General features: G+C 38.7%; 13 protein-coding genes, 5 long non-coding RNA genes and 1 pseudogene across 36 annotated transcripts; 11 read left to right on the plus strand and 8 right to left on the minus strand.

The window, feature by feature from the left end:
- The first annotated feature begins 19,105 nt into the window (after window positions 1-19,105).
- On the plus strand, window positions 19,106-167,483 carry LOC309492503 (uncharacterized protein). Of its 3 annotated transcripts, none has more exons than XM_082161521.1 (3): window positions 19,106-19,323; window positions 145,694-146,849; window positions 147,494-147,840. In XM_082161521.1, exons 2-3 carry the CDS (start codon window positions 146,128-146,130, stop codon window positions 147,693-147,695), a joined length of 924 nt encoding a protein of 307 aa, XP_082017647.1. In that variant the 5' UTR covers window positions 19,106-19,323; window positions 145,694-146,127; the 3' UTR covers window positions 147,696-147,840. The 3 variants fall into 3 exon arrangements, with proteins under 3 accessions (XP_082017647.1, XP_082017648.1, XP_082017649.1); XM_082161522.1 differs by lacking the exon at window positions 19,106-19,323 and adding an exon at window positions 166,786-167,483 and having other exon boundaries at window positions 146,023-146,849; window positions 147,494-147,593; XM_082161523.1 differs by lacking the exons at window positions 19,106-19,323; window positions 147,494-147,840 and adding an exon at window positions 166,786-167,483 and having other exon boundaries at window positions 146,023-146,849.
- LOC309510022 (uncharacterized protein) lies at window positions 31,955-36,284 on the minus strand. Of its 2 annotated transcripts, XM_082185017.1 has the most exons (4): window positions 35,439-36,284; window positions 35,025-35,183; window positions 34,613-34,708; window positions 31,955-33,607 (listed from the first exon to the last, which is right to left on the minus strand). In XM_082185017.1, exons 2-4 carry the CDS (start codon window positions 35,055-35,057, stop codon window positions 33,290-33,292), a joined length of 447 nt encoding a protein of 148 aa, XP_082041143.1. In that variant the 5' UTR covers window positions 35,058-35,183; window positions 35,439-36,284; the 3' UTR covers window positions 31,955-33,289. The 2 variants fall into 2 exon arrangements, with proteins under 2 accessions (XP_082041143.1, XP_082041142.1); XM_082185016.1 differs by lacking the exon at window positions 35,439-36,284 and having other exon boundaries at window positions 35,025-35,219.
- On the minus strand, window positions 52,537-57,463 carry LOC309492390 (uncharacterized protein). The gene is made up of 3 exons (XM_082161343.1): window positions 57,215-57,463; window positions 55,115-56,126; window positions 52,537-52,789 (listed from the first exon to the last, which is right to left on the minus strand). Exons 1-3 carry the CDS (start codon window positions 57,270-57,272, stop codon window positions 52,759-52,761), a joined length of 1,101 nt encoding a protein of 366 aa, XP_082017469.1. The 5' UTR covers window positions 57,273-57,463; the 3' UTR covers window positions 52,537-52,758.
- Window positions 62,963-145,767, plus strand: LOC309478867 (uncharacterized protein; the record flags this gene model as incomplete). The annotated part of the gene is made up of 4 exons (XM_082142650.1): window positions 62,963-63,012; window positions 74,796-75,414; window positions 78,308-79,160; window positions 145,657-145,767. 4 exons carry the CDS (start codon window positions 62,963-62,965, stop codon window positions 145,659-145,661), a joined length of 1,527 nt encoding a protein of 508 aa, XP_081998776.1. The 3' UTR covers window positions 145,662-145,767.
- LOC309492236 (uncharacterized protein) lies at window positions 97,428-260,209 on the plus strand. Of its 3 annotated transcripts, none has more exons than XM_082161112.1 (3): window positions 97,428-97,605; window positions 252,048-252,364; window positions 256,595-260,209. In XM_082161112.1, exons 2-3 carry the CDS (start codon window positions 252,307-252,309, stop codon window positions 257,884-257,886), a joined length of 1,350 nt encoding a protein of 449 aa, XP_082017238.1. In that variant the 5' UTR covers window positions 97,428-97,605; window positions 252,048-252,306; the 3' UTR covers window positions 257,887-260,209. The 3 variants fall into 3 exon arrangements, with proteins under 3 accessions (XP_082017238.1, XP_082017236.1, XP_082017237.1); XM_082161110.1 differs by lacking the exon at window positions 97,428-97,605 and adding an exon at window positions 250,204-250,723; XM_082161111.1 differs by lacking the exon at window positions 97,428-97,605 and adding an exon at window positions 250,677-250,742.
- LOC309508278 (uncharacterized protein) lies at window positions 108,289-114,944 on the plus strand (the record flags this gene model as incomplete). Its single annotated transcript, XM_082182811.1, has 3 exons — window positions 108,289-109,346; window positions 113,259-113,429; window positions 114,525-114,944. 2 exons carry the CDS (start codon window positions 108,289-108,291, stop codon window positions 113,344-113,346), a joined length of 1,146 nt encoding a protein of 381 aa, XP_082038937.1. The 3' UTR covers window positions 113,347-113,429; window positions 114,525-114,944.
- LOC309479617 (sterile alpha motif domain-containing protein 3-like) lies at window positions 175,869-189,019 on the plus strand (the record flags this gene model as incomplete). Its single annotated transcript, XM_082143782.1, has 5 exons — window positions 175,869-179,459; window positions 180,153-181,185; window positions 181,326-181,484; window positions 188,014-188,103; window positions 188,720-189,019. Exons 2-5 carry the CDS (start codon window positions 180,181-180,183, stop codon window positions 189,017-189,019), a joined length of 1,554 nt encoding a protein of 517 aa, XP_081999908.1. The 5' UTR covers window positions 175,869-179,459; window positions 180,153-180,180.
- LOC309492160 (uncharacterized protein) lies at window positions 199,901-329,713 on the plus strand. 2 transcript variants are annotated; one of them, XM_082161034.1, is made up of 4 exons: window positions 199,901-200,192; window positions 207,739-207,929; window positions 321,522-321,675; window positions 328,260-329,713. In XM_082161034.1, exons 1-4 carry the CDS (start codon window positions 200,135-200,137, stop codon window positions 328,841-328,843), a joined length of 987 nt encoding a protein of 328 aa, XP_082017160.1. In that variant the 5' UTR covers window positions 199,901-200,134; the 3' UTR covers window positions 328,844-329,713. The 2 variants fall into 2 exon arrangements, with proteins under 2 accessions (XP_082017160.1, XP_082017159.1); XM_082161033.1 differs by lacking the exons at window positions 321,522-321,675; window positions 328,260-329,713 and adding an exon at window positions 209,593-210,361 and having other exon boundaries at window positions 207,739-208,948.
- On the plus strand, window positions 233,249-235,785 carry LOC309505706. The gene is made up of 3 exons (XR_014208559.1): window positions 233,249-233,414; window positions 234,142-234,176; window positions 234,480-235,785. It is a non-coding gene; the product is annotated as an uncharacterized lncRNA (long non-coding RNA).
- LOC309476761 (putative nuclease HARBI1) lies at window positions 265,247-266,911 on the plus strand (annotated as a pseudogene). The gene is made up of 4 exons: window positions 265,247-265,937; window positions 266,032-266,154; window positions 266,268-266,376; window positions 266,464-266,911. The product of its transcript is annotated as a putative nuclease HARBI1 (transcript).
- Window positions 270,810-276,355, minus strand: LOC309491035 (uncharacterized protein). 3 transcript variants are annotated; one of them, XM_082160440.1, is made up of 5 exons: window positions 276,300-276,338; window positions 274,406-274,437; window positions 273,791-274,264; window positions 272,403-272,593; window positions 270,810-272,243 (listed from the first exon to the last, which is right to left on the minus strand). In XM_082160440.1, exons 3-5 carry the CDS (start codon window positions 273,846-273,848, stop codon window positions 270,927-270,929), a joined length of 1,566 nt encoding a protein of 521 aa, XP_082016566.1. In that variant the 5' UTR covers window positions 273,849-274,264; window positions 274,406-274,437; window positions 276,300-276,338; the 3' UTR covers window positions 270,810-270,926. The 3 variants fall into 3 exon arrangements, with proteins under 3 accessions (XP_082016566.1, XP_082016568.1, XP_082016567.1); XM_082160442.1 differs by lacking the exons at window positions 272,403-272,593; window positions 274,406-274,437 and having other exon boundaries at window positions 270,810-272,173; window positions 276,300-276,355; XM_082160441.1 differs by lacking the exons at window positions 272,403-272,593; window positions 274,406-274,437 and having other exon boundaries at window positions 270,810-272,263; window positions 276,300-276,355.
- LOC309492744 lies at window positions 280,232-283,629 on the plus strand. The gene is made up of 3 exons (XR_014203684.1): window positions 280,232-280,504; window positions 280,907-281,017; window positions 282,681-283,629. It is a non-coding gene; the product is annotated as an uncharacterized lncRNA (long non-coding RNA).
- Window positions 329,714-332,937: 3,224 nt separating the features above from the next.
- On the minus strand, window positions 332,938-398,031 carry LOC309491300 (uncharacterized protein). Of its 5 annotated transcripts, XM_082160802.1 has the most exons (5): window positions 397,991-398,031; window positions 396,351-396,366; window positions 385,968-386,204; window positions 340,704-342,159; window positions 332,938-335,543 (listed from the first exon to the last, which is right to left on the minus strand). In XM_082160802.1, exons 3-5 carry the CDS (start codon window positions 386,023-386,025, stop codon window positions 335,519-335,521), a joined length of 1,539 nt encoding a protein of 512 aa, XP_082016928.1. In that variant the 5' UTR covers window positions 386,026-386,204; window positions 396,351-396,366; window positions 397,991-398,031; the 3' UTR covers window positions 332,938-335,518. The 5 variants fall into 5 exon arrangements, with proteins under 5 accessions (XP_082016928.1, XP_082016929.1, XP_082016932.1 ...); XM_082160803.1 differs by lacking the exon at window positions 397,991-398,031 and having other exon boundaries at window positions 396,320-396,366; XM_082160806.1 differs by lacking the exons at window positions 385,968-386,204; window positions 396,351-396,366 and having other exon boundaries at window positions 397,991-398,011.
- Window positions 352,898-353,573, minus strand: LOC309480774. Its single transcript, XR_014199780.1, has 2 exons — window positions 353,468-353,573; window positions 352,898-353,432 (listed from the first exon to the last, which is right to left on the minus strand). It is a non-coding gene; the product is annotated as an uncharacterized lncRNA (long non-coding RNA).
- Window positions 393,295-396,276, minus strand: LOC309508289 (uncharacterized protein; the record flags this gene model as incomplete). The annotated part of the gene is made up of 3 exons (XM_082182820.1): window positions 396,146-396,276; window positions 394,875-395,429; window positions 393,295-393,353 (listed from the first exon to the last, which is right to left on the minus strand). Exons 1-3 carry the CDS (start codon window positions 396,201-396,203, stop codon window positions 393,295-393,297), a joined length of 672 nt encoding a protein of 223 aa, XP_082038946.1. The 5' UTR covers window positions 396,204-396,276.
- A 19,651-nt stretch (window positions 398,032-417,682) lies between the features above and the next one.
- Window positions 417,683-425,091, plus strand: LOC309487750 (uncharacterized protein). Of its 4 annotated transcripts, XM_082155554.1 has the most exons (3): window positions 417,683-422,598; window positions 422,772-422,892; window positions 423,467-425,091. In XM_082155554.1, exon 1 carries the CDS (start codon window positions 418,177-418,179, stop codon window positions 421,282-421,284), a length of 3,108 nt encoding a protein of 1,035 aa, XP_082011680.1. In that variant the 5' UTR covers window positions 417,683-418,176; the 3' UTR covers window positions 421,285-422,598; window positions 422,772-422,892; window positions 423,467-425,091. The 4 variants fall into 4 exon arrangements, with proteins under 4 accessions (XP_082011680.1, XP_082011678.1, XP_082011677.1 ...); XM_082155552.1 differs by having other exon boundaries at window positions 417,683-423,537; window positions 423,640-425,090; XM_082155551.1 differs by having other exon boundaries at window positions 417,683-422,892; window positions 423,467-425,090.
- An 8,215-nt stretch (window positions 425,092-433,306) lies between these two features.
- Window positions 433,307-443,067, plus strand: LOC309490244 (GTPase IMAP family member 8-like). 3 transcript variants are annotated; one of them, XM_082159307.1, is made up of 4 exons: window positions 433,393-433,717; window positions 434,587-434,619; window positions 440,011-440,901; window positions 441,363-443,067. In XM_082159307.1, exons 1-4 carry the CDS (start codon window positions 433,615-433,617, stop codon window positions 442,145-442,147), a joined length of 1,812 nt encoding a protein of 603 aa, XP_082015433.1. In that variant the 5' UTR covers window positions 433,393-433,614; the 3' UTR covers window positions 442,148-443,067. The 3 variants fall into 3 exon arrangements, with proteins under 3 accessions (XP_082015435.1, XP_082015433.1, XP_082015434.1); XM_082159309.1 differs by lacking the exons at window positions 433,393-433,717; window positions 434,587-434,619 and adding an exon at window positions 433,307-433,386; XM_082159308.1 differs by lacking the exon at window positions 434,587-434,619.
- On the minus strand, window positions 438,195-439,246 carry LOC309492804. Its single transcript, XR_014203713.1, has 2 exons — window positions 439,201-439,246; window positions 438,195-439,146 (listed from the first exon to the last, which is right to left on the minus strand). It is a non-coding gene; the product is annotated as an uncharacterized lncRNA (long non-coding RNA).
- An 84,690-nt stretch (window positions 443,068-527,757) lies between the features above and the next one.
- On the minus strand, window positions 527,758-532,923 carry LOC309492800. Its single transcript, XR_014203711.1, has 2 exons — window positions 532,640-532,923; window positions 527,758-527,823 (listed from the first exon to the last, which is right to left on the minus strand). It is a non-coding gene; the product is annotated as an uncharacterized lncRNA (long non-coding RNA).
- Between the last annotated feature and the right edge of the window lie 43,793 nt (window positions 532,924-576,716).

The following is a 576,716-nucleotide window of genomic DNA, read 5'->3' on the forward strand; positions in this document are numbered from 1 at the left end:
TTTATAAATATTTTCTATCAATGAAAAGTTGGTTTCAACTTGTGATGTGAGGACTATGTCACTCACTGGGTAAGGGAAAAAGAGAGAGAGAGGTTAAAAACAATTTCAATAAAACAAGAAAGAAAATTCTTAAGTAGGAGAAATATTATTTTTCTCGTAAATGCTTCCTATCGGTGAGAATCTGTTTCCAGCAAGGTACACAATATTATTGTTTATGTTTACAAGGTAAAATAATACAATAATAATGCTGATACCTCTTTTCTGAGTTTGACAGAATTGACAACACACGCCGTCAGTTGGACTGCTTACAGCTGGGATGCTTTGAAGGCGACGGTTGCTCAACGCTTGTCTCTGTTAATAGATCTCGGATAAGATGTCAAATTGTAAATTGCGTTTACAGATGCAGGGAGAGTATGGAGAACAGAGAGGGTTTGATCAAAAATCAAATACCTAATGATTGTTTTCTTTGGAAAGATTATCTTTTTCTTTCTTTAGACTCGATTGAGGGTTCTTCCAGGTTTGTTCCCTACAAATGTGAAGAATGAGATGGGATAAAGCAGGACAGCACAGGAAAATTGTAAGAAGGAAAGGAGGGAAGGAGATTGGATCCACAAATGGCTCTGGAGCCTTTGTCGAACTACGAGTATAGAATGGTTAAGTTTATAACCGTAACAAAAAGAAAGGAGAAACGGAGGATACAACGCAATAACAATAAATGAGCAAGTATGAGTCTAACAATAGTTGTAATAGGGAAATGTTGGTTAAATAAGTTTACTTAACTTTCAAAGTTTAAGACTTATTCACCTGAAGTGATTAAATCTAAAAGAGAAATTTTGAAATTATGAAAATTATGAAATTATATTTATTAAAAAGAAATCTAGAAATCATTAGAAATTACCTGTTTAGGATAATAAAACTTCAATCTTAATTTAGTATTTCCTTTTTTTACATCAAATTAGAATTTGACAATTAATAATCATAAACCAGTATTTTCTTTTCCCAAGTAAAATGCAGGTAAATGAAATTAATAATTGTGAACCAAAATTTCCTTTTCACAGAAAAATATGGGTAAAGTATAATATGAGACAGGAAAAATAGGAAAGAAGAAAAGACCAACAGGTGTAACAGTCAAGGTGTTTAAATGGTTAAATCACTTTAACGTTGTTCAAACAGACACTGTATTTAACCACTGATGTTAATGACAATGATAATCGTAAATAATGCTTAAGGCTTTGGCATATAAGTTAGGCCTCAATGTAAACAACTACCTAGCTTAGCTTTAGCTTAGCTTAGCCACAAGGGTTTGTTTCAGTTTGTTTACACTGTTCATGGGAGGGGCAAAGCCCTTCTCTGCGAGGGGTCAGAGTTCCCCCGGAAGCGTTGGTTAAGACTTCCGTGTCACGATTGTAACTATGGCGACAAAACAAACGCTAGTGGGCGAACTTGTGAATTGCAGTTGGTAAACAAAAGAATATGCACGTACAGTCGATCATATTACATGAAATGTCGGCGCATTTCAAAAATACAAATAAAGGACAGACACCACTCGTAGCTGTTTTTACGACGTGGGGCTTAACTCGGTTGTTTAAGAGTGATTAACTTTAAAGGACAGCTTTGCGCTGTAATAGATGGAACAATAGCGATCTCGGCGGATCGTCTCTGTGCAATGTTATCTGAGCACACTAAAACAACAGGGTTTCTAACCGTTGTTTAAGTTTCAATGTCTTAAATAAATCCTATTCAATTACACTCGGACGCACGCAGTGTTTACACGAGAATTCATTTTACAGACACAAACAGATAAGCTTAACAGTTATAGTTTTCACGGGGATTGTAGTGGGACGCGCACTGACAACCTGAGAAATAAAACTAACTGAAGGGAATATTTGTCTTAGCAGTGGAACTTGCACTGCCAGTAAGACAAGTATATATAAGGCTTCTATGTTTATCACTGATCGCCGTGGAACACGCACTGTGAATCAGATATATAACGTTAGAAACACGCTCATCGCTCTGTGAGGAGAATATTCGTTCTTATATGGTTATTTTAATTACTGCAGTATAATTTCATTAAGCACTCTGGCTGATACACACACATATAGCTTTGAAAGACGCTGGAACACGCAGACGTCAGTAGGCTATAATCGAAGTATTTCAGAAATTGAGGGACACGCTCAATTCTTACCTTATCGTAGTGTGAGATTTTATATCTTGGGTTATTTTACTGCAGTTAAATTAAAATAACATGGGAAGGGAGGCAGACTAGATTAGAGTAGACAGCTCGAGCAGCATTCATTCAAACAGGGCGCTCGCGGCGCTCTCCATACGTCACACACAGACTCTCAGAGGTTCGGATCCCTCATCCGCATAATATGAACAGATAAATTACTTGGTAATATGCTTACAATTTTAGGTTAAACTGCCCGCATTCTCCACCAAACATGCAGCGTTTATACGCCCACGTATAAATCTAATTAATTATTATTCATAACGAATTATGATCAATAATTAATAATTCAATTATTTTTAATTATCTTCAGAATATCCTATGTAAAAGAACATTTATTTAAATAAATTTTGGCATTTATTTATGTTTTTGAAATAAGTCTCATGCGCTCCCCCAGCCTGCATTTATTTGATTAAAATATAGTAGCCTAGGCTATAAACTACAGTATTGTGATCTATTATTTTTATATTTTATAATATATTATAATTGTAACGATCTCATAGCTTTATTTATGCAATTGTAAATACAGTGAAAATATATGAATGCCAGATCTGATGCCGCTTTCTGTGTATGCACTGGAAAGATGGATTTTCCTTTAATGATTTAATTTGACTGGTGTTGCGTCCCAGGGCGTATGCATTTGTGTTTTATAATGTGTAAGTGTCACTCGTTGATTTATTGAGTGTGTGTGCTGCCAATGGACCCAACGGCCTGCTGGGAGTTGTAGTTTTGTTGTATGTTTTGTCCAATTTCCTGTGCTCCTCCCTGTCCTCATCTAGGTGATGGGACCTACCAGCTGTTCCTCATCAATGGCAAGAGGATCAAGTATTCAAGCAGAGCCGGAAGAGAGAGAGACTGGGAGAGAGTTCTTCTCCCAAGAGCCTGAGACTGGGAGAGAGTTCTTCTCCCAAGAGCCTGAGACTGTTGTGTTACCAGACTTGGAGTGTTGCTCTTGTTGGTGTATGTGAAGCTTAAATGTGTTGTTACGGCTGTAGTGGCAGCTTTGATGTGTTAAGCTTAAACCGAGGTCAACTTAAATGTCTTGTGGCTGTAGTGTACAGCTTTGAATTGTTTGCCCATTGTTGAGTGTTGGAGCAGTAGGGAGTGGGTGCCATTTTTCTTTTCTCCTGTTTTTTTTTTTTGTTTGTTTGTTTTTTTTTTTTTGTTAGTTAGGAAGTAAGGTAAGAGTTGTGTTGTTTATTGTTGTAGGTTAATTTAGGTTGTCCATCTACCGGCTAGTGATCTTTTGTTTGTTTTGGCTTTACCTGCTCCTGAAGAACACGCTTCATTTCTTTTTCTTTTGGAGCTGTTTGTTTAGGATTCTTTTTGCACTGTATTTATCACTTATTGTAAATAAATGTATTGGAAATCTTACTTTGTGTATTGTGTGCTGGGACTCAGTATAGGTTCACTTTTCTTTGTCGCTGTTCATTTTTTGCTTTAAAGTGACTTTCCCTTTTGCCCCTAGAACATGAATTGGGAACATAACACTGGTAACAGTGGGTATTGTGTAATTATTCTTATAGAATGTAGTCTTTTCTCTCTCTCTGTTTTGCATGCGTGGTCATAATCATTATTGTTGTTGTTGTTATTATTATTCTATATATTTTTTTTTGCCTCTGTCACAGTGTATTCAGTGTAGGCAACACCAATAGGTGTCATGTCACACAAAATAAACATATGACCACTGTTGTAGAGTATCCATTACTTGGACTATTTAAATGTAGTATTAAAAAAAAGGCAAAATGATCGTCACGCTGCGATGGGAGTATGCCCAGCCAGATCAGCCGATCCGTCTAGCGATCAATGGGTGAGTTCCTGCCTGTCCGCATTCAACGACAATAGTAAAGGGCGCTCGGCAGTTATTTATACGACAGACTGGACCTGTCTTTCACTTCGACGGTAACTAAAAAAAAATTCAAGCTGCGATTTTTTACGATGGAGATCCTCGCGCGATCGAGTGTAGATTGTGTTGAACACGATAAGAACAAAAAATTCTGCGTTTATTCCTTAAAACAGTCGGCATTTCCCACATTGCTTCTGCTTTGCAGCTGCTATTGGCGTACGTCACTGTTATTAAGCGCCTCCTATTGGCGTAGGTAATGTTTACCTCACGATGATCAAGTATGTAAGGCGAACGGAACGAAAGAGTCAAATTAACAATAAATTAACATGGTGAGTAACATTTTATAACCAATATTGTCAATATTGTTTGTTTTCCCTCTATTTTGCTGACTAGAATTTCAAAATAAAGCCCTACCAGAGTCTCAATGCAACAACAGAAAGCGATTGAACCCTGAATTTTGTGAACAGTTACATAATCCTATATAATTATAAATTCAATTGTTATAAGACTTTACAATATTACTGTTTGTTGTTGTATTTTTTTCAAAACTTGAAACTTGTGTGTGTGTGTGTGTGTGTGTGTGTGTCAGTTGGATTTTTTTTATGTTTTTGAAATAAGTCTCATGCGCTCCCCCAGCCGGCATTTATTTGATTAAAATATAGTAGCCTAGGCTATAAACTACAGTATTGTGATCTATTATTTTTATATTTTATAATATATTATAATTGTAACGATCTCATAGCTTTATTTATGCATTTGTAAATACAGTGAAAATATATGAATGCCAGATCTGATGCCGCTTTCTGTGTATGCACTGGAAAGATGGATTTTCCTTTAATGATTTAATTTGACTGGTGTTGCGTCCCAGGGCGTATGCATTTGTGTTTTATAATGTGTAAGTGTCACTCATTGATTTATTGAGTGTGTGTGCTGCCAATGGACCCAACGGCCTGCTGGGAGTTGTAGTTTTGTTGTATGTTTTGTCCAATTTGAATTCATTTATTGGAATTAATAGTTATTATAAAGTCAGAACTAAATTTAGATTAACATATTATGGTTATTTGCCTGTAAAGGTTCGTAAAGATAGGTTATTTATTTTGTTATTATTGATGATTTATCCATGTTATATTGTGAAAAAGCATGTTATAAGCTTTCAATATAGTTGTTTTACAGGCTTTTATCATGTATCCTGACTCAAATAATGTGTTTCTAACAGCAAACACTCAGAATAAAGTGAGATGATCTGCTGATGATCCTGAATGGCTTGTTGAATGAGTGTTAATAGTCTGAGGCTCATCAATATTAACAGATCTGCTGAAAACACTCTTTATTTCATGACAATAGTTCCTGTTTTCACCTAATTTATTATGCTGATGTCTTCAGATCTCCTGTAAATTGACACTTAAAGCTCATTTCATTGGTGTCAACAGACTGAGAGTAATTGTTGGCTACTATACTGTACCTTTATTTCTATTATTAGGGGCCAAGCACAGAATGTGCGTAGGCACCTATTGTATCTGTTGGCGTACCTTTTTCTTCGCTCTGGGAGTCTATGGCAGCCCATAGAACCGCTTGTGGGAAAGTTGTGCAATTTGGCACACTGATAGAGGACGGACTGAACAGTCACCATAGCAAATTTGGAGTCTCCAACTCATTCCCTCTAGCGCTCATGTTTATGCAAATAACTTTTGAACCACAAGGGCTAGAAACAAAATTCATTTTTCCTCTGATTCCCTAGCTCAAGATAATTCGATTGCACCCTATGACGTCATTTTCCGTCATGGAAAGTTTTCCGCCATTTAGAATTTTCCGAAAAACCTACTTTTTCGAACTCCTCCTAGGCCGTTGCTCCGATTTTCACGAAAATTGAACCAGATCATCTACAGACCATGCTGACATTATGGAATTCAAGTTGATTCGCTTAGCAATTTTCGAAAAAACCCACCAACAAATTTCACGTAGCGCTTGCGAAAACAGACGTAAGGCTGTATCTCCGCAACGCTTTATTGGATTCAGACCAAACTTGGTACATGTCATCCCAACCATGACCTGAGGCTACATGCTGTGTTTCGGCGCAGCGCCACCTGCTGGTCCGGAGATATGAAAAATGGCTATTTTTGCTTATAACTTCTGAATAGTTTGCCCAAAAATCATAAAATTGGTCTCGTTAGATTCAGGCCAACATGCTGAGTCGACTGATATCCAATTTTACCATATCGGCCATTTTGGCTGTCGACCATTTTGAATTTTGTGCTAAAATGCTGTATTTTAAGAACGCATGAATGGATTGTTACGGAACATGGTATGGGTCATCAGCACGATGCCCAGAAGGAGCGTGAGAAGTTTCGAAACAGCGCCACCTTGTGGTCAAAAGTTATAACAACATTTCCAAAAAGGCTAATAACCTTTGAATAAATCTGCCTATTGAAATGCCACTGGCCTTAATAGATTCCCTGGGTCACGCTGAGAACATAGATACCAAGTTTGCCATATTTGGCCAAACTTCCTGTCCGCCATCTTGATTTTCAGTCAAAACCTACTTTTTCGAACTCCTCCTAGACCGTTTGTCCGATTTTCACCAAAATCGAATCGTATCATCTCCACACTGTACCGACAAAAAGTTATGGAATTCGTGTTGATTCGTCAAACCGTTCTCGAATACCGCGCAAACAAATTTTACGTTGTGCTACAGCTACAGATTTAGTGCAAAAGTACTAGGACCGTTTGTCCTAGACTCAAGTGTCTTACACCACTGTGATCCCTGGCTCAAGGCGGACAAAATGGCTATCTCCAGTTTCGATTTAGGCCAGAATTTCTTTTTGCTATGTCGAATTTTGTCCGAAACCTACTTTTGCGAACTAGTCCTAGGTTTTTCGCCAGATCGGAACCAAACCAGTCTAGGACATTTCTCTGGACTCTCTAGATCAATAATTATCGAAAAAAAGTTGAACTTTTGCATTTGGGTGGCTGTAACAGGGTCATTTAGAAAAGGGGCGTGGCAAAATACACAAAAAATCCTATAAATCCCAAATGAAAACTCAAAACTTCACCAAAATTGATGAGCATATGTGTCAGAACATGGTGAGGAAGCATGCAGAGTTTCATGCGGAGATCGGACCATAGGTGGCGCTATAACTGGCAAAAAGCCTTCATTCTTATTAGGGGTTCAAGCATGAAATGCTGAAACCCTATTGTAATTGTAAGGATTCGTAAAACGCATCGTGCAGGACAAACCATAAGGCCTAGAGACGTGAAACCTGGCCAGATGGTAGGCCTCAATTTGGGGACAACCTATCAGAGTATGACCCCGAATGGCCCATAGGTGGCGCTACAGCGACCAAAAGTACAAAATCGCCCACAACTCTTAGACCGTTTGTCCCAGGATCAAGTGTCTTATATCGTTGGAATCCTTGGCTCAAGGCGGACAAAATGGCTATCTCCGATTTGCTCGCCCTTCGACACCAATTTCAAGTAAATTGCATTTTTTTGAAAAAACGATTTTTGCGAACTTCTCCTTGGTTTTTCGCCCAATTGGAACCAAACCACTGCAAGAATATTCTCTGGAGTCTGCCAATCAATAATCATCCAAAAAATTCAAAATTTCAATTAACGGTCGATAAGGGAACCAAAATCTTTGATGGCACCAGGGCCACTTTTACTAAAACGGTTATAAATTGTGAACGGAAAGAGATTTTTTTTGCTAAACTTGGGACACATCTTCCTGAGCTCAATCTGAGATCACTTGAAAAAAATCGCAACAATTGGCCAGTAGGTGGCACTATAAAACGGTTATAACTTGTGAACGGAAAGAGATATTTTCGCAAAACTTGGGACACATGTTCATGAGCTCATTCTGAGGTCATGTGAAAAAAAATCATGAGAATTGGCCACTTGGTGGCGCTATAAAATGGTTATAACTTGTGAACGGAATGAGATATTTTCACTAAACTTGGGACACATGTTCATAAGCTCAATCTGAGTTGACATGAAAAAAATCGTGACAATTGGCCACTTGGTGGCGCTATAACAGTGAAAAAAATCATGAAAATAGCTATAAGCGCACCCAATCGTTAGTCTACTGAAAATTGGCACGCAGTGTCTTTGTCCAGGGTGCCATGATAGTCTATGAGAACATTGGTGTATCTCAAAAAACTCAGTATACGTCATTGGCACAAAGACTTGAAGGAGCCTTAAAAGTTTCAAGGAAGCCCGTGTTTTTTTCACAGGAGTGACCTCCTAAGAATCCTTGCCGAGTCCAACAATACCAAACATGCCAGGTTTCGCCTTATGGTTTTTGTAAGTGTCATTTAGAGCTTTAAAAAATTGTGGTTATCTTCAAAGCCGTTAGTCTGATCTAGACAACAAAAAAAAAACAAAGGAAATTTGAAAACATAGGTAAATAGCTAAACAATAACGCCAAAATGTTAAAATTATGATAGGAACTGACAAAAAAATAAATTAAATCCAATCAATTTCACCCATGGATCATTTTGATGCTCTCACATGTTTGAAACGAACAATGATGGATTGTGATGAAATTTGTTTTGAATTGGGACTGGCGAATGCCCGTCCATACTGTCAATGACCGGTCGCAAAGACCCGCCCACTTTAGTTACTGTTGCTATGTCTGACAAGCGACGCCACTCTCACACCACACCAAGTTCTCACGCAGTGAAAAATACATTGCGAATCAGAAAAAAGACTGCGCGGTGACCGACAAGTACTTTTGATATGAAACAAAGTCTCATCTTTCAAATGTAGTCATTTTTTAGAGACATTTAAACAATAAATACCGTTTTGTGACTCTTTAATGTGTCTGACAGATCGCTGTAGACTCGAGGCTCAGTTAAAGCTGCTTGTGAACCGATCATCTCTTCCTTCTAGTTAATTTAAAGCATTAAAATAAACTTGAATGAACATAAAAGGAATGTTGTTTTAAAGTGCTAAGACGTCAGTACACTTTGTTTTTCAAATTTAAATCCTCCAATGTTAATCTACTAACTCTCCTTACTGCTTTGTTGGACAAAATGGCGGATTATGATTAGTCAGATCGCCTGTCAATCAAACTCTCTGCGAAGGGTCAATTGAGAATGCCTGTGTGCACAATCCTGATCTAATCGACAACTTTGCAGTTGCACATAGGAAAGCCCGGAAAATCCCGCTATGATGTAAGAGAACATCTTTTTCATGTATTTGGACTAAGGCCTAACAATGTTTTATAGTGCGCTGTCCCCATTGTTTTTTTTGTTGTTTTTTGTTTTGTTTTTGGTGAGTGTAGGCTACTCCTGATTTTGTTAGTCATCTCATCTCTTATATGCTGTGTATGATCATATCCTGCCGTATTCATGGTAGCCTACTCGCGGACATTGCGTCATCAATGTCATCAATTGCGTCATCAAGGGGCCCGCCTTGATAATCCTACTTAAGGACCCGGTGGTGGCTCGTTACGCCACTGAATATAATTGTCTAAACTCCTTATCAAAATTAAATATTTACAACAAATCTGACACATATATATGGGCACACTTTGAGTACTACTAATAAAAGTGGTGGAGATCAGGCAAGACTATAAGAAGACTAGGCAAAAGGTGCTATAACTGTAAAAACGCTTTAAAACCATATATTTCATATGGTAAACTGCCTGTATTGGCTGTAAATTGACTTTTTCATCTATGATGGCAGTTGTTAAATGCTTGCTAAATAAAACTTAATGTCTTTTGATGCTTGTGTGCTTAAAGGCCTTAAAGGCCTTAACTGCTTGAACCCCGATAAATGCTGCTTGCAGCTTTAATTAGGGGCCAAGCACCGAAGGTGCGTAGGCACCTATTGTATCTGTTCCCGTTCTTATTATTAGGGGCCAAGCACCGAAGGTGCAGAGGCACCTATTGTATCTGTTCCCGTTCTTATTATTAGGGGCCAAGCACCGAAGGTGCAGAGGCACCTATTGTATCTGTTCCCGTTCTTATAATTAGGGGCCAAGCACCGAAGGTGCGTAGGCACCTATTGTATCTGTTCCCGTTCCTATTATTATTATTATTCTTCCGTTTCTTCCGACTTGGAGTCTGTGGCAGCCCATAGAACCGCTTGCGGGAAAGTTTTGAAATTTGGGACACTGATAGAGGACAGTCTGAACTGTCACCATAGCAAATTTGGTGTCTTAAAACCAATCCCTCTAGCGCCACCAACTGTCCAAAGTTGCACTCATGTGTATGCTAATAACTTTTGAACCAAAAGGGCTAGAAACAAAATTCTGTTTTCCTCTGATTCCTGAGCTCATGACGATTCGATTGCACCATTTTCCGTCATAATAATTTTTCCGCCATTTAGAATTTTCCGAAAAACCTACTTTTTCGAACTCCTCCTAGGCCGTTGCTCCAATTTCCACGGAAATTGAATCCGATCATCTTCATACCATGGCGACAAAAAATTATGGAATTCGTGTTGATTTGTCAAACCGTTCTCGAATACAGCGCAAACAAATTTTACGTAGCGCTTGCGAAAACAGACACAAACCTGTATCTCCGCAACGCTTTATCGTATTCAGACCAAACTTGGTATATGTCCTCACAAGCAAGCTACATGCTGCGTTTTGGCGCAGCGCCACCTACTGGTCCGGAGATATGAAAAATGGCTGTTTTTGCTTATAACTTCTGAATGGTTTGTCCAAAAAGCATAAAAGTGGTCTCGTTAGATTCAGGGCATCATGCTGAGTCGACTGATATCCAATCTTCCCAGATCAGTCATTTTGGCTGTCGGCCATTTTTAATTATGTGCTAAAATGCTGTATTTTATGAACGCATGAACGGATTGTTACGAAACTCAGTATGGGTTATCAGCACGATGTCTTGAAGGAAGCTGAGAAGATTCGAAGCAGCGCCACCTAGTGGTGAATTTTTGTTTCCCCAAATGCTTATAACTTTGGGTGTGGTCGACTTATTTTCACAAGAGTCATCTCTTTAGACTCCTGAATCGTGGCCGAGTCCAACGATACCAAACATGCTAGGTTTCGCCTTACGGTTTGTGTAGCGTTGTGATTTAGCGCTTAAAAAACATTTGGCTATATCTTCGAAACCGCTAGTCCGATCGAGACGAAACCACCGTCAGAAGTTTGGAAACATAGGTCGATAGTTAAAAGGTAATACCCAAATGCGAAAATATTGATAGTAAGGGGTAGTAAAATCCAATCAAAGTCATGTGTCAGTCATTTTTTACGTGTTTTTTCATATAAATGTCTATAACTCCGAAGCAAATTGAGATATTTTCACCAAAATTGACACTATGTATGGGCTCACTCTAAAAAAAGGACACATAAAAAAAATGGTGGGACTGAGCCTCTTGGTGGCGCTATAATAGAACAAAACATGAAATTCCCATTGACTTCAATACAGTTTTTTAAAATAAAATGCTTTACTAAACAAATGCATTGGTGTAATATTACAAAACTCAGAATGTGCCATCAACACCATCCCCTGAAGGTACCCAAAATATTTCGAGACAGCGCCACCTAGTGGTCAAAAGTTATAAAAACATTTCCAAAAAGGATAATAACTTTTGATTAAATCTGGCTATTGAAATGCCACTGGTCTTAATAGATTTCTTGGGTCAAGCCGAGAACATAGATACCAAGTTTTTCTTATTTGGCCGAACTTCCTGTCCGCCATCTTGATTTTCATTCAAAACCTACTTTTTCTAACTCCTCCTAGGCCGTTGCTCCAATCTTCACCAAAATCGAATCATATCATCTCCAGACTGTGCTGACTAAAAGAAATGGATTTCGTGTCGATAGACGAAACCGTTTTCGTATAGCGCAGCAGCAAAGTTGAGGCATGATGGTAAAAGCACTATTCAGGCTTTATCTCTGCAATGCCTTATTGAGACCAAACTTTGTATGTGTCATTGTCACTTCACTCTGACCTCATCACATCAGTTTTGTAACTGCTCCACCTATTAGTCGAAAGTGATAATCCATTAAATCATATTCTGAATGACTTTTTTTATGATTTTTCAGCCATTTCGCCTAAAATCCTCTTTAAATGTCTTTAATTGCTCATTGTTACAGTTGGTCTGACACCTTCAGCCATGTTGGCATATCCTGTCATCTGCTTGCGCTTGGCCCCGATAATTGCTGCTTGCAGCTATATTTATTATTATTTCTTTATTTCTGTTAAACAGATGTTGGTTACTATAAGTAGCCTATGTTTATTTCTGTTTATGCTTTCAACTGTTTTTCTTATCATTATTTATATTTGGAAGAATTTACATTATTTTATTCTGTTGTCCATGAGCATAAAAACAAACTCAGTAAAGATATATTTTTGATTTTGGCAGATCAACTCCTCACCATACAATTCATCATCAGTGAAGCTCCTCCCACAGCAGTCACATCATCAGTGAAGCTCCTCCCACTGTAATTCATCATCAGTGAAGCTCCTCCCACAGCAGTCACATCATCAGTGAAGCCCCTCCCACTGTAATTAATCATCAGTGAAGCTCCTCCCACAGCAGTCACATCATCAGTGAAGCCCCTCCCACTGTAATTAATCATCAGTGAAGCTCCTCCCACTGTTATTTTCCAATAAATGCTGGAATATTCAGATACAAGTGCAGAGCATCAGGAAGAGCTGAAATCTGTAAAGATCTGAAACACACTGAAGATCCTGAAGAACAAAGAGGTTGGTGTTTATTCTTCATTCATTCATGATGCTGAAGAACATAATAACTGGAGGATCATTCATGAAAAGTGTTAGGGATGTTTAATTAATTTATAAAAAGACAAATTATTGTAATATTTCATTGCAGTTGTCTGTTACATCTGGGATATTTTTTTATCTCCATTCACCTATTTCCCTCTTTGAATTATTTTATTTAGAAAATTTGAAAAATGAGTCTTTCTTTCATGTCAGACCTGATGGAAGTGAAGGAGGAGAGAGCAGAACTGAGTGAAGTGAAGGAGGAACATCATGTCAAACCTGAAAAAAACCCTTCGAGTTGCTCAAAGACTAAAAATACATTTTTAAATAAAAGAAAAGACAATACATCTTTCATCTGCACTCAGTGTGGAAAGAGTTTCACAGCCAAACAAAGTCTTGAGATTCACATGAGAGTTCACAGCGGAGAGAAGCCACATGTATGCAGTCTTTGTGGGAAAAGTTTCAGTCGATCATCACACCTCGATGTTCACATGAGGATCCACACTGGAGAGAAGCCGTTCACATGTGATCAATGTGGGAATAGTTTCAGTCAATTATCAGCCCTTAATCGTCACATGAAGATTCACACCGGAGAGAAGCCGTTCATGTGTGAACAGTGTGAAAAGAGATTCACAGACAAAAAATCTCTTAATGTTCACATGAGGATCCACACCGGAGAGAAGCCGTTCACATGTGATCAATGTGGGAATAGTTTCAGTCAATCATCAAACCTTAATCGTCACATGAAGATTCACACCGGAGAGAAGCCGTTCATGTGTGAACAGTGTGAAAAGAGATTCACAGACAAAGAATCTCTTAATGTTCACATGAGGATCCACACCGGAGAGAAGCCGTTCACATGTGATCAATGTGGGAATAGTTTCAGTCAATTAGCACACCTTAATGCTCACATGAGGATCCACACCGAAGAGAAGCCGTTCACATGTTATCAATGTGGGAATAGTTTCAGTCAATTAGCACACCTTAATCGTCACATGATGATCCACACTGGAGTGAAGCCGTTCTCATGTGATCAGTGCAGCAAAACATTTCTTAGTGCATCAGAGCTGAAGAGACACCTGACAGTTCATACAAAGGAGAAGCCGCACTCATGTTCTGAATGTGGAAAGAGTTTTTCACTGCTGTATAGTTTACAAGTGCATCAAAGAATTCATGCTGGTGTGAGAGAGTACATGTGCTTTGAGTGTGAGAAGACTTTTACTACATCAAAAAATTTAAAACGACACGAGAGAATTCACACTGGAGAAAAACCTTACAAGTGTTCACACTGTGACGAGAGATTCAGTCAGTCAGCAAATCTGAAAAGACATGAGAGGATCCACACTGGAGAGAAGCTGCACATGTGTGATCAGTGTGGAAAGAGTTTCTCTATTATAAGTCACCTGAAGCTACACATGAAGATCCATGCAGTGGAGAAACCACATCACCGCAGTCTGAGATCACGGTAAGTAGTTCATCTGAGAAGCAAAAGCTGCTTTCCACATTCGGAAAAGGTTCCAGTTGTGTTTCCACAAAATTACAAACCATTCTGGGCCCTGAATTCTCAGCACACTTGGCTAACCGTGCCGAACAAAATATCTAATATTTTGCTGATACAAAATATGTAAACAAACCTGTATTTTACAGAACACATGTTTGAAACATGTTTGATAGACGCTCTGAACCACTGATTTGAAACAAAATATTCATAAAGGTTTCTGAGCTTTGTGAAGAAGTGTTTCGAAATCGCCCATCACTACTTTAACCTTTATTTCTACCAGAAAGACTCGGGAGAATTGATTTTGTAACAATAAACATTTATTTAGGAGCTCAGCAAGCAAACAGGTTCTTTGGCGTAGGCCCCGTTCGTAATTCACATTCAGAGGGTACGGAATCTGCGTGTCCCGCCTTAAGACAGAGGCAGGGGCGCAGCCCACCCCCCACGAAGTAAGGAAAGGGGCCATCTGGTGGTGGTGGGGTGGATGGAGGAAAAGAACATTCTGAAGTCCTCAGATGGAGGAGATAGCCTGTCTGGTGGTGTTGGGGATGATGGAGGGAGGACCCGACTTGGTGGAGTAGGGGGTTTGGAGGAAAGGTCCCGTCTTAGTGGAGGCGGGGAGGATGGTGGTAACTGGAGCGACAGCATCTGCGAACTCAGACATGTGTGAGTACTACCCTTTTATGCTACAGTAAATGATATGATTGGATAGATGAGAAGGTAATTAGTGACGTGAACGATTGAGTCTTCCTGGCAGAACTTGCGCTAGCTTCATTTCTTTATCGGCATTTGTCTTTGGCAGATTACATTTACTTATTAAAATTGATGTAGACACTTTATATTGCCCCTGTATGAGTAATGAACGTGGTAAATATCAAATCTATACATGCATGGGAATATAGATAAATATTAAGTTTGACACAGGAAACGTCACATTTTCTTTATTTTTAAGAGTTTTATGATCATTGTCAGTTTCTGTACAATTATGTAACATGTTAATGATGGAATTACTTTATTGCAATTAATAGTTACTATAAAGTCAAACTATATTTAGATTCACATATTATAGTGTTGTAGTTATTTGCCTGAAGAGGTTCATAAAGAGAGGTTATTGAATTATTTTGTTGTATTATTGATGATTTATGTTATATTGTGAGATATCTTTCAATATAGCAGTTTTACAGGCTTTTATCATGTATCCTGACTCAAATAATGTGTTTCTAACAGCAAACACTCAGAATAAAGTGAGATGATCTGCTGATGATCCTGAATGGCTTGTTGAATGAGTGTTGATAGTCTGAGGCTCATCAATATTAACAGATCTGCTGAAAACACTCTTTATTTCATGACAATAGTTCCTGTTTTCACCTCATTTATTATGCTGATGTCTTCAGATCTCCTGTAAATTGACACTTAAAGCTCATTTCATTGGTGTCAACTAGGGGTTGAACGACTTCAAATTATTTAAAGTCGACTGTTATGACATCAAAGTCGAGTCGACGTCGACTAGTCGTTGATGTCATTCATACAAAAAACAAGAGATGGGACTGCTTTGCAACATGCCACAATTTATTAGCAGAACATTAGATGCTGATTATACAGCTTATGTTGCAACTTAAATAAAAACTAAATTATGCAGCTCACTATGTTGCAACTTAACATTAACAATGCAACAATAACTCCCGTTTTAATGTTATTTTTTTATCGATGCATGTCGGCATAACAATGCTAAAATTATACAGCTCATATGTTAATCCCGTTTTGGTTACATTTTTTTTATCGATGCATGTCGGCATAACAAAGCTAAAATTATACAGCTCATATGTTAATGAAACAATAACTCCCGTTTTGGTTACATTTTTTTATCGATGCATGTCGGCATAACAATGCTAAAATTATACAGCTCATATGTTGCAACTTAACGGTTAAAATGAAACAATAACTCCCGTTTTAATCGATGCATCATTTCGGCATAACAATGCTATTTACTCAAGATAACACTTTACTACTACAATAGCACTACTCACTGTCACAGTCCTGCTCATTCACAGCTTTTAATTTTCGATCATGGTTTGCATGCAAGAACACGAGGGCATCAACGTGAGCTGGATGGAGGCTTGCCCGCAGTCGGCTGATGGTATTCCCAGCGAGTGAAAAAATTCTCTCGCTTGGGGTGCTGGTAGCTGGAACAGCCAGGTATCGTTTGCAAAGCTTGGCCAAACGGGGAAAATTGTCGTGGTTGCGGGCCCACCACTGCAAGGGGTTCTCCATCGTGGGAATATGTGGTGCTAAAAAATACGCACTTATTTCTTCGGCTGCTGTGGATTGTCCCGTTTTCCTCCCACTATGATAGTGTGGCCCAAAGAGCTGCTCAAAATCTTGTTCAAGTCGGGCCCTTTTTCCAGTTACTGGCTCACCCTCAACTGTGTCCTCGCTGTTTACATCATCAGCTATGATGAAAAGAAGAAAAAAGAAAAGCTATAAATTCACATCTGCACGTTTACGTTTGTGATGCGCAGATCCAAGTAGCCTAATACAAAATTATATTCCAATTATTTGCGGGTGAAATGTGAATTAGAGATAAATTATTAATATGTTTAAATAAATATGTTTTAAAGATTTTAATAAAGAGATCTCATTTCCCGGTAAAACGCAAAGAGCGCATTGCCTAATAACTTAACAGAAAACAGAAATTATTCTAGCAGTTTCATTCAGCGGACCCACCTTTTGCTGCAAGCGGCTCATCCTGGACCAGTCTGTTCAGGTGGCTGTGAGCGGCCTCTCTTTTATCCTCTGGGATGAAATGAAGATGTTTAAACCGAGGATCGAGCATACAGGCCACAGTGGGGATGGATTCTGTCAGATCGTCGGACTCCAGTTTAAACCGTGTTTCCAACTGCCGCCGAACAGTGTTCTTAAAGGCACGTACAGCTGTCATGTCAGATGCTTCGACGCGCAGAGTGGTGCTGATCATGTTGAAAATGACTGGAAAGATGAAAGACAGGCCCACATGCAACTCCGCACACATTATTTCGGTGGCCTTGGCCAAAGGTTGCAGCACTGGAATCAGCTGTTCCAGCATCTCCCAATGTGATGCTCTCAGGGCGAGTGACTTTTGGATGGCTGGTTTGGTGACGGTTTCATCTGCGAGCACAGATTGCACTGCGATTCTTTGCTCGAACAGCCGCTGGATCATTATATATGTGGAATTCCATCGGACCGCACAATCAGTCTGGAGTTTGTTGGGTCTTATGCCAAGTTGTTCCTGTCGTTTCCTTAGGGCACAAGTGGCTACCGCTGAGTGGCGAAAGTGACTGACAACTCTCCTTGCTGCATCAATAGCCTTAGAAACGTCAGGTAAGACTAAGCCAGCTTTTATGGCTAGCTGTAGGGTGTGTCCCGTGCACCCCAGATCTTTAGGAAACATTTCACATAGCTCCATGGCTAAATTCATGTTACTGGCATTATCGTGGACTGTGCAAAACACCTGTATGCCCCATTCCTTAATTATTTCAGAAAGACGGTCAGCAATGTTGGCTGCAGTATGTCTCTCTGGCATCATTGATGTACACAGCACTCGGGCCGTCAGCTTCCATGTGTCGGTGATATAGTGAGCCGTTACTGTGATGTACGGCTCCATAGTGGAGGATGTCCACAAATCAGTTGTTAGCGACACAGTCTGGTCTCTCATCTCCTCCACAATTTTTTCACGCATGCTGTCGTACTGGTGTTTGATTGTGTTCCACAATGTCTTGTACGACGGAATATCGTAGCCAGGTTCAAAAAAGTGCAGTATTTCTCTAAAACCTTCTCCGTGCACTGCAGCTAAAGGTCGAATGTCTTTGATGATAAAATTCACCAGTAAATTGGTAATTTGCTGTCGTTTTTTCTCAGTCACAGCAGGTTGTTTAGTGAAGTTTCTAATTGACTGTTGTTGAGATGGTTTGCATTCGTCACTTAACGTACTTAGCGGATGCCTTTTCAGATGCGTGTGCATTGCACTTGTACTTTTGTTGTACTTCAGGACAGACTTACATATTTTGCAGGTGACATTTTTGCAAGCTTCATCTTTTGTGAAATATTTCCACACACTTGATGTAACGTTAGACCTACTACCGCTGCTTTCGTGCTGCAATGACCCTCTGGGCTCCTCATTTGTTGTCGACTGCAACGCGGCCATGTTGATAGTATCAAAATTAGCGCAATCATAGTGTCACATGATCAACGCGACTAGTCGACGTCAAGCTTAAAGCGTCACGACATTGCATTAAGGTCGACTAGTCGACTAGTCGACTAGTCGGTTCAACCCCTAGTGTCAACAGACTGAGGGGATTTGTTGCCTACTATATGTAGCTTTATGAAATTCTAGTATGGTAGTCTCAGCAAAAGTGAATAACGGAGGGATTTCTTTGTTCTGTAAGAAGGTACTTTCTCCTATTCTCTCTATTATGAACACAGTATAAGGGTCCTCCAGGCTACTAAAGTACATGTGGTAGGATAGCCAGAAACTGACCATATATGACCTTGTTATTCAATGTGTCATATTCATATGTAAAGTATACACTATCTTATTGGTTAACTCGCTGTAACTCCTCTCATATTCTTGCTATATCTTCTGAGACAAAGATGCTAATAAACTTGAGAGATACATTTTCTCCCTCAGCGCTGGGTTTGGCATTGTTCATTCAATCTAACAGTAGCCTATGTTTATTTCTGTTTATGCTTTCAACTGTTTTTCTTACCATTATTTATATTTGGAAGAATTTAACTAAACCAACTCAGTAACTTATATATGTTTGATTTTGGCAGATCAACTCCTCCCACTGTAATTCATCATCAGTGAAGCTCCTCCCACAGTAACTCATCATCAGTGAAGCTCCTCCCACTGTAATTCCCCTATAAATGCTGTAAATTCCCATCAGCTACAAGTGAAGACGAGCATCAGAGCATCAGGAAGAGCTGAAATCTGCAAAGGCTGAATTTATTAAAGAGGACAGTGAGAACATGAGTGATCCAGAACCCTGCAGAATGAAACACACTGAAGATCCTGAAGAACAAAGAGGTTGGTGTTTATTCTTCATTCATTCATGATGCTGAAGAACATTCATGAAACATTCAAGCACTTCATTACATTTAGATAAAGTTAAAACTATGACATGGCTGCAAAAGTTTATTTTTTAACAAATGGTCAGTAAAAGGGAGGTTTCATATTGTCAACATCAGGTCAAACTAAATTTAAATATTTTAACTGTTCTATTTTACAACATATGGTTTACAATTTGTAACAATGTTACCAGAATTTGTGCGTATTTTTACGAACATGTATAACAAATAATAATCATTCAAAATGTACATTTTACAATCTACTCTGCTTTACTGCAAACATTTGTGTTCTTTCTCGCAGTGAAATTCCCTTGATCTTGTGTTCCTTGTGTCCCACTTTCACATGTGTGTAAAGTCAATGGAAGGAGAAGTTTAGTGTGAATGGCCCTTAACACTATATATTTTTACATTAAGCACTAACAGTTCAAAAGAAGTATATTTAAAACTAGATTTCTTAGTGGTTTTAAAAATATTACTATAAATTACAGCAACACCTCCCCCTTTGCCTTTCAGACAAGGTTCGTGTTTATTACTGTAATCTTGCGGGGTGGACTCATTTAAAGTAATGTAATCGTTTGGTTTTAGCCAGGTTTCTGTAAAACACAGCACATCTATCAGGGATGCAAACGGCGCCTCCAGCTTTTTTGTTTCGGCGCCTCCAGCTTTTTTCACGTCACTTTGGGTGACTTGGGTCTGAGAGGGTCTGCTTATAATTTCAAAAGTCACCTGAAGCCATTCCATAGCTTAATGTGAGGGACAGAAGTCTATTTACATCATTAAATTAAAGTTTACGGAAACTCGTTTTCCCTCCTCTGCGGCTGTCAATCATTCTCCATTCAGTATTCAAACAGCGCGGGCGCCTCGTCCGGTTGGATGCACGGTAAAACTCTCTCCAATATGATATATTCACATTATAATGCTTGATCTGTAGATAAAAGGCTGTGGATTTGCATAAAATAACTTTATTTTGTGTATTTGTATTGTATGTTTGCTGCTGTTTTTAAACGACTTGCTACCGTGTGCCTGTTCACAAGGACTATGAATCGGCATCAAACGCACAATAACTGGAATTTAAAACTGTGAAGAAACAAATGATCAATAAACACTAGGATTATATCCTAGTTATACACTAGGATTTGTGCGCTCGACATTTCTTCGCTTTGTGCCGTGAACTTTGAGCACATCATTCTGCACCCGCGATGCGCATACGCGCTTTGTGCGCTCTGTTTTGAAGTGTTTCATATTACCGATATCATGGTTTTGCGCACTGAAAGATAATTAAAAGCCTATATTTTTTATACCTAACCTTCACAATACATTTAAAAAAAGCATAATTTAATTGTAGATTATTTCTGTGTAGTGTAGGCTATATAAATATATACACTTCTGAATTCTTGACATTCATAAATATAAAATTGTGAAATGTATGATTGCCTGATTGAATTTTATAAGAGTACTAATAGTAATTTGTTTTTATTAACATGTTTAGATTTTATAAAATTACTGTGCAGATTTTTTCAAGAATTACTTTTTGCTGCTGATTTATACACTCACTAAGTTTAATAAAAATACACAATACATTTATGTAATATTTAAAGGTGTTAACTGTAATCTTACACTGCAAAATAACTTACAAAGGATTAAATTCATCACAATTATGTAAGTATCTGGATATTTGCCGCGGGGCGAGGGCTTCGATAACCTCTCTCTTTTTTGACCATACATGTGTTTGCATCCCTGATTATTATCTGAAATCATAACGAGTGATTTTGGAGTAAGGGATCGAATATTCAGCAACCCAAGCTTTAGCATTTGCTCATCTGTATTATACCTGTTTTTTATTGGTTGAACATCAATAAAATTTTTAACCTTTGGTGGGTTTGGACATTTTTTGGATTTCCAAATTCAGGGAACAGACACAGTCTCTATATGAAGATATCTAGGTGCAAGAGGCTCTATGTGATGGGATTTATCTGACCTTGGGGACGCGAGGCCGCTTTGTCATTTTTTATCTCTAAGACTATGTATATTACTAGAGAGAAGAGCAGCACCATCCCAGGACAGATGTATACCATCTCTTTTCAACAGGTCAGGTCTGCCCCAAAAACTTTTCCAATTGTCTGTGAATTCTATATTATTAAGCGGACACAACTTCGACAGCCAATCTCATGACTCATGACAATCTCATGACTCCGGTGAACAGGAAGGGGGCCAGAGCAAATTACAGTGCCTGACATCATACTTGCGAATTCACACACCTCTTTAATATATATTTTGGTGATCTCCGACTGGCGGAGTCGAACATCATTAGTGCCGACGTGAATAATGATCTTAGAGAATTTACGATTAGCATTAGCCAGCACTTTTAAATTTGCTTTGATGTCAGGCGCTCTGGCTCCCGGCAAACATGTGACTATGGTGGCTGGTGTCTCTATTTTCACGTTCCGTCTGATCGAATCACCAATTATTAGGCCACAATCAACAGAATTCACAGTGGGTGTTTCACTGAGCGGGGAGAATCTGTTTTTTAATAACAGGACAAGACATTACTCACCGTGTTTGTTTACTGATTCTTACTCACCTGGGGCCTCATTTATAAAACTTTGCGTAGGATTTGCGTCAGAAGTGGCGTACGGATGAAACATAGGATGTGCGTACGCACAGAAATATTTGGATTTATAAAACCGTGCGCACGCACATCCTACGCAGGTTTCCCTTAGTAAATCACAATCAATTCTAAATGTAGCGCAGCTTTTGCGGCTTCATGTCACGCCCATAGTTGCCCATAAATGGTCCGTGAAACGCCCACAAGTTAATATTCATCGATTGCGAAATCATGGCAAACACAGAGAGGAAAACCAAGAGCGTAAGATCAGCCATTGTGCGTCATTAGGCATTGTGATGGCATCATGGCATTTTATTACCATCCATTTGACTGCATCTGACAAGCTACAGATGTGTTATGAGGATGAATTGAACTTTTTATGAACTCAAAGGCGTGGGCGCGCGCAAGAGAAAATAACAATAAATAACTAAGCGCATGGGTGGCGCGTTAACAGGCTAGCAAATAACAAGTGTGCTGTGCTAATAATAACGGAAGCTAGCGATGTCAGGTTAATCTGAGATATGTTAGGTAAGCTGTATTTAGTAGTATAAATAACTAGAAATGATAGTAAATTATGGTTCAAAACAGAGAGAATTACGAGGCTATACAGAGCTTATAGCACTGAAGCAAACAAACTCACAGCAGGCAGCGAGGCAGACAGGAGCAATCCTTTCAAGTGTATTTTACAATAAGAGTTTTACTGTCGTTTCAGACCTGATGGAAGAGAGCGAGGAGAGTGAAGAACTGAGTGAAGTGGAGGAGGAACATCATCTCCAACCTGGAGGAAAACCTTTGAGTCGCTTAAAAACTAAACAGACATTTTTAAAGAAAAGAAGAGCCAAGAAATCTTTTACCTGCACTCAGTGTGGAAAGGGTCTCACAACCAAACATAATCTTGAATGTCACATGAGGATCCACACCGGAGAGAAGCCGTTCACCTGCACTCAGTGTGGAAAGAGTCTCACAAACAAACGAGGTCTTGAATGTCACATGAGGATCCACACCGGAGAGAAGCCGTTCACCTGCACTCAGTGTGGAAAGAGTCTCACAAACAAACGACGTCTTGAGATTCACATGAGGATCCACACGGGAGAGAAGCCGTTCTCATGTGATCAGTGTGAAAAGAGATTCTCAGACAAACAAGATCTTAAGATTCACATGAGAGTTCATACAGGAGAGAAGCCACATGAATGCAATCAATGTGGGAATAGTTTCACTCAATCATCATCCCTTAAGAAACACATGAGGATCCATACCGGAGTGAAGCCGTTCACATGCCATCAATGTGGGAATAGTTTCAGTCAATCTTCACACCTTAATGTTCATATGATGATCCACACCGGAGTGAAGCCGTTCACATGTGATCAGTGTGGAAAAACATTTCTTAGTGCATCACACCTGAAGAGACACCTGACAGTTCATATGAAGGAGAAGCCGCATTCATGTTCTGTGTGTGGAAAGAGTTTTTCACTGCTGTCTAATTTACATAAACATGAGAAAACTCACACTGGTGTAAGAGAGTACATGTGCTTTGAGTGTGAGAAGACTTTTGCTACAAGGATACATTTAAAACAGCACGACAGAATTCACACTGGAGAAAAACCTTACAAGTGTTCACACTGTGACAAGAGATTCAGTATGTCATCACATCTGAAAAGACATGAGATGATCCACACTGGAGAGAAACCTTACAAGTGTTCACACTGTGACAAGAGATTCAGTCTGTCAGCAAATCAGAAAAGACATGAGAGGATCCACACTGGAGAAAAACCTTACAAGTGTTCACACTGTGACAAGAGTTTCAAAGACTTAACAGGTCTGAGATCACATGAGAGGATCCACAGCAGAGAGAAGCCGCACACGTGTGATCAGTGTGGAAACAGTTTCTCTTTTAAAAGTCACCTGAAGCTACACATGAAGATCCATGCAGTGGAGAAACCACATCAACACAGTCTGAGATCACGGTAAGTAGTTCATCTTTATGTGCTGAGAAACAAAAGCTGCTTTTCCACCTTCAGAAAAGGTTCCAGTTGTGTTTCCACTTGAGTCTGGTACGGCACGGCACAATTACAAACCGTTCTCGGCCCTGAACTCTCAGCACACTTGGCTAACCGTGCCTAACCGTGATGGTTGAATGTGTTTACTAGTGGTGGAAATTTGGATTCTTTCCAGAGATTCGTTCATTTTCAATTCGTTCACCAAAATGATTTGTACATTGATTTGTTCAGTGACAATTTCTTCATATTACATAAAGACGCCAGCAGGGGGCGAAAAAGAGTCTCTTATGTGTTGTCTTAAGTCCACGATAGTATTTACTTGTAAAAAATAAATAAAAATATTTGGCTTTATTAAAAAATGAGTGATTATAATCAAGGTACTGAAATGCTATTGGCCGACACTACACAAATGAGACCTAACCAATACTGGCCTTTTTTTTTTTTTTTTTTTTTTTTTTACAGTGAAGGGGGTGGATTGAAATCCACTGCTGCTTCAATGTATATGTAATGAGTGATTATAATCAAGGTATTAATCAATGTTTTTCCTTCTAAATATCACATGGGTTGAATTACTTCTCTGGAGATTTTACTTTGTTATGGAAGTTACCAGTGTGATTACTGAAATGTTTCATGTATTTTTTAATGTATGTATTTGATATCTGAATGCAGTAACAGTGCTTGCCTATTTATCCCGGCTTCCAAAAATGATATAGGGACTGGTTTTATGTTTGAGAAAGGTCTTCAACGTGTTAAAACATTTCTCAGTTAAAGCCTTATTTTACATTTAGACTAAAGTGTCCAATATCCTTGAGAAAAAGAACTTGTTATCTTGATGTTTTGAGACGAGACTCCTGTTTATAGTTCGAGCCTGGCCAGATCCAACCTTGGAAAAGATGTGTGTCGGTGTGTGTGTTAGTCTTGGTTACAGGTTAAGGAACCTCTGGCATTGGAGATTGACTGAGTTGTTGTTCGGGACATGCTGGCACCCAGCAACCCAAATCCGAGTGTCAAATGCATAATCTATGGAAATATGCTTCAGTTTATCTGTATATGTGTGGATAATGACTATGTTTATCTATTTCTTTGCCAATCAGAATCATTCAACCTGTACGCAATGACATAGCTTAGACCTTGGAAATGGTATAACTGCTGTGATCTTTGTAACTGTAAGCGGGGCGGCCTACAAACTCCTGTGTGAGTCTTGAAGTTGAACTTCTGCTGATGAAACTGCAAACTATCTTCAGTAAAACTTTTCTTAAATTTTTTATAATTCTGACTCCGGGTCTTCTTTCAAACATCTGGTCCTTGGGTCCTAAACTGTTAACCCCTAACAACGTGAAGGACTATAATGCATTAAGATCTCGTTCAAGTACTGCTTAGGAGCTAAACCATTTAGTGCTTTGTAAGTAATCAGCAATATTTAAAAATGTATATGATGTTTAATAGGGAGCCAGTGCAGTTTTGACAGAACTGGGCTAATATGGTCATACTTCCTGGTTCTAGTAAGAACTCGAGCTGCTGCGTTTTGGACCAGCTGTAGTTTGTCTATTAAGCGTGCAGGGCAACCACCCAGTAGAGCATTACAATAATCTAGCCTTGAGGTCATGAACGCATGAACTAATTGTTCCGCATTTGTCATTGAGAGCATATGACGTAATTTAGATATATTTTTAAGATGGAAAAATGCGGTTTTACAAATACTAGACACGCGACTTTCAAATGAAAGATTGGTATCAAAGAGCACACCCAGGTTCCTAACCGACGACGAAGACTTAACAGAGCAGCCATCAAGTGTTAGACAGTATTCTAGATTATTACGTGAGGAAGTTTTTTGTCCAATAATTAGAATCTCTGTTTTTTCAGAATTTAGAAGCAGGAAATTACTAGTCATCCAATTTTTTATATCATCTATGCATTCCGTTCATTTTGTGAATTGGAAAGTTTTGTTAGGTTTTGAAGAAATATACAGCTGAGTATCATCAGCATAACAGTGAAAGCTAATTCCATGTTTCCTAATGATATCTCCTAATGGTAGCATGTACAGAGTGAACAGCAACGGTCCTAGTACTGAGCCTTGTGGTACGCCATACTGAACTTGTGATCGATGAGACATCTCTTCATTTACTGCTACAAACTGAAGTATGATTTAAACCATGCTAATGCAATTCTACTAATGCCAACATCATTTTCGAGTCTATTTAAAGGGCACCTATTATGCAAAATTCACTTTTACATGGTGTTTGAACATAAATGTGTGTTGGCAGTGTGTGAGCAAAACTAACCTAGAATGATAAAAATCCACCCAGTTTTTTTTACAGTCTCAATAAATCATAAGCACTGTCTCAGAATGAGCTGTTCTCAGATTCTATGCAGTGTGACGTAGAATTGCACAGGCCCCTCCCACGACTGTTGATTGACACTGCAGTTTGAGCATAGACCCGCCCTGAGTGAGTTGGACACAGTGTCCTCCATTGTTTTCGACGCTTCGACGCATTGCCGCTGTAGACAAGAATGTCTCCTAAGCGATTGAGGTATTTTGTTGGATGTAAGAATGAACATAGCAGTCTTCATTTACTCTCGTTGTTACTCGAGGATGGATCTGTACTGTTCGTGATCCAGCTTACGGTCTCTGGAGGAGCGACAGGACTAACATCACTGCCAAAATATGTGATCACCATGCATGTATATTTTTGAATTTTTAAGAGAATAATGTTTATGCATGGTTATTGAAAATAATAAACTATTAAAAATGTATTCATGTTTAGACTTTATGTTCTCTTAGCCAATCAGAAGTCAACGATGATGTATGTCCTTGGAAAAGGTATAATTGGTGTGAGATTTTGTGTAAGGTAGAGTTAGCTTGCGACCTCCTCGTGAGACTTTGACGCTGGCTCTACCAATTTAACTGCAAATTATTCTTCAGTAAATTTTTACTTATTTGATTGAACTTCACGACTCCTGGCGCCTCATTTATAAACGTTGCATACGCACAAAAGAAGGCATACGCCGCTCTCTACGCAATAATTGGTATTTATAAAAAGCAAACTTGATGGGAAAATGTGCGGTCCTTCACGCAAGGTCTGACCCAGGCGTACGCATAAAAACAGGTGAAATGAGAAATGGCGACACCGTCGGCAGAGGGAAGAAACACGTGAAAGTGTGTGAAACTGTAGACCGTTGTGTAAAAGAAATGGCAATACTGCCTCTCACAAATAACATGAAGATTTCACAAAGCAAGTCTTACAATTAACAGCCGACACGAACACCTGTTTGATCGATCTGCAGTGTAAAACAAACAAAAGCAAACGAAGATTACAACAGAAATGCAAATTAACACATATTTGCAAAAAGAAAAGTGAAATATGTTCTACAATAATATTGGCATGTTATGCAATTCATCCTCATAACACATCTGTAGCTTGTCAAATGGATGGTAATAAAATGCCATGATGCCGTCACAATGCGTAATGACGTGAGTGAAGTTACGTTTCTTGGTTTTCCTCTGTGTGTTTGCCATGACTATTTATGGGCAACTATGGGCGTGACATGAATCCGCAAAAGCTGCGCTACATTTAGAATTGATTGTGATTTATTAAGGGAAAACTGCGTAGGATGTGCGTGCGCACGGTTTTATAAATCCGAATATTTCTGTGCATACGCACGTCCTATGTTTCATCTGTACGCCACTTTTGACGCAAATCCTACGCAAAGTTTTATAAATGAGGCCCCTGGTCTTCTTTCATCATATCTGGTCCTGGGTCTGATAACTGTACCCCCTTACACTAGAGACAAAGATGAATTAATGATATTAAGAAGAGGTTCTAAGACCTCTGGAAGCATCTCTTTCAGTAGCTTAGTCGGAATAGGGTCTAACATACATGTTGTCGATTTAGATGAATTAACGAGTTTGCAAAATTCTTCCTCTCCTATAGCAACGAATGAATCAAATTTTTCCTCAGGGAGACTAAAATGCACTGCCTGATGCGATACTGTAGTAGACGGTTGCATGGTTATAATTTTGTCCCTGATATTATCAATCTTACAAGTGAAGAAGTTCATAAAGTCATTACTGCTGTGTTGCTTGGAAACTTCTGGGTTTGAAGCTTTCTTTTTCGTTAGTTTAGCCACTGTTTCAAATAAATACCTGGAATTATGTTTATTTTCTTCTAATAGGTTAGAAAGACTCAACCCAGGGTTTGGGTAGAAAAAATAACACAAGATGGGAAAAACCAAGTTTTTATTATTCACTGATTTGAAACATTGAAAAAACGCCACACGCTGGTCAGAATAGTGTAAATGCAACAAAAACTCAGGCCAAACATGCATAAAAAGCAGTGAATTTTCTTTTCCCTGGACATGTCTGGCCAGCTTTGCAGGTCATGCATTCAGCTTCAAACGGATCCTGATTGATTAAACTCTTTACTCATTTTATCAACATCTCATTGTTATTGTCCATTTTCTTATTTTCTTCTGATTCTGCTTGAATTAGTTATAATTTTAGTTCTGAAAGTCATGAAGTATCCTGATATGATTGCTTTTTGAGCTTTCCGTGTTTTAACTGACTTAATAGAGCTTTTAAATGCATAATAAATGATATTTCACAGCACACATGACTGACATTGAATGAGATTGCTCTGTCTACATTATTAACAGTTTCATATTCAGTATCATATATACATTTCAAAGAGTTTGTTCTAGTCAGTTTGAAGTTCATTCACACCATGAGGCTTCATGAAGTCACAACAATCACTATGAACTTTAAACAACACCAGCCCCGGCTCCAGCTTTGAGATGTAGGGTGGGCCAAGTGAAACTCCTAGTTTTAACATTATAGTTTTTTTTCCCCGTAACCAAATTTTTATTTTATAAAAAAAGAGGAAGGTCTAGATATTTGCAGGGCTCAACTCAAATGAGCTTTTCTACAGGTTTGTTCTGGTTCAGATTTTTACTTGCCCTGCAATAATCTTCACTGGACCCACCACAAAAAAAATATTATAAGTATTTTAATAAATATAAAGACAAGTAAACAGTGCAAGTAAAAAGACCAAAGATCAGGTCTGGGGCCCCTGGGCTTGAGGTTATGTTCGGGCCCTACATATGCTGTGAATGACCTTAACTAGAACATCATTATAGAGTAGCACAACATACACAACAATTAAAATATAGCCTATCTGAGGTTCCTAGAACAATTAATATGCAACATGCCAAGCCTAGTCAAAGTTTAGAGGTAATATTAAATAGTCATTAAAGTCACAATATGTAATATTTTTGCATTAAAATATCCCAAAATCTCAAGGCCAGTGTTATATATTTTGTTAAGTTGATTACTTACAATATCCCAAATGTTTCTGGACAAATGCGCAAGTTATAGTTGTAGCGTCTATAAAGCAACAAACGTTAGCTTGTTTCCTGCAGTCGTTATGCAACACAATTATTCTTTACCGATTGCAGCTGGTTCTGTCGACAAAACATGCTTAATTTGATATTTTCCAAATGTAGCATTCGGTAATAGTTATGTTTATGTAAGGAAAGTATTATTGCTTTAGGTTTGTGTTTAATTATTGAAATTGTTTATCACGTCTGGTGTTTATGGCCATGTAACTAAATATAGCATGTGTTATACATAAAGATTAATCAGTATTTTGGCAAATGATGTGGGTATGTTCGAATGTACTTTTACAACAATTGTTTAGAACACGTAAAACTGCGGCGCGTTATCACAACAATGAATTCGACAAATACAGCAACATCTATGATAACCAATTTAGTATTAAACCTTACTTTTCTTGCGGTTAATTCATTTTAATTAAAATAAAAGTGTGATGAGGTTCAAGAGTCAGGAAGAAAGAAGACAGGGGTCGGCGCGCACAACACGCATTCACCGTGGCTAACATTACAGCGACGGCACAAAACAGTTCAAAAATGAGAGCTCGGATCCACCGGTTTTCTTTCTCTGCGTCCAATTTTCTCTCCATACGAGTCCTCGTATTGTCCTCGTTACAAAATTTGTAAGACGTGTTGATGAACCACTGAAATGATTTTGGAAACATTATTTTAAGGTAAAAAATCTTCCTTAGTGTTACTTTAATGGTGAAGCTGCTGCAGGAAAAGCACACAAACCAAACTAACTTCAAGATTCCAGGTTTTGTTGCTCAGCACATAAAGATAAACTACTCACCGTGATCTCACACTGTGTTGATGTGGTTTCTCCACTGCATGGATCTTCATGTGTCGCTTCAGGTCGTGACTTTTAATAGAGAAACTCTTTCCGCACTGATCACACGTGTGCGACTTCTCTCTGCTGTGGATCCTCTCATGTGATCTCAGATGTGCTGACCGACTGAATCTCTTGTCACAGTGTGAACACTTGTAAGGTTTTTCTCCAGTGTGGATCCTCTCATGTGTTTTCAGAGATGATGATCGATTGAATCTCTTCCCACATTGATCACATGAGAACGGCTTCTCTCCAGTGTGAATTCTCATGTGACGCTCAAGACTATGTTTGCATGTGAAACTCTTTCAGCACTGAGTGCAGGTGAAAGATTTCTTGGCTCTTTTTTTCTTTAAAAATGTCTTTTTAGTCTTTGAGCGACTCAAAGGTTTTTCTCCAGGTTGGACATGATGTTCCTCCTTCACTTCACTCAGTTCTTCACTCTCCTCTTTCACTTCACTCGGTTCTTCACTCTCCTCCTTCACTTCACTCGGTTCTTCACTCTCCTCCTCCACTTCACTCGGTTCTTCACTCTCCTCCTTCACTTCTCTCGGTTCTTCACTCTCCTCCTCCACTTCACTCGGTTCTTCACTCTCCTCCTCCACTTCTCTCGGTTCTTCACTCTCCTCCTCCACTTCTCTCGGTTCTTCACTCTCCTCCTCCACTTCTCTCGGTTCTTCACTCTCCTCCTCCACTTCACTCGGTTCTTCACTCTCCTCCTCCACTTCACTCGGTTCTTCACTCTCCTCCTTCAATTCACTCAGTTCTTCACTCTCCTCCTTCACTTCACTCGGTTCTTCACTCTCCTCCTCCACTTCACTCAGTTCTTCACTCTCCTCCTTCACTTCACTTGGTTCTTCACTCTCCTCCTCCACTTCACTCAGTTCTTCACTCTCCTCGCTCTCTTCCATCGGGTCTGACATGAAAGAAAAACTCATTGTACAATTTTCTAAATAATCATAATAGTTCAAAGAGAGAAATATGGAGTGAATGAAGATTCAAATTATCCCAGATGTAACAGACAACTGCAATAAAATAATACAATAATTTATGTCTTTTATTTTTGTCTATTAACGTTTTAATTAAGGGTCGTTCACACTAAACTTCTCCTTCCGTTGACTTCACATGCAAGTGAAAGTGGGACACAAGAAACACAAAATCAAGTGAATTTCACTGCGAGAAAGAACACAAATGTTTGCAGTAAAGCAGAGTAGATTGTAAATTTGTATATTTTGGAATGATTATTTGTTATACATGTTCGTAAAAATAGGCACAAAAAACCCTTCCTTTACTGACCATTTGTTAAAAAATAAACTTTTAAAAACAGTTAAAACAATATTTAGCTTGATCTGATGTTGACAATCAATATAAAAATGTCTCCAACCTCCCTTTACTGACCATTTGTTGAAGAAAAACCCAGAACATTCTGTACCGTTTCATTGTTTAACTGTTTATCTAAATGTGATGAAGTGCTTGAATGTTTCTAACATGAATGTTCTTCAGCATCATGAATGAATGAAGAATAAACACCAACCTATTTGTTCTTCAGGATCTTCAGTGTGTTTCATTCTGCAGGGTTCTGGATCACTCATGTTCTCTCTGTCCTCTTTAACCCCCTGAGGTCGGCGGTATCGCCGGCGATACCAGCTTGCTTTTTTTTTATCAGTGTAAAAGAAACTCATAATTACTCTGTTGACTTTGATTTTCCATAGGAGTTTCATACATCAATCGATTCTGTTAAATGTGTATTATTTTTGTGTATACACTGTAAAAAAAAAAAAAGTTGACTTAACTTAAAATTTCGAGGCAACTTGCTGCATGGCTTTTTTGAGTTTACTCAACTTTTAAATCAAGTAGTTCACTTAACTCAATTCACCAAGTAAAGTCACATTTCTCCCAACTTAAGATCTTTTGTGCAGCTGATTGAGTTTTTGTAGTTAAAAAAACTTTAAAAATTCAAAAATTTCAACTTTTAATGTTATGTTAACTTAACTTAATAAAGTATGTTAAGTGGACTAAAAATGTGTTTTTAAACATTACAGGTTTAAAAAAATAAAACTACTACATTCTTGAAATTTTGTTGGAAGTTTTATTTCATAACAGCAAAAAACAATGTTCAACAGCTATACTTATTCTTAAAGTAATAAAACAAAATGCAGAAAAAACACTTTTTCTTTATCATTCAAAGTGTTATCACATTGACACGTTCTATGCGTAACATTTAAAATTGTTAATATGAAACACAAATGAGCAATGTAAGTGCAAGTTAAAGCAGCACGCTGACTTTTTGGGACTTTAGCTTATTTACTGTTTCCCCAGAGTTAGATAAGTCCATACACACCCTTTTCATCTCTGTGCATGCCGTAACTCTGTCTGACACACCCACCACTAGCCTAGCTTAGCACACAGACTGGAGGTAAATGATTCAAACTAGCATACCAATCCCAAATAAGTGACAAAATAACACCAACATTTTCCTATTTACATGTTAAGATTTGTATAGTTACAGCTAGTATAAATAACAAGGTCTTTTTTTTTTTGTCACATATTGGGAGCAGTATGCTAGCTGGAGCCATTTGCCTCCAGTCTTTGTGCTAAGCTAGGCTGGCAGTGGGATCGTCAGACAGAGTTACAGCACACACAGAGATGAGAAGGGTATGTATGGACTTATTTAACTCTGGGGTATACTGTGAATAAGCTAATGGCCTAAAAAGTTGGCGTGTTCCTTCAACGTTTGGGCTTAAATTGCTGAAACAGTGGCACAATGTTTTTCACAACCTCAAGTTTACAGTTTAAAAACAAGTCACAGTAAAATCTTAGTTTTGAGGTACTAGCAGAACAATGAGAGCTCATCTCCATGAACACCTTCAATAACCTCAAAAGAGTATTTCAGTTTCTCTGGGTACTCAAAATCAACGGCAAACAGAAAGCCGAAAAAGTATATGCAAGTGCAGGTTAACGTTTGGCCTTAAAGTGCTGAAAGAGTGGCACAATGTTTATCACAATCAAGTTTACAGTAAAAAACAAAACAAAAACAAAATGCAAGCACATTTCAAAAAATACAAAAAAAAACTATGTACTTGCATCTTAAATGCTTAAGATAAATGCAACATCACAGTAATAGCTTATTTTTTAGGGACATTACCCTAGGAGAACAATGAGTGCTGCCCATCTCCATGAACACCTTCTCAATAACCTCGAAAGTGTATTTTAGTTGCTTCGGGTACTCAAAATCCAAGGCAAACAGAAGGCCGAAGAGGTAAGCAAGTGCAGACTGCAAATCTGCAGCATCTTTCAGTACAATTACCTCCTCCAACACAACAGAAAATTTGATGACACTGGGCAGTGTGCTGGGGCAGGCATCATCTTCAATTACAATAAGGATTCCCACCTTCATCCCTCTGGTCTGTCTGTCCTCTGGAGTCTTGTCCTGGTGATAATAATAATAATAAAAAAAGAATAAATCAGTATCACTTGACACCAACAACAACAACAACAAAAAAAAAGGAACTATTAAGTAATTGATGTGCTCTAAATTTTGCAATCCCACCTGCAGAATCTGCAAGATGTTAATAATTTTATAAAGTACATAAATACACAAAATACAATTGGCTATTTTTCAATTTAGTACTGCCCTGAATAAGCTACATCACAAAAAAGCAATTATAATAACCAAGATGGTATATTTTCAGTTTCATTAAAATTCAAAATATTAGAGATTAACAAATTGCATACAAAATCAATGACTGAATCATGGTGTATTTGCAAAAATATACTTTAAATCAATAACTAATGAATAATCAAAACAATCTGTTTGTTGTTAAAGGAGAACTTCAGTCAATTTTAACATTGAGATAATTTTACAGTACATAGAACAGTGTACACTGTTGGGTACTGTCGAACAGTCGACCGAAAACAGGATGTAAACACGATGTGTGCTGGCTGAATTAACATCACTTTTATTCATATCTTTTACATCTAATGCAGTCAGTCATATTCACCGTACTCCCTCTTGAAGGAATCACTCATAATGGCTGGGCACTTGAAATGTCATATCAAGGATGTTAAGAGGCTAAAAGCAGGTTTAAAACTAGTCCCATTTAAGTCAACAGGGTGCAAATTTTAAAAAGAGGATAACACGTGTAGGCAACACTGATTTTTGACGTTGTATACTCCAAATTGACAAAAAAAAAAAAAAAAAAAATCTCCATGTTAAATTTAATTGGAGTTCTGCTTTAAAGAGGTTGTTCAGAGTAATTTCAACCTAGAGTCCTTTGCACTATGACCATGAGTCAAACACCCACCTGGGGGCGGGTTTGGCTCAAGGTCATGGTGCAAAGGACCCTAAGGTTGAAATTACTCAGAACCATCCCTTTAACACAAAAATTCCCATTACCATGGCAAGATGATGTATAAGTAATGAAACATGACTCACCTGGCATGTTCTAAAAAGTGCTGAAGAGTCTTCTCTGAGAAACACTGGGAGACCTTCCAGGACGGTTTGCCTTCTATGAGACACAATATTTGTGGTCTAAAAAAAAAAAAGGGTACAAAACAACAACAAAAATATTGTAATGCACTGTTATTAATTTAATTTTGTTATGAGTTTGCATGTATTTTTTAAGTCACAGAGCCTCTGCTAATGAGCCCATGAATCAAAATAGATGGCTTTAATAGGAAATCAGTATTGTATGCAGTAAGTTCAGAACCAAAATCTAATCAGCTAGTGAACACTTGACATACATTGTCATAATTCTTCAAAAATATCTTCTGAAAATAAAATATCAAATGGCTCTTATAAATCGTTTTTTAAAAACATCTATCTATTGGTAAATTTAACAAGTTACCTGCTGATCAAGCTTGTTGAGAAGATCTTCCATTTCGTTTCCAAATGCCCCCTTTCTTGCTCTGTACAACTTGAGGAGTTGTGGAGTGTGCTGGTGTATTGCTGATCTGAAAGTATCGAGGAGGTCCACACTGGTAATGCGTTTGAATTCATTACATAACTGTTGATAGAAATAAAACAGGTCTTGGTTGTAACATTGACTAACTGGCTTCAAATGGCTTACAACAGACATTTACAAGCAACAGAACAATAAAATGCATTAAAGATCATCTACACCCAAATAATTTCACTTCAACCATCTTCATTTTACCTCATTTGGAAGAAACAGGGCAGGCCATCGTTCCAGCACTTCAGATTTTATGTGCATATATCTGTTAATATCAAATCAAAATCAACTCCATAAAATGATACTTACTTTAAATGAGCCGTTAACTTAGCAGTCTTGTCGATTCCGATGAGTAGAAACACGTGAGAATGCCTAGCCAGGCAAAGGGCACAAGGACAAAATGTGCAGATTTTCACTGACTTTGAGTTGTCTGAAATGGGAAATTTATATTAGCCCACGGCAACGCGTGTGTGAATAACATTAGCCTATAAATTCAAGATAAAGAGTCGACTTTAAAATATTTCTTTGGTGTCACGTTATTGCAAAAAATCCCAAAATAAATAAAGTTAGTTTAAAATAAGTGGCGATTTCGAACTTCTTAACTCAAAACGATTACCTCAGATTCTATTATAAACATTTTACATGCTGAATGCTGAAGTTAGGAGACTTGTTTAACAGTTAAGTTAATCTTGCTCGTAGAAAAAAAAAAATCATACCATGCATACGTTAACAGGGCTTTGCGATCAATAATACATACTAATTTTACAAACAACTTCAAAATAATGCATATATTCTACTTATTACTTACATAAAACGATGACTTTGAGAAGAAACACGTTGGATGCAAGTAAATCCGTAGGTCTCGCACGCTGATGGTCAAAATGGCTCCTTCGTCTTTCCACTGTTCGATGTTCGCGCGCTTCACTGCACATGCGCCAACTTCGTGGTCGTTACAGTGCGCATGCTCCAACTTCCAACCCAACTTGTATGCTTGTTAACTCGCATTTACAAATCGAATTTACAACTAATACTATGTTGGTTCAACAATTGTTGAACCAACGACTTTTCACTAGTTAAGCCAACATTTTTGCATTTAATTGTCCAGTTAACTTAAATATAATAATTAGTCTAACTTTTTGTGAGTTGGATTTTTTACAGTGTACTCACAATAAAAACAAAGTGTTGTGCTTTTTGCCAAATAAAGAAAAATAAACACGAAGCGAGTTCTGCCTTCTCTCTGTCAGTTAAGTCCATTCTGAAACGCGTCCGAAAATGAACAATAACTCAGCGAATACTCAGTCAAACAGGCATACAGACACACAGGCATGAAGCTTGAATTATCTTCTTTTAAATGAAATAATTTATATAAAAAACAAATATTCTCATCTTGTGAAATCTGTATTAAAAAAGAGAGATTCCAGTCGAGCTCATTACAGCTCATTCAAAAATAATGTGACTCCGCCCACGGAGAGCGCGCGCTATTCAAACGCAAATGAATGAGGCAATCCACGCAAACCTGTGAACGCCCCCATTTCAGCTCGAGAAAACACAAGTTTATTCCGATCATTACTTGTTTACACCGTCTCGCAGCGCTGTGAGGAATAATAATAATGCAAAATGTCCCTCAGAAGTGTGGGTATATTGAGGAGCCGACTGAGCTGAGGAAAACTGTAGTAAGTTTTTTTCCTTCTCACGTGAATCGCGTTTCTGTTTTGTGAATGAATGAACGGCAGAGATGCGCGCTGTTTACCACAGTTTAAATTTAAATCGCGTGTGTGAATGAATGATGATGTTTTAGCAAACTGTATTGCTATACTGAGATGAGTAAAAATCGACTGAAATATGTTGAAATAAAATGTAGGCTACTTGTATAAGCAACGTATTAAACTGCAAATTAACATTTATATGCCCTAATATTTCATAAAAACAACGTTACAGTCAGGCGAAATATGAAAGACAACATTTTGTTGACTAGATTTGGGTACAGTTTTTACTGTAGAATATACTGCCACATCAAATAAGCTTTTGTTTAGCAATTTCTATATATATAAAATACTATTTTTGTCAAAAATAAAGTCATCAACTAAGATGTTAGCTGTTCCAATGTTGACTATATTAAAACTAATGAATACATAGATAAAATGTAGGCCTATAATCATTTTTTTTACAAAGAAAGAGTACACTTGAAATATTGTTGAAATTGTAATTATTGTTGTAATTGTAACCTTTTTAATAAAATAGCAAAACATATTTACAAGATAGATGTAAGCAAAATCTTAAATGGTCAATATAAGTCTTCTTCTAAATATATCTTTTGTCCTTGCATTGTGGCTCAGTCAGTGTCACACCTGAGTGAATGGCTCATCATTATGCAGAGTGGGTGGGACATTGTATTCTAAGGTGTAAACCACTCCTCGTTCACGCCCCCCTCGCATATTGGCTTTCCAAGCAAAACCTGTTTTACATCAATTTAAATCAATGTATAGTTTTATGTGAACGATAAAGCAAGACTATTTTCACATAAGTTTGAAGCCAGAACTTGAAGGAACAACATCCATTAGTCAAAAGTCTTATTGACACATATTTATTATGAGTTTTGTGGTCATATTTCAGCAACTTTCATTTTTATTTTTTTCAGTATCCACGCATAAACATTATTCTCTTAAAAATAAAAAAATATACATGCATGGTGATCACATATTTTGGTAGCCCTGTTTGTGCTATATAGAGTGAATTTACACCTTTGCCATTAACATGTTTATAAATAACTGAAAAAAGCACTAATGTCAGAGCATGTCAGAACACCTCCAGGGCCCAGAAAACCGCTCAGACTCCAGAGGGTTAAGAGGGACTCCTAGCCTGGGAAAACCCAGACTACTTCCGGCGAATTTTAATTCTCTCTCCAGGATAGTCTGGAGAAGAGCCCATTCAAACTCATTTCTGTGCCGCCGAAATCGCGGCACCAATCAGAAACGTTTGGGGTGGGATTTACATGATGACGACAGCGCAGCGACGCTGAAGGAGATTTCATTACAAAGATGGATGCCGCCGTGGAACATCACTCGTTCGAATCATAGACAGTATATAAACGAATCAGTTATCGCGTCTGTTTTGAGCGATTTAAACTTACCGTTTTCGTTAAAACCAGAGCAAAGAACAACACTCGAAGCATACGTCATCTCCTTCATCGATCTGATTGGTTCTATGACTATCCAGAGGAATTTGAGCTACGTCGGTTGGTGACGCCCCTTTGGAAATGATTTGTCTACATAGCTTCCCCAGACCCTATACTCAGTTTCAACTGAGAAGGGTCTGGTTTTAACCAGGCTAAGGGACTCCAGCATACTGGGAGAAATCTCTCCAGGATTTTTTTTTGCTATGCTGAGACAGCTGGGCACTCCTACATTTTTCTGTATGTTTAGTGCTGCTGAGATGAGATTGCCTGATGTGATTACTGTTTTTAAAGCACAACAAGGTGAAACCGTGAACTCAGCCATGAGGATGTTTGAAAAACGAGTTGAAGCCTTGATGAGAGATTTGACCATTTCCCCTGCTCGACCTATCGGTGAGGTAATTTACTTTTTTTATAGAGTGGAATTCCAACTACGTGGCTCTCCACACATTCATTGCTTATTTTGGGTTAAAGATGCTCCAGAGTTTGAAAAAGATCAAGATCAGGATGTGTGTGATTTCATTGATAAATATATCTCGTGCAAATTACCAAACCCCAAAAAACCCCCAAAACGACATAAAATTGTAAGTGAAGTGCAGATGCACAGTCGTAACCACTCAAAATCCTGTAGAAAGAACAAGAAGCACTGCCGGTTTGGATTTGCACTGCCGATGATGGCGGCGCGTGCAGATGCAGCGGCCCCTCGCTGTCCCCGTGCGGTGTTTTGTTTTGATAATTGTTTGAGTTGTTCGTGTTCGTCTCATCTGTCTACATCGGTACTTAAGTACAATCGTCAAGTTTTGTTAGATATTGGCAGGATTAAGGAAAACAATACTTTGGATATCGAACAAGCAGAGATAATCAAGAACCTAGGATTACACCGCTGGCCTGAGATTACACCGGACTCGACTGTTACTTCTATCCGGGAAAGGAGGCGCCGCAAGCGGTGCAAAAGGAAGCAGAAGAGGGGTAAGCGCGGAGGCATCCAAGCTAGGCTAAAGGCTAATCCAACTCGCCCAGCCTTACCATCTATTCTTATGGCTAACGTGCAATCCCTGGATAATAAAATGGATCACATTCGACTGATGAGAGCGGCGCAGCGAGATGTGAGGAACTGCTGTGTGCTTCTTTTTACCGAAACGTGGCTAAATGATAACATCCCCGATTCCGCTGTGCAACTGGAGCAGCTAACATGCTATCGAGCGGACAGAGCCCTCGAAAATGGAGAAAAGACTCGTGGTGGAGGGGTCTGTGTTTACATCCGTGATGCCTGGTGTCGGGACGCTGTGGTGGTATGTACACACTGTTCACTATTGGCGGAATTTATGATCATAAAGTGTCGTCCTTTCTATCTGCCTAGGGAATTTACAGCGATTTTGTTAGTTGCTGTTTACATCCCCCCCACCCCTAACAACAGCGACAGAAAAATGGCACTTGGTGAACTGTATCAGGCAATCTGTGAACAACAGACAGCCCATCCTGATGGATTTACCATTCTCGCAGGAGATTTTAATCACGCTGATCTTAAGACTGTTTTTCCCAAACTGTACCAGCATGTTGACTTTCCAACAAGGGGGGATAATATCCTGGACCTGGTCTATACAACTCATAAAGGAGCATATAAGGCCTCCCCACTCCCCCATATTGGTCACTCAGATCACATCACTGTTTTGCTTATGCCAGCATACAGACCAAGAGTGAAAGTCACCAAACCAGTTCTGAAGCAGGTACAGGTATGGCCGGAGGGGGCTTCCTTTGCACTTCAACACTGCTTTGACACAACAGACTGGGAAATGTTTAAGCAGGCAGCTACATATAATGATCACACAGACATTGAGGAGTATACAGATACGGTCACTTCTTACATCAGTAAGTGCATTGATGATGTGACATACACAAAAACCATCATCACTCGGTCTAATAAGAAGCCGTGGTTGACAGGGGATATCCATCGACTGTTGGGGGCTAGAAACAAAGCTTTCAGGGCTGGAGATAAAACTGGCCTGAGAACAGCGAGAGCTGAACTGTCCCGTGGCAAAACAGAAATATACAAACAAGATAACTCATCATTTCAAAGATAGCAGAGATACACGGAGCCTGTGGCGGGGCATTCAGACCATTACAGACTACAAACCCGCTCCACAGACCTGCGATAATAACATCTCTCTGCTAAATAACCTTAACAGGTTCTTTGCAAGGTTTGAAGCACAAAACAACACACGGCCACAGAAGATCCCACCTTCTCCTGACGACCAGGTTCTATGTCTGTCTGCCACCAGCGTGAAGAGAACACTCTCCACTATTAACATTCGCAAGGCAGCAGGTCCAGATAACATCCCGGGTCGTGTGCTGAAGGATTGTGCAGAGGAATTGAAGGATGTCTTTAGGGATATCTTTAACACTTCTCTGAGACAGGCTGTTATTCCATCATGCTTCAAGACCACCACCATCATACCTGTACCAAAGAAACCTCTTCCTTCTTGCTTTAATGACTATCGCCCTGTGGCACTGACTTCAATCATTATGAAGTGTTTTGAACGGTTAGTCATGTCACACATAAAATCCATCCTCCCACCTACCCTGGACCCTTTCCAGTTTGCATATAGAGCTAAACGCTCCACAGAGGATGCAATTTGCTCCGCTCTCCACCCAGCCCTCACTCACCTGGACTCAAAAGATTCATATGTGAGAATGCTGTTCTTAGATTTTAGTTCAGCGTTTAATACCATAATTCCACAACAACTCATTCATAAATTAGACCAGTTGGGGCTCAACAACTCGCTATGTAACTGGCTGTTGGACTTCCTTAGTGAGAGGCCACAAGTAGTACGAGTTGGCAACAACACCTCGAGCAAAATCATACTGAGCACAGGTGCCCCTCAAGGCTGTGTACTCAGTCCCCTGCTCTTTACCTTGCTGACTCATGACTGCACACCAACCTACAGCACAAATCACATGGTAAAGTTTGCGGATGACACAACACTGGTGGGACTCATCACCAAGGATGATGAGACCCACTACAGGAAGGAGGTTAGTATTTTGACCACGTGGTGCAGAGACAACAACCTGCTGCTGAATGTCAGCAAGACCAAGGAAGTTGTGGTCGATTTCCGGAGAGGCCACACTCAGCACCTACCACTGACCATCAACGGGGCTGCTGTAGAGAGAGTGAGTAGCACAAAATTCTTAGGGGTGTACATCAGTGAAGACCTCTCTTGGAATACTAACACTGTATCACTGGTGAAGAAGTCCCAGCAGCGCCTCTACTTTCTCCGCAAGCTTAAACGAGCGAGAGCCCCCTCGCCCATCATGTGCACATTCTACCGAGGTACCATTGAGAGTATCATAACCAGTTGTATTGCTGTGTGGGGCGGAAGCTGCACCAACTACAACAGGAATTCACTGCAGCGCATAATAAACACAGCTGAAAGGATCATTGGTGCCTCCCTTCCCTCCCTGCAGGACATGTACAATCTCCGCCTTACCCGCAAAGCAAGCATGATTGTGGGCGATATCAGCCATCCAGGGCACAGGTTTTTCAGCCTCCTGCCGTCTGGGAAAAGATATCGGAGCCTCCGTGCTCGTTCCACCAGACTCATGAACAGTTTTATTCACCAGGCTGTTAGGCGGCTGAACTCTCTCCCCTCTCTTCCACCCCCGCCCCGGCTGAACTCTCTCTCCTCTCTTTTACACCCGCCCTCATAATCTCTATTTATCTATGCTCTTTATTATATTATAGGTCATTCTACATATTGCATCTCATATATAATTTTAAAACCTGGGTTGTTGATAAATTCTTGTATATAGAAATATTTTATTATCTTTCTAGAATACAGTAAGTCTTTCTCTCTGCTGTATTGGTTTTAAGTATGTTGTTTTTCTTAAAAATAGTGTGTATTGCATTTTATTTATTTTATTTATTTCTATTTCTATTTCTATTTTTTTTACCGTGGGTTGAATAGTGAGAAACGCAATTTCGATTTCTTTGTATGTCTGGTATATGTGAAGAAATTGACAATAAAGTTGACCTTGACCTTGACCTTGACCTTGATTTCCTAAACCACCTATTAACAGAAGCATGATATCCTCCTGCAGATCAGTCTGATGAAGGGAATGAATCAGAGGAAATAAATGATGCCAGTTTCGCAAAAGAACAGCTACAGAATGTGTGGGATCTACTGAATGACTCAACTCAGAGTTTTGATACAATTACATAGCTGACTTACATGACTTGTGAAGAGTACGAGAAACATATTGTTACTATTTCTACATCAAGTTCAATATTTATGGAGAGACGGCCACAGGACTGCTGGGTGAACGGCTATAATCCACTGTTATTAAGAGCTTGGGATGCAAACATGGACATACAGTTCATTCTAAACCCCTGCAACTGTATCATGTATATTGTCTCGTGCATTTCAAAAGCTGAACATGAGATGAGTGATTACCTTAAAAAAGTGATAAAAGACTCAAGCCATGATAACCTGTCTGAACATGAGTGCATGAAGCAGGTCATGAATGCCTATTCAAAGAACAGAGAAGTGCGTGCTCAGGAGGCAGTCGCTCGCACATGCAGTCTGAAATTAAAATCATCATCACGTGCTGTCATATTCATACCTACTGATGACAACACTGTTAAAAATTACCAATGAGGTGCTTGCAGATCATGGATGATGACATCGAAAATGTGTGGATGACAGGATTGCCAGACAAGTACAAGGCCAGACCAAACAGACTTGAATTTGAGAACATGTGCATGGCTGAATACAGCATTGTTTATGCAGAGGGTTGTTCCATAAAAGACGCTTAGAAAAGCGGGGATTAAACTCTAAAACCGGACTTGAATGAGCCTAACAAATAAGTTGGGGCTAAAGTGGTTCCATAAAAGGTAATTGAAGTTCACGCAATCTCACTAATTTGATCCAGGTTTATCAAGTCTAGATAATTGCGTCTGCACGCGTTTTTGAAGCAGCCCTAGAGGTCGATCGTTGATCAAATCGATCCACCATCAAACATCGTATATTTTGTGCTGTTTTATGCGTTTGTGACATGTTTTTTCCCCCTCAGTGCAAAACTTACATTTTACAGTTATATTCTCCATCTGTAAATGTTAGAAAGTCATGCAAATGTATCCATTTTGCTGCTAATCTTCATATTGAACGAGCGCTGCTGCGCGCATGCGCGGCAAATAGGAGCGCAATAATTCTGACTAAAATATACATTTTGCTTGGAAAATTAATACGCGATATTTTATAACACTAGAAATATCTTATAATTATAATAATTTATCTTTAGGATGTTGGATAAGTTGCAGTGAACTTCTAGTGAACAGAAGTACTTCAGTGAAGTAGCCTATAATTCAGGGAAGTTTATTTTAAGAAACTAAATATATAAAAATACAAAATATAGTTTTGGGTATAAGACCTATGCTACTAATAAAGATGATGTATACTTATTTAGAATGCTGAGAATTACAGCTTTTAATGCAATACTTTTTTGGAGAAAGCAAGAATCCCCAGTTTTAAATGAGTAGATTTAGTTTCTAAAGTACATTATGGAGAGGATAACATGAAATTAAGAGCAAATGTATACATTTTGAAAAGATATGGGCAACTCTAAAATCAAAGAATATTCCATAAAATAAAGGAATATATATTAGCCTAACTACATTTTTATATAACCCTCCCTCCCTTTTATTTCTAGTTATTTGTAATTTTATTTATTGACTTATTTAATATTGAATATTTGATATTCAAATAATATAACTTGAATAACTATTAGGAATTATGTGTCATTATAAGAGTTTGATATAAATATGTGAATGTTAAATTTGTATTAATATTTATTTATTGTTTTTTGTCTTTCCCCCCTTAAATCATATCTAAAAGTGTCTACTTTTTGGTTATTGTTCTAATCATGTGTTTTTTAGGCTATTTGTTGGTGGGTATTATCACAAAAGAAAAAAAAAAGTAGAAGGAAAAATAAATAATAAATGAATATTTATTGGGGGAAATATGATGTCTTTAAAGGAACTGTCCATTTGTATAATTGTGTTAAATGTGTTTGAATTGAAAGCCACAATAAAGTACATAATAAATCAAATGTAGGCTAATATACTGTCAATTACTAAGCTCAGATTCATCTTACCAGTTAAAATTTATACTGTGATTTTGTAATTATTTATTTTTAAATTTGTGATTTTAACTTCTTTTTTTTTTTAGATTGTGTTCTAATGTTCTTCTAATAATCATAAACATGTACTACAGCTGCCAAACAAAACCAGAGAGAAATGTATTCATAAATCTTTATAACAATCTAATTAAATCTTGGGCACAAAACATTCAACCAGTAAAAAAAGAAAACCTGTAGTATATCTATCTATCTATCTATCTATCTATCTATCTATCTATCTATCTATCTATCTATCTATCTATCTATATTTATTTATTTTCTGTACTGTGTATTTATTTTTGGACTAATAGTGGTTAATAAAGTCCAATAATGGTATGAGAGCGTGTCAGTGGTAATATCATTGTGTTCTTGTCGGTCAGTGTTAGAGGATCTGTGTAACAGCTGAGGCTTAGCCTGACAGTTAGCCTGCCCTGGACCAGGCTAGTTTCCCAGCATAAGTTGCCAGGGTAACTGAGTTTGAACTATTTTAAGTTTGCTTTATGAAACAGAATCCACCGACAATAAGTCTGACTAACCAATATAAGCCTGGCTTGTATTCTAATCTTGTTTTATGGAACAACCCTCAGGACAGAAAAAAGGTAAACATGTTTTGCCACTTCAAAAAAAACTTGGGACACATACATATCTGTGACCCATTGATCCTAATGATGTGAACGAGCAGGAGGATATTCCTGAATACACAGCATCTACCTCTGTCAGTAACACAGCTATGCCACTTGTGGAAGCTACCCAACAAAATCATGCACAGATTCGCAAAATGTACCAGAGCTTGAATCAAACACAAGCTTCCATATTTTATGCAGTCCGAGACTGGTGCAAAAGATGTGTTTCTGGTGAAAACCCACAACAATTTCTGTATTTCTTGAATGGAGGAGGAGAGTTGGTAAATCACACGTTATCAAATCTATTTATGCAGAAGCAACTAAGATTCTGCGCAGGCTTCCATGCATACGAGAGCATACTGACATTTCCAAGCCAACCGTTCTTTTAACAGCATTTACAGGAACTGCAGCCTTTAACATCTCAGGTAAAACACTGCACTGTCTTCTGAAACTCCCAAGAAGCTTGAAGCCTCCATACCAAGGCCTGGGAAACAGCTTGGATGAAATCAGGGCAGACCTTTCTAATGCACACATTTTAATTAACAACGAAATATCAGTGGTGTCATAACAGTTGTTTGCCTATGTGAACTGGAGACTGCAACAGATTAAAGGAAACCAGAAACCTTTTGGTGGTTTATCTGTATTAGCTGTAGGAGATTATGATCAATTACCACCTGTGGGAAGAGCAAAACCACTCTGTGTGTATGAAGACCATGTCCTGGACTTCTGGACAGATCATTTTCAAATGATAACTATGACACAGATCATGAGACAGAGAGATGATCTTGCATATGCTGAGCTGCTCAACAGACTAGAGGTTGAACCGACTAGTCGATTAGTCGACTAGTCGACCTTAATGCAATGCGTGACGCTTTAAGCTTGACGTCGACTAGTCGCGTTGATCATGTGACACTATGATTGTCACCATCAAGTGTGTGGAAATACTTCACTAAAGATGAAGCTTGTAAAAATGTGACTTGGAAAGTAAGTCTGTCCTGAAGTACAACAAAAGTACAAGTGCAATGCACACTCATCTGAAAAGGCATCCGCTAATGTTAAGTGAGGAATGCAAATCATTCTCGAGTCTCGACAGCAGTAAATTTACCCTTCGCAGGGAGTTTGATTGACAGGCGATCTGACCAATCATAATCCGCCGAATCCGCCATTTCTGTCCGACAAAGCAGTCAGGAGAGTTAATAGATTAACGTTGGAGGATTTGAACTTGAATAACGGTGTGTACTGACGTCTTTCTGCAGTTAAAACAACATTCCTTCTTATGTATATTCATGTTTATTTGATGCTATAAATTAACTAGAAGGAAGAGAAGATCGGTTCACGAGCAGCTTTAAGAGGCTCTACAGCGATCTGTCACGACACATTAAAGAGCCACAAAACGGTATTTATTGTTTCAATTTCTTTATAAAATGACCAAATATGAAAGATGAGACTTTGTTTACATATTAAAAGTAACCTGCTCTGTCCTGTCTGTCAGCACGTTGTCAGTGTCCTCTCTGCTCCGCGATGTATATTTCACTGTGTCGGACATAGCAACAGTAACTAAAGGGGGAGGGTCTTTGCGAACGGTCAATTAGAAACTTCACTAAACATGCAAACCATGATCGAAAAGTAAAAACTGTGAATGAGCAGGACTGTGACAGTGAGTAGGCTTACAGCCCATCTTGCATAAATGCATTGTTATGCCAACATAATGCATCACTAAAAAATGTTGCACTAAAACGGGAGTTATTGTTGCATTGTTACCGTTAAGTTGCAACATATTATGAACTGTCTGTCAGCATCTGTATCATTTTCTGCTAATAAATTGCAAATTGGGGCATGTTGCAAAGCAGTCCCATCTCTTGTGTTTTTATGAATGACGTGAGTGACTAGTCAACGTCGACTCGACTTTGATGTCATAACAGTCGACTTCAAAAAATCTGAAGTCGTCCAACCCCTACAACAGACTGAGAGTAAAAAAGAAGCACGAGAAGCTGACAGATGCAGACAGGTGCATGTTAGAAACTGTCATAAGATCCTCCCCTGAAGAGTGTCCCACTAATGCATTACACATCTATGCAACCAATAAAGAGGTAGACAATCACAACAGTGAAGCCATATTGGCATGTTGCATATTAATTGTTCTAGGAACCTCAGATAGGCTATATTTTAATTGTTGTGTATTTTGTGCTACTCTTCGATTGCTCCTGTCTGCCCTGCTGATACTGCTGAGTTGCCGAGCTGCTAAGTTGGTTTGCGTCTGTATTGTAAGCCTTGTATATCTTTCTGTTTTGTATCTGTTTACTATTATTCGCCGTTGTTTAAACTGCTAAATATAACTTACTCAACATCACATATTAACCTGTGATCACTAGCTTCAATCTAATCCATTGCTAGCACAAAATGCTAGTATTTCGCTAGCATGTTAACGTGCACTCTTTATTTGTTTAATTTGCTCAACAAACATGGTAAGTCATGTCTAATCTCTCTTAATAAATAAATTAATAAATCTCTCTCGAATAAAAAAGGATCCCACCCACCTCCTTAACCAATCCTTTCAGTTATTGCCATCAGGTCGACGCTACAGAGTTCCAACTTGCAAGGAAAAACATATACAAAAAATATTTTATTCCCACGGCCATTACTACACTGAACAATAGAATACATCACATTTTTTGCATTTTGCACATGTCTGTACAGCTAATGTGGCTAAATTGTTTTGAGTGTATTCAGGTTTTCTTTTTGTATGTATTTTTATGTTTTCTGAGCCTGCCTTGTCAAAGACACATTTCTGTAACTTGTGACAGACAATAAAGTTTATCTTTAAAAGATAAAGTAAAGTGTTTTTAAAATAAAAGGTCAACGATTGGACAGATATTGATATGAAACTAGTTAAAAATATAATCCATTTAATATTAGAACCTCTGACTTATATCTTCAATTTGTCCTTTAAATCTGGGGTGTTTCCAGATCAGATGAAAATTGTAAATTGCAATAAGAGTGGTGACAGTCCTTTATACTCAAATTATAGACCAACTTCATTATTATCCCAATTTTCAAATATACTGGAAAAACTTTTTCTGAAGAGGCTTGATAGTTTCATAGAAAAATGCATGATATTAGTGACGATCAATATGGATTCAGGAGCGGTCGATCGACTTCAATGGCAGGTATTAAATTAGTTGATTATATAGCATCTGCATTAGACAAAAAATATTTTACTTTGGGTGTTTTTGTCGACCTCAAAAAAGCCTTCAATACCATAGATCATAAATTGTCAATGAATAAACTAGAGCAGTATGCTTACTCATGGTTAGAAAGCTATCTTGACAATAGATACATTTTAATGATCATCAATCAGAAATGCGTAAAGTAACTTGTGGGGTGCCCCAGGGTTCTTTGATTGGTCCTAAGTTGTTTATTTTATATATTAATGACATCTGTAAGGTATCCAATTTGTTAAAATGTGTTTTATTTGCAGATGACACAACACTGTATGTATCTGGGGATAATCTTCACCAACTAATTACTGATGTGACTAGAGAACTATCCAGAATCAAGCAATGGTTTGACCGAAATAAACTATCTTTTAATCTAAGTAAAACCAAATATATTATATTCAGTAAATGACAAACTAAAACCAGCATGAGCTTAAAGATTGATGATGTGGTACTAGAAAGGGTGAATGAAAACAAATTTCTTGAAATAATATTAGACCATAAATTATCCTGGAAACTACACATCGCTCATGTTCAATCAAAACTGTCCAAAATAATAGCTATACTACACAAAACCAAGTATTTTCTAAATACGCCTTCTTTGTATATTCTGTATTTTTCTCTATTTGTTCCATACATTTCTTACTGTGTTGAAATATGGGGGCATGCCTACACCACTCATTCACCGTATAATGAACCGACAAACGCAATATTCTGCAAACTTAAAGCAATACAATTTTTCGATCTAGTCAATCTGAATACCGCTGTCTTTATGTTCAAAGTCAATAGGAAAATATTGCCTGAAAATATACTGTGTTTGTTTGAAAACAGGGAACAGAAATATAACCTAAGAGGAGAGAACATGTTTAAAAAACAAATGGTCAGAACAAACTTTAAAATGAACAGCATTTCGGTAAAAGGGGTCGACTTGTGGAATGGTCTCACCGATCATCTTAAGAGGAGCAATTCCATTCATTATTTTAAAAAACAGTTTAAAATCTTAATTTTTGACAAATATATGGATGCTTAAGAAAAATTGTCTAAGATAAGTTTATGTATAATTGTTGTGCATAAAATGAAACAACACAAGCAACAAATAAACATTTGTAATTACTTAAAAGAAAGAAAAAAAGGGAAAAAAAGTGTATATGTGTATATATAATTCCAATTCACGTGGCTACGCAGACGCAACAAAAAATTCTGAATTATAAATTAAGGCCTAACAAGTAGTTTGTTGAGGGTTGATTTGTGAAGGACTACACACCTGCGTACATATATGCGTGATGTGCATGTGCGCACCGTCTGCGTTTTCGCTGGTTTGTGTTTTTGAGGTTTGCGCAGAGAAAACGGATAATCGTTTGCACCTTCAAACTTATTTCAGGGAGTGCGTTCTCGAGACACTAGGCACTTTTTGTGCGGATAGGCGGCTGGAGTGTGTTAAGGGTTTTCTGCCCCCTAAGTTAATGACTAATGATCTTTGCAACTTCACTGTTAGGATAATTTATATTATCACTATAAAGCTGCTTTGAAACAATCCTATATAAAGCGCTATATAAATGAAGGTGACTTGACTTGACTTTATAATGATGTTCTAGTTAAGGTCATTTGCTGCATATGTAGGGCCCAAACATAAACTCAAGCCCAGGGGCCCCAGACCTGATCTTTGTTCTTTTTACTTGCACTGTTTACTTGTCTTTATATCTATTAAAAAAAAAATGTAAAAAAATTATATATAAGTTTTTTTTTTATGATGGTCCAGTAAAAATTATTGCAGTGCAAGTAAAAATCTGAACCAGAATGAACCTGTAGAAAATCTCATTTTGAGCCCTGCAAATATCAAGACCTGCCTTTTTTGTTATAAAATAAAGTTTTGTTACGGCTAAAAAAATAATATAAAAGTTAAAACTAGGAATTTCACTTGGCCCACCATACATCTCAAAGCTGGAGCTGGGTCTGGTGTTGTTAAAAGTTCATAGTGATTGTTCGGTTCTTTCAGAATCTCCCCACCGAACGGGGCGTCAGGAAAGGACACGTTGTTATGACTCCTTGTGGTTTTTATTTACTCTGATTAATTTTCCACATACAGTTGATTAATCCACAAATAGCAGGTTATAAACCTGTAAAATAGAAAGACTATGGTGTAAACAACAATATTGATAGCCACATACATAATATACCATAAAATCTAAATAATATACAAAAATAAACAAATTATAAATTCCAATATAGTCAGTATTTAGTATTATAAATATTATAATATACTTAGTGTTTAAACTGAATGACTAAACAAAGCACATGCATCTAAACACAGAAATGCAACAATTTCACACACACCAAATGTACATCAATGTCAATGTTACACATTAAACCAATAGCCCAGAACCACAAAAGTGTTCTCAGTATGTTGGCCTAAAGTGAAAGACAGTGAGTGTAGTTTTAATTTGCAACGCTGAGCATAGCAAACTATTACCAATGTAAAGCGATTAACTACATTACCCATCCAGCACCGCAAACAGGAAGTAACTCGTGTGACAGTGAAACGCTCCAATTTCAAACATTTGCTGGAATATAGCCACGGATACTATCGAGCCGACAACGTTAAGCATCAGACCGCAAACAAGGTTTTATCAGCGTGACCAAAGTAACAGTTATCAAGCATACAAACCGCGCACATACACGGCAGCACAGCGGAAGCGCAAACAGACAAACAAACTTAAACCGCAGCTCAATGGATAGAAACAGCAGCTACCGGTGGCGCATCTCTCCTTACGAGACAACATGCCAAAACTAGTACTCGCTCCCGCTTATAGCCCGTGCTCATTCATTACTGGATTCTAACACACCGTTTTGGGATTTTACTGGTCCACGTTTCAACTCTTGACTGGCCTGTGCTTCAATCAGGTAAGTGAACCTCCCACTTATTAACCTGCGTTACAATAGGCTTGTTTGAGATGCGCCTTGCCTCGCCTGAAATGTATGTGAGAGTAGGCGGCTGCAGTGAGGAGAGGAGGAGTGAGGCAAGCCGGACAGTTCTCTCTTCTCGCAGTGGATCTTACACCTGTGAGATCACAGATGGATATCGCGGGATTCACGCTCGTGCACAGTGTTGCTAATAAACTGGATGGAATTTAAGTTCTGTTGCTTTTATATGAAAATAAATATAATGAACAAGACACCCAAAGTAGCCTACTTATTTAATTCCATTCCAAATACATGTTTATCAATCTTTTTTTTCTTTAATACAGACATAGGTGTGTTTTTATTATTATTATGTTTTATAAAAATTACATTGCATAACCCTATAGAGATCGCACTGTCAGATAGTTTGGGAATATTCACACATAACGTATACACATAAAACATGATATCAGAGTTTTAAAATCAAACAAGAGAACAATACATCACGGTTGTTTAAACCAATGAGCATTAAGCTGTGTCGTCAGCAAGTCGTTTCCCATCATGCTTTTGATCATGCCTGCGCTCGAATGCAGAATCCGACATGTGCGCCTTAAGGTCGCGAGAGATTTTTGACATACGTCAGCATGACATCAGAGCAAGGCGGACCGCACTCGGACACATTTCTAACCGGCTTGCATCTCGCGCTGATCACCGGTGATCGGTTCTGCGCAGATTTTGCTCATCTCAAACAAGCCTATTTCTGTTGAACACCGTGACGTAGTGAACGCGACAGTGATTGTTCTGACTTCATGAAGCCTCATGGTGTGAATGACCTTCAAACTGACTAGAACAAACTCTTTGAAATGTATATATGATATTGGATATGTTAATAATGTAGACAGACAACAATCTCAATCAATGTCAGTCATGTGTGCAGTGAAATATCATTTATTAGGCATTTAAAAGCTCTATTGAGAAAACAAAAACATGGAAAGCTCAAAAAGCAATCATATCAGGATACTTCATGACTTTAAGAACTAGAATTATTCATAATTAAAGCAGAATCAGCAGAAAATAAGAAAATGGACAATAACAATGTGATGTTGATAAACTGAGTAAAGAGTTTAATCAATAATTACATGAAGTAATCCGCACCAAACAGTGCCTGAGGATCGAGAACGCAAACCCTGAAATAGGATCAAGCTGCAAGCCCTGAAAAATGCTGAAAAAAAGTTATCTCTGCGCAAACTTCAAAAACGCAAACCCGCGAAAACGCAGACGGCGTGCACATACACATCACATCTTTAATAAACTTTACTATTTCAGCTACAATCTCCACTTTACTGAGTTCATTATCATAAAGTTGCAGGTGTGTCGAGAGACGAGCTTTTCTCTCATCATCATCTCCAGATTCAGATATGGATCCAGTAGATCTGGAGAATCCACTTCAGCTTCTTGTTTCTTCTTAACTTTAAGCCTCTTTTCTCCCAGTATAGTGTTTCCTGATGAGCTTTTCCCAGAGCCGGTTCTGCCCATCAGAAGAACCCGGATCATCTGGACTGGAGCCGGTCACAGACATCTCTGAAAGAGACAGAAAATATGGAGTATGAATATATAAATAAGGCAGACTCAACTGTATTGTATTCTCCGGGATATAATTCGTGAATATCATCAGTACATTATATATTCATCAGCTCAGCAGGGGCGGCTGGCCAATAGAGGGCGCTAGAGCGTTATTTATTTATTTAGCATTATTTATTTTATAAAGGTATTTGTAAAGGTAAAAAATGCACTGGAACTATATCGATTTAAGGGGGCAAATATTATCCCTTACTGAAAAAGGAGTGACTGCAGAAAGTAATACAGAGGTCAACGTTAGGTTAAAGATACAAACAAAGAGGGATTCAAACAAACAGCATATAATAAGGTAAAATTCTTTTTTCCTCTGATTCCAGAGCTCATTCCGATTCGACTGCACCATATGTCGTCATTTTCCGTCATAAAACATGGCCGCCATTTTGAATTTTCCAAAAAAGCTACTTTTTCAAACTCGTCCTAGACGGTTTGTCCGATTTGCACGAAAATTGAACCAGATCATCTACAGGCAGTGGTGACAAAAACTTATTAAATTCAAGTTGATTCGTCAAACCGTTTTTGATAAACGCTCGAACAAATTTTGCGTAGCGCTTGCGAAAACAGTCGTAAGGCTGTATCTCCGCAACGCTTTATCGTATTCAGACCAAACTTGGTACATGTCATCACAAGCATGACCTGAGGCAACATGCTGCGTTTCGGCGCAGCGCCATCTACTGGTCCGGATATATGAAAAATGGCTATTTTTTGCTTATAACTTCTGAACAGTTTGTCCAAAAATCATAACATTGGTCTTGTTAGATTCAAGGCAACATACCGAGTCGACTGATATCCAATTTTACCATATCGGCCATTTTGACTGTCGGCCATTTTTAATTTTGTGCTAAAATGCTGTATTTTAAGAATGCATGAACGGATTGTTACGAAACTTGGTATGGGTCATTACCACGATGTCCTGAAGGAGCGTGAGAAGTTTCGAAACAGCGCCACCTAGTGGTTTTTTCTCCAAATGCTTATAACTTTGGGTGTGGTCGACTTATTTTCACTTATCTAATTAGACTCCTGAATCCTTGCCGAGTCCTACGATACCAAACATTCTAGGTTTCGCCTTACGGTTTGTGTAGCGTTGTGATTTAGCGCTTAAACATTTGGCTATATCTTCGAAACCGCTAGTCCAATCGAGACGAAACCACCGTCAGAAGTTTGGAAACATAGGTCGATAGCTAAACACCAATGCCCAAATGCAAAAATATTGATAGTAAGGGGTAGTAACATCCAATCAAAGTCATGTGTCAGTCATTTTTTACGTGTTTTTTCATATAAATGTCTATAACTCCGAAGCAAATTGAGATATTTTCACCAAAATTGACACACCTATGTATGGGCTCACTCTGAGGACGCATAAAAAAATGGTGGGACTGAGCCTCTTGGTGGCGCTATAATAGAACAAAACATGAAATTCCCATTGACTTCAATACAGTTTTGTGAAATAAAATGCTATACTAAACAAATGCATTGGTGTAATTTAATGAAACTCAGAAAGTGCCTTCAGCACCATCCCCTGAAAGTACCCAACAAATTTCGAGACAGCGCCACCTTGGTCAAAAGTTATAACAAAATTTCTAAAAAGGCTAATAACTTTTGAATATATCTGCCGATTGAAATGCCACTGGTATTAATGCCCCTAGTTGAAGTCAGTATTGTAGCAATATCCTCCCAGATTTTTTGTTTTTGTTTATTTGTATGACTGCCGGTTCGACTTTATGACGACTGGTTCAGCCATTTTGTTGTAGGTTTGTGCTTTTATAGATTATTGGCCTCGTAGAAAATGCACATCAGATGAAAACAATTAGGCTAAACATTTCATAATACAAGCATGTGCTACAATTACCAGCCATTCTACAAGGTGACATTTCCGCACTTGACAAACAGACAGCGACTCTTAAAGGGTTACTCTCGCCAAAATCAAACCTAGGCTCTTTTTGTTAATCTACCCGAGTCAAACATTCGTGCAAAAGCATAATTAGAATGGAAACTCTACTTTTAAGTTTGACCGTATTTTCGTTTTCGGTCAAAATGCCTTTTGAATGGGAGTGAATGGGGCACAACAACGAGAGCATCAAAATCGCTATTTTTAAAACACTAAAGAGACTCGAAACAACATGAAACTGTGCTTGAAGTATCACCAGGGGCTCTACACATGAACTAGAGCATTGACAACATTGTGTGCACAAAGTTTGCTAAAAAGAAAGGTTTTGGATGACTTACACAGAAAATAATTTGTTGCTCAGCACATGAAAATAAACTACTTACCGTGATCTCAGACTGTGCTTAAGTGGTTTCTCCACTGCATGGATCTTCATGTGTAGCTTCAGGTGAGTTTTAAAGGAGAAACTCTTCCCGCACTGATCACACGTGTGCGACTTCTCTCTGCTGTGGATCCTCTCATGTGATCTCAGATTTGTTGACACACTGAATCTCTTGTCACAGTGTGAACATTTGTAAGGTTTTTCTCCAGTGTGGATCCTCTCATGTGATCTCAGATGTGCTGACTGACTGTATATCATGTCACAGTGTGAACACTTGTAAGGTTTTTCTCCAGTGTGGATCCTCTCATGTGTTTTCAGAGATGATGACTGACTGAATCTCTTGTCACAGTGTGAACACTTGTAAGGTTTTTCTCCAGTGTGAATTCTCTGGTGCAGTTTTAAACAGTTAGCTGTAATGAAAGTCTTCTCACACTCAAAGCACATGTACTCTCTCACACCAGTGTGAATTTTCTGATGTCTATGTAAAGTTAGCAGCTTTGAAAAACTCTTTCCACACACAGAACATGAATGTGGCTTCTCCTTCAAATGAACTCTCAGGTGTGTCTTCAGCTCTGATGACCTAAGAAATGTTTTGCCACATTGATCACATGTGAACGGCTTTTCTCCGGTGTGGATCCTCATGTGAACATCAAGACGTTGTTTGGTTGTGAGACTCTTTCCACACTGAGTGCAGGTGAAAGATTTCTTGGCTCTTCTTTTCTTTAAAAATTTATTTTTAGTCTTTGAATGACTCAGAGGGTTTTCTCCAGGTTGGACATGATGTTCCTCCTTCACTTCACTCAGTTCTTCACTCTCCTCCTTCACTTCACTCAGTTCTTCACTCTCCTCCTTCACTTCACTCAGTTCTTCACTCTCCTCCTTCACTTCACTCAGTTCTTCACTCTCCTCCTTCACTTCACTGGGTTCTTCACTCTCCTCCTTCACTTCACTCAGTTCTTCACTCTCCTCCTTCACTTCACTCAGTTCTTCACTCTCCTCCTTCACTTCCATCAGGTCTGACATGAAAGAAACAAATATTACATTTAATTTTCAGTACATCAAAATAATTCAAAGAGAGAAATATAAAGTGAAAGGACATGAAAGTGAGCCCTGATGTAATAGTAGAAAGTAGACAACTGTTATAAAATAATGTGAAAAAATGATGCCTTTTTATAAATTGATTATATGTCCTTAAAACTTTCCATGAATGAGGAAAATGTATCTTCCAATTATTATCTTTACAATATTATAGGCACAAATCCCATGTTTCTTTAGCAAGAACTATTAAATATATTTGATCAATGACAACTATCTAACATGATATTAACATTAAAATATACAACACTGCCATATTTTGACACCAACTTTGAGATTGATATTTATTTTACTAAAACCGTTTTAATTATTAATGGCCGTTCACACTAGACTTTTCCTTGCACTGACTTCCATTCAGGCGCATGTGAAAGTGGGACACCAGAAACACAAGCTCAAGTGAATTACCCTGTGAGAAATAACACAAGTGTTTGGCATTCAAGTGGAGTGGATTGTTTATTTTTTACATTTTTAATTATTATTATTTGTTATATGTTACATTTATTTCCGTCATTTCACGGCATGATGGGAAGACAAGAAAATAATCTCAATCCATTGTCTCAGTTTTTACACAAACTGTAGCATTGACAGTGTTCATCAACCCTGTTACCAAAGTTACTGTAATAATCTCTATAACTATGAATAACTTGTATGATATTCGACAAATACAACTTTATCAGTAACTTGGTGTTTACTGACTATTCCTAAAAATATATATTTTGTAAACTATGTTGAAAATAACAAAAATTCTGGTAATGTTGTTGCAAATTGGGAACCAGATATAAAATAAATGTAAAATAAAACAGTTAAAACAGTATTTAGCTTGATCTGATGTTGACAATCAATATAAAAATGTCTCAAACCTCCCTTTACTGACCATTTGTTGAAGAAAACCCAGAACATTCTGTACCGTTTCATAGTTTAACTGTTTATCTAAATGTGATGAAGTGCTTGAATGTTTCTAACATGAATGTTCTTCAGCATCATGAATGAATGAAGAATAAACACCAACCTCTTTGTTCTTCAGGATCTTCAGTGTGTTTCATTCTGCAGGGTTCTGGATCACTCATGTTCTCTCTGTCCTCTTTAATAAACTCAGTCTTTGCAGATTTCAGCTCTTCCTGATGCTCTGATGCTCGTCTTCACTTGTAGCTGATGGGAATTTACAGCATTTATAGGAGAATTAATGTGGGCGGAGCTTCACTGATGATGAATTACAGTGGGAGGATCTTCACTGATGATGAGTTACAGTGGGAGGAGCTGATCTGCCAAAATCAAAAATATAAATCACTGAGTTTGTTTTTATAATAAATGACACTTCTAAGCATTTATGTCTGTCTATCTATTATTCGTACAGTAACTGATGCCAATTCATTAATTATTTTTATTGCTAATCCTAAGGGTGCTTTCACACCTGCTTCATTTAGTTCGGTTGAATCGCACTAGAGTTCGTTTTCCCCATGTGTGCGGTTCGTTTGGGCAGGTGTGAATGCGGCAATTGCACTCGGGTGCGCACCAAAAGCGGACCAAACAAGCGGACCGAGACCTGCTCGAAGAGGTGGTCTCGGTATGCTTTGAAACGAACTCTGGAGCAGGTTCGTTTGTGGTGAGAATGTGATCCGACCTCGAACACAACCAACTGCCAAAGAAATGCGTATTTTTGGACTAAACCAGTTGCCGTAGTCAGCTGCGCTGTGATTATGGGATGAGGAGAAATGTTTGTTGACAGTTTGCACTCACGGACAAACTTGGAGTTGTGAGGAGGTGCGGAGCCTGATAGAAATGATTAACAGCCGCATCCTCGCTTCATTCTCAAATATTATTGTTTGTCTAAAGTGGTGTAGACAAACTATATAATAAAATATGACCAAGGATACAATCAGCCCACGCAGTCGTCTCTCCATAGTAAACAGCGGCGTGTTATCTGCCGGATTTTCCCGCACGTTAATTCTGACCAAACGAAGTGCAGTTATGCTACTTAACTGATCTGGAACAGAGTGATAAGTGTGGTGTGAAAAGAAACCAAAACACCTGAAAAATGCTACAAAGTATAATTTTTCTCCCTTGGTCCGGACCAAATGAACCAAACAACAGATGTGAAAGCACCCTAACATTACTCCGCTTCTTCATTACAATACAGGTATCTAGAAATATAGAAAACAATATAAATAATTTTAATTCTTCCAAATATAAATAATGGTAAGAAAAACAGAACAAAATCATAAAAACAGAAATAAAAGGTACATATAGTAGCCAACAAATCCCCTCAGTCTGCTGACACCAATGAAATGAGCTTTAAGTGTCAATTTACAGGAGATCTGAAGACATCAGCATAATAAATGAGGTGAAAACAGGAACTATTGTCATGAAATAAAGAGTGTTTTCAGCAGATGTGTTAATATTGATGAGCCTCAGACTATCAACACTCATTCAACAAGCCATTCAGGATCATCAGCAGATCATCTCACTTTATTCTGAGTGTTTGCTGTTAGAAACACATTATTTGAGTCAGGATAGATGATAAAAGCCTGTAAAACTGCTATATTGCAATATATCTCACAATATAACATAAATCATCAATAATAAAACAAAATAATTAAATAACCTCTCTTTATGAACCTCTTCAGGCAAATAACTACAACACATAATATTTGAATCTAAGTATAGTTCGACTTTATTATAACTATTAATTGCAATAAAGTAATTCCATCATTAACATGTTACATATTCATATGTTCAGAAACTGACAATGATCATAAAACTAAAAATTCAAGAAAATGTAACGTTTCCTGTGTCACTCCTGTTTCCACCCAAGGACGACTTCCTGGAAAACAGCCAGGGAAGCCAGGACAGCATATCACAGCCTCCTATAACACCAGAGCAACAGCCCCTTTCACCAGACACTTTTTCCCTCTCGCCAGCAACTCCACTTCTGTGCTTCTCACAGAAAATGGAAGAACTGGTGCATGCTGGAACCAGACTATCACACTCTTTTGCTGCAAGCCCCCAGATATCAACCAAAAAACGTCGGGCACCGCTACCACCAAAGCCTGCAGGCCCAGCTCGCCCGCCCCCTCCTCCTGTGAGAGCTCTTCGGCCTCTGCCACAACGCCAGGGCCCACACCCTCCTCCATCTGCTCGAGGTGAACCAAAAACAACTGATACCAGCTCTCAGTGATGTGTGTCGGGTCCCCACTTTGATAACAGTAACTTTCTCAAATGTTTACAGAACAAGCGGGAACCCAGTGTGCCTGTATCTTTCTCTATTGCTGTTCTATTACAAGATAGAAAGTCTAAGGCCTTCAATAGCCGTACAGCAAACTCAACTAATCTGGTGCCTATTGCATGTCTAACTAAGATTGGTGTAGGGAAAAAAAGTAAGACTGTTAAGTTAGCAATTTTAAACATCCGCTCACTTAAAAATAAATCACTTCTAGTCAACGACTTAATAACCACAAACAACCTGGACGTTATGTTTCTAAATGAAACCTGGCTAGAAGACAGCTGCAGTGCAACAATCCTCAATGAAACAGCCCCTCCTAACTTTACTTTTATGAGTGTCTGCAGAGCTGTTAAGAGAGGTGGGGGTCTAGCTGCTCTTTTTAAAGATATCTATCAATGTAAGCAAATATCATTTGGGAACTACACGTCTTTCGAATATCTGGGTATTGTATTAAAAGGTGCTCCACGCATTTTACTCATCATTATTTACAGGCCTCCAAAATACTCTCCAGCCTTTGCTGAGGAATTTACAGAACTGTTATCAACAATTACCTCAGAGTTTGACTGTTTTGCCATTGCTGGAGATTTTAACATTCACATAGATAATGCAGAAAACAATATGGCAAAAGAAATCAAAACTGTTTTAAAAACTTTTGATCTGACTCAGCATGTACATGGACCCACACACAATCATGGACACACTCTAGATTTACTTATCAGTAAGGGTCTAAACATTTCATCGATTGTTATTAAGGATGTAGCACTGTCTGATCATTTCTGTATTTTCTTTGATATATTGATCTCTCCTGCCACTGAAGCTAGATCTGAGTCTGTCAAGAAGAGATGCTTAAATGAGAACACTAGTGTACTATTTATGAAGGCTATATCCTTAACACCAAGCATATCTGCTGACTCTGTTGATTTTCTCCTTGATTCTATTAACTCAAAAGTTAAAAGTGCAATTGATGATATTGCTCCTGTGAAAGTCAGGAAGAAGAGTGGCAGACAAAAAGCACCTTGGAGAAACTCAACAGCAGTGCAAAATATGAAAAGACAATGCAGAAAAGCAGAGCGCATGTGGCGGAAGACAAAACTTGTAGTCCATTATAACATCTACAAAGACAGCCTGCATGCTTTCAATATGGAACTAGGCAAAGCTAGACAGACTTTCTTCTCAAATATTATAAACTGCAATTTAAACAACACACGCACTCTTTTTGCTACTGTAGAGAGACTGACAAACCCCCCAAGCCAGATTCCCAGTGAAATGCTCTCAAACAGCAAGTGCAGTGAGTTTGCTTCTTTCTTCTCTGACAAAATCAATAATATCAGACAGGTGATCAGCACATCATTGAGTTGCGCTGGGGTCAGACAGATCAGACCACCTGAAAAAGTAGTAACTTTGTCTGATTTCAATAAAATTGATGGCAAAATTTTGGTAGAAACCGTACAGCACCTTAAAACATCAACATGCGCTCTTGACACACTTCCCACATCTTTTTTCAAAAGTGTGTTAAACAGTTTAGAAGCAGATCTTCTAGAAGTGGTAAATGCCTCACTTCTCTCTGGGAGTTTTCCAAACTCCCTGAAAACTGCAGTTGTCAAGCCCCTCCTGAAAAAGAACAATCTGGATAAGACCATATTAAGCAACTATAGACCGATCTCAAATCTTCCTTTCATAGGCAAGATCATAGAAAAAGTTATCTTCAATCAGCTGAACAAATTCTTAAGCTCGAATGGATACTTTGACAATTTTCAATCTGGTTTCCGACCGCATCACAGCACAGAGACAGCGCTCATAAAGATAATAAACGATATTCGCTTAAATACTGATTCAGGAAAATTATCAGTGCTGGTACTACTCGACCTCAGTGCTGCATTTGACACTGTCGATCATAACATACTTCTTGACAGGCTGGAAAACTGGGTGGGGCTTTCTGGGATAGTCCTAAAATGGTTCAGGTCATACTTAGATGGGAGAGGTTATTATGTTAGTATAGGAGACCATAAGTCTGTGTGGACATCCATGACATGCGGAGTCCCTCAAGGCTCAATTCTTGCGCCACTCCTGTTCAACCTGTATATGCTCCCAATGAGCCAAATAATGAGAAATAACCAAATTGCTTACCACAGCTATGCAGACGACACACAGCTGTACTTAGCCCTATCGCCTAACGATTATAGCCCCATTGACTCCCTGTGCCAATGCATTGATGAAGTCAACAGTTGGATGTGCCAAAACTTTCTTCAGTTAAACAAAGACAAAACTGAAGTCATTGCGTTTGGAAACAAAGATGAAGTTCTCAAGGTGAACGCATACCTTCACTCCAGGGGTCAAACAACTAAAAATCAAGTCAGGAATCTTGGTGTGACACTAGAGTCAGACCTTAGTTTCAGTAGTCATGTCAAAGCAATAACTAAATCAGCATACTATCATCTAAAAAATATTGCAAGAATTAGATGCTTTGTTTCCAGACAAGACTTAGAGAAACTTGTGCATGCTTTCATCACCAGCAGGGTGGATTATTGTAATGGACTCCTCACTGGCCTTCCCAAAAAGACCATAAGACAGTTGCAGCTCATACAGAACGCTGCCGCCAGGATTCTGAGCAGAACCAGAAAATATGAACATATCACACCAGTCCTCAGGTCTTTACACTGGCTCCCAGTTAGATTTAGGATTGATTTTAAAGTATTATTACTGGTATATAAATCATTCAATGGCCTAGGACCTCAATACATTGCAGATATGCTCACTGAATATAAACCCAACAGATCACTCAGATCATTAGGATCATATCAGCTAGAAATACCAAGGGTTCACTCTAAGCATGGTGAGTCTGCTTTTGCTCCTACAGTGGTCACATTCAAATCCAGACTCAAAACACTTTTGTTTAGCTATGCATTTACTGAATGAGCACTGTGCCACTGTTCGTCCGACTGTACTGTACTGTACTGTATTTCATTTTATTTTTCTAAACTGTTTTAATTATTCTTATTTCTTTTTATTATTTTAAATTCTTCTATGTAAAGCACTTTGAATTACCATTGTGTATGAAATGTGCTATATAAATAAACTTGCCTTGCCTTGCCTTGCCTTGCTCAGGGACACATTGGTGTCTCACAGTGGATTCGAACCCGGGTCTCTCACACCAAAGGCATGTGTCTTATCCATTGCGCCACCACCCCTATATATAGATCCCTATGTATAGATTTGATATTTCCCACATTCATTACTCATACAGGGGCAATATAAAGTGTCTACATCAATTTTAATAAGTAAATGTAATCTGCCAAAGATAAATGTCGACAAAATAAATAAAGGTAAACATGAAAATGGCAACAGCAACACTTGGGATCGATTCCCCTCACAGATCTCAAACTTTAACTTGACATTCAGTAACAGTTCTCACTCCAAACATCGAGACAATCACACAAACGAACACAACATCGCTCAGGTCTGAATGAACTCAACATATTCTCCTCATGCTCGCTGCTGCTGCACTAAATGTTTATTAAAACTCACCTGAAGCGACACATGAAGATCCATGCAGTGGAGAAACTACATCAACACAGTCTGAGATCACGGTAAGTAGTTTATTTTCATGTGTTGAGCAACAAAGTCTCTTCTGTGTAAGTTAGACACACATCACCCTGTCATGTATTAGAATGATGGTCTGTATCTTTAAGATGTGAGTGTACTAGTATGTATGAGGGGACTGGATGTAGAAGGAAGTTCAGCTTAAGAATAAGAAAAGTAAAGACGCCCATTCGTAAAGTTATCAAGCGTGTGACTGATTTAATTCAGCAGAGTGTATGAGAGATATCTGATTACACAAGAAAGCTGATATATAATACACCCTATAGCCAAATCTCTCCTCTCCACCTATAACCGGTGTGTGGTGAGCACAGGACACTTTGTTGATTGATTGATATCTATTAACTCGTGTTGAACCAACAGGAATGCCTAATTTGTCAGTTCAGATCAATGCAAAAAAACACATATTCACTCTCTGACAGTAGGTGGCGCTCATGTAAAGCAGAAATACAGCACTATACAGGGCTCTAGACTGAGACTAAATGGTCACATTTTGCAACCTTTTTTAAGAGAGAGCTGCCATTTCTGCTGCATACGAGAAACATCACACAGCAAACGAAAGCAGAATGAAACCACACTACTCGTCTGAGCTGCGCAGCGCAAACAGTTTATCAGCTCAGAGCAATACTAGACAGCGGTTTACTCTTGAGCTGAACTCGATCACGCAACAACATTACTACACAGAGCTGGGAGATCCATTGAGAAAGCATTTTAAAGGGATAGTTCACCCAAAAAGGAAAATTAGCCCATGATTTACTCACCCTCAACTCATTCCTAGGTGTGTATGACATTCTTCTTTCAGACAAATACAATCAGAGTTATGATAAAAAAAAAGTCATATTATTAAGCAATTGAGCAATTATGGGAATGTCCTTCAGCCCACACGACTGCAATCCTTCTCTAATGCCAGAAACAATCACTGCAGCCTCGCGAAAACTGGAACAGTCAACAAAGCAAATCAATCGCTCCTTGATCTGAAGTCCCTCTGTGTATCTAATGCAAACAGAAAGTTGCTCAGTCTTTGAGGACTTTGCTTCCTCAGCAACAACAGCAAGAAAACCCATCTCGTGTTCTTTCTTGGAAATGTCTTCACGAATGAGCTCTGCAATTATTTCATTCTGAAAGTCTCGGCTTGTGCAGTTAAAATATTTGAAATCAGGGTCGTATTTTGAAAACAAATGACATGTACTTAAATAATTCCCCCTCATTTCTGCATCAGTTTCTTTACGGATACCTAATACCAAAAGGGAGGCCTAATTTAGCTCGCAATGTTTTTATATTAAGGGATTTGTACAGGTACTGTCTGTTTTTTCCTACTGTGCTTTGATGGCTGTGTCACCGCTGTGGTGACCCCAAAGCCTGTTTGTAGCTCTCCCACATCTTCATGCTATTTTAATGTACCTGTGACAAAGCGTGTTTTCTCAGCTTCTCCGACAGTTTTTGTCAGTTCCGAGCTCCCACTTTTGTAAATAGTTTGTCTAGCTTCGTCTGATCTTGCGATAATTGAAGAAAAGTGGCGACAGCAACAACAAAAAAACACAATCCAGTGAAACTGAGTACTCCATCCATGGGAACTTGTGATAGTAAAATGCAGCGAATGCACGATTGACATTTACAATTAGGTGAAAGAAGAAAGTATGGCGCCGTCTCCTTCGCATGTAAAGTAGGGTGATGACAATCTTCGTTAGATAGTCCATGATGATAATTGACGAACATTGCTGGATGCCATTTTATAACCCAGCATTACCTAATTCAAGAATAAAAGCATATTTTACAGGTCGATGATTTGTCAGTTGTGCTATAATTTTTTATTTATTTGATGTTATCAAATTATATTGCATGCAATCATTTGTTCAGATTGTAGTTTAGCTCTGGGCTGCGTTTCCAGATAACGATGGATCTTAGCACTTACGAGCATTTTCTACGAGCGACTTTACGAACGCTCGTGTTCATTTCACGTGCGTTTCACAAAAACGATCGCAAGCAGCTGTGCTTTAAGTGCTACTTAAAGGGTAACTCTTGCCAAAATTGAACCTAGGCTCTTTTTGTTTATCTAGCCAAGTCAAACAGTCGTGCAAAAGTATAATTAGAATGGAAACTCCACTTTTAAGTTTGACCGTATTATCGTTTTCGGTCAAAATGCCTTTTGAATGGGAGTGAATGGGGCACAACAACGAGAGCATCAAAATTGCTATTTTTAAGACATTAAGGAGGCTCGAAACAACATGAAACTGTGCTTGAAGTATCACCAGGGGCTCTACATATGAACTAGAGCATTGACAACATTGAGTTTACTAAAAATAAAGATTTTCAAAACCTTCCTTTTTAGCAAACTTTGTGTTGTCAATGCTTGAGAAAGTCAACTTACTGAAATCCTATTTGACCCAAATTTACAACTCTATCTCCTCCTAGAGCTTTAACTCTACATACTCCAAACTCGGCTCAGACCTTCAGACTATTCTGACTCGACATGCTATATCTTTTCTAACTGATCAGACTTACGGTTTTCCTAAAAATTACGATTAAAACTCGGAAAAATCCCTTTGACTTTCATTGCAGACTGTTCAAATTCAGCCATTCATTCTTTCTTTCTTACTAATCTGTGTTTTTAACTAATCTATTTATCGTTTTAACATATCTATCTATCTCTTTCTAACTAATATATTTCTTTCTTTCTCTTTCTAACTAATCTATCTTTCTTTCTTTCTAACTAATCTATCTTTCTTTTCTTTCTTTCAAACTAATGTCTTTCTTTCTAACTAATATATTTTTCTTTCTAACTAATCTTTCTTTCTAACTAATCTTTCTTTCTAATCAATCTTTCTTTCTTTCTTTCCAACTAATCTTTATTTCTAACTAATCTATCTTTCTTTCTTTCTAACTAATCTAGCTTTCTTTCTTTCTCTTTCTAACTCATCTATTTTTCTTTCTTTCTTTCTAACTAATTATCTTTCTTTCTTTCTCTTTCTAACTCATCTATTTTTCTTTCTTTCTAACTAATATATCTTTCTTTCTAACTAATCTTTCTTTCTCTTTCTAACTCATCTATCTTTCTTTCTTTATTTCTAACTGATCTATCTTTCTTTATAACTAATCTTTCTTTATTTCTAACTCAACTATCTTTCTTTCTCTTTGTAACTCATCTATCTTTCTAACTAATATCTTTGTTTCTTTCTAACTAATCTATATTTCTTTCTAACTAATCTTTCTTTCTAACTAATCTTTGTTTTAACTAATCTATTTATCTTTTTAACATATCTCTTTCTAACTAATCTATCTTTCTTTCTAACTAATCTTTCTTTCTTTCTAACTAATCTTTCTTTCTTTCTAACTAATCTTTCTTTCTTTCTAACTAATCTATCTTTCTTTCTTTCAAACTACATTTCTTTCTAACTAATCTTTCTTTCTTTCTTTCAAACTGTATTTCTTTCTAACTAATCTTTCTTTCTTTCTAACTATTCTTCCTTTCAAACGAATTTTTCTTTCTTTCTGACTAATATTTTTTTCTTTCTAATTAATATTTCTAACTAATCTTTCTTTATAATAATTATTTCTAATCTATCATTCTAACTCATCTATCTTTTTCTTTCTAACTAATCTTTTTCTTTCTAACTATTCTATCAAACTTTAAACTACATTAAATTTCAAACTATTTTAACTTCAAGCTACTTTAAACTTATTCAAACTCTCTGGTCCAGCTTTCTCAAGCCAACTTTAAGTTGGTCTCAACAAACTTTTTTTTTAGTTGTTTTCATCTGATGCGCATTTTCTACGAGGCTAATAATCTATAAAAACGCAAACCTACAGCAAAATGGCTAACCAAAAAAAAAAAAAAAAGAAACTCAATTTTTCAGAAAGAGGAGATTAATGTCATTTTAGAGGAGGTGGAGCTATACAAACATACTTTTTCAGCAGGTTTAAGGGCAGTCATACAAATAAACAAAAACAACAAATCTGGGAGGATATTGCTACAAAACTGACTTCAACTAGGGGCATTAAGATCAGGGAAGGAGGTCAGGAAGAAGTGGCAGGACTTGCTAAAAGGAAAAGGGCACTGCAGAGGACAACATTTAATAAAACAGGTACTGGGCCCAATGAGTCCCCCCTTCTCACAGCAGAGGAAGAATAGGCAAGTACTTGGCACAAGTGCTTCAGATGGCATTTGTGGTGGTATATGCATCCATGGAGGAGTAGGGGTAACTCAACCTGAGCCTGAGTCAGGTCCTTCATACTCAGAGGAACTATCAGATCTACGATGATTTTCAAGTGCTACTTAAGTCACGATGCTTTTGGTAAACAGACCGTGATATTAAGATCAGTCGTACGATCGCTTTTAAAGGCACACTATGCAAAAAATGTGTTTTTGTCAAACAGCGACCCCTAGAGTCACTGTGGAATACTTGCACTGTCGTAAATTCAGTCACAACACAGCAATCAGAGGAGGACGCGCTGAAAACTGTAATGCTGTTCTCTTCCTTCATAACTCGTACTGAGAAAGTTTGAGTTGCAGAGGAATTTGTGACTGTTTCACCTGTTCAACCACATCAAAGTTTCGTAATTAGTAAGTCCGTGCTTTTTTTCTTATGTGCTGAAGGGCCGCTGTGCCTTGGTGAAACGGTGTTTGTATGTGAAGAGCTCTTTTCCAAAACGCAATAAACATAAAAAGCTGCCTCAAAGAACCAGCAAAAGTAATAATTATGAATATGTGAAATATTGCAATAAGACATTTTAGTTGTTTATTCATTTCTGTGTCGGCTGCAAAGATGAAGTTGACGATAGGCTATAGACTCGCGATCTTCGCAGTAGGCTAGTGAACGCACCGAGAAATGCACATTTATTAGGCTACATAGTTTTATTTTGTTTCGGATAGTTTTGTTTAGAACCAGCTTTCTGTAAATATATTTCACATTTTTTAGGCCTGTGAGGCGAGTAGGCTACGGTTCGGTTCATGATGATATCTCCAGTTCAAGCACCTTATGTTGTGATTGCTAGCCTATATTTACTTTTTATGTATTAAATTCAGGAAATGGTTAATGAAAAATTTATTAAAATTAAGATACAATTAATACAAAACGAAATTTGTTTTAAAGAAAGGCTTTGTGCTTTCTGTTTTGAGGTCTCTGTGAAAGTTTGAAAGTCTTTTAGTGCGCTTTCAGAGCGCTCGCGTCCATAATGGAGAATTGTCACGTAATATTGTTTTTTCCTCATAAGTGCTCACGGAAGAGATGGGTTTTCAGCTGGGGGTAGAGAGTTGTAGACTGAAAGAAAATAGAAAATGAAAAATAAGCATAAAAAGAACACTGAATAACAGCAGAACTGGTGTATTTAGAAAAACCACTTGCGCGCTCTCGCCGCGTCCACTAACTGACCGCTTGTCCTGGTTATGATCTGAATCTCCTCGGTATTTATATCTTTCTACAGTTGCTGTCTCGGCGAGCAATTAAGCAAATACAGCGAAAATGGCCCAAATCGAAACTAGCTGCTAGCAGGCAATATTTCAGTGCAATTAAACTGCAATAATAATTTTCACTCGCGGCTGTTATTTAAGTTATAACGCGTCTAGATAAAATACAGATTTGTGAGAAGGTAAAAATTAAAAATAAGCAGAGAATCGAAGATAGGCTTACCTTGAGTCAAATACAACACTGAATAACAGCAGAACTGGTGTATTTAGAAAAAACACTTGCACGCTCTCGCCGCGTCCACTGACCGCTTGTCCTGTATGTAATAGTTTGTAAATTGTGCTCGTTTACACTATTTAAAACCTCTAGGCTTATTTATGTCCTGATAATTGTGTGAGATATTGACAACTGTTCTCATGATAATCGCAGGAATCAACGTCAACAGCGTCGTTTACAAAAAAGAGATTTACTTACTAGTCCATCAACAAGATCGCCAGGTCAGCATCGCTGTTGAATCCAGTGCTGCTTTTTAGCTCGCGCCAACGAGTGAAAGCCTGACCGATTGGGACTATGGGACTCTTGTCCGGTTCCTCACACGGTCAGATTCTCTTTTCCTACACTCTTCGACTGCGCTTTCTTTGTTTTTTTTCCATCGTCGAGTCTTCCAAGAATCACGTCTGAAATGCGCGCAAGTGTCTTCGTGCTTCATGTTGTTGTTGATGTGTGTGCAGTGTTTCCCCTATAAATTTTTCCAGCAGCGGTGCTGTTACGTGCCGGAGGTTGTTACCAAGCCACTCGCGGGGGTCTGGGGGCATGCACCCCCGGAAGATTTTTTTTTTTTTAATAACCCCTTAAACCATGACTTCTGGCAAGTTTTGTGGATAGAAATGGACATTTTGAGACATACAAATTTATATATTACGGCTGGGAATCGATTAAAAAAAAAATTATAATTAAAAACGCACAATTTGCTGTGATTAATCACAATTAATCGCATTTCCCCAAAACTTGTAATCATCAATATTTAAATGTAGAATCACTAATTAAATTAAATAACACACAAAAAAGGGGAAAAAAAGAAAAATGTCCACACAAATTGGACATAAAATAGCCCTATATTAAAATATAAAACATCAATATATTATTCTTCATTCAGTTCTATGCAACATACTCGGATTTAACAGATTTATTTTTTGACTAATTATCAAAATAAAGTAACGTTACCAGTCATAGAAAGCTATTATTACCAGAGCATGTGATCAGAGCAGGTCATTTTACCATTGTTGCCCAGCATGGCTATTCCAGCTCAGCAAACAGAAGTCTACTACTGAGAAATTTCACGTTATTTGAGCGGACTTTGCTTTTCCAGTGCGTGATCGGTACATGATTGGAGCGTTTAGGCCGTGAACCACAGAGCAGAACCCGCAGCAAAAACAAGGAGCGGAACATTGAGCAGAGAGCGCAGTGCGCCGACACACACACACACACACACACGGAACGGAGAGCGCGGCGCAAACACGGAGCAGAAAAGACCCACACGTAAAGTTACTAAACAAGCTGCGCGAGAATGAAACCTGATCGCCGAACACGGAGGGGCGGGACGGCATATTTTCCATAGACAGTAAAAAAATTTACATTTACATTTACATTTATGCATTTGGCATACGCTTTTATCCAAAGCGACTTACATTGCGTTATCCTATACATTTATACATAGGTATGTGCAATCCCCTGGGATCGAACCCACAACCTTGCGTTGTTAACGCAATGCTCTTACCACTGAGCTACAGGAAAGCGACGGTGGTAAGAAAAATGGACACAGCGACCCCATAGACTTCAACGTAGAAAAGTTCGTACCGCTTTCTCCTTTCCACAGGCTTGCTCGCTCTCCCGTGGCGTCTGTCATTGCTATGCAACCATGAACAGAGGTCGCTTCTATTATGAGCGCGCTTGCCGTTTCTTGTCAACAAGTGGATTCAGAGCCATCGCATTAGCAGTGCCGCCGGTCGCCATGTTTCAGTGTTTTTAAGTGAATGTCGTGATATTACTGATCATGTGAAGATTTTTGCAGCGGCGCTGAAAATCCAGCGGCGGCGCTGCGCCGCTGCTTAATACATTGTAGGGGAAACACTGGTGTGACATCGTTGCCGTAAAGCAAGTCGTGTTCTCGCGAGATTTGTCGGGGGCGCCTCTCTCAAACTTGCATTGCTGGTTTTTCCAGCGGCGTCCCCCCCAAGCTTTACTACCAGGATTATTCGCCCTACTATGAGTTTGTTTACCACCGAAATGACTTTGAAGCTGTTATATTAAGGTACAATTCTTGCATAGTGTGCCTTTAAGAAACTTACGAATCGGTGAGTGGCGGCTGGTGAAAACTATCTTAAGTGGGGCTGTGCCATATTCAGTCAGTTTCAATAGTCTGGTAACCATAGGAGCCATCAGGTCTTTTAGCGTTGTGGCTCTTCCTCAAGACATCCGTCAAGCATCCACCCTTCTCTCATTCAAAAACCCCTTCAAAAACACATTTTCTTCTCTGAATATTACTCTTCAGCTCACAGTCTGTAAATTCTACCTTATTATATGTTGTTTGTTTGAATCCCTCTTTGTTTGTATCTTTAACCTAACGTTGACCTCTGTATTACTTTCTGCAGTCACTCCTTTTTCAGTAAGGGGCAATATTTGCCCCCTTAAATCGATATAGTTCCAGTGCATTTTTTACCTTTACAAATACCTTTATAAAATAAATAATGCTAAATAAATAAATAACGCTCTAGCGCCCTCTATTGGCCAGCCGCCCCTGCTGAGCTGATGAATATATATAATGTACTGATGATAGTCACAAATGATATCCCGAAGAATACAATACAGTCGAGTCTGCCTTATTTGTATATTCATACTCCATATTTTCTGTCTCTTTCAGAGATGTCTGTGACCGGCTCCAGTCCAGATGATCCGGGTTCTTCTGATGGGCAGAACCGGCTCTGGGAAAAGCTCATCAGGAAATACTATACTGGGAGAAAAGAGGCTTAAAGTTAAGAAGAAACAAGAAGCTTAAGTGGATTCTCCAGATCTACTGGATCCATATCTGAATCTGGAGATGATGATGAGAGAACGTCTCTCGACACACCTGCACTTTATGATAATGAACTCAGTAAAGTGGAGATTGTAGCTGAAATAGTAAAGTTTATTTTATTAAATTCCTTTGGGGTCAAGCAAAACGTCACCGGACCAACTCATCGTCTTATTCATACACTCGATTTAATTATATCATATGGAACCGATCCAACCGATATAGATATCATTCCACAAAGTGATGATGTCACTGACCATTACTTGGTAACTTGCATATTACGTACTGCTTTAATATGTCATGCTGTGCCGCATTATCGACCAGGCAGATCAATCCTTCCATCCACCATAGATAATTTCTCAAATTTCTTATCTAATCTGTCTCAGCTGTTGCCTGAACCCAAACAAACAGATGAACTAGAAGAACTAACTAGCACTATGAGCACCATTCTCTCTAGAACATTGGATGTTGTTGCACCCATTAAATTAAAAAAGGTCAGAGAGAAAATTAAAGCACCATGGTACAACAATACTACGCATGTTCTAAAGAGAGAAACCCGTAATTTAGTGCGTAAATGGAAACAAACTAATTTAGAGGTCTTTAGAATCACGTGGAAAGACAGTGTAACGGTCACCAGCTGGAGTGCCCTTGAGAGCCACCAGAGGGCACTCCACATAAGACTATTATCACTCACAAACTACATTTCCCATAACTCACTGCTCGGACTCATCATCACTTATCACTGATCACATTCACCTGTACCTCATTCACTGATTGCATTCACCTGTGTCACATCATCCTGTTAGTCTCAGTCTATTTATACCATGTTTATTCAATCACTCACCGCGAAGTCTTGTTAAGTGTTACACTGCATTTCTGAGCGTTTCCCTGGTTTTCTTGTTTCTTGGTTTTTGATATCTTGCCCTGTTCCCTGGATTACTCTCTTGCCTCTGGTCCCTGCCTGTTTGTTTGTTTGTTTTGTTTCTTTCTTTGTTTTGACTGCCTGCCTGTGTATGACCCTAGCCTGTACATTGGATTACGCCTCTGGATTTCCCCAGCCAATAAAGCTGCATTTGGATCTAACCTTCGTGTCTTGGAGCAGTTCGTGACAGACAGTATGTCACGTTATAAAAAGGCCCTAAAAGCGGCCAGGGCTGAGCACCTCCGCAAACTAATAGAAAATAACCAAAACAATCCAAGGTTTTTATTTAACACCGTGGCTAGACTAACAAATAAACAGACGTCACCCGAACAAAATATCCCGTTACAGTTTAGTAGAAATGATTTCATGAACTTCTTCACTGAGAAAATAGAAAACATCAGAACCACAATTGTAAACGTTCAATCCTCAATCGCGCCTTATAATTCAGCCTCAATTATCCCCCCGCAAGAACAATTACAGTGCTTTACAACTATAGAACAAAAAGAGTTAAATAAACTTATCACTTCATCTAAAACAACAACATGTTTATTAGATCCTATACCAACTAAACTACTGAAAGAAGTGTTACCTGTAGTGGAAGAGCCTCTCCTCAATATTATTAACTCATCTTTATCTTTAGGTCATGTTCCAAGAACATTTAAACAGGCAGTTATAAAACCTCTCATTAAGAAACCACAATTAGATCATAGTAATCTAGCAAATTATAGACCCATTTCAAATCTTCCATTTATGTCTAAAATATTTGAAAAAGTTGTGTCCGCTCAACTGGGCTCTTTCTTGCAACAAAATGATATCTATGAAAAGTTTCAGTCAGGATTCCAGCCGCACCATAGCACTGAAACTGCGCTTGTTAAAATCACAAATTATTTACTTTTAGCTTCTGACCAAGGCTGTATCTCAATACTAGTTTTACTTGATAGTTTTACCTGCGTTCGATACTATAGATCACACAATACTCTTAGATCGACTACAAAATTATACTGGTGTTCAAGGACAAGCATTAAGCTGGTTTAGATCATACTTATCTGACCGCTACCATTTTGTCTATTTGAATGGAGAAAAATCGATCATAACTTCAGTAAACTGGAGTGCCGCAGGGATCTGTGTTGGGCCCTCTATTATTCTCAATATATATGATGCCTCTTGGAAATATTACAAGGAAACATGGAATTAGTTTCCATTATTATGCTGATGACACTCAAATATATATTTCATCACGGCCGGATGAAAACGCAAAATTATCCAAATTGACAGAGTGTGTAAAAGATATAAAAGATTGGATGACGCGTAATTTTCTTTTATTAAATCCAGACAAGACAGAGGTAATACTTATCGGTTCAAAAAACCGCCCACAAAACCTTTCACAATACAACTTTAACATCGTAGGATGTCCTGTTACTTTATCCTCTACAGTAAAAGACCTGGGTGTTATACTCGATTGCAACCTGTCTTTTGAAAATCATATTTCATATGTTACAAAAACAGCCTTTTTCCACCTTAGAAACATTGCTAAGCTACATAATATGCTATCAGTTTCTGATGCAGAAAAGTTAGTTCATGCATTCATGACCTCGAGACTAGATTACTGTAATGCTTTATTAGCTGGTTGTCCTGCATCCTCAATAAACAAGCTACAGTTAGTCCAAAATGCAGCCGCTGGAGTTCTTAATAGATCAAGAAAATATGATCATATAACACCGATTTTATCATCACTGCATTGGTTACCTATAAAGTTCCGTATTATTTACAAGGTATTGCTACTGACTTATAAAGCCCTAAACGGCTTAGCTCCAGTCTATTTAACGGATCTTCTATCGCCCTATAATCCATCGCGCTCTTTAAGATCACTAAATTCGAGGCTTTTGGTCATACCTAGGATATCCAGATCAACCAAAGGAGGGAGAGCATTTTCACATTTGGCTCCGAAACTCTGGAATAGCCTTTCTGATACTGTTCGTTGTTCGGACTTGCTCTCCCAGTTTAAAACTAGATTAAAGACGCATCTTTTCGGCCAGGCATTCATATATTTTTAATCTTCCTGTTCAAACTACAATCCGGCCTCTAGTTCATAAATGCCAGAGGAGAACTGGCCCCCGACTGAGCCTGGGTTCTCCCAAGGTTTTTTTTTTTCTCCATTAGGTCACTTGATGGAGTTTTTTCGGTTCCTTGCCACTGTTGCCTTTGGCTTGCTCAGTTGGGGATATTTAATTTTATTTTATCAATCAATAAATTCCACTAGAAACAAACCTTGTTGTATTATTTTATTTTTATTTAATACTGTGAAGCTGCTTTGATACAATCTGTATTGTGAAAAGCGCTATACAAATATACTTGACTTGACCTGACCTTCCTCCACAGCGGGTTCAGGGACCGCTTCCTCCACAGCGGGTTCAGGGACAGCTTCCTCCACAGCGGGTTCAGGGACAGCTTCCTCCGCAGCGGTTTCAGGGACAGCTTCCTCCGCAGCGGGTTCAGGGACAGCTTCCTCCGCAGCGGGTTCAGGGACAGCTTCCTCCGCAGCGGGTTCAGGGACAGCTTCCTCCGCAGCGGGTTCAGGGACAGCTTCCTTCGCAGCGGGTTCAGGGACAGCTTCCTCCGCAGCGGGTTCAGGGACAGCTTCCTCCGCAGCGGGTTCAGGGACAGCTTCCTCCGCAGCAGGTTCAGGGACAGCTTCCTCCGCAGCAGGTTTAGGGACCGCTTCCTCCGCAGCGGGTTCACGGACCGCTTCCTCCGCAGCGGGTTCAGGGACAGCTTCCTCCGCAGCGGGTTCAGGGACAGCTTCCTTCGCAGCGGGTTCAGGGACAGCTTCCTCCGCAGCAGGTTCAGGGACAGCTTCCTCCGCAGCAGGTTTAGGGACCGCTTCCTCCGCAGCGGGTTCACGGACCGCTTCCTCCGCAGCAGGTTCAGGGACAGCTTCCTCCGCAGCGGGTTCAGGGACAGCTTCCTCCGCAGCAGTTTCAGGGACAGCTTGGGAATAGTGTGAGCTTGTGGGGTTCCTCACTTGCAAAGCCCACCGTAAATTGCGAACCACTCAATAATAGGGCGAACCCAATATATTGTGCCAGAGCGTAATGTGGGGTATCGTGAGGCATGAGGAAATACAGAAACGTATTAAGTCCCCGGCCAAACATGTCCTTTAAGTCTGTTTCCTTAAAGTTCACCCCATGGCAAAACTAAAAAAAATCAAAAAAAATATCACTCACCCTATAAAACATATTATGTGTTGTAGTTATTTCCCTGAAGAGGTTCATAAAGAGAGGTTGTTTAATTATTTTGTTTTATTATTGATGATGTTATATTGTGAGATATCTTTCAATGGAGCAGTTTTACAGGCTTTAGTCATTTATCCCGACTCAAATAATGTGTTTCTAACAGCAAACACTCAGAATAAATGGGGTTTCTAAATGGAGCAGTTTTACAGGCTTTAGTCATTTATCCCGACTCAAATAATGTGTTTCTAACAGCAAACACTCAGAATAAATGGGGTTTCTAAATGGAAATTCTAAAAAAATCCTCTCACAAGGGACTCTTGTTGCTGACGTGCAAATATATATTTTTAGCTAGGACATACAAATGAGGAAAGATTACTGCTCTCTCTTTCCAGTAAGTTAGTGGATCATGAGTTCTAGGCAAATACGCATATTTCAAATTCTCCTCAAATGGCGCATCATGGATGATGCATTTGGGGTTTCTAAATGGAAATGCTCCCACATCACAGATGTACAGCATATCTTCTGGGGAGCCTCCATTTTATCTATCTATCCAAATCTATCTATCTATGTATCTATCTATATTAATCTATCTATGTATCTAGATATGTATCTATAATCTATCTATGTCTCTAAATATGTATCTAGATATGTACCTAGATATGTATCTAGATATAATATATGTATCTGTATCTATCTATAATCTATTTATATATATAATCTATCTATATGTATCTATCTATTAATCTAGCTGTCTATATATATTTATATCTATGTATCTATTAATTTGTCACTATATGTATACTCTGTCTGTCTCTAGCCTATCAGTCAACGTGTTGTGTAAATTTAAATGTAAGCCTAAATAGCCTATAACTAATCAAATCGCACTATGTCACTATATCACCAAAAGTCCGCTATCTCAAAATCAAACTCCTCTCACAAAAACCCACGAGGTCAATATGCGTTGATTTCACTTTTATACAGATGTGCGATTGTGTGGTCTGTTCCCGACCGTGTCAATCAAACGCTGATTCGGCGGACCACACCTGATGAAACACTTAGTGAAACACTTCGAGGCTTCGTTTGGCCATAGTCACGTGACATGGGTGTTTTGAATCACGCTTCGGATCAGTGTTTCGAAACCTCTGCGCTTCGGGATCTCGCAAAGCTTCGGAACGACTGTTTCGCGTCAGCCATCCCTAGAAATCTGCAAAGACTGAGTTTATTAAAGAGGACATGTAGAACATGAGTGATCCAGAACTCTGCAGAATGAAACACACTGAAGATCCTGAAAAACAAAGAGGTTGGTGTTTATTCTTCATTCATTCATGATGCTGAAGAACATTCATGTTAGAAACATTCAAGCACTTCATCACATTTAGATAAACAGTTCAACTATGACATGGCTGCAAAAGTTTATTTTTTAACAAATGGTCAGTAAAGGAAGGTTTTTTTGTGCATATTTTTACGAACATGTATAACAAATAATCATTCCAAAATATACAAATTTACAATCTACTCTATTTTACTGCAAACATTTGTGTTCTTTCTCGCAGTGAAATTCACTTGATCTTGTGTTTCTTGTGTCCCACTTTCACATGCATGTGAAGTCTATGGAAGAAGAAGTTTAGTGTGAACAGCCCTTAATTAAAACGCTTTAGTAGTTTTTAACATACTTAAATATCAATCTAAAAGTTGGTGTTAAAATATGACAGTATTGTGTACTTTAATGTTCATATAATGTTAGATAAGTGTGTCATTGATCAAACATATTTAATAGTTCTTACTACAGAAAAATGGGATTTGTGCCTATAATGTTTTAAAGATAAAACATAACTGAGTGAAGTGGAGGAGGAGACTAAAGAACTGAGAGAAGTGAAGGAGGAGAGTGAAGGACTGAGTGAAGTGAAGGAGGAATCTGAAGAACTGAGTGAAGTGAAGGAGGAGACTGAAGAACTGAGTGAAGAGAGCAAGGAGAATGAAGAACTGAGTGAAGTGAAGGAAGAGAGTGAAGAACTGAGTGAAGTGAAGGAGGAGACTGAAGAACTAAGTGAAGTGAAGGAGGAGAGTGAAGGACTGAGTGAAGTGAAGGAGGAATCTGAAGAACTGAGTGAAGTGAAGGAGGAGAATGAAGAACTGAGTGAAGTGGATGAGGAGACCAAAGAACTGAGTGAAGTGAAGGAGGAGACTAAAGAACTGAGTGAAGTGAAGGAGGAGAGTGAAGGACTGAGTGAAGTGGAGGAGGAGACTAAAGAACTGAATGAAGTGGAGGATGAGAGTGAAGGACTGAGTGAAGTGAAGGAGGAATCTGAAGAACTGAGTGAAGTGGAGGAGGAGAGTGAAGAACTGAGTGAAGTGAAGGAGGAGAGTGAAGAACTGAGTGAAGTGAAGGAGGAGACTGAAGAACTGAGGGAAGTGAAGGAGGAGAGTGAAGAACTGAGTGAAGTGAAGGAGGAGAGTGAAGAACTGAGTGAAGTGGAGGAGGAGAGTGAAGAACTGAGTGAAGTGGAGGAGGAGAGTGAATAACTGAGTGAAGTGGAGGAGGAGAGTGAAGAACTGAGTGAAGTGAAGGAGGAGAGTGAAGAACTGAGTGAAGTGAAGGAGGAGAGTGAAGAACTGAGGGAAGTGAAGGAGGAGAGTGAATAACTGAGTGAAGTGAAGGAGGAGAGTGAAGAACTGAGTGAAGTGAAGGAGGAATCTGAAGAACTGAGTGAAGTGGAGGAGGAGAGTGAAGAACTGAGTGAAGTGAAGGAGGAGACTGAAGAACTGAGGGAAGTGAAGGAGGAGAGTGAAGAACTGAGTGAAGTGGAGGAGGAGAGTGAAGAACTGAGTGAAGTGAAGGAGGAGAGTGAAGAACTGAGTGAAGTGAAGGAGGAGAGTGAAGAACTGAGTGAAGTGGAGGAGGAGAGTGAAGAACTGAGTGAAGTGAAGGAGGAGAGTGAAGAACTGAGGGAAGTGAAGGAGGAGAGTGAAGAACTGAGTGAAGTGAAGGAGGAGAGTGAAGAACTGAGTGAAGTGAAGGAGGAGAGTGAAGAACTGAGTGAAGTGAAGGAGGAATCTGAAGAACTGAGTGAAGAACTGAGTGAAGTGAAGGAGGAATCTGAAGAACTGAGTGAAGTGGAGGAGGAGAGTGAAGAACTGAGTGAAGTGAAGGAGGAGAGTGAAGAACTGAGTGAAGTGAAGGAGGAGACTGAAGAACTGAGGGAAGTGAAGGAGGAGAGTGAAGAACTGAGTGAAGAACTGAGTGAAGTGAAGGAGGAATCTGAAGAACTGAGTGAAGTGGAGGAGGAGAGTGAAGAACTGAGTGAAGTGAAGGAGGAGAGTGAAGAACTGAGTGAAGTGAAGGAGGAGACTGAAGAACTGAGGGAAGTGAAGGAGGAGAGTGAAGAACTGAGTGAAGTGAAGGAGGAGAGTGAAGAACTGAGTGAAGTGAAGGAGGAGAGTGAAGAACTGAGTGAAGTGGAGGAGGAGAGTGAAGAACCGAGTGAAGTGGAGGAGGAGAGTGAAGGACTGAGTGAAGTGAAGGAGGAATCTGAAGAACTGAGTGAAGTGAAGGAGGAGACTGAAGAACTGAGGGAAGTGAAGGAGGAGAGTGAAGAACTGAGTGAAGTGGGGGAGGAGAGTGAAGAACTGAGTGAAGTGAAGGAGGAGAGTGAAGAACTGAGTGAAGTGAAGGAGGAGACTGAAGAACTGAGGGAAGTGAAGGAGGAGAGTGAAGAACTGAGTGAAGTGAAGGAGGAGAGTGAAGAACTGAGTGAAGTGAAGGAGGAGAGTGAAGAACTGAGTGAAGTGAAGGAGGAGAGTGAAGAACTGAGTGAAGTGAAGGAGGAGAGTGAAGAACTGAGTGAAGTGAAGGAGGAATCTGAAGAACTGAGTGAAGAACTGAGTGAAGTGAAGGAGGAATCTGAAGAACTGAGTGAAGTGGAGGAGGAGAGTGAAGAACTGAGTGAAGTAAAGGAGGAGAGTGAAGAACTGAGTGAAGTTGAGGAGGAACATCATGTCCAACCTGGAGAAAAACCTTTGAGTAGTTCAAAAACTAAACAGACATTTTTAAAGAAAAGAAGAGCCAAGAAATCTTTCACCTGCACTCAGTGTGGAAAGAGTTTCACATGCAAACATAATCTTGAGCGTCACATGAGAATTCACACTGGAGAGAAGCCGTTCTCATGTGATCAATGTGGCAAAACATTTCTTAGTGCATCAAACCTGAAGACACACCTGACAGTTCATACGAAGGAGAAGCCGCATTCATGTTCTGTGTGTGGAAAGAGTTTTTCACTGCTGCAAAATGTACATATACATGAGAAAACTCACACTGGTGTGAGAGAGTACATGTGCTTTGAGTGTGAGAAGACTTTCACTACAGCGGACAATTTAAAACTGCATCAGAGAATTCACACTGGAGAAAAACCTTACAAGTGTTCACACTGTGACAAGAGATTCAGTCGGTCAGCACATCTGAGATCACATGAGAGGAACTACACTGGAGAAAAACCTTACAAGTGCTCACACTGTGATAAGAGATTTAGTGTGTCATCATCTCTGAAAATACATGAGATGATCCACACTGGAGAGAAGCCTTACAAGTGTTCACACTGTGACAAGAGATTCAGTCGGTCAGCACATCTGAGATCACATGAGAGGATCCACAGCAGAGAGAAGTCGCACACGTGTGATCAGTGCAGAAAGAGTTTCTCTATTAAAAGTCACCTGAAGCGACACATGAAGATCCATGCAGTGGAGAAACCACATCAACACAGTGTGTGATCACGGTGAGTAGTTTATCTTTATGTGCTGAGAAACAAAACCTGGAATCTTGAAGTTAGTTTGGCTTGTGTGCTTTTCCTGCAGCAGCTTCACCATTAAAGCAACACTAAGGAATATTTTTTACCTCAAAATAATGTTTCCAAAATCATTTCAGTGGTTCATCAAGTCGTAACAGGGTGAAAGGCACTTATGCCTCTGCTTTGTGGTCCTTTATCTGCTATAATCACGCTATGTAAGATTGCCAGATCGGGTCGTGTTTCTGTAGTTCTAATGAGACAATACCGCTTCCAACCTGTAGGGCGACCGCAGGGCAAAAGTTCCATAGTGTTACTTTAAGGGTTAGACTTTATTTTTCATGTGCATTTAGTCCATAGAAATTGTATTTACTGCTATAAATTGACACGTTTGGTAGATGTTTTCACACAGTGACCCTCATTTACAAAACAAGCGTACTACAGAAAATTGGGCGCACTGTTTCCATGCAAAAATTGGCATTTATTTATCAGTATGGACGTGAGCAGTGGCTATGTTTAAATCTCACATCAGGTCTGAGATTGTGTTATCGTTATGAGAACACCAGGCATGAGATTTACACTGAACAAAATTATAAACGCAACACTTTTGTTTTTGCCCCCATTTTTCATGAGCTGAAAGATCTATCAAAAAAGATCCAAGACTTACATTTTAAAAGGCCACTCTAAAATGTGCAGTTTTACTGTTCCGGGGGGTCCGAAAACCAGTCAGTATCTGTAAGCACCATTTTCCTCACGAAGTGCAACACATCTCTTTCGCATAGAGTTGATCAGATTGTTGATTGTGGCCTGTGGAATGTTGGTCCGCTCCTCTTCAGTGGCTGTGCTAAGTTGCTGGATATTGTCAGGACCTGGAAACACATTGTTGTATTCGCAGATCCAGAGCATCCCAAACATGCTGGCCATGCAAGAACTGGGATGTTTTCTGCTTCCAGGAATTGTGTGCAGATCCTTGCAACATGGGGCCGTGCATTATCATGCTGCAACACAGTATCTCTGTGCATCAATAAAATGCACCTGTGTTCGTTGTCCATAACCTGCCCATACCATAACCCCACCGCCACCATGGGCCACTCGAGCCACAACGTTGACATCAGCAAACTGGTCACCCACACGACGCCATACACGCTGTCTGCCATCTGCCCTGTACAGTGAAAACAATGTTACACATGGTCTGCGGTTGTGAGGCCGGTTGGATGTAGTGCCAAATTCTCTGAAACACCTTTGGAGACGGCTTACGGTAGAGAAATGAACATTCAATTCACGGGCAACAGCTCTGGTGGACATTCCTGCAGTCAGCATGCCAATTGCACGCTCCCTCAAAATTTGCGACATCTGTGGCATTGTGCTGTGTGATAAAACTGCTCATTTTAGAGTGGCCTTGTATTGTGGCCAGCCTAAGGCACACCTGTGCCGTAATCATGCCGTCTAATCAGCATTTTGATATGCCACACCTGTGAGGTGGATGGATTATCTCGGCAAAGGAGAAATGCTCACTAACACTGATTTAGACAGATTTGTGAGCAATATTTGAGAGAAATAGACCTTTTGTGTACATAGAAAAAGTCTTAGATCTTGGAGTTCAGCTCATGAAAAATGGGGGCAAAAAAAAACGTGTTGCGTTTATAATTTTGTTCAGTGTAAATGAAGATTGCCACATTTATCAATGTAAGATCAGTTGTACGATGTACGTACAATTAGTTGTTTCAGCCCTGGTTAGTTTGTTTGTTTTGATCATTAATTTTTTTAATTTTTATTTTTTTTTAAAGAAACATCATTATACTGAAGAACAAAAAGTTTGGCGTTTAGGTTGGAGAATATTTCAACTAGTTTCTTTGCCCTTCAAAGAAATGTGCTGACCAGTATCTTACTGGTATAAACTTTGTCAGATGCCCAGAGCTGCTGCAGATACACATTTGAGAGCATTTGGTGGCACTAGTGAAACCAGCATTAAAGATTGGAATTACTTTAAATAAAACATTAGCATTTCATGAACACTTTGAATGACTTAAGTCATGATTAGCAAGATAATTGTGTAAAAGAGTCCATTGAAAGTAACTTTTGCCATGTGAGACATTTACATTTATGCCCCTGGCAGACGTTTTTACGCTCTCTATTGTACAGGCGTGAATTTGCTTTTCCTTCAGTCCAACACTATGCAAAAATATGAGAATAGTTGACAGACGGCCCTTTCACAACAAACGTCAAACAAATAAGCTTAGAGGCCAATCAGCTTGTGTCGTGTGGGAAACTATGTGATTTCTCACAGATCATATGTCAAGCCTGCGTCATCTAGAGTTTCATGACCAAACTAGTGATTTATAACACAAATCATCTTCATGACATTATAATAGATCATAATCGTGCTCAGCAGTTGATGACCAGATTTGATGGGATTAAAATGACTATTATACTCAGTGATCTTGACTTTGAGCTTCACTTTTCATTTCACGTTTGTCTCTCATTTGAATTCTCACATGATTTAATGTTTCTTTTAGACGTGATGGACGTGAACAAGAAAGGAAAAACAGAAGCCAATAAATCTGTCTCCTGCCCTCAGTGTAAAAAACGCTTCACATGTAAATCAAGTCTGAAGATTCACATGAGAGTTCACACTGGGAAGAACAGCTCAGGCTTTCTCTCTGAAATCACATCTTCTCATTCTGAAGAAAGACCATTTAACTTTGATCAGTGCGGTAAACTGTTTCATTGGGCTTCAGTCCTGAAGAAACACCTGAAGATTCACACAAAGGAGAAGATTCATTAGTAATATTACAGCAGAAAAGACACAGCGGTGTGTGTTTCATTGCTGGAAGTCTGTTACTACAGATGATGAACTGAAAGAGCACCAGAAAATTAACACTGGAAAACACCTTTGAAGTTCAGGAGCTGAAGGAGAGGCCATACAACTTTTGAGAGAGAAATTAATCTGATATTAATTTTAAATTTTTCATCAGGACTTCTAGTTTATCTTCCACTTCTACTTTTCCATGCAAATACAACATAACATTGTAGGTAGCTCTGAAACTGGACACTTCTTCTCTTGAGATGATTTGGCTCTTATAAGTCAGTAAAGAGAGAGATCTGTCTCATTCGCTTTCACTTTTACTTAATTTTTGCATTTGCTTCAAGTAATGATCGATTAAACTCATTACTCATTTTATCAACCGTTTTTATTTTATGCTCATTCTGCTTGAATTAGGATAAATTTTAGTTCTGAAAGCCATGAAATATTGTTTGATTTTTGAAATATTGTTTGCTTTCCATGTTTTAATTTTGTCAATAGAGCTTTTAAATGCCTAATGTAGTGAACAGCAGACATGATGGCACCAGAGGTCCATACTTTACAACAGGAGTCTCTTTGTCTTACTGTGATTAAGAAGACAGAAGGATGTGATAGGACTCTCAAAGACAACTAAAGGACTATGGTAATCAGGACTGACGTTGATCACTAATCTAATCACCGGTTGCCCATTGTTCATGGGTTTTCACCTCAACTCCATTCCTGAGACCAAGGTGTGAATGACCATGGACTGCCCAGGGCCCCCAAACTGGCTAGAACACGGTAGGAACAAAGAAACAATTGGAAAAGTTTTTGGGGCAAACCTGACCTGTTGAAAAGAGATGGTATTCATCCCTCCTGGGATGGTGCTGCTCTTCTCTCTAGTAATATGCCACATAGTCTTAGAGCTCAAACATGACAATCTGGGGCTCAGGTCAGGAAGCAGACAGACTGGCTTAACCGACCGTCTGCTAGCGGCCTCGCGTCACCAAGGTCAGATAAATCCCATCACATAGAGCCTCCTTCACCTAGATATCATCATATAGACTGTGTCTGTTCCCCGAACTTGAAAATCCAAAAAACGATTAAACCCATCTAAGGTTAAAAATTTAATTGATGTTCAACAAATGAAAAACAGCTATAATACAGATGAGCAAATGCTAAAGCTTGGGTTGCTGAATATTCGATCACTTACTTCAAAAGCACTCGTTGTTAATGATATGATTTCAGAAAATAACCTAGATGTGCTGTGTTTGACAGAAACCTGGCTAAAACCAAACGATAACATTACTTTAAATGAGTCCACCCCGCAAGATTACTGTTATAAACATGAGCCTCGTCTGAAACGCAAAGGGGGTGGTGTTGCTGTAATTTATAGTAATAGTTTCAAAACCACTAAGAAATCAAGTTTTAAATATAATTATTTTGAAGCATTGGTGCTTAATGTAAAAATATATAGTGTAAACGATAAATCACGTTTGAGATTTGTGCTGGCTACTGTATACAGGCCACCAGGGCACCATACAGACTTTATCAAAGAATTTGCGGACTTTCTATCAGAATTAATATTGACAAATGCGTAACAATTAGTTCATGCGTTCATGACCTCAAGGCTAGATTATTGTAATGCTCTACTGGGTGGTTTCCCTGCACGCTTAATAAACCAACTACAGCTGGTCCAAAACGCAGCAGCTCGAGTTCTTACCAGAACCAGGAAGTGTGACCATATTAGCCCAGTTCTGTCAAAACTGCATTGGCTCCCTATTAAACATCGCATACATTTTAAAATATTGCTGATTACTTACAAAGCACTAAATGGTTTAGCTCCGCAGTACTTGAGCGAGCTCTTAACGCATTATAGTCCTTCACGTCTATTGCGATCTCAAAATTCCGGCCAGTTAATAATACCTAGAATATCAAAATCGACTGCTGGCGGTAGATCCTTCTCCTATTTAGCACCAAAACTCTGGAACAGTCTTCCTACCATTGTCCGGGAAGCAGACACACTCTGTCAGTTCAAAGCAAGATTAAAGACACATCTCTTTGACCTAGCATTCACATAATACATTATAGACTTCTATAATTTAATGTAGGGCTGCATAGATTAGGTCAGCGGGAACCGGGAACACTTCCCATAAATCCTGATGTACTCGTTACATCATGAGAAGAATGGCATCTACGCTAATTTTAGTGTCTGTTTTTATCCCGAGGTTTTCCTGCAGCCTGCCATATCCGGGCCGTATCCAGATCTGACGAAGGACCTTCGCCTGGACCCGATGACAACGCAGTGCTGAAGTGCCAACTAGTCTCTCCCTATGGAGGATCCCTCTACCACTATACAGATAAGGCGTTGTCGGGAAAATTCGTTTCGCGTTCCTACCCCAAAGCAACAAAATAAAATTAAATTCTTTATCAAAATTTATAAGGAAAGACAAGTACTTTGTTTAGGCTTGGCTTGTAGGGAATTCCAAACCTGCATATATTCAAACGCACATAACTATAGAACCCATTCTAAATGTGCATGTGAACGCCATCAGCGTTTCTCACAGGTTCATTCCTTACCTAACACACACACACCCACACACACACGCACGCACGCACGCACACACACACACAGTCTATAACTAACACACACACACACACACACACACACACAGAGTCTATAACTAACACACACACACAGAGTCTATAACTAACACGTACACACACATGCACACAATAAGTAAACAGTGTATTAATATACATTGTATTTATTTGCATTATTATTATGTTTCTAAAATCATGATGCTATCTTAAAGGAGTGTTAAATGTGTGATGCAGATTTTGATATATTTAGTGTATCTATTCTAAAACACAATTCACAGGATCATGATAGCTGTTATATGTCAAGTCAAGTCAAGTCATCTTCATTTATATAGCGCTTTTAACAATGTAGATTGTTTCAAAGCAGCTTTACAGAGATAAGCGTATAATTTAAGGTAACAGAGATTGTTTTGGCTTTATAGCAGAGTTAAGTTATTTTCCATCTAAAGTTAGTTTTGATTGATTTGCTTCCGTCGCAACGATCATTTGTTATTAAATTAGGGGCCGCTAAGACGACACCATTCTCTCTACACAGACTTTAATGTCCTTTCCAAGGATCGCCACCTTGACGTGGTGGAAAGGCTTGTGTGTTCCAGTGATCCCAAGAGTGAGTTTTTTACTCCAGTTTGACTTGCTTAAGTGTGAGGTTCCAGACTAAGTGTTTCAAATGGGCATTAGCTGAATAAAATTATATTTTGAACATATTTGATATTTGAACTTGATTTTGTCTTTCTTGATCCTTTTATAGCGATAAAATATTGATTGGCCATTACATGCAAAATGATCAATTATACAAAAAATTTATATAAAAATATATTCTATCATTGTCTAATAAATTGGCAAATTACTTACCATGGTAATGAAATATGAATTACAATCACATTGCTCAAAAATACTATTATGTAGAGTTAAAGCTCTAGGAGGAGATAGAGTTCTAAATTTAGGGTCAAAATATAAAGTATTACTTTTCGAGAAAGAATGAAAGATAGATAGATTAGTTAGAAAGAAATATAGATTAGTTAGAAAGATAGATAGATTAGTTAGAAATAAAGAAATATTGATAGATGAATTAGTTTGAAAGAAAGATAGATTAGTTAGAAAGAAAATATTAAAAAGAAAGATATAAATAGTTCAAAGATAGATAGAGTTTGAAGATAGATAGAGTTTGAAGATAGATAGATAGATAGATAGATAGATAGATAGATAGATAGATAGAGTTTGAAGATAGATAGATAGATAGATAGATAGATAGATAGATAGATAGATAGATAGATAGATAGATAGATAGATAGATAGATAAAGTTTGAAGATGGATGGATATGTGCACTTTTTTATTAGTTAGATTAGTTAGAAAGAATGAAAGAAAGATTAGTTAGAACGAAATATATTATTTAGAAAGAAAGATAGATTAGTTCTAAACAAAGATAGATAAGATATAAAGAAAGATGGATTAGTTAGAAAGATAGAAATATAGATTAGTTAGAAAGAAACAGATTAGAAAGAAAGAGATTAGTTAGAACAAAATATATATTAGTTAAAGAAAGAAAGATAGATTAGTTAGAAAGAAAGATGGATTAGTTAGAAAGAAAGAAAGATAGATTAGAAAGAAAGAAAGAAAGAAAGAAAGAATAAAGATTAGTTAGAAAGAAAGAAAAAAAGATTAGTAAGAAAAAGAAAAAGAAAGAAAAGAAAGATTAGTAAGAAAGAAAGAAAGAAAGAAAAAGATTAGTAAGAAAGAAAGAAAAAGATTAGTTAGAAAGATAGATTAGTTAGAAAGAAAATATTAAAAAGAAAGATATAAATAGTTCAAAGATAGATAGAGTTTGAAGATAGAGTTTGAAGATAGATAGATAGATAGATAGATAGATAGATAGATAGATAGATAGATAGATAGATAGATAAAGTTTGAAGATGGATGGATATGTGCACTTTTTTATTAGAAAAAAAGATTAGTAAGAAAGAAAGAAAGAAAGAAAAAGATTAGTAAGAAAGAAAGAAAAAGATTAGTTAGAAAGAAAGATTAGTTAGAAAGAAAATAAAGAAAAAAGATTAGAAAGAAACACTGTAAAAAGTGCATATGGCTTGTCATTAATTTAAAGAACTTTTTATACTTGATCTGACTCAATAAATTCACTTTTCTGCCTTGTCGTTGGTCTAATGTAATTGAGTTTAGTTGTCTTGAAGTAAAACAATTGTTTTGGGTGTAATTTAAACTAATTGCTTTAAATCAAATTACAATTTTTACGTCCACGTCCAAACCACGTGACTACTGACGTCATCAAGCTTGGGTGAGAATTTTCTGTTCGGCCGCCATCTTGTTTTGCTGTATGAAGACCGTTGCGGATCCACAGTATTGGTGAGTAATCATAAAAATAAGTTTTCATTAAGTTTTATCGCCGTTGATATACATTTGTATAATATTAAAGTACAATTCAATGCATTCATGCATGTGTTTGGTTGAATATCTTTTATTTTGGTCAGAGTCATCTGATATTTCAAGTGTACAGTTAATATTAGCTATAACTGTTAGGCCTAGTAACGATGGATAGCCATTAATAGATACTTAAGTAGTAACGTTAGATAATTTGTGGACTTTTAATTACATTATTTATTTGGGTTTTTCCTGCATCGAGAATTACAAGGCGACCGCCTCCGTCAAATGACGTGCCCTATCCGGCTGTCCTCAAAACTCAGACAGGCTTAGATAAGGCCTGTTGCGATAAATAATCAGAAATATTGTTACTCAATCATTCACAAATTCTAATATAATGATTTAAGTGGTGTAAAGCCATTTCATATCTTGTTGTGAGGGACAGGGACTTGTTGTGCATTCTGTTTAAGCCACGTGACCACGGACACAATTCTTATCGACCATCATCTTCTTTTGCTGCAGGATAACCTCATGGTGGACACAAAATTACATATGGTGAGTAATCTTACAAATTATGTTAAATTTGTTTCTACCGTACATTTATAATCACATAAGGATCAGTTAACGGATTAATGCAAGTGTTTTATCAAATAATTCAAAGTTTGTATTCAAAGTGGACATCAGAGAATTTACACTTTATCAATATATTGCACAGCACTGAATTGAGTTCTTTTTAGTGTCATATGGCGTTTGAATGGTCATAGATATTTTATTTTAATTGAAAATGTGTACCTTGCCAAGTATTCACTTTAACACATTTGGTTGTGTCTTAAACATTTGCCAAAAAATCGAGTTTGTCTTTGTTGGTATGTGTGTTAATTCTTAAAGTGACAGTAGCCTCATATATACATACTACTGTATGACCTTAAAATAATAAATATATGGTAAATACTTGATTGATCAATTACATTGTTGACGTTTTAACACACTGCAGTAGGTTCTGATTACGTCATAAAAGTTTAAACATGCATACACGCACGCAATGACCTATTGCATAATACGTTACACAAAATACATTATTTTATGAAATCTGTATGACATGACATCTTTGCAACTTTGAAAATAATTATTGATAAACATTCAAATTACACCAATTTATTTAATTAATGTATTTTTTATAAATATCTAAACTTGCAAAATTTTGGCTCTTGCAAAAATTGTGCAAAAATGGTGCAAAAGCAAATCCATGCATTTTAATTTTCTTTATGAAAGTTGGTGATTGCTGTGTTTGTCTTTTTTTTTAAGATACAGATGTTGAAAGACAACAGTTTGGAGTCATTGTAGTCCAGTCAGAAGATAACGGTAAGTAATTGGTCTCTTTTTGGTAAGAGCAGTTGAATTTATGAATTAGCTCTCTGAGTAAGAATTGTTTCTTTTTTTTTTTTTTTTTTGCTTGTGTGTTGCTTTGTTGTGTGATTTTGTGCTCTGTGAAAGTGATGGTCTAAGCACTCCCCTGGACATTGATGGTACTGAGGTTTTACATGAGTTGTCCTCAGTTGCATCTGCTTGTGCCATGATGTTTGGAATCACGTACTGAGAACTTGAGGTATCCTGAAGTACTTAAATATACCTTTGAGGCCTTTCAAAAAAATTGTCATGGATATAGCGAAGATGCGAATGGATTTTAAAGAGTTAATTCGTCCAAAAATGAAAATTCTGTCAGTATTTACTCACCCTCATGTTGTTCCAACCCCGTAAGACTTTCGTTCATCTTCTAGACGTGTTCACGAGAGCAACACAACGCATGCGCAAGAACTGAGAAGATGCCGCAGATGGGTCTCGATGTAGTGTTTAAAATGGTTCTAAAGTGTGCATTTACTGGATGTCCGAATCGCGAAAAACCAACGAGAAAACGTATAAGTGCCTTGCCAATGCGGCTAAATGAATGGCTTACCTTTCAGCCTTTCCCATCAAATGATCGTGAGCGTCATCTTCTCAGTTCTCGCACGTGTCGTGCCGCTCTCGTGAACTCACTCAGACCCAAACTCAAGAAAATTAATAGTTTAATAAAGTCGTTTTTTTTTTTTTTTTTTTTTTTTTGTGCACAAAAAGTATTCTCGTCGCTTGTTAAACTTAAGGTTGAGCCACTGTAGTCACTTGGACTATTTTAACAATGTCTTTATTAACTTGTCTTGGTCGGCAGAATGAAATTACATAGCAACCTATGAAGGAGTGAGACAGCTCTCAGATTTCATCAAAACTATTTTAATTTGGTGAACTAACCCTTTAAATGTTCCTGCATGTCATGTATTTTAGGGAGCTTTCAATGTTGATTTGTTTCAATGTTTTTTTTCAATGAATTGAAGTTACACTGGATGATTTATCAATGCCATATTAAGGGCTTTTCAATGTTTTTTGTTACATTCCTAAATTTAATGCAAGATAATCTGAAATGTCGAGTGACAATTTTACTGTAGCAAATGGAATTGATGTATACATTTAGTGATGGATGTTTTTTGTTTTTTTTGTACAAAATGACATTGTTGACGGTTTTATTATTAAATGTATTTTTTTGTTTTTTTAAGTCATGCACTAATACGGTTTCAGTATTGACTTTTGTAAATCAAATGAATTCTTCATCAAATGTTTTTAGAACAAGTGGAAATTCTGGTTTCTGTGAGTTTGTTTGAAGATTGCACTAAATAACCAGTTAAATGTTTGATTCCAGAGTGTAAAAGGCTTATTTTTTCAGACAAAAAATTCAGTGATATTTCATGTTTGTAATTTTGTTTTGTATTTATTTTGATATTTAATATATAAAAGTTTTAAAAATTAAGTTAATCCAAATAATAATTTATAATTTAATGCTAATTAAACAAATCTCTTTGGTTGAAAGAGTATTTTTACTTTCAGTTGATTATGGAAATGTGATTTGAGTAAATGAATTTTTTTAAGTTGAGATAAAGTAAACCGAAATTTTTTTTTTACTTTGATCCAACGACTCATTTTTTTCAGTGAAGAAAGAAAGAAAGAAAAAGAAAGATTAGTAAGAAAGACAGAAAAAAGAAAGATTAGTAAGAAGAAAGAAAGAAAAAGATTAGTAAGAAAGAAATAAAGAAAAAAGAATGATTAGTTAGAAAGAAAGAAAGAAAGAAAAAAGAAAGATTAGTAAGAAAGAAAGAAAAAAGAAAGATTAATTGTAAGAAAGATAAGAAAGAAAGAAAAAAGAAAGAAAGAAAAAGGAAAGATTACTTAGAAATAAATAAAAAAGAAAGATTAGTAAGAAAGAAAAAAGAAAGAAAGAAAAGATTAGTTAGAAAGAAAGATTAGTTAGAAAGAAAAGAAAGAAAAAAGAAAGAAAGAAAAGATTAGTTAGAAAGAAAGATTAGTTAGAAAGAAAAGAAAGAAAAAAGATTAGAAAGAAAGAAAGATTAGTTGTAAGAAAGAAAAAAATATAAGAAATAAAGAAAGAATAAAGATTAGTTAGAAAGAAAGAAAGAAAGAAAGAAAGAAAGAAAGAAAGAAAGAAAGAAAGAAAAAGATTAGTTAGAAAGAAATATTAGTTAGAAAGAAAATAAAGAAAAAGATTAGAAAGAAAGAAAGAAAGAAAGAAAAAAGAAAGATTAGTAAGAAAGAAAGAAAAAAGAAAGATTAGTTAGAAAGAAATAAAAAAGAAAGATTAGTAAGAAAGAAAGAAAAAAGAAAGATTAATTGTAAGAAAGATAAGAAAGAAAGAAAAAAGAAAGAAAGAAAGAAATAAAAAGGAAAGATTAGTTAGAAATAAATAAAAAAGAAAGATTAGTAAGAAAGAAAGAAAGAAAAAAGAAAGAAAAGATTAGTTAGAAAGAAAGATTAGTTAGAAAGAAAAGAAAGAAAAAAGATAGAAAGAAAGAGAAAGATTTGTTGTAAGAAAGAAAAAAATATAAGAAAGAAAGAAAGATTAGTTATAAAGAAAGAAAAAAGAAAGATTAATAAGAAAGAAGAATGAAAGAAAGAAAGAAAGAAAGAAAGAAAGAAAGAAAGAAGATTAGTTAGAAAGAAAGATTAGTTTGAAAGAAAAGAAAGAAAAAAGATTACAAAGTAAAAGAAAGATGAGTTCTAAGAAAGAAAAAAGATAAGAAAGAAAGAAAGAAAGAAAGAAAAGATTAGTTAGAAAGAAAAGAAAGAAAAAAAATAAGAAAGAAAGATTAAAAAGAAAGAAAGATTAGTTAGAAAGAAAGAAAGAAAGAAAGAAAGAAAGAAGAAAGGAAAGAAAGAAAGAAAAAGGAAAGATTAGTTAGAAATAAAGAAAGAAAGAAAAAGTAAGATATGAAAATGAAATAAAGGAAAATAAATAAAGAAAAGTTAGAAAGAAACAAAGAAAGAAGGAAATATTAGTTAGAAAGAAAGAAAAAGAAGAAAGGAAAGAAAGAAAGAAAAAGGAAAGATTAGTTAGAAATAAATAAAGAAAAAGTAAGATATGAAAATGAAATAAAGGAAAATAAATAAAGAAAAGTTAGAAAGAAACAAAGAAAGAAGGAAAGAAAGAAAGAAAGAAAGATAGAAAGAAAGAAAGATTAGAAAGAAAAAGAAAGATTAATTAGAAAAAAGATTAGTTAGAAAGAAAAAAGAAAGATTAGTTAGAAAGAAAGAAAGAAAGAAAGAAAGAAAGAAAGAAAATTTAAAATAAATTAGTTAGAAAGAAAGAAAGATAAGTTAGAAAGAAAACGAAAGAAAGAAAAAATATTAGTTAGAAAGAAAGATTAGTTAGGAAGCAAGAAAGAAAAAAGAAATATTAGTTAGAAAGAAAGAAAGAAAGAAAGAAAGAAAGAAAGAAAGAAAGAAAGAAAGAAAAGAAATATTAGTTAGAAAGAAAGAAAGAAAGAAAGAAAGAAAGATTAGTTAGAAAGAAAGAAAAAGAAAAATAGGAAAGAAAGAAAAAAGTGAATGAAAGAAAGAAAAGTTAGAAAGAAAGAAAGAAAGAAAGAAAGAAAGAAAGAAAGAAAAAAGAAAGAAATATGGTTAGTTAGAAAGAAAGAAATATAGATTAGTTAGAAATAAAGATAGATTAGTTAGAAAGAAAGATGGATTAGTTAGAAAGAAAGAAATATGGATTAGTTAGAAAGAAAGAAAGAAAGAAAGAAAGATGGATTAGTTAGAAAGAAAGAAAGAAAGAAAGAAAGAAGAAAGGAAGGAAAGAAAGAAAAAGTAAGATAAGAAGAAAGAAAAAATATGAAATAAAGAAAAAGAAATAAAGAAAGATTAGAAAGAAAAAGAAAGAAAGATTAGTTAGAAAAAAAGATTAGTTAGAAAGAAAAAAGAAAGATTAGTTAGAAAGAAAGAAAGAAAGAAAGAAAGAAAGAAAGAAAGAAAGAAAGAAAATTTAAAATAAATTAGTTAGAAAGAAAGATTAGTTAGGAAGCAAGAAAGAAAAAAAGAAATATTAGTTAGAAAGAAAGAAAGAAAGGAAGAAAGGAAAAAAGAAAAGAAATATTAGTTAGAAAGAAAGAAAAAGAAAAATAGGAAAGAAAGAAAAAAGTGAATGAAAGAAAGAAAAAAGTGAATGAAAGAAAGAAAAGTTAGAAAGAAAGAAAGAAAGAAAGAAAAAAGAAAGATTAGAAAGAAAGAAAGAAAGAAAGAAAGAAAGAAAGAAAAGAAAGATTAGTTGGAAAGAAGGAAAGAAAGATTAGATAGAAAGAAAGAAAGAAAAATGAAAGAAAGAAAAAAGAAACTTGAAAGAAAGATGGTTAGTTAGAAAGAAAGAAATATAGATTAGTTAGAAAGAAAGAAAAAGAAAAATAGGAAAGAAAGAAAAAAGTGAATGAAAGAAAGAAAAGTTAGAAAGAAAGAAAGAAAGAAAGAAAGAAAGAAAGAAAAAAGAAAGAAATATGGTTAGTTAGAAAGAAAGAAATATAGATTAGTTAGAAATAAAGATAGATTAGTTAGAAAGAAAGATGGATTAGTTAGAAAGGAAGAAAGATGAATTAGTTAGAAAGAAAGAAAGAAAGATGGATTAGTTAGAAAGAAAGAAAGATGGATTAGAAAGAAAGAAAGAAAGAAAGAAAGAAAGAAAGAAGAAAGGAAGGAAAGAAAGAAAAGGGAAAGATTAGTTAGAAATAAAAAAAGAAAAAGTAAGATAAGAAGAAAGAAAAAATATGAAATAAAGAAAAAGAAATAAAGAAAGATTAGAAAGAAAAAGAAAGAAAGATTAGTTAGAAAAAAAGATTAGTTAGAAAGAAAAAAGAAAGATTAGTTAGAAAGAAAGAAAGAAAGAAAGAAAGAAAGAAAGAAAATTAAAAATAAATTAGTTAGAAAGAAAGAAAGATAAGTTAGAAAGAAAAAGAAAGAAAGAAAAAATATTAGTTAGAAAGAAAGATTAGTTAGGAAGCAAGAAAGAAAAAAAGAAATATTAGTTAGAAAGAAAGAAAGAAAGAAAGAAAGAAAGAAAGAAAGAAAGAAAGAAAAAAGAAAAGAAACATTAGTTAGAAAGAAAGAAAGAAAGATTAGTTAGAAAGAAAGAAAAAGAAAAATAGGAAAGAAAGAAAAAAAAAATGAAAGAAAGAAAAGTTAGAAAGAAAGAAAGAAAGAAAGAAAGAAAGAAAAAAGAAAGAAAGATTAGAAAGAAAGAAAGAAAGAAAGAAAGGAAAGAAAGATTAGTTAGAAAGAAGGAAAGAAAGATTAGATAGAAAGAAAGAAAGAAAAATGAAAGAAAGAAAAAAGAAACTTGAAAGAAAGATGGTTAGTTAGAAAGAAAGAAATATAGATTAGTTAGAAATAAAGATAGATTAGTTAGAAAGAAAGATGGATTAGTTAGAAAGAAAGAAAGAAAGAAAGATGGATTAGTTAGAAAGAAAGAAAGATGGATTAGTTAGAAAGAAAGAAAGATTAGTTAGAAAGAAAGATAGATTAGTTAGAAAAAAGAAAGAAAGAAAGAAAGAAAAAAGAAAGATTAGAAAGAAAAAGAAGAAAGATTAGTTAGAAAGAAAGAAAGAGTTTTTGTTAACCTTTTTCAACCATTTAGCATTAAACGTTATATCAACATTGTTTCAACGTTGAAACAACAACTGACATTATTTCAACCATATTTCAACATTGAAGGTTGGTCATGTGCCGGCTGGGAACCCAAAAGATTTACCCAAAAGGCTCAACCAAGGGTTTGGGTAGAAAAAATAACCCAAGATTTGAATGTTGTGATGGGAAAAACCAAGCTTTTAAAAGGTTTGACTTTGAATTAGTTGAACCAATTGCTTCGTAAAAAAATATTCACTGTTTTGAAACGTTTAAAACGCCACACGCTGGTCAGAATAGTGTAAATGCAACAAAAACTCAGGCCAAACATGCATAAAAACACCTTTTACAAATCATTGCATTCGATTAAATGATTAAATGCAATCAACAAATCATTTAATGTCATAAATATTAAGGATCTGTATGACATGTGGGTTTTTAATTCTCAGCTAAACAGGCCAATAAGAGACTATTAACTACTATTATTCCTTTTAATTATGCAAATGTCTCATTAAAACATCTGCAAATGTTTAAAACTGATCAGAGATCAGGCAAAACCAATAGACACTTGTGCAATGGTTCGCCGCATGATGGGAAAAACAGAAGGCAATAAATCTGTCTCCTGCCCTCAGTGTAAAAAACACTTCACATGTAAATCAAGTCTGAAGATTCACTTGAGAGTTCACACTGGGAAGAAGCGGCTCAGGCTTTCTCTCTGAAATCACATCTTCTCATTCTGAAGAAAGACCATTTAACTGTGATCAGTGCGGTAAACTGTTTCATTGGGCTTCAGTCCTGAAGAAACACCTGAAGATTCACACAAAGGAGAAGATTCATCCTTAATATTACAGCAGAAAAGACACAGCGGTGTGTGTTTCAGTGCATGAAGGCCTTTACTACAGAAGATGAACTGAAAGAGCACCAGAAAATTCACACTGGAGAAGAAGGCCATAACACTTTTAAGAGAGATGTGAATCTGATATTAATTTTTAACTTGTTCTTCATTGTTTTTCATCAGAACATCTAGTTTCTCTTACACTTCTACTCTTCCATATAAACGCAAGATATACTTCATGTATCTTTGAAACTGGACACTTTTCTTCTCTTCTTCTCTTGAGATGCTTTGGCTCTTGTAAGTCAGTAAAGAGAGAGATCTGTCTCATTCACTTTTACTTAATGTTTGTATTTGCTATGTAATGATTGATTAAACTCTTTACTCATTTTATCAGCATCTCATTGTTATTGTCCATTTTCTTATTTTCTGCTGATTCTGCTTGAATTAGTTATTTTAGTGCTTAAAGTCATGAAGTATCCTGATATGATTGCTTTTTGAGCTTTCCATGTATTCATTTTCTCAATAGAGTTTTGAAATGCCTAATAAATGATATTTCACATGACTGACATTGATTGAGATTGCTGTCTGTCTACAATACATTATTAACAGTTTCATATCCAGTATCATATATACATTTCATAGAGTTTGTTCTAGTCAGTTTGAAGTTCATTCACACCATGAGGCTTCATGAAGTCAGAACAATCACTATGAACTTTAAACAACACCAGCCCCGGCTCCAGCTTTGAGATGTAGGGTGGGCCAAGTGAAACTCCTATTTTTAACATTATAGTATTTTTACCCGTAACAATACTTTATTTTATAACAAAAGAGGAGGGTCTTGATATTTGCAGGGCTCAACACAAATGAGCTTTTCTACAGGTTCATTCTGGTTCTGATTTTTACTTGCCCTGCAATAATCTTCACTGGCCCATCACAAAAAAAACTAATATTATAAGTAGTTTAATAAATATAAAGACAAGTAAACAGTGCAAGTAAAAAGAACAAAGATCAGGTCTGGGGCCCCTGGGCTTGAGTTTATGTTCGGGCCCTACATATGCTGTGAATGACCTTAATTAGAACATCATTATAGAGTAGCACAACATACACAACAATTAAAATATAACCTATCTGAGGTTCCTAGAACAATTAATATGCAACATGCCAAGCCAAGTCAAAGTTTAGAGGTCATATTAAATAGTAATTAAAATATATAGTAAGGTAATCTTATTACACTGTTGAAGATGTAATTAGTAGCTTTTCGTAGAATAAAGTAAAAGTTGCGTGAATACAGTCTTCTCTAGAAGAATTTTTATTTCAGTGTTTTTTCTTTAGTAAGGAAATTATTCTGACTATTTTGGGCTTCACTTGAAAAAGTTCCTTTCACCTTTAGTAACTGGAGTCACTTCAGTTCTAAAATAATAATAATAATGGAAGGCTACTAGTAAAGCTGAATCTGCGTGGCCCTGGTTGGCTGCGGGGGTGTCCCGTACGCGCGTGGCCGCGTGCTTTGGAGGCCGATGACGTCACCGCTCGCTCGCGCCGTCTCTTCCCTCATTGAGAGTTTCAGTGTCGAGTCTTCTGAGGAGAGGAGAGCAGTTCACGGTATTTCTCATATTTACACAACCATCACACACACTTTATTCAGTTTGATTAAGCGACAGGCTCATTTCTGTGTTGTTTTCATCGATCACAGCGATACTTGTGCGTCTTTTCTGGCGTCTTCCTTCTGAAATAAACATTTAGTGCAGCAGCAGCGAGCATGAGGAGAATATGTGTTGAGTTCATTCAGACCTGAGCGATTTTGTGTTCGTTTGTGTGATTGTCTCGATGTTTGGAGTGAGAACTGTTACTGAATGTCAAGTTAAAGTTTGAGATCTGTGAGGGGAATCGATCTCAAGTGTTTCTGTTGCCGTTTTCATGTTTACCTTTATTTATTATTGTCGACATTTATCTTTGGCAGATTACATTTACTTATTAAAAATGATGTAGACCCTTTATATTGCCCCTGTATGAGTAATGAACGTGGGAACTATCAAATCTATACATGCATGGGAATATGAATATTAATTAAATTTGACACAGGAAACATTACATTTTCTTTATTTTTTAGAGTTTTATGACTATTGTCAGTTTCTGTAGGGTAAGTGTACCCTTTAAGCCCACTTTCAACTCTGAAGTCAAATAAAAAAAAGAGAAAATAATGTTTTATGCTGCTTATTATTTTAATCAATCCAGTGATTTGCTACTTCCCTGACATTTTTTATTGCATACCAATCACATTTGGCAATGTTGAGTTAGCCCCACCCATGTGCATGCTGTCTCACGGGACCTCACTCAAAGTCACCCCAAAACTTTGGTGTTTCGGGACCCTTCAGAAATCAACACATTTCTGCAATTTTCAGCCATTTACATTGATATTATGTCAAATAAGAGATAAATGTTTTGTTTTTTGCGTATGAACAAATAGTATTTGATCATTTTATATCATTTTCCTTTAAATGGAAAGATGAGTTTTATTAGCTTGTGTTCAAAGCTCATCTCTAGGTCAAACCATTAGCCTTACAGGAAGATAGACTGCCAAAGAATTAAAGGAGAACTCCGGTCAATTTTAACATTGAGCTCATTTTTTTGTACATTTGGAGTGCTGTCAATACAGAGAACAACGACAAAAATCGGTGTTGCCTACACTTGTTATCCTCTTTTTAAAATTTGCACCCTGTTGACTTCAATGGGGCACGTTTTAAACCTGCTTTTAGCCTCTTAACATCCTTGATGTGTCATTACAAGTGCACAGCCAATGTGAGTGATTCCTTCAGAGTGAACACGGGTCAATCTGACTGCAGTAGATGTGAAAGATATGAATAAAAATTGTGTTTATTCAGCCAGCGCTCATACCTGTATTTACATCCTGTTTTCAATCGAAGTCCAAAGTAATCGATTGTCGAGTTCACGCGCGTGATCATAGGTACTAAACCTATGCGTGTGAACTCGACAATCGATTACTATGGACTTCGACCGAAAACAGGATGTAAATACAGGTATGAGCGCTGGCTGAATCATTATCATTTTTATTCATATCTTTTTATTCATATCTAACACACAAATGAGATAGAGCCCGTTTTGTCCTAAAGTCCTTTATGTATAACCAGACCAGAGTTTCCGCTAGAAAAAAATGGTGCTGGTCAAAGTGACCGGCAGAGGTTTTGTTTTCCGGACATTTTGAAGATATGCCGGTCAAATATCGCCTCTTAATTAGTCAAGTTGAGGAAAACTGGAGGAAGGCTATGTAACTTAAAAAATGACATAATCAGGCCGAACGCAACATGTTTATTAGCCTAACTTTCAAATAAAAAAACGGAAAAAAAACATGAACGTCCGATTGGCGTCAATCAACGCCAATTGTTTTTTATGGTTTCACATTCATAGTTTAACAAACCAATCCCCCTTCCCCACATAACATTTCTGAAGCCTATTGTTTTTACTCAAGCGAACTTCCCAGTGTCTCTCCACAACTTGCAATGCGCATAAGCCGCGTAACCTTATTCTCCGCAAGGCTGCTTCGCCTTGATCCGATTCTGCAGCGAGAACCCCCTCTCTGCAGGAACACTCGAGACCCATTTTCTACTATGGTTTTGTACGTTTCTTCATTTGGATCTATTTGCGATCCATTCCATTCTAAACAAACAACGCAGTTTATATGCTTCGTCCTTGTTTCATTATTCATTAAGATAATAATTAATAAATGCGCGCATAGTTATCAGTGAACTTGATAAATGTTGCAGATATGTTTTGCTATGCATGCGCAAACAAATGCCTTTCAACTTATGTGTGCAAAATTCCGAATAAAATGAATGTGCAGCAATTTGTACAAATAGAGAGTCTACGTATGTCTACTATACGTGTTGTAGCCATTAAATAAGCTAATTTAGTTTAATATTTGTTAAAATATTATAATGTTATTTTTTTTATTTATGTTGATTATGAAAAGTGAACCGCACGAGTAATATAGGATGCGCAATATCGAGAGACATGGAGCGGGTCAGACATGATTTTGACCACTTAATTAAGTTTGGTTTTGTAGAATGACTTTTTTGAAGTGAATTTCATTTTGTATAAATTGTATCTTAATTTTAATAATTTTTTTATCAACCAATTGCCTGTATTTAATAAATAAGCAGCAAAATATAGCAGACGATAGGCCTAATCATGCAGGCGCCCGCGCGGTCACTTGCATTGCTCGTGAACGGGAGCGCATCTCATCCTAATTTAACGAAACTCAGCGTAGGCCTCACAGACATGAAATATATCTTAAGAAAGCTTTAAATGTCTTTTTAACAATTTAAAACGAAAAGAAATAGGCTACTCTCTGATTATGTAATCCATGATGTGCATTTCTCTCTAGGCGCGTTCACTAAGGAGATGGCGATCATCAACTTCATCTTTACAGCTGTTGTTGCTGTTAAAAAACAAAAAATAATAGGCCTATAATTTTATTAAACAATAAATTAAATTAAATTGTAATTGTATTAAAAAAGCAACAAAAAAAAATCCTGTTTAAGTTTTTTTTTTTTTTTATCTAGCCTACGCATTAAATTCAGGTAGGCTACTGATTTGCTGCCCTCAGTGCCCAGAAAAGTGCTGAAACGGAGATGAAGGGGAACCCGTTTTTATTTATTTATTTATTTTTTGGCTTATTTTAACTGGCCCATCCAGTTTTCTGGAGGCTAGGGTTGGGCGATGTCCCCTAAATTGGCAGTTGACGATGTTTACAGTAAAACATCGCGATGGACGATGAGGGGGGCGGGCGTGGCATCACGATGGTGGCTCTCCATCGTGATGTCGGTCAGCCATCACGATGGACGATGATATCGTCCATCGGCACAACCCTACTGGAGGCCCACCTACAATCAAAATCCTGGCGCCGCTAGTGCTTCGCAGCGGTCTGATATCAAGAAATAACAGACCGCATTCCACATTGGAATTCAACCAAGCCATGTAATAATGTTTAATAACTTTCAAACGGTAGAGCCTGTTCCTTTATAACATAGCCAAAGGTCGGTGTATTTTTGCTTTATACATTTTAGGCTTATTCTCAAATTCAGATTGTGTTAGGGGGGCGGGATTATTAGCCAATTTTAATCTGACAATTTGACCGGAGAGATTTAATTTTGTCGGACATTTCATTTTTTTTTCGGCCAATGTCCGGCAATTACCGGACAACGGAAACCCTGAACCAGACATAATTCAGGAGTCAAGCTGAGTTAAGGCTTGAGATTCTGTGCATGGAGAGGGACCATACATTCTGCACAGTCCTGAGCCCCTGGGACTGTCCGGCTCCGAGATACCGCCACTTCCTATCCAACTTTGTCCAGGCAAAACTGGGGTCCCGAGTTGGGGCTCTGGACTCTGGGCATGGAGGGGTCACCCAGTGGGCCCCCTATGCTGAGTTATTGAGCCCTAACTCGGCTTTCTTCCCAAGATATGGTCACTTCCTGTGGAACTTTGATAGGGCATAACTCCAGAGTCAAGCCAACCTAAGGCTGCATATACCCGGTGTGGGGGGCCCACTAGGAGACCCCCCGAAACCCTGGCCACAACTCGGCTTCCTTCCCGAGATACACCCGGTTAAACTTCCACATTTGACCAGGCATAACTCGGGAGCCAAGCCGGCTTAAGGCTCAAGACTCCCTGTGTGGGGGGCCCGCTTTGGAGATCCCCCTAAGCCCAGAGCCCCAACTCGGCTTGGCTCCCAAGATACACCCGGTCTAACTTCCAGCTTGACTCCAGCTACAACTTCAGTCAAGCCGACTTAAGGCTCCAGACCACCGGCCACTAACACCAACCCATCCCACCCTGGGCTGTAATCAAACATTAGCAAAAAATTGTTTTTTTATTACTTCCCTGTCACTAAATAAATATATTGATGTTTTACTTATTTAAAATCAATATTTTTTTTATATTTTGTGAATCAAAGATGATGTGGGCTTAATTGGAACACATGCAGGCTTAAATGGTGCCAAAGTACCAATTGAGCCCATCCCAGACTTCTGACTTTATTCCTAAATTATCTTAATTTTTTATTCTAAAATGTACATCAACTAATTAATATAATTTCAAATGAGAGATTAATCTTGCATTTTAACAAATAATTTTTCTTATAAACGATGTCAATATCTATGAAAAAAACCTAGACTTAGATTTTGGTGGGCTTAATGGGTACACTTACCCTACATATGAATATGTAACATGTTAATGATGGAATTACTTTATTGCAATTAATAGTTATTATAAAGTCAAACTATATTTAGATTCACATATTATGTGTTGTTGTTTGCCTGAAGAGGTTCATAAAGAGAGGTTATTTAATTATTTTGTTTTATTATTGATGATCTATGTTATATTGTGAGATATCTTTCAATGGAGCAGTTTTACAGGCTTTTATCATGTATCCTGACTCAAATAATGTGTTTCTAACAGAAAACACTCAGAATAAAGTGAGATAATCTGCTGATGATCCTGAATGGCCTTTTGAATGATTCCTGTTTTCACCTCATTTATTATGCTGATGTCTTCAGATCTCCCTTAAATTGTCACTTAAAGATCATTTCATTGGTGTCAGCAGACTGAGGGGATTTGTTGGCTACTATATGTAGCTTTAAGAAATTCTAGTATGGTCTCCGCATATAAGAGGGATTTCTTTGTTCTGTAAGAAGGAACTAGCAACATCTGTTCTTCATTATGTGGACCTCTATGTTCGGATGGGGGAATGGTCTCCTGTTCTCTCTATTATGAATAGTGGTCGACCGATATTGGTTTTTTGATTGCCGATGCCGATATCTTGGAGAGCAGGGTGGCCGATGGCTAGGGTTGGGTATTGGTTGGGTTTTATCCGATACCAGTACCTACTCTGTATTTTTCAAACGGTTCCGGTGCTTAAACGGTTCTTAAACCGGTACTTAAGAAAACGAAACTGCACACACTTTATCAAAAAAATTATATCTGTGTGTGTTTTCTGAAAAAGATTTTCTGATTAAATTAAAAATTGTGCTGATGTAGCCGAAAACACTTAAGTTAAGATAAAAATGTTGTCTTCTAATATTATTTATATATATTATATATATATATATATATTATATATCAATTATATTACATATTATATATTATAGACTTTTACAAAACAGAGAAATATCTGACACTGAGCAGAAATATTTAACACAAAGTATAGGCCTAGCCTCATATAAATATACTTGATATACTTCATACTTGATATGCAAGATTTGCAGTTGGCATTAAAATACTAGACTTACCCGAAGAGGAACACTGCAGCTGAACTTGAACTTTAGTCAAGAGTGTCAGAGGTTTTGGGTTCTAATCCGCATGCATAGTTTTTTTAAACCGATAATGCTCATCAGTGGTTGTATATCAAGCAGGGACACTTTGTGTGCATTATATGTTGTGATTTCACCAGAACTAATAGATATGAGGCGCCGTCTAGGGCTTAAATCGAACTTCATTCACGCACACATAAAACGCTTGCATACACATATACTAAGTAGTCACACATACATGTATACTGCTGAATGCTCCAACTATATGAAATGCACAACGTCACATCTAAAGTCGCTCACGCACACACACACACACAAACCGCGCACATACTCATCTGAGACGCGAGCACACACACACACAAACTCGCGCACATGCTCATCTGAGACGCGAGCACACACACACACACACACAAACTCGCGCACATACTCATCTGAGACGCGAGCACGCACACACAAACTCTCCAAGCACATACTCTTATATAGACGGCGCCTCATAAATAGATCGATCTCTGCAACGTATTGAAGCGCGCGTCCGAGTGCGGTGTGCGCGAGCCACAAGAGAAAAGAATTTTCAGCGCTAGATCGTCTCTTATTTAACAAACGAACGAAATGAATGCTCTGCTGGTTAACTGGAGATGTTTTGTTATTGGATCATTCGAGCCGCGAGATGTTTTATAGGGGGCGGTGAAAAAAGTCAGGCACCGAAATCAGGCACCGAAAGTTTCGTTCTTATTCGGTCTGCTTACTACCGTTTACGTTGGAACCGGTTCCTTATTGGAACCGGGTTTCGGTACCCAACCCTACCGATGGCCGATATAAAGCCGATATTTTATATATATATATATATATATATATATATATATATATATATATATATATTTTTTTTTTTTTTATCAATATTTAATATTTAAATTATAAAACACATTTTTTAAATAAACATGCTTTTATACTTTAGATGGCAATTTCTTAAATTTGCAATCCTATTACAGTATTTTTCACAAAGTAATTGTTTAGAAATATATGAATATGTGAATAAAAATAAAGTAAACACTGTAACAGGGCACTCAGTAATCTGGTAATTTCGTGCTGGTAATCATATTTTTTTCAAATAAAGACAAGGTAACGCTAATTTTACACACAGCACAGTGAAAACGATATGAATATGACACAGTTGGCAACTGGTTATATATCAGCATATTTTAAAATGAAGGATTTAAAGTTTTTCGATCGCGTCTCCTGAAGCTGATCTTCTGTTCGCATTCATTCACTTCGCTGGGACCGACCGTCACTCGCAGACAGTAATGCACACTTCACAAGATATCACAGTCGGATTCAATTAAATCTGCAAGGTTTGTGAAATTAAATGTTTATTAGATATTCAGAGATTTGTTGAAATGACGTAGATGGACATTTGCTGAATGTTGACGGCAAATGAGAAAGTATTTTAGCCTGATTGTTTGCCTTTTCTGTTACAAATAATATAAAAGCAAATGCTTTACTTTACTTACTTCACATACCATTTACTTTCTTTGTTTACCAGTTCTGTCTAACAAAGTATTAGATATGACTGACAGAGATCGTAAATTAATGAAGACGGAGAATGTGAGTGAGCGCTGTTTGATCTGACATCATCTGAGGAGCTGCCGTTGCCGGCCGTTCTCTTCTGGCGCTGGTGTTCTCGCCCGTCAAAATAAAAGTCCCGCTTCCAACACATCGGCCCATCAGAAAAACTTATCGGCCAATGCCGATATTTAAAAATGCCAAATCAGGGCTCTAGAGTGCGACCAATTTGGTCGCACATGCGACCAAATTTTGTAAGGGTGCGACTAAAATTTTTCCTAGGTCACACCGGTGCACCTAACGTCCTCGCATCCGCTGCCTCTCCACGAACTAAGTGTTTGTTCTCCTTTGACGGAACTCACACACTCATGGGAACTCACACTCTTCTCTCACGCTTAATGAGTGATGACGGAGGACAGAATTAAACATTCAAACGTAGCCTGGTTACACTTAAGGTCTGTGATATTAGTCTGATTTTATTTTAGATTTCGGCTTCCAAAGATTATAAAAAATTATATATTGAGGTAAAACCATTAAAAACTATAGCCGCATTCTATCTAGTGCAACTTCTTCCCTTCGCAGCATTACACTGTAATTTCTCCCTAAAACTCAAACCTAACGACAGAATCAGCACGATCGGTGATTGTTGTAAAATGCAGTCTAGCTACTGTTGCTAACTTGCGAGACGCGTTAAATAATTAAAAGAGCTATTAAAAGCACAAAATCTGCGCAAGAGATGTTGTTCGCAAGGCGGCACGCGCTCCGAAACCGAAACCGAGACAAGCAAATTATAGCCTACTTTGGGTTTAATGTGCGTGTCTAAACGATCAAATGTACACAAACGTATGTCAAAATGACCGGCTTGGAGATTCACTAAAAACAGTTTATGTCTTAAATGGACGTAGTTATCGAAATAGTTGGGAGAATATGATGCATCAGACGTAGCAGATCTGCACTCGGTCTTAAAGGGGCCGCAGTCTAGTAAACATGCGGACGATTGCGCCATTACTGCGAATCAAACAACAAGAGAAAAATCACTACAAAGCTCTTGAAAGAATAACTTCAGCTTTATTAAGCATTAATCTATTTATGAAAAATTATGCAGTGTTATTTTACATTTGATTACTATATATATATAAAAACAAAAAGAACCGATAAGAATACAGTTAAAGTACCGGATCGATAAGCAGTATCGGTAAGAGTAGGAATACCGTTAAAACCCTACTCCCCGGTCAATGCTCCGACAACAGCCCAGACATGGAGCTACTTCAGCCACCATTCTCCCCAGTCCCTGGTAAGATGCCAAGCCCTGGTCTTTCGTCGGAGATGGCATCCGACTCAGAGACCTAGGTAGAGCCTATACCGCGCCTGAGCTAGAGACTCAAAATAGTTAGTTTGGCAGCTCAGTGAAGCACTTTACATTTTTTTATTTTATTTTTATTTTTTTTATTTACCTACACCTTATTCTTGTTTAAAATCATTGACATAATATGAATGTATATAGAGCGTGATAAAAAGGTGACCTTGAAATTGTGGCGTTAAAGGTGACGCGAGCCGAGAAAAATTTTCGGTGCACCCAAATTTTGTGCTGGTGCACCTAAATAAAAAAGTTAGGCGCACCAGTGCAACCAAGGCAAAAAGTTAGTCTGGAGCCCTGCAAATATCGGCCGATATATCGGCCTTGGCGATATATCGGTCGACCACTAATTATGAACACAGTATAAGGGTCCTCCAGGCTACAAATGTACATGTGGTAGGATAGCTAGAAACTGACCATATATATGGCCTTGTTATTCGATGTTTCTTATTCATGTATGATGTAAGGTATACACTATCTTATTGGTTAACTCGCTGTAACTCCCCTCATATTCTTGCTATATCTTCTGAGACAAAGATGCTAATTAACTTGAGAGATACCTTTTCTCCCTCAGCACTGAGTTTGGCATTGTTCATTCAATCTAACAGTAGCCTATGTTTATTTCTGTTTATGCTTTCAACTGTTGTTCTTACCATTATTTATATCTGGAAGAATATACATTATTATATCCTGATGTCCATGAGCATAAAAACAAACTCAGTAACTTATATATTTTTGATTTTGTCAGAGCAACTCACACAACAATCATATCATCAGTGAAGCTCCTCCCACTGGAATCACATCTTCAGTGAAGCTCCTCCCACTGTAATTCATCATCAGTGAAGCTCCTCCCATGACAATCACATCATCAATGAAGCTCCTCCCACTACAATCACATCATCAGTGAAGCTCCTCCCACTAAAAAATGCATCATCAGTGAAGCTCCTCCTACTGCAATTCTCCAATAAATGCTGTAAATTCCCATCAGCTACAAGTGAAGACGAGCATCAGAAATCTACAAAGACTGAGTTTAGTGAGAACATGAGTGATCCAGAACCCTGCAGAATGAAACACACTGAAGATCCTGAAGAACAAAGAGGTTGGTGTTTATTCTTCATTCATTCATGATGCTGAAGAACATTCATGTTAGAAACATTCAAGCACTTCATCACATTTAGATAAACAGTTCAACTATGACATGGCTGCAAAAGTTTATTTTTTAACAGATGGTCATTAAAGGAAGTTTTTTTTTGTGCGTATTTTACAAACATGTATAACAAATAATCATTCCAAAATATACACATTTACAATCTACTCTATTTTACTGCTAACATTTGTGTTCTTTCTCGCAGTGAAATTCACTTGATCTTGTGTTTCTTGTGTCCCACTTTCACTTGCATGTGAAGTCAACGGAAGGAGACGTTTAGTGTGAACGGCCCTTAATTAAAACGTTAATAGACAAAAATAAAATACATAAATTATTGTATTATTTTATTGCAGTTGACTGTTACATCTGGGATAATTTTAATCTTCATTCACATATTTCTCTCTTTGAACTATTTTGATTGTTTAGAAAATTGTACAATGAGTTTTTCTTTCATGTCAGACCCGATGGAAGAGAGCGAGGAGAGTGAAGAACTGAGTGAAGTGGAAGAGGAGAGTGAAGAACCAAGTGAAGTGAAGGAGGAGAGTGAAGAACTGAGTGAAGTGAAGGAGGAGAGTGAAGAACTGAGTGAAGTGAAGGAGGAGAGTGAAGAACTGAGTAAAGTGAAGGAGGAGAGAGAAGAACTGATAGAAGTGAAGGAGGAGAGTGAAGAACTGAGTGAAGTGAAGGAGGAGAGTGAAGAACTGAGTGAAGTGAAGGAGGAGACTGAAGAACTGAGTGAAGTGGATGAGGAACATCATGTCCAGCCTGGAGAAAAATCTTCGAGTCGCTCAAAGACTAAAAAGACATTTTTAAAGAAAAGAAGAGCCAATAAATCTTTCACCTGCACTCAGTGCGGAAAGAGTTTCACAACCAAACATAATCTTGAGCGTCACATGAAAATTCACACCGGAGTGAAGCCGTTCTCATGTGATCAGTGCCCCAAGAGTTTCAGTCGGTCATCTTCCCCTAATGCTCACTTGAGGATCCACACTGGAGAGAAGCCGTTCTCGTGTGATCAATGTGGCAAAACATTTTTTAGTCCATCAAACCTGAAGACACACCTGACAGTTCATAATAAGGAGAAGCTGCATTCATGTTCTGTGTGTGGAAAGAGTTTTTCACTGCTGCAAAATTTACATATACATGAGAAAACTCACACTGGTGTGAGAGAGTACATGTGCTTTGAGTGTGAGAAGACTTTCACTACAGCGGCCAATTTAAAACTGCATCAGAGAATTCACACTGGAGAAAAACCTTACAAGTGTTCACACTGTGACAAGAGATTCAATCGATCATCATCTCTGAAAACACATGAGAGGATCCACACTGGAGAAAAACCTTACAAGTGTTCACACTGTGACAAGAGATTCAGTGAGTCATCATCTCTGAAAACACATGAGAGGATCCACACTGGAGAAAAACCTTACAAGTGTTCACACTGTGACAAGAGATTCAGTCTGTCAGCACATCTGAGATCACATGAGAGGATCCACACTGGAGAAAAACCTTACAAGTGCTCACACTGTGGTAAGAGATTTAGTGTGTCATCATCTCTGAAGACACATGAGAGGATCCACACTGGAGAAAAACCTTACAAGTGTTCACACTGTGACAAGAGATTCAGTCAGTCATCATCTCTGAAAACACATGAGATGATTCACACTGGAGAAAAACCTTACAAGTGTTCACACTGTGACAAGAGATTCAGTCGGTCATCACATCTGAAATCACATGAGAGGATCCACACTGGAAAAAAACCTTACAAGTGTTCACACTGTGAAAAGAGATTCAGTGACTCATCAAATCTGAGATCACATGAGAGGATCCACACTGGAGAGAAGTCGCACTCGTGTGATCAGTGCGGAAAGAGTTTCTCTATTAAAACTCACCTGAAGCGACACATGAAGATCCATGCAGTGGAGAAACCACATCAACACAGTGTGAGATCACGGTGAGTAGTTTATCTTTATGTGCTGAGCAACAAAATCTGGAATCTTGAAGTTAGTTTGGTTTGTGTGCTTTTCCTGCAGCAGCTTCACCATTAAAGCAACACTAAGGAAGATTTTTTACCTTAAAATAATGTTTCCAAAATCATTTCAGTGGTTCATCAAGTCGTAACAGGGTGAAAGGCACTTATGCCTCTGCTTTGTGGTCCTTTATCTGCTATAACCACACATGTAAGATTGCCAGATCGGGTCGTGTTTCTGTAGTCCTAATGAGACAATTCTGCTTCCAACCTGTAGGGCGACCGCAGGGGAAAAGTTCCATAGTGTTACTTTAAGGGTTAGACTTTATTTTTCATGTGCATTTAGTCCATAGAAATTGTATTTACTGTTATAAATTGACACGTTTGGTAGATGTTTTCACACAGTGACCCTCATTTACAAAACAAGCGTACTACAGAAAATTGGGCGCACGGTTTCCATGCAAAAATTGGCATTTATTTATCAATATGGACGTGAGCAGTGGCTATGTTTAAATCTCACATCAGGTCTGAGATTGTGTTATCGTTATGAGAACACCAGGCATGAGATTTACACTGAACAAAATTATAAACGCAACACTTTTGTTTTTGCCCCCATTTTTCATGAGCTGAAAGATCTATCAAAAACGATCCAAGACTTGCATTTTAAAAGGCCACTCTAAAATGTGCAGTTTTACTGGTCCGGGGGGTCCGAAAACCAGTCAGTATCTGTAAGCACCATTTTCCTCACGAAGTGCAACACAGCTCTTTCGCATAGAGTTGATCAGGTTGTTGATTGTGGCCTGTGGAATGTTGGTCCGGTCAATGGTCAATGGGTGACGTGACCGGTGAGTATGCTGGCCATGCAAGAACTGGGATGCTTTCATCTTCCAGGAATTTTGTGCAGATCCTTGCAACATGGGGCTGTGCATTATCATGCTGCGACACAGTATCTCTGTGCATCAATAAAATGCACCTGTGTTCGTTGTCCATAACATACCCCTGCCCATACCATAACCCCACCGTCACCATGGGCCACTCGATCCACAATGTTGACATCAGCAAACTGCTCACCCACACGACTCCATACACGCTGTCTGCCATCTGCCCTGTACAGTGAAAACAATGACTACGTTTACATGCAGCCAATATCCGGGTTATGGTCGGGTTAGGGTCACTATTTGGGTTTCTGAAACATTCGGAATAACCCGTTTACATGCGTGAGCAGAGAGAGTTACTCCTGTATACATGGAATTTGCAATATCCCGATGTAAATGGCGATGCACGGTTAGCGTCTGGACGTACGGACTTCTTTAAGACACAATATGCGTCATTTCCGATTCTTTTTCCTGTATCCAAAGACAACAACAGCAGCAGCAGTACGCGGATAATGAATAGTTCGGGGCAGATAGCGATCGCCTTTGTTTGCGCTTTCCTCCTCGCTCCAAAAGTGTGGTGCTGTGCTGCGTCTCGCCATGTTTACCTCTACTTCTTGTTTACTTCCGGTATACTGCACGCGGGTTTCTGTATGCGCCGTCCCTACTCAAAAGACCAAGATTCCTTGCGAATAGAACATAAGCAGAACACAAATCACTGTTCCTTTTGATGGGGATATGCCGATACGCGTTTACATGACCAAATATTCGGGTTAGAAAAGGGGTACCCCAGGGGTCATATCCGGGTTTTTAAAAACCGGGATATGAGCATATCCGGGTTTTTGCCGGTGTTTACATGGCCGTGCGCGACTGGGTTATTGCTAATATCCCGGTTTTGAACGGGTTATTGGCTGCATGTAAACGTAGTCAGTGACTACTGTAAACGCGTATCGGCATATCCCCATCAAAAGGGACATTGATTTGTGTTCTGCGCATGTTCTATTCGCAAGGAATCTTGGTCTTTTGAGTAGGGACGGCGCATACAAAAACCCGCGTGCAGTATACCGGAAGTAAACAAGAAGTAGAGGTAAACATGGCGAGACGCAGCACAGCACCACACTTTTGGAGCGAGGAGGAAAGCGCAAACAAAGGCGATCGCTATCTGCCCCGAACTATTCATTATCCGCGTGCTGCTGCTGTTGTTGTTGTCTTTGGATACAGGAAAAATAATCGGAAATGACGCATATTGCGTCTTAAGGAAGTCCGTACGTCCAGACGCTAACCGCGCGTCGCCGTTTACATCGGGATATTGTAAATTCCATGTATACAGGAGTAACTCTCTCTGCTCACGCATGTAAACGCGTTATTCCGAATGTTTCAGAAACCCAAATAGTGACCCTAACCCGACCATAACCCGGATATTGGCTGCATGTAAACGTAGTTATTGTTACACATGGTCTGCGGTTGTGAGGCCGGTTGGATGTACTGCCAATTTCTCTGAAACGCCTTTGGAGACGGCTTACGGTAGAGAAATGAACATTCAATTCACTGGCAACAGCTCTGGTGGACATTCCTGCAGTCAGCATGCCAATTGCACGCTCCCTCAAAACTTGCGACATCTGTGGCATTGTGCTGTGTGATAAAACCGCACATTTTAGAGTGGCCTTGTATTGTGGCCAGCCCTAAGGCACACCTGTGCAATAATCATGCCGTCTAATCAGCATCTTGATATGCCACACCTGTGAGGTGAATGGATTATCTCGGCAAAGGAGAAATGCTCACTAACACGGATTTAGACAGATTTGTGAACAATATTTGAGAGAAATAGGCCTTTTGTGTACATCTTAGATCTTTGAGTTCAGCTCATGAAAAATCGGGGCAAACACAAACGTGTTGCGTTTATAATTTTGTTCAGTGTAAATGAAGATTGCCACATTTATCAATGTACGATCAGTTGTACAATGTATGTACAATTAGTTGTTTCAGCCCTGGTTAGTTTGTTTGTTTTGATCATTAAATACTATTTAAAAAAAAAAAAAAACATCATTATACCAAAGAACAAAAAGTTTGGTGTTTAGGTTGGAGAATATTTCAACTAGTTTATTTGCCCTTCAAATAAATGTGCTGACCAGTAAGATATAAACTTTGTCAGATGCCCAGGGCTGCTGCAGATACACATTTGAGAGCATTTGGTGGCACTAGTGAAACCAGCATTAAAGATTGGAATTACTTTTAATGAAACATTAGCATTTCATGAACACTTTGAATTACTTAAGTCATGATTAGCAAGATAATTGTGTAAAAGAGTCCATTGAAAGTAACTTTTGCCATGTGAGACATTTACATTTATGCCCCTGGCAGATGCTTTTACGCGCTCTATTGTACAGGCGTGAATTTGCCTTACTTTTAGTCCAACACTATGCAAAAATATGAGAATTTGTTGACAGGTGGCCCTTTTACAACAAACGTCAAACAAATAAGCTTAGAGGCCTGTCACGGAGTGACGGAAAGGCAGGGCGGAACCTTTTTTTTAGGGTGGGACACCGGGCCGGTTCTGGTTTTACATGCCATGGCCGATCGCGGGGTAATGAAGGAAGAAACGAGTGTCAGCTGCGAAAGATGAGGGAGGCGATCAGCGATTGAGACACGTGTCTTAATAATGGATATAAAAATGCATTTTGCCGTGAGGAAAAGGGGGCAGGAGGAGGAAGGACACGTGAGGCACGCAGCAGGTGAGAGAGAGAGAGGCTGAGGCCGAGGCGGAAGCCGCGGAGGGAGGCCGCGGGAGAGAGAGAGAGAGAGAGAGAGAGAGAGAGAGAGAGAGAGAGAGAGAGAGAGAGAGAGAGAGAGAGAGAGAGAGAGAGAGAGAGAGAGAAGACTTCGGCTGGATTGCGGGTGTAAGCCTTGGTTGCACCGGGAGTCTGTTGAATTGCAGTTTTATTGTGGAAATGAGCACGAGTGAAACCTTATTGTGTGTTGGTGAATATACGAGTGTGGGAATTGTGTTTCTGCTGTTCACTCGCAGTCACAGCTGTTCATTCCTCTCCCCGCCTGAGTCCAGTGAAGAACCTGCTAAAGCTGTGAGTTATACGTACCCTCCATTCTCTGTCTGAGTCTAGTGAAGAGCCTGCTAAAGCTGTGAGTTATACGTATTCTCCACTCTCTGTTGAAGTCCAGTGAAGAGCCTGCTAAAGCTGTGAGTTATACATACCCTCCACTAGGGCTGCACGATTAATCGGAAAAAAAAAATCACAATCTCGATTCAAACATAAATGCGATCTCATTTCTTAATGATGGCGATTCACTTCCGTGTATTTCCCTGCATTCAGATCATGCTGTATTCACGCGTTATTGATCACACTCACACAATAACAAAATAGGGTGTATGATAATAATAATATTCAAGCTGTACCGGCAAAACTGCGTGTTCAGTGTTCACGCTTGTCACGAGTCACCACAGCAATCCACTAACCACTTATGTTTCTGTGGTGAATTGTAACCTACAGCTCCTGCACTGGGATTCAAGCAGCTGCAGCTTGTTTAAGGTAATGGCGAAAACCATATTAGAACAGCAGCGGAAATGTAAAAGTAGGCTATATAAACTTGAATATATCCTGTTATTGAAACGGGTGCTTTGCTGTCCTTTTACTTACACTAATTTTATGTCCTATAATATAAATGTCGTATTTTTGACGATCCGCGCATATTTCAGTTGACGATTGTTTAACAAACATGAATGAATGAGAAAGAAAAGAGCAGGATGTGCTTTATATTGAAAATAAATATTAAAAGCTCGATAAGTCGCGAAAGAGAACTGAATTATACTGACAGGATGCTGTGCGAGCACTACGAGCGCAACGCGGACAAGCAGTCTTTGTCTCCGGTTGCGCGCCTTAACGGTCGGCCAAATAAACAGAGAAATATTTCGAAATTCCAAGTCGAGTATTCCCGTAAACACAGCAGATGTAAGTACTATGTACATTCTGTGCCAAATAGAGCAAAAAGCACAGGTTCTATTTAGTTATTTTTATTTAGTAGGCCTACATAAAGCTTTAAAATCATTCACTTAAGGGGTCTAAAATAAAGAAAGGAAACCATTTTTGTTACTCTTGCACTTTATTATACTGAATTTTTTTATTTTATTTTATTTTACTTGAGTGCAATAAATTTTGGTTGAAAAAATGAGAATCGTGTAAGAGAATCGTGATCTCAATTCCCATGGAGAAAAATCGTGATTCACATTTTAGCAAGAATCGTGCAGCCCTACCCTCCACTCTCTGTCTGAGTTCAGTGAAGAACCTGCTAAAGCTGTGAGTTATACGTATCCTCCACTCTCTGTCTGAGTGCAGTGAAGAGCCTGCTAAAGCTGTGAGTTATACGTACACTCCATTATCTGTCTGAGTCCAGTGAAGAGCCTGCTAAAGCTGTGAGTTATATGTACCCTCCACTCTCTGTCTGAGTCCAGTGAAGAACCTGCTAAAGCTGTGAGCTATACATACCCTCCATTATCTGTCTGAGTCCAGTGAAGAGCCTGCTAAAGCTGTGAGTTACACCTACCCTCCATTCTCTGTCCAGTGAAGAACCTGCTCCCCGAAAAAGAGAATGCTGAAGAGACTTTAGACTGTTTTTATTATTTAATAAAGAACATTTATTTTTAATTCTGTGTCTGCCTCCTTCGTGTCCTCGGTCAGCTCCTCAGGGGCGGTACGCAAGCGAGGGGTGGGCAGCCCGCTGGCGCTCGCCCCAGCCTGTGACAGGCCAATCAGCTTGTGTCGTGTAGGAAACTATGTGATTTCTTACAGATCATATATCAAGCCTGCGTCATCTAGAGTTTCATGACTAAACTAGTGATGTATAACACAAATCATCTTCATGACATTAAAATAGATCATAATCGTGCTCAGCAGTTGTTGACCAGATATGATGGGATTAAAATGACTATTATACTCAGTGATCTTGACTTTGAGCTTCACTTTTCATTTCACGTTTGTCTCTCATTTTAATTCTCACGATTTAATGTTTCTTTTAGACGGGATGGACGTGAACAAGAAAGGAAAAACAGAAGCCAATAAATCTGTCTCTTGCCCTCAGTGTAAAAAACACTTCACATGTAAATCAAGTCTGAAGATTCACATGAGAGTTTACACTGGGAAGAAGCGGCTCAGGCAATCACATCTTCTCATTCTGAAGAAAGACCATTTAACTGTGATCAGTGCGGTAAACGGTTTCATTGGGCTTCAGTCCTGAAAAAATACCAACATGACGATTCACACAAAGAAGAAGATTAATTCGTAATATTACAGCAGAAAAGACACAGCGGTGTGTGTTTCAGTGCTGGAAGTCTGTTACTACAGATGATGAACTGAAAGAGCACCAGAAAATTAACACTGGAAAACACTTCAGTTTTCAGTTCAAAATTTTAGTTCTGAAAGCCATGAAATATTGTTTGCTTTTTGAAATATTGTTTGCTTTTTGAGCTTTCCATGTTTTAATTTTGTCAATAGAGCTTTTAAATGCCTAATGTAGTGAACAGCAGACATGGTGGCACCAGAGGTCCATACTTCACAACAGGAGTCTCTTTGTCTTACTGTGATTAAGAAGACAGAAGGATGTGATAGGACCCTCAAAGACAACTAAAGGACTATGGTAATCAGGACTGACGTTGATCGCTATTCTAATCACCGGTTGCCCATTGTTCATGGGTTTTCACCTCAACTCCATTCCTGAGACCAAGGTGTGAACGACCATGGACTGCCCAGGGCCCCCAAACTGGCTAGAACACGGTAGGAACAAAGAACCCTGAGAAAAAGACTAAAAGACTTTTTGTTTAGAACCACAAAAAGGGACAGGAAACTGTAAGGAACATGTCCTACATATCTCCTTATTCTTTCAGAGAACTGTGCACTCACAGTGGAAACTGCACCTGGAATAACAGCCAATGTAATCTCACCCACAGTAATGGACATCTGGGTGATACCTCAACCAATTTACATCAAGTTTGGACTCTACAAGTTCAGAACGCTGCCGCAATGACTTTGACAAAGGTTTGGTAAGGAAATAAAGCATTTCCAAGGTTCTAACGACACTGTTTCATTTAACTGTGTATTTTGGGACAAATCCACAAGCTCCACAGGGTGGAAAGGTGGGACGTGATGGGTGGACACTTGCAATGCAATGACCCAATCACACCACTATAGTAGTAGAGTTTCTGACCTAAAGAGGGAAGGAACAACAACACAACCAAGGTTATACTCTTGCAAGTAAACCTTCACCGGCATGGACCTTCAAGCAGCTCAACCTCTTCTGTTGAGGACTTCAGCATTCAACACCTGAGCTTCATGACTCTTGCCTTTGTAACCTCTAGCCTGCAAAGGATCCTGCGGATCGACCACCTCCTGACCTACAGTTCTCCGGATTACACAAGGACCAGCACCGAACCTCCAGCACTCAGTGCGGCTCTGCAACTGGTGGAAAGGGATCCAGTTTACCCCCACTGCGAATGGAAAGACACCAGTGGAAGACTTAGCCCATTGCTGGACTAATCACCCGACCACGTGGAAAATAAATATAAGCTAACCAAACCTCTTCCCAAAGGCCTGGGCATTAGGTTGTTGCTATATTTACATTTACGCATTTGGCAGACGCTTTTTTCCATACATTGGATTTACATTTACATGGGAAATCAAACCCATGACCTTGGCATTGCAAGCGCCAACACTCTACTGTTTGAGCTACAGGATAGCTTGTTGCTATATTAGAATTTTTTTTTGTAGAGACTGTATCTAGAAAGACTTCAATTTCTTCATCCAATCCATTGCTTAACCTTCATTGTGAACATCCATTTGTATAGTTTGTAGTTTTTTGTTTGATTGATAAAATTTTCTTAGTAGTATTTAGTAAGTGTGATATTTTACTCTTGTATATCTCTGTGCTAATAAATTCATCTTTATTGCAAATTGTGTCATTCTTGTGTTGATAATCAGAGGCTCTACAAGCTCGCCAGAATCTCACTAGATCCTTCAGATTGATCAGATGATGAACTTCCTATAATTTATATAATTCTAATAATAATCAAAAAAATATATATATAATTCTTTCAACAATCTTCCATGATTGTTCTTTATTGTCAAGGTGAAATTCCTTGGCTGGTGCCCCGTAATATAGGAAGGATGTGACCAAAAACTCAATATTAATATTTAAGACAATAAATCACTACACTAATAAATTATATTTCACTGCACACATGACTGACATTGAATGAGATTGCTGTCTGTCTACATTATTAACAGTTTCACCCTTGATATCCAGTATCATATACATTTCAAAGAGTTTGTTCTAGTCAGTTTGATGTTTCATTCACACCATGAGGCTTCATGAAGTCAGAACAACTACTATGAACTTTAAACAACACACAGTTGTAACGAATGTGCAAGAATCATGATTCTGTTTTCCCTGCACAACAAAACTCCAGCAGCCTTGTCATTATAAATTTTGGGAAAACTTTTAACGTTTAACCTGTAAATGTAACTCATAGCCCTGGAGCCGCTAGGTCTGCGCTTGTGGCAACTTTTACGGCTCCCCCGAGACTTAATAGCACCCTAGACACACTGCAGAACAACGTTCTGCATTCCAAACCCCCTTTTCTCTCTGCACCAAAGAGATAACGAAACCTTCTAGACATTCCTCACACACATACATATACAAAGAGACCAACCTTAGTGTGTATCTTAGGATAAGAAATATCCTTTTAAATATATGTACAATTCCATTATGCATGTGTGGTTAGTTTGCTTTATAATAGAGGTGTGGTTTGCTAGAGTATAGTTTTGAATTCTAAATGTTCACTGAAAGAAGATTCCTCAATAGTGTCTTTTAACCCGACCTCGACATGGTCATAAACTTTTCGGACTCTTCCTACGTTCAGTGAAGCGAACGTAGCAGGCAACTTCAACTAAAAGAAGAAAGAGACTCTTTTGAAACTCCCGCGATCGCACTCAGGTCTCTCTTCCTCTCCGGGCAAACTTCGGGAAACACCAGCTTCGGCCACCGTCTCCGGGCGCGCACCTCCGCGTCACTCCCGACTTTCTTTTTCTTTTCTTTACTAAGTTTTATTTTCATATTCGCCTTTTCCTACGCGAGGGAGATGAACTCTGAATCATTTCGTTGGTAACTTCACTTCGGTTTTTAAATCTACAGCTCCAGATTGCCATGGTTGAGCTCTAAGACTATGTGCCATATTACTAGAGAGAAGAGCAGCACCATCTCTTTTCAACAGGTCAGGTCTGCCCCAAAAACTTTTCCAATTATTATTGGAATATATTATTTGGGTAGATTACACAAAAACTATCCAAACTCTGGGTTGTTACGTCTGACCCAGGAGCTGAGTAACACAAAACCTTCCCAAACACTGAAAAATAACCCAAAAGATTTACCCAAAAGGCTCAACCAAGGGTTTGGGTAGAAAAAATAACCCAAGATTTGAATGTAGTGATGGGGAAAAAAACAAGCTTTTCAAAGGTTTGACTTTGAATTAGTTGAACCAATTGCTTCGTAAAAAAATATTCACTGTTTTGAAACGTTTAAAATGTGTAAAAACTCAGGCCAAACATGCATAAAAACACATTTTACAAACTATTGCATTCGATTAAATGCAATCAACAAATCATTTAATATCATAAATATTAAGGATCTGTATAACATGTTTTTAATACTCAGCTAAACAGGCCAATAAGGGACTATTACGCATGATGGGAAAACCAGAAGGCAATAAATCTGTCTCCTGCCTTCAGTGTAAAAATGCTTCACATGTAAATCAAGGCTGAAGATTCACATGAGAGTTCACACTGGGAAGAAGCGGCTCAGGATTTCTCTCTGAAATCACATCTCATTCTGAAGAAAGACCATTTAACTGTGATCAGTGCGGTAAACTGTTTCATTGGGCTTCAGTCCTGAAGAAACACCTGAAGATTCACACAAAGGAGAAGATTCATCCTTAATATTACAGCAGAAAAGACACGGCGGTGTGTGTTTCAGTGCATGAAGGCCTTTACTACAGAAGATGAACTGAAAGACCACCAGAAAATTCACACTGGAGAAGAAGGCCATAACACTTTTAAGAGAGATGTGAATCTGATATTAATTTTTAACTTGTTCATTGTTTTTCATCAGAACATCTAGTTTCTCTTCCACTTCTACTCTTCCATGCAAATGCAAGATATACTTTCATGCTCAGCTCAGCTACCGTTCGGACGCTCTTGCTTACTGCTCCGCGCTTTGCTCTATCGCTTTTATATTTTATCTTCTATATTTTTATATTTTAGCTCCTTTTATCACCTAATTTTAACTTCAGCAAATCAGCACAGTGCTCAAACGACAAAGTTTGGATTACCACAAAAACGCAGAATTCTTCTACCCGACCAGCTTACATTCCAGGGAAAGGAAAACACAACTGCCTACAAGGATAAGAGAGAAAATGCCGCTTCTGGAATCTACTTGCTGCACTAACTGCCACAGACTTTTACAAAGGATTGCAGTTCTTGAAACAAAGTTATTTACGGGACCACCAAACCAGACGGAACACACAACAGAGCTTCGTCATGGACACCCTCAGCATATAGCCGGTGAGTCCCATGAAACTAGTGCTCCTCGACAGGTAGAGAAACAAGCCGATCGACTTACAAATCGATGGCACAAACAGGGAGCGAGACCCAAAGGCACTTGAGACATCAGATTGTCACGAGCCTCACATATTACCGCAGTAGCATCCTCTACCCCAGATACAGCTCTGACAAGGATTGCAAACACTGGTCTCCTACCAACACCTATACATCTTGAGAACAGATTTGAAGTACTAATGAATGTAAATGAGGAATCCCCAAACGTGATGAATATGATCGAACACAGACTGTATCAGCCAGTAGCTAACACTGATGCTAACTGGCGCTCAAGGTCGAGCAGACAGCGGCACTCAGCTCAGAGCACAGCCGAGCCCAGGACTCTGATAGTGGGGGACTCCATAATCAGAAACATTAGCAGCAGGGATACAACTACATGCTGCCTTCCACAAGCAACAACTTCTGATATAAACAGGGAACTTCAAAACATTCTGATGAAACATAAGACTGCAAATCGACTCATAATTCATGTGGGGAAGAATGATATTCATAAAGAGCAGTCAGAACTCCTTAAGAAGGATTTCAATGAACTTTTTGAAACACTTAAAAGACTGAAAGTTCAAACATTCATCAGTGGACCACTCCCAGCAAGAGGAACAAACAGGTTTTCACGGCTGCTTGGGATTAATACATGGCTGCAAAAAACCTGCAATATAAAAGGAGTAAACTTCATTGACAACTTCAATCTTTTCTGGAGTCAGAGACAACTATTTAATCGGGATGGCCATCACCCAAACAAACTTGGTTCAAGAGTGTTAAAGGACAATATCGACTTCTCCCTCAATCATCCTTCTGCAGTGTGTGTCAATCTGAACGACACACACACACCTGGAAACAGTATGAATGAACACGGGACTTCACTTCAGCAGCAAAATGGACATGCGGTTGACATATCACACAAGGACAATGATAACACCACTGAGCCACAACAACCTCTGCTCACGGACACAATCTCAGCTGAGCCCTGCCCACAGAGCTCACCACAGACAGACATATTAGAACTGCTCCAAGATTCAGCACCCAAGGACGACTTCCTGGAAAACAGCCAGGGAAGCCAGGACAGCATATCCCAGCCTCCGATAACACCTGAGCAACAGCCCCTTTCACCAGATACTTTCTCCCTCTCGCCAGCAACTCCACTCCTGTGCTTCTCACAGAAAATGGAAGAACTGGTGCATGCTGGAACCAGACTATCCCACTCTTTTGCTGCAAGCCCCCAGATACCAACCAAAAAACGTCAGGCACCTCAAACACCGAAGCCTGCGCGCCGAGCTCGCCCGCCCCCTCCTCCTGTGAGAGCTCTTCGGCCTCTTCGGCCAAAACGCCAGGGCCCACACCCTCCTCCATCTGCTCGAGGTGAACCAAAAACAACTGATACCAGCTCTCAGTGATGTGTTTTGGGTTCCTGCGATGATAACAGTAACTTTCTCAAATGTTTACAGAACAAGCGGGAACCCAGTGTGCCTGAATCTTTCTCTATTGCTGTTCTATCACAAGATAGAAAGTCTAAGGCCTTCAATAGCCGTAAAGCAAACCCAACTAATCTGGTGCCTATTACATGTCAAACTAAGATTGCTGTGGGGACAAAAAGTAAGACTGTTAAGTTAGCACTTTTAAACATTCGCTCACTTAAAAATAAATCACTTCTAGTCAACGACTTAATAACCACAAACAACCTGGATTTTATGATGAAACCTTCTAACCTTCTAAATGAAACCTGGCTAGAAGACAGCTGCAGTGCAACAATCCTCAATGAAACAGCCCCTCCTAACTTTACTTTTATGAGTGTCTGCAGAGCTGTTAAGAGAGGTGGGGGTCTAGCTGCTCTTTTTAAAGATATCTATCAATGTAAGCAAATATCATTTGGGAATTACCCGTCTTTCGAATATCTGGGTACTGTGTTAAAAGGTGCTCCTCGCATTTTACTTATCATTATTTACAGGCCTCCAAAATATTCTCCAGCCTTTGCTGAGGACTTTACAGAACTGTTATCAACAATTACCTCAGAGTTTGACTGTTTTGCCATTGCTGGAGATTTTAACATTCACATAGATAATGCAGAAAACAATATGGCAAAAGAAATCAAAACTGTTTTAAAAACTTTTGATCTGACTCAGCATGTACATGGACCCACACACAATCATGGACACACTCTAGATTTACTTATCAAAAAGGGTCTAAACATTTCATCGATTGTTATTAAGGATGTAGCACTGTCTGATCATTTCTGTATTTTCTTTGATATATTGATCTCTCCTGCCATTGAAGCTGGATCTGTGTCTGTCAAGAAGAGATGCTTAAATGAGAACACCAGTGTACTATTTATGAAGGCTATATCCTTAACACCAAGCATATCTGCTGACTCTGTTGATTTTCTCCTTGATTCTTTTAACTCAAAAGTTAAAAATATAATTGATGATATTGCTCCTGTTAAAGTCAGGAAGAAGAGTGGCAGACAAAAAGCACCTTGGAGAAACTCAACAGCAGTGCAACATATGAAAAGACAATGCAGAAAAGCAGAGCGCATGTGGCGGAAGACAAAACTTGTAGTCCATTATAACATCTACAAAGACAGCCTTCATGCTTTCAATATGGAACTAGGCAAAGCTAGACAGACTTTCTTCTCAAATATTATAAACAGCAATTTAAACAACACACGCACTCTTTTTGCTACTGTAGAGAGACTGACAAACCCCCCAAGCCAGATTCCTAGTGAAATGCTCTCAAACAGCAAGTGCAGTGAGTTTGCTTCTTTCTTCTCTGAGAAAATCAATAATATCAGAAAGGTGATCAGCACATCCTTGAGTTGCACTAAGGTCAGACAGATCAGACCACCTGAGAAAGTAGTTACTATGTCTGACTTCAAAGAAATTGATGGCAAAATTTTGGAAGAAACCGTACAACACCTTAAAAAATCAACATGCGCTCTTGACACACTTCCCACATCTTTTTTCAAAAGTGTGCTAAACAGTTTAGAAGCAGATCTTCTAGAAGTGGTAAATGCCTCACTTCTCTCTGGGAGTTTTCCAAACTCCCTGAAAACTGCAGTTGTCAAGCCCCTCCTGAAAAAGAGCAATCTGGATAAGACCATATTAAGCAACTATAGACCGATCTCAAATCTTCCTTTCATAGGCAAGCTCATTGAAAAAGTTGTCTTCAATCAGCTGAACAAATTCTTAAGCTCGAATGGATACTTTGACAATTTTCAATCTGGTTTCCGACCGCACCACAGCACAGAGACAGCGCTCATAAAGATAATAAACGATATTCGCTTAAATACTGATTCAGGAAAATTATCAGTGCTGGTACTACTCGACCTCAGTGCATTTGACACTGTCGATCATAACATACTTCTTGACAGGCTGGAAAACTGGGTGGGGCTTTCTGGGATAGTCCTAAAATGGTTCAGGTCATACTTAGATGGGAGAGGTTATTATGTTAGTATAGGAGACCATAAGTCTGAGTGGACATCCATGACATGCGGAGTCCCTCAAGGCTCAATTCTTGCGCCACTCCTGTTCAACCTGTATATGCTCCCAATGAGCCAAATAATGAGAAATAACCAAATTGCTTACCACAGCTATGCAGACGACACACAGCTGTACTTAGCCCTATCGCCTAATGATTACAGCCCCATTGACTCCTTGTGCCGATGCATTGACGAAGTCAACAGTTGGATGTGTCAAAACTTTCTTCAATTAAACAAAGACAAAACTGAAGTTATTGCGTTTGGAAACAAAGATGAAGTTCTCAAAGTGAACGCATACCTTCACTCTAGGGGTCAAACAACTAAACATCAAGTCAGGAATCTTGGTGTGACACTAGAGTCAGACCTTAGTTTCAGTAGTCATGTCAAAGCAATAACTAAATCAGCATACTATCATCTGAAAAATATTGCAAGAATTAGATGCTTTGTTTCCAGACAAGACTTAGAGAAACTTGTGCATGCTTTCATCACCAGCAGGGTGGATTATTGTAATGGACTCCTCACTGGCCTTCCCAAAAAGACCATAAGACAGTTGCAGCTCATACAGAACGCTGCCGCCAGGATTCTGAGCAGAACCAGAAAACATGAACATATCACACCAGTCCTCAGGTCTTTACACTGGCTCCCAGTTAGATTTAGGATTGATTTCAAAGTATTATTACTGGTATATAAATCACTAAATGTCCTAGGACCTCAATACATTGCAGATATGCTCACTGAATATAAACCCAACAGATCACTCAGATCATTAGGATCATATCAGCTAGAAATACCAAGGGTTCACTCTAAACATGGTGAGTCTGCTTTTAGCTATTATGCCAGCCGCAGCTGGAACCAGCTTCCAGAAGAGATCAGATGTGCTCCTACAGTGGTCACATTCAAATCCAGACTCAAAACACTTCTGTTTAGCTGTGCATTTACTGAATGAGCACTGTGCCGCTGTTCGTCCGACTGTTTGTACTGTATTGTATTTTATTTTATTTTTCTAAACTGTTTTAATTATTCTTATTTCTTTTAATTATTTTAAATTCTCCTATGTCAGCAGGGCATTTAGCCCGTAACTGTAAATGCCCACTCAGAAGGTGATAATGTGAAAGTGACGTGTATTAATGTGGGTTTGAAAGTAGAACAGTATTTAAATGACGATATTAAAGTTTTCGTCTGAGAAAGAATGTGAACGCAGTGCTAAAGAAAGTGAAAAGAACGTGTGAGTAAATGAGGGAGAAAAGAAAGTTAAAGGAAAGTTGATAGATGGAAGTCGTAAGAAGATTGAAGGTTAAAAGAAGGTTGAAAGATTTAAGTCTTAAGGGAATCCTTTGAAGGAAAGATCTATAATAATATTCTTTATTTTTTATTTTTTAAAAGTACTGTATTTTATTTTATTTTTCTAAACTGTTTTAATTATTCTTATTTCTTTTCATTATTTTAATTTCTTCTATGTAAAGCACTTTGAATTGCCATTGTGTATGAAATGTGCTATATAAATAAACTTGCCTTGCCTTGCCTTTCATGTATCTTTGAAACTGGACACTTTTCTTCTCTTCTTCTCTTGAGATGCTTTGGCTCTTATAAGTCAGTAAAGAGAGAGAGAGAGATCTGTCTCATTCACTTTTACTTAATGTTTGTATTTGCTATGTAATGATTGATTAAACTCTTTACTCATTTTATCAACATCTCATTGTTATTGTCCATTTTCTTATTTTCTGCTGATTCTGCTTTAATTAGGAATAATTGTAGTTCTTAAAGTCATGAAGTATCCTGATATGATTGCTTTTTGAGTTTTCCATGTTTTCATTTTCTCAATAGAGCTTATAAATGCCTAATAAATGATATTTCACTGCACACATGACTGACATTGAATGAGATTGCTGTCTGTCTACATTATTAACAGTTTCATATCCAGTATCATATATACATTTCAAAGAGTTTGTTCTAGTCAGTTTGAAGTTCATTCACACCATGAGGCTTCATGAAGTCAGAACATGAACTTTAAACAACACCAGCCCCGGCTCCAGCTTTGAGATGTAGGGTGGGCCAAGTGAAACTCCTAGTTTTAACATTATAGTATTTTTTTAATCAATGAGCAAATAGACCAAAGATCAGGTCTGGGGCCCCTGGGCTTGAGGTTATGTTTGGGCCCTACATATGCTGTGAATGACCTTAACTAAAACATCATTATAGAGTAGCACAACATACACAACAATTAAAATATAGCCTGTCTGAGGTTCCTAGAACAATTAATATGCAACATGCCAAGCCAAGTCAAAGTTTAGAGGTAATATTAAATAGAGAGAGAGATTTATTTATCCTTTCGGAAATTTGTTCTACACCATACAGTACGTCTGATACATTTATGCATAAGATAACAAGACAGTTGACAAGACAGAATTCCAATCAAAATATACAACAAAATGTCCCTCTCCCCAAACACCCCCACCCTACCACACCCCCACCCATACACAACATCAGGACAGAAGACTCAAACCCCACTACACATAACTAGAAGAATAAAGTGCAGTTGTGCATACTGTAACAGTCAAGCTGGAAAGAAAGTGCATGATGCTATTTAAAGTGCTGTCCTGCAGGTAAGTTCTTATTCATAAATGTAATGCTAGGTGGAATGAATGACTTACTGGCTCGATTAGTTTTGAAAGAGGGTAACCTAATCCTCCTCCCTGATGGCAACACCTCATATGCCTGGTGTAGGGGGTGTGACATATCTCTATTAATTGCTTGACCTTTCTTCAACACCCTCACTGTTAATGATTTCTGTTATTTTCACAGCATTATACTGTTTTTCTCAACAGTTTCTTGCTGTATAACCTATGTACAGTATGTTACTGTAGATTGTGTTGCTTTCACAGTATTATTTTGTATTTTCAACAGTTATGTACTGTGCACACAGTTGACAGTATGTTACTGTAGATTTTCAATGCATTCTGGGAAATTATTAGTTTCTGTAAATCTAAATACAGCAGTGCAAATTGACCGGGAAAAACACCACACACAATTCCACAAGTAAAATTGCTAGCCTACTAACGTTATCCTTACATAAAACATTTTCAGGAATGGGTGACCATTAACAGTCTTAATTTCTGTCAGTGGGGGGTGCATGAGAGCGCATTTGAATGAGTTTTTCTGTTGTGTCAGTGCATCGTGTAGACCTGTCGTTTCTGCCGACCTGGAACTTCGTCATATGGTAAGTCATAAATCTTAATATTTGTATGCATGGATTCTAGCTAATAACTTTACAATTATTTAGAGAGTAGCTGACCAGGATTTAGATATTTAATTTAATTTATTCTCAACATTTTACTATAAGCTGTGTACAATATGATAGGCTACTTTAGGTTTCAATGTAGTTTGGGACATTGGGACATGTTGATGTAAATTTAAATACAGTAATACGAAATGACCGCGAAAAATAACCACAAGCTGCCGTTTTATGAATAGCTCTTCAGTTCCCTGAGTAACGTTGAGAGCGCAGGCCTTTGCATCGCGCCGCTGTGTCTGTCGGCGAAGTTTTCGCCATAAATATCTGGTTAGTGATGAATCTTTATATATTTTTTTTTTATGCAAACTAAATAGTAGCAGGTTTATGTTAGTTTAGAAGAACTGCCCGCGGCTTATGTTCTATAACGCCCAACGCGGATTTCCTTCATGTTGATAGCTAGCCTACTTGATTAATAAATGTAATTTTATAAACATAGATTGCATTTGTAGCCTCTTATACGGTCAGAATGATCTAATAATTGTGTTATTTACCATTTTAAGTCGGTGGAAGCGCCTGCGCGTTCATTATTTTATATATCATACGGTTGGGAATTGAAAATCGATCAATGTATCCTGAAATTGGAGACCCAAGGTTAGGATTCGGATTCTTGTTCTAAAATTAAATGTTCGATTCCTCTTATTGTTTTATTCGCGATTATTTTTGTCTAAATCAGAATTTTCTTTTACACGTCTGTGAGGACCTGACCTGGCGATCTGCCAGGACCTTGTGCAGTTGCCTCAGTCTATGTTCATTCATACACTTTTGTTACAAATAGATTTCTATTAGTAACACCAATGGCTTTTTATTTTGCACAAGTGATGGTTTAGAGCTTATCCCCTATTGTGATGTGACTTATTACAGATGATGCTACATATTGTGATCACTCTTGATTCAGTTGGAAAATATATATATATTTTTTTGTGTTTACAGGTTTCTTGTCAGGATAAATCCTGAAAATTCTAAATGAACATCACAGTTCCAGGTGAGCAGAAAGAGTTGTTCGGAGGAAGACCATGGCCTTGAATCCACACGTTGCATCTTACATCAGGGACTTAGCAGAATATGATTGGCAAAATCATTAAGGTAAGAGTAATATTAGGGATGTGCAGCGGAGCCCATATCTGTAGAAATGATTTGTGTCTGAATCTGTATTTAGAAAAATCCAAAAAGGGTGGAAATGACTTAAACCATACATTTTTCAAATTGATAGTCTGTTTTAAAATGTAATTATGTTCCCTTCACAGTTTCCATTTAACAAATATGCCTTGTATAAGTCAAATAATTTGTATTTTTATATTATAATTGTAACATCTCTTTAAATAAGTTTTAATTAAAACATGAAATGGTAAAAATAGGGTTGAGTGATATGGTCAAAAATCATCTTGATAAAATGTTTCATATCAGTCAGTGTTGATAATTATCACAATCAATGTCAAATATTTATTTATTTTAAGTTTTAAATGTTCTCAAACATACATTAAATAATGAAGACAACAGGTAAAGTTAAAATATAATGAAATGTAATAGGGGTGGGAATCTTTTGATTCAACTATTCGATTCAAATCGATTCTTTGGGTCACGATTTGATTCAAAAGAGGCGGTACTTTTGAAATTGGGAATTCTCTTTTGAATCAAATTTCAATTTGATATATGCATAGAATAGATTTAAAATCTATGATCAAATCTAAAATCAAATCTATGCATATATCTAAATGAAATTTGATTCAAAATCGAGAATCGAACAGAAGAGAAATGATCAGCAGCAACTGTTAGCCACAATCAAGCGGGAGTTATTTAGTTTAAATTATACGCACCTCATATCTGCGTTAATTTAATCTAACCCGCTGCCGCTCAGCGTTCACATTCACCTCTCACGGCGTGAGCTCACGCACGTCTTTTTCATCATTAAAATTAGTAAGCATAAAGTCGACAGCCATATCTATGAAAGGAACTGACTATCGTAAGCATTGTAAGCCTAAATTGATCGTAGAGACCATTGGTGGTAATTGCTCTATAATCAATTTAAGGTTACAATGCTTTGGGGAAACGCAGCCCTGATCAGTGGCCGATTGTTTGGAGTCAGAGATATAGAATACGAGCCATTGCCTTCTCGATATTTATTACTTTAGCTTCTGATACAGGACATGTTCATTCTCTTTTATAGAGTATTTGTTCGTTACCACAGAAAACCGCTTGCGTGTCCATGTTGAACGCGTTTCTTATATGTAAAAACTAAAGTAGCCTACAGTACCTAAGCTATTTTCTGTGAATGTGCGAGACTTCCGGTTCATTACCCGCTATATGGAAATAACGAGATGAATAACAAAGTGCTGTAAATAATAAAAATATTTGTGCTACAAACTAGTGTTTACAATTATGACAAATTCAATACATCAAAATATCAAGAAGCATAGCAAGCTTTTTTGTACAGCTAGAAATAACTATAAGCGGATGACACCGGAAGCCAGACACATTTCATTTATAAATGGCCGTGCCACTCTTCCGTGAAAAATAAGGTGGATACCATAGGCAAAAAAAATTCTCCTAAAAAGGTGTTGATAATGTGAGTTAGGTTTTTTTGATTATTAGTTGTTTTTTTTGATTATTAGTTGTTTTTTTTTGCCTCTGATTGATTTGTGCTTATCATTCCTTGCAGGATTATCAGAAATGCTGTCGCTCTTCTACCACTTGACACCATCACTACCCTCCTCACCTGGCCTTCATCCTTACCTGGCCTTCATCCTCACCTGTCTTGCTTTCTTTCTAAGTTTCTTTTTTTACCTGTTCAGGATAATTTTTGCATGAATTGAAATACATGAATTGTTCACTGATCTTAATTATTAAATATATATTGTTCATTAGTCTTCTTTTAAAACAGATTTTTATTGTTGTATTATATTACATTATTATTACTAATGTATTGTTTAAAAATACACAATAAACCTTGTTGTGCAGTTAAAGCTTCAATTGTTCTTTTTTCTATTTCCCATTAACTGTTAAAATAATATTCCTACAGATTTTCTACATATTCTACAGGTAACACAGTAGCACTATAAAAGTAATAAAATAACATTTCATAACTGTATAATACTATACAGTATTATAAAAAATCAACGGTGTAATACTGTGTTTTAACGTGGTAAAAAATTACAGTAAAATAATGTATTTAATTGTACAGTATGCTTAACACTACTGTATTTAGTGTTACAGTAATTTTACTGTTGAATGAAAATACAGCAACTACTGGATAATTGTTGCCAGTAAGTTACTGTTAATTTGACAATAAATGTTTTACAGTGCTTCTTTCACAGGTAATAGCCATACTGTCTAGTTTTTTCCCCGCAACCTTGCTAGCCAAGTTAACTATCTTGCTCAGTCTGTTTTTATTGGTCACTGACAAAGAGAAATACCAGGCAACACAACAAAAAAGTAGAATGCTCTCCACAAATGAGTGATAAAAAAGTAACATCATATCACTATCCACTCTAAATTGTCTTAGTCTCCGCATAAAATGCAGCCCCTTTTTATAGACGTATTACTGTTCCATTGCAACTTATTATCTATTATTGTCCCTAAGTACTTGTACTCGGCTACAATCGCAACATCCTCTTCATTTATAACCAAACACTGATGGGGCTGGCTCCCAATTCTGTAATCTATTATTATTTCCTTTGTTTTCTTTATATTTAGATGAAGATAGCTGGACCTACACCAATCTGCAAATTGATCCACCCAGGCCCTGTAGTTGGTCTCATCACTATTCTGTATTAACCCCACTATTGCTGTATCATCTGCAAATTTTATTGTAAGATGCTCAGGTGTATTACTTCTACACTCATTAGTGTAAAGAGTGAACAATACTGGTGAGATGACACTGCCCTGTGGGGATCCTGTATTGGTCATAATCGGAGAGGACACAGCCTCATTTACCCTAACACACTGTGTTCTCTCCGTCAGAAAGGACTCAACCCACCTTATAATGTTAGGATTTACCCCTAACTGCCCCAGCCTCTCCATCATAATGTGGGGCCTGATGGCGTTGAAGGCGGAGGAAAAATCTAACAATTAAAATATAGCCTATCTGAGGTTCCTAGAACAATTAATATGCAACATGCCAAGCCTAGTCAAAGTTTAGAGGTAATATTAAATAGTCATTAAAATACATTACAGGATGTGCTCTATCAGCATAATTGCGTACTAACTAATTAATTAATTGCTGTAATTTAATTACTTTTTATTCTAAAAGTAAAATAAGGAATTACGCTTTAAAAATAGTACAGCAATCTTATTACACTGTTGAAGATGTAATTAGTAGCTTTTAGTAGAATAAAGTAAAAGTTATGAGAATACAGTCTTCTGTAGAAGTGTTTTTATTTCAGTGTTTTTTCTTTAGTAAGGAAATGCGCTAGTCGAACTGCCTCATGGATCTAAACATAATAGTAGTTTAGTACTTTACTTTCAACCTAAGCTGGTTGGCTGGTTTTAGCTGGTTTAAGCTGGAAGTATAGCTGGTTTTAGCTGGTCTCCCAGCCTGGCCTAGCTGGTCAAGCTGGTCTCCCAGCCTGGACAATTTGGTGGTCAGCTGGTTTTAGCTGGTCTCCCAGCCTAGCCAAGCTGATGAACATCTCACCTTATTATTATATATATATAATTATGTATAATAATAATAATAATTCACACACACACACACACACACACACACACACACACACACACACACACACACACACACACACAATAAGTTAATATAGATGAAGTTGATTATAATATACACTAGTTAATTATTGGAACCGACTGGAACCCAAATTTATTTTATTTTTTTTGTATTTTTTTTTTGCTTGCCATTTAGTAATATAACGCAATTATTAGTATTGTAACGCAATTTATTATATAAATGTAAATAGAATTTTTTACTCGCGTGCCATAAACCTGGCATATTGCACATGAATGGGTCATAGAACTACACAATGAGTTTAAAATTCATGATTTAATATTAATGATTTTTTAAATTGTTATGTTTTAATTCTAGATGTTTATTTAAATGCTGCGTGACTTTGAAGTGTTTTAATGCGCGTGCGCGTGAACATTTGAACATTCGCATTCAAACACTGGAGCGAGCGCGTCGCGCGAGAGCAGATGGAAACGGGGAAACGTCATCAACTGACACACAGCAAAACTCTTGTCTCTCGCTGTTGTTTTCACTGCTTACAGGTGAGTTTAGTCAACAAATTCACTCAAATAATACATACAAACGTCCCTGACACCTTTATTACGTGTAATTGACACGCTTCTATTGAATATTTACTTTATAGAAATGGTTTTGTGTCTTCGAAAAAGTCCGTTAGCATCTCAACCATTTTCAGAAGAGGTAACGTTAAGTTAGGCCTACGTTAAATAATTATATTAATATATTATCTTAAGAAATATATATATATATATATATATATTTTTTTTTTCTTTCTCTTTTCTGCAGTTCACCTCTGCTCTAGTTTGGTTTCTTGTAATAAACCCTATTGTAAATCCTATGTAATATTGTTGGCTCTGTGAAATAGCATGTTATGTTCCTACTGTAGATCATCATGCTGAAGGCCTGCTGCACCCCCTGTCCAAGAAAATCTCCACGGCTATGAACCATATGACTATAAGCAAAACCACCTCAAACATACAGTGCACTACTGTTCAAAGGTTTGGGGTCTGTAAGATTTATGCTTTTGAAAGAAGTCTCACATTTTAAAATCATTAACCCCAGGGTTTTTCAGTGTGATTGTCCTTGAGAAGCCTGTAGGCTAAACAATAGGCGACAAATATAATGGTATAATGGTCGTAGTAATAATAATTCATTTAACTATTATGATAACAGGATATCATGGTCATTGGTATATTTTATTTTATTTCTCTAGGTCTGTTTTGAGTTATGTTGGCCAATGAGACAGACACCATACTGTCCAACTCAGGGGTATTTATTTATTTGTATGTATTTTTTACTGATAAATACTGAAATTCTTTTTACTTTTAAATGCTAAATGTGGTTCAGGCACACAAGTTATTTTTCACAGATATCTGGCCAGCTTACTCATGGCTCATACTCTTAGCCTTTAAAATGTTTGAATTGATATCCCCAATGCAATATCAGGGGGTAAAGATATCATTAGAGTTCTTAAACTTATGGCTGTGCTCTTGTTATCAGATGAGACATAATCCCTAGCGTTTGGCCCTGTGATTCTTCAGGACAAGACCTTGATGCCATCCAGGGACGGACTGGGGCTAAAAAACAGCCCTGGACTTTCTCCCAAATAGGCCCATCATCCCATTCGCCTAGCCGTGTGCAACAGACACTAGCCAGGATGTTCTGATACTATCAGACAAGCTATTCACAGCAAGTAACATCTCAAAACTAATGATGATCATTGGGGTTGTGTTTATTAAGGAAGCCTCAGCCTTCAAATAAAAGCAAAAAATGTACAATGCCATAAAATACAAATTATGAAATGTCACTGGCTACAGAAACCCCAAATTACACAAACTTGTAATTATAAAACATAGTTACTATACCAGGGGTCTCCAACCTTTTTGTGTGCGAGGGCTACCTCAAGGGATAAAATAATCTAGAAGGAATTTTTATTTGTTATACTCCAATATTTATTATAGGCCTACATAACATGGTGACGCTTTTTTACTTTTCACCATCATATGGGAAATAATAAAATATTTTGATATTCTGGTTCAGACTTACAAGCGTTTAAAAAAAAAAACTATTCCTGAAAAATTATGAAAATATTTATTGATTTTTTTGTTGATTTTCTGTAAACCTGTTGTATGTGTTATCAAAAACAGTAGCCCAAACATTTAGTATAAATATAAATGAAAAATAAAATAAAAATAAACTGCCATAACTTCTAAACAAAACATTACTGCATTAGGCATTAATTCATAAGTTTTGGTGTGAAATGTCTTCTAGCTGGTTTGTTCTCGGAACAATGTTTCGCCTGTTTTTTTTGTTTTGTTTTTGCGTCAATATGTTGAGAATATCAGCGCTGTTTCATCTGGCTTTTTACAAGCTTAAATCACATAGTCATTTGTGGGTTTATAATAGAGAGAATTCTGCGCTGAATTGAAATGCTTCTCAGTGGATCGCACAGCTCTGTGTAATAGCCCCAATGTTCGCGTGATCGAGATCAGCCCGCACAGCTGCTTTGTCCACGATCGCTGTTTTTTGGGCCGAGCTGATAATGGTCAGCGCTGCTCAGGTCAAAGTTTTGTTCCGCTTTTTGAGCGTTTGCCATTTGATGTTTCTCATACGCAACGTAAATGACAGTGTATAATCAAAGAGAGTTGGGTCATTTTGTAGAGGCAAAAGTTCAAATTGAAACGTTTAGTTGAAAAGGTCGCAAAATTATACCATTTATTCGAAGTCTGGAACCCCGACGGCAAGTTGGGGCTATTTATAGAATGTGTTTAGCGGGCAACTCATAGGCACCACGCTGGAGACCACTGCTATTCAAATATAATGTAAGCAAATTTAAAAGTGCAGCCTTATAAAACTAACTTTCTGTCAGTGGCTATAGGCCGACTCTTCTTCCTCAGTTGTTGTTTTTTACACATAGCATATAAGTGATCATATTAGTGCCCCTGCTGTTGGCTGTATTGCTTTATTAGATTTTTTAATATATTTTTTTATTTTTTTTGTGCCGACGGCCCTCGGTTGGACGGCCGTTCTGGACTTTTCCAGAACGCACAGATTGTCAGTCCGTCCCTGATGCCATCCACACTCAGTAGATGAAGAAGGTGAGTTTCACAATAGCTGCCACTATCACAAATCAAGAGACCGAACACAACAGGCTTTCATCCATATGAACACACCCATATGTAGCCATGGGTACTGAAACCCAGAATTAAATGGGTCCTGGGGCCAAATTATGGAAGACCGCAGTATTGATAAGCTTGGACGTTATCGGTTCTGCTGACGGTACTGAAGAAATTACACGCATTATTTATTAAATACATTGTCTTGCAAGTTGTATCTCACCAGCTGTTTCTATATGCGATAGGGGTGATTGCATTGGAGTTTTTCCCTCTTTTGCACCTCGCTTTAAATCACTAATAGGGGTGTAAGAAAAAATCAATACACTTGAGTATCGCAATATTTTATTTTGCAATACTGTATCGATTTTCAATATCGAATTCTTTTTTTCTTTTTTTAGTTTTTTAGTTTACGTGCAAAAATATTCATGGTAAGACATTGGTTCACATTTATGTTGTGTTTAAATCCCTACCACTAGATGGCTATGCTGAGACGCACCACTAGTGTCCTCGCCTAACAGTGTCTAACTTTTTGCTAGAAGCTAACAACGTAGCTATGGCTGAACCCCGTGTAAGACCGGCTCCCGCTGCATGAAGTGTGGAATCATTTTGGTTTCCAGAGTAAAGAGGGCACTACCAATATCGACAGGAACCATGCAGTTTGTAAACTGTGTCTGGGAAAAATCAAGTACTCTGGTAATGCCACGAATTTGAGGAAACATTTTGCAGGACACCATTCAGACACTCAGTTAAGCGAACAGCAAGCTAAACGAGTCGACCCCTCACAACTCACCCTTGCTCAAGTTCAAACGCACAAATTACCAACGACTTCAACTCGTGCAAACAAAATAACCCAGTCAGTAGTTTATTTCATTTGTAAAGACATGCGTCCGCTCAGTGTGGTTGAAAACGAAGGTTTTCGTTATATGGTGCAAACAATGGAGCCTCATTACACTATACAGTCATGGTATGTGTTGTGAATAAATGTTAAAATGTAATACAACAAGTGTATTTGATGTCACATGACATGACTGACTGTAGCAATTTACCTTGTATATCAACATGTCACCACTAAAGCCTTGTCTTGCATGTGTACTATATCTTCAGATTATGACTTGTAATGCAAGTAATATCACAGGTTTGTCATGGACAAACAACTTTTCTAGCAGGAATATTATAGAATGTTGGTGTTTCAGCCAGTCCTGCAGGGGGCGCAATGCAGCAGAGCCAGCAGAAGGACTGTCGATGTCGAGGCCATGAGGCCTAGCATCTTTTGAAGGTTCTGAGAGGGCAACGGGCCCCTACTCTGAACAAAGTCAAAAGCCGTTGAATGGTCTGAGCGCGCACGGGTGTCAGCCAAACCTTCATTCGGCTGAGTCTATTACTGCACCCAGGAAGAGATTCCGTCCCGGCAACACACGGAGGTGCCAGAACTGCAACTGATAGAATGCACTGTAACACGATACTACGATATTTCTTCAAAAGCAGATCGTGGAGACATTTTAATCGTCCACGATCAAAACATTTTATATCCCACACCCCTACGCGCAGCACAAAACTTCTCACACAGCGTGTGTGAGTTCACTAATAATGCAGGACTGGTCCAATCGGGACAGTGGCAGTTCATTTAACTGTCCGAAACGTCTTTCAAGCTGAAAGGCGCACCTGCATCTGCCATGTTCAGCACTGAATGAATGACAGGATCTCGCTTGTAACAACGCGCCAGGTAAACAAGAGGATGACATCTAGTGAAGAAGACTATAGTGAAGAAGACTAGTAATAAGATTAACGATATCGAATCAACCACATTTTAAAAAACAATTAATCGAAAAAAAAAATTTTGCCCATCCCTACTTCGTGTGTGTGGCTAAACAATCAGATACACAAAAATATTAGTTATAATGACCAGCTTGGAGAGTATTCACTTAAACACAGTTTATGTCTTAAGTTTAAGCTTGTTGAATAATATGTCAAATGAAATGCAATGGTCAGGATTATTGAGGGTCTTTTTCTATGACAGCAGACACATGAGATAATGGCTGAAGTGAGTCAGTGAAGGAGAAGATCAAGATCTGGAGGAGGACATACAGTTTACACTTCAGGAGAAAGACAAAGATGAGCTCCAGGGCAGATTCAGCAATCATTATAAAGGTGAGTTCAGTGTGTCCATGCTTAAGTGATACTGTTTAATAAAGCAGGTACATTATGTGTTATTTACAGTGATGATTTTACTTGTTTTATTATTAAAAGGTAATATTAAAGGTTAAAAATGACCCACGGTAATAGACCTGCCCGATATAGCAAAAAACTGATATTGCAATATTAAATTTTTTCTGCAATATATAATGTAATATGAAAAACTATTTCACCAAATGACTTGAATAGCTCTATTTGGAAGTAATTAATAATTCTAGAATTATTAGTGTGATTTTGTAGGGGTTTGCATCTGCATAGAAAATAATAAATTGCAAGCATAGGTAAAAATGTTTTAACAAAGATGTGAAATAAACATTTCCTCATATATTCCAGGTAAGTCTTATTTAGGTACAGAAATTGAGTAATCAACTGTAAATTAACATGGCATAGTCTTTACATAGCCTGGCTTCACAGAGGCCTATACTGCAATGTCACTGCCCTAGATAGGTATGAATGATAAAACAATATGTTCATGGCTTTAATGCATCACATAACATGCGCGTTCATTACAGTGTGTCAGGTTGTGTGTAGCTTTACACCTGTTTTATGAGGACATCATAAGAACATGTTCCTGATGTTTAACTTGACTGGAGAATCTCAGTGTGTTGTGTAAGTTTGACAGAATCCTGGTCTATGGCTAATACCAGTATTGAAAACTATTTGTGCTTGTTAGATTAAATGTAATCATTGAAGAAGTTGGTAAAAAAAATTGAAATTGGCAAGTAATACACTGAAAAAAGGTTTTCAAGCAGTACCTCATTCAATTAATAATTTTTCTTTCCATTCAGTTTACTATTTTTTGTTTTATTTTTCAGGTTATATTTTTTCCGTTCGAAACATTGTTAAATATAAATATTTTTCATTAAGATCTTAAATAAGAAAAATTAGTTTCGACGAATGTACAATTTCAAGGTTACACACAGGCCAGCGCATGGGCATTAAACACAAATCTCGACCAGTGACGCAATGACCAGAACGCTCTCGCTCCGTGATCAGATCACTTTACTTTCCTGCACCAGACCAGAGAGAATCAAGAAACATCGGAGAAAAACTCTGGTAAGTGAAACAAACAACCATTTAAATGTGCTGCTGTATTTAGTAGCCTGTTAATTTTATTCCAGACATGGCGCTCTACTGACTTTCTCTGGTAACGTAAACGTTAGATAAGTACGTTAGTTTGAAAATGTTAACTTGGTGTTAGCTAACGTTAACTTTTAGCTAAGTTTACACTATGTCGACGTTAATCAATTCCTGGCCGATTTCAAAAGGGAACATACGTTTAAAGAAAACCCGTGGCTTATTTTGATTTTACAATGGTAACGTTAATTAACGTGAACGTTTAAGCATTGAACGGAAAGTTATCTCGAGTCAGCCATAAGAATAATGTTAAAACCGTTAACTTGATCAACTAACTTATGTGAATAAGCTACATGTTAAGGGACTGGCTTAATGGTTAGCTAACGCAGTTATGACTGGCGAAATACACAATTTATTTATGTCTAATATTGCTCCATTGAGAAGAAACATTTTTTTTGCTGCATTCGCGCCAATCGGGCGATGTCGGTTGGTTTTTGAATAAAAAAATAGTACTACTAGCCAGAGGACACAGGGGGCAGTAAAGCCACGTTGAATCCAACCTTGACACAGGATGCTGTAAGAGCTAAGTTAAGTTTGTTTTTTCACTCTGTCGAACGAGCGACGCAACAGTCATTCATTAATACGTTTTTCAAGGTTAGTAAAATACTTCAGAATTCAGTTGATAATGAATATAAATGCTTAATGTTTTAACTTTGTCTGTTGACAACTTACGTGTCAAAAAACTACGTTAGGCTGAGATAATGGCGCTTGGAGACACGTCTAATGGCGAACAATTTACCCATAGTTTAGAATAAGTTTTGCTTCCGTTCCTTACTCCACTCCAAGTGAAACACAGTAATAGTTTCTTTAATATCCACTGCATTCTTTCATTACAGTGTTATAATAAATCTTAGCTGTTATAATTTACAGTTCAATCCTTAAGGTTCAACCATTAGATTATAGATTGATGCCTAATGTTCTTTATACTCATGTAAATAAAAGCAGGTTTCCTGTGGATCCTTAAAATGTCTGAGTTTTTGTCTTATATGATGTGTAGTTTTATTACATGGCTTGGTTGAATTCTAATGCAGAATGCGGTCTGTTATCTCTTGAGAACACACATGGACACGCAGGATTCTAACAGAGACGGAATGGACTATTTTCTTTAGCTGAAGCAATACAATCGTTTTTAAATCAATAAACTCCTTTTTAAATCAATATTTTGTGTCGAATCATTGATTTATTTGGTAGGTAGCCATGTAATAACTAAGCGGGAAAATGTAGAGCGAGGCGGTTGTTATAGCGAACACAACCCCTTCAGGCTGATGCAAGACCCCTCCGCAGCCTGTGTTGTATTCGCTATAACAACCGCCTCGCTCTACATTTTCCCTTACATAGCCTATTACGATATCACACGAGCAAGAGTGCCTTCTCCCAAAAAACCAGCATGATTGCAAACATATTTATTTTATAAAACAGTTAAATAACTTAAAATTGTAAGTTCCAATTTAGACACAGTATATTTTTTCCCCCCATTTATTCTGGAATTTTCATTCCGAAAATTTCTAAATGAAACCACAGCAGATTCGTGTCTCCAAGCAAGCAACACAAAGCGGTGGAGGGAATTTCTGGCTAAACTGATGTGATAGGTCCGCTTTGATCTGAACATCTTAAAATGATAATAATGATGCACACAGCTCTTTTTATAATGTAATTTCAATGTTGTGATGCTTTAAAAAACAGTTAATGAATTAATGTGTGACGATTCAAATCTGTTGAGATGATAAATTAATTTATAGCACTTTCTACTTTTGACTACATTTACATTTACATTTATGCATTTGGCAGACGCTTTTATCCAAAGCAACTTACATTGCATTATCCTATACATTTATACATAGGTATGTGCAATCCCCTGGGATCGAACCCACAACCTTGCGTTGTTAACACAATGCTCTTACCACTGAGCTACAGGAAAACTATTGCCAAGACGTTCTGTCTGGGCCTCTCTCTCATTCCCTTCTCTCTCTTATGCAGGATATTGGAGTTCTCAGGTGGAAACATCTCAACCTTCTCATAGCTGCTGTTGTGCTGGGAGAAACCCTCTAGAAGTGCAGGTATTTTTGCAGAGTCCAAATTTTATTTTTGTTTATTTGGTGGGGGATGAGGGTTTTTGGTTAACAGATGGATGTGGAGATGCAAGCATTGCATCTATTCATGTACCAGAAGATCTGAACTGCTAAAACATAATAGACTCAATCATCAACAATATGGAAGGCACCACTCTCATCTCTGCCTGTATGAAAACTGCCCATTTTCGTGCAAAACCTGGAATGCTCTTCTGAAGCATCTATGTACACACCACCCTTCTCCGTATTCATCTATAGAAGACATCTCACATTTTAAGTGCCATGTTTGTGACTGCAACCAACTTGCTACTGAAACTGACTTTTTTCACCACATTGGCCAACATTTGAAAAATAATGAATCAGTTACTTGTATGTATGTTGACTGTTCATATCAAACCAATGTATATGGAAGTTTCCACACTCACAAATGGAAAAAACACAAAGTGTGTACAGTAAGAGATCTCAAACCTGGCATAGTTCACGGATCACTCTTCTATCCCTCTGCTTTTGATTCAGTTAACAGTGACATTGATTTGAATGAGGATTTACTATGTGAAGAACCAACTTTTGTAGAACCTAAAGATTTGATAAAAGATGTTGAGCTAAAGTTAGCCTCAGTTCTCCTAAAATTGGAAAACATTTACCTGGTGTCAAGTGCAGCTGTAAATGTACTTCTTAAAGAACTGCAATTTCTTATTGGTACCGTGTCTGTTCCGGTCACTCAGAAGACAATCACTCAGTTTTTAGTGAATCATAATTGTCAGGTAGATGGGTCCCTTGTCCAAGAGTTAGCCACAGAACTCTGTACCTCACATCCTATTCAAAGTGCTATGGGAAAAGACGGCCCATTATCTACTGCATGGAGGCGCAACAAATATTATAGAAGTACGTTTTTTGTTGTGGAACCAGTGGAATATGTAATTGATCAAAAGAACAAAGGGTAATTTCAGTACATTTCTGTTCTAAAAACATTGCAGCAGGTTTTAAATTAACAGTGTCAGTGTCAAGTGAGAAGCAGGTTTACAGATGTCTCTGGGATGGTGCAATCTTTAAAGAACACAGCCTTTTCTCAAACGAGTGTGCAGTTTCAATAATTCTGTATATAGATGATTTTGAGGTTTGCAATCCCCTTGGCACCTCACGCAAAAAGCATAAAGTCTGTGCTTTATACTGGATTTTAGGCAATCTGCCACCTGGTTCGCACTCTTCATTGTCATCAATCTACTTGGCTGCATTGATCAAAAGTGATGATGTAAAAGTGTATGGATTTAACACAGTTTTAGAGCCTTTGATTAATGATATAGTTATTTTAGAGCAACATGGTATATTTGTGAGCAAGTTAGGAAAATCTGTAAAGGGGACAGTGCAATGTGTTGTTGCTGATTACTTAGGTGCTCATGGTTGTGCTGGTTTTGTGGAGAGTTTTTCGAGTGCTTATGTCTGTAGGTTTTGTACGGCTTCGAAATTAGAAATTCAGACAAGGGACGTAGGGAGTGGAACATTCTCTTTAAGGACAGAGGAGGGTCACGCAAAACATCTTAAAACACTTGAGGAGGAATCGTTGGCCAATTTTTTTAGGCGTTAAGAGAACTTGTGTTTTGTCCGAAAAACTTGCTCATTTTAATGTCACTACTGGCTTCCCACCAGACATAGTTCATGATTTATTTGAAGGGATTATTCCTCATGAAATAGCTCTTTGTCTCTCTGTTTTCACCTCAAAGAAGTACTTTACCTTGGAGTTTTTGAATGACTACATAAAAACTTTTCCCTTCAAGTGGAAAGATAAAGCAAATTCCCCCCATCCTGTGCCACTTTCCTATTCAAAAAGGAAAACAGTTGGTGGCAATTCTCACGAGAATTGGAGTTTGATCAGGTTTTTGCCACTCCTCTTGGGACAGAAAGTACCTGCTGACAAACCTACCAGGAATCTCCTCACTGACTTAAAGGACATTGTTGACCTTGTTGTCGCACCTGTGCATACTGACGAAACAATAGCTTATTTAAATTTCAAAATCTCTGAGCATAGAGTACGGTTTAAGGAGGTTTTCCCAGACTCCAACTAGCTTCCAAAGCATCACTTCTTGGAACACTACCCGCAGCTAATTTATCAGTTTGGACCTCTTGTTTCACTCTGGACTTTAAAGGGATACTTCAGGATTTAGCATTAAGCTTTGTATTAGTAGAAAACCTGTAGTATTTTCGAATTACCGTGCTTTCCACCCTCATATCCCCCTGAGATGAGAGATTTATGTATTTTTTGTCTGGAAAAAATCCTCCGATGACGCAAAAATCGTCATATTGCGTCATCGGAGGATTTTCTGGCCAGAGGCTAAAGACTACAGCCAGTAGTAGGGGCTGTTCCGCATGTTCTCAACCCGCCCATAGAGGGTGGGATCTCACTCACAGAATGTACATAGTTCTCCCGCGCCCCTCAGCCTCGTCCTGCTCACCACAGTAAACATGATGAATGGCAACTGTAGAACGCAAAAGCCGAATCGCGAACATTTTGGGCGATCTCGATATCCCGGCAAACTCGTCACGGAGACTCACAAGTAGCCTAACCCACCTTGTTGTTTTCAACTGCGCTCTCTAACCGGTAGGCGTGGCTTGGGAGTGGCCTCGTAGAGCAGCGAAGCAAGTGCATTCTGGGAGTTGTTGTCTTTCATCCACATAAGCCAAAAATACATTTTCTGGCTTTTCTCAGTCTAGAAAGCTCCAAATTCAAAAATTTCTTCACATTTCTTCTACATAAATGACCTATTTTAAATACACATTCATCTTTCCAGAGGTGAAGTATCCCTTTAAGATTTGAAGGGAAACATAGCTTTTTTAAGAGAGTTGCACGACACACTAGCTGCTTTAAAAACGTGTTGTATTCCTTGGCAGAGAGACACCAGTTATCTCTGGCGCACCAGCTCTACTAATTCAACTTTCCTAAACCTTTATTGGAAGTTAAAAAGTGTTCAACAGTTAGCATTGATGTCCTGAAAGATGATATTGCACTGGCTGTTAAACACAAGCACCCAAATGTGAAGGAAGTTTCTTTGTCTGAAAATGTCACCTATAATGGATTTAACTACAGACTTGGAATGATCCTTCCATATGGCTCAATTGAAGGAATGCCTGCTTTCACTGAAATCATCCTGATGGTGGTTCTCAAAAAGGAGTTGGTCTTCATTGTTCGGAAACTAAGTTCTTGGTACATGGAACACTTCAGAGCCTATCAACAAGGAGATTGAAGTTCTGGAGCCATCTCAACTGACCGATCCTTACCCCCTGGTAGACTACACAGTTGGGGCAACGCGAGATGCATGCCGGTTAGAAATGTGTCCGAGTGCGGTCCGAGTGCACTTTTATTTTCATATAAAAGCAACAGAACTTGAATTACATCCAGTTTATTAGCAACAATGTGCACGAGCGTGAATCCCGCGATATCCATCTGTGATCTCACAGGTGTAAGATCCACTGCGAGAAGAGAGAACTGTCCGGCTTGCCTGCGCTTTTTTCACTCCTCTTCTCACTGAAGCCGCCTACTCTCACATACATTTCAGGCGAGGCAAGGCGCATCTCAAACAAGCCTCTTGTCTTCCCATCATGCAGTAGAAAGAGCCCAATTTTATTTTTAAGAAATACTGTATTTTAAATACAGTCAGTGCAAGGAAAAGTCTAGTGTGAACTGCCATTAATTACAATGTTTTAGTCAAATAAATATCATTCTCAACGTTGGTGTGGAAACATGGCAGTATTGTATATTTTAATGTTAAAGGAGAACTCTGTAAGTCTAGCGAACTCTAGTCACTTCTTCGCTGATTTTCCCTTTTGTTGTCGCATGTTTTCCCCACGAGCTCCCCCTACAGCTGTGGGGGGGCGTATATTTCACAACACAGTCGTAAAAAACACACTTGCGGCGGCCTCCTCCCCCTCTCTACCGCTGCTCATGTGCGTTTGTTTTGATCGGAGCAAGCCAACTGTATCGCGTGGAGCTATGTCTACCGAGGTGGGTCATCTGGTAATACATCATACATGCGTGTGTGTTTATGTCGAATTATGTCGAAAGCAATTTGTGTTTCGCGCTCGTTCTCGTTCTCGTTCTCGCTTCTCACGAGACTTCCAATTTCACTTTGCCGGGACGGCAGTGCGCAAGTTGCAAGGTTGGTTTTCCGCCTGGGAACGCTGGGGGGAGCGGGGAAAGTCACCAATATCACCAGAACAGGTTGTTTAACCATCCAAATGATTTCTAGACAGTTTTATTAAGTTAAAAAAGTTACCAAGTTCTCCTTTAATATCATGTTAGATAATTGTGTCATTGATCAAATGTGATGCGATCTGGGAAAACCCGTCGGATGTCGCGCTGGGCCGTTTTCAGTAAATTCCAAAATAGTTAGAATGTCAGTTTTTTGTCAAAAAATTTTTTTTCATTAAATTATTATTCTATAACATCTTTTCTCTTATCTCTGAAAATATCTTGGCAAAATTCCCTTGTTTAGTGCAGAAAAACAGCGATAGTGTCAAGCTGAAAATACTCTCTTTCTCTAATGCATTCTATGGGACCATTTTCTCTAACGCGTCTAACGCAGGCAGAGGTGAAAAAAACAACAAAAAAAACAATCGCCGTATATCCCATACACCTGTCCGTCTCTTAAAGCAGCACTCAGTAGCTTCGGGACTTCTTCGCTGTATTCTCGCTTTTTGCTCGCAGTTTTCTCTCTAGAGCTCCCCCCACAGCTTCGGAATAGATATTTGACAACACTGTTGTAAAAACTCGTTGTTGATTCTCAGACACCAGAGGCTATAGATCAACGACATCAAAGCAGATGGGACGTTCTTTAAAACGTCTTCTTCATTCGGGTTCGGACAGCGTGAGGGAGCGCAATAATGACAGCATTTTAGCAGATTTCTTTTGGCCGTAAAGCAATTGTTTACATCGCGAGACCTGATATCACGCGAGACTTCCTGACGCAGCGGCCGGCGGCCCGCCGGCTCAAAGTTGCAAGTGCGTATTTTCCGCTCACGGGCACCAGGGGGGTGCGAAACGACCACCATTCAACCCGAAATAAGTAATATAACCATTCCAATGACTCCGAAGCTGTTCAGTTAAGGTAAAAAAAGTTACTTAGTTCACCTTTAACACTACAAAGATAGTTTACCTATAAAATAAACCACATAACATGTACAGTGAATGCGTATTAGTGCGCATTTCGCGCCAATCCTGTTTTAAAAAAAAGAGTGCCAAGCGTCCCGACGGTGACCGTTATTAAACCTGTTTTTCTCAAAATTCCGTTCCAGAAAATCATAGCGATCGGCTGACTTCAGATAAACATAACTTTTGCTACCAACAAGTTATGATAAAAATAAAAACAGATATGGAAAGGGCTTGATATCAGCTTCCATATTATATCAAAACCTGTAATAGGTCAAATTTCACCATGTGGTGGGTTTTCCCAGATCGCATCACAAATATATTCAATAGTTCTCACTACAGAAACATGGGATTCGTGCCTATAATGTTTTAAATAATAATTGGAAGATGGATTTTCCTCATTCATGGAAAGTTTCAAGGACATATAATCAATTTATAAAAAGGCATCAAATTATCATAATATTTTATAACAGATGTCTACTTTCTACTATTACATCAGGGCTCACTTTCATGTCCTTTCACTTTATATTTCTCTTGGTTAATTATTTTGATGTACTGAAAATTAAATGTGATATTTGTTTCTTTCATGTCAGACCCGATGGAAGTGAAGGAGGAGAGTGAAGAACTGAGTGAAGTGGAGGAGGAGAGTGAAGAACTGAGTGAAGTGAAGGAGGAGAGTGAAGATCTGATGGAAGAGAGCGAGGAGAGTGAAGAACTGAGAGAAGTGGAGGAGGAGAGTGAAGAACTGAGTGAAGTGGAGGAGGAGAGTGAAGAACTGAGTGAAGTGAAGGAGGAGAGTGAAGATCTGATGGAAGAGAGCGAGGAGAGTGAAGAACTGAGAGAAGTGGAGGAGGAGAGTGAAGAACTGAGTGAAGTGGAGGAGGAGAGTGAATAACTGAGTGAAGTGAAGGAGGACAGTGAAGAACTGAGTGAAGTGGAGGAGGAGAGTGAAGAACTGAGTGAAGTGAAGGAGGACCATCATGTCAAACCTGGAGGAAAACCTCTGAGTCGCTCAAAGACTAAAAATACATTTTTAAAGAAAAGACGAGCCAAGAAATCTTTCACCTGCACTCAGTGTGGAAAGAGTCTCACAAGCAAACCAAGTCTTGAGCGTCACATGATGATCCACACCGGCGAGAAGCCGTTCTCATGTGATCAATGTGGAAAGAGTTTCAGTCAATCATCAAATCTTAATGTTCACATGAGGGTCCACACCGGAGAGAAGCCATTCTCATGTGATCAATGTGGCAAAACATTTCTCTGTGCATCAAATCTGAAGTCACACCTGACAGTTCATATGAAGGAGAAGCCGCATTCATGTTCTGTGTGTGGAAAGAGTTTTTCACTGCTGCAATATTTACATAGACATGAGAAAACTCACACTGGTGTGAGAGAGTACATGTGCTTTGAGTGTGAGAAGACTTTCACTAAAGCGGACGGTTTAAAACTGCATCAGAGAATTCACACTGGAGAAAAACCTTACAAGTGTTCACACTGTGACAAGAGATTCAATCGATCATCATCTCTGAAAACACATGAGAGGATCCACACTGGAGAAAAACCTTACAAGTGCTCACACTGTGACAAGAGATTCAGTGAGTCATCATCTCTGAAAACACATGAGAGGATCCACACCGGAGAAAAACCTTACAAGTGTTCACACTGTGACAAGAGATTCAGTCGGTCAGCACATCTGAGATCACATGAGAGGATCCACAGCAGAGAGAAGTCGCACACGTGTGATCAGTGCGGAAAGAGTTTCTCTATTAAAAGTCACCTGAAGCGACACATGAAGATCCATGCAGTGGAGAAACCACATCAACACAGTGTGAGATCACGGTGAGTAGTTTATCTTTATGTGCTGAGCAACAAAACCTGGAATCTTGAAGTTAGTTTGGTTTGTGTGCTTTTCCTGCAGCAGTTTCACCATTAAAGTAACACTAAGGAAGATTTTTTACCTTAAAATAATGTTTCCAAAATCATTTCAGTGGTTCATCAAGTCGTAACAGGGTGAAAGGCACTTATGCCTCTGCTTTGTGGTCCTTTATCTGCTATAACCACACATGTAAGATTGCCAGATCGGGTTGTGTTTCTGTAGTTCCAATGAAACAATACCGCTTCCAACCTGTAGGGCGACCGCAGGGGAAAAGTTCCATAGTGTTACTTTAAGGGTTAGACTTTATTTTTCATGTGCATTTAGTCCATAGAAATTTTATTTACTGCTATAAATTGACACGTTTGGTAGATGTTTTCACACAGTGACCCTCATTTACAAAACGAGTGTACTACAGAAAATTGGGCGCACGGTTTCCATGCAAAAATTGGCATTTATTTATCAATATGGACGTGAGCAGTGGCTATGTTTAAATCTCACATCAGGTCTGAGATTTTGTTATCGTTATGAGAACACCAGGCATGAGACTTACACTGAACAAAATTATAAATGCAACACTTTTGTTTTTGCCCCCATCTCTTTCGCATAGAGTTGATCAGGTTGTTGATTGTGGCCTGTGGAATGTCGTACACACTGTCGTATTCGCAGATCCAGAGCATCCCAAACATGCTCAATGGGTGACGTGTCCGGTGAGTATGCTGGCCATGCAAGAACTGGGATGTTTTCAGCTTCCAGGAATTGTGTGCAGATCCTTGCAACATGGGGCCGTGCATTATCATGCTGCAACATGAGGTGATGGTCGTGGATGAATGGCACAACAATGGGCCTCAGGATCTCATCACAGTATCTCTGTGCATCAATAAAATGCACCTGTGTTCGTTGTCCATAACATACCCCTGCCCATACCATAACCCCATCGCCACCATGGGCCACTCGATCCACAACTCGAAAACAATGTTACACATGAGCTGTGTCCCAATGTGAAGGCTGCATCCTTCGAAGGACTGAAGACTTCAAGGATGCAGCCTATGCGTCCTCCGAAGGATGCACCATGTAGCCTTCATAGGATTTCCTAATTGCGCAACCAGGTGTTTCTGATCACCGCTCCTCAACGGTGCGAGAGGACAGCTGCCATCCTGATAATTCATTTGATATAGCCTAATTGAGTAAACAGCTATGGAGCCAGAATTGGCTATTGTAATTTTTATGTTTTATATTTTACTGGAGGACATGGTGAGGATGTTTCAGCCCCAGCGCTGCCAGGTCATGTATTTTCGGTTTAGCCCTGTTTGAATATAAAACTAGGGTGACCAAACGTCCTGTTTTCCCAGGACATGTCCTGTTTTCACGACCTGTCCTGGCCGTCCTGTCTGTTTTTTAAAAAGTGGGCTATGGCCATGAAAAGAAATAGTGTCATGTAAAAGGTGTTAAAAGCTAAACTTTTTATAATATATAGTATTCTATTGTTGCGGGCCAAACACTGAATGGAAAGGATGTATTAGGCTACTTTATGTATTAAAGTATAACATAGTTGCAAGGTTGTGAATGTATTTGTCAAGTAATTTTTGACGAATTCTCCCCCAAACCACGCCCCCACCCCTTAACCACGCCTCCCCCAAAATCACACCCCGCCCATCAACCACGCCCCCGTCCTGTTTTCTGAAAACTAAAATATGGTCACCCTATATAAAACCCAATTGAATATAAAAAAGTCCAGTATTTCTCCCGCTCGTCATCAGCTGTCACGGTTGCCAGGCGACAAGAACAATCCTCCGCGCTTCAGATGCACCCTTTGATATGGGACGCAGCTTTAGTTAGCAACAATTTGTTAATATAGTGACAACAGACCTACATTTTGTTACTTTAATTTTCGGAACTGCATATTTCATTAAATATTCACGTACAAATGTGAAGTAACCTACTGAAGTACCTTTTTCCCCTCACATATGATTTTACATTAAACTGCACAAAAGAAAATGCAGTAGTAGCATAATTATAAATACAAAACTATAATAAAAACCCTGATAAGGAGTTTTTTCCCCTGCAGAATACATACCTCTAGTTTTACTCTTGATACTAAAAACTTGTTATTAAAAGTACTTTTTTTCAGAAATTACTCTTTTTGAAAGTCTAATTATTATTCTAATAAATTCTAATAAAAGTCTACTTTTTTTTTCTTATTTTATGTACTGTAAATGTTTTTTGATTTTGATATGTTTAACGTATGTTGTTAATAGTTGGAAAAAGTACTTTAATGTAACCAATGGAACAAATGATTTTCATTTACCAATTTTATATAAAAAAAAAAAAAGGTATACAAGAGTTTGTTTCATGTAGAAATTATGACTGTCAAAAAAAATAAACAATGTACAGAACAATTCATTCTCTTTTATTTACACATTTAAAGTTGCATAAAAATAATGTACAGATTTTTTCTTTCCTTTTAAAAAATAAAAGTGAAAAAAGTTAAACAACAATATGTAGAAAAAATATATATTTTTCAATCATTCTCTCAAGAAGAGAAAACAGCCTGTCCATCCTCTCCCTACTCTCCTGTGCTCTCCTCGCCACTGCTTTCGTGCTGCTGCTGCTGGTGCTGGCTCCTCCTCACCGTGGGCACCCACTGCTGAACTGGGCCCTGAGGACAAACCAGGGCCAAGTTTCAGCAGTGGGTTTCCCACTCACACCCTCACCTGTCCCAGGACACTTGCAATCCTAAGGGCAGAGCAAATGAACCATGGCTTGTTAACAGAGGTGGGTAGTAACGAAGTACATTTACTTCGTTACATTTACTTGAGTACTTTTTTAGAAAAATTTTACTTTTAAGAGTAGATTTGAATGTGGGTACTTTTTACTTTAATTCGAGTACATTTCTAATGAAAAAACTGTACTTTTACATTTACATTTTTTACATTTATGCATTTGGCAGACGCTTTTATCCAAAGCGACTTACATTGCGTTATCCTATACATTTATACATGTACCTACAGTACAGTCAAGTGAGAGCAAATCTTCAAATGCATCATATTTTTGCCAGCGATGAAGATCTTTATTAGTTGAACATCTTCGTAAGCTGTCTGTGAATGAATGATTCCACAGGAGTCAGGACGATATATTCGATTTCATTTCACTCAGGTAATACATTTTACAACCAAACAGATTATTACGCCACGATACTAGAAAGTATGACATTACCCGTTCCCTTTCAAGGGAACTCGCGTTGCGTCGAAACTGACGCTATGGGGAACGCTTTGCGTGATGACGTCTTGAAGCACATGTAAAATCAGTCCAATGGTGTGGCGGAACGTCAGAGGCGGGTGGCGTCACGTACCAGGAAGCTATAAAAGCCGGCCCGAAACAGAAAACGGAAGCTTTCTGAGTCTTCAGTTGCGCTCTGTGTGAAATCTGTCTCTGTATATTTGGTGTTGTCTGTCTATATCATATATATATATATATTCAGTATGGCGAGCAAGCAGCAGTTTAGAGTGTGTGTCCATCCCTGCCCTCGTTATTTATTACCTCCCTCCAACAGGGAAACCGGGTTTTACAGCCGGTACTTCATAGTTCCAAAGAAGGACGGGGGATTGCGTCCCATTTTAGATCTTCGAGTTCTGAACGAGTCAGTCATGCAGCTCAAGTTCAAAATGTTAACATTGAGACAAATCGTGCCACAGATCAGGTCCGAGGACTGGTTTGTCACGATAGACCTCAAGGACGCATATTTCCATATTTCCATCCGTCCGTGTCATTGGAAGTTCCTGAGGTTTGCTTTCGGGGGCAAAGCATACCAATATCGAGTTCTTCCATTCGGCCTGGCTTTATCACCCCGCACTTTCACCAAATGCGTGGATGCAGCTCTGGCGCCCTTGCGCCTTCAGGGTATTCGCATATTGAACTACATCGACGATTGGTTGATTTTAGCTCAGTCGTATCAGGAGGCGATTCGGCATCGAGATGTCGTCCTCGCCCATATGAAAGAGCTGGGGTTACGGCTGAACGCCAAGAAGAGTGTGCTTTCTCCACTTTAGAGGACCACTTTTTTAGGCGTGGTTTGGGATTCAGTGTCGATGCAGGCGCGCCTGTCACCGCCACGTGTAGATTCCATCCTTGCAGCTGTGAAAAGTGTAAAGCTAGGCCAGCTACTCACTGTCAAACAGTTCCAGAGACTGTTGGGTCTCATGGCAGCAGCTTCCAACGTGATACCTTTTGGACTACTGCACATGAGGCCCCTGCAGTGGTGGCTCAGGACCAGAGGGTTTTCCCCGAGGGGCAACCCATTTCGCACAATCAAGGTCACGCGGCGATGCCTACGTGCCTTGGTTATGTGGAAGAAACCTTGGTTCCTGTCCCAGGGCCCAGTGCTGGGAGCTCCTTGTCGTCGCAAACTGCTAACGACGGATGCTTCCCTCACGGGTTGGGGAGCGATCCTAGAGGGTCGCTCATCTCAAGGTCTGTGGGAAGACCATCATCGTTCCTGGCATATCAATCGCCTAGAGATGTTAGCTGTCTTCCGGGCTCTGAGGAGCTTTATCACAGATCTCAGGGGACACCATGTGTTAGTGCATACGGACAACACGTCGGTAGTCGCCTATATCAACCACCAAGGGGGTTTGCGCTCGCGCCCATTATCCAATCTGGCACGCCATATCCTCTTGTGGTCCCAGGGGAAGTTGCTGTCACTCAGGGCAGCCTACATCCCCGGGGTCCAGAATATAGGAGCAGACACTGTGTCGAGACAGGGGCCGAGGCCCGGGGAATGGAGGCTCCACCCCGATGTGGTGGAGCTGATATGGAGGGAGTTTGGCCAAGCACAAGTGGATCTGTTTGCGTCTCGAGAGACGTCTCACTGTCCACTTTGGTTCTCCCTCACGCATCCAGCTCCTCTGGGACTGGATGCTATGGTACAGACGTGGCCGAGGCTACGTCTGTACGCTTTTCCCCCAGTGGCTCTGCTCCCGGGAGTTCTGGAGAGAGTTCGCAGGGACCGGGTTTGCCTGCTTCTTATAGCCCCGCGCTGGCCGGGCAGAGTATGGTTTCCCGATCTTGTGTCCCTCCTCGACGGGCATCCTCTGGAGCTTCCTGTCAGCAGGGACCTTCTGTCCCAAGCAGGGGGCTCGATTTTTCACCCCCGACCAGAACTGTGGAACCTGTGGGCTTGGCCTCTGAGGGGGCCCAGCTCATAGAGTCAGGTCTCTCAACTGAGGTTGTTGAGACCATTCTACAGTCCAGAGCTCCCTCCACGAGGAAACTTTATGCCCTGAAGTGGAGAGTATTCACTTCTTGGTGTAGTGACCGCCGGTTGGATCCAGTCAACTGCCCAATTGGTACAGTTCTGGAGTTCCTGCAGGACCGGTTCACTGCAGGTCTGACCCCGTCCACTTTAAAGGTTTATGTGGCGGCTATAGGTGCTTACCACATTCCTTTGGGTGGAATGTCTGTGGGGAAAGACCCTCTGGTATCTCGTTTCCTTCGTGGCACTTGGAGGCTGAGGCCTGCAGTTCGCTCTAGGGTGCCACCATGGGATTTGTCCATTGCGCTGCAAGGCCTTTCCCTGGCCCCCTTTGAGCCCATTGAGGAGGTTCCTGAGAAATTTCTAACTCTGAAAGCTCTGTTTCTTCTCGCCATTTCTTCTCTCAAGAGAATAGGGGATCTCCAGGCATTGTCGGTTGCTCCGTCATGCTTGGAGTTTGCTCCGGGTATGATCAAAGCTTTTCTTCACCCTAGACCGGGCTATATCCCCAAGGTCCCCACTAATGTGGCTAGACCTATTGTTCTGCAGGCCTTCTGTCCTCCTCCCTTTCAAAATGCGGACCAGGAGGCGAATAATTTGCTTTGCCCTGTTCGGGCGTTAGACGCATATGTCCACAGAGCTGCCCTGTGGCGTAAGAGTGATCAATTGTTTGTTTGCTTTGGGTCCCCTAACAAAGGAGGTCCAGTGTCTAAGCAAAGGATGAGCAAGTGGGTGGTTGAGGCTATCTCACTTGCTTATGAGGCGGCTGGGCAGCCTTCTCCTTTGGCTGTCCGGTCGCACTCTACTAGGAGTATGGCGGCCTCTAAGGCCCTTATATCAGGAGTGTCTTTACAGGACGTTTGTGATGCGGCAGGCTGGTCCTCACCGCACACCTTCGTCAGGTTTTACTCTCTGGACTTAGACTCTACTCCAGGGTCTCAGGTTTTGTCTTCCTAGTGCTGCTCACTTGATTACACACAGGACAGACATTTGTAGCTATGGTGGCGTTGGTATAGACGTTCCCCATAGCGTCAGTTTCGACGCAACGCGAGTTCCCTTGAAAGGGAACGCCTCGGTTACGACTGTAACCTCGGTTCCCTGAAGAGGGAACAAGCGTTGCGTCACCTTGCCATATCTCCTTCATGCCTGTCAGCACGACTTCAGACTCTACGAAGCTTTCGTTTTCTGTTTCGGGCCGGCTTTTATAGCTTCCTGGTACGTGACGTCACCCGCCTCTGACGTTCCGCCACACCATTGGACTGATTTTACATGCGCTTCAAGACGTCATCACGCAAAGCGTTCCCCATAGCGTCAGTTTCGACGCAACGCTCGTTCCCTCTTCAGGGATCCGAGGTTACAGTCGTAACCGAGGCGTTTTTTGGACATATACATTAATTTACATTAAATAAAGCTACCATTGTTCACAGTTTATGAACACCCGCCATCCCGCGGTATGTGTGTGTATTGCGCAGTGGCATGCGAACTCGACTTGAAAACGAATGCCTTTGCCTGCCGTAGATAGTTAACCAGTTAAAACATGCTTGCAGAAATATACATTTGATTATATTTTGGAGAACAGTCAGAAGAAGATTCGTCGATGTACTTTTTTTTTTTTTTTTTTTTTTTGTGTGTTCAGGTTCAGTAGCAGTCATGAGCGCGAGCACATGTGAAGAGTTCTTAACTCTTCTCTGTCAATACATGCCTTTGAATGCAACACTCTGCAGATTCACTTTATTTCGACATTGTCTAATAATCCAAATGTAGTTGTATAAGTTACTATTATACAACCCAGAGGACAGGCAATGATTTTCGAGCTATACAGATGGCAGAAATATTGCTTACGTCTCTCTTCTGTTTTTGTTGCAAAGATAGCTGATAATAATAGTCATTTAAATAAACAAAATCTAAATAATATCATTTTATATATATGACGACTTAAGAGGCAAAAGCCTCTAAGTACCATCTGAAATTTTCTTCTAAAAGAGCATTTTTATCAAGCTTGTATGTTTATGTTCACACTTAAATGGCAATGAAAAGTAGCCTACCTATTTATTGTCATTAAAGTGAAATTACTGAATTTAAATATACGAGCTTGATAAAAATTATTGTTTTATAAGAAAATTTCAGATGGCACTCAGAGGCTTTTGCATCAAGTCTTCATATATATATATATATATATATGGGTGTTTCTGCAACTACGGGCACTTTTGACTATCCCAATTTTAAAAAGATCAACCTCTATGAATTTCAATTTTAACCATCACAGTCTGTAATACATATAAAGATTTACACAAAATAGAATGTAGTCGTTAAGATTTTAATCTGGAACATGTTTATTTTTTTATGTTTTTCGGGTCATCTTCTTAAAAAGTATCCTTACCGCAATGTTACAATAACGTTAATTTTATAAATTTTTCTTTAGTAATTTCTATACATTTTTTTACATATTTAAATAGCTTTTTCAAATTTGATGCAGTTTTGTAAATACTGATATAAAAAAATAATATACAAAATAGGGAATTTCATGTTTTTTTCTATGCCATGTAAAAAATGTACAGTAACCTTAGATGTCAATTGTTTCCATACACACAAAAGATAACATAATTAACTTTTTATGACAGATGTTGCAATTTCAATGTGTTAATCATCTCAACTTAAGTGTAAAAATATTTTTTTTGCAAATCAAAATGTGAAAAAAAATGAAAATAGAGCAGTGCTGCGGTAATGACATCTTGAGTCGGTAAGGACAAAATTTGTTTTTTAATGTAAAAAATGGCATGTTTATATATATATACTAATAAATATACAAATATATACTTCAGTACTAATAATATACTGAATATTTGTCATTTAATATACAGTACACCTTGAATTTGTCTCTACCGCAACACAAGGTCTTTACCGCAACACCTAAATTTGCTGCGGTAAAGACATGTTGCGGAAATGACATTTTTGCTAATATTTTAGCTAATTGGCAGCTATCAAGGCCTACCACATTAGTTTTGAATCTTAACATCTTAATATACATGAATTCAACAGCAAAATACATTTATTTTTAAAATGTAGTTATAAATACACAATTATTAAGGTGAATGGTAAGGACGCACAATAAATACTAGAGCAGAAAAGATGATGTTTACCTTATTTTTTTGTTATCTTGTGAGTGAGGTAGTGTGGTGGTCCAGTCTGTCAGCAATGTGCTCAAGTGATAGTTTCTGTTTCCATAGAAACTAGACTTGTTTGTGTTCGATAAAATTTCATAATAAAAGCTTTTTTTCATTGTTGCGGTAAGGACTCAAAAGTGTGGGACAGGCACATTTAGTTAAAAAAATCATAAAAATGATCAGTAAATAATACAAAGAATTTTAAGATTCTGTAAATGAATCTGTATATTAAACAATTCCATTTGAAATAATGTCATATTGTAAAAGAATGAGCTAATTTTAAGTATCTCAACATTGAAACCACGGGTGTGGGACATGAGCAAAAATGGTGTTTGGACCTATAAATGCTTCATAATTTTACATTAAATCATATTATTTATTCATAATTATTTATGTCAAGGTGTGTATTGACACTACGTTTATATTTATGAAACATCAAATGACAAATTTTAACATAAATCTAAAATTTCACTCCTGGGACTTAAAAGTGCCCGTAGTTGCAGAAACACCCATATATATATAGGCCTATACAGGGCCGGAGTGGGGCCACTTTTCAGCCCGGGAGTTTCAGGCCCAAGACCGGCCCTCTTTTTCCATGGTGGAATTCCAAATTAGCACTTTTTCCAAATTGGATAAATGAAGCAACAGTTCAGCTCTTACTATTGTGTAGTTTTTATTAATAACATGGTTCAACAAATAATGTAAAGGTTAAATAATAATTCACTTCAGCTGAGAAGTTAACAAAAAATTTTCCACTATTCCACATGGGTAGGTTGATAAATTAACAAAAGCAGAAAGAAAGAAAGAAAGAAAGAAAGAAAGAAAGAAAGAAAGAAAGAAAGAAAGAAAGCATTTGAAATGTATCCCACTCTTCCACAAAGAGGCATATTGAACTAATGTTTACAGATTTATTTGTATTTAAAAATATTCAAAAATAATGCTTTTTTAATCAAAAAACGTGATACCTAATGACATTTGAGGTTATTAAAACAGTAAGTCCGCCCATCGACTGCCAAAAATAAAAGTGTTCGAGCGAGCAAAAGCAGGAGATCAAGCGCGAGAGCATGGGGAATGATCATGCGCGCGCGAGGGCAGAGGAGCGCGCTGGGTTTGAATGAGTACAACTCCCTCTTATGGTACAACCCATGTAGAGGCTGCGCGCTGCGGTGTCAGAATGCGGAAAGTGTGTAGCCTAATGTAACTAACGTGACAAATATAAAAATAAAAACAATTTAAAAAATCCTCGACCGGCCCAAAAGTGAAGCGGCCCACCGGGAATCCTCCCGATTCTCCCGATTACCCACCCCGGGCCTGGGCCTATATGATCCGAAGTAACTAGTTACTCGCTACTTGAGTAGTTTTTTTCATTGGATACTTTTTTACTCTTACTCAAGTAACTATTAGGATTATTACTTTTACCTTTACTTTGAGTAAATATTTCTATAAGTACTTGGATAGTTTTTGGATACTCTACCCACCTCTGCTTGTTAACAACAACAGCACAATACATTTCAGCAAAGACGTGTGTATTAACTTTCTTACTTTGTATTTTTTTTTCTCCTGAATTGCTCTAAAAAAGCTTAACACATGGGTGCAATCTTAAGTGCATTATTAACACTGCAAAATATGACACATCAAGACATGCATACAAAACACTTAAGAAATCATATTTCTATATAGGCTACTCAAATTTGGTTAAAACCACATAGCTTTCATGACAGCACTACAAAAACACATAAAAGTCAAACCCCATTGCCTTATCAACTGCTTTTCTTATTGTTGTGGGCTTACTTCTTTAGCATATTTCTTTTAGCCTAATACACAAGTGAGATAGACTAGTGCAAATATTACAAATAGGTTGTTAAACTAATATTAGCACAAGTTTTGCCTCAAACTACCTGACAAATGAAGCCACGCAATGGTGACGAAGGAGTTAAGATGAAGTTTATAATAAACTTTAACTCTGGTTTCGCTAGCCATTTAAATAAATGAAAACATAATACTTACATTTAAATGTGAATTTGCTGTCCACCACCGATCTCTAGTCTCGACCGCCTTTAAAAATAAATAAATAAATGCTGTCGTCAACGGTGCGCAATGACTTATGGGGTAGAATAGGGCAGTGGTTCCCAATCCTGGTCCTGGGGACCCACAGCTCTGCACAGTTTGTATGTCTCCTTTATCTGACACACCCAGTTCAGTTCAGAGCTCTTTCCTAACGAGATGATGATCTGAATCAGGTGTGTTAAATGAGGGAGACATGCAAACTGTGCAGAGCTGTGGGTCCCCAGGACCAGGATTGGGAACCACTGGAATAGGGTAGGATAGGCCGCTAAGTGTTCATTTATGTATCCTTCCTTTCACGGGAAACGAAGGACGCATTTGGCGTCGCTTTTGAATCAGGGTAGCCTTCGTCGCGTCACGTTGACGCAACCTGCCTTCGAATACGGCCTTCGGAGGATGCAGAACTGAATTGGGACAGCCTTCATCGTGCCGCGGTGACGCAATCGGCCTTCAAATGCGACCTTCCAAGGATGCAGCCTTTGAATTGGGACGTCCTTCGTCGCGCCGCTGTGACGCAATCGGCCTTCAAATGCGGCCAATCGGCCTTCAAATACGGCCTTCGGAGGATGCAGCCTTCACATTGGGACACAGCTCATGTCTGCAGTTGTGAGGCCGGTTGGATGTACTGCCATTTTCTCTGAAACGCCTTTGGAGACGGCTTACGGTAGAGAAATGAACATTCAATTCACGGGCAACAGCTCTGGTGGACATTCCTGCAGTCAGTATGCCAATTGCACGCTCCCTCAAAACTTGTGACATCTGTGGCATTGTGCTGTGTGATAAAACTGCACATTTTAGAGTGGCCTTTTATTGTGGCCAGCCTAAGGCACACCTGTGCAATAATCATGCCGTCTAATCAGCATATTGATACGCCACACCTGTGAGGTGGATAATAATAATAATAATAATAATAATAATACATTTTATTTATGATGCACTTTACATTTCAACGAAATCTCAAAGTGCTACAGTAACAGGAGGTTAAAAACAGTCCAAATATAAATTAAAGAAAGAAAGAAAACAGTAAATAACAATAAAACACCACAAAATTAAAATCAAAATCATGAGAGTTAAAAGGCCTGTTGAAATAAAAATGTCTTTAGACCCTTCTTGAAAACCTCCACGGTTTGTGGAGCCCTTAGGGATTCTGGGAGGGCATTCCAGAGCCGTGGGGCGACTGCCTGAAAGGCTCTATCTCCCATGGAGGAGAGTTTAGTCCTTGGTTGGTACAGGCAGTAGGTAGAGGTAGAGGAGCGGAGGTTACGTGTGGCGGTGTGTGGAATGAGGAGTTCACTGAGGTAGGCAGAAGCAGTTCCATGTATGCACTGATGGGTGAGGAGACATATTTTGTACTGAATTCTGTGTTGAATGGGCAACCAGTGTAGTAATTTCAGGACAGGTGTGATATGATCATATTTGCGCCTCCTCATCAGGACCCAGGCAGCACAGTTCTGAATATGCTGTAGCCTTTGCAGGCTTCTGCCAGGGATCCCGACAAGGAGGGCATTACAGTAGTCCAACCTGGAGGAGACAAAGGCATGGATCAATCTCTCAGCATCCGGTTGGGAGAGGGAAGGACGTAGTTTGGCGATATTTTTAAGGTGGAGAAAGGAGACCTTACAGAGGTGATGGATGTGGGTGTCCAATGTGAGATTTGAGTCAAGTCTGACTCTGAGGTTTGTAATAGAGGTAGACAGAGCAATGTGATGGCCAAAGAGAGATATACTACTAAGGGACTGGGTTTGGTGAGGGGTACCAATCAGAATGGCTTCGGTTTTGCTGCTATTTAATTGAAGAAAGTTGTCAGACAACCATGCCCCTATCTCCTCCAGGCAAACTTGAAGTGCAGACGGCAGCGCTGAGGGGAGTGAAGAGTCCATTTTTATGTATAAATCGTCTGCGTAACAATGGAATGAAACTTTATGTTTATGGATGATGTGACCAAGGGGTAGTAAGTAGATGTTGAAAAGGGTCGGACCAAGGACGGACGAAAGGACGAAAACCAAACTGAAATTTTTCATATATGTTATGGATGTGAAGATGATTGTGAAGTTGGGCTGCAACAACTTTTGGATTATTATATAAAGGATTATTAGGAACACCTGTTCAATTTCTCATTAATGCAATTATCTAATCAACCAATCACATGGCAGTTGCTTCAATGCATTTAGGGGTGTGGTCCTGGTCAAGACAATCTCCTGAACTCCAAACTGAATGTCAGAATGGGAAAGAAAGGTGATTTAAGCAATTTTGAGCGTGGCATGGTTGTTGGTGCCAGACGGGCCGGTCTGAGTATTTCACAATCTGCTCAGTTACTGGGATTTTCACGCACAACCATTTCTAGGGTTTACAAAGAATGGTGTGAAAAGGGAAAAACATCCAGTATGCGGCAGTCCTGTGGGCGAAAATGCCTTGTTGATGCTAGAGGTCAGAGGAGAATGGGCCGACTGATTCAAGCTGATAGAAGGGCAACTTTGACAGAAATAACCACTCGTTACAACCGAGGTATGCAGCAAAGCATTTGTGAAGCCACAACCTTGAGGCGGATGGGCTACAACAGCAGAAGACCCCACCGGGTACCACTCATCTCCACTACAAATAAGAAAAAGCGGCTACAATTTGCATGAGCTCCCCAAATTTGACAGTTGAAGACTGGAAAAATGTTGCCTGGTCTGATGAGTCTCGATTTCTGTTGATACATTCAGATGGTAGAGTCAGAATTTGGCGTAAACAGAATGAGAACATGGATCCATCATGCCTTGTTACCACTGTGCAGGCTGGTGGTGGTGGTGGTGTAATGGTGTGGGGGATGTTTTCTTGGCACACTTTAGGCCCCTTAGTGCCAATTGGGCATCGTTTAAATGCCACGGCCTACCTGAGCATTGTTTCTGACCATGTCCATCCCTTTATGACCACCATGTACCCATCTTCTGATGGCTACTTCCAGCAGGATAATGCACCATGTCACAAAGCTCGAATCATTTCAAATTGGTTTCTTGAACATGACAATGAGTTCACTGTACTAAAATGGCCCCCACAGTCACCAGATCTCAACCCAATAGAGCATCTTTGGGATGTGGTGGAACGGGAGCTTCGTGCCCTGGATGTGCATCCCACAAATCTCCATCAACTGGAGACAGACATCCATCAATATATATATATATATATATATATATATATATATATATATATATATATATATATATATATATATATATATATATAGAACATATGAGCAGAAATTGCTAAACAAAAGCTTATTTGATGTGGCAGTATATTCTACAGTAAAAACTGTACCCAAATCTAGTCAACAAAAATGTTGTCTTTCATATTTCGCCTGACTGTAACGTTGTTTTTATGAAATATTAGGGCATATAAATGTTAATTTGCAGTTTAATACGTTGCTTATACAAAGACATTTTATTTCAACATATTTCAGTCGATTTTTACACCTCTCAGTATAGCAAAGCATTTTAGTTGATTAAAGCGGTTTATTCTTTCACACACAGACACGCGATTCATATTTAGGCTAAACAGTCTTTACAAATATGTACCCTTCATTCATCTCACAGAAACGCGATTCATCTTTTTGCGGTTTACATAGACCTACACTAACGTTATTCCATAACGTTATTTCACATTAACACTTGAGAAAAGATAACTTAGCCTACCTCACTCCTCAGTGGGATCTATTGCTCCTCATATCAGCACTGTTCTGAGGAAACTTTTCTCCAGGATTATTAGGTAGGATATATTATGCATCACTCACGGCGCGCTGTGTTTATAGCTGATGGGCGTTTCACAGGACTGAAATGTTCTCAGAATTTGCGTTTCAATAGCGCGCGCTCTCCGGGGCGTGGTCACATTAAATTTCAATGAGCTCGACTGGAATCGCTCTCTTTTAATACAGATTTCACAAGCTGAGAATATTTGTTTTATATATAAATTACTTCATTTAAGAGAAGCGATTTCAAGCTTGATGCCCGTGGGTATGTTTACCTGTTTGACTGAATTTTCGTGGAGTATCAGATCATTTTCGAACGCGTTTCAAATTGGACTCCACAGACAGAGAGAGTGCAGAACTTGAATCATGTTTATTTTTCTTTATTTGGCAAAAAGCACAACACTTTATTTTTATTGTGAGTATACAGAAAACAAATAGAAACTGAACAGGATTGATTGATGTATAACACGAAAATGAAAGATCAGAATTAACAGAGCATTTTGAACTTATTTTGCATTGCTAAAAAAAAAAAACGAGCAAAACGTGGGGGCGCGTTTTTGGTCCCCAGAGGGTTAACTCGTGTTCAACCAACAGGAATGTCTAATTTGTCATTTCAGATCAATGCAAAAAAACACAAATTCGCTCTCTGACAGTAGGTGGCGCTCATGTAAAGCAGAAATACAGCACTACACAGGGCTCTAGACTAGAGCCCTGCGCGGGACTGTTTTCTTCATCCCGCTCCCGCCCGCGCCCGCCGAATTTCTGACCATTACCGCCCGCTCCCGCAACGTACGTGTTACACTCCCGCCCACACCCACAAAACTCGGAGAATTTATTCCCGCACAATAATAGAGATGCATTGATTTTGTGTCTTCTCCCGTACCGCAGGAAAAAACACGTATTTGTATTGCTAATATTAAAGAGATTCATGGGGTTGTTTGTTTCGTTTCCCTGGCCGGCATGTATTCTGGACACATACACACAGGACAATGAAGGAAATCGAGTGTATGCTGTTTTTGGAGCTCAGAACCTCGCCGGAGGTGGTACGAAAAAAAGTACCTGGAAGCAGATACAGTTACAACTTTTACACAGTGGAAAACCAAACAAAGGCGAGGCGAGTCGAGCCGAGCTGAGGCGAGCTGGTACTGTGTAGTGGAAAAGCGCCATTATTGACATCTCCATCATGTTGCTAGGTTACCTCCCGATCCCGCAGTGTTTTTTTTAGCCGCCCATTCCCGCCCGCAGCTACTCTAGACTGCGACTAAATGGTCACATTTTGCAGCCTTTTTATAAGAGAGAGCTGCCATTTCTGCCGCATACGAGAAACATCACACGGCAAACGAAAGCAGAGTGAAACCACGCTACTCGTCTGAGCTGTCCAGCGCAAACAGCTTATCCGCTCGGAGCAATACTAGACAGCGGTTTACTCGTGAACCGAACTCGATCACGCAACAACATTACTACACAGAGCTGGCAGATCCATTGAGAAAGCATTTTAAAAATGAAAATTTCCTTTCAAAAAGGAAAATTAACCCATGATTTACTCACCCTCAACTCATTCCTAGGTGTGTATGACATTCTTCTTTCAGACGAATACAATCAGTTATATAAAAATGTCATATTATTAAGCAATTGAGCAATTATGGGAATGTCCTTCAGCCCACACGACTGCAATCCTTCTTTAATGCCAGAAATCCCTGCAGCATCACAAGAACTGGAACAGTCAACAAAGCAAATCAATTGCTCCTTGATCTGAAGTACCTCCATGTATCTAATGCAAACAGAAAGTTGCTCAGTCTTTGAGGACTTTGCTTCCTCAGCAACAACAGCAAGAAAACTGTCTCGTGTACTTTCTTGGAAATTTCTTCACGAATGAGCTCTGCAATTATTTCATTCTGAAAGTCTCGGCTTTGTGCAGTTAAAATATTAAGACATATTTTGAAAACAAATGACATTAAATTGACTTAAAAATGATTAAAAATGACTTAAATAACTCCCCCTTGTTTCTGCATTATCATGGATGCCTAATACCGAAAGGCAGGCCTAATTTAGCAAGCAATGTTTTATATTAAGGGATTTGTACAGGTACTGTCTGTTTTTCCATACTGTGCTTTGATGGCTGTGACCGCTGTGTTGTTAACCCCGAAGCCTGTTTGTAGCTCTCCCACATCTTCATGCTATTTTAATGTTCCTGTGACAATGCGTGTTTTCTCAGCTTCTCCGACAGTTTTTTCCAGTTCCGAGCTACCACTTTTGTAAATAGTTTGTCTAGCTGCGTCTGATCTTGCGATATTTGAAGAAAAGTGGCGACAGCAAAAACAAAAAAACACAATCCAGTGAAACTGAGTACTCCATCCATGGGAACTTGTGATAGTAAAATGCAGAGAAGGCACGATTAACATTTACAATTAGGTGAAAGAAGAAAGTATAGCGCCGTCTCCTTCGCAAGTAGGGTGATAATGACAATCTTCGTTAGATAGTCCATGACGACAATTGACAAACATTGCTGGATGCCATTTTATAACCCAGCATTACCTAATTTCAGAATAAAAGCATATTTTACAGGCCAATGATTTGTCAGTTGTGTTATATTATTTTATTTATTTGATGTTATCAAATTATATTGCATGCAATCATTTGTTCAGATTGTAGTTTAGCTCTGGGCTGCGTTTCCAGATAACGATGGATCTTAGCACTTACGAGCATTTTCTACGAGCGACTTTACGAACGCTCGTGTTCATTTCACGTGCGTTTCACCAAAACGATCGCAAGCAGCTGTGCTTTAAGTGTTACTTAAAGGGTAACTCTCGCCAAAATTGAACCTAGGCTCTTTTTGTTAATCTAGCCAAGTCAAACAGTCGTGCAAAAGTATAATTAGAATGGAAACTCCACTTTTAAGTTTGACTGTATTATCGTTTTCGGTCAAAATGCCTTTTGAATGGGAGTGAATGGGGCACAACAACGAGAGCATCAAAATTGCTATTTTTAAAACATTAAGGAGGCTCGAAACAACATGAAACTGTGCTTGAAGTATCACCAGGGGCTCTACATATGAACTAGAGCATTGACAACATTGAGTTTACTAAAAATAAAGATTTTCAAAACCTTTCTTTTTAGCAAACTTTGTGTTGTCAATGCTTGAGAAAGCCAACTTACTGAAATCCTATTTGACCCAAATTTACAACTCTATCTCCTCCTAGAGCTTTAACTCTACATACTCCAAACTCGGCTCAGACCTTCAGACTATTCTGACTCGGTATGCTATATCTTTTCTAACTGATCGGACTTACGGTTTTCCTAAAAATTACGATTAAAACTCGGAAAAATCCCATTGACTTTCATTGCAGACTGTTCAAATTGGCTATGCTGGCCCAGTAGTGTACAACCCAAAAAAATCAAATCTAAACTCCATGAAGCCGAAGACTCAATTAAACTACCATTCTATGTACTGTACTAATAAACTTATCTATCTATCTATCTATCTATCTATCTATCTATCTATCTATCTATCTATCTATCTATCTTTTTAACTAATCGATCTTTCTTTCTAACTAATCTTTTTTCTTTCAAACTAATCTTTCTTTCTTTCTTTCTTTCTTTCTTTCTTTCTTTCTTTCTTTCTTTCTTTCTTTCTTTCCAACTAATCTATATTTCTAACTAATCTATCTTTCTTTCTTTCTTTCTTTCTTTCTAACTAATCTATCTTTATTTATAACTAATCTATATTTCTTTCTCTTCGTAACTCATCTATCTTTCTAACTTTTCTTTCTTTCTAACTAATCTTTCTTTCTTTCTAAATAATCTATATTTCTTTCTTTCTAACTAATCTTTCTTTCTTTCTTTCTAATTGATATTTCTTTCTTTCTAACTTTTCTTTCTTTCTAACTAATCTTTCTTTCTTTATAATAATTATTTCTAATCTATCTATCATTCTCATCTACTCAACTCATCTATCTTTTTCTTTCTAACTAATCTTTTTTCTTTCTAACTATTCTATCAAACTTTAAACTACATTAAATTTCAAACTATTTTAAACTCTCTGGTCCAGCTTTCTCAAGCCAACTTAAAGTTTGTCTCAACAAACTTTTTTTTCTAGTTGTTTTCATCTGATGTGCATTTTCTATGAGGCCAATAATCTATAAAAGGTAGGTCAGGAAGAAGTGGCAGGGCTTGCTAAAAGGAAAAGGGCACTGCAGAGGACAACATTTAATAAAACAGGTACTGGGCCCAATGAGTCCCCCCTTCTCACAGCAGAGGAAGAATAGGCCAGTACTTGGCACAAGTGCTTCAGATGGCATTTGTGGTGGCATATGCATCCATGGAGGAGTAGGGGTAACTCAACCTGAGTCAGGTCCTTCATACTCAGAGGAACTATCAGATCTACAATGATTTTCAAGTGCTACTTAAAGGGGGGGTGAAACACTCAGTTTCAGTCAATCTCATGTTAATCTTGAGTACCTATAGAGAAGTATTGCATCCTTCATATCTCCAAAAAGTCTTTAGTTTTATTATATTTATAAAAGAAAGATAGGCTGTTCCGAGTCTTTCCGGAAAAAAACGAGCGGCTGGACTAAGAACACACAGACATTTGAAGCAGTTTTACTCACGGTTCCAACGCACGACCGTTAACCTTTATCGTTGGGACTGCTCCATCCTTAAGAATTAGATGATCTGCAAATCCGGCGTCGAACTGGGCCTTGTTTATAAAACAATCATCGTCGAAATGCAGGGAACAAACAAAGTCCTGTGACCGCTTTGATGGGCGTACTGCTTTTGCTCTCTCACTCTGGTCTACGGGTGCGCGCGCGCCCTTCCGGGAGAAGTGCCCTTAGGACCCGTATAAGGATATTCCGCCCCATCTGACGTCACACAGGCCCATAATCGAAAAAAAAACTTTCTGAAACTTGTGACAAACCAGAAGGAGTATTTTTGGCACAGAAATACTCCATCAAACGTACAACTTAATTTTTAAAACTTTGTCCATGTTTAGCATGGGTATCCAACTCTTTAACAGTGTAAAACTCAGTATGCATGAAATATCATTTCACCCCCCCTTTAAGTCACAATGCTTTTGGGAAACAGACCGTGATATTAAGATCAGTTGTACGATCGCTTTTACGTACTTACGAATCGGTGAGTGGCGGCTGGTGAAAAATATCTTAGGTGGGGCTGTGCCATATTCAGTCAGTTTCAATAGTCTGGTAACCATAGGAGCCATCAGGTCTTTTAGCATTGTGGCTCTTCCTCAAGACATCCGTCAAACATCCACCCTTCTCTCATTCAAAAACCTCTTCAAAAAACACATTTTCTTCTCTGAATATTACTCTTCAGCTCACAGTCTGTAAATTCTACCTTATTATATGTTGTTTGTTTGAATCCCTCTTTGTTTGTATCTTTAACCTAACGTTGACCTCTGTATTACTTTCTGCAGTCACTCCTTTTTCAGTAAGGGATAATATTTGCCCCCTTAAATCGATATAGTTCCAGTGCATTTTTTACCTTTACAAATACCTTTATAAAATAAATAATGCTAAATAAATAAATAACACTCTAGCACCCTCTATTGGCCAGCCGCCCCTGCTGAGCTGATGAATATATAATGTACTGATGATATTCACGAATGATATCCCCGGAGAATACAATACAGTCGAGTCTGCCTTATTTATATATTCATACTCCATATTTTCTGTCTCTTTCAGAGATGTCTGTGACCGGCTCCAGTCCAGATGATCCGGGTTCTTCTGATGGGCAGAACCGGCTCTGGGAAAAGCTCATCAGGAAATACTATACTGGGAGAAAAGAGGCTTAAAGTTAAGAAGAAACAAGAAGCTGAAGTAGATTTTCCAGATCTACTGGATCCATATCTGAATCTGGAGATGATGATGAGAGAACAGCTCGTCTCTCGACACACCTGCACTTTATGATAATGAACTCAGTAAAGTGGAGATTGTAGCTGAAATAGTAAAGTTTATTATATTCTTGTCTCCTGGACTAAACACTTAAAGTGGATTGAAAAAAAAAACATACCTATGGACTAAACACGTGATGCGCATGTGCACGCCGTCTGCGTTTTCGCGGGTTTGTGTTTTTGAAGTTTGCGCAGAGATAACTTTTTTTTCAGCATTTTTCAGGGCTTGCAGCTTGATCCTATTTCAGGGTTTGCGTTCTCGATCCTCAGGCACTGTTTGGTGCGGATTACTTTATGTAATTATTAATAAAACTATTTATTTCTATTGATTTTATCAACATCTCATTGTTATTGTCCATTTTCTTATTATCTGCTGATTCTGCTATAATTAGGAATAATTTTAGTTCTTAAAGTCATGAAGTATCCTGAAATGATTGCTTTTTGAGCTTTCCATGTTTTCATTTTCTCAATAGAGCTTTTAAATGCCTAATAAATATTTCACTGCACACATGACTGACATTGAATAAGATTGCTGTCTGTCTACATTATTAACAGTTTCATATCCAGTATCATATGTACATTTCAAAGAGTTTGTTCTAGTCAGTTTGAAGTTCATTCACACCATGAGGCTTCATGAAGTCAGAACAATCACTATGAACTTTAAACAACACCAGACCCAGCTCCAGCTCCAGCTTTGAGATGTAGCCAAGGGAAATTCCTAGTTCTCTTACGAGAGGTACTCTCGTACTGCGTAATATCTTACGCTAGGGGAAAATCTCTTTTCCGCGAGATACTGAAGCCAAAAAATTATCCTTAATTTTGAAATAATGTAAAACGCGTTGCGGCAGCATGCAGACACAGGCGAGACGGCTTGTGCGCCTATTGGCTGCCCTGCGGCAACTGCAGCAGCCTATCGATAAGGCCCACTCGTGACGTCAGCTCCAATGGGGGCGCTTCGCGCCCAATACGTCACGTCCCGCCAGAATGGGCGTGGTCTAGGGCTATAAACATAGCTTCGAGAGGCTAGCTCACTGATTTTTCATCTCTTCAGCGAAGCTCTCGCATCGCTGGATCCGGAGAGAAGCCGCGCCGTCTGAAAAAGCCTTTCAGCGGGACGAGTCGACACTCTGAAGCCGCTGGCCGCGCCGCCTTCAGTCGCCTTCCTGCTGCGCTATCCGGCGTTATATCCTTTCTCTGCTACTGTGTTTGTGTATGTGTGTGTGCTCGCCGCCGCGACACACACTCTCATTGCACTAAAAGAGCCGGGCGTCTTTTTCAAGACGCCCCTTTCCTGAGGATCACGCAGCTCTCGCGCTCGCGCTCGCTGACGGCGACCGCCCTCACTGCGAGCCAGTTACTGCCTGGTGACTCTGAGGACTCACCTGGCATCCTTCTCCGAGACTGCTCCTCCGCCCCCCCCCAACCCGCAAAGCTCGCCGGTGCGCCCGCTTGCCTTGCCTGCTTGGGGGATGATACCTGCTCTCCCTCTGTTCGAGCCGCGCAAACCGCGCCGTTCACAGGGGATATCAGGAGCGGACGGTCACGGGGCTAGCTTTCTCTCTCCCTCTGTTCGAGCCGCGCAAACTGCGCCGTTCACAAGGGAGGCTGGAAGCGGACGATCGGGGTTAGTTTTTCTTTACGTTACAAGAAAGCTACCCTGCCCTTGCGCCCCATTCACGCGTCACTCACCGGCGAAAAGACAACTCAGTTCCCTGATTAGGCGACTGGAAACATCAATATTGCAGCAAACGAGCCTGTTGTAACACGCACGCTTGCAAGCAAACGCCGAAGAAAACATGTTGACGCTCTCTTATATGCTCATGCATCTATACACCTTTGTGTTCCCCCCCTGTGGCTCAGTGGCGGAATCTTAGGTTTTTCACACGAGGGACCGGGGTTCGAATCCCGGTCTAACGGCAGATATATTTTGCCGCCAATGCTTCGCTCTGTCAGTTCCCTGAAAGGCGACTGCAGATGTGCATTTTGCAGCCAACGAGCGCGCTGTACAACCCGCTCGCCTGCACCCAAACACCGTTTCTATGGTTCCCGTGCGTCACTGGCGAAAGGAGAAAAGGGTGTTTTTAGCCCCGCTGCGGCCGGGCCGACCTCCACTCCTGACACATTTCTCATTCCCCTCTTAAGTTCAGGTGACTGGAAATGTCAATATTGCAGTGAGCCAGCCTGTTGTTTTGCACGCACGCCTGCAAACAAACGCCAGCATGTTGACGCTCTTTGATAATACTCGCGCTACTGAATGTCTATGTGTCTTCCTCTGTGGTCCAGTGGTAGATCGTCAGATTTTCACGCGAGAGACCCGCGATCGAATCCCGGGTCTACCGGCAAAACACACTTTTTGCCGTCAATTCTCGCTCTGGCAGTTCCCTGAAAAGGCGACTGCAGATGTGTATTTTGCAGCCAACGAGCGCGTGGTACAACCCGTTCGCCTGCACCCAAACTCTGTTTCTATGGTTTCCGCCTCTGAAGTTCAGACGACTGGAAATGTCAATATTGCAGTGAACAAGCCTGCTGTAATACACGCACGCCTGCAAACAAACGCCAGCATGTTGACGCTTTCTGTTTCTATGGCAACTTCTCGCTCGTTCAGTTCCAGTAAATGCGACTGTTCCAGTGTATTCTGCAGTAAACAAGTCGGCGAAATAGCCCGCTTGCCTGCACACAAACGCCGCTTTTACGGCTACCCAGATAAATCCCATAAGAGTGTATTTTCTGGTGTCCCGGCCACGGCCGATGGTGTTACGAATGTAGACGAAATTCCTACACACAAACACAGCCCGTCACACAGGGCTCGCGCACATGAAATCGACCCAGGTCGATTGCGCATTAAACGTGGTAAATGTGCCCACTGCCCAGTGCCCACAAACACTACGTTCCGCATATCTCAAGGTTTCTGTAAAAACAAAACCAACGTGCATTCGCTCTGCTCAGGCGGACAATGCTCTCAGTGTTGTAAATGTGCCCGCTATCCCGCGCCCACGTTCACACATAGACATGACAGGTCCTACGGGACTCGCCCAGCCCTCCCCTCTCGGTTGACCACCGCAAAGGAGTCGAGCGCGGGCAATCTGCCCGCTGTTATCAGCGCGCCCCCTGCCTCGAAGCGCGACGCTTATGTTACAGCACACCGAAGCCCCTCTGTCGCTGAGCGACCAGAGCGCGCTCCGCATTCAGCCCCTAGCCATTCGTGCAGATGCATGGGCAAGGCTACCCGGGGGTTTTGAAGTGGGTGCTAGACATTATAGAAAGAGGCTATTCGCTACAGTTTCGCCGACGCCCTCGCCGTTATGTGACGCGCGTCGAAGCTACGGTAAAAACAGAAGTAGCACCACCTACTTCGAGCCGAAATTTTGAAACTGTTGAGCAAAGGGGCCATAGAGCCTTTATCTCAAGCTCAGAGTGAAGGAGGGCTATACAGCAGATACTTCCTGGTACTGAAAAAGACGGGGGTCTCAGACCCATACTAGATCTAAGGCAACTGAACAGAGTGCTTGCGAAGCAACAGTTCGGAATGCTCACGACCAGAAAAACCCTCACGCACATTCGCCGAGGAGATTGGTTTGTGTCAATAGATCTGAAAGACGCATATTTTCAAATACAAATAGCGTCACGTCACAGGCGACGTTTGAGATTCGCCTTCGAGGGCCAGGCATATCAGTGCTCAGTCCTACCGTTCGGCTTGTCTCTAGCCGCTCGCACCCCTCAGACTACAGGGCATGCGAGTATTGAACTACTTGGACGATTGGCTGATTCTAGCTCAATCTCACTCGGTGCTCATAGAGCACAGGACCATTTTGCTCGATCACCTCGAGAATCTGGGTCAATTGGGCGAAGAGTTCTCTGTCTCCCAGACAGATAATATCTTTTCTGGGCACAGAACTGGACTCGCTGTCTATGATAGCGCGACTGTCACCAGAGCGCGTACTAGACATTCAGCGCGCAGCGAGCTCTTTCCGCTGCGGCGCATCTGTCCCGCTCAAGAAATTTCAGAGGATGCTAGGTCTCATGGCCTCAGCATCATCAGTACTTCAGTTGGGCTTGCTTCGCATGCGCCCGCTACAGTTCTGGCTGAAAGCGCGAGTACCGCGCCGAGCGTGGGCTTCCGGTCTGCTTCGTCTCAAGGTCAATCAGAAATGCATCGCAGCTCTGAAACCTGGGAAAGCAAACGACTTGTACCAATCAGGTGTTAGCCTGGGGACTTCCTCGAGTGTGAAGGTAGTGTCTACGGACGCCTCCACCTTGGGATGGGGAGCACTGCTCAAGGGCAGACCGTTCTTCGGCCAATGGTCAGAACGGGAGAAGCTTCTACACATAAACTGCCTCGAAATGTTGGCAGTAGACAACGCACTGACGCGTTTTTGTCCCTAAATACGAGGACACCACGTCCTGGTCCGCTCGGACAACATGTCAGTGGTGTCCTACATAAATCGCCAGGGCGGCCTCAGGTCCCGAAACCTGCACAGGCTGACAGAACGCCTCCTGGTGTGGGCTCAGCGCAACCTGCTCTCACCGAGAGCAGCGCATGTGCCAGGGCTCCTGAACGTAGGACCGGACAGACTGTCCAGAAACAATGTTCCGACAGGCGAATGGCCTCTACACCCACAGACAGTCCAGCTGCTGTGGAAGAAATTCGGCAGAGCGGAAGTAGACCTGTTCGCGTCTCAAGAAAACGCTCACTGTCTGGAATTTTTCTCCAAGAGCAGGGACGCGCTGGCTCACGTATGGCCCCGCCGCCCGCTCTATGCCTTTCCTCCCGTCTTTCTCCTGCCTCAGGTGATAGAACGGATCAGAGAAGGATGCTCAGTGCTACTCGTAGCGCCGTTCTGGAAAAACCAACCCTGGTTCCCAGTTCTGATGCAGCTAGCAAGCACTGCCCCACGGCCAGTGCCAGTGAGGAGGGACCTCCTCTCTCAGGCCAAGGGCTCGTTTTGGCATCCGCGCCCAGAGCTGTGGTCCCTTCATGTTTGGGCCATCAACGGGTACCCGCTGACCTCCCCAAGCGGAGTGTTAAACACGATCACGCAGGCTAGAGCTCCGTCTATGCGACGTCTCTATTCCTCGAAATGGTCAGTGTTCTCCAGCTGATGCACGGCTCGTGGCGTGTCGCCCCTAGACTGTGGGGTGACGGAGGTTCTCTCCTTCCTACAAGAGCTGTTGGACAAGGGCAGGACCCCTTCCACGCTCAAAGTGTATGTGGCGGCCATAGCAGCGTTCTCAAAAACAACGCTGGGTCAGTCAGTAGGAAGGAACGATTTAGTCATCGTCTTCCTTAGAGGAGCTAAGAGACTGAATCCTCCCAGGCCTCCCTCAGTCCCTGTATGGAACCTTTCTACAGTGCTGGAAGCCATGAACGGTGACGCATTCGAGCCTTTACAGACGATTGATCTTAAACACCTGTCTTTCAAGACAGTGTTTCTTCTGGCTCTCGCTTCAGTGAAGCGCACAGGGGACTTACACGCGCTCTCAGTAAGCGCGACGTGTATGGAGTTTGGGCCTAATGACTCAAGAGTTATACTCAAACCTAAGCACGGTTATGTTCCAAAATCCCTCAACACACCGTTTAGGGCGCAGGTCATTCCCTGTCAGCCTTACCGGTCTCTGACGAGGAAGGAGACGCAAGCTTCCTTTGCCCAGTCAGAGCATTAAGAGCTTATGTGTCTCGCACGTCTGTTTTTAGACAGACAGAGCAGCTCTTTGTTTTCACTCTACGGACGTTCTAAGGGACTTGCCGTGTCGAAACAGAGCCTATCCAGTTGGATAGTTGATGCTATAGCGCTGGCTTATACCTCTAAGGGCTTACAGTGCCCATTTGGAGTCAGAGCACACTCCACGAGAGGCGTGGCCTCGTCGTGGGCTTGGTCTAGTGGGATTGCCTTGCAAGATATCTGTATGGCGGCAGGCTGGGCCTCCCCGTCTACATTTATAAGGTTTTATAACCTAGAGGTTCCCGCCTTGCAGGCTAAGCTGCTTTCGGTCTAAAATCGGTACTGTCTGCCCTGATGTGTTCGGGCCAGAATACTGAAACTGCTTGAGCAAATGCTCGCTGTTGGATCGCGCAGCTCTATGGGCAGTGTGTAAGACCCACTATATTCGTCAGTCCAGGCCGGGGGTCGCCCTGACTGTACGATCAGTATAACTGCTCCTTATAAGATGTTATATTATTACAGGAATGATGCTATTCTAGCCACTCTTTCCTGGGCTCTCTGTGAGTCCATTATGATCATGTACTATATGAGCCCGGGCACTTGCCCTTGGGACTTTGGTGCTGGATCTTAGCATGCACGGCGTTTTACACTGTTTCCCCTAGCGTAAGATATTACGCAGTACGAGAGTACCTCTCGTAAGAGAACGTACTCGGTTACTAACGTAACCTCGGTTCTCTCTAGAGAGGAAACGAGTACTGCGTATCTTGCCGTGCCTGCACACGCTCTGGTTCGCTTCGGCGATGAAAAACCAGTGAGCTAGCCTCTCGAAGCTATGTTTATAGCCCTAGACCACGCCCATTCTGGCGGGACGTGACGTATTGGGCGCGAAGCGCCCCCATTGGAGCTGACGTCACGAGTGGGCCTTATCGATAGGCTGCTGCAGTTGCCGCAGGGCAGCCAATAGGCGCACAAGCCGTCTCGCCTGTGTCTGCATGCTGCCGCAACGCGTTTTACATTATTTCAAAATTAAGGATAATTTTTTGGCTTCAGTATCTCGCGGAAAAGAGATTTTCCCCTAGCGTAAGATATTACGCAGTACTCGTTTCCTCTCTAGAGAGAACCGAGGTTACGTTAGTAACCGAGTACGTTTTAACATTAGATTATTTTTTTAATCAATGAGTAAAAATAACAAAGATCAGGGGCCTCATTTATAAACGTTGCGTACACTCAAAAGAAGGCGTATGCCGCTTTCTACGCAATAATTGGTATTTATAAAAAGCAAACTTGACGGGAAAATGTGCGGTCCTTCACGCAAGGTCTGACCCAGGCGTACGCACAAAAACGGGTGAAATGAGAAATGGCGACACCGTCGGCAGATGGAAGAAACATGTGAAAGTGTGTGAAACTGTAGACCGTTGTGTAAAAGAAATGGCAATACTGCATCTCATAAATAACATGAAGAATTAGCAAGTCTTACAATTAACAGCCGACACGAACACCTGTTTGATCGATCTGCAGTGTAAAACAAACAAAAGCAAACAAAGATTACAACAGAAATGCAAATTAACACATATTTGCAAAAAGAAAAGGGAAATATGTTCTGCAATAATATTGGCATGTTATGCAGTTCATCCTCATAACACATCTGTAGCTTGTCAGATGCAGTCAAATGGATGGTAATAAAATGCCATGATGCCATCACAATGCGTAATGACGTGAGTGAAGTTACGTTTCTTGGTTTTCCTCTGTGTGTTTGCCATGATTTCGCAATCGATGAATATTAACTTGTGGGCGTTTCACGGTCTATTTATGGGCAACTATGGGCGTGACATGAAGCCGCAAAATCTGCGGTACATTTAGAATTGATTGTGATTTATTAAGGGAAAACTGCGTAGGATGTGCGTGCGCACGGTTTTATAAATCCGAATATTTCTGTGCGTACGCACGTCCTACACTGTAAAAAATAATTTCACATTTTAGTTAGTTCAATGTAATTTTGTGAGTTGATACAACTTGTAGTTTCTGAATTTGTTCGTTCAACTTACCATGTTAAGTTTTCACTATCTCAACTTGTCTGTAAGTTGACTTAACTAGAGTATGTGTCGCCTCAACTTCAAAACATATGCTGAACCGTTAATGTATGTTCTCATTATTTATCGCGAGATCACTTGAAGCGCGAAACAGGTCTCGTTCATATAGGCACTGCTGGCAGTTGGAGAGTTTGTCGTCGTCGTCACTCGGAGTCGGCAGATTTTTCTTCCATCATCATCAAATCTGGTAAGTAAATATTCGTTCATATTTGTGTAATGACTTGTAAAACTATATTTGAAGTAATCATCCATGTATTTGTTAACAGTATCAATGTTTATCGATCAAATTGGACCGTTGCATCCAGTTTGGCCAGTTGTAACCTAACTTAGCCTAGCTAGGCAAATAAAGCTAAAAATCTGCAAATAAAGCAAAAAATCTATAAAACTAGCCAACTTTTACTTCTTTTTCTTTTATTTATTTAACGTAGGCTACATTATTTAATGAAGTGGACCAAATGTGATGGTTGCTAACATTAGATAAATTTAATTTCAGGATATTTCGATCCTCTCGTATTTAAAATATAATTTATCACAATAAACAAATGCTAATGTTGAAATATCTGCACCAAATTCAGTTTGGGTGTGTGTGTTTTTTGTGCTGTTGTGTAACTATGACATACTGAGCGGGAATTTATGGCATAAAAAATAGGCGCTTTCACGTTCACTCTCTTTCAAGTTCTTCGCGCCCAAATCAGCGAGTCTCACCATTTAAGCAAAGCAGTGTCGACGCGTGCACGATAATAACGAGCTGACAAATATAATGTAATTTAATGTAAAACTGTGTGTGAGGTATAACGTTAGCAGAATTATCATAATCCTCCGGTGTTCAAGCTGGATGCTCCATAACTGAAACATCGTTGTACAGCTGTGATGTTTTACTACCTAAATGACTGGTCAGTTATGTTAATTTTTTTGTGTTAGCTAGTTGAGTTAACGTTAGTTGCTTTATTTTTCAGCCGCACTAAAATACACTGAACATTCAAGTACCCGCACCGATCACCGTATCACACACACTCTCCCTCCACGTTGCTTAGCAGCGATCATAACACAGAGCGGGCGGGGGAGGGCGCGCCCTCACTCACTCACTCTCGTTCGCACACACACTGAGCTGGCCTAAACTAAACATATAGGAGACACATCTCACAACACAGGAGAGATGGATTAACATGGGATTTGAAGTTGAAAAACGGAGAGAGTAGCGTGAACGTGGAGAGCTAACATGGTCTAACTTATCGTGAGAGTGGCATAACGTTGCACATAGCAACAGTAAGTAAAGCAGGCAGGTCTTTGCAAACGGTCAAAGCATGTAACGTTACTTTCTCATGAATGCTTCTGCGTGTTTAGCAGAAGATTAGTCAAGCTTTGGGATGTACGTCATAACTGCATCTTTAATGGACAGCTCTGTTGCTTAGATACGTTCATCTTGTCAATTTTTAAACTGGTCTGTAAATCATCTTATTACAATTAACATTGTCTTAATTGTAATTTCTCACCAAATATAATATGCGTTTATTAAAATGTCTCTTACCTGGAAATAAGGTTATGGTCATATTGTTTTACCCTACTTTTTAGGATGGATAGTAAAGTATAGTATCAAATAGTAAAGTTTAGTAGCCTAAAACTTTACAGTAACAACAATAATACATTTTTCATTTAGCCTATACAATATATATTTAAAAATGAATTGCATGCAATTTAGCAACATCAGTTACAGCTTTTATTTATAGATTCTAATGTAGATCTAGCTTTACTGCATGTCTCAGACAGCCACCAAGCTAACACAGTAACTTTAAAAACCTAACATTCCGCACAGTCAAATGTAGTTTAGAATCATTGTTTAGAGGAAATAAAACGGCTTTGTGTTACCTTAAAATTTTGATTTGACAAATACATGTGAATAAATATATAAATAAAATTGAGAAACTATTACTCTATTCCTGATCTTTTTTGTGTCATCTGTTTGTTGAATGTTGGTTCACTTTTTTTCTTTTCTTCATAGAATTACTTGCAAGCAGTGTGAGGCATTTGCCCTTGACTAATGAAGTGGAGCTGCAAGTTCTGCCATTTCACCACAACCAATCAACTCACTGTGATAAGACACTACAAGCTCAAGCACTGCCATCACGCAAGTAACTATCCGATTCCATGCATCCATGAAGACTGCGTGTGTTCGTTTAGAACTGAGTTTGCCTTAAGAAAACATTTGGCCAGGAATCATAAACAATCTGTCCGGCTCACAGCTGCAGCCTTTACATTGAAGTGTGACCTTTGTATGTTCTCTGAGACCTGTGGAATTACTCAATATTTCACACACTTAAAGACTCATCTCAAAAACAGAGAGAGTGTGAAATGTCCTTTTCAAAACTGCAGCTTTCAGTCTAGAGTATATAGTACATTTCACGCTCATAAGAGTAAAAAGCATCACCAGTGTGGAGTAAATTTTTTTCGTACAGACATTTATCAAGCTTGCACTCCAGATCTTCCAGACTCTGAAAATACTGCTTTTGAAGACACACCAACACATTTTGATGATCAGGACCTCTCAGCATCTCTGTTATCTTTACCGTGTGAAGAAAATGTGCAAGATTTACTACATCGAAAACTAGCATCATTCTTTCTTCGGTTGCAAACAGTTCTTCATGTTTCCAAAGCAGCAACCCAGGAAATTGTAAATGAACTTGCCAACATTTTTGCAGTTGCAGAAGAGTTTGCACCAAACATAATTGAAGATGTTTTGAGCAAGCACAACTGTGCAAGAAGTGATACAGTTATCAGTGCCATAAAAGAAATTATTGTAAAAGCAAATCCGTTCAGTTCTCTGACAAAGAGTGGCCCTTTTAGCACAGAATACAAACGAACAATTTTTTACAAGGAACACTTTCAAGTGATTCAACCTGTTGAATATGTTCTAGATGCGTCGTCTTCAAGAAAGTGTGTTTATATTCCTATTTTGCAAACATTGTCAGTGCTGTTAAACCGTAATGATGTTCTAGATAAACTTTTGCAGACAGAAGACAGGGAATATTTTCCAGAGTGGGCTCAGTTTAAGTCATACAGGGACGGCCTATATTGTAAAGAGAATCAGTTGCTTTCTTCAGAAGATTTAAGTGTAGCTTTGGGATTGTATATAGATGATTTTGAAGTATGTAATCCATTAGGAACGTCTAGAAAGAAGCATAAGATCTGTGCAGTTTATTGGGTGCTTTCAAATTTACCAATTCGGTATAGGTCTTCTGTCCAATCAATATACCTGGCATGCCTATCCTACAGCAGTGATGTGAAAAAATATGGCTACAGTGCCATTCTTGAGCCGTTGCTGAAAGACATAGAAGTACTAGAAAATCAAGGAATCTATGTTCAAAAACTGGGAGAAAATATCAGAGGTACTGTACTGTATGTCTCTGCGGACAATTTGGGTGCACATTCACTTGGTGGTTTTCAGGAAAACTTCAATGTGGATAAATTTTGTAGATTTTGTTTGGCCAGCCGCTCAGAAATTAACATTCATAAAGTAAGCGATGGTTTGTTTGCACTTAGAACAACCGAAGCTCATGAAAGCATCCTTCTGGAATTAAAGGAGACAAATTTGGTTTCTGTGGACGGTGTAAAAAGAGACTGTGTACTTAATAGACTCTCCCATTTTCACACAATTCAAGGATTCCCCCCAGATTTCATGCATGATGTATTGGAAGGGGTAGTACCAAAGGAACTGAGTTTATGCCTTAAATCCTTCATTTCCAAACATTATTTTACTTTTGATGATCTTAACTCCATTATTCAGTCTTTTCCTTTTAAATGTTCTGATAAAATTAACAGACCTCAACAAATTCCTAAATCTTTTGCAATAAAACGCACTATAGGGGGTAACTGTCATGAAAACTGGACTTTATTGCGATTCTTGCCATTGATGATTGGTGACAAAGTACCAGAGAATGACAAAACATGGCAAATTGTTTTGGAACTGAAAGACATTGTTGAACTTCTGACATGTGGACATTTCTCTGAAGAGACATTGCACTACTTGGAGTTTAAAATCTCATCTCATAGGTGCTTGGTAAAAGAAGTCTTTCCTGACTTCAGTCTTTTACCAAAACATCATTTTCTGGAACATTACCCTGAACTTGTTCGTAGATTTGGACCATTGGTAGATTTTTGGACTATCCGCTTTGAAGCCAAGCACAGCTGTTTTAAAAGAGTGATTCATGATGTTTGGAACTTTAAAAATATCTTACTAACTCTTGCTACAAAGCATCAACTTGCATTGGCTTACTGTCTAGACCTACCCAGTCTTTTTAAACCTGACTTGGAAGTTGGGCATGTTGCTTTTGTTTCTGTGGACACTCTTGAGCACTCTATGAAACGAGCTATAGAGGACAAATTTGCAAACATCACAACGGTATCTCTTGCAAGTCATGCATCTCTCCATGGGACTCAGTATGCAGAAGGAATGTTCCTGTCTGTGGGACATACAAGTGGAATTCCTGACTTTGCCAAGTTGGTTAAGATTTTGATAGTGTCCAACACAGTGTCATTCATCATTGAACCTTACATTGCATGGCCCATTGAGCACTTAAGATGTTATGAACTGGAAAAAAGACTTGCCCCTGAACTAAAGGTTGTGGAACCACATGAACTAAATGGACACCACCCCCTCAACCCATACATGCGAGCAGGCAAATTAATGGTGGTGCCAAAGACCAACCTTCTTTATTAGGGTAAAGTATGGCAGTACATGCCTTTTATATTGAATAATTTGGTTTGATAGTAGTAAAAAATATATTTAGGGCAGTGTAAAATATATTAGCCTACATTTATATCAAAATTGTGACCGCAGCCTAATAGACCTGATTCTTTCTGTGTGCTTAAAGGGATAGTGAAAATGAAAATGATGTCATTAACTAGGCTATACTCACCCTCATGTCTTTTCAAACCCGAAAGACCTTCGTTCATCTTCAGGAAACAAATTAGGATATTTTTGATGAAATCGAGAGCTTTCTGACTCTTCATAGACCGTAACAGTACTAAAATGTTCGGGGTCCACTCCAGAATGGTAGTAAGGACAAATTAATTTGTCTTCTGAAAATAAACGAAGGTCTTACAAGTTTGGAATGTGGGTAAGTAAATAATGACAATTTTTTATTTTGGGGTGAACTAACCCTTTAAATGTTAATAAAACAACAAAAGACAAAGAAAATCATTCACTGCTCTGGACTGAATATCTTCTTTAGTTTTAATAAGAATCAGGGTAAATTTGTTATCAGGGCTCCAGACTACCTTTTTGCCACAGTTGCTTCACTGATCTACCAAACTAATCATTTTGAGTCAAAATACCTGTTTATTCTTGTTAGCACTTCTACTAAATACTTCTTTATTAACACCATGCCTTTCTCCAAATTTCTTCTCTGCAGGTCATAAAGGTTCCACTCCAACTTCAAAATGCTTCTTCGAGTGATCATTTCTGAACGGGACGTTCGAAAAGTTACACTCGACACTGTCCCTGACACAGTCCATGATCTCAAAGAGCTGTTGAGAAGCAAACTGCTGCTAAGAGACAGTTTTGATCTTCAGTATGAGGATAATGATTTTAATGATTTTTGCAACCTTACTTCTGTGACTGATCTGCCCAAGGACAAGGCAACACTGAAAATCCTGTTCAGCTCCTCTGATACATTTTCAGACTCAAGTTTGGATATTGCAGTATTGCCTGTATTGGATATTGCAGTATTGCCTGTATCACAATCTCCATCAACATCGACTCAAATCAGCAGCTGTGTCTCAGAGATAAAACAGAGTCGTTTACATCCATGGCCGGCTGTCTTTACTATCCCCAACTTCTCATATGATGTTGAACTGAGACTAAAGCATGGTAACGAGGCTTACAGTACAGATGGAACTCTTCTGACAATGTCTCGAGACATGCAGACAGAAATACTGGATAAACTTGCTGAAGCAGTGTTTGCTTACAAAGCTTACCCAGACAAAGAGGAACTCAAAAGTGTGGCTGTTGCACTCGTTGAGAAACACCCTTGTTTGAAAGAAAGGGGATCTGCAGCTGGGTGGTACGGTTGGAAATTAAGTTTGACATGGAAGATGGGAAACTACAGGTCAAAACTAAGAGATGCAGGTTGTAAAGAACTCAAAGTGAATAGTGCAAAGAGAAGTCTAGAGGGAGGACTCCAAGGACTGCGAAACAAAGTGAAGAAGCCAAAAAGGTCTGAGACAAACTTTCTCCCAGATTACCCTTCAGGAAAAGACCAGAAAACACTGGAACACGATAGGGAACTGATGTGCCAGGAGATGAAAAAGAGGAGTCCAGACATGAGTTTTGTGAATACAGCCATGAGCAGCACATATTCTCTCCGGAGACAGGAGATAGTTGAAAATGAACCTCCAGTATCTGAAATGATAAAGAGATGGCCGGCTATGTTTTGTGAAAGACAGGTAATGTGTCTTTCACAAAAGCGTAAAGCGTGGGGCTGCTTAGTGCTGAACAAGATGTTTTGATGGATATTTACATATTTTTCGCAGTGTTGTTTAACATGTTGCTGTTTTGTTTGTGTCATTTAATGTTATTACTTCAGATCAGTGCCGAATTCAACAGACTTATGTCGCTGGACCTGAGTAAGTCCTTTTTTGACGGTCTTGACCAAAATCTACCAAAACTGCTGTGCCTGTACCGTTCAAAGCGCTGTGCTGGGATTCCAGAAATTCGGACCATAATGGACAGGCTAGATAAAAATGTAAGTACAAATATTTCTACTGTCCTTTTTCTGATTAACATTATGAGCATTTCCTTTCATCCAATATTTCTTGTCCTGCATAGCTTTTATTAGTGCTGCAAAATAATGAAGACAAAGGTTAAATGCCATTTGTAAATGCAGAAGTATTTAAAATTATTTAAAATTACTCCTCCTCAACCTTCTAGTCAATAATTTTATCCCTGAAAACTGTTTTATCTTTGATAATCAAAATGACATATTCAAGTTTTTTTCCCTTGTGAAATCAATTTTTTCAGACCTTAAAGCTGCTGTCGGCAACATTTTTTTTATCATATTCAGTGAAATCGACACTATAATCCGACAGAACAACATAAATAAGGTGGTTTTAGAAAAAAACCTGAGCTTCTAACTCCACCTGGAGCATGTTATTTGTTTTGCAAAAATCCAGCGCTCCCACTTCATCAGGTCCAATCAGCGCAGGGGGGTGTGAGATCTGACTGTCAATCAGGTCATGCACACACACGCCACAGATCCCCTCTCCCTCGCGCTGACGCGCACGTTACAATATCACGACACGCCTGAAGTTCGCCTGCAGATTGTATGAAGCGTGATGGCGGAGAGAAAATCTACTAACAAGCTTCCAATTCCTCGGTTATTGCTATCTATGGATAGATTAGCCAGGGCAGCCTACCTCCGAGTCCATGGTGTTGATCGATGCTGAAGAGATGACGCGTTCACAGAAAATCAGGTATACACGCACTGACGATGGGCGGGTGCTCGTTGGTAGTGGGGGAGGGGCATGAGAGTTGTAAACATTCAAAATTTTGGCTAAGTCCATCCAATCTGCCAGACTTGCCGACTGCAGCTTTAATATTTTAGCTTGATTGTAACTTTTTATACCCTTGCTTCATTTATTGTACAGATCTATGAATATGCAATTTACTTACCCCAATGTCATCCAAGATATCTGTGTCTTTCTTTCCTCAGTGGAAGAGAAATACAAATTTTTGAGGAAAACATTTCTGGATTTTTCTTTGAAAAATGGACTTCAATTGTAACCAACGTTTTGAAGTCCAAATCAATGCAGTTTCAAAGGTCTTTGAAGTGCTTCAACGGGCCGTGCAGGATCCCATCTGAGGATAAGAGTCTTATCTAGCAAAACGATCGGTCACTTTTTTAACCACAATTGTTTGGATTGAGCCGGAAACAATATCACGTCGGAAGGTCGCGCTTGATATCGCCAGCAGAAATACCCAAAGATGGCGCTTCCATCTTTGGGTATTTCCGGCAGTGATATTGAGCGGTCAATTGATATTTATTTTTCTAAGAAAAATCCAGAAATGGTTACTCAGAAAACGTCATTTCTCTTCCACTGAGGAACAAAAGACATATACAGAACCTTTCCAAAAAATGTGAAAATCATGGAAAAGTTAAAGGAGAACTCCGGTCAATTTTAACATTGAGCTCATTTTTTTGTACATTTGGAGTGCTGTCAATACAGAGAACAACGACAAAAATCGGTGTTGCCTACACCGAGTTATTCTATTTTTAAAATTTGCACCCTGTGGACTTCAATGGGGCAAGTATTAAACCTGCTTTTAGCCTCTTAACATCCTTGATGTGTCATTACAAGTGCACAGAAAATGTGAGTGATTCCTTCAGAGTGAACTAGGTGAATCTGACTGCAGTAGATGTGAAAGATATGTATAAAAATGATGTTATTTAAGCATAGGTTTAGTTACCTATGATCACGCGCGTGAACTCGGCAATCGACTACTTTGGACTTCAACCGAAAACAGGATGTAAACACAGGTATTTGCGCTGGCTTAAATAACATCATTTTTATACATATCTTTCACATCTACTGCAGTCAGATTCACCTAGTTCACTCTGAAGGAATCACATTTTCTGTGCACTTGTAATGACACATCAAGGATGTTAAGAGGCTAAAAGCAGGTTTAAAACTTGCCCCATTGAAGTCAACAGGGTGCAAATTTTAAAAATAGAATAACTCGGTGTAGGCAACACCGATTTTTGTCGTTGTTCTCTGTATTGACAGCACTCCAAATGTACAAAAAAATGAGCTCAATGTTAAAATTGACCGGAGTTCTCCTTTAAAGGTACAATATGTAAGAATTTTGCATTAAAATATCCCAAAATCTCAAGGCCAGTGTTATATATTTTGTTAAGTTGATTACTTACAATATCCCAAATGTTTCCAACTATTTTTAAATCGTGAGAAAATTGCGATTTTAACCAAGGAAACGGGGCGTTAGAGCAGGGGGGAGCTGGGAGTCGCCAGTCAATTGCGTCATATCCGCGTCACCCCCGGTTTCCGCTCGTACTGCGTGGAGTCCTGGACAAATGCGGAAGTTGTAGTTGTAGCGTCTATCAAGCTACAAACTTTAGCTTGTTTCTTGCAGTCGTTATGGGACACAATTATTCTTTACCGATTGCAGCTGGTTCTGTCGACAAAGCATGCTTAATTTTATATTTTCCAAATGTAGCATTCGGTAATAGTTATGTTTATGTAAGGAAAGTATTATTGCTTTAGATTTGTGTTTAGTTTATTGACATTGTTTATCACGTCTGGTGTTTATGGCCATGTAAATAAACATAGCATGTGTTATACATAAAGATTAATCAGTATTTTGGCAAATGATGTGGGCATGTTCGAATGTACTTTTACAACAATTGTTTAGAACATGTAAAACTGCGCAGCGTTATCACAACAATGAATTCAACAAATACAGTAACATCTATGAAGTATTAAACCTTACTTTTCTTGCGGTTAATTCATTTTAATGAAATAAAAGTGTGATGAGGTTTAAGAGTCAGGAAGGAAGAAGACGCGTCGTCGTGACTGGGACTCGTACTTTATTCAAATAAAGCAAAACAAACAAAAGCCGCGCACAACGCGCATTCACTGTGGCAACCGCGACGGCACAAAACAGTTCAAAAATGAGAGCTCGGATCCACCGGTTTTCTTCCTCTGCGTCCAATTTTCTCTCCAGTCTCTCTCTCGTTCCAGCGCGGCTTATAAGCGGTCTCTCCACGCCGATCACTGCAATAAGACACAGGTGCATTTGCACTTGACCTACTTGCTCGTCTCTTTTCTCTCCCATCACAGACCGCGCTGAACCACGCCCCCCTCGCCACAAAAAGCATGTCATTAAACGCAACATTTATAAAAATAGAACTTAGCCTCATCATCCATGAACATGATTTTTCGATTCCCGTCTGACTGATTTACATCCACGGTGGAGTTTAAAACGACAGTTCCCATCATTCCACGCTCCTTCACATCGTCATCAAGCTACGCCGTTGTTGTTGTTTGGAATGTAGCGCCCTCTAGCGGCAAAAATTCTTGCATATTGTACCTTTAATTTCAGGAATTCAACTTAAATTGAAATTCATATTAAGTTGAATTCCTGAAATAAATGAACTTTTCCATGATATTCAAATTTTTTGGAAAGGGTCTGTATATCTTGGATGGCATTGAAGTGAGTAAATAATTAGGAAATTTTCATTTTGAGGTGAACTAATCCTTTAAGATGTTTGTGATGAAATCCACAACCTTTTTAACCACGTTCAATGCCAGAAAAGTAGTAAGGACATATATAAAATAGTCTGTCTGGCATCAGTGGTTCAACCTTCACTTAATGAAACTACGAGAATACTTTTTGTGGGCAAATAAAATAAAAATAATGTCTTTGTATAACAATTTCTTCTCTTTTCAACATTCACAAAAGTACCACAACACGTGCATGTGATGCTGCTGATGTAGGTCTCCGATATGCTGCACCTTGTTACAAGAGGAATGCACATGCATGTGTTGTGGCACTCTCGTGACCACATGTCAAGGACTGGCATGGAAGAGCAGAAATTCTTGAATAAAATGTTTAGATTTTTAGAAGTGTTCAGATCTTCACAACATTACGCTTGAACCACTAGTGTCACATGGACTAACTTACTTATGGCGCTTTTCCACTACACAGTACCAGCTAGGGATGCTCCGATACCAGTTTTTTCAGAACCGATCCGATCCGATACCAAAAATTCTGAGTATCGACCGATACCAATACCGATCCGATACCAGTGCAGTTTTTTTTTAAATCAAGTAGAATTTCTGTAACTCTGTGTGTTGAACTGATAATCACTATTTTGTGTTAAACACAATCTACTTAATACAGACTAGACAACTTAGTTATAAATAAAAAAAATGTATGATCATAATCTATGACAAACATGCTTTTATAAACTAGATTAGTGGATAATTCATCAGTAAAATTTATTCTAGAAAAATCACAAGTGTAGTAATAAATCTGGTAAAACTTTAGACATTGCAATTTGTATTGTTGTAAATATGAAAAACAAGATCAAAAGGATTTTAAAAATGTAGGCTACTATAAAATTAAGAATTTTTTTTTTTATAGCGCAGCAACATATGAAAGATAGGGCAGAACAAGAAAGTCTATTAATAATCTTTCATTGCGCAAAAGTATTATAATACGAAAGGCTCCAATACAGTGCGGCACAAAGCGCGTATGCACAACCCGTGTGCAGAATGATGCGCTCGAAGCAACGCGAGCCGCAGCGCGTCGAGTCCACATTAAACACAGTTCAAAGCCCTGAGGAAATACATATTGATTCGTAGTGTATTATACAGTATCTATCTTTGCAATAGTTTATTCAGCCTTTTCTTTTAACAGTTTTAAATTTCAGTTACTGTGCGCGTGAAGAACAGTCACAGCGCTCTACTCCATTGAGATCCAACAGACACCCGGTAGAAAGTAACATGATTAAGGTACAACAATACAGACCAGCAAGATAAAGTCATTTTATGCGAAACCATAGAACTTTATCTACAGATCAAGTACAATAATATTAACATTGAATCATCTTGTTGAGAGTTTCATCGCGTAGACTGACGTAACCGAACGCGCTGTTTGAATGCTGGAGAATGATTGACAGCTGCAGCGGAGGAAAGAGTTTACGTGAACTTGAATTTAACGACTTAAATATTAATTTCTACCTCATATTAGACTATTAAATGGCTTCTGAACACTTATAATATAGTGCACGAAAACTTTATAGTGCTTTATAATACATTTGTGCCTTTTGTGGGGCTTAACAACGACAGAATAGTAATACGCACAATATCGGATTTGGATCGGCTTCGTCTGATCAATACCCGATCCGGCCAAAATGGCAGTATCGGAGCCGATACCGATACTGAATATCGGATCGGCGCATCCCTAGTACCAGCTCTACTCGACTTTACTCGCCTCGACACGACTTCGCCCGCTTTGTGCTCCGTTTTCCACTGAGAAAGTACCTCCAAAAATAGTACCCGGTCGTCATAACGACGCGACACACACCCGCTACCCACACACACACAGGACAATGGAGGAAATCGAGTGTATATGCTGTTTTTGATCCTCGAGATGTGGCTGTTTCTCACAAAAAGAAGTAAACTATTTAAAAATGACGGGGTTATTCCATGGGTCATTCACTCCGTTACTCCGTCTGGCGCGTGCAATGATGACGCAGTGAACAGTGACGATTCTCTCTGACTCTGACCAATCAGCCATCTGCTGTGTTAGCACGTCACGTTTTAGTATCGCCTCAGCCCGCTTAGAACCTCACCGGAGGTAGTACAAAAAAAAGTACCGGGAAGCTGGTACAGGTACAACTTTTACGCAGTGGAAACCAAACAAAGGCGGGCCAAGATGGGCCAAGGCGGGCCAATACGAGCTGGTTCTGTGGAGTTGAAAAGCGCCATTAATGTCTTTTATACCTTTCTGGGCCTTGAACATACATGAGTAGTTCCCTTGCTGTCTATACAGGGTCAGAAAGGTCTTAGATTTTATAAAACAAATCTTAATTTGTGGTCCGAAGATGATAGAAATGAACTAATCGTGCTTTTCCACTGCATAGTACGGTACGGCTCGGTTTGGTACGACATGCTTTGGCACTTTTCCACTGCGTGGTACGGTACGGCTCGCTTTGGCTCGCTTTAAATGGTACCTGGTCTGTTGAGGTTCCAAGCATACTGTACCGGTATTAAAATGTGATGTGAACACAGTGCAGATTACTGGTTGGTCAGACAGAATCGTCACTGACACAAGACACCAACTGGCTAGATTTAAATAGCCAGTAACAGCCACCGCTATAGCTGCTGTTTTAAACTACTTGCTTGATTTAGCACTATATTGTTTTGCTGCCATCCGCCTCATTTAAATCAGTCTTCTGTGTTGTGCATTTGAAATGTTGCGCATTTATGATGATGTCACAGCAGAGGCGTGCCCTCTTTGAAGCGGTACTAACTGCAGTGGAAAAGCAACCGAGCTAAAGCGAACCATACCGAGTCGAGTCGTAATATGCAGTGTAAAAGCAAAGCGAGCTGAACCGTACCGAGCCATTCCATGCAGTGGAAAAGCGCCATAATACTTAAGTAAAAAGCTAAACCGCTTCAATGCAACAGGCCAGTAAATAAACTTCTTTAATAACAGCATCATTAAACTTTTTTTCTTTTCTTTGGGGGAAGGCATCAAATCAACAAAAGAGAGTTGCAGTACTGCAGGGGCTGCCGTGGTTCATGCATGAGAATCCATCGCAATTCATAAAGATCTGTGAGGTATGTGGAAAGTAAGGAGGCACATTGGAGGCAGTTGAGTAGTTGAAGTTAAAGGGATGGTTCACTTTAAAATTGAAATTCTGTCACCATATACTCACCCTCAAGTTGTTTCAAAACTTTATGAATTTCTTTCTTCTGCTGAACACAAAGGAAAGGCATTTTGAAATGTCAGTAACCAAACTGTTAACTGGTCTCATTAACTTCCATAGTAAGAAAAAATATATACTATGGAAATCAATGGGACCAGTTAACTGTTCGGTTAATTCATTCTTCAAAATATCTTCTTACTTGTGTTCAGCAGAAGAAAGAAATTCATAAAGGTTTGAAACAACTTGCGGGTGAGTATATGGTGACAGAATTTCAATTTTAAAGTGAACCATCCCTTTAATGTATTATTTCTAACTATGTGGATGGACTATTTATAAGAATAAATATAGCAGAGGCTATATGGTATAGGACATATCAGCAATAGCACTTTTTGGACTGTAATTGTTTCCCTTGGGGACATCTTTAAACAAACACTATCATTGAAAAACAATTACTATCCAAATAAAGTTCATTTAAAGTTGTTAAATGTGGGAAAGCAAATTTTGAAATTTGTCATCTTTTAATACAGCAAACCGATTCCGAAGAGGAAATGATCAGGGGCATGACTCTAGGAATTATCACAGTAGTGGACAACGTGGCAGACCCCATTCCATGTGATTCTAATGATGTGGCCCTGGTCCTAGAGGAAGCAGTTGTTTTGCGAGGACTAGGTAACATACCGAATGCGTATGCAAACATGATGGGGTTGCTTTATGCACTAAACATAAACTACCCAAAAAACGTCTCAGGTTACGACTGTAACCATAGTTCCCTGAGAAAGGGAACGAGACGATGCGTCGATAACGCTTTGGGAACGCCCCCGGCGTGAATGCGTCTGAAGCATCTATGTCAACTAGTCCAATGGAATGAATGAAATGCGCGTCACGGGCGGGTGACGTCATGACCAGGAAGCTATAAAAGCGCATCCGGTGAAACCGGCTTTAGCTTCGAAATTTGCCGAAGCAAGTCGATCACAGGAATGCAGGAAGTATGGCAGGGCGACGCATCGTCTCGTTCCCTTTCTCAGGGAACTATGGTTACAGTCGTAACCTGAGACGTTCCCTTTCGAGGGAACTCGCGATGCGTCGATAACGCTTTGGGAACGAGAATACCCAAACCGCCAGAATTCCAAATGCCTGAGTGTAAGCCTGTTGTATTTTTTTTAAAAAACCCACACTAAGCACTGAGCACCTGAGACCCTGGGGCAGCATCCAGGTCCAGGCTATAAAATCTGACAAATGTGAGCGGAGAGGACCAACCCGCCGCATCACAAACGTCTTGGAGGGACACTCCAGATATTAAGGCCTTAGAGGCCGCCATACTTCTAGTGGAATGAGCTCTGACCGCCAAAGGACAGGGCTGGCCAGAGGACTCATAGGCAAGAGAAATAGCCTCGACTATCCACTTACTAACTGTCTGCTTAGAAGCCGGACAACCTCTCTTGGATGATCCAAAACAGACAAACAATTGATCGGACTTCCTCCATGGAGAAGACCGATGAACATAAGTATCCAATGCTCGCACTGGACACAACAAGTTCAGCTTTTCCTGGCCCGGAGTAGTAAAAGGTGGAGGACAGAAAGCCTGAAGCACAATAGGCCTCGGAATAATGGTTGGCACCTTAGGGACATAACCCTGTTTAGGATACAAGAATGCCTTGACCATTCCCGGTGCGAATTCAAGGCAGGTGGGAGAAACCGAAAGGGCCTGAAGATCTCCGACTCTCTTGAGGGACGAAATGGCTAGAAGAAAAATAGTCTTGAAAGTCAGAAATTTCTCTGAGACCGATTCTAAGGGCTCAAACGGAGCCCCAGATAGGCCCTCCAGTACCAACGCCAAGTCCCAAGCCGGCATCCTAGTGCGTGTTACAGGCCTTAGCCTCAGGGTGCCACGAAGGAAACGAGTAATCAGGGGGTCTCGACCCAACGATACACCACCCACCGGGACGTGGAAGGCCGCAATGGCTGCCACGTATACTTTTAAGGTGGATGGACATAAACCTGACGCAAAGCGATCCTGCAGAAACTCCAGTACTGTGTTTACTGAACAGTTAACCGGGTCCCACTGACGCTGGTGACACCAAGTAGTGAAGACTCTCCATTTCAAAGAGTACAATTTCCTCGTAGCGGGAGCTCTGGAGCTTAGAATGGTCTCAACAACCTCGGTTGAAAGACCACTCTCTATAAGTTGGGCCCCCTCAGAGGCCAAACCCAAAGTTTCCAAATCTCTGGTCGGGGGTGGAATATTGTGCCCCCGGCCTGAGACAGAAGGTCTCTCCTGATCGGTAACTCCAAGGGAGGACCGTCTAGTAGATGAATCAGGTCCGCAAACCAGATTCGACTTGGCCAACGTGGTGCTACTAGCAATAGGCTTATTCCGTGCTGACGAACTCTCTCCAGAACTCCTGGGAGCAGAGCAACAGGGGGAAAGGCGTACAGACGTAGCCTCGGCCACGTCTGTACCATAGCATCCAGCCCCAGGGGGGCTGGGTGGGTAAGGGAGAACCAGAGTGGACAGTGTGTCGTATGCTGAGACGCGAACAGATCCACTTCGGCCTTGCCGTAAAACTCCCATATCTTCTCCACCACCTCGGGGTGAAGTCTCCAGTCCCCCGGCCTCAGCTCCTGCCTCGACAGGACGTCTGCTCCGATATTCTGGCCCCCTGGAATATACACTGCCCTCAGAGAGAGTATTTTCCCCAGGGACCATAGGAGGATCTGGTGTGCCAACTTGCATAGTGGGCGCGAACGCAGACCCCCCTGACGATTTATATAAGAGACCACCGATGTGTTGTCTGTCCGGACAAGCACATGGTGATCCCTCAGGTCTGGGAGGAAATGTCTCAACGCGTTGAAAACGGCCATCATCTCCAGGCAATTTATGTGCCAGGAGAGATGATGACTCCTCCACAGACCCTGAGCTGAGCGGCCTTCCATTACCGCTCCCCAGCCGGTGAGGGAAGCATCTGTCGAGATAGCAACTCGATGGCAAAGAGCTCCCAACACCGGACCCTGGGACAGGAACCAATGTTTCTTCCATATAACCAAGGCGCGGAGACACCGCCGCGTGATCTTGATCATACGAAGTGGGTTTCCCCTCGGGGAGAACCCTCTGGTCCTGAGCCACCACTGCAAAGGTCTCATGTACAGCAGGCCAAAAGGTATCACGTTGGACGCCGCTGCCATGAGCCCTAACAGTCTCTCGAACTGCTTCACAGTGCGTGACTGACCTAGCTTTAGCTCTTTTATGGCTGTTAGGATAGCAGCTACACGAACGGGCGATAGATTGGCTCGCATCGTGACTGAATCCCATACCACACCCAGAAAAGTGGTCCTCTGTAATGGAGATAGCACACTCTTCTTGGCGTTGAGCCTCAACCCCAATTTCCGCATATGTGCGAGGACGACATCTCGATGCCGAACCGCTAACTGTTCTGATTCCGCTAGAACCAGCCAGTCGTCTATGTAATTCAGAATACGTATGCCCTGCAGCCTGAGCGAGGCCAGAGCTGCATCTACGCACTTCGTGAATGTGCGGGGTGATAAAGCTAGACCGAATGGAAGAACCCGATACTGGTATTCTTTGCCCCCAAAAGAAAACCTCAGGAACTTCCTGTGCTGAGGGAGGATGGAGACATGGAAGTAAGCGTCTTTCATATCTATTGTGACAAACCAGTCCTCGGATCTGATTTGAGTCACGATCTGTTTGAGTGTCAGCATCTTGAACTTGAGTTTTTGAACTGTACGATTCAACAGACGAAGATCTAAAATGGGACGCAACCCCCCATCCTTTTTTGGAACGATGAAATAACGGCTGTAAAAACCCGATTCTCTGTCGGGTAGAAACACCTGCTCTATCGCTTCTTTTGCCAAAAGAGCTTTCACCTCTTGCTCCATCACCAGAGCCTGCTCGGGATGCACCAACGTGGGCAACACCCCGTTGTAGCGTGGAGGACGAGAACCAAACTGGATTCTGTATCCTTTCTCTACTATATGCAGTACCCATTGAGAAATATTCGGCAGTTTCTTCCACTCTGTCAGAAAATCTACTAAGGGAACCAGCCTCTCGAGGCTGGTCTCTGGTGTAATTGAGACACTCGGCCCGGGGGCCTGAAACATATCGGCAGGAACCACCCGAACTGAATGTTTTTGAACCCCCCTCAGAAGGTTCATATCTGACGCAATGTCGAGTTGACATTGCACCAGACGATCGCTGGGAACCACTGCGCCCCGAGACCAAGGGTGCGGGGTTGGCAGAATGGCTCCCTGAGGACACCGAGGTGGAGCGGACACCGTATGCTGAGGTGTGATCCGCTCCACCCCGGGTGGGGCTGCCCTCATGGGTCTGACTGCATAGGAGTCAGGACCTTTTCTTTTGAGCCGAAGCCTTCTTAGCCTGAAGGACGGTCCTCAGATCCGGCTTCTGCTTTGAAGGCTTCGGCTGAGAGTGCTGCGTCTGCTTCCAGTGTTTTTGTGGCGGAGCACGAGACGCAACACTCTCTTTCTGTTGTGCTCTGTATGAGGAGCTTGACGGCTGGGACTGCTCACGCCCAGCAGCCCCAGGGGGTTGGACACGGCGAGGGAGAAATTTTTTAAATGCCTCTGACTGTTTCTTAGCCTCCTGGAATCTTTCCACAACCGAATTAACAGCCTCACCAAAGAGACCAGAGGGATCAATAGGTGCATCTAACAGAAAAGCACGATCTTTTTCTTTTATTTCTGCCAGATTTAACCAAAGATGCCTCTCAGTGGCTACAAGGGCTGCCATAGACCGCCCAATTGCTCTGGCGGTCTCCTTAGTAGCCCTGAGAGACAAATCAGTGGCCCGACGAAGTTCTCGAACCTCATCGGGCCCCACCCCCTCGCTTCTGTCCAAATCCCCCAGCAGATCAGCCTGATAAGCCTGGAGCACTGCCATAGTGTGTAGACATGCTCCAGCCTGACCTGCTGCCGTATATGCTTTGCCCACGAGAGATGATGTAGTTTTCAGAGGCTTTGTGGGCAAAGCTGAGGCCTTCAGGGACGATGCTGAACCAGGCGACAGATAGCTCGCGAGCGTCTGTTCAGCCTGGGGCATCGACCCATAACCATATTCTCTCAGCCCCCTAATATCTGAATAAACGTGAACATGGGGACTATATAGACGAGAGGAATATGGTTTATTCCAAGATCTGGACAGCTCACTGTGCAGATCTGGAAAGAATGGAAGGCCTCGTGGTGGAAATGTTTTTACAGATGGAAGAAAACGCTCATCAAGTTTACTTTTAGGACGAGCGTCCACTCTCTCGGCTGGCCATTCAATATTTAATTTTTCAACAGCACGAGTGATAACATCCACCAACTCCTCATACGCTGGAGAAGAGGAAAGTGAATCCTCTTCCCTTATAGTAGTGCTTTTGTTTTCACTATCAACGCTCATCACATCTAACTCCTCGGAGCTAGAGCAATGAAGCATTGGGCTCTCTCCCCGGGCGGAAGAAGCCGCCGCGCGGGCTTCCGACACCGGCGAGAGAGCGCTGGATCCCCCAGGACGGGAAGGAGATGAGGTCCTCGGACCCGTCTCCAACCCTTCTGAGAGATCCTTTTGCGATCCCCAGGAGTGCATTCTCCGTGCTGCCTCAGCAGCAGCGGGTCCTGTACCCTGAGGATCGCGAGGCTGGCCACTTTCCTCAAAAAGTGACAGCCGAGAGCGGAGCGTGCGGAGAGGGAGCAGCTCGCAATGCTGGCAATCAGCCCCCTCGAAAGCTGACACCGCATGCTCCACTCCCAAACAAATGACACAAAGCTCGTGTGTATCCCCACCCGTTAAATAACGCGGGCAAGGAGGAACACAGAGTTTGAACATTTGCTTTTCCATTTTCTCAAATACAGACAACAGTAAATAAGACAGACAGAGTTACACAGATCGCTTGCTGAGGCAACAGAAGCTAAAGCCGGTTTCACCGGATGCGCTTTTATAGCTTCCTGGTCATGACGTCACCCGCCCGTGACGCGCATTTCATTCATTCCATTGGACTAGTTGACATAGATGCTTCAGACGCATTCACGCCGGGGGCGTTCCCAAAGCGTTATCGACGCATCGCGAGTTCCCTCGAAAGGGAACCTCAAATACACTTTTGAGGTAATTCAGCGGCTGCTGATGAACATTGGAGCGGAGGCGTGCAGTGCAAAAGTGCACTCTCTTAAAAATACTTTGTTAAGTTAGAGGTAAGGCCTGTGTTTGTTTTTCTTTTCTATGTTCTATGGATTGATGGCCTGACATACTGAACTATTTTCAACAAGATTTCATGTTTTAAAGTTATTTTAAAATGTAATGGGTATTATTAATGTGAAAAGTCTAAGTTTAGGTTTGTTTGTCTTTTGAACACATCAAGTTAGTTTTAATGAAATCTGTGAGCTTTGTGTCCCTCCTTTGACAGCCTACGTAACTAGCACTTTCAAGGTCCAGAAAGACATTCTTAAAGCGTTAGTTCACTTTGTAATAAAATTTTGGTATGTTTTAGCTTACCTCAAGTGCATCCAAGATGTAGGTGTCTTTGTTTCCGCAGTAGTTTCAATTTTGATATTTTTAGGTCAAACGTTTTTGTCTGTCAGTCATATAATGCAGGTATGTAGTAACTGTCTCAAAGAAATTGCACAGAGAACTCTAAATTAAACAATTCCCCATCGTAAGTACACATTGATGGCCTAAGACACAAAACGAGCGGTTTGTGTGAGAAAACGAACAGTATTTATATCGTTTTTACCTCTTGAAATGAACAGAATGAACGGATCACAACTTGACGGGTTGTCCCGGGTCATATTAAAGATTCATTCAAAATGAATATACACAAGAAAGCAAGAGGTTAAAACGATATAAATACTGTTTTCTCACACAAACCGCTCGTTTTGTGTCTTAGGCCATCAGTGTGTACTTACGATGGGGAATTGTTTAATTTAGAGTTCTCTGTGCAATTTCTTTGAGACAGTTACTACATACCTGCATTATATGACTGACAGACAAAAACGTTTGACCTAAAAATATCAAAATTGAAAATACTGCGGAAACAAAGACACCTACATCTTGGATGCACTTGAGGTAAGCTAAAAGATACCACAATTTTATTTCAAAGTGAACTATCCTTTTAAAGTAATCCAAGTGACTACAGTGGTTTATATTTATATTTATATATATATAATGGTATGAGACACTAGCAATGATTCATAAAACTGAGCTTAAACCACTGAAATCACTTGGATTACTTTAACCCTCTACTGCATGAATTTTGATGACACATGATAAAAATTATTTCACATCATTTCCTGGCTCATTTGGGAACATTTTATTGATTTATTGAAAAATTTCCCTCCCCCAACCCCCCCACCCCAAAATATTTTTTTGTTGCCTGAGGGCAACGTTATGCAACAATGGTAAAGAATCATAGAGAAAATGATCATTATACAATTCTCAGAGAGCAATACAAAAATAAAAATAAATATTAAAAAATGTCAAGAAATCATTTAAGTAAAAAGGGAAAAACACTTAAATAACTCTGACTGGCAATCCAATGGACGAGTCTGGGTTTGGCAGGAAAACGGTACTTGCCTGACTGCATTGTGCCAAGTGTAAAGTTTTGTAGAGGGGGGATTATGGTGTGGGGTTGTTTGGTGGAGGGGGGATTATGGTGTGGGGTTGTTTGGTGGAGGGGGGATTATGGTGTGGGGTTGTTTTTCAGGGGTTGGGCTTTGCCCCTTAGGTCCAGTGAAAGGAACTCCTAATGCTTTAGCATACCAAGACAATTTGGACAATTTCATGCTCCCAACTTTGTGGGAACAGTTTGTAGATGGCCCCTTTCTGTTCTAACATGACTGTGGATGCTGCACATTAGTGTCACTTTGGTGACTTTGGGTGTTCCTGTGCACCCAGGAACCCTACATCTTCCCTACTTGTAACACATTATTTGCCATTGTGAGGTATTGTCCAAGACATCCTTGAAAAGTACCCCTTATCGCATAACGTTGCCCTGAGGCAACAAAAAGAAAAACTGAATTTGTGAACATGCAAAATAAAAAGAAATTCTCAAAACCTGCCAAAAGGCTTCTCTACACCTTCATACACACACACATATTTTTTATGTACAGTTCATGTCATTTTAAATATGATTACTAAAGCAAATAATCTTGCTTTCATCTCACACCATGTGCTCCTGTGACCATGTGTCAGAAAAGGACGTCCCGCCTTCAAATGGTGCTTGATAGTGACTCCCAAACCTTATTGGACTGTTCTTTGATACTTTTTCAAACATTCTAATTGGTTGCAATCATTTAAAGAAAAATGTACTGAACACAGGGCTTAAGAAAACTTTCCGTTGCCTGGGGGCAACGCTATGCAGTAGAGGGTTAAGGATGCCCTATCTGGACCTTGAAAGTACTAGTTGCGTAGGCTGTCAAAAGAGGGACACAAAGCTCACAGATTTCATTAAAACATATCTTGATTCGTCTTCCAACAAAGGCTAACGGGTATTTGATGGCATGAGGGGGATCAATTGAAATGAAATTATTTTTCTGTAATTACTATACAATGTAGTTTTGAGTTTGTGATTTTTTTTGCATTATACGAAGAGAAGTGTTTGCTGTATTTTATAGTTAAAAAGTTGCTATACAAAGAAAAAATTCATGGTAACCCCATTGAATATGTTAACTGTTTGCCCTTAACATTTTTTGAATTGTAAAGGAAAATAAAATTGTTTGTATGAAAAAAATCTGTTACAGTTATTATTTGGTTGAATGTGCTAGGAAAAAAAATAATTAAATGAAATATACAGAACAAAAATGTGTTATATTTCAACTAATATTAACAAGTCCGGGTAACTTGAAAATGTAAGTTATCCTATTTCAACTATTCTTTACAAGTCCAGGTAACTTGAAAATGTAAGTTATTGTATTTTAACTATTCTTTACAAGTCCAGGTAACTTGAAAATGTAAGTTATTGTATATTTCAACTAATATTTACTAGTCCCGGTAACTTGAAAATGTAAGTTATCATATTTCAACTATTCTTTACAAGTCCAGGTAACTTGAAAATGTAAGTTATTGTATTTTAACTATTCTTTACAAGTCCAGGTAACTTGAAAATGTAAGTTATTGTATATTTCAACTAATATTTACAAGTCCAGGTAACTTGAAAATGTAAGTTATCATATTTCAACTAATCTTTACAAGTCCAGGTAACTTGAAAATGTAAGTTATGATATTTCAACTAATCTTTACAAGTCCAGAGGACTTGAAATAAGTAGTTGGCTCAACTATTTAACTGTGTCAACTAAACTTTTTTAAGTTTAATGAACTTAACATATCAAGTCAACTAAACTTAACTGAGTCAAAGCAAAAAAATAACTAGAAAATTTAAGTTGAGTGAACAATTTTTTTTTTACAGTGTATGTTTCATCCGTACGCCACTTCTGACGCAAATCCTATGCAAAGTTTTATAAATGAGGCCCCAGGTCTGGGGCCCCTGGGCTTGAGTTTATGTTTGGGCCCTACATATGCTGCGAATGACCTTAACTGGAACATCATTATAGAGTAGCACAACATACACAACAATTAAATTTTAACCTATTTGAGGTTCCTAGAACAATTAATATGCAACATGCCTATCCTAGTAAAAGTTTAAAGGTAATATTAAATAGTCATTAATATACAGTACAATACAGGATGTGCTCTATCAGCATAATTGCGTAATTAGTGTTGGGTGTAATACAGTACTAACTAATTCATTAATTACTGTAATAAAAAAAAAATGTATTCTAAAATTAAAATAAGGAATTTCTCTTTAAAAATAGTACAGTAATCTTATTACACTGTTGAAGATGTAATTAGTAGCTTTTAGTAGAATAAAGTAGAAGTCACGAGAATACAGACTTCTGTAGAAGTATTTTTATTTCAGTGTTTTTTCTTTAGTAAGGGAATGTCGAACTGCCTCATGGATCTAAACATAAAAGAAACTTTCTACTTTTATCTGGGGTTTCAACAAAAGGAAATTCTACAGGTGCTAATCTACCAACATGCCTTTACTATTTGTCTTAGGACGCTACAGAATATACTGAGTCGGACTTTACAGGCCAACACACTTTTCAGACTGGATGGAGGTGATCCTCCTCTGCTTATTCTGACTATTTTGTGCTTCACTTGAAAAAGTTCCTTTCACCTTTAGTAACTGGAGTCACTTCAGTTCTAAAATAATAATAATAATGGAAGGCTACTAGTAAAGCTGAATCTGCGTGGCCCTGATTGGCTGCGGGGGTGTCCCGTACGCAGGCCGATGACGTCACCGCTCGCTCGCGCCGTCTCTTCCGTCATTGAGAGTTTCAGCGTCGAGTCTTCTGAGGTGAGGAGAGCACTTCACGGTATTTCTCATATTTACACAATCATCACACACACTTTATTCAGTTTGATTAAGCGACAGGCTCATTTCTGTATTGTTTTCATCGATCACAGCGATACTTGTGCGTCTTTTCTGGCGTCTTCCTTCTGAAATAAACATTTAGTGCAGCAGCAGCGAGCATGAGGAGAATATGTTGAGTTCATTCAGACCTGAGCGATGTTGTGTTCGTTTGTGTGATTGTCTCGATGTTTGGAGTGAGAACTGTTACTGAATGTCAAGTTAAAGTTTGAGATCTGTGAGGGGAATCGATCTCAAGTGTTTCTGTTGCCGTTTTCATGTTTACCTTTATTTATTATTGTCGACATTTATCTTTGGCAGATTACATTTACTTATTCAAATTGATGTAGACACTATATTGCCCCTGTATGAGTAATGGACGTGGGAAATATCAAATCTATACATGCATGGGAATATGAATATTAATTAAGTTTGACACAGTAAACGTTACATTTTCTTTATTTTTTTTAGTTTTATGATCATTGTCAGTTTCTGTACAAATATGTAACATGTTAATGATGGAATTACTTTATTACAATTAATAGTTATTATAAAGTCAAACTATATTTAGATTCACATATTATGTGTTGTAGTTTTTTGCCTTAAGAGGTTCATATAAAGAGAGGTTATTTATTTAATTATTTTGTTTTATTATTGATGATTTATCCATGTTATATTGTGAGAAATAACAGTATTGTCTTTCAATATAGCAGTTTTACAGGCTTTTATCATGTATCTGACTCAAATAATGTGTTTCTAACAGCAAACACTCAGAATAAAGTGAGATGATCTGCTGATGATCCTGAATGGCTTGTTGAATGAGTGTTGATAGTCTGAGGCTCATCAATATTAACAGATCTGCTGAAAACACTCTTTATTTCATGACAATAGTTCCTGTTTTCACCTCATTTATTATGCTGATGTCTTCAGATCTCCTGTATATTGACACTTAAAGCTCATTTAATTGGTGTCAGCAGACTGAGGGGATTTGTTGGCTACTTTGTGTACCTTTTATTACTGTTTTTATGATTTTAACAGTTTTTCTTACCATTATTTATATTTGGAAGAATTCAAATTATTTATATTATTTTCTATATTTCTAGATACCTGTATTTTAATGAAGAAGCAGAATAATGTAAGGATTAGCAATACAAATAATTAAAATAATGAATTGGCATCAGTTACTGTACGATTAATAGATAGACATAAATGCTTAGAAGTGTCATTTATTATAAAAACAAACTCAGTGATTTATATTTTTGATTTTGGCAGATAAGCTCCTCTCCACTACATTCACATCATCAGTGAAGCTCCTCCCACTGCAGCACATCACCAGTGAAGCTCCTCCCATAGTAATTCATCATCAGTGAAGCTCCTCCCACTGTTATCACATCATCAGTGAAGCTCCTCCCACAGTAATACAGCAATAAATGCTGTAAATTCCCATCAGCTACAAGTGAAGACGAGCATCAGGAAGAGCTGAAATCGGCAAAGACTGAGTTTATTAAAGAGGACAGTGAGAACATGAGTGATCCAGAACCCTGCAGAATGAAACACACTGAAGATCCTGAAGAACAAAGAGGTTGGTGTTTATTCTTCATTCATTCATGATGCTGAAGAACATTCATGTTAGAAACATTCAAGCACTTCATCACATTTAGATAAACAGTTAAACTATGAAACGGTACAGAATGTTCTGGGTTTTCGTCAACAAATGGTCAGTTCCCAAGTAGCAACAACGTTACCAGAATTTTAGTCATTTTCAACAAAGTTTACAAAATATATATTTTTAGGAATAGTCAGTAAACACCAAGTTACTGATAAAGTTATATTTGTAAAATATCATACAAGTTATTCATAGGGATGGGTACCGAAACCCGGTATTAAACGGGCCCCGGTGCTGAATTGTGAAAGACCGCTGGATCGATAAGCTCGGACGTTATCGGTTCTGCTGTCGGTACTGGAGAAATTAATAAAGTACACGTGCCATTTATTATTGCTATTAAGAAATTTTTATCTTGCTAATTTAATCTCGCCAGCCACTTCTATATATAATAATATTGAACATTTTTGCTAAAGAGAGAGAGTGTGTGAGAGAGAGAGAGCGATCTTTCACGCGGAGCCACGGCGCGCGCCCTGCTTAATGAGAGACGATGAGGACAGAACTAAACATTCAAACGGTTACACTTTAGATGTTTGATATTAAACTAATTTTACTTTAGATTTAGATTTTGGCTTCCAATGATTATAAAAAAAGATGATATTTGAGGTATAACCATTAAAAACTAAAGCCACATTCTCTCCAGCTTCCCTTCACAGCGGTGCGCTGTCATTTCTCCCTAAAACCCAAACGTAACGTCAGAATCTGCACGATCGTGATTGTTGTAAAATATAGTCTATACTGATGCTAAACTGCGGGACACGTTTGATAATAAAAGGCTATTAAAAGTACCAAAATTGACGCAATAGACGCTGTTCCAAAGGCGGCGCGCGCTCCGAAACACACCGCAACGAGACGAGCAGCAATGTATATTTTGGGCTTCGTGTGCGCATCTAACCGATCAAATTTACACACAAATATGTCAAAATGGCCTTCTTGGAGATTCACGTAAACAGTTTATTCACTTAACTACAGTTTATGTCTTAAATGGGCGTAAATAGTTTTGAGAAAATATGATGCGTAATAAGGATTAGATCTGCATTTGGTCTTAAAGAGGCAGCAGTCTAATAAACCTGCTGACGATTGCTCCATTAATGTGAATCAAACAACAAAAGGCAAAGAGAAAATCAGCGCTGCTCTTGAATGAAGAATTTTGGCTTTTATAAGCTTTAATCTATCTATGATAAACTATGCAGTGTTATTTTACATCTAACTTTATTAGATGTATTTTTAGCCCATATTACTCCTGAACAGTAATCTCAGTAGACATTACTGAAATTAAAGCACTGGGTATATAATTTGTATATTTGTTTTATTGTATACTTCTTTTTTTTTTTTTTTTGACCATGTGTTTGTACTTTGTTTTTGGTGTCCTATGTCTTCTGTATATAAAACACAAAACCCTGCACCCTTCTACATAACATACATGTTTTATTTGTTTTGTTAAAGCATTGCTTTTATATATATTTAACATTTCAGAATATAAAGCAATATTAATTATGTTCTCAATAATTTCCCCTCTTTTTTTTTAAATAACGAAAAGAACCGATAAGAATACCGTTAAAGTACCGGATCGATAAGGAGTATCGGTAAGAGTAGTAATACCGTTAAAACCTTAACGATACCCATCCCTAGTTATTCATAGTTATAGAGATTCTTCTTACAGTAACTTTGGTAACAGGGTTGATGAATACAGTCAGTGCTACAGTTTGTGTAAAAACTGAGACAATGGATTGAGATTATTTTCTTAGGCTTGTTTGAGATGAGCAAAATCTGTGCAGAACCGATCACCAGTGATCAGCGCGAGATGCATGCCGGTTAGAAATGTGTCCGAGTGCGGTCCGCCTGGCTCTGATGTCATGCTGACGTATGTCAAAAATCTCTCGCGAGCGCAAGGCGGCCGTGTCGGATTCTGCAGTCGAGCGCAGTTGCTCTCCACCGACTGCGCTGATCAAAAGCATGATGGGAAACGACTTGCTGACGACACAGCTTAATGCTCATTGGTTTAAACAACCGTGATGTATTGTTCTCTTTTAAAATGTTTGATTGTAAAACTCTAATATCATGTTTTATGTGTATATGTTATGTGTGAATATTCCCAAACTATCTGACAGTGCGATCTCTATAGGGTTATGCAATTTAATTTTTTATAAAAATAAATAAATAAAAATAAATAAAACAACACATATGTCTGTATTAAAGAAAAAAATATTGATAAACATGTATTTGGAATGGAATTAAATAACAAGTAGGCTACTTTGGGTGTCTTGTTCATTTTATTTATTTTCATATAAAAGCAACAGAACTTGAATTACATCCAGTTTATTAGCAACACTGTGCACGAGCGTGAATCCCGCGATATCCATCTGTGATCTCACAGGTGTCAGATCCACTGCGAGAAGAGAGAACTGTCCGGCTTGCCTGCGCTTTTTTCACTCCTCCCCTCACTGCAGCCGCCTACTCTCACATACATTTCAGGCGAGGCAAGGCGCATCTCAAACAAGCCTCTTGTCTTCCCATCATGCAGTAGAAAGAGCCCAGATGATGTCACTTCCTGTGTGAATTTTATTTTTAAGAAATACTGTATTTTAAATACAGTCAGTGCAAGGAAAAGTCTAGTGTGAACGGCCATTAATTAAAACGTTTTTCAACGCGGCAAGGGTGTCCTTTAAGTCCTCTTTTATTCGCGGTGGCAATTGAGCCTCTTTCCATTGCGCTTCGTGGTGACCCGCATATTAAAGGTATTGTGAGTTGTGGGCAGGAACAGAGAGTGTCTCTATATGCTGACGATCTTCTTTTATTTATTACTGACTTCTCTGTGTCAGTTCCGGCGGCACTCTCTGTTCTTTGCTCATTTGGATCCATTTCTGGATACAAGTTAAATTTAAGTAAGAGTGAGCTTCTACCTCTTAATAAAGCAGCACATGAATATCCACTTCACACCCTGTCGTTTGAAGTTGCTCAACACAAGTTAAAATATCTTGGGATTCAGGTTACTGCTAAGTTCAAGGATCTTTATCGCGCTAATTTCACTACTCTTCTGTCTCAGGTACAAAGCAGTTTTAACCGTTGGTCAGTGTTGCCCTACGTATCAGTATCGTCAGTATCCCTAGCTGCTCGGATTAATAGTATTAAGATGAATGTTCTTCCCAGGTTTTTATATTTGTTTCAATGTATTCCGATTTTCCTTCCACAAATTTTCTTTCGTAAATTAGACGCCATTATTTCGGATTTTGTTTGGAATGGGAAGCCACCAAGATTGCGCAAACAGTATTTACAGAGCCCGAAGAAGCTAGGAGGTATGGCCTTACCCAACTTTAAGTTTTACTATTGGGCGGCTCATCTTAGAATAATTCAGTTTTGGTTACATTCTGGTCCACAATTATTATCGTCAGTCTGGTTGGGAATGGAACATTCTTCCTGTAAGCCTGTTTCACTTTCAGCTTTGGCTCATTCGCCTGTTAAATCACCTATAAAAAGTTACACAAAAAATGTCATTATTAAGACAACTGTGAAGATTTGGAATCAGTTTAGACGTTCCTTTGGACTTCAAACATATTCTATTTTGGCGCCAATAACAGCTAATTACTCCTTTCCTCCATCGTTAATTGATCGTGCATTTGAAGTTTGGTCCAATAAGGGTATTAAAACATTTAAGGATCTCTATATTGATAACACTTTCGCCTCATTTGAACAGTTGTCCCAAAAATTCTCCCTCTCAAAACAACACTTTTTTAGGTACTTGCAGATCCGTAATTTTGTTTTTCATAGGTTCCCCCAGTTTCCTTCTATACCCTCTGACACACCCCTTGATATTTTTTTAAAACCAGCTCCTGCTTTGAAGGGTATGATCTCATTCATTTATGCCCAGATTCACTCACTCAGATTGGTTTCTTTGTCGTCAATTAAAGCGCTATGGGAGGAAGATCTGGGGATTGCGTTCACTGACGATATGTGGGGGAATGTTCTCGACAAAGTGCACCGCTCTTCAATTTGTGCCAGACATGGACTCATCCAATGTAAAATTGTACACCGTACTCATCTGACTAAGACCAGGCTCTCTAAGATGTTTAATAATATTGACCCGACTTGTGACCGATGTCACCAGGCAGCAGCAACACATATACATATGTTTTGGTCTTGCCCAGTCCTAACAACTTATTGGCAAAATATTTTTGATTCCTTGAGTGAGGTCACAGGGAAGAGATTAGTGCCTGATGCGGTCACTGCACTTTTCGGGGTAACTCCGGTTACAATATCATTGTCTGCGGAACTCAAGATGTTCATAGCCTTTGTTAGTTTGTTAGCGAGGCGCTTGATACTTTTGAAGTGGAAGTCTCCTACACCTCCATCGTACTTTCATTGGATTAGGGATGTCCTTTACTTCGCCAAGCTAGAAAAAATTAGACATTTGTTAAGGGGCTCCCAGGCTAAATTCTCAAAGACGTGGGATCCCTTTTTTGAATATGTGGGGAAGTTGACCTTCCCAGATAATCCTGAATAAATTTTGTGTCCCGCGTCTTTGCTGCAAACGATTGGGCAGTAGTCCTCGGATCGTTACTCACAGCTAATAATTAAGTTTTTTATTTTTTTATTTTTTTATTATTATATATATATTTTTTTTTATTATTATTTATTATCATTATTATTATTATTATTATTATTATTATTATTTTATTTTTTTGGGTGTTATGTTTTTATATTCTATATGTGTAGAGGGATTTTGTTTGTTCTTGTTTCATGTTCAAAATTGAATAAAGAGATTTTGAAAAAAAAAAAAAAGTTTTAGTCAAATAAATATCAATCTCAACGTTGGTGTGGAAACATGGCAGTATTGTATATTTTAATGTTAATATCATGTTAGATAATTGTGTCATTGATCAAATGTGATGCGATCTGGGAAAACCCGTCGGATGTCGCGCTGGGCCGTTTTCAGTAAATTCCAAAATAGTTTGAATGTCAGTTTTTTGTCAAAAAATTTTTTTTCATTAAATTATTATTCTATAACATCTTTTCTCTTATCTCTGAAAATATCTTGGCAAAATTCCCTTGTTTAGTGCAGAAAAACAGCGATAGTGTCAAGCTGAAAATACTCTCTTTCTCTAATGCATTCTATGCGACCATTTTCTCTAACGCGTCTAACGCAGGCAGAGGTGAAAAAAAACAATCGCCTACCATCACTCACACACATCATCAACTCATCCCTCCATACTGGCACCTTCCCTACAGCATTCAAGCAGGCTCGGGTTACTCCACTGCTCAAAAAACCAACGCTAAACACATCATTTGTAGAGAATTACAGACCTATCTCTCTCCTACCATTCATTGCGAAGACACTTGAAAGAGCTGTCTTCAACCAACTAACATCCTTCTTGTCTCTAAACAACCAGCTGGATGTCAACCAATCTGGCTTCAAGAAAGGGCATTCAACTGAGACTGCATTACTGTCAGTCACAGAAGCCCTACGGATCGCAAAAGCTGCTTCCAAATCTTCAGTCCTCATTCTCCTGGATCTGTCTGCTGCCTTCGACACTGTGAATCATCAGATCCTTCTGTCCACCCTCTCATCACTGGGCATCACAGGAACTTCACTCCACTGGTTTGAGTCCTATCTCACAGGTAGGTCCTTCAAGGTCGCATGGAGAGGTGAGGTATCCAGAGCACATCAGCTGACCACAGGTTTTCCCCAGGGTTCAGTTCTTGGTCCCCTCCTCTTCTCCATCTACACCACATCACTGGGACACATCATACAGGCACACGGTTTTTCCTACCACTGCTATGCTGATGACACGCAGCTCTTCCTCTCATTTCAACCAGATGATCCCACAGTAACTGCACGGGTCTCAAGCTGTCTGGCGGACATCTCCACATGGATGAAGGAACATCACCTGCAGCTCAACCTGGCAAAGACTGAGCTTCTCGTCCTCCCTGCCAATCCGTCTCTACAGCACGACTTCACCATCCAGCTAGAGTCATCATTAATCACCCCATCAAGATCGGTCAGAAATCTTGGAGTAACGTTTGATGACCAGCTGACCTTCACTGATCACATTTCAAAGACAGCTCGATCATGCAGGTTTGCACTGCACAACATCAGGAAGATCAGGCCTTTCCTAACTGAGCATGCAACGCAACTTATCGTCCAGGCCCTGGTCATCTCTAGGCTCGACTACTGCAATGCTCTTCTGGCTGGACTTCCAGCATGTGCGACCAAACCCCTACAGATGATCCAGAATGCTGCAGCTCGTCTTGTCTTCAACGAGCCCAAGAGGGCCCACGTCACTCCTCTGTTCACCTCTCTGCACTGGCTACCTCTCGCTGCTCGCATCAAGTTCAAGGCACTGACGCTTGCTTACAGATCCATCACAGGCTCAGCTCCCTCCTACTTTCACTCACTCCTACGAGTCTACATCCCTACCAGACACCTACGATCGGTCAACGAGCGACGTCTCGTGGTTCCATCACAGAAAGCCACAAAATCACTTTCCAGAACATTCTCATTCACAGTTCCATGCTGGTGGAACGCTCTCCCCACCCTCATCCGGAATGCAGAATCCCTGACAACATTCAAAAGACAGCTGAAAACCCATCTCTTCCGTGAGCACTTAACCTTATAAAAAAAATAAAATAAAAAAATAAATAAATAAAAATCCTTTCCCTTTGAAACATCACTTATCAGGCTTATGCTACTCTGAATAATACCTGAACTTCGTATTTTGAGCACTTCTTGCGTTGTTGTTGTTTTTGCCTCTTTATGATGACTCGCTGAATTTCTGTCCTAATTTGTAAGTCGCTTTGGATAAAGGCGTCTGCTAAATGACTAAATGTAAATGTAAATATCCCATACACCTGTCCGTCTCTTAACACTACAAAGATAGTTTACCTATAAAATAAACCACATAACATGTACAGTGAATGCGTATTAGTGCGCATTTCGCGCCAATCCTGTTTTAAAAAAAAGAGTGCCAAGCGTCCCGACGGTGACAGTTATTAAACCTGTTTTTCTCAAAATTCCGTTCCAGAAAATCATAGCGATCGGCTGACTTCAGATAAACATAACTTTTGCTACCAACAAGTTATGATAAAAATAAAAACAGATATGGAAAGGGCTTGATACCAGCTTCCATATTATATCAAAACCTGTAATAGGTCAAATTTCACCATGTGGTGGGTTTTCCCAGATCGCATCACAAATATATTCAATAGTTCTCACTACAGAAACATGGGATTCGTGCCTATAATGTTTTAAATAATAATTGGAAGATGAATTTTCCTCATTCATGGAAAGTTTCAAGGACATATAATCAATTTATAAAAAGGCATCAAATTATCATAATATTTTATAACAGATGTCTACTTTCTACTATTACATCAGGGCTCACTTTCATGTCCTTCACTTTATATTTCTCTTGGTTAATTATTTTGATGTACTGAAAATTAAATGTGATCTTTGTTTCTTTCATGTCAGACCCGATGGAAGTGAAGGAGGAGAGTGAAGAACTGAGTGAAGTGAAGGAGGAGAGTGAAGATCTGATGGAAGAGAGCGAGGAGAGTGAAGAACTGAGTGAAGTGAAGGAGGAGAGTGAAGAACTGAGTGAAGTGAAGGAGGACAGTGAAGAACTGAGTGAAGTGGAGGAGGAGAGTGAAGACCTGAGTGAAGTGAAGGAGGACAGTGAAGAACTGAGTGAAGTGGAGGAGGAGAGTGAAGACCTGAGTGAAGTGGAGGAGGACCATCATGTCCAGCCTGGAGGAAAACCTTTGAGTCGCTCAAAGACTAAAAATACATTTTTAAAGAAAAGACGAGCCAAGAAATCTTTCACCTGTACTCAGTGTGGAAAGAGTCTCACAAGCAAACCAAATCTTGAGCGTCACATGATGATCCACACCGGCGAGAAGCCGTTCTCTTGTGATCAATGTGGAAAGAGTTTCAGTCAATCATCAACTCTTAATGTTCACATGAGGGTCCACACCGGAGAGAAGCCATTCTCATGTGATCAATGTGGCAAAACATTTCTCTGTGCATCAAATCTGAAGTCACACCTGACAGTTCATACGAAGGAGAAGCCGCATTCATGTTCTGTGTGTGGAAAGAGTTTTTCACTGCTGCAATATTTACATAGACATGAGAAAACTCACACTGGTGTGAGAGAGTACATGTGCTTTGAGTGTGAGAAGACTTTCACTAAAGCGTACGGTTTAAAACTGCATCAGAGAATTCACACTGGAGAAAAACCTTACAAGTGTTCACACTGTGACAAGAGATTCAATCGATCATCATCTCTGAAAACACATGAGAGGATCCACACTGGAGAAAAACCTTACAAGTGTTCACACTGTGACAAGAGATTCAGTGAGTCATCATCTCTGAAAACACATGAGAGGATCCACACCGGAGAAAAACCTTACAAGTGTTCACACTGTGACAAGAGATTCAGTCTGTCATCATCTCTGAAAACACATGAGATGATTCACACTGGAGAAAAACCTTACAAGTGTTCACACTGTGACAAGAGATTCAGTCGGTCAGCACATCTGAGATCACATGAGAGGATCCACAGCAGAGAGAAGTCGCACACGTGTGATCAGTGCGGAAAGAGTTTCTCTATTAAAACTCACCTGAAGCGACACATGAAGATCCATGCAGTGGAGAAACCACATCAACACAGTGTGAGATCACGGTGAGTAGTTTATCTTTATGTGCTGAGCAACAAAACCTGGAATCTTGAAGTTAGTTTGGTTTGTGTGCTTTTCCTGCAGCAGCTTCACCATTAAAGTAACACTAAGGAAGATTTTTTACCTTAAAATAATGTTTCCAAAATCATTTCAGTGGTTCATCAAGTCGTAACAGGGTGAAATGCACTTATGCCTCTGCTTTGTGGTCCTTTATCTGCTATAACCACACATGTAAGATTGCCAGATCGGGTCGTGTTTCTGTAGTTCTAATGAGACAATTCTGCTTCCAACCTGTAGGGCGACCGCAGGGGAAAAGTTCCATAGTGTTACTTTAAGGGTTAGACTTTATTTTTCATGTGCATTTAGTCCATAGAAATTGTATTTACTGCTATAAATTGACACGTTTGGTAGATGTTTTCACACAGTGACCCTCATTTACAAAACGAGTGTACTACAGAAAATTGGGCGCACTGTTTCCATGCAAAAATTGGCATTTATTTATCAATATGGACGTGAGCAGTGGCTATGTTTAAATCTCACATCAGGTCTGAGATTTTGTTATCGTTATGAGAACACCAGGCATGAGACTTACACTGAACAAAATTATAAATGCAACACTTTTGTTTTTGCCCCCATCTCTTTCGCATAGAGTTGATCAGGTTGTTGATTGTGGCCTGTGGAATGTCGTACACACTGTCGTATTCGCAGATCCAGAGCATCCCAAACATGCTCAATGGGTGACGTGTCCGGTGAGTATGCTGGCCATGCAAGAACTGGGATGTTTTCAGCTTCCAGGAATTGTGTGCAGATCCTTGCAACATGGGGCCGTGCATTATCATGCTGCAACATGAGGTGATGGTCGTGGATGAATGGCACAACAATGGACCTCAGGATCTCATCACAGTATCTCTGTGCATCAATAAAATGCACCTGTGTTCGTTGTCCATAACATACCCCTGCCCATACCATAACCCCATCGCCACCATGGGCCACTCGATCCACAACGTTGACATCAGCAAACTGCTTCCCCACATGACGCCATACACGCTGTCTGCCATCTGCCCTGTACAGTGAAAACAATGTTACACATGAGCTGTGTCCCAATGTGAAGGCTGCATCCTTCGAAGGACTGAAGACTTCAAGGATGCAGCCTATGCGTCCTCCGAAGGACGCATCATGTAGCTTTCATAGGATTTCCTAATTGCGCAACCAGGTGTTTCTGATCACCGCTCCTCAACGGTGCGAGAGGACAGCTGCCATCCTGATAATTCATTTGATATAGCCTAATTGAGTAAACAGCTATGGAGCCAGAATTGGCTATTGTAATTTTTATGTTTTATATTTTACTGGAGGACATGGTGAGGATGTTTCAGCCCCAGCGCTGCCAGGTCATGTATTTTCGGTTTAGCCCTGTTTGAATATAATTGAATATAAAAAAGTCCAGTATTTCTCCCGCTCGTCATCAGCTGTCACGGTTGCCAGGCGACAAGAACAATCCTCCGTAGGCTAGACCGGTCCGAGCGCTTCAGATGCACCCTTTGATATGGGACGCAGCTTTAGTTAGCAACAATTTGTTAATATAGTGACAACAGACCTACATTTTGTTACTTTAATTTTCGGAACTGCATATTTCATTAAATATTCACGTACAAATGTGAAGTAACCTACTGAAGTACCTTTTTTCCCTCACATATGATTTTACATTAAACTGCACAAAAGTATATAATGTAACAACCTTGAAAATATTCAGAAGTAAAATGCAGTAGTAGCATAATTATAAATACAAAACTATAATAAAAACCCTGATAAGGAGTTTTTTCCCCTGCAGAATACATACCTCTAGTTTTACTCTTGATACTAAAAACTTGTTATTAAAAGTACTTTTTTTCAGAAATTACTCTTTTTGAAAGTCTAATTATTATTCTAATAAATTCTAATAAAAGTCTACTTTTTTTTTCTTATTTTATGTACTGTAAATGTTTTTTTGATTTTGATATGTTTAACGTATGTTGTTAATAGTTGGAAAAAGTACTTTAATGTAACCAATGGAACAAATGATTTTCATTTACCAATTTTATATAAAAAAAAAAGGTATACAAGAGTTTGTTTCATGTAGAAATTATGACTGTCAAAAAAATAAACAATGTCCAGAACAATTCATTCTCTTTTATTTACACATTTAAAGTTGCATAAAAATAATGTACAGATTTTTTCTTTCCTTTTAAAAAATAAAAGTGAAAAAAGTTAAACAACAATATGTAGAAAAAATATATATTTTTCAATCATTCTCTCAAGAAGAGAAAACAGCCTGTCCATCCTCTCCCTACTCTCCTGTGCTCTCCTCGCCACTGCTTTCGTGCTGCTGCTGCTGGTGCTGGCTCCTCCTCACCGTGGGCACCCACTGCTGAACTGGGCCCTGAGGACAAACCAGGGCCAAGTTTCAGCAGTGGGTTTCCCACTCACACCCTCACCTGTCCCAGGACACTTGCAATCCTAAGGGCAGAGCAAATGAACCATGGCTTGTTAACAGAGGTGGGTAGTAACGAAGTACATTTACTTTGTTACATTTACTTGAGTACTTTTTTAGAAAAATTTTACTTTTAAGAGTAGATTTGAATGTGGGTACTTTTTACTTTAATTCGAGTACATTTCTAATGAAAAAACTGTACTTTTACTTCGTTACATTGGGCGACGTTCCTCTCGTTACTTTATTTTAATGCAATATGTGTTGTTAAATGTGTAGTTTATTCCAAGCGCGCTGTATCTTTTTTTCTGGACTTGAGCGATGCTCAATTCACAAATGAATCACTCTTTTGAGTCGATTCTGTTCAAAGACTTCATCAAACAAGTTCAGATCTGTCGAAGTCGGTTCGCGAATCAGTTTGAATGATTCTGTTCAGTTCCCTGCACGCGCTGAATCATCTGAAGCGATTTCAATTCACACTGGACTCGGAGTCGTAACAGGAAGATTTAATCACATCAAGAGCGTTAGATGAAGTGGCAGTGGACCTACAGTACAGTCAAGTGAGAGCAAATCTTCAAATGCATCATATTTTTGCCAGCGATGAAGATCTTTATTAGTTGAACATCTTCGTAAGCTGTCTGTGAATGAATGATTCCACAGGAGTCAGGACGATATATTCGATTTCATTTCACTCAGGTAATACATTTTACAACCAAACAGATTATTACGCCACGATACTAGAAAGTATGACATTACCCGTTCCCTTTCAAGGGAACTCGCGTTGCGTTGAAACTGACGCTATGGGGAACGCTTTGCGTGATGACGTCTTGAAGCACATGTAAAATCAGTCCAATGGTGTGGCGGAACGTCAGAGGCGGGTGACGTCACGTACCAGGAAGCTATAAAAGCCGGCCCGAAACAGAAAACGGAAGCTTTCTGAGTCTTCAGTTGCGCTCTGTGTGAAATCTGTCTCTGTATATTTGGTGTTGTCTGTCTATATCATATATATATATTAGTGGTGGGCCGTTATCGGCGTTAACGTGCTGCGTTAACGCGAGACTCTTATCGCGCGATAAGAAAAATATCGCCGTTAATCTATTCTCCAAGTTGGGTTGGGAGATGGCTCTATACTACACAAGCTATGATGACGCAATCTACCCGCGGCCGCGAGGTAAACCCGGCTGCAACGCATATTCGCCGTCATCTTAAGTAAACACGGCTGAACGTGAAAGCTGGTGAAAAAGATAGGTGCAACATCCATTATTTGGACTTGGTTCGGGTTTAAGCCGTCAGACGAGCAGCAGCAAACTATATACAGAGTGTGTGGGGTAACAGTTCGGTAAGTTAACACACGACTAATCCGTTCTACCACCTCAAATTCAAAACGAAACATGATATCACTGAATACCAGCGCGCGCGTATTATTCCCATTCCAATATATCTTAGTGGTGTAGCACATAATCTCGATTTTAAGAATCGTTGTTGTGTTTCTTTTTAACTGAAAAGACATCAGTTAGACAATATTCTAATTTTAAATTTGGGGTTTCATAAGCTCCAAGCCATAATAAACATTAGACCTACTTAAGTCTCTGCAGCTAGTGTACTTACATTTTATTTATCTGCAAAATTATGTTGTATACTTACAGTTTTGCACAATATATGTTCTCAAAACTACATACACCCTTTAAAAAAAAATACATTTAGCAGTTGTTTAGCATGGGTCTGTGTAATCTGTTCTGAAATGGTTTTATTATAATATACTGTATATCGTTATCGCAAGAGGCTGCAATGTATATCACAATATAGATTTTAGGCCATATCGCCCATCCCTAATTGATAGCCTATAGTAGTTGATAATAACATAGGCCTACCTAATGTTGCCTACGGACGGTAACAGTACAGTAGTAACCTTTTACAGTCTATGAGTAGAACAGCTTTCTCAAGCAGTTTGTGATGCATTTTGGAAACAGGAGATGAGCCCCTGGTCTAATGCGCCACCTGGCTTGAGAAACCCGTTCTCAAAGACTTACTTTTATAGTCATTATTTGGGTAGCACACATATTCTGAATGCCTTCGGCAGAATTCAAATGAGCCATTTTAATCTAGATTAATCTAGATTAATTTCAAAATTAATCTAGATTAATCTAGATTAAAAAAATTAATCTATGCCCACCTCTAATATATATATATTCAGTATGGCAAGCAAGCAGCAGTTTAGAGTGTGTGTCCATCCCTGCCCGCGTTATTTAACGGGAGGTGATACTCACACTCTTTGTGTTGTTTGTTTGGGTGAGGAGCATGCCCAGTCAGCACTCGAGGGTGGTGACTGTGTGCATTGCGACGTGCTTCCATTGCGTACGCTCCGATCCCGCTTGGCTCGGTTCAATCCCGATCGCGTTCCCCAGGGCTCTGGTCCCGCCGCTGCCGAGGCACGGCGTCAATCACAGACCTGGGGTTCGCAAATGGATCTATCAGTGGATGTTGAGACGGGCTCTGCCTTATCTCAGCCTCCTTCTGATAGATCCAGTGCCTCTCATCAGGGTGTGGAAGCACGCGTTGCGGTTTCTTCCCCCCCGATGGAGGCACCAATACTGCAATTGTCCAGCTCTGAGGAGTTGGACGTTGTTAGTATTGACGCTGAGTCTGAGGATTCGCCACCTCAGTCTCATGCGTTTGAGGAATTGCTTGACGTTATCACTAGAGCGGTCGAGCGATTATCTATTGAGTGGCCAGAAGATAGGCAGGGCGCTCGTTCGAAAAGCAAGCTCGACGAGCGTTTCCTGCCATCTCGTGCACAGCCTCAGCGCAGAAGCCCTCCCATTTTTTGGAAACCAGTGTCATATCGAGTGTATACTGCACAAACATCACACTATTCATCCATTCACAATTATAAAGAGCATGGTTATGGGGAGATGCCGAAGGTGGAAGAGACGCTCGCGAGCTATCTCTCTCCAGCAACGGCATCTTCTCTGAAGGCTCCTGCACTTCCATCCAAGCCAGTAAAATTTACATCTTCCCTGGTTCATAAAGCTTATGCCGCCGCCGGCCAAGCTGCAGCGTGTTTACATACAATGTCTATAATGCAAGCTTACCAGGCTGAGTTATTGGGTGATTCTGAGGAGGGCGGGGGTATTAGTGCTGATACGGTGTCTGGACTACGTAGAGCCACAGATTTGTCTCTCAGGGCCACCAAGGAGACGGCTAAATCCATCGGCCGCTCTATGGCAGCCCTGGTGGCTACTGAGAGGCATCTGTGGCTCAACTTGAGTGACATAAAGGACAAAGAAAAACATGTTCTTTTAGATGCACCAGTATCCACTCAAGGGTTATTTGGAGATGCAGTTAACAGTGCTGTAGCTAAATCACAAGAAGCTTCAAAACAGGCAGCTGCACTTCAGAAACTTCTCCCCCGCCGTTCTTTCTATGAGGCTGCTGAGCGGGAGCAGCCTCACTCCTCTAAAAAGAGCGCTGAGCACCGTGCCACTCAGAAACAGAGCGTTTCCTCCCGGGGAGGGCGCTCTCAAACCCAGCAGTCTTCGAGGGGTAAAACGGATCTGCGGACCGTTATTACCGCCAAGAAGGCTGCTGGGAAAAAGTCCCGATGTCCGAGGGCTCAGGACAAATGAGGGTAGTCCCCCCCGAAGCAGAGCGGTCAACACCTCTTTTTACGGTGCCCGTCTCTCTTCGGTGCCCTCAGGGGACCGTTCTGCCAACCCTGCCGCCTCCGGTGTTTCAGGGCGCAGCGGTCTCCGGCGAGCACATATCTCAAGGACCACCCGGAAACGTAGTGGCCTCGGGATGCCCGCCCCCTCTGAGGAGGGTGCTAGAGCAGTCTGTTCGGTCGTTCCCTGCCGGTGCGCCGTTACAGGGCGACGAACCGACTACTCAACAGCAACAAAATCCAGAAACCAGTCTCGAGAGGCTGGTACCTCTAGTAGAATCTTTGACAGCGTGGAAGCTACTGTCAAATGTTTCTCGTTGGGTCCTGCAGACCGTGGAAAAAGGGTATCAGATACAATTCAAGAAACGCCCACCTCGGTTTATGGGGGTCCTGCCCACAGTGGTGGGCCCCGAGCAGGTTCTGGTTATGGAACAGGAAGTAAACACTCTGTTAGAGAAAGGGGCCATAGAATATGTACCTCCCTCCAACAGGGAAACCGGGTTTTACAGCCGGTACTTCATAGTTCCAAAGAAGGACGGGGGATTGCGTCCCATTTTAGATCTTCGAGTTCTGAACGAGTCAGTCATGCAGCTCAAGTTCAAAATGTTAACATTGAGACAAATCGTGCCACAGATCAGGTCCGAGGACTGGTTTGTCACGATAGACCTCAAGGACGCATATTTCCATATTTCCATCCGTCCGTGTCATTGGAAGTTCCTGAGGTTTGCTTTCGGGGGCAAAGCATACCAATATCGAGTTCTTCCATTCGGCCTGGCTTTATCACCCCGCACTTTCACCAAATGCGTGGATGCAGCTCTGGCGCCCTTGCGCCTTCAGGGTATTCGCATATTGAACTACATCGACGATTGGTTGATTTTAGCTCAGTCGCATCAGGAGGCGATTCGGCATCGAGATGTCGTCCTCGCCCATATGAAAGAGCTGGGGTTACGGCTGAACGCCAAGAAGAGTGTGCTTTCTCCACTTCAGAGGACCACTTTTTTAGGCGTGGTTTGGGATTCAGTGTCGATGCAGGCGCGCCTGTCACCGCCACGTGTAGATTCCATCCTTGCAGCTGTGAAAAGTGTAAAGCTAGGCCAGCTACTCACTGTCAAACAGTTCCAGAGACTGTTGGGTCTCATGGCAGCAGCTTCCAACGTGATACCTTTTGGACTACTGCACATGAGGCCCCTGCAGTGGTGGCTCAGGACCAGAGGGTTTTCCCCGAGGGGCAACCCATTTCGCACAATCAAGGTCACGCGGCGATGCCTACGTGCCTTGGTTATGTGGAAGAAACCTTGGTTCCTGTCCCAGGGCCCAGTGCTGGGAGCTCCTTGTCGTTGCAAACTGCTAACGACGGATGCTTCCCTCACGGGTTGGGGAGCGATCCTAGAGGGTCGCTCATCTCAAGGTCTGTGGGAAGACCATCATCGTTCCTGGCATATCAATCGCCTAGAGATGTTAGCTGTCTTCCGGGCTCTGAGGAGCTTTATCACAGATCTCAGGGGACACCATGTGTTAGTGCATACGGACAACACGTCGGTAGTCGCCTATATCAACCACCAAGGGGGTTTGCGCTCGCGCCCATTATCCAATCTGGCACGCCATATCCTCTTGTGGTCCCAGGGGAAGTTGCTGTCACTCAGGGCAGCCTACATCCCCGGGGTCCAGAATATAGGAGCAGACACTGTGTCGAGACAGGGGCCGAGGCCCGGGGAATGGAGGCTCCACCCCGATGTGGTGGAGCTGATATGGAGGGAGTTTGGCCAAGCACAAGTGGATCTGTTTGCGTCTCGAGAGACGTCTCACTGTCCACTTTGGTTCTCCCTCACGCATCCAGCTCCTCTGGGACTGGATGCTATGGTACAGACGTGGCCGAGGCTACGTCTGTACGCTTTTCCCCCAGTGGCTCTGCTCCCGGGAGTTCTGGAGAGAGTTCGCAGGGGACCGGGTTTGCCTGCTTCTTATAGCCCCGCGCTGGCCGGGCAGAGTATGGTTTCCCGATCTTGTGTCCCTCCTCGACGGGCATCCTCTGGAGCTTCCTGTCAGGAGGGACCTTCTGTCCCAAGCAGGGGGCTCGATTTTTCACCCCCGACCAGAACTGTGGAACCTGTGGGCTTGGCCTCTGAGGGGGCCCAGCTCATAGAGTCAGGTCTCTCAACTGAGGTTGTTGAGACCATTCTACAGTCCAGAGCTCCCTCCACGAGGAAACTTTATGCCCTGAAGTGGAGAGTATTCACTTCTTGGTGTAGTGACCGCCGGTTGGATCCAGTCAACTGCCCAATTGGTACAGTTCTGGAGTTCCTGCAGGACCGGTTCACTGCAGGTCTGACCCCGTCCACTTTAAAGGTTTATGTGGCGGCTATAGGTGCTTACCACATTCCTTTGGGTGGAATGTCTGTGGGGAAAGACCCTCTGGTATCTCGTTTCCTTCGTGGCACTTGGAGGCTGAGGCCTGCAGTTCGCTCTAGGGTGCCACCATGGGATTTGTCCATTGCGCTGCAAGGCCTTTCCCTGGCCCCCTTTGAGCCCATTGAGGAGGTTCCTGAGAAATGTCTAACTCTGAAAGCTCTGTTTCTTCTCGCCATTTCTTCTCTCAAGAGAATAGGGGATCTCCAGGCATTGTCGGTTGCTCCGTCATGCTTGGAGTTTGCTCCGGGTATGGTCAAAGCTTTTCTTCACCCTAGACCGGGCTATATCCCCAAGGTCCCCACTAATGTGGCTAGACCTATTGTTCTGCAGGCCTTCTGTCCTCCTCCCTTTCAAAATGCGGACCAGGAGGCGAATAATTTGCTTTGCCCTGTTCGGGCGTTAGACGCATATGTCCACAGAGCTGCCCTGTGGCGTAAGAGTGATCAATTGTTTGTTTGCTTTGGGTCCCCTAACAAAGGAGGTCCAGTGTCTAAGCAAAGGATGAGCAAGTGGGTGGTTGAGGCTATCTCACTTGCTTATGAGGCGGCTGGGCAGCCTTCTCCTTTGGCTGTCCGGTCGCACTCTACTAGGAGTATGGCGGCCTCTAAGGCCCTTATATCAGGAGTGTCTTTACAGGACGTTTGTGATGCGGCAGGCTGGTCCTCACCGCACACCTTCGTCAGGTTTTACTCTCTGGACTTAGACTCTACTCCAGGGTCTCAGGTTTTGTCTTCCTAGTGCTGCTCACTTGATTACACACAGGACAGACATTTGTAGCTATGGTGGCGTTGGTATAGACGTTCCCCATAGCGTCAGTTTCGACGCAACGCGAGTTCCCTTGAAAGGGAACGCCTCGGTTACGGCTGTAACCTCGGTTCCCTGAAGAGGGAACAAGCGTTGCGTCACCTTGCCATATCTCCTTCATGCCTGTCAGCACGACTTCAGACTCTACGAAGCTTTCGTTTTCTGTTTCGGGCCGGCTTTTATAGCTTCCTGGTACGTGACGTCACCCGCCTCTGACGTTCCGCCACACCATTGGACTGATTTTACATGTGCTTCAAGACGTCATCACGCAAAGCGTTCCCCATAGCGTCAGTTTCGACGCAACGCTCGTTCCCTCTTCAGGGATCCGAGGTTACAGTCGTAACCGAGGCGTTTTTTGGACATATACATTAATTTACATTAAATAAAGCTACCATTGTTCACAGTTTATGAACACCCGCCATCCCGCGGTATGTGTGTGTATTGCGCAGTGGCATGCGAACTCGACTTGAAAACGAATGCCTTTGCCTGCCGTAGATAGTTAACCAGTTAAAACATGCTTGCAGAAATATACATTTGATTATATTTTGGAGAACAGTCAGAAGAAGATTCGTCGATGTACTTTTTTTTTTGTGTGTTCAGGTTCAGTAGCAGTCATGAGCGCGAGCACATGTGAAGAGTTCTTAACTCTTCTCTGTCAATACATGCCTTTGAATGCAACACTCTGCAGATTCACTTTATTTCGACATTGTCTAATAATCCAAATGTAGTTGTATAAGTTACTATTATACAAACCAGAGGACAGGGAATGATTTTCGAGCTATACAGATGGCAGAAATATTGCTTACGTCTCTCTTCTGTTTTTGTTGCAAATATAGCTGATAATAATAGTCATTTAAATAAACAAAATCTAAATAATATCATTTTATATATATGACGACTTAAGAGGCAAAAGCCTCTAAGTACCATCTGAAATTTTCTTCTAAAAGAGCATTTTTATCAAGCTTGTATGTTTATGTTCACACTTAACCCTCTGGGGACCAAAAACGCACCCGCGCGTTTTGCTCGTTTTTTTTTTTTAGCAATGAAAAATAAACACAAAATGCTCTGTTAATTTTGATCTTTCATTTTCGTGTAATACATCAATCGATCCTGTTCAGTTTCTATTTTTTTTCTGTATACTCACAATACAAATAAAGTGTTTTGCTTTTTGACAAATAAAGAAAAACTAACATGATGCTATTTCTGCCTTCTCTCTGTCAGTAAACTCCCATTTGAAACGCGTTCGAAAATTATCTATAACTCCGCGAAAATTCAGTCAAACAGGCAAACAGACCCACGGGCATAAAGCTTGAGATCGCAGCTTTTAAATGAAGTAATTTATATAAAAAACAAATATTATCAGCTTCTGTAATCTGTATAAAAAGAGAGCGACTCCAGTCGAGCTCATTAGGAGCCATTCAAAAGTAATTTGACCACGCCCCGGAGAGCGCGTGCTATTCAAACGCAAATTCTGAGAACCATTTCAGTCTGTGAAACGCCCCCACATCAGCTGTAAACAAAGAGGCATAATATAGCCTACCTTATGGAGAAAATTTTCCGTGCTGATATGAGGAGCAGATCCCGCTGAGGAGTGAGGTAGGCTAAGTTATCCTTTCTCAAGTGTTAATGTGGAATAACGTTATGGAATAACGTTGTAGGCTTATGTAAACAAAAAGATGAATCGCGTTTCTATGAATCGCGCGTCTATTTGTAAAGAGTGTTTAGCCTAAATATGAATCGCGCGTCTGTGTGTGAAAGAATAAACTGCTTTTACAGTTACAGTTACTGCGTTACAGTCAGGCGAAGTATGAAAGACAACATTTTGTTGACTAGATTTGGGTACAGTTTTTACTGTAGAATATACTGTCACATCAAATAAGCTAACTCTCTATGTAGATTTGTTCTGAGGTGTCCTTTTAAAACACATCATTGCGTAATGTATGCATCATTGAATTGGCTTCAGCTGAATTCAAGAAGAGACTTTCATTGGTTTATTTTTATTTTTAAATGTGCCTACTTCGAATGTCCTTCATATCTGAGAGAACTCTTGGTCCCACGTAGTTCTTTGTATCCCCTTAGAGATATGCAATCTCTCGCCTTTACTGTACCAGGAATCTTTTCAGCCATTGGTCGTAAAACTTTTCACTACAAAGCTACTAGTGATTGGAATAATCTTCCTCTTTCTTTGAGGTCCATCTTATCTTTTCATAGATTCAAGTTAACTTTATTCCAATATTTGAACAATGTGTGTGCATGCTACTGATGTTGGACTGAATAGTAATGCTTGGTATTGTCTTTTGTTTCATGTAATTGTTGAATTGATCTACCTCCTGTGGATTCAACCTTGGTCCTTCTTATGTGACATCCTTTTGTTTATTGAATTTCTTGCATTATTGTTCCAATTGTATAATGAGGTAAATGTGATGTGTTTTTTGAGACAGTTATAACATGTCAGAGCTATGATGTGTCTTAGGTTTAGGGTAATGGTGTAGGCTGCCTAGTAACTCAATGGTTTTGAGCATTTGTTTTTTGCTTGTTTGTGTGTTTTTTTGTTTTGTTTTTTGTTTGTTTTTTGTTTTTGTTGTTGTTTTATGTCTGTGTGTACTTGGACCCTCTTGAAAATGAGATGTTGCATCTCAAGGGGCTATCCATTAATAAATTGAAATTGAAATAAGCTTTTCTGCTCATATATATAAAATACTATTTTGTCAAAAATAAAGTCATAGACTAAGATGTTCCAATGTTGGCTATATTCAAACTAATGAATACATAGGCTATGATAAAATGTAGGCCTATAATCTTTTTTTTTTTTTTTTTACAAAGAAAGAGTACTTTTTTGCAGAAATATTGCTGAAATTGTAATTATTGTTGTAATTGTAACCTTTTTAATAAAATAGCAAAACATATTTACAAGATAGATGTAAGCAAAATCTTAAATGGTCAATATAAGTCTTCTTCAAAATTTTGTCCTTGCATTGTGGCTCAGTCAGTGTCACACCTGAATGAATGGCTAATTATGCAGAGTCATTATGCAGAGTGGGTGGGACTAAGGTGTAAACTACTCCTCCCCCTCGCATATTGGCTTTCCAAGCAAAACCTGTTTTACACCATTTAAATCAATGTATTTTTTTTTTGTGAACGATAAAGCAAGACTATTTTCACATAATTTTGAAGCTAGAACTGAAAGGGACAACATCCATTAGTCAAAAGTCTTGTGGGCACATATTTTGTATGAGGTTTGTGGTCTTATTTCAGCAACTTTCATTTTTATTTTTTTAAATAACCACGCATAAACATTATTCTCTTAAAAATACAAACATCTACATACATGTTGCTCGCATATTATGGTAGGCCTGTTTGTGCTATATAGAGTGAATTTACACCTTTGCCATTAACATGTTTATAAATAACTGAAAAAAGCACAAATGTCAGAGCATGTCAGAACATCTCAAGGGCCCCAAAAACAGCTTGGTCCCCAGAGGGTTAACCCCCTGAGGTCTACGGTATCGCCGGCGATACCAGCTCGCTTTTTTTTTATTAGTGTAAAAGAAACTCATAAATACTCTGTTGACTTTGATTTTCCATAGGAGTTTCATACATCAATCGATTCTGTTAAATGTGTATTATTTTTGTGTATACTCACAATAAAAACAAAGTGTTGTGCTTTTTGCCAAATAAAGAAAAATAAACACGAAGCGAGTTCTGCCTTCTCTCTGCCAGTGTAGTCCATTCTGAAACGCGTCCGAAAATTAACAATAACTCAGCGAATACTCAGTCAAACAGACATACAGACACACAGGCATGAAGATTGAATTCTCGTCTTTTAAATGAAGTAATTTATATAAAAAAACAATTATTCTCATCTTGTGAAATCTGTATTAAAAGAGAGCGATTCCAGTCGAGCTCATCTCATCTCATTACGTTATAATCGGCCCCGCCCACGGAGAGCGCGCGCTATTCAAACGCAAATGGCTGAGGCAATCCTGTGAACGCCCCCATCAGCTCGAGAAAACACACAAGTTTATTTAGATCATTGTTTACACCGTCTTGCAGCGCTGTGAGGAATAATACTAATGGAAAATGTCCCTCAGAAGTGCGGGTATATCGAGGAGCGAGCTGAGGAATACAAGTAAGTTTTTTCCTTCTCACGTGAATTTCTTCACGTGGGTTTCTGTTTATGAATGAATAAACGGCATGAATGCGCGCTGTTTACCACAGCTGGCAAAGACAGTTTAAATTTAAATCGCGTGTGTGAATGAATGATGATGTTTTAGCAAACTGTATTGCTATACTGAGATAAGTAAACATCGACTGAATGTTGAAATAAAATGTAGGCTATTTGTATAAGCAACGTATTAAACTGCAAATTAACAATATGCCCTAATATTTCATGAAAACAACGTTACAGTCAGACGAAATATGAAAGACAACATTTTGTTGACCAGATTTGGGTACAGTTTTTACTGTAGAATATACTGCCACATCAAATAAGCTTTTGTTTAGCCATTTCTATATATAAAATACTATTTTTGTCAAAAATAAAGTCATCAACTAAGATGTTAGCTGTTCCAATGTTGGTTATATTCAAACTAATGAATACATAGATTAAATGTAGGGCCTATAATCATTTTTTTTTACAAAGAAAGAGTACACTTGAAATATTGTTGAAATTGTAATTATTGTTGTAATTGTAACCGTTTTAATAAAATAGCAAAACATATTTACAAGATAGATGTAAGCAAAATCTTAAATGGTCAATATAAGTCTTCTTCTAAATATATCTTTTGTCCTTGCATTGTGGCTCAGTCAGTGTCACACCTGAGTGAATGGCTCATCATTATGCAGAGTGGGTGTATTCTAAGGTGTAAACCACTCCTCGTTCACGCCCCCTCGCATATTGGCTTTCCAAGCAAAACCTGTTTTACATCAATTTAAATCAATGTATGGTTTTATGTGAACGATAAAGCAAGACTATTTTCACATAATTTTGAAGAAAAAACTATAGGCGACGACATCCATAAGTCAAAAGTCTTATTGCCACATATTTAGTATGTGTTTTGTGGCCTTATTTCAAAAATTTTAATTTTTAGTTTTTTCGATAACCACGCATAAACATTATTCTCTCAAAAATGAAAACATGTACATACATGTGGCTCACATATTATTGTAGTCCTGTTTGTGCTATATAGAGTGAATTTACACCTTTGCCATTAATATGTTTATAAGCAACTGAAAAAAGCACAAATGTCAGAGCATGTCAGAACACCCCCAGGGCCCAAAAAAACGCTCAGACTCCAGAGGGTTAAATGGCAATGAAAAGTAGCCTACCTATTAATTGTCATTAAAGTGAAATTACTGAATTTAAATATACGAGCTTGATAAAAATGCTTGTTTTATAAGAAAATTTCAGATGGCACTCAGAGGCTTTTGCATCAAGTCTTCATATATATATATATATATATATATATATATATATATATATATATATATAGGCCTATACAGGGCCGGAGTGGGGCCACTTTTCAGCCCGGGAGTTCCCGCTTCCTCGCGTGTAGATCTGTTATCCTCTCACGAATGTCATTTACTGCGCGCGCCAGCATCAGTTGTGCGCTCCGTTTATTTTGTCATTGATTTGCCGCCATAGGGCCGGCCCAGCTATCGGTAGGCGCCGGCGGTGCCGCGGTAGCCTACCTGAGAAAACGTTTTAGAAAAGACGGGCTATGGACCCAACCAACTCTATGGGAGGGGAGGGGAGGGGAGAACTCCCTCTCATGGTACAACCCATGCAGAGGCTGCGCGCTGCGGTGTCAGAATGCGGAAAGTGTGTAGCCTAATGTAACTAACGTGACAAATATAAAAAATAAAAAATTTTAAAAAATCCTCGACCGGCCCAAAAGTGAAGCGGCCCACCGGGAATCCTCCCGATTCTCCCGATTACCCACCCCGGGCCTGGGCCTATATGATCCGAAGTAACTAGTTACTCGCTACTTGAGTCGTTTTTTTCATTGGATACTTTTTTACTCTTACTCAAGTAACTATTAAGATTATTACTTTTACTTTTACTTTGAGTAAATATTTCTATAAGTACTTGTACTTTTACTTGAGTACAGTTTTTGGATACTCTACCCACCTCTGCTTGTTAACAACAACAGCACAATACATTTCAGCAAAGACGTGTGTATTAACTTTCTTACTTTGTATTTTTTTTTCTCCTGAATTGCTCTAAAAAAGCTTAACACATGGTTGCAATCTTAAGTGCATTATTAACACTGCAAAATATGACACATCAAGACATGCATACAAAACACTTAAGAAATCATATTTCTATATAGGCTACTCAAATTTGGTTAAAACCACATAGCTTTCATGACAGCACTACAAAAACACATAAAAGTCAAACCCCATTGCCTTATCAACTGCTTTTCTTATTGTTGTGGGCTTACTTCTTTAGCATATTTCTTTTAGCCTAATACACAAGTGAGATAGACTAGTGCAAATATTACAAATAGGTTGTTAAACTAATATTAGCACAAGTTTTGCCTCAAACTACCTGACAAATGAAGCCATGCAATGGTTACGAAGGAGTTAAGATGAAATTTATAATAAACTTTAACTCTGGTTTCGCTAGCCATTTAAATAAATGAAAACATAATACTTACATTTAAATGTGAATTTGCTGTCCACCACCGATCTCTAGTCTCGACCGCCTTTAAAAATAAATAAATAAATGCTGTCGTCAACGGCGCGCAATGACTTATGGGGTAGAATAGGGTAGGATAGGCCGCTAAGTGTTCATTTATGTATCCTTCCTTTCACGGGAAACGAAGGACGCATTTGGCGTCGCTTTTGAATCAGGGTAGCCTTCGTTGCGTCACGTTGACGCAATCGGCCTTCAAATGCGACCTTCCAAGGATGCAGCCTTTGAATTGGGACGTCCTTCGTCGCGCCGCTGTGACGCAATCGGCCTTCAAATGCGGCCAATCGGCCTTCAAATACGGCCTTCGGAGGATGCAGCCTTCACATTGGGACACAGCTCATGTCTGCGGTTGTGAGGCCGTTTGGATGTACTGCCATTTTCTCTGAAACGCCTTTGGAGACGGCTTACGGTAGAGAAATGAACATTCAATTCACGGGCAACAGCTCTGGTGGACATTCCTGCAGTCAGTATGCCAATTGCACGCTCCCTCAAAACTTGTGACATCTGTGGCATTGTGCTGTGTGATAAAACTGCACATTTTAGAGTGGCCTTTTATTGTGGCCAGCCTAAGGCACACCTGTGCAATAATCATGCCGTCTAATCAGCATCTTGATACGCCACACCTGTGAGGTGGATAATAATAATAATAATAATACATTTTATTTATGATGCACTTTACATTTCAACGAAATCTCAAAGTGCTACAGTAACAGGAGGTTAAAAACAGTCCAAATATAAATTAAATAAATAAAGAAAACAGTAAATAACAATAAAACACCACAAAATTAAAATCAAAATCATGAGAGTTAAAAGGCCTGTTGAAATAAAAATGTCTTTAGACCCTTCTTGAAAACCTCCACGGTTTGTGGAGCCCTTAGGGATTCTGGGAAGGCATTTTGTACTGAATTCTGTGTTGAATGGGCAACCAGTGTAGTAATTTCAGGACAGGTGTGATATGATCATATTTGCGCCTCCTCATCAGGACCCAGGCAGCACAGTTCTGAATATGCTGTAGCCTTTGCAGGCTTCTGCCAGGGATCCCGACAAGGAGGGCATTACAGTAGTCCAACCTGGAGGAGACAAAGGCATGGATCAATCTCTCAGCATCCGGTTGGGAGAGGGAAGGACGTAGTTTGGCGATATTTTTAAGGTGGAGAAAGGAGACCTTACAGAGGTGATGGATGTGGGTGTCCAATGTGAGATTTGAGTCAAGTCTGACTCTGAGGTTTGTAATAGAGGTAGACAGAGCAATGTGATGGCCAAAGAGAGATATACTACTAAGGGACTGGGTTTGGTGAGGGGTACCAATCAGAATGGCTTCGGTTTTGCTGCTATTTAATTGAAGAAAGTTGTCAGACAACCATGCCCCTATCTCCTCCAGGCAAACTTGAAGTGCAGACGGCAGCGCTGAGGGGAGTGAAGAGTCCATTTTTATGTATAAATCGTCTGCGTAACAATGGAATGAAACTTTATGTTTATGGATGATGTGACCAAGGGGTAGTAAGTAGATGTTGAAAAGGGTCGGACCAAGGACGGACGAAAGGACGAAAACCAAACTGAAATTTTTCATATATGTTATGGATGTGAAGATGATTGTGAAGTTGGGCTGCAACAACTTTTGGATTATTATATAAAGGATTATTAGGAACACCTGTTCAATTTCTCATTAATGCAATTATCTAATCAACCAATCACATGGCAGTTGCTTCAATGCATTTAGGGGTGTGGTCCTGGTCAAGACAATCTCCTGAACTCCAAACTGAATGTCAGAATGGGAAAGAAAGGTGATTTAAGCAATTTTGAGCGTGGCATGGTTGTTGGTGCCAGACGGGCCGGTCTGAGTATTTCACAATCTGCTCAGTTACTGGGATTTTCACGCACAACCATTTCTAGGGTTTACAAAGAATGGTGTGAAAAGGGAAAAACATCCAGTATGCGGCAGTCCTGTGGGCGAAAATGCCTTGTTGATGCTAGAGGTCAGAGGAGAATGGGCCGACTGATTCAAGCTGATAGAAGGGCAACTTTGACAGAAATAACCACTCGTTACAACCGAGGTATGCAGCAAAGCATTTGTGAAGCCACAACCTTGAGGCGGATGGGCTACAACAGCAGAAGACCCCACCGGGTACCACTCATCTCCACTACAAATAAGAAAAAGCGGCTACAATTTGCATGAGCTCCCCAAATTTGACAGTTGAAGACTGGAAAAATGTTGCCTGGTCTGATGAGTCTCGATTTCTGTTGATACATTCAGATGGTAGAGTCAGAATTTGGCGTAAACAGAATGAGAACATGGATCCATCATGCCTTGTTACCACTGTGCAGGCTGGTGGTGGTGGTGGTGTAATGGTGTGGGGGATGTTTTCTTGGCACACTTTAGGCCCCTTAGTGCCAATTGGGCATCGTTTAAATGCCACGGCCTACCTGAGCATTGTTTCTGACCATGTCCATCCCTTTATGACCACCATGTACCCATCTTCTGATGGCTACTTCCAGCAGGATAATGCACCATGTCACAAAGCTCGAATCATTTCAAATTGGTTTCTTGAACATGACAATGAGTTCACTGTACTAAAATGGCCCCCACAGTCACCAGATCTCAACCCAATAGAGCATCTTTGGGATGTGGTGGAACGGGAGCTTCGTGCCCTGGATGTGCATCCCACAAATCTCCATCAACTGGAGACAGACATCCATCAATATATATATATATATATATATATATATATATATATATATATATATATATATATATATATAGAACATATGAGCAGAAATTGCTAAACAAAAGCTTATTTGATGTGGCAGTATATTCTACAGTAAAAACTGTACCCAAATCTAGTCAACAAAAATGTTGTCTTTCATATTTCGCCTGACTGTAACGTTGTTTTTATGAAATATTAGGGCATATAAATGTTAATTTGCAGTTTAATACGTTGCTTATACAAAGACATTTTATTTCAACATATTTCAGTCGATTTTTACACCTCTCAGTATAGCAAAGCATTTTAGTTGATTAAAGCGGTTTATTCTTTCACACACAGACACGCGATTCATATTTAGGCTAAACAGTCTTTACAAATATGTACCCTTCATTCATCTCACAGAAACGCGATTCATCTTTTTGCGGTTTACATAGACCTACACTAACGTTATTCCATAACGTTATTTCACATTAACACTTGAGAAAAGATAACTTAGCCTACCTCACTCCTCAGTGGGATCTATTGCTCCTCATATCAGCACTGTTCTGAGGAAACTTTTCTCCAGGATTATTAGGTAGGATATATTATGCATCACTCACGGCGCGCTGTGTTTATAGCTGATGGGCGTTTCACAGGACTGAAATGTTCTCAGAATTTGCGTTTCAATAGCACGCGCTCTCCGGGGCGTGGTCACATTAAATTTTAATGAGCTCGACTGGAATCGCTCTCTTTTAATACAGATTTCACAAGCTGAGAATATTTGTTTTATATATAAATTTCTTCATTTAAGAGAAGCGATTTCAAGCTTGATGCCCGTGGGTATGTTTACCTGTTTGACTGAATTTTCGTGGAGTATCAGATCATTTTCGAACGCGTTTCAAATTGGACTCCACAGACAGAGAGAGTGCAGAACTTGAATCATGTTTATTTTTCTTTATTTGGCAAAAAGCACAACACTTTATTTTTATTGTGAGTATACAGAAAACAAATAGAAACTGAACAGGATCGATTGATGTATAACACGAAAATGAAAGATCAGAATTAACAGAGCATTTTGAACTTATTTTGCATTGCTAAAAAAAAAAAACGAGCAAAACGTGGGGGCGCGTTTTTGGTCCCCAGAGGGTTAACTCGTGTTCAACCAACAGGAATGTCTAATTTGTCATTTCAGATCAATGCAAAAAAACACAAATTCGCTCTCTGACAGTAGGTGGCGCTCATGTAAAGCAGAAATACAGCACTACACAGGGCTCTAGACTAGAGCCCTGCGCGGGACTGTTTTCTTCATCCCGCTCCCGCCCGCGCCCGCCGAATTTCTGACCATTACCGCCCGCTCCCGCAACGTACGTGTTACACTCCCGCCCGCACCCACAAAACTCTGAGAATTTATTCCCGCACAATAATAGAGATGCATTGATTTTGTGTCTTCTCCCGTACCGCAGGAAAAAACACGTATTTGTATTGCTAATATTAAAGAGATTCATGGGGTTGTTTGTTTCGTTTCCCTGGCCGGCATGTATTCTGGACAAATACACACAGGACAATGAAGGAAATCGAGTGTATGCTGTTTTTGGAGCTCAGAACCTCGCCGGAGGTGGTACGAAAAAAAGTACCTGGAAGCAGATACAGTTACAACTTTTACACAGTGGAAAACCAAACAAAGGCGAGGCGAGTCGAGCCGAGCTGAGGCGAGCTGGTACTGTGTAGTGGAAAAGCGCCATTATTGACATCTCCATCATGTTGCTAGGCTACCTCCCGATCCCGCAGTGTTTTTTTTAGCCGCCCATTCCCGCCCGCAGCTACTCTAGACTGCGACTAAATGGTCACATTTTGCAGCCTTTTTATAAGAGAGAGCTCTTTTTAATCAACTCGGAGACCAGGAATTCTACTCCTCCCTGACTTGCGATCCCACGAGTCGCTTCTTTAATATGATAAAAAAAACTTTGATTGATGGCGAATCAGACAATTACATCACTAAGGAGGAATTTGACTTTTTATTACAAACTCATCCAGTACGACCGGTTTTTTACACCTTGCCGAAAATCCACAAAAAATGCGAGGGAACTATTCCAGGCCGTCCAATCGTGGCCGGTTGCCAATCCTTAACTGAGCCTATTTCTCAGTATGTAGACTGGCACATTAAGCCAATTGTCTGGACATTACCCTCATACTTAAGGGACACTACTGATTTTTTGAGTAAACTGATGAATGTCAATGTATCAGATGTTGATTTGTTATGCACTATGGATGTAACTAGCCTTTATACTAATATTCCACATGATTTAGGTTTATGTGCTTTAGAACATTATTTAAAATCTAGAGATGTTGATAAACCTCCTACAAAGTTCTTATGGGATTTGGCACATACAGTGCTGACCATGAACTATTTCAAATTTGAAAACGGTTTTTATCATCAAGTGAAAGGTACGGCGATGGGATCTCCATTTGCCCCTAATTATGCAAACTTGTTCATGGGCAAATTTGAAGCAGACTTTGTGTATTCTTCAAGTAACATTTTTCATCATTGTTTGAAGTGTTGGTTTCGATATATTGACGATGTGTTTTTTGTTTTTAGTGGAACAGTTGAAGAACTTAATCAATTTCACGAATTCTTAAATTCCAGAATTGACTCCATACGATTTTCATTGGAATACAGTATGTCTTCTATATCGTTTCTTGATGTTAAGGTTTTTAGATCTACTGGACAGACTCTTCAGACGACAGTATATCGTAAATCCACAGATAAGAATAATTTTTTACATTCTAAAAGTTATCACCCTCCATCTATGAAAAAAAGCCTCCCGTATAGTCAGTTTTTGCGTATAAGAAGGATTTGTAGTACTGATGAAGAATTTGAAAACCAGGTGAAAGTAGTATATAACCGGTTCCTTTCAAAAGGTTACGATAATATGAATCTCGACTTGAGTTTGGACAGGGTACGTGGTATTGAACGTGAATCACTTTTTAAGAAAAAAACAGTCATTTCAGATAATCGAGTTGTCTTATCTACGACATTTTCTCCCCTTTCGGGTAAGATCAAGTCAATAGTGAATAAACATTGGCATATTTTATCGAGTGACACACAGATCGGCCAGACTTTTCAAAACCCTCCGCTTTTTGCTTATAAGAGATCACGTAATTTGAGAGATATGCTGGTTAGAGCTGATTCTTACACTTCGCCTACCAATTGGCTTACAGCCCTTGATCCGGGCAATTTCCCTTGTAGGAGTTGCATTAATTGTAATGCGATGATTATGGGTAATTCCTTTTCACATCCACGGACCGGCAAGACATTCTCTGTGAGAGGGAGAATTACTTGCCGTACGTCCTTTGTTGTTTACTTGCTCAAATGCCCATGTGGGCTCTGTTATGTTGGTAAAACAAAAAGAGAGTTAAGAACAAGATTACACGAACACAAAAGTAACATACGCAATCATGATATCAAGTCACCCGTGGCGAGACATTTTAATGAGTTTGGACATGATATCTGTACTTTGAAATTTCAAGGCATTGAGTTAGTTAAACCTTTTCAACGGGGTGGAAATAGGGAGCGTTACCTTCTTCAGCGAGAGGCATTTTGGATTTATACACTTCAAACAGTATACCCTAATGGTTTAAATGAAGAATTGCCTTTGAATTGTTTTTTATGAAATCATGTTATTTGTCATTGAAATCATGTAAAAATGTATTTACCATGTATTCTGAAATTAATTTCTTTATACAGTTCAAATAGTATACCCTAATGGTCTAAATGAATTATTGCCTTTGAATTGTTTATGAAATCATGTAATTCGAAATTGTATTTATTGTTCATAAGGGTCACATGGACATTATATATGGTATGTTGTGTTATTCCTGGTGTTTCCACAATGTTGGTAACTTGATGCACCTGAAGGTGCTGATGATTTGCGGAATGAGGTTCACCTGCGATGTGTTTCTTTTAAAAAACAATCTTTTCGGTGATTTCTGGTACACACTGATGATGGCTTAGGCCGAAACGCGTCTGTGAGGGCATGGTAATAATAAATGTATGAAAATAGAACCTGAGAGTGCGGTTTTTCATCTTTATTTTTATAAGAGAGAGCTGCCATTTCTGCCGCATACGAGAAACATCACACGGCAAAGGAAAGCAGAGTGAAACCACGCTACTCGTCTGAGCTGTCCAGCGCAAACAGCTTATCCGCTCGGAGCAATACTAGACAGCGGTTTACTCGTGAACCGAACTCGATCACGCAACAACATTACTACACAGAGCTGGCAGATCCATTGAGAAAGCATTTTAAAAATGAAAATTTCCTTTCAAACCCACATGGAAAGAATCTATATGAGGATATATGCGCATATATGAAACCTATATGCAGTTTATATGCACATATATGCTGCATATATACAGCATATATGCACATATATGATAATATATATGCTGCATATATGCGTATATATGCCACATATAGGCATAATTGAGGTGCATATATGTGCATATACAGGCCATATAGGTCTCCTGTATTGCTTCTTTATATATACATATAAGCCCTATATGTACATACAAGATATGTCTCCTATAGCTCATGGCAGGATGGTCATTTTGTAGCTCATATCTCACTTTGGAAACTGTCATACATGATGCCTAGCTCAGATAGGCACATCTATCAATTCGAAGCTCACGGAGCTGAGATCAAAAAGATAAAAATTAAAAAATTAAAAAAAATTCTGTTCAGTTTTTTGTCTTATTTTTGTTCTTGTACTATTTGATTGTTCTTAAGTAAATAATGTAAATTTCTACATTTTGGGGTTTTATTTATGTTGCCTACACTGTAAAAAAAAGTGTACTTTTACAGGTAATGGTCTGTATTTTTTTTACAGAATTTTACCGTTTTGTCATTATAGTGAATGCCTGTTATTTTACAGATATTTGCTGTAATTTAAAGGTCCACTATTAAATTTACAGGTAATTGCTTGTATTTTGGTTTTACATCAATTTACGTTTTTTAAGGAACTTGTCTGTATTTTTACAAAGTCATATTTTACAGATTTTTTTCTGTGAAATTAGAAAACAAAGAAAAGAAGGTATAACTGCAGAAATCTGCATCTATGCAATATGTTGTCCTTACAGATTATTAAGCATGTGGGGGTTAAAGTGAGGTTTTTTTTAAGGTTAAATAATAGTATTTGTACATACAGCCTACCCTACATAGGCTACAGTAGACCTGTATTGAATTGTTTTTAGGCTATAGTCTTTTAATCTTGTCTTGCAAATAGATGCTCATTTTGATCATTATTTCATTGTCTTATTCTCCCATAATTTCATGTATATTTTATTAATATTTTTCTAAATCTCCGTTGCTGCACATTCAGGGCTTTGTGTGTGTGTGTGTGTGTGTGTGTGTGTGTGTGTGTGTGCGCGCGCGCGCACGCGATGACGCAGATTCAAATTTGCCGCCATTACGTTTCCGCTGTTTAGTCCCGCCCACAACGGTCAGCTGATCAGTCGACTTTGGATCTGTATCAAGTGCAAGTGGGAGATTTGAATTCAGCCTACTCTCCTGAAGTGGATTGTGAGATTAACAGGGGTTCAATATGACACCTCATAATTCAAAGCAATCGTGTTCGTCGAGAGCAGCCGTGAGCAGGAGCCCTAGCTGTTGTCAGTTTGGATTCTTCGGAAATAGCACCCTTTTCAGTGAGCCTGGTTCGTCACAGCGGACATCATGCCAACCGATCACCGGCTGAGGTAAGAGTCTGCATGTGAACGATATTTTATATTACATTTGTGTTAAGTTTACGTTACAGTTTTCAAGCTAACATTAGCATTTTAAATGATGTTCAGTTAACTGGCGAGAGCTGGAGGCAAAACACTGAAAATGTAGCATGCATCTTTACATTTTCCATCTGTTTTAAGAAAGATCAGTTGAACCCACACCTCAAAAAATACCTAAAACAAGCTTTCGTAGACTTGTTATACATAAAGTCCGTTTAATTGTGTATAAAATCTTTGTTAATACGCGATAGTATCTGTCAGTAAATCAATCTCTTAAATGGCGGGACATTTTTAAACACTGTCTGGAAGCTGAAAACTCTTCTCTTAAAATATAGTAACCACGTTTTTGGCGGATTTTTATTACCATTTTTAATAACCACAGTTATACTACAAATAGGCCTAACGTTACCAAGGTTTTTTTTTTTTTGGTTAAACCATAGTTAATTTTCATAAGGGTTAATGTGGTTATCAAGACCGTTAAGAAAACGAATTCAGCAAATACTGTACTTGTTGTTGATACAGGAAAACACATGAGGCTAGAATATGAACACCACATGATAAATTCCATATTCTGGCTGCATGCTTGCCAACACGTCAGTTGAGGTTTTGCATTGTCCCAGTGGAACATATTCTGACATATGCAAATGTAATACTGAGTTGTAAAAAAAAAATATATATATATATATATTTGTGATTTCAGGTCAAGTGGAAAGCAGAATGATCATGGCAAACAAGGTATGGGAAGAAGTAATTTAAAATATTGTAATGGCCGAGTCTTCTGATTCCATATGATTGCACTAAAAGTGGCAGAAAATTTAATTTGTTTTATACTATATTTTCCCATGTGAATATTCATTTGATCCTTGTGAGGCCACTGGAGCTGCACAAGGTTTGGGTTTGCTACAGTAAGACCACGATTGTGTTAGATTCCACCCATCTATTATTATTATTTTTTTGTATTGTAACTAGGCTCTGTCATTTAGAAACATGGGTTTTCCTATCACTTATAATGACATATATCTCTACCTTTCATTCCAGCCAGAGGATCTGACGGTTGCTGCTCGCATCTCAGCCTACCTGATGGAAAATTCTTGCTGGATGAATGACCTTCACCTTCAATTCAACCTTGCCAAGACAAAACTGCTTATGGTTTCACTTTCAGCCAAACCATGCGATCCTGCTGATTTGCCTTATACAACACCAGAAAGATCCGGCCCTTCCTATCGGAGCCACACAACTCCTTGTCTAAGCTCTTGTTCTATCCAGACTGGACTATTGTAATGCTCTCCTGGCAGGCCTTCCAGCATCAGTCAAACCTCTGCAACTGATCCAGATGCTACAGCAAGACCTAAACTCACTGCTTCAGATCTATGTGTCTCCAGAAGCTTGTGTTCTGCAAGTGAACGGTGCCTTGTGGTGCCATCATCCCAAAGAGACACAAAACCACTTTCACTGACCTTTACCTGGACTGTTCCCTGCTGGTGGGATGACCTGCCCAACTCTACACATTTTCAAGAAACTGCTAAAGATCCATCTTTTCATAAACACTTGACCCAATAATACTAAATCTTTGTTTTAATAATAAATAAATAAACTTGTATACTGTGCTACACTAACTGGGACTTGTCACTGCACTTGTTGCTTCTATTGTTCTCTTAATTTTTAAGTCACTTTGGATAAAATGTAATTGTAAATGTGTAAAATAAGTTATATTAGAGTATAAAGGCATACAGCAATTGCCTTTTAATGTAGATATTTTTACATGTTCTAAATTATATACTAAGATTGTATTTCCTATCATTCACATATCTTGATGTTCAGTGTTTGTTTAATGAGTAATACTGTAAATGTGCAGGTATTTTGTACTTATACGTTTAATTAATTTAACAGAAATTGACTGTACATTTGCTATTATTAAGTACTTAATTAGAGATTGGTCAAAGTTGTGAAATTGGAAATGCCTTAACTGTAAATATACAAACTTTGAATTTGAATTTATGTATTTAATGCATTTTTATACATAACTTCATAGTTATTATACACAGGAAAAACTATATATTAAAAGATAATTACTGTAGATAGACAGCATTATTATAAAATAACTTTATAAAACCCTAAATTTACAGTTTAACTTGAAAGTTAAATGTTTTTTTTTAAATGTAATTTGACATCATTTATCCGTTTTTCCACGGTTTAATAAGCCATTATCAACAGTAATGTACTGTAATTTAATACATTTTGACTGTAAAGTCAATTCTGTATTTTCACTGTTTTTGCCTGTAATTTTGTGAAATGGTTATTTGCTGTAATTTAACGGAATCCGTCTGGAAACTTTGCTGCCAGAGATTTACCGTTTGTATACGGGATTTTTTTTTTTTTACAGTGTAGGCCTAGTAGCTATGGATTTTAATAATTTTACTAATATATAGTAGGTAAACATATAGGTGCATATATAGGTGAACATATAGGTGCATATATGTGAACATATAGGTGCATATATATGTGAAAATATAGGTGAGCATATATAGGTGAACATGTAGGTGAGCATATATAGGTGAACATGTAGGTGCATATATGTGCATATATGTACATATAATATAGGAAAACGGCCAATTTTATATATGTCACATATATTAAAAACATATATCAAAACATATATTAAAACATATATGTTTATATAGGTTCTTTCCATGTGGGAAAGGAAAATTAACCCATGATTTACTCACCCTCAACTCATTCCTAGGTGTGTATGACATTCTTCTTTCAGACGAATACAATCAGTTATATAAAAATGTCATATTATTAAGCAATTGAGCAATTATGGGAATGTCCTTCAGCCCACACGACTGCAATCCTTCTTTAATGCCAGAAATCCCTGCAGCATCACAAGAACTGGAACAGTCAACAAAGCAAATCAATCGCTCCTTGATCTGAAGTACCTCCATGTATCTAATGCAAACAGAAAGTTGCTCAGTCTTTGAGGACTTTGCTTCCTCAGCAACAACAGCAAGAAAACTGTCTCGTGTACTTTCTTGGAAATTTCTTCACGAATGAGCTCTGCAATTATTTCATTCTGAAAGTCTCGGCTTTGTGCAGTTAAAATATTAAGACTGCATGGATTCGAAATCAGGGTCATATTTTGAAAACAAATGACATTAAATTGACTTAAAAATGATTAAAAATGACTTAAATAATTCCCCCTTGTTTCTGCATTATCATGGATGCCTAATACCGAAAGGCAGGCCTAATTTAGCAAGCAATGTTTTATATTAAGGGATTTGTACAGGTACTGTCTGTTTATCCATACTGTGCTTTGATGGCTGTGACCGCTGTGTTGTTATCCCCGAAGCCTGTTTGTAGCTCTCCCACATCTTCATGCTATTTTAATGTTCCTGTGACAATGCGTATTTTCTCAGCTTCTCCGACAGTTTTTTCCAGTTCCGAGCTCCCACTTTTGTAAATAGTTTGTCTAGCTGCGTCTGATCTTGCGATATTTGAAGAAAAGTGGCGACAGCAAAAACAAAAAAACACAATCCAGTGAAACTGAGTACTCCATCCATGGGAACTTGTGATAGTAAAATGCAGAGAAGGCACGATTAACATTTACAATTAGGTGAAAGAAGAAAGTATAGCGCCGTCTCCTTCGCAAGTAGGGTGATAATGACAATCTTCGTTAGATAGTCCATGACGACAATTGACAAACATTGCTGGATGCCATTTTATAACCCAGCATCACCTAATTTCAGAATAAAAGCATATTTTACAGGCCAATGATTTGTCAGTTGTGTTATATTATTTTATTTATTTGATGTTATCAAATTATATTGCATGCAATCATTTGTTCAGATTGTAGTTTAGCTCTGGGCTGCGTTTCCAGATAACGATGGATCTTAGCACTTACGAGCATTTTCTACGAGCGACTTTACGAACGCTCGTGTTCATTTCACGTGCGTTTCACAAAAACGATCGCAAGCAGCTGTGCTTTAAGTGCTACTTAAAGGGTAACTCTCACCAAAATTGAACCTAGGCTCTTTTTGTTAATCTAGCCAAGTCAAACAGTCGTGCAAAAGTATAATTAGAATGGAAACTCCACTTTTAAGTTTGACTGTATTATCGTTTTCGGTCAAAATGCCTTTTGAATGGGAGTGAATGGGGCACAACAACGAGAGCATCAAAATTGCTATTTTTAAAACATTAAGGAGGCTCGAAACAACATGAAACTGTGCTTGAAGTATCACCAGGGGCTCTACATATGAACTAGAGCATTGACAACATTGAGTTTACTAAAAATAAAGATTTTCAAAACCTTTCTTTTTAGCAAACTTTGTGTTGTCAATGCTTGAGAAAGCCAACTTACTGAAATCCTATTTGACCCAAATTTACAACTCTATCTCCTCCTAGAGCTTTAACTCTACATACTCCAAACTCGGCTCAGACCTTCAGACTATTCTGACTCGGTATGCTATATCTTTTCTAACTGATCGGACTTACGGTTTTCCTAAAAATTACGATTAAAACTCGGAAAAATCCCATTGACTTTCATTGCAGACTGTTCAAATTGGCTATGGTGGCCCAGTAGTGTACAACCCAAAAAAATCAAATCTAAACTCCATGAAGCCGAAGACTCAATTAAACTACCATTCTATGTACTGTACTAATAAACTTATCTATCTATCTATCTATCTATCTTTTTAACTAATCGATCTTTCTTTCTAACTAATCTTTTTTCTTTCAAACTAATCTTTCTTTCTTTCTTTCTTTCTTTCTTTCTTTCTTTCTTTCTTTCTTTCTTTCTTTCTAATCAATCTTTCTTTCTTTCCAACTAATCTATATTTCTAACTAATCTATCTTTCTTTCTTTCTTTCTAACTAATCTATCTTTATTTATAACTAATCTATATTTCTTTCTCTTCGTAACTCATCTATCTTTCTAACTTTTCTTTCTTTCTAACTAATCTTTCTTTCTTTCTAAATAATCTATATTTCTTTCTTTCTAACTAATCTTTCTTTCTTTCTTTCTAATTGATATTTCTTTCTTTCTAACTTTTCTTTCTTTCTAACTAATCTTTCTTTCTTTATAATAATTATTTCTAATCTATCTATCATTCTCATCTACTCAACTCATCTATCTTTTTCTTTCTAACTAATCTTTTTTCTTTCTAACTATTCTATCAAACTTTAAACTACATTAAATTTCAAACTATTTTAAACTCTCTGGTCCAGCTTTCTCAAGCCAACTTAAAGTTTGTCTCAACAAACTTTTTTTTCTAGTTGTTTTCATCTGATGTGCATTTTCTATGAGGCCAATAATCTATAAAAGGTAGGTCAGGAAGAAGTGGCAGGGCTTGCTAAAAGGAAAAGGGCACTGCAGAGGACAACATTTAATAAAACAGGTACTGGGCCCAATGAGTCCCCCCTTCTCACAGCAGAGGAAGAATAGGCCAGTACTTGGCACAAGTGCTTCAGATGGCATTTGTGGTGGCATATGCATCCATGGAGGAGTAGGGGTAACTCAACCTGAGTCAGGTCCTTCATACTCAGAGGAACTATCAGATCTACAATGATTTTCAAGTGCTACTTAAAGGGGGGGTGAAACACTCAGTTTCAGTCAATCTCATGTTAATCTTGAGTACCTATAGAGTAGTATTGCATCCTTCATATCTCCAAAAAGTCTTTAGTTTTATTATATTTATAAAAGAAAGATAGGCTGTTCCATGTCTTTCCGGAAAAAAACGAGCGGCTGGACTAAGAACACACAGACATTTGAAGCAGTTTTACTCACGGTTCCAACGCACGACCGTTAACCTTTATCGTTGGGACTGCTCCATCCTTAAGAATTAGATGATCTGCAAATCCGGCGTCGAACTGGGCCTTGTTTATAAAACAATCATCGTCGAAATGCAGGGAACAAACAAAGTCCTGTGACCGCTTTGATGGGCGTACTGCTTTTGCTCTCTCACTCTGGTCTACGGGTGCGCGCGCGCCCTTCCGGGAGAAGTGCCCTTAGGACCCGTATAAGGATATTACGCCCCATCTGACGTCACACAGGCCCATATGTAACAGGTACAGAAAGTGTACTGTTAAATGTATGTATAGTTTATTAGAATTCTCACAAAATTGTTCGTTTACATGCACCTGATATGACTGCCTAAGTGAAATGAGTACCTTTCCCTTTAATTGATGTGATGTCATGAGTCAATACAATTTCCTGTTCTGTCCCCTCCTCTTCCTCTTTGCTTTGGTGATGCACTGAGAGGTGAGGTTATTTTGGGCTCTGATAATCTTTTTTAATCCTAATTTTAATTGTTGCTTTTATGCCTATATTTTCACTCTAATTTATGTGTATAATATTATTTTATCTATCTGTGTGGTTATTTTTGTCATTTCATCCCATTTAAAGTATATTTTTGCATCTGGGCCTAAAAGTGAAATGAGAGCACATGTGACGAGTTTACATCACATTTGTTTTATAGAGATAAAGCGAGGGCGAATCTCACTAAGAGGCTGATTATATATGTGTTTTATATCAGGTATGTTTTCTGTTATATGCATTTTATTGTTCTATGTGATTTATTCCTCTTTGCTTTGGTGATGCACTGAGAGAGATAAAGCGAGGGCGAATCTCACTAAGAGGCTGATTATATATGTGTTTTATATCAGGAATAAAAGATCGGTGAAACTGCGAATGCTGTCTTGTTCTTCTCATACCACCCAAAACACAACGCAGACAACAGACCAGTTACACTTGGTGCCGTGATCATTGTGCGTGACAATCTTCATTGTGCGTGACGGCTCGCCTGCTTCGCCGATCTCCTTCCTCATCGCAAACGCTCGTGGCGGGTTCGTGCTCGCGCATAAGGAGTGCGCGTGTGTGAGATGAACATTGAGTGACATCGTGGGACGAACTGTTGCATCTTAAAGGAACGGTAAAGAGCTATTGACTTCCTGTTTCTCCGGAGCACTTTCGTTGGTCGTTGGTGCATTCTGAACGACAGAGACTGTGATAAGCACAGCGGGACGCTTCAATGTCCTTCATGCATCGTATCCTTTATCTGTACAGTATATAATCAATGAGTGTTGATGCATTTTAAACAAGGAAAATTATATATTTGATTTTGAGAAGGGAAATTTTATTTTCATCAGAATTTTGATATTGAAGTGTTTTATTTTGAGTCGTTTGATTTCATATATTTACTTGCATATTTGAAGTATGCTTGAATTTTTCATCATTTAAGGTTACACTGTTTGTAACATAATTTGCTGTAATTTTTACATGTTTTATCTGATTCACTTTACAAATTGAAGCATGTTTGAGGATACTGGCAAAGACGATTTCAGTCCTGTGAAACAATCTAATGTCACTTTTCCTTTGGGCAGAGGCAGTGGACCTGAAATGTATCGAAATGAGGGGGTTTCTGAATTTACACGTTGTTATGGGAGAGGGAGAGCATTAGCTAATTTGGGACTTGACCATGTGCGCACAGCTGATTCAGCGATTGGTGTTTCTGTAGGTCCAGCAGCTAGCTCCACCCCAATCATACGCCCTGATATCGAACGTGTCGTTACTCCTGAGTCATTAGGGGGCATCATTTCAGATCTGGCTCAGAAAATAGGAGAGAGTATTTCAGCCAGCCTTAACCTTGCGCGCCAGCCCAGCCCAGTACAGCCTAATCCACCGTGCCAGTCTCAGCACTCCAATGAGGACATTGATAAATCTAGCCTCAAGGTGATAGTACAGCAAGATGCACCACCTCCGCCATTCTTCAGGGGAGATAAGAGTGATTCATTTACTGTGCACGAGTGGGAAGATATGATGTACAGCTATTTGAACAGAACAAAATGCAAAACGCAAACTGATGTCTCTGATCTCATCCTGAGCAGATTGGCTGGCAAAGCGAGAGATATAGTTAAGGTGTCCCTGCGAAGCCGACCTGAACTGAGTGCCAGTGGGCTACCAAATGCAGTGTTTGACATACTCAAACGAAACTTCAGTGAGTTGTCTTACTCTAACATGCCTATGGCTGACTTCTATAACACTGTCCCTAGAGCAGATGAAAGCCCCATGGATTACTGGATACGGCTTAACAAGTCCATAGATGTTGCTAATGAGTGCTTGCGTAGACGAAATAAGAGTGTCGAGGATCCCGCTGCTGAAGCAGTCATGATGTTTATTTCACATTGCCCAGACCCAAGTCTTGCTATGTCTTTTCAGTTTAAGCCAGCTGAGAAGTGGAGCGCCGCTGAGGTCCAAGAGCGCTTGGATAGTCATCAGAGGGAACTAAAGAGAGTCTCTTCAAGGATGCAGCACACAATGTCCTTGTCAGCAAGCAACCAGTGCACTGTTATGGCAGGCCCCACTTCCATGCCCAGCTCTCCTCAGCAGCCAGTTTCCATGCCCAGCTCTCCTCAGCAGCCAGTTTCCATGCCCAGTTCTCCTCAGCAGCCAGTTTCCATGCCCAGTTCTCCTCAGCAGCCTGTTTCCATGCCAGCCCAGTCACTTACCCCTGTAAGCCATCTTAATCCATATGCTGTTCCGTTCTCTCCAGATACCAGCCTTCAGCACATCGTTGGCATGATGGATAGAGTCCTGTCATTGTGCACTGCCTCTTTAACTTCTTCCGGTCAGGCTCACCCAATTAAAACTCCAGATTTCAAAGCCAACTTAAGCACTGCATGTAGGGTCTGTAGATCCAAGGAACACACGACGTATGAACATTGTAGACGTCAAAGGCTCTGTCGTCACTGTCTCAAGCCCGGCCACTTTAAGAATGACTGTCCTAAGGCTGCATGCCCTGCGGCTCCCTCTGATACTGCTCAGTTAAACTAAAGAGCCCATGCGACGAGAGGGGTAGCATGGGCAGTTTTCTTAAAACCTCCCTCACAGAAGATGTGCAAAATGTTTTTGTTAACAGCTGCAAACTATTGCCAGAAGACAAAACCGTGTTATATGTGGGGTCTCAAAGAGTTGATGGGGCAAGTGAGTTGTTTTATGCTCCTGTGACGGTTAGTGGACGTTACACATTAAAGGGGTTACTGGATTCTGGTAGTATGGCCTGCACGCTTAGTGAAGAGGGTGAGTCCAAGCTGCAAGTTGATGGTCTTCTTCCACCACCTCAAGGGATTGCAAGTAATGTGGTCCTGGTTGGCTGTGGCGGCCTAACGATTCAGCCAAAGTGTACATACGACTTGGAGATTGAAGTCTATGGATTCAAGTTTGTTGTTCCTACTCTTGTGGTGCCAGGACAAAGAGATGAGTTCATAATTGGAAGTAATGTGATCAAATGTGTTGTGCAGAAGATGAAATCGCATGACAAGTACTGGGAGCTTCTTTCCTGCAATAACAATAATCCTGAGTGTGAGCAATTCCTTGAGCTTCTGAGTTGTATTTCCCGATGGTCTGGGCCTCAACAGCCTGATAAACTTGGAACTGTGAAACTCTGTCAGGCAGTCACTCTACTTCCCAAATGTGAGCATCTTGTTTGGGGCAAATTGCCCGCTAATGTGCCTGTTTCTCCAGGAAGTACTATAATTGTTGAGCCAACCACTGCACGTTCAGCGCCTAGAAACATCCTTGTTGGACGAGCAGTAACCCCAATGTGGGGCAATCGATGGGTGCCAATGAAGATACTTAACCCTAATCCAACATCAGTGACGCTTCACCGCAACACTAAACTGGCCGATGTTTCCTCTTGTCTAGCTGTGGAGGATCTCACAGTCTTTCAGGGCTTAAGTAAAACCCATTGTCACGTTTCTGAGTCAATACCCCTTAAAACTGCTTCATCCTCTGATCTTGCACGATTGCTGGGAGACTGTGGTCTAAAAGATATTGACATTGATGGATGTGAGGTTTCTGAGGTCTGGAAGAGGAAATTGACGGATCTTCTTGTGTCCTACCAGGATGTTTTCTCGAAGGATAAGCTGGATTGTGGAGAAACAAAGGATTTTGTGCACAGGATCCATCTTTATGATGAGCGCCCATTCCGTCTGCCCTATCGCCGCATCCCACCTGCCCACTATCAAAAATTGAGAGAAGTGTTGTCAGAGATGGAGGAGAAAAACATAATTCGCAAGTCTGTCAGTGAATATGCGTCACCTTTAGTGATGGTCTGGAAAAAAGACGGTAATCTGAGGGTCTGCACTGATTTTCGTTGGCTGAATGCTAAAACCTTCAAGGACGCCCATCCTCTGCCCCATCAAGCTGACTGTCTCGCAGCCTTGGGTGGTAATGCCCTTTTCAGCACCATGGACTTAACGTCAGGATTTTATAACATACCACTCCATGAGTCTGACCGAAGATACACTGCCTTCACAACACCAATGGGCTTGTATGAATATAATCGTCTCCCTCAAGGCCTTTGCAATAGCCCCGCGTCTTTCATGCGCATGATGCTCAGCATTTTTGGAGACCTTAACTTTTCCAGTCTTCTCTGCTACCTTGATGACTTGCTGGTCTTTGCACCTTCTGAAGAGGAGGCACTGAAGCGGTTGGAGATCGTGTTTTCTCGATTGAGATCCAGCAACCTGAAGCTAGCACCTAAAAAGTGTCACTTTCTGAGAAAATCCGTAAAGTTCCTGGGCCATGTGATAGATGGTACTGGTGTTTCAGTTGATGAGGAGAAAGTTAAAGTCATCTCTGCTTTTCAGAAGGAGGACTTAATGAAGGAAAACAAAATCACACCTTCACAAAAAAAGATCAGATCGTTTCTTGGCATGGTCCTGTACTACCAATCCTTCATTCCAGGTTGCTCACGCATTGCCAGACCCTTATTCAACTTAACAGCGGGCCAGAAACGCTCAGTGAAAGCTGTTGGTGGTCACAAGAAAGCAGGAACTTTTCGGGAGTTGACCTCCCAGGACTGGACCCCTGACTGTGATGTAGCGTTTGAAGAGCTAAAACGGGCCCTTGTTGACAGTGTGGTGCTGGCTCATCCTGACTTTGAGCGTCCCTTTCTTCTCTGTACTGACGCCTCATTGGATGGCATAGGAGCAGTACTCTCTCAGATCCCTCCTGGTGAAGACAAGGCAAGACCAATAGCGTTTGCTAGCAAAGCTTTGAGCCGCAGCCAAACTAAATATCCTGCACACAGACTGGAATTTTTAGCTCTGAAGTGGGCAGTGTGTGACAAGTTCAGTCACTGGCTTAAGGGCCATGAGTTTACTGTGTGGACGGATAATAATCCGCTGACATACATTATGACCAAGCCGAAGTTGGATGCATGTGAGCAGCGCTGGGTCTCGAAACTTGCTCCATACTCTTTTGAGATCAAATATGTTCCTGGAAAACTCAACGTGGTGGCAGATGCGCTTAGCAGGGATCCATTTGTCAAGCCAGTGAGTCAGCGGCTTTTGTCCGAGCCTTATTCAGAACTGTTGCGACAAGTACACGGTGTAGAGGATGGAAATGTGCAAGAGGTGTTCCGTCTTACCTGCCAACCGCAAACATTAGGGACAGGATCACTTGATGCTGGGCTGGATACATCAATGTCCGCTGATGACGTGTCTTCCATTTTGTCCTCCTGTGATGAATGGGAAACAGGAACTGAATGTAGAGCAACATCATTTGCTGAACATCTGAACTCTTTAATAAGTGGAGGCGAGGAAGTGTTTCATTCTCTTTCAATGATAGACATACAAGATCACCAGCACAAAGACCCTGTCATTGCTAGAGTGTCTTATTATGTCGGCAGGAAGCGCAGACCATCAAGACGTGAACGTGCCAATGATAACCAGTGTGTGCTGAGAATTCTGAAGCAGTGGGACAAACTTTCTTTGCTTAATGGAATCCTGTACAGAGCTATTAAAGAACCGCTCACAAAGCACAAAAAGTTCCAACTCATTTTACCTGACTCCTTGAAGTCTGAGGCACTTTCGGGTGTACACGACCTGGCTGGTCATCAAGGGCAGCCCCGCACTCTGTCTTTGACCCGTCAGAGGTTTTTCTGGCTTGACATGGAGCGTGATGTGCGGGATTATGTGAAAAAATGTCCCAGGTGTGTCCTCAGCAAAACTCCAGAGCCTGCAGCGAGAGCCACTTTGGAGAGTATTAAGACCACAGCCCCACTGGAGCTCGTTTGCATTGACTTCTGGTCTGCTGAAGATCAGAACAACAAATCTGTGGATGTTTTAGTGGTCACGGATCACTTCACAAAGCTGGCGCATGCATTCCCATGTCAAGACCAGACAGCAAAAAGAGTTGCGAAGAAACTCTGGGACAGCTTCTTCTGCGTCTATGGATTTCCCCAACGCATCCATTCTGATCAGGGAGCTACCTTTGAGAGTGAGTTGATTGCTGAGCTACTTGAACTGGCTGGAGTAGACAAGTCGAGAACCACCCCTTATCACCCAATGGGGAATGGCGGTACCGAACGTTTCAACAGGACATTAGGAAATATGCTGAGGTCTCTTCCACCTAGGCCTAAGCAGAGGTGGCCACAGTTGATACAGACCATGACATTTGTGTACAACTGCACAGCACACGAAACAACAGGTTTTGCCCCTTTTTACCTAATGTTCGGTAGGGTACCAAGGTTACCAGTTGACCTCATGTTCCGCAGTGTCCTCCAGGATAAGACAATCTGTGACTATGACAAGTATGTAAAATCTCTTGTAAGCGACCTACAGTCTGCCATGGCGTTAGCACAGAAGAATGCTGTTGTAGAACAAAAACATCAGTCGAGCCAGTACAACAAAAGAGCAAAAGGCCTACCTCTAGCCGTTGGTGACCAAGTGCTTGTGGCTAACAAGGGTTGCAGAGGGAAACGAAAACTTGCCGACAAATGGGAGCCAGTCATGTACACTGTTGTTGCCTCAAAACCTTCCATACATGTCTATAAGATCCATGACAGAGCTGGTAATGAGAGAATAGTGCATCGGAATCTTCTTCTTCAAGTGAACTTCCTCCCTCTGCTTGAACCAGACATGGCTAGTTCCGATCGTGAGGTTGCTGAAGCACTTGCCTGTAGTGTACCTTCACAGACATCTGATGCAGCACGCTGTGGTGGTCTAACCGAGCAAACACGCAGTGGTGAGTCCTTATATGTTGCCGAGATTGAGTCTGCTGGGAACGCAGATGATGGGCAGAATGAGGCTGAGGAACTCTCACATGCAGACTCTGTGTCAGACATTTCCAATGTTGCTATGTGTGGTGATGTCCGCACTTCTTCATGGGTGCATTCTCAGTTGTCAAATCAAGAGGAGCCAAATGCACAAGTTGCTGTGTCAGTGACTGATGATAATACTGTGGCTGTGGCTGGTGCTATCCCCTGTCCCCAAACTCCTGTCTCTGCCAGTGAACCCTTTAGGCAAGATCCTGTAGCTGAGTTAAATAGAGGTGATCGTTACACTACCAGGCTTGGTAGAGTAATTAGGCCTGTTCGTAGGCTGATTGAGTCAATGGTTCAACTCGAAACCTTACTTGGTATGGAGTCTGTATCTCCTGTTATTCATGTTTAGATCTGTGTTTTTTTCCTTCTTTCTTCTTACCGCTGTCTCTGGTAATACTTGGAGTCAAGTCTTGTATTTTCTAATGCCTATTGGTTCTGTTTAGGTACCTGGTCTGAGATTTTTTTTCAAAGTGTAATGGGCACTTTGGTAATGCCTACAAAATGTGTAGAAGTTTGGCCAACTTTCTTCATATTTGTATCCCTTTCATTTGGGTAGCTTTTTACGCTGTGTCTTCACTGTTTTTTTAAGTGTGGACCATGTAATTCTAGTGACCAGTGTTTTTTTGTTATACTCTGGAAATTTTGTGTAAATTCTGAGGGGTGAGTGTAACAGGTACAGAAAGTGTACTGTTAAATGTATGTATAGTTTATTAGAATTCTCACAAAATTGTTCGTTTACATGCACCTGATATGACTGCCTAAGTGAAATGAGTACCTTTCCCTTTAATTGATGTGATGTCATGAGTCAATACAATTTCCTGTTCTGTCCCCTCCTCTTCCTCTTTGCTTTGGTGATGCACTGAGAGGTGAGGTTATTTTGGGCTCTGATAATCTTTTTTAATCCTAATTTTAATTGTTGCTTTTATGCCTATATTTTCACTCTAATTTATGTGTATAATATTATTTTATCTATCTGTGTGGTTATTTTTGTCATTTCATCCCATTTAAAGTATATTTTTGCATCTGGGCCTAAAAGTGAAATGAGAGCACATGTGACGAGTTTACATCACATTTGTTTTATAGAGATAAAGCGAGGGCGAATCTCACTAAGAGGCTGATTATATATGTGTTTTATATCAGGTATGTTTTCTGTTATATGCATTTTATTGTTCTATGTGATTTATTCCTCTTTGCTTTGGTGATGCACTGAGAGAGATAAAGCGAGGGCGAATCTCACTAAGAGGCTGATTATATATGTGTTTTATATCAGGAATAAAAGATCGGTGAAACTGCGAATGCTGTCTTGTTCTTCTCATACCACCCAAAACGAAACGCAGACAACAGACCAGTTACACATACTCGAAAAAAAACTTTCTGAAACTTGTGACAAACCGGAAGGAGTATTTTTGGCACAGAAATACTCCATCAAACGTACAACTTAATTTTTAAAACTTTGTCCATGTTTAGCATGGGTATCCAACTCTTTAACAGTGTAAAACTCAGTATGCATGAAATAGCATTTCACCCCCCCTTTAAGTCACAATGCTTTTGGGAAACAGACCGTGATATTAAGATCAGTTGTACGATCGCTTTTACGAACTTACGAATCGGTGAGTGGCGGCTGGTGAAAAATATCTTAGGTGGGGCTGTGCCATATTCAGTCAGTTTCAATAGTCTGGTAACCATAGGAGCCATCAGGTCTTTTAGCATTGTGGCTCTTCCTCAAGACATCCGTCAAACATCCACCCTTCTCTCATTCAAAAACCTCTTCAAAAAACACATTTTCTTCTCTGAATATTACTCTTCAGCTCACAGTCTGTAAATTCTACCTTATTATATGTTGTTTGTTTGAATCCCTCTTTGTTTGTATCTTTAACCTAACGTTGACCTCTGTATTACTTTCTGCAGTCACTCCTTTTTCAGTAAGGGATAATATTTGCCCCCTTAAATCGATATAGTTCCAGTGCATTTTTTACCTTTACAAATACCTTTATAAAATAAATAATGCTAAATAAATAAATAACACTCTAGCACCCTCTATTGGCCAGCCGCCCCTGCTGAGCTGATGAATATATAATGTACTGATGATATTCACGAATGATATCCCCGGAGAATACAATACAGTCGAGTCTGCCTTATTTATATATTCATACTCCATATTTTCTGTCTCTTTCAGAGATGTCTGTGACCGGCCTAATAAATATTTCACTGCACACATGACTGACATTGATTGAGATTGCTGTCTGTCTACATTATTAACAGTTTCATATCCAGTATCATATGTACATTTCAAAGAGTTTGTTCTAGTCAGTTTGAAGTTCATTCACACCATGAGGCTTCATGAAGTCAGAACAATCACTATGAACTTTAAACAACACCAGACCCAGCTCCAGCTCCAGCTTTGAGATGTAGCCAAGGGAAATTCCTAGTTTTAACATTAGATTATTTTTTTAATCAATGAGTAAAAATAACAAAGATCAGGGGCCTCATTTATAAACGTTGCGTACACACAAAAGAAGGCGTATGCCGCTTTCTACGCAATAATTGGTATTTATAAAAAGCAAACTTGACGGGAAAATGTGCGGTCCTTCACGCAAGGTCTGACCCAGGCGTACGCACAAAAACGGGTGAAATGAGAAATGGCGACACCGTCGGCAGAGGGAAGAAACACGTGAAAGTGTGTGAAACTGTAGACCGTTGTGTAAAAGAAATGGCAGTACTGCCTCTCATAAATAACATGAAGACTTAGCAAGTCTTACAATTAACAGCCGACACGAACACCTGTTTGATCGATCTGCAGTGTAAAACAAACAAAAGCAAACGAAGATTACAACAGAAATGCAAATTAACACATATTTGCAAAAAGAAAAGTGAAATATGTTCTACAATAATATTGCCATGTTATGCAGTTCATCCTCATAACACATCTGTAGCTTGTCAGATGCAGTCAAATGGATGGTAATAAAATGCAATGATGCCATCACAATGCGTAATGACGTGAGTGAAGTTACGTTTCTTGGTTTTCCTCTGTGTTTGCCATGATTTCGCAATCGATGAATATTAACTTGTGGGCGTTTCACTGACTATTTATGGGCAACTATGGGCGTGACATGAAGCCGCAAAATCTGCGGTACATTTAGAATTGATTGTGATTTATTAAGGGAAAACTGCGTAGGATGTGCGTGCGCACGGTTTTATAAATCCGAATATTTCTGTGCGTACGCACGTCCTATGTTTCATCCGTACGCCACTTCTGACGCAAATCCTATGCAAAGTTTTGTAAATGAGGCCCCAGGTCTGGGGCCCCTGGGCTTGAGTTTATGTTCGGCCCCTACATATGCTGCGAATGACCTTAACTGGAACATCATTATAGAGTAGCACAACATACACAACAATTAAATTTTAACCTATTTGAGGTTCCTAGAACAATTAATATGCAACATGCCAAGCCTAGTCAAAGTTTAAAGGTAATATTAAATAGTCATTAATATACAGTACAATACAGGATGTGCTCTATCAGCATAATTGCGTAATTAGTGTTGGGTGTAATACAGTACTAACTAATTAATTAATTACTGTAATTTATTTATTTTTTTATTCTAAAATTAAAATAAGGAATTTCTCTTTAAAAATAGTACAGTAATCTTATTACACTGTTGAAGATGTAATTAGTAGCTTTTAGTAGAATAAAGTAGAAGTCACGAGAATACAGACTTCTGTAGAAGTATTTTTATTTCAGTGTTTTTTCTTTAGTAAGGAAATGTCGAACTGCCTCATGGATCTAAACATAAAAGAAGCTTTCTACTTTTATCTGGGGTTTCAACAAAAGGAAATTCTACAGGTGCTAATCTACCAACATGCCTTTACTATTTGTCTTAGGACGCTACAGAATAAACGGAGCCGGACTTTACAGGCCAACACACTTTTCAGACTGGATGGAGGTGATCCTCCTCTGCTTATTCTGACTATTTTGTGCTTCACTTGAAAAAGTTCCTTTCACCTTTAGTAACTGGAGTCAATTCAGTTCTAAAATAATAATAATAATGGAAGGCTACTAGTAAAGCTGAATCTGCGTGGCCCTGATTGGCTGCGGGGGTGTCCCGTACGCAGGCCGATGACGTCACCGCTCTCTCGCGCCGTCTCTTCCGTCATTGAGAGTTTCAGTGTCGAGTCTTCTGAGGTGAGGAGAGCAGTTCACGGTATTTCTCATATTTACACAATCATCACACACACTTTAGTCAGTTTGATTAAGCGACAGGCTCATTTCTGTATTGTTTTCATCGATCACAGCGATACTTGTGCGTCTTTTCTGGCGTCTTCCTTCTGAAATAAACATTTAGTGCAGCAGCAGCGAGCATGAGGAGAATATGTTGAGTTCATTCAGACCTGAGCGATGTTGTGTTCGTTTGTGTGATTGTCTCGATGTTTGGAGTGAGAACTGTTACTGAATGTCAAGTTAAAGTTTGAGATCTGTGAGGGGAATCGATCTCAAGTGTTTCTGTTGCCGTTTTCTTGTTTACCTTTATTTATTATTGTCGACATTTATCTTTGGCAGATTACATTTACTTATTCAAATTGATGTAGACACTATATTGCCCCTGTATGAGTAATGGACGTGGGAAATATCAAATCTATACATGCATGGGAATATGAATATTAATTAAGTTTGACACAGTAAACGTTACATTTTCTTTATTTTTTAGAGTTTTATGATCATTGTCAGTTTCTGTACAAATATGTAACATGTTAATGATGGAATTACTTTATTGCAATTAATAGTTATTATAAAGTCAAACTATATTTAGATTCACATATTATGTTGTCGTTTTTTGCCTTAAGAGGTTCATATAAAGATAGGTTATTTATTTAATTATTTTGTTTTATTATTGATGATTTATCCATGTTATATTGTGAGAAATAACAGTATTGTCTTTCAATATAGCAGTTTTACAGGCTTTTATCATGTATCTGACTCAAATAATGTGTTTCTAACAGCAAACACTCAGAAAAAAGTGAGATGATCTGCTGATGATCCTGAATGGCTTGTTGAATGAGTGTTGATAGTCTGAGGCTCATCAATATTAACAGATCTGCTGAAAACACTCTTTATTTCATGACAATAGTTCCTGTTTTCACCTCATTTATTATGCTGATGTCTTCAGATCTCCTGTAAATTGTCACTTAAAGCTCATTTAATTGGTGTCAGCAGACTGAGGGGATTTGTTGGCTACTTTGTGTACCTTTTATTACTGTTTTTATGATTTTAACTGTTTTTCTTACCATTATTCATATTTGGAAGAATTCAAATTATTTATATTATTTTCTATATTTCTAGATACCTGTATTTTAATGAAGAAGCAGAATAATGTAAGGATTAGCAATACAAATAATTAAAATAATGAATTGGCATCAGTTACTGTACGATTAATAGATAGACATAAATGCTTAGAAGTGTCATTTATTATAAAAACAAACTCAGTGATTTATATTTTTGATTTTGGCAGATAAGCTCCTCCCACTACATTCACATCATCAGTGAAGCTCCTCCCACTGCAGCACATCACCAGTGAAGCTCCTCCCATAGTAATTCATCATCAGTGAAGCTCCTCCCACTGTTATCACATCATCAGTGAAGCTCCTCCCACAGTAATACAGCAATAAATGCTGTAAATTCCCATCAGCTACAAGTGAAGACGAGCATCAGAGCATCAGGAAGAGCTGAAATCTGCAAAGACTGAGTTTATTAAAGAGGACAGTGAGAACATGAGTGATCCAGAACCCTGCAGAATGAAACACACTGAAGATCCTGAAGAACAAAGAGGTTGGTGTTTATTCTTCATTCATTCATGATGCTGAAGAACATTCATGTTAGAAACATTCAAGCACTTCATCACATTTAGATAAACAGTTAAACTATGAAACGGTACAGAATGTTCTGGGTTTTCTTCAACAAATGGTCAGTAAAGGGAGGTTTGAGACATTTTTATATTGATTGTCAACATCAGATCAGGCTAAATACTGTTTTAACTGTTTTATTTTACATTTATTTTATATCTGGTTCCCAAGTAGCAACAACATTACCAGAATTTTAGTCATTTTCAACAAAGTTTACAAAATATATATTTTTAGGAATAGTCAGTAAACACCAAGTTACTGATAAAGTTGTATTTGTAAAATATCATACAAGTTATTCATAGTTATAGAGATTCTTCTTACAGTAACTTTGGTAACAGGGTTGATGAATACAGTCAGTGCTACAGTTTGTGTAAAAACTGAGACAATGGATTGAGATTATTTTCTTAGGCTTGTTTGAGATGAGCAAAATCTGTGCAGAACCGATCACCAGTGATCAGCGCGAGATGCATGCCGTTTAGAAATGTGTCCGAGTGCGGTCCGCCTGGCTCTGATGTCATGCTGACGTATGTCAAAAATCTCTTGCGAGCGCAAGGCGGCCGTGTCGGATTCTGCAGTCGAGCGCAGTTGCTCTCCACCGACTGCGCTGATCAAAAGCATGATGGGAAACGACTTGCTGACGACACAGCTTAACCCCCTGAGGTCTACGGTATCGCCGGCGATACCAGCTCGCTTTTTTTTTATTAGTGTAAAAGAAACTCATAAATACTCTGTTGACTTTGATTTTCCATAGGAGTTTCATACATCAATCGATTCTGTTAAATGTGTATTATTTTTGTGTATACTCACAATAAAAACAAAGTGTTGTGCTTTTTGCCAAATAAAGAAAAATAAACACGAAGCGAGTTCTGCCTTCTCTCTGCCAGTGAAGTCCATTCTGAAACGCGTCCGAAAATTAACAATAACTCAGCGAATACTCAGTCAAACAGACATACAGACAGACAGGCATGAAGCTTGAATTCTCTTCTTTTAAATGAAGTCATTTATATAAAAAAACAATTATTCTCATCTTGTGAAATCTGTATTAAAAGAGAGCGATTCCAGTCGAGCTCATCTCATCTCATTACGTTATAATCGGCCCCGCCCACGGAGAGCGCGCGCTATTCAAACGCAAATGGCTGAGGCAATCCTGTGAACGCCCCCATCAGCTCGAGAAAACACACACATTTATTTAGATCATTGTTTACACCGTCTTGCAGCGCTGTGAGGAATAATACTAATCGAAAATGTCCCTCAGAAGTGCGGGTATATCGAGGAGCGAGCTGAGGAATACAAGTAAGTTTTTTCCTTCTCACGTGAATTTCTTCACGTGGGTTTCTGTTTATGAATGAATAAACGGCAGAGATGCGCGCTGTTTACCACAGCTGGCAAAGACAGTTTAAATTTAAATCGCGTGTGTGAATGAATGATGATGTTTTAGCAAACTGTATTGCTATACTGAGATAAGTAAACATCGACTGAATGTTGAAATAAAATGTAGGCTATTTGTATAAGCAACGTATTAAACTGCAAATTAACAATATGCCCTAATATTTCATGAAAACAACGTTACAGTCAGACGAAATATGAAAGACAACATTTTGTTTAGTAGATTTGGGTACAGTTTTTACTGTAGAATATACTGCCACATCAAATAAGCTTTTGTTTAGCCATTTCTATATATAAAATACGATTTTTGTCAAAAATAAAGTCATCAACTAAGATGTTAGCTGTTCCAATGTTGGTTATATTCAAACTAATGAATACATAGATAAAATGTAGGGCCTATAATCATTTTTTTTTACAAAGAAAGAGTACACTTGAAATATTGTTGAAATTGTAATTATTGTTGTAATTGTAACCATTTTAATAAAATAGCAAAACATATTTACAAGATAGATGTAAGCAAAATCTTAAATGGTCAATATAAGTCTTCTTCTAAATATATCTTTTGTCCTTTCATTGTGGCTCAGTCAGTGTCACACCTGAGTGAATGGCTAATTATGCAGAGTGGGTGGGACATTGTATTCTAAGGTGTAAACCACTCCTTGTTCACGCCCCCCTCGCATATTGGCTTTCCAAGCAAAACCTGTTTTACATCAATTTAAATCAATGTATGGTTTTATGTGAACGATAAAGCAAGACTATTTTCACATAATTTTGAAGAAAAAACTATAGGCGACGACATCCATAAGTCAAAAGTCTTATTGCCACATATTTAGTATGTGTTTTGTGGTCTTATTTCAAAAATTTTAATTTTTAGTTTTTTCGATAACCACGCATAAACATTATTCTCTCAAAAATGAAAACATGTACATACATGTGGCTCACATATTATTGTAGTCCTGTTTGTGCTATATAGAGTGAATTTACACCTTTGCCATTAATATGTTTATAAGCAACTGAAAAAAGCACAAATGTCAGGGCATGTCAGAACACCCCCAGGGCCCAAAAAAACGCTCAGACTCCAGAGGGTTAATGCTCATTGGTTTAAACAACCGTGATGTATTGTTCTCTTTTAAAATGTTTGATTGTAAAACTCTAATATCATGTTTTATGTGTATATGTTATGTGTGAATATTCCCAAACTATCTGACAGTGCGATCTCTATAGGGTTATGCAATTTAAATTTTATTAAAAAAAAATTATAAAAATAAATAAAACAACACATATGTCTGTATTAAAGAAAAAAATATTGATAAACATGTATTTGGAATGGAATTAAATAACAAGTAGGCTACTTTGGGTGTCTTGTTCATTTTATTTATTTTCATATAAAAGCAACAGAACTTGAATTACATCCAGTTTATTAGCAACACTGTGCACGAGCGTGAATCCCGCGATATCCATCTTTGATCTCACAGGTGTCAGATCCACTGCGAGAAGAGAGAACTGTCCGGCTTGCCTGCGCTTTTTTCACTCCTCCTCTCACTGAAGCCTCCTACTCTCACATACATTTCAGGCGAGGCAAGGCGCATCTCAAACAAGCCTCTTGTCTTCCCATCATGCAGTAGAAAGAGCCCAGATGATGTCACTTCCTGTGTGAATTTTATTTTTAAGAAATACTGTATTTTAAATACAGTCAGTGCAAGGAAAAGTCTAGTGTGAACGGCCATTAATTAAAACGTTTTAGTCAAATAAATATCAATCTCAACGTTGGTGTGGAAACATGGCAGTATTGTATATTTTAATGTTAATATCATGTTAGATAATTGTGTCATTGATCAAATGTGATGCGATCTGGGAAAACCCGTCGGATGTCGCGCTGGGCCGTTTTCAGTAAATTCCAAAATAGTTAGAATGTCAGTTTTTTGTCAAAAAATTTTTTTTCATTAAATTATTATTCTATAACATCTTTTCTCTTATCTCTGAAAATATCTTGGCAAAATTCCCTTGTTTAGTGCAGAAAAACAGCGATAGTGTCAAGCTGAAAATACTCTCTTTCTCTAATGCATTCTATGCGACCATTTTCTCTAACGCGTCTAACGCAGGCAGAGGTGAAAAAAACAAAAAAAAAACAATCGCCGTATATCCCATACACCTGTCCGTCTCTTAACACTACAAAGATAGTTTACCTATAAAATAAACCACATAACATGTACAGTGAATGCGTATTAGTGCGCATTTCGCGCCAATCCTGTTTTAAAAAAAAGAGTGCCAAGCGTCCCGACGGTGACCGTTATTAAACCTGTTTTTCTCAAAATTCCGTTCCAGAAAATCATAGCGATCGGCCGACTTCAGATAAACATAACTTTTGCTACCAACAAGTTATGATAAAAATAAAAACAGATATGGAAAGGGCTTGATACCAGCTTCCATATTATATCAAAACCTGTAATAGGTCAAATTTCACCATGTGGTGGGTTTTCCCAGATCGCATCACAAATATATTCAATAGTTCTCACTACAGAAACATGGGATTCGTGCCTATAATGTTTTAAATAATAATTGGAAGATGAATTTTCCTCATTCATGGAAAGTTTCAAGGACATATAATCAATTTATAAAAAGGCATCAAATTATCATAATATTTTATAAGATGTCTACTTTCTACTATTACATCAGGGCTCACTTTCATGTCCTTTCACTTTATATTTCTCTTGGTTAATTATTTTGATGTACTGAAAATTAAATGTGATATTTGTTTCTTTCATGTCAGACATGATGGAAGTGAAGGAGGAGAGTGAAGAACTGAGTGAAGTGGAGGAGGAGAGTGAAGATCTGATGGAAGAGAGCGAGGAGAGTGAAGAACTGAGTGAAGTGAAGGAGGAGAGTGAAGAACTGAGTGAAGTGAAGGAGGAGAGTGAAGAACTGAGTGAAGTGAAGGAGGACCATCATGTCAAACCTGGAGGAAAACCTTTGAGTCGCTCAAAGACTAAAAATACATTTTTAAAGAAAAGACGAGCCAAGAAATCTTTCACCTGCACTCAGTGTGGAAAGAGTCTCACAAGCAAACCAAGTCTTGAGCGTCACATGATGATCCACACCGGCGAGAAGCCGTTCTCATGTGATCAATGTGGAAAGAGTTTCAGTCAATCATCAAATCTTAATGTTCACATGAGGATCCACACCGGAGAGAAGCCATTCTCATGTGATCAATGTGGCAAAACATTTCTCTGTGCATCAAATCTGAAGTCACACCTGACAGTTCATACGAAGGAGAAGCCGCATTCATGTTCTGTGTGTGGAAAGAGTTTTTCACTGCTGCAATATTTACATAGACATGAGAAAACTCACACTGGTGTGAGAGAGTACATGTGCTTTGAGTGTGAGAAGACTTTCACTAAAGCGGACGGTTTAAAACTGCATCAGAGAATTCACAATGGAGAAAAACCTTACAAGTGTTCACACTGTGACAAGAGATTCAGTCGGTCAGCACATCTGAAAAGACATGAGATGAACCACACTGGAGAGAAGCCGCACACGTGTGATCAGTGTGGAAAGAGTTTTGCTTTTAAAAGTGACCTGAAGCTACACATGAGAGTTCACACCAGAGAGAAGCCGCATTCATGTTCTGTGTGTGGAAAGTGTTTTTCAGTGCTGCAATATTTACATAGACATGAGAAAACTCACACTGGTGTGAGAGAGTACATGTGCTTTGAGTGTGAGAAGACTTTTACTACAGCGGACGGTTTAAAACAGCACCAGAGAATTCACACTGGAGAAAAACCTTACAAGTGTTCACACTGTGACAAGAGATTCAGTCGGTCAGCACATCTGAAAACACATGAGAGGATCCACAATGGAGAAAAACCTTACAAGTGTTCACACTGTGACAAGAGATTCAGTCAGTCATCATCTCTGAAAACACATGAGAGGATCCACAGCAGAGAGAAGTCGAACACGTGTGATCAGTGTGGGAAGAGTTTCTCTATTAAAGCTAACCTGAATCTACACATGAAGATCCATGCAGTGGAGAAACCACATCACCTCAGTCTGAGATCACGGTAAGTAGTTTATTGTCATGCAGCATTCAACACCTGAGCTGCACGACTCTTGCCTTTGTAACCTCTAGCCTGCAAAGGATCCTGAGGATCAACCACCTCCTGACCTACAGTTCTCCGGATTACACAAGGACCAGCAGCGAACATCCAGCAATCAGTGCGGAAAGGGATCCAGTTTACCCCCACTGCGAATGGAAAGACACCAGACACCGTAGCCCATTGCCGGACTGATCACCCGACCACGTGGAAAATAAATATAAGCTAACCAAACCTCTTCCCAAAGGCCTGGGCTTTAGGTTGTTGCTACATTTACGCATTTGGCAGATGCTTTTATCCATACATTGGATTTCAAGGCACACTTTTACATTTATATGGAAAATCAAGCGCCAAAGCTCTACTGTTTGAGCTACAGGATAGCTTGTTGCTATATTAGTTGTTGTTGTTTTTTTGCAGAGACTGTATCTAGGGTCTGCATATACAGATAGATACATAAGACACATTATCTGTATTCATAGTAAATGCTTATTTACTATTTCATAACAGCATCTAGAAAGACCACAATTGACTTCAATTTCTTCATCCAATCCATTGCTCATTTACTTAACATTCATTGTGAACATCTATTTGTATAGTTGTTTGTAGTATCTGTTTTATTATTGATTACATTTTCTTAGTAGTTTAGTAATTTTTCGTTATTAGTTTAGTCACTTTCCTTATAAGTATTTAGTAAGATTGATATTTTACTCTTGTATCTCTGTGTTAATAAAATCTTGTGTTGATAATCAGATGCTCTACAAGCTTGCTAAAATTTCACTAAAGATGAATCAGATGATGAACTTCCTATAATTTATATAATTCTAATTCTTTCAACAATCTTCCATGATTGTTCTTTATTGTCAAGGTGAAATTTCTCAGTTGGTGCCCCGTAATATAGGAAGGATGTGACCAAAAACTCAATATTAATATTAATATTTAAGACCATAAATCACTTCACTAATAAATTATATTTCACTGCACACATGACTGACATTGATTGAGATTGCTGTCTGTCTACATTGTTAACAGTTTCATATTCAGTATCATATATACATTTCAAAGAGTTTGTTCTAGTCAGATTGAAGTTCATTCACACCATGAGGCTTCACGAAGTCAGAACAATCACTATGAACTTTAAACAACACCAGCCCCGGCTCCAGCTTTGAGATGTAGGGTGGGCCAAGTGAAACTCCTAGTTTTAACATTATTTTTTACTCGTAACAAAACTTTATTTTATAACAAAAGAAGAAGGTCTTGATATTTGCAGGGCTCAACACAAATGAGCTTTTCTACAGGTTCATTCTGGTTCAGATTTTTACTTGCCCTGCAATAATCTTCACTGGACCCATCACACAAAAAAAAAAAGTATTTTAATAAATATAAATTATGTTTTATTAACAAGGTTCGGGAGGAGCACGTTCAGATAATTAACACAGGTGGAAAGCACTCAGCAATCAATGGTAAGAGGTGCATATATACTCAGCAGTCTCACCTCATTCCATTGACAGTTTTGCAGCATGTCTCAAACAAACTCCTCTTCCGACGAAGACGTAGACGTCACCAGGGATGCACCTCCGCACTTCACCGGTCCCACGGTCATCCCTCCTACGCCGGTCGCCGCACTGGAGCCCCCGGCTTCTCCTCGCGGCCGTACACCGGCCAGATCTACCTGGCGCTCAACAAGACGTCAAGACCAGTCTTCGCCGCCCCCGGCAAGACACCCTTCTTCTTCCCCGGCTTCCTCCTACCGCTCGGCCGTTCCGACAATCCCACCTATCGGGAAATGGACCGTAGCGGGATTAAAACAAGCACTGGGGAATTCAGATATACAGGTTTCGCGAAAAATGACAAAGGCGGAATTGTATAATCTGTATGTTTCCTTACAGTCATCGCCCAAGACGACCCACAGGCAGAGCAAAGCCCGCAGGGCCCAAAAGTCGCCTGCCCAGTCACCACTGTCGTCTTCTCGCACAGGATCCGGATCGCTTCGTCCATCAAGACGCAGCAACAGGCCTTCAGTGAGCCTGGGCCACGCACCGGATTCCGCCATGACACTCCCGCCTCTCGATGAGGCCCAGCCCTCCACCATGGCTTCTGCTGCCACAGCGAAGCATATAGCCGGGCCCAGCGGCCTCCCTACAACCTCTCAGTTTTTTACTCCTGCTGTTCATAACCCTTTTTCTTTTCAGTGGCCTCCAGCTCCTGTCGCAGACACTAGCACGAGGCTACCACCGATAGCAGCACAGGCCCAACCATTTCAACAGTCTCATCCAACAGGTTACAACCCCGACCACTTTCAGTGGCCTGCAGCTCCAGTAGCTCAAACAAGCGCGGGCCCGCCTCCGCTTGCAGCTCAAGCCATACATAATCCTTCAATTCCTTTATATCCTGCAACTAACTTTTCTTTTCAAGCCACAACAGGTCATCCAAGCGTGAGGCCGCCGCCGACATTCGCAGACCCGGCTTATACCCTTCCCAGCTCCATGTTACAACAAAAATCAACCTTATTCTCTGTTCACAGCAACACCGATGCCCGTGCCGTCCAACGCAGTTGCCTTGGAACCACCACCAGTATCCCAAAACATCCGCGCACAGATCCTCTCAGGTGCGGAAGTAGACCTTTCTTCTCTTCTCTCTCTACTCCCCTCAGCCGAACCTGACCGCCAAATAGATTGCTGGGATTTCTCGGTTACACTGAAGAACACAAACACTCACTCATCTCGCATTCTTTCATTTTCCGAATTTTCAATTGCTTTTTCCTGTTACACTGAAATAATCTGTTCAGCTTTCCCCCACAGGCGGCGCGAACTGAATGACTACCAAGCAATCATAGCCGAACTCGCGCTGTCCTATGGGGGTGGGCATTTCTACACTTACCACAAACTTTTTTCAGCCAAAAGTGCCGTGCGAGTCGCACAGTGGAACCAGTGCACATACTGGGGTGCACTCGACCAGGATCTCCACAGCAGGGTGTTTCTAGGTTGCAAAAACATTACCTGCGCGGTCTGGAGGTCAGTAGCGCACACGACCGCGTCGTGCCTGCAGGTTAACCCTTCCTCTCTTCCCTACCCGGGAACAAGCAATGCTAAATCCACCAGCTATGTGCTGCAACCACCAGTGCAATGCAGGACTCTGCTTTTGACGAAAGCAGGCAGCCTTGCAATCATTTCAACGCGGGCAAATGTCAAAGATCGCGCTGCAGGTTCATGCACATCTGCAGCTTTTGTGGCGGCGCCCATGCTCGCATTGTATGTCCAGTCTTCAAATCTGTGAATAAAAAATCAAAAAATTATTGGGAGACTCCTGTGAATATTTCGCGCATGCACTTCGAACTAGCTCATCACCCGGATGCCGAATTTACTGATTATCTGCTTTCAGGCTTAAAAAACGGCTTTAAACCTGGCTTAGAATGCCCGCTTTCCCAAAACATCATATGTAATAATCTCCAATCCGCCCTCATAGAACCTGAAGTCGTAGACGAACTAATCAAAAAAGAAGTTGAGTCAGGCTTCATGATCGGTCTGTTCGACAATCCTCCATTTAATCTGTTTCGTATCAGCCCCATTGGAGTGGCTACAAGGAAATTCTCGGGTAAAAAACGTCTAATAATCGACCTGTCAGCCCTGCATAATTCCCCATTCCCAAGCATTAATAGCTTGATCCCTCTAGATGAATTTTCGCTCAAATACCACGATATAGATCAGGCTATCGACATTATCAAAATCGCAGGTCGGGGTGCTTGGCTTGCAAAACTCGACGTTACATCTGCTTTCAAAGTAATGCCTATCCATCCAGGTTCATGGCACCTATTCGGAGTGCGCTGGCTCGGGAAATATTATTTTGCAGTACGTTTAACATTCGGATGCAAAAGCAGCCCGAAAATATTTGACATGCTATCAGAAGCCGTTTGCTGGATTTTGTCGAACAACTACGCCATTCCTTACCTCATTCACCTGCTAGATGATTTTCTAATAATTTCGCCTCCCGATGCTATCCCAGCCGCGCACATCCTCACGGTACAAAACGTTTTCTCTGAGCTAGGAATTCCTATCGCACAGGAAAAAACCATGGGCCCTGCAACATCTATCGAGTTCCTAGGAATCAATTTGGATTCAGACAAATTCCAAGCATCCCTCCCCAAAGAAAAAATCGACCGAATAATCCTTCTCTTCTACTTTCCTTGAAAAATCTAATTTTTCAAAACGCGAACTCTTGTCCCTGCTCGGGCATCTAAATTTCGCAATGCGCATCATCCCACAGGGCCGCCCCTTCATCTCGCATCTCCTCTCACTCGCGTCCTCCGTCCACTCACTAGAAGACCGCATTTCTATAACTCAAGCATGTCGCGACGAACTTGGGCTATGGTTAACATTTCTAAAACAGTGGAACGGCCTATCTTTTTTCTACAACAACCTTGTTTCATCCCCCACTGACATCCAGTTGTTTACAGACGCCGCCCCCTCAATTGGGTTCAGGGGATTTTACCAAGGTCATTGGTTCGCGGCTCCGTGGCCACCTCAGCTCCAGGTCATATCTCAATCCTCAGCTCTATTCGAGCTTTACCCTCTCGTAGTAGCAGCTTTCCTGTGGGGGAAAGAATGGGCCGCTAGTAGCGTTTTAGTGCATTGCGACAATGACGCAACAGTGCATTGCATTAACAAAGGCCGTTCCCATTCACCCGCTCTGATGCCACTCTTAAGGCGTCTCATCTGGATTTCAGCTTGCGACCAATTCATTATCATTGCTAAACACATCCCTGGGTCAAAAAACCAAATCGCTGACTCTGTCTCGTTTTCTGTTTCAGAAATTCAGGATGCTGGCTCCAGAGGCGGATCAATTCCCAACTCCAGTTCCTCGTTATTCAGAACTAATATTCCCGTAACCCACCCGTTAAAACCCCTGCTTGACGCATCACTCAACACTATCCTCCAAGCAGTATCTCCCAGGACCCTTCAATCCTACGTTACTGCTTGGAGGTGTTTTAAAACATTCCATGTCTCTTATAACTTGCCTTTCCCTGATTTTTCTCTTCTTTCAATCACCTCTTTTATCTCCTACCTTAACATCATTAAGGGTCTACAAGTCGGGTCCATTAAAGGTTATTTGAGCTGTATCCAGTTTTTCCATAAATTGATGTACAGCGCTCCTTCCATGGAGATAAACAATTCACAAACCTCCCTCCTGATTAAAGGGATTCAAAGATCCCAGCCTACCCGCCCCGACGCCAGACAACCTATAACGCTAGACATTCTTACCAAATGTATTCAGACCCTCCGCACAGGCTACCAGCCCCTCGGTTCCACTCGCACACTCGATGCTATGTTTATCCTAGCCTTTTTTGGTTTTCTTAGATGCTCGGAACTCGCCATTACTTCTAAATTCGACCCAAAAATCCACCCCACCATCTCGGACTTATCAGTACTAGACGGCGAAACCATTTCATATTTGATTAAAGTAAAACTGACCAAACCAAAAAAGGTCATTTCATCTACGTTTTTAACCTCGCTTCGCAAATCCAACCATACCAGTCAATTCTAGCTTATCTGCCCTGGAACCCCTGTTTTTAGACAAATCCAAAAAAAACCCGTGACACGGTTTTGGTTCCAGAAACACCTCAAATCTGTTCTTCAACAGTCAGGCATTCCAGCGAAGAATTTTTCAAGTCACTCATTTCGCATCGGGGCAGCAACTTCAGCAGCCCAAAAAGGCCTCTCCCAACAGCAGATTCAAGCCCTTGGGAGATGGTCCTCCAATGCTTTCAAAAGCTATATCAGGACGAACCGGTTCCACATTAAAAAAGCTCACCAAACCCTCATCGAGTAAAAAAAAAAAAAAAAAAAAAAAACCTTTCTCCTCTTTCCTGTCTCCTCTTTCCGTCCAGCGAGCATTGGTCTCACAGCGGACGGAGTGAGCTCTTTCCAGTCAAGCACTTACGTTTTCTCTTTCATCCAGCGATGCAGTGTGAGAAAATCTCCTGGGCAAGCTCTCATTTTCCTGTTTCCTCTTTCTGTCCAGCGAGCATTGGTCTCACAGCGGACGGAGTGAGAACCTTCCCGGTAGAGCACTTACGTTTTCTCTTTCATCCAGCGATGCAGTGTGAGAAAATCTCCGGGCAAGCGCTCATTTTTTCCGCTTCCTCTTTCCGTCCAACGAGCATCGGTCTCTCAGTGGACGGAGTGAGAACTTTCCCGGTAGAGCACTTACGTTTTCTCTTTCATCCAGCGAGCATTTGGTCTCACAGCGGATGCAGTGTGAGAAAATCTCCCGGGCAAGCACTCATTTTTCCTCCTTTCTGTTTCCTCTCTGTCCAGCGAGCATTTGGGCTTAGCAGAAAAGCGCAAATCCTCCCGATCGGTCACCGTAAACTACAACCGCTCCCCGTTCGCAGACTAACAGGGGCCGTCAGTCCAGGCAGTGCCATTACGGGCCTCCCCGGTCAAGCATCCAGGCCCCTTCTTGAGATGCCAGCCCGCCAAACTCGGCACTCATTTGGGGGGTCTTTAGTCCGGCGGCTGTCCTCTGCTCTTTAGCCTTTGGGGGGAGTACTCTGGGTTCGGGCCGAACTCCGAGCTCGGAGCCCTCCCTCCGGACAGCACGCCAAATACGCATTAAACTTTACCCTTCAAATTATATGTAAGTGTGAACTCGTGAAATGATGTTTTATTAACAAGGTTCGGGAGGAGCACGTTCAGATAATTAACACAGGTGGAAAGCACTCAGCAATCAATGGTAAGAGGTGCATATATACTCAGCAGTCTCACCTCATTCCATTGACAGTTTTGCAGCATCCCTCCACCACCCCTTCTCCACCCTTCTAGTCCTAAACACTTACATACGGGGGGAGTACTCTGGGTTCGGGCCGAACTCCGAGCTCGGAGCCCTCCCTCCGGACAGCACACCAAATACGCATTAAACTTTACCCTTCAAATTATATGTAAGTGTGAACTCGTGAAAGACAAGTAAACAGTGCAAGTAAAAAGAACAAAGATCAGGTCTGGGGCCCCTGGGCTTGAGGTTATGTTCGGGCCCTACATATGCTGCGAATGAGATTAAAGGTCATTAAAGGTACAAAATGTAAGATTTTTGCATTAAAATATCCCCAAATCTCAAGGCCAGTGTTATATATTTTGTTAAGTTGATTATTTACAATATCCCAAATGTTTCTGGACAAATGCGGAAGTTGTAGTTGTAGCGTCTATCAAGCAACAAACATTAGCTGTGGAACATCATTATTCTTTACTGATTGCAGCTGGTTCTGTCGACAAAGCATGCTTAATTTTATATTTAGTATTATTGCTTTAGATTTGTGTTTAGTTTATTGACATTGTTTATCACGTCTGGGGCCTATACCATGAAGCCGGTTTAGGTGGCTAGCCAGCTATGTTTCAGTTTAGTTTCCGCCAACCCTGGGTTTTAGGTACTATGAAAGTAGGTCGGCTTTAATCGGTGTTCGTCACCATGGTATCTTACGCTGCATGGCTAACCTGCTCCGGGGCAGGTTATGTTCTGGATTCGAGATCTCAGACTGAAGTTTGACCAATCAGCTGAGAGCAAAGAAACATATAGGTGACGTAACTTATTCCCAGTGTCTGTTACAATGACTTCACCTTTTCTCCCAAATCCTGTGGACATCTCCGCGCAAATTGTTAGACGAGCACTTCGTAGAGAGAGTTTTTAGGGACAGACAAAATCCATTTGATTTTCCTGATACTTGTATGAAAGATACAGGTTTTCCGCGGAAGGAATGTCTTATCTTTGTGAACTTCTTGAGCCGCACATAACAAATGTGACTCGTCGAATTCATGCACTTACTGTACCGCAAATAGTATGTATTGTTGCGTTTTTTTTGCAAGTGGTACATACTTGTATGCGGTCGGGATGCAGAGAATCTAGGGAAAAACACGGTCTGTCGAACAATTCGCAAGGTGGTCCTCGCTCTGCAGGGGTACATGAATAGCTTCAATGTGTTCCCTGGATATTTATCGACCATGTCCATAAAAGAGGGCTTTTATAAAATTGCCGGTAAGATATCTTGATAGGGTGACATCACATGAACAAATTTAACCTTTCACTCTCATTTTTTTTTCTTCTTCAAAAAAGCATATTCCACACATAGAAATCTATTATACAATAGTCTGCAGTAGCTACCTGTTAAGAATGATTTTAAATATATATTTTTAATTCCTATGATGAGGCAGATTATGTGAACAGAAAGTCCTTTCACAGCCTTAATGTTCAGGTAGGGCTACTGTATAGCCTATGTGAAGTGATTTTTATTTGCATTGAGATCAATCTTTAAATAAATAGTAACTAACAGATAGGACAATTATTTACTGTACATTTCATCTGCAGATGACTTGTGATCATGAATGCATGATCACAAGTTTGGATGCCAAATGGCCTGGCTCAGTGCATGACTCAATTTTCCGTGAGTCTATTTTGTGTCAGCGCTTTGAGGAAGGCAAGTTAAACTTGGTACAGTACACTTTAAAGTTTTAATTTTAATAGCAAAACTTACACAATTTTCCCCTTTTCTGTTCTATGACAGGGCTTTTTGATGGCCTGTTGGTAGGAGATAGAGGTTATGCATGCCAGAGGTTTTTGCTAACCCCCTATCCTGACCCTCAGACAGGGTCACAAAATCGCTTCGATGTGGCCCTCAGAAAAACCAGGGTCAAGATCGAGATGACCTTTGGCATCCTAAAGGCACGTTTCAACTGCCTTAGGCGTTTAAGAGTGTCACCAGAGCGGGCATCACAGATAGTCGCTGCATGTGCCATTCTGCATAATATAGCCACTATCAGAAAGGAGCGATTACCACCACAAAACCAGCTTCTCCCCGATGAAACTGACCCCATCACACTTGACCACCCAGCTGGCGCAGCTGTCAGAGATGCAATCACCATACAATATTTTGCTTAATAAAAGCACACTGACACTGCAGATAGGTCTCAAACTGTTTTATTGGTCATCATGTGGCTAGGGAGGAAGAAAGAGAGCAAGAAAAATTACATTAATAAACATTCATAGTGTTCATACTCTAAAGGGTTACTTGGTTAAAAAAAGTTCACATACTGAGATCAGTTTTATCCAGCTGTTTGATCTCCAATTTAATTTTTTTAAAACCTCAGCTCACAGTCCAGCTCCTTTAGTGAACATTCTAGTTCAAGTCTCCTTTAGTGTGCAGTCTAGTTCTAGACTCCTTTTGTAAAGGGCCCTGACTGAGTCTGTTTCCACCTGAAACAATTCCACCACAAACAATCATTACACCTTTTCTGGAGGTTGATCAAATCACAAAAAGTGGCATGACTTTAATTTATGTCAAGGGTTTAAAGCATTACCTTGTTCACATTTCTTCTGAAGCCCATTGAGGTAGAGGCCTCAGTTTCTGGGGCAGGTTGTGAAAAATCCTACAATAAATGAGATGTGCAAGGGCCAGTCACTTAATTATGATATTCAAATGTGTGCCATAATAAAAAGCCCAGTGCATTCACCTCAACAACTGTCTCAGAACACACAGACAGAGTGTCTTCATCATTTCCTCCACCCTAATAAATAAAAGTAGGTCAATGTAAAGCATAACTGTTGTAAAGCAGGTTATGTTTGGTGTTCTGTCTGCTGCATACTGACCTCTGTGTGGGAGACTGTGTGTGTGTGTGCTGGCTTCAACAGGGACACTGTATTTTCGACTGCAGAACAGAATCAGCCATATTTAACTTTTTTTAAAACATTAGTAATGCATTGCACACACATACATACCCAGTGTCACTTGCTTAGAGGAGCCAGCACCAGGGTCAGACTGTACAGCACATACAATCCCATCCATAATCGGCCGCCCCTTATTGCTACTCAGAGCCAACTCCTCCGCCACAGTGTAATCTTGAGGAGTGGCCCTCCCCAGTTTTCCTCATTTCCAACATGACATCATGACTTTGCGTAAACATACACGCCACTTTTAAGTCAAAAGTGGCGTGTTATCTATACGCATTTTGAGCTATCCGCGTGTATGTTCAGGCCGAAACGAACCGTCATCTTCCGCGTGTATGTCTACGCCGTTAAATGTCCGAGCGAAGCAAAATGTACGTGAAATAATCATGTTGGTCCCCTTTGGAAAACGTGTAGATGTCACAGTTTAACAGCCTCAGACGTGAATCTTACACGTACCATTATCCGGACGTTTGCTAATCCTACCCCTAAATCTAATCATAACCATTTCTTAAAACTATAGGCTACAATTATAAAGAAAAACAACAGACAGACAAGTATAATCACAATCATTTATTTAATGAGAAAATGTCAAAATCGGTACCAAAAGTTGTTCACGTGACGATGTGTCGCAGTCCTCTCTGGCAGTGGTTTTGTATGAGGTAACAGACAGAGCAGAATTTAAGTTATTAATTCAAATCCATGAAAACGTTAATCCGTCTTCGGTTCGGTTCGCTCCCTCTGAGGGCTGCCGCGCGGCACACAGTGCGCGCTTCAATTCAAATGTGAATGTGCATGACGCAATCTGTGACGAAGCAGGCGAGAGCCAATGAGCGTTTGATATTAATGCCGTAACCATAGTAACCTGTCGCTTCTTGAGGGCGCAATTTTTGAATTTGAATTCTTAACAAGCGCGGGGTTTGACGTTTACGGTCAAGATGACGATTACTGGATAAAGGGCTGAGTTTGGATCTTTTTCTTGCAAATAATATATGGATTCTGAAGGTTTGGATTACATCAAGCTAATAAAATTGGTGTATTTTGTGAATCGATGTTGTGTTGTAAGGTTAGTATAAATAAATTATTGTGATTATACTTGTCTGTCTGTTGTTTTTCTTTTTAATTGTTGCCTAGGTAGTTTTAAGAAATGGTTATGGTTAGGTTTAGGGGTAGGATTCGTGGCTCAAACTATCTTTTAATGCCATATTGTTCATAAAAATGCCATTTTCCTACATATCTGTCCATTACGTTTTATCATTTTAATATTGTCCCTTAAAATGGGTATGTTTAGGTGTGGGAGTAGAGTTAAGGGATCTTACATTTATAATCTATACAATGGTGGAAATTGTACAGATATCTTCAAGATATGGCAAACGTGTATGGGCGTTAAAATGTGACATCTACACGTTTTCCAAAGGGGACCAACGTGATTATTTCACGTCTTGTGGTGATACCGGGGAATCGATATTTTTTTTCCTAGGATGGTAGGAGAAGATTAACCCCAGTGACGGGTAGGTTTAGGGACTTTTAGGGAGTTGGGGTAGGTCATATCTATACAGTAATGTAACGTTAAGTCAACGGCGTTGATAAACACGCTGAAAAGCGATTATGCGTGCTGATAGCACGCCAAAAATGGAAATCGAATTGGCGTGTCATACATACGCCATTTCATGAGATCAGTCTGTCATTTCACACTTTTTTCTGTTTGCTGCAAACAAGAGTTTGTGATTAAATGTTCACAAAAATAATAAAAGGTTGTGGTAAATACTCACCACTTTGAATTATATTTTTATATTTTGTCTTTATCTGCTGCCAAGACCGTTTGGAGTTGGGGTTGCATCTAAAAATCAATGAATATCAATCTTTCTTAGGATGTAATAGCCTATACATTCACATTTTACATACATCTACACACACACACACACACACACACACACGTATGTATACATCAACACGAATACACACATTTTCATTTTAGCATTTAATAAATTTTTTATATGATTAGCCTACATAAATTTACATTAATTGTTTATCTTAGCCTACACATTAACGCAATCAGCAATTTTCCTCCAAGATTGTTCTCTTGCTTTGGCAGCAGATACAGTGTTACTGCGTGCTTGAAAAACACTTCTATATTCTTCATATTTCTGAATAATAATCTCTAGCTCCTGCGCTGAAAAGTATATAGCTCTCGCTCTATCCATATCGAACGCGATTGGCTGTTCAGTGTCGAAGTCACTCTTTTATGTGCACGCGCGCGTGGAGTAATCATAGCTTGAGGATCAAAGCCTGAGTTGACAGAGAAAGTTGATGAGCTGCATCATGGTACCAATAAAGCCTGATTGCATCGGTTTGGTTTTGTCGACTCAAAACCAATCCTGTTACCCCGAGTTTGTTCAGCTACAATCATGGTACAGGCCCCTGGTGTTTATGGCCATGTAAATAAATATAGCATGTGTTATACTGTACATAAAGATTAATCAGTATTTTGGCAAATGATGTGGGTATGTTCGAATGTACTTTTACAACAATTGTTTAGAACACGTAAAACTGCGCTGCGTTATCACAACAATGAATTCGACAAACACAGTAACATCTATAATAACCAATTTAGTATTAAACCTTACTTTCCTTGCGGTGAACCACGCCCCCCTTGCCACAAAAAGCATGTCATTAAATGCAACATTTATAAAAATAGGACTTTACCTCATCCATGAACATGATTTTTTGATTCCTGTCTGACTGATTTACATCCACGGTGGAGTTGAAAACGACAGTTCCCAACATTCCACGCTCCTTCACATCGTCATCAAGCTACGCCGTTGTTGTTGTTTGGAATGTAGCGCCCTCTAGCGGCATATTGTATCAAATCTTGCATATTGTACCTTTAAAATACAATACAGGATGTGCTCTATCATCAAAATTGTGTAATCAGTGTTGTGTAATGCAGTACTAACTAATTAATTAATTACTGTAATTTAATGACTTTTTATTCTAAACGTAAAATAAGGAATTACTCTTTAAAAATAGTACAGTAATCTTGTTACACTGTTGAAGATGTAATTAGTAGCTTTTAGTAGAATAAAGTAGAAGTTACGAGAATACAGTCTTCTGTAGAAGTATTTTTATTTCAGTGTTTTTTCTTTAGTAAGGAAATTATTCTGACTATTTTGTGCTTCACTTGAAAAAGTTCCTTTCACCTTTAGTAACTGGAGTCACTTCAGTTCTAAAATAATAATAATACTTCACACACACTTTATACAGTTTGATTAAGCGACAGGCTCATTTCTGTATTGTTTTCATCGATCACAGCGATACTTGTGCGTCTTTTCTGAAACTCTTTCCGCACTGAGCACACGTGTGTGACTTCCCTCTGCCTTGGATCTCTCCAGTGTGGATCCTCCCATGTGTTTTCAGATTTGCTGACCGACTGAATCTCTTTCCACACTGATCGCACATGTGCGGCTTCTCTCCAGTGTGGATCCTCCCATGTGTTTTCAGAGATGATGATTGACTGAATCTCTTGTCACAGTGTGAACACTTGTAAGGTTTTTCTCCAGTGTGGATCCTCTCATGTTTTTTCAGAGATGATGACTCACTGAATCTCTTGTCACAGTGTGAACACTTGTAATGTTTTTCTCCAGTGTGGATTCTCTCATGTGTTTTCAGATTTTCTGACTGACTGAATCTCTTGTCAAAGTGTGAACACTTGTAAGGTTTTTCTCCAGTGTGGATCCTCTCATGTGTTTTCAGAGATGATGATTGACTGAATCTCTTGTCACAGTGTGAACACTTGTAAGGTTTTTCTCCAGTGTGGATCCTCTCATGTGTTTTCAGAGATGATGATTGACTGAATCTCTTGTCACAGTGTGAACACTTGTAAGGTTTTTCTCCAGTGTGAATTATCTGGTGCTGTTTTAAACCGTCCGCTGTAGTAAAAGTCTTCTCACACTCAAAGCACATGTACTCTCTCACACCAGTGTGAGTTTTCTCATGTTTATGTAAATTAGGCAGCTGTGAAAAACTCTTTCCACACACAGAACATGAATGTGGCTTCTCCTTCATATGAACTGTCAGGTGTGTCTTCAGGTGTGATGCACTAAGAAATGTTTTGCTGCATTGATCACATGAGAATGGCTTCTCTCCGGTGTGGATCCTCATGTGAATCTTAAGATTATGTTTGTTTGTGAAACTCTTTCCACACTGATCACATGAGAACGGCTTCTCTCCGGTGTGGACCCTCATGTGAACATTAAGGTTTTCTGATTGCCTGAAACTCTTTCCACATTGATCACATGTGAACGGCTTCCATCCGGTGTGGATCATCATGTGACGCTCAAGACTTGGTTTGCTTGTGAGACTCTTTCCACACTGAGTGCAGGTGAAAGATTTCTTGGCTCTTCTTTTCTTTAAAAATGTATTTTTAGTCTTTGAGCGACTCAGAGGGTTTTCTCCAGGTTGGACATGATGTTCCTCCTTCACTTCACTCAGTTCTTCACTCTCCTCCTTCACTTCACTCAGTTCTTCACTCTCCTCCTTCACTTCACTCAGTTCTTCACTCTCCTCCTCCACTTCACTCAGTTCTTCACTCTTCTCCTCCACTTCACTCAGTTCTTCACTCTCCTCCTTCACTTCACTCAGTTCTTCACTCTCCTCCTTCACTTCACTCGGTTCTTCACTCTCCTCCTTCACTTCACTCGGTTCTTCACTCTCCTCCTTCACTTCACTGGGTTCTTCACTCTCCTCCTTCACTTCTATCAGTTCTTCATTCTCCTCCTTCACTTCACTCAGTTCTTCACTCTCCTCCTTCACTTCACTCAGTTCTTCACTCTCCTCCTCCACTTCACTCAGTTCTTCACTCTCCTCCTTCACTTCACTCAGTTCTTCACTCTCCTCCTCCACTTCACTCAGTTCTTCACTCTCCTCCTTCACTTCACTCAGTTCTTCACTCTCCTCCTTCACTTCACTCAGTTCTTCACTCTCCTCCTTCACTTCACTCGGTTCTTCACTCTCCTCCTTCACTTCACTGGGTTCTTCACTCTCCTCCTTCACTTCACTCGGTTCTTCACTCTCCTCCTTCACTTCACTCGGTTCTTCACTCTCCTCCTTCACTTCTATCAGTTCTTCACTCTCCTCCTTCACTTCACTCAGTTCTTCACTCTCCTCCTTCACGTCCATCAGGTCTGACAGGAAAGAAACAAATATTACATTTAATTTTCAGTACATCAAAATAATTAATAGGAAATAAAGTGAAAGGACATGAAAGTGAGCCCTGATGTAATAGTAGAAAGTAGACAACTGCTATAAAATATGATAATTTGATGCCAATATAAATTGATTATATGTCCTTGAAACTTTCCATGAATGAGGAAAATGTATCTTCCAATTATTATTTTTAAAACATTATAGGCACAAAACCCATGTTTCTTTAGCAAGAACTATTGAATATATTTGATAAATGACACAATTATCTAACATGATATTAACATTAAAATATGCAATACTGCCATATTTCCACACCAACGTTGAGATTGAGTTAATTATTAATGGCCGTTCACACTAGACTTTTCCTTGCACTGACTTCACTGACTGTATTTAAAATACAGTATTTCTTAAAAATAAAATTCACACAGGAAGTGACATCATCTGTGCTCTTTCTACTGCATGATGGGAAGACAAGAAAATAATCTCAATCCATTGTCTCAGTTTTTACACAAACTTTAGCATTGACTGTATTCATCAACCCTGTTACCAAAGTTACTGTAAGAAGAATCTCTATAACTATGAATAACTTGTATGATATTTTACAAATGTAACTTTATCAGTAACTTGGTGTTTACTGACTATTCCTAAAAATATATATTTTGTAAACTTTGTTGAAAATGACTAAAATTCTGGTAACGTTGTTGCTACTTGGGAACCAGATATAAAATAAATGTAAAATAAAATAGTAATTAAACTATTAATTTTAAACTAGTTAAAATAGTATTTAGCCTGATCTGATGTTGACAATCAATATAAAAATGTCTCAAACCTCCCTCTACTGACCATTTGTTGAAGAAAAACCCAGAACATTCTGAACCGTTTCATAGTTTAACTGTTTATCTAAACACTGGTTTCTAACATGAATGTTCTTCAGCATCATGAATGAATGAAGAATAAACACCAACCTCTTTGTTCTTCAGGATCTTCAGTGTGTTTCATTCTGCAGGGTTCTGGATCACTCATGTTCTCTCTGTCCTCTTTAATAAACTCAGTCTTTGCAGATTTCAGCTCTTCCTGATGCTCTGATGCTCGTCTTCACTTGTAGCTGATGGGAATTTACAGCATTTATTGGAGAATTACTGTGGGAGGAGCTTCACTGATGATGTGACTGCTGTGGGAGGAGCTTCACTGATGATGTGCTTGCTGTGGGAGGAGCTTCACTGAAGATGAATTACTATGGGAGGAGCTTCACTGATGATGTGCTTGCTGTGGGAGGAGCTTCACTGATGATGAATTACTATGGGAGGAGCTTCACTGATGATGTGCTGTAGTGGGAGGAGCTTCACTGATGATGAATTACTATGGGAGGAGCTTCACTGATGATGTGATGCAGTTGGAGGAGCTTCACTGATGATGTGAATGTAGTAGGAGGAGCTGATCTGCCAAAATCAAAAATATAAATCACTGAGTTTGTTTTTATAATAAATGACACTTCTAAGCATTTATGTCTGTCTATCTATTAATCGTATAGTAACTGATGCCAATTCATTATTTTTATTATTTGTATTGCTAATCCTTACATTATTCTGCTTCTTCATTAAAATGCAGGTATCTAGAAATATAGAAAATAATATAAATAATTTTAATTCTTCCAAATACAAATAATGGTAAGAAAAACAGAACAAAATCATAAAAAAGAAATAAAAGGTACACAAAGTAGCCAACAAATCCCCTCAGTCTGCTGAGATCTGAAGACATCAGCATAATAAATGAGGTGAAAACAGGATCTATTGTCATGAAATAAAGAGTGTTTTCAGCAGATCTGTTAATATTGATGAGCAATTCAGGATCATCAGCAGATCATCTCACTTTATTCTGAGTGTTTGCTGTTAGAAACATGATAAAATTGTTTGATAAACATGATAAAATATCTGAACTACTCTACTGAAAGACAAGATAGTGTTGCTTCTCACAACATGACATGGATAAATCATAAAAAAAATTAATAAATAAAAAACTAACACTAATGGCATTCATCTTAATTAACCACTAAACTACAGCAGCATAATCTAAAATACATTTGAATTTTCTACATTCATTGCACTAATGTTATTAGATTGCATTCATGACCTCGAGACTGGATTACTGTAATGCTTTATTAGCTGGTTGTCCTGCATCCTCAATAAACAAGCTACAGTTAGTCCAAAATGCCGCCGCTAGAGTTCTTACGAGATCAAGAAAATATGATCATATAACACCGATTTTATCATCACTACATTGGTTACCTATAAAGTTCCGTATTAATTATAAGATATTGCTACTGACTTATAAAGCCCTAAACGGCTTAGCTCCAGTCTATTTAACGGATCTTCTATCACCCTATAATCCATCGCGCTCTTTAAGATCACTAAATTCAAGGCTTTTGGTCATACCTAGGATATCCAGAACCACCAAAGGAGGGAGAGCATTTTCACATTTGGCTCCAAAACTCTGGAATAGTCTTCCTGATACTGTTCGTTGCTCAGACTCGCTCTCCCAGTTTAAAACTAGATTAAAGTCTCATCTCTTCAGCCAGGCATTCATATAATCCCACAGTTCAAACTACAATCCGGCCTCTAGCTCATAAATGCCAGAGGAGAACTGGCCCCCGACTGAGCCTGGGTTCTCCCAAGGTATTTTTTTTTTTCTCCATTAGGTCACCTGATGGAGTTTTAGGACACCATTAGGTCACTTGATGGAGTTTTTCGGTTCCTTGCCACTGTTGCCTTTGGCTTGCTCAGTTGGGGATATTTTGGGGATATTTAATTTAATTTTATCAATCAATAAATTCCTCTTGAAACAAACTTTGTTGTATTATTTTAATTTAATACCGTGAAGCTGCTTTGATACAATCTGTATTGTGAAAAGCGCTATACAAATAAACTTGACTTGACTTGACTTAAAACTGACAATGATCCTAAAAAACTCATTATAAACTCAATGTTTAGTATTTAGCAGTATCTGTTCCAGTATATTGTAACAATGTGAAGTAACACATTTGATTACATTTACATTTATGTATTTGGCAGACACTTTTTATCCAAAGCGACTTAACTTACATTGTATTTCGAGGTTTATTCTTATCGGTTCATATTAGTTAAAGATGAAATAAAACAGCAGCAGCATCAATTCCCCTCTCAAACTCAGAGGAGAGTTCTCAAATTTTGACTTTTAACTTCTTGACATTCAGGAACAGTTCTCACTCCAAACATCGAGACAATCACACAAACGAACACAACATCGCTCAGGTCTGAATGAACTCAACATATTCTCCTCATGCTCGCTGCTGCTGCACTAAATGTTTATTTCAGAAGGAAGACGCCAGAAAAGACGCACAAGTATCGCTGTGATCGATGAAAACAATACAGAAATGAGTCTGTCGCTTAATCAAACTGTATAAAGTGTGTGTGATGGTTGAGTAAATATGAGAAATACCGTGAACTGCTCTCCTCAACTCAGAAGACTCGACGCTGAAACTCTTCTTCTTCTCCTTCTTTATTTGCGGCTCGAATTAGCGCCATCTGTTGTGGGTTTTGGATCAGAGACTCATTTTACTCCTTTTTTTTTCATGTGATGCATGATAATGAGGAAGCAAGCACTTTTTTTAATTGCAAAAAAACTACAGAGATGACATGTTTATGATATACAACTTTCTATACAAAATGTATTCAATGTGTTGAATGTCATCAGTAGCCTATGTTTTCAGTGTAAAACGTTTTACTTTTTACGGTCAATATAATTCAATATAATTTTTGCCTGAAACCGCAAACCTTTGAAAATGGGTTTCAAAGTGCACGTTTTTGAAACAAAAAATGTGTTTTTGAAACAAATCAAAACGTGAATCTCTGAAGACTATGACATTAAAATATTTTGAATCGGGTCAATAAATATTTCAAGATAAAAAAATAAAATAAAATAAAAAAAGATTAAATTACAGACTTTCTATTGATGGTATACAAAAAAAAAGGGACAATTTACTATTAGGAAAACATTTGATTTTAAAAATATATTTCTTGTTTTACTACTCTAATGGCATACATATTGTCTGTGACAGGGTGGTACAAGAAAGACTCCCATGCCTGAATAAAAAGGATAATATTATTAAGGATTTTGTGCCTGAGGTGGGAAAATAAATTTTTTTTGGAGGATTAACATATTATGGTAACATATTAACATAAAGGTGTAAGTTTTTCAAAAATAAGTTTGTTCTTAATGAAAATTTGGAAAATTGCAAAGTGGAAATGGCACCCGTTTTGTATAATGACTCTGCAACTGAACTGAGAAGATTGTGTTTGTTAAAAGAGGAGATCGAGGAGGACTCGAGTGAACCAGAACCCTGGAGAATTTATAAAACACGAGGAACAAGCAGGTTGGTGTCTATTTTAGATTAATCTTTAATGACTGTTCTGGTACATTAAGCTAACAAAGCTTTAGACACGTCCCATACAAAGAGTTCCTGTGGTATTGTGTAATATTAATAATATGTGATGTAATAAAAAAGGCGATAAAAAAGATGATATATTTTAGAGGATAATATATATATAGGCCTACATATATTACACTTTTTAGAAGATTGAATATAATCTAGTATATTGACAAATACTAGATTAGGCTTATATGTTTTATTATAAACTTTTAGCATGAAAACCAAAGTTTAAATTATTAAAAGTGTGTGTGTGTCGACTTTTTTGTGACAAAGGTCAGAACTGTATGAACTATTACTGTTCATACACAATTTGTAACAAAAAACAGTGCTAAAATATATATTTAGGAGTCTTAGACCTTTCCAATGATATATAGTTTGTCATGATTAGATTAGGATTTAATTGTAATATAGAAGTAAACGCAGGCATCCCGCTAGCGGGACGGTGACAGTTATTTAAACCAAGTCCATTTTGTCCATTACAGGGGTTGAGAATAAAAGGTGTTTAAATCTGAAAAACACTGAAATTAATAAAAGTCTTAAATGCCTGAGGTGGGAAAATATGATTTTTTTTTTGGAGGTTTAATATGTGTCTAATGATGTGGGCTATTTAGAAAATGATGTAGTTTAAAACAAAACAAAAATCCAAGTTGAAATATGACCGAATCCCCGTGTTTACAGAATGACTGTAAACATGCTCTCCTAGTATTTCGACGCTTTACTCCCCAGTCCAGAGGGTGGCGGTAAGTCATGCGTTTGTTTTCAAGATTACAGCGGTAATATTCCCATTTAGTCCAGGCAAAGTAACTCATTTTGGAGCCAAAAATAGAACTAATTGTAAAATAATTTTTTTCAGCATAGATAATTTCTATGAGGTGTCCAGAACAACATACTAAAAGTCCTAAGAAATCCTAGTTGAGGAAATATGTTAAATTCTCATCATTTCGAGATGTGTGCCAATAGAGACAGAGCGTATTTAGGCCACGCCCACACCCAGGGGGAAAACAATCCAACCGTCCCCATTGACTTTGCATTGCGAGAGGCTGCCTCCTTGTCATTTCTTGCTTCTAACAAAAGACAGACAAATGCCTAAAAGCTGCTGTGTGACAAGGTGTACAGCAAACAAGCTAAAAAAAACCAGAAATACGTTTTTATTAGCTCTCGACCTCAAAAAACGAGTGTTTAGTACATAAAAGTGGATACAGGCAGTTGAGACAGAGCGTCACGTGTCTCATTACTCTGAGAACTAACGTACGCCCGCCGGAGGACACTGTAATCGGCAACACAGGATAGTTTATCTTACAGAAATATATAAAACTGACATTTGGATATTTGACTCACCAGAGACCAAATGTTTAACTTACTGCACACGCAGTGTATTTTAGTGCATACTGAGTGTCAGGATCCCACAATTTACCCATTCGTTCCAGCCTGTGTCCACTTTTATGTCCTCAAACGCTCGTTTTTTGGGGTCGACAGCTTATGAAAAATTATTTCTGGGTTTCTTAGCTTGTTTGCTGTACACCTTGTCACATAGCAGCTTTTAGGCATTATTCTGTATTTTGTTAGAAGCAAGAAATGACAAGGAGGCAGCCTCTCGCAATGCAAAGTCAATGGAGACAGTTGGTTTGTTTTCCCCCTTGGTGGGCGTGGTCTTCCGATTATGACGCGTTGCGCTCTGTCTCTATAAGGTCAGGCAACAATACACCCCAATGGGGCTATTTTTTTCCTTTACTCCTATCAAAATGAAACTTTACATAATGAAAGTACCCATGAAAAGTAAACATTTTTGTATTACAAGTTTCTTTGAAAATTAATTTCAATATGCAAATGAGCTATACACTAATTGAATATACCGGTAGGCTACCCAAAATACACCCGCATAGGCTTAATTTCTTCCTTTACTCCTACCACAATAAAACTTTACACAATGAAAGTCTACAAGAAAAGTAAAACATTTTGTATTGGAAGTTTCTTTGAAAAATAATTGGAATATGCAAATGAGCAATATACTAATCGAATATGTCCAAAATACACCCTAATGGACTTATTTTTTCCTTTACTCCTATCACAATCAAACTTCACACAGTGAAAGTATACATGAAAAAAGTAACATTTTTGTTTTACAAGTTTCTTTGAAAAATCTATTTTAAATATGCAAATGAGCTCAACACTAGGCCTAATTGACTTATGGCCAAAACAGGGGCCAAATAACAACACATTCATGTCCATTCAGTAAGTTAACCTATGCATAAACAATAAATTTGAAGTCACTTGCCACACTTACCTGGGTCACTTGCCACAAAAAGACCTTAGGTGAGTTATTGTTTAATCATGATAATAATTCCATATGCATTTATTTCACAATATATTATCTTAAGATTTTTATATATTTATCTTTTCTGCATTTCACCTCTGTTCTAGCTTGGTTCCTTTTATTAAACCAATCCCATGTAATATTGTTGGCTCTGTGACAAATAGCTTGTTATGTTCCTAGATCATCATGCTGTGATGGCCTGCTGCACCCCCTGTCCAAGACAATCTCCATGGCTATGAACCATATGACTAGTAAGCAAAACCACCTCAAACATACAGTGCACTACTGTTCAAAGGTTTGGGGTCTGTAAGATTTATGCTTTTGAAATAAGTCTCACATTTTAAAATCATTAACCCCAGGTTTTTTCAGTGAGATTGTCCTTGAGAAGCCTGTAGGCTAAATAATCAGCTAAATAATAGGCGACTAATACAATATTATAATGGTCATAGTTATAATAATAATTAATTTAACTATTATGATAACATGATATCCTGATCATTAGTATATTTTATTTTATTTCTTTAGGTCTGTTTTGAATTATGTTGGCCAATGAGACACCACACTGTCCAACTCAAAGGTATTTATGTATTTGTATGTTTTTTTTTATTGATCAATACTGAAATTCTTTGTACTTTTAAATGCTGAATGTGGTTCAGGGGGTCGACAACTTTAGGCAGTTATTTTTCACAGATATCGTGGGCAGCTGTGGCTCATACTCTTAGCCTTTAAAAATGTTTGAATTGATATCCCCAATGCAATATCAGGGGGTAAATATATCATTAGAGTTCTTAAAGTTATGGCTTTGCTCTTGTTACCAGATGAGATATAATCCCTATTGTTTGGCCCTGTGATTCTTCAGGACAAGACCTTGATGCCATCCATAGTCAGTAGATGAAGAAGGTGAGTTTAGCCCATCTTGTCAAAATGCCCATCTTGGCGAGTTTCCTCGTAAACAGTCTTGTGTGTTTTAAACAGAAAGAAAACAGATGCGTGTCATTTATATTAGGTCTGCGCATTCGTCTTAAAGGGACAGCAGCCTAACGTACCCGCAGCTGTTTGTGTCGCCAATGGTGATCAAACATCAAAAGAGAAAATGACTTGTAGCTTTAGCAAAGATACATTTAATTAATTTATAGTTATTTTATTTTTACAGTGAAGACTTATTTTACATTTTGATAATTCAATTTCTGTACCTGATGTTTTCAGATTTAACTGAAAAACATAATGCACTGCTTATTTCAACTGTATTTTTCTTCTATTGTATTTATCTATACTTGTTATCTATTGTAATTTTCTATGCAGGTTCACTCCTCTACAAAATCCCCCCAATAGGGGTTATGCGGAGCGCCCAGCGGTCGAACCGGAAAGAGGTCTAAGCATTTCTGCTTTTCACTTCTGTACACATCTGCAGCGGTAGGTGATCTCGGTTTACTGTTAATTTTCGCTTATTACACTAAAATTCTTATTTCTGTTTTAATTAATGTCACGAATGCTAAAATATCAGAAAAGGGAACATCCGAACAGCAGTTTTTGTTGTGTGCCGATCTGCTCTATGTCGGGGAAAATGAGTAGTACAGAAGTACAAATGGGTTCTGTACTCATAAAGTGACATCACCATTCGCGTCAGCAGTAGCATTCGCCATCAGGCAAATGTTATTTAAATAAACTCCTGATTTTACTTACAAACTTTCCAATGCCTGGTTTAATGAGTACAGAACCTATTTGTACTACTGTAGAAGTTTGGTGCCATTCTGGGCATTATTAGTGGGGTAATTTACCAGATACAAACCTGGAGCCGCGCATGCACTAAACCATACGGCTGATATCTCTAAATAAACTCTAAATTTTTCAATATTGTGCAGCCCTAATATTGAGCATATCTTAAAGTGAACTTGGAATGATAATTTGTGATACCAGATGAGATGTATGTACAAGGCCGCCTTAATGCACGGGCTTACCTGGGCTGAAGCCCAGGGGCCTCCCAAGTTCAGGGGCCTCCCATGTTCAGGTTTATGATGAGCTGAAAAGGTCATATTGTTTTAACTTGTCAGATTTTGTCGCTGTATGTCGCTAGTCGCTTGTGGACATTGGTAGTGCTGTCGCTCTAATGTTATTGTTATGGTGCGTTCACACCAAACGCGAAAAGAGCGTCTGGCGCGAGTGATTTCAATGTTAAGTCTATGCAAAGACGCGTTTATGCGCGTCTAGAGGTCCCGCGGCGCGAATGAGGCGTTACGGTTCGTGTCCGCTCAGTGCCGCTAACGTCTCCGCTTTGGGGTGTCTGTTGCGAGTGTGTTTAATCGACGTTTTTTTTCAACACACGGACAGTATAATCATCAGCGATGCACGCGATTACATTTAGAAATAGACAAGCTTTGTTTCCAAATGCACCAAGCAATGATCCTTTCAATTTTATAAACTTTTATAAACCCAGCCAATATAATCACAATGAACACATCCAAAAATAAAATCTTTAACATGTAGGCTATATAACAACTGCAAAGCGTCTAATTTGTAAACAAAATGATTTACGCACTAAATCCAGAATAAACTCACTGAGACTGTCGATAGTTTCTTTTCCGTGCATCATTTTATTATATCCATGTTTGTGGTTAGTTACTGTCAAATCATATAAAACAGTGAAATCGCCCTCGAACTCTTCTGTCTCTCCTGCACTCGAGACGGTGACGGGAGCTGAGCTCCACTGAAAGGCTTCTTTCCTATTGGTTGTCGCTCGCGAAAATCGCTTCTCATTTGCATAAAGTTGAAATTTAGTTGCTGTGTGTGGTTGTTAAATAAAGTGTCTTGTGTTTATGTGCTCAGTGATATGTTAATAACAATATTAAAATTAAAAACAATATAAAAAAAAAAAAACTCACTGTTGTAGGTCTCGAAAGAAACTAATGCATTATGTGATGTAGATTACCTATTACACTTTTTTTAAAATGAGACTCTATTAATCGAGGGTATGGGGGGCCTACAAAACCTCTCAGCCCCGGGGCCTAACATTAGGTTAAGGCGGCTCTGTGTATGTATGATAGATTTTGAACTGTAATATATATTTTTTTTTTTTCAGGTTTTCTGGGATCCCAGCGGAAGGCATCAAGGCATCAGATGTTGGCCTGGACAGATGTTCCTGTAAACTACACCGACCTTTGCTTTTGCATGGATGGCTGATTATTACCATGTTCTGTGAGGGCATCATTATAGCAAAACTGAGCACCTGTGACGGTGGAATTTGTAGGTGTAAAGTCACAGATAAAAAAAAAAAATTGATAGTAGTTTCAAACTTTTTTTCTCTTTCTCTCTCATAAACACAGCAGTTACAGGTTTTCAAATTCTTCATTGGAGGTGAGACTTATACGTTATATGTAGAGCGAATTCGCAGGTCAGAGTTCACTAGACTTGAATATTATTTTCTCTGTTTTTTATTTGACTTCAGAGTTGAAAGTGGGCTTAAAGGGTACATAGGCTTAATGGGTATCCTTACCCTAAAACATTCCTTTTTTGATTTGTAGTCTGAAATAATAAATAGTGCAATATAAATAAATGCAATGTAGTGTTTTCAAATATATACATTTTTCTATACACATTGATGCTGAAATATCTGAATAATTACACGATACCAGCAGTGCTCGTGCTCTCATATCTCCTACAGCTTGTGACACACAATCCCACCTCACTCTTTTCATTTGCTCAGGATGAATATTAATGCCATTACAGGGCTTGAATTTTGGCATGGGATTGTGTGTACATGTAACGCGTTGTCTTTTTATTTTCTTGTTAAATTTGCAGATGGTTTTGGGAGTTTAAATGTTTTGAGCGGAGTGAAGATTGGCACATTCATGTATATTGTATATAAATGAAGACTTTTTCAATTTTGTTCTAAGTTATAGGCTACAGTTTGCAAAAAGATAGTTTTAATTAAAATGTTTGTGCAGTTTTATTTATTGAAATATTTTCATGTTTGAAATATTAAATGTAAATTACTGTTCCTGAATACATTTTGCTAACGCTGTTTTTGATGACTAAGGCTACGTTCACACTGCAGGGCTTAATGCTCAATTCCGATTTTTTGAAAAAATTCGATTTTTTTGCAAGGCCGTTCACATTTCCAATTAAATGCGACCTTTTGTGATCTCCTGTGTGAACGTGAAATGACCCAGAAGTGACCCGCATGCGCAGAAGAGTACTCAACGGTCAACGACGTCACTTGTTGTTTGCGGAAGTAGCTAAACTTTAACTGTGATTCTCTCACACACACACACACACACACACACACGAGCGCGCGCAGCGACCGTTACACAAGAGCCAGACAGCAGCCGCTGACCTATCTAATATCAGATTCAGCACAAATAAGTTAACATAACGTATAATGGCCGTGGGCTTTTTTTTATTTATTTTTTTTATTAACGGGCTCGTCGAGGTCGACCCGTTCGGCAGATTTACCTCAGCTCGACGAATATGCAGTCCGTTTTCAAACCGACGACTACTTCAACGCAGGATTATGACGTTTTTCGCGTATCAGTGACGTGCGGGTCGGATAAATGCGACCTGGCCGTTCAGACTGAAGTCGCATTTGAAAAGATCGGATATGTATCGGATTTGGGACCACATACCCAAGTGGCCTGGGTCGCATTTGAAAAGATCGGATCTGTGTCGTTCAGACTGTCATGAAAAGATCAGATACAGGTCGCATAGGGGCAAAAAAATCGGAATTGGGTCGTTTCAGCCTGCAGTGTGAACGTAGCCTTATTTTAGGTTGATAATTAAACAATGAATCAACAAAAACATGGATTGTGTGCTGATTTATTTATTTAATACAAACTGATTGATTTACTTATTAATGATAGTTTCTGTAAATTCAATTTATTGTAATAATATATTCATAGGATTTTTAAGTGTTTGAACAATAAACAATGTAGATTATGTTGTTTGTAGACCTATAATTTGTGTACAGGCATATCAGGATGTGTAGACGTTAGGAGAACCTTCCGGGAACGTTCCGAGAACCTTCCGGGAACGTTCCGAGAACCTTCCGGGAACGTTCCGGGAACGTTCCCCTAACCTATAGGGAACGTTCTATTAACGTAAAGAAAACTTTCCTGGCTAACCAATAGGGAACGTTCTTGGGAACGTTCCGGGAACGTTCTGGGAACCAAAAACTAACGTTCCCAGAACGTAAAATTGTTAGCTGGGTACCTGCGGTTGACCACACGGTGGCAGTGTTGCGCTTTAGCGGAACAGAGTCACGAGGTGGTACTTTGAGAACGAGACTTCAGCAATCCCAATTTTCACGCGTGCAGACTTTTTGCAAACACAAAAACCACACTGCAAATAAATTTTAAAAAGATCGCGGCGGATCTTCTGTGCCTGGTCTGTACAGACACTGAAACGGGGTTTTCACTGGGTAGCTAGACCAGCTCTTTACAACCCGTATTTATCGTCGCAAACGATATCAAATAAAGATCTTTTTTTTTTTCTGACCCGGAGTACTTTGCTCTCGGGGTTTACAGAATACCGGTAACACGCCTGAGGGAACTTTCCTTTGTTCAAACACAGGTCTTACGACAGAATTACATGTACGCAGTCAAGCAAAAAGAGATTTTTTTTTTTTTTTTCTTAGACTTGTAACAATACTGTAAAAACTGCAGTTTTTCTCCACAACCAGGGAATACTGGCGGGTTATTGATACGGCTTTTCGCCTTGATCAGTTTTTGAGTCGACTTATCAATACAAGGTTCAAACGCGCGCACAAAACATTAAACTTCCAAAATCACACATGAATATAAATTTGAATATCTTGTCCCAAAGTAAAGTTTGAAAGTGCCCGCATTCTAATACACAAAATATAATGTAGCAACACTGACTCTGTTTAGGGAATTTATTAGCTCAAATGAGAGAAAATATTCACTATATGAATATTCATATGCTGCTTACATAAATTAAATTATTCCAAATAGGGAATAGGTCAAAACCTCAACTTATATCAATGATTACACGATTACTCGTAGTAACTGCTGATATAGGTAGGTAGAATTATATTTTAATTAGGGGAAATTTAGGTAGAAGTTAATGTTCATTTATTATGCAAACTGTCCGTCCAGCAAACAGCATGTACAATTTCGGAACAGAAACCTATCGTCTTTAACACCGACAAATAACTTCTTCCTGTGGCCACAAGGAATGATTATTTTTTATAGATATTTTAATAGTAAAATCAAGGTAGAGCTTTAGGTTAGATCACACTCTCAGGGACTTTAGCAATGAAACAAAAAGGCAAATTCAATTCAAAAAGATTATGGAAGTTTAATCAAACAAGCTAAAGATTACATGTACTATTTCAATCACGCATATGCATAACAAACAAACAATATAAACGATCGCAAATAAGACAAAATAAAATAAAAGGTTATGAGAGGGAAAGAGAAAATGAGAGAGGGAGAGAGAGGGAGAGACTGATTTTAGGTGTGTGTGTAAGATGGTAGCGTTGTAAGAGGATGTGTGTGTGTCTGGTAGCACGTGCGTGTGTTTGTCTAGGAACGCGTGCGCGTGTGTGTGTGTGTGTGTGTAAGTGTGTGTGTAAAGAATGAGTGAGAGAATTAGAGAAAGGCAAAGACAGTTTAAAACATTCCTTCACAACGAGACCCCAACAGTTTCTAGTAATTCTTAGACAACTTAAACAGCATTTCTTTCGGATTGCGAATTTAAGAATGTAACGTTACTTTACTTTGTTTGCCTATTGGCCCTCGTTTGTGCGTCTGAGTGGACAAAAGGAGCCTGGAAACACGTGGTCAGATGCGTCGTCAACACGTGTTGTGCCGAATTTCGACTCCCTGCCAGAATCTGACTCCCCTCGCGTGCACGCGCAATGACGTCACCACACTAGTCGCCGAATTTCGAAATTATATTGAGTTAGGCCTACTTGGATTCAATAAATAGTAAAACAAAACGCACTAGGTCTCTATGTAAAGCTTTTATGCTATTTATATGATGATCTCATACCTGTTCCTTTTTCTGTTAATATCATTTTTCTCTCTCTTTCTTTTAGCCTACTTGTAGGCTATTATTATTTTATACTGTATATGTTCTTTTACTATTTGTTGTTGACTACATTTGTATATGTCTTAGACTATTGTCATGTTTATTATTTGTAATTTGATTGGCATTTAATAAAAAAAGTAAAAAACTAAATCCTTTACTGTTCATCTATAGTTTCCACACCTGTAATTCCTGTCTGCATTTAGTGTTTGTATACTGTGTGTGTGTGTGTGTGTGTGTGTGTGTGTGTGTGTGTGTGTGTGTGTGTGTGTGTGTGTGTGTGTGTGTGAAATTAATAAATAACAAATGAATATAAATAGGAAGTGAAACTGCTAAAAACATAACCTGTTTATTAGATCTAATGGCTGCGAGGAAAATGTTTGGTTGGGGTCGGGGTCGGGGTCGGGGGCATAAATTATAACCATATGTATTTATGCAGTGACACACATAAAATCACTATAATTTTAAACACAGCACCTGCCAAATTTATACTCTCCTTCCAATGTCAGCTTTGCAAGAGAAAACACATGAAACTCATTCTGATGACACCTTTGTCCATGGAGGATCCTCTGCAGAAAAGCACAAGTATTTTATGTATAGATTTAAGCAGCACCCGTCAAAACCATCCTCCCCCTCAAATGTATTACATTAACACACACAATTATACTGCACCTTATTGAAACTGAGCATTTTCACTGGACTACCTCTGCACCTAAATTAATGTATTAATGTGTCTATTTTTATTCTTTCTAAATTGTTTATGATTATTTGTACTTACTGTATATTTTTGTATACTTTATCTTTCACTCTATTATTACTCTAATTATAGATAATTGTGGTGCATACTAATATTCACTTTGTCCCTATGTTAAGACTGTGATGTGTGCCCTCGGTGGTACCACTGTGACTGCGCAAAAACATCGATGGAAGTCACCAACTACTTGTGTCCAGCTTGTATAAAATAAATGTATTTATTTTCAAGTGTTGAGCAGTAGTTTCTCTTTTTTTATTATTGTTTAGTTTGTAATCCTATTTAAGTTATTATTTTCCAACTTATGCGTTTTTGACCAGCTCATTGGAGATCACAATTCAAAAGACACCAACTTTGCACATACAATAAAAATTATTATTTTACTGTGACACATGTACATAACAGGGGGACCAACGGTGAATGCAATGAAATGACATTTTCATTGAGCAAACAATAATAAGAAAAACATTCCTGAATGATTTCACAGTTATAGGCGTTTTACATGTATTTCTGTTTTTTTTTTATCACCGAAATGCAGTTAATCATCCTGCAAACAGAAAGTGTGCACCATCATAAAATACATTTAAAGTTGTAGGTAAATGTTGAAACAGATAACAAGTGTTGTGTCCACTTCAGATAGCCACCCAGTTATACTGGCAAATATCAGCCAGAATGAACTGAAAGTGCCCATCACAATACAACATCAAGTGTAAAACAGAGAAATTATTTTAGCATCCATAGTAAGAGGTGTAACCAGAATGAGTTTCATTTGTCTTTGATTTTGCAAACCTGAAAAATGAGGGAAGTATGATTTATATAATTTGCTTACACCTGTGCTTTGGACAGGAAAATAATCCTGGGGTTTGATTTAAATAAATGTACTGGCAGAGTATATCTAAGAATAATATTATGTGCAGAATTAAGTAGAACTTATTGCACATGGTATTTGGACTGTCTATAGTAGTAAACAGTGCACAATGGGAATAAATGTTAAATATTAACATTTCATATTTGACTTAGGTAAGTTTAGTGCACTTAAACATAATGTCCTGTATGCCAGTGATCAGTTTTCGCAACGCTTTCTGGAAAACACTGATAATAAACACCTGTAAAAAAAAAAAAAGAAAAAAAAAAAAGACACCAAACTTTTTTTAAGTAACACAAACAGACGAAAAATAAAACAGTCGCACCGACGTTATTGCGCGTGCACGCGAGGGGGAGTCAGATTCTGTCAGGGAGTCGAAATTCGGCGACTAGTGTAGTGACGTCATTGCGCGTGCACGAGAGGGGGAGTCAGATTCTGGCAGGGAGTCGAAATTCGGCACAACACCGGGGTTGTTGCGATGGTAACTCAGAGCGTGCGTCAACTTAGCCAAAGATGATTTAGTCTTAAGTTGGTTTCGTTGGTTTTTAAGAAAGTTATCAAACTGAGGTAAACTATCAAGAAAAGAAAGACTTAGAAATAAAAACGAAATAAAAAGCAAACGAAGGTTTCTTGGAGGAAGGAAGGCGGGTCTCTCTCTCTCTGGCAAACTGCAAGGATCGAGAGATATGGCGCCGTGTTTTGAAGGAGCTAAAGTCACGCCTTCTCACGTGCGTGACCCAATCGTCTGGAAGGATGTGGCCACCTCCTTACGTTTTGTAAAGGCACACGCCTCTTCCGACTATATGCTGACGGGATAAACTCGTTCATAAACAGTTATAAAACTGGTATTAATGAAAGAATGCATAATTTTATACTCTGAGTTAAAAATTCAACACCGTTGGTTTTTTCTGAACATGACGATACCACGGATCGTCAATCTGGCAGTTAATAACACAGAGTTACATGATCCTTCATAATAATAAGCATTTCACTTTTTGATTATACCATAAAACTTAGTTATAGCGGTTTTCCGTATAAGGACCATGACACAAATACATTTCAAAAATATATTGGCAAGGGTGATTTTGATCATAATGTCCAGGAATGAGAGCTTCTCTGTGTTTTGTGTGTGCGTAATGTCATCTCCAGTTCACGAGGCTGTGTCCGCCGCGTGAACTGCGTTCCCCCCCCCTCAGTGTGTGTGTGCGTATGCAGAGTCATTCAAACGTTGGACCGTGTGGCGAACTTTTGGCGTGTTACGAAGAGTCAAAATTGGAATTAAGATATTTTGAATTTGAATTTTGAATTTTGACTAGTCAAAACTAAATAACGACTAGTACTGTACAGCCTGGCTGTTGTACAGCCAACAGCCAGGGGTATTTAATACTAAACCGGCTTGCCATTGGCGCGTCTCCGATCATCTACAGTTGGCGGCCGATGACGTCAACGCTCGCTCGCTCGCTCGCGCGGTCTCTCTTCCCTCATTGAGAGTTTCAGAGCCGAGTCTTCTGTGGTGAGGAGAGCAGTTCACGGTATTTCTCATATTTACACAGCTATCACACACACTTTATACAGTTTGATTAAGCGACAGGCTCATTTCTGTATTGTTTTCATCGATCACAGCGATACTTGTGCGTCTTTTCTGGCGTCTTCCTTCTGAAATAAACATTTAGTGCAGCAGCAGCGAGCATGAGGAGAATATGGTGAGTTCATTCAGACCTGAGCGATTTTGTGTTCGTTTGTGTGATTGTTTCGTCAAGTCAAAAGTCAAAGTTTAAGATCTGTAAAGGGAAATGTGAATCGATCTCAAGTGTCATACTGGAACAGAGACTGCTAATGCTTTACATTGAGCCTAAGATGAGCCACGCGAGACATTAAAGCAATAATAATAAATATGAATAGCGTTTTACTGCGTTTTCTAAGAAGGTTACAGATAGGGTTTTTATTTTTTATTTTTTTTATCAACAACCTGAACTCACATATGTGTTCTCTTAGTATCATGTGTTATTCGGTACAAATATAGAATGATTTAAGTACAAATTTACTTTGAATGGTAGTTGTGCTTAGTTTCAATCGTGTGGCGGGGTAGGATGGATGAAACATAACAGTTTAAACGCCAACTATTCATCTAATGCTTGTTTTTATGAACAATACCTGACAAGTAACTTATGTACATATTGTTACAAACATATTTTGTCATTTTATTTTAATTTAAAGGTTCATATTAACATTTTTGTTCTGTCGCCGAATAAACAATAGGCCTATGCGCATTTTGCGTAATCTTTCTAATGGCTCGTTTCCACTGAGCGGTACGGGACAGTACAGTATGGTATGCAATTATTTGTGTTTCCACTGTCAAAAGTTGTGAATGGTACCAAAATGCCGTATCGTACCAATTTTTAGGTATCCTTTCGTTGGAGTGCCTAGCACAGTGGTACGGTACTAAAGGGTGGAGCTAGACTCACTGCAGAATGTTGATTGGTTGACAGAGAATCGTCACTTGCGCGTGCTACAAGGTGATTGACAACATTAGAAGCGCCATTTTTTTAATATACAGTGGAAATATAACACTACTGTTATTGTGTCACGAAATGTAGTTTTAAGAGTTTTTCAGGTGAGAATGTAGTTGTTTAAAGCTCAAATATGTGGTTTATTTATAAAGATTTATGAAAATTTGATCCAGGTTATGAGATCAATTCCAGCCGATCACCGGGCGCTTGGCGCTCATGTTCCCCGCCTGGAACAGCCTTTCCTGGTCTAGTCGTTCTGACGTTTTCCGCTGACTCTGACGTCTCTGTAGTGGTTAAACATGAGATATAATTCGTCTTGTGTAGACCTAACGTCGATCTTTGATCTCGTGAATCATATCATTTGTTCCCTGACCAATCGTTTTGGCTGAGGGCTAAGTGAAATTTCATATATTTAGGCTATTTAACTTTACTGTTGTAACGTTAGACTAGAGCACTGAATTTTTATATTTGACTGAATTGTTTGCTTTATTTCTTACATACTTATAGCTTCTTGTACCTTTTACTTTTTTTTTTTTGATAAAACTGAAATTAGGGTTGAGTTTTGTAATTTTTTCAAAGATTATCACTGTAATGTTGTTTATTGCAACATTTGTACAATTGGACATATTGCCTGGAATAACAGGGGTGTGTTTTTTATTTTGTTTTGTTATAAATAGGCTAACATTATACATGCAGTGAATATAATCAATACGCGTTGCTTGAACCACATTTGTGTGCCTATAATGTTTAAAATGTATTTAAATGAACACGAAAAGAGGCAGAGTGGTGTTTTATAACACATTTCATTTTATTGTTGCCTAAAATGTACATACAAAGAAAGCCGGAGTAGCAGAGCGAGCTGAGTGACGCAGAATTACCGGACTCGCGTCCTCTGGAGTCATTCTCCTGAGTCGGACTTGGCAAGTCCGAACTTTGCGTACTTGGTATTGAGAAACGCCTAATGTCGGTGCTTGTGACAAACATGTCGAGAAGCAAGAACAAGATCTGGGGCCTGTTTCAGAAAGGAGGTGAAGTGAAAACTCTAAGTATGTTAACCCTGAAATGAGGGAAACTCTGAGTTTTCTGTTTCAGAATGGGAGGTATGTTAAACCTGAGAAAGCAGAGTAAGTCAAGCCCGTTTCTGAAAGAGAGGTAACTTATACTCTATATGGTTCACCATGGTAACTTACTCTGTGAACCTAACCTGGTCAGGAGCAGGTTTCTTTCGGTCTCCTCCCATTTTTTAAAGAGGAAGCAGTGTTTAAACACCTCATTCATTCTTTCAGTACCTTTTTATTAAAATTAATCTTTTATTAATAACTGAAAATACAGTAGTAGATTAGAGTTACATAATGTAGTTCTAAACAAATTGTACAGAATTAAACTGTGGCATTTACTGAAAATCACTGAACTGTGTTCATCTGTGCACCAGAAGTTGATGGACCGTCCTCCTGCTGTTCTTCCACACACTGGGGGCGCGGGGGGAGATGAGATTACCTGTTTATACTTATATTTAAACTTAGATTCTATAGGCTACTCCACATAAAAATGTGAAAAAATGTGAATGTGTAGATTGTTTGATGTGTAGACACATAATATTAACATTAACTCTGTAGGCCTCTCTGTGGCAGCAGAAACTCTTTATCCCCATGTGATGAGCATTTGGTTGAGTACACTTTATAACACTATTTGTCATAATTTCTGGTGTGAGTAGGAGACCTGCCTGGAGTTCTGTTGGGACAGGAGGCTCCAAAACACAGATATTACCATCAGAATCTGTTGGGACCAACAAAAATCCTAACCCAAAGTAAGATATATGGAAATATAAAAAATAGCCTATATAAAAAATAACACATATGTAAACCACTTACAATTTTATGAAGGCTCTTGGATCTTTGGGACTGGCTCTGAAGTCCCTCCAGGAATTCCCTTAGCCAAAAATGCTGCTGCACTGCTAGACACTGGATGCTATTTAGTTATTTAATATGTCAAATATTTGTAAAGTCAGATAGCCTACACCCATGATATGCTCAAGCCTTACCTGACTGAATTATGTTTTTGTATTTAATTTTCAGCTGCTGCCATGTTCTTTTAATGCCTGCAGGATTGCACCTACATTAAAATTAAAATTAAAATTAGGTTGAATAACATACTGTTCTTTCAGTTTCACCGCTGATATTACAACAGTTGTGTAAGTTACTCTTGTATTACTAACTACAAAATGACATCTTCAACTGTAATTAGATTAATGTAATAATGACTATCTTTGGAAATTATTGGTCTACTTATTACTAATTACTAAATCCCATGTCAACCTTAAACACTTGAACAATACAAGGAGAGACAAGAAACTGCACTTTTAATGCTTTCAAATAAACAATATACAATTGCATGAATTATTCTTGAATTGACCAAAGTGTGTAGAGGGAGAAGGTTACATTAAAAATATACCTTTTAAAAATGTATGTTAAATAGCCTATACAGAATTGTTCTATAGTCTAATGCAATTACATCAGATTTAACTTTAATTAAATTACAGTATTTAGATTACTTGGTAATTAATTACACCCATCACTGTATAACAGTAATTAAAATGTAAACTTATAACTTATAAACAAAATAATGTTCGTACTCTCCATATGCTTGCAGAAGCACATCCAGTTCTGCTGGTGAGAAATATGAAGACCTCTTTTTGTCTGGCGCTGTTATGGCGATATTTTTATGTCAAAAGTTATGAGGGTGTAAGCAGTGGTTAAATTGGCTTTTGTAGGGAGGGGGAGCCCTTATTTACGGTGGTCATCATTAAAAATCGCACCATAAAATGACTTAATGTGTTTTACACCAAAGGGGCTATTTTTCCCGTATTAATGTGTAAGGTAAGGTTGAGTAGTTATTCAAACAAAGATAAATACTTTACCATTTATTTTTATTTATTTTTTTCCTTAATGTTAACAAGCAGGCAACGGATTTCACCCTCGGAAAAATGAAATTGAACATGTTTGAAAATATTGGTTGGTTGTTTTGTAATGCTAGATAGGCCTATATACAGTGGTGGTCAGAATTAACGGCACCCCTGGTAAATAAGATCAAAAATGGCTGTAAAAAATAAATCTGCATTGTTTATCCTTTTGATCTTTCATTCAAAAAATGTGCAAAAATCTAACCTTTCATTGAAGTAAAAGAATTGAAAGTGGGGGGTAAATCACATTATAAAATAAATGTTTTTCTCCAAAACACGCTGGCCACAATTATTGGCACCCTGTTATTAAATACTTTTTGCAATCTCCTTTTGCCAAGATAACAGATCTGAGTCTTCTCCTATAATGCCGGATGAGTTTGGAGAATAACTGACCAGAGATCAGAGATCATTTCTCCATACAGAATCTCTCCAGATCCTTCAGATTCACAAGTTCATGTTGGTGCTGCTTCTCTTCAGTTCACTCCACTCATCAGGTCAGGGGACTGGGACGGTCATGGCAGAAGCTTCATTTTGTGCTCAGTTACCCATTTTTGTGTTGATTTTGGGGCTGTTTACACCTGGCCACTTCATGCGTTTTCTCAGATCGGATAGCTATCTGATTTATCAAAACGATTCCATTTACACCTGGTCACATAAATGTGTTTTTGCGAAACGGATTTAAATCCGATCTTCAGTTCCCGCTCTATATGCAGATTTAATGGAGTGCACATCACCGAAAGCAACAGATATGAGCTGCATTTTGTTGATCATCAGCTAAAATTTAAAAATCAAAGACAGCAATAAGAGAGAGCAGTAACAGCCCTGGTAAGATCATTTCGTTTCTTTACTTTTAATGATGATGATTGTGTGATAAGCGTCTGCGACTTACTTTCACTTTGATTTGCGATAGTTTGCACGTTGGTTTAATGAATAGATGCTCAGCTTCTCATCTGCGGTGATGCGTGTTCCAGTAGCGTCGTCATATCTGGCTATAACATTACATATAGCCTATAACACGCTCTCACACGCTTATTTTTTTAGCATTTTTGGGAGGAGTACAATTTACATATGTGGTTTCAACAACCAGATGCATTTACACTTGTCCAGTTTTGTCTGGAATGCGGCCCAGACCACCTCCTGAAGTGGTTTGAGCGATCGGATTCAAATCCGTCTCGAATGCGTTTCGGAGGGCATTTACACCTGGTCTTTTCACGATCGGATAGCTATCCGATCTGAGAAAACGCATGAAGTGGCCAGGTGTAAACAGCCCCTTTGATGTTTGTTTTGGACCGTTGTCCTGATGGAAGATCCAACCACGGCCCATTATAAGATTTCTATCAGAGGCAGTCAGGTTTTAATTTTTTATCTGTTGGTATTTGCTAGGATCCATAATACCATGTTTCTGAACAAGAAGTCCAGGACCTCCAGCAGAAAAACAGGCCCACAACATATAAGATCCAGCAGTAAATTTAACCGTAGGCATGGGGTACTCTTCATCCCTGTTTGCACCAAACACATCTGGTGGGTTTGCTGCCAAAAAGCCCTTTTTTTTTTTTGTTTCATCTGACCACAGAATCCGGTCCCTTTTGAAGATCCAGTCGTGTCTGACAACTGAATATGCTGGAGTTTGTTTTTGGAGGAGCGAGGCAGATTTTTCTTGAAACCCTCCCCAAAAACATGTGGGGATTTAGGGGTTGTTTGATAATTTTTTTTAGGCTTTCTGACCCCAAGACTCAACTAATCTCTGCAATTCTCCATCTGTGATTGTTGAAGAGTCTTTGGCCACTCAAACCATCCTCCTCACCGTCTATTAAGGCAATATAGACACACGTCCTCTTCCTGGCAGATTCGTAACATCTTTAAGTCAAGTCAAGTCAAGTTTATTTGTATAGCGCTTTTCACAATACAGATTGTATCAAAGCAGCTTCACAGTATTAAATTAAAATAATACAACAAAGTTTGTTTCAAGAGGAATTTATTGATTGATAAAATTAAATTAAATATCCCCAAAATATCCCCAACTGAGCAAGCCAAAGGCAACAGTGGCAAGGAACCGAAAAACTTCATCAAGTGACCTAATGGTGTCCTAAAACTCCATCAGGTGACCTAATGGAGAAAAAAAAACCTTGGGAGAACCCAGGCTCAGTCGGGGGCCAGTTCTCCTCTGGCATTTATGAGCTAGAGGCCGGATTGTAGTTTGAACTGTAGGATTATATGAATGCCTGGCTGAAGAGATGCGACTTTAATCTAGTTTTAAACTGGGAGAGCGAGTCTGAGCAACGAACAGTATCAGGAAGACTATTCCAGAGTTTTGGAGCCAAATGTGAGAATGCTCTCCCTCCTTTGGTGGTTCTGGATATCCTAGGTATGACCAAAAGCCTTGAATTTAGTGATCTTAAAGAGCGCGATGGATTATAGGGTGATAAAAGATCCGTTAAATAGACTGGAGCTAAGCCGTTTAGGGCTTTATAGGTCAGTAGCAATACCTTGTAATTAATACGGAACTTTATAGGTAACCAATGCAGTGATGATAAAATCGGTGTTATATGATCATATTTTCTTGATCTAGTAAGAACTCTAGCGGCGGCATTTTGGACTAACTGTAGCTTGTTTATTGAGGATGCAGGACAACCAGCTAGTAAAGCATTACAGTAATCCAGTCTCGAGGTCATGAATGCATGAACTAACTTTTCTGCATCAGAAACTGATAGCATATTACGTAGCTTAGCAATGTTTCTAAGGTGGAAAAATGCTGTTTTTGTAACATATGAAATATGATTTTCAAAAGACAGGTTACAATCGAGTATGACACCCAGGTCTTTTACTGTAGAGGATAAAGTAACAGGACATCCTATGATGTTAAAGTTGTATTGTGCGAGGTTTTGTGGGCGGTTTTTTGAACCGATAAGTATTACCTCTGTCTTGTCTGGATTTAATAAAAGAAAATTACGGGTCATCCAATCTTTTATATCTTTAACACACTCTGTCAATTTGGAAAATTTTGCGTTTTCATCCGGCCGTGATGAAATATATATTTGAGTGTCATCAGCATAACAATGGAAACTAATTCCATGTTTCCTTATAATATTTCCAAGTGGCATCATATATATTGAAAATAACAGAGGGCCTAATACAGATCCCTGCGGCACTCCATAGTTTACTGGAGTTATGATCGATTTTTCTCCATTTAAATAGACAAAATGGTAGCGGTCAGATAGGTATGATTTGAACCAGCTTAGTGCTTGTCCTTGAACACCAGTATAATTTTGTAGTCGATCTAAGAGTAATGTATGATCTATAGTATCGAACGCAGCACTAAGATCAAGTAAAACTAGTATTGAGATACAGCCTTGGTCAGAAGCTAAAAGTAAATCATTTGTGTTTTTAACGAGCGCAGTTTCAGTGCTATGATGCGGTCTGAATCCAGACTGAAACTTTTCATAGATCTCATTTTGTTGCAAGAAAGAGCCCAGTTGAGCGGACACCACTTTTTCTAATATTTTAGACATAAATGGAAGATTTGAAATGGGTCTATAATTTGCTAGATTATTATGATCTAATTGTGGTTTCTTAATGAGAGGTTTTATAACTGCCAGTTTAAATGTTCTTGGAACATGACCTAAAGATAAAGACGAGTTAATAATATTGAGGAGAGGATCTTCCACTACAGGTAACACTTCTTTCAGTAGTTTAGTTGGTATAGGATCTAATAAACATGTTGTTGTTTTAGATGAAGTGATAAGTTTATTTAACTCTTTTTGTTCTATAGTTGCAAAGCACTGTAATTGTTCTTTCGGGGTGATAATTGAAGCTGAATTATAAGGCGCGATTGAAGATTGAACGTTTACAATTGTGGTTCTGATGCTTTCTATTTTCTCAGTGAAGAAGTTCATGAAATCATTACTACTGAACTGTAACGGGATATTTTGTTCGGGTGACGTCTGTTTATTTGTTAGTCTAGCCACGGTGTTAAATAAAAACCTTGGATTGTTTTGGTTGTTTTCTATTAGTTTGCGGAGGTGCTCAGCCCTGGCCGCTTTTAGGGCCTTTTTATAACGTGACATACTGTCTTTCCACGCGATTCTAAAGACCTCTAAATTAGTTTGTTTCCATTTACGCTCTAAAATACGCGTTTCTCTCTTTAAAACATGCGTAGTATTGTTATACCATGGTGCTTTATTTTTCTCTCTGACCTTTTTTAATTTAATAGGTGCAACCACATCCAATGTTCTAGAGAGAATGGTGCTCATAGTTCTAGTTAGTTCTTCTAGTTCATCTGTTTGTTTGGGTTCAGGCAGCAGCCGAGACAGATTAGATAAGCAATTTGAGAAATTATCTATGGTGGATGGGAGGATTGTTCTGCCTGGTTGATAACGCGACGCCGCATGACATATTACAGCAGTACGTAATATGCAAGTTACCATGTAGTGATCAGTGACATCATCACTTTGTGGAATGATATCTATATTGGTTGGATCGGTTCCATATGAGTGTATGATTAAGACGATGAGTGGGACCAGTGACGTTTTGCTTGACCCCAAATGAATTTAATAAATCTGTAAACGCAGCTCCTAACGCATCATTTGGATTATCTACGTGTATGTTAAAATCTCCAACAATTAGTGCTTTATCGACATTGACTAATAGGTCTGAGAGAAAATCTGCAAACTCTTTTAGGAAATCAGCGTAAGGCCCTGGCGGTCTATATACGGTAGCCAAGGCTAGAGATAATAGGGATGTTTTTCTAACATCTAAGAGCGTAACATTTAGTACAAGTACTTCAAATGAAATAAACTTATAACCCGTTTTCTGGGTAACATTTAGAATATCTTTATAAATGGTTGCAACACCTCCGCCACGACCAATCAGACGGGGCTCATGCTTATAACAGTATCCAGGAGGAGTAGACTCATTAATACCGAAATAATCATTTGGTTTAAGCCAGGTTTCAGTAAGGCAAAGTATATCGAAGCTATTATCTGTGACTATTTCATTTACAATAACTGCCTTAGGTGTGAGTGATCTAATGTTTAGAAGACCTAGCTTTAGAAATAGTTTTTGTTTACTAATAGCAACATTTTCTGTTTTAATAACAATTAGATTTTTCCTAGATCCTGCATTAGATTTATTATTTGATCTCACTAAACGAGGAATAGACACGGTTTCTATGCAATGTTCTACACTAGTATTTATATCAGTTGAATTGGTGCAGCAGAGACTATGATTTGGACTTTTGGTTACTAGTCAAAGGGTATTTAACATTTTGGAGATGTTATCTGACAGAAGATCCGCTCCGAATCTGCTTGGGTGTAAGCCATCAGCACGGAAAAGCCTAGGACGCTCCCAAAACAGATTCCAATTATTTACAAAGGGCAGTTTCTGCTCATTGCACCATGACATTAACCATTCATTTAGCGCAAATAATCTGCTGAACTTTTCATGCCCTAGTCGGTACGTGGGAAGCGGTCCTGACACAATGATCGTTGTTTCAGGCGATGTGCTGCGTACCGTATCGATTAGATTCCTGAAGTCTTTCTTCAGAATCTCCGTCTGGCGCAGCCTGATGTCGTTCACTCCCGCGTGCAGGACCACAGTTCCGACGCGCTCGTCACCGTTCAGGATCTCGGGAACGCGAGCAGCGATTTCAGAAACACGAGCACCAGGAAAGCAGTGACTTTGCACCTTACTTTTACCTAACGTAGCGTGTACATGCCGAACGATGGAATCGCCGATGATCACAACATCGCGTTCTGTTTCGCGTAGAGGGGAGAAGCGGTTTTGTGTCGATAACTCGAAAACCGGGAGGGTCGGAGAAAGTCTTGGTCTAAACCTGACTCGCGTCTTCCGCTGCGGAACCACCCAGGCTTCGTGGTGGCGTGTTGGAGCCGGAGTGAACGAGACCATGGCTGATTTCGACCGATGCTGAGGAACGCACGGAGTAGACGCGGTCGGAGTCAGCGGGTTAGTAACGTTAAACACTGATTTGTGTGCATCGGCGCGTGATGTTTCAAGAGCCAAACACCGGTCTCTCAGCTCGGCCTGTCTCAATAAAAGGTTGTGGATCTGTTTCTCAACAGCTTCCAGCTCAGACTGCAGTGCGTGAAGCTCAAATGTGTCCTCACCTGCACCAAGCGGTAGACTACTTACATCTGATATATTCGCCATTTTAACAGATGGACAGTGAGTTAGCAACGAAGCTACCAGTGATGCTATCAATATTAATACTAATTTATATTATAAGTTTGTTTGTAAGTGAGTGTGGAGAAGACGCGTTCAGCCGTGATCCATGGACGTAACCTTTAAGAGTATGCAGCATTGGATCACTAATAGGCTTGAGACGCGTCTGCTCAACAGTCCGCGTTGTAACTATGAGGTTTTTTAGTGGTAGGGGTGTAGAGTAGACGCACGATAGGCGAAAAAAAAATGTTTGTTTATAAGTGAGTGTGGAGAAGACGCGTTCAGCCGTGATCCACGGACGTAACCTTTAAGAGTATGCAGCGTTGGATCACTAATAGGCTTGAGACGCGTCGTTCTTTAGTTGATTATAACTTCTTAATTATTGCCCTGATGGTCAAAATGGGGATTTTTCAATTCTTTAGCTATTTTCTTACAGCCACTTTCTATTTTGTGATGCTCAACAATCTTTTGCTGCACATCAGAACTATATTCTTTGGTTTTACTCATTGTGATGGATGATTAAAGAAATTTGGCCTTTGTGTTTCCTCATATTTAAACTCCTGTGAAACAAGAAGTCATAGCTGGACAATTTCATGTTCCCAGTCACCCTGGTGTGCTAAATAAAGGTAAATATTAATGGGAATATACTTCAGAGATATTTACTTGTAAAAAATTCAAGGGGTGCCAATAATTGTGGTCGACATGTTTTGGAGAAAAACATTTATTTCATATTGTGAATTCCTCCCCACTCTCAATTCTTTTACTTCAATGAAAGGTTAGATTTTTGCGAATTTTTTGAATGAAAGATCAATAGTATAAACAATGCAGATCAATTTTTTTACAGCCATTTTTGATCATATTTACCAGGGGTGCCATTAATTCTGTCCACCACTGTATAACCACCATTTAGCATTTAATATTTTGAGGTTAATTTTGAATTAGTTTAATTATATACTTATAATTATATACTTTAAATATTACATTAAATATATTAAATATATTTAAAAATATTTTACATTTTTATTTTTAAATATCAAATTGGTGTAAAAAAAAATCTGAACATTTTAGTAACTAAGCAGAATTGTATTAGGTTTATTAACAACAATTTATATTGTTTACATGGAACAATTTCTGATAAGCTGCTTTTTTTATTGCTTGACACAAATTTGATGATTTCAATTCAGTTCAGTGCTTGTGATTTGATTCAATATTGACTCATTTGGATAAATATTAGGTAGGCTACACAAGATAGGCATTCATTTTTCTCAAGACAAAAAAAAAAAAAAAAACTCACCTAATCAGCCCAGACATAATGCGTTTTTTTATTTATTATAACAACAACTGTATTTAACATTGTTCATTAGCTAGAGATCATCCGTTCACGTGACGCTATGGGAACTGTCACATCACATTTACAAGCGCCAAAACGGTATTTATTGCTTGAATTTCGAAATAAAATTGACAGAATCTGAGAGATGAGATTATTTTTTAGTAACCTGCTCTGTCTTGTCTGTGTCCTCTTTGCTTTGCGATTTTACTGTGCGTGAGAAAATTTATTGTCACGTGAGAGCGTGAATGCGTGAGAGTTGGCAGCTATGGCCTTAGCAGACAAATCAAATGAAAAACTAAACAGTGCGAGCGAGGCTACATTAGTCACATTAGAAAATGAAGTTGTAGGTCGTGTTTGAATAATAACGTATTTTATCTGAGGTAAATTAAACCAAATACTCACGTATGCTCGATAAAGAATTAGACAGCACAATGAGCCCATCGGGCGGTTGAATTTAAAAGACTGACTTTCGCGGGTTTCCATGGTAGCGTCGATGGTGGGCGGGGTCAGAGCCCGTCTACGGAGAGCCTGTCCACTCCCTATTAAGCCCTATTGTACCGAATTTTGGTTGTAGTACCACCAGAGTTCCACTGGGGGCGCTCGCCATGAGTGCAAAATGAATGGGAGTCAATGGGGCTAGACGGCTAAATTTGTCTCTTTCACCCGATTGCCGTTGAGAAATCTCAGATGTGATTGTAGATTTTGCAAGTTCAACATGGGTTTTAGGTCGAAAGTTGAATGAACGAGTACTTATGTCGTTTTGATTTCTTACAGGTTGAGTTGTTGTTGCCCATAACACGCTAGCATTCTGCTAATGACGTCAGCATTCTGACGTCATTGACATTTTGAAAGACTTTTTTAAATCAAATAAGTGACTCTAAAAAATCTAACACCCAGCAATGTGTAATTTCTTTGCATCTCCTTTCGAATACAACATTCAAATTACTAGACAAAAAATTATATCCTGAGAAAAGTGGATTTTGAGGGGTATACCGCCATTGACCTCCATTCATTCTGCACTCGTCCTGTGAGCGCCCTCATATGGAATCAGAGTGGAACTGCAACCAGTTCAGAAGCCGGAAGTGTAGTGAGAGTGAAACTTCTCGCCATATTAGACATTCTCTGGCGGGGTGCTGAACCAGAGAACGCAGGGATTAATGCATTAGGACGTCTGATAATTCCATGTAGCCTGGGTGTCTCTGTGTAGTCTTGCTAATTATTTAGTCTCATATGCCATGTATTTACCAGGAGATGAAAAATAATTCAAGTGGAATAACAATATTTGGTGCTGAAGGAGACGGAGCTGAGCTCCGGCATGGTGTGTTGTGGACCCGAGGAGGCGGCGCTCCGGCCCAATTTAACCTATGGGTGTAAGACATGCTCACGAGCACATTATGTTATTTCACACGCGCAAAAATGAACCTTCAGCTGGCATGATAAAAGTACTCGCGCACAAATTCAACAACCGAGAGGTGTACAGGCAGCTGCGAGCGAGCGCCTGGCATACTCTCATAGGTTAACTCTGCTTGTACAGTGGAATCCTGCTCGCGCGCAGCGGGCTTCTGCTCGCGGAGTGCTGTTTTGCTCGCGCAGTGGATTTCTGCTCGCTCAGCTGATTTCTGCTCCCTCGAGTCTACATGACTTTTGACAATTTGGGGGCGGAAACCAAGGAGGGCACTGACCCTCTTATGATTGGTCACTTTCATCGTAATCACACCCACAGGGACATCCTTGTACCTTGATTGACAGCTCTCATTACAGGAAGCACGGAGTCAAAGTATCTGACGGAGTTCAGTCATTCAGTTAACACTGCACAGTGGACGGAATGGCGGCGACACCTGAAGATGTAGGCGTAAGTGATATTGATATATGATGGGGGCTGTGTGTTTGACAATGTAGCAATTTAATCTGAAATTTGTTTGGAACATGTAAGTAGCTGACATAAGCTAATCAACCTTTTTATATATATAATTTACACATCTTTCTTATTTGACATGCAATAACTCAGGAAGGAAATAAGGTAGCAAAATAATTCTTTTTTTGTGATGTTCCCCTATGTGTGTTCTGCGTTTGGATCGTTATTTTATGATGATAGCATAAAGTAATCCAAAGTTACAGCATTTGGAACAAAGGGAGCCTTTTGTTCAGTCATTGACATTTTTAAAACTGTTGTTTTCTGAGTGACATGCACACATTTAAAGACTCATAACTCCAAAACTATAGAGAGGAGAGTCAAAAGGAAGGTATCATCTGTTAGAAAACATTTTATATTTTTAGAATATATACATTTTTATTACATTTGGACAATCTAATGCTGAGAAACTGCTGATAAGACAAAAATATTATTTATTTTTTTAATAAATTTACATATCTTTCTTATTTGACATGCAATAACTCAGGAAGGAAATAAGGTAGCAAAATAATTCTTTTTTTGTGATGTTCCCCTATGTGTGGTCTGCGTCTGGATCATTATTTTATGATGATAGCATAAAGTAATCCAAAGTTACAGCACTTGGAACAAAGGGAGCCTTTTGTTCAGTCATTGACACCTGGAAGGCATTTTTAAAACTTGTTTTCTGAGTGACATGCACACATTTAAAGACTCATAACTCCAAAACTATAGAGAGGAGAGTCAAAAGGAAGGTATCATCTGTTAGAAAACTTTTTATATTTTTAGAAAATATACATTTTTATTACTTTTGGACAATCTAATGCTGAGAAACTGCTCATAAAAAACAAAAACATAATTTTACATATCTTTCTTATTTGACATGCAATAACTCAGGAAGGAAATAAGTTAGCAAAATAATTATTTTTTTGTGATGTTCCCCTATGTGTGGTCTGCGTCTGGGTCGTTATTTTATGATGATAGCATAAAGTAATCCAAAGTTACAGCACTTGGAACAAAGGGAGCCTTTTGTTCAGTCATTGACACCTGGAAGGCATTTTTAAAACTTGTTTTCTGAGTGACATGCACACATTTAAAGACTCATAACTCCAAAACTATAGAGAGGAGAGTCAAAAGGAAGGTATCATCTGTTAGAAAACTTTTTATATTTTTAGAAAATATAAATTTTTATTACTTTTGGATAATCTAATGCTGAGAAACTGCTCATAAAAAACAAAAATATTATTTATTGTTTTAATAATTTGACATATCTTTCTTATTTGACATGCAATAACTCAGGAAGGAAGTTTTTTTGTGATGTTCCCCTATGTGTGTTCTGCATCTGGATCCAATTTTATGGTGATAGCATAAAGTAAACAAAAGTTACATCATTTGGAACAAAGGAAGCCTTTTTGTTTAGTCGAGTGTCCAAAAACCTCTCCAAACAAGTTTTTCCGATTTATGTCATTTTATTGTACAACCATGCTGGATTTCACTTTCCAAGTGTTTATTAAAACTCCAATTTATTGATTCAATTAATTTCTCTGTTTTTTTTTTCCTTGATAAGCAACTATTTACACAACACCAAACAAACAAAATCAGAAATATTACACTTTTATAACTATAAACAACAACAATTATTTTTAAGAGTGGGAACTGGAATTGTTTGGGCTTTTGTACCAGTCCTGGAATCAGTTGGTGCTTGGCACATTTCTTGTCTCCTCAATTTTTTGGGCTCATGTGCCAGTACTGAAAACAGTTCCTGGAGGGCACAAAGCAAAGTGACACATTACATTTCGTGCAGTACACGGGTGTTTTGGCGTGGCACCTCAGACACCTTTTGCGTCCCTGGTTGGCATCTTCTTGCCAATATGCAGGCATGCACATTTGTGAAGGCTCAGGCTGTTGTGGATTCGTTTCAGGTTGGGCTGCTTCAAGAAGCTCCTTCATGAGTTTCTCCCGGAATGTTTTCTGGGTCAGTGGCAGCAAAGACTTGGCTATCATTTGTTCCTTGTGTAGAATGAATGAATTCACAATTGCAATGTCCAAGAGATGTTGGAACAGCTTCTTGTACCACTTCTTTGTCTTGTGTTGCACACTGTAGTAACTGATCAGTGCATCTGACTGATCAACCCCTCCCATGTACTTATTGTACTCAAGTACAGACCCAGGAATGGGTATGCTCTTCCTCACCCACTGACACTGGTCCACCTTCACTCTTCTGTTCACAGTGTCTCCTTCATAAGCGGTGTTCATGGATGAACACATGACCACCTCCCTTGTGTCCATCCATTTCACAAAAAGAAGGCCATCCTTCCTTAGCCACCTGATGGTTCCCCTTTCTGCCTTTTTGGGCATGTCGTTTTCTCGGGCCTTTGGAAAGCCCTTCCTGTTTGTTCTGACTGTGCCACATGCACCCGTTTGTAGCCCTGCCAGGTCTTTGAACAGCTCTGGACTTGTGCAAAAATTGTCAACATACAATTTGTATCCAGTGCCTAGCAGGGGAAAGTCTAACAGGGACATGACAGAGTCATAACTGAGGGCTTTGTCGCTTTGGGTGGCCCTTTTCCCCTCATACACAGAGAAATTCCATGTATAGCCTGTGTGTGAGTCAGCCAGAACAAAAAGCTTAAAGCCCCACCTAGTGGGCTTGGCCTTCATATACTGTTTAAGGCCAATGCGGGATTTGGTTGCGACCATCCTTTCATCAATGGAAACATGCTGATTCGGATGATACAGCGTTTTGCAGGCAGTGATGAGGTCGGTATAGACTGGCTTTATTTTGAAAAGGGGGTCATATTCTTCTGTTCCCTTTTTCTGTTGGTTTTCCTCATCCCCCTTCAGATTGCACAAATGTAGGGCCCATGAAATCGACAAGAAACGATCTCGTGACATCACTGATGGAGGGAATTTTAAATCATAACCCAGCCTTTTGGACCAGTAGTCGCTCAGTTCTTTGACCTTCACAAGGCCCATGTAAATGACCAGCGCCAAGTAACGGTTGAACTCATCCAATGTGAGAGTTTGCCATTTCATTTTTTTCCCAGACATGGACAATTTTTCAGCGTGCGCATTAGTATTGGCTACTATCTCCAAGGCCATACTGAAAAACAAGTTAAATAGCTGGATTGGGGAATACAGCTCATCCATAATCAGCTGTGGTCCAGGAGGCCGTTTAGGGGCAAAGATGTGCATTGGTGGTGCCTCATCTTCATCAGAAAGACTGTGCCACTTGTCCATTTCTTGTGAACGGACAGCAGATCTTGACCTTTTTTGTGTTACTTTTCTTGGTTTGGAGGCATGTTGTATGGTGCCACTGGACGATCTCAAACCAACACGGCTCCTGGTTACTCTGGCACCTGACGATAGGCTCTGTGGGGGCGGAGGAGAATTCGATGTTTGTCCTGTTGATGCTTTTGAAGTGACACACCGAGGCTGCTGCTCTTCATCAGAGGACTCTCTAAAAAGTTATCAATGAAAAAAATATCAGTAGCTGACTAAAAAGTTATCAATAAAAATATCAGTAAGTTAGCTGACTAAAATGTTATCAAAAAAATATCAGTAGCTGACTAAAAAGTTATCAATAAAAATATCAGTAAGTTAGCTGACTAAAAAGTTATCAAAAAATATCAGTAGCTGACTAAAAAGTTATCAATAAAAATATCAGTAGGCCTAAGTTAGCTGACTAAAAAGTTATCCAAAAAATATCAGTAGCTGACTAAAAAGTTATCAATAAAAATAACAGTAGCTGACTAAAAAGTTATCAAAAAAATATCAGTAGCTGACTAAAAAGAAAATATCAGTAGCTGACTAAAAAGAAAATCTCAGTAGCTGACTAAAAAGAAAATCTCAGTAGCTGACAAAAGTTATCAATAAAAATATCAGTAAGTTAGCTGACTAAAATGTTATCAAAAAAATATCAGTAGCTGACTAAAAAGTTATCAATAAAAATATCAGTAAGTTAGCTGACTAAAAAGTTATCAAAAAATATCAGTGGCTGACTAAAAAGTTATCAATAAAAATATCAGTAAGTTAGCTGACTAAAAAGTTATCAAAAAATATCAGTAGCTGACTAAAAAGTTATCAATAAAAATATCAGTAGGCCTAAGTTAGCTGACTAAAAAGTTATCCAAAAAATATCAGTAGCTGACTAAAAAGTTATCCAAAAAATATCAGTAGCTGACTAAAAAGTTATCCAAAAAATATCAGTAGCTGACTAAAAAGTTATCAATAAAAATATCAGTAGCTGACTAAAAAGTTATCCAAAAAATATCAGTAGCTGACTAAAAAGTTATCCAAAAAATATCAGTAGCTGACTAAAAAGTTATCAATAAAAATAACAGTAGCTGACTAAAAAGTTATCAAAAAAATATCAGTAGCTGACTAAAAAGAAAATCTCAGTAGCTGACTAAAAAGAAAATATCAGTAGCTGACTAAAAAGAAAATATCAGTAGCTGACTAAAAAGAAAATCTCAGTAGCTGACTAAAAAGAAAATCTCAGTAGCTGACAAAAGTTATCAATAAAAATATCAGTAAGTTAGCTGACTAAAAAGTTATCAATAAAAATAACAGTAGCTGACTAAAATGTTATCAAAAAAATATCAGTAGCTGACTAAAAAGTTATCAATAAAAATATCAGTAAGTTAGCTGACTAAAAAGTTATCAAAAAATATCAGTAGCTGACTAAAAAGTTATCAATAAAAATATCAGTAAGTTAGCTGACTAAAAAGTTATCAAAAAATATCAGTAGCTGACTAAAAAGTTATCAATAAAAATATCAGTAGGCCTAAGTTAGCTGACTAAAAAGTTATCCAAAAAATATCAGTAGCTGACTAAAAAGTTATCAATAAAAATATCAGTAGCTGACTAAAAAGTTATCAATAAAAATAACAGTAGCTGACTAAAAAGTTATCAAAAAAATATCAGTAGCTGACTAAAAAGTAATCAAAAAAATATCAGTAGCTGACTAAAAAGAAAATCTCAGTAGCTGACTAAAAAGAAAATCTCAGTAGCTGACAAAAGTTATCAAAAAAATATCAGTAGCTGACTAAAAAGAAAATCTCAGTAGCTGACTAAAAAGTTATCAAAAAATATCAGTAGCTGACTAAAAAGTTATCAAAAAATATCAGTAGCTGACTAAAAAGAAAAAATCAGTAGCTGACTAAAAAGTTATAAAAAAATATCAGTAGCTGACTAAAAAGAAAATCTCAGTAGCTGACAAAGGTTATCAAAAAATATCAGTAGCTGACTAAAAAGTTATCCAAAAAATATCAGTAGCTGACTAAAACGTTATCAATAAAAATATCAGTAGCTGACTAAAAAGTTATCCAAAAAATATTAGTAGCTGGCTAAAAAGTTATCAAAAAAATAAATATATCAGTAGCTGACTAAAAAGAAAATAGCAGTAGCTGACTAAAAGTTATCAAAAAAATATCAGTAGCTGACTAAAATGTTATCAATAAAAATATCAGTAGCTGACTAAAAAGTTATCAATAAAAATATCAGTAGCTGACTCACACTATAAGTAAACTTCAGTCAAAGTAATCAGTATCAGTCAAAAAGTTATCAACTGTAAAAACGTTGTACTTTTGTAATAAACTTTTCAATAAATCTATCTACTTGATTTTACAGAATAAATGTAATTATTACTTACTTTTCAGCAACAGGATCAATTCCCAGAAGAAAAGCATCCTCTTCATAGGAGTCAATACTGCTCTCAGAGTCTGATTCAAGGTCCTCTTGATCATCCTGGTCTAAATGCTCCAAAACTTGTTCCAAAGTAAACCTCTTTTGATAAGCCATGTTATGACTGAATAAAATGTTGCTACTGATGAAAAACCAAAGCTTGTCCACTAAGTGGCAGTGCGCTCCCGCACTGGATTGCGTCCCCTCAGGTTGTGCGCTCCGCGGCAAAACTCACCGTTTATATAAACGCGTTGCGACTCGCGTCTCTATGAGATTGGCTACTCGCGTCTCCATGCATGCTGTGATTGGCGTGCCCTATCATTGTTTTCGTTCCAACTCCAACAACCATTGGTTATAGCTTCTCAAACTTATTTTAGTATCAAAGAGCAGCGCGTCAGCGCGCACCACCCGATTGGTTCATCATTTTGCTCAAATATAAATATAGGTGTCTCTATGGTGTCACGTTGCTAGGCCTGACTGTAACAGCCAGTGTACTGATGTTCTATTTTCAACGATCGGAGTATGTTTCATGAAGTTATAAGCCTACACGTCACTTTGAAGCTACATTTGTTTACTTAGCTTAGCTAATGTGTGTCTGTAGGGTTATGTGTTATAACTCTATGAGTGATATCTTTAGATCTTAGCGACGGATTATGGTGACTTTGGTCTCTTTTTAATCGTGAGAGTCTGCTGTAAATAAAGTTGTCTCATTTTCAACGATCGGAGTACGTTTCATGAAGTTACAGTGAAAAACGTCACATCAGTATATTATTTAAATATGGATCTTGCAGGGCTTATGAGGAACTCTATGAGTGATATCTTTAGATCTAAGTGACGGATTTTGGTGACTTTGGTCTCTTTTTAATCGTGAGAGTCTGCTGTAAAGACAGCTGTGCCATTTTCAACGATCGGAGAATGTTTCATGAAGTTATAAGCCTACACGTCACTTTGAAGCTACATGTGTTTACTTAGCTTAGCTAATGTGTGCCTGTAGGGTTATGTGTTATAACTCTATGAGTGATATCTTTAGATCTGAGTGAAGGATTATGGTGACTTTGGTCTCTTTTTAATCGTGAGAGTCTGCTGTAAATAAGGATGTGCCATTTGCAACGATCAGACTATGTTTCACGAAGTTACAGTGATAAACGTCACATCAGTATATTATGTACCTATGGGTCTTGCAGGGCTTATGAAGAATTCTATGAGGGATAGACTATTTTTAGATCTAATTGACGGATTATGGTGACTTTGGTCTCTTTTTAATCGTGAGAGTCTGCTGTAAATAAGGATGTGCAATTTACAACGATCGGAGTATGTTTCATGAAGTTATAAGCCTACACGTCACTTTGTAACTACATTTGTTTACTTAGCTTAGCTAATGTGTGTCTGTGGGGTTATGTGGTATAACTCTATGAGTGATATCTTTAGATCTGAGTGAAGGATTATGGTGACTTTGGTCTCTTTTTAATCGTGAGAGTCTGCTGGACATAAGGATGTCTCATTTTCAACGATTGGTTTATGTTTCATGAAGTTATAAGCCTACACGTCACTTTGTAACTACATTTGTTTACTAAGCTTAGTGAATGTGTGTCTGTAGGGTTATGTGGTATAACTCTATGAGTGATATCTTTAGATCTGAGTGAAGGATTATGGTGACTCTTGTCTCTTTTTAATCGTGAGAGTCTGCTGGACATAAGGATGTCTCATTTTCAACGATTGGAGTATGTTTCTTGAAGTTACAATGAAAAACGTCACATCAGTATATTATGTACCTATGGGTCTTGCAGGGCTTACGAGAAACTCTATGAGGAATATCTTTAGATCTAAGTGACAGATTTTGGAGTCTTTGGTCTCTTTTTAATCATGAGAGCCTGCTGTAAAGACGGATGTCTCATAATCAACGATCGGAGTGTGTTTCATGAAGTTACAGTGAAAAACGTCACATCAGTATATTATGTACCTATGGGTTTGCAGGGCTTATGAGGAACTCTATGAGAGATATCTTTAGATCTAAGCGACAGATTTTGGTGACTTTGGACTCTTTTTAATCATGAGAGTCTGCTGTAAATAAGGATGTGCAATTTACAATGATCGGTTTATGTTTCATGAAGTTATAAGCCTACACGTCACTTTGTAACTACATTTGTTTACTTAGCTTAGCTAATGTGTGTCTGTAGGGTTATGTGGTATAACTCTATGAGTGATATCTTTAGATCTGAGTGAAGGATTATGGTGACTTTGGTCTCTTTTTAATCGTGAGAGTCTGCTGTAAATAAGGATGTGCCATTTTTAACGATCGGAGAATGTTTCATGAAGTTAAAAGCCTAAATGCTACTTTAAAGCTACATTTGTTTACTTAGCTTAGCTAATGTGTGTCTGTAGAGTTATGTGTTATAACTCTATGAGGGATATCTTTAGATCTGAGTGACGGATTATGGTGACTTTGGTCTTTTTTTAATCGTGACAGCCTGTTGTAAATAAGGATGTGCCATTTTTAACGATCGGAGCATGTTTCATGAAGTTACCCTCAAAAACGCCTTTTTTACTCATGTGCATCTGTGCTGTTTTTTGTGTGTTATAACATAACGAGGAATATCTTTAGACCTGAGTGACGGATTATGGTGTCTTTAGGCTCTTTTTAATCGTGAGAATCTGCTTTAAATAAGGATGTGCAATGTTCTGTGTTTCATTAAGTTACGAGTGAAAAACGCCACGTGAATGCCACATCAGTATATTATTTACATATGTGTCTTGCAGGACTTAACTTACAAAAAAGTTTTAGTCAAAGCCCAAAACAATTAGGCTTGTTGTGTTCTACTCCATGAGACCTTTCAAATGACATATGACACATGACTATCTGAGCTGTATGATGTTTTTGACACATTGCAGTACATAATAATTTCCCCTTACTCATAAATTATATAATTTTTTTTTTTCATTTTATCAGCAAATAACTCAGCACTACTTTGGAGATAATCATAATGGCTACATTCATTGTAAAGTTCAGACTCTAAGCTTTCAAATGATGCCTATTTTGTGTTCATCAATGCAGTAGTTTTGAAAAATATGACAATTAATTTTTTCATAGCTAGGTGGCGCCCTCCGGCGGTACACTCCGTTCTAAAGGAATAACTCAGCGCCTGTTATGAGTTGAATAAAATGGATAGGTGCATTGGAAAGCTGATGATACCTATAAAATGATACCTATATTCTGTATCATATCATTCAGTGGTTGCTTAGTAATTTGATTATGAATATTTTTCATGGGGTGGCGTCCCGCCGGCGGGACGGTTAGGGTTTAAGGGGATAAAAAACAAATATTCTCATCTTGTGAAATCTGTATTAAAAGAGAGCGATTCCAGTCGAGCTCATTACAACTCATTCAAATGTAATGTGACTCCGCCTACGGAGAGCGCGCTATTCAAACGCAAATGGCTGAGGCAATCCACGCAAAACCTGTGAACGCCCCCATATCAGCTCGAGAAAACACAAGTTTATTCAGATCATTACTTGTTTACACCGTCTCGCTGCGCTGAGAGGAATAATAATAATGGAAAATGTACCTCAGAAGTGCGGGTATATCGAGGAGCGAGCTGAGGAATACTGTTGTAAGTTTTTTTTCCTTCTCACATGAATCGGGTTTCTGTTTATGAATGAATGAACGGCAGAGATGCCGTTTAAAAGACAGTTTAAATTTAAATCGCGTGTGTGAATGAATGATGATGTTTTAGCAAACTGTATTGCTATACTGAGATGAGTAAAAATCGAAATGTAGGCTATTTGTATAAGCAACGTATTAAACTGCAAATTAACATTTATATGCCCTAATATTTCATAAAAACAACGTTACAGTCAGGCAAAATATGAAAGACAACATTTTGTTGACTAGATTTGGGTACAGTTTTTACTGTAGAATATACTGCCACATCAAATAAGCTTTTGTTTAGCAATTTCTATATATATAAAATACTATTTTTGTCAAAAATAAAGTCATCAACTAAGATGTTAGCTGTTCCAATGTTGGCTATATTCAAACTAATGAATACATAGATAAAATGTAGGCCTATAATCTTTTTTTTTTTTTTTACAAAGAAAGAGTACACTTGAAATATTGTTGAAATTGTAATTATTGTTGTAATTGTAACCTTTTTAATAAAATAGCAAAACATATTTACAAGATAGATGTAAGCAAAATCTTAAATATAAGTCTTCTTCTAAATATATCTTTTGTCCTTACATCAATTTAATTCAATGTATTGTTTTATGTGAACGATAAAGCAAGACTATTTTCACATAATTTTGAAGCCAGAACTCAAAGCGACAACATCCATTAGTCAAAAGTCGTATTGACACATATTTATTATGAGTTTTGTGGTCTTATTTCAGCAACTTTCATTTTTATTTTTTTCAATTACCACGCATAAACATTATTCTTTTAAAAATTCAAAAATATACATGCATGGTGATCACATATTTTGGTAGCCCTGTTTGTGCTATATAGAGTGAATTTACACCTTTGCCATTAACATGTTTATAAATAACTGAAAAAAGCACAAATGTCAGAGCATGTCAGAACACCTCCAGGGCCCAGAAAACCGCTCAGACTCCAGAGGGTTAAGTCATATTGCGTGTTTGCTAGTTGAATAGCCTGATATTATGAAGAAAATTAGTTTTCCTATGACCAGATTTAACACTTGTTTCAACTGTTCCCCACCGCGCCTCCTGCCAGTTAAACTGTTTTGCCCTTAAACTAAAAAACTGATATTACACAATTAAGGATGTGTTGTAGTTAGGGACAGGTACCGACACCCGGTATTAAACGGGCCCCGGTGCTGAATTAAGAAAGACCGCTGGATCTATAAGCTCTGACGTTATCGGTTCTGCTGTCGGTACTGGAGAAATTAAGAAAGTACACGTGCTATTATTATTGCTATTAAGAAATTATCTTGCAAATGTAATCTTGCCAGTCAATTTCTATATAATAATAATATATATTTATAAAAGAGATAAATAATAGATAATAAAAGAGATAAGAGATAGATAATATCCCGCCAACCCTAAGAATGCTCTTACCTGGGTCTTGGTTTCAGGCCTCTGGGCTGAGCGGATTGCCTCAACCTTTTTGTCTTGCGGTCAGATGAGACCCCTAACAACCTGGAAACCGATGTATTTTGTCTCGAAGAGTGCGAGGTGGCATTTTTGTGGGTTAGTGGTAAGCCCAGCCCTCCAGAGCTCCGACAGCACCCTCCGCAGACGGTCCAGGTGATCCTCCCATGCCTCGGAGTGGATCACAACGTCATCAAGGTAGGCGGCGGTGTAGGCCTAGTGGGGTCGTAGTAAGATGTCCATCATTCTTTGGAACGTGGCCAGCGCCCTGTGAAGGCCAAACGGAAGGGTCCGGTACTGCCAGTGGCCACTAGGCCTTGCATTTTCAGAGAGCGGTACCTGCCAGTAGCTCTTGGTGAGATCTAGCGTTGAGATGTACTGGGCCCTCCCCAACCGGTCCAGTAGCTCAGAAACCAGAAACCTCATTGAGGCGACGTAAGTCATTGCAGAAGCGGAGGGTGCCGTTAGGCTTTGGGACCATCACGACTGGGCTGGACCACGGGCTGCATGAAGGTTCTATCACCCCTAACTTCAGCATCTGTTGTACTTCCTCCTCAATAGCCTGCCGATAAGCCTCAGGGACCCGGTAGGGCCGCTGCCTGATGATGACCCCTAGAGGCGTGCAGATGTCATGCTGCAGAATGGTGGTCTGCCCGGGAAGAGAAGAGAACACATCAGAGAACTGACCTATCAGGTGCTGCAGCTCTGCCTTCTGGGCAGCTGAAGGGCTGGGGATGGGGCTTGACGTCTACCAATGGGATCGGAGGTGGCAAGGGCGGCGAGTTGTTCTCTAGTCGGACACAAGGAGGTTGATGTGGTACAGCTGCTCTGCTCTCCTTCTTCCCGTCTGTCGCACACGATAAGTAACCGGTCCAATTCTCTCCAGCACCGTATAGGGGCCCTGCCATGTGGCCAGGAATTTACAGGCAGCGTTGGGGACTAGGACCATTACTCTGTCTCGGGGCTGGAATTCCTGTGGTTGGGCGGCTCGGTTGTAGTGGTGCTGTTGGGCCTGCTGCGCTTTCACCATATGCTCCCGTACCACTGGCATTACTCGGTCAATCTTCTCCCCCATCTGTTTCATGTGGTCCCCCACAGAGTGATGGGCTGCAGGCGGTTGCTCCCAGGCTTCCTTCCCCACATCCAGAAGGCCGCGGGGTTGCTAGCCGAAGAGGAGCTTAAATGGGGTGAAACCAGTTGAGGCCTGGGGAACTTTGCGGATCCCGAAGAGGGCGTAGGGTATCATGAGGTCCCAGTCGCGCTTGTCCTCCGCAACCACACATTCAGCATCTGCTTTAGTGTCTGGTTAAATCGTTCCACCAAGCTGTTGGTCTGGGGATGGTAGACAGTCGTCCTCAACTGTTTCACCCGCAGTAGCCTGCAAAGGTCAGCCATTAGCCGGGACATAAAAGGGGGTACCCTGATCAGTCAGGATCTCTGTTGGGATGCCGACTCGGCTGAAGAGCTCCTGGGCGACGGATTTGGTGGTGAACTTTTGGAGTGGGACAGCTTCTGGATACCGGGTGGCATAGTGGACAATCACCAGGATGTGTTCATGTCCCCGGGCAGACTTAGGCAGTGGTCCCACAAGGTCCATCCCGAGGTCCATCAGCGGACTGGGGGAGGCGTCCTGGGCAACGTCAGCTAACTAATCGGGCAGGCTTGGAAGAACCACTTTACTTCAGCCTCCAGGCCCGGCCAGTGGAAGCAGTCGCAGATCCGGCGAATGGTGTTAGCGGCCCCCAAATATCCTGCCATGGGGTGTGAATTTGCGAGTTCTAGAATGGTTTCCGTCCTTGTGTGCGGCACGACTAATAACGATTTCTCCTCCCCTCTTCGTTGAGCAACACAATAGAGTAGGCCATTCTGGACAACAAAATGTGGGAGAGGATGGGGGCCAGGCTGAACTTCCTTGTCCTCGATGACACGGACCTGGGTCCAACAGTGCTTCAGCCTGTCATCTACGCGTTGTTCCTTGGCGAATGAGTCCCCCCCCCAACCCCCCACCTCCCGCTGTCCGAGGCCAGAAGGACGGGGCACTGGCGAGGTACCCAAGTCAGTCTTTGTCTTTGGCGGCTGACAGGCGGCGGCGCAGCGGCCAGTAGGCGGTTAAACCCGGGCCAGTCTCTCCCGAGCGGCACGGGAACCGGAAGATCCTTCATCACTCCTACTGGCCAGGCCCCAGGGCCGACCGAAATCGTCACTCTGCGAGCTGGTACTTGTCGGGTGTCCCCGTGGACACAGGTTATAGGAAGGAAGACTGTAGACTCCATACGTGGGGACAGAATGTTTGACTGGACCAGGCTTACCGCACTGCCGGAATCCAGGATGGCCCGAAACGGCTTTCCGTTGACCCTGACATCAGCTTCTGGAGCTCCAACTGGTAGATTGCTGTGAACAATGCAGCCAGCAAGCCAGGTTCGTTCAGGATCTGCCAACTCGATGGCCTCAACGAGATCCAGGGTGGTATTTGGGTTCCTCATCCCGACAGCCTGTCGGTGTGAACGGGGAAGAGCACAAAGCAGACGGTCGATGACAACGCGTTCCGCCACCTGACTGGCCGTTGGATCCCCCAGCGGCAGCGGAACGTGTTGAGCGGCACGCAGCGCTACGAGTTCGTGCCCGCTCTCACCCTGGTGGGTGGCAAGGTGCTCAACTATTTGTTGCTGACGGATGCTAACCTCGGTGAGCAGTTTGAGGAATTCTTCCATGTTGGGGGAGGATTAGCCAATGGCATAATAACACCTAGTGGGGAGGCGGGTTTAAATATAGTAAGGCCACATCTGATTGGTCAAATTTGGATAAACAGCCTATGCATGCAATACACAAATGCTTGGCACATAAAATACATTTCATTTATCTCACCTCTCTGCGATACAGCTATCGCATATACTATTATCGCGATAACGATAATTTTTCGATATATGTGCAGCCCTAATCATTACAATGGCACATGAAACAATAAATGCAACTTGTCAGTCAAAAAAAAGTACTGCACAAAATAATTCACGAACTGCACTCAAAAACTGTTGTGAATTAATTAGAATAGAAATGTTTAATTATCTTTAATAATAACAGAAATAGTTTTGTCATTTACAAGGTTGTTCAGCTTTAAGAAAAGTCTACCCATAATGCATAGTGAGCGAGAGCGCGCAGATAGAAAAAGATAGAGAAGAGAAATGAGATTGACTCCATGTGTGTACGCTGTATCTGTTTAATCCTGTTCAAAAACTTCAGTAATCAGTTTGTTTATTTTAATTCAAGTCGTCATTGGTCATTTCTGCTTGTTAAGGAAGAAAAGACATGACAAAAACAGCTTTCCGCTTCTAACTTTGAAACGGCATGATGTAAAGAAGAAATGTTTTCGCGGGTCTGGTAGGCATTGCGTGCTGAACGTGCTGACGAAATTTGTGAGTGGTTTTCAAGGAAATCTCATTGATTCATCCGTCCCGCGTTTCAATCATCCAGGCTCTGCCCTGCTTGTGGTGCTCTTTATTTGTAAAAGTTGTATGATCATTTTCAGTTTCTGTGCATATAAAATGTTATTATTTTAATGATCTAACTACTTTATAGTGGTGAATGTAGTTATTAGGGGTGGAACGGTACATGTATTCGTATTGAACCGAATCGGTACGGGCGTCACGGTTCAGTGCATGAATTTACACGGAGAATACACGGTATAAAAATAAATATAACTCGCATGCAAATTAATTAATGTAATGCGGAACTACTGTTAGATACGCGGGTTCTTTAGGGACACCTAATCTGTAGCCCCGCCTTAAGATAGGTTTGTTTATACTTTCGCCTGCCTCCACTGCGCGAGCCTCCGCAGCGCGAGCCTCCACAGACCGCGCGCGCGCGCGCCTCCCCAAATGGACGAGGCATTTATACTTTGCGTTCGCCGGTGTACTATTCTTTGAAACGACAGGGTGCGACTCGGTATAACTGTCCATCAGGAATCAGCGGTGAGGTAAGGTACACTCGTGAATGTTTATTCTAGTAGCCTACAACAACACTTTAGTACACCAAAACCACACTACAAAATAATCGAGGAAGGAAACCAGATTATTCCTTGTGACATTAGAAAAATAAATAAATAAATGGATATGAGAACGTAACCTACAACAAAATTAACGTTATCTTACATAATTTCTAAACATTTGCATTTAGTTTTGTGAACCTTTTTATAAAACATGGCCATTTATTTTTATTTAAAGGGCTTATGTCTGCTATTGTCGGCTCATTTTGTTAATGTACGTTAAGCAACTAATTTAGACGCAAGAACTGGGTGCCGGTGCTGTGAGATGTACATGCTCTGCCAGATTCGGCTCTAAAGTCGTGCGTCTTCGGATGCGGAGCCGTGCGCGCTAAAAAACCGTGCACTGCACACCGCCACGCGAAATGTGGCCTTGCGCACCCAACACGCACGACCGCCCACACCGCAATGATGACATTTTTGCCGCGCGCACCCTCGCGCTCGTGTGTCCGCACATGAATAAGAGATACTTTATTTTCAGTTTTATAGCTGATTGTCTTATTTTGTTTACATCTTACTTTACACACTTCAGGGCAGACTGTTGCTGCTAGCTCAGGGGAGAGACTGTATGACACTATGGTACAGCCTGAGACATGCACAAAAAAAAAAAATTGCCTTCTGCATTTTTGTTTTGCTTTTCCCTCCATTGTACCGAACTCGTACCGAACCGTGATGTCTGAACCGAGGTATGAACCGAACCGTGACTTCTGTGTACCGTTCCACCCCTAGTAGTTATCATAAGATCAAACTTAATGTGGACATATTATGCTGCTGTAATTACTTCTCTGTAGTGGTTGATGAAGATGAGTGTCATTAGTGATTGTTTTTGTGTTATTGATGTGTTATTGATCCATGTCATAGTGTGAGAAATAACAATATTGTTTCTAACAGCAAACACTCAGAATAAAGTGTTGATAGTCTGAGGCTCATCAATATTAACAGATCTGCTGAAAATACTCTTTATATTATGTCAATAGTTCCTGTTTTCACCTCATTTATTATGCTGATGTCTTCAGATATCCTGTAAATTGACACTTAAAGAGGACAGTGAGAACAGGAGTGATCCAGAACCCTGCAGAATGAAACACACTGAAGATCCTGAAGAACAAAGAGGTTGGTGTTTATTCTTCATTCATTCATGATGCTGAAGAACATTCATGTTAGAAACATTCAAGCACTTCATCACATTTAGATAAACAGTTCAACTATGAAATGGTTGCAGATTTTCAACAAATGGTCAGTAGAGGGAGGTTGGAGAAACTAGAATACAATTAGCATTTGCCATCTTTTTCTAATACAATTAGCATTTGCCATCTTTATTCACATTTCACTTGAATAAAGGTGTAATCACCTGTCCTGCAGGTGACCTCATAACTCTGTCTTCTTACGAGGCACTTAAGGATTTACGATTACTCCAGAGCACTCGTAGATCTACGATGATTTTTAAGTGCTACTTAAGTTACGATGCTTTTGGGAAACAGACCGTAATATTAACTGTAGAGGATGGAGTTACAGGACATCCTTCCAAATGCTAATTGTATTCTACGAGATTCTGTGTACAGGTTTTTGGTCCAATAAGTAATACCTCTGTCTTAGCTGAATTCATAGAATAAAATTACAGGTCATCCAATATTTTATATCTTTAACACATTCAGTTAAAGCAGCACTCAGTAACTTCGGGATTTCTTCGCTGTATTCTCGCTTTTTGCTCGCAGGTTTCTCTCTAGAGCTCCCCCCACAGCTTCGGAATAGATATTTGACAACACTGTTGTAAAAACTCGTTGGTGATTCTCAGACACCAGAGGCTATAGATCAACGACATCAAAGCAGATGGGACATTCTTTAAAACATCTTCTTCATTCGGGTTCGGACAGCGTGAGGGAGCGCAATAATGACAGCATTTTAGCAGATTTCTTTTGGCCGTAAAGCAATTGTTTACATCGCGAGACCTGATATCACGCGAGACTTCCTGATGCGGCGGCCCGCCGGCTCAAAGTTGCAAGTGCGTATTTTCCGCTCACGGGCACCAGGGGGGTGCGAAACGACCACCATTCAACCCGAAATAAGTAATATAACCATTCCAATGACTCCGAAGCTGTTCAGTTAAGGTAAAAAAAAGTTACTTAGCTCACCTTTAAGTTATACAATTTAGAGAATTTATCTGATCGTGATGAAATATATAACTGAGTATCATCGGCATAACAGTGGAAAATTAATTCCATGTTTTCTTAATAATATTACCAAGTGGCAGCATATATATTGAAAATAGCAGAGGGCCGAACACAGAGCCTTGAGGCACTCCATAATTTGCTGACATTATTTTAGATTCTTCCTCATTTAAGTACACAAAATGGTAACGGCCTGATAGATACAATCTAAACCACCCTAATGCCTGTCCTTGAATACCCAGTGTAGTTTTGTAATCGATCTAAAAGTATTTTATGATCTATAGTGTCGAACGCAGCACAAAGATCAAGTAAAACTAGTATAGAGATATAGCCTTGGTCAGAAGCTAGAAGTAAGTCATTAGTATTTGGGACGTATAATTAATTTATAAACAGGCAAAAATACAAAATGTAAAAAGTGATTACATCAGGGCTCACTTTTATGACCTTTCACTTCATATTTCTCTCTTTGAATTGTTTGATTTGCTGAAAATGCTAGGGATGCACCGAAATGAAAATTCTTTGCCGAAGCCGAAAGTAATGAAAGACTTGGCCGATGGCTGAATACCGAACAGGGTTTTTCGCTTATAGTAGGCCTATAACTAACTGCTGACGGAATGTATCGTTTGTATGCTTACAACAAAAAAGTGCATCTGTTGTTGTTTGATTAACATGAATATGACACAGACAGGTATTTAAGGCTGCTGTCATTTTAAGACCAAATGCTTGGATCTACCGGTAATACAGTATACTGACTAACTGACACATATCCGGTTTTCACCGAGCGGTTAAGCTATAACCGACTGTATTTACGTGAGATACTCCACATGATGGGCAGTTTGACTGGCACCTGTGTGTCAGTATTTCACCATTCAGGCAGTGAATTCGGGATCGCGTGCTGTCGCTTCTGGTGGGCGTCCTTCAGCCCGATACAACATTAGTTATTTTTCACAACTTACTATGCATAATTTATAACTTGATACTCTTTTTGAAGATTCTCGTTAAACATACGCATCTCTGACTTGATCTCCACGTTGACTTGAATTTCACTAAATAGTGCTGTAGCCTAAGTTTTTGCAGATGCACCCTTCGACAGTTCAGCAGAACAGTGTCTGCAAACGGCCATTTTTGCGTCTTTCTCTGAGACTCTAAAATGCTTCCACACTGACGACGTGTTTGCTGGATTCATAATTCACTCTATGCTGGTTGCCATTTGATCGCGTCATCAAAAGCGTCATTGTTCGGTAAAATTTATTCTGTCTTTTCACTTATTCGACCGAACACCGAAAGTGCTGTTGTTGATATTTTCAGCCAAATAATTTCGGTGGCCGAACATTCAGTGCATCCTTAGAAAATGCAATCAAACTTTTTTCTTTCATTTCAGACCTGATGGAAGAGAGCGAGGAGAGTGAAGAACTGAGTAAAGTGGAGGAGGAGAGTGAAGAACTGAGTAAAGTGGAGGAGGAGAGTGAAGAACTGAGTGAAGTGAAGGAGGAGAGTGAAGAACTGATTGAAGTGAAGGAGGAGAGTGAAGAACTGAGTGAAGTGGAGGAGGAGAGTGAAGAACTGAGTGAAGTGAAGGAGGAGAATGAAGAACTGAGTGAAGTGGAGGAGGAGAGTGAAGAACTGATGGAAGAGAGCGAGGAGAGTGAAGAACTGAGTGAAGTGGAGGAGAAACATCATGTCAAACCTGGAGAAAAACCTTTGAGTCGCTCAGAGACTAAAAAGACATTTTAAAAAAAAAGACGAGCCAAGAAATCTTTCCCCTGCACTCAGTGTGGAAAGAGTTTCACAACCAAATGTAGTCTTGAGATTCACATGAGAGTTCATACTGGAGAGAAGCAGTTCACATGTGATCAATGCGGGAAGAGTTTCACACAAAAACCAAATCTTAGACGGCACATGAGAATCCACACTGGAGAGAAACCACACAGAAGAAGACAAACCAGCCCGAGACTCACGGTTATTAAAACCATCACCACACACCAGCTATAAGTGGAGATCAGTGTTGCCAGACGTACAATAATTATCGTATTTGTATGATAATTTTGACCTCTGTTCGATTTACGATCAATAATGAAAAAAATCCCATAATGTATGATAATTTCAGAATTGTGTGACACTTCAAATGATGGTGGTTGTAATCATAGGGCTTCTATACTCATTGATCTAGCTGTGGATTCTACGTCTACCGTAAGAAGAACCTGAACGTGGAGATACGCATGTCTTTCATCTCATCTGACGTTATTTCTTCTCGGCCAATCATCGTGGAGAATGACTCTCATGAGCACAAGTTAATGTTAAAGTTAATGTTCTTTTTGTATATTGTATACAAAGTTGTATATCATTAACATGTCATCTCTTTATGTTTTGCAAGAAGAATAAAAAAGTAAAAAAAAAAAGTAAAGAGTTCTTTCCGCGGCGCTTAGGTCAGTTTTTTCCATGCTGAGGTTGATATTTTAGCAAAAAAGTAGTTTTCATGTCGTGTCAAAAAGTTGTTGGTAAATAAATAGCTGTATTCTGTTACGTTTGACTTGTGTACGATAATTTTCTTCCAAATACGATCATTTTGAGCTTCTGGTACAATGCTTGGACATTTCCAATCTGGCAACACTGGTGGAGATGGAGTGATTTGACTGTGACTAACTTACACAGAAGAGATTTTGTTGCTCAGCACGTGGCAATTACACTGAACTAACACTGGATATAGATCGCAATGTCGCATCTTTAAGTGATCAACTAGAAAAGTAAGATTTTAATATAGTTAATTAAGGTCCATTTCAGTGTCAGTAGTTTATTTTTCCTAATTGTCTTTATCAGCCAATATTAGTCCCCGAATAAAAGCCATTTTAGCAGGTGTAAACGACTGAAGCAACAACTTGCCAGGTTACTATAGTGCAGCCGGCTACGCAATACTCATTCCTTACTCTCAGGGAACTGAGGTTACGATAGTAACCGAGTAGTTCTCTTTCGAACAGTCACTTCGTATTGCGTAGCTATACGCAGTCGGGACGCCATGCAAAATGCTGCACTATAAGTAACTGGTTGCCTACTGCAGCTCAGGACCCCTGAGTTCACAGAACGCCGGTTACTGGAGTAACCTTGGCTCTATGAATAGTGGAAGACCGCCAGAGACGGTCGAACATAGTGGAAGGAGTCACGTCTCGCGAGCCATATCGAAAATTGATTTGTCACCTGTGACCCTGACCGATGACGTGTCGGAAGCTATATCCACTCCGTTCATGTCACGGTCATTCTCTGGCGGTCTTCCACTATTCATAGAACCAAGGTTGCATCAGTAACCGGCGTTCTATTTTATTGTTAAAGACCGCCAGAGACAGCCGAACATAGTGGAAGACGAATACAACCAAGCCACTCACCTTGATACTGTCCGCTAACACAGCAGAACTGACCAAAGGAATAGGGGCCACATTGATCCTGTAGAATCTTGTAAATGTGAAAGGTGACGTCCATGTAGAAGCACATATTTCAGAAAGGGGCACCCCACGTAGTGCTGCCCAAGAAGTAGCCACTGACTGGGTTGAATGGCATTTAATAGATGCTGGAACTGTATGACCAGCCGAATCATATGCCTGTACAATGGTATCCACCACCCAATGAGACAACCTTTGCTTTGACAAGGGTGAGCCTCTCTGACAGGCATCAAAACGGACAAACAGCTGATCAGTGGTACGCCATGAAGCAGTCTTCAACACATACTGTCGCAATGCTCTCACTGGACACACAGTTGTCTGGGAAGCCTCTTGATTAAACGTCGCAAGCTGAATGGGTTGGTTCACAAAGCGATCAGACAACACTTTAGGTCGGAAAGCTGGATTTGACCAGAGTGTAACCTGATTGTACTCATCTGAGGCCCCATCTGAGACACTGTGGACTCACCGAGAGGGCATGAAGCTCACCAACTCTTCTGGTTGACGTTATAGCCAAGAGAAAAGCAGTCTTCATCGAAAGACTCCTAATATCAGCTTTTTCAAGTGGTTCATAATGTGGTAAACACAGGCTGTTAAGCACCATCTGAAGATCCCACTGGGTCTGCATTATCCGTGCCGGTGGATTAAGATGTACTGCTCCCTTAAGGAAAGCCACCACCAATTTTTCCGCACCAATCGATATCCCCCCCAAAGGGGTTCCGATGTGCTGACAAGTCTGCCACGAATACCTTTATAGTCGCTGGGGAGCGCCCAGTGTCCAATAAATGTTGTAAGAATTCCAACACTGAACTGATGGAGCAAGTGACTGCAAATGCAAACCTGTCTGTATACTCCCAAATTGGAATCCCTCAGTCCAAAAAATACATATCCGTTTATGAGCCGACTGTTTCATTTTACAGTCGTTTAGGTGTCATGGTGTCTATGACACAAAAAATAATTTGTGGCACTGTCCTTATGCAATGACGAAGATATCATGCCAACACAAGTACATTGCAAAATGGCACTTATTTCAGACTCACCATGAGCTGTTCAGGAAAGTCCGGTGCACTGAGGAGGTGGAATTTCAAACACCAACAGAGGATGGAGGCCGTCATGATGAGGTTGAGCTGGGTAACATTCCATGTCCTCCAAAAGATGACCAAAAGTTCAAAGCCATGGTTGAGTATATTTTGAAGTTCAAAAAATTACTTGCTGTTCTGCCAGAACATTTACTGCATCCATTATTGGAAAAAGAATACCCAAGGCACCTCATTCCACTGGAGATGATGTGCCAGCAGTGCCCTGGCAATGTACCTATGAGTGACCCAATCCTCATTACAAATAAGGCCAACATCCTCACCAACTCGCATATTGTTGAAGGTAGGTCAATGAAACTATGTCAAGTCAAGTCAAGTCATCTTCATTTATATAGCGCTTTTAACAATGTAGATTGTTTCAAAGCAGCTTTACAGAGATAAACGTATAATTTAAGGTAACAGAGATTGTTTTGGCTTTATAGCAGTTCTTTAATAAAGTATTTTTCCAGCTAAAGTTAGTTTTGATTGATTCGCTTCCGTCGCAACGATCATTTGTTATTAAATTAGGGGCCGCTAAGACGACACCATTCTCTCTACACAGACTTTAAACGCGAACCTGTGAGAAACGCTGATGGCGTTCACATGCGCATTAAGAATTGGTTCTATAGTTAAGTGCGTTTGAATGTGCGCAGGTTTGGAATTCCCTACAAACCAAGGCTAAACAAAGTACTGGTGTTTCCTTATAATTTTTGATACAGAATTTTATTTTATCAATTCGGGGTAGATACGCGAATTGAGTTTCCCGACGACGCTTTATCTGTAGAGTGGTAAAGGGATCCTCCATAGGGAGAGACTAGTTGGCACTTCAGCACTGCGTTGTCATCGGGTCCAGGCGCAGGTTTTTTTTTTTTTTCATATTGGGCCTTCTGGGAAATGTATGGAGTTGCCTTAATTTTTTTAGAGAGTGAATAATCTCGCGAAACAGAGAAGTATCGTCATGTAATCCATTGATTTCAACAATGTAACTGTATTCTAAATACCAACTATTTAAATGGTAACGGAATACAGTTACTCAATTTTTATTCTGAATATGTAACGCCGGTACATGTATTCCGTTACTCCCCAACACTGCATATATATATATATATATATATAATTTTTTTCACATAATTTTTTTTTTTTTTTTTACTTTGAACAATGGTGGAGCTATAATTGACTCTTCTTAGGAGTTTGCTGTTAGATCTAGAGGTAGAGATGGAGCCGGAACAACAGAGCAGGGCAAGAATGCGTTTCTATCTTGGAAATTCAAACAGCATTTCACATTAAAGAAAGAGAAGGGAGAACGAAATATAACTGTGCAGTGCAACCTCTGCTTGCCAGCAACCAACCTCCTATCAGCGTCCAACTCTACCTTCAACCTGAAGAAGCATCTTAAAGTAGGCCTACATTTTTTTTCCAATACGTGCAGTCAAAACTTGAAATATAAATTCTCAGAAAATGCGTTAATACCAATAGTGAAAGGAGTCCAGACATTAGAAAAATATCGGTCTACATGCGTTTTATATTTAAATTGAGGGAAATAAAACATGCGTGACACAAAAAAATCTTTAACTTTTAGGTGCCAATCTGTGAATTACACTGCGCAAACCAAAAGTAATACTAGGCCTACTCACCGGATGAATAAGGGTTGGCTCTCCACAGAACATAAAATATTTATTTAATTTTTCGCATTTATGAGGGAAAAAAACAATGTTATGGTCGTGTCAGTTCTCCGTTATACGGACGTGAGCGCTCTGAAAGCGGCACTAAAAGACTGCTTTAAAACTTTCACAGAGACCTCAAACAGAAAGCACAAAGCCTTTCTTTAAAGTGAATTTCATTTTGTATTAATTGTATTTTAATTTTAATCAATATATCATCAACCATCAGCGCATGAACTGGAGCTGGTCTCATAAACAAAGAAAACACTTGTTTAATACACAATTAAAATATCTCCTTTCTATATTTGACATATTCATAATTATTACTTTTGCCGGTTCTTTGTGACAGCTTTTAGGTGCTTTATTGGCATACCATCACCGCACCCCCACCCCACAAGAATAGGCCTGTTTATTAAGCAGGATTTGATGTCCGACATTTATAAAATGCAATTCAATGTGGAAGTAATCCAAGTATTCAGAATACGTTACTCAGATTGAGTAACGTAACGGAATACTTTACAAATTACATTTTTGGGCATGTATTCTGTATTCTGTAACGGAAATTTTGAAAGTATCCTTCCCAACACTGTATATATATATATATATATATATAAAATACTTTATTATGTTTGTTTTAATTTAAAGGGGTCATATAATGCCATTTTTGTACAAGCTAATATGATTCTTTAGGGTCTAAATTAAAAGTTTGTAATATACTTTAATTAAAAATTCTCATTAGTATTGTAAGAAAACACTAATTTTACCTGGTCAAAAACAGCTCTGTTTTCAGCACGCCGTTTCAGTGCATGTGTCTTTAAATGATAATGAGCTTTGCTCACCCCGCCCCTCTGTTCTGTGGGTACACCGTATTAGACATTCTCTGACCGTATCTAACACAATAACCACGTGTTATTCGTTATAAACGTGGGATTATGAATTATATTGAGAACCTCGTACATAGAAAACATGCCATAGTGAAGCCTGCAGCAAGGTTTGCAAATTTCGCAAAGATTAATATAAATACTAATATAAAGGTTAATAAAACATTACACTCACATCTTCTGGAGGTTCAGCAGGAACACGTTGGTACCGATCCGTTTTTTCTCGTTTGTGAAGCTGTCTGGTGTGAAATGATTTGCGCAAACATGAAAGCACAGACGATCGTGGGGAATCCCCGTGAGGGAATCCCCGCGTCAATCCTTTGGGCATATGATATCGCTTCAAAAACAAAACTCAGCCACTGCTTCTTCAACGGCTCGGATTTAGGAACATCCAAATGACTGCTGTGTTCCTTATTACATCTAAGAACAGAACACCACAATCGCTTAGGCGCCATTCTACTCCAGCATATCAACAATGGCGGACTACTATGACAACGGCTGTCACAGCTTGCTCAGGGCGGGTCTTGTGTTGAAACACGGCTGTCAATCACAATAGCGGGAGGGGCGTACGATCTTATGACGTCACAATATCGAACGGCTTGATTTCAGAGATGGTCAAACATATAAGGAGATTAAAACAAAACCACTGGATGGATTTTTATCATGATAGGATGGTTGTGTACAGGCACTGCCAACAGACATTTCAGTGCAATCAACTTGTAAAAGTGCATGTACCATTATATGACCCCTTTAAAACAAAAAAAATGTATCTGGCATTTTTTTTATTTTTGCTGTATCGAAAACGTACCGAAACGTGACACAAGTGTATCGTATTGAACCGATCCGTGAATTTTGTGAACCGTTAAACCCCTACTTTCTACTATTACATCAGGGCTCACTTTCATGTCCTTTCACTTTATATTTCTCTCTTGGAATTGATTTGATGTACTGAAAATTTAATTTAATACATTTTTCTTTCATGTCAGACCTGATGGAAGTGAAGGAGGAGAGTGAAGAACTGAGTGAAGTGAAGTGAAGGAGGAGAGTGAAGAACTGAGTGAAGTGGAGGAGGAGAGTGAAGAACTGAGTGAAGTGAAGGAGGAGACTGAAGAACTGAGTGAAGTGAAGGAGGAGAGTGAAGAACTGAGTGAAGTGAAGGAGGAGAGTGAAGAACTGAGTGAAGTGAAGGAGGAGAGTGAAGAACTGAGTGAAGTGAAGGAGGAGAGAGAAGAACTGAGTGAAGTGAAGGAGGAGAGTGAAGAACTGAGTGAAGTGAAGGAGGAGAGTGAAGAACTGAGTGAAGTGAAGGAGGAGACTGAAGAACTGAGTGAAGTGAAGGAGGAGAGAGAAGAACTGAGTGAAGTGAAGGAGGAGAGTGAAGAACTGAGTGAAGGGAAGCAGGAGAGTGAAGAACTGAGTGAAGTGAAGGAGGAGAGAGAAGAACTGAGTGAAGTGAAGGAGGAGAGTGAAGAACTGAGTGAAGTGAAGCAGGAGAGTGAAGAACTGAGTGAAGTGAAGGAGGAGAGTGAAGAACTGAGTGAAGTGAAGGAGGAGAGTGAAGAACTGAGTGAAGTGAAGCAGGAGAGTGAAGAACTGAGTGAAGTGAAGGAGGAGAGTGAAGAACCGAGTGAAGTGAAGGAGGAGAGTGAAGATCTGATGGAAGAGAGCGAGGAGTAAGGGTGTCACGATTTCGATTTTAAATCGAAATCGATCGAAAATAATGCTCAATCTCGATTATCGAATCAAAAAATGGAATCGTCGATGCTGCCACGCCCCCATGTCACGGCAGCTCGGCTTGCCTGTAATAGTTAAAACTCCTTTTCTCGAGAATATTGAAGCCTTTATTTTAAAACACATTGCAGCTGCACAGCGAGAGCATCATGCTCGTCTGAGCGAGCTGATTGTCTGTGCTGCGGCAACTGCACAAACCTATGGCAAGTTAGCAGTGGCGTACGGTCCAATGGGAGCGCATGGCGCCCTGCCAACCTCGAGCGCGCCAATTTGGACGCGGCTGGAGAGTGTAATTCACAAAAAACTCGCCAAAGGATTTTAGGTTTAAATCGACTGAAGCGAAGTACCTGATATGAGCGAAATAGCACGGCAAGGCAAAGCAGTACTCGTTCCCTTATCTCTAAGGGAACCGAGGTTACGCAAGTAACCAAGTAGCCTACGTTCCCTTACGAGAACGTTCTCTCGTACTGCGTTGCAAACGCTGTGGGAACCCAATTTAAAACGCCGTGCTATTCGCCTGTGACTGCTCTGAGGAGTCCAGGGAGCCCCGGGACTATAATAGCCAGGTAATAGGTTATATTGTTTAAGTTTCCAATTGACTGAAGATATAAGTTATTGTTACATTATGTTGTTAATAAACGTTTTAAATTTGACAATGTAGTGTGTGGTATTGCGAACAAAGGTCAGATATTATTATATTGCATAAAAGTCTTAAAATGGCATAGCTTGTGCTTTCAATTTATTTTTTTTAAATCGAATATCGAATCGAACCGTGACTTTAGAATCGAAAATGTAATCGAATCGAGGATTTGGAGAATCGTGACACCCTTAGCGAGGAGAGTGAAGAACTGAGTGAAGTGGAGGAGGAGAGTGAAGAACTGAGTGAAGTGAAGGAGGAGAGTGAAGAACTGAGTGAAGTGAAGGAGGAGAGTGAAGAACTGAGTGAAGTGGAGGAGGAGAGTGAAGAACTGAGTGAAGTGAAGGAGGAGAGTGAGTGAAGTGAAGGAGGAGAGTGAAGAACTGAGTGAAGTGAAGGAGGAACATCATGTCAAACCTGGAGGAAAACCTTTGAGTCGCTCAAAGACTAAACAGACATTTTTAAAGAAAAGACAAGCCAATAAATCTTTGACCTGCACTCAGTGTGGGAAGAGTCTCGCAACCAAACAAGGTCTTGAGATTCACATGAGGATCCACACCGGAGAGAAGCCGTTCACATGTGATCCAGACTGATCTCATGAAATGGCGTATGTATGACACGCCAATTCGATTTCCATTTTTGGCGTGCTATCAGCACGCATAATCGCTTTTCAGCGTGTTTATCAACGCCGTTGACTTAACGTTACATTACTTAGTCTGTATATATAGATATGACCTACCCCAACTCCCTAAAAGTCCCTAAACCTACCCGTCACTGGGGTTAATCTTCCCACACCTAAACATACCCATTTTATGGACAATATTAAAATGATAAAACGTAATGGACAGATATGTAGGAAAATGGCATTTTTATGAACAATATGGCATTAAAAGATAGTTTGAGCCACGAATCCTACCCCTAAACCTAACCATTTCTTAAAACTACCCAGGCAACAATTATAAAGAAAAACAACAGACAGACGAGTATAATCACAATAATTTATTTATGGTTCCTATAGAACCATAATATACTAACCTTACAACACAACATCGATTCACAAAATACACCAATTTTATTAGCTTGATGTAATCCAAACCTTCAGAATCCATATATTATTTGCAAGAAAAAGATCCAAACTCAGCCCTTTATCCAGTAATCGTCATCTTGACCGTAAACGTCAAACCCCGCGCTTGTTATGAATTCAAATTCAAAAATTGCGCCCTCAAGAAGCGACAGGTTACTATGGTTACGGCAGTAATATCAAACGCTCATTGGCTCTCGTCTCGCCTGCTTCGTCACAGATTGCGTCATGCACATTCACATTCACATTTGAAATGAAGCGCGCACTGCCGCGCAGCCCTCAGAGCGAACCGAACCGAAGACGGATTAACGTTTTCATGGATTTTAATTAATAACTTAAATTCTGCTCTTTCTGTTACCTCATACAAAACCACTGCCAGAGAGGACTGCGACACATCGTCACGTGAACAACTTTTGGTACCGATTTTGACATTTTCTCATTAAATAAATTATTGTGATTATACTTGTCTGTCTGTTGTTTTTCTTTATAATTGTAGCCTATAGTTTTAAGAAATGGTTATGATTAGATTTAGGGGTAGGATCAAGGGGCAACATTCTGATCTGAAAAATGAAGCCTACCCGGAAGTGCGAAAAACTGCAATACATCGAAAATCCGCTAGGGGAAGGTCCCAAAAGGGAGCAAATGTCCATAGCCCCCATGTTAAAATGTCCGTTTTCACAGCATAAAATCATGTTTTTACAGGTTGGTCCCATGGACTTTTATTGGATTTTTCGATAGGTTCCGAGTGCCTGACAACGGCGAGGGTAGTGAATTTTTTTCTAACTCGTTAGTTTAGATAGTATTTAGATATAAAATGTATGACAATAAGGGCGTGGTTAACTTTGATTGACAGCTTGATTGACAGCTGAAAGGCAGCGCCACGGAGAATGACAACATAAGAAGCGCCATTTTTTAATACAGTTGACATATAATACTACTGTTTCTGTATCATGAAATGTAGTTTTAAGAGTTTTTCAGGCGAGAATGTAGTTGTTTAAAGCTCAAATCTGTGGTTTATTTATAAAGATTTATGAAAATTGTATCCAGTTGTGAGATCCAGCGATGACCGGGCGCTCGGCGCGATGTACCCCGCCTGGAGCAGCCTTTCATCGGCTAGACGTTTTGAGGTTTGCCGCTGACTCTGGCGTCTCTGTAGTGGTTAAACATGAGATATAATTCGTCTTGTCTATATCTAACGGGCGATTTTTGGTCTCGTGGGCAATCGTTTTGGCTGAGGGGAAGTTTCATAACTTTATAAGCTATATTTAACTTGTACCGTTGTATTAGAGATCGAGCGCATGACTTTTTATGTTTGACTGAATTGTTTGCTTTATTTGTATAGCTTCTTGTAACTTTACCTTTTACTTATACTTTTATAATAGCTAATATTGATAAAACTGAAATTTAACAAAAAGAGACTGGGTTGAGTTTTGTCATTTTAAATTTTAATACAAAGAAGATGATCTGTAATGTTGTTTACTGCAACATCTGTTGTTTAGTACAAATGCACATATTGCCTGGACCATATTCAAATGTTTAATATTTGTATATTATATTTAAAACGAAAAGAGGCAGGTTTGTGTTTTATATTTCGTTTTGTTATAAATAGGCAAACGTTATGTGCAGTGAATATAATCAATACGCGTTGCCTGAACCACATTTGTGTGGCTATAATGTTTAAGATTTCTTTAAATGAAAACGAAAAGAGTTAGTATGGTGTTTTATAACATATTTCGTTGCCTAAAATATACACAGAGAGAACCGGAGTAGCAGAGCGAGCTGAGTGACGCGCGCTGCGTCAGAAGGTGGGCGGGGTTAGGGTTTCCCAAGATTTTCCAAGATGGCGCCGCCCATACCCCCCATAAACGGCTTCAAACCCGTTCTTCAGAAAGTCTATGGGTGACGTCACAGACGCTTTGTCCATATTTTTTACAGTCTATGGGTAGGATTAGCAAACGTCCGGGGTCGGATAATGGTACGTGAGGCTGTTAAACTGTGACATCTACACGTTTTTACACGAGTGAAAGTTTGAGATCTGTGAGGGGAATCGATCTCAAGTGCTTCTGTTGCCGTTTTCACGTTTACCTTTATTTCTTTGTCGACATTTATCTTTGGCAGATTACATTTACTTATTTAAATTGATGTAGACACTTTATATTGCCCCTGTATGAGTAATGAACATGGGAAATATCAAAACTATACATGCATGGGAATATAGATTCCTATTAATGAAGTTTGACACAGGAAACATTTTAAAGAGTTTTATGATCATTGTCAGTTTCTGTACAAATAAGTAACATGTTAATGGAATTACTTTATTGATCTTTCTACACTTTCAACGTCGTTCATGGTTGTCCTTGAGAGGGACAACAACGATCGAAAGGGTGGAAATCTGTAATGACTGAGACAAGTCAGACACAAGTCTTTGCTATAGTTTAACAACTGATATTTAGAACTCACTCTGGGAATGTGACCCCATCTCCCCAAAACAGGGCAAGAAGATCTTAGTCACCCCGGCAACGATCAGATAAGGAGTTTTATGACTTTTAGAAATGTGGACAGAGTGTGCGATACTAGATCAGACTCTCCTGCATTCATTCATTGATGAACTGACTAACATGAAATGAACATGCATTCCAGAACATTTTGGGAATGATTTACTGTCGTGTGTTTCTTTTAATACTATTATCTGTTGATGCTATGATCTTTTGATACAATGTATTTTATTATACCACCAATGGTCAATGTAATCTTACCTGTATCATGTCTACTATCTAAATAATCCTTATTTAATGACTCACACTTTGATGTACATCACTTTCTCTTAGAATGCAGTGTGGATTTGTTATATATATCAGAGTATTAATGAACAGAAAAGAGGGCTTGAGACAGCGTCGTAAAACTTTCACACAAAGGAAACTCCCGCCAGAAATTCCCTTTTTCTGATTGTTTTAAGACTGCCTGCAAAGCATGCCTTTTGTTAAGCTTTAAAAGGCTGTTCCAGTAGCCCTGCCTCTCTCTCAGCTCTTCTCATCCGACTACTTCTCGGCACTTCAGGATGTCGCACCATCCAGCGGCATGCAGCAGGCCAGGCGACTCACAACAGCCATGTGATCGAAGCCACCATGCAAGCTCCGACCCACAATAGCATCGAAACCACCATGCAAGCCATCCTCATCTTCTCCATCAAGCAGAGAAGAAAACAATGGAAACTTGCACCATGACTTTTGACACTCACAGACTCATCAACGGACTCAATTTTCAACCACTTCAAAATTGTCCACGATTGCAACTGACCATGCAAGTATAAATTTAATGAGGTGCTCTGCTGATGGTTCTTTTTCACAGTTAGATCTCTTCCATAGTTCTATTTCCTGCTTCCGGTTCCATAACACACACAACTTTACCTAGGCATGTATGTATGGATGAATGTGTGTATGTTTGTTTGTTTAGTTTGGTTATGTTTGTGATTTAGTTAATAAAACGTGTGCACAAGTATGTATTGGATTTCTGATTCTCTGCTTGCATACAAAGTCCCTTTTACGATCTTGATCTTGTTACATGCTCTAAGTGCTGTACATGCTAAGAAATAATTATTTTTCGGTGACCATGAAAGATACACTTTTCTTAGAATAACTTAACAATTAAAGAGTTTGTTGGAACTGATTAATTGATTGTAATATTAATTTGGCTTCCCTCAAAGTTAATATAATTAACTGACCCAAATATTAATAATTAATCATAATTGGTAATTATGGATTCTTATTAATATTTCACCTTTGAGCTAATATCATTACAACCCCACCCCTAAAACTGCATGTGCTACCAAGATTCTGGTGACATCCAGCCGGTAGTAATGCACAAAGGTATGAGGAGAAGCCCAACGGGCAGTGGAGCAGATGTCCTGCAGTGACACTCCCCTAAACAAAGCCCAAGTGGCGGCTAAGCCCCTTGTGGAATGAACTCTGATGTCCCCTGACCACGCAGACTGAGTGAAGGTCCTTAGTGGCAATGAGCGCACCACACACAGCCGGGCAGCCCCGTGATAGGCTGTTCCCCAGAGAAACGGCAGATTTAGACAGCGACATTCCGTTGAAGAACTAGGAAAAATCCGTGGCGGGCAGCCGTGGAAGGAGGAGCAGGTAAGAAATGGCGAGAGCGTGGGCGGCTCCGGATGCAGAACACAGAAGAAAGGCTGAAAAGACGACTGTCCTCCTGAAGACACGTAAGTGAGCAGCGTAGATACAACCGAACTGTGTCAGTGCAGAGATCGCGAGAAGCAAATGTCAACTGGAGAATAGCAGCGCTTGCAGCCGTTATATGCCCCTAGGTAAGGGGGCGGAGCCTTACCTGGCATTGGCTGCGCGCTTCTGTCTGTCTAGCCAGACTTGGTGCAATTAGATGCTTTAGCAGAGGTCAGGTACGGATGCCCTTCCCAAAAAAATGCATAGGAAGTTGGAACCCTGTTTTACCTTGCTGTTATTGTCTTTTCATTCAATGACTGTTGTGGAGATTCTTTGTATAAGAACAACATGAAAGAACAAACGTTGATTAAATAATCAGTTCACAAACTATATTTTTTATTGAACAATCTTTTAATATTAGTCCAATATTACAATAAAATAATCAATTCAAGTGTAACTAGGACTTTCCTTTTTTATACTATTACAAAACATTTCTAGTGAATTAAATGTATAAAACAGCAACATATCACAAAAAATTCAGAGCAAAGATGTATTATTAAACTGCTGTACTTTTAACTAGTTCATTTCATCATTCTCAGAGGTTTTTTAGGTGCTTTCTTTTTTTTCTCTTAGACAGGAGACGTTGAATTTGAATGTGCTTCCCATTAAAGCAGGCCCAAGACCATGGGTCGCCTGGTCAAATGTCTGCCAGTTCCTCCTTAAATACCCGAAGTGTAGGTCTTCCTGCAAATTAAATACATAAAGATTTGTTTCAATGCACACTGATAGTCATAAAAAAAAAGTAAAACGTATTTCAACTGCAGGCTTCAGTTTTGGATATTGAAAAATTATCATCATTTTCAAATATTTCCAGAACTACTTTCTTTTGTGGAGTAAACTTGGTGCCAGGAACATTAATAAAACCTTATTGTAAAGCCTTTCTCAATGGATCTGCCAGTGCTGTGTAGTAATGTTGTTTCGTGATCGAGATCGGCTCGAGTAAACCGCTGTCTAGTATTGCTCTGAGCTGATAAACTGTTTGCGCTGCGCAGCTCAGACGAGTAGTGTGGTTTCATTCTGCTTTCGTTTGCTGTGTGATGTTTCTCGTATGCAGCAGAAATGGCAGCTCTCTCTTATAAAAAGGTCGCAAAATGTGACCATTTACTCGAAGTCTAGAGCCCTGTATAGTGCTGTATTTCTGCTTTACATGAGCGCCACCTACTGTCAGAGAGCGAATTTGTCAATCTGAACTGACAAATTAGACATTCCTGTTGGTTGAACAGAGTTAATAGATATCAATCAATCAACAAAGTGTCCTGTGCTCACCACACACCGGCTATAGGTGGAGAGGAGAGATTTGGCTATAGGCCATAGAAAAAAAAAAAGCTTGGTTCCGGTTGGTTGTCAGTTGAGGTCATGGGTCGGTAGGGAATTTATTTATTAATTTTTTTCCCCCAGTGGCAGCAAGGGAAAGGTAGGAATAGGGGTGTGCCGGTTTCAGAATTGGTGATGACGGTTATGACATGAGTCAAATGTGACGATTGCGTTGTGACGTTCGTCTGTTATAGGACAACTTGAATAAACGAACAGACACGGATTAGCTACTTGATAGCCTAAATTAAAAAAATTAAATTAATATTTGTGTAGTGTTCAATGTTGTTATATATAGAGATCCGCAGATGGGGTATTATTTCATCCGCAACCGCATCACAAAACTCATCATCATAGGGGGTGGTGGTGGCGCAATGGATAAGGATAAGGTGGCGCAATGGATAAGACACATGCCTTTGGTGTGAGAGACCCGGGTTCGAATCCACTGTGAGACACCAATGTGTCCCTGAGCAAGACACTTAACCCCTAGTTGCTCCAGAGGCGTGCGACCTCTGACATATATGTGACCCGATCTGGCGAAATGAGTCGGAAGTCGCAACGTTCCATTTTAAGATATGGGCCGTTTATGTGGAAAAACAATGGAATAATAGATTTTTTTATTTATTATTATTATTGCTAAATTTCAAAGAACAGACATTCAAAAATAATCTCCTAAAGTTTCGTAGTCCAGATAATTGAGAAAAGGTATTTAAATGACTATTAAAGTTTACAAAGCTTTACTAAATTCGCTGGAAATGAATATTGCTTTTCTCAACTCCTCTCTTCACCTCTGCATTTCCCGGGAATCCCCTCAAACGTCTCTGCTTTCCAAATATGGTGTTACACGTTGTATAGAACCAATCATAAAGCTTAGAAATGTACACAAACGCTGATCATTTGTCAATGGGAAGCCCCGTTTCGACTGACCGGCACGCGATTGGTCCAGCCATCCTCCTCAGACTCGTAGCGCTATGTGTAAACAAGCTAGCAGATCTCCTCAGAAAGATTAAATATTATTAATTTGAGAAATGTCGCTGTCAAAAGAGAGCAAAGTCGCCAAAAAGTCGCCAAAAACGTTGAACTCACTGGAGGCTTCTAACCTAAGCTCTGCTGCTGGTCATCAAGAGTGGCTAAGGCTAGTCAGTGATTGTTTTGGATCTGGAGACGTGTTATCCTCTGATGACAGCGACAGCCCTGTGGTATTTATCGTGTATGGATGTGAGTGAGTGCAGTTATTCTGTGAGTGTATTTATCTGCAAGGAGAATCCATTACAATGTGTTTGATTTATTTAAACCCAATATTTAACTGTTGGTATCTCCGTTATGAATATGTTACACTGTTATTGTCATCTTCTAGCCTACACAAAGATATGATTGCATAGGCTAACATTATTTGTTCTCTGTTTCCTTGTCTCTCTGCCTCTCTCTCTCTCTCTCTCTCTCTCACACACACACACACACACACACACACACACACACACACACACACACACACAGACAGACAGACAGACACACACACAGACAGACAGACAGACAGACACACACACACACCCCCCCTCTCTCGAGCAAAACTGTAGCACCTCTGTTCAATCTTTCTGATTTTATTAAATGTTTGTAAAAGTGCCTTTTAAATTATTTATTCAAATAATTTTTTTTAAATAATTTGAGCTTCAGCCTGGCATAATAGCATATATTAATGTCTTTGGTCAAATTAAGCTGTACAATAAATAGTTCATCCCTTTAAATGCAATGGATTTTGAAAGATATCAACAAAAAACGGGCAAAAAACTTTAAAAGCGATTTTCTCAGGTTTTCAATTGGAAAAAGAGGGCAGACGACCATAATTCAAATGTGTATATCTTTACAACCATTCAAGGTATGACTTTGACTAGGATATCAGTTGAAAGCTTATGGTCTCCTCTTTCCATTAATACCAAAATCTCAATTTTGAAGTTTGGGTCACTGTGACTCATTTTGCTGGATCAGGTCACATATAGCAATTGTAAGTAGCTTTGGATAAAAGCGTCAGCCAAATGAATAAATGTAAATGTAAATAAATGTAAAAAATCATCCGCACCAACGTTTTCTGACCAGATTTCAAAGCCGTACCCGCCCGCCATCCGCTGATTGTTTTGCGGTCTATGGACGATGCAATGCTCTGCTGATGCGAGCCGCAAGAAAGCCCTTGTCTGTTCTAGAAAGGATGCAGCAAAGATATTTAATGCTAATGTATGAGGCATAGGCCTACGCTGAGTTTCATTCATTTACGATGAGATGCGCTCTAGTTCACAATGCAATGCAAGTTAACTACGGCGCCTCCATGTCACAGTTATTATATTTTCTGCTATATTTGCTTTTTATTTATTAAATACATACAATTGGTTGATGAAACATTTATTAAAATTAAGATTTTGTAAAAAAAAAAATTTTACAAAACGAAATTCGCTTTAAAGAAAGGCTTTCTACAAAGCAAAACTTAATGAAGTGGTAAAAACCATATTTACAAAACAAAAATACATTAAGTGGTAAAAACCATGTCTCCTGATATATTGCGCATCTTATGATCCTATCTTTTATTACATTTGTTTTTGAGCTAAAATGTAATAAACATCATATAGCCTATATACACACTGTATGTGTTTCTTTTATCAAACATGTTTGGGGCCAGTCAAGGGGTAATGAACGATCAGTTATCGGTAATGATACGTTGTTTATTATTGCAAATGTTTATTGCTAATGTTTATTATTGCAAATGTTTTCCATTTAATAAATCTCATAATGATGGCACATCACTATATCATAGTCATAGCTTTTAAGTTTTTTAGTCATAGCTAATCTCAAATGATTAGTGGTCACAATTGTTTTTAATTAGTATTTAAACATTCTCTATGATATATATTTTTTAACCCTTTCACGCATAGTGATCACTACAGTGGACAGCTATTAAAAAAGCATTTTCTTGAATTTGCATGGGTTTTTATGGCAAAGTTGCACATCAGCCTCTTAATTGGACCCTGGTGCATCATCCTATAAATTGCAGCCAAGTGGCAAGCCGTTGTGTTTCGATTTTTTTCCCCCTCCAAACCAAGATGGTCAAGGGTCAGTCAGACATGCCAAGTTGCTCCGGAATATCCACCCATTCCTTATATCCTAGGAGACTCTTGTAGGTAAAAAAAATATTGCAGCATCAAGCAATATCTAATGAGGCATATCACAGTAACATTTTCCAAGTTTTGATTTTAGATTGAGAGAAAACTCTGATTAATCACATGTCCACTGTAGTGGACGTCACGCATCAATTGCTATATTTCAGCTACAATTCATTATTATAATGTGAATATTGTTTTTGAAACTTAAAACCTAAAAATGTAATCTGCAGCGACTTTTTTACTGTAAATTAATGTATTTGTATTATTATAATATAATTTTCATTGACATCGAATTGATTACATAATGTATGACACTAGTAATGCATTACTTGTTAGATCAAAAAGTAATCTGATTTCGTAATGCACGTTATTGTAATGCATGTTTTTATTCATAACATCAAAAAGTAATCTGAATACGTAATGCATGTTACTTGTAGTGCGTTTTTTTGCTAATAACATCAAAAAGTAATCTGATTACATAATGCGCGTTATTGTAATGCGTTTCTATAAATAAATCTTGCATGTCACAAAAAACTTGTTTTTCCACCTCCACGAATGAGACGAGTGTTGTTCATTATGTCGCCTTGTTGAAGTAAATTGTAGTTTTTTTACCCCGGTCTTGAAGTAAAAAGATGACTATGAAAATGATTTATGGTGATTTATGATTACTACATTTTATTTTGTTAAATGCATGTGCTGTCACTTTAATTCAGCGTGCACACAGCAGAAATAAACCCACCTGGAACGGATTGCCGGACCGCATCCGCGTGGAGTGTGAAAGCTCGAACCTGTTAACATGGGTACGAAAAAAAAAAAAAACACACCGCATATGCACTGCAAACAGAGTATGTGTGAAACGGACGTCACACTCCACGCAGATTTACATTTACGCATTTGGCAGACGCTTTTATCCAAAGTGACTTACATTGCATTATCCTATACATTTATACATAGGAATGTGCAATCCCCTGGGATCGAACCTACAACCTCGCGTTGTTAACGCAATGCTCTTACCACTGAGCTACAGGAAAGCATGGAGAGCTACAGGAAAGATGCGGAAAGTGTCGCCTTTGTAAGTGACAACAACGTGAACGACTGTGTAGCTGACTCATTTGTTAGCATTGCTGGAGGACAAGAGTGCTATACAAAAACGGTGCTGTACAAAAACCTAAATTATAGTTCGCCTCAAAGTTGTTTATTTGTGTATTTATTTAATTTGTATTATTTCTTCCCCAAGCTCATAAAATAACTTTGGGTCGCACATAAATTGACAGGGTCGGTCGGAAACCGGAACCAAACAAAAAATTTTTAGGCCTAGGGTGATGTGTGTCTAACTTACAAAGAAGAGACTTTGTTGCTCAGCACATAAAGATAAACTACTTACCGTGATCTCAGACTGAGGTGATGTGGTTTCGCCACTGTATGGATCTTCATGTGTAGATTCAGGTTAGCTTTAATAGAGAAACTCTTTCCGCACTGAGCACACGTGTGCGGCTTCTCTCTGCTGTGGATCCTCTCATGTGTTTTATGATTTGATGGCTGACTGAATCTCTTATCACAGTGTGAACACTTGTAAGGTTTTTCTCCAGTGTGGATCCTCACATGTCTTTTTAGATGTGATGAAAGACTGAATCTCTTGTCACAGTGTGAACACTTGTAAGGTTTTTCTCCAGTGTGGATCCTCTCATGTATTTTCAGAGATGATGACTGACTGAATCTCTTGTCACAGTGTGAACACTTGTAAGGTTTTTCTCCAGTGTGAATTCTCTGGTGCAGTTTTAAACCATCCTCTGTAGTAAAAGTCTTCTCACACTCAAAGCACATGTACTCTCTCACATCAGTGTGAGTTTTCTCATGTTTATGTAAATTAGGCAGCTGTGAAAAACTCTTTCCACACACAGAACATGAATGCGGCTTCTCCTTCATATGAACTGTCAAGTGAGTCTTCAGGTTTGATGCACAGATAAATGTTTTGCCGCACTGATCACATGAGAACGGCTTCTCTCCGGTGTGAGCTCTCATGTGTAGCTTCAGGTCACTTTTAAAAGCAAAACTCTTTCCACACTGATCACACGTGTGCGGCTTCTCTCCAGTGTGGATCATCTCATGTCTTTTCAGATGTGCTGACTGACTGAATCTCTTATCACAGTGTGAACACTTGTAAGGTTTTTCTCCAGTGTGAATTCTCTGGTGCAGTTTTAAACTGTCCGCTGTAATGAAAGTCTTCTCACACTCAAAGCACATGTACTCTCTCACTCCAGTGTGAGTTTTCTCATGTCTATGTAAATATTGCAGCAGTGAAAAACTCTTTCCACACACAGAACATGAATGCGGCTTCTCCTTCGTATGAACTGTCAGGTGTGACTTCAGGTTTGCTGCACAGAGAAATGTTTTGCCACATTGATCACATGAGAACGGCTTCTCCCCGGTGTGGATCTTCATGTGAACATTAAGGTTTGATGATCGACTGAATCTCTTTCCACACTGATCACATGAGAACGGCTTCTCTCCAGTGTGAATTCTCATGTGAACATCAAGACATTGTTTGGTTGTGAGACTCTTTCCACACTGATTGCAGGTGAAAGATTCCTTGGCTCTTCTTTTCTTTAAAAATTTCTTTTTAGTCTTTGAGCGACTCAAAGGTTTTCCTCCAGGTTTGACATGATGTTCCTCCTTCACTTCACTCAGTTCTTCACTCTCCTCCTTCACTTCACTCAGTTCTTCACTCTCCTCCTTCACTTCACTCAGTTCTTCACTCTCCTCCTTGACTTCACTCAGTTCTTCACTCTCCTCCTTCACTTCACTCAGTTCTTCACTCTCCTCCTTGACTTCCATCGGGTCTGACATGAAAGAAACAAATATTACATTTAATTTTCAGTACATCAAAATAATGAACCGAGAGAAATATAAAGTGAAAGGACATGAAAGTGAGCCCTGATGTAATAGTAGAAAGTAGACAACTGTTATAAAATATTATAATTTGATGCCTTTTTATAAATTGATTATATGTCCTTGACACTTTCCATGAACGAGGTAAATTTATCTTCCAATTATTATCTTTAAAACATTATAGGCACAAATCCCTTCTTTCTTTAGCAAGAACTATTGATTTGATCAATGACACAATTATCTAACATGATATTAACATTAAAATATACAATACTGCCATATTTTGACACTAACTTTGAGATTGATATTTATTTGACTAAAAATTATTTAATTATTAATGGCCGTTCACTTTTCCTTGCACTGAGTTCCAGAGTCCTGCACAGGTTTGGGTACTCGACGGGTGACCCGCAAATTTTGCTCAAACTGGTGAAAAATATCCAACTTATTTTCACTTTTAAAAATTCATCATAACCGCGCAATCTGTTTGCAGTCGTCGAGATGGATGCTGAGGAGTTGAAGAAAAGAATAGCTAGTGGAGATGGTAAAGTTGTCGACAACATGTCATCAAAAATCAAGTCCAGTGTGTGGGAGAAATTTGGAGTTATCTGAAGAAAACAATATTGTGAAAGGCTTTGCTGCATTTCATGTTGGATAGCAGCAAATGTGGAACTTCATCGCTGAGGAAGCACGCAGATAACTGTGGTAACAAACCGAGCATTTCTATCGAACAGTATTTTTCAAATTTAACACTGTTCAGTATGTGTGGTGTGCAGGGCGTGTTTGAACCCAAAATTGTCCGATTTAGGCTAAACAAAATAGCATGGCAGATATAGTGTTGTAGCCGCGTCTGTTCGATTGGTAAAATGTTATAAGGCTACTCAGTTGTGTGGTAACGTTAGCCATGTTCTTCATTTTCCTCCTTTTGACAGCTTCGGCTGAAGTTGTCCTTGTGTTAATTGTCCTGTAATAATTTCTGTATGATCTGGCAATAAACATTTTTGTAAGTGTGTCTATAATGTGATAGTCTAAACTGATTTTATTTCGGGTCGGGTGGTCGGTTCTATTTTAAGCGGGTCGGGTGCGGATTTTAATTAGTGCTTTTGTTGGAAAACGGGTCGGATGCGGTTTTCAGCACTGCGGGTACGGGCGGGTATGGATTTACAAAATCGTAACCGTGCAGGACTCTGCTGACTTCCATTCTTGCGCATGTGAAAGTGGGACACCAGAAACACAAGCTCAAGTGAATTACCCTGTGAGAAATAACAAGCGTTTGGCATTCAAGTGGAGTGGATTGTTTATTTTTACATTTTGAATTATTATTATTTGTTATATGTTATATATATGTTTGTAAAAAAGCTGCCGCAGAATGCGACGTCATTTCACGACCGTTGCAGTGTCTGTAGAAACTTCACAAGCTCAAAGTGTAGAGTGGCCATAACTTTAACTGGCTTTAAATTAACTTTTTTATTAGCATTATCTGTGTCCTACATGTTTCACTCAACCCTGTTACTCCTGACATGATTTTCCTCCTTTTAAAAACAAAGCATTTCTTAAAGCAGCACTCAGTAGCTTCGGGACTTCTTCGCTGTATTCTCGCTTTTTGCTCGCAGGTTTCTCTCTAGAGCTCCCCCCACAGCTTCGGAATAGATATTTGACAACACTGTTGTAAAAACTCGTTGTTGATTCTCAGACACCAGATGCTAGTAGATCAACGACATCAAAGCAGACGGGACATTCTTTAAAACGTCGTCTTCATTCCGGTTCGGACAGCGTGAGGGAGTGCAATAATGACAGCATTTTAGCAGATTTCTTTTGGCCGTAAAGCAATTGTTTACATCGCGAGACCTGATATCACGCAAGACTTCCTGACGCAGCGGCCGGCGGCCCGCCGGCTCAAAGTTGCAAGTGCGTATTTTCCGCTCACGGGCACCAGGGGGGTGCGAAACGACCACCATTCAACCCGAAATAAGTAATATAACCATTCCAATGACTCCGAAGCTGTTCAGTTAAGGTAAAAAAAGTTACTTAGTTCACCTTTAAAACACAAGAAAATAATCTCAATCCATTGTCTCAGTTTTTACACAAACTGTAGCATTGACTGTATTCATCAACCCTGTTACCAAAGTTACTTTAAGAAGAATCTCTATAACTTGTATTATATATGACAAATACAACTTTATCAGTAACTTGGTGTTTACTGACTATTCCAAAAAAACAAAAAACTATTTGTAAACTGTTGAAAATGACTAAACTTCTGGTAATGTTGTTGCAAAATGGGAACCAGATATAAAATAAATGTAAAATAAAACAGTTAAAATAGTATTTAGCTCGATCTGATGTTGACAATATGATGTTGGCCTACTGCCGAGTCTGATCAATAGCTCCTGTCTGCCTTGAAAAAAGTTATTCTGGACCTTTGGCGCCGCGTCTTTAAAATTTGAACACATTATTCTTTATGAGAGTGTACACACAACAGCGGCACCAATCGGCGTCTGTCCGCGGCGCCCAGCAACGGCTCAGAACCTTGTTCAAAATCCTGCCGCGACACAGAGCACCATTTACATAGTTTTGTATGGGCGGTTTGGACGACAACACACATGCATTATATAATTGCACTGCATATAATGTGTGCTGGTCTAAAATTAAGAAACCCCTAGAAAACAGTAAAAAAAATAAATTAAAATAAAAACATAGGAACATTGTGTGTACAATTAAGATAGGCTACTTAATTTATTATTCCAATATCCAAATATGATACTAAATACCACAGGGAAAAGGGCTTCTATTTGTGACGTGCTGTCTTTGCATTTAAACATTGCACATTTTAAACAGGACACGCATTAGCTGAATATATGTTAGCCAATACAAACATATTTATAGAAAACAGTTGCCAATGAATAGACAGGAGTCCAATAATAGCATAACGAATCACTTATTCTAAAAATAATATAAAGTATAAGTTCCGAATCAGACATATAATGAGGGCTGTGTTAACAGTAAAACGTCCGTCATTTAACGAATTTTAAAAGCAGGGATGGATAATACAAAATGCTTTTTGACAGAAAAAAAAACAAGCAAGAACAAAATTTAAACTTAGCCCGTCAATTTTCATTTTACAATGATCTTCTCTCTCTCTGTGTGCGTGCGTCCGTGTTTATGAGAGTTGTGAGAGAGCTCGCGCAGCACTGATACAACGGCACTTTTTAATCCATAAGTAACTAACGCGCTAGTTTTCATACAAAATAAATATGTACTGTAACATAATTATGTACTTTTTAGTTATAATTAACACAATAACGTAACACATGAAGGCTACATTTCTCAACACTGAGAATGAATGAATACATAAACGCCTGTTTCTCCAGACTCGCGCTTATCAGTAGGCTAATCCACAAATCACAGCACTTTCATAATCACTAAGCCATAGCGATTTCAAGATTTATAGTTCAGCATTACTTGAGCATTTTATTATTTGCATGACTGAATGATGTCTTCCTCTTTTCTGAGTGACCATGAATAACTTAACGGAGTATTTTAAGATAATCCATGCGATCTGTGATCATAGAATCCATAAGATTAAGTTAACTGAACTCAACAATCAACTTTCCACATCGACCCCAGGCCGTTTACCTTCAGGAGTCAGAAGTACCGTACTGTCCTCGCTTATGACATCAGTCAGACGGCAGCCGCGGGAGTGGAAGGGGGATCGAGCGGGAATCTTTATTGGTGTCGATTTTCAGTCTCTTTTTAATGATAGGCCGTACGCATCTGTCAATCATCCCCGCTTGCTATTTGGGGAATGAACCCAGCGCTATGATTGGTCGAACTCTTCCTCTTTTGCTGTAGCTTCCTGTTTGCAAAGTACGCGTGCACAGAGGCGTCACCAGGTTCTTGCGTAGTTTAGAGTGACACATCGTACCAGCGTACTTTGAAGTCAAAATGCGTATCCGCTACGCAAAATGCGTACAGGTTGGCAGATCTGCATTTAAAATAAGGACCAGGAGACAAATATATAACATTTTAAAACATTTTATTTTAAACTTAATCTTCCTCTGTTTATAATCCCCTCAGTTATAAAGGCAGAAATGTCAACACAACTAGGGCTGGGATAAACGATTATTTTTTAAACGATTAATCTAGCGATAATTTTTTCGATGCATCGATTAATCTAACGATTCATTTTTCCAGTCCGATTCGATTTCGATTCGATTATCAATTATCTCCCCAATCCCCATTAATTGACTAATAGCAATTTATACATGTTCATTTACATATCTGAATGAAAAAAACATGAATTCCTTAACATTGCAATATATGTTTATTGCTCTTAAAATTCCAAAATAAAAGACTATACAAGTGCATAGTAATGCATTCTTAGTCAGAGGTAGCATTCAATAAAACCTTAAAGCCTTGAAAACACATAGCTTACTGAAACAAGCTTACTGAACACATAGGGCCTAGCTTACTGAAAAAAAGTTCTTCTTTCAGATGAAAATAACAACAACTTGATGTCTAGCATTCAATAAAAAAATAAAAAGGTCACCCAAAATACTTGTTTAGAGCAATTGAAAGAATACAGTAACCAATGTAAACTTGGGGGCTTTAAGCTAATACAGAGAGTGCTTTTCCAACAAACAATAAATAAAAATTAACAGTGGGAGCCAGCAGCCTGTCATGGCGTCCTTCCTGAACCAACAGAATTGAACATTTATGTTGAAAACACATAGTCCTAGCTTACTGAAAAAAATGCATCTTTTAATTCTTCATTCACATAAAAATAACAACAACGTATAGTAATACACTCTGCCACTCACCTTTTTCTTAAAAAAAAAATACTAATAAAAAAAAGTACTTAACTAGAATTTAATAAATGGAACATTATTGTAAAGTGTTACCGATTTGTTATACACCGATTCAGACGTCTCGTGAGTTCAGTGTTGGACAGATCAGTTGTTTTAACCATTCATTAAAGTGAATCGGTTCAAATGAGTCATTAGTTCACGAATCGGACGTGTCAGTGGACCTGTAGTCTACGGCAAGCGTTGTGTGATTATCCCGCAGTTTATTTTTTACCACAATTCACACTCCGCGGTAATTCAAGAGAAAAAAATCTCCGAATGGTCCACGTGAAACTTTGGTTAGACTAAAATTGCCCTTTAAACCAGATTAACAGAAATCTGCTTTCTCAGTCAAGGCTTTAAATAGTCCTAGATTTAGTTTAGTCCAGAGTTTAATAAGCTGCATTCCTGGAGGAAGACTAGAGTTACTCCAGGACTAAATCGAGGCTTAAATTAAACCTACCAGGAGGCAGGTTTAACTTCAGATTAACATTGTGTTTCAAAGTGGACACGTGTATTACTTGGATACACACACACACAATTTAATGTATGTGTGTGTGTGTGTGTGTATATATATATATATATATATATATATATTAGGGCTGGGAATCGATTAAAAAAAATTAACTAATTAATTGCACAATTTCTGTAATTAATTGCAATTAATTGCGCTTCCCCAAAGCTTGTAATCATCAATATTTAAACTTAGAATCACCTAATTAAACAACACAGGAAAAAAAGGGAACAGAAAATAGCCCTATATTAAAATATTAAACATCAATATATCAATATATTATTCTTTTTCAATAATCAATCAACATAATCAATTTAACAGATTATTATTATTATTATTATTTTATTATTTATTAAAACAAAATATAGTCCTACAAAGCTATTATTACCAGAGCATGTGATCAGAGCAGGTCATTTTACCATTGTTGCCCAGCATGGCTATACCAGCTCAGCAAACAGAAGTCAACAGAGAAATTTCACGTTACTTGAGTGGACTTTACTTTTCCAGTGCTTAGTACATGATTGAAGCCTTTGGGCCGTTAACGACAGAGCCGCTGACACACACACACGGAACGGAGAGCTCGCCGCTGCTGGGCCATTAACGACAGAGCGAGCCGACACACACACACACACACGCACATGCACGCGCGGAGCACAGAGCGCGCCGACCGACCGACACACACACACACACACACACACACACACACACACACACACACACACACACACACACACACACACACGCGCGCGCGGAGCACAGAGCGCGACGCACATACCGAGCGGAAAAGACCCGCTCATGAAAGCTGCCCGAGAATGAAACCTGACCGCCGAACATGGAGGGGCGGGACGGCATATTTCGGCCTTTTTAATAGCAGACGCAACAGGAAATCATTAAAACGAGGCAAAAAAAAAAAAGTGCTGCGTCAATTGCGTTATTTTTTTTTAACGCGTTAAATATTTCAAATTAATCGCAAAGATTAACGCGTTAATTCCCCCAGCCCTAATATATATATATATATATATATATATATATATATATATATTAGGGGTGTAACGATACGCGTATTCGTATCGAACCGTTCGGTTCGGTTTTCGGTACGCATTACGTTGGACCATTTTTTCTGCCGACCAAAATTTCGTTATTTCAAATGAAGGCGCGTCGCGGGTGGCAAGCGCGCTCATAGAGGCTGGCGCGACCACAACATCAACTGGCAAATGCAATGCAAGGAACAAAACTGAGCTACTCTTATTGTGTTTGTGTGGACCGTTTATCAGTTTTGACCTGTGAAGCGGGACTCGCAAGCCCTATGCGCGAGCCTGATCAAGCAACACCACACAGCGCTAAGAGATCCAGACCAGTAAAGAAACCATTTGAATTTTAAATGCTGAAGTAATAACATCGCTGCGAGATCTAGTGAGAAACATGCACATTTCTCTGTTATTAACAGATCAAACAGCGCTGACGTGGAAACCAGGAAGAAACATCGTGCCATGAATGAACTGGCCAGTGTCCACAGATCAGCAACTAACTGCAAGGTATGGAAGTTTGTCAGGAATAGTGGGCTATAATGCTTTCAAATAACATTACGTTGGATTTATTTTGACATTATGAATACAATTGCTGCCCTCAAATGTTAATCTGACCTAAAATAAACCTGTTTATAACTAGCCTACTACTACAATATTACATTTCATTTTGTCCAAGGAGCTGTTTTGTTTTATATGCTCATAAGAAGAGTCAATTAGAGAGTAAATAGAGCTCCATTATTGCTCAGTAAAAAAAGCAACAAAAAAAAAAAAAAAAAAAAAAAAATCATACTTTATGATGTTAGTTTCATTAAATAAAATACTAATAAAAAAATAAATAATAATTCAAGGAAATTTATCTGGCATTTATTTATTTTTGCTGTATGGAAAACGTACCGAACCATATCGTATCGAACCGAACCGTGAATTTTGTGAACCGTTACACCCCTAATATATATATATATAGGCCTATGAAGAGTTCAGATGCAAAAGCCTCTAAGTGCCATCTGAAATTTTCTTTTAGAATGATCATTTTTATCAAGCTCGTATATTTAAGTTCAGTAATTTCACCTAAATGGCAGTGAAAATTACCTATTAAATGTAATTTAAGTGAAATTACTGAAATTAAATATACAAACTTGATAAAAATGATCATTCTAGAAGAATAAGTGCCATCTGAAATTTTCTTCTAGAATGATCATTTTTATCAAGTTTGTATATTTAATTTCAGTAATTTCACTTAAATTACATTTAATAGGTAATTTTCACTGCCATTTAGGTGAAATTACTGAACTTAAATATACGAGCTTGATAAAAATGATCATTCTAAAAGAAAATTTCAGATGGCACTTAGAGGCTTTTGCATTTGAACTCTTCATATATACACATACACACTACCGTTCAAAAGTTTGGGGTCAGTAAGAATTTTAATGTTTTTAAAAGAAGTCTCTTCTGCTCACCAAGGCTGCATTTATTTGATAAAAAAAAAAAAAAGTAATAAAGTAATAGTGAAATATTATTCCAATTTAAAACAGCTGTTTTCTATGTGAATATACAGTAAAATGTCATTTATTCCAGTGATCAAAGCTGAATGTTCAGCATCATTACTCCAGTATTCAGTGTCACATGATCCTTCACAAATCACTCTAATATGATGATTTGATGCTCAAGAAACATTCATTATTATTATTATCAATGTTGAAAACAGTTGTGTACAATTTTTTTTCAAAATTCTTTGATGAATAGAAAGTTCAAAAGAACAGTATTTATCTAAAATCTAAAGCTTTTGTCACATTAAACACTACCCTTCAAAAGTTTGGGGTCAGTAAGAATTTTAATTTTATTTTTGGGGGAAAGAAATACAAATAAATCAATACTTTTATTCATCAAGGATGAGTTAAACTGATCAAAAGTTACAGTAAAGACATTTATAATGTTAGAAAATATTCTTTTTTAAATAAATGCTGTTCTTTTGAACTTTCTATTCATTTTTTTTTTTTTTTTTGAAAATTTGTACACAACTGTTTTCAACATTGATAATAATAATGAATGTTTCTTGAGCATCAAATCATCATATTAGAATGATTTCTGAAGGATCATGTGACACTGAAGACTGGAGTAATGATGCTGATAATTCAGCTTTGATCACAAGAATAAATTACAGTTTAAATATATATTAAAGCAACACTATGTAACTTTTTTAACCTTCATTATATATTTCCAAGATCCTTGTGATGGTACATCGACTTACAATAGGTTGAATGACACGTCTGCCATAGCCTGACAGGGTCTGTATCGCTTTTACTGGCACTATGTAACTTCGGGGTTCGGGTAGTAACCAGAGCACAAAAAGAACTACAGAATTTGACTGCTTTACGGCATACGTCACTTCCCCCACCACTTCGTCAAATATGGACGTGAGAGGCCAACCAGAGTTTGTTTTCGGCTTTCGTGCGTATGTTTTTGTCATGGGGGTTGTTTACACTAGGGCTGCACGATGTGTCGTTTAAGCATCGATATCGCGATGTGCAAATCCACGATAAGTCACATCGCAGGATGTGCGATATAGGCTGTTGTAGTTGATCCGTGATTCATTAACCGTACGGGCCAGCTGCTCCCTGGCCCTTGACGCATGTTTTTCGCGGATTAATTGCACATCTTAACCATCATAGAGTGAAAGTTTATCATTTGCATGTGTTTTTAAGTCCTGTCAGTTTAACAGGGCGCATATAAGAATGAGCAGAGAGAGAGAGAGAGAGCCGTGCGCGCTCACCTTCACCGTCTTCAAACAACACGAGCGCTGTCTTGCTCTCTCTCTCCCTTGCGCATATTAATCAAAATCAATTGACACGATGATGTCGGAAAAAAAACAAAAAAACTATTCAGTGATGAAATGTTTTCTGTGTTGATAAATCTTGTGCGATATCCTAAACTGCTGAGATAAACACAGCGCGTGCCGTAGACCAGTGGTTCCCAACCTTTTTTTGTCTGAGACCCCCTTTTTCCCAAGAAAATATTTTAGGGCCCCCCCTTCACATTTAATGATATTATCGCTCTTGTAAGCTTGCAGCAAGGATGACAAAATATGTTGTTTTCAAACAAACGGTAGGCTATGTTTACTATAAACAGATATGTTTATGCACAAATTATAGCCTATAATATTGAAAATACAATAACAAAAACATTAGTAGGCCCTTTGTAATTTAAAAATGTAAGCCTAGGAGTAGCCTATAAATTTGCCCTATTTTAAATGCAATAACAAAAATATCAGTATTCACACTTGTGTGTAGGTAAAAAAAGAATGAATATAGGCTATTACTAAATGACTTCTGTCTGGGGCCTCAATACTTGCATGTTATTTGTGAGGCTTTATCAATGTGAGGCTTTATTTTTGAGGCTTTTGGCGCTATAGCGAGCGATAACAAACATGGGTTTATTAACAGAATAATGCGTCTTTCGGAAGAACATTGTAGCCGGAACTACTTCTCTCTGTGTACGTCTATGACGAGTCACGCAGGTACTGGGCTACTCCGCAGCGGCCGCGATCTGAACCAGGGTAAAATAGTCCCAATGTAATCACTTATTATAGGTGTACCATAGTGATTCTGGATAAGACAAAAACACGGTTTGGAAAATGGATTCATGATGAACTCGCTCATTATATACATTTTGAACAGAAAAAAAAGTTAAGGACTGTTATTTAATGCAAATTGCTCAAAACTTTTCAAAATATGACGCGACCCCCCACAGAGCTCGCTGAGGCCCCCTTGTGGGCCGCGACCCCCCTGTTGGGAACCGATGCCGTAGACTACACGTCCGATTCGCGAACTAATGATTCCTTTGAACCGATTCAATTTAATGAATGGTTTAAACAACTGACCTGTCCAACACTGAACTCACGAGATGTCTGAATCTGTAACACTTTACAATAATGTTCTATTTATTAAACTATTTAACTACATTAGTTAACATTTACTATTAGTAAATTGCACTTCTACAACATTGTTAATTTCAACATTTAGGCTATAGCCTTATTGAAATCATAAGTTGTACAGTATGTGTTAACATAGTTAATGCACTGTGAAGTAACATTACCAAACAATGAACAGCTGTATTTTTATAAACTAAGATAAACAAAGATTAATAAATGCAGTAACAAAAGTATTGCCCATGGTAAGTTCATGTTAGTTATTAGATACATTAACTAATGTTAACAATTCAAACCATATCCTAAAGTTACAAACAAATAATTTACTCTAATTTAAATAATACCCTGATGTTTAAATTATTTAAAATGAGAATGTAAGTGTGCTAGAGGTCGACCGATATGGGTTTTTTCAGGCCGATGCCGATGCCGATCTTTTGAAATCCGGGTCGGCCGATGGCCGATTAATGCTGCCGATTTATTTTGGCCGATTATGTGCTTGTTTTTAACCTCTATTTGAAAGATAAAATATAACACAAATAATTACTTAAGATAGACAAGATTTCTCAACAAAAACATTTATTGAACACTTGACCAATCTGCACTTGTTGTGACCTTGAGATATGTTTGGTAATTGTACCTGAATGAATTAAATTAATTTGCTACATTTCAGATTAATATATTTGTTTTCCTTAAAATTGTAATTAACAGTAACTTAAACACTTTGCAGTTTGAATGATGTCTTGTAAACAAAATGACGGAGTATGTTTTTATGTTTCCACTGTTCGATCGCATCCGCGCCTCACACACACACACACACACACACACACACACACACACACAAATATAAGTAAACACTTTGCGACTTTAAACACACGCGACTTTTCGATCGCGCCCGCGCCCCTCTCTCCCTCTCCCGAGTCTCCCTCTCCCTCTCTCTCTTCCACACACACACACACACACCATACTCCAGCATTGCAATCTTTACATCGCAGCCTGCTTCAGAGCTAAGGCGGGGCTACAGATTAGGTGTCCCCAAAGAACCCGCGTATCTAACAGTAGTTCCGCATAGGGCTGGGCGATAAAACGATAACGATATGTATCGCGATAGACACGTAATCAATATCAATAAAAAATGCGTTCGATAAAACGTTCGATAATTATTTTATTTTTTTTTTCGTTGGAAGAAACCAGCAAAGCAAGTTTGATTGCATGAACAAAGGCACTCACTCTCTAGTAACTAGATAAAACAGAAAAAGTCAGCTCGCCTGACTTAAAGTCTGACCGTAGTCAGACCAATGTCGTCTGCAGATTATGCAAGACCGTCGTCAGTTTTTCTGTTATTCGCGTGCTTATGCGCTGTTCTAGCTAGTTTCTCAGCGCATACATGTGAAGCTCACATGCACTAAAAGCCTGTCTACCAGCGCCTGAATACTAAGTTATCTTTCGAGTCTTATTTTGCTAATACTGTTATACACACAAGGTTTACATAAACTAGTCGGATATGTCTAAAGTGAAAGCAAACTTGAGAAAATTGAGAGAAAATCTGCTTGTCAAATGCGTGTATAATAGACGCGTCGCGCGCAGCTCTTAAAGAGACAGTAGTAATAGTAAACACGCTGCCGCTTGTCCTTAAAGGGATAGTTCACCCAAAAATAAAAATTATCTCATTATTTACGCACTCTAATGTTGTTCCAAACCTGTATTAATTGCCTTCTAATATTTTCTAATATTAATATTTTGAAGAATGTGGGTATCCAAACAGTAGCTGGTCCCCATTGACTTCCATAGGAGGAAAAATATACTATGGAAGTCACTGGGGTACATCAACTGTTTGGTTACCCACATTCTTCCAAATAACTTTTATTTTCAACAGAAGAAAGAAACTTATTCGAGTTTAAAACAACGTGAGAGAGTAAATTATGAAAATTAGAATTTTTAGGAGAACTATCCCTTTAATGTTAATAAAACAACAAAAAGAGAAAATCACTCACTGCTCTTGACTAATAACTTTATTAATAGCTTTAATAAGTATCAATGTATAATTTATAGAAAATAGAAAGAAATAGATTTATATAATTTATAGAAAGAAATCGTAATATTATATTTTTGCCATATCGCCCACCCCTTTATAAAGCATTTCTTACGTATTCTTTAATTTTGCACCTTAATGTTAAGAGATAATTGTTAAGTGTTCATTGTGATTTTAGACTTTTGAGTTTTCCATGGTCGTGTTGACATTTCTGCCTTTTTAACTGATGGGATTATAATCAGAGGTAGGTTAAATTTAAAATAAAAAATCTTTAAATGTAATATATTTGTCTCCTGGACTGGTCCTTATTTTAAATATGTTATAAAAAAATTCAATAATTATCGATATCGACCGATATGAAACACTTATATCGTGATACAGTTTTCAGCCATATCGCCCAGCCCTAGTTCCGCATTACATGAATTAATTTGCACGCGAGTTTTATTTATTTTTATACCATGTAACGTTATTCTCCGTGTAAATGTATACACCGAACCATGACGCCCGTACCGTTTCGGTTCAATACGAATACATGTTCCACCCCTAGTCTACAGTGAAATACAGTCACAAATTACACTGTTTGGCCAGCATTTTAACCGTGTTTAATCCAGCTATTAGCTAACAGTATGCTAAAGTTAACTGCTGACTAGCGTCACGTTTCTAACGTCCGTTTTCAGAGCATCCAAGAGAAGCACAGGCATAACAGTAGCACAGAAATACGCATTGATATTCGGTCTGGTAAATAACGGTCGTTAAGGCACCAGTGCCGTATTAGCACCGGGTCTGTCTGTAGCTACCCAACCCTAGCGACGACGCTAGCAAAGCCAGTCCTTCACTAACCTATGGCCACTTTTTTATTACTTATTTCTCTGCATTGAGTGACAACCCTCTCAAATATAAGACACACAAAACAGAACAAATAAAAGTATCAGATTCTCTGTCTGTAATTGCAAAATTCTTGCTTACTTATTGTTGTGACATGATAGCAACCCTTCTGCTGTGCTAATGCAACCTCAACTACGCTATCAATATCCACCGAACGTCATGTCGCCTATTCATATTTTTTCTCGAAGTTGGCAGTAACATATCAAAAGGTTTTAATTAAATATAAAGGAGTTTTCTCCAAGGAACTTAGCTCCTTCCTTAGGCACTGGATGAGGTCTGCTCACTCTGCTGGAGAATGACTCTAGGCGCAGCGTGCGTCCACAACAACAACACAAGGCTGCCCACAGATGCGCCCGCCTAATAATCGGCTTGATATACTGGATATTGGCCGATGCCGATTATGTAAAAAAATGCAAAAAATCGGCCGATTAATCGTCCGACCGATTAATCGGTCGACCCCTAAAGTGTGCTTACCCCATATTTGTTGGTAAGAAAAAATTTGATTAGATTTAATTTCACATCGCAATATATATCGCAGAAAAATAAAATATCGCAATGTAATTTTTTCCCAATATCGTGCAGCCCTAGTTTACACCTGGCCACTTCATGCATTTTCTCAGATCGGACAGCTATCCGATCGTGAAAAGTCCAGGTTTAAATGCCCTCCGAAACGCATTTGAGACGGATATGAATCCGATCCCTCAAACCACTTCAGGAGGAGATCTGAGACGCATTCCAGACGAAACTGGACAAGTGTAAATGCATATGGTTTTTGAAACCACATATGTAAATTGTACTCCTCCCAAAAAAAAAAAAAAAAAAAAAAAAACCTGTGAGAGCGTGTTATAGGCTATATGTTATATCCAGATATGACGACGCGCTGGAACACGCATCACCGCAGATGAGCAACTGCATCAAGCCAACGTGCAAACTATCGCAAATCAAAGTGAAAGTAAGTCGCAGACGCTTAACACACAATCTTCATCATTAAAAGTAAAGAAACGAAATGATCTTTCCAGGGCTGTTACTGCTTTCTCTTATTGCGGTCTTTGATTTTGAAATTTTAGCTGATGATCTATAAAATGCAGCTCATATCTCAGTGACGTGCACTCCATTAAATCTGCATATAGCGCGAGAATTGAAGATCGAATTTAAATCCGTTTCGCAAAAATACATTTATGTGACCAGGTGTAAATGGAATCGTTTTGATAAATCAGATAGCTATGCCTCACGAACTAGTTTGCCAGCTGAACTCAGGTGTTGTGAGGTGTATAAATCACGTAGTCCTGAGGGATATCAGACGACGCTGTTGATTGATTCCTGCGATTATCATGAGAACAGCTTTCAATATCTCACATAATTATCAGGACATAAATAAGCCTAACGTAGAGGTTGTAAATAGTGTAAACGAGCACAATTTGCAAACTATTATGATAAATTGCAATAATCATGTGTAATGACATCATAACGGCCAATGTTATGAAATAATGCGACGTACATTTAACTTAATTGATGTTATATGGCATTTTGTAATGTTTACATTCCAATAAAAACAACACAAATTAAATTATACAGTAGGCCTAGACTATAGACTATTTACTTGTGATTTAGCTGCAATCATGTAAAAACGTTATAATATAATATATTTACGACAGTGCAAGTATTCCACAGCGACTCTAGGGGTCGCTGTTTGACAAAAACACAATTTCTACTTAGTGTGGCTTTAAAATAGAAAACAGTCATTTTAAATTGTCATAATATTTCACAATATTACAGTTTTTTTATTGTTTTTTATCAAATAAATGCAGCCTTGGTGAGCAGAAGATACTTCTTTTAAAAACATTAACAATCTTACTGACCCCAAACTTTTGAACGGTAGTTTGTATACATTACAAACAGACTTCCAGCATTTATTTTCTTTTATTCCATAGCTGGTGTGTGCAGTTTATTTAGCTTGCTTAAAATAATTTTCTCTTGTTTAGTAAAATTTTTTTGATTGCAGTCTTTTTCTGATTCCATTGTTTCCTTGGATTTGCTTCTCAGTTCCATGCAATTTTAAGCTTTTCTTGGTTCATTCCATGTTTTACAGGCAACCTCTATCATGCTAATTCAGATTAGCACAGTTGGTTTTAAATTAATCTGGTTTATTTTAGTTCAGGACTCCATAGTCCAGGTGTAACTAATCCGTACTTAATCTGTGTTACAGAAAGCCATTTTTTAAGACACGATTAACTATTCTTGATTAAGGCCTACTCCTGGCTTAATTTAAACCCTGTCCGGGAAACCGCCCCTAAATGTAATACATTTCTCTCCTGGTCCTTTAAATAGGTCATAAATAATATCAATAATATCAATATCGACCGATATGAAACACTTATATCGTGATACAGTTTTCAGCCATATCACCCAGCCCTACTACAGAATTACAGCAGCATAATATGTCCAAAATAAGATGGACATATTAAATCCAATCTAATCAAATCTAAAATAGGGCTGTAGTTTGATGTTATGATTCATTAGATCATTAAAATAACATTTTATATGCGCAGAAACTGAAAATTATCCTAAAACTTTTGAAAATAAAGAGCACCAAAGAGCACTAGGCTATTGTTCCAAGAGTAAAACGCTATTCATATTTATAAGTAGGCTATTGATTTAATGTCTCAAGTTGCTCATTATAGGCTGTAAAGTATGTAAAAGTAAAGTAAAATAATGTAAAACAATCACACAAACGAACACAACATCGCTCAGGTCTGAATGAACTCAACATATTCTCCTCATGCTCGCTGCTGCTGCACTAAATGTTTATTTCAGAAGGAAGACGCCAGAAAAGACGCACAAGTATCGCTGTGATCGATGAAAACAATACATAAATGAGTCTGCCGCTTAATCAAACTGTATAAAGTGTGTGTGATGGTAGTGTAAATATGATAAATACCGTGAACTGCTCTCCTCACCTTAGAAGACTCGACGCTGAAACTCTCAATGGCGGAAGAGACGGCGCGAGCGAGAGGTGACGTCATCGGCCTCCAACGCACGCGCGTACGGGACACCCCCGCAGCCAATCAGGGCCAGCAGATTTAGCTTTAGTAGTAGCCTATGGGATCAATTTCCCGCCTAAAGTATTGCAGCCACGCATCCAAAAATAATAAGCGTGAATAAGCAGTTTCATGTAAATTAGGGTGGGCTTAAGCGTCACCATTGGTCCACTAGTTCTAGATTGACAGCTAGAACAATCGAAGCCAGTCAATCGAAGAGGGGAGTTGACGTCACACCAATGCGACTCATGGCTACTGATGCTTATACAGGGGAAGATGACAGTTTAATTTAACTTTACAAAGACTTCTATCTATCTATCTATCTATCTATCTATCTATCTATCTATCTATCTTCAAACCTTTTCTATCTATCTATCTATCTATATATATATATATATATATATATATATATATATATATATATATATATATATATATATATATATATATATCTTCAAACCTTATCTATCTATCTATCTATCTATCTATCTTCAAACCTTATCTATCTATCTATCTATCTATCTATCTATCTATCTATCTATCTATCTATCTATCTATCTATCTTCAAACCTTATCTATCTATCTATCTATCTATCTATCTATCTATCTATCTATCTTCAAACCTTTTCTATCTATCTATCTTCAAACCTTATCTATCTATCTATCTATCTATCTTCAAACCTTTTCTATATATCTATCTATCTATCTATCTATCTATCTATCTATCTATCTATCTATCTATCTATCTATCTTCAAACCTTATCTTTCTATCTATCATTCTAACTAATCTTTCTTTCTTTCTTTCTTTCTTTCTTTCTTTCTTTCTTTCTTTCTTTCTTTCTTTCTTTCTTTCTTTCTAACTAACCATCCATCTTTCTTTCTTTCTAACTAATCCATCTTTCTTTCTAACTAATCCATCTTTCTTTCTTTCTTTCTTTCTTTCTTTCTTTCTTTCTTTCTAAATAACCGATCCATCTTTCTTTCTTTCTAATATATCTTTCTTTCTTTTATTCTAACTAATCGTTCTTTCTTTCTAACTAATCTATCTTTCTATCTAATCCATCTTTCATTCCTTCTAACTAATATATCTTTCTTTCATTCTAACTAATCTATCTTGCTTTCTTTCTTTCTCTTTCTTTCTTTCTAACTACTATCTTTCTATCTAATCTGTCTTTCTTTCTAACTAATCTATCTTTCTTTCTTTTTAACTAATCCATCTTTCTTTCTAAATAACCAATCCATCTTTCTTTCTTTCTAATATATCTTTCTTTCTTTCATTCTAACTAATCGTTCTTTCTTTCTTTCTAACTAATCTATCTTTCTATCTAATCTGTCTTTCTTTCTAACTAATCTATCTTTCTTTCTTTTTAACTAATCCATCTTTCTTTCTAACTAATCTATCTTTCTTTCTTTCAACTAATCAATCTTTTTTCTTTCTCTCTTACTAATCTATCTTTCTTTCTAACTAATCTTTCTTTTTACAGTTTTTCTCAGTCGCTTTGGTGCATTTCTCACATCACTATTTACATTTGCACAACAGTTAATGCAGTTCTCAAAACAATTAGTACAAACTGCAAAACCTAGTTGATAACCTGCAAAAGCGTGTCACTTGCTCAAAATGGATAGCTCATTCCTCAAAAGCAAGTACTCATGTCAATGAAAGTGTCAGTGTCATCAAGATGAAAAGTCCTGACACCATTGTTTATGAACAAGATAGTCAAATGGCTTTGTCATGTTTTCATTATGACAGTTTACTCTGTAAATGTTTTCCAATGCAAAAAAGTCAGATCTTGGTGACACTACCTGAAAATGCTCAAGACAGCACTATATACTATTTGCACAGCCATCTGAAAAATACAGTAAAGTTACACATTACTGTATTTAGTGAGGTAAGTACAAGACACTGAATATGTATGTTTCACATTTTTACTGCATATGCTCTTTGCAATTCTAATTTGTTCACAGCATTGTGCAAAATAAAAAAATACACCCTTATTTACAACAAACATAAACTCCCTTTGGGTAGAGCTGTGCACAACTGGAAACAATATTGCAGTACATATTGGAACTGAACATACAACATACATAGTACTGTAATCATTCATGCACATCCAGACGAGCTGAGATTCACCTGAGAGAAATTGTTCAATTTAGGAGACATTTTCAGAAAAAAATAAAAGATTAAAAAAAATGTGTAAAATTTGCTTGACAGATTTTGACAACTAGTTCAACATTTTTGTATGTAATGACTCAAGCAATGAAATGACTTGAGGACTATTAGTTTTATATGGAATGACTATTCAGCATTCACAAGTATAGTTAATTTTGACTGACATGACATAAGCAAATGATAATGTTATAAAACAGCCGAGAGTTGTATGAAAGCAATTGATGCATGTCCAAAAGCATTTGCAATTTGTTGGAAGGAATGAGAATCTGCTACTATGATGTGCACAAATGACTAAATGTTGTGGAGGTTGAACTAACTGTTGTGCAAATGTAAATAGTGATGTGAGAAATGCACCAAAGTGACTGAGAAAAACTGTAACTTATCTTTCTTTCTAACTAATCTATCTTTCTTTCTCTTTCTTTCTTTCTAACTAATCTTTACTACTTCAAACTACTTAAAACTTCTAACTACTTTTAACTTCTTCAAACTCTCTGGTCCGGCTTTCTCAAGCCAACTTAAAGTTTGTCTCAACAAACTTTTTTTTCTAGTTATTATTCTTTTTCTTTTTCTTATTGTTCCACACAAAGTTTGGCGCGTAACTCGTCCCGCACCGTTTGTCACAGACCCATGACAGTGGTGGATACAGAACATCATTAATAGGTGGGCCTGGTGTAAACTAAATTCATAGATTCGCCTATCTAAATAATGTATACCTTAATGGTCCAGTGGTAGAACTTTAGCCAACCGTGTCAGAAGTTTGGGGTTCAAATCCACACTTGTATATATATATTTATTTTTTCGTATAGTTTTTTTTTTTACTCATCAAAACCGATTATGTTCATCAGTGGTTGTATATCAAGCAGGGGCACATGTGTGTGCATTATGTTTTGTGATTTCACCAGAACGATTAGAGTATCCGCAACGGATTGAAGCGCATGTCCGGCGGTCCGAGTGTCTTCCGAGTGAAGACAGTGCAGCGGGTGCGCGAGCCACACGAGAAAACACTGTATCCGCACCACTGATCGCAGCGGCAACGAACACTTTGATCACTTGATTTTAAAAAACACATTTCAGTGCTAGATCGTCTCTTATTTAAAAAAAAAAAAACGAAATTAATTGTTTTTATTAATCTGATTGGGTGGGCCACCCATGAATCGGCGCCTGGGGGGAGATACAGATTTGACTCACTTGTGCAGCCAGCCACAAGCGGCCAGTCAATGAATTGCAGTTTAACTCATTTCCGTGTTGGTTTCAAGAGAGAGACGGGGAGGTTGCCGCTTGGTCTCGCCTTAAAGGTGCTCTAAGTGATGTCACGCGTTTTTTAGGCCCAACATTTTTTTGTCACATACAGCAAACATCTCCTCACTATCCGCTAGCTGCCTGTCCCCTGTTCACACTGTAAAAAAAAACGCGGTTTCTGTAGACACCACAGGCTCCACAAACGGCAACAACAACAAACTGGGCTCACCCGCACCACGAAACACAACAAACAGTGCTCCAGCCAATCACCGACAAGAAGTATTTGAGGGGTGTGGTTTGGGGGTTAGTGCGCGTGCACATGAAGGGGGTGTGTGGAGGAGAGAGAAGCATGAAGAGGGAAGTTTGAATTATGGCCGACACACGACTAAAGAGACGACGTTCCAATGAACAAATTGCAAAGAAGAGGGACAAGGATAAGGGACAAGGATCCGCAGGGATCTGTGTTAGGCCCTCTGTTATTTTCAATATATATGATGCCACTTGGAAATATTATAAGGAAACATGGAATTAGTTTCCATTGTTATGCTGATGACACTCAAATATATATTTCATCACGGCCCGATGAAAACGCTAAATTTTCCAAATTGACAGAGTGTGTTAAAGATATAAAAGATTGGATGACGCGTAATTTTCTTTTATTAAATCCAGACAAGACAGAGGTAATACTTATCGGTTCAAAAAACCGCCCACAAAACCTCTCACACTACAACTTTAACATCATAGGATGTCCTGTTACTTTATCCTGTACAGTAAAAGACCTGGGTGTTATACTCGATTGCAACCTGTCTTTTGAAAATCATATTTCATATGTTACAAAAACAGCCTTTTTCCACCTTAGAAACATTGCTAAGCTACGTAATATGCTATCAGTTTCTGATGCAGAAAAGTTAGTTCATGCATTCATGACCTCGAGACTGGATTACTGTAATGCTTTATTAGCTGGTTGTCCTGCATCCTCAATAAACAAGCTACAGTTAGTCCAAAATGCCGCCGCTAGAGTTCTTACAAGATCAAGAAAATATGATCATATAACACCGATTTTATCATCACTGCATTGGTTACCTATAAAGCTCCGTATTAATTATAAGGTATTGCTACTGACTTATAAAGCCTTAAACGGCTTAGCTCCAGTCTATTTAACGGATCTTCTATCGCCCTATAATCCATCGCGCTCTTTAAGATCACTAAATTCAAGTCTTTTGGTCATACCTAGGATATCCAGAACCACCAAAGGAGGGAGAGCATTTTCACATTTGGCTCCAAAACTCTGGAATAGTCTTCCTGATACTGTTCGTTGCTCAGACTCGCTCTCCCAGTTTAAAACTAGATAACAGTCGCATCTCTTCAGCCAGGCATTCATATAATCCTACAGTTCAAACTACAATCCGGCCTCTAGCTCATAAATGCCAGAGGAGAACTGGCCCCCGACTGAGCCTGGGTTCTCCCAAGGTTTTTTTTTTTTTTTCTCCATTAGGTCACCTGATGGAGTTTTAGGACACCATTAGGTCACTTGATGGAGTTTTTCGGTTCCCTGCCACTGTTGCCTTTGGCTTGCTCAGTTGGGGATATTTTGGGGATATTTAATTTAATTTTATCAATCAATAAATTCCTCTTGAAACAAACTTTGTTGTATTATTTAAATTTAATACTGTGAAGCTGCTTTGATACAATCTGTATTGTGAAAAGCGCTATACAAATAAACTTGACTTGACTTGACTTGACAAGGATAAGGAACGCCGGAAAAACCCTCGAAAGGTGGCGAGAACTCCGCCGCCAGAAGGGCTTCCAATCCGACATTCAGTTGCTCTGTTTTTGCAGAACAGGTAAATCCATTTTTCTTTCTAAATTGACGTTCATATTCGCCAAACCAACACAAGGATGTAATTAGCTAGAACTATGCAGTCAGCGTTAGCTTTGGTGAATGTTTCTAGCAGCTAGCGATCAATCTCTATTGTAAATGATCAAGCAAATTCACAGTAGGGCGACAATTTGTGTGAATGATTGCTTTCACCCACTGTTTGTTATGGATTTGAATGTTCATTTATAGGCTATTGACAACTTTGACTAAATTTGTTTACGCCGCCGCCGTTGTTTATGCTCACTGGGAAACGCGAAGCTAACGTTATCTTGCTATTATTGCGTCCTTGTATGGGAGCTAACGTTATAGTTATAACCTCAGGTGGCGAAACGATTTTAAGACAATGTTTTTATTTTTTCTGCATTCTGTTCTGCAATATATAAAAGCATTTATCTAACTTGGTGACATTACACATTGAATGAAGTATCAGTAAAACTTAACTTTGTTTTTAGTGACTACTTTGACTTTCCTTTATGCCGGAAGGGGGGGGAGGAGGGAGGAGACGGGATGAGGAGGAGGGAGGGTCTAGCTAGCCCCTTGACAACAATTCGAATGTCAACACTCCCGGCATCACTTAGAGCACCTTTAAACATGAAAACCCAACAACCCAATGGAAATATATCCTTGTTTTCAACCACAATGCAACGTATGTCCAACGTTGGAGCTTAATGTCAATCTGGCGTGGAATTCTGAAATCAACCTGAAATGCTAATTTTGTCATTGTTTTGGACCAAACTAGCTTATAGATAACAGTAAGGCTAACATATTCATACTAAAATCCCAAAAACTTTAAATAGGGCACTATTTGAGGTAACAGCTATTTGGGTGTCCGAAACCATTGTGGACGTTATTTAGTGACTTATTCAATCTCACAATCAATCCCATTACTGGAACTGTGTTCTAGAAATACATGTTATATTGATATGAGGGCAGGCATAGATTCAGAGGCATAAGGTACTGTAAGTATTACACACAACAATGCAACAATAATAAAACAATGCATTGACATTAACTTTTGATACTTAGATACTTTTAAAAACGAGTACTTCTGTACTTTTACTTAAGTAAAAATCGGTCTTTACAACTTTTACTTGTAACGGAGTAATATTTGACCAGTAGTATCTGTACTTTCACTCAAGTATGGAAGTTGTGTACTTTGTCCACCTCTGAAAACATCTGTTCATAATCTGTGATTACACAATTCCAATACGAATAACACCGGGAGACGTCTGGAATAACTGCAATGATCAATCCGCATTTTTAAGCCAAGTAATTTTATAGTAGGCTCATATTCAGAATGTCCTTATCATATAATGCCAACGACCTGGGCTTCCTTTGTGAAATATAGCGGACTACCGTTTTAAATAACAGTTTAAAAAAAGGTGGTCTGCTATTTTTCTCAAAGGAAGCTCAGTCAGATAGATAGATAGATAGATAGATAGATAGATAGATAGATAGATAGATAGATAGATAGATAGATAGATCAAAAACGAGTTTTAAACAAGAAGGAGAAAACTATGGTGTTTGAGACTCACTGTATGTCATGTCCATGTACTGAACTCTTGTTATTTAACTATGCCAAGATAAATTCAATTTCAAATTCTAGGGCACCATTAAATATTTTGTAGAATTCTACTGGAATCCCATCTAGCCCTGCGCTTTACCGCTATTGATATCCCCTATAGCTTCACTAAGATCTTCTACTGTTAATGGACTATCTAATGTGGTTTTCTCATCTTCTGATATAGTCTCAATTATGATACTGGATATCAAGGGTGAACCTGTTAATAATGTAGACAGACAGCAATCTCATTCAATGTCAGTCATGTGTGCAGTGAAATATAATTTATTAGGCATTTAAAAGCTCTATTGAGAAAATGAAAACATGGAAAGCTCAAAAATCAATCATATCAGGATACTTCATGACTTTAAGAACTAAAATAACTAATTCAAGCAGAATCAGCAGAAAATAAGAAAATGGTCAATGACAATGAGATGTTGATAAAATGAGTAAAGAGTTAAATCAATCATTACATAGCAAATACAAACATTAAGTAAAAGTGAATGAGACAGATCTCTCTCTTTACTGACTTATAAGAGCCAAAGCATCTCAAGAGAAGAAGAGAAGAAAAGTGTCCAGTTTCAATGATACATGAAAGTATATCTTGTGTTTTGCATGGAAGAGTAGAAGTGGAAGAGAAACTAGATGTTCTAATGAAAAACAATGAAGAATGAGTTAAAAATTAATATCAGATTCAATTTTCTCTTAAAAGTGTCATGGCCTTCTTCTCCAGTGTGAATTTTCTGGTGGTCTTTCAGTTCATCTTCTGTAGTAAAGGCCTTCTGCACTGAAACACACACCGCTGTGTCTTTTCTGCTGTAATATTAAGGATGAATCTTCTCCTTTGTGTGAATCTTCAGGTGTTTCTTCAGGACTGATGCCCAATGAAACAGTTTACCACACTGATCACAGTTAAATGGTCTTTCTTCAGAATGAGAAGATGTGATTTCAGAGAGAAATCCCGAGACGTTTCTTCCCAGTGTGAACTCTCATGTGAATCTTCAGACTTGATTTACACGTGAAGCGTTTTTTACACTGAGGGCAGGAGACAGATTTATTGGCTTCTAATTTAACTTTCTTGTTCACGTCCATCAGGTCTAAAAGAAACATTAAAGGGATACTCCACTCTTTTTGGATATAGGCTCATTTTACAACTCCCCCAGAGTTAAAGAGTTGAGTTTTACCGTTTTCGAATCCATTCAGCCGAACTCCGGGTCTGGCGGTACCACTTTTAGCATAGCTTAGCATAGATCATTGAATCGGACAAGACCATTAGCATCTTTCTCAAAAAAATGGCCAAAGCGTTTCGATATTTTTCCTAATAACTAGAAAAAAAAAGTTTGTTGAGACAAACTTTAAGTTGGCTTGAGAAAGCCGGACCAGAGAGTTTGAAGAAGTTAAAAGTAGTTAGAAGTTTTAAGTAGTTTGAAGTTTGAAGTAGTAAAGATTTGTTAAAAAGAAAGAAATATTAGAAAGAAAGAAAGATTAGTTAGAAAGAAAGAAAGAAAGAGAAAGAAAGATAGATTAGTTAGAAAGAAAGATAAGTTACAGTTTTTCTCAGTCACTTTGGTGCATTTCTCACATCACTATTTACATTTGCACAACAGTTAGTCCATCCCTACCAAACTGCCAATTCCTCGTGTGACACCAGCTTATAAAATAAAGACGGGTAAACGGAAAAAGACAGATTACGATGAAAAAAAATCCAAAAAGAAAGAATTTGATCGAGTCCGAAATAAAACGAGGGTAAATATCGGAGCGGCTTTTCAGAGGTGGAGGGAGCGACGTGTCCTGAAAGGATTTAAAACCGATGTAGAGTTAGCCACATTTCTGCTTGACAAGTAAGTATCCCTGCTTGATTTGTTTCATTTTTTAAGAACTACACAACTAAGATCATTTCAAAACAGGCCTGACAAATTATGTATGGCATGATTTCTTGTAGATTTCAGGGTTGTGCTTTGCATATAACATCAACACCAACCAAACATCAGATGACCACGCATCCTATCCCTGCCCTTTCTAGTATTGTTGGTGACTCATCCTCAGATCGGTATGAAAATTATTGTGAAAGCCTATATTACTAAGTTCACTATGTTGGTTCAGCCTCAGCGGTCCGGTTCATGGTGTGTTATTAGATGTTTGGTCTGAAGGATTATGATGTATGATTCATTGTACAAACATAAGGACAATTGAAAATTAGAGGCAAGTTGGTAGACACGCAGTATATAAAGTAAATTTTAATCTGTGATAAATGTGTGAAAAACCTGATTATGGTTTGACCTCAATTATTTGATTTTATACAGTGATGATGATTTTGGGGAGGTTCTGGGCTGCAGTGAAGTTGGGGAGACACCTATTTGTGTTTTAGAGACAAGGTAAGTCATGAAAGATTCTTTATTTATGTTATAATGTATTCTGGCTTGAAATAGAACTTTTGTAGCTCTGATGTTAATCTTGGTTGTAGGACAATAGGAAAGGATTAAAGTATGGTTGGTAGGTTGTTTTTTTATAAAATTTATTCAGTGCAACATATTTAAAAATTACATAAACTATAGTAGAGAGAAACATGAAGCTAATTTTGGGAGATGTCTTTATGTAATGTAGACGTTTCTTCAGTATTGGCTCTGCAGTCAGGCATTAAAAATATTATTGTCAAAATATAAGTAATGTTGTAAGAAAAAACACTGAACTTCTGTAATGGATTAAAGGTATTGAGAAAATTCTGATGGATTACAATATTTTTTTGTTATGTGTATCTGCATCAATTTTCTCTAATGTTTATTTTTTCATGTTCTTATTGTTAGTATGTCATCGCTCGACATTAATGACATAGATGAAAATGACTTCAATCACATTCAAAACTCTGTGTAAGCAAGAGTATTTATACATATTTGTTCTGAGATTTGACGTGTTGAGTGTCATTGACTAATATTTTAAGCACTCTACATAGTATTGACTGGGCTGAGGACAGGACATGGGCTCCACATGAGGACACAAGAGAAGTTTCAACATCAGAGGAAGAGGAAACCATAGAGGAGGCCAGTGACTATGATGACAGTGATGATGAGGATTACATCCCACTTTTATGTGTTCGGTAAGTTCCTAAATAAAAGTTGTCTTTAATGAAAATTATTTTATTTTCTAAATGTTTTTTTTTTATTATTATTCAATCAGCACTAGTGGTGCCATTCAACAAAAAAATATGTCTGGATGCTCTTCAGGCCATCAGCTTGGAGGACACTGTTCATGACACTCTAGACCCAGAGCTAATAGAATCCCAACCAGTTCCAGAAATAATTAAAGTCCAGAGTGAGGATGACATCATTAATCATCCTGCAGCCATCACTTATCATGTTTGTTTGAAACAACTCGCAGAGTATCTGTTGCTGCCAATCTCAATGTGTACAGTGAAAGACCCACTGACATTGGTGGAATGTGGGGCCCCTGGACCATTCCAGATCCAGACCAAGTCCAGATGAACAGCTGTCATCATGCAATGGGTATGTTCATTTGTGTGTTGTTTAATCCGTTGTAACGTCATCATTGTAACAGTTAGAAAGTAATGTTAAATGTGTTTATAAATATGTTTTCCAGATCTGTCCAAACAATCATTGTGTGTGGCAATGGAACTCCCAGCCTACTTTCAAGTACTGGGGACTTCCTTTTGGCATCAAATATATTACTGTCTGGCAACAATTATGCCAAAGTTGCATTGCTCTTCAAGTCTACTCTATAATGATGTTCTAGTTAAGGTCATTCACAGCATATGTAGGGCCCGAACATAACCTCAAGCCCAGGGGCCCCAGACCTGATCTTTGTTCGTTTTACTTGCACTGTTTACATGTCTTTATATTTATTAAAATACTTACAATATTTTTTGTGTGATGGTCCAGTGAAGATTATTGCAGTGCAAGTAAAAATCTGAACCAGAATGAACCTGTAGAAAAGCTCATTTGTGTTGAGCCCTGCAAATATCAAGACCCGCCTCTTTTGTTATAAAATAAAGTTTTGTTACGGGTAAAAAATAATGTTAAAACTAGGAGTTTCACTTGGCCCACCCTACATCTCAAAGCTGGAGCCGGGGCTGGTGTTGTTTAAAGTTCATAGTGATTGTTCTGACTTCATGAAGCCTCATGGTGTGAATGAACTTCAATCTGACTAGAACAAACTCTTTGAAATGTATATATGATACTGGATATGAAACTGTTAATAATGTAGACAGACAGCAATCTCAATCAATGTCAATCATGTGTGCAGTGAAATATAATTTATTAGGCATTTAAAAGCTCTATTGAGAAAATGAAAACATGGAAATCTCAAAAAGCAATCATATCAGGATACTTCATGACTTTCAGAACTAAAATTATTCCTAATTAAAGCAGAATCAGCAGAAAATAAGAAAATGGACAATAACAATGAGATGCTGATAAAATGAGTAAAGAGTTTAATCAATAATTACATGAAGTAATCCGCACCAAACAGTGCCTGAGGATCGAGAACGCAAACCCTGTAATAGGATCAAGCTGCAAGCCCTGAAAAATGTTGAAAAAAAGTTCTCTGCGCAAACCTCAAAAACGCAAACCCGTGAAAACGCAGACGGCGTGCACATGCGCATCACGTGTTTAGTCCATAGGTATGTGTTTTTTTCCAATCCACTTTAAGTGTGTAGTCCAGGAGACAAGAATATAATAAACTTTACTATTTCAGCTACAATCTCCACTTTACTGAGTTCATTATCATAAACTGCAGGTGTGTCGAGAGACGAGCTGTTCTCTCATCATCATCATCATCTCCAGATTCAGATATGGATCCAGTAGATCTGGAGAATCCACTTCAGCTTCTTGTTTCTTCTTAACTTTAAGCCTATTTTCTCCCAGTATAGTGTTTCCAGATGAGCTTTTCCCAGAGCCGGTTCTCCCCATCAGAAGAACCCGGATCATCTGGACTGGAGCCGATCACAGACATCTCTGAAAGAGACAGAAAATATGGAGTCTGAATATATAAAATAAGGCAGACTCGACTGTATTGTATTCTCCGGGTTAAGAGAAAACCAACAGCAGAAATTAACTCAAATGCCACTGAATATCATCAGTACATTATATATTCATCAGCTCAGCAGGGGCGGCTGGCCAATAGAGGGCGCTAGAGCATTATTTATTTTATAAAGGCATTTGTAAAGGTAAAAAATGCACTGGAACTATATCGATTTAAATGACAATTCCGGTGAAAAATGAACCTAGGGGTAATTAATACATGGTTACCGAGTCGATCGTTCCCTGGGATGTGTTTTTCATGATAATCGAATATAAAGAGTTTTATCTCTAAAAACAGATTAGCTTATAACGCTAGTATATGGGGCTCAGAGTAAGTAAAATTAAATGGCTAGTTAATAGCACTAACAAGGCTCAAAATACCCTCAATGCTTCGGTTTGCATGCAGGGACCCTCATTATGCTACCGTGTTAGTGTGAGGCTATTTTGAGCCTTGTTAGTGGTATTAACTAGCGATTTACTTTTACTTACTCTGTGCCCCATATACTAGCGTTATAAGCGAATCTGTTTTTAGAGATAAAACTCTTTATATTCGATTATCATGAAAACGCATCCCAGGGAACGATCGACTCGGTAACCATGTGTTAATTACCCCTAGGTTCATTTTTCACCGGAATTGTCCTTTAAGGGGGCAAATATTGTCCCTTACTGAAAAAGGAGTGACTGCAGAAAGTAATACAGAGGTCAACGTTAGGATAAAGATACAAACAAAGAGGGATTCAAACAAACAACATATAATAAGGTAGAATTTACAGTCTGTGAGCTGAAGAGTAATATTCAGAGAAGAAAATGTGTTTAAGAAGTTTTTGAATGAGAGAAGGGTGGATGTTTGACGGATGTCTTGAGGAAGAGCCACAACGCTAAAAGACCTGATGGCTCCTATGGTTACCAGACTATTGAAACTGAATATGGCACAGCCCCACCTAAGATAGTTTTCACCAGCCGCCACTCACCGATTCGTAAGTTCGTAAAAGCGATCGTACGACTGATCTTAATATTACGGTCTGTTTCCCAAAAGCATCGTGGCTTAAGTAGCACTTGAAAATCATCGTAGATCTACGAGTGCTCTGGAGTAATGAAGCATCGTAAGAAGACAGAGTAATGAAGTGCAGTGTGATCATAAATATAAGGTTTTGATTGTACTTTATTGTACACTTTATTACTCGTTTTTTGTTTAATGTATTAATGAAATAATTAAAAAGGGCAGAAAAATCGAATTCTTTTTAAATTATTTAATCTTATTTTTTTTCTTGTTCATTCATTTAATTTAGATTATAATTATTAAAGATGTAATATGCTTCAAAGACTGGGGAAAATAGGGATGAACTAAAAACATGCTCACATGCACGAAAACCCGCCATGTATTGGGCATTTCTTGGATGGCCATCATGTGGTCCCATCATGCCATCTTCATCCTCCTCCTCCACCACCTCTTCATCTTCCTCCCTGTACTCTCATATGTCCTGACTACAGCTACACACATCCTCAAACTGCTGAGGTGTTGTGGCTGCAGTCTGGACAACAGAAGATGGAGGCTGAGGCCTGGGAGGGTTGTTTGGAGGACAAGGAGATGGCAGATGAAACTGATAGTTCCTCTGAGTATGAAGGACCTGACTCAGGCTCAGGTTGAGTTACTCCTACTCCTCCATGAATGAATATACCACCACAAATGCCATCTGAAGCACTTGTGCCAAGTATTGGCCTATTCTTCCTCTGCTGTGAGAAGGGGGGACTCATTGGGCCCAGTACCTGTTTTATTAAATGTTGTCCTCTGCAGTGCTATTTTCCTTTTAGCAAGTCCTGCCACTTCTTCCTGACCTCCTTCCCTGATCGTTTAATGCCCCTAGTTGAAGTCAGTTTTGTAGCAATATCCTCCCAGATTTTTTGTTTTTGTTTATTTGTATGGCTGCCCTTAAACCTGCTGAAAAAGTATGTTTGTATAGCTCCACCTCCTCTAAAATGACATTAATCTCCTCATTCTGTTTTTTTTTGGTTCAGCCATTTTGCTGTAGGTTTGTGCTTTTATAGGTTATTGGCCTCATTGAAAATGCACATCAGATGAAAACAACTAGAAAAAAAAAGTTTGTTGAGACAAACTTTAAGTTGGCTTGAGAAAGCTGGACCAGAGAGTTTGAAGAAGTTTAAAGTAGTTTGAAGTTAAAATAGTTTGAAGTTTAATGTAGTTTAAAGTTTGATAGAATAGTTAGAAAGAAAGAAAAAGATTAGTTAGAAAGAAAAAGATAGATGAGTTAGAATGATAGATAGATTAGAAATAATTATTAGAAAGAAAGAAAGATTAGTTAGAAAGAAAGAAATATTAATTAGAAAGAAAAAAAATATTAGTCAGAAAGAAAGAAAAATTCATTTGAAAGGAAGAATAGTTAGATAGAAAGAAAAAAAAATATTAGTCAGAAAGAAAGAAAAATTCATTTGAAAGGAAGAATAGTTAGATAGAAAGAAAAAGATTAGATAGATAGATAGATAGATAGATAGATAGATAGATAGATAGATAAGTTAAAAAAGAAAGAAAGAAAGAAAGAAAGATTAGCAAGAAAGAAAGATAAGTTAGAAAGACAGAAAGATTAGTTAGAAAGATATATAAATAGTAGATAGATAGATAGATAGATAGATAGATAGATAGATAGATAGATAAAGTTAAAAAGAAAGAAAGATTAGTTAGAAAGAAAGATTAGTTACTAAGAAAGAAAGATTAGTTGGAAAGAAAGATTAATTAGAAAGATAGATAGATAGATAGATAGATAGATAGATAGATAGATAGATAGATTAGTTAAAAAGAAAGAAAGAAAGATTAGTTACTAAGAAAGAAAGATTAGTTGGAAAGAAAGATTAATTAGAAAGATAGATAGATAGATAGATAGATAGATAGATAGATAGATAGATAGATAGATAGATTAGTTAAAAAGAAAAAAAGAAAGAAAGAAAGATTAGTTAGACAGAAAGATTAGTTACTAAGAAAGAAAGATTAGTTGGAAAGAAAGATAGATAGATAGATAGATAGATAGATAGATAGATAGATAGATAGATAGATAGATAGATAGATAGATAGATAGATAGATAGATAGATAGATAGATAGATAGATAGATAAGTTAAAAAGAAAGAAAGATTAGTTACTAGGAAAGAAAGATTAGATAGATAGATAGATAGATAGATAGATAGATAGATAGATAGATAGATAGATAGATAGATAGATAGATAGATAGATAGATTGATTACCGGGTTCTTACAGTTTTTCTCAGTCACTTTGGTGCATTTCTCACATCACTATTTACATTTGCACAACAGTTAGTTCAACCTCCACAACATTTAGTCATTTGTGCACATCATAGTAGCAGTTTCTCATTCCTTCTAACAAATTGCAAATGCTTTTGGACATGCATCAATTGCTTTCATACAACTCTCTGCTGTTCTATAACATTATCATTTGCTTATGTCATGTCAGTCAAAATTAACTATACTTGTGAATGCTGAATAGTCATTCCATATAAAACTAATAGTCCTCATTTCATTGCTTGAGTCATTACATACAAAAATGTTGAACTAGTTGTCAAAATCTGTCAAACAAATTTTACACATTTTTTAAAATCTTTTTTTCCTGAAAATGTCTCCTAAATTGAACAATACCAGACAGAGAGGAACGTCTGGATGTGCATGAATGATTACAGTACTATGTTGTGTATGTTCAGTTCCAATACTGCAATATTGTTTCCAGTTGTGCACAGCTCTACCCAAAGGGAGTTTATGTTTGTTGTAAATAAGGGTGTATTCTTTCTTTTGCAAAATGCTGTGAACAAATTAGAATTGCTAAGAGCATATGCAGTAAAAATGTGAAACATACATATTCAGTGTCTTGTACTTACCTCACTAAATACAGTAATGTGTAACTTTACTGTATTTTTCAAATGGCTGTGCAAATAGTATATAGTGCTGTCTTGAGCATTTTCAGGTAGTGTCACCAAGATCTGACTTTTTTGCATTGGAACACATTTACAGAGTAAACTGTCACAATGAAAACATGACAAAGCCATTTGACTATCTTGTTCATAAACAATGGTGTCAGGACGCTCATCTTGATGACACTGACACTTTCATTGACATGAGTACTTGCTTTTGAGGAATGAGCTATCTCCATTTTGAGCAAGTGACACGCTTTTGCAGGTTATCAACTAGGTTTTGCAGTTTGTACTAATTGTTTTGAGAACTGTAAATAGTGATGTGAGAAATGCACCAAAGCGACTGAGAAAAACTGTAAAGATAGATTACTAAGAAAGAAAGATTAATTAGAAAGAAAGATTAGTTAGTTAGAAAGAAAGATAGATTAGTTAGAAAGAAAGAAAGAAAGATTAGTTAGAAAGAAAGAGATTAGTTAGAAAGAAAGACAGATTAGTTAGAAAGAGATAGATATATATGTTAAAAAGATAAATAGATAAGTTAAAAACAAAGATTAGTTAGAAAGAAAGAAATATTAGTTAGAAAGAAAGATTAGTTAGAAAGAAAGATTAGTTAGAAAGAAAGAAAGAAAGAAAGAAAGAGATTAGTTAGAAAGAAAGATAGATGAGTTACAAAGAGAAAGAAAGATAGATTAGTTAAAATAAAGATTAGTTATAAAGAAAGAAAGATAGATTAGTTAGAAAGAAAGAAAGATAGATGAGTTAGAAAGAGAAAGAAAGAAAGAAATAAAGAAAGATATTAGTTAGAAAGAAAGAAAGACAAATAGATGAGCTAGAAAGAGAAAGAAAGAAAGCTAGATTAGTTATAAAAGAAAGAGATTAGTTAGAAATAAAGATTAGTTGGAAAGAAAGAAAGATTGATTAGAAAGAAAGAAAGATTAGTTAGAAAGAAAGATAGATGAGTTACAAAGAGAAAGAAAGATAGATTAGTTAAAATAAAGATTAGTTATAAAGAAAGAAAGATAGATTAGTTAGAAAGAAAGATAGATGAGTTAGAAAGAGAAATAAAGAAAGAAATATATATATTAGTTAGAAAGAAAGAAAGAAAGAAAGAAAGAAAGACAAATAGATGAGCTAGAAAGAGAAAGAAAGAAAGCTAGATTAGTTAGAAAGAAAGACAGATTAGTTAGAAAGAAAGATTAGTTGGAAAGAAAGAAAGATTGATTAGAAAGAAAGAAAGATTAGTTAGAAAGAAATAAAGAAAGATTAGTTAGAAAAAGAAAAATAGATAAGTTAGAAAGAGAAAGAAAGAAATATAGATTAGTTAGAAAGAAAGATTTGTTGGAAAGAAATAAAGATAGATGAGTTAGAAAGAGAAAGAAAGAAAGATAGATTAGTTAGAAAGAAAGAAAGAAAGAAAGAAAGAAAGAAAGAAAGAAAGAAAGAAATATTAGTTAGAAAGAAAGAAAAATAGATGAGTTAGAAAGAGAAAGAAAGAAAGAAAGCTAGATTAGTTAGAAAGAAAGATAGATTATTTAGAAATAAAGATTAGTTGGAAAGAAAGAAAGATTGATTAGAAAGAAAGATTAGTTAGAAAAAAAGAAAGATTAGTTAGAAAGAAAGAAATATTAGTTAGAAAGAAAGAAAAATAGAAAGAAAGAAAGAAAGAAAGAAAGAAAGAAAGAAAGAAAGAAAGAAAGAAAGAAAGATTAGTTTGAAAGAAAAAAAGATTAGTTAAAAAGATAGATAGATAGATCTGACCAAGTCAGAATAGTCTGAAGGTCTGAGCCGAGTTTGGAGTATGTAGAGTTAAAGCTCTAGAAGGAGATAGAGTTTTGGTAAATTTGGGTCAAATAGAGCATCGGTTCCCAACAGGGGGGTCGCGGCCCACAAGGGGGCCTCAGCGAGCTCTGTGGGGGGTCGCGTCATATTTTGAAAAGTTTTGAGCAATTTGTATTAAATAAAAGTCCTTAACTTTTTTCTGTTCAAAATTTATATAATGAGCGAGTTAATCATGAATCCATTTTCCAAACCGTGTTTTCTATGGTACACCTATAATAAGTGGGACATTGGGACTATTTTACACTGGTTCGGATCGCTGCCGCTGCGGAGTAGCCCAGTACCTGCGTTACTCGTCATAGACGCACACAGAGAGAGAAGTAGTTCCGGCTACAATGTTCTTCCGAAAGACGCATTATTCTGTTAATAAACCCATGTTTGTTATCGCTCGCTATAGCGCCAAAAGCCTAAAAAATAAAGCCTCACATTGATAAAGCCTCACAAATAACATGCAAGTATTGAGGCCCCAGACAGAAGTCATTTAGTAATAGCCTATATTCATTATTTTTTTACCTACACACAAGTGTGAATACTGATATTTTTGTTATTGCATTTAAAATAGGGCAAATTTATAGGCTACTCCTAGGCTTACATTTTTAAATTACAAAGGGCCTACTAATGTTTTTGTTATTGTATTTTCAATATTATAGGCTATTATTTGTTCATAAACATATCTGTTTATTGTAAACATACCGTTTGTTTGAAAACAACATATTTTGTCATCCTTGCTGCAAGCTTACAAGAGCGAAAATATCATTAAATGTGAAGGGGGGCCCTAAAATATTTTCTTGGGAAAAAGGGGGTCTCAGACAAAAAAAGGTTGGGAACCACTGAAATAGAAGACAGCATCAAAGTCCTCTCCAAAGGATTATCCTTTGCCCCTACCTGCTCAGCGAATGAATTTAAGACTAAAATTGACTTGTTCAGATTCTACAGAAATCTACATCTGAAGGCATGGTATAATAGAAGTCCTACTTCCTTGGCAAGTTCCTCGGACACAGGTCAGACTGATTCTCTTGTGTCTAAAACTCTTTTCAAACCCAGATCTACTTTTTGTCCATTGTTTCAAAATGCAGCTTTAAATACATTTGAGAAGAAGGTGAATTTTGATATTGAGAATTTGTTTAAAAATAAAAATAAAGGAACACCAGCTCACAGTAACCTGTCTCACAAAGAAAAGACTGCTTTAGAAACACTGTTAAAAGATGATGCTATTGTCATTAAAAAAGCAGATAAGGGTGGCGCTATTGTGGTTTGGAGCAAAGATATGTATATCAAAGAAGCTCATCGTCAGCTCTGTAATATTGAATTTTACCAACCTCTAACACATAATCCAACTGAGTCTCTTAAAGAAGATTTAAAAGAGATACTTAGGGAGGCCAAGGAAAAGGGTTGGATTACAAACAATGAAAGCGAGTTTCTATTTAATGATAATCCACGTATGGCGTCATTCTATATGCTTCCTAAGATACATAAATCTGTGGAGAATCCTCCAGGTAGACCTGTTATATCAGGCAATGAGAGTCTTATTGAGCCAATATCTAAATATGTGGATTATTTTATCAAACCTCTTTTGTCCTCACTACCTGCATATTTACAGGATACTACAGATGTTTTGAATAAGATTGAGGAACTGAAAAATATTGATAGAGATATAATTCTAGCCACTATGGATGTTGAGTCACTATATACAACCATTGATCATGAACAGGGTTTGTCAGCACTAAGATTTTTTATGAATGCTCGACCGGAGTCTGAAATGCCTCCTAATGATTTTCTACTTGTCTTGACGCGATGGTCTTTAACCAATAATATTTTCTTATTTCAAGATAAACTGTTCAAACAGATTAAAGGTTGTGCTATGGGGGCTTGTTATAGCCCCTCGTATGCTGGCCTTTATCTAGGTAAATGGGAAGAAGATTTTGTGTTCAGTAATGATAGGAACCATTTCTTAAGCCACATTGTTTGGTGGGGAAGATATATTGATGACATCTGTCTAGTTTGGTCGGGATCTGAAATTGAACTACAAGCTTTTCACAGATTTCTGAACAATACGAATTCAAATATTAAACTGGATCTTTGCTACAGTAAGGAAAGCATAAACTTCTTAGATCTTTGTATTTATAAAGACAATCAAGGTACCTTACATACATCTTTATATAGAAAACCAACAGACAGAAATACAATCCTCCATGCAAAAAGTTTCCACCCTAAGAGGCTAAAAGAGAATATTCCATTAGGGCAGTTCCAACGAGTGCGACGGATTTGTGACCAGGAAAATTATTTTAAAATTAGATCGGAGGACATGGCGGCACGTTTCCAGGCAAGGGGATACAAAAACGCTATCATTCAGACAGCTTATACAAAAGCTAGTAGTCGGGACAGACCAACTCTATTACAAAAAAGAAGTGGTCCCACACTGAAAAATGACAGAGTGGTTTTTGCGACAGCATATAGCACAGAGGCAGAAAGAATTAAACAGATAGTTAAGAACAATTGGAGTATCATTCAGAGTGATACAACACTAAGGGAGACTTTCAAGGAACCACCTTTAATCAGTTTCAGGAGATGTCCAACTTTACAAGACAAATTAGTCCATAGTCATCTTCAACCAAATGACCAACCAACTTGGTTGAAAACTAAACCAAAGGGGTCCTATAAATGTCATCACTGTAATCACTGTACTAATGTTGTCCAGACCAAAACTTTTAAAGACTGTATCTCTCAGAAAGAGTACACTATCAATCATTTTATAAACTGCAAAACCACATTTGTTATTTACAAGTTGGAATGCACAGAATGTAAAGTCTTTTACATTGGTAGAACAAAAAGACGCTTTCAGGATAGATTGGCAGAACACAAATATGCTATTCGTATGAGTAATCTCAACTATCCTATGGCCAAGCATTTTCTGCAGCATAATAGTAACCCATCAACTTTACAAGCCTATGGAATTGATCATATCCCCATGTCGATAAGAAAAGGTGATAGACAGTGCCAACTCAATCAAAGGGAGGCTTTCTGGATTTTTAAATTACAGGCCACTAGGGCTGTAACGATTCCTCGATTTAAGTCGAGTACTCGATTTAAAAAAATCCTCGATTGCAATTTACCCGTGTCGAGTAACCGGCAAAATACCGGAAGTGGCGCATTCCACAGACGAGAGTCCATGAACCGCATTATTACACAGTTTTCTAAGGCTACGCGATATATTTAACTGTTTACAATCATGATATCGTGAAATCACAAAGGCTAAGATTAAGTTAAATAAATATGTGCGCTGTTTTTTTTCTCCCACAGAGAAAGCATGACGGTTTAATTATTTGCATGCGTGCAGATTGTGTTAAAAGTACCTCAGCTCCGTTCACAGTAAACGCTGCTCCAAACATACTCAGTCTCTGCATGTGCTGTTTGTTTAAGTTTCCAATAATGTGCATTTGGGAACGCAAAACCCCGGATGCGTGTTTCATAGTAACTTACTGTCATTTTATATGCGTGGAGCGTCTCGGGTTTCTCAAACTCCATCTTTGCATGCTGTGAGTTTGTGTGGCTTATAACGTTCATCTGCACGCAGTCTGCGCAGTTTCACAAGATTCGTAACGCAGCTCATTTATAAATCTTCGCCAACACAGGAGAATACATAAGTATGTTTCTGAATATATTCAGAAATATATTCGCAATCGCATATATTCTCATGTGCGAATTGTTGTTCATTGCGATTTCAAAATAAAAGTTTAACCCTTGCTAGTTCATTACAAATAATGTTAACAAATACAACCTTTAATTTTAATAATGTATTAGCAAATGTTGAAATTAACATGAACTAAGATTAATAAATGCTGTAGAAATCAATATTGTTCATTCTTAGTAACTAATGAACCATATTGTAAAGTGTTACCTATTTGTCTTTAAGTAATTTTAAAGGCTGTTGTTCACTTGGATCTATTTTTATTACCACAATTTTTTATCCGATTACTCGATTAATCGATGGAATTATCCGTAGAATACTTGATTACTAAAATAATCGATAGCTACAGCCCTACAGGCCACTAAATATCCGGGTTTAAATGATGAGCTAGATTTAACGGTTTTTCTGTAAAGCCTTTTGTAGATTTGACATTATTTACTTTCACCAATGTTTTTTTTTTTGTTTTTTTTTCTAAATGCTATTATGGTGACATGTTGTATCAGACATCCATGTTTGTAGTTTTTTGGTAGTTTTGTTTCTAGTGGGAGGAGTTGATTATTGGGGTTTTTCCACTATAAAGACACTTGTAACCCTTTACAGCTGTTTGATTCCCTGACGAAGGCCAGTGTGCTGAAACGCGTTGGAGTCATTTTAAAAGTCTCTTTTGACTATGCCATAAAATAAAGGCATTTTTTAATATTCCAGGAGAGTGCCTTGGAGTTTTTCTTTTGTTTGAAATCTACTCTACCTCTTCCAAAGAGCACCTCTACCAAGATAAGTGAATCCGGGAAGCGCTCCTGATCTACATGTTTTAAGGATTTCAGTAAGTTGACTTTCTCAAGCATTAACAACACAAAGTTTGCTAAAAAGAAAGGTTTTGAAATTTTTTATTTTTAGTAAACTCAATGTTGTCAATGCTCTAGTTCATATGTAGAGCCCCTGGTGATACTTCAAGCACAGTTTCATGTTGTTTCGAGTCTCCTTAATGTTTTAAAAATAGCGATTTTGATGCTCTCGTTGTTGTGCCCCATTCACTCCCATTCAAAAGGCATTTTGACCGAAAACGAAAATACGGTCAAACTTAAAAGTGGAGTTTCCATTCTAATTATACTTTTGCACAAATGTTTGACTCGACTAGATAAACAAAAAGAGCCTAGGTTCGATTTTGGCGAGAGTAACCCTTTAACCCTCTGAGGTCGAGAAACGCGCCGACGCGTTTTGCTGGATTTTTTTCACATTGCAGCAACATAAACTTAAATTACTCCGTCATTTATGGTTATACAGAAAAAAGAAATATAAAAAAATAATCTGTGATATTTCTACTTTTGTATGTGTCCACTTACAATCAAATCAAAACATTGTGCTTTTGTAAAATAAAGAAAATAAACAGGGTGTGCATTCTGCACTTTTTTTTCTTGAGCACGTCTATAAACTGAAACAAAACTCAGCGAATACTTCTCACACATTTATGAGCCATTTACCTTTATAAACATTTAAGTGTGTACTTTTAAATGATCGAATTCAAACTGAAAACAAATATTCTCTGTTTAAGTAATTTGTATAAAACCAACAGGATGTCCAGCTTCTCAAACGCTTGCTAATTACTTTTTAATTCGACCACGCCCACTCGCGCAAAAGAGATTCACATGCAAATCTCCACATGGAACGCAAACGCCCTCGTTACCTCAAACACAAAACACCAAAACACTTCACAAGTCTCTGCTTTTCGTCGAGTTTGGAAGACACGTCTGAGCTTACATTGGATTTAACTCAGAAGAAGAAGAACGTGATTTGAAGACAAGAAAGATGTAAGGTAAGAAATTCTTACTTATTAGTTTATGGTATTGTTGCATAAACTTCACATTGCAGTTGAACTGTTGCTAGATATATGGTGAATATTATACTATTTAGACCCGTGTTTACTGTTAAATACTGTTTGTGGATATCTGCTCAAACATAGATATGTATAACCATAATGTATCATATTTTGGAGCGCGCTGTGCGTTTGAATGTATCATATTTTGGAGCGCGCTGTGCGTTTGAATGTATCATATTTTGGAGCGCGATTGCGTTTGAAAGGAAAAATGCACCAAACATTAGGCTTTATGTTTTTACTATTATCTCATTTCATATCATCATAACGAATGGAAACATTTGAAGTAACATATGATAATCAATATATTTTTCTCTAGCGTAGTTGTTCTTGAAATCTTTTGGAAGATTTAATTTATTGTTATTATTATTTTATGCAGCACTGCGTAGCCTATGCCTACAAGGCACAACAAACCTGGTGTTCATTATATATTGTTGGAAACGTGTGTGTGTGTGTGTGTGTGTGTGTGTGTGTGTGTGTGTGTGTGTGTGTGTGTGTGTGTGGGTGTGTGTGTGTGTGGGTGTGTGTGTGTGTGTGTGTATTCTGTGAATTTTAAAAAGAATCTATTCCCAAAATCGTGCAGCCCTATAGTTTCTCTTGATATCAGTATGTTCACAGTTTTTTAGTCCTGCTGACTTCAACATTCACATGAGTCTCTGTATATGAACATGGTAAAGTGAAAATCAAACACCTTGGAAATGAAAGGTATGTACAATGTTTTTTAGGAATGGCACAAAGGTCTCTGTCTTTGGATCATTGTTTTCAATGTGCTCTTTTGTCATTTGTATTTTTGGATTATTTTGTGTTGTAAATAAATCCAAACAATCTAAAAGCCATTCTTTTTTAAATCTCCTCATTCTTTGTGCAAGGTTGCTCTGAATGACAGGGCCTGATAGCTCCTAATAGGGCAGTTAGGGGAGTGTCTTTGTCTTTCTCAGGTGTTGAAGCCTTACATATTCATGAGATGATCACGCCTTTTCGCATAAGGCTTTTTCACACAAAACACGTCTTAGAAATTTAAAATCAATATATTGTCTTATCTGAATGAGCAGTCAGGGTGAGTTTCACATAGTTTTGGAGCAAATATTCTAGGCTACGTCATACAATTTTCAAAAGTCTTGTGAAAAAATAATCAGTATGGGTTTCATGGCCTTATTTCAGTGAGATTTTTTTTTTGTATTTTCACAAACCACGCATAAATGTCATTATCTCAAAACTACAAACTTTTACATACATGCTGCTGATATATTATTGTAGCAGAGTTTGTGCTGAATACAGTGTAATCAGACTTTAGCCATGAAAATGTCACTAGCAACAGAAAAAAACACAAATGTCAGAGCATGTCAGAACACCTCCAGGACCCAGAAAACACCTCAGACCTCAGAGGGTTAAGTAGCACTTAAAGCACAGCTGCTTGCGATCGTTTTTGTGAAACGCACGTGAAATGAATTTCCAAGAAAGAACACGAGACGGGTTTTCTTGCTGTTGTTGCTGAGGAAGCAAAGTCCTCAAAGACTGAGCAACTTTCTGTTTGCATTAGGGGACTTCAGATCAAGGAGCGATTGATTTGCTTTGTTGACTGTTCCAGTTCACGTGATGCTGGAGGGATTGTTTCTGGCATTAGAGAAGGATTGCAGTCGTGTGGGCTGAAGAACACTCCCATAATTGCTCAATTGCTTAATAATATGACTTTTTTTAAATCATAACTCTGATTGTATTTGTCTGAAAGAAGAATGTCATACACACCTAGGAATGAGTTGAGGGTGAGTAAATCATGGGCTAATTTTCCTTTTTGGGTGAACTATCCCTTTAAAATGCTTTCTCAATGGATCTCCCAGCTCTGTGTAGTAATGTTGTTGCGTGATCGAGTTCGGCTCACGAGTAAACCGCTGTCTAGTATTGCTCCGAGCTGATAAACTGTTTGCGCTGCGCAGCTCAGACGAGTAGTGTGGTTTCATTCTGCTTTCGTTTGCTGTGTGATGTTTCTCGTATGCAGCAGAAATGGCAGCTCTCTCTAATAAAAATTTTGAAAAATGTGACCATTTAGTCTCAGTCTAGAGCCCTGTATAGTGCTGTATTTCTGCTTTACATGAGCGCCACCTACTGTCAGAGAGTGAATTTGTGTATTTTTGCATTGATCTGAACTGACAAATTAAGACATTCCTGTTGGATTGAACACGAGTTAATAGATATCAATCAATCAACAAAGTGTCCTGTGCTCACCACACACCGGCTATAGGTGGAGAGGAGAGATTTGGCTATAGGGTGATGTTAGTCTAACTTACACAGAAGAGACTTTGTTGCTCAGCACATGAAAATAAACTACTTACCGTGATCTCAGACTGAGGTGATGTGGTTTCTCCACTGTATGGATCTTCATATGTATCTTCAGGTCACTTTTAAAAGAGAAACTTGTCCCGCACTGATCACACGTGTGCAGCTTCTCTCTGCTGTGGATCCTCTCATGTGATCTCAGATGTGCTGACCGACTGAATCTCTTGTCACAGTGTGAACACTTGTAAGGTTTTTCTCCAGTGTGGATCCTCTCATGTGATCTCAGATTTGCTGACCGACTGAATCTCTTGTCACAGTGTGAACACTTGTAAGGTTTTTCTCCAGTGTGAATTCTCTGGTGCCGTTTTAAACTGTTCGCTGCAGTAAAAGTCTTCTCACACTCAAAGCACATGTACTCTCTCACACCAGTGTGTATTTTCTCATGTCTATGTAAATATTGCAGCAGTGAAAAACTCTTTCCACACACAGAACATGAATGCGGCTTCTCCTTCGTATGAACTGTCAGGTGTGACTTCAGGTCTGATGCCCTAAGAAATGTTTTGCTGCATTGATCACATGAGAACAGCTTCTCTCCGGTGTGGATCATCATGTGAACATTAAGGGATGATGATCGACTGAAACTCTTTCCACATTGATCACATGTGAACGGCTTCTCTCCAGTGTGGATCCTCATGTGAATCTCAAGACTTGGTTTGGTTGTGAAACTCTTCCCACACTGAGTGCAGGTGAAAGATTTCTTGGCTCTTCTTTTCTTTAAAAATGTCTGTTTAGTCTCTGAGCGACTCAAAGATTTTTCTCCAGGTTGGACATGATGTTCCTCCTCCATTTCACTCAGTTCTTCACTCTCCTCCTTCACTTCACTCAGTTCTTCACTCTCCTCCTCCATTTCACTCAGTTCTTCACTCTCCTCCTTCACTTCACTCAGTTCTTCATAAAAGAAACAAATATTACATTTAATTTTCAGTACATCAAAATAATTCAAAGAGAGAAATATAAAGTGAAAGGACAAGAAAGTGAGCCCTGATGTAATAGTAGAAAGTAGACAACTGCTATAAAATATTATGATAATTTGATGCCTTTTTATAAATTGATTATTTGTCCTTGAAACTTTCCATGAATGAGGTAAATTTATCTTCCAATTATTATTTTTAAAACATTATAGGCACGAATCCCATGTTTCTTTAGCAAGAACTATTGAATATATTTGGTAAATGACACAATTATCTAACATGATATTAACATTAAAATATACAATACTGCCATATTTTGACACCAACTTTGAGATTGATATTTATTTTACTAAAAACGTTAATTATTAATGGCTGTTCACACTAGACTTTTCCTTCCACTGACTTCCATTCATGCGCATATTTTTTATTTAATTTAATTTTAATTTAATTTATTTCCGTCATTTCACAACCGGTGCACCTGTAGAAACTTGCTCAAAGTGTAGAGTATTTCTTAATACTGTGACACACAGGGAGTGACATCATCTGGGCTCTTTCTACTGCATGATGGGAAGACAAGAAAATAATCTCAATCCATTGTCTCAGTTTTTACACAAACTGTAGCATTGACTGTATTCATCAACCCTGTTACCAAAGTTACTGTAAGAAGAATCTCTATAACTATGAATAACTTGTATGATATTTAACAAATACAACTTTATCAGTAACTTGGTGTTTACTGACTATTCCTAAAAATATATATTTTGTAAACTATGTTGAAAATGACTAAACTTCTGGTAACATTGTTGCAAATTGGAAACCAGATTTAAAATAAATGTAAAATAAAACAGTTAAAATAGTATTTAGCCTGATCTGATGTTGACCATCAAATGTCTCAAACCTCCCTTTACTGACCATTTATTGAAGAAAAACCCAGAACATTCTGTACCGTTTCATAGTTGAACTGTTTATCTAAATGTGATGAAGTGCTTGGATGTTTCTAACATGAATGTTCTTCAGCATCATGAATGAATGGAGAATAAACACCAACCTCTTTGTTCTTCAGGATCTTCAGTGTGTTTCATTCTGCAGGGTTCTGGATCACTCATGTTCTCTCTGTCCTCTTTAATAAACTCAGTCTTTGCAGATATCAGCTCTTCCTGATGCTCTGATGCTCGTCTTCACTTGTAGCTGATGGGAATTTACAGCATTTATTGGAGAATTACTGTGGGAGGAGCTTCACTGATGATGAATTACAGTGGGAGGAGCTTCACTGATGATGTGATTACTGTGGGAGAGCTTCACTGATGATGTGATTGCTGTGGGAGGAGCTTTACTGATGATGAATTACAGTGGGAGGAGCTTCACTGATGATGTGAATGTAGTGCGAGGAGCTTCACTGATGATGAGTTACAGTGGGAGGGGCTGATCTGCAAAAAAATCTAAAATATAAATCACTGAGTTTGTTTTTATAATAAATGACACTTCTAAGCATTTATGTCTGTCTATCTATTCATTGTACAGTAACTGATGCCAATTCATTAATTATTTGTATTATTTTTATTGCTAATCCTAACATTATTCTGCTTCTTCATTAAAATACAGGTATCTAGAAATATAGAAAATAATATAAATAATTTTAATTCTTCCAAATATAAATAATGGTAGGAAAAACAGTTAAAATCATAAAAACAGAAATAAATGTACATATAGTAGCCAACAAATCCCCTCAGTCTGCTGACACCAATGCAATGAGCTTTAAGTGTCAATTTACAGGAGATCTGAAGACATCAGCATAATAAATGAGGTGAAAACAGGAACTATTGTCATGAAATAAAGAGTGTTTTTAGCAGATCTGTTAATATTGATGAGCCTCAGACTATCAACACTCATTCAACAAGCCATTCAGGATCATCAGCAGATCATCTCACTTTATTCTGAGTGTTTGCTGTTAGAAACACATTATTTGAGTCAGGATACAGGACAAAAGCCTGTAAAACTGCTATTAAAATACAATAGTGTTATTTCTCACGACATGGATAAAACATCAATAACACAAAAACAATCACTATGGCACTCATCTTCATCAACAACTACAGAGAAATAACTACAGCAGCATAATATGTCCACATTAATCTAAATATAGCTAGATTGATCGTATGATAACATTAATCACTATAAAGTAGTTAGATCATTAAAAGAATAACATTTTATATGTGAAGAAACTGAAAATGTTCATAAAACTTTTACAAATAAAGAGCACCACTAAAAAGCACTAATGTTCCAAGAGTAAAACACTAATCATATATTAGTATTGCTTTAATGTCTCACATGGCTCATCATAGGCTCAATGTAAAGCCTTTAGCAGTCTCTGTTCCAGTATGACACTTGAGATCGATTCACATTAATTCCCTCACATATCTTAAACTTGACTTGACGAAACAATCACACAAACGAACACAACATCGCTCAGGTCTGAATGAACTCAACATATTCTCCTCATGCTCGCTGCTGCTGCACTAAATGTTTATATCAGAAGGAAGACGCCAGAAAAGACGCACAAGTATCGCTGTGATCGATGAAAACAATACAGAAATGAGCCTGTCGCTTAATCAAACACTGATTATTCATTCGATCATTCGACACTGAAACTCTCAATGAGGGAAGAGAGGGCTACTAACCAGTATAGAAAGCTGTTTTAGCATATCCACATTATTCCTATATGCCCCATTAATTATGGGTGTAACTTCTGTTAAGCTGTAAACAATCAGTGAAAGACTAGCTCTATGGACGCAATAATATATATTTTTAAACTGTGTACAATTACATTACACTACTCATCCTTCAACCATTGAACCTTAAAAGGACATTTAAAAGTGTACAAGCATCAACAAGGTACTTTCAACAGGCGATGAATAACCCCAAAAAGCATGAATCTTTCCACAGCAAAATCGGACGGTTAAATATCCCAGTGGTAATCTGTATTATGTATACGCTGCCTTAATAAAAAATAAAAATAATTTACTTCAGCATTACGTGATACTATTTCAAAGTGATTTCAGTCATTTTGACAGATAATAAACTTGGAAAGAGACGTGATGATTTAAGGAGGAAAAAATAGAGATTCTTCTGCATTCCAGTAAATTATTAATGGGATATATCGTAAATTAAATTGGGAGAACAGACCACATATGTGCTGTATATGTTGTCATTTTTCATACTATTACAGCGGAATGCAAAAGGAAAAAATAAAATAACCATGAGGAAAAGAAAGCAGCTCTTGCCATTGATATTCTTGTTATAAAATGTCATGTTAAAATATCAAGTGTTACGTTATTCTCATGTTATTCAATACCTGTCTATATTGTGTTTCAGCTCAGCTGAGTTTTGGATTGATGGGAAAGGGAGATGGAAGTTTATAAGTAAGATTAAAAACAATGATTAAAAGCAGCAAGCCGTTTAAAAAACAAAACAAATCAAACGAGGCTAAATGGGGAATCATACTAAATACCATAACTGTATTATATACTACTACTGTATTTCATTTGTCCCATTTTTGTGTCCTTTATCTCTTTCAACACAAGAAGCACAAAGGGGATCTAGTGGATCCTGAAGACTCCCTGCACTGATGCTTTACCCTCACCTTCAGTCTCAGCTCCTTGGATTTTGCAAGACTTTCCTTGCTCCTTATTTTTAATAAACATTAAACTTCCCAGTGTTGGTCTTTGTGAAAAAGTGCAGATACACCCACGTATGATTAGCGCACAATTTAGCACAAAATCTTTAGTTGTATTTAGATCGCTCCTGCTGACTTGAGCATATTTCCTCCTCTTTGTCGGACACTACGAGAACAACATAGAGGAAAGGACAGACAACATGCTTGACATGCAGTTTATTAGACATTTATAAATCCATTGTGCTAAATCAGTGCAAAAGTATATACAGTATATATACAGTGGGTACGGAAAGTATTCAGACCCCCTTAAATTTTTCACTCTTTGTTATATTGCATCCATTTGCTAAAATCATTTAAGTTCTTTTTTTCCCCTCATTATTGTACACACAGCACCCCATATTGGCACCCCATATTGACACCCCAAACACAGAATTGTTGAAATTTTTGCACATTTATTAAAAAAAGAAAAACTGAAATATCACATGGTCCTAAGTATTCAGACCCTTTGCTCAGTATTTAGTAGAAGCACCCCTTTTGATCTAATACAGCCATGAGTCTATTTGGGAAAGATGCAACAAGTTTTTCACACCTGGATTTGGGTATCCTCTACCATTCCTCCTTGCAGATCCTCTCCAGTTCTGTCAGGTTGGATGGTAAACGTTGGTGGACAGCCATTTTCAGGTCTCTCCAGAGATGCTCAATTGACCTATGGCTAAACCACGCCCCCAAACGCCATGAGCCAATCACAGTGCGCATAGCTAACCCAATACACTCTGACATTTTCTGCTTCCACGTCCATTGAAATGCATTGCAGTTAGTCAGTTTTCATTCGTTTTTATATGTTTTTTCTTGTCATTTTAAGTTTAAAATGGTCAAACGGCGTGCATGGGGTACATGCAACTCTGACACTAGGTATCCCGAGAGGCTGGGCGACGGTGTGTATTTTTTACTCTTTCCCAAGCCACATCTCAACCGAGATAAGTGTCTGCTCTGGATTAAGTTATGCGGTAACGTTAGACCACAACACCAACTAAACGTGGATAAATTAAACAAGGATGTCTACATCTGTTCTAAGGTAAGTCAACAACGTATTTGAACGTTATCTTTAACATCTAACGTTAGCCTAGCTTCTAGCTGCGTTGTACACACAAATATAAGTAGGCTAAACACTTTGCCGTTTTAATGATGTCCTGTATGAAATGATAGAGTATGTTTTTATGTTTCCACTGTTCGATCGCACCCGCGCCTCTCTCTCTCTCTCTCACACACACACACACACACACACACACACACACACACACACACACACACACACACACACATTCCAGCATTGCAATCTTGACATCGCAGTCTGTTCATTATGCTGCGTTCACACCAAACGCGAATAGAGCGTCAAATTCGTGCGTATCGCGTCTAGTTCGACGCTTGAACATTTTGAATCCATTCGCGTGTCCAAAGCGAATAGGACCCGCGTATAAAGCGAGCGTTTGAAGTGAAATAGCACCAAACTAATGTTTACACTGTGACCTGTAAATCTTTGCCTGGAGCTGAAGCTTTTCATCGACCTTCTCAACAACAAAATTATTAATATAACCCTCCAATGCATAGTTAAGGCCCTTTTGGTGACTTCGAGATGATATATAATCTTTCTGTCTCCAAAAATCATCAATTGCCTCCTGTGAAATGTCTCCTACTGTGACAGCTGCCATAGCGCCTGTTACCAAATGTTGACTGTTTGTCCGAGTGAGTGGAGGGGGCGTGGCTTAGCCATAGGTCAATTGGGTTTAAGTCAGGGCTCTGGCTGGGCCATTCAAGAACAGTCACGGAGTTGTTGTGAAGCCACTCCTTCATTATTTTAGCTGTGTGCTTAGGGTCATTGTCTTGTTGGAAGGTGAACCTTCGGCCCAGTCTGAAGTCCAGAGCACTCTGGAGAAGGTTTTCGTCCACGATATCCCTGTACTTGGCCGCATTCATCTTTCCCTCGATTGCAACCAGTCGTCCTGTCCCTGCAGCTGAAAAACACCCCCACAGCATGATGCTGCCACCACCATGCTTCACTGTTGAGACTGTATTGGACAGGTGATGAGCAGTGCCTGGTTTTCTCCACACATACCGCTTAGAATTAAGGCCAAAAAGTTCTATCTTGGTCTCATCAGACCAGAGAATTTTATTTATCACCATCTTGGAGTCCTTCAGGTGTGCTTTCATGTGTCTTGCACTGAGGAGAGGCTTCCGTCGGGCCACTCTTCCATAAAGCCCCGACTGGTGGATGGCTGCAGTGATGGTTGACTTACTACAACTTTCTCCCATCTCCCGACTGCATCTCTGGAGCTCAGCCACCGTGATCTTTGGGTTCTTCTTTACCTCTCTCACCAAGGCTCTTCTCCCCCGATAGCTCAGTTTGGCCGGACGGCCAGCTCTAGGAAGGGTTCTGGTCGTCCCAAACGTCTTCCATTTAAGGATTATGGAGGCCACTGTGCTCTTAGGAACATTAAGTGCAGCAGAAATGTATTGTAACCTTGGCCAGATCTGTGCCTTGCCACAATTCTGTCTCTGAGCTCTTCAGGCAGTTCCTTTAACCTCATGATTCTCATTTGCTCTGACATGCACTGTGAGCTGTAAGGTCTTATATAGACAGGTGTGTGGCTTTCCTAATCAAGTCCAATCAGTATAATCAAACACAGCTGGACTCAAATGAAGGTGTAGAACCATCTCAAGGATGATCAGAAGAAATGGACAGCACCTGAGTGAAATATATGAGTGTCACAGCAAAGGGTCTGAATACTTAGGACCATGTGATATTTCAGTTTTTCTTTTTTAAAGGGGTGGTAAAACACCTTTTTTCGAAGGCTTGATTGTGTTTGTGGGGTTCACTGTAACATGTGTTCATGCTTCGTTTTAAAAAATTCGTATTATTTTTCACATATTTAACCATTATTCTACACTGCTCTGTCCCTTCTTGTAAAAACGGTCGGATATTTCCTGGTTCTATGAAGCCCCGCCCTCAAAAATACGCAATGGGCTCAGATTGGTTAGCTGGCCCAGTGTATTGTGATTCGCTAACCGCCAAGTTCACGTTGTTTCGGAAACGCCCCTTACCGGTAGCTTTGCTTCAGTAATCAACGGCGTTAATATTCCCATATCAGTTTGAGTCCAAATCAGACCCAGAGAGTGTTAGTGGAGAGAATAGAGCCGAAACTGGTCAAGAACGGCTGTTAAAGGACGTCTCAGAAAGGTATGTTTTTTTTGTTAAGGCTGCAGATCTATTGTGATCGCTATATGACACTGTTACTTTTGTATATTTAAAACGATTGTAGCTAAATATCTGTCGCCAGAACTATTAACCCAATACGAACACTAAACATTGGCTTTACAAACACAAACCATGTTTAGCATGCCTGTAGATAAACAATACATAAAAGCTATAATCAAAGAATAATTTACAGTGAAACGACAACAACCTCAAACATTCCAAGTTCGCTGCGCTGGTGATATTAAACAGAAGTTTGTATGTGTTTGTCGGATAAGTATGAATTAACATTAGCATTTAACAAACTGGTTTGTGGAGCCAAACAGCTAGCGTTTTCCTTTGTTTACTTCCTCGCTACAACGTACAATTAACAAAACGAACTATTACAGGAAAACACATCAACGAAAAAATCATACTTACAGTTTGTGTCTCGTAAACAGCTTCTGTTTTTAAAGTTGGAACTGCTCCATGTTTCAGGACAAGCCGTTGTGTGAATCCTACATTGTAACTCGTGTAGATTGAGGAAGCTTTCCTCCGGAAAATGTGCAGCACATTTGGATTATAATTATGAGGGACCGAGTTTAAAATACATTTTAACCGTCCTTAGGAAGACTGAACAAAGTGGACCTGCAATCTGGGTGAAAATAACAGCGCTTCGACGGCATAGCGACACTCGACTACCACAACAACTCTTTTCCAAAGCAACATAAAATGGCCTTGCTCCCTTTATGTATTGTGTTCCCAGAGGAGGGGTTTATGTAAATATTGGGCTTAGTGATGTCAGCAAGCCCACAGGAATGTCGTGTAGTCCCTATCGGCCGTTTCTGTAGTTCTTAGAAATTGATTTCTTTAAAAGCAAATATCTCCCTTTGCTTTAAACTTTGAACGTTGTAACTTTGCAGATGTTGTTTATGCTCAAACAGCAACATTACACACTAACTAAAGTTAGAAAAGTGAAATCGTGTTTTACCACCCCTTTAATAAATGTGCAAAAATGTCAACAATTCTGTGTTTTTCTGTCAATACGGGGTGCTGTGTGTACAATAATGAGAAAAAAATAATAACTTAAATGATTTTAGCAAATGGCTGCAATATAACAAAGAGTGAAAAATGTAAGGCGGTCTGAATACTTTCCGTACCCACTGTGTATGTATATTCACCAGACATGGAAAGTGTACCAACCTACCCATACTTTAAATCAGCAGTTTTTACCAGTATTTGAGAGAGATCTACAAACCTTTTCACTCTGTCACAAGGGCCATTTAGGCTCCTCTGGACGATGCATTATCATGTATACTGTAATTACCATAATAAATGACATGCAAATTGCTGGTCAAAAGTTTTTCAATTATCTCAACAGCTTTAAAACTACTGATATTTATAAAATGTGTTCATGTGAAAGGTTTTAAACCTAAAATGATGCCATAGAATTTCGTTTTTAATTTTGTATTCTTAAGACTCCATTTTAAATAGTTTCTTAGTCTGTTCATTTGTGCGTACAGTTGCACAACCTGACATTGGGATTAAGATAACAAAACATAAAATATTTATTATTTAAATGAACAAAAAAAAAATTCAAACTAAATAGGTTTTATAGATTAAAGTGATCAAATTATGTTAAAAGGAAATAATGCACTTGGACACTAAGGAAATAATGTGTGTGTGTGTGTAATCATGTTTTGTTTAAAATTGAAAAAAAGTCTGCCTGGCACTATGTTGATATTTTGTCTTCTGGAAGGGTCAATTTTCATAGCAGAGTGAAGATAGTCATATGCCTGGATTCTATAGACTCTCAGCTACAAGGTGGATGCAGTGACAATACACTTCTTGAGACAATTGTATGTGTTCTGATGTGATATATCACCAATAAATACAAAAACTGAAGTTTAAATGTTTTGTTTTTTCTTATATCAAATATTGATTCCTCAAATGCTTTAGAACACCTGTAATAAAATTGGGTGGAAAAAATATAAAGAAACAAAATAACTATTTACAGGTATGTGGCTGTAGTCACCATACATTTTTTTTTTTTTTGGGGGGGGGGGGGAGGGGGGGACACAGACTATTCCATTCAAAATGAACATTTATCTTCCCTTTACATTTTCTTATCATTTCTGGGATCCCTGAGAACCATCTGAGACCCAGAACTCAGTTGTGTGCTGATGCACCATTTATTAGTCAGTGTTTTTTTTTTTTTTTTTTTTTTTTGCACAAAGTGTTGTTAATAAGTGTTGCAGTCAATAAAATTACACTTTGTTGACTCCATGAATGTCTCCTGAAACGGTTCGGCACGGTTAGCCAAGTGTGCTGAGAGTTCAGGGCCGAGAACGGTTTGTAATTGTGCCGTGCCGTACCAGGATCAAGTGGAAGCACAACTGGAACCTTTTCCGAAAGTGGAAAAGCAGCTTTTGTTTCTCAGCACATAAAGATGAACTACCGTGATCTCAGACTGTGTTGATGTGGTTTCTCCACTGCATGGATCTTCATGTGTCGCTTCAGGTCACTTTTAAAAGAGAAACTCTTCCCACACTGATCACACGTGTGCGGCTTCTCTCCAGTGTGGATCCTCTCATGTGTTTTCAGAGATGATGACACACAGAATCTCTTGTCACAGTGTGAACACTTGTAAGGTTTCTCTCCAGTGTGGATCATCTCATGTGTTTTCAGAGATGATGACACACTGAATCTCTTGTCACAGTGTGAACACTTGTAAGGTTTCTCTCCAGTGTGAATTCTCTGGTGTAGTTTTAAATGGCTTGGTGAAGGAAAAGTCTTCTCACACTCAAAGCACATGTACTCTCTCACACCAGTATGTATTTTCTCGTGTCTATGTAAATTTTCCAGCAGTGAAAAACTCTTTCCACACACAGAACATGAGTGCGGCTTCTCCTTCATATGAATTGTCAGGTGTCTCTTCAGGTGTGATGCCCTAAGAAATGTTTTGCTACATTGATCACATGTAAACGGCTTCTCTCCGGTGTGGATCATCATGTGAACATTAAGGGCTGATGATTGACTGAAACTATTCCCACATTGATGGCATGTGAACGGTTTCACTCCGGTGTGGATCCTCATGTGTTTCTTAAGGGATGATGATTGACTGAAACTATTCCCACATTGATCACATGTGAACGGCTTCTCGCCGGTGTGGATCATCATGTGAACATTAAGGTGTGATGATTGACTGAAACTATTCCCACATTGATCACATGTGAACGGCTTCTCTCCGGTGTGAACTCTCATGTGAATCTCAAGACTTCGTTTGCTTGTGAAACTGTTTCCACACTGAGTGCAGGTGAAAGATTTCTTGGCTCTTCTTTTCTTTAAAAATGTCTTTTTAGTCTTTGAGCGACACAAAGGTTTTTCTCCAGGTTGGACATGATGTTCCTCCTCCACTTCACTCAATTCTTCACTCTCCTCCTCCACTTCACTCAGTTCTTCTCTCTCCTCCTTCACTTCTCTCAGTTCTTCACTCTCCTCCTTCACTTCACTCAGTTCTTCACTCTCCTCCTTCCCTTCACTCAGTTCTTCACTCTCCTCCTTCACTTCACTCAGTTCTTCACTCTCCTCGCTCTCTTCCATCGGGTCTGAAATGAAAGAAAAACTCTCATTTTCAAATTTTCTAAATAATCAAAATAATTCAAAGAGAGAAATATGGAGTGAATGAAGATTAAAATTATCCCAAATGTAACAGACAACTTCTATAAAATATTACAATAATTTATGTATTTTTATAAATTAATTATACGTCCCTGAAACTTTCCCTGATCTTCCAGTTATTTTTTAAAAACATTATAGGCACAAATCCCATGTTTCTGTAGTGAGAACTATTAAATATGTTTGATCAATGACACAATTATCTAACATGATATGAACATTAAAATACACAATACTGCCATATTTTAACACCAACTTTTAGATCGATATTTAATTATGTTAAAAACTACTAAAAAGTTTTAATTAAGGGCCGTTCACACTAAACTTCTTCTTCCATAGACTTCACATGCATGTGAAAGTGGGACACAAGAAACACAAGATCAAGTGAATTTCACTGCGAGAAAGAACACAAATGTTTGCAGTAAAATAGAGTAAATTGTAAATTTGTATATTTTGGAATGATTATTTGTTATACATTTTCGTAAAAATACGCACAAAAAAAAACTTCCTTTACTGACCATTTGTTAAAATAAACTTTTGCAGCCATGTCATAGTTGAACTGTTTATCTAAATGTGATGAAGTGCTTGAATGTTTCTAACATGAATGTTCTTCAGCATCATGAATGAATGGAGAATAAACACCAACCTCTTTGTTCTTCAGGATCTTCAGTGTGTTTCATTCTGCAGGGTTCTGGATCACTCATGTTCTCACTGTCCTCTTTAATAAACTCAGTATTTGCAGATTTCAGCTCTTCCTGATGCTCTGATGCTCGTCTTCACTTGCAGCTGATGGGAATTTACAGCATTTATTGGGAATTACAGTGGGCGGAGCTTCATTGATGATGTATAACAGTGGGAGGAGCTTCACTGATGATGAATTGTAGTGGGAGGAGCTTCATTGATGATGAATTGCAGTGGGAGGAGCTTCACTGATGATGTTATATCAGTGGGAGGAGCTTCACTGATGATGAATTACTGTGGGAGGAGCTTCACTGATGATGTATTGTAGTGTGAGTTGATCTGACAAAATCAAAAATATATAAGTTACTGAGTTTGTTTTTATGCTCATGGACATCAGAATATAATAATGTAAATTCTTCCAGATATAAATAATGGTAAGAAAAACAGTTGAAAGCATAAACAGAAATAAACATAGGCTACTGTTAGATTGAATGAACAATGCCAAACCCAGCGCTGAGGGAGAAAAGGTATCTCTCAAGTTTTAGCATCTTTGTCTCAGAAGATATAGCAAGAATATGAGGGGAGTTACAGCGAGTTAACCAATAAGATAGTGTATACCTTACATCTTATATGAATTCGATACATTGAATAACAAGGCCATATATATGGTCAGTTACTGGTTATCCTACCACATGTACATTTGTAGCCTGGAGGACCCTTATACTGTGTTCATAGTAGAGAGAATAGGAGACAGTACCTTCTTACAGAACAAAGAAATCCCTCTGTTATACACTTTTGCTGAGACTACCATACTAGAATTTCTTAAAGCAACATATAGTAGGCAACAAATCCCCTCAGTCTGCTGACACCAATGAAATGAGCTTTAAGTGTCAATTTACAGGAGATCTGAAGACATCAGCATAATAAATGAGATGAAAACAGGAACTATTGTCATGAAATAAAGAGTGTTTTCAGCAGATCTGTTAATATTGATGAGCCTCAGACTATCAACACTCATTCAACAAGCCATTCAGGATCATCAGCTGATCATCTCACTTTATTCTGAGTGTTTGCTGTTAGAAACACATTATTTGAGTCAGGATACATGATAAAAGCCTGTAAAACTGCTATATTGAAAGATATCTCACAATATAACATAAATCATCAATAATAAAACAAAATTATTAAATAACCTCTCTTTATGAACCTCTTCAGGCAAATAACTACAACACTATAATATGTGAATCTAAATATACTGTAGTTTGACTTTATAATAACTATTAATTGCAATAAAGTAATTCCATTAACATGTTACATATTTGCATACAGAAACTGACAATGATCATAAAACTCTAAAAAATAAAGAAAATGTAACGTTTCCTGTGTCAAACTTCATTTATCTTTTATCTACATTCCCATGCATTAAGTAAATGTAATCTGCCAAAGATAAATGTCAACAAATAAATAAAGGTAAACATGAAAACGGCAACAGCAACACTTGGGATCGATTCCCCTCACAGATCTTAAACTTTAACTTGACATTCAGTAACAGTTCTCACTCCAAACATCGAGACAATCACACAAACGAACACAAACTCGCTCAGGTCTGAATGAACTCAACATATTCTCCTCATGCTCGCTGCTGCTGCACTAAATGTTTATTTCAGAAGGAAGACGCCAGAAAAGACGCACAAGTATCGCTGTGATCGATGAAAACAATACAGAAATGAGTCTGTCGCTTAATCAAACTGTATAAAGTGTGTGTGATGGTTGTGTAAATATGAGAAATACCGTGAACTGCTCTCATCACCTCAGAAGACTCGACGCTGAAACTCTCAATGAGGGAAGAGAGACTGCGCGAGACAGTACATTACGGCGTTCGTGGCTCGACTAGTCGAGACTGTTTTCCAAGATGACTCCAGCCTGTAAACGCGTAATGTACTGTCTTTATAAAGTATCTTCTTATTAAACTGTCTGCACACTTATAAAGTTCTCAATGCTTCGGTTTGCATGTAGGGACCCTCATGTAGGGAAAAACCATATATTAACAACACAACAACTACAAAATTAACATACCACTGGGTCACAGGAGACGTAAACAATACAACGATCCGACAACGACTGCAAACACAAAGGAGCTTATAAAAGGGACAAATTAGGCAGATAATGAGGGAACAACAGGTGGGACAAATGAAACCAATAATGAGATAACAAGGAGGGTGGGGTCAAAACAGAGACAGGAACACAAACACCACATGTGCTACAAGAGACAGGACAGGCATGTGACATTACCCCCTCCTTAAGGAGTGGCTACCAAATGCTCCACTAGGGACGGGAGGGACAGGCCAGGGAGCGACGGGAGGGACAGACCAGGGAGGGATTGGATGGACAGACCAGGGCGGGGCAGACAGTCCATCTGGCGACCAGGGTGGAGACGACCCTTCAGGTGGCCAGGGCTGAGCAGACAGTCCATCTGGCGGCCAGGGCGGAGACGACCCTTCAGGCGGCCAGGGCGGAGACTCTCCCTCGGGCGGCCAGGGCGGAGAAGATCGTGCAGGCAGCCAGGGCTGAGATGACCCGTCGGGCGGCCATGGCGGAGACGACCCCTCTGGCGGCCAGGGCGGAGACAACCCCTCGGGCGGCCAAGGAACAGGCACCGGCTCAGGAACAGACACCACTGGCTCAGGAACAGACACCACCGGCTCAGGAACAGACACCACTGGCTCGGCGGCGGCCATCCTGTCCGAAGACACAGACTCGGCAGACGTGACGTGAACAGTCTCTGGACCGGCAGACGTGACGTGAACAGTCTCTGGATCGACAGACGTGACCGGTCGCTGGGGCGGGGCCGGCAGGGCGAGCAGCTCGGGCGGGGCCGGCAGAGCAAGTCGCCTGAGCGACGCGTCAGGGATGGCAGTCACCTCTGGGATGGTCTCTGGGTTAGGAGCCACCGGACAAGTCGTTGTGGAGGGGTTTCTCCTCCTCCTCCGTCTCCGAACCACCGGACTCGAGACCACCGGACTTGGGACCACCGGCACTGGGACCACCGGCACTGGGACCCTCTTCCTGGACTCTCGCTCCTTAAAGCGAGCGAGACCCTCCACCATAGCCACAAAAGTACTCCTGTCATATGCCCTTCTGAGCACCCAATCCATGGGCTCATCAAGGGCGTAAAAGAAAAGGTCCTTGAGAGGCTCTTCATTTAGTCCTAGTCCCTCCGCTGCACTAAGGAATTCGACCGCGAACTTCCTCAGGTCAGCTCCTTGCTGGCGGAGCGAAATCAGCGACTGAACACGAAGAATGCGTTCATACTGAGGGCATGAGGCAGGGGGAACTAGTGGGTGAAGGGAATTATTTCGCTGAGTCTTTGACATGGTCGGATCGTTCTGTGATGTGATAAATAAGAAAACTAAGTGAAGACTCAAGTGCAGAAAGAATGATATATTAACAACACAACAACTACAAAATGAACATACCACTGGGTCACAGGAGACGTAAACAATACAACGATCCGACAACGACTGCAAACACAAAGGAGCTTATAAAAGGGACAAATCAGGCAGATAATGAGGGAACAACAGGTGGGACAAATGAAACCAATAATGAGATAACAAGGAGGGTGGGGTCAAAACAGAGACAGGTACACAAACACCACATGTGCTACACGAGACAGGACAGGCATGTGACAATAATTATTAAAGATGTAATATGCTTCAAAGACTTGTAACGTAAACGACTCGGGGTAAATGTGAATTAGCTCAAGACTATAGGGAATATTAATATTTATAACGCATGGTCATAATTCATAAGTCGCATGTACATTTATTTTATCAATTATCGAGATTACCTTGTTCTGTACTGTCTGATCATTACAGTTAAGAAGGGGTATCCCTTTTAAACTCCACGAAAGTTTTATCTTCTGGCCGCGAATATCAAACTTTCTGAGTTTATGAATTAAAACTACTCAAGGTAGTCAATATCGAGCTTGTAGCTTAGATCTTGAAGTTTCATTGACTTTTATAAGGTGGGTTTTCAAACACAGAGACAATTAAAAGTATAAATGGGTTTATTAATAAAATGGCACACACTAGAGATTATATAAACTACAAACATAAACGTACGTAAAAATGCAAACACCAATAAACATTTAACCGAACAAAAACATGAAATGAAAGAAAGAAAGAAAGATATAGAGGGAAGATAGAGGGTAACTTAAATCACAGACCTAAGACCTAGACACCTGGAACAGCTTTTTATAGGAATCAATATACTTGCGAGTTGTGGTACTCTTTCAGTGTGATGCTGAAAAGGGGACGCGCGCGTGCGCGTGTCCGGCTGGTTTGCGTCTAGCTTTGTCTTCTGGGTCGTTTCGCAAAACGATGTAAAGGCTCACTTGAATTTAACGTTACCGAGAAAGTTCAGATTCGTCTCCCGGGATGGGAGAGGCTGGAAATCTTAGTTGCAGAGACGCAGCTACGACTCGAACATGTGCTCGCTCGATGGAGAAGGCCAGGGCCTCCTCCAGATGTTCCTTTGGAGAAGCGCTGCGCCGAGGAAGAGGGTCCAGAGAAGTTGGATGAGTTGAGAGTGGGAAGAGAGCGAAGAGAAGAGAAGGTTTTGGACTTTTATCAGTGTCCCAGGTGCCGTCCCCTCCTTCGTGTAGGACGAATCAGCTGTCGAGATTTTTCGAGCGGGAAGATTCCTTTGTCCGGTTAGACACGCCCACTCGAATGAGTCATGATTGACTTTAACTGGAGAGGATTTTCTCCAGACATATGAACTTATAAAACAATGCGCATCACTGAATTCTGTTATTGGAATTCAACTCCGTTAGCTGGAGAGGATTACAAAGATATCAAAAATAGAATCTAGGCGTTGTAGCCATGCAACGATACATTATTATGCATTTGTATAGGCAATAGCAGTTCTATTAAGGTCACAAATAGGACATATGCTTTCCTATGGGTTACACACACCTCTTAACACACAAATATATATATTTAGTACCTTTAGGAGTGACTTTATGGGTAAAAGTCCTTTTCTGAAAGGGGGTTTCTGTTTCACAGTCCAGAGTGTGTTTGTATGTGTGTGTGTGTTGGAATGTTGCGACCCTGTTATCTCATGCATAGGGCTGGATAGCTCTGTGGTCAAATTTTATGACCTGCCAATGAGCTCGGGTTACGGGATGCGATTCTACTGGGAGAACATTCTTCAAAAATACATTTCAGATCCAAACACTCGAAGATCATAACTGTATGATCACAACACATTAATCACACATACATACAGGAAATTCAGATACCAGTCTGAGTTACACACATTTTAAGTTAAACACAAAAGGATGTTGGTGTGTGTGTGTGTGTGTGTGTGTGTGTGTACGTGTGTGTGTGTTCTGGAATGTCACGAGTCTGTGAGGTTGTAAAAGTCACAGGGAGTCCAGAGCTGAAATGGGGGTTTTAGAGGGGATTCTAAGAAAACAGGGTTTCCTTATGTGACTCAAATGTCCCTCGGGGGAGCCACAAAGATGCAATTTTGACCGTTCAAGCAGACTTGGAGATCAGGATTTACTAATTTGAACAGCATGTGACCGCATGTCATAGTCATTGTCGTTACAGACTGGGGAAAATAGGGATGAACTAAAAACATGCTGACATGCACGAAAACCAGCCATGTATTGGGCATTTCTTGGTTGGCCATCATGTGGTCCCATCATGCCATCTTCATCCTCCTCCTCCACCACCTCTTCATCTTCCTCCCTGTACTCTCATATGTCCTGACTACAGCTACACACATCCTCAAACTGCTGAGGTGTTGTGGCTGCAGTCTGGACAACAGAAGATGGAGGCTGAGGCCTGGGAGGGTTGTTTGGAGGACTAGGAGATGGCAGATGAAACTGATAGTTCTGATAGTCTAGATGAAACTGAAACCTCTGAGTATGAAGGACCTGACTCAGGCTCAGGTTGAGTTACCCCTACTCCTCCATGGATACCACCACAAATGCCATCTGAAGCACTTGTGCCAAGTACTGGCCTATTCTTCCTCTGCTGTGAGAAGGGGGGACTCATTTGGCCCAGTACCTGTTTTATTAAATGTTGTCCTCTGCAGTGCCCTTTTCCTTTTAGCAAGTCCTGCCACTTCTTCCTGACCTCCTTCCCTGATCTTTTAATGCCCCTTGTTGAAGTCAGTTTTGTAGCAATATCCTCCCAGATTTTTTGTTTTTGTTTATTTGTATGGCTGCCCTTAAACCTGCTGAAAAAGTATGTTTGTATAGCTCCACCTCCTCTAAAATGACATTAATCTCCTCATTCTGTTTTTTTTGGTTCAGCCATTTTGCTGTAGGTTTGTGCTTTTATAGGTTATTGGCCTCATTGAAAATGCACATCAGATGAAAACAACTAGAAAAAAAGTTTGTTGAGTCAAACTTTAAGTTGGCTTGAGAAAGCTGGACCAGAGAGTTTGAAGAAGTTTAAAGTAGTTTGAAGTTAAAATAGTTTGAAGTTTAATGTAGTTTTAAGTTTGATAGAATAGTTAGAAAGAAGAGAAAAAGATTAGTTAGAAAGAAAAAGAAAGATGAGTTTGAATGATAGCTAGATTAGAAATAATAGTTAGAAAGAAAGATTAGTTAGAAAGAAAAAGATTGATTAGAAAGAAAAAAAATTATCAGAAAGAAAGAAAAATTCGTTAGAAAGGAAGAATAGTTAGAAAGAAAGAAAAAGATTAGATGGATAGATGGATATAGATAGATATTCCTTGTTCCTTGTTCTGAGTTCTGTTGTTCGCCCTGTTTGTTTTCATTAAATTTAGTACTTGCATTTGGATTCTCTCCGCTTTATTCCTGCCTCATCGCCACAGAACGACCGACCAAAATCATGAATCCAGCAGTACGGATCTCGCCTGATCTTCACAGCATGAGCCGAGAGTTCGCTGGACAGATCGCGGCCTTGGCCCTGGATAGCCTCGATCTGTTCCAGTACACCTGGGGGTTTGTTCCTCTCGCTGCCTCTTGCTCTCTGGGTGACGAGGCAATTAAGATGTGTTACCGACTGGGGGCTAAGGAGGTCGACCCGAGGGAGCTCCCCGATCTCTCCAGTCTGGATTGGAGAGAGGCACTCTCCAGATGTCTGGAGAGCTTCCTCCCGTGGTACACAAGGTCAACACCTGATCTTCACGTCCCGTCCAGTCCTGCCGAACCTTCACCACTGGTCCCATCCAGCACTCAGCCTTCATCACTGATCCTGTCCAGCATAGAGCTCCATCTGCCGCTGATTCCACCCAGCCCAGAGCTCTGTTCGCCGCGGTTTCCGTCCAGCCCAGAGCCTGCACATCGCCACCCGAAATGGAGGAGGAGAAGGAAGACTCCCTCTGTGACTGTCCCGGTGGACCTTGTTCCGGTGGTCCCGAGTCCGGTGGTCCCGAGTCCGGTAGTCCGGAGACGGAGGAGGAAAAGAAAGGCCTCCTCAACGACTTGTCTGGTGGCTCCTAACCCAGAGACCATCCCGGAGGTGACTGCCATCCCTGACGCGCCGCCCAGGCGCCCTGCTCTGCCCGCGCCGCCCAGGCTCCCTGCTCTGGCCGCGCCACCCAGGCGCCCTGCTCTGGCCGCGCCCTGCTCTGGCCGCGCCGCCCAGGCGCCCTGCTCTGGCCGCACCGCCCAGGCGCCCTGCTCTGCCCGCGCCGCCCAGGTGCCCTGCTCTGCCGGCCTCGTCCGAGCTGCTCGCCCTGCCGGCGCCACCCCAGCGACCTGGCACGTCTGCCGATCCAGAGACTGTTCACGTCACGTCACGTCTGCCGATCCAGAGACTGTTCACGTCACGTCTGCCGATCCAGAGACTGTTCACGTCACGTCTGCCGATCCAGAGACTGTTCACGTCACGACTGCCGATCCAGAGACTGTTCACGTCACGACTGCCGATCCAGAGACTGTTCACGTCACGCGTGCCGAGCCTGCACTTCACGCCAGTCCAGCCGAGCCTGCACTTCACGCCAGTCCAGCCGAGCTTGAGACTGAGAGCGTCATGCCTGCCTATGCCCGGCTATGTCACGGTGTGGGTTTTGTCTTGTCTGTCACGTGATTCCCTGTTTGTCATGTGATCCTGCCATGTGTCTTGTCATTTTGTTAATTGTTTGCTCATTGTCTACAGGTGTCTCGGATTTACCACGCCCCCTTGTTATCTTGTTAAGCTTGTGTATTTATACCTCTGTGTTTCAGTTGTGGTTTGTCGGTCGTTGAAGTTGTTTGCTGTTCTTTGTAACTGTTCTGTAACTGATAGATAGATTTAGACTAATAAGATTATTAGTACATAGAATGGAAATTTAATTGAGTCTTCGGCTTCAGGGAGTTTAGATTTGAGTTTTTGGGTTGTACACCACTGGGCCACCGTAGCCTTGGCTCAATTTGAACATTCTGCAATGAAAGTCAATGGGATTTCTCTGAGTTTTAATCGTAATTATTAGAAAGAAAGAAAAATAGATTAGTTAGAAAGAAAGAGAAAGAATAGTTTGAAAGAAAGAAAGATTAGTTAGAAAGAAAAAGATTGATTAGTTAAAAAGATAGATAGATAAGTTTATTAGTACATAGAATGGTAGTTTAATTGAGTCTTCAGCTTCATGGAGTTTAGATTTGAGTTGTGTGTTGTACACTACTGGGCCACCGTATCCTTGGCTCAATTTGAACAGTCTGCAATGAAAGTCAATGGGATTTTTCTGAGTTTTAATCGTAATTTTTAGGAAAACCGTAAGTCCGATCAGTTAGAAAAGATATAGCATACCAAGTCAGAACAGTCTGAAGGTCTGAGCAGAGTTTGGAGTATGTAGAGTTAAAGCTCTAGAAGGAGATAGAGTTTTGGTAAATTTGGGTCAAATAGGATTGACCGTGCTGATGGACTTCACCCCAGCAGAATCGGAGCGGCTCTTCTGTCGGACAACATCTCCAAGGCGTTGCACACCATATAACTAGTAAGTCAAAGTCCAAATTTTTGCATATATTCCAAAAATATATTTCAACATATATTCTGAAAATATATTTCAAATATATTTATTTTGCGTATGGGGGGACTTGTTACCAATGCAAGATAACGCAAATATCAAATAAAAAAAAAGCGGTTTCAGGATAAATAACTAGCGGGCAAATATCACAACGATTATTTAAAATTAATTCAGAGAGGCAGATATCGCTATTGCGATTAAAATGTGCTTATATATATATATATATATATATATATATATATATATATATATATATATATATATATATATATATATATATATATATATACTTATATATAAACTTTATTTCGAACAACAAAAAATGAATTAAACAAAAGACAGCAACACATGAAATATCATCAATAAAATAAAACAAAAACAAGATTTTTTTAAATTATTATTTTTAGCATCTATCTATCTATCTATCTATCTATCTATCTATCTATCTATCTATCTATCTATCTATCTATCTATCTATCTATCTATCTATCTATCTATCGTTTTAATAAAAAACTTGACATTAACCTGATTTTAAACTTTGAAACGCTCCAAATGGATCAATGCGTACGAGGATAAATGTGTTTGAGACTTATGGAACGCTGTTGGGGACAATACCTATTATATGCAACGCGTGAAATTTGGACGCATTAACACGCACAGTTTGTACACGTAAATACGAAGTATATGTTCGGGTGTCGCGTCAGACCGCACAACAGCCAATAGCGTTGCTCTATTTAGGATTTCATTTGCATTTGCGATGCGATGGCACGTTGCTGTATACATTTATAAACATCAGACGACATTTCTTTCCGTGAGGGATGATGTGCTGTTAGGTAAGCAAATACCTATGCAAACGTCACACGTAACATTTGTTCCTGAATGAGATCGTAATTTTACGTTGGCATGTACATAGGCAAGCGTAAAACTTTAGAGTCAATGATGCATTTATACGTTGGCTGTGATGTCAGTGCTGTGTCATGCTGTGGCATCTCATCCCGTTTGTACTCATGCAGGTTTTTGGATTGGATCCGGCGACTCAAAACGGGGGTTGGTAACGAAAAAAAAAAAAAAATGACACTGCCTACGTAGCTTCTCTGCAGGGACAGCGCCAGAGAATTTTTAATGCATGTGCTGAGTGGGTGCTAGATTTGACGGAGAGCCGCGCAAAACTTGGCCACTAAATATTTAATATTCAGTTATGTTAATGATCACAATTAAAGTTTTAATTTTATTAAATTGAACAAGGGCAACTTTCAGCATTCAATCAAATAGGCCTATTCTAAAAGATGTAGGCTATTATTAATAATAATGTTATTTCAACACAATATCTCGTTATTTCGAAATAATATGTGTGCGTGCATCTGTAAATCCGGTGATGCGTGTATTGATTTTTATTAATAAACAAGTGTTTTCTCTAAAAGTGTCGACTCGGCTGCAAAGATGAAGTTGACGATCGCCATCTCCGTGTGAACGCGCTTATAGAGAGAAATGCACATAAATAAGCCTAATGGATTACATAATCAGAGAGTAGCCTTTTTCTTTTTTCGTTTTGAATTATTTCGTTTAAAGACATTTCAAGCTTTGTGTATTTGATGTATTTGTCATGTCTGTGTGAGGCATACACTGAGTTTCGTTAAGTTAGGGTGTGCTCTAGTTCACGTGCAATGCAAGTGAGCGCGCGGGCGCCTCCGTTATATTTGTTTCGTAGGCCTATTTATTAAATACAGGCAATTGGTTGATGAAAAATTTATTAAAATTAAGATACAATTTATACAAAACGAAATTCACTTTAAAGAAAGGCTTTCTACAAAACAACTTCAACTTCAACGGTCAAAATCATGTTTGACCCGCTCCATGTCTCATATTGCGCATCCTATCTTACTCGGTCGTGCTGTTCACTTTTCATAAATCAACATAAATGGAAAAAAAAAATAACATTATAATATTTTAACAAATATGAAACTAAATGCGCTTTTTTAATGGCTAAAACAGTATAGTAGGCCTACATACTTTCAGTGGGTGCTTTTCAATATCCCTCCTCGTCTCCTCTCTCCTCCGTCCTCCATCCTATGACCCGGAAACCGATCGAGCTCAGCCATCTTGAAGGACATCTCAATTCTCTAATTGCACCGCGAGGAGTCTAGGATCGAGGAGTTAGGAGGCTTCTTGAGGAGTCATGAGCGAGGATACACAGGTGTATCCTATGCGGAAGAGTTTTATCGACTTAAACGTGACGCACGTCTCCTCCCCCTTCACATCGGTCACAATCATTTTAATTTATACTTTACCTTTGCAGTTTATATAAACCACACATCTCACATATTTCAACAGGGTATCTTGCTTTATTATTATTTATTATGAATTTCTTAAATAAACAAACTTCAACAACATAAGGGCAGATCCTTTGAGCGCTGCTGATGACGCGATGAAGTGACGCTTGAGTGATCAAGTATTCCAATGTTTTAAAAAAAGTTACATTCGATTCCTCCGTCCTCGCGTCTTTTCCTTGCATCCTTCCCTCGCATCCTACAGGAAAGGAAGCGAGGATGCACAAATAAGAAATGAGAAGCACCCTATTTGTACAAATTTCTGCACATTAATTTAATTCTGAATTTTGCACACACAAGTTGAAAGGCATTTGTTCAAATCAAGTTCACGGATAATTGTGCGTGCATTTATTAATCATTATGATACTAAAATCCTAACAAATAGGCTATGCTATGTACAAAAATCAGAAAAGCCCAAATCAGAAAAACAAATCAAATGAGCCCAGAATATGAACGCAATTACACGTTAAGCATTTTCCTCCCATAGAAACCCATTATAAGAACGCTTAATGTGGCTTAATGCAGATTAGAATGTCCCCTTATTATGTCGAAATAACGAGATATTATGTCGATACTAGGCTACTGTGTCCACCGTGGTCTCCTTTTTGATCAGCGGAAACGATTTTTGCTTGTTTGGGATCTGACTGGCCAGCGTATTTGAAAAAGTTAAGCAAACTTTCCTGTCTTTTTGACATTTTTCCCCTGCGTGAAACGATCGAGGCTAACAGCAATCTCAACTCGTACAACAAGCGCGCAAGTCATGTGTCACAAACATTGAACACTACACAAACAGTATTTATTTATTTATTTTTCATTTAGGCAATTAATGTTAGTGACACAGTAGGTGCCGGATCCAATAAAAAAGGTGCCAGATCCAATGTCGGAGGTGACGGAACATGTTCCAGCGTGTTCCGGCTCAAATTAAGCCCTGTGTATAACATATGTTAACATATGTATACAACATACAACACTGGATACGGCCATATCCAGGGTTTAATAATTAGTGAGGTCCAGGGTGGGGTGTCAATAATTATACATAATAGTGCCAATAAATGCCATAAATCATTCAACTTTAATAAATACAATGAATAATAAAGTTAGCAAAGGCTAAATACTAAATACTGTGGCTATTGTTTTTTCAAAATGACTGGAGTAATCTCCGAGTGGGCCAGCATCAATCTGGTATGAGAGACTCTGGAATGCTCCTTGAAGTCGGGATGTCAGTTTGACTGGAAATAATTAATACACATATAGGCCTACTGTATGTATACTGTATATGTCAGATAAAAATAATCTAATAACAACAATATATTGTAACAATCACAAATTTAACAATTATATTATAACAATAAGGCAAATACAAAAGCAGAAAACAAAGCACCAGTAGCCTATGACAATTTACAAATCTTTATTCAACATTTAAACACAGACACAATCATACGACACATAAACATTACAGAATCACTACAGCAGGCGGACCACGTAAACTGTGGGGCAGCCAGTCCAAGTCCAAGTGCAAATAGCAACAGTTGTGGATTCAGTAGACATTTAGATGCTATTTACTTATAAATAGTGACAGATAACGTTACTATTTGCTCATCAGTATTGTTGTGCATTAAACATCCTGCAATATAACTGACAGTAGATTATTAGATTTATAAAACAATATTAAAATCATGGCAACTTATTGAGATATTAAAGACTAGAGCTACCCCTAACCTTACCCTAAATGTAACTTTTATGAATTAAAATTAATTTTAAGTCAAATCATTTTTATTAAAAACAAATGCGTTTAATAACTGTAAAGTTATCAAAAAAAAGCGCTGTCAGTGGGAATAGAACCCCGGTCTCCCTTTACACGTTACGCCACAGAAACCGCTGACTAAAGAGGTGACTTTTTCCACATATAGGGTAGACTGGCCTAGTGTAATTAGTTCTGCCAACAAGTAGGCTATTTGCAGTGGTCCAAATAGACACCTCGAATGCATTAACCAGAGGGGAAATATGGTCGTTGGATCACAGAGACCACTCACTTTTCCTACAGGACAAATTCCTTTAACGTTACAAAAGAATATAATGTTAATTCATGCAGTCATTGAATGTATTTAATCATTGACTCTAAATTATCACCAGTTTAACTAAAACAGAAAAATTTGTATGTCGCACATCAAATAAGACTCAGAAATATTACACGTTCAAAAATGTCATGTTTACACGATGAAAACGTTCGTCTAGAAACACGTAACAAAAAATACATGGCCAAAAATTTTGCGTTAAGGCGATACAAACGATCGTGTCTTTAAATAACATGACAAAAAACTTCGCGTTTAGACGTACAAAACGTTAGCGGGGTAAAGTTAGTTTTAGGTTCGATATTCGCCAGACATTCGTTTTTCTATGTCACTGCTCTATAAAGTCAGCAGTCTTACAGATATATCAAGAACAATATTACTTTTAACAGTAGTCAATCAATTTATGTTGACATGAAATATTCGTTAAAAATTACCTTACGTGCATTATAGCTGCATAAAATACATGAGAGTGCTTCAACGCGCTGTCACGGCTCATAATGCTCGAGGGAACGTCTGCAAATTACACCAACCGCGTTAAAACGTATAATTTTTAACACTTACAAAAACAGACAAGTTCAAATTCCAAAGCTTACAGTTGGTTACTATTAACACCGATGTACCAGTGACATTTTGCCAATACCTCTCTTACTGTAGTAAGTCAGTCTGGTCACTAAGGAATTAGTACATTACAATTAGTACATTCCAATTGATCAGTACACAAATATTGACAATAAAATATTACTGTCATTCACCATAGTTTTTTTTTTTTTTTTTTTATGTTTCAAAGGTTGTAGTAATTCCCTAGGGACCAGACTGACTTACTACAGGTGAAATTTTGACCATACCTCCCTTACTGTATGTACAGTACACATATTGATATGAAAATATTACTGTAATTCACCTATAGTGTTTTTTTCAAGTTTCAAAGGTTGTAGTAATTCCATAGGGACCAGACTGACTTACTACAGGTGAAATTTTGACCATACCTCCCTTACTGTACATACAGTACACACAGATTGACAATAAAATATTACTGTAATTCACCTATAGTGTTTTTTTTCAAGTTTCAAAGGTTGTAGTAATTCCATAAGGACCAGACTGACTTACTACAGGTGAAATTTGACCATACCACCCTTACTGTACGTACAGTACACACATATTGAAAATAAAATATTACTGTAATTCACGTTAAAGTGTTTTTTCATGTTTCAAAGGTTGTAGTAATTCCCTAGGGACCAGACTGACTTACTACAGGTGAAATTTTGACCATACCTCCCTTACTGTACGTACAGTACACATATTGATATGAAAATATTACTGTAATTCACCTATAGTGTTTTTTTTCAAGTTTCAAAGGTTGTAGTAATTCCATAGGGACCAGACTGACTTACTACAGGTGAAATTTTGACCATACCTCCCTTACTGTACGTACAGTACACATATTGATATGAAAATATTACTGTAATTCACCTATAGTGTTTTTTTTCAAGTTTCAAAGGTTGTAGTAATTCCAAAGGGACCAGACTGACTTACTACAGGTGAAATTTTGACCATACCTCCCTTACTGTACATACAGTACACACATATTGACAATAAAATATTACTGTAATTCACCCTAAAGTGTTTTTTTTTTAGTTTCAAAGGTTGTAGTAATTCCCTAGTGACCAGACTGACTTACTACAGGTGAAATTTTGACCATACCTCCCTTACTGTACATACAGTACACACAGATTGACAATAAAATATGACTGTAATTCACCCTAAAGTGTTTTTTTAAGTTTCAAAGGTTGTAGTAATTCCATAAGGACCAGACTGACTTACTACAGGTGAAATTTTGACCATACCTCCCTTACTGTACATACAGTACAAACATATTGACAATAAAATATTACTGTAATTCAACCTAAAGTGTTTTTTTCATGTTTCAAAGGTTGTAGTAATTCCATAGGGACCAGACTGACTTACTACAGGTGAAATTTTGACCATACCTCCCTTACTGTACGTACAGTACACATATTTATATGAAAATATTACTGTAATTCACCTATAGTGGGTTTTTTCATGTTTCAAAGGTTGTAGTAATTCCAAAGGGACCAGACTGACTTACTGTAGGTGAAATTTTGACCATACCTCCCTTACTGTACGTACAGTACACATATTGATATGAAAATATTACTGTAACTCACCTATAGTGGGTTTTTTTCAAGTTTCAAAGGTTGTAGTAATTCCATAGGGACCAGACTGACTTACTTCAGGTGAAATTTTGACCATACTTCCCTTACTGTATGTACAGTATACATATTGATATGAAAATATTACTGTAATTCACCTATAGTGTTTTTTTTCAAGTTTCAAAGGTTGTAGTAATTCCATAGGGACCAGACTGACTTACTACAGGTGAAATTTTGACCATACCTCCCTTACTGTACATACAGTACACACATATTGACAATAAAATATTACTGTAATTCACCTATAGTGTTTTTTTTTCAAGTTTCAAAGGTTGTAGTAATTCCATAAGGACCAGACTGACTTACTACAGGCACACATATTGAAAATAAAATATTACTGTAATTCACGTTAAAGTGTTTTTTTCTTGTTTCAAAGGTTGTAGTAATTCCCTAGTGACCAGACTGACTTACTACAGGTGAAATTTTGACCATACCTCCCTTACTGTACATACAGTACAAACATATTGACAATAAAATATTACTGTAATTCAACCTAAAGTGTTTTTTTTCATGTTTCAAAGGTTGTAGTAATTCCATAGGGACCAGACTGACTTACTACAGGTGAAATTTTGACCATACCTCCCTTACTGTACGTACAGTACATATATTGATATGAAAATATGACTGTAATTCACCTATAGTGGTTTTTTTCATGTTTCAAAGGTTGTAGTAATTCCAAAGGGACCATACTGACTTACTACAGGTGAAATTTTGACCATACTTCCCTTACTGTATGTACAGTATACATATTGATATGAAAATATTACTGTAATTCACCTATAGTGTTTTTTTTTTAAGTTTCAAAGGTTGTAGTAATTCCAAAGGGACCATACTGACTTACTACAGGTGAAATTTTGACCATACTTCCCTTACTGTATGTACAGTATACATATTGATATGAAAATATTACTGTAATTCACCTATAGTGTTTTTTTTTCAAGTTTCAAAGGTTGTAGTAATTCCATAGGGACCAGACTGACTTACTACAGGTGAAATTTTGACCATACCTCCCTTACTGTACATACAGTACACACATATTGACAATAAAATATTACTGTAATTCACCTATAGTGGTTTTTTTTTTCAAGTTTCAAAGGTTGTAGTAATTCCATAAGGACCAGACTGACTTACTACAGGTGAAATTTGACCATACCACCCTTAAGGCCAATTTATACTTCTGCGTCGAGTGTACGCCGTAGTGTACGTCGTAGGCTACGCACGTAGGCGACGCCGTCGTGAGCATTTATACTTCTGCGAATGTCTGTGTTGCTCTGCAGTTACACCGCCGAAACGCTAGTTGGCGCGGGTGGGTTTTAATGTTCCAGTTCCACTGTGTTTACATTCCTCGCGGCTATTTTGAGTTTAGGTTTCTACGAGCAATGGCGACTGAAGGAGTCATACAGATGGCTGTATTTCCGCACTTCTTCAAGCAATCTCTCGGTCAGTTGGTCTATTGGCTCTTCACTGATCTTCGGAATTTAAAAATGGCGGGCGGGCGGTGCAGAGTGCAGAAGATCATTCCGGAAATGCGTAGGAGGAAACGCGATGCTATCCAGCCGACCAATCACAGATCTTGCGGTCCGCGTCGCCGCGACGCGTAGTTACATTTTTGAGGAGGTGCGCGTCAGGGTACGGCGAAGGGTACGACGTATGGTACACGTCAATGCGTATGCTACGCCGTACCTTCTACGCGAACCCGACGCAGAAGTATAAATTGGCCTTTACTGTATGTACAGTACACACATATTGAAAATAAAATATTACTGTAATTCACGTTAAAGTGTTTTTTCATGTTTCAAAGGTTGTAGTAATTCCCTAGGGACCAGACTGACTTACTACAGGTGAAATTTTGACCATACCTCCCTTACTGTACGTACAGTACACATATTGATATGAAAATATTACTGTAATTCACCTATAGTGTTTTTTTTCAAGTTTCAAAGGTTGTAGTAATTCCATAGGGACCAGACTGACTTACTACAGGTGAAATTTTGACCATACCTCCCTTACTGTACGTACAGTACACATATTGATATGAAAATATTACTGTAATTCACCTATAGTGTTTTTTTTTCAAGTTTCAAAGGTTGTAGTAATTCCAAAGGGACCAGACTGACTTACTACAGGTGAAATTTTGACCATACCTCCCTTACTGTACATACAGTACACACATATTGACAATAAAATATTACTGTAATTCACCCTAAAGTGTTTTTTTTTAGTTTCAAAGGTTGTAGTAATTCCCTAGTGACCAGACTGACTTACTACAGGTGAAATTTTGACCATACCTCCCTTACTGTACATACAGTACACACAGATTGACAATAAAATATGACTGTAATTCACCCTAAAGTGTTTTTTTAAGTTTCAAAGGTTGTAGTAATTCCATAAGGACCAGACTGACTTACTACAGGTGAAATTTTGACCATACCTCCCTTACTGTACATACAGTACAAACATATTGACAATAAAATATTACTGTAATTCAACCTAAAGTGTTTTTTTCATGTTTCAAAGGTTGTAGTAATTCCATAGGGACCAGACTGACTTACTACAGGTGAAATTTTGACCATACCTCCCTTACTGTACGTACAGTACACATATTTATATGAAAATATTACTGTAATTCACCTATAGTGGGTTTTTTCATGTTTCAAAGGTTGTAGTAATTCCAAAGGGACCAGACTGACTTACTGCAGGTGAAATTTTGACCATACCTCCCTTACTGTACGTACAGTACACATATTGATATGAAAATATTACTGTAACTCACCTATAGTGGGGTTTTTTCAAGTTTCAAAGGTTGTAGTAATTCCCTAGGGACCAGACTGACTTACTACAGGTGACATTTTGACCATACTTCCCTTACTGTACATACAGTACACACATATTGACAATAAAATATTACTGTAATTCACCCTAAAGTGTTTTTTTGAGTTTCAAAGTTTGTAGTAATTCCATAGGGACCAGACTGACTTAATACAGGTGAAATGTTTACCATACCTCCCTTACTGTACGTACAGTACACATATTGATATGAAAATATTACTGTAATTCACCTATAGTGTTTTTTTTTCATGTTTCAAAGGTTGTAGTAATTCCAAAGGGACCAGACTGACTTACTACAGGTGAAATTTTGACCGTACCTCCCTTACTGTATGTACAGTACACATATTGATATGAAAATATTACTGTAACTCACCTATATTGGGTTTTTTTAAGTTTCAAAGGTTGTAGTAATTCCATAGGGACCAGACTGACTTACTACAGGTGAAATTTTGACCATACCTCCCTTACTGTATGTACAGTACACATATTGATATGAAAATATTACTGTAACTCACCTATAGTGGGTTTTTTTTAAGTTTCAAAGGTTGTAGTAATTCCATAGGGACCAGACTGACTTACTACAGGTGAAATGTTGACCATACCTCCCTTACTGTATGTACAGTATACATATTGATATGAAAATATTACTGTAATTCACCTATAGTGTTTTTTTCAAGTTTCAAAGGTTGTAGTAATTCCATAGGGACCAGACTGACTTACTACAGGTGAAATTTTAACAATACCTCCCTTACTGTACATACAGTTCACAAATATTAATATAAATATATTACTGTAATTCACCCTAAAGTGTTTTTTCATGTTTCATAGGTTGTAGTAATTCCCTGGTGACCAGGCTGACTTACTACAGGTGAAACTTTCATAATTCCTTCCTTACTGTATGTACAGTACACAGATATTGACATTAAAATATTAATGCAATTCACTTTTTTTTTCATATTTAAAATGTTAACTCATTGATTTGCATTGAGAGAAGATACTATAGAAAAGTACCCCATACCAATTTCTATAGGTATGGTGAAAGGGGTATGTCATGATGTAAATGCTGTTATTTTATTTTTATTATCTTTCCGGTTGTTCATGGAATACCATTGGGATTACACGAAAAAAAAAAAGTATTTCCTTGTGGATATAGACTAATTCTTCATCACAATTTCATCTCTTCATAATGTCATTATTGTTAGTCCTACCTGAGGAAAATTGGTGCAAGTTGTTCTTATTATCATGAATATCATTTTTATTTTATTTTTTTATTTTTTTTATTCAAGTGACCAAATAAATGTTCCAATAAAACAAATGTGTGTGTGTTTGAATGAAAATGTTTCTTCATTTCGGTTTTTCAAGTTTTTCACACAAAACTACTTTGGTAATACAAACATTTTAAGCAATTGAACATATTATTTAACATACACTTATTTAATATTAATTATTCATTGCATAATGTTGGTTAACACACATAACTGTTAGTGGTTTATTACATAGTTACACATTGTCATGTTTACCTCAACTTAATTATATCTAAATCTTCTACTACTACATCATTTTGTGAAGAAAAGAGTAATGACATCGTCTATTACATTATTCATAATTTTTTTAAATTCTTTGATGAATAGAAAGTTCAAAATAACAATTTATTTTAAATAGAATCTTTTCAAACATCATACATGACTTTACTGTCAAGTTTGATCAATTGAACTCATCCGTGATAAATAAAAGTATTTATTTATTTATTTATTTCCCCCAAAAATAAAAAATGAAATTATTACTGACCCAAAACATTTGAACGGTAATGTTTAATGTTACAAAAGCTTTCTATTTCAGATAAATATTGTTCTTTTGAACTTTATATTCAACAAAGAATCCTGAAAAAAAATTATCAACATTGATAATAATCATAAATGTTTTTTCGAGCATCAAATCATCATATATAGAATTAATAAATTACACTTTACTATATATTCACATACAAAACAGCTGTTTTAAATTGTAATTATAATTTTACAAAATTACTCTTTTCTTTTTTTAAATCATAAATGCAGCATTGGTGAGCAGAAGAGACTTTTTTAAAAAAACATTAAAAATCTTACCGATCTAGTGTATGTATATGTATTTTCATCACTTTATGCGTGATGCGTTACACACGCACACACAGATATATCTACACATGTACATGTCCACAATAAATCTGATATTATTAGAATTATCATTCATGTAAATACGTTTTTTAAATTTGTCTTTGGAAGAAAAAATATGAAGAAAAATATTATTTATTTTTATCTATTCATTAATTAAAAAATATTTTGTTCATAAAAACAATTTTTATTATTTTTAAAAGCCGTCAGACAGAAATCTTTAAAGAATTTTCGAGAAAAAAATGTATAAAATAAATTTCAGAAAAAAAAATCTATCTGACGGATTTTAATTAGAACAAAACAGTTGAGACAGTGCATCATATAGTTGCCATAGCGATCGGCTCGATTTCCACGCTTATATTACCGAATCAGTGTGATATGTTTCTTTGTTCTTTTTGTTCTATTATTTTTTTGGGATTATTTTTCCTTATCTACAGCTTTCAAAACTGGTGAGTAAAAACAACATTTGATAATCCTGACTACAGTCGACTGTCAATAGCACTAATCATAAACGTGTTAGGTTAGCCTATAGCCTAGACGTTGACTGTAAATATTAGCTTAAAAGCAACGAGGAATTTATAATCGATTACTGGGGTTCAATCACAAGTAGCTGATGTAAGTTAAACAAATGCATTTATAGCCTATTTCCAAACATTAAATAAAAAAAAAAAATTATTTCAAAGCCATCATCAGTCTTTAATCCTCACTGGGGTTTGGGTAGAATTTGCTGTTAGCATCAGACATTAGACATTTAAGAAAATTGGCATGTAATCTTGGTGTTTGCAATATATAGGCCAAATAGTCTTTATGGGCCACACCTACAAATAGGCCTCTATCAGCCTCTGACTCCACAATGATTAAATTAATAAAAAAATAAATAAAATAATATATATATATATATATATATATATATTTGTTTTTTTTCATGAGGGTCTGAGGATGACTTGTATCAAGTTTGTTCTAATTTAATGAACGGCTTGGGGATTGCTGCCTAGATAGTTTAAGGGGAGAAAAAGAACAAGAAAATACAAATGATTTGAAATGCATTAAGGGTTCTGTACTTTTTTCTTGGACCCCTAGCTAATGTTTGTGCTTATGAGTGAGTGTAAGTATTTGTTCAATTAATTATTATTTACTTAAAAATGTGTATTTAATATAAGCTTTCATACATTTGAAATAATCAATTTCTTAAGATTGCTAAATACTGTATAGTTATTTTGCATTACAAAAGACAGTTAGTTTGTAGAATCTGTGAAATAGTAGGTTATATGTAAGTTTTCAAGCCTTAAACTTCAATGACATATGTTAAAGTTTTACTGTTTTATTATTGTTGTTGCAAAAAATTGTGTTAATACTATTTCATTTGTATTTTAACACTGTTTGTTCAATACCTTTGTAGAATATGACCCGTGGTAAGAAACAAAAGGCAGCAAAGGACCTATGGGCTTTAGCAGGTGGCTTCAATGTTGTCGTGAGACAGTTCTCAAAAGTGAATGTTGAACATAGCATTCCATATAATTCTGAAATTTGGACAAATCTGTCAGTGTCGATTTTTGGAAATGACAACAAACAAAACAAACATTGGTTATGGGTTATTTGGCATGACAACCGCAGGGGACTGAAAGACCAAGTGCTGTTAACAAGGAAACTTAAAAAGAGACAGCCGCCAGATCCTGGTTTAACATTGTCTGATAGTCCAGGGAAGCTCCTTGATGACACATGCATGACAAAAGACAAACCTAAAGAAAGTGGAATTTTTTTTCCATTAAAGCACTCAACAGACAGTAACAGTGAAATACACATTAGTGAAGATGACATTGATGATGCCTCTTGGGAGTGTGCTGATGATGTTACAAAACCGTTGCTACAAGAGGATAAAACTGATATCAACAAGACTGCTCAATCTAGTGATGATGTTCAGGAAACTGCTGGGACTACTGTCAATGTAAGTGAAATTCCAGGAGAAACACTTAGTGTAAAGAGTAGCAAACATAATACTCCAATACAATTGAGTGAAACAGCAACAGATCTTGCCAAGGAAAGGACGGATAACGAACATGAGTCACAAACAGTTAAAGATGCTTTAGACTCCTTGATTAGAGCTACAGAAAATGTTAAAGAGGACATTCAACCGCAGAAAAAGCCAAAGAAGGTTCGAAAGGTTTGTTCTGTTCCGAAAACCTTTAAGATTTCACTTGACATAAATAAATGGAGAGCAATAAAACCAACAATAGGTTCAGTGAAATTAAGGAAACCATGGACTCATGTCATATATGAGGAATTCAACAAAGTGAACCCTAACTGTGTACTTGCCTTCAAGTACCAAAATGCCAGACGGATGCATAGCAGGAAAAGAAATTGTGCCTTTTTAAACATCCGTGCAGTTTGCACATTTCCAACGTGCAAAGCTCAGTACATCTTTCAGATGAAGAGAAAACCCTCAATCATGCAGAGAACAGTTTTCATGACTGTTTATCGCCGTGGACAAATCTGCCATTTAAAAGATCAAACTCGAAAACGCCAGGCATCCAATGTCCGTAGGGGAAAAATTGCAAAAGTCATCCATAAAGGAGTGAGCCGAGTGTACTACAGTAAGCTCCGGAGGACTCCTGTGGAAGAACTAATGGCTGGAAATTTAACAAGGTCTCTTAACAGAGACATCCTAAAAGTAATTTCCTCTGAGGTAAAAAAGGCTGCATCACTACATGACAATGTCTTGTTAGAAATGCATTTAACACAACGAATTATGAAGGAATGTGACACCAATTACCGACATTTGCCAGGTTACATTCAGAACTTCCAGGTGGATCCTTTCAGCTGCCACATGTACACTGAAAAGGGAATTTCAATCCTAGTGACACACATGAGGAAAAAGTCACCAGTAACCCTCTATTTGGATGCCACTGGAACTGTGGTGTCTAAAATACCAGAGCAGAACAAGAGAGTTCTGTACTATGCCCTCATTTTGGCAGGTCAAGGCCATGGCACACCACCTTTGCCCGTTGCTGAGATGCTGTCCAATGACCACACTGTGCCATCTATTTCTTTCTGGCTAATGCAGTTTGTGCACAACCTGTCAAAGTTCACTGCTCTGACAATCAAGTATGTGGAAACAGACTACAGTTGGGCACTTATACAAGCTGTTCTACTGGCTTTCAACAGAGAGAGCGTTCTGTCATACCTTGACAGATGTTTTGATATCTGCCAGGGCAAAGAGAAGTGTATGGACACCAAAAGCTTCACTGTGATACATCTTTGCTCAGCCCATATTCTTAAGGCTGTGGCCCAGGCCATTTGCAGGCATGTGACAGACAAAGGACACAGGGAGTTTTTGATTTTTGTGTTTGCAAGGTTGCAAAATAGTCAGACTCTAGATGAAGCCATTCAGATCTTTCAGGCTCTCTGCATTATCCTACATACAAGGACAAAGACTGCTTCGGTAGAAGACAGTGTAAAGGCTCTTCAAAGACTCATTCAGTGCTTCACCCTGGACAAAGACATGACTGAAAACAGAGTCCAGATGAATACTTCAGATGATAAGGATGAGCAGTCCAGAACAATTGTAGGAAGGTCTCACTTCTCAACTTTGTTCAGAAGTGTTTTTGATAAGGCAATCACTGCAGTCGCTGAAGAGGAAGAGTCTTCAGAAGAAAACTTGTACTTCTGTCCAAGCATCATTCAAATGCTTTTTAAAACATACATGGCCATCTTTCCAATGTGGAGTGGAGTCATGTTGGGTGATCTACAAAGACATGCAGCTGACAAAGACATGATAGTAATGGATGATGGAGGACAAAAACAAGACATCAAGACACGAGAAACGAATTGCCATGTAGAAGGATGGTTTGCCATTGTTAAGCAACACATACTAATGAAGGCACGTAGGCTGCGACCAGGCAACTTTGTCCGAAAAATGTATACTTCTCTGCAAGGAAGGTACATTGAACACATAATGCAGCATGGCCTTTCACAAAAACTCCTCAAAAAACCTCTGAATTTAAAAGACATCAAATTCTCTGAGGAATCATGGGCCAAAAAGGAGGAACAGAGTGGTTCGAAACTGGGACAGTCCAAGTTTTACTCTGTCCCTGAATCAATACCAGGTCCTAAAAAGAAGCAGCCAAGAAAGTTCAAAAGTCACGACACGACTGCAGTGAATCAAGCAAGTGAAAAGAAATTCACAGACTCAAGGACTAAGATGAAAGACATTTCCACAACGACTGTCCCAAAAACTAATACAAAACAGGAACCTACTTCAAAGCTTGGAGAAGCTTCAGCTGCTCCCAAAAAAACACAGAAAAGGAAGCCAAAAAGGCATGGTGATACTAAAAATCACAGTGAAACAAAATCCAAAACTTCCAGCATTGAGATGGTAGACTTGTCCACACTGACCACCACAGGGGATGCTGGACTTGATACTTACACTGAAAAGGGCAATGATGTTTCAGTTACTTTGGAGACAACTCCAATACATGCACAGGAAGTATGTCCAATTCAAAGTACAATATAATTATGACATTACTTTGAAATAGTACACTACAGTATTTCTAAGTATTTCATGTAAAAATCACTGCTTGTTTTGCCTTTGTATTTACAGACAGAAGAACTGTGGGGAAAAAAACGTTGTGAGGTAGTTGTTGCGGTCCAAAAATCAGCAAACAACATGACCTGGAGGATGTCTCTTAGACACAAGGAATTTATTACATTGAAGCCTCACAATCTTTTGATGGGAGAGGTTGGTACAACTTTTCTATACTTCCATGATCAGTGATTTTAAACTAAATGGAATTTCAGTACTGGACATGGAATGTTTTGTAATGTTTTCCAGACAATAGAGTACTATATGCATGCCATTATGAATAAAAGTACAAGCACAGATAGACTGTACATCTTAAACCACTACACCACAAACGTAATCCTGTTCAAAGGAATAGAGGAAATTTCACGACAAAGCTTGAAGAAAGTAAGTAAAATTCAACAGAAGCATGATCCATACAGTTTGAATTACGGTACAATAGATGATATAGAAATAGAGTCACCGGTCTTTCACAATACCAAAACTTATTTTGAAGGAATCATTATAATTTATTATGTGTCCACTTTAGAGTAATTATGGTTATAGTGTTAGGGTTTGTTAGGTTGAAGTATTTGGAGTATGATAAGAATACTCTGCTGCACATTATGTATGCTACTGAATTAATTTGCAGTCGCCTGCTAATCTGCAACTAAACACCTTGTATTATATTCAGTCTAACAGTTTAAATTACTTTACAGGTAAACTTTGAAAATTATGCTGGTGCAGTAGGATTTGTAAATGTAAACGACAATCACTGGAAGTTTGTGGTAAGCAAAACATTTGATGAATTGAAAATATGATGCATTCCACATTTAGATTGGATTATGTGGTTACATATACATTTCATTAGGGAAAAAAAGAATCACATTATCTTATATCTTTTTCTTTACCTTCTCTGTAATGGAACCTACCTGGGAAATTAATTTGTAGTTCCTTGATGCCATGTCAGAGAAAATATTTGTTGTTGACCCTGCTAATAGCTCAAATGACCTCAAGGACTCAAGAGAAGCATCAGCACGTTTTCGGTACTACCAATGAGAACAAAAAAATATAATATTAACTTCAAAAATGTAATATCTGTTACATATAAAAATGTTGTATTCTTAAACATTTCCTTTTAGACAATATTTTAGGACACGGTTCAATTTACATGGCAAAAGAGACTGGATAAACATAAGATGGAAACCCAGCACCATTGTCCACACAGAGCAGGAAGATGCAACGAGTTGTGGGGTGTTTGTCATGCAGGTGATTTTTATTGTATTTTAATTGTAACCAAACACAAACGATTTAGACAGACATGTAAATTTTTTCCTGCAGATAATATAAAACCTTTTTTTAAACCGTTTCAAGGTATATTTAAGATTTTAGGCCTACACAAAATTTGTGAACTTTGCATAAAACATTTGTCTTCATTTCAGATTGCAAGGGAGGTGATCGAGAAATTTCCGCCAATCCCTGATCCATTCATCATTGATCCCAGTCCAATTAACATTGCTCAACTGAGAAGAGAAATGGCAATGGAAATTCTTCAGTCTTCAGGTAATATAACAAACATCAAGAAACTTGGTAACACCTTACAATAAGGTTAATTTTTTAGAATTAGTTAATGTATTCACTAACATGAACTAACAACGAGCAAAACATTTGTTGCTATATTAGTTCATCTTTGTTGACGTTAGTTAATAAAAATCCAGCTGTTCATTGTTTGTTCATGTTAGTTCAAAGTACATTAACTAATGTTAACAAATACAACCTTTCATTTTAATAAAATTAACATTAACTAAGATTAATAACTGCATCGATTCTGAGTGCAAAATGATGGTAACCATGAAAATCCATTCTGTGGATGAACATGGAGAAACATCCAGAAATGTTTTCCTACAAAAACGTAATTTCTCTTCCACTGAGGAAAGAAAGACATGGCATTGAAATGGCATTGGGGTGAGTAAATTATTAGGAAATTTTCATTTTGAGGTGAACTAATCCTTTAATGTACTTTTCAAGAATAAGGAGCTTAAATAGTATGTTTAGCATACTAGGATGATACATACTGAAGCTTATGTTTTAAAAATACATACATGCATACATACTAAAATAAATAAATATTTTGCAGTACAATCCAAGGAGGATTACTGTTCACACTGTGGATGTAAGGAACTAAAGTCCAAAGTCAACATTGTTTGGGTAAGTTTACTGAATTCAAAAGACGCACTTAAGAATACCACAGCAATACAATAATTTATGTGTTTAATTTTTTGAATGGTACTTTTATCTCTACTTTTGAAGATACAATGTGAACAGTGCCAAAGATGGTTCCACGCATGCTGCCTTGGACTATCAACTGACGAACTACCTGAAAAAGATGCACAATGGTTGTGCTCACTGTGTGCATAGTTAAACAGTTGAATCAAACACATTTTTATATCTATACTTGTGTCTTAAATTAAGAATAGATGTAGTTGGATAAACTTTTTTTTTTCTTCATTGAAGAATATCTGCAGAAATGTCTCCTACCACTGTATATCTGTATTTTGGGGACTTTATAACACAAAAATAACTTGAATCTTTACAATAAGGGTGTTGCTTATTTATAACGTTGAAAGCATGATAAAGATAAAATCTTGAAAACCAAAAAATGAAATGTGTTGTACCAGGAACAGCAGTTATAATACCTAATATTTTACCTAATACATTTATCAAAATATGAGTTGACTTGTCAACAATAGTAATGTACTACAACCTTTGAAACTTGAAAAAAACACACTATAGGTGAATTACAGTAATATTTTCATATCAATATGTATACTGTACATACAGTAAGGGAAGTATGGTCAAAATGTCACCTGTAGTAAGTCAGTCTGGTTCCTATGGAATTACTACAACCTTTGAAACTTGAAAAAACCCACTATAGGTGAATTACAGTAATATTTTCATATCAATATGTGTGTACTGTACGTACAGTAAGGGAGGTATGGTCAAAATTTCACCTGTAGTAAGTCAGTCTGGTCCCTAGGGAATTACTACAACCTTTGAAACATGAAAAAACACTTTAACGTGAATTACAGTAATGTTTTATTGTCAATATGTGTGTACTGTACATACAGTAAGGGAGGTATGGTCAAAATTTCACCTGTAGTAAGTCAGTCTGGTCAATATGTAATTACTACAACCTTTGAAACATGAAAAAACACTTTAGGGTGAATTACAGTAATATTTTATTGTCAATATGTGTGTACTGTAAGTACAGTAAGGGAGGTATGGTCAAAGTTTCACCTGTAGTAAGTCAGTCTGGTCACTAGGGAATTACTACAACATTTGAAACAAGAAAAAAACACTTTAACGTGAATTATAGTAATATTTTATTGTCAATATTTGTGTACCGTACGTACAGTAAGGGCGGTATGGTCAAAATTTCACCTGTAGTAAGTCAGTCTGGTCACTATGTAATTACTACAACCTTTGAAACATGAAAAAACACTTTAGGGTGAATTACAGTAATATTTTATTGTCAATATTTGTGTACTGTACGTACAGTAAGGGAGGTATGGTCGAAATTTCACCTGTAGTAAGTCAGTCTGGTCCCTATGGAATTACTACAACCTTTGAAACTTAAAAAAAAAACACTTTAGGGTGAATTACAGTAATATTTTATTGTCAATATGTGTGTACTGTACATACAGTAAGGGAGGTATGGTCAAAATTGCACCTGTAGTAAGTCAGTGTGGTCCCTAGGGAATTACTACAACCTTTGAAACATGAAAAAACACTTTAGGGTGAATTACAGTAATATTTTCATATCAATATGTGTACTGTACGTACAGTAAGGGAGGTATGGTCAAAATTTCACCTGTAGTAAGTCAGTCTGGTCCCTAGGGAATTACTACAACCTTTGAAACATGAAAAAACACTTTAACGTGAATTACAGTAATGTTTTATTGTCAATATGTGTGTACTGTACATACAGTAAGGGAGGTATGGTCAAAATTTCACCTGTAGTAAGTCAGTCTGGTCAATATGTAATTACTACAACCTTTGAAACATGAAAAAACACTTTCGGGTGAATTACAGTAATATTTTATTGTCAATATGTGTGTACTGTAAGTACAGTAAGGGAGGTATGGTCAAAGTTTCACCTGTAGTAAGTCAGTCTGGTCACTAGGGAATTACTACAACCTTTGAAACAAGAAAAAAAAACACTTTAACGTGAATTACAGTAATATTTTATTGTCAATATTTGTGTACTGTACGTACAGTAAGGGCGGTATGGTCAAAATTTCACCTGTAGTAAGTCAGTCTGGTCACTATGTAATTACTACAACCTTTGAAACATGAAAAAACACTTTAGGGTGAATTACAGTAATATTTTATTGTCAATATTTGTGTACTGTACATACAGTAAGGGAGGTATGGTCAAAATTTCACCTGTAGTAAGTCAGTCTGGTCACTAGGGAATTACTACAACATTTGAAACAAGAAAAAAACACTTTAACGTGAATTATAGTAATATTTTATTGTCAATATTTGTGTACTGTACGTACAGTAAGGGCGGTATGGTCAAAATTTCACCTGTAGTAAGTCAGTCTGGTCACTATGTAATTACTACAACCTTTGAAACATGAAAAAACACTTTAGGGTGAATTACAGTAATATTTTATTGTCAATATTTGTGTACTGTACGTACAGTAAGGGAGGTATGGTCGAAATTTCACCTGTAGTAAGTCAGTCTGGTCCCTAGGGAATTACTACAACCTTTGAAACATGAACAAACACTTTAGGGTGAATTACAGTAATATTTTATTGTCAATATGTGTGTACTGTACATACAGTAAGGGAGGTATGGTCAAAATTTCACCTGTAGTAAGTCAGTCTGGTCCCTAGGGAATTACTACAACCTTTGAAACCTGAACAAACACTTTAGGGTGAATTACAGTAATATTTTATTGTCAATATGTGTGTACTGTACATACAGTAAGGGAGGTATGGTCAAAATTGCACCTGTAGTAAGTCAGTGTGGTCCCTAGGGAATTACTACAACCTTTGAAACATGAAAAAACACTTTAGGGTGAATTACAGTAATATTTTATTGTCAATATGTGTGTACTGTATGTACAGTAAGGGAGGTATGGTCAAAATTTCACCTGTAGTAAGCCAGTCTGGTCCCTATGGAATTACTACAACCTTTGAAACTTGAAAAAACCCACTAGAGGTGAATTACAGTAATATTTTCATATCAATATGTTTGTACTGTATGTACAGTAAGGGAGGTATGGTCAAAGTTTCACCTGTAGTAAGTCAGTCTGGTCACTAGGGAATTACTACAACCTTTGAAACATGAAAAAACACTTTAGGGTGAATTACAGTTATATTTTATTGTCAATATTTGTGTACTGTACGTACAGTAAGGGAGGTATGATCAAAATTTCACCTGTAGTAAGTCAGTCTGGTCACTATGTAATTACTACAACCTTTGAAACATGAAAAAACACTTTAGGGTGAATTACAGTAATATTTTATTGTCAATATTTGTGTACTGTACATACAGTAAGGGAGGTATGGTCAAAATTTCACCTGTAGTAAGTCAGTCTGGTCACTAGGGAATTACTACAACATTTGAAACAAGAAAAAAACACTTTAACGTGAATTATAGTAATATTTTATTGTCAATATTTGTGTACTGTACGTACAGTAAGGGCGGTATGGTCAAAATGTCACCTGTAGTAAGTCAGTCTGGTCACTATGTAATTACTACAACCTTTGAAACATGAAAAAACACTTTAGGGTGAATTACAGTAATATTTTATTGTCAATATTTGTGTACTGTACGTACAGTAAGGGAGGTATGGTCGAAATTTCACCTGTAGTAAGTCAGTCTGGTCCCTAGGGAATTACTACAACCTTTGAAACATGAACAAACACTTTAGGGTGAATTACAGTAATATTTTATTGTCAATATGTGTGTACTGTACATACAGTAAGGGAGGTATGGTCAAAATTTCACCTGTAGTAAGTCAGTCTGGTCCCTAGGGAATTACTACAACCTTTGAAACCTGAACAAACACTTTAGGGTGAATTACAGTAATATTTTATTGTCAATATGTGTGTACTGTACATACAGTAAGGGAGGTATGGTCAAAATTGCACCTGTAGTAAGTCAGTGTGGTCCCTAGGGAATTACTACAACCTTTGAAACATGAAAAAACACTTTAGGGTGAATTACAGTAATATTTTATTGTCAATATGTGTGTACTGTATGTACAGTAAGGGAGGTATGGTCAAAATTTCACCTGTAGTAAGCCAGTCTGGTCCCTATGGAATTACTACAACCTTTGAAACTTGAAAAAACCCACTAGAGGTGAATTACAGTAATATTTTCATATCAATATGTTTGTACTGTATGTACAGTAAGGGAGGTATGGTCAAAGTTTCACCTGTAGTAAGTCAGTCTGGTCACTAGGGAATTACTACAACCTTTGAAACATGAAAAAACACTTTAGGGTGAATTACAGTTATATTTTATTGTCAATATTTGTGTACTGTACGTACAGTAAGGGAGGTATGATCAAAATTTCACCTGTAGTAAGTCAGTCTGGTCACTATGTAATTACTACAACCTTTGAAACATGAAAAAACACTTTAGGGTGAATTACAGTAATATTTTATTGTCAATATTTGTGTACTGTACATACAGTAAGGGAGGTATGGTCAAAATTTCACCTGTAGTAAGTCAGTCTGGTCACTAGGGAATTACTACAACCTTTGAAACATGAACAAACACTTTAGGGTGAATTACAGTAATATTTTATTGTCAATATGTGTGTACTGTACGTACAGTAAGGGAGGTATGATCAAAATTTCACCTGTAGTAAGTCAGTCTGGTCCCTATGGAATTACTACAACCTTTGAAACTTGAGAAAAACCACTATAGGTGAATTACAGTAACATTTTAATATCAATATGTGTACTGTACGTACAGTAAGGGAGGTATGGTCAAAATTTCACCTGTAGTAAGTCAGTCTGGTCACTAGGGAATTACTACAACCTTTGAAACAAGAAAAAAAAACACTTTAACGTGAATTACAGTAATATTTTATTGTCAATATTTGTGTACTGTACGTACAGTAAGGGCGGTATGGTCAAAATTTCACCTGTAGTAAGTCAGTCTGGTCACTATGTAATTACTACAACCTTTGAAACATGAAAAAACACTTTAGGGTGAATTACAGTAATATTTTATTGTCAATATTTGTGTACTGTACATACAGTAAGGGAGGTATGGTCAAAATTTCACCTGTAGTAAGTCAGTCTGGTCACTAGGGAATTACTACAACCTTTGAAACATGAACAAACACTTTAGGGTGAATTACAGTAATATTTTATTGTCAATATTTGTGTACTGTACGTACAGTAAGGGAGGTATGATCAAAATTTCACCTGTAGTAAGTCAGTCTGGTCCCTATGGAATTACTACAACCTTTGAAACTTGAGAAAAACCACTATAGGTGAATTACAGTAACATTTTAATATCAATATGTGTACTGTACGTACAGTAAGGGAGGTATGGTCAAAATTTCACCTGTAGTAAGTCAGTCTGGTCACTAGGGAATTACTACAACCTTTGAAACAAGAAAAAAAAAAACTTTAACGTGAATTACAGTAATATTTTATTGTCAATATTTGTGTACTGTACGTACAGTAAGGGCGGTATGGTCAAAATTTCACCTGTAGTAAGTCAGTCTGGTCCCTATGGAATTACTACAACCTTTGAAACTTGAGAAAAACCACTATAGGTGAATTACAGTAACATTTTAATATCAATATGTGTACTGTACGTACAGTAAGGGAGGTATGGTCAAAATTTCACCTGTAGTAAGTCAGTCTGGTCACTAGGGAATTACTACAACCTTTGAAACAAGAAAAAAAAACCACTTTAACGTGAATTACAGTAATATTTTATTGTCAATATTTGTGTACTGTACGTACAGTAAGGGCGGTATGGTCAAAATTTCACCTGTAGTAAGTCAGTCTGGTCACTATGTAATTACAACAACCTTTGAAACATGAAAAAACACTTAAAGGGTGAATTATAGTAATATTTTATTGTCAATATTTGTGTACTGTACATACAGTAAGGGAGGTATGGTCAAAATTTCACCTGTAGTAAGTCAGTCTGGTCACTAGGGAATTACTACAACCTTTGAAACATGAACAAACACTTTAGGGTGAATTACAGTAATATTTTATTGTCAATATGTGTGTACTGTACATACAGTAAGGGAGGTATGGTCAAAATTTCACCTGTAGTAAGTCAGTCTGGTCACTAGGGAATTAGTACAACCTTTGAAACATGAAAAAACAATTTAGGGTGAATTACAGTAATATTTTATTGTCAATATGTGTGTTCTGTACATACAGTAAGGGAGGTATGGTCAACATTTCACCTGTAGTAAGTCAGTCTGGTCACTAGGGAATTACTACAACCTTTGAAACATGAAAAAACACTTTAGGGTGAATTACAGTAATATTTTATTGTCAATATTTGTTTACTGTACATACAGTAAGGGAGGTATGGTCAACATTTCACCTGTAGTAAGTCAGTCTGGTCACTAGGGAATTACTACAACCTTTGAAACATGAAAAAACACTTTAGGGTGAATTACAGTAATATTTTATTGTCAATATTTGTGTACTGTACATACAGTAAGGGAGGTATGGTCAAAATTTCACCTGTAGTAAGTCAGTCTGGTCACTAGGGAATTACTACAACCTTTGAAACTTAAAAAAAAACACTTTAGGGTGAATTACAGTAATATTTTATTGTCAATCTGTGTGTACTGTACGTACAGTAAGGGAGGTATGGTCAAAATTGCACCTGTAGTAAGTCAGTCTGGTCCCTAGGGAATTACTACAACCTTTGAAACTTAAAAAAAAACACTTTAGGGTGAATTACAGTAATATTTTATTGTCAATCTGTGTGTACTGTACGTACAGTAAGGGAGGTATGATCAAAATTTCACCTGTAGTAAGTCAGTCTGGTCCCTATGGAATTACTACAACCTTTGAAACTTGAGAAAAACCACTATAGGTGAATTACAGTAACTTTTTAATATCAATATGTGTACTGTACGTACAGTAAGGGAGGTATGGTCAAAATTTCACCTGTAGTAAGTCAGTCTGGTCACTAGGGAATTACTACAACCTTTGAAACAAGAAAAAAAAAAACGTTAACGTGAATTACAGTAATATTTTATTGTCAATATTTGTGTACTGTACGTACAGTAAGGGTGGTATGGTCAAAATTTCACCTGTAGTAAGTCAGTCTGGTCCCTATGGAATTACTACAACCTTTGAAACTTGAGAAAAACCACTATAGGTGAATTACAGTAACATTTTAATATCAATATGTGTACTGTACGTACAGTAAGGGAGGTATGGTCAAAATTTCACCTGTAGTAAGTCAGTCTGGTCACTAGGGAATTACTACAACCTTTGAAACAAGAAAAAAAAAACACTTTAACGTGAATTACAGTAATATTTTATTGTCAATATTTGTGTACTGTACGTACAGTAAGGGCGGTATGGTCAAAATTTCACCTGTAGTAAGTCAGTCTGGTCACTATGTAATTACAACAACCTTTGAAACATGAAAAAACACTTAAAGGGTGAATTATAGTAATATTTTATTGTCAATATTTGTGTACTGTACATACAGTAAGGGAGGTATGGTCAAAATTTCACCTGTAGTAAGTCAGTCTGGTCACTAGGGAATTACTACAACCTTTGAAACATGAACAAACACTTTAGGGTGAATTACAGTAATATTTTATTGTCAATATGTGTGTACTGTACATACAGTAAGGGAGGTATGGTCAAAATTTCACCTGTAGTAAGTCAGTCTGGTCACTAGGGAATTAGTACAACCTTTGAAACATGAAAAAACAATTTAGGGTGAATTACAGTAATATTTTATTGTCAATATGTGTGTTCTGTACATACAGTAAGGGAGGTATGGTCAACATTTCACCTGTAGTAAGTCAGTCTGGTCACTAGGGAATTACTACAACCTTTGAAACATGAAAAAACACTTTAGGGTGAATTACAGTAATATTTTATTGTCAATATTTGTTTACTGTACATACAGTAAGGGAGGTATGGTCAACATTTCACCTGTAGTAAGTCAGTCTGGTCACTAGGGAATTACTACAACCTTTGAAACATGAAAAAACACTTTAGGGTGAATTACAGTAATATTTTATTGTCAATATTTGTGTACTGTACATACAGTAAGGGAGGTATGGTCAAAATTTCACCTGTAGTAAGTCAGTCTGGTCACTAGGGAATTACTACAACCTTTGAAACTTAAAAAAAAACACTTTAGGGTGAATTACAGTAATATTTTATTGTCAATCTGTGTGTACTGTACGTACAGTAAGGGAGGTATGGTCAAAATTGCACCTGTAGTAAGTCAGTCTGGTCCCTAGGGAATTACTACAACCTTTGAAACTTAAAAAAAAACACTTTAGGGTGAATTACAGTAATATTTTATTGTCAATCTGTGTGTACTGTACGTACAGTAAGGGAGGTATGGTCAAAATTGCACCTGTAGTAAGTCAGTCTGGTCCCTAGGGAATTACTACAACCTTTGAAACATGAAAAAAACACTTTAGGGTGAATTACAGTAATATTTTATTGTCAATATTTGTGTACTGTACGTACAGTAAGGGAGGTATGGTCAAAATTGCACTTGTAGTAAGTCAGTCTGGTCCCTAGGGAATTACTACAATCTTTGAAACATGAAAAAAAAAACACTTTAGGGTGAATTACAGTAATATTTTATTGTCAATATTTGTGTACTGTACGTACAGTAAGGGAGGTATGGTCAAAATTGCACCTGTAGTAAGTCAGTCTGGTCCCTAGGGAATTACTACAATCTTTGAAACATGAAAAAACACTTTAGGGTGAATTACAGTAATGTTTTATTGTCAATATGTGTGTACTTTACATACAGTAAGGGAGGTATGGTCAAAATTTCACCTGTAGTAAGTCAGTCTGGTCCTTATGGAATTACTACAACCTTTGAAACTTGAAAAAAAACACTATAGGTGAATTACAGTAATATTTTATTGTCAATATGTGTGTACTGTACATACAGTAAGGGAGGTATGGTCAAAATTTCACCTGTAGTAAGTCAGTCTGGTCCTTATGGAATTACTACAACCTTTGAAACTTGAAAAAAAACACTATAGGTGAATTACAGTAATATTTTCATATTAATATGTTTGTACTCTATGTACAGTAAGGGAGGTATGGTCAAAAATTCACCTGTATTAAGTCAGTCTGGTCACTAGGGAATTACTACAACCTTTGAAACATGAAAAAAAAAATACTTTAGGTGAATTACAGTAATATAATCACATTCATATTTGTGTACTGTACATACAGTAAGGGAAGTATTGTTAAAATTTCACCTGTAGTAAGTCAGTCTGGTCACTAGGGAATTACTACAACCATTAAAGCAGGAAAAAACACTATATGTGAAATATTATAATATTTTATATTAATATTTGTGTACTGTACGTACATTAAGGAAGCTATTGGCAAAATATCATATGTAGTAAGCCAGAGTCGTCACTATGAACAACTACAACCTTTTGAACACACAAAACAAAACAAAAACATTAATTAGTGGACTTCGGTTTGCACTGTGGGCTGAATTTGCAGACGGTCCCTAAATCAGCCTATGTGAATGTCTGGCGAATATCGAACCTAAAACTAACTTTACCCCGCTCAAAAAGCGCGCGTTTATACGGACCAAAAAGACGCGTACAAACTGTGCGTGTTAATGCGTCCAAATTTCACGCGTTGCATATAATAGGTATTGTCCCCAACGGCGTTCCATAGTATGTGACTGTTATCGTGGCGCTGGTGTCCTCAGACTGTCATGAATGACCGTTAGTTTCGTTTCGTGCTCTTTTTCTTTTTTAACTTTCGGTTCTGTCCGTGTCCACGTTAAACACAAAATGGCGAAGAGTGCTGGTAAGGTTTGATTAACAACAAAATATGTAAAATATTAACATGTTAAACGTGTCTATTATATGTCAGAATCAAATCTCTTCCTGCTTAAGCAATGATTTATTTATGAATTATGCATTTCAAGGGGCGTTTAAGAACGAGCCACCCCTTGATAATGCGCCAAATGGTTTAGTCCATTCGACACGCATTTTGTTTTGAGCATCTAGTGGAGCGCAAACTTCTGCTGTAGAAATGTCTTTCTCAAATAAAGCCAAATCAGGCCACCAAAAAAGAAAGGAAAGACAGGAGAAGGCAAGAAAACAAAATGAGGGGAAACAATTCTTTTCAAAGAAAGGTGAGTACAAACTAGAACACGAAATCTACAGTGCTAAACTGCTTGAATATCTCCGCGATCGTTAGTGCTAAAATGAACCGAGACAACCCATTGAAAGAGCAGAACTAAACTTTCAGATAATCATTTGGTTATAAAGTTGCATGTAATCTGAGGTAAAGGCTAAATAGACAAACTGAAAAAAACGCTGTTTGCATACAACACACCATTATAATAGCCTAATTTAAAACATGTTTAATTTTAAATGAATAGGCTATAATATCTCAAATTAGATATAGAGGGAGATATAGGGTTGAGGAACAACCAACAAGCCCATCAGGACTGGCTATATTTCTACCGGGGATCTTGTGCTACGCCCCTGCACACGCAGGTTGCATTAACATTTACTGACTTTTTAACATAAATTGGAAGCAAACATAATGCATTGGCACTGAGTGTTTTTGTAATATCGCTGCCACTTAAAAAACAAAATATTAAAATCATTGTTTGCCTAAAAAAAGGGCACAGAAATATATCAGGCCTTGTTTTAAATGGATGAAATCTTCAGTAACATCTAATATGTTCTTTATGATTCTGACAATCAAGTTGCTCTTTTCCTCTTAAACATTCATTTAAAATTAGATCAAAACCATGCACTAAATAACATTAATAAATAAACGCAAACACAGATAGGCACATATGAATAATAGAAGATCAAGAGGTCTGCAGCTGTAAACAGATTTTGGGATATTTGTGTTATTTTCTGTCATGTTCTATTTTAATCCATCAGTGAAAAAGCTTGTTTTCTGATATACCTAATGTTCGCCAGATACTCTAACAGTGTGTGTGTGTGTGTGTGTGTGTGTGTGTGTGTGTGTGTGTGTGTGTGGTAGGCAGTAGTAGTCCAGATTTTCATCTTCTCAACAGTAAGTCCATTAAATGATTTGACTCTTTACTGTGAAACTTTTATCAGTTTACTGATTTAGCATTTCAGAGTTGGTCAGTGTTTGATTTTTCCCTTCTCATGTGAGGAATCTTTAAATGTTTTTGTTTGGTTTTCTGTTTGTCTTGTATGTTAATATGTGACATATGAGGACATTAGTAAATGATTATGCTAGTGCAGAAGTAAAATGCAGAAAAAGTGAATGACCTGCACGGTCACCGTGATTTTGCCAAGTAACACATGTTCCTGGATCAACATATTTTGTTGATCCTGGAATAACATTCCTTTCCCAAAATGTAGTCCTTACCCATATATCCCTACTGTTTTGCTGCTTCCTAATGTCTTTATATAAACAATTCTATATTCGCACACAGAGCAACACTCACACGCATTTTAGCTGGTTTACTCACTTCTTCATCAACTGGTTTATTTACATCCGAGAACTCCACCACTTACAGAACACTGATGCGCCCTAGTGGTCACTCTTCATATAGCACAACATTTAGCTCCATAATAACATTTCCTCTCCACTAATGGCGCTTTTCCATTACCAGTACCAGCTCAACTCGACTCGACTCGACTCGACTCGGCTCGCTTTTCACTCCGTTTTCCATTGCAGATAGTACCTCCACAATAGTACCTGGTCGTCATAGCGACGCCGCAGGAAACTGCCGTGACTTAATCTTTTACGCGAGACGCGCGAGATACACCCGCTACCCACACACACAGGACAATGGAGGAAATCGAGTGTATGCTGTTTTTGGATGTTTTTGTTTTTGTTTTTGCTGTTTTTTATTCAGGATACTCCGTCTGGCGCGTGCAATGATGACGCAGTGAATAGTGACGATTCTCTCTGACCAATCAGCAGTCTGCTGTGTTTTCACGTCACATTTTAGTATCGCCTCAGCTCGCTCAGAACCGCGCCGGAGGTGGTACGAAAAAAAGTACCTGGAAGCAGGTACAGGTACAACTTTTACACAGTGGAAAACCAAACCGAGCCGAGTCGAGTCGAGCCGAGCCGAGGCGAGCTGGTACTGTGTAGTGGAAAAGCGCCATAAGATAGGGTGTCCATTAACACAAAATATATTTTCTTTAACACAACCTAAATGATACACTTTACCGTGCACAACATAAGAGATACATTTGTACAGGTTTTTTTTTTTTTTTTTATAAAAATAAGGAGTTATCTTACTTTCTGTATAACTTGTATGTTGAAAACAATATGTCCCACAACTCAAACTGTACTACAACCTTCTGTTAACTTATCACTGTTCACTCATCACGGTAACGTACTGGTGGTTTTGTGATCCTTACAGGATAGCGTCTGAGAATTTTGAGGGGCAGTTGCTCTGACCTGAAAAAAGGGCAGACCCCGTGAATGAGGTTTTGCGATTTATTTAATTTAATTTAATTTATTTATTATTATAATTTTTTTATCTAGGCCTACGTGAAATTCTGCATCCATTGTACGATTTTTTTATTTTAAATTTTTTTTCCCTTGGAAGGGCAATGTGAGTTGAGAAGGGCATATGGGCAGTTGCTTGGGCAACCTAAGCAACCCCTCTGTGCACGTCCCTGGACCTGTGTACTGCTCCAGCAACACTGGGTTTCAGGCAATCCAGTTGAGAGCGCAGCATAGCCGAGGAACAACATAGCCGGTGTTTCTTTTGTTGTTGCATGAGGGGTGTTTCGGTATGTCAGTAGAAAGGAATCAAGTCTCTGACGCACACGTGCTGTGCCTTTGGACGCATTTAAGACATGTTTGAACGTCTGCACAAACCTTTCGGCCAAGCCATTGGTGGCAGGATGATATGGTGCTGAGTGGATGTGTTTGACTCCATTGGACTTCAGGAATGCACTGAATTCTTCAGCACAGAATTGAGGTCCGTTGTCACTCACAAGGATGTGTGGAATGCCATAGCGCCTAAAAAGGCCCCTGAGCACTTGAATGGTCATGCTGGCAGTGGTGCTGTCCATGATATGCACTTCAGGCCACTTAGAATGTGCTTCCACAGCGACCAAGTACATATGTCCTTCAAATGGACCTGCAAAGTCCACATGTATCCTTTCCCCAAGGACTGGAGTGCCACATCCAAGTGTGTAGAGGTGCTAGCCCAGGCTCTTTTTGTACGTTCTGACAGGAGTGGCAAGATTTGTCCTGGAGCTCAATTTGAGAGTCTATGCCACCAAACATAACTGCGTGCCAAGCTCTTCATCCTCACTACACCTGGATGTGCTGAGTGGAGCTCTTCTAGAACCCAGGGGCGCAGTTTAGGTGGCACGACCACTCTTATTTTACTTATTTATCCTATTTATTTGCTGGCCACAGTGGTGGGAAAATTAATTTGTTTAGATGCCCTAACTGATGCTCCAAATGATGTGATAATGTGTGTGCATCAGTCACATTCATGTAAAGGAGAAAATGGATGAATTTATTAATAGTGATGCACTAGTTAATTTGAAAGCGTTACGTACTATGTCCAGTAGATGGAAGTCCTGCTAAATTTCACTGCAAGTATTGCATCAGCCACACTCATATCCTCTTATACAACTGCCTTCCACTGAACCCATGACTGCAGACTTCTGCAAGCCATATCGTGCTGACTGTAAACACTTTTCAACCTGATACTGTCAGATCAACGTTTTGTAGCAAATATAGTGTATTACATCCAGATAACTTAGATCTCTTCCAAACACACACGTTAGTCTGGTAATCTTCAACTCAGCTGAAAATAACCAGAATGTGTATGTGAATTCAGTCTGGTAACGACTTATCTTGTATCATACATTACCTTTTAGTTATTAACAGTAATTTAAATTTTCACTGGAACGATGAAGAACTAGCAGAAGGCACATTACATCACCTCTGTATAAGGACGTGTAAGGGACAAATATACTTGCAATTATGTTATTACACTAGTTCAGTGTTTACCAGCTGTTCCTGAAAGGAATGAAATGCTGTATGTCTCCATTTTTTTTTGAAAGATTTAACATTAAATGTGATATTATTTGTATTTATTAGTAGGCAGAAGATTTTTGTGTATTTTCTTCTTACACCATGTTAATTTCGACAAAGCACAAAGTAAATGCATAACATACCTACTGTATAGATGCAATAACGTTAAATAAGCTTAAAATTAGTATGCATTTATCAAGAAACATGATAAATAGTAAAATTAAGTGTGCTTGACGATCACAAACAGAAACAAGGAACTAACTGAACTTGCTGGCCAGAAATGCATTTTGTCTAAAGTAAAGTATCTTAAAAGCACTCTACGTTCTTTCAATTATATTTTGATTAACAATTCATCATTCTAGAAACGTTCATTTGTAACATTCCAAGAACATAGAAATGTCCAGTTTCCTCCAATTTACTAGAATGTTATTTAAGGTTAGTATGATGTTCCTGAAACATTCTTTCAATCATTCAAAAGAGAAATAATAAGAAAAACTACAACTTTCTTCAGTCACAGTTAGGGCTGGACGATTTTGGCTAAAATCATAATCGCAATTAATCAAACAAGTTACCTCGATTACGATTATTGAACGATTATTTAAAAAAAAAAAATCCTATGTCACTGGCAAGGCTTATACTGTAAATACGTTCACGGTTATTTTTTCTAATGAAAGAGTTAGGGATGTCCCGATACCACTTTTTCACTTCCGATACGATACCGATGCCGCAGCTTTGGCTATTTGCCGATACCGATATCAATCCGATATCTTTATTTTATTCTTGAACTAATACTACTAATAATAAAATATATGGAAGCACTTTCCTCAATTAGCCACATAAAAACATCTCACTCAAATGGAGAACAAATACTTCTCCAGTATATCCACAACAACAGTTGATAATGAAAGACTGCCACCCTTTATTCAAAAGGCCTTGAGATATGTTTGGTAACCTGAATGAATTTAAAATTAATTTGCTATATTTCAGATCAATATATTTGTTTCCTTAAAATTTAAATTAACTTTAACTTCTCATCTGAATTATAAATAATTTATTTCTGTATAAAATAATACTACCATTAAAAACATTTGATTTAATTTTTTAATCAATGTAGAATGTGTAACTTAAAAATAAAAAGATTAGTGCTCTGTTTTAGGACAAGAAATGAAAACCAATGCAATATGATGAATGTCCAAAAGATGAGATCATTTTTGCTTTTTGATAATTTGATTTAAAAAAATGTACACAGTGTGTGTGATTTTGGTTGGGTGACAGTTGTAGGTTACAGTTTGACAAGAGTTTACAGTTTGACAAAAGCACAATGTTTTACACAAATATAAGTAGGCTGAACACTTAGCAGTTTTAATGATGTCCCGTATGAACAAATTGACGTTGATGTTATAATGACGAATGATGTTTTTATGTTTCCACTGTTCGATCGCGCCCGTGCCTCTCTCTCTCTGACACACACATTCCAGCATTGCAATCTTGACATCGCAGCCTGTTCATTATGCTGCGTTCACAGCAAACGCGAATAGAGCGTCAAATTCGCGTCTATCGCGTCTAGTTCTACGCTTAAACATTTTGAATCCATTCGCGCGTCCAAACAAAGCGAATAGGACGCGCGTAAGCGAGCGTTTGAAGCGAAATAGACGCGCGTTCAGGGACGGGGCGGAGTCAAGTGACTCACGCGGTAATATGTTTTAAGGGGAAAGTACACACACAGTAGGCGGAAATATTAATAGGATTAAAAAACCGAAATAACCGACTTGGTAAAATTACGTCGGTTACAGGCTCTGAATTTCGGTTTCGATTACTTTTCGATTAATCATCCAGCCCTAGTCACAGTCTTAGATGAAATCAACTGAAGATAAAAGAAGACATTAAATCTGTGAAGATCTCAGCAGAGGAGGATTACACAACTCCACAAACAGCATTACCAGCTTCACTTATTACTAACCAGATTTACTTTATTTCTGTCAGACGTCTACAGAAGTTCTTATTGAGAATTAACTGAGGTTTAGATGTTGATGTTTAGTTGAAAATGTTTAGTTTGATGTCACCATTATGGTGATTAGTGTTTGCTTTAGTTGGGCTCTTGATCATTGACTTTATTAAGATGATTCTTTTTCAGTAATTGCAGTTGTTTTCAGAAAACATTTCTGCATTGATAAAGCAGATCAACATGGCTGTTTTAACGCTCAAATGACTGTTAAATTTGGACAGATCAACATTTATGTTCCCACTAAAATGAGCAGATAACACTCAATCAGAAAACATAGACTAAAGCATTGTAATTAAATATAAAATGACTGTATGGTTTTGTCAACATGATTAAAGGTAATTTTATAATTAGATGAAAGCAAACTTATTCTTAAACTTAATCTTAATTCTTTCAAAAAACGTTCTCTTTCACAGAGCCTGATGAACAACATGATGTAATCGATCTGAGGATTGTGCTGCTGGGAGTCTCTGGCGCTGGAAAGAGTCCAACAGCAAATGCAATACTGGGTCGAGAGGCATTTAAAGAAAGCAGAACCAGAGAGAGTGAGATACAGAGAGGAAGAGTAGAAGACAGAAACATCTCCATCATCGACACTCCAGGATTCTTCAACCCTCAACTGACTGATGAAGAGCTGCAGAAGCAGATGATGAAGAGCCTGTATCTCTCTGCTCCTGTTCCTCATGCGTTCCTGCTCATCATCAACCTGGAGACTTGCATAGAGGAGCAGAGGAACGTTGTGGAGCAAATCCTGGAGAACTTTGGGGCTCAAGCTATGAGGTTCACTATGGTGCTGTTTATTGGAAGAGAAAAAATATCCAGTAAAGAATGGATTCAAATCATTGAGAGTGAAAATATTAAAGCGCTGCTGAACTACTTTGAGGAAAGATATCATGTGATAAACAGCAGAAGTGAATGTGATCCCTACCAGATCCAAATGCTCTTAAAGAGTATTGATGAAATGGTGAAGAACAATGGAGGACAGAACTACAGCCATAAGATCTACCCGAAGAAGGAGGAAATGAAACAAGAAGTGAAGAAAAAACAGGACAAGAGGGAGTTGCAAGAGCAGAAGAGAGAGATAAATCCAGCGGGAGAAATTAAATACAAATATAAAAAAGACAGAATGACAGGAGACAATGAGAGAAAGCAAGAGGATGTTAGTGAGGACAGCAGTGGACTCAAACTGAATCTGAGAGAGAAGGATTCTGCAGGCCAGGGAGATCTCAGGAAACGGGTGGAGAGTCAGGAAGAGATGGAAGGACTGATACAGAAGATTGCTAGAGAAAGTTCGCTTATAAAATTGGGTAAATATTTAGCCATTTGTGGTTTTATTTCTTTTAATTCTGAAAGATTTTCATGTAAAAACAGGTCAATGATATACATGTAAAGTGATAAGCTATGGCTCGGTGTGCATTAATTGGAGGCAAACAAAAAAGCATGATATTGAGGCAAAGAACCACCAATACCTGGCCATGAATTATCCTAAAGGTTTACCATTACTAAAATTAGCTGACCTCGTACAACATATCCAGGTTTTTCAAAACAATTGCAACCCTGGTTCTTTGATGAGAAAATAATTGTTGAGGGGGTAAATTAAGATAATGTTAATTAACTTATTTTATATACTTGTTCTATCTTATCTTTAGTCATTTTAAGTCATCTTAAGGCCCACTGAGTAAAGGGCCCTATTGAGCAAAGACAAAATGCTAAGTTATTATAATTCTTAAAGTGTAAATAACATTTTACATTCCTCTCTCTTTATCAGATCTGAGGATTGTGCTGTTGGGTAAAACTGGATCAGGAAAGAGTTCAACAGGAAACACCATCATCGGCAACATTGTGTTTAATCAAGGTTTTTCCGCTAAGTCTGTTACTCGACAGTGTCAAAGACATGTGACTGCAGTGGAGGAGGATAAAACCATCTCAGTGATCGACACTCCAGGACTATATGATACGTCAATGAGTGAAGAAGAACTAAAGAAAGAGATTCTGAAGTGCTTCTACATGTCTGCTCCTGGTCCTCATGTGTTTCTGCTGGTCATCAGACTGGATGTGAGATTCACAGAAGAAGAGAAGAAAACAGTGACATGGATCCAGGAAAACTTTGGAGAAAAAGCTTCTCATCACACCATCATTCTGTTCACTCACACTGATCATCTGAAGGGGCTTTCATTAGATGAATATATCAGTGAAAGTAATGATCTCAAGGCTCTTGTTGATGAGTGCGGTGGCAGATTTCACTCATTCAACAACAAAGACATGAGTAATCGCTCTCAGGTCACAGAACTGCTGAAGAAGATTGATGAAATGGTGAGGATCAATGGAGGACAGCACTACACTAATGAGAGATTTGAAGAGGCCCAGAGAAGGATTGAACAAGAGGCTTTTAACCAAAATCTGAGAGACAATCTGCAAACAGCACTAACAGTGATAGGAGGAGGGGTGGTGGTAGTAGGAGGGGCAATGCTAGGAGGGGTAGGAGGGGCAAGGGCAGCAGCAACAGGAATAGCAGCAGCAATAGCAACATTAGCAATAACAAAAGGAAAATAAGAGCCATAGTTAATCTGATTGAAAAACAAAGGCCAAATCTTCATATACTAATGTCTAATTCCGTTCACTGAAAGATTTGATGAGAATTGGATTATTGGATTGTAAAAACCTGAAAATATATCTCTCATTTTCTTCCTTAACAAAAGTGCTATTTTATAGAGTAAAAGTAATTTCTATATAAACACATTCAATACATTTACTTTTTTTATATATACAACAGTTCTTTCTGGTTCTCGAATCTGATTGGCTGAGAGCCTTTTCCAGCCATGCGATATTCACCCAGTAACAGCACTCTCACCGTTTCTAAGTTGGGTTTAATATTCAACAATATTATTGACCCGCCTGCATTTACACCATTATACGAGAGCTGGACATTGCCATCATGGTTTTCTCCAGAGCGGCTATATATATATCTTACCATTGTTTTTGGAATGTAGTTAAGAGTTTTTAGGTGAGAATGTAGTTATTTAGACCTCAAATATGTGCCTAATATATATAATCATAGTGCCTATTTTACAAACTGTTGAGACGCTTTCTCAGACGTGAGCTCCCGGCCGTTCAGCGCTCATGCCCCCGCAGAGAACAGCCTCATCTCGGCCAGTCCTTCGGGAATTTGCCGCTGGCTCTTATGTAGATAGTGGTTAAACTTGAGATATAATAATTTGGGGGTATATCAAACAGGCGATCTTTGGTATTATTAATCTATTACTTGTTCCTGAGCATATCAATTTTGGTTAAAGGGGAGAATTAAGTTTCATAACTCTGTAGTTAGGCTATATTTCACTTAAATCCTGTACTAGAGTGATGTTTGTACGTTTGACTGAATTGTTTGCTTGTGTTTATTTCCTATTGTATTTTATAATCGCTATTGTTGTTAATTAAAATATTGTTGTTCAATAAATAGTATCTTATATAAATAATACGCTGTATTTGGTATTGAGAAAGGATTGTGATATGGACTTAAGTGACAGTTACATTATTACGCCATTAGATGGAAGCAATTTTTTTTTTAGCCTTAATGAGTGAGTCAGAACAAGGAAGTTATTTTAGTGCTGTCATGGGAAGGACAAAGATGAACATATCGCTTTCCATTCAAACTGATATTTTGGATATAATATTATGGACATCAGGGCTGGACTGGGACAAAAAATCGGCCCGGGCATTTTGGCCCAGACCGGCCCACTATGATCATAAACACCGCCCATCTCTGCACGCCCTTAATTATACAGTATGCATACCAACTCCTATTCATTAAAACCACTAATGCCATATAATGAGTGAGTATAGGAACGAGTGAGAGTTAACAGATGAAATAAGTACAAATTTGACATTTATTAATACAGTTGAACTATACTCCACAGTGATGAATCCTAAAACAAGCTATAAGCTGCAATGGCATAGCAATACCAGTGTTTCTTACAGGATTTTTGGTAAAACTGTGGTGGGTGGACCTCGCCATTTTGACGCAAACTGCATCAAGCTTTTATTTTGGCGGGAAAACATGGTTTACAAACGCCTCTCATTAAATTTCTAGTGAATTGCGGTAATCGTCAACTATGCAGATGTGGAAATGATCTGTAACTGGGTTATGGGTTCCTACACTCGATCATGACATAGTTTAAGTGTTTTGAAAGTAGTTCTGCTTACCGCAGGCTCTACACTTTCTCATCTCTCTCCTGATCCTCCTCACTATCATCATCATCACTGGAGCTGATGAAGGGCAGAAAACATATATTTTGACACATTTTACAGTGTCTGCTAATATTCAACAATATTATTGACCCGCCTGCATTTACACCATTATACGAGAGCTGGACATTGCCATCATGGTTTTCTCCAGAGCGGCTATATATATATCTTACCATTGCTGTTGAAATGTAGTTAAGAGTTTAACTGTAGTTTAAATGTAGTTAAGAGTCTACCAATGGGCCGCTGATCTACGTGTTTCATGGGCTGGTCTGTCAGAAAAAAAAAATGAACACTGACTTTGTAGAAATCGGCGGCCCGATTTGAAAAAAATGAACACTTTGACTAAACGAATGGGCCGCCGATGTACAAATTTTATGGGCCGTAAAAAATAAATAAATAATTATGTATATGAGTATGAGATGTATCGGCCCAAAAAGCACGTCGGCCCACCGGGAAAATGCCCGGTATGCCCAATGGCCAGTCCAGCCATGATGGACATCGACCTGAAGAATGAATGCTATATCAGATGCAGGTAATAGACTTGTTTAGCTGATCTCTCTCTCTCTCTCTCTCTCTCTCTCTCTCTCTCTCTCTGAGCGGATGCTGTGAGAGAGTGGGCGGAGTCAGCGTGTGTGCCTGAGAGTGCTGTGGTGCGAGTGAGTCTATTCTTTCTTTCTTTCTTTTTACACGGTCCCTGTTTTGGGGTTAAAAATTGTTTGAAAAGAATACAAAGAAAGTTTAAGGAGTAGGGGGTTTGAGGAACGCTGTTAACCAGCGTTTTGCTGGTTAGCAATGGCGGGTCCAAGCCAAACAAAGTTTGAGCAGCTTTCACGCAGGCACGGGATAAAACTCGCGCCTGTGATGAACTGTGTGGTCTTCTTGTGGATTTCTGTGGAAGCATGTTTAGTTAAGTCATTCTCACCTCCATGGGCAACTGAAAATTCCCTGCGACATAAAGTACAGAAGGCTTTTGTTGAGTCACCGCTGATGGGCTTAATACACATATTTTTTACTTCCCAATTTTTATTGTAGCTGCACAATCTTTTCTTTTTTGCAGGTTTATACATATTTGCAGTTTAATCCACATACCAAATCGATTGAACAGCGTTCTTTTTGTTTGTGTGTGTGGAGGAATTGGCGCATTTACTTAACGTATACTGATGCATGTGAGCGGGGGGGGGGGGGGGGGACTGTGATTGGATGATGACAGGTGTCAGTGATCATTCTCAAGTGTTGTGATCAGCACTGTTGCTGTTGTATCAGTCAGTGGTTAGATCAGCGTATAGTCAAAAAACGGGACAAGAGAGGTCAAATAAATTAGGCCCAAATTACGGGATGTCCTGGCTAACTCGGGACAGTTGGCAACCCTACACTGTAAAAAAAAAAATCCCGTAAAAAAACGGTAAATCTCTGGCAGCAAAGTTTCCAGACGGATTCCGTTAAATTACGGCAAATAACCATTTCACACAATTACAGGCGAAAACCGTAAAAATACAGAATTGACTTTACAGTCAAAATTAATTACATTACTGTTGATAATGGCTTATTTAACCGTGGAAAAACGGATAAATGATGTCAAATTACATTAAAAAATGTTTTACTTTCAGGTTAAACTGTAAATTTAGGGTTTTATAAAGTTATTTTATAATAATGCTGTCTATCTACAGTAATTATCTTTTAAAATATAGCTTTTCTGTGTAAAACAACTATGAAGTTATGTATAAAAATGCAATAAGTACATAAATTCAAATACAAAGTTTGTATATTTACAGTTTTATTTTTTGTAGATCCAATTTCTATGAAGGTAAAATGATGCCATAATGAATTGCATGCGCAGGGTAAGATTTGTGAAAGTGTACATAAAATTGCAAGCGTAAATTAAATTTGCATGCGCAAGAGAAGATTTGTAAAGGTGTAAATCGCCTTTCAAGTGTAAGAAAAAAATATTTGCAGCATTTAACTGTTATTCGTAAGTGTAATTCATGTATTGTGAAGCTGCAGCTTCATGCTAACGCAAAATAAATAGCATCTGTATTCTTCTGGCTTCCATTTTTCCGCGCTAACACTTTTGGCACGGTTTTTGCGCACAAATACGGCAAAAAGCACTGCAGGCCTGTGAACAGCAATTTGCAACCGAAAACAACAGAGTTAGGAACTGCAAAACAGATTCATTGCGTAAAATCAAACTTTGTGTAAAAAAATAAACTGTTGCAAATGTCTATATGACTTGTTGTGTACATGTGGCAAAAAAAGTTCCCGAAATAACCCGATTTGTACAGTTGCGTCTTTCCTTTACCTGCGCTTCCAGTTTTGGCACGATTCTCTCACTCATTGAGTTTTGCAAGTGAAGAGGAGGGCGGGTCCACCTAGGCCTGTCGCGATAATTAAATAACCGTCTGATCGCGATTATTTGATCTAACCGCGATTGTTTTAGACAACCGCGATTATTGCGCTCTTTTATAGGCCAGGTGCACAAGGGGGAGTCATGGACCAAAAGAAATAGACAAGCACTAATTAAGTTTTCCAGCAATATATTCAAAGTCATCTGAAGCCATTCTATAGCTTAATGTGAGGGACAGAAATATATTTACATCGTTAAATTAAAGTTCACGGAAACTCGTCTTCCCTCCTCTGCAGCTGTCAATCATTCTCCGTTCAGCATTCAAACAGCTCGCCTCGTCCGGTTACGACAGGAAACTCACCAATATGATATATTTATGTTATACTTGATCTGTAGAAAAAGGGCTGTGGATTTGCATAAAATGATTTTATTTTGTTATTTTATTTGCTAGAGTTTTATTTTGCTGGAGTGTATTGCTGTTTCTAAACGGTGCCTGTTAGATCACACACAGCACAAGGACTATGAATTGGCATCAAACGCACAATAACTGGAATTTAAAACTGTGAAGAAACAAACGATCAATAAACTGTTGGACAGATATACAGATACACTAGGATTTGTGAGCTCGACTTTGTGCCGTGAAGTTTTAAATGTGCATTGTGACCCTATGTTACTTTGAGCACATCATTCTGCACCCGCGAAACGCATACGTGCTTTGTGCCGCTCTGTTTCGAAGTGTTTCATATTTTCGTGTTTTTTTGCACTGTAAGATTATTAAAAGCCTATCTTGTTCTGTTCTGTCGTATATATCATATCATGTTGCCCCATTAAAAAGCTGCACAATACATTTAAAATAAGCATAATTTAATTGTATATTATTTGTGTGTAGTGTGTGTGTAGATAGATAGATAGATAGACAGATAGATATATAGATAGATAGATAGACAGATAGATAGATAGATAGATAGATAGATAGATAGATAGATAGATAGATAGATAGATAGACAGATAGATATATAGATAGATAGATAGATAGATAGATAGATAGATAGACAGATAGATATATAGATAGATAGATAGACAGATAGATAGATAGATAGATAGATAGATAGATAGACAGATAGATATATAGATAGATAGATAGACAGATAGATAGATAGATAGATAGATAGATAGATAGATAGATAGATAGATAGATAGATAGATATATAGATAGATAGATAGATAGACAGATATATAGATAGATAGATAGATAGATAGATAGATAGATAGATAGATAGATAGATAGACAGATAGACAGATAGATAGATATGTGTATACATATCTTACATACACTACCGTTCAAAAGTTTGGGGTCAGTAAGATTTTTTAAAATGTTTTTAAAATAAATATCTTCTGCTCACCAAGGCTGCATTTATTTGATAAAAAAAAATCATATTGTGAAATATTGTGACAATTTAAAATGACTGCTTTCTATTTGAATATATTTTAAACTGTAATTTATTCCAGTGATCAAAGCTGAATTTTCAGCATCATTACTCCAGTCTTCAGTGTCACATGATCCTTCACAAATCATTCTAATATGATGATTTGATGCTCAAGAAACATTCATTATTATTATCAATGTTGATATACATAGATATATAAATAAAATGTAATTAATACATGAATTAATTTTATAATAGTACTAATAGTAATTTGTAATTTGTTTTTATCAACATGTTTAGATTTCATAAAATTACGGTGCAGATTTTTTCAAGAATGACTTTTGCTGCTGATTAATACACTAACTAAGTTTATTAAGAAAATTGTCATAGCTATTGAATATATTTATTTAATATTTAAAGGTGTAAACTGTAATCTTACACAGCAAAATGATAACTTACAAAGGATTAAATCCATCACAATTATTTAATGAATGAAGCACACAAAAAAATTATGACAAAGCCCTAAAACAGACAATTAATCGTCAAAGCCCTAAAACAGACAATTAATCGTCAAAGCCCTAAAACTGGCAATTAATCGGCATAACCGCAATTATTTTTTAGACAATTAATCGTCACCCAAATTTCATAATCGTGACAGGCCTAGGTCCACCTTCTTCATGTAGCCAATCAGATGAGCTTCTCGCTGACTCTAGGTTTACTCTTATCTGATTGGTTCAATAAACACGCCAGTCACCAGAACACATCTTTATCTTCATTTGGCTCAGAAACGTTCTTGTTGCCGAAATGGTACTTTTAATGCACACATGCATGTTAAACAAATAAACAAATAGATCATGATTGCTTAATAGCCTGTGAACCATTAGGCTGCCTATATGAGTCCATACTGAATTTCGAGCTGGTGTGTTAAGAAAATTAAGTATCTGCACTACTGCATGCATAGGCTACTATTATTATTTAACTTAAATGAGTTACACTAATATTTTTTCAATTTTCAATATTGTATTTTAAGAGCATCTCTGAATTATGCACCATTTACCGCCTGCAATGCCATCGTCCAACCACTAGATGGCTGTATAGCCCTATATATAATCATATCAAGAGGCTGTATATTCCCTGGTTGCTGGGTTTTTATTCAGACATAATTAGTTACTTTTTGTGAGTTTTTAATTTAGTATTAGTTTTTCATTACAGTCAAATCTGGACACAGAGAAAACATTTTGTTACTCATGCTAGCTACATAAAATAGCTTGATTCAGTCACAGGAAAGTAATCACTAATCAGAATGAATATTGACAGTGTGACCAAGACAATATTTCAAAATATATAACTGAGTGTTAATTACCATGAACAGAGACATGATGTGAAAAACACTGCATCAGAATGGTATTATTACATAAAGAACGGGTATTAAATGTTTTGATTGTAAAGTTTAACATCTGCTCAGTGGTGTAACAGATTATATAATATATCAAATTTCAATCCAGTAACGTTAACACCAGCTTGAAATTCAGTATGAATGTTAGTCAGCCTTAATCAGCCTAATGGTGCACAGCTTATTAAGCAATCATGATGTATGTTTATTTATTTGTTTGTTTATTTATCTATTTATTTAACATGTATGTGTGCACTAAAAGTACCATTTCGGCAACGAGAACGTTTCTGAGCCCAAATGAAGATAAAGATGTGTTCTGGTGACTGGCGTGTTTATTGAACCAATCAGATAAGAGTAAACCTAGAGTCAGCGAGAAGCTCATCTGATTGGCTACATGAAGAAGGTGGACCCGCCCTCCTCTTCACTTGCAAAACTCAATGAGTGAGAGAATCGTGCCAAAACTGGAAGCGCAGGTAAAGGAAAGACGCAACTGTACAAATCGGGTTATTTCGGGAACTTTTTTTGCCACATGTACACAACAAGTCATATAGACATTTGCAACAGTTTATTTTTTTACACAAAGTTTGATTTTACGCAATGAATCTGTTTTGCAGTTCCTAACTCTGTTGTTTTCGGTTGCAAATTGCTGTTCACAGGCCTGCAGTGCTTTTTGCCGTATTTGTGCGCAAAAACCGTGCCAAAAGTGTTAGCGCGGAAAAATGGAAGCCAGAAGAATACAGATGCTATTTATTTTGCGTTAGCATGAAGCTGCAGCTTCACAGTACATGAATTACACTTACGAATAACAGTTAAATGCTGCAAATATTTTTTTCTTACACTTGAAAGGCGATTTACACCTTTACAAATCTTCTCTTGCGCATGCAAATTTAATTTACGCTTGCAATTTTATGTACACTTTCACAAATCTTACCCTGCGCATGCAATTCATTATGGCATCATTTTACCTTCATAAATTTCACAACTTTGACCAATCTCTAATTAAGTACTTAATAATACCAAATGTACAGTCAATTTCTGTTCAATTTTTAAACTCCGGTATTGCATGTAACATCGTCTGTTTTCATCATACTTTCTTAGTTTAGTATATATTTGTCCTGACTCTGTAAGGACATTCATCTGCAAAACATTCATATAATGTTCCACCCAGGGTCGTGCATTTTTCGGCTTCATTACTCTTCAATTATCTTTCCCTGTACCAAATCTCCAGAAGGCCAGGTGCTTGTACTTTGTTTTATTGTGGTCAAATGACATAAAAATTAGCTTGCTTCAGTTTACCATTATTCATTTCATGATAACATTCTCCAGTTAATTGTCCCTCAGTGTCTTTACACAGAAACGTACGGCCACCTTCCATTAATCAGACTAACTGATCATTGGAATAAAGTACTGTGGTATTACTACCTTCCCTTGGGCCGCTTGTTTCATCTCGATGCTCAGACGAGACCATTGTGTCTGGAGTGGCTGACCCTGTCTCCTGCAGGACCCCATCAATGTTTCTGTCTATAAAATAAAATACTTTTAATCCCTCACTGTCATTGTACCACATATATTCTTCACTTTATCAAAACCATTCTTTACATAGGTCTCCCATCTCAAAATCAGCTTTCTGTACCAATAACATATTAACCCTTATGTGCTGTTGGGGATGTTTTCATCCACTATGGGGTATTTTTGAGTCTTAATTTGGCCATAACTTTCTCCGTGTTTCAGCAAATGGAATGATTTTTGGTGACAAATCTTATTTTGACACATATTTTGGGAAAATGCTTTCAAAAACTCAACAGTACACTGTGGGCAAATTCACTACCCTTTCGTTATGTTCGTGGCTGAAAACAGCCACTACTTTAAACTGCTGTAAAAATGTATCTGTCACATTCACCACCTTCTTCCTCGTCTGTGTCTTCACTACACTTCCCAGTATCCTCTGTCATCATCACCCTCATCATCATCATCACCGTCACCTGTTGTCTTTGTCATTATCTGTGTATTTAAGTTCCCTTTCTCACTCCTTTTCATGGTCGGTTATTGTTTGTGCACCTGCACACTGTTTCGTGTTTGTCTGTATTTTGCCTATGGAAATAAATATTGAGTATTTTGTATCTTCGCTTAACCTTCGTCTTCTTCTTCAACCTGTTGACGTTACAGTATCAGATCAATATTTTTTTTCACATTTTTTTTTGCATAAATCTATTAATCAACCTCAGTCCTGATCAAAACTACTAAATGTTTTTAAAAAAAATCAGGATTTTAACTCTTTAATTGCCAAATTCATAAATTATGTCACTGATTTGGGAAAAAAACACACAAAGGCTACGTTCACACTGCAGGCTGAAACGACCCAATTCCGATTTTTTTGCCCCTATGCGACCTGTATCTGATCTTTTCATGACAATCTGAACGACACAGATCCGATCTTTTCAAATGCGACCCAGGCCACTTGGGTATATGGTCCCAAATCCGATACATATCCGATCTTTTCAAATGCGACTTCAGTCTGAACGGCCAGGTCGCATGTATCCAACCCGCACGTCATTGATACGCGAAAAACGTCATAATTCTGCGTTGAAGTAGTCGTCGGTTTGAAAACGGACTGCATATTCGTCGGGCTGAGGTAAATCTGCCGAACGGGTCGACCTCGACGAGCCTGTTAATTAAAAAATAAATAAATAAAAGCCCACGGCCATTTTGTACGGCCATAAATACGTTATGTTAACTTATTTGTGCTGAATCTGATATTAGATAGGTCAGCGGCTGCTGTCTGGCTCTTGTGTAACGGTCGCTGCGCGCGCTCGTGTGTGTGTGTGTGTGTGTGTGTGTGTGTGTGTGTGTGTGTGTGTGTGTGTGTGTGTGTGTGTGTGAGAGAGAATCACAGTTAAAGTTTAGCTACTTCCGCAAACAACAAGTGACGTCGTTGACCGTTGAGTACTCTTCTGCGCATGCGGGTCACTTCTGGGTCATTTCACGTTCACACAGGAGATCACAAAAGGTCGCATATAATTGGAAATGTGAACGGCCTTGCAAAAAAATCGATTTTTTTCACAAAATCTGAATTGAGCATTAAGCCCTGCAGTGTGAACGTAGCCAAAATGACTTATTTTCAATATAAAATGTGATTATGGACTGGATTTTTTTTTTTTTTTTTCAGTCTTGGACATGTCAAAGATTAGAAACAACATTGGTTTTGATGCACTGTTAGTTTTTGTGCAGCATCAGATTTGAAGTCTGTGGATTTGTGTCTGGAGGGACAGCTGCAGGAGACTGAATCTCTCTCACCAGTGCAGCAGCAACTGGTGCATGAGGGACGTGCTCTCTCCTCAATATTGCTGCAGAGACCAGAGAATTTCCCAGCTCTTCTAGGAAAAGCCTTCTCCGAAACAGCTTTGCCTGGTTCCAGGAGGGATCCACAGCTGTGAAGATGACATATGCATTATATGCCAAGACGTCCACCATATTAAAAAATAACGTCTGTGGCCACTACAAAAATTATCAGTGCTGGTACTACTCGACCTCAGTGCTGCATTTGACACTGTCGATCATAACATACTTCTTGACAGGCTGGAAAACTGGGTGGGGCTTTCTGGGATAGTCCTAAAATGGTTCAGGTCATACTTAGATGAGAGAGGTTATTATGTGAGTATAGGAGACCATAAGTCTGAGTGGACATCCATGACATGCGGAGTCCCTCAAGGCTCAATTCTTGCGCCACTCCTGTTCAACCTGTATATGCTCCCAATGAGCCAAATAATGAGAAAGAACCAAATTGCTTACCACAGCTATGCAGACGACACACAGCTCTACTTAGCCCTATCGCCTAACGATTACAGCCCAATTGACTCCCTGTGCCAATGCATTGATGAAGTCAACAGTTGGATGTGTCAAAACTTTCTTCAGTTAAACAAAGACAAAACTGAAGTCATTGCATTTGGAAACAAAGATGAAGTTCTCAAGGTGAACGCATACCTTCACTCCAGGGGTCAAACAACTAAAAATCAAGTCAGGAATCTTGGTGTGACACTAGAGTCAGACCTTAGTTTCAGTAGTCATGTCAAAGCGATAACAAAATCAGCATACTATCATCTAAAAAATATTGCAAGAATTAGATGCTTTGTTTCCAGACAAGACTTAGAGAAACTTGTGCATGCTTTCATCACCAGCAGGGTGGATTATTGTAATGGACTCCTCACTGGCCTTCCCAAAAAGACCATAAGACAGTTGCAGCTCATACAGAACGCTGCCGCTAGGATTCTGAGCAGAACCAGAAAATATGAACATATCACACCAGTCCTCAGGTCTCTACACTGGCTCCCAGTTAGATTTAGGATTGATTTTAAAGTATTATTACTGGTATATAAATCATTCAATGGCCTAGGACCTCAATACATTGCAGATATGCTCACTGAATATAAACCCAACAGATCACTCAGATCATTAGGATCATATCAGTTAGAAATACCAAGGGTTCACTCTAAGCATGGTGAGTCTGCTTTTAGCTATTATGCCAGCCACAGCTGGAACCAGCTTCCAGAAGAGATCAGATGTGCTCCTACAGTGGTCACATTCAAATCCAGACTCAAAACACATCTGTTTAACTATGCATTTACTGAATGAGCACTGTGCCACTGTTCGTCCGACTGTACTGTACTGTATTTCATTTTATTTTTCTAAACTGTTTTAATTATTCTTACTTCTTTTTATTATTTTAATTTCTTCTATGTAAAGCACTTTGAATTGCCATTGTGTATGAAATGTGCTATATAAATAAACTTGCTTTGCCTTGCCTAAGCCAAAGTAGACGAGTATGCGCATGATGTCACATTTTGAGAATTTTCGCGCCGATTTGGGCCCGACTCCTCTACACACAATTGAGCATGGTTGGCTCATACATGTACAAATGAAAACTCTATCTTAAAGATTTTTTTAAGTAAAAACCTACACATAGCCCCTTTAAGGGTAAAATACAAGAGGCAATTCATGTGGTGGAAAGATGGTCATTTGCAATGGGGATTCAAGTTTTCAATTGGAAAAAATAAGATAGTAGTCTTCACTAAAAAGAGAGGGGTCAATGTTCAGGTAAAGATGTATGGGCAAAAGATAGAGCAAGTAAAAGTCTAGGTTTTGGGGTATGTGGTTTGATGAAAAGTTGACATGGAATGAACATATCAGTAAGATAAATACTAAGTGTAAAAAGATACTGAATGTGATGAGATGCTTAAGAGGGTCAGAATGGGGGGCAAGTAGGGTTGCTAGTAACAAGTTGTATACAGCACTGATTAGATCAGTATTAGATTATGGGTGTATTGCTTATGGATCGGCAGCAAAAACTTCATTAAAGAAGTTGGAGGTGGTGCAAGCTCAAGCCTTGAGACTCTGCTGTGCAAACAACTCCTGTGGCTGCTCTTCAGGTTGAGGTGGGGGAATTGCCGCTGCACATTAGATGTAAACAGTTAATGATGCATTACTGGATAAATCTACAAGGGCATTCTGAGGATCGGCATCCTACAACAAAGATACTGCTACCATGTTGGAAGAGTGAAAGGGTCAAACGGGGATGCTTTGCATGGAAATGTGAGGAAATAGCTGGAGATATGGCATTTAGGCAAGGAAGATATATTCCGACAGTGTCATTATCAGTAACACCACCTTGGTTGTTTCCTTCAGTGTCAGTTGACTTATATCTCCTGGAAAAAATGCAGGGACAAAAAGGTTGTGGAAATATTGCAGTATGGGTTGAAGATAGGTTTACTTTACTTTATACTTTATTAGTCCCATCACTGGGAAATTTGTCTTGGACAGTCCATACATACAACAACATACATTAATATATTGGTTACAAACAATATATAAATAATTTGTTCAAGTATATACAGATGGATCCAAGGATCCTAATACAGGGAAAACAGGTTTTGCTTACAGTATTCCCAGGGCCGTATTAAAGGGGACATATCATGCCAAATGCACTTTTTTAGCCCTTAAATGCATTTTGTTGTATATTTGGAGTGTTTAGAAGTACAGCAAATATGAAATTATTCTCTTCAAGTGCTTCGTTGATATCTTTATATTCTGTTTTGGTCATATTTTTCAACCTGTTCCGATTTTTCTGTTATCTATGACGTTGTGTGAACTATTACGTCACAGTATTTGCAGCGGAACTGCCAAATAAGGACATTGACTTCCGGCCCAACACTTCGAGCAATCCGCCATTGTTATTTCTCGCTACAATTTTGTAGTCCAAGCTAAAGGATGCAGAAGTTACGAGAGGGTAAGTTAAAATGTTCGGTTGTTGGATGTAGTAACCCACACGCTTCATTACACCGTCTAATTTAGATGAATTGCCGCGCTTGTGACAGGACGCATGTTTAACTGAAAGAACGAGCAGAGAGAGAGAGACCCCGGTCGCGCGCGCGTTCACTCTCTTCAGAGCCAGGCGAAAGTGTAAACAAGACATCACCGTCTCCAAACTATACGCTGTCTTGCTTCTCTTCTCTCTCCCTCGCACATATTAATCAAAATAAATCGACACGGTGGTAAAAGGTCGGAAGACCAAAGTTTCATGTGTGAAATGAATACAGTAACACACCATCCCAGCAAACATGCCAGTGTGGGCCCACTGTGGGTAAGTGTGGGTTTTCTGTGGGACAGTGTGGGCAAGGGCAAACCCTTTGGGGCCCCATGTGGGCTTTATGTGGGCAAGCCCACTGTGGGTTGGCCAACAGAAAACCCACAAGGGCCCCCAGTGGGTTAGCCCATGCGGGGCCCATAGCAGTTTTGCCCATTTGGGCCCCCATGTGGGCTTTCTGTGGGCAAGCCCACTGTGGGTTGGCCCACAGAAAACCCACAAGGGCCCCCAGTGGGTTAGCCCATGCGGGGCCCATAGCAGTTTTGCTCATTTGGGCCCCCATGTGGGCTTTCTGTGGGCAAGCCCACTGTGGGTTGGCCCACAGAAAACCCACAAGGGCCCCCAGTGGGTTAGCCCATGCGGGGCCCATAGCCGTTTTGCCCATTTGGGCCCCCATGAGTATTTACTGTGGGCAACCCACTGTGGGTTGGCCCACAGAAAACCCACACGGACCCACAATGTTAGCCCACAGTTAGCCCATGCGGGACCCATAACTGTTTTAGTTAGTTTCACAAGCCAGAGAAAAGATTACATCAGCATTATCAGGCAGCAGAGGGCACAATGTTTTTAGTGTTTAGTTGTAATTCAGGTTTTGATTCTTGAAGCATATTAGACAACTGACAAATTGAATCCAGTTAGATTAGGCAATAGCGTTGGAAACACTTACAAGCACATTATCAATATCACCTGACGAAGATGAACTAACTACATGTGCTGAATCATGTTGTGATTAGTCAGTATTTAACCACCGATACTTGACAATTCTCTTGTAAAAACACTTTTCCCCCGTCATCTGATAATTGTAAAATGAGTGGAATTGGTTGCAAGATTGAGTAAATGATGACAGAATTTTCATTTTTGGGTGAACTATCCCTTTAATAAAAGCATTCCTTCAGCTAGAAAAAAATAGTCCCTGACCGTGAACAACAATGTTCCAATGTGTAATATGCATGAAAGCTCAAATAAAAACAACAAACCATTCTCAAACTTTGTCTCATTCTTTTTCATAGGGCGCAGTGATAAATAGAACCGTTGGGTGAAGCGGTCATAGCCGTGTTTTATCGTGAATAAAGCACAGCTATTGACCAATCAGAATCAAGGATTGGAACTAACCGTTTTATACATTTTATTTATCTATTAGATATTTCATATAATTTTGCCTGTTTTAATTACAGTATATGATGTTCTTGCTGTCTTGATGCCAGCCAATCCTTGCATTGCTGATAATGGTTTAAACTTTAGAGTATTGATACATCAATACAAATGTACACAGAAGAGCACATGGGTTTCTGGACGAATGACTTACCCAGAGGTGGACAACCTCACTCTACGCACCACTGACACACACCATGCTGAAATGACAAGACGTCAGGAGAATGAGGACATTCCAATGTCTCCCTTTTTTAGCCTCCCATTGGACATGGTAGAGCAGTTTCCGATTGACTACATGCACCAAGCGACCTGGGTGTAATGAAAAAACACAATTTAGCATATGATATGTATTGTTCAAACCATTCATTCAAATTTAAGAAATTCATTCTCCGAATTAAACAGTATAAGGCCTTCAAAATCATGATATCAAAAGAAAATTTTGTTAAGAAACAATTGAATCACAGGTCTTCAATCTTTGGGGGAAGACAAGTGCTTTTTCTCATGTTTGACCTGTCACCATTGGCATACAATGCAACAAAAATTGCTTAAGTCAACAGATTTAACTAATATATCTACAAATCCGTATAAAAATAAAATAACGATGCTGCCATCTCTCTTAAGGCAGTTGTGGCCTAACGAGCCAAGGCCCATCCGTAGTTGTATACATGGGTTTCCTGTTTACAAACATTACAGGTGAATACCAGAGGCAGAAAGCCAGATTGGTGAGCTGGGGCCCGTTCTTCGTACGTCGCTAACTCAGTTAGCTGGATTTGATTGATGGCGATTTGGCATGATCTTGGATTGTTTGGTTCTTCGACGCTCATCCTGGACTTGCTGTCATAGCAACAGGTGCGCAATCTTAAACCTGCTCGGGAGCAGGCTTATTTCATGTTAACAGGAGATATTGTTATCTAGTGTGGATCTTATCGCATCATGTCTGGTTAGGACACAGTATTAGGCTAGTAATGTAATAGCAAATGTTAGCAGTGCAGCATCTACTGGACAGCCCATTTCTTTTTATATAAGTTATGTTACGTTTGTTTACGACCTGCCATATTTCATGACTGCACACATACACAAAATACTGTACATTAAATCAAAGATTTGATCATGAATTATGTGGGAAGTATCTTAGTAGGCTACCTCCGACCATGCCGATTATATAGAAAAAAATGTACTCTCAGCAATGGTGAAATCTTTCCAGATCCCTACACTATACATGACTATCTGAGGATTGTGGACAACAAGAAATGGCCAGCAATGGAATAGCCTGATAACTATGGCTTTGGCAAAATGATCACATGCAAAGACTGTTGCCAACATTTCCACTACAAATGTGTGAACATTGTCAGACAGACCAAAAGTTGGAAATGTGGTTGTAAAGACATAAGTATTAGTCTAGGTGGATACTGTACTGCACATGATGCCCCCCCCCAAAAAAAAGTCACCTCAAGTCATACATCTGGAATTTGGACTTCTTCAGTTTCTCTTTCAGCTGCCGGTTTTCCTCCAGCTCTTCAAAATTGTCTTTTGAGTGCACTCTCAGGGGAAAGCTCATCTAAAGGAGAGAGAGAGAGAGAGAGAGAGAGAGAGAGAGAGAGAGAGAGAGAGAAAGAAAGAGAAAGAGAAAGAGAAAGAGAAAGAGAAAGAAAGAAATATACCTGCAGCTGATTCCAGATCTCATCAGGAGCCCTTGATTCCTCCCGTCTTCTCTGTCGTTCATACCTACGACAAACGAGAGAAAACAAGATATACAGACAGGACACAGAAACTGGCAGAAAAAAAAAGTCAAACAAATGAGGTCAAAATATTTATGGTAAAAAAAATGGAGGTGTGCACAAGTGTGCTGGATGTCCCTGCATGTTTCTGTTGTACTGAAGGGTTAATTCTAAAACCTGTAGAAATTTCCCGGCACATATATAGTTAATGTACAAGTAAAAAAATATATATCCTTAAAAAAATTTTTTTTAACCTACAGAATTCCTGTAGGTTTTTTTTTTAAGGAAAACCGTTTAATTCACACCTAATTAACATATGTATGCACCTTGCACTTCTTACAACACTGCATTTGCAAAATTATAAAGCTCCTTTAACAAAACAAATGTGCAAACGTGCAAAACGCGTTATAGTCAGCTCTGGGGAAAACGCTCACAAACAATCCCAAAAATTATCATACTATGATAAAACCATATATTTCCACAAATTATTCCATATCATATACTTACCTCTCTCGTTTGTACACCAAAGCCGAATGCTGCCACGCGTTGATAGAGTAAACTCTAGCGTCTGTGGGCTAGCTGCCTGGTTCTTCGCTTGCATGCATGCTTATTGGTAACTCGCATCGCCACCTATGGGTTGTTGAATATGTATTATATGTTTCCCATCTCTTCCAGGTACCCAACACTGACTGCACAACCGATTCATTTTAATTAGGGGTTCAAGCACGAAGTGCTGAAACCCTATTGTAATTGTACTGATTTTTATTATTATTAGGGGTTCAAGCACGAAGTGCTGAAACCCTATTGTAATTGTACTGATTTTTAGGGGTTCAAGCACGAAGTGCTGAACACCTATTGTAATTGTAAGGATTTTTATTATTATTATTATTATTCTTCTGCCGTAAAACGCATCGTGCAGCCCAAACCGTAAGGGCTAGAGCATTGAAACTTTGCCAGATGGTAGTACAAAAATCGAGGAGAGGTTTAGAGATTATGACCCCGATTGGCCCATAGGTGGCGCTATAGCAACCAAAAGCGCGAAACAGCTCATAACTCCTAGACCGTTTGTCGTAGACTCAAGTGTCTTATATCATTGGAAAGCTGGACGCCTGACGAACAAAACGTATATCTCCGATTTCATTTCCGCCATGATAGATTTTCCGCCATTTTGAATTTTGTCAAAAATCTACTTTTGCGAACTAGTCTGTGGTTTTTTGCCCTATCGGAACCAAACTAGTGCAGAAATGTTCTCTGGAGTCTGAAGATCAATAATTGTCAAAAAAAAGTCGAAATTTTTATTCATGGTCGCTAGGGGGCATAAAATGAACATTGTGGGAGGAGCCTATTTTACTAAAAGGGCTATAACTCAAAAAGTAAATGAGATAGCTTAACCAAACTTGATACACATGTGTATGGGTTCAGTTTGGGGTCACAGTAAAAAAATTGCGTCGATTGGCCTCATGGTGGCGCTATAAAACAATAAAAACGTATAGACACCTGACCGTTTTTCCGAATGACTTGAAATTTGGTATGCAGTGTCTTGGCCCAAGGGGCCATGTATGTCTAAAAGGATATTGGCGTATCTCGAAAAACATGGCCGCCATTGGCCAATGAGGTTTGAGCACCTATTAACGAAGTCCGATCGGAACGAAACTCGGTGGGCATGTTCGGCTCAAGCCCCTAGAGGTCTGTAAGAATTTTGAAAGAAATCGGCCACTAGTTGGCGCTAACGAGTTTTAAGGCTCTGTAATCACGTGGTGTTACACTTATTGTCACAAAATGCATATAATCTGATAGATCTGCTCATGCTGAACAACTTTGCCTCTAGAACCATTGCTGTCAATCAAACAGTTCATTAAATATTCATGAGTATGTTAAAAACCTACTTTTGCGAACTAGTCCTAGGTTTTTCGCCCGATCAGAACCAGACCAGTCTAGGACAATTCTCTGGACTCTCTAGATCAATAATTATCAAAAAAAAAGTTGAACTTTTGCATTTGGGTGGCTGTAATAGGGTCATTTATAAAATGGGTGTGCCAAAATACACTCAAAAGCCTATAAATCACAAATAAAAACTCAGAACTTCACGAAAATTGGTGTGCATATGTGACATAACATCATTAACAAGCATGCCAAATTTTATAGAGATCGGACGATAGATGGCGCTATAACTGTTAAAAAGCTTTAAAACCATACATTTCCTATGGTACATTGCCTGGTACAATTCTCTGGACTCTCTAGATCAGTAATTATCAGAAAAAGTTGAACTACTTCATTTGGATGGCTATAATAGGGTCACTTCAAAATGTGGCCTTGACCAAGTGTCCCCGAAAGCTTATATCTTTTAAGATGCTCAGATCTTCTTAAAAACAAGTCAGAACATGTGAAATATCACTCTGAACAAGCATGAAACATTTCAGACAGATCGGACAAAATTTGACTCTATAACAGTTTAAAAAGGTGAAAATAATATGAATACAATGGCATATTAAGCCAATAAGTGGTATTTTACTGCCCCCTGCTGTTTAAAATAGTTATTTTGTCATATTGTTTCTATAATTCATATTTAGACTTTATAAAATCATTATTTTAACATTTACAATTACATTTAGTCAAAATCCGTCTGTTAAAGTATTTGTGTGTGTGTGTGTGTGTGTGTGTGTGTGTGTGTGTGTGTGTGTGTGTGTGTGTGTGTGTGTAAGCATGCATTATGGAGTTAACATGGAAAGACTGGTTTGCTTTAGTGCAGAAAGCTGGTGAAAATCATGAAGATTAAACTGAAACTGAGCCAATAATGGTCTTCTAGTGCCCTCTGCTGGCCATTCTACTTATTAATGAAGTCTTTTGAAATGTGCTTTTGAATTCATAATTAGACATTAAAAAATCACTTATATAACAATAACTATTATAACACAATCAGATTTTGTCAGTGTTTATCACTTCATTTGCACTGACACTTCACATACTTGCTAGTAATTTGGTAAATCATGGTAAATCACGCTAGAAACATTGTAAATCATAGTAAATAATACTAGAATGTGGTGTATCAAGGTAAATCATGCTAGAATCCTGTTATGTCATTCTACAACGTGGTATATCATGGTAAATCATTGTAAACTATGCTAGAACAGGGTAAATCATGGTAAACCAAGTTTATCATGATAAACTTTGGTTAAATCATGCTAGAATGTGGCATATCATGGTAAACCATGCTAGAACATGGTAAATCAAGGTAAACTAAGATAAATTCATGGTAAACTATGCCAGAACAGGGTAAATCATGGTAAACCATGGTAAATCATGATAAACTATGGTAAATCATGCTAGAATGTGGAAAATCATGGTAAATCATGCTAGAACATGGTAAATCAAGGTAAACTAAGATGAATTCATGGTAAATCATGGTAAACCATGGTAAATCATGATAAACTATGGTAAATCATGCTAGAATGTGGTATATCATGGTAAATCATGCTAAAACATGGTAAATCAAAGTAAATTAAGATAAAATCATGGTAAACTATGCTAGAACATGGTAAATAATGGTAAACCATGGTAAATCATGATAAACTGTGGTAAATCATGCTAGACTGTGGTATATCATGGTAAATCATGCTAGAACATGGTCTTTTCCATCTATTATGTCAGTGGTTACATGCTTGCTAAATAAAACTTTATAACTTTTGATGCTTAAAAACCTTAAAGACCTTAAAAGCTTGAACCCCGATAAATGCTGCTTGCAGCTTTAATTAGGGGTTCAAGCATGAAATGCTGAAACCCTATTGTTATTGTAAGGATTTTTATTAGGGGTTCAAGCACGAAGTGCTGAAACCCTATTGTAATTGTCCTGATTTTTATTATTATTTTTCTTCTGCCGTAAAACGCATCGTGCAGCCCAAACCGTAAGAGCTGGAACTTTGAAACTTTGCCATATGGTAGTACAAAAATCGAGGAGAGGTTATCAAATTATGACCTCGAATGGCCCATAGGTGGCGCTATAGCGACCAAAAGCGCGAAACTGCTCATAACTCCTAGACCGTATGTCGTAGACTCAAGTGTCTTATATCATTGGAAAGCTGGATGCCTGACGAACAAAACGTATATCTCCGATTTCATTTCCGCCATGATAGATTTTCCGCCATTTTGAATTTTGTCAAAAACCTACTTTTCCGAACTAGTCCCTGTTTTTTTGCCCGATCGGAACCAAACCAGTGCAGAAATGTTCTCTGGAGTCTGAATATCAATAATTATCGAAAAAAAGTTGAAATTTCCATTCACGGTCGCTAAGGGGCGCCCAAATGTATGTTGTGGGAGGAGCCTATTTTACTAAAACGGCTATAACTCCAGAAGTAAATGAGGTATCTTCACCAAACTCGGTACAAATGTGTAAGAGGTCAATTTGAGGTCACAGTAAAAAAACCGCGGCGAATGGCCACATGGTGGCGCTATAACATGAAAAAAACATAAAACGGCCCATAACCACCTGACCGTTAGTCCGATTGACTTGAAAATTGGTATGCAGTGTCTTGGTCCAAGGTGCCATGTATGTCTATGAGGACATTGGTGTATCTCAAAAAACATGGCCGCCATCGGCCAATGAAGTTTGAGCACCTATAAGACAAGGTTAACGGACGTCGATCGGAACGAAACTCGATGGGCATGTTCGACTTATGGCCCTAGAGGTCTGTAAGAATTTTGAAAGAAATCAGCCACTAGTTGGCGCTAACGAGTTTTTTTGGCTCTGTAATCACGTGGTGTTACACTTATCGTCATAAAATGCATATCATTTGATAGATCTGCTCATGCTCAACAACTTTGCCTCAAGAACCACTAATGTCAATCAAACCATTAATTAATTATTCATGAATATGTTAAAAACCTACTTTTGCGAACTAGTCCCTGGTTTTTCGCCCGATCGGAACCAGACCAGTCTAGGACAATTCTCTGGACTCTCTAGATCAATAATTATCGAAAAAAAGTTTAACTTTTGCATTTTTCGCATGGGTATATTGGGTCATAAAGAAAATGGGCGTGGCAAAATGCACTCAAAAGCCTATAAATCCTAAAGGAAAACTCAGAACTTCACAAAAATTGATGAGCATATGTGACATAACATGCTAAAGAAGCATGGAAATTTTTATGAAGATCGGACCATAGTTGGCGCTATAACTGTTAAAAAGCTTTAAAACCATATATTTCCTATGGTAAATTGCCTGTATTGGCTGTAAATTGTGTTTTCCATATGATCATATAATGTTTATAAAATAATCTTAAAAACCAGGTCAATACAATTCTCTGGACTCACTAGATCAATAATTGTCAGAAAAAGTTGAACTACTTCATTTGGATAGCTATAATAGGGTCACTTCAATATGTAGCCTTAAAATGAATACCATATTAAGCCAATAAGTGGTATTTTACTGCCCCCTGCTGTCATTTCATCATACTACTCCCTAATATTGTTATATAATTCATATTTAGACTTTATAAAATCATTATTTTAACATTTAACATGAAAACGAAAGTAAAACGGCATTTAGGCCACGCCCCCCCAGTACAAATTCACTCATAACTCGAAAACGGAAAGTCGTTGCGCGCTCAAATTTTTATGGTAAGGTCCTCTCCGGGCTCTTGATCGAAACGTGTCGTCGCGGGCCTCGGGAGCGCGCCCCCCCCGCGGATCGCCAGACCGCGGGACCCCCGACTTTGAACGGCCGTAGCTCCCGACCCAGACCACCCTGAACCTTGTGTGAGAGCTCGTTGGAAAGGGCCCGTCCTTGGCTAGCTTCGATTCAAATGTGGTGTAATTTGCCCTGGGCATTCCAGAGATAAAAGCCTCAAAAGACATGCCTTTGAACAGTCATAACTCCCGAACCCAATCGCCCAAAAACACCGCGATGGTCTCATTGAACAGGGCTCCTCAAGCACTATCTATGCTCTGAGGTTCAGAATTTTTCGCCTTCTGGTTCCCGAGATATAAGTGAAAAACCAAATTCCCATTCATTCATTCAAACACTTCAACTGTAAGATGTAGGCTGTAATTCCACTGTTGTCAACTAGAGGGAGCAGCAGTATTACACATAGTATTTAATCTTTTTATCAGCTTTCAGCTTTGGCCAACAAACAAATGGTTAAAGCTATTTTTAGGGGTTCAAGCACGAAGTGCTGAACACCTATTGTATTTGTACTGATTTTTATTATTAGGGGTTCAAGCACGAAGTGCTGAAACCCTATTGTTATTGTAAGGATTTTTATTAGGGGTTCAAGCACGAAGTGCTGAAACCCTATTGTAATTGTCCTGATTTTTAGGGGTTCAAGCACGAAGTGCTGAAACCCTATTGTAATCGTCCTGATTTTTAGGGGTTCAAGCACGAAGTGCTGAAACCCTATTGTAATTGTACCGATTTTTAGGGGTTCAAGCATGAAATGCTGAAACCCTATTGTAATTGTGCTGATTTTTATTAGGGGTTCAAGCATGAAATGCTGAAACCCTATTGTAATTGTAAGGATTCGTAAAACGCATCGTGCAGGACAAACCGTAAGGCCTAGAGACGTGAAACCTGGCCAGATGGTAGGCCTCAATTTGGGGACAACCTATCAGAGTATGACACCGATTGGCCCATAGGTGGCGCTACAGCAACCAAAAGTTCAAAATTGCTCATAACTCTTAGACCGTTTGTCCCAGGATCAAGTGTCTTATATCGTTGGAATCCTTGGCTCAAGGCGGACAAAATGGCTATCTCCGATTTGGATGTAGGCAGGGAAAATTTTCTGCTATGTCGGATTTTGTCCAAAACCTACTTTTGCGAACTAGTCCCTGGTTTTTCGCCCGATCGGAACCAAACCAGTCTAGGACAATTCTCTGGACTCTCTAGATCAATAATTATCGAAAAAAAGTTGAACTTTGGCATTTGGGTGGCTGTAACAGGGTCATTTAGAAAAGGGGCGTGTCAAAATACACTCAAAAGCCTATAAATCCCAAAGGGAAACTCAGAACTTCACAAAAATTGATGAGCATATGTGTCAGAACATGGTGAGGAAGCATGCAGAGTTTCATGGAGATCGGACCATAGGTGGCGCTATAACTGGCAAAAAGCCTTCATTCTTATTAGGGGTTCAAGCATGAAATGCTGAAACCCTATTGTAATTGTAAGGATTCGTAAAACGCATCGTGCAGGACAAACCGTAAGGCCTAGAGACGTGAAACCTGGCCAGATGGTAGGCCTCAATTTGGGGACAACCTATCAGAGTATGACACCGATTGGCCCATAGGTGGCGCTACAGCAACCAAAAGTTCAAAATTGCTCATAACTCTTAGACCGTTTGTCCCAGGATCAAGTGTCTTATATCGTTGGAATCCTTGGCTCAAGGCGGACAAAATGGCTATCTCCGATTTGGATGTAGGCAGGGAAAATTTTCTGCTATGTCGGATTTTGTCCAAAACCTACTTTTGCGAACTAGTCCCTGGTTTTTCGCCCGATCGGAACCAAACCAGTCTAGGACAATTCTCTGGACTCTCTAGATCAATAATTATCGAAAAAAAGTTGAACTTTGGCATTTGGGTGGCTGTAACAGGGTCATTTAGAAAAGGGGCGTGTCAAAATACACTCAAAAGCCTATAAATCCCAAAGGGAAACTCAGAACTTCACAAAAATTGATGAGCATATGTGTCAGAACATGGTGAGGAAGCATGCAGAGTTTCATGGAGATCGGACCATAGGTGGCGCTATAACTGGCAAAAAGCCTTCATTCTTATTAGGGGTTCAAGCATGAAATGCTGAAACCCTATTGTAATTGTAAGGATTCGTAAAACGCATCGTGCAGGACAAACCGTAAGGCCTAGAGACGTGAAACCTGGCCAGATGGTAGGCCTCAATTTGGGGACAACCTATCAGAGTATGACACCGATTGGCCCATAGGTGGCGCTACAGCAACCAAAAGTTCAAAATTGCTCATAACTCTTAGACCGTTTGTCCCAGGATCAAGTGTCTTATATCGTTGGAATCCTTGGCTCAAGGCGGACAAAATGGCTATCTCCGATTTGGATGTAGGCAGGGAAAATTTTCTGCTATGTCGGATTTTGTCCAAAACCTACTTTTGCGAACTAGTCCCTGGTTTTTCGCCCGATCGGAACCAAACCAGTCTAGGACAATTCTCTGGACTCTCTAGATCAATAATTATCGAAAAAAAGTTGAACTTTGGCATTTGGGTGGCTGTAACAGGGTCATTTAGAAAAGGGGCGTGTCAAAATACACTCAAAAGCCTATAAATCCCAAAGGGAAACTCAGAACTTCACAAAAATTGATGAGCATATGTGTCAGAACATGGTGAGGAAGCATGCAGAGTTTCATGGAGATCGGACCATAGGTGGCGCTATAACTGGCAAAAAGCCTTCATTCTTATTAGGGGTTCAAGCATGAAATGCTGAAACCCTATTGTAATTGTAAGGATTCGTAAAACGCATCGTGCAGGACAAACCGTAAGGCCTAGAGACGTGAAACCTGGCCAGATGGTAGGCCTCAATTTGGGGACAACCTATCAGAGTATGACACCGATTGGCCCATAGGTGGCGCTACAGCAACCAAAAGTTCAAAATTGCTCATAACTCTTAGACCGTTTGTCCCAGGATCAAGTGTCTTATATCGTTGGAATCCTTGGCTCAAGGCGGACAAAATGGCTATCTCCGATTTGGATGTAGGCAGGGAAAATTTTCTGCTATGTCGGATTTTGTCCAAAACCTACTTTTGCGAACTAGTCCCTGGTTTTTCGCCCGATCGGAACCAAACCAGTCTAGGACAATTCTCTGGACTCTCTAGATCAATAATTATCGAAAAAAAGTTGAACTTTGGCATTTGGGTGGCTGTAACAGGGTCATTTAGAAAAGGGGCGTGTCAAAATACACTCAAAAGCCTATAAATCCCAAAGGGAAACTCAGAACTTCACAAAAATTGATGAGCATATGTGTCAGAACATGGTGAGGAAGCATGCAGAGTTTCATGGAGATCGGACCATAGGTGGCGCTATAACTGGCAAAAAGCCTTCATTCTTATTAGGGGTTCAAGCATGAAATGCTGAAACCCTATTGTAATTGTAAGGATTCGTAAAACGCATCGTGCAGGACAAACCGTAAGGCCTAGAGACGTGAAACCTGGCCAGATGGTAGGCCTCAATTTGGGGACAACCTATCAGAGTATGACACCGATTGGCCCATAGGTGGCGCTACAGCAACCAAAAGTTCAAAATTGCTCATAACTCTTAGACCGTTTGTCCCAGGATCAAGTGTCTTATATCGTTGGAATCCTTGGCTCAAGGCGGACAAAATGGCTATCTCCGATTTGGATGTAGGCAGGGAAAATTTTCTGCTATGTCGGATTTTGTCCAAAACCTACTTTTGCGAACTAGTCCCTGGTTTTTCGCCCGATCGGAACCAAACCAGTCTAGGACAATTCTCTGGACTCTCTAGATCAATAATTATCGAAAAAAAGTTGAACTTTGGCATTTGGGTGGCTGTAACAGGGTCATTTAGAAAAGGGGCGTGTCAAAATACACTCAAAAGCCTATAAATCCCAAAGGGAAACTCAGAACTTCACAAAAATTGATGAGCATATGTGTCAGAACATGGTGAGGAAGCATGCAGAGTTTCATGGAGATCGGACCATAGGTGGCGCTATAACTGGCAAAAAGCCTTCATTCTTATTAGGGGTTCAAGCATGAAATGCTGAAACCCTATTGTAATTGTAAGGATTCGTAAAACGCATCGTGCAGGACAAACCGTAAGGCCTAGAGACGTGAAACCTGGCCAGATGGTAGGCCTCAATTTGGGGACAACCTATCAGAGTATGACACCGATTGGCCCATAGGTGGCGCTACAGCAACCAAAAGTTCAAAATTGCTCATAACTCTTAGACCGTTTGTCCCAGGATCAAGTGTCTTATATCGTTGGAATCCTTGGCTCAAGGCGGACAAAATGGCTATCTCCGATTTGGATGTAGGCAGGGAAAATTTTCTGCTATGTCGGATTTTGTCCAAAACCTACTTTTGCGAACTAGTCCCTGGTTTTTCGCCCGATCGGAACCAAACCAGTCTAGGACAATTCTCTGGACTCTCTAGATCAATAATTATCGAAAAAAAGTTGAACTTTGGCATTTGGGTGGCTGTAACAGGGTCATTTAGAAAAGGGGCGTGTCAAAATACACTCAAAAGCCTATAAATCCCAAAGGGAAACTCAGAACTTCACAAAAATTGATGAGCATATGTGTCAGAACATGGTGAGGAAGCATGCAGAGTTTCATGGAGATCGGACCATAGGTGGCGCTATAACTGGCAAAAAGCCTTCATTCTTATTAGGGGTTCAAGCATGAAATGCTGAAACCCTATTGTAATTGTAAGGATTCGTAAAACGCATCGTGCAGGACAAACCGTAAGGCCTAGAGACGTGAAACCTGGCCAGATGGTAGGCCTCAATTTGGGGACAACCTATCAGAGTATGACACCGATTGGCCCATAGGTGGCGCTACAGCAACCAAAAGTTCAAAATTGCTCATAACTCTTAGACCGTTTGTCCCAGGATCAAGTGTCTTATATCGTTGGAATCCTTGGCTCAAGGCGGACAAAATGGCTATCTCCGATTTGGATGTAGGCAGGGAAAATTTTCTGCTATGTCGGATTTTGTCCAAAACCTACTTTTGCGAACTAGTCCCTGGTTTTTCGCCCGATCGGAACCAAACCAGTCTAGGACAATTCTCTGGACTCTCTAGATCAATAATTATCGAAAAAAAGTTGAACTTTGGCATTTGGGTGGCTGTAACAGGGTCATTTAGAAAAGGGGCGTGTCAAAATACACTCAAAAGCCTATAAATCCCAAAGGGAAACTCAGAACTTCACAAAAATTGATGAGCATATGTGTCAGAACATGGTGAGGAAGCATGCAGAGTTTCATGGAGATCGGACCATAGGTGGCGCTATAACTGGCAAAAAGCCTTCATTCTTATTAGGGGTTCAAGCATGAAATGCTGAAACCCTATTGTAATTGTAAGGATTCGTAAAACGCATCGTGCAGGACAAACCGTAAGGCCTAGAGACGTGAAACCTGGCCAGATGGTAGGCCTCAATTTGGGGACAACCTATCAGAGTATGACACCGATTGGCCCATAGGTGGCGCTACAGCAACCAAAAGTTCAAAATTGCTCATAACTCTTAGACCGTTTGTCCCAGGATCAAGTGTCTTATATCGTTGGAATCCTTGGCTCAAGGCGGACAAAATGGCTATCTCCGATTTGGATGTAGGCAGGGAAAATTTTCTGCTATGTCGGATTTTGTCCAAAACCTACTTTTGCGAACTAGTCCCTGGTTTTTCGCCCGATCGGAACCAAACCAGTCTAGGACAATTCTCTGGACTCTCTAGATCAATAATTATCGAAAAAAAGTTGAACTTTGGCATTTGGGTGGCTGTAACAGGGTCATTTAGAAAAGGGGCGTGTCAAAATACACTCAAAAGCCTATAAATCCCAAAGGGAAACTCAGAACTTCACAAAAATTGATGAGCATATGTGTCAGAACATGGTGAGGAAGCATGCAGAGTTTCATGGAGATCGGACCATAGGTGGCGCTATAACTGGCAAAAAGCCTTCATTCTTATTAGGGGTTCAAGCATGAAATGCTGAAACCCTATTGTAATTGTAAGGATTCGTAAAACGCATCGTGCAGGACAAACCGTAAGGCCTAGAGACGTGAAACCTGGCCAGATGGTAGGCCTCAATTTGGGGACAACCTATCAGAGTATGACACCGATTGGCCCATAGGTGGCGCTACAGCAACCAAAAGTTCAAAATTGCTCATAACTCTTAGACCGTTTGTCCCAGGATCAAGTGTCTTATATCGTTGGAATCCTTGGCTCAAGGCGGACAAAATGGCTATCTCCGATTTGCTCGCCCTTCAGGCGCCAATTTCGAGTAAATTGCATTTTTTTGAAAAACCTATTTTTGCGAACTTCTCCTAGGTTTTTGGCCCGATCGGAACCAAACCACTGCAGGAATATTCTCTGGAGTCTGACAATCAATAATCATCCAAATAATTCAAAATTTCAATTAACGGTCGATAAGGGGAACCAAAATATTTGATGGCACCAGGGCCACTTTTACTAAAACGGTTATAAATTGTGAACGGAAAGATATTTTTTTGCTAAACTTGGGGTACATCTTCCTGAGCTCAATCTGAGATCACTTGAAAAAAATCGCAACAATTGGCCACTTGGTGGCACTATAAAACGGTTATAACTTGTGAACGGAAAGAGATATTTTCGCAAAACTTGGGACACATGTTCATGAGCTCATTCTGAGGTCATGTGAAAAAAAATCATGACAATTGTCCACTTGGTGGCACTATAAAATGGTTATAACTTGTGAGCGGAAAGAGATATTTTCGCTAAACTTGGGACACATGTTCATAAGCTCAATCTGAGTTGACATGAAAAAAATTGTGACAATTGGCCAATTGTTGGCGCTATAACAGTGAAAAAATTCATGAAAATAGCTATAAGCGCACCCAACTGTTAGTCTACTGAAAATTGGCACGCAGTGTCTTTGTCCAGGGTGCCATGATAGTCTATGAGAACATTGGTGTATCTCAAAAAACTCAGTATACGTCATTGACACAATGCCAGTGTTTTTTCACAGGAGTGACCTCCTAAGACTCCTGAATCCTTGCCGAGTCCAACAATACCAAACATGCCAGGTTTCGCCTTATGGTTCTTGTAAGTGTCATTTAGAGCTTTAAAAAATTGTGTTTATCTTCAAAGCCGTTAGTCCGATCGAGACAACAACAAAAAAACAACGAAAATTTGAAAACATAGGTAAATAGCTAAACAATAACGCCAAAATGTTAAAATTATGATAGGAACTGACAAAAAAATGAATTAAATCCAATCAATTTCACCCATGGATCATTTTGATGCTCTCACATGTTTGAAACGAACAATGATGGATTGTGATGGAATTTGTTTTGAATTGGGACTGGCGAATCCCCGTCCATACTGTCAATGACCATTCGCAAAGACCCGCCCACTTTAGTTACTGTTGCTATGTCTGACAAGCGACGCCACTCTCACACCACACCAAGTTCTCACGCAGTGAAAAATACATTGCAGATCAGAGAGAAGACTGCGCGCTGACAGACAAGTACTTTTGATATGAAACAAATGGCGCTTTTCCACTACACAGTGTAACACAGTGTACTTTTTCCACTGTGTAAAAGTTGTACCTGTACCTGCTTCCAGGTACTTTTTTTCGTACCACCTCCGGCGAGGTTCTAAGCGAGCTGGGGCGAGCTGAGGCGATACTAAAATGTGACGTGAAAACGCGGCAGACTGCTGACTGGTCAGAGAGAATCGTCACTATTCACTGCGTCATCATTGCACGCGCCAGACGGAGTATCCTGAATAAAAAACAGCAAAAACAAAAACATCCAAAAACAGCATACACTCGATTTCCTCCTTTGTCCTGTGTGTGTGGCAGCGGATGTATCTCGCGTAGAAGATTAAGTCACAGCAGTTTCCTGCGGCGTCGCTATGACGACCAGGTACTATTGTGGAGGTACTATCTGCAATGGAAAACGGAGCGAAAAGCGAGTCGAGTCGAGTTGAGCTGGTACTGGTAATGGAAAAGCGGCAAAAGTCTCACCTTTCAAATGTAGTCACTTTTTAGAGACATTTAAACAATAAATACTGTTTTGCGACTCTTTAATGTGTCAAGTCAAGTCAAGTTTATTTGTATAGCGCTTTTCACAATACAGATTGTATCAAAGCAGCTTCACAGTATTAAATTAAAATAATACAACAAAGTTTGTTTCAAGAGGAATTTATTGATTGATAAAATTAAATTAAATATCCCCAAAATATCCAGATCTGACAGATCGCTGTAGACTCGAGGCTCAGTTAAAGCTGCTCGTGAACCAATAATCTCTTCCTTCTAGTTAATTTATAGCATTAAAATAAACATGAATGAACATAAAAGGAATGTTGTTTTAAAGTGCTAAGACGTCAGTACACTTTGTTTTTCAAATTTAAATCCTCCAATGTTAATCTACTAACTCTCCTGACTGCTTTGTGGGACAAAATGGCGGATTATGATTAGTCAGATCGCCTGTCAATCAAACTCCCTGCAAATGGTCAATTGAGAATGCCCGTGCGCACAATCCTGATCTAATCGCCAACTTTGCAGTTGCACATAGGAAAGCCCGGAAAATCCCGCTATAATGTAAGAGAGCATCTTTTTTATGTATTTGGACCTAGGCCTAACAATGTGTTATGGTGCGCTGTCACCAGTGTTTTTTTGTTTGTTTGTTTTTTGGTGAGCGTAGGCTCCTCCTGATTTTGTTAGTCATCTCATCTCTTATATGCTGTGTATGATCATATCCTGCCCTATTCATGGTAGCTTACTCGCGGACATTGCGTCATCAATGTCATCAATTGCATCATCAAGGGGCCCGCCTTGATAATCCTACTTAAGGGCCCGGTGTTGGCATGTTACGCCACTGAATATAATTGTCTAAACTCCTTATCAAAATAACATATTTACAACAAATTTGACACATATATATGGGCACACTTTGAGTACTACTAATAAAAGTGGTGGAGATCAGGCAAGACTGTAAGAAGACTCAGACAAAAAGGTGCTATAACTGTCAAAAAGCTTTGAAAACCATATATGTCCTATGTTAAATGGCCTGTATTGGCTGTAAATTGTCTTTTCCATCATATATGTCAGTGGTTAAATGCTTGCTAAATAAAACTTAATAACTTTTCATGCTTTTGTTCTTAAAGGCCTTAAAGGCCTTAACAGCTTGAACCCCGATAAATGCTGCTTGCAGCTTTAATTATTATTATTATTTTCCCCTAAAACGCATCGTGCAGACCAAACCGTAAGAGCTGGAACCTTGAAAGTTGGCCAAATGATAGTGCTCAATTTGGGGAGAACCTATCAAAAGATGGCCCAGATTGGCCAATAGGTGGTGCTATAATGACCACATTTACTAAATTGGTCATAACTCATACATAGTTTGTCCTAGAGGCTCAAATTTAGCATCACTGTGATCCCTGGCTCCAGACGAACAACATGGCTATCTCCAAATCCCGATTTGAGCAAAAAAAAAATTTATATGGCCACTTTTGTCCAAAGCCTACTTTGGCAAACTAGTCCCTGGTTTTTGGTCCAATCAGAACAAGACCAGTCTAGGACAATTCTCTGGACTCTCTAGATAAATAATTATCGAAAAAAAGTTGAACTTTTGCATTTGCCTGGCTGTAACAGGGTCATTTAGGAAAGTGGAGGGACAAAAAACACTCAAAAGCCTATACAACCTAAGGGAAAACACCAAACTTCACAAAAATCGATGGACATATGTGTCCTAACATGGTGAAGAAGCATGCCAAGTTTCGTGAAGATCGGACAATAGGTGGCGCTATAACTGGCAAAAACGTCTCTTCTTATTAGGGGTTCAAGCATGAAATGCTGAAACCCTATTGTTATTGTAAGGATTTTAATTATTAGGGGTTCAAGCACGAAGTGCTGAAACCCTATTGTAATTGTACTGATTTTTATTATTATTATTATTATTATTATTATTATTATTATTATTATTCTTCCGCCGTAAAACGCATCGTGCAGCCCAAACCGTAAGTGCTAGAGACTTGAAACTTGGCCAGATGGTAGTACAAAAATCGAGGAGAGGTTATCAAATTATGACGCTGATTGGCCCATAGGTGGCGCTATAGCAACCAAAAGCGCGAAACTGGTCATAACTCCTAGACGATAAATCGTAGACTCAAGTGTCTTATATCATTGGAAAGCTGGACGCCTGACGAACAAAACGTATATCTCCGATTTTATTTCCGTCATGATAGATTTTCCGCCATTTTGAATTTTGTCAAAAACCTACTTTTGCAAACTAGTCCCTGGTTTTTCGTCCGATCGGAACCAAACCAGAGCAGAATTGTTCTCTGGAGTCTGAAGATCAATAATTATCGAAAAAAAGTCGAAATTCCGATTCCTGGTCGCTAGGGGGTGATAAATTAAGGTTGTGGGAGGAGCCTATTTTACTAAAATGGCTATAACTCGAGAAGTAAATGAGATATCTTCACCAAACTTGGCACACATGTTTAAGAGGTCAATCTGAGGTCATAGTAAAAAAAAATGCGTCGATTGGCCACATGGTGGCGCTATAAACAAAAAAAAACATATAGACACCTGACCGTTTTTCCGAATGACTTGAAATTTGGTATGCAGTGTCTTGGCCCAAGGGGCCACCTATGTCTAAAAGGATATTGGCGTATCTCGAAAAACATGGCCGCCATTGGCCAATGAGGTTTGAGCACCGTTAACGAAGTCCGATCGGAGCGAAAATCGGTGGGCATGTTCGGCTCAAGCCCCTAGAGGTCTGTAAGAATTTTGAAAGAAATCGGCCACTAGTTGGCGCTAACGAGTTTTATGGCTCTGTAATCACGTGGTGTTACATTGATCATCACAAAATGCATATCATCTTATAGATCTGCTCATGCTGAACAACTTTGCCTCAAGAACCATTGCTGTCAATCAAATACTTAATTAAATATTCATGAATATGTTAAAAACCTACTTTTGCAAACTAGTCCCTGGTTTTTCGCCCGATCGGAACCAGACCAGTCTAGGACAATTCTCTGGACTCTCTAGATCAATAATTATTGAAAAAAAGTTGAACTTTTGCATTTCGGTGGCTGTAATAGGGTAATTTATAAAAGGGGCGTGGCAAAATACACTAAAATGCCTATAAATCATAAATGAAAACTCAAAACTTCACAAAAATTGGTGAGCATATGTGACATAACATCATTAACAAGCATGCCCAATTTTATGGAGATCGGACCAAAGGTGGCGCTATAACTGTTAAAAAGCTTTAAAACCATATATTTCACATGGTAATCTGCCTGTATTGGCTGTAAATGGTCTTTTCCGTCTATTATGTCAGTTGTTAAATGCTTTCTAAATAAAACTTAATGTCTTTTGATGCTTGTGTGCTTAAAGGCCTTAAAGGCGTTAACTGCTTGAACCCCGATAAATGCTGCTTGCAGCTTTAATTATTATTATTTTCCCCTAAAACGCATCGTGCAGACCAAACCGTAAGAGCTGGAACCTTGAAAGTTGGCCAAATGATAGTGCTCAATTTGGGGAGAACCTATCAAAAGATGGCCCAGATTGGCCAATAGGTGGTGCTATAATGACCACATTTACTAAATTGGTCATAACTCATACATAGTTTGTCCTAGAGGCTCAAATTTAGCATCACTGTGATCCCTGGCTCCAGACGAACAACATGGCTATCTCCAAATCCCGATTTGAGCAAAAAAAAAATTTATATGGCCACTTTTGTCCAAAGCCTACTTTGGCAAACTAGTCCCTGGTTTTTGGTCCAATCAGAACAAGACCAGTCTAGGACAATTCTCTGGACTCTCTAGATAAATAATTATCGAAAAAAAGTTGAACTTTTGCATTTGCCTGGCTGTAACAGGGTCATTTAGGAAAGTGGAGGGACAAAAAACACTCAAAAGCCTATACAACCTAAGGGAAAACACCAAACTTCACAAAAATCGATGGACATATGTGTCCTAACATGGTGAAGAAGCATGCCAAGTTTCGTGAAGATCGGACAATAGGTGGCGCTATAACTGGCAAAAACGTCTCTTCTTATTAGGGGTTCAAGCATGAAATGCTGAAACCCTATTGTTATTGTAAGGATTTTTATTATTATTATTATTTTCCCCTAAAACGCATCGTGCAGACCAAACCGTAAGAGCTGGAACCTTGAAAGTTGGCCAAATGATAGTGCTCAATTTGGGGAGAACCTATCAAAAGATGGCCCAGATTGGCCAATAGGTGGTGCTATAATGACCACATTTACTAAATTGGTCATAACTCATACATAGTTTGTCCTAGAGGCTCAAATTTAGCATCACTGTGATCCCTGGCTCCAGACGAACAACATGGCTATCTCCAAATCCCGATTTGAGCAAAAAAAAAATTTATATGGCCACTTTTGTCCAAAGCCTACTTTGGCAAACTAGTCCCTGGTTTTTGGTCCAATCAGAACAAGACCAGTCTAGGACAATTCTCTGGACTCTCTAGATAAATAATTATCGAAAAAAAGTTGAACTTTTGCATTTGCCTGGCTGTAACAGGGTCATTTAGGAAAGTGGAGGGACAAAAAACACTCAAAAGCCTATACAACCTAAGGGAAAACACCAAACTTCACAAAAATCGATGGACATATGTGTCCTAACATGGTGAAGAAGCATGCCAAGTTTCGTGAAGATCGGACAATAGGTGGCGCTATAACTGGCAAAAACGTCTCCTCTTATTAGGGGTTCAAGCATGAAATGCTGAAACCCTATTGTTATTGTAAGGATTTTTATTATTATTATTATTTTCCCCTAAAACGCATCGTGCAGACCAAACCGTAAGAGCTGGAACCTTGAAAGTTGGCCAAATGATAGTGCTCAATTTGGGGAGAACCTATCAAAAGATGGCCCAGATTGGCCAATAGGTGGTGCTATAATGACCACATTTACTAAATTGGTCATAACTCATACATAGTTTGTCCTAGAGGCTCAAATTTAGCATCACTGTGATCCCTGGCTCCAGACGAACAACATGGCTATCTCCAAATCCCGATTTGAGCAAAAAAAAAATTTATATGGCCACTTTTGTCCAAAGCCTACTTTGGCAAACTAGTCCCTGGTTTTTGGTCCAATCAGAACAAGACCAGTCTAGGACAATTCTCTGGACTCTCTAGATAAATAATTATCGAAAAAAAGTTGAACTTTTGCATTTGCCTGGCTGTAACAGGGTCATTTAGGAAAGTGGAGGGACAAAAAACACTCAAAAGCCTATACAACCTAAGGGAAAACACCAAACTTCACAAAAATCGATGGACATATGTGTCCTAACATGGTGAAGAAGCATGCCAAGTTTCGTGAAGATCGGACAATAGGTGGCGCTATAACTGGCAAAAACGTCTCTTCTTATTAGGGGTTCAAGCATGAAATGCTGAAACCCTATTGTTATTGTAAGGATTTTTATTATTATTATTATTTTCCCCTAAAACGCATCGTGCAGACCAAACCGTAAGAGCTGGAACCTTGAAAGTTGGCCAAATGATAGTGCTCAATTTGGGGAGAACCTATCAAAAGATGGCCCAGATTGGCCAATAGGTGGTGCTATAATGACCACATTTACTAAATTGGTCATAACTCATACATAGTTTGTCCTAGAGGCTCAAATTTAGCATCACTGTGATCCCTGGCTCCAGACGAACAACATGGCTATCTCCAAATCCCGATTTGAGCAAAAAAAAAATTTATATGGCCACTTTTGTCCAAAGCCTACTTTGGCAAACTAGTCCCTGGTTTTTGGTCCAATCAGAACAAGACCAGTCTAGGACAATTCTCTGGACTCTCTAGATAAATAATTATCGAAAAAAAGTTGAACTTTTGCATTTGCCTGGCTGTAACAGGGTCATTTAGGAAAGTGGAGGGACAAAAAACACTCAAAAGCCTATACAACCTAAGGGAAAACACCAAACTTCACAAAAATCGATGGACATATGTGTCCTAACATGGTGAAGAAGCATGCCAAGTTTCGTGAAGATCGGACAATAGGTGGCGCTATAACTGGCAAAAACGTCTCCTCTTATTAGGGGTTCAAGCATGAAATGCTGAAACCCTATTGTTATTGTAAGGATTTTTATTATTATTATTATTTTCCCCTAAAACGCATCGTGCAGACCAAACCGTAAGAGCTGGAACCTTGAAAGTTGGCCAAATGATAGTGCTCAATTTGGGGAGAACCTATCAAAAGATGGCCCAGATTGGCCAATAGGTGGTGCTATAATGACCACATTTACTAAATTGGTCATAACTCATACATAGTTTGTCCTAGAGGCTCAAATTTAGCATCACTGTGATCCCTGGCTCCAGACGAACAACATGGCTATCTCCAAATCCCGATTTGAGCAAAAAAAAAATTTATATGGCCACTTTTGTCCAAAGCCTACTTTGGCAAACTAGTCCCTGGTTTTTGGTCCAATCAGAACAAGACCAGTCTAGGACAATTCTCTGGACTCTCTAGATAAATAATTATCGAAAAAAAGTTGAACTTTTGCATTTGCCTGGCTGTAACAGGGTCATTTAGGAAAGTGGAGGGACAAAAAACACTCAAAAGCCTATACAACCTAAGGGAAAACACCAAACTTCACAAAAATCGATGGACATATGTGTCCTAACATGGTGAAGAAGCATGCCAAGTTTCGTGAAGATCGGACAATAGGTGGCGCTATAACTGGCAAAAACGTCTCTTCTTATTAGGGGTTCAAGCATGAAATGCTGAAACCCTATTGTTATTGTAAGGATTTTTATTATTATTATTATTTTCCCCTAAAACGCATCGTGCAGACCAAACCGTAAGAGCTGGAACCTTGAAAGTTGGCCAAATGATAGTGCTCAATTTGGGGAGAACCTATCAAAAGATGGCCCAGATTGGCCAATAGGTGGTGCTATAATGACCACATTTACTAAATTGGTCATAACTCATACATAGTTTGTCCTAGAGGCTCAAATTTAGCATCACTGTGATCCCTGGCTCCAGACGAACAACATGGCTATCTCCAAATCCCGATTTGAGCAAAAAAAAAATTTATATGGCCACTTTTGTCCAAAGCCTACTTTGGCAAACTAGTCCCTGGTTTTTGGTCCAATCAGAACAAGACCAGTCTAGGACAATTCTCTGGACTCTCTAGATAAATAATTATCGAAAAAAAGTTGAACTTTTGCATTTGCCTGGCTGTAACAGGGTCATTTAGGAAAGTGGAGGGACAAAAAACACTCAAAAGCCTATACAACCTAAGGGAAAACACCAAACTTCACAAAAATCGATGGACATATGTGTCCTAACATGGTGAAGAAGCATGCCAAGTTTCGTGAAGATCGGACAATAGGTGGCGCTATAACTGGCAAAAACGTCTCTTCTTATTAGGGGTTCAAGCATGAAATGCTGAAACCCTATTGTTATTGTAAGGATTTTTATTAGGGGTTCAAGCACGAAGTGCTGAAACCCTATTGTAATTGTCCTGATTTTTATTATTATTTTTCTTCTGCCGTAAAACGCATCGTGCAGCCCAAACCGTAAGAGCTGGAACTTTGAAACTTTGCCATATGGTAGTACAAAAATCGAGGAGAGGTTATCAAATTATGACCTCGAATGGCCCATAGGTGGCGCTATAGCGACCAAAAGCGCGAAACTGCTCATAACTCCTAGACCGTATGTCATAGACTCAAGTGTCTTATATCATTGGAAAGCTGGATGCCTGACGAACAAAACGTATATCTCCGATTTCATTTCCGCCATGATAGATTTTCCGCCATTTTGAATTTTGTCAAAAACCTACTTTTGCGAACTAGTCCCTGGTTTTTTGCCCGATCGGAACCAAACCAGTGCAGAAATGTTCTCTGGAGTCTGAATATCAATAATTATCGAAAAAAAGTTGAAATTTCCATTCACGGTCGCTAAGGGGCGCCCAAATGTATGTTGTGGGAGGAGCCTATTTTACTAAAACGGCTATAACTCCAGAAGTAAATGAGGTATCTTCACCAAACTCGGTACAAATGTGTAAGAGGTCAATTTGAGGTCACAGTAAAAAAACCGCGGCGAATGGCCACATGGTGGCGCTATAACATGAAAAAAACATAAAACAGCCCATAACCACCTGACCGTTAGTCCGATTGACTTGAAAATTGGTATGCAGTGTCTTGGTCCAAGGTGCCATGTATGTCTATGAGGACATTGGTGTATCTCAAAAAACATGGCCGCCATCGGCCAATGAAGTTTGAGCACCTATAAGACAAGGTTAACGGACGTCGATCGGAACGAAACTCGATGGGCATGTTCGACTCATGGCCCTAGAGGTCTGTAAGAATTTTGAAAGAAATCGGCCACTAGTTGGCGCTAACGAGTTTTTTTGGCTCTGTAATCACGTGGTGTTACACTTATCGTCATAAAATGCATATCATTTGATAGATCTGCTCATGCTCAACAACTTTGCCTCAAGAACCACTAATGTCAATCAAACCATTAATTAATTATTCATGAATATGTTAAAAACCTACTTTTGCGAACTTGTCCCTGGTTTTTCGCCCGATCGGAACCAGACCAGTCTAGGACAATTCTCTGGACTCTCTAGATCAATAATTATCAAAAAAAAGTTGAACTTTTGCATTTTTCGCATGGGTATATTGGGTCATAAAGAAAATGGGCGTGGCAAAATGCACTAAAAAGCCTATAAATCCTAAACGAAAACTCAGAACTTCACAAAAATTGATGAGCATATGTGACATAACATCATTAACAAGCATGCAACATTTTATGGAGATCGGACCATAGGTGGCGCTATAACTGTTAAAAGGCTTTAAAACCATATATTTCCTATGGTAAATTGCCTGTATTGGCTGTAAATAGTGTTTTCCATCTATGAACATATAATGTTCATATAATAATGTTCAAAACCAGTGCAGTGCAATTCTCTGGACTCTCTAGATAAATAATTATCAGAAAAAGTATAACTTCTTCATTTGGATGGCTATAATAGGGTCACTTCAATACGTAGCCTTAAAATGAATACCATGACATATTAAGCCAATAAGTGGTATTTTACTGCCCCCTGCTGTCATTTCATCATACTACTCCGTAATATTGTTATATAATTCATATTTAGACTTTATAAAATCATTATTTTAACATTTAACATGAAAACGAAAGTAAAACGGCATTTAGGCCACGCCCCCCAGTACAAATTCACTCATAACTTGAAAACGGAAAGTCGTTTCGTGCTCAAATTTTGATGGTAAGGTCCTCTCCACGCTCTTGATCGAAACGTGTCATCGCGGGCCTCGGGAGCGCGCCCCCCCGCGCATCGCAAGCCCGCGGACCCCCGACTTTGAACGACCGCAACTCCCGACCCAAACCACCCCGAACCTTGTGTGAGAGCTCGTTGGAAAGGGCCCGTTCTCTGCTAGCTTCGATTCAAATGTGGTGTAATTTGCCCTGGGCATTCCCGAGATATAAGTGAAAAACCAAATTCCCATTCATTCATTCAAACACTTCAACTGTAAGATGGAGGCTGCAATTCCACTGTTGTCAACTAGAGGGAGCAGCAGTATTAGATATAGTATTAATCTTTTTATCAGCTTTCAGCTTTGGCCAACAAACAAATGGTTAAAGCTATTTTTTTTTTTGACTGATAATATAGATCACAATGAAATATATGAAATGGTTAGACCATTAAAATATTTTTTTCACAATAACACATCCTAAAGACATTGAAAACATATTTGTATATGTGTGTGTGTGTGTGTGTGTGTGTGTGTGTGTGTGTGTGTGTGTGTGTGTGTGTGTGTGTGTGTGTGTGTGTGTGTGTGTGTAAGCATGCATTATTGAGTTAACATGGAACACACTTATATTACAATAACTATTATAACACAATCATATTTTGTCAGTGTTTATCACTTCATTTGCACTGACACTTCACATAATTGCTAGTATTTATACCCCCCAAATTTGCATTTTCCAGTCCATGTTCTAGGCCAGGCAGTGTTAATGTAGACCTGCACAGCCGAATCAGCAGAAGATCTGCAGGTATTGTGAAGAAGCAAGCAAGGACAATAGTGAAAATGGCAGATCATGGATATAAATGCTATGTCTGAGGCTGTGCTGCGGATTTGAGAACTTTTCATTCCTTTCCCACAAAAGAGAACTGTCAACAGGCATGGTTGATGTTTACAACAGGATACCTTACCATTTTAATTCAAAGCTGTTAGTTTGCTCTTAACGGAGGCCGATCAGAACGAAACTCGGTGGGCATGTTCGACTCGTGGCCCTAGAGGTCTGTAAGAATTTTGAAAAATCAGCCACTAGTTGACGCTAACAGGTTTTACGGCTATGTAATCACGTGATGCATATCATTTGATAGATCTCCTCATACAGAACAACTTTGCCTCAAGAACTACTGCTGTCAATCAATTTGTTCATTAAATACTTGCGATTATGTTAAAAACCTACTTTTGCGAACTAGTCCTAGGTTTTTCGCCCGATCGGAAATATACCAGTGCAGTACAATTCTCTGGAAACTTTAGATTATTAATTATATAAAAAACTTTAACTTTACCCATTGGGTAGCCATAACAGGATCATTTAGAAAATGGGTATGGCAAAAAACACTCAAAAGCCTGTAAATCCTAAACAAAAACTCAGACAACTCACTAAACTGCCTTATGTGCTTAAAGACCCTAAATGCTTGAACCCCGCTAAATGCTGCTTGCAGCTTTAATTATTATTATTATTTTCCCCTAAAACGCATCGTGCAGACCAAACCGTAAGAGCTGGAACCTTGAAAGTTGGCCAAATGATAGTGCTCAATTTGGGGAGAACCTATCAAAAGATGGCCCAGATTGGCCAATAGGTGGTGCTATAATGACCACATTTACTAAATTGGTCATAACTCATACATAGTTTGTCCTAGAGGCTCAAATTTAGCATCACTGTGATCCCTGGCTCCAGACGAACAACATGGCTATCTCCAAATCCCGATTTGAGCAAAAAAAAAATTTATATGGCCACTTTTGTCCAAAGCCTACTTTGGCAAACTAGTCCCTGGTTTTTGGTCCAATCAGAACAAGACCAGTCTAGGACAATTCTCTGGACTCTCTAGATAAATAATTATCGAAAAAAAGTTGAACTTTTGCATTTGCCTGGCTGTAACAGGGTCATTTAGGAAAGTGGAGGGACAAAAAACACTCAAAAGCCTATACAACCTAAGGGAAAACACCAAACTTCACAAAAATCGATGGACATATGTGTCCTAACATGGTGAAGAAGCATGCCAAGTTTCGTGAAGATCGGACAATAGGTGGCGCTATAACTGGCAAAAACGTCTCCTCTTATTAGGGGTTCAAGCATGAAATGCTGAAACCCTATTGTTATTGTAAGGATTTTTATTATTATTATTATTTTCCCCTAAAACGCATCGTGCAGACCAAACCGTAAGAGCTGGAACCTTGAAAGTTGGCCAAATGATAGTGCTCAATTTGGGGAGAACCTATCAAAAGATGGCCCAGATTGGCCAATAGGTGGTGCTATAATGACCACATTTACTAAATTGGTCATAACTCATACATAGTTTGTCCTAGAGGCTCAAATTTAGCATCACTGTGATCCCTGGCTCCAGACGAACAACATGGCTATCTCCAAATCCCGATTTGAGCAAAAAAAAAATTTATATGGCCACTTTTGTCCAAAGCCTACTTTGGCAAACTAGTCCCTGGTTTTTGGTCCAATCAGAACAAGACCAGTCTAGGACAATTCTCTGGACTCTCTAGATAAATAATTATCGAAAAAAAGTTGAACTTTTGCATTTGCCTGGCTGTAACAGGGTCATTTAGGAAAGTGGAGGGACAAAAAACACTCAAAAGCCTATACAACCTAAGGGAAAACACCAAACTTCACAAAAATCGATGGACATATGTGTCCTAACATGGTGAAGAAGCATGCCAAGTTTCGTGAAGATCGGACAATAGGTGGCGCTATAACTGGCAAAAACGTCTCTTCTTATTAGGGGTTCAAGCATGAAATGCTGAAACCCTATTGTTATTGTAAGGATTTTTATTATTATTATTATTTTCCCCTAAAACGCATCGTGCAGACCAAACCGTAAGAGCTGGAACCTTGAAAGTTGGCCAAATGATAGTGCTCAATTTGGGGAGAACCTATCAAAAGATGGCCCAGATTGGCCAATAGGTGGTGCTATAATGACCACATTTACTAAATTGGTCATAACTCATACATAGTTTGTCCTAGAGGCTCAAATTTAGCATCACTGTGATCCCTGGCTCCAGACGAACAACATGGCTATCTCCAAATCCCGATTTGAGCAAAAAAAAAATTTATATGGCCACTTTTGTCCAAAGCCTACTTTGGCAAACTAGTCCCTGGTTTTTGGTCCAATCAGAACAAGACCAGTCTAGGACAATTCTCTGGACTCTCTAGATAAATAATTATCGAAAAAAAGTTGAACTTTTGCATTTGCCTGGCTGTAACAGGGTCATTTAGGAAAGTGGAGGGACAAAAAACACTCAAAAGCCTATACAACCTAAGGGAAAACACCAAACTTCACAAAAATCGATGGACATATGTGTCCTAACATGGTGAAGAAGCATGCCAAGTTTCGTGAAGATCGGACAATAGGTGGCGCTATAACTGGCAAAAACGTCTCTTCTTATTAGGGGTTCAAGCATGAAATGCTGAAACCCTATTGTTATTGTAAGGATTTTTATTAGGGGTTCAAGCACGAAGTGCTGAAACCCTATTGTAATTGTCCTGATTTTTATTATTATTTTTCTTCTGCCGTAAAACGCATCGTGCAGCCCAAACCGTAAGAGCTGGAACTTTGAAACTTTGCCATATGGTAGTACAAAAATCGAGGAGAGGTTATCAAATTATGACCTCGAATGGCCCATAGGTGGCGCTATAGCGACCAAAAGCGCGAAACTGCTCATAACTCCTAGACCGTATGTCATAGACTCAAGTGTCTTATATCATTGGAAAGCTGGATGCCTGACGAACAAAACGTATATCTCCGATTTCATTTCCGCCATGATAGATTTTCCGCCATTTTGAATTTTGTCAAAAACCTACTTTTGCGAACTAGTCCCTGGTTTTTTGCCCGATCGGAACCAAACCAGTGCAGAAATGTTCTCTGGAGTCTGAATATCAATAATTATCGAAAAAAAGTTGAAATTTCCATTCACGGTCGCTAAGGGGCGCCCAAATGTATGTTGTGGGAGGAGCCTATTTTACTAAAACGGCTATAACTCCAGAAGTAAATGAGGTATCTTCACCAAACTCGGTACAAATGTGTAAGAGGTCAATTTGAGGTCACAGTAAAAAAACCGCGGCGAATGGCCACATGGTGGCGCTATAACATGAAAAAAACATAAAACAGCCCATAACCACCTGACCGTTAGTCCGATTGACTTGAAAATTGGTATGCAGTGTCTTGGTCCAAGGTGCCATGTATGTCTATGAGGACATTGGTGTATCTCAAAAAACATGGCCGCCATCGGCCAATGAAGTTTGAGCACCTATAAGACAAGGTTAACGGACGTCGATCGGAACGAAACTCGATGGGCATGTTCGACTCATGGCCCTAGAGGTCTGTAAGAATTTTGAAAGAAATCGGCCACTAGTTGGCGCTAACGAGTTTTTTTGGCTCTGTAATCACGTGGTGTTACACTTATCGTCATAAAATGCATATCATTTGATAGATCTGCTCATGCTCAACAACTTTGCCTCAAGAACCACTAATGTCAATCAAACCATTAATTAATTATTCATGAATATGTTAAAAACCTACTTTTGCGAACTTGTCCCTGGTTTTTCGCCCGATCGGAACCAGACCAGTCTAGGACAATTCTCTGGACTCTCTAGATCAATAATTATCAAAAAAAAGTTGAACTTTTGCATTTTTCGCATGGGTATATTGGGTCATAAAGAAAATGGGCGTGGCAAAATGCACTAAAAAGCCTATAAATCCTAAACGAAAACTCAGAACTTCACAAAAATTGATGAGCATATGTGACATAACATCATTAACAAGCATGCAACATTTTATGGAGATCGGACCATAGGTGGCGCTATAACTGTTAAAAGGCTTTAAAACCATATATTTCCTATGGTAAATTGCCTGTATTGGCTGTAAATAGTGTTTTCCATCTATGAACATATAATGTTCATATAATAATGTTCAAAACCAGTGCAGTGCAATTCTCTGGACTCTCTAGATAAATAATTATCAGAAAAAGTATAACTTCTTCATTTGGATGGCTATAATAGGGTCACTTCAATACGTAGCCTTAAAATGAATACCATGACATATTAAGCCAATAAGTGGTATTTTACTGCCCCCTGCTGTCATTTCATCATACTACTCCGTAATATTGTTATATAATTCATATTTAGACTTTATAAAATCATTATTTTAACATTTAACATGAAAACGAAAGTAAAACGGCATTTAGGCCACGCCCCCCAGTACAAATTCACTCATAACTTGAAAACGGAAAGTCGTTTCGTGCTCAAATTTTGATGGTAAGGTCCTCTCCACGCTCTTGATCGAAACGTGTCATCGCGGGCCTCGGGAGCGCGCCCCCCCGCGCATCGCAAGCCCGCGGACCCCCGACTTTGAACGACCGCAACTCCCGACCCAAACCACCCCGAACCTTGTGTGAGAGCTCGTTGGAAAGGGCCCGTTCTCTGCTAGCTTCGATTCAAATGTGGTGTAATTTGCCCTGGGCATTCCCGAGATATAAGTGAAAAACCAAATTCCCATTCATTCATTCAAACACTTCAACTGTAAGATGGAGGCTGCAATTCCACTGTTGTCAACTAGAGGGAGCAGCAGTATTAGATATAGTATTAATCTTTTTATCAGCTTTCAGCTTTGGCCAACAAACAAATGGTTAAAGCTATTTTTTTTTTTGACTGATAATATAGATCACAATGAAATATATGAAATGGTTAGACCATTAAAATATTTTTTTCACAATAACACATCCTAAAGACATTGAAAACATATTTGTATATGTGTGTGTGTGTGTGTGTGTGTGTGTGTGTGTGTGTGTGTGTGTGTGTGTGTGTGTGTGTGTGTGTGTGTGTGTGTGTGTGTGTGTAAGCATGCATTATTGAGTTAACATGGAACACACTTATATTACAATAACTATTATAACACAATCATATTTTGTCAGTGTTTATCACTTCATTTGCACTGACACTTCACATAATTGCTAGTATTTATACCCCCCAAATTTGCATTTTCCAGTCCATGTTCTAGGCCAGGCAGTGTTAATGTAGACCTGCACAGCCGAATCAGCAGAAGATCTGCAGGTATTGTGAAGAAGCAAGCAAGGACAATAGTGAAAATGGCAGATCATGGATATAAATGCTATGTCTGAGGCTGTGCTGCGGATTTGAGAACTTTTCATTCCTTTCCCACAAAAGAGAACTGTCAACAGGCATGGTTGATGTTTACAACAGGATACCTTACCATTTTAATTCAAAGCTGTTAGTTTGCTCTTAACGGAGGCCGATCAGAACGAAACTCGGTGGGCATGTTCGACTCGTGGCCCTAGAGGTCTGTAAGAATTTTGAAAAATCAGCCACTAGTTGACGCTAACAGGTTTTACGGCTATGTAATCACGTGATGCATATCATTTGATAGATCTCCTCATACAGAACAACTTTGCCTCAAGAACTACTGCTGTCAATCAATTTGTTCATTAAATACTTGCGATTATGTTAAAAACCTACTTTTGCGAACTAGTCCTAGGTTTTTCGCCCGATCGGAAATATACCAGTGCAGTACAATTCTCTGGAAACTTTAGATTATTAATTATATAAAAAACTTTAACTTTACCCATTGGGTAGCCATAACAGGATCATTTAGAAAATGGGTATGGCAAAAAACACTCAAAAGCCTGTAAATCCTAAACAAAAACTCAGACAACTCACTAAACTGCCTTATGTGCTTAAAGACCCTAAATGCTTGAACCCCGCTAAATGCTGCTTGCAGCTTTAATTATTATTATTATTTTCCCCTAAAACGCATCGTGCAGACCAAACCGTAAGAGCTGGAACCTTGAAAGTTGGCCAAATGATAGTGCTCAATTTGGGGAGAACCTATCAAAAGATGGCCCAGATTGGCCAATAGGTGGTGCTATAATGACCACATTTACTAAATTGGTCATAACTCATACATAGTTTGTCCTAGAGGCTCAAATTTAGCATCACTGTGATCCCTGGCTCCAGACGAACAACATGGCTATCTCCAAATCCCGATTTGAGCAAAAAAAAAATTTATATGGCCACTTTTGTCCAAAGCCTACTTTGGCAAACTAGTCCCTGGTTTTTGGTCCAATCAGAACAAGACCAGTCTAGGACAATTCTCTGGACTCTCTAGATAAATAATTATCGAAAAAAAGTTGAACTTTTGCATTTGCCTGGCTGTAACAGGGTCATTTAGGAAAGTGGAGGGACAAAAAACACTCAAAAGCCTATACAACCTAAGGGAAAACACCAAACTTCACAAAAATCGATGGACATATGTGTCCTAACATGGTGAAGAAGCATGCCAAGTTTCGTGAAGATCGGACAATAGGTGGCGCTATAACTGGCAAAAACGTCTCCTCTTATTAGGGGTTCAAGCATGAAATGCTGAAACCCTATTGTTATTGTAAGGATTTTTATTATTATTATTATTTTCCCCTAAAACGCATCGTGCAGACCAAACCGTAAGAGCTGGAACCTTGAAAGTTGGCCAAATGATAGTGCTCAATTTGGGGAGAACCTATCAAAAGATGGCCCAGATTGGCCAATAGGTGGTGCTATAATGACCACATTTACTAAATTGGTCATAACTCATACATAGTTTGTCCTAGAGGCTCAAATTTAGCATCACTGTGATCCCTGGCTCCAGACGAACAACATGGCTATCTCCAAATCCCGATTTGAGCAAAAAAAAAATTTATATGGCCACTTTTGTCCAAAGCCTACTTTGGCAAACTAGTCCCTGGTTTTTGGTCCAATCAGAACAAGACCAGTCTAGGACAATTCTCTGGACTCTCTAGATAAATAATTATCGAAAAAAAGTTGAACTTTTGCATTTGCCTGGCTGTAACAGGGTCATTTAGGAAAGTGGAGGGACAAAAAACACTCAAAAGCCTATACAACCTAAGGGAAAACACCAAACTTCACAAAAATCGATGGACATATGTGTCCTAACATGGTGAAGAAGCATGCCAAGTTTCGTGAAGATCGGACAATAGGTGGCGCTATAACTGGCAAAAACGTCTCCTCTTATTAGGGGTTCAAGCATGAAATGCTGAAACCCTATTGTTATTGTAAGGATTTTTATTATTATTATTATTTTCCCCTAAAACGCATCGTGCAGACCAAACCGTAAGAGCTGGAACCTTGAAAGTTGGCCAAATGATAGTGCTCAATTTGGGGAGAACCTATCAAAAGATGGCCCAGATTGGCCAATAGGTGGTGCTATAATGACCACATTTACTAAATTGGTCATAACTCATACATAGTTTGTCCTAGAGGCTCAAATTTAGCATCACTGTGATCCCTGGCTCCAGACGAACAACATGGCTATCTCCAAATCCCGATTTGAGCAAAAAAAAAATTTATATGGCCACTTTTGTCCAAAGCCTACTTTGGCAAACTAGTCCCTGGTTTTTGGTCCAATCAGAACAAGACCAGTCTAGGACAATTCTCTGGACTCTCTAGATAAATAATTATCGAAAAAAAGTTGAACTTTTGCATTTGCCTGGCTGTAACAGGGTCATTTAGGAAAGTGGAGGGACAAAAAACACTCAAAAGCCTATACAACCTAAGGGAAAACACCAAACTTCACAAAAATCGATGGACATATGTGTCCTAACATGGTGAAGAAGCATGCCAAGTTTCGTGAAGATCGGACAATAGGTGGCGCTATAACTGGCAAAAACGTCTCTTCTTATTAGGGGTTCAAGCATGAAATGCTGAAACCCTATTGTTATTGTAAGGATTTTTATTATTAGGGGTTCAAGCACGAAGTGCTGAAACCCTATTGTAATTGTACTGATTTTTATTATTATTATTATTATTATTATTATTATTCTTCCGCCGTAAAACGCATCGTGCAGCCCAAACCGTAAGTGCTAGAGACTTGAAACTTGGCCAGATGGTAGTACAAAAATCGAGGAGAGGTTATCAAATTATGACGCTGATTGGCCCATAGGTGGCGCTATAGCAACCAAAAGCGCGAAACTGGTCATAACTCCTAGACGATAAGTCATAGACTCAAGTGTCTTATATCATTGGAAAGCTGGACGCCTGACGAACAAAACGTATATCTCCGATTTTATTTCCGTCATGATAGATTTTCCGCCATTTTGAATTTTGTCAAAAACCTACTTTTGCAAACTAGTCCCTGGTTTTTCGTCCGATCGGAACCAAACCAGAGCAGAATTGTTCTCTGGAGTCTGAAGATCAATAATTATCGAAAAAAAGTCGAAATTCCGATTCCTGGTCGCTAGGGGGTGATAAATTAAGGTTGTGGGAGGAGCCTATTTAACTAAAATGGCTATAACTCGAGAAGTAAATGAGATATCTTCACCAAACTTGGCACACATGTTTAAGAGGTCATTCTGAGGTCACAGTAAAAAAAAATGCATCGATTGGCCACATGGTGGCGCTATAAACAAAAAAAAACATATAGACACCTGACCGTTTTTCCGAATGACTTGAAATTTGGTATGCAGTGTCTTGGCCCAAGGGGCCACCTATGTCTAAAAGGATATTGGCGTATCTCGAAAAACATGGCCGCCATTGGCCAATGAGGTTTGAGCACCGTTAACGAAGTCCGATCGGAGCGAAACTCGGTGGGCATGTTCGGCTCAAGCCCCTAGAGGTCTGTAAGAATTTTGAAAGAAATCGGCCACTAGTTGGCGCTAACGAGTTTTATGGCTCTGTAATCACGTGGTGTTACACTGATCATCACAAAATGCATATCATCTGATAGATCTGCTCATGCTGAACAACTTTGCCTCAAGAACCATTGCTGTCAATCAAACACTTAATTAAATATTCATGAATATGTTAAAAATCTACTTTTGCAAACTAGTCCCTGGTTCTTCGCCCGATCGGAACCAGACCAGTCTAGGACAATTCTCTGGACTCTCTAGATCAATAATTATCGAAAAAAAAGTTTAACTTTTGCATTTGGGTGGCTGTAATAGGGTAATTTATAAAAGGGGCGTGGCAAAATATACTAAAATGCCTATAAATCATAAATGAAAACTCAAAACTTCACAAAAATTGGTGAGAATATGTGACATAACATCATTAACAAGCATGCCAAATTTTATGGAGATCGGACCAAAGGTGGCGCTATAACTGTTAAAAAGCTTTAAAACCATAGATTTCCCATGGTAAACTGCCTGTATTGGCTGTAAATGGTCTTTTCCGTCTATTATGTCAGTTGTTAAATGCTTGCTAAATAAAACTTGATGTCTTTTGATGCTTGTGTGCTTAAAGGCCTTAACTGCTTGAACCCCGATAAATGCTGCTTGCAGCTTTAATTATTATTATTATTATTATTATTCCGCCGTAAAACGCATCGTGCAGCCCAAACCGTAAGAGCTGGAACTTTGAAACTTTGCCATATGGTAGTACAAAAATCGAGGAGAGGTTATCAAATTATGACCTCGAATGGCCCATAGGTGGCGCTATAGCGACCAAAAGCGCGAAACTGCTCATAACTCCTAGACCGTATGTCGTAGACTCAAGTGTCTTATATCATTGGAAAGCTGGATGCCTGGCGAACAAAACGTATATCTCCGATTTCATTTCCGCCATGATAGATTTTCCGCCATTTTGAATTTTGTCAAAAACCTACTTTTGCGAACTAGTCCCTGTTTTTTTGCCCGATCGGAACCAAACCAGTGCAGAAATGTTCTCTGGAGTCTGAATATCAATAATTATCGAAAAAAAGTTGAAATTTCCATTCACGGTCGCTAAGGGGCGCCCAAATGTATGTTGTGGGAGGAGCCTATTTTACTAAAACGGCTATAACTCCAGAAGTAAATGAGGTATCTTCACCAAACTCGGTACACATGTGTAAGAGGTCAATTTGAGGTCACAGTAAAAAAACCGCGGCGAATGGCCACATGGTGGCGCTATAACATGAAAAAAACATAAAACGGCCCATAACCACCTGACCGTTAGTCCGATTGACTTGAAAATTGGTATGCAGTGTCTTGGTCCAAGGTGCCATGTATGTCTATGAGGACATTGGTGTATCTCAAAAAACATGGCCGCCATCGGCCAATGAAGTTTGAGCACCTATAAGACAAGGTTAACGGACGTCGATCGGAACGAAACTCGATGGGCATGTTCGACTCATGGCCCTAGAGGTCTGTAAGAATTTTGAAAGAAATCGGCCACTAGTTGGCGCTAACGAGTTTTTTGGCTCTGTAATTACGTGGTGTTACACTTATCGTCATAAAATGCATATCATTTGATAGATCTGCTCATGCTCAACAACTTTGCCTCAAGAACCACTAATGTCAATCAAACCATTAATTAATTATTCATGAATATGTTAAAAACCTACTTTTGCGAACTAGTCCCTGGTTTTTTGCCCGATCGGAACCAGACCAGTCTAGGACAATTCTCTGGACTCTCTAGATCAATAATTATCGAAAAAAAGTTTAACTTTTGCATTTGGGTGGCTGTAATAGGGTAATTTATAAAAGGGGCGTGGCAAAATACACTAAAATGCCTATAAATCCTAAATGAAAACTCAGAACTTCACAAAAATTGGTGAGCATATGTGACATAACATCATTAACAAGCATGCCAAATTTTATGGAGATCGGACCAAAGGTGGCGCTATAACTGTTAAAAAGCTTTAAAACCATATATTACCTATGGTAAATGGCCTGCATTGGCTGTAAATGGTCTTTTTCATCTATAATGTCAGTGTTTACATGCTTGCTAAATAAATTTTAATAACTTTTGATGCTTTTTTGCTTATAAACCTTAAAGGCCTTAACAGCTTGAACCCCGATAAATGCTGCTTGCAGCTTTAATTATTATTAGGGGTTCAAGCACGAAGTGCTGAACACCTATTGTAATTGTAAGGATTTTTATTATTAGGGGTTCAAGCACGAAGTGCTGAAACCCTATTGTAATTGTACTGATTTTTATTATTATTATTATTATTATTATTCTTCTGCCGTAAAACGCATTGTGCAGCCCAAACCGTAAGAGCTGGAACCTTGAAACTTGGCCAAATGATAGTGCTCAATTTGGGGAAAACCTATCAAAATATGGCCCAGATTGGCCAATAGGTGGCACTATAATGACCACATTTACTAAATTGGTCATAACTCCTACATAGTTTGTCCTAGAGGCTCAAATTTAGCATCACTGTGATCCCTGGCTCCAGACGAACAACCTGGCTATCTCCAAATCCCGATTTGAGCAAAAAAAAAATTTATATGGGCACTTTTGTCCAAAGCCTACTTTGGCAAACTAGTCCCTGGTTTTTGGTCCAATCAGAACAAGACCAGTCTAGGACAATTCTCTGGACTCTCTAGATCAATAATTATTGAAAAAAAGTTGAACTTTTGCATTTACCTGGCTGTAACAGGGTCATTTAGGAAAGGGGAGGGACAAAAAACACTCAAAAGCCTATACAACCTAAGGGAAAACCTCAAACTTCACAAAAATCGATGGACATATGTGTCCTAACATGGTGAAGAAGCATGCCAAGTTTCGTGAAGATCGGACAATTTTTATTAGGGGTTCAAGCACGAAGTGCTGAAACCCTATTGTAATTGTACTGATTTTTATTATTAGGGGTTCAAGCACGAAGTGCTGAACACCTATTGTATTTGTAAAGATTTTTAGGGGTTCAAGCACGAAGTGCTGAAACCCTATTGTAATTGTACTGATTTTTATTATTATTATTCTTCTGCCGTAAAACGCATTGTGCAGCCCAAACCGTAAGGGCTAGAGCCTTGAAACTTTGCCAGATGGTAGTACAAAAATCGAGGAGAGGTTATCAAATTATGACGCCGATTGGCCCATAGGTGGCGCTATAGCAACCAAAAGCGCGAAACTGGTCATAACTCCTAGACGGTAAGTCATAGACTCAAGTGTCTTATATCATTGGAAAGCTGGTCGCCTGTCAAACAAAACGTATATCTCCGATTTTATTTCCGCCATGATAGATTTTCCGCCATTTTTAATTTTGTCAAAAACCTACTTTTGCGAACTAGTCCCTGGTTTTTTGTCCGATCGGAACCAAATCAGTGCAGAATTGTTCTCTGGAGTCTGAAAATCAATAATTATCGAAAAAAAGTCGAAATTCCGATTCCTGGTCGCTAGGGGGTGATAAATTATGGTTGTGGGAGGAGCCTATTTTACTAAAATGGCTATAACTCGAGAAGTAAATGAGATATCTGCACCAAACTTGGCACACGTGTTTAAGAGGTCAATCTGAGGTCACAGTAAAAAATGTGCGTCGATTGGCCACATGGTGGCGCTGTAAACAAAAAAAAACATATAGACACCTGACCGTTTTTCTGAATGACTTGAAATTTGGTATGCAGTGTCTTGGCCCAAGGGGCCATGTAAGTCTAAAAGGATATGGGCGTATCTCAAAAAACATGGCCGCCATTGGCCAATGAAATTTGAGCACCGTTAACGAAGTCCGATCGGAGCGAAACTCGTTGGGCATGTTTGGCTCAAGCCCCTAGAGGTCTGTAAGAATTTTGAAAGAAATCGGCCACTAGTTGGCGCTAACGAGTTTTATGGCTCTGTAATCACGTGGTGTTACACTTATCATCACAAAATGCATATCATCTGATAGATCTGCTCATGCTGAACAACTTTGCCTCAAGAACCATTGCTGTCAATCAAACAGTTCATTAAATATTCATGAATATGTTAAAAACCTACTTTTGCAAACTAGTCCCTGGTTTTTCGCCCGATCGGAACCAGACCAGTCTAGGACAATTCTCTGGACTCTCTAGATCAATAATTATCAAAAAAAGTTTAACTTTTGCATTTGGGTGGCTGTAATAGGGTAATTTATGAAAAGGGGCGTGGCAAAATACACTAAAATGCCTATAAATCATAAATGAAAACTCAGAACTTCACAAAAATTGGTGAGCATATGTGACATAACATCATTAACAAGCATGCCAAATTTTATGGAGATCGGACCAAAGGTGGCGCTATAACTGTTAAAAAGCTTTAAAACCATATATTTCCCATGGTAAACTGCCTGTATTGGCTGTAAATGGTCTTTTCCGTCTATTATGTCAGTTGTTACATGCTTGCTAAATAAAACTTAATGTCTTTTGATGCTTGTGTGCTTAAAGGCCTTAAAGGCCTTAACTGCTTGAACCCCGATAAATGCTGCTTGCAGCTTTAATTATTATTATTATTATTATTCTTCTCCGCTAAAACGCATCGTGCAGCCCAAACCGTAAGGGCTAGAGCATTGAAACTTTGCCAGATGGTAGTACAAAAATCGAGGAGAGGTTCAGAGATTATGAACCCGATTGGCCCATAGGTGGCGCTATAGCAACCAAAAGCGCGAAACAGCTCATAACTCATAGACCGTAATTCGTAGACTCAAGTGTCTTATATCATTGGAAAGCTGGACGGCTGACGAACAAAACGTATATCTCCGATTTCATTTCCGCCATGAAAGATTTTCCGCCATTTTGAATTTTGTCAAAAACCTACTTTTGCGAACTAGTCTGTGGTTTTTCGCCCGATCGGAACCAAACCAGTGCAGAAATGTTCTCTGGAGTCTGAAGATCAATAATTATCGAAAAAAAGTTGAAATTTCGATTCAAGGTTGCTAAGGGGCGCCAAAATGTATGTTGTGGGAGGAGCCTATTTTACTAAAACGGCTATAACTCCAGAAGTAAATGAGGTATATTTACCAAACTCGGTTCACTTGTGTAAGAGGTCAATCTGAGGTCACAGTAAAAAAATCGCGGTGATTGGCCACATGGTGGCGCTATAACATGAAAAAAACATAAAACAGGCTATAACCACCTGACCGTTAGTCCGATTGACTTGAAAATTGGTATGCAGTGTCTTGGTCCAAGGTGCCATGTATGTCTATGAGGACATTGGTGTATCTCAAAAAACATGGCCGCCATCGGCCAATGAAGTTTGAGCACCTATTAGACAAGGTTAACGGAGGCCGATCGGAACAAAACTCGATGGGCATGTTCAACTCATGGCCCTAGAGGTCTGTAAGAATTTTGAAAGAAATCGGCCACTAGTTGGCGCTAACGAGTTTTATGGCTCTGTAATCACGTGGTGTTAAACTTATTGTCACATTATGCCTATCATTTGATAGATCTGCTCATGCTGAACAACTTTGCCTCAAGAACCACTACTGTCAATCAAACCATTCATTAAATATTTGCAAACATGTTAAAAACCTACCTTTGCGAACTAGTCCCTGGTTTTTGGCCCGATCGGAACCAGACCAGTCTAGGGCAATTCTCTGGACTCTCTAGATCAATAATTATCGAAAAAAAGTTGAACTTTTGCATTTGGATGGCTGTAATAGGGTCATTTAGAAAATGGGCGTGGCAAAATACACTAAAAAGCCTATAAATCCTAAATGAAAACTCAGAACTTCACAAAAATTGATGAGCATATGTGACATAACATGCTAAAGAAGCATGGAAATTTTTATGAAGATCGGACCATAGTTGGCGCTATAACTGTTAAAAAGCTTTAAAACCATATATTTCCTATGGTAAATTGCCTGTATTGGCTGTAAATTGTGTTTTCCACATGATCATGTTTATAAAATAATGTTAAAAACCAGTGCAATACAATTCTCTGGACTCACTAGATCAATAATTGTCAGAAAAAGTTGAACTACTTCATTTGGATAGCTATAATAGGGTCACTTCAATATGTAGCCTTAAAATGAATACCATATTAAGCCAATAAGTGGTATTTTACTGCCCCCTGCTGTCATTTCATCATACTACTCCCTAATATTGTTATATAATTCATATTTAGACTTTATAAAATCATTATTTTAACATTTAACATGAAAACGAAAGTAAAACGGCATTTAAGCCACGCCCCCGAATACAAATTCATTCATAACTCGAAAACGGAAAGTCGTTGCGCGCTCAAATTTTGATGGTAAGGTCCTCTCCGGGCTCTTGATCGAAACGTGTCGTCGCGGGCCTCGGGAGCGCGCCCCCCACGAATCGCAAATTCGTGGGACCCCCGATTTTGAACGGCCGAAACTCCCGACCCAGACCACCCCGAACCTTGTGTGAGAGCTCGTTGGAAAGGTCCCGTTCTAGGCTAGCTTCGATTCAAATGTGGTGTAATTTGCCCTGGGCATTCCAGAGATAAAAGCCTCAAAAGACATGCCTTTGAACAGTCATAACTCCCGGGCCCAATCGCCCATAAACACCGCGATGGTCTCATTCAACAGGGCTCCTCAAGAACTATCTATGCTCTGAATTTCAGAATTTTTCGCCTTCTGGTTCCCGAGATATAAGTGAAAAACCAAATTCCCATTCATTCATTCAAACACTTCAACTGTAAGATGGAGGCTGTAATTCCACTGTTGTCAACTAGAGGGAGCAGCAGTATTAGACATAGTATTAATCTTTTTATCAGCTTTCAGCTTTGGCCAACAAACAAATGGTTAAAGCAATTTTTTAAAAATTATTATTGGACTGATAATATAGATCACAATGAAATATATGAAATGGTTAGACCATTAAAATATTTTTTCACAATAACACATCCTAAAGACATTGAAAACATATTTGTATTTGTGTGTGTGTGTGTGTGTGTGTGTGTAAGCATGCATTATTGAGTTAACATGGAACACTTATATTACAATAACTATTATAACACAATCATATTTTGTCAGTGTTTATCACTTCATTTGCACTGACACTTCACATAATTGCTAGTAATGTGGTAAATCACGCTAGAAACATGGTAAATCATAGTAAATCATTGATGGTCTCATTCAACAGGGCTCCTCAAGCACTATCTATGCTCTGAGTTTCAGAATTTTTCGCCTTCTGGTTCCCGAGATATAAGTGAAAAACCAAGCACTTCAACTGTAAGATGGAAGCTGAAATACCACTGTCCACTAGAGGGAGCAGCAGTATTGCATATTATCTTTTCATTAGTTTTCAGTATTGGGAAACAAACAAATGCTTTAAAAAGCAATCTTTTTTTCTTTTTTTTCTTTTCTTTTTTATATTATTAGATCACAAAGGAATTCTAATAGACCAATAAATATATTTTCTCAATAACATATTCCAAAACATTAAAAACATATTTGTATTTGTGTATGTTTATTTCTCTGTGTGTGTGTGTGTGTGTGTGTGTGTGTGTGTGTGTGTGTGTGTGTGTGTGTGTGTGTGTGTGTGTGTGTGTGTGTGTGTGTGTGTGTGTGTGTGTGTGTGTGTGTAAGCATGCATTATTGAGTTAACATGGAAAAACTGGTTTGCTTTAGTCCAGAAAACAGGTGAAAATCATGAAGTTTAAAGTGAAAGTGAGCCAATAAGTGGTCTTCTTCTGCCCTCTGCTGGCCATTCTACTTATTAATGAAGTCTTTTCACATGTGCTCACATTCATATTTAGACTCTAAAAATCACTTATATAACAATAACTATTATAACACAATCAGATTTTGTCAGTGTTTATCACTTCATTTGCACTGACACTTCACATAATTGCTAGAAACATGGTAAATCATAGTAAATAATACTATAATGTGGTGTATCAAGGTAAACCATGCTAGAATCCTGGCAAATCATTCTAGAACGTGGTAAATCATGGTAAACTATGCTAGAACAGGGTAAATCATGGTAAACCATGATAAACTATGGTAAATCATGTTAGAATGTGGCATATCATGGTAAATCATGCTAGAACAGGGTAAATCATGGTAAACTATGATAAATCATGATAAACTATGGTAAACCATGCTAGAATCACAGTAAACAATGGTAAATCATACTAGAATGTAGTATATCATGGTAAATCATGCTAGAATATGGTAAATCAAGGTAAACTAAGATAAAATCATGGTAAACTATGTCAATCATGCTAGAATCATAGTAAATAATACTAGAATGTGGTAAATTATTGTGGGAGGAGCCTATTTTACTAAAATGGCTATAACTCAAGAAGTAAATGAGATATCTTCACCAAACTCAGTACACATGTGTATGGGTTCAATTTGAGGTCACAGTAAACAATTTTATGGAGATCGGTCCATAGATGGCACTATAACTGCTATAAAAAGCTTTAAAACCATATATTTCCTATGGTACATTGCCTGTATTGGCTGTAAATGGTCTTTTCCATCTATTATGTCAGTGCTTACATGCTTGCTAAATAAAACTTAATAACTTTTGATGCTTTTCTGCTTAAAGGCCTTAAATGCTTGAACCCCGATAAATGCTGCTTGCAGCTTTAATTATTATTATTATTATTATTCTTCTGCCGTAAAACGCATTGTGCAGCCCAAACCGTAAGAGCTGGAACCTTGAAACTTGGCCAAATGATAGTGCTCAATTTGGGGAAAACCTATCAAAATATGGCCCAGATTGGCCAATAGGTGGCACTATAATGACCACATTTACTAAATTGGTCATAACTCCTACATAGTTTGTCCTAGAGGCTCAAATTTAGCATCACTGTGATCCCTGGCTCCAGACGAACAACCTGGCTATCTCCAAATCCCGATTTGAGCAAAAAAAAAATTTATATGGGCACTTTTGTCCAAAGCCTACTTTGGCAAACTAGTCCCTGGTTTTTGGTCCAATCAGAACAAGACCAGTCTAGGACAATTCTCTGGACTCTCTAGATCAATAATTATTGAAAAAAAGTTGAACTTTTGCATTTACCTGGCTGTAACAGGGTCATTTAGGAAAGGGGAGGGACAAAAAACACTCAAAAGCCTATACAACCTAAGGGAAAACCTCAAACTTCACAAAAATCGATGGACATATGTGTCCTAACATGGTGAAGAAGCATGCCAAGTTTCGTGAAGATCGGACAATTTTTATTAGGGGTTCAAGCACGAAGTGCTGAAACCCTATTGTAATTGTACTGATTTTTATTATTAGGGGTTCAAGCACGAAGTGCTGAAACCCTATTGTAATTGTCCTGATTTTTATTATTATTTTTCTTCTGCCGTAAAACGCATCGTGCAGCCCAAACCGTTAGAGCTGGAACTTTGAAACTTTGCCATATGGTAGTACAAAAATCGAGGAGAGGTTATCAAATTATGACCTCGAATGGCCCATAGGTGGCGCTATAGCGACCAAAAGCGCGAAACTGCTCATAACTCCTAGACCGTATGTCGTAGACTCAAGTGTCTTATATCATTGGAAAGCTGGATGCCTGACGAACAAAACGTATATCTCCGATTTCATTTCCGCCATGATAGATTTTCCGCCATTTTGAATTTTGTCAAAAACCTACTTTTGCGAACTAGTCCCTGGTTTTTCGCCCGATCGGAACCAAACCAGTGCAGAAATGTTCTCTAGAAACTGAAGATCAATAATTATCGAAAAAAAGTCGAAATTTCGATTCACGGACGCTAAGGGGCGCCAAAACGTACGTTGTGGGAGGGGCCTATTTTACTAAAATGGCTATAACTCCAGAAGTAAATGAGGTATCTTCACCAAACTTGGTACACATATGTATGAGCTCAATATGAGGTAACAGTAAAAAAATCGCGGCGATTGGCCACATGGTGGCGCTATAATATGAAAAAAACATAAAACAGGCTTTAACCACCTGACCGTTAGTCCGATTGACTTGAAAATTGGTATGCAGTGTCTTGGTCCAAGGTGTCATGTATGTGTATGAGGACATTGGCGTATCTAAAAAAACATGGCCGCCATCGGCCAATGAAGTTTGAGCACCTATTAGACAAGGTTAACGGAGGCCGATCGGAACGAAACTCGGTGGGCATGTTCTACTCATGGCCCTAGAGGTCTGTAAGAATTTTAAAAGAAATCGGCCACTAGTTGGCGCTAACGAGTTTTATGGCTCTGTAATCACGTGGTGTTACACTTATTGTCACAAAATGCATACCATTTGATAGATCTCCTCTTGTTGAACAACTTTGCCTCAAGAACCATTGCTGTCAATCAAACCGTTCATTAAATATTCGTAATTATGTTAAAAACCTACTTTTGCGAACTAGTCCTAGGTTTTTCGCCCGATCGGAACCAAACCAGTCTAGGACAATTCTATGGACTCTCTAGGTCAATAATTATCAAAAAAAAGTTGAACTTTTGCATTTTTCGCATGGCTAACAGGGTCATTTAGAAAATGGGCGTGGTAAAATGCACTCAAAAGCCTATAAATCCTAAACGAAAACTCAGAACTTCACGAAAATTGATGAGCATATGTGTCATAACCTGCTTAAGAAGCATGGAAAATTTTATGGAGAGCGGACCATAGTTGGCGCTATAACTGTTAAAACGCTTTAAAACCATATATTTCCTATGGTAAATTGCCTGTATTTGCTGTAAATGGTGTCTTCTATCATATAATGTTCATATCATAATGTTCAAAACCAGTGCAGCACAATTCTCTGAACTCTCTAGATCAATAATTATCAGAAAAAAAGTTTAACTTCTTCAAAAGGTGATTTTATATGAATATAATGACATATTAAGCCAATAAGTGGTATTTTACTGCCCCCTGCTGTCATTTCATCATATTACTCCCTAATATTGTTATAAAATTCATATTTAGACTTTATAAAATCATTATTTTAACATTTACAATCACATTTTGTCAAAACTCATCTATTGAGTATTACTATTGACAATTGTGTTACACTGAGATATGGAAATGGACGAAAGTAAATGAATGAAATGAAACGAAAGTATAACGGCATTTAAGCCACGCCCCCAAATACAAATTCATTCATAACTCGAAAACGGAAAGTCGTTGCGCGCTCAAATTTTGATGGCGAGGACCTCTTGGGGCTCTTGATCGAAACGTGTCGTCGCGGGCCTCGGGAGCGCGCCCCCCCGCGCATCGCAAGCCCGCGGACCCCCGACTTTGAACGACCGCAACTCCCGACCCAAACCACCCCGAACCTTGTGTGAGAGCTCGTTGGAAAGGGCGCGTCCTTGGCTAGCTTCGATTCAAATGTGGTGTTATTTGCCCTGGGCATTCCAGAGATAATAGCCCGAACAGATATGCCTTATAACAGTCATAACTCCCAGCCCCAATCGCCCAAAAACACCTTGATGGTCTCATTCAACAGGGCTCCTCAAGCACTATCTATGCTCTGAGTTTCAGAATTTTTCGCCTTTTGGTTCCTGAGATATAAGTAAAAAAACTAATTCCCATTCATTCATTCAAACACTTCAACTGTAAAAAAAGCTATAATACCACTGTTGTCCACTAGAGGGAGCAGCAGGATTACGCATGATCTTTTAATTCGCTTTCAGTATTGGGAAATAAACAAATGCTTTAAGAAGCAATCTTTTTTATTACGATGTTTTTTGTTTTATTATGATATTTGTATATATTTTATTTTTTTATTATGATTATGAACGGTTTGATTGACATTAGTGATTCTTGAGGCAAAGTTGTTCAAGATGAGGAGATGAAGATATTTTCACAATATCACATCATAAAAACATTGAAAACATATTTGTCTTTGTGTGTGTGTGTGTGTGTGTGGATGGATGTGTTTGTGTTTGTGTGTGTGTCTGTGTGTGTAAGCATGCTTAATGGAAAGAACATGGAGAAACTGCTTTGTTTTACTGGTGGATAAAAAAGTCTTTCAAATGAAAGTGAGTCAATTAGTGGTCTTCTACTGCCCTCTGCAGGACATTCTACTTAATAAAATATTTTCATCTGTGCTTTTGCATTAGTTTTTGGACTATATAAAATTACTTGCATGAAAATCACCTATTATAACACAGTCATGTTTTGTCAAAGTTTATCACTTCATTTTTACTGAGCTCTCAGTTTGAACAATTCTGCCTCTCAGTGATTAATTTGAAATCTGAAAATGGTGTTATACAGAGGGGATTTGCAATTATCATTTTGTTACCTATCTTTTATTTTAAATATCTACATCTACAACAAAATGTGTGTGCATGTGTGTGTTCAAGCATGGTTAGTGTATTAAGTATTATTGTTTAAGTATTATTGTTTTCATTTACATTTTAACCACCAGAAGAACACTCATTGGTTCATTCTGCTCACTAAAATATTATTTTTCATTTTTTTTCCATTTGAAATATTGTTTAAACTTAATAAAATCATTAAAATAACATTTCAAATCATATTTTGTCTGTTTATAAATCCCACAGACTCACATTGGCTGCAATACTAATGTTTTTGTAAAACACAGACCTGATAGTCTAATCTGTGTGTATTGTGCATATATTATTGATATTATTACTATTGCAAATCATGTTATTGTAACTCATATCTTAATAGAATATTATTTGTAATTTTAATTCTTTATTTCTTAATTGTTTTTTTATGATTACTACAGATATTATCACCAAAGATATCAACTACACCTTCACTTTTAGTATTGATACACTGCACACACAGCACAATCACACACTCACTAATGCATTCAAATAAATGTAATCTTACTGTGCTACTTTATTTGTACATGATTAGAATGAACAGAAATCTAAGACTATTTTTCTTCTTTTGTTAAAGCCATTTCAGACTCCAAGTAAGCATTATATTACTAATCATCTATTTTAAAGGTGCCATACAATTGAAAACTGTATTTATCTTGGCATAGTTGAATGATAAGAGTTCTGGACATGGAACTGACATACCGTGAGCCTCAAACACCATTGTTTCCTCCTTCATGTGTAAATCTCCTGTTTGCAAAAGACCGCTGAAAAATGAGTGAATCCCACCATAACACCGACTGTGACGTTGGAGTCAGGATCATTAATATTTATACCCCCCAAATTTGGATTTTCCAGTCAATGTTCTAGGCCAGGCAGTGTTAATGTGGACCTGCACAGCCGAATCATCAGAAGATCTGCAGGTATTGTGAAGAAGCAAGCAAGGACAATAGTGAAAATGGCAGATTATGGATATAAATGTTATGTCTGAGGCTGTGCTGCGGATTTGAGAACTTTTCATTCCCTTCCCACAAAAGAGAACTGGCAACAGGCATGGTTGATGTTTACAACAGGATACCTCACCATTTTAATTCAAAGCTGTTAGTTTGCTCTTAACGGAGGCCGATCAGAACGAAACTAGGTGGGCATGTTCGACTCGTGGCCCTAGAGGTCTGTAAGAATTTTGAAAAATCAGCCACTAGTTGACGCTAACAGGTTTTACGGCTATGTAATCACGTGATGCATATCATTTGACAGATCTCCTCATACTGAACAACTTTGCCTCAAGAACTACTGCTGTCAATCAATTTGTTAATTAAATACTTGCGATTATGTTAAAAACCTACTTTTGCGAACTAGTCCTAGGTTTTTCGCCCGATCGGAAATATACCAGTGCAGTACAATTCTCTGGAAGCTCTAGATTATTAATTATATAAAAAACTTTAACTTTACCCATTGGGTAGCCATAACAGGATAATTTAGAAAATGTGTATGGCAAAAAACACTCAAAAGCCTGTAAATCCTAAACAAAAACTCAGACAACTCACTAAACTGCCTTATGTGCTTAAAGACCCTAAATGCTTGAACCCCGCTAAATGCTGCTTGCAGCTTTAATATTATTATTATTATTCTTCTGCCGTAAAACGCATCGTGCAGCCCAAACCGTAAGTGCTAGAGACTTGAAACTTTGCCAGAAGGTAGTACAAAAATCGAGGAGAGGTTCAGAGAGTATGATCCCGATTGGCCCATAGGTGGCGCTATAGTGCAAAAAACAAAAAAAAATCACGTTTTTGCTTAAATCTCCTTAACCCTTTGTCACAGACTCAAGTGTCTTATATCACTGTAATCCTTGTCTCAAGACGGACAAAATGTATATCTTCAATTTCATTTCCGGTATGCAAATTTTTCCGCCATTTTGAATTTTGTCCAAAACCTACTTTTGCGAACTAGTAGAGGGTTTTTTTGGCCAATCGGAACCAAACCAGTGCAGAAATGTTCTCTGGAGTCTGATTATCAATAATTATCGAAAAAAAGTTGAAATTTCGATCCACGGTTGCTAAGGGGCGTCAAAACGTTCGCAGGAGGCGGAGCCAGTTTACTAAAATGGTTATAATTCATGAACGAAATTAGATATTTTCACCAAACTCGGAACACATGTGTATGAGTTCAATCTGGGGTCACAGTAAAAAAATTGCGACGATTGGACACTAGGTGGCGTTATAACATGAAAAATACATGAAAAGGGCTATAACCACCTGACCGTTAGTCCAATTGACTTGAAAATTGGCATGCAGTCTCTTGGTCCAGGGTGCCATGTATATCTATGAGGACATTGGCGTATCTAAAAAAACATGGCCGCCATCGGCCAATGAAGTTGAGCACCTATTAGACAAGGTTAACGGAGGCCGATCGGAACAAAACTCGATGGGCATGTTCAACTCATGGCCCTAGAGGTCTGTAAGAATTTTGAAAGAAATCGGCCACTAGTTGGCGCTAACGAGTTTTATGGCTCTGTAATCACGTGGTGTTAAACTTATTGTCACATTATGCCTATCATTTGATAGATCTGCTCATGCTGAACAACTTTGCCTCAAGAACCACTACTGTCAATCAAACCGTTCATTAAATATTCGCAAACATGTTAAAAACCTACTTTTGCGAACTAGTCCCTGGTTTTTCGCCCAATCAGAACCAGACCAGTCTAGGACAATTCCCTGGACTCTCTAGATCAATAATTATCGAAAAAAAGTTGAAATTTTGCATTTGGATGGCTGTAATGGGGTCATTTAGAAAATGGGCGTGGCAGAATACACTAAAAAGCCTATAAATCCTAAATGAAAACTCAGAACTTCACAAAAATTGATGAGCATATGTGACATAACAAGCTAAAGAAGCATGGAAATTTTTATGGAGATCGGACCATAGGTGGCGCTATAACTGTCAAAAAGATTTAAAACCATATATTTCCTATAACCTATATATATATCATATAATGTTTATAAAATAATGTTAAAAACCAGTGCAGTACAAATCTCTGGACTCTATAGATCAATAATTATCAGAAAAAGTATAAAAAATAACAGTTAAAAAAGAAAATGAATAACATTGGCATATTAAGCCAATAAGTGGTATTTTACTGCCCCCTGCTGCCATTTCATCATACTACTTCCTAATATTGTTATATCATTCATATTTAGACTTTATAAAATCATTATTTTAACATTTACAATCACATTTTGTCAAAACTCATCTATTGGAGTATTATTATTGACAATTGTGTCACACTGTCTGTCTGAGATATGGAAATTGAAAACGAAAGTAAAACGGCATTTAGGCCACGCCCCCCCAGTACAAATTCATTCATAACTCGAAAACGGAAAGTCGTTGCGCGCTCAAATTTTGATGGTAAGGTCCTCTCCGGGCTCTTGATCGAAACGTGTCATCGCGGGCCTCGGGAGCGCGCCCCCCACGAATCGCAAATTCGTGGGACCCCCGATTTTGAACGGCCGAAACTCCCGACCCAGACCACCCCGAACCTTGTGTGAGAGCTCGTTGGAAAGGGCCAGTTCTTGGCTAGCTTCGATTCAAATGTGGTGTAATTTGCCCTGGGCATTCCAGAGATAAAAGCCCCAATAGATATGCCTTTGAACGGTCATATTTCCGGGCTCCAATCGCCCAAAAACACCGCGATGGTCTCATTCAACAGGGCTCCTCAAGAACTATCTATGCTCTGAATTTCAGAATTTTTCGCCTTCTGGTTCCCGAGATATAAGTGAAAAACCAAATTCCCATTCATTCATTCAAACACTTCAACTGTAAGATGTAGGCTGTAATTCCACTGTTGTCAACTAGAGGGAGCAGCAGTATTAGACATAGTATTAATCTTTTTATCAGCTTTCAGCTTTGGTCAACAAACAAATGGTTAAAGCTATTTTTTTTTTTTGACTGATAATATAGATCACAATGAAATATATGAAATGGTTAGACCATTAAAATATTTTTTTCACAATAACACATCCTAAAGACATTGAAAACATATTTGTATATGTGTGTGTGTGTGTGTGTGTGTGTGTGTGTGTGTAAGCATGCATTATTGAGTTAACATGGAACACACTTATATTACAATAACTATTATAACACAATCATATTTTGTCAGTGTTTATCACTTCATTTGCACTGACACTTCACATAATTGCTAGTATTTATACCCCCCAAATTTGCATTTTCCAGTCCATGTTCTAGGCCAGGCAGTGTTAATGTGGACCTGCACAGCCGAATCAGCAGAAGATCTGCAGGTATTGTGAAGAAGCAAGCAAGGACAATAGTGAAAATGGCAGATCATGGATATAAATGTTATGTCTGAGGCTGTGCTGCGGATTTGAGAACTTTTCATTCCTTTCCCACAAAAGAGAACTGTCAACAGGCATGGTTGATGTTTACAACAGGATACCTCACCATTTTAATTCAAAGCTGTTAGTTTGCTCTTAACGGAGGCCGATCAGAACGAAACTCGGTGGGCATGTTCGACTCGTGGCCCTAGAGGTCTGTAAGAATTTTGAAAAATCAGCCACTAGTTGACGCTAACAGGTTTTACGGCTATGTAATCACGTGATGCATATCATTTGATAGATCTCCTCATACAGAACAACTTTGCCTCAAGAACTACTGCTGTCAATCAATTTGTTCATTAAATACTTGCGATTATGTTAAAAACCTACTTTTGCGAACTAGTCCTAGGTTTTTCGCCCGATCGGAAATATACCAGTGCAGTACAATTCTCTGGAAGCTCTAGATTATTAATTATATAAAAAACTTTAACTTTACCCATTGGGTAGCCATAACAGGATCATTTAGAAAATGGGTATGGCAAAAAACACTCAAAAGCCTGTAAATCCTAAACAAAAACTCAGACAACTCACTAAACTGCCTTATGTGCTTAAAGACCCTAAATGCTTGAACCCCGCTAAATGCTGCTTGCAGCTTTAATTATTATTATTATTATTATTCTTCTGCCGTAAAACGCATTGTGCAGCCCAAACCGTAAGAGCTGGAACCTTGAAACTTGGCCAAATGATAGTGCTCAATTTGGGGAAAACCTATCAAAATATGGCCCAGATTGGCCAATAGGTGGCACTATAATGACCACATTTACTAAATTGGTCATAACTCCTACATAGTTTGTCCTAGAGGCTCAAATTTAGCATCACTGTGATCCCTGGCTCCAGACGAACAACCTGGCTATCTCCAAATCCCGATTTGAGCAAAAAAAAAATTTATATGGGCACTTTTGTCCAAAGCCTACTTTGGCAAACTAGTCCCTGGTTTTTGGTCCAATCAGAACAAGACCAGTCTAGGACAATTCTCTGGACTCTCTAGATCAATAATTATTGAAAAAAAGTTGAACTTTTGCATTTACCTGGCTGTAACAGGGTCATTTAGGAAAGGGGAGGGACAAAAAACACTCAAAAGCCTATACAACCTAAGGGAAAACCTCAAACTTCACAAAAATCGATGGACATATGTGTCCTAACATGGTGAAGAAGCATGCCAAGTTTCGTGAAGATCGGACAATTTTTATTAGGGGTTCAAGCACGAAGTGCTGAAACCCTATTGTAATTGTACTGATTTTTATTATTAGGGGTTCAAGCACGAAGTGCTGAAACCCTATTGTAATTGTCCTGATTTTTATTATTATTATTTTTCCGCCATAAAACGCATCGTGCAGCCCAAACCGTAAGACCTAGAGACTTGAAACTTTGCCAGATGGTAGTACTATTGCTCGCTACTCAGATACACGGACTCAGCCCAATCGGCCCATAGGTGGCGCTATAGCAACCAAAAGCGCGAAACAGCTCATAACTCCTAGACCTTATGTCGTAGACTCAAGTGTCTTATATCATTGGAAAGCTGGACGCCTGACGAACAAAACGTATATCTCCGATTTCATTTCCGTCATGATAGATTTTCCGCCATTTTGAATTTTGTCAAAAACCTACTTTTGCGAACTAGTCCCTGGTTTTTTGCCCGATCGGAACCAAACCAGTGCAGAATTGTTCTCTGGAGTCTGACTATCAATAATTATCGAAAAAAAGTCGAAATTCCGATTCTTGGTCGCTAGGGGGTGATAAATTAATGTTGTGGGAGGAGCCTATTTTACTAAAATGGCTATAACTCGAGAAGTAAATGAGATATCTTCACCAAACTTGGTACACATGTGTAAGAGGTCAATCTGAGGTCACAGTAAACAAATTGCGTCGATTGGCCACATGGTGGCGCTATAAAACAAAACAAAAACATATAGATACCTTACCGTTTTTCCGAATGACTTGAAATTTGGTATGCAGTGTCTTGGCCCAAGGGGCCATGTAAGTCTAAAAGGATATTGGCGTATCTCGAAAAAAAATGGCCGCCATTGGCCAATGAGGTTTGAGCACCGTTAACGAAGTCCGATCGGAGCGAAACTCGGTGGGCATGTTCGGCTCAAGCCCCTAGAGGTCTGTAAGAATTTTGAAAGAAATCGGCCACTAGTTGGCGCTAACGAGTTTTATGGCTCTGTAATCACGTGGTGTTACACTTATCATCACAAAATGCATATCATCTGATAGATCTGCTCATGCTGAACAACTTTGCCTCAGGAACCATTGCTGTCAATCAAACCGTTCATTAAATATTCATGAATATGTTAAAAACCTACTTTTGCGAACTAGTCCCTGGTTTTTCGCCCGATCGGAACCAGACCAGTCTAGGACAATTCTCTGGACTCTCTAGATCAATAATTATCGAAAAAAAGTTAAACTTTTGCATTTGGGTGGCTGTAATAGGGTCATTTATAAAAGGGGCGTGGCAAAATACACTAAAATAACTATAAATCATAAATGAAAACTCAGAACTTCACGAAAATTGGTGGGCATATGTGTCATAACATGGTGAAGAAGCATGCATAGTTTCATGGAGATTGGACCATAGGTGGCGCTATAACTGGCAAAAAGGTTTGAAAACAACATATTTCCTATGGTAAATTGCCTTTATTGGCTGTAAATGGATTTTTCCATCTATTATTTCAGTGGTTAAAAGCTTGCTAAATAAAACGTAATGTCTTAAATGCTTATGTGCTTAAAGGCCTTAAATGCTTGAACCCCGATAAATGCTGCTTGCAGCTTTAATTATTATTATTATTATTATTCTTCTGCCGTAAAACGCATTGTGCAGCCCAAACCGTAAGAGCTGGAACCTTGAAACTTGGCCAAATGATAGTGCTCAATTTGGGGAAAACCTATCAAAATATGGCCCAGATTGGCCAATAGGTGGCACTATAATGACCACATTTACTAAATTGGTCATAACTCCTACATAGTTTGTCCTAGAGGCTCAAATTTAGCATCACTGTGATCCCTGGCTCCAGACGAACAACCTGGCTATCTCCAAATCCCGATTTGAGCAAAAAAAAAATTTATATGGGCACTTTTGTCCAAAGCCTACTTTGGCAAACTAGTCCCTGGTTTTTGGTCCAATCAGAACAAGACCAGTCTAGGACAATTCTCTGGACTCTCTAGATCAATAATTATTGAAAAAAAGTTGAACTTTTGCATTTACCTGGCTGTAACAGGGTCATTTAGGAAAGGGGAGGGACAAAAAACACTCAAAAGCCTATACAACCTAAGGGAAAACCTCAAACTTCACAAAAATCGATGGACATATGTGTCCTAACATGGTGAAGAAGCATGCCAAGTTTCGTGAAGATCGGACAATTTTTATTAGGGGTTCAAGCACGAAGTGCTGAAACCCTATTGTAATTGTACTGATTTTTATTATTAGGGGTTCAAGCACGAAGTGCTGAAACCCTATTGTAATTGTCCTGATTTTTATTATTATTTTTCTTCTGCCGTAAAACGCATCGTGCAGCCCAAACCGTAAGAGCTGGAACTTTGAAACTTTGCCATATGGTAGTACAAAAATCGAGGAGAGGTTATCAAATTATGACCTCGAATGGCCCATAGGTGGCGCTATAGCGACCAAAAGCGCGAAACTGCTCATAACTCCTAGACCGTATGTCGTAGACTCAAGTGTCTTATATCATTGGAAAGCTGGATGCCTGACGAACAAAACGTATATCTCCGATTTCATTTCCGCCATGATAGATTTTCCGCCATTTTGAATTTTGTCAAAAACCTACTTTTGCGAACTAGTCCCTGGTTTTTTACCCGATCGGAACCAAACCAGTGCAGAAATGTTCTCTGGAGTCTGAATATCAATAATTATCGAAAAAAAGTTGAAATTTCCATTCACGGTCGCTAAGGGGCGCCCAAATGTATGTTGTGGGAGGAGCCTATTTTACTAAAACGGCTATAACTCCAGAAGTAAATGAGGTATCTTCACCAAACTCGGTACAAATGTGTAAGAGGTCAATTTGAGGTCACAGTAAAAAAACCGCGGCGAATGGCCACATGGTGGCGCTATAACATGAAAAAAACATAAAACGGCCCATAACCACCTGACCGTTAGTCCGATTGACTTGAAAATTGGTATGCAGTGTCTTGGTCCAAGGTGCCATGTATGTCTATGAGGACATTGGTGTATCTCAAAAAACATGGCCGCCATCGGCCAATGAAGTTTGAGCACCTATAAGACAAGGTTAACGGACGTCGATCGGAACGAAACTCGATGGGCATGTTCGACTCATGGCCCTAGAGGTCTGTAAGAATTTTGAAAGAAATCAGCCACTAGTTGGCGCTAAGGAGTTTTTTTGGCTCTGTAATCACGTGGTGTTACACTTATCGTCATAAAATGCATATCATTTGATAGATCTGCTCATGCTCAACAACTTTGCCTCAAGAACCACTAATGTCAATCAAACCATTAATTAATTATTCATGAATATGTTAAAAACCTACTTTTGCGAACTAGTCCCTGGTTTTTCGCCCGATCGGAACCAGACCAGTCTAGGACAATTCTCTGGACTCTCTAGATCAATAATTATCGAAAAAAAGTTTAACTTTTGCATTTTTCGCATGGGTATATTGGGTCATAAAGAAAATGGGCGTGGCAAAATGCACTAAAAAGCCTATAAATCCTAAACGAAAACTCAGAACTTCACAAAAATTGATGAGCATATGTGACATAACATCATTAACAAGCATGCAACATTTTATGGAGATCGGACCATAGGTGGCGCTATAACTGTTAAAAGGCTTTAAAAACATATATTTCCTATGGTAAATTGCCTGTATTGGCTGTAAATAGTGTTTTCCATCTATGAACATATAATGTTCATATAATAATGTTCAAAACCAGTGCAGTGCAATTCTCTGGACTCTCTAGATAAATAATTATCAGAAAAAGTATAACTTCTTCATTTGGATGGTTATAATAGGGTCACTTCAATATGTAGCCTTAAAATGAATACCATGACATATTAAGCCAATAAGTGGTATTTTACTGCCCCCTGCTGTCATTTCATCATACTACTCCGTAATATTGTTATATAATTCATATTTAGACTTTATAAAATCATTATTTTAACATTTAACATGAAAACGAAAGTAAAACGGCATTTAGGCCACGCCCCCCAGTACAAATTCACTCATAACTTGAAAACGGAAAGTCGTTGCGTGCTCAAATTTTGATGGTAAGGTCCTCTCCACGCTCTTGATCGAAACGTGTCATCGCGGGCCTCGGGAGCGCGCCCCCCCGCGCATCGCAAGCCCGCGGACCCCCGACTTTGAACGGCCGCAACTCCCGACCCAAACCACCCCGAACCTTGTGTGAGAGCTCGTTGGAAAGGGCCCGTCCTTGACTAGCTTCAATTCAAATGTGGTGTAATTTGCCCTGGGCATTCTCGAGATATAAGTGAAAAACCAAATTCCCATTCATTCATTCAAACACTTCAACTGTAAGATGGAGGCTGTAATTCCACTGTTGTCAACTAGAGGGAGCAGCAGTATTAGACATAGTATTAGACATAGTATTAATCTTTTTATCAGCTTTCAGCTTTGGCCAACAAACAAATGGTTAAAGCAATTTTTTTTATTATTATTATTGGACTGATAATATAGATCACAATGAAATATATGAAATGGTTAGACCATTAAAATATTTTTTCACAATAACACATCCTAAAGACATTGAAAACATATTTGTATCTGTGTGTGTGTGTGTGTGTGTGTGTGTGTGTGTGTGTGTGTGTGTGTGTGTGTGTGTGTGTGTGTGTGTGTGTAAGCATGCATTATTGAGTTAACATGGAACATACTTATATTACAATAACTATTATAACACAATCATATTTTGTCAGTGTTTATCACTTCATTTGTACTGACACTTCACATAATTGCTAGTAATGTGGTAAATCACGCTAAAAACATGGTAAATCATAGTAAATAATTGATGGTCTCATTCAACAGGGCTCCTCAAGCACTATCTATGCTCTGAGTTTCAGAATTTTTCGCCTTCTGGTTCCCGAGATATAAGTGAAAAACCAAATTCCCATTCATTAATTCATTCAATCACTTCAACTGTAAGATGGAAGCTGTAATACCACTGTCCACTAGAGGGAGCAGCAGGATTACGCATGATCTTTTCATTCGTTTTCAGTATTGGGAAACAAACAAATGCTTTAAAAAGCAATCATTTTTTCTTTTCTTTTTTATATTATTAGATCACAAAGGAATTCTAATAGACCAATACATATATTTTCTCAATAACATATTCCAAAACATTAAAAACATATTTGTATTTGTGTATGTTTATTTCTGTGTGTGTGTGTGTGTGTGTGTGTGTGTGTGTGTGTGTGTGTGTGTGTGTGCGTGTGCGTGTGCGTGTGCGTGTGCGTGTGCGTGTGTGTGTGTGTGTGTGTGTGTGTAAGCATGCATTATTGAGTTAACATGGAAAAACTGGTTTGCTTTAGTCCAGAAAACTGGTGAAAATCATGAAGTTTAAAGTGAAAGTGAGCCAATAAGTGGTCTTCTTCTGCCCTCTGCTGGCCATTCTACTTATTAATGAAGTCTTTTCACATGTGCTCACATTCATATTTAGACTCTAAAAATCACTTATATAACAATAACTATTATAACACAATCATATTTTGTCAGTGTTTATCACTTCATTTGCACTGACACTTCACATAATTGCTAGAAACATGGTAAATCATAGTAAATAATACTATAATGTGGTGTATCAAGGTAAACCATGCTAGAATCCTGGCAAATCATTCTAGAACGTGGTAAATCATGGTAAACTATGCTAAAACATGATAAACTATGGTAAACCATGCTAGAATCACAGTAAACAATGGTAAATCATACTAGAATGTAGTATATCATGGTAAATAATGCTAGAATATGGTAAATCAAGGTAAACTAAGATAAAATCATGGTAAACTATGTAAATCATGCTAGAATCATAGTAAATAATACTAGAATGTGGTCAATTATTGTGGGAGGAGCCTATTTTACTAAAATGGCTATAACTCAAGAAGTAAATGATATATCTTCACCAAACTCAGTACACATGTGTATGGGTTCAATTTGAGGTCACAGTAAACAATTTTATGGAGATCGGTCCATAGATGCCACTATAACTGCTATAAAAAGCTTTAAAACCATATATTTCCTATGGTACATTGCCTGTATTTGCTGTAAATGGTCTTTTCCATCTATTATGTCAGTGGTTACATGCTTGCTAAATAAAACTTAATAACTTTTGATGCTTTTGTGCTTAAAGGCCTTAAATGCTTGAACCCCGCTAAATGCTGCTTGCAGCTTTAATTAGGGGTTCAAGCATGAAATGCTGAAACCCTATTGTTATTGTAAGGATTTTTATTATTATTATTATTTTCCCCTAAAACGCATCGTGCAGACCAAACCGTAAGAGCTGGAACCTTGAAAGTTGGCCAAATGATAGTGCTCAATTTGGGGAGAACCTATCAAAATATGGCCCAGATTGGCCAATAGGTGGTGCTATAATGACCACATTTACTAAATTGGTCATAACTCATACATAGTTTGTCCTAGAGGCTCAAATTTAGCATCACTGTGATCCCTGGCTCCAGACGAACAACATGGCTATCTCCAAATCCCGATTTGAGCAAAAAAAAAATTTATATGGCCACTTTTGTCCAAAGCCTACTTTGGCAAACTAGTCCCTGGTTTTTGGTCCAATCAGAACAAGACCAGTCTAGGACAATTCTCTGGACTCTCTAGATAAATAATTATCGAAAAAAAGTTGAACTTTTGCATTTGCCTGGCTGTAACAGGGTCATTTAGGAAAGTGGAGGGACAAAAAACACTCAAAAGCCTATACAACCTAAGGGAAAACACCAAACTTCACAAAAATCGATGGACATATGTGTCCTAACATGGTGAAGAAGCATGCCAAGTTTCGTGAAGATCGGACAATAGGTGGCGCTATAACTGGCAAAAACGTCTCTTCTTATTAGGGGTTCAAGCATGAAATGCTGAAACCCTATTGTTATTGTAAGGATTTTTATTATTATTATTATTTTCCCCTAAAACGCATCGTGCAGACCAAACCGTAAGAGCTGGAACCTTGAAAGTTGGCCAAATGATAGTGCTCAATTTGGGGAGAACCTATCAAAATATGGCCCAGATTGGCCAATAGGTGGTGCTATAATGACCACATTTACTAAATTGGTCATAACTCATACATAGTTTGTCCTAGAGGCTCAAATTTAGCATCACTGTGATCCCTGGCTCCAGACGAACAACATGGCTATCTCCAAATCCCGATTTGAGCAAAAAAAAAATTTATATGGCCACTTTTGTCCAAAGCCTACTTTGGCAAACTAGTCCCTGGTTTTTGGTCCAATCAGAACAAGACCAGTCTAGGACAATTCTCTGGACTCTCTAGATAAATAATTATCGAAAAAAAGTTGAACTTTTGCATTTGCCTGGCTGTAACAGGGTCATTTAGGAAAGTGGAGGGACAAAAAACACTCAAAAGCCTATACAACCTAAGGGAAAACACCAAACTTCACAAAAATCGATGGACATATGTGTCCTAACATGGTGAAGAAGCATGCCAAGTTTCGTGAAGATCGGACAATAGGTGGCGCTATAACTGGCAAAAACGTCTCTTCTTATTAGGGGTTCAAGCATGAAATGCTGAAACCCTATTGTTATTGTAAGGATTTTTATTATTATTATTATTTTCCCCTAAAACGCATCGTGCAGACCAAACCGTAAGAGCTGGAACCTTGAAAGTTGGCCAAATGATAGTGCTCAATTTGGGGAGAACCTATCAAAATATGGCCCAGATTGGCCAATAGGTGGTGCTATAATGACCACATTTACTAAATTGGTCATAACTCATACATAGTTTGTCCTAGAGGCTCAAATTTAGCATCACTGTGATCCCTGGCTCCAGACGAACAACATGGCTATCTCCAAATCCCGATTTGAGCAAAAAAAAAATTTATATGGCCACTTTTGTCCAAAGCCTACTTTGGCAAACTAGTCCCTGGTTTTTGGTCCAATCAGAACAAGACCAGTCTAGGACAATTCTCTGGACTCTCTAGATAAATAATTATCGAAAAAAAGTTGAACTTTTGCATTTGCCTGGCTGTAACAGGGTCATTTAGGAAAGTGGAGGGACAAAAAACACTCAAAAGCCTATACAACCTAAGGGAAAACACCAAACTTCACAAAAATCGATGGACATATGTGTCCTAACATGGTGAAGAAGCATGCCAAGTTTCGTGAAGATCGGACAATAGGTGGCGCTATAACTGGCAAAAACGTCTCTTCTTATTAGGGGTTCAAGCATGAAATGCTGAAACCCTATTGTTATTGTAAGGATTTTTATTATTATTATTATTTTCCCCTAAAACGCATCGTGCAGACCAAACCGTAAGAGCTGGAACCTTGAAAGTTGGCCAAATGATAGTGCTCAATTTGGGGAGAACCTATCAAAATATGGCCCAGATTGGCCAATAGGTGGTGCTATAATGACCACATTTACTAAATTGGTCATAACTCATACATAGTTTGTCCTAGAGGCTCAAATTTAGCATCACTGTGATCCCTGGCTCCAGACGAACAACATGGCTATCTCCAAATCCCGATTTGAGCAAAAAAAAAATTTATATGGCCACTTTTGTCCAAAGCCTACTTTGGCAAACTAGTCCCTGGTTTTTGGTCCAATCAGAACAAGACCAGTCTAGGACAATTCTCTGGACTCTCTAGATAAATAATTATCGAAAAAAAGTTGAACTTTTGCATTTGCCTGGCTGTAACAGGGTCATTTAGGAAAGTGGAGGGACAAAAAACACTCAAAAGCCTATACAACCTAAGGGAAAACACCAAACTTCACAAAAATCGATGGACATATGTGTCCTAACATGGTGAAGAAGCATGCCAAGTTTCGTGAAGATCGGACAATAGGTGGCGCTATAACTGGCAAAAACGTCTCTTCTTATTAGGGGTTCAAGCATGAAATGCTGAAACCCTATTGTTATTGTAAGGATTTTTATTATTATTATTATTTTCCCCTAAAACGCATCGTGCAGACCAAACCGTAAGAGCTGGAACCTTGAAAGTTGGCCAAATGATAGTGCTCAATTTGGGGAGAACCTATCAAAATATGGCCCAGATTGGCCAATAGGTGGTGCTATAATGACCACATTTACTAAATTGCTCATAACTCCTACATACTTTGTCATAGAGGCTCAAATTTGATCCCTGGCTCCAGACGAACAACCTGGCTATCTCCAAATCGCGATTTGAGCAAAAAAAAAATTTATATGGCCACTTTTGTCCAAAGCCTACTTTGGCAAACTAGTCCCTGGTTTTTGGTCCAATCAGAACAAGACCAGTCTAGGACAATTCTCTGGACTCTCTAGATAAATAATTATCGAAAAAAAGTTGAACTTTTGCATTTGCCTGGCTGTAACAGGGTCATTTAGGAAAGTGGAGGGACAAAAAACACTCAAAAGCCTATACAACCTAAGGGAAAACACCAAACTTCACAAAAATCGATGGACATATGTGTCCTAACATGGTGAAGAAGCATGCCAAGTTTCGTGAAGATCGGACAATAGGTGGCGCTATAACTGGCAAAAACGTCTCTTCTTATTAGGGGTTCAAGCATGAAATGCTGAAACCCTATTGTTATTGTAAGGATTTTTATTATTATTATTATTTTCCCCTAAAACGCATCGTGCAGACCAAACCGTAAGAGCTGGAACCTTGAAAGTTGGCCAAATGATAGTGCTCAATTTGGGGAGAACCTATCAAAATATGGCCCAGATTGGCCAATAGGTGGTGCTATAATGACCACATTTACTAAATTGGTCATAACTCATACATAGTTTGTCCTAGAGGCTCAAATTTAGCATCACTGTGATCCCTGGCTCCAGACGAACAACATGGCTATCTCCAAATCCCGATTTGAGCAAAAAAAAAATTTATATGGCCACTTTTGTCCAAAGCCTACTTTGGCAAACTAGTCCCTGGTTTTTGGTCCAATCAGAACAAGACCAGTCTAGGACAATTCTCTGGACTCTCTAGATAAATAATTATCGAAAAAAAGTTGAACTTTTGCATTTGCCTGGCTGTAACAGGGTCATTTAGGAAAGTGGAGGGACAAAAAACACTCAAAAGCCTATACAACCTAAGGGAAAACACCAAACTTCACAAAAATCGATGGACATATGTGTCCTAACATGGTGAAGAAGCATGCCAAGTTTCGTGAAGATCGGACAATAGGTGGCGCTATAACTGGCAAAAACGTCTCTTCTTATTAGGGGTTCAAGCATGAAATGCTGAAACCCTATTGTTATTGTAAGGATTTTTATTATTATTATTATTTTCCCCTAAAACGCATCGTGCAGACCAAACCGTAAGAGCTGGAACCTTGAAAGTTGGCCAAATGATAGTGCTCAATTTGGGGAGAACCTATCAAAATATGGCCCAGATTGGCCAATAGGTGGTGCTATAATGACCACATTTACTAAATTGCTCATAACTCCTACATACTTTGTCATAGAGGCTCAAATTTGATCCCTGGCTCCAGACGAACAACCTGGCTATCTCCAAATCGCGATTTGAGCAAAAAAAAAATTTATATGGCCACTTTTGTCCAAAGCCTACTTTGGCAAACTAGTCCCTGGTTTTTGGTCCAATCAGAACAAGACCAGTCTAGGACAATTCTCTGGACTCTCTAGATAAATAATTATCGAAAAAAAGTTGAACTTTTGCATTTGCCTGGCTGTAACAGGGTCATTTAGGAAAGTGGAGGGACAAAAAACACTCAAAAGCCTATACAACCTAAGGGAAAACACCAAACTTCACAAAAATCGATGGACATATGTGTCCTAACATGGTGAAGAAGCATGCCAAGTTTCGTGAAGATCGGACAATAGGTGGCGCTATAACTGGCAAAAACGTCTCTTCTTATTAGGGGTTCAAGCATGAAATGCTGAAACCCTATTGTTATTGTAAGGATTTTTATTATTATTATTATTTTCCCCTAAAACGCATCGTGCAGACCAAACCGTAAGAGCTGGAACCTTGAAAGTTGGCCAAATGATAGTGCTCAATTTGGGGAGAACCTATCAAAATATGGCCCAGATTGGCCAATAGGTGGTGCTATAATGACCACATTTACTAAATTGGTCATAACTCATACATAGTTTGTCCTAGAGGCTCAAATTTAGCATCACTGTGATCCCTGGCTCCAGACGAACAACATGGCTATCTCCAAATCCCGATTTGAGCAAAAAAAAAATTTATATGGCCACTTTTGTCCAAAGCCTACTTTGGCAAACTAGTCCCTGGTTTTTGGTCCAATCAGAACAAGACCAGTCTAGGACAATTCTCTGGACTCTCTAGATAAATAATTATCGAAAAAAAGTTGAACTTTTGCATTTGCCTGGCTGTAACAGGGTCATTTAGGAAAGTGGAGGGACAAAAAACACTCAAAAGCCTATACAACCTAAGGGAAAACACCAAACTTCACAAAAATCGATGGACATATGTGTCCTAACATGGTGAAGAAGCATGCCAAGTTTCGTGAAGATCGGACAATAGGTGGCGCTATAACTGGCAAAAACGTCTCTTCTTATTAGGGGTTCAAGCATGAAATGCTGAAACCCTATTGTTATTGTAAGGATTTTTATTAGGGGTTCAAGCACGAAGTGCTGAAACCCTATTGTAATTGTACTGATTTTTATTAGGGGTTCAAGCATGAAATGCTGAAACCCTATTGTAATTGTACTGATTTTTATTATTATTAGTGGTGCTTTTTCAAAGCAACACTAGTGTTATTGTCACTAAACTTATTATTATTCTTCTTATTATTCCGGACAAAAGTTTGGCGCGTAACTTGCCCCGCACCGTTTGTCACAGACCCATGAGTGAGGCATCAAATCGACCGGTTCATTGAGGAGAGGTGTGCTATGACTTTTCTAAGCGATCGGGTGTACGATGTTCGCACAGCGGACGAAAAAGCGGCCAAAAAAGTCCCATTGACTTAACATGGGGAGTTCTAAAAACATTTGAATCCCAACTGCCGTTTTCACACACACCACTCCAAAGGGCCTGACACCCCTGCGTTTCTCTCCCTCTCTCTCTCCCTCAGAGGATTTATATTATCAAGCAGCCAATAAGTAATGGCCTAAAATCTTCATAGCCACACCCTAGCAACCAGTTGCAGCACCCTAGCAACCACTCTGAGCTCCCTAGCAACCACCCTAAACCAATAAATAATATAAAATTTTTTTTTTTACATTTTTTAAAGCAATATCACACTCGTAGCCTTGCGATATTGCTCCATGCTTGTGCCTATTCGGCCATAGGCACGAGGCCGCAGGCCGAGTGCCGTACTGAAGGAACTCGTTATTAAAGATTTTAAGAACTCTATAAAAACTCCATAGTAACCATATTTGACAACTACCAACCACCTAGTAACACCATAGCAACTACCAAAAATACCTTAGCAACCACCCTGAACACCCTAGCAACTGCCTAGCAACCACCCAGAACACCTAGCAACTGCCTAGTAACCACCCAGAACACCCTAGCAACTGCCTAGCAATGCCCTAGCATCCACCCAGAATACCATAGCAACTGCCTAGCAACACCATAGCAACCACCTAGCAATGCCCTAGCAACCACCAAGAATACCCTAGCAACTGCCTAGCAACCACCAAGAATACCCTAGCAACTGCCTAGCAACCACCCAGAACACCTTAGAAACTGCCTAGCAACACCATAGCAACCACCCAGAAAACCCTAGCAACCACCACCTGGCAACAGCATCTTGCTAAAAACATGCTAGCAACATACTAATCATGCTAGCAACAAGCTAGCAACATGCTAATAATGCTAGCATTATGCCACCAACATGCTAATCAAGCTAGCATCATGCTAGCAACATGCTAATCAAGCTATCATAATGCTAGCAAAATGCTAATCAAGCTAGCATCATGCTAGCAACATGCTAATCAAGCTAGCATTATGCTAGAAACATGCTAATCATGTTAGCGTCTAGCTAAAAACATGCTAGCAACATGCTAATCATGCTAGCATCAAGCTACCAACATGCTAATCAAGCTAGCATCATGCTAAAATAATGCTAATCAAGCTAGCAACATGCTAATCAAGCTAGCATTATGCTAGCAACATGCTAATCATGTTAGCGTCTAGCTAAAAACATGCTAGCAACATGCTAATCATGCTAGCATCAAGCTACCAACATGCTAATCAATCTAGCATCATGCTAACATAATGCTAATCAAGCTAGCATCATGTTAGCAACATGCTAATCAAGCTAGCATTATGCTAGCAACATGCTAATCATGTTAGCGTCTAGCTAAAAACATGTTAGCAACATGCTAATCAAGCTAGCATCATGCTAACATAATGCTAGTCAAGCTAGCATCATGCTAGCAACATGCTAATCAAGCTAGCATCATGCTAGCAACATGCTAATCAAGCTAGCATCATGCTAGCAAAATGCTATTCAAGCTAGCATAATACTAGCAACATGCTAATCATGTTAGCATCTGGCTAAAAACATGTTAGCAAAATGCTAATCATGCTAACATCTTGTTAAAAGCATGCTAGCAACATGCTAATCCTGCTAGCATCATGCTACCAACATGCTAATCATGTTAACAACATGCTAATCATGCTAGCATCATTTTAACAACATGTTAATCATAGTAAATCATGCTGGAATGTGGTAAATCGTAGTAAATCATCTTAGAAACATGGTAAATCGTGGTAAATAATGCTAAAACGTGGTATATCATGGTATCACAACATGTTAATTGTGTTAGCATCTGCCCAGTGGCGAGTTTTGCCACTGCAAGCACCACTTCACATTTTCTTCAGGAAATGTACATTCTAGTTATTATTATTATTCTTCTGCCGTAAAACGCATTGTGCAGCCCAAACCGTAACAGCTGGAACCTTGAAACTTGGCCAAATGATAGTGCTCAATTTGGGGAAAACCTATCAAAATATGGCCCAGATTGGCCAATAGGTGGTGCTATAATGACCACATTTACTAAATTGCTCATAACTCCTACATACTTTGTCATAGAGGCTCAAATTTGATCCCTGGCTCCAGACGAACAACCTGGCTATCTCCAAATCGCGATTTGAGCAAAAAAAAAATTTATATGGCCACTTTTGTCCAAAGCCTACTTTGGCAAACTAGTCCCTGGTTTTTGGTCCAATCAGAACAAGACCAGTCTAGGACAATTCTCTGGACTCTCTAGATAAATAATTATCGAAAAAAAGTTGAACTTTTGCATTTGCCTGGCTGTAACAGGGTCATTTAGGAAAGTGGAGGGACAAAAAACACTCAAAAGCCTATACAACCTAAGGGAAAACACCAAACTTCACAAAAATCGATGGACATATGTGTCCTAACATGGTGAAGAAGCATGCCAAGTTTCGTGAAGATCGGACAATAGGTGGCGCTATAACTGGCAAAAACGTCTCTTCTTATTAGGGGTTCAAGCATGAAATGCTGAAACCCTATTGTTATTGTAAGGATTTTTATTATTATTATTATTTTCCCCTAAAACGCATCGTGCAGACCAAACCGTAAGAGCTGGAACCTTGAAAGTTGGCCAAATGATAGTGCTCAATTTGGGGAGAACCTATCAAAATATGGCCCAGATTGGCCAATAGGTGGTGCTATAATGACCACATTTACTAAATTGGTCATAACTCATACATAGTTTGTCCTAGAGGCTCAAATTTAGCATCACTGTGATCCCTGGCTCCAGACGAACAACATGGCTATCTCCAAATCCCGATTTGAGCAAAAAAAAAATTTATATGGCCACTTTTGTCCAAAGCCTACTTTGGCAAACTAGTCCCTGGTTTTTGGTCCAATCAGAACAAGACCAGTCTAGGACAATTCTCTGGACTCTCTAGATAAATAATTATCGAAAAAAAGTTGAACTTTTGCATTTGCCTGGCTGTAACAGGGTCATTTAGGAAAGTGGAGGGACAAAAAACACTCAAAAGCCTATACAACCTAAGGGAAAACACCAAACTTCACAAAAATCGATGGACATATGTGTCCTAACATGGTGAAGAAGCATGCCAAGTTTCGTGAAGATCGGACAATAGGTGGCGCTATAACTGGCAAAAACGTCTCTTCTTATTAGGGGTTCAAGCATGAAATGCTGAAACCCTATTGTTATTGTAAGGATTTTTATTAGGGGTTCAAGCACGAAGTGCTGAAACCCTATTGTAATTGTACTGATTTTTATTAGGGGTTCAAGCATGAAATGCTGAAACCCTATTGTAATTGTACTGATTTTTATTATTATTAGTGGTGCTTTTTCAAAGCAACACTAGTGTTATTGTCACTAAACTTATTATTATTCTTCTTATTATTCCGGACAAAAGTTTGGCGCGTAACTTGCCCCGCACCGTTTGTCACAGACCCATGAGTGAGGCATCAAATCGACCGGTTCATTGAGGAGAGGTGTGCTATGACTTTTCTAAGCGATCGGGTGTACGATGTTCGCACAGCGGACGAAAAAGCGGCCAAAAAAGTCCCATTGACTTAACATGGGGAGTTCTAAAAACATTTGAATCCCAACTGCCGTTTTCACACACACCACTCCAAAGGGCCTGACACCCCTGCGTTTCTCTCCCTCTCTCTCTCCCTCAGAGGATTTATATTATCAAGCAGCCAATAAGTAATGGCCTAAAATCTTCATAGCCACACCCTAGCAACCAGTTGCAGCACCCTAGCAACCACTCTGAGCTCCCTAGCAACCACCCTAAACCAATAAATAATATAAAATTTTTTTTTTTACATTTTTTAAAGCAATATCACACTCGTAGCCTTGCGATATTGCTCCATGCTTGTGCCTATTCGGCCATAGGCACGAGGCCGCAGGCCGAGTGCCGTACTGAAGGAACTCGTTATTAAAGATTTTAAGAACTCTATAAAAACTCCATAGTAACCATATTTGACAACTACCAACCACCTAGTAACACCATAGCAACTACCAAAAATACCTTAGCAACCACCCTGAACACCCTAGCAACTGCCTAGCAACCACCCAGAACACCTAGCAACTGCCTAGTAACCACCCAGAACACCCTAGCAACTGCCTAGCAATGCCCTAGCATCCACCCAGAATACCATAGCAACTGCCTAGCAACACCATAGCAACCACCTAGCAATGCCCTAGCAACCACCAAGAATACCCTAGCAACTGCCTAGCAACCACCAAGAATACCCTAGCAACTGCCTAGCAACCACCCAGAACACCTTAGAAACTGCCTAGCAACACCATAGCAACCACCCAGAAAACCCTAGCAACCACCACCTGGCAACAGCATCTTGCTAAAAACATGCTAGCAACATACTAATCATGCTAGCAACAAGCTAGCAACATGCTAATAATGCTAGCATTATGCCACCAACATGCTAATCAAGCTAGCATCATGCTAGCAACATGCTAATCAAGCTATCATAATGCTAGCAAAATGCTAATCAAGCTAGCATCATGCTAGCAACATGCTAATCAAGCTAGCATTATGCTAGAAACATGCTAATCATGTTAGCGTCTAGCTAAAAACATGCTAGCAACATGCTAATCATGCTAGCATCAAGCTACCAACATGCTAATCAAGCTAGCATCATGCTAAAATAATGCTAATCAAGCTAGCAACATGCTAATCAAGCTAGCATTATGCTAGCAACATGCTAATCATGTTAGCGTCTAGCTAAAAACATGCTAGCAACATGCTAATCATGCTAGCATCAAGCTACCAACATGCTAATCAATCTAGCATCATGCTAACATAATGCTAATCAAGCTAGCATCATGTTAGCAACATGCTAATCAAGCTAGCATTATGCTAGCAACATGCTAATCATGTTAGCGTCTAGCTAAAAACATGTTAGCAACATGCTAATCAAGCTAGCATCATGCTAACATAATGCTAGTCAAGCTAGCATCATGCTAGCAACATGCTAATCAAGCTAGCATCATGCTAGCAACATGCTAATCAAGCTAGCATCATGCTAGCAAAATGCTATTCAAGCTAGCATAATACTAGCAACATGCTAATCATGTTAGCATCTGGCTAAAAACATGTTAGCAAAATGCTAATCATGCTAACATCTTGTTAAAAGCATGCTAGCAACATGCTAATCCTGCTAGCATCATGCTACCAACATGCTAATCATGTTAACAACATGCTAATCATGCTAGCATCATTTTAACAACATGTTAATCATAGTAAATCATGCTGGAATGTGGTAAATCGTAGTAAATCATCTTAGAAACATGGTAAATCGTGGTAAATAATGCTAAAACGTGGTATATCATGGTATCACAACATGTTAATTGTGTTAGCATCTGCCCAGTGGCGAGTTTTGCCACTGCAAGCACCACTTCACATTTTCTTCAGGAAATGTACATTCTAGTTATTATTATTATTCTTCTGCCGTAAAACGCATTGTGCAGCCCAAACCGTAACAGCTGGAACCTTGAAACTTGGCCAAATGATAGTGCTCAATTTGGGGAAAACCTATCAAAATATGGCCCAGATTGGCCAATAGGTGGTGCTATAATGACCACATTTACTAAATTGCTCATAACTCCTACATACTTTGTCATAGAGGCTCAAATTTGATCCCTGGCTCCAGACGAACAACCTGGCTATCTCCAAATCGCGATTTGAGCAAAAAAAAAATTTATATGGCCACTTTTGTCCAAAGCCTACTTTGGCAAACTAGTCCCTGGTTTTTGGTCCAATTGGAACCAGACCAGTCTAGGACAATTCTCTGGACTCTCTAGATAAATAATTATCGAAAAAAAGTTGAACTTTTGCATTTGCCTGGCTGTAACAGGGTCATTTAGGAAAGTGGAGGGACAAAAAACACTCAAAAGCCTATACAACCTAAGGGAAAACCTCAAACTTCACAAAAATCGATGAGCATATGTGTCCTAACATGGTGAAGAAGCATGCCAAGTTTCGTGAAGATCGGACAATAGGTGGTGCTATAACTGGCAAAAACGTCTCTTCTTATTAGGGGTTCAAGCATGAAATGCTGAAACCCTATTGTAATTGTACTGATTTTTAGGGGTTCAAGCACGAAGTGCTGAAACCCTATTGTAATTGTACTGATTTTTATTATTAGGGGTTCAAGCATGAAATGCTGAAACCCTATTGTTATTGTAAGGATTTTTATTATTATTATTATTTTCCCCTAAAACGCATCGTGCAGACCAAACCATAAGAGCTGGAACCTTGAAAGTTGGCCAAATGATAGTGCTCAATTTGGGGAGAACCTATCAAAATATGGCCCAGATTGGCCAATAGGTGGTGCTATAATGACCACATTTACTAAATTGGTCATAACTCATACATAGTTTGTCCTAGAGGCTCAAATTTAGCATCACTGTGATCCCTGGCTCCAGACGAACAACATGGCTATCTCCAAATCCCGATTTGAGCAAAAAAAAAAATTTATATGGCCACTTTTGTCCAAAGCCTACTTTGGCAAACTAGTCCCTGGTTTTTGGTCCAATCAGAACAAGACCAGTCTAGGACAATTCTCTGGACTCTCTAGATAAATAATTATCGAAAAAAAGTTGAACTTTTGCATTTGCCTGGCTGTAACAGGGTCATTTAGAAAAGGGGCGTGGCAAAATACACTAAAAAGCCTATAAATCCCAAATGAAAACTCAGAACTTCACAAAAATTGATGAGCATATGTGTCCTAACATGGTGAGGAAGCATGCAGAGTTTCATGGAGATCGGACCATAGGTGGCGCTATAACTGGCAAAAACGTCTCTTCTTATTAGGGGTTCAAGCATGAAATGCTGAAACCCTATTGTTATTGTAAGGATTTTTATTAGGGGTTCAAGCATGAAATGCTGAAACCCTATTGTTATTGTAAGGATTTTTATTATTATTATTATTTTCCCCTAAAACGCATCGTGCAGACCAAACTGTAAGAGCTGGAACCTTGAAAGTTGGCCAAATGATAGTGCTCAATTTGGGGAGAACCTATCAAAGTATGGCCCCAATTGGCCCATAGGTGGTGCTATAATGACCACATTTACTAAATTGGTCATAACTCCTACATACTTTGTCATAGAGGCTCAAATTTAGCATCACTGTGATCCCTGGCTCCAGACGAACAACCTGGCTATCTCCAAATCCCGATTTGAGCAAAAAAAAAAATTATATGGCCACTTTTGTCCAAAGCCTACTTTGGCGAACTAGTCCCTGGTTTTTGGTCCAATTGGAACCAGACCAGTCTAGGACAATTCTCTGGACTCTCTAGATAAATAATTATCGAAAAAAAGTTGAACTTTAGCATTTGCCTGGCTGTAACAGGGTCATTTAGGAAAGTGGAGGGACAAAAAACACTCAAAAGCCTATACAACCTAAGGGAAAACCCCAAACTTCACAAAAATCGATGGACATATGTGTCCTAACATGGTGAAGAAGCATGCCAAGTTTCGTGAAGATCGGACAATAGGTGGCGCTATAACTGGCAAAAACGTCTCTTCTTATTAGGGGTTCAAGCACGAAGTGCTGAAACCCTATTGTTATTGCCCTGATTTTTATTATTAGGGGTTCAAGCACGAAGTGCTGAAACCCTATTGTAATTGTAAGGATTTTTATTATTATTATTATTATTCTTCTCCGCTAAAACGCATCGTGCAGCCCAAACCGTAAGAGCTAGAGACTTGAAACTTGGCCACAAGGTAGTACAAAAATCGAGGAGAGGTTATCAAAGAATGAGCCCGATTGGCCAATAGGTGGCGCTATAGCGCAAAAAACAAAAAAAAATCACTATTTTGCTCATATCTCAATAACCATTTGTCTCAGCTTCAAGTGTCATACATCATTGGAATCCTTGGCTCAAGCCGAACAAGAAATATAGGAGGTATTTTATTTCCGGTATGCAAATTTTTCCGCCATTTTGGATTTTGTCCAAAACCTACTTTTGCGAACTAGTCCCTGGTTTTTTGCCCGATCGGAACCAAACCAGTGCAGAAATGTTCACAGTAGTCTGAATATCAATAATTATCGAAAAAAAGTTGAAATTTCGATTCACGGTCGCTAAGGGGTGCCAAAACGTTTGAAGAAGGCGGAGCCTATTTTACTAAAATGGCTATAACTCCAGAAGTAAATGAGGTATCTTCACCAAACTCGGTACACATGTGTAAGAGGTCAATCTGAGGTCACAGTAAAAAAATCGCGGCGATTGGCCACATGGTGGCGCTATAACATGAAAAAAACATAAAATGGGCTATAACCACCTGACCGTTAGTCCGATTGACTTGAAAATTGGTATGCAGTGTCTTGGTCCAAGGTGCCATGTATATCTATGAGGACATTAGTGTATCTCAAAAAACATGGCCGCCATCAGCCAATGAAGTTTGAGCACCTATTAGACAAGGTTAACGGAGGCCGATCGGAACGAAACTCGATGGGCATGTTCGACTCATGGCCCTAAAGGTCTGTAAGAATTTTGAAAGAAATCGGCCACTAGTTGGCGCTAACGAGTTTTATGGCTCTGTAATCACGTGGTGTTACACTTATCGTCACAAAATGCATATCATTTGATAGAGCTGCTCATCCTGAACAACTTTGCCTCTAGAACCATTCCTGTCAATCAAACCGTTCATTAAATATTCATGAATATGTTAAAAACCTACTTTTGCGAACTAGTCCCTGGTTTTTCGCCCGATCGGAACCAGACCAGTCTAGGACAATTCTCTGGACTCTCTAGATCAATAATTATCAAAAAAAAGTTGAACTTTTGCATTTGTATGGCTGTAATAGGGTCATTTATAAAATGGGCGTGGCAAAATACACTAAAAAGCCTATAAATCCTAAATGAAAACTCAGAACTTCACAAAAGTTGGTGAGCATATGTGACATGACATCATTAACAAGCATGCAACATTTTATGGAGATTGGACCAAAGGTGGCGCTATAACTGTTAAAAAGCTTTAAAACCATATATTTCCTATGGTAAACTGCCTGTATTGGCTGTAAATGGTCTTTTCCATCTCTGATCATATAGTTTTCATATCATAATGTTCAAAACTAGTGCAATACAATTCTCTGGACTCACTAGATCAATAATTGTCAGAAAAAGTTGAACTACTTCATTTGGATAGCTATAATAGGGTCACTTCAATATGTAGCCTTAAAATGAATACCATATTAAGCCAATAAGTGGTATTTTACTGCCCCCTGCTGTCATTTCATCATACTACTCCCTAATATTGTTATATAATTCATATTTAGACTTTATAAAATCATTATTTTAACATTTAACATGAAAACGAAAGTAAAACGGCATTTAAGCCACGCCCCCAAATACAAATTCATTCATAACTCGAAAACGGAAAGTCGTTGCGCGCTCAAATTTTGATGGTAAGGTCCTCTACGGGCTCTTGATCGAAACGTGTCGTCGCGGGCCTCGGGAGCGCGCCCCCCACGAATCGCAAATTCGTGGGACCCCCGATTTTGAACGGCCGAAACTCCCGACCCAGACCACCCCGAACCTTGTGTGAGAGCTCGTTGGAAAGGGCCCGTTCTAGGCTAGCTTCGATTCAAATGTGGTGTAATTTGCCCTGGGCATTCCAGAGATAAAAGCCCCAATAGATATGCCTTTGAACGGTCATAATTCCGGCCTCCAATCGCCCAAAAACACCGCGATGGTCTCATTCAACAGGGCTCCTCAAGAACTATCTATGCTCTGAATTTCAGAATTTTTCGCCTTCTGGTTCCCGAGATATAAGTGAAAAACCAAATTCCCATTCATTCATTCAAACACTTCAACTGTAAGATGGAGGCTGTAATTCCACTGTTGTCAACTAGAGGGAGCAGCAGTATTAGACATAGTATTAATCTTTTTATCAGCTTTCAGCTTTGGCCAACAAACAAATGGTTAAAGCAATCTTTTTAAAATTATTATTGGACTGATAATATAGATCACAATGAAATATATGAAATGGTTAGACCATTAAAATATTTTTTCACAATAACACATCCTAAAGACATTGAAAACATATTTGTATTTGTGTGTGTGTGTGTGTGTGTGTGTGTGTGTGTGTGTGTGTGTGTGTGTGTGTGTGTGTGTGTGTGTGTGTGTGTGTGTGTGTGTGTGTGTGTGTGTGTGTGTGTGTGTGTGTGTGTGTGTAAGCATGCATTATTGAGTTAACATGGAAAACACTTATATTACAATAACTATTATAACACAATCATATTTTGTCAGTGTTTATCACTTCATTTGCACTGACACTTCACATAATTGCTAGTAATGTGGTAAATCACGCTAGAAACATGGTAAATCATAGTAAATCATTGATGGTCTCATTCAACAGGGCTCCTCAAGCACTATCTATGCTCTGAGTTTCAGAATTTTTCGCCTTCTGGTTCCCGAGATATAAGTGAAAAACCAAGCACTTCAACTGTAAGATGGAAGCTGTAATACCACTGTCCACTAGAGGGAGCAGCAGTATTGCATATTATCTTTTCATTAGTTTTCAGTATTGGGAAACAAACAAATGCTTTAAAAAGCAATCTTTTTTTCTTTTCTTTTTTTTCTTTTCTTTTTTATATTATTAGATCACAAAGGAATTCTAATAGACCAATAAATATATTTTCTCAATAACATAATTCCAAAACATTAAAAACATATTTGTGTATGTTTATTTCTCTGTGTGTGTGTGTGTGTGTGTGTGTGTGTGTGTGTGTGTGTGTGTGTGTGTGTGTGTGTGTGTGTGTGTGTGTAAGCATGCATTATTGAGTTAACATGGAAAAACTGGTTTGCTTTAGTCCAGAAAACAGGTGAAAATCATGAAGTTTAAAGTGAAAGTGAGCCAATAAGTGGTCTTCTTCTGCCCTCTGCTGGCCATTCTACTTATTAATGAAGTCTTTTCACATGTGCTCACATTCATATTTAGACTCTAAAAATCACTTATATAACAATAACTATTATAACACAATCAGATTTTGTCAGTGTTTATCACTTCATTTGCACTGACACTTCACATAATTGCTAGAAACATGGTAAATCATTCTAGAACGTGGTAAATCATGGTAAACTATGCTAGAACAGGGTAAATCATGGTAAACCATGATAAACTATGGTAAATCATGTTAGAATGTGGTATATCATGGTAAATCATGCTAGAACAGGGTAAATCATGGTAAACTATGATAAATCATGATAAACTATGGTAAACCATGCTAGAATCACAGTAAACAATGGTAAATCATACTAGAATGTAGTATATCATGGTAAATCATGCTAGAATATGGTAAATCAAGGTAAACTAAGATAAAATCATGGTAAACTATGTAAATCATGCTAGAATCATAGTAAATAATACTAGAATGTGGTAAATTATTGTGGGAGGAGCCTATTTTACTAAAATGGCTATAACTCAAGAAGTAAATGATATATCTTCACCAAACTCAGTACACATGTGTATGGGTTCAATTTGAGGTCACAGTAAACTATTTTATGGAGATCGGTCCATAGATGGCACTATAACTGCTATAAAAAGCTTTAAAACCATATATTTCCTATGGTACATTGCCTGTATTTGCTGTAAATGGTCTTTTCCATCTATTGTGTCAGTGGTTACATGCTTGCTAAATAAAACTTAATAACTTTTGATGCTTTTGTGCTTAAAGGCCTTAAATGCTTGAACCCCGATAAATGCTGCTTGCAGCTTTAATTATTATTATTATTATTATTATTCTGCCGTAAAACGCATTGTGCAGCCCAAACCGTAAGAGCTGGAACCTTGAAACTTGGCCAAATGATAGTGCTCAATTTGGGGAAAACCTATCAAAATATGGCCCAGATTGGCCAATAGGTGGCACTATAATGACCACATTTACTAAATTGGTCATAACTCCTACATAGTTTGTCCTAGAGGCTCAAATTTAGCATCACTGTGATCCCTGGCTCCAGACGAACAACCTGGCTATCTCCAAATCCCGATTTGAGCAAAAAAAAAATTTATATGGGCACTTTTGTCCAAAGCCTACTTTGGCAAACTAGTCCCTGGTTTTTGGTCCAATCAGAACAAGACCAGTCTAGGACAATTCTCTGGACTCTCTAGATCAATAATTATTGAAAAAAAGTTGAACTTTTGCATTTACCTGGCTGTAACAGGGTCATTTAGGAAAGGGGAGGGACAAAAAACACTCAAAAGCCTATACAACCTAAGGGAAAACCTCAAACTTCACAAAAATCGATGGACATATGTGTCCTAACATGGTGAAGAAGCATGCCAAGTTTCGTGAAGATCGGACAATTTTTATTAGGGGTTCAAGCACGAAGTGCTGAAACCCTATTGTAATTGTACTGATTTTTATTATTAGGGGTTCAAGCACGAAGTGCTGAACACCTATTGTAATTGTAAGGATTTTTAGGGGTTCAAGCACGAAGTGCTGAAACCCTATTGTAATTGTAAGGATTTTTATTATTATTATTATTATTCTTCTCCGCTAAAACGCATCGTGCAGCCCAAACCGTAAGAGCTAGAGACTTGAAACTTGGCCACAAGGTAGTACAAAAATCGAGGAGAGGTTATCAAAGTATGAGCCCGATTGGCCAATAGGTGGCGCTATAGCGCAAAAAACAAAAAAAAATCACTATTTTGCTCATATCTCAATAACCATTTGTCTCAGCTTCAAGTGTCATACATCATTGGAATCCTTGGCTCAAGCCGAACAAGAAATATAGGAGGTATTTTATTTCCGGTATGCAAATTTTTCCGCCATTTTGGATTTTGTCCAAAACCTACTTTTGCGAACTAGTCCCTGGTTTTTCGCCCGATCGGAACCAAACCAGTGCAGAAATGTTCACAGTAGTCTGAATATCAATAATTATCGAAAAAAAGTTGAAATTTCGATTCACGGTCGCTAAGGGGTGCCAAAACGTTTGAAGAAGGCGGAGCCTATTTTACTAAAATGGCTATAACTCCAGAAGTAAATGAGGTATCTTCACCAAACTCGGTACACATGTGTAAGAGGTCAATCTGAGGTCACAGTAAAAAAATCGCGGCGATTGGCCACATGGTGGCGCTATAATATGAAAAAAACATAAAACAGGCTATAACCACCTGACCGTTAGTCCGATTGACTTGAAAATTGGTATGCAGTGTCTTGGTCCAAGGTGCCATGTATATCTATGAGGACATTAGTGTATCTCAAAAAACATGGCCGCCATCAGCCAATGAAGTTTGAGCACCTATTAGACAAGGTTAACGGAGGCCGATCGGAACGAAACTCGATGGGCATGTTCGACTCATGGCCCTAAAGGTCTGTAAGAATTTTGAAAGAAATCGGCCACTAGTTGGCGCTAACGAGTTTTATGGCTCTGTAATCACGTGGTGTTACACTTATCGTCACAAAATGCATATCATTTGATAGAGCTTCTCATCCTGAACAACTTTGCCTCTAGAACCATTCCTGTCAATCAAACCGTTCATTAAATATTCATGAATATGTTAAAAACCTACTTTTGCGAACTAGTCCCTGGTTTTTCGCCCGATCGGAACCAGACCAGTCTAGGACAATTCTCTGGACTCTCTAGATCAATAATTATCAAAAAAAAGTTGAACTTTTGCATTTGTATGGCTGTAATAGGGTCATTTATAAAATGGGCGTGGCAAAATACACTAAAAAGCCTATAAATCCTAAATGAAAACTCAGAACTTCACAAAAGTTGGTGAGCATATGTGACATGACATCATTAACAAGCATGCAACATTTTATGGAGATTGGACCAAAGGTGGCGCTATAACTGTTAAAAAGCTTTAAAACCATATATTTCCTATGGTAAACTGCCTGTATTGGCTGTAAATGGTCTTTTCCATCTCTGATCATATAGTTTTCATATCATAATGTTCAAAACTAGTGCAATACAATTCTCTGGACTCACTAGGTCAATAATTGTCAGAAAAAGTTGAACTACTTCATTTGGATAGATATAATAGGTTCACTTCAAAATGTAGCCTTTACCAAGTGTCCCCGAAAGCCTATATCTCTTTAATGAATGACTCAGACCTTCTTAAAAAGCCAGTGAAATATCACTCTGAACATGCATGAAAATTTTCAGACCGATCGGACAAAATTTGCCTCTATAACAGTTAAAAAGGTGAAAATTATATGAATATAATGGCATATTAAGCCAATAAGTTGTATTTTACTGCCCCCTGCTGTTTAAAATTTATAAAATCACTATTTTAACATTTACAATTACATTTAGTCAAAATCCGTCCGTTAAAGTATTAGTATTGACAGTTTTATCACATCATATATTTCAAATGTCTGTATCTACAACATAATGTGTTTGTGTAGTCTTAGGTTTCTGAATAAATTCTGAATCTTCTGATTAATAGCTAACAAAGACTTTGTGAAATGTTTATAGACCATTCAAATATATTTTCATTATGACATATCCCAATAGCATTGAAAAAACAACAACAACATTTGTCTTTGTGTGTGTGTGTGTGTGTGCATGCATGATTGAGTTAACATGGAAAAACTGGTTTGCTTTAGTGCAGAAAACTGCTTAACTATATAGTTATAACTATAAATCCTAAACGAAAACTCAGAACTTCACAAAAATTGATGAGCATATGTGTCATAACCTGCTAAAGAAGCATGGAAAATTTTATGGAGATCGGACCATAGTTGGCGCTATAACTGTTAAAACGCTTTAAAACCATATATTTCCTATATGGTAAATTGCCTGTATTTGCTGTAAATGGTGTCTTCTATCTATTATCGTATAATGTTCATATCATAATGTTCAAAACCAGTGCAGCACAATTCTCTGAACTCTCTAGATCAATAATTATCAGAAAAAAAGTTTAACTTCTTCAAAAGGTGATTTTATATGAATATAATGACATATTAAGCCAATAAGTGGTATTTTACTGCCCCCTGCTGTCATTTCATCATACTACTCCCTAATATTGTTATAAAATTCATATTTAGACTTTATAAAATCATTATTTTAACATTTACAATCACATTTTGTCAAAACTCATCTATTGGAGTATTATTATTGACAATTGTGTCACACTGTCTGTCTGAGATATGGAAATTGAAAATGAAAGTAAAACGGCATTTAGGCCACGCCCCCCCAGTACAAATTCATTCATAACTCGAAAACGGAAAGTCGTTGCGCGCTCAAATTTTGATGGTAAGGTCCTCTCCGGGCTCTTGATCGAAACGTGTCATCGCGGGCCTCGGGAGCGCGCCCCCCACGAATCGCAAATTCGTGGGACCCCCGATTTTGAACGGCCGAAACTCCCGACCCAGACCACCCCGAACCTTGTGTGAGAGCTCGTTGGAAAGGGCCAGTTCTTGGCTAGCTTCGATTCAAATGTGGTGTAATTTGCCCTGGGCATTCCAGAGATAAAAGCCCCAATAGATATGCCTTTGAACGGTCATATTTCCGGGCTCCAATCGCCCAAAAACACCGCGATGGTCTCATTCAACAGGGCTCCTCAAGAACTATCTATGCTCTGAATTTCAGAATTTTTCGCCTTCTGGTTCCCGAGATATAAGTGAAAAACCAAATTCCCATTCATTCATTCAAACACTTCAACTGTAAGATGGAGGCTGTAATTCCACTGTTGTCAACTAGAGGGAGCAGCAGTATTAGACATAGTATTAATCTTTTTATCAGCTTTCAGCTTTGGCCAACAAACAAATGGTTAAAGCTATTTTTTTTTTTTATTATTATTATTGGACTGATAATATAGATCACAATGAAATATATGAAATGGTTAGACCATTAAAATATTTTTTTCACAATAACACATCCTAAAGACATTGAAAACATATTTGTATATGTGTGTGTGTGTGTGTGTGTGTGTGTAAGCATGCATTATTGAGTTAACATGGAAAACACTTATATTACAATAACTATTATAACACAGTCATATTTTGTCAGTGTTTATCACTTCATTTGCACTGACACTTCACATAATTGCTAGTAATGTGGTAAATCACGCTAGAAACATGGTAAATCATAGTAAATAATTGATGGTCTCATTCAACAGGGCTCCTCAAGCACTCTCTATGCTCTGAGTTTCAGAATTTTTCGCCTTCTGGTTCCCGAGATATAAGTGAAATACCAAATTCCCATTCATTAATTCATTCAAACACTTCAACTGTAAGATGGAAGCTGTAATACCACTGTCCACTGGAGGGAGCAGCAGGATTACGCATGACCTTTTCATTAGTTTTCAGTATTGGGAAACAAACAAATGCTTTAAAAAGCAATCTTTTTTAAAAAAAATTTTTTTTAATATTATTAGATCACAAAGGAATTCTAATAGACCAATAAATATATTTTCTCAATAACATATTCCAAAACATTAAAAACATATTTGCATTTGTGTATGTTTATTTCTGTGTGTGTGTGTGTGTGTGTGTGTGTGTGTGTGTGTGTGTGTGTGTGTGTGTGTGTGTGTGTGTGTGTGTGTGTGCGTGTGTGTGCGTGTGTGTGCGTGTGTGTGCGTGTGTGTGCGTGTGTGTGCGTGTGTGTGTGTGTGTGTAAGCATGCATTATTGAGTTAACATGGAAAAACTGGTTTGCTTTAGTCCAGAAAACTGGTGAAAATCATGAAGTTTAAAGTGAAAGTGAGCCAATAAGTGGTCTTCTTCTGCCCTCTGCTGGCCATTCTACTTATTAATGAAGTCTTTTCACATGTGCTCACATTCATATTTAGACTCTAAAAATCACTTATATAACAATAACTATTATAACACAATCAGATTTTGTCAGTGTTTATCACTTCATTTGCACTGACACTTCACATAATTGCTAGAAACATGGTAAATCATAGTGAATAATACTATAATGTGGTGTATCAAGGTAAACCATGCTAGAATCCTGGCAAATCATTCTAGAACGTGGTAAATCATGGTAAACTATGCTAAAACAGGGTAAATCATGGTAAACCATGATAAACTATGGTAAATCATGTTAGAATGTGGTATATCATGGTAAATCATGCTAGAACAGGGTAAATCATGGTAAACTATGATAAATCATGATAAACTATGGTAAACCATGCTAGAATCACAGTAAACAATGGTAAATCATACTAGAATGTAGTATATCATGGTAAATCATGCTAGAATATGGTAAATCAAGGTAAACTAAGATAAAATCATGGTAAACTATGTAAATCATGCTAGAATCATAGTAAATAATACTAGAATGTGGTAAATTATTGTGGGAGGAGCCTATTTTACTAAAATGGCTATAACTCAAGAAGTAAATGAGATATCTTCACCAAACTCAGTACACATGTGTATGGGTTCAATTTGAGGTCACAGTAAACAATTTTATGGAGATCGGTCCATAGATGGCACTATAACTCCTATAAAAAGCTTTAAAACCACATATTTCCTATGGTACATTGCCTGTATTGGCTGTAAATGGTCTTTTATGCCATCTATTATGTCAGTGGTTACATGCTTGCTAAATAAAACTTAATAACTTTTGATGCTTTTGTGCTTAAAGGCCTTAAATGCTTGAACCCCGATAAATGCTGCTTGCAGCTTTAATTATTATTATTATTATTATTCTTCTGCCGTAAAACGCATCGTGCAGCCCAAACCGTAAGGGCTAGAGCATTGAAACTTTGCCAGATGGTAGTACAAAAATCGAGGAGAGGTTTAGAGATTATGACCCCGATTGGCCCATAGGTGGCGCTATAGCAACCAAAAGCGCGAAACAGCTCATAACTCCTAGACCGTTTGTCGTAGACTCAAGTGTCTTATATCATTGGAAAGCTGGACGCCTGACGAACAAAACGTATATCTCCGATTTCATTTCCGCCATGATAGATTTTCCGCCATTTTGAATTTTGTCAAAAATCTACTTTTGCGAACTAGTCTGTGGTTTTTTGCCCTATTGGAACCAAACTAGTGCAGAAATGTTCTCTGGAGTCTGAAGATCAATAATTGTCAAAAAAAAGTCGAAATTTTTATTCATGGTCGCTAGGGGGCATAAAATGAACATTGTGGGAGGAGCCTATTTGACTAAAATGGCTATAACTCAAAAAATAAATGAGATAGCTTAACCAAACTTGATACACATGTGTATGGGTTCAGTCTGGGGTCACAGTAAAAAAATTGCGTCGATTGGCCTCATGGTGGCGCTATAAAACAATAAAAACGTATAGACACCTGACCGTTTTTCCGAATGACTTGAAATTTGGTATGCAGTGTCTTGGCCCAAGGGGCCATGTATGTCTAAAAGGATATTGGCGTATCTCGAAAAACATGGCCGCCATTGGCCAATGAGGTTTGAGCACCTATTAACGAAGTCCGATCGGAACGAAACTCGGTGGGCATGTTCGGCTCAAGCCCCTAGAGGTCTGTAAGAATTTTGAAAGAAATCGGCCACTAGTTGGCGCTAACGAGTTTTAAGGCTCTGTAATCACGTGGTGTTACACTTATTGTCACAAAATGCATATAATTTGATAGATCTGCTCATGCTCAACAACTTTGCCTCAAGAACCACTAATGTCAATCAAACCATTCATTAATTATTCATGAATATGTTAAAAACCTACTTTTGCGAACTAGTCCCTGGTTTTTAACCCGATCGGAACCAGACCAGTCTAGGACAATTCTCTGGACTCTCTAGATCAATAATTATCGAAAAAAAGTTTAACTTTTGCATTTGGGTGGCTGTAATAGGGTAATTTATAAAAGGGGCGTGGCAAAATACACTAAAATGCCTATAAATCCTAAATGAAAACTCAGAACTTCACAAAAATTGGTGAGCATATGTGACATAACATCATTAACAAGCATGCCAAATTTTATGGAGATCGGACCAAAGGTGGCGCTATAACTGTTAAAAAGCTTTAAAACCATATATTACCTATGGTAAATTGCCTGCATTGGCCGTAAATGGTCTTTTTCATCTATAATGTCAGTGTTTACATGCTTGCTAAATAAATTTTAATAACTTTTGATGCTTTTGTGCTTATAAACCTTAAAGGCCTTAACAGCTTGAACCCCGATAAATGCTGCTTGCAGCTTTAATTATTATTATTATTATTATTATTCTGCCGTAAAACGCATTGTGCAGCCCAAACCGTAAGAGCTGGAACCTTGAAACTTGGCCAAATGATAGTGCTCAATTTGGGGAAAACCTATCAAAATATGGCCCAGATTGGCCAATAGGTGGCACTATAATGACCACATTTACTAAATTGGTCATAACTCCTACATAGTTTGTCCTAGAGGCTCAAATTTAGCATCACTGTGATCCCTGGCTCCAGACGAACAACCTGGCTATCTCCAAATCCCGATTTGAGCAAAAAAAAAATTTATATGGGCACTTTTGTCCAAAGCCTACTTTGGCAAACTAGTCCCTGGTTTTTGGTCCAATCAGAACAAGACCAGTCTAGGACAATTCTCTGGACTCTCTAGATCAATAATTATTGAAAAAAAGTTGAACTTTTGCATTTACCTGGCTGTAACAGGGTCATTTAGGAAAGGGGAGGGACAAAAAACACTCAAAAGCCTATACAACCTAAGGGAAAACCTCAAACTTCACAAAAATCGATGGACATATGTGTCCTAACATGGTGAAGAAGCATGCCAAGTTTCGTGAAGATCGGACAATTTTTATTAGGGGTTCAAGCACGAAGTGCTGAAACCCTATTGTAATTGTACTGATTTTTATTATTAGGGGTTCAAGCACGAAGTGCTGAAACCCTATTGTAATTGTCCTGATTTTTAGGGGTTCAAGCACGAAGTGCTGAAACCCTATTGTAATTGTACTGATTTTTATTATTATTATTCTTCTGCCGTAAAACGCATCGTGCAGCCCAAACCGTAAGGGCTAGAGCCTTGAAACTTTGCCAGATGGTAGTACAAAAATCGAGGAGAGGTTATCAAATTATGACGCCGATTGGCCCATAGGTGGCGCTATAGCAACCAAAAGCGCAAAAATGATCATAACTCCTAGACGGTAAGTCATAGACTCAAGTGTCTTATATCATTGGAAAGCTGGACGCCTGACGAAAAAAACGTATATCTCCGATTTTATTTCCGCCATGATAGATTTTCCGCCATTTTGAATTTTGTCGAAAACCTACTTTTGCAAACTAGTCCCTGTTTTTTTGCCCGATCGGAACCAAACCAGTGCAGAATTGTTCTCTGGAGTCTGACGATCAATAATTATCGAAAAAAAGTTGAAATTTCGATTCATGGTCGCTAGGGGGTGCAAAATTAACGTTGTGGGAGGAGCCTATTTTACTAAAATGGCTATAACTCAAGAAGTAATTTAGTAAACTTCACCAAACTTGGTACACATGTGTCAAAGGTCCATCTGAGGTCACAGTAAAAAAATTGCGTCGATTGGCCACATGGTGGCGCTATAAAACAAAAAAAACGTATAGACACCTGACCGTTTTTCCGAATGACTTGAAATTTGGTATGCAGTGACTTGGGCCAAGGGGCCATGTATGTCTAAAAGGAAATTGCCGTATCTCGAAAAAAATGGCCGCCATTGGCCAATGAAATTTGAGCACCGTTAACGAAGTCCGATCGGAACGAAACTCGATGGGCATGTTCGACTCATGGCCCTAGAGGTCTGTAAGAATTTTGAAAGAAATCGGCCACTAGTTGGCGCTAACGAGTTTTATGGCTCTGTAATCACGTGGTGTTACACTTATCATCACAAAATGCATATCATTTGATAGATCTGCTCATGCTGAACAACTTTGCCTCAAGAACCATTGCTGTCAATCAAACCGTTCATTAAATATTCATGAATATGTTAAAAACCTACTTTTGCGAACTAGTCCCTGGTTTTTCGCCTGATCGGAACCAGACCAGTCTAGGACAATTCTCTGGACTCTCTAGATCAATAATTATCGAAAAAAAGTTGAACTTTTGCATTTGGGTGGCTGTAATAGGGTAATTTATAAAAATGGGCGTGGCAAAATACACTAAAATGCCTATAAATCATAAATGAAAACTCAGAACTTCACAAAAATTGGTGAGCATATGTGACATAACATCATTAACAAGCATGCCAAAATTTATAGAGATCGGACCAAAGGTGGCGCTATAACTGTTAAAAAGCTTTAAAACCATATATTTCCCATGGTAAACTGCCTGTATTGGCTGTAAATGGTCTTTTCCGTCTATTATGTCAGTTGTTAAATGCTTGCTAAATAAAACTTGATGTCTTTTGATGCTTGTGTGCTTAAAGGCCTTAAAGGCCTTAACTGCTTGAACCCCGATAAATGCTGCTTGCAGCTTTAATTATTATTATTTTTCTTCTGCCGTAAAACGCATCGTGCAGCCTAAACCGTAAGTGCTGGAAATTTGAAACTTTGCCAAATGGTAGTACAAAAATCGAGGAGAGGTTCAGAGAGTATGACCCCGATTGGCCCATAGGTGGCGCTATAGCAACCAAAAGCGCGAAACTGCTCATAACTCCTAGACCATATGTCGTAGACTCAAGTGTCTTATATCATTGGAAAGCTGGAACACTGAAGAACAAAACGTATATCTCCGATTTCATTTCCGGTATGCAAATTTTTCCGCCATTTTGAATTTTGTCAAAAAACTACTTTTGCGAACTAGTCCTAGGTTTTTCGTTCGATCGGAACCAAACCAGTGCAGAAATGTTCTCTGGAGTCTGAATATCAATAATTATCGAAAAAAAGTTGAAATTTCGATTCTCGGTCGCTAGGGGGCGCAAAACTATTGTTGTGGGAGGAGCCTATTTTACTAAATGGGCTACAACTCAAGATGTAAATGAGGTATCTTCACCAAACTCTGTCCACATGTGTAGGAGTTCAATCTTGGGTCACAGTAAAAAAATCGCGACGATTGAACACTAGGTGGCGCTATAACATGAAAAAAACATGAAAAGGGCTATGACGACCTGACCGTTAGTCCGATTGACTTGAAAATTGGTATGCAGTGTCTTGGTCCAAGGTGCCATGTATGTCTATGAGGACATTGGCGTATCTCAAAAAACATGGCCGCCATCGGCCAATGAAATTTGAGCACCTATTAGACAAGGTTTACGGAGGCTGATCGGAACAAAACTCGGTAGGCATGTTCGACTCATGGCCCTAGAGGTCTGTAAGAATTTTGAAAGAAATCGGCCACTAGTTGGCGCTAACGAGTTTAATGGCTCTGTAATCACGTGGTGTTACACTTATTGTCACAAAATGCATACCATTTGATAGATCTCCTCTTGTTGAACAACTTTGCCTCAAGAACCATTGCTGTCAATCAAACCGTTCATTAAATATTCGTAATTATGTTAAAAACCTACTTTTGCGAACTAGTCCCTGGTTTTTCGCCCGATCAGAACCAAACCAGTCTAGGACAATTCTATGGACTCTCTAGGTCAATAATTATCAAAAAAAAGTTGAACTTTTGCATTTTTCGCATGGGTATATTGGGTCATAAAGAAAATGGGCGTGGCAAAATGCACTCAAAAGCCTATAAAACCTAAACGAAAACACAGAACTTCACAAAAATGTATGCACATATTTGTCATAACATGCTAAAGAAGCCTGGAAATTTGTATGGAGATCGGAGCAAAGGTCGCGCTATAACTGTTAAAACACTTTAAAACCATATATTTCCTATGGTAAATTGCCTGTATTGGCTGTGAATGGTCTTTTCCTATGAAAAATTCCATAGGAAATAATTTGATCAAAATGAAATAATTTTCATATAATAATGTTCATGACTCTTAATAAGCATGAAACATTTCAGACAGATCAGACAAAATTTGCCTATATAACAGTCAAAAAGGTAAAAATTATATAACATGTCATTAAGCCAATAAGTGGTATTTTACTGCTTTTATTCATGCCTGGTGTAAAAATTATGACTAGTACTATTATACAAAAGTTGAGAGTACAGGACATTAGGAACTTTAGACACAGAGATATTTCTTATAAAATAAAGCAGAGAGACAATCCTTGAGAGACCAGTGCATTCTTAGTATATTAGCTCTTCTATGACAGTTTAAATTGAGTCGTGTCGATCTGTTCTGGACAAATTATATTTTTCAATCAGTTCTTTTTTTTTTTCTTTACTTGATGCACTCGATTACACCACTGGGCAATAACACACGATTCATCCAATCACTGATTGTGCTGCTGTGACTGACACCCCTGAGAGCCAACAGAAGCGGCATATTCATAAGGCCCGCCCACAGGTCGCGCAGGCGCTGCCGCTGTCAGCATAAACAGAGAATCAGATGAGAACAGATCAAATGAGACACGGAGCATTTCTCCAGAAACTCCTTGCACTAAATGATAATCATAATCTATCGAGAACTGTGATTGTGTGCACTTGTAAACTTTGGATGCTTCAGCCTGGAGTGTTGTCGTCAGAGAGAGGTGAAGTGGAAATCGGAGTAAAGATTTAGTGGATCCCAGAGCGGTAATCTTTATTGAATAGTCTTTTTTTTATTGAATATGTGATGCAATCTCGTTTTGGTGAGTGACATTTTTTTATCATATGTTATCTTATGAAAGATATGTCAATTTCAGAAATGATTTGATATGAGCTGAGTGTAGGCCGCACAGCGCGAGCTGAACTAATTAGCCGTAGGCTAAAGCTATCACGTATAACAATGATCATTGTGTCATGAGTTGAGACAATGGGTCTTATTCATGAAACACGAGCAGAACAAATTTTTGTGTAAATCGTGTGTAAAGTGGTTCTGACGTAAATTTTCGGATTCATTAAAATGTTCGTATTTTCCAAACGTTAGTTGGTACGAAAGAAATCTACACCTGCTCCAGCCACGCGTAAATAGTGCGCTTAACATCCGAACGTTTTGCTCATTAATAAGGCTGCATTTTAATTCACCTTAATCGTGTACATATTTACACAGCATTTTGAAAAAATATTAGGTAACACTTTACAATACGGGTGCACTAATCTGCATTAATTCATATTTAACTAATGCACAGATAATCATGTGTTAATGTATGACTCATGAAGAACTAAACCATTAATTAATGATTACTGCATCAGCAACTAATAAAGATTCTAAATGATTAATAGATTAAGTAATATATGAATTGTTATTAATTAAATGTGTCAATGTATGAATTAATTAATAACTTATTTTATTAGCTAAAAGTGTAAATGAATGCGTTAATTACCACAGTTGGTCAAAGCAATGTACTTCAACTTCCAGTTGTCTGCTTTAATTAATCATAACTAATGATTTGCAAATGCATCATTATGTTATGACTTTACTTGTTGAGGCACATGACTATTAACTAATTGTTAAGTAATATGCCATTTATGGGTTTTGACAGTTTGCACATGCAGTGAATGTAATGTCGGTGAACGTGTGTGAAGGATGGGTGAGTTGGGCTGCACACAAATATCAGCACACCAGAATCTGAACTCCTGAAGCTGTTATACTGTGTTTACACTGGACGAGACCAGCTGTCTACACCTGGACATGACAGACCATCGCAAGTCCATTAGTCCTTCGTAACAGAACTAGCACAAGAGCTCAGAGTACATCAGTAATAGAGTGTGGCATCGGTTTACTGACTGGGTTTTGTCGTGTAGTGTCGCGACGCATCCAGTGTAGTATCACTGACTATAATGGACGTTCTATTGTCTTTGTCCAGTCTAGACACAGTGTTATGAACTAGCAGCGCTCAACCGCATGTTCTCAGTGTATGTTAACCTGACATAGTCCTGTGCCATGAACAACAAAGTTCATCGGACTCAGTGAAATCTTGGTTGTACATGGTTGGAAATTGAAATCCATGGCTTAGTGTGGATGTCAAAACCAAAATGGCATATTACTTAACAATTAGTTAATAGTCATGTGCCTCAACAAGTAAAGTCATAACATAATGATGCATTTGCAAATCATTAGTTAATGATTAATTAAAGCAGACAACTGGAAGTTGAAGTACATTGCCTTGACCAATTGTGGTAATTAACGCATTGATTTAGACTTTTAGTTAATAAAATAAGTTATTAATGAATTAATACATTATGACACATTTAATTAATAACAATTCATATATTACTTTATATTAATCATTTAGAATCTTCATGATGCAGTAATCATTAATTAATGGTTTAGTTCTTCATGAGTCATACATTAACACATGATTATCTGTGCATTAGTTAAGCATGAATTAATGGTTATTAGTGCACCCGTATTGTAAAGTGTTACCAAATATTATATATAGTAATTACATACGGTTTTTCTTTTTACTTTTATTACGACAGCCAGTAATTACGAGAGCCATCTGCAAACGGAACAAAAGTTTGCAAGTTTTTTTTATTTAATTTTTTTATTCAAGCTGTTTATTCTTTTACAAGTCCGCAAGTCACAAATAATGCAGTCAAGCTTCATGTCAAACCATTTTCTTTTCACTTATAGGACTGTTCGATTAACAGATGAAACTCCATTAACTGCATCTATGCTGCCAAGCTTCCTTTTTTTTAGGCCTGATACGCCACTATGTACGCTTGAAAACAAAATGTGGCGTTTTGAATGAACTTCTGATAATAAACTTCAATTTCTGCATCTGAGAAATTTCTCTTCTTCATTCGTTTTTGAGAAGACAAATTGAAATCCTTCGTTTGGTGTCATAATATGATGCCCATATAGCCTATAGTTTTCAGTCGGTTTTAATGGGCGGGATTTATGGTAATTTAGAGAATGAGCGTGCACACGCGTCCCATTTACAACTGATTGGAATTCATTCACACACACACACACACACACACACACACACACACACACACACACACACACACACACACACACACACACATTTCACTATCACATCTGACGTTTACGAAGTATTTCTGAATCAGGAGAAGAATTTTCGGGAATGTCGCCTTTACGCGCAAATCACTCACATATTTACTCGTATATTTACGATTTCATGAATGAGACCCATTGAGTGATTAATGAGTGTCTGTGTTAAGTAACTGTCGAAAAGTTCGATTAATGTGTCATTTGAACTGCGCATGTATATGATTTGTTACTGAAATGTTGAATCAGAAATGAATTATTGTACGTTTGCCTTGTGTTTTCCAAGGCTGCGTTTTCTTGTTCTCTGTTTTTTTTCCTATGTGAACGTGATCGGCAAGTGTATCCTGTTTTGTGCCATAAATAATCCTGTGGAGGTGAATCGCCTGCCTATTGAATACAATTAAATATGCACAAATGGCTAGCTGACCAGTGCCCATGGACCGGTTTCCACTTTGAACCATAATTTGAAACCATCAACTGGTAGGATAATTACAATTTTCTTTTGTTTTTCGGACTCACAGGACTTTTAATTTGTGAAATAAATTTATTTATTTTTACATCTGAAATGGAGAGACTTCAACTGATCGAGAGAAGTCTGAACAACTCTTTAAACTGAATCATTTGATTCACGAACTCTGGTCAGCTACGTCGTTATTCATGTTGTTGAACATACTATTTTACTATACAAAGATAAGGTGGTTAATTGGAAGGAATGATGAATCACATTGTCTTTTGAGTCAAATCCGATATCAGATTACTAGTATTTCTTTCGTCAACAAAAATTATAACTAAATATTGTCGTCAACGAACCACGTGACGAAAACGAGACGCAACGTAAATGCTGGTCATGTGACAATAACTATAATTAAATGTATAATGCAATATTGTTGACGAATAAAAACGAGACTAAATGTGGTTTACAAAATAAAAACTATGTTAAAATGTCTCTTCATTTTCGTTGACCAAAACGAGATGAAATGTTATGACGCTATTTCGTCTTGTTTAGTTACATAATTATTATTATTATTATTATTATTTTGCAGTATTTCTGTTTCCCGTGTCTCACTTCAGGGGCTGCATCAGGGCGCACTGCGCAGACGACGTCACTTCCTCAAGCCCCACTCGCGGCATTATTTAGAAGATGCAGCTGCGGTGAGTTAGCGTAAACGACAACAAACAAAGTTAAGTCTGACGCCCGTTTCACACATAGGGCCCGATTTTAACGATCTGAAACGCAAGTATCAAGCGCGAAACGCAAGTAACTTTGTGGCCGGGTCTTGGGCGCTGTTGCTATTATACCGGCGGGATAAATTACTCTTGTGCTCAACGCAAATCTAAAATGTGTTGGTCTGCAGTAGCTTCATTACTCATAGGTGTGGTTTGGGCGTAACGTGAAATAAACCAATCAGAGCGTCATCTCACATTCCCTTTAAGAGCAGACGCGCTTATTCTATAGCGGATTCCTATTATAACGGTGGATTTGCCAGACGCGCGCCAGCAGCGATTCACAGCCGAGGAGACCGACGTTCTCGTCAGGGCCGTAAAACACAGAGAAGTGACATTGGGGATGGAGAAACACACCCAAATTAACTTCGGTTAAACAGGCGTATGATAATTTGGGTAAATGTGTAAACTAGAAGTATGCTTTTATAATTATCTATCTATCTATCTATCTATCTATCTATCTATCTATCTATCTATCTATCTATCTATCTATCGTAATGTATGATTTGCAAAAATGAAAACGGCTGCTTCTGTGTGAGAGAATCAAAGTGTATGTGCGTTGTGCACACGCTACATTGATTATGGCCAAGCATGCGCCCTTAAAATAGCATAAGAATAACATGTGCAACGCGCCACTGACTTTAAACTAGATTTTTTCAGTTAGTGGCGGAATTGTTTTCTAAACGTGCAAAATAGCATGAGGGAACGTTTGCGCCGGAACACGCCGCCTCTTTGCGCTGAACCGCCCCCGGGAGCGCAAGTGTATTTCTTAGTTAACCGACGTGCGTCTGTGGAGGGAAAAGTCCGCTGTGCGCGGGTGCAAAATAGGAATGATACATGCGGCGGTGTACAAAGTCAATTGCGCTGGGTGCAAGATAGGGCCCATACTCCGTGTGCAGTGCATATGCGGTGCAGGAGCAGCACTCGCTATAGTGCTTTCACATATGCTGCGTTTGCAGTGCGTAACTGATCCACGGCTGAACCACAAACACATACTCACTATTTTTATTTCAAATCCAGAAGTTATCAAATACTTTTATTTAAAAAAAGTTTTGTCAGCATTACGATTCTCTTTGTACACACATACTCTTTAATGGTCGTAATTCACTTTTAAGCACAATTTAAACAATGTATTCAATGCACTACTTCTATCTAGATTTATTAGCAAGTGGTAAAATATTTAGCCATATAGTTATATTAAAATGACAAATATTTTAAATTAAAACTTAAAATTGACAAAAACAACCGACTCTCATGCCTTTTCTTTTGCATTTAAATTAATACAGTAAATCTTGGATGTCAGAAAGAACTTGTTTTTCAACCTCCACGAATGAGACGAGTGTTACTTTTCTGTTCACTATTTTCGCTATTTTTCCATAGTGATACACTATATTGACTGGGTTAAATAGAATTGCATTTCTAAAAAGAGACTAAAATACAATTTTCATTGACTAAAACTAGACTAAGGGCGCTTTCACACTTGGTCCGATTGCCTGTTCCTAACCCGAGTTCGATTGCTCCCCCCCTGCCCCCGATGGACTTGTGTTCACATATTATTTGTATCCGAACCGCAGTATGCTTGTGTCATCAAGTTGCAGCTGGTGCGTAATCGTGTTGCTTGGTAACCGCTATGAATGAAAAGGCGTCAAAATGGATAGAATTGCTCGCTTCACATTTGTTCTTTTTTTTTTTTTAACCTTTGGTTTTGTTTTCAAAGAAAAGATCCAGAAAGAGAAACACATGTGTTTGTCTGCCGCAAAAGTACTAAAATCGTTCCAAAGACAGCGGGCTGTCCGCCGAAGACAATTTTTGCGGAGGCAGCCAGAAATCATCTCTCTGCTTGCAGTGCGTCAATCCCGCTTTTCATCAAGTTAAGTGTATACATGACGAGAATAATTCCTGTTAGTGATCCAGAGCGCGATCCATTTAGACGCCAACAAACTTTATTGCTGCGGATAAAACAATAAACCTCCGCAGAAGCATTCCAGAGGTACTCCGCGAGGAACAAAACATGTTCCAAACATAAAACAGGCTATAACCACCTGACCATTAGTCCAATTGACTTGAAAATTGGTATGCAGTGTCTTGGTCCAAGGTGCCATGTATGTCTATGAGGACGTTGGCGTATCTCGAAAAACATGGCCGCCATCGACCAATGAAATTTGAGCACCTATTAGACAAGGTTAACGGAGGCCAATCGGAACGAAACTCGGTGGGCATGTTCGACTCGTGGCCCTAGAGGTCTGTAAGAATTTAGAAAAATCAGCCACTAGTTGACGCTAACAAGTTTTACGGCTATGTAATCACGTGATGCATATCATTTGATAGATCTCCTCATACTGAACAACTTTGCCTCAAGAACTACTGCTGTCAATCAATTTGTTCATTAAATACTTGCGATTATGTTAAAAACCTACTTTTGCGAACTAGTCCTAGGTTTTTCGCCCGATCGGAAATATACCAGTGCAGTACAATTCTCTGGAAGCTCTAGATTATTAATTATATAAAAAACTTTAACTTTACCCATTGGGTAGCCATAACAGGATCATTTAGAAAATGTGTATGGCAAAAAACACTCAAAAGCCTGTAAATCCTAAACAAAAACTCAGACAACTCACTAAACTGCCTTATGTGCTTAAAGACCCTAAATGCTTGAACCCCGCTAAATGCTGCTTGCAGCTTTAATTATTATTATTATTATTATTATTCTGCCGTAAAACGCATTGTGCAGCCCAAACCGTAAGAGCTGGAACCTTGAAACTTGGCCAAATGATAGTGCTCAATTTGGGGAAAACCTATCAAAATATGGCCCAGATTGGCCAATAGGTGGCACTATAATGACCACATTTACTAAATTGGTCATAACTCCTACATAGTTTGTCCTAGAGGCTCAAATTTAGCATCACTGTGATCCCTGGCTCCAGACGAACAACCTGGCTATCTCCAAATCCCGATTTGAGCAAAAAAAAAATTTATATGGGCACTTTTGTCCAAAGCCTACTTTGGCAAACTAGTCCCTGGTTTTTGGTCCAATCAGAACAAGACCAGTCTAGGACAATTCTCTGGACTCTCTAGATCAATAATTATTGAAAAAAAGTTGAACTTTTGCATTTACCTGGCTGTAACAGGGTCATTTAGGAAAGGGGAGGGACAAAAAACACTCAAAAGCCTATACAACCTAAGGGAAAACCTCAAACTTCACAAAAATCGATGGACATATGTGTCCTAACATGGTGAAGAAGCATGCCAAGTTTCGTGAAGATCGGACAATTTTTATTAGGGGTTCAAGCACGAAGTGCTGAAACCCTATTGTAATTGTACTGATTTTTATTATTAGGGGTTCAAGCACGAAGTGCTGAAACCCTATTGTAATTGTACTGATTTTTATTATTAGGGGTTCAAGCACGAAGTGCTGAAACCCTATTGTAATTGTACTGATTTTTAGGGGTTCAAGCACGAAGTGCTGAAACCCTATTGTAATTGTACTGATTTTTATTATTATTATTATTATTATTCCGCCGTAAAACGCATCGTGCAGCCCAAACCGTAAGAGCTGGAACTTTGAAACTTTGCCATATGGTAGTACAAAAATCGAGGAGAGGTTATCAAATTATGACCTCGAATGGCCCATAGGTGGCGCTATAGCGACCAAAAGCGCGAAACTGCTCATAACTCCTAGACCGTATGTCGTAGACTCAAGTGTCTTATATCATTGGAAAGCTGGATGCCTGGCGAACAAAACGTATATCTCCGATTTCATTTCCGCCATGATAGATTTTCCGCCATTTTGAATTTTGTCAAAAACCTACTTTTGCGAACTAGTCCCTGTTTTTTTGCCCGATCGGAACCAAACCAGTGCAGAAATGTTCTCTGGAGTCTGAATATCAATAATTATCGAAAAAAAGTTGAAATTTCCATTCACGGTCGCTAAGGGGCGCCCAAATGTATGTTGTGGGAGGAGCCTATTTTACTAAAACGGCTATAACTCCAGAAGTAAATGAGGTATCTTCACCAAACTCGGTACACATGTGTAAGAGGTCAATTTGAGGTCACAGTAAAAAAACCGCGGCGAATGGCCACATGGTGGCGCTATAACATGAAAAAAACATAAAACGGCCCATAACCACCTGACCGTTAGTCCGATTGACTTGAAAATTGGTATGCAGTGTCTTGGTCCAAGGTGCCATGTATGTCTATGAGGACATTGGTGTATCTCAAAAAACATGGCCGCCATCGGCCAATGAAGTTTGAGCACCTATAAGACAAGGTTAACGGACGTCGATCGGAACGAAACTCGATGGGCATGTTCGACTCATGGCCCTAGAGGTCTGTAAGAATTTTGAAAGAAATCGGCCACTAGTTGGCGCTAACGAGTTTTTTGGCTCTGTAATTACGTGGTGTTACACTTATCGTCATAAAATGCATATCATTTGATAGATCTGCTCATGCTCAACAACTTTGCCTCAAGAACCACTAATGTCAATCAAACCATTAATTAATTATTCATGAATATGTTAAAAACCTACTTTTGCGAACTAGTCCCTGGTTTTTTGCCCGATCGGAACCAGACCAGTCTAGGACAATTCTCTGGACTCTCTAGATCAATAATTATCGAAAAAAAGTTTAACTTTTGCATTTGGGTGGCTGTAATAGGGTAATTTATAAAAGGGGCGTGGCAAAATACACTAAAATGCCTATAAATCCTAAATGAAAACTCAGAACTTCACAAAAATTGGTGAGCATATGTGACATAACATCATTAACAAGCATGCCAAATTTTATGGAGATCGGACCAAAGGTGGCGCTATAACTGTTAAAAAGCTTTAAAACCATATATTACCTATGGTAAATGGCCTGCATTGGCTGTAAATGGTCTTTTTCATCTATAATGTCAGTGTTTACATGCTTGCTAAATAAATTTTAATAACTTTTGATGCTTTTTTGCTTATAAACCTTAAAGGCCTTAACAGCTTGAACCCCGATAAATGCTGCTTGCAGCTTTAATTATTAGGGGTTCAAGCATGAAATGCTGAAACCCTATTGTTATTGTAAGGATTTTTATTATTATTATTATTTTCCCCTAAAACGCATCGTGCAGACCAAACCGTAAGAGCTGGAACCTTGAAAGTTGGCCAAATGATAGTGCTCATTTTGGGGAGAACCTATCAAAATATGGCCCAGATTGGCCAATAGGTGGTGCTATAATGACCACATTTACTATATTGGTCATAACTCATACATAGTTTGTCCTAGAGGCTCAAATTTAGCATCACTGTGATCCCTGGCTCCAGACGAACAACATGGCTATCTCCAAATCCCGATTTGAGCAAAAAAAAAATTTATATGGCCACTTTTGTCCAAAGCCTACTTTGGCAAACTAGTCCCTGGTTTTTGGTCCAATCAGAACAAGACCAGTCTAGGACAATTCTCTGGACTCTCTAGATAAATAATTATCGAAAAAAAGTTGAACTTTTGCATTTGCCTGGCTGTAACAGGGTCATTTAGGAAAGTGGAGGGACAAAAAACACTCAAAAGCCTATACAACCTAAGGGAAAACACCAAACTTCACAAAAATCGATGGACATATGTGTCCTAACATGGTGAAGAAGCATGCCAAGTTTCGTGAAGATCGGACAATAGGTGGCGCTATAACTGGGAAAAACGTCTCTTCTTATTAGGGGTTCAAGCATGAAATGCTGAAACCCTATTGTTATTGTAAGGATTTTTATTATTATTATTATTTTCCCCTAAAACGCATCGTGCAGACCAAACCGTAAGAGCTGGAACCTTGAAAGTTGGCCAAATGATAGTGCTCATTTTGGGGAGAACCTATCAAAATATGGCCCAGATTGGCCAATAGGTGGTGCTATAATGACCACATTTACTAAATTGGTCATAACTCATACATAGTTTGTCCTAGAGGCTCAAATTTAGCATCACTGTGATCCCTGGCTCCAGACGAACAACATGGCTATCTCCAAATCCCGATTTGAGCAAAAAAAAAATTTATATGGCCACTTTTGTCCAAAGCCTACTTTGGCAAACTAGTCCCTGGTTTTTGGTCCAATCAGAACAAGACCAGTCTAGGACAATTCTCTGGACTCTCTAGATAAATAATTATCGAAAAAAAGTTGAACTTTTGCATTTGCCTGGCTGTAACAGGGTCATTTAGGAAAGTGGAGGGACAAAAAACACTCAAAAGCCTATACAACCTAAGGGAAAACACCAAACTTCACAAAAATCGATGGACATATGTGTCCTAACATGGTGAAGAAGCATGCCAAGTTTCGTGAAGATCGGACAATAGGTGGCGCTATAACTGGGAAAAACGTCTCTTCTTATTAGGGGTTCAAGCATGAAATGCTGAAACCCTATTGTTATTGTAAGGATTTTTATTATTATTATTATTTTCCCCTAAAACGCATCGTGCAGACCAAACCGTAAGAGCTGGAACCTTGAAAGTTGGCCAAATGATAGTGCTCATTTTGGGGAGAACCTATCAAAATATGGCCCAGATTGGCCAATAGGTGGTGCTATAATGACCACATTTACTAAATTGGTCATAACTCATACATAGTTTGTCCTAGAGGCTCAAATTTAGCATCACTGTGATCCCTGGCTCCAGACGAACAACATGGCTATCTCCAAATCCCGATTTGAGCAAAAAAAAAATTTATATGGCCACTTTTGTCCAAAGCCTACTTTGGCAAACTAGTCCCTGGTTTTTGGTCCAATCAGAACAAGACCAGTCTAGGACAATTCTCTGGACTCTCTAGATAAATAATTATCGAAAAAAAGTTGAACTTTTGCATTTGCCTGGCTGTAACAGGGTCATTTAGGAAAGTGGAGGGACAAAAAACACTCAAAAGCCTATACAACCTAAGGGAAAACACCAAACTTCACAAAAATCGATGGACATATGTGTCCTAACATGGTGAAGAAGCATGCCAAGTTTCGTGAAGATCGGACAATAGGTGGCGCTATAACTGGGAAAAACGTCTCTTCTTATTAGGGGTTCAAGCATGAAATGCTGAAACCCTATTGTTATTGTAAGGATTTTTATTATTATTATTATTTTCCCCTAAAACGCATCGTGCAGACCAAACCGTAAGAGCTGGAACCTTGAAAGTTGGCCAAATGATAGTGCTCATTTTGGGGAGAACCTATCAAAATATGGCCCAGATTGGCCAATAGGTGGTGCTATAATGACCACATTTACTAAATTGGTCATAACTCATACATAGTTTGTCCTAGAGGCTCAAATTTAGCATCACTGTGATCCCTGGCTCCAGACGAACAACATGGCTATCTCCAAATCCCGATTTGAGCAAAAAAAAAATTTATATGGCCACTTTTGTCCAAAGCCTACTTTGGCAAACTAGTCCCTGGTTTTTGGTCCAATCAGAACAAGACCAGTCTAGGACAATTCTCTGGACTCTCTAGATAAATAATTATCGAAAAAAAGTTGAACTTTTGCATTTGCCTGGCTGTAACAGGGTCATTTAGGAAAGTGGAGGGACAAAAAACACTCAAAAGCCTATACAACCTAAGGGAAAACACCAAACTTCACAAAAATCGATGGACATATGTGTCCTAACATGGTGAAGAAGCATGCCAAGTTTCGTGAAGATCGGACAATAGGTGGCGCTATAACTGGGAAAAACGTCTCTTCTTATTAGGGGTTCAAGCATGAAATGCTGAAACCCTATTGTTATTGTAAGGATTTTTATTATTATTATTATTTTCCCCTAAAACGCATCGTGCAGACCAAACCGTAAGAGCTGGAACCTTGAAAGTTGGCCAAATGATAGTGCTCATTTTGGGGAGAACCTATCAAAATATGGCCCAGATTGGCCAATAGGTGGTGCTATAATGACCACATTTACTAAATTGGTCATAACTCATACATAGTTTGTCCTAGAGGCTCAAATTTAGCATCACTGTGATCCCTGGCTCCAGACGAACAACATGGCTATCTCCAAATCCCGATTTGAGCAAAAAAAAAATTTATATGGCCACTTTTGTCCAAAGCCTACTTTGGCAAACTAGTCCCTGGTTTTTGGTCCAATCAGAACAAGACCAGTCTAGGACAATTCTCTGGACTCTCTAGATAAATAATTATCGAAAAAAAGTTGAACTTTTGCATTTGCCTGGCTGTAACAGGGTCATTTAGGAAAGTGGAGGGACAAAAAACACTCAAAAGCCTATACAACCTAAGGGAAAACACCAAACTTCACAAAAATCGATGGACATATGTGTCCTAACATGGTGAAGAAGCATGCCAAGTTTCGTGAAGATCGGACAATAGGTGGCGCTATAACTGGGAAAAACGTCTCTTCTTATTAGGGGTTCAAGCATGAAATGCTGAAACCCTATTGTTATTGTAAGGATTTTTATTATTATTATTATTTTCCCCTAAAACGCATCGTGCAGACCAAACCGTAAGAGCTGGAACCTTGAAAGTTGGCCAAATGATAGTGCTCATTTTGGGGAGAACCTATCAAAATATGGCCCAGATTGGCCAATAGGTGGTGCTATAATGACCACATTTACTATATTGGTCATAACTCATACATAGTTTGTCCTAGAGGCTCAAATTTAGCATCACTGTGATCCCTGGCTCCAGACGAACAACATGGCTATCTCCAAATCCCGATTTGAGCAAAAAAAAAATTTATATGGCCACTTTTGTCCAAAGCCTACTTTGGCAAACTAGTCCCTGGTTTTTGGTCCAATCAGAACAAGACCAGTCTAGGACAATTCTCTGGACTCTCTAGATAAATAATTATCGAAAAAAAGTTGAACTTTTGCATTTGCCTGGCTGTAACAGGGTCATTTAGGAAAGTGGAGGGACAAAAAACACTCAAAAGCCTATACAACCTAAGGGAAAACACCAAACTTCACAAAAATCGATGGACATATGTGTCCTAACATGGTGAAGAAGCATGCCAAGTTTCGTGAAGATCGGACAATAGGTGGCGCTATAACTGGGAAAAACGTCTCTTCTTATTAGGGGTTCAAGCATGAAATGCTGAAACCCTATTGTTATTGTAAGGATTTTTATTATTATTATTATTTTCCCCTAAAACGCATCGTGCAGACCAAACCGTAAGAGCTGGAACCTTGAAAGTTGGCCAAATGATAGTGCTCATTTTGGGGAGAACCTATCAAAATATGGCCCAGATTGGCCAATAGGTGGTGCTATAATGACCACATTTACTAAATTGGTCATAACTCATACATAGTTTGTCCTAGAGGCTCAAATTTAGCATCACTGTGATCCCTGGCTCCAGACGAACAACATGGCTATCTCCAAATCCCGATTTGAGCAAAAAAAAAATTTATATGGCCACTTTTGTCCAAAGCCTACTTTGGCAAACTAGTCCCTGGTTTTTGGTCCAATCAGAACAAGACCAGTCTAGGACAATTCTCTGGACTCTCTAGATAAATAATTATCGAAAAAAAGTTGAACTTTTGCATTTGCCTGGCTGTAACAGGGTCATTTAGGAAAGTGGAGGGACAAAAAACACTCAAAAGCCTATACAACCTAAGGGAAAACACCAAACTTCACAAAAATCGATGGACATATGTGTCCTAACATGGTGAAGAAGCATGCCAAGTTTCGTGAAGATCGGACAATAGGTGGCGCTATAACTGGGAAAAACGTCTCTTCTTATTAGGGGTTCAAGCATGAAATGCTGAAACCCTATTGTTATTGTAAGGATTTTTATTATTATTATTATTTTCCCCTAAAACGCATCGTGCAGACCAAACCGTAAGAGCTGGAACCTTGAAAGTTGGCCAAATGATAGTGCTCATTTTGGGGAGAACCTATCAAAATATGGCCCAGATTGGCCAATAGGTGGTGCTATAATGACCACATTTACTATATTGGTCATAACTCATACATAGTTTGTCCTAGAGGCTCAAATTTAGCATCACTGTGATCCCTGGCTCCAGACGAACAACATGGCTATCTCCAAATCCCGATTTGAGCAAAAAAAAAAATTTATATGGCCACTTTTGTCCAAAGCCTACTTTGGCAAACTAGTCCCTGGTTTTTGGTCCAATCAGAACAAGACCAGTCTAGGACAATTCTCTGGACTCTCTAGATAAATAATTATCGAAAAAAAGTTGAACTTTTGCATTTGCCTGGCTGTAACAGGGTCATTTAGGAAAGTGGAGGGACAAAAAACACTCAAAAGCCTATACAACCTAAGGGAAAACACCAAACTTCACAAAAATCGATGGACATATGTGTCCTAACATGGTGAAGAAGCATGCCAAGTTTCGTGAAGATCGGACAATAGGTGGCGCTATAACTGGGAAAAACGTCTCTTCTTATTAGGGGTTCAAGCATGAAATGCTGAAACCCTATTGTTATTGTAAGGATTTTTATTATTATTATTATTTTCCCCTAAAACGCATCGTGCAGACCAAACCGTAAGAGCTGGAACCTTGAAAGTTGGCCAAATGATAGTGCTCATTTTGGGGAGAACCTATCAAAATATGGCCCAGATTGGCCAATAGGTGGTGCTATAATGACCACATTTACTAAATTGGTCATAACTCATACATAGTTTGTCCTAGAGGCTCAAATTTAGCATCACTGTGATCCCTGGCTCCAGACGAACAACATGGCTATCTCCAAATCCCGATTTGAGCAAAAAAAAAATTTATATGGCCACTTTTGTCCAAAGCCTACTTTGGCAAACTAGTCCCTGGTTTTTGGTCCAATCAGAACAAGACCAGTCTAGGACAATTCTCTGGACTCTCTAGATAAATAATTATCGAAAAAAAGTTGAACTTTTGCATTTGCCTGGCTGTAACAGGGTCATTTAGGAAAGTGGAGGGACAAAAAACACTCAAAAGCCTATACAACCTAAGGGAAAACACCAAACTTCACAAAAATCGATGGACATATGTGTCCTAACATGGTGAAGAAGCATGCCAAGTTTCGTGAAGATCGGACAATAGGTGGCGCTATAACTGGGAAAAACGTCTCTTCTTATTAGGGGTTCAAGCATGAAATGCTGAAACCCTATTGTTATTGTAAGGATTTTTATTATTATTATTATTTTCCCCTAAAACGCATCGTGCAGACCAAACCGTAAGAGCTGGAACCTTGAAAGTTGGCCAAATGATAGTGCTCATTTTGGGGAGAACCTATCAAAATATGGCCCAGATTGGCCAATAGGTGGTGCTATAATGACCACATTTACTAAATTGGTCATAACTCATACATAGTTTGTCCTAGAGGCTCAAATTTAGCATCACTGTGATCCCTGGCTCCAGACGAACAACATGGCTATCTCCAAATCCCGATTTGAGCAAAAAAAAAATTTATATGGCCACTTTTGTCCAAAGCCTACTTTGGCAAACTAGTCCCTGGTTTTTGGTCCAATCAGAACAAGACCAGTCTAGGACAATTCTCTGGACTCTCTAGATAAATAATTATCGAAAAAAAGTTGAACTTTTGCATTTGCCTGGCTGTAACAGGGTCATTTAGGAAAGTGGAGGGACAAAAAACACTCAAAAGCCTATACAACCTAAGGGAAAACACCAAACTTCACAAAAATCGATGGACATATGTGTCCTAACATGGTGAAGAAGCATGCCAAGTTTCGTGAAGATCGGACAATAGGTGGCGCTATAACTGGGAAAAACGTCTCTTCTTATTAGGGGTTCAAGCATGAAATGCTGAAACCCTATTGTTATTGTAAGGATTTTTATTATTATTATTATTTTCCCCTAAAACGCATCGTGCAGACCAAACCGTAAGAGCTGGAACCTTGAAAGTTGGCCAAATGATAGTGCTCATTTTGGGGAGAACCTATCAAAATATGGCCCAGATTGGCCAATAGGTGGTGCTATAATGACCACATTTACTAAATTGGTCATAACTCATACATAGTTTGTCCTAGAGGCTCAAATTTAGCATCACTGTGATCCCTGGCTCCAGACGAACAACATGGCTATCTCCAAATCCCGATTTGAGCAAAAAAAAAATTTATATGGCCACTTTTGTCCAAAGCCTACTTTGGCAAACTAGTCCCTGGTTTTTGGTCCAATCAGAACAAGACCAGTCTAGGACAATTCTCTGGACTCTCTAGATAAATAATTATCGAAAAAAAGTTGAACTTTTGCATTTGCCTGGCTGTAACAGGGTCATTTAGGAAAGTGGAGGGACAAAAAACACTCAAAAGCCTATACAACCTAAGGGAAAACACCAAACTTCACAAAAATCGATGGACATATGTGTCCTAACATGGTGAAGAAGCATGCCAAGTTTCGTGAAGATCGGACAATAGGTGGCGCTATAACTGGGAAAAACGTCTCTTCTTATTAGGGGTTCAAGCATGAAATGCTGAAACCCTATTGTTATTGTAAGGATTTTTATTATTATTATTATTTTCCCCTAAAACGCATCGTGCAGACCAAACCGTAAGAGCTGGAACCTTGAAAGTTGGCCAAATGATAGTGCTCATTTTGGGGAGAACCTATCAAAATATGGCCCAGATTGGCCAATAGGTGGTGCTATAATGACCACATTTACTATATTGGTCATAACTCATACATAGTTTGTCCTAGAGGCTCAAATTTAGCATCACTGTGATCCCTGGCTCCAGACGAACAACATGGCTATCTCCAAATCCCGATTTGAGCAAAAAAAAAATTTATATGGCCACTTTTGTCCAAAGCCTACTTTGGCAAACTAGTCCCTGGTTTTTGGTCCAATCAGAACAAGACCAGTCTAGGACAATTCTCTGGACTCTCTAGATAAATAATTATCGAAAAAAAGTTGAACTTTTGCATTTGCCTGGCTGTAACAGGGTCATTTAGGAAAGTGGAGGGACAAAAAACACTCAAAAGCCTATACAACCTAAGGGAAAACACCAAACTTCACAAAAATCGATGGACATATGTGTCCTAACATGGTGAAGAAGCATGCCAAGTTTCGTGAAGATCGGACAATAGGTGGCGCTATAACTGGGAAAAACGTCTCTTCTTATTAGGGGTTCAAGCATGAAATGCTGAAACCCTATTGTTATTGTAAGGATTTTTATTAGGGGTTCAAGCACGAAGTGCTGAAACCCTATTGTAATTGTCCTGATTTTTATTATTATTTTTCTTCTGCCGTAAAACGCATCGTGCAGCCCAAACCGTAAGAGCTGGAACTTTGAAACTTTGCCATATGGTAGTACAAAAATCGAGGAGAGGTTATCAAATTATGACCTCGAATGGCCCATAGGTGGCGCTATAGCGACCAAAAGCGCGAAACTGCTCCTAACTCCTAGACCGTATGTCGTAGACTCAAGTGTCTTATATCATTGGAAAGCTGGATGCCTGACGAACAAAACGTATATCTCCGATTTCATTTCCGCCATGATAGATTTTCCGCCATTTTGAATTTTGTCAAAAACCTACTTTTGCGAACTAGTCCCTGGTTTTTTGCCCGATTGGAACCAAACCAGTGCAGAAATGTTCTCTGGAGTCTGAATATCAATAATTATCGAAAAAAAGTTGAAATTTCCATTCACGGTCGCTAAGGGGCGCCCAAATGTATGTTGTGGGAGGAGCCTATTTTACTAAAACGGCTATAACTCCAGAAGTAAATGAGGTATCTTCACCAAACTCGGTACAAATGTGTAAGAGGTCAATTTGAGGTCACAGTAAAAAAACCGCGGCGAATGGCCACATGGTGGCGCTATAACATGAAAAAAACATAAAACGGCCCATAACCACCTGACCGTTAGTCCGATTGACTTGAAAATTGGTATGCAGTGTCTTGGTCCAAGGTGCCATGTATGTCTATGAGGACATTGGCGTATCTCAAAAAACATGGCCGCCATCGGCCAATGAAATTTGAGCACCTATTAGACAAGGTTTACGGAGGCTGATCGGAACAAAACTCGGTAGGCATGTTCGACTCATGGCCCTAGAGGTCTGTAAGAATTTTGAAAGAAATCGGCCACTAGTTGGCGCTAACGAGTTTAATGGCTCTGTAATCACGTGGTGTTACACTTATTGTCACAAAATGCATACCATTTGATAGATCTCCTCTTGTTGAACAACTTTGCCTCAAGAACCATTGCTGTCAATCAAACCGTTCATTAAATATTCGTAATTATGTTAAAAACCTACTTTTGCGAACTAGTCCCTGGTTTTTCGCCCGATCACAACCAAACCAGTCTAGGACAATTCTATGGACTCTCTAGGTCAATAATTATCAAAAAAAAGTTGAACTTTTGCATTTTTCTCATGGGTATATTGGGTCATAAAGAAAATGGGCGTGGCAAAATGCACTCAAAAGCCTATAAAACCTAAACGAAAACACAGAACTTCACAAAAATGTATGCACATATTTGTCATAACATGCTAAAGAAGCCTGGAAATTTGTATGGAGATCGGACCAAAGGTGGCGCTATAACTGTTAAAACACTTTAAAACCATATATTTCCTATGGTAAATTGCCTGTATTGGCTGTGAATGGTCTTTTCCTATGAAAAATTCCATAGGAAATAATTTGATCAAAATGAAATAATTTTCATATAATAATGTTCATGACTCTTAATAAGCATGAAACATTTCAGACAGATCAGACAAAATTTGCCTCTATAACAGTCAAAAAGGTAAAAATTATATAACATGTCATTAAGCCAATAAGTGGTATTTTACTGCTTTTATTCATGCCTGGTGTAAAAATTATGACTAGTACTATTATACAAAAGTTGAGAGTACAGGACATTAGGAACTTTAGACACAGAGATATTTCTTATAAAATAAAGCAGAGAGACAATCCTTGAGAGACCAGTGCATTCTTAGTATATTAGCTCTTCTATAACAGTTTAAATTGAGTCGTGTCGATCTGTTCTGGACAAATTATATTTTTCAATCAGTTCTTTTTTTTTTTCTTTACTTGATGCACTCGATTACACCACTGGGCAATAACACACGATTCATCCAATCACTGATTGTGCTGCTGTGACTGACACCCCTGAGAGCCAACAGAAGCGGCATATTCATAAGGCCCGCCCACAGGTCGCGCAGGCGCTGCCGCTGTCAGCATAAACAGAGAATCAGATGAGAACAGATCAAATGAGACACGGAGCATTTCTCCAGAAACTCCTTGCACTAAATGATAATCATAATCTATCGAGAACTGTGATTGTGTGCACTTGTAAACTTTGGATGCTTCAGCCTGGAGTGTTGTCGTCAGAGAGAGGTGAAGTGGAAATCGGAGTAAAGATTTAGTGAATCCCAGAGCGGTAATCTTTATTGAATAGTCTTTTTTTTATTGAATATGTGATGCAATCTCGTTTTGGTGAGTGACATTTTTTTATCATATGTTATCTTATGAAAAATATGTCAATTTCAGAAATGATTTGATATGAGCTGAGTGTAGGCCGAACTAATTAGCCGTAGGCTAAAGCTATCACGTATAACAATGATCATTGTGTCATGAGTTGAGACAATGGGTCTTATTCATGAAACACGAGCAGAACGAATTTTTGTGTAAATCGTGTGTAAAGTGGTTCTGACGTAAATTTTCGGATTCATTAAAATGTTCGTATTTTCCAAACGTTAGTTGATACGAAAGAAATCTACACCTGCTCCAGCCACGCGTAAATAGTGCACTTAACATCCGAACGTTTTGCTCATTAATAAGGCTGCATTTTAATTCACCTTAATCGTGTACATATTTACACAGCATTTTGAAAAAATATTAGGTAACACTTTACAATACGGGTGCACTAATCTGCATTAATTCATATTTAACTAATGCACAGATAATCATGTGTTAATGTATGACTCATGAAGAACTAAACCATTAATTAATGATTACTGCATCAGCAACTAATAAAGATTCTAAATGATTAATAGATTAAGTAATATATGAATTGTTATTAATTAAATGTGTCAATGTATTAATTAATTAATAACTTATTTTATTAACTAAAAGTGTAAATGAATGCGTTAATTACCACAGTTGGTCAAAGCAATGTACTTCAACTTCCAGTTGTCTGCTTTAATTAATCATTAACTAATGATTTGCAAATGCATCATTATGTTATGACTTTACTTGTTGAGGCACATGACTATTAACTAATTGTTAAGTAATATGCCATTTATGGGTTTTGACAGTTTGCACATGCAGTGAATGTAATGTCGGTGAACGTGTTTGAAGGATGGGTAAGTTGGGCTACACACAAATATCAGCACACCAGAATCTGAACTCCTGAAGCTGTTACACTGTGTTTACACTGGACGAGACCAGCTGTCTACACCTGGACATGACAGACCATCGCAAGTCCATTAGTCCTTCGTAACAGAACTAGCACAAGAGCTCTGAGTACGTCAGTAATAGAGTGTGGCATCGGTTTACTGACTGGGTTTTGTCGTGTAGTGTCGCGACGCATCCAGTGTAGTATCACTGACTATAATGGACGTTCTATTGTCTTTGTCCAGTCTAGACACAGTGTTATGAACTAGCAGCGCTCAACCGCATGTTCTCAGTGTATGTTAACCTGACATAGTCCTGTGCCATGAACAACAAAGTTCATCGGACTCAGTGAAATCTTGGTTGTACATGGTTGGAAATTGAAATCCATGGCTTAGTGTGGATGTCAAAACCAAAATGGCATATTACTTAACAATTAGTTAATAGTCATGTGCCTCAACAAGTAAAGTCATAACATAATGATGCATTTGCAAATCATTAGTTAATGATTAATTAAAGCAGACAACTGGAAGTTGAAGTACATTGCCTTGACCAATTGTGGTAATTAACGCATTGATTTAGACTTTTAGTTAATAAAATAAGTTATTAATGAATTAATACATTATGACACATTTAATTAATAACAATTCATATATTACTTTATATTAATCATTTAGAATCTTCATGATGCAGTAATCATTAATTAATGGTTTAGTTCTTCATGAGTCATACATTAACACATGATTATCTGTGCATTAGTTAAGCATGAATTAATGGTTATTAGTGCACCCGTATTGTAAAGTGTTACCAAATATTATATATAGTAATTACATACGGTTTTTCTTTTTACTTTTATTACGACAGCCAGTAATTACGAGAGCCATCTGCAAACGGAACAAAAGTCCGCAAGTTTTTTTTATTTAATTTTTTTATTCAAGCTGTTTATTCTTTTACAAGTCCGCAAGTCACAAATAATGCAGTCAAGCTTCATGTCAAACCATTTTCTTTTCACTTCTAGGACTGTTCGATTAACAGATGAAACTCCATTAACTGCATCTATGCTGCCAAGCTTCCTTTTTTTTAGGCCTGATACGCCACTATGTACGCTTGAAAACAAAATGTGGCGTTTTGAATGAACTTCTGATAATAAACTTCAATTTCTGCATCTGAGAAATTTCTCTTCTTCATTCGTTTTTGAGAAGACAAGTTGAAATCCTTCGTTTGGTGTCATAATATGATGCCCATATAGCCTATAGTTTTCAGTCGGTTTTAATGGGCGGGATTTATGGTAATTTAGAGAATGAGCGTGCACACGCGTCCCATTTACAACTGATTGGAATTCATTAACACACACACACACACACACACACACACACACACACACACACACACACACACACACACACACACACACACACACACACACACACACACACACACACACACACTTCACTATCACATCTGACGTTTACGAAGTATTTCTGAATCAGGAGAAGAATTTTCGGGAATGTCGCCTTTACGCGCAAATCACTCACATATTTACTGGTATATTTACGATTTCATGAATGAGACCCATTGAGTGATTAATGAGTGTCTGTGTTAAGTAACTGTCGAAAAGTTCGATTAATGTGTCATTTGAACTGCGCATGTATATGATTTGTTACTGAAATGTTGAATCAGAAATGAATTATTGTACGTTTGCCTTGTGTTTTCCAAGGCTGCGTTTTCTTGTTCTCTGTTTTTTTTCCTATGTGAACGTGATCGGCAAGTGTATCCTGTTTTGTGCCATAAATAATCCTGTGGAGGTGAATCGCCTGCCTATTGAATACAATTAAATATGCACAAATGGCTAGCTGACCAGTGCCCATGGACCGGTTTCCACTTTGAACCATAATTTGAAACCATCAACTGGTAGGATAATTACAATTTTATTTTGTTTTTCGGACTCACAGGACTTTTAATTTGTGAAATAAATTTATTTATTTTTACATCTGAAATGGAGAGACTTCAACTGATCGAGAGAAGTCTGAACAACTCTTTAAACTGAATCATTTGATTCACGAACTCTGGTCAGCTACGTCGTTATTCATGTTGTTGAACATACTATTTTACTATACAAAGATAAGGTGGTTAATTGGAAGGAATGATGAATCACATTGTCTTTTGAGTCAAATATATATATTTGATATATATATATATATTCGATATCGGATTACTAGTATTTCTTTCGTCAACAAAAATTATAACTAAATATTGTCGTCAACGAACCACGTGACGAAAACGAGACGCAACGTAAATGCTGGTCATGTGACAATAACTATAATTAAATGTATAATGCAATATTGTTGACGAATAAAAACGAGACTAAATGTGGTTTACAAAATAAAAACTATGTTAAAATGTCTCTTCATTTTCGTTGACCAAAACGAGATGAAATGTTATGACGCTATTTCGTCTTGTTTAGTCACATTATTATTATTATTATTATTTTGCAGTATTTCTGTTTCCCGTGTCTCACTTCAGGGGCTGCATCAGGGCGCACTGCGCAGACGACGTCACTTCCTCAAGCCCCACTCGCGGCATTTATTAGAAGATGCAGCTGCGGTGAGTTAGCGTAAACGACAACAAACAAAGTTAAGTCTGACGCCCGTTTCACACATAGGGCCCGATTTTAACGATCTGAAACGCAAGTATCAAGCGCGAAACGCAAGTAACTTTGTGGCCGGGTCTTGGGCGCTGTTGCTATTATACCGGCGGGATAAATTACTCTTGCGCTCAACGCAAATCTAAAATGTGTTGGTCTGCAGTAGCTTCATTACTCATAGGTGTGGTTTGGGCGTAACGTGAAATAAACCAATCAGAGCGTCATCTCACATTCCCTTTAAGAGCAGACGCGCTTATTCTATAGCGGATTCCTATTATAACGGTGGATTTGCCAGACGCGCGCCAGCAGCGGTTCACAGCCGAGGAGACCGACGTTCTCGTCAGGGCCGTAAAACACAGAGAAGTGACATTGGGGATGGAGAAACACACCCAAATTAACTTCGGTTAAACAGGCGTATGATAATTTGGGTAAATGTGTAAACTAGAAGTATGCTTTTATAATTATCTATCTATCTATCTATCTATCTATCTATCTATCTATCTATCTATCTATCTATCTATCTATCTATCTATCTATCTATCTATCTATCTATCTATCGTAATGTATGATTTGCAAAAATGAAAACGGCTGCTTCTGTGTGAGAGAATCAAAGTGTATGTGCGTTGTGCACACGCTACATTGATTATGGCCAAGCATGCGCCCTTAAAATAGCATAAGAATAACATGTGCAACGCGCAGTGGTGGACGAAGTACACATACCATGTACTTGAGTTAAAGTAAAGATACTCAAGGTGAAATATTACTCAAGTAAAAGTAGAAGTGCTGCCTTTAAACATTCACTTGAGTAAAAGTACAAAAGTATTTGCCTTCAAATGTACTTAAGTATCCAAGTACTATGATTGTTTTATTGCTATAATGTCCTATTATAATTTTTGTCACAAGACTCTTGCTTAACTCAGTCTACGTGAAGACTCTGTCACTCTTGGCACATCAATCTATTAATAAAATGATATATATATTTGAATTGAATACATTTTTTGTGTGTTTAATTTTGGACGGAAGGGGACTGATCCCATAAGGTATAATACATTTACAGTATTTACTGTACATATTTTTCACAAGCGTCTTTGGTCATAATTATAAACATCCTAATGTTATGATACATTCACATAAACCTGCACAATGCCATTGAATATATATATATATACACGCTACATTATGGGAGCAGCCAATTTCCCTACAAAATTAAACACCAAAACGTATTAATGCAGTGTTTCTGCTACTCCTCAGAAAAAAAAAATGCTATTATATGCAAGTAATTTTAGTGTCAAGGTAATAAGCAATGTTCATTATGCGTCAGTATTTACCGATAATTGCTGCAATAATAGCTGCTGCTCTCTGCCCCGCTTAAAATTATCGGCAACACAAATTGTTTGGAACTATTGAGAGCTACACGAATCACGTGACCGCACGGCGGCGAGATCACAGTTGGCTTGTTCGACTTGAAACGGCACACTGCACAGACCAATCGGTGAATGACATTAAAATACCGCAAGAGCGATTAGAGAGTAGACGGCTCTGTATGCTTTTCAATCGCTCTCGCGATTTCGCTCTATACTTTGATGTCATAAACTGATCGGTCTGTGCAGCGCCGGTTCAAGTCGAACAAGCCGTGTGTGTCGCAACCTCTTATATACTGTCTATGGTCGCAACTCTCATATTTAACGGCTCTGGTTCGCGCTTAGTAGATACCACCAAGGCAAGTTCAAAACAAAGCGCACACGTTGTAGGCTACTGTGATAGGTGGCTCGTTTGACCAGTTAAGTTTTTATCCACTCATAAATAAAAAGGAACGACTGATTTTGAAAATGTAGTAGAGTAAAAAGTAAGATATTTGACTTTGAAATGTAGTGGAGTTAAAGTAAAAGTCTTCCCAAATTTAAATACTTCAGTAAAGTACAGATACGCAAAAAAGCTACTTAAGTACAGTAACGAATTACATTTACTTCGTTACTGTCCACCACTGGCAACGCGCCACTGACTTTAAACTAGATTTTTTCAGTTAGTGGCGGAATTGTTTTCTAGACGTGCAAAATAGCATGAGGGAACGTTTGCGCCGGAACACGCCGCCTCTTTGCGCTGAACCGCCCCCGGGAGCGCAAGTGTATTTCTTAGTTAACCGACGTGCGTCTGTGGAGGGAAAAGTCCGCTGTGCGCGGGTGCAAAATAGGAATGATACATGCGTCGGTGTACAAAGTCAATTGCGCTGGGTGCAAGATAGGGCCCATACTCCGTGTGCAGTGCATATGCGGTGCAGGAGCAGCACTCGCTATAGTGCTTTCACATATGCTGCGTTTGCAGTGCGTAACTGATCCACGGCTGAACCACAAACACATACTCACTATTTTTATTTCAAATCCAGAAGTTATCAAATACTTTTATTTAAAAAAAGTTTTGTCAGCATTACGATTCTCTTTGTACACACATACTCTTTAATGGTCGTAATTCACTTTTAAGCACAATTTAAACAATGTATTCAATGCACTACTTCTATCTAGATTTATTAGCAAGTGGTAAAATATTTAGCCATATAGTTATATTAAAATGACAAATATTTTAAATTAAAACTTAAAATTGACAAAAACAACCGACTCTCATGCCTTTTCTTTTGCATTTAAATTAATAATCTTGGATGTCAGAAAGAACTTGTTTTTCAACCTCCACGAATGAGACGAGTGTTACTTTTCTGTTCACTATTTTCGCTATTTTTCCATAGTGATACACTATATTGACTGGGTTAAATAGAATTGCATTTCTAAAAAGAGACTAAAATACAATTTTCATTGACTAAAACTAGACTAAGGGCGCTTTCACACTTGGTTCGATTGCCTGTTCCTAACCCGAGTTCGATTGCTCCCCCCCTGCCCCCGATGGACTTGTGTTCACATATTATTTGTATCCGAACCGCAGTATGCTTGTGTCATCAAGTTGCAGCTGGTGCGTAATCGTGTTGCTTGGTAACCGCTATGAATGAAAAGGCGTCAAAATGGATAGAATTGCTCGCTTCACATTTGTTCTTTTTTTTTTAACCTTTGGTTTTGTTTTCAAAGAAAAGATCCAGAAAGAGAAACACATGTGTTTGTCTGCCGCAAAAGTACTAAAATCGTTCCAAAGACAGCGGGCTGTCCGCCGAAGACAATTTTTGCGGAGGCAGCCAGAAATCATCTCTCTGCTTGCAGTGCGTCAATCCCGCTTTTCATAAAGTTAAGTGTATACATGACGAGAATAATTCCTGTTAGTGATCCAGAGCGCGATCCATTTAGACGCCGACAAACTTTATTGCTGCGGATAAAACAATAAACCTCCGCAGAAGCATTCCAGAGGTACTCCGCGAGGAACAAAACATGTTCCAAACATAAAACAGGCTATAACCACCTGACCGTTAGTCCAATTGACTTGAAAATTGGTATGCAGTGTCTTGGTCCAAGGTGCCATGTATGTCTATGAGGACGTTGGCGTATCTCGAAAAACATGGCCGCCATCGACCAATGAAATTTGAGCACCTATTAGACAAGGTTAACGGAGGCCAATCGGAACGAAACTCGATGGGCATGTTCGACTCATGGCCCTAGAGGTCTGTAAGAGTTTTGAAAGAAATCGGCCACTAGTTGGCGCTAATGAGTTTTATGGCTCTGTAATCACGTGGTGTAAAACTTAACAACTTTTGATGCTTTTGTGCTTAAAGTCCTTAAAGGCCTTAACTGCTTGAACCCCGATAAATGCTGCTTGCAGCTTTAATTATTATTATTATTATTATTATTATTATTCTTCTGCCGTAAAACGCATCGTGCAGCCCAAACCGTAAGGGCTAGAGCATTGACACTTTGCCAGATGGTAGTACAAAAATCGAGGAGAGGTTATCAAATTATGACCCCGATTGGCCCATAGGTGGCGCTATAGCAACCAAAAGCGCGAAACAGCTCATAACTCATAGACCGTAAGTCGTAGACTCAAGTGTCTTATATCATTGGAAAGCTGGACGCCTGACGAACAAAACGTATATCTCCGATTTCATTTCCGTCATGATAGATTTTCCGCCATTTTGAATTTTGTCAAAAACCTACTTTTGCGAACTAGTCCTAGGTTTTTTGTCCGATCGGAACCAAACCAGTGCAGAATTGTTCTCTGGAGTCTGACAATCAATAATTATCAAAAAAAAGTCGAAATTTTGATTCATGGTCGCTAGGGGGTGCAAAATGAACGTTGTGGGAGGAGCCTATTTTACTAAAATGGCTATAACTCAAGAATTAATTGATTAAACTTCACCAAACTTGGTACACATGTGTAGGAGGTCAATCTGAGGTCACAGTAAAAAAATTGCATCGATTGACCACATGGTGGCGCTATAAACAAAAAAAAACGTATAAACACCTGACCGTTTTTCCGAATGACTTGAAATTTGATATGCAGTGTCTTGGGCCAAGAGGCCATGTATGTCTAAAAGGATATTGGCATATCTCGAAAAACATGGCCACCATTGGCCAATGAGGTTTGAGCACCTATTAAACAAGGTTAACGAAGTCCAATTGTTTTATGAGTTTTATGGCTTTGTAATCACGTGGTGTTGCACACATCCACACAATATGCATATCATTTGATAGATCTGCTCATGCTGAACAACTTTGCCTCAAGAACCATTGCTGTCAATCAAACCGTTCATTAATTATTCGCAAATATGTTAAAAACCTACTTTTGCGAACTAGTCCTAGGTTTTTCGCCCGATCGGAACCAGACCAGTCTAGGACAATTCTCTGGACTCTCTAGATCAATAATTATCAAAAAAAAGTTGAACTTTTGCATTTGGATGGCTGTAATAGGGTCATTTATAAAATGGGCGTGGCAAAATACATTAAAAAGCCTATAAATCCTAAATGAAAACTCAGAACTTCACAAAAATTGGTGAGCATATGTGACATAACATCATTAACAAGCATGCCAAATTTTATGGAGATCGGACCAAAGGTGGCGCTATAACTGTTAAAAAGCTTTAAAACCATATATTACCTATGGTAAATTGCCTGCATTGGCTGTAAATGGTCTTTTTAATCTATGATCATATCATTTTCATATAATAATGTTCAAAACTAGTGCAGTACAATTCTCTGGACTCTCTAGATCAGTAATTATCAGAAAAAGTTGAACTACTTCATTTGGATGGCTATAATAGGGTCACTTCAAAATGTGGCCTTGACCTAGTGTCCCCGAAAGCTTATATCTATTAAGATGCTCAGATCTTCTTAAAAACAAGTCAGAATATCACTCTGAACAAGCATGAAAAATTTCAGACAGATCGGACATAATTTGACTCTATAACAGTTTAAAAAGGTGAAAATAATATGAATACAATGGCATATTAAGCCAATAAGTGGTATTTTACTGCCCCCTGCTGTTTAAAATAGTTATTTTGTCATATTGTTTCTATAATTCATATTTAGACTTTATAAAATCATTATTTTAACATTTACAATTACATTTAGTCAAAATCCATCTGTTAAAGTATTAGTGTGTGTGTGTGTGTGTGTGTGTGTGTGTGTGTGTGTGTGTGTGTGTGTGTGTGTGTGTAAGCATGCATTATGGAGTTAATATGGAAAGACTGGTTTGCTTTAGTGCAGAAAACTGGTGAAAATCATGAAGATTAAACTGAAACTGAGCCAATAAGTGGTCTTCTAGTGCCCTCTGCTGGCCATTCTACTTATTAATGAAGTCTTTTGACATGTGCTTTTGAATTCATAATTAGACATTAAAAAATCACTTATATAACAATAACTATTATAACACAATCAGATTTTGTCAGTGTTTATCACTTCATTTGCACTGACACTTCACATACTTGCTAGTAATTTGGTAAATCATGGTAAATCACACTAGAACATGGTAAATCAAGGTAAACTGAGATGAATTCATGGTAAACTATGCTAGAACAGGGTAAATCATGGTAAACTGTGGTAAATCATGATAAACTATGGTAGATCACGCTAGAATGTGGAATATCATGGTAAATCATGCTAAAACATGTTAAATCAAGGTAAACTAAGATAAATTCATGGTAAACTATGCCAGAACAGGGTAAATCATGGTAAACCATGGTAAATCATGATAAACTATGGTAAATCATGCTAGAATGTGGAAAATCATGATAAATCATGCTAGAACATGGTAAATCAAAGTAAACTGAGAGGAATTCATGGTAAACTATGCTAGAACAGGGTAAATCATGGTAAACCATGGTAAATCATGATAAACTATGGTAAATCATGCTAGAATGTGCTATATCATGGTAAATCATGCTAGAACATGGTCTTTTCCATCTATTATGTCAGTGGTTACATGCTTGCTAAATAAAACTTTATAACTTTTGATGCTTTTGTGCTTAAAAACCTTAAACACCTTAATAGCTTGAACCCCGATAAATGCTGCTTGCAGCTTTAATTATTATTATTATTATTATTCTTCTGCCGTAAAACGCATCGTGCAGCCCAAACCGTAAGGGCTAGAGCATTGAAACTTTGCCAGATGGTAGTACAAAAATCGAGGAGAGGTTTAGAGATTATGACCCCGATTGGCCCATAGGTGGCGCTATAGCAACCAAAAGCGCGAAACAGCTCATAACTCCTAGACCGTTTGTCGTAGACTCAAGTGTCTTATATCATTGGAAAGCTGGACGCCTGACGAACAAAACGTATATCTCCGATTTCATTTCCGCCATGATAGATTTTCCGCCATTTTGAATTTTGTCAAAAATCTACTTTTGCGAACTAGTCTGTGGTTTTTTGCCCTATCGGAACCAAACCAGTGCAGAAATGTTCTCTGGAGTCTGAAGATCAATAATTGTCAAAAAAAAGTCGAAATTTTTATTCATGGTCGCTAGGGGGCATAAAATGAACATTGTGGGAGGAGCCTATTTTACTAAAATGGCTATAACTCAAAAAGTAAATGAGATAACTTAACCAAACTTGATACACATGTGTATGGGTTCAGTCTGGGGTCACAGTAAAAAAATTGCGTCGATTGGCCTCATGGTGGCGCTATAAAACCATAAAAACGTATAGACACCTGACCGTTTTTCCGAATGACTTGAAATTTGGTATGCAGTGTCTTGGCCCAAGGGGCCATGTATGTCTAAAAGGATATTGGCGTATCTCGAAAAACATGGCCGCCATTGGCCAATGAGGTTTGAGCACCTATTAACGAAGTCCGATCGGAACGAAACTCGGTGGGCATGTTCGGCTCAAGCCCCTAGAGGTCTGTAAGAATTTTGAAAGAAATCGGCCACTAGTTGGCGCTAACGAGTTTTAAGGCTCTGTAATCACGTGGTGTTACACTTATCATCACAAAATGCATATCATCTGATAGATCTGCTCATGCTGAACAACTTTGCCTCAAGAACCATTGCTGTCAATCAAACAGTTCATTAAATATTCATGAATATGTTAAAAACCTACTTTTGCGAACTAGTCCTAGGTTTTTCGCCCGATCAGAACCAGACCAGTCTAGGACAATTCTCTGGACTCTCTAGATCAATAATTATCAAAAAAAAGTTGAACTTTTGCATTTGGGTGGCTGTAATAGGGTCATTTATAAAATGGGTGTGCCAAAATACACTCAAAAGCCTATAAATCACAAATAAAAACTCAGAACTTCACGAAAATTGGTGTGCATATGTGACATAACATCATTAACAAGCATGCCAAATTTTATAGAGATCGGACGATAGATGGCGCTATAACTGTTAAAAAGCTTTAAAACCATACATTTCCTATGGTACATTGCCTGGTACAATTCTCTGGACTCTCTAGATCAGTAATTATCAGAAAAAGTTGAACTACTTCATTTGGATGGCTATAATAGGGTCACTTCAAAATGTGGCCTTGACCAAGTGTCCCCGAAAGCTTATATCTTTTAAGATGCTCAGATCTTCTTAAAAACAAGTCAGAACATGTGAAATATCACTCTGAACAAGCATGAACAATTTCAGACAGATCGGACAAAATTTGACTCTATAACAGTTTAAAAAGGTGAAAATAATATGAATACAATGGCATATTAAGCCAATAAGTGGTATTTTACTGCCCCCTGCTGTTTAAAATAGTTATTTTGTCATATTGTTTCTATAATTCATATTTAGACTTTATAAAATCATTATTTTAACATTTACAATTACATTTAGTCAAAATCCGTCTGTTAAAGTATTTGTGTGTGTGTGTGTGTGTGTGTGTGTGTAAGCATGCATTATGGAGTTAACATGGAAAGACTGGTTTGCTTTAGTGCAGAAAGCTGGTGAAAATCATGAAGATTAAACTGAAACTGAGCCAATAATGGTCTTCTAGTGCCCTCTGCTGGCCATTCTACTTATTAATGAAGTCTTTTGAAATGTGCTTTTGAATTCATAATTAGACATTAAAAAATCACTTATATAACAATAACTATTATAACACAATCAGATTTTGTCAGTGCTTCATTTGCACTGACACTTCACATACTTGCTAGTAATTTGGTAAATCATGGTAAATCACGCTAGAAACATTGTAAATCATAGTAAATAATACTAGAATGTGGTGTATCAAGGTAAACCATGCTAGAATCCTGTTATGTCATTCTACAACGTGGTATATCATGGTAAATCATTGTAAACTATGCTAGAACAGGGTAAATCATGGTAAACCAAGTTTATCATGATAAACTTTGGTAAATCATGCTAGAATGTGGCATATCATGGTAAACCATGCTAGAACATGGTAAATCAAGGTAAACTAAGATAAATTCATGGTAAACTATGCCAGAACAGGGTAAATCATGGTAAACCATGGTAAATCATGATAAACTATGATAAATCATGCTAGAATGTGGAAAATCATGGTAAATCATGCTAGAACATGGTAAATCAAGGTAAACTAAGATGAATTCATGGTAAATCATGGTAAACCATGGTAAATCATGGTAAACCATGGTAAATCATGATAAACTATGGTAAATCATGCTAGAATGTGGTATATCATGGTAAATCATGCTAAAACATGGTAAATCAAAGTAAATTAAGATAAAATCATGGTAAACTATGCTAGAACATGGTAAATAATGGTAAACCATGGTAAATCATGATAAACTGTGGTAAATCATGCTAGAATGTGGTATATCATGGTAAATCATGCTAGAACATGGTCTTTTCCATCTATTATGTCAGTGGTTACATGCTTGCTAAATAAAACTTTATAACTTTTGATGCTTAAAAACCTTAAAGACCTTAAAAGCTTGAACCCCGATAAATGCTGCTTGCAGCTTTAATTAGGGGTTCAAGCATGAAATGCTGAAACCCTATTGTAATTGTAAGGATTCGTAAAACGCATCGTGCAGGACAAACCGTAAGGCCTAGAGACGTGAAACCTGGCCAGATGGTAGGCCTCAATTTGGGGACAACCTATCAGAGTATGACCCCAATTGGCCCATAGGTGGCGCTACAGCAACCAAAAGTACTAAATCGCTCACAACTCTTAGACCGTTTGTCCCAGGATCAAGTGTCTTATATCGTTGGAATCCTTGGCTCAAGTCGGACAAAATGGCTATCTCCGATTTGGATGTAGGCAGGGAAAATTTTCTGCTATGTCGGATTTTGTCCAAAACCTACTTTTGCGAACTAGTCCCTGGTTTTTGGCCCGATCGGAACCAAACCAGTCTAGGACAATTCTCTGGACTCTCTAGATCAATAATTATCGAAAAAAAGTTGAACTTTTGCATTTGGGTGGCTGTAACAGGGTCATTTAGAAAAGGGGCGTGGCAAAATACACTAAAAAGCCTATAAATCCCAAATGAAAACTCAGAACTTCACAAAAATTGATGAGCATATGTGTCAGAACATGGTGAGGAAGCATGCAGAGTTTCATGGAGATCGGACCATAGGTGGCGCTATAACTGGCAAAAAGCCTTCATTCT

Source organism: Leuciscus leuciscus (genome assembly GCF_965113295.1).
Source record: "Leuciscus leuciscus genome assembly, chromosome: 1".
NCBI lineage: Eukaryota > Metazoa > Chordata > Actinopteri > Cypriniformes > Leuciscidae > Leuciscus > Leuciscus leuciscus.

Bases quoted from the DNA above. Each gene is read 5' to 3' on its own strand.
- LOC309510022 (XM_082185017.1), bottom strand. From the start codon at position 35,057: ATGGAAGATCTTCTCAACAAGCTTGATCAGCAG. The intron at 34,709-35,024 runs GTAACTTGTTAA...TTTTTTTTTTAG, and splicing joins TCAACAAGCTTGATCAGCAG to ACCACAAATATTGTGTCTCA. The intron at 33,608-34,612 runs GTGAGTCATGTT...TATTATCACCAG, and splicing joins CACTTTTTAGAACATGCCAG to GACAAGACTCCAGAGGACAG.
- LOC309492390 (XM_082161343.1), bottom strand. From the start codon at position 57,272: ATGAGTGATCCAGAACCCTGCAGAATGAAACACACTGAAGATCCTGAA. The intron at 56,127-57,214 runs GTTGGTGTTTAT...CTTTCATGTCAG, and splicing joins AGATCCTGAAGAACAAAGAG to ACCTGATGGAAGTGAAGGAG. The intron at 52,790-55,114 runs GTAAGTAGTTTA...TGTCTCTTTCAG, and splicing joins AAGCACAGTCTGAGATCACG to AGATGTCTGTGACCGGCTCC.
- LOC309492503 (XM_082161521.1), top strand. From the start codon at position 146,128: ATGATGATCCACACCGGCGAGAAGCCGTTCTCATGTGATCAATGTGGA. The intron at 146,850-147,493 runs GTGAGTAGTTTA...TCTTTCGCATAG, and splicing joins CAACACAGTGTGAGATCACG to AGTTGATCAGGTTGTTGATT.
- LOC309492160 (XM_082161033.1), top strand. From the start codon at position 200,135: ATGAGTGATCCAGAACCCTGCAGAATGAAACACACTGAAGATCCTGAA. The intron at 200,193-207,738 runs GTTGGTGTTTAT...CTTTCATGTCAG, and splicing joins AGATCCTGAAGAACAAAGAG to ACCCGATGGAAGTGAAGGAG. The intron at 208,949-209,592 runs GTGAGTAGTTTA...TCTTTCGCATAG, and splicing joins CAACACAGTGTGAGATCACG to AGTTGATCAGGTTGTTGATT.
- LOC309492236 (XM_082161112.1), top strand. From the start codon at position 252,307: ATGAGTGATCCAGAACCCTGCAGAATGAAACACACTGAAGATCCTGAA. The intron at 252,365-256,594 runs GTTGGTGTTTAT...CTTTCATGTCAG, and splicing joins AGATCCTGAAGAACAAAGAG to ACATGATGGAAGTGAAGGAG.
- LOC309491035 (XM_082160440.1), bottom strand. From the start codon at position 273,848: ATGAGTGATCCAGAACCCTGCAGAATGAAACACACTGAAGATCCTGAA. The intron at 272,594-273,790 runs GTTGGTGTTTAT...AGGAGAGTGAAG, and splicing joins AGATCCTGAAGAACAAAGAG to AACTGAGTGAAGTGAAGGAG. The intron at 272,244-272,402 runs GTGAAGGAGGAG...GAAGTGAAGGAG, and splicing joins AGAGTGAAGAACTGAGTGAA to GAGAGTGAAGAACTGAGTGA.
- LOC309491300 (XM_082160802.1), bottom strand. From the start codon at position 386,025: ATGAGTGATCCAGAACCCTGCAGAATGAAACACACTGAAGATCCTGAA. The intron at 342,160-385,967 runs GTTGGTGTTTAT...CTTTCATGTCAG, and splicing joins AGATCCTGAAGAACAAAGAG to ACCCGATGGAAGTCAAGGAG. The intron at 335,544-340,703 runs GTAAGTAGTTTA...TTTAATTTGCAG, and splicing joins CACCTCAGTCTGAGATCACG to GAAGACCTACACTTCGGGTA.
- LOC309487750 (XM_082155554.1), top strand. From the start codon at position 418,177: ATGACCCGTGGTAAGAAACAAAAGGCAGCAAAGGACCTATGGGCTTTA.
- LOC309490244 (XM_082159307.1), top strand. From the start codon at position 433,615: ATGTCTTTCTCAAATAAAGCCAAATCAGGCCACCAAAAAAGAAAGGAA. The intron at 433,718-434,586 runs GTGAGTACAAAC...TGTGTGTGGTAG, and splicing joins ACAATTCTTTTCAAAGAAAG to GCAGTAGTAGTCCAGATTTT. The intron at 434,620-440,010 runs GTAAGTCCATTA...TCTCTTTCACAG, and splicing joins AGATTTTCATCTTCTCAACA to AGCCTGATGAACAACATGAT.